Genomic DNA, 537,139 nt, shown 5'->3' with positions numbered 1-537,139 from the left:
TCGTGCTTGTCTGTCCAGATTCTGCCAGCAAGGGAGCAAGGGGGCGATCAGCAGGCCCCTAGCTCTGAACCCTCAGTGGAAGAGCTGCTACGTGTGGTGTGGTTTGTCCTCCTGGCCAAACACCCTCTCCTCTTGCCTTTTCTCTCTCTCCTGGTTGACTCAGCACTGGCCTCAGCTGATCCTCGGAAGAAAAGAGGATCGCCTGTCTTGAACCAGGAAGGATGAAGCCACACCTGTCTTCTCTTCACTTCTCAAGAGCCCTTCCCTTAATATGTAATTTTTTTTTAAATTTTTTTAACGTTTATTTATTTTTGAGACAGAGAGAGACAGAGCATGAACAGGGGAGGGTCAGAGAGAGGGAGACACAGAATCCGAAACAGGCTTCAGGCTCTGAGCTGTCAGCACAGAGCCCGACGCGGGGCTCGAACTCACGGACCGCGAAATCATGACCTGAGCCAAAGTCGGCTGCTTAACTGACTGAGCCACCCAGGCGCCCCAATATGTAATTTTTTAAGAAATGAGTGAAGTAAGATCTTTTCAGTATTCCACTCAAAAAAAAAAAAAAAAAAGTAGGCTCAACATCCTTAGTCAACAGGGAATCCAAATTAAAGCCACAACGAGACACCTGCACCTCCATCAGGATGGATAATACGAAATGGATGGATAATATAGAGAGTTAGTGAGGATCTGAACGACTGCAGCTCTCAGGCATTGCTGGTGGGAGTGCAAACTAGTACCCCCACTCAGGACAACTGTTTGTCATAGCGACTTGGGCAAAACGTATGCCTGCCTTATGACCCAGCAAATCTACTCTTGTGCATGGATGTTTACAGCCACACTATTCATTATAGCCAAAACAGGAAACTAATCCAAATGCCCGTCAACAGGTGAATGGATAAATAAAACGTGCTCTATTCATGCAGTGAGATGCTATGGCAGCTTCACTGATACACACAACATGGATGAATCTGAGAAGCCAGATACATAGAGGTATATGCTGTAGGTTTCCATTTCTGTTAATTTCAAAAATAGGCAAAACTGTTCTAGGGTGATGGTGGTTACAACAGTGACACTTAGGGACAGCATGCAAGAGACTGGGGTTAAAAATGTTGATCTGATGGTTACACGGGCACATGCATAAAAATGTGAGCTAAACACTTAGATTTTTTTCTAACATTGCTGCATATAAGTTAAACTTCTATTTAAAAAACAATCAACGTGTGCGTGGGTGGCTGAGTCGGTTAAGCTTCCGACTCTTGATTTCAGCTCAGGTCATGATCTCTCAGTGTGTGTGTGTGTGTGTGTGTGTGTGTGTGTGTGTGTGTATTTATGTGTGTGTGTGTGTGTGTGTATACACACACACACACACACATAAATACACACACACACACACACACACACACACACACACACACATATATACGAATAAAACTGATTTGTGGGAGTCCTGACCCCCAGCTCTGTGCCAACTGTCTTTCTGCTCTGCTTGGCACTGGGCCCTGCCCTGTGATCTTCCCAGACTCTACATGATGGCAGTCTAGACCCAAACAGCCAGGCCTGAAGGATGGCAAGACAGGAACCTGTGCTCCCTGTGTTCCTGCTCTTTGTCCTTCTGTCCTCATAGATGCAGGACTAATATTTACCTTGCGGAATGCAAACAGAAAATGGGGGAGGGATGGGAGTGGGGCTGGGCGAGGGGCAGGGTAGGGCCAGCAGTTCACTCTAGGCCTGGCCCACGACAGATAGGCAGGAGGAGAGGGAGGGGCCCTGCCGAGGAGTCCCAAGGATTTGGGCTGGTCCCTGTTCTGGGGCCAGCAGCCGGTCCTAGGAGGTGAGAGGAAACAAACCAGAGGCCCAAAGGCCCTGGACCTGGCTCCTCCTCCCAAGCAGCCACTACTGGTGGCCACACCTCCTCAGCTCCCAGGCAGGAAAGTGGTTGAAAGGCTGGGGCAAGGAGGGCAGCTCTCATCTGGCCACACCCTTGTCTCTGGTTTCATTTATCTGTGTGTTGTGATTACATAAACCTCCCACGGGTTTATACATAATGCCTGCTGATTATTAAGCACTTATTACATTTCATGGGCATTACATTCATAATTGCCGTTAGTCCTGTTCTCCTTGTACAGATGCAGACATTGAGGCTCATGGAGATTAAAGCAACCATCACCATGTGTGAGGATTGGAAGGAGCCTCAGGAAGATCTGGTGTGCCCACTAGCCCCAGTTGGCCCATGTCTCCAGGAGGGAGGGGCTGGGCGATGGTGGGCACAATGACCTTTCCTTTGTGACTTCCTCTCAGACCATCTATCCCTGGTCCCAGGAGGGCCTGTCTTCCTGGATGGTGGGGGGTGGACTATCTCCACTAGTCCCATGGCCCTGACTTGGTGACCTCTCCCTCTTGGCTGATTTCTTCATGTTAGTTCAACATTAACCCAGAGGGGTCAGGACAAGCCCTCAGAGTTCCAGGAGCTGACACACTATGGCGCACATCCGAGGCCTGTGGTTACCTGGTTGCCTGGCCCTAGCTGCCCTGTGTAGCCTTGTGCACAGCCAGCATGGTAAGAGGGGCTTGGAGGTGGAACAGGCTGATAGCCTGGGATATCGGCCCATGGGCCAGGGTCTCCTGCCTTGACCGAGAACACAGGGCCAACCCCAGGTGGGTCTCAGCCTACAGCATACGGCTTAGGGAAGGAGTCAAGTGCTCAGGTCTGGATGTCCAGTGACTGCTCCCCTCCTTCAGGATGGGGAGTGGGGTGTCCAGTGAATGGAGAGGAGCTGGTAGGCTATTGATAGCAGCCTTTTGGGTCCTGCTGCTATCCCAGGCATCCCTTTTGGAAGCCAGCGGGGCAGGCCAGGCTCGCTTCCTGCCACCACAGAGGCCAAGACGGCCTGGCTCGCTGAGGCCGCTGTCCCACGCCCCTCCTCCTGCAGTGTTCCTGGCCCCTCAGCAAGCACTATCGCTGCTCCAGCGGGTCCGACGTGCCAACAGTGGCTTCCTGGAGGAAGTGCGCAAGGGCAACCTGGAGCGAGAGTGTGTGGAGGAGCTGTGCAGCTACGAGGAGGCCTTTGAGGCCCTGGAGTCTTCCTTTGCCACGGTGAAGGCCGGCTACGCGGCAGGGTTGGTGGGGGGGCGGACAGGGGCCATCCAGGCGGGCCCAGCTCTGGGACCACAAATGAGGCAGCAAGGGACGTCTCAGCTCTTAAGCTGTTGGTAACTTCAGGTCCTCTTGGGCCCCATTTCACTGGGTTGTGGAGATGAGCGACCTCAGCCTTTCTTGGAGGGCTCGACACCCGGGCTGTGTCAAGATCTGGTGGCCTGGTGAGGCTCCAGATCATCAGGGGCTGCTCTGTCTTCATATGTCTGTCTGCACATGTGCACTGAGGTCTCTGGGGGCCCTGGCCCTGGCTCACATGGCCTCTCAGCTCCAGCTCTTCTGTGGTGGAGCAGTGGCCTGTGGAGTGTGGGACTCTGGTGAGGCCTCGGGGTTCTGGGTGCTTGGTGCAGCCTTTCCCTTCCCCAGGGCTCTGCCTGGGCCCCACGTACCCCCCTTTTCCAGTCTAGCCCACCCATGGTTTTGGTTGGTTGGGGGAGGGACTCCCCTCTCCTCAAATACTCCTCTCCTTAGTGGGCTTGTTTCTGAAAACAAATATAGGAAAACTACCACAAACCTCCCCAGAGCCTGCCCCCTGTGTGACCAGGGTGAGGGAAAGAAGGTTTAAGGAGAAAATATAAAGTCTATTGAAAAACAAAATGAAACAAAACAGAATGTGCCACAAACTCATGCCAGCCCTTATTTTTCAGGATGTATTCTGGGCCAAGTACACAGGTGAGCACTGGGAAGGGCTTGCTCTTGGAAGGAAGTCCTGGGGACCCCAGTGAGAGGATGTTCTACTCTGAAGAATCTTCTGGTCATGCACCTATCCGTCCCTCCACCCATGCCTGTTTCCTCCCTCCCTCCCTTCCTCCCTCCCTCCCTCCCTTCCTTCTTACCATCTGCCTGTCCCTCTCTCTGATTTTGCATTTCATCTCACCCACCCTCTACTTGAGCCCATCCTGTCCCCACCCCAATCCCAAAAGTTTCTGGGTCTTTTCCAGCTTGTGAGTCAGTGAGGAAACCTCGAGACAAGCTCATGGAATGTCTGGAAGGTGAGGAGCTAATGCGCGGGTGGGGGGCAGGATGTGAGCAAGCAGCCTGGGAGAAGAGCGAGGTCGGGTGGGTTAAGGTTTGTGGCCCAGCAGTGGTGGCCTCTAGCACCTGACCTTGCCTTTCTGTTCCTGTGGTCAAGGATGTATCTTTACACCTGGCTCTGTACCCAGCAATGAATTAGATGATTAATGTTGGAGGAACAAATGAATTAATAGATAATGAATTCATATTTAAGGCCTATTCTCATCTGAGCCTCCGTCCATGCCAGTCCGTCTTCCCCAGGTTCCCAGGGCAGAGCTCTGATGATGTCACATTCATTCTTCAGGACGTTGAGGGGTGCCCATTGCCCCCAGAATAAAGCACAGGCTTGTTAGCCTGGCAAACTTTGCAGGTCTGGCCTTAACCTTCCCTTCCAGCCTTATCTCCCATTGTACCAACCGTAGACCCAGACCCCCAGCTACTCCAACAGCAAGCACTTCTCTGTGCATGCCAAGATGTTTCTACTTCCTGGCCTTTGCTTTCATTGTCATCTTCCCCTGGAGCAACTGTCACCACTTACTGAAAACATGCCTATCCTTCAAGGACTAGTTCAAAGCCATCACCTTGCTAAGCCTGCAAGGAGCCTCCTCCCTCCTCCACAGCATTCTGAATACATCTTTTATATAACAACAGACCCTAGCTCTTAACAATAACTCTTTAACCATTGGCCTTTTATTTGTTAAAGAACTTATTCAACAGACATTTTACTAAGCCTCTGCTATGTACCAGGCACTATGTTGAATGCTTGGGATTTTAAGAGAGCCAAGGATCTCACAGTCTCATAGGGAAACAAAAATACAAAATATCAGTGTGATTGCTGGAAAAGCTCTATTCCGGGTGCCAAGACAATGCCAGGAGAAGGAACATTTAGTTTGCTGGCAGAATCAGGGACAGCCCCCCAGAAGAGGCAGAGTTCCACCTAAATTTGTGAGAAGCACTGATGAACCAACCAAAGAGCATTCCAAGGCAAAGGAAACAGCATGTGCAAAGGCCCTGATACATGAGGAGCTAAGATAACAGGACAGATAGACCAGGGCAAGATTAGAAGGACCTTGTTCACTTTGTCATCCTACTGGCCCTGAGGAGCCACTGATTATAAGCTCCACGAGGGCAGGCACCTACCCTGACTATGTCTTACTATTCACGATGTCCTTAGTACCTGGCACAGTGTCTGTCACATGGGTGTCACATGGTGTGTACTCAGTGAATTTTAGGTGAGTATTGTTAAATAGACTGGTGAACTGCTGGGTACAGAGGAGGTGGCTGAGGAAATGCAGGTTAACGGTTGTGGAGAAGTAGTTTGGAGGAGGTAGACAGACAGAGCTTTGCTAAGTGGGAGAGGGGACAGATCCTTAGGGTAAGAGATGTGGGCTGGGGTCTCTGCAGGTAACTGTGCTGAAGGTCTGGGTATGAATTACCGAGGGAATGTGAACTTCACGCGGTCAGGCATCGAGTGCCAGCTATGGAGGAGTCGTTACCCACATAAGCCTGAGTGAGTGATGGGTAGGCCTGTCGCCAGCGGGGCTGAGCATATGGGGCTAGGAGACATCGGGTGGGGGTGGGGGGGGCATGGCCTCTGCTGAGCAATTCCCTATTCCAGAATCAACTATACCACCCACCCTGGGGCCGACCTGAAGGAGAATTTCTGCCGCAACCCAGATGGCAGCACCACTGGACCCTGGTGCTATACTACAGACCCCACCGTGCGGAGGGAAGAGTGCAGCATCCCCATCTGTGGTGAGCTGGGGATGAGTAGGCAGCCCATGGCCAAGGCTCAGGTGCCTAGCAGCCTGGGACAGGAAATGAGAGCCTGGCTACCTTTAGGCATGGGTTAGATATTTATAACATATTTGGGCCTGTGGGTCAGTGAAGTCAGCAGACCAGAGAGAGCTGACCTCACCTGCCTCCCCTGTCTTTGCTTCCTTATGACCCAGGCTGTGGCTCATTCCAAATATGCTTCCCTTCCTGCTTGAGGCTCTCTTCCCTTCAGGATGCCCTCCTTAACCATTTCAGTCCATGGGCCCTTTTCTGAGCACTACAGAGTGCTTTATGTCCAGCCTCATACGTCCAGCCCAGAATGATTCTGTTGTTATTCTTTCGCATGATGTGTCAGTTAGCTCTAGCCATAATAATGCTGCAAAAACCCACAAAATCACAACCAACCACAAAAGCTCAGGGGCTTACACCAATAAGCATTTATTTCTTATGTGTCTGAGGGTCAGCTTGGGTGCTGTGCTGATCTCAGCTGTGCTTGCCTGTGTCTGTGGTAGCCACTTATGCAGGCTTGGCTGCTGGTTCGGCTTCAAACATTGGGTCCAGCTGAGCTTGGCTCCTTGGGTGGGTTGGATCCTGGTCTGCTTCACATTACTCATCCTGGGGCTGAGGCTGAAAGTCACCATCTCCTAAGATGACGGTAGAGGTACAAAACTGAGTAGAAACACACAGTGTGTCTCAGGCCTAGACTCATAGCTGAGGTATCAGTCTGTCACATTCCATTGGCCAGGGTGAGCCACATGATCAAGGCCAAAGTCACCAGGTCGACAAGTACACCTTTGCCTATAAAATCACAGGGCAAAGGATGTGGAGCCAGGCAGGGGTAAAGAATTCGTCCATCAAATATGGATTGGTGTTCTTTGTCTTTCATGCATTCCTGTTGGACCCAATACTTGATCCTGGGACTTACAGCAAATTACTAGTCATGGTAACAAAAGCAGCTACCATTACACAAGCCTGCCCCCCGCCCCCACGTTGCAGGCATCCTCACTCAGCCCAGCTACTTTTCCTGCTGTGCCCCTATAAAAATAGAATCCTTCTTTAAATACTCCAGGCAGCCACTACCAACAGGTGGCAGATAGCCCAGGAGGTGAAACCTAGTTGCTATTTCTGGCCCATGTTGCACCCCACCCTTACAGTATGTATTTTGTTTAAATTTCTCAACACCCCTGCAAGAATGGCATTAGTCACCCCTTTTATGGGCAAGCAAAGTAAAGCTCAGAGAGGTCAAGTGACCTGAGATCACATAGGAAGAAGGTTGGAAGGCAGGGAGTCAAACCCTATGCGTCTGGCTCCACGTGTGGTTCCACCCACCCTGCTCCCCTGCCTCCCCACCCACCAGGCCAGGGGGACGTCACTGTACAGCCGACCCCACGCTCCAGAAACTCCACGGTGAATCTGCCACCTCCATCGGACTCCTGCATCCCTGAGCGTGGCCGGTACTACCAGGGTCGCCTGGCGGTGACCACACATGGGTCCCCCTGCCTGGCCTGGGACAGCAGTCAGGCCAAGGCCCTGAGCAAGAACCAGGACTTCAACCCTTTGGTGCCGCTGGAGGAGAACTTCTGCCGCAACCCGGACGGGGACGAGGAGGGCGTGTGGTGTTATGTGTCCGGGGGGCCTGGTGACTTCGAGTACTGCAACCTGGACTACTGCGGTGAGGCGGGGCCGGGGAGCCTGAGGCTGGGGGCGGAGCCTGGGGGCGGAGCCGAGCAGCGCCTCTTCTGACTCAGGGCTGCCCCACCGCTAGGGGGCGCGGTCCGCGGCAGCGCCTCCTCCCGGCGGCAGGGCCGGTCTGGCCCCACGCGCAGCTGAACCTGCTCGGGCCCGACGCAGAGTTCCCGAGGCCGCGGTGTGCTGGGCTCTCGGCGTCTTGCCCAAGGGCCTCCGAGGCCGCCCGGGGAGTGGGGGGGGGGGGGGGGGGGGGGGTTGGGGAGGCTAAAGAGGGGCTGCGCGCAGGCTCGCCCGGCCCCAGCCGCGCCTGCTCTCCGCAGAGGAGCCGTTGGAGGACGTGAGCGACGGGCTGGCCGAGGACCCGGACGCGCCCATCGAGGGACGCACCACGGCCGAGGAGTTCCAGACCTTCTTTAACGAGAAGACCTTCGGCGCCGGGGAGGCAGGTGAGGTGGTGGCGGCGGCGGGGGGGAGAGGCGTGGGGCTCGGGGCACAGCTCGGTTCCTCACACCGGGCTTGTTGTGCAGACTGTGGGCTGCGGCCTCTGTTCGAGAAGAAGTCGTTGAAGGACAAAACAGAAGAGGAGCTTCTGGATTCCTACATCGACGGGCGCATCGTGGAGGGTTGGGACGCGGAGATTGGCACTGCACCCTGGTGCGTCGTGGGGACAGCCTGGGGGGGTGGGGTACACCCGCCGGGGCACTCTTCCCTCACAGGCCTGGGCTTCCCAGCTCAGGACAGCTGACACTCCTCTGAGATTGGGGGTATTGCTTCTTACACGCAGAGGGTGAAGCTGAGGCCCAGAGAGCTTAAGGGTCTGCTTACTTCAGTCTGTTTCTCTGACCCCAGAGCTATGCCAGGCTGTGCAAATTCTGGACCTGCAGAAGCTGGGGAGGGTGCAGATAGCAGGAGGCAGCCCCTTGGGGTCATGTGGAGGCTCCAGTTCTCAAGGGCAACCAGATCAAGCTGGGTTCTAGGCCTAGCAGGCAGCTCTGTCCAGTTGTTGTTGTGTGTGTGTGTGTGTGTGTTTTTAATGTTTATTTTGGAGAGAGAGACAGAGCATGAGTGTGGGAGGGGCAGAGAGAGAGGGAGATACAGAATCCGAAGCAGGCTCCAGGCTCTGAGCTTGAACTCACCAACCTCGAGATCAGGTGCAGAGAGATAATGACCTGAGCCAAAGTCGGACACTTAACCGACTGAGCCACCCAGGCACCCCTGTCCAGTTAGTTCTTAAACCTGGGACTTTTCTACTTTAGGGCAGGTGGAGAGGCAGCCCACCTAGCTCCTAATGCTGCCCACTCCCCCTCCCAGGCAGGTGATGCTTTTCCGGAAGAGTCCCCAGGAACTGCTGTGTGGGGCTAGCCTCATTAGTGACCGTTGGGTCCTCACCGCTGCCCACTGCCTCCTGTACCCGCCTTGGGACAAGAACTTCACCGAGAATGACCTTCTGGTGCGCATTGGCAAGCACTCCCGCACCAGGTACAGGATGGGGGCCCATGGATGTCTGCCAGGGCTCAGAGTCCTTCAGAGTGATGGTGAGGGGCTCTGGTGGCTCTGGGGCATGTGGGAAATATCTGTACGTGTCCCACAGTAGAAAACCCAGCAGTCTCTGCTGTGAGGTCCATTTGGCCATGTCTCAGCTGAGGTTTGGAGCTGGGGACAGAGAAACTAAGGCTTTGCAGAGAATGAAATCCTGGCCAGTCTCCAGCTCCCCTCCAGGCACCAGGACGGGGCCCAAGTGTGAGCTGTGAACAGAGACTGTTTGGACCAGGGCCTGCAGCCTGCATTCCTCCCCCACCTGCCTGGACTCTTTGACTCCAAAGCCCTGAGCAGCTTCAGGCCGGAAGATGCTGCCAGGGCAGGAGCCAGTGCTCTCCCTTCACTGGTGGCCTGAGGGTGGCCCCTTTCCTGGACCCCGAGGGCAGGTGGTTTCTCTTCTCAGGGACTGGCTGCCCCCCACCAGGTGGCTTACAGCTTCTCCGTCTCCCTGTTGGGGTTTGCACAGGTACGAACGAAGCATTGAAAAGATCTCCATGCTGGAAAAGATCTACATCCACCCCAGGTACAACTGGAGGGAAAACCTGGACCGCGACATTGCCCTGCTGAAGCTCAAGAAGCCCATCGCCTTCAGCAGCTACATCCACCCCGTGTGCCTGCCTGACAAGGCCACAGTGGCCAGGTGGGGTTCAGGGGCTGGGGGGTCCCCGGGCTGGGTTCTGGGCCTGGGGGACACTGCAGCCTTGCAGAAGTTCCTTCCCCTTCCAGGCCTCGGGGGCTCAGAGTAAACCCAGAAGTTCTTTCTGCGCCGGTGTTTTAGATTCGGGTCTCCAAGGGAGTGTTGAGGCCAGGGGGCTCCTGGAGGGGCCAGTTCTCACAAGGTCCTTCTCCTTTCCCCAAAGACTGATTCAGACTGGATACAAAGGGCGGGTGACAGGCTGGGGCAACCTGAAGGAGACGTGGACGGCCAGTGTTGGTGAGGTGCAGCCCAGTGTCCTGCAGGTGGTGAACTTGCCACTTGTGGAGCAGCCGGTCTGCAGGGCGTCCACCAGGATCCGCATCACGGACAACATGTTCTGTGCTGGCAAGTCCCCCGGGCGCTTCTGGGCCTCAGGGTGGGGGGGACCGAGACATGTGAAGGGCGCAGGCCTATTCCAATCCTGGATCTGGTCACTTACAAGCCAAATGGCTTCGGGCAAAGTTGCATAACCTCTCGGAGGCTCAGTTTCTTCCTCTGTAAAATGGAGATGAAAGTCTCTATCCTGTAAGGTAGTGTGAGGGTTAGATTAGATTGTGTGTGTGTGTGTGTGTGTGTGTGTGTGTCTGTGTGTGTGTGTGTGATATGTATATTATAAACTACTAGGTGTGCTAGTCACTGGTTAAGTTGTTGACGTAAGTCCACACAGCATGAGGCCATGGGTGGAGGAAAAGCCATGTGTTCAGTCATTAAGCAAATATTTATTGAATGCCTATTGTGATCAATATTCTACAGTATACAACAAGGACCCAAGCACAATGCCTGTGTCCTCAGAGAGCTCCCTTCCTAGGAGAGAGTGTCCGTAAACAGATGTAGAATAGCAACCTCTGCTAGGAAGAAAAATCAAGCAGAGTAAGGGAGAGAGAGATGGGGACAGGGTAGGCTAAAGAGAGTGGTTGGTCAAGGCTGGAGAAGGTCTCTCTGAAAAGAGACTAGAAGAAGTGAAGAAGAGCCAGTCTAGGGGAAGTGCACTTCAGGGTGAGGGGAGAGTAGGTTCAAAGGCCCTGGGGTGGGAGTGTGCTTAGTGTGTCTGAGGAACAACAGGGAGGCTAGTGTGGCTGGAGTGCAGGAAACATAGGCAGGGCAGCAGTAGATGAGGGGAGGGAGGGAGGCAGGCATAGATGGGCACTTCTTTAAGGGCCTTGAAGGACTTTGGCTTTTATTGAGATAGGAAGTTTTGGAGGGTTGGGGACAGGTGAATAGATGGTCTAACTTAATTAAAAATTTTTAGTTTAGGGGTGCTTGGCTGGCTTAGTTGGTGGAGCATGGGACTCTTGATCTCAGGGTCATGAGTTCAAGCCCTACATTGGGCACAGAGCTTACTTTAAAAAAAAAAATTTTTTTTTTTAGTGTGATTTCAGACTCATAGAAAAGTCACAAAAATAATTCAAAGAATTCCTGTATACTGTCATCAAGATTCCGTCCCCCACTTTGTGTGTGTATTTATAGACATATAAACACATATACACACACTGTTTGAGAGTAAATTATACATATGCCTTTTTACCCACATAGTTGAATAGATCCAAAAAACAAAGATGTTCTCTAACATAACAAGTACAATTGTTAAAATCAGGAAATTAATAATGATATAATACCATTATTTAATCTGTGCACCTTATTCAAGTGTTTTCCAGTTGTCCTACTTACTAATGTCTTCTAAGGCAAAAGGGGAAAAGGTTTTTCTCATCTGTATCCAATCCAGGGTCACACACCATCTTTAGTTGTCAGTCTTTCTTCTTTGTCTTCCATGGCTTGGACATATTTGGCAAGTGCAGCCCAGTGAATCTCTAGCTTGGCTCTCAGTTCAGTTTATCTAAGGTTTTGGTTTCCTTGTGATCAGATTCAGGCTAAGCCATGCTGTGTCCTTCTAAGTCTGCTCCGTTAGCAGGCGTGTGACATCAATTTGTCCCATACCTGGTGAGATTAACTCTGACTTCTTGGTTAAGGTAGTGTCTGCATCTGGCCAGTTTCTCACTCTGAGGTTCTGCTAATAACTATCTTGTGAGGAGAAACTTTGACACTATGTATTCTGTTTCTCATCAAACCATTCTTCCAACTCTGGAGGGCTGCCTAATGGTGATTTTCTGTCATTCCTTCTACATTTATTAGTTATTTCATTGTAAGGGAGCCCTCTCCTTTCTTTCATTCTGTCAGTGTGGACTCCTGGGTCTTTATTCTAAAGGCTATAATTTGCTACTATCATTATTTATTTTGATTTTCAAATTCGCCAAGTTTGGCCAGTGGGAGTCCCTTCACCCTGGCTTCTGTGACTTTTGATGTCCCTGTCATTCCTGAGTACTTTCTTACATTGGCAGAGTGAGATATTCCAGATTCAACCCACCTTCTTTCTAGTGGAGAACAGTGCTTAGAAACCAATATCTGGGTGCTAGGTGTGCACATTGCTACTGGGATGTCATTGCTTCTATGTCCTCTCAGCAGACAGATCTAGAAAACGTGTGTATTATGCATACACCAACATCTAGATTGATTTTTCTTTCTATCATCTATCAGTTTCTCTATCTGAACCCGCCTACTGCAATCCAGAATTAATTTTAGTTTCTCCCTTCCCTTTGTAACTCTCTGTTGTAGGGAGAAATTTGACTCCTATTATTCATATGATACTAACTTATTTGATCAATACTAGAATACATTGTTTCAGAATCACCCATCCATCTCACAGTGGAAACACAATCCTACTAAGGATCAGCATTTCTTCACAGTGTTTCTGTCTTCAGCCTACGGATACATAGTTGAAATGCTGTGTTCAAAAGTAACTTGGGAGGTATCTGGGTGGTTCAGTTGGTTGAATGTCAGACTCTTGATTTTTGGCTCAGGTCAAGATCTCATAGTTTTTGGGATCGAGCCCTGCATTGGGCTCTATGTGGACAGCATGGAGCCTGCTTGGGATTCTCTCCCTCCCCCCCTTTGACTCTCTTCCTCTGCTCATGCTCTCTCTCAGGTAACATGGGTTAGTTTTTTCTTCCCTTCTCTGTGTTTGTATTTAAAATACAGTTAGGCTTAGTTGTTTCTAATTGTATTCAACTTTGTTGAATCCCATCTTTGTCATTTTTATTTTTGGAGTATTAACATGCTTCTGAAACTCGGACAATGACACTCCCCTTTCCCTTCTATCCTTTTACCCCCTTATCCTTTCCACTCCATTGCCATCCAGGCTGTTAGTCACCCAATAGCAGTAGTTTGTGTGTTTTTTTTTTTTTCTTCCTGTGTTTCTTTTAGCACAAATGAGCAGACACATATGTATTTTATTCCCCTGCTTTGTTTTAATTAAAAACAATTTTTTTTATTGCATATTCATTTTTGAGAGAGAGAGAGCACGAGCAGGGAAGGGATAGAGAGAGAGGGAGACATGGAAACCCAAGCAGGATCCAGGCTCTGAGCTGTTAGCACAGAGCCCGATGTGGAACTCGAACCCACAAACTGAGATCATGACCTGAGCTGAAATCAGTGGCTCAACTGACTGAGCCACCCAAACACCCCTTTTTAAAATAAAAAAAAAAAAATGTTTATTTTTGAGAGAGAAAGCGTGAGTGGGGACAGGGGCAGAGAGAGAGGGAGACACAGAATCTGAACCAGGCTTCAGGCTCCGAGCTGTCAGCACAGAGCCCGACACGGGGCTGGAACTCATGAACTACGAGATCATGACCTGAGCCGGAGTCGGATGCTCAACCAACTAAGCCACCCAGGTGTCCCTTTTATTTCCCTCTTTTTACACACACCGTAGCATGCTGTAGACATTCTTTTGTATTTTGCTTTTTTCACTTTTTACAAAAACTTTAAACAATAAAATTTTTAAAAATTTTTTTATTTTTGAGAGATAGGCAGAGCATGAGCATGGGAGGGGCAGAGAGAGAGGGAGACACAGAATCAAAAGCAAACTCCAGGCGATGTGGGGCTTGAACCCATGAACCGTGAAATCATGACCTGAGCCGAAATCAAGAGTTGGATACTTAACCATTTTGAGAGAGAGAGAGCAGGAGAGGGGGAGGGAGAGAGTGAGAAAGAGAGAATTCCAGGCAGGCTCTGCACTGTTGGTGCAGAGACTGATGTGGGGTTCAAACCCACAAACCGTGAGATTATAACCTGAACTGAAATTAGGAGTTGGACGCTTAGCGGACTGAGGCACCCTGGTACCCAGGCACCCTGCTTTTTTCAGTTTATATATCCTGGAAATTCACTCCATATTGGTTATAGACCTTTTTTCCTTATTCCTTTTTTTTTTTTTTTTTATGTTTGTTTATTTTTGAGGTGGGGAGGGGCAGAGAGCGAGAGGGAGAGAAATCCCAAACAGGCTCCACACCATCAGCACAGAGCCTGATGCAGGGCTTAAACTCACAAACAATGAGATCATGACCTGAGTCGAAATCAAGAGTCAGATGCTTAACTGACTGAGCTACCCAGGTGCCCTTTGTTTTCCTTATTCTTGGAAAAAAAAAAAAAAAAAAGCCACACCATGTAGTCCATTATGTAGACGTACCATAGCTTATTCAACTGTTTCCTGTGTGGGGGCATTTAGATTGTTGTCAATATTTTGCAATTGAACATCTTTTCACATGCTTGAAGACCATTTTTATAGTATTTTTTATGAATTATTCAAGGTTTTTTGCCCATTTTTTGTCCCTTTCCCATCAATTGTTGAGAGTTCTTCATGTATTGGCAGTATAGGCCTTTGTTTGTGATATATGTTGCAAATATTTTCTCCCAGTTTGTTCGGTTTTTAACGTTTATAACCTTTTACCATTTCTTTAAAATTTTTTTTTAATGTTTATTTATTTTTGAGACAGAGAAAGACAGCATGAACGGGGGAGGGTCAGAGAGAGGGAGACACAGGCCCCAGGCTCCAAGCTGTCAGCACAGAGCCCGACGCGGGGCTCAAACTCACAGACCATGAGATCATGACCTGAGCCGAAGTCGGGCGCTTAACCGACTGAGCCACCCAGGCGCCCCAGCCTTTTACCATTTCTAATTAAAAATTTTCTTTAGGTAGCCAAAGGTATTAATATTTTACTGCGTCTGGATTTTGATGGAGTTAGAAAAACTTTCCTTACATCCAGGTCATAGAGAAATTCACTCACGTTTTCTTCTAGTACTTAGTTTCATTTTTCTACACTTGGACCCCTGAGTCATTTGGAGTCTATTCTTGGGTATGATGCAAGGTATGGATCTAACTTCTCTTTGTCCAAATGGCTAACCAGCTGTCCCCACACCATTTATTAAAAATTCTATCTTTGCCCAGTGATTTGATTTTTTTTTTTTTTTTAAGTAAGCTCTACACCCAGCGTGGGGCTTAAACGCACAACCCCAGGACCAGGAGTCATGTACTCTACCAACTGAGCCAGCCAGGCGCCTCTGCCCCAGTGATTTGAGATGTCACACTTGTCACATACTAGGCTCTATTTGTGTTCAAATCTGTTTCTATTCAAAGACATTCTATTTGGTTCTCCTGGTCTGTTGTCTATTCTATTAAAGTACTGTCTTGTTTTAATTATAGAGACTTTAGCGTATGTTTTAATATCTGGTAGGGTTTGTTGTCTCCTGTTTTTCTTTTCCAGTGTTTTCCTGGCAATTCTTGCAGGTTTGTTTTTCTGTATGAACTTTGGTATCAATTTGTCTAGCTCCATTAAAAAAAAAAAGCCTATGGATATTTTTGTTGGGATTGTGTTAAATTTATAAATTATTTAGGGAGAAGTGACATCTTTTTGATGTCATTCTTTTCAAGGACAAGAAATGCCTGCCCATTTGCTTAAGTCTATGTTGTATCTTTCTAGAGTACTGCAATCTATTATGTTTTTTTTTTTTTTTTACTCCTTAGCACCTTATTTTATATATTGTGTTTTAACAATTTTTTTTAAACGTTTATTTATTATCGAGAGACAGAGAGACACAGAGCGTGAGCAGGGGAGGGGTAGAGAGAGGGGCAGACATAGAATCCGAAGCAGGCTCCAGGCTCTGAGCTGTCAGCACAGAGCCCGACGCGGGGCTTGAACTCACGAACTGAGATCATGACATGAGCCGAAGTCGGATGCTTAACAGACTGAGCCACCCAGGTGCCCCTACATTTTATTTTTAAGTAATCTCTACACCCAGTGTGGGGCTCGAACTCACAACCCCAAGACCAAGGGACACAGATTCTACTGACTAAGCCAGCCAGGTGCCCTCTTATTTAGGTCATTTATATCCTTACTTATTTTCAGTTCACTTGATCTTTTACTGAGTTTGTGTTAAATTCTATTAATGTATTTCTGTCTCGTTGCATTGCTTACAGTCTCTTTATAAATGTGGTTGTTGTGCTGTTTAGCACAGATAGTGGTAATTGTTATTTATTCATTATGAATTGTGGCTTTTAGCATTAAAAGTGTACTACTTCCTTAAATTATTTTCAACTTTAGGATCACTGTTTCTTCCTCATTTTTTGTTTCCATTCACTTGATATACCTTTGTCCATCCCTCCAGCTTTAGCCTCTATGAATCACTTTGTTTTGTCTCTTATATCTAGCATAGTTAGGTCCTGCTTTGTGAGTCAAATTAAAAATCATTTTTAGGGAGGGGCACCTGGTTGGCTCAGTCTGTTAAATGTCTGACTTGATTTTTTTTTTTAATGTTTATTTATTTTTGAGACAGAGAGAGACAGAGCATGAATGGGGGAGGGTCAGAGAGAGAGGGAGACACAGAATCTGAAGCAGGCTCCAGGCTCTGAGCTGTCAGCACAGAGCCCGACGCGGGGCTCGAACTCATGGACTGCGAGATCATGACCTGAGCTGAAGTTGGATGCTCAACCGACTGAGCCACCCAGGAGCCCCTATCTGTCTGACTTGATTTTGGCTCAGGTCATGATCTCACCATTGTGAGATCGAGCCCCATATCAGGCTCTGTGCAGAGCCTGGAGCCTGCTTGGGATTCTCTCTCTCTCTCTCTCTCTCTCTCTCTCTGTCCCTCCCCTGCTCACGCTCTTTCTCTCAAAATGAATAAACTTTAAAAAAAAAAAAAAAGAGGAAGAATTAAAAGAAATCTTTTTCTTTTTTAAGTGAGTTAAGCCCATTCACATTTATTGATATGATTGAATTTGTATTTATATTTTGTGATTATCACGTGTATTATGTTTCATTTGCTGTATTTTTTCCCATGTGATCTTTTCTTTGTGTTTTTAAATTTATATATTTACGAAGGTTTGCATTTTTGTTCTAGTGATTATCTTTGGGCTTCTACCTTTTTGAAATGCCTTTTGTTCCTTCTTTTCTTATATGACCTATTAATTCTTAACTCCCACCTGTTGACAACAATCAGTGAGTTTACTCTCCTCTTTCAGGATCTTTGATATTTTTAGCTTCATTTTTCTACTTGTCAGGACAGTTAATCAGCCCTTTTGCTAAAGCATTCATCTCTTGGTTGGATGAAGCAGGTTCTTCAACAACGGTTATGGTGGTAGAATTTCTTGAGTTTGTGTTTGTTAACTGTTTTTCTGTAGTCTCGACACTGGAAGCTCTGATTGGCTGTGTATAAAATCCATGGCTTACGTTTTCCTTCCCTGAATTTTTAAAAGAAGTATAGCTTTGTTGTTGCTTACTTACTTTGTATGTTGGTTTTGAAAATCTGATGCTGGTGTCATTCTTTAGAACTTGTGAGGTATTTGGTCTTTTGTGCTTGGAGGCTTTGAGGGTTTTTTCCTTCATCTTTGAAGTTTTATTGGGATATGTCCCAGAGCTGAGTGTTTCAGGTCATTTTTGCCAGCTACCCCGTGTGGATCCTTTCAATGTATACCTTTAATCTTATTTTATTTCTGTAAGTTTTCTTGGATTATATAATAAATATTAGTTTTGTTCCAAGGTCTTATTTTTCTTTTAAGGGACTCTGATTTCTTCTTTGGTCTGAGTTCCACTTCAGTCCCTTTCTTTGTGTTTCTTCCTATGATTTGTCCATTTATTTAAAATTTTTGGATGTCTGATTCCAGGTATTTTGTTACATCCTACACTTTTGCTTGAGGAAATTTCATTCAGTTAGTTTTCCTCTGTTTCGTGGTTGTTTGGGGGGAGAATTTTTATTAGCCAAGGTGCTTTTTATTCTTATTTTTTGTTTCCCTAGTATCTTGGTATGGATCTCTTTAGTTGTCATCCATTCATTTTGTAGATTTGGTGTCATTTACAAGGTTCCAATTCAGTTCTACCCACTTCTTTTATCTAGTAGATATTTACATTCTCCTCTCCACCTAAGTGTTAATATTAGATGCCCATTAAATACACTAAATTGATTTGAAGCTTGGGTGTTTTCCGTATTCCAGTGATGATGATGGTGTGCGTGCGCACGCGTGCGTGAGATAGGGAAACTAGTTCAGGGGAGAGATGCCTGTGCCGTGACCAGGGATGGAGGCGGTGAGAACTAGCTGACGGGGATGCGTGCTGAAGACAGAGCCGTGATAAGGACTGGATGTGAGGGGTGAGGAAGTGAGGAGTCAAGGATGACCACAAAGGGTCAAGTGGACACTCGCCAGCCGTCTCTTCCCGAGGAGGGGAGGGAGCACGAGCTCTGTGCCTGAGCTCTACTCTTCTTTCTCAAGGTTACAAGCCCAATGAAGAGAAGCGAGGGGATGCTTGTGAAGGCGACAGCGGGGGACCCTTTGTCATGAAGGTAAGCATCACTGAAGGCCAGGAGCTGGTGGGTGGATCTTCTGAGGGTGCAGGGGGGTAAGGACGGACCCAGTTTTCAGGAGGAGTTGCCTGCCACTGCCTTGGACTTGACTCTGTTGGAATCCCCATGTCTCTTCCTCAGAGCCCCTTTAACAACCGCTGGTACCAAATGGGCATCGTCTCATGGGGCGAAGGCTGTGACAGGGATGGAAAATACGGCTTCTACACACACGTGTTCCGCCTGAAGAAGTGGATACGGAAGGTCATTGATCAGTCTGGAAGTTAGGGGGCCGTTCGCCTTCTAGGCTCCTCGCTGCACAATCGCAGAAACCAAGTCGGAGGAATTATTGTTGTGCTTTGTGCCTAAAAGTATAGTTCTCAATAAAAGTGCCTGTCAACAAGCCTCAGCGCTCCCAGTGCCATTCGTGGGCAGCTCTGGAAGAGCCAGTCCGACTGGATGACAGGACTTAGCGGGTCCCCCAGTCCTAGAAGGGGGGGGGGGGCAGGTGATGGGGAGGTGGTGGCCTGAGAGTAGGAGCACTGAAAATGTTCCGGACTTGGGGCCTTCGTGGGTTAGCTCATTTCGTGCTCGTAAGAGGTAGGTGAGGAAATCAACTAGGAGAAGCGTCTTGTCCAAGGTCATGTAGTTAAGAAAGGTCAGAGTTGGACTTGGAGCACAGAAGATACTAAAACCTGTGCTTTCAGTCGCTCTGCTGTCAGGGCCGTAAAGCGATTGTCCCAGGACCAGAGAAGAGGCGGGAGGAAGACTGGAGCGATGAGGGGTGAGTAGGTACACCTTTCTCTTTACCTCCCGCTTTCCTTGGAAGTCCCTATGTGCTTCTGCACGTCATTAAAATGACATCAGATTAATGCCCCCAACAGGCTCAGTTGTTTGAAGTGCCTTCATCTGAGAGTCTTGTGGGATATGGTGGTTCGGAGTGTGGGCCCCAGCGTCAGACTGTCTGGGTTCAGTGTTCTGGGATAGGAAAGGGAGAACCACGGACAAGGCCCTTGACTTCCGTGGGCCTGTTTCCTTACATAGAAGATGTACGCAGTGACATTACTTGCCTCAGTAAGGTTTTGAGGAGTAATTTAGGTAACGTGTATGGTGTACTTAGCCAAGTGCCCAGTACCTGGTAAGCTGTGCATAAATCACGGCCGCCTGTATGCTCACTCCTGCCTGGTGTGATCAAAGTTGCTCTGCCACTCCCCTCCTCTGGCCCCTGCAAATAGCACGTTAGTGGGGTTGTTGCTTCCTGGGATTTCTACTCACATCATCGGTATCAGACCTGAGCAATTTGTTTCTCTACGAAATGGGACTTAGAGGGTGTATGAGTAGATTCAGAAAGGGTTTGGAGGAATGTCTGAGTTCTAAGAGTCACAGCATGTTCTTGAAGGTTGCTCCTGGCAGAGGTCGTTGGTCTGGGATGGAGCACGGCGGACGCACCACTGCCCTTCTGCGCGGCTCCGCCGAGTCTCCGGCTGCACCACGGCCCGCTGCCACTCCTGTTCGGTGCATCTGTGGCTGGGGAGTGAGGCACCACAGCCTGCAACAGGCACAACACTGAGTGTCAGCTGGCGTGAGATGCCGATCACTTGATACTTCTCTGGGGACTGTGCTGTGAAGTCTCATCCCTGAGCTGGTTGGGGGAAGAACATGGATGCCACCATGATCACCATTTGTGACCTAGAATCTTCAACTAAGATCTATAAACCTCATGGTTTAGAGTGGGAAGGGACTGGAGGTAAGTACTTTTGCCCCCTTCCCTCCTCTTTATTTTCCCTTCCCGTTTTTCAATACTTTCAGGAACAGAGAATTGGGACTGAGTTCCTTTGCCCTTGTTTGGTTCTGGTTGACCAGAAAGCAGGGGGAAAACTGGGAATTCAGTGAGTTTGCAGGACCTTGGCGGCCCAGAGCTTTTTTAAAACTTATTTTTTAACGTTTATTCATTTCTGAGAGACCGAGACAGAGCATGAGTGGGGGAGGGGCAGAGAGCGAGGGAGACAGAATCCCAGGCCGGCTCCAGGCTCTGAGCTGTCAGCACCGAGCCTGACGCTGGGCTTGAACTCACGAGCCATGAGATCGTGACCTGAGCCGAAGTCGGACGCTTAACCGACTGAGCCACCCAGGTGCCCCCAGCCCAGAGCTTTTAACCAGATTGGGGAAATGGATTAAGAATTCGAGTATCCCAACTCTGCTTTTGAAACAAGGGTACACGTTCTCAAGATCGCTTCCCTTCAACACAGCTGTCAGCATACAAATCGCTGACCCAAGCACAGCCACTCTTTCCAAATACATTGTCCTAGCACAGCAGCAAACTAACTCCTTGGTCTTCCTTCCAGGGAGCGCCTACTCCCATGTTCCCACTGCGGGGGGCAGAGGCGAGTGTGATTCCAGGCAGCATGGGGGCCACCTGAGAACCACACTAGAAGCAACTTTCCGCCAGCCTTTCATTTCTTGAGCGCCAGCTGAGTGAAAGGTAGTCTAGAAAAAAGTTCCTTGACCCCAATGGCTGCCCAAGAAGTTGCCCGTGTGAATCCAGAGCCTCTTAGTGCTAAAGGGTTTTTCTGACTGTGGAGGGAGGCCCTGGGGAATTTTCCCGGAGGAGACTCCTCCGTTCCCTTTCTGGTCCTCAGACTGAGCATGAAGCAGCGGTGGGTTTAGACTCAGACGCCAGAAACCAGGCAGGAAGCTCCTGAACGTCCCCCCACCTCCTTGAGTCAGATGCTCCCCAATCCAGTCCCCGTGTGAGAGGCACCGCGGCCCGGCCAGAACGGGGCCCATCTTGCGTGCAAAGTGGCAGGAAGCCCGAGAGCTCCTTGGAACCACAGTGCTGGTGGGAGGGAAGTCATGACCAGGACCTCAAAATGGGGAAGGGACTCCTCTGCTCTCCCGGGGGCTACAGGTGGAAAGCAGGAAAGGTGCGCTGCTGCTCCTCCCAAGGGAGCAGAAGCCCAAGCCTGTGCACCCGGCCCCGGCGCTGCTCCGTGAGGGGGCCTCCCTAACCGTTCTGTGGCTGCCGGCCAGGCCCAAGAACCGATGACAGAGCTGCCCAGATACGGAGCATCTTGGGAGACAGTTCTAGTTAATGCAAACTTTATTTATAAAAGACTCTTAAATTAGTTGTATCATGCCATGCATTCATACAGAATACAGTGACCCTTCAGGGCTACAGGGAGAAGAGCTCACAAACTCAAAGGAAAAACTATTAAAGTTTCTAATAGTTAAAAGCTAGGAAAGATCAGGACGACTTTACAAATGAGCAGTTAAAAATAAAAGACAAAGGCTATGGAGACTAGTCGGAGCTGAGAGGAGGGCAGCTGTTTACAAGTCTGTACACTAAACTACTACACGGACAGTCTTCTAGAGGCAGGGCGCTGGCGGAGAAGCAGAGTATGTACAACGACTCGCGCCGCGGCGGCTCCTCCCGGACCCGCGGTGTGTGCAGCCGGCCAGTCTGTGTGCTAGGCCTGCCGAGGCCCTTCGACTAGGAGGACTCCGAGTTTAGTGAACTGAAGCTGCGGGGTGCCGGGGGCTGGGGCGGCTTCACTTGCGACTGCTCTTTATTCTCTCCAGTCTCTTTTTCAAGTCGTCAATGTTAGCCGTGGAGGACGAGGACGTGGTCGTGGTTCCTGAAGAGTGAGTCTGGTGAGAATCCAGGTCCAAGTGCTGGTGCTGCTCCCGGGACTCCCGGAGCTGAGAGAGTTTGCTGTGCAGCATGTCTGTGGAAGAGGCAACCGTGGGAACTGCTGGTTTGGAGAGCAGAGAGGTCAGCGGAGGTCGGTCATCTTGCTGTGGAGACAAGGGGAGACATTGGTCAAGCGGGTCGGTGCGCAGCTCTGGAACGGCAGCGGCCACTCCGTCCCCGAGCCACACGGAAGGAAAGGAGCGGTACCTTTGTGTTGTCCAGACCACACCGCTGTCGGAGGATTTTGAGTCTTTCCAGGTAGACCGACGGTCCCACCTCCTCTCCGTTTGTGTTACCAATGGAGGACACTGTGCTTGTGGGAGCAGACATACACGTGACCTCCGTCTGAGGGGAGATGCCTAGAGAGGAAGTGTGGAAAGGACACTCAAATGTACCCACGTCCCACTTCTAGACTGGCCTGGTTGATCTGCCACCACAGGGAACGATTTGGGACCTAGATATCGCCATTATAAAGACTGAAAAATCCAGAAGAGTCCATCTGGAGTTGGTGATAAAGGGTGCTCTGAAATTCACAAGATAAGCTGAGCGAGAGCTTCAGGAGTCAACAGAGAAGAGCAGACTGTCAGTTGGGCCGGCCATCTACATCTGGGATATGAGGGGTTGGATCTTGTGACCCTACGCCGACCTGGGCCATCCAAAAGGCCCACGCCACTGCTGGGGCTACGGGAAGTGTCCAGCCGAGGAACCTAAGGACTTTAAATGTTGGCAATGATTAGACGAGGTCTGGACGAGGTGACACACAGGAGGAAGTGCTTATGCAAACCGGGGGAGAGAGCAGGAGCTGAAGGGTACAGTGTATTCAAGGGGAAGAGGCGGAAACGGAGGTGTCCTACAAACACCCAAAGAAGGGACAGGAACGGGAGCATCTGTCACCCCAGCGTGGAGAGCAATATTCTGGCAGGAGAGGGGGAAAAACCAAAAAAATCTGTCACAGTTCTTAAATTCCCGAGAAGGAACAATAACAAAATGCAGGCATTTAAAACACCCAAAGATAATGCGTTACAAGATGCATTATCTAAACCAAAAAGATAAGGTCCTGGGACGACAAACTTCCTTACGGTAAACCAAAGAGTCGCACACAAGATTCCTCTAGGAAAATAGGAATCCCTAATGTAAACGTGAGGAGAATGCTCTGACGGAGAGTGAACGAAGAAGGGCGTGAGAGTCAGCGGTGAGGGACGTGTGAATGCTTTCCACACAAAACCGCTCAGGCATCAGTGGGGACACGCACGTGTGTTGCAAATGTGCTGTTCAGGCCCAAAGTATCAAATGTTGGATATCACCAGAGAGGACTTTGGGAGTGAGAAAAGGGGGCTCTGCCTCGATCAAGCAAACTATGGTATGTCCACTTACCACTTCCAACACCCCACATAACACAGTATCTACTAGGTTAATTGTTCGGCGTCTGTCTCTACCCTTGTGGATTATTAATTTATTATCTATTATTTATTTGTTAGTTTACGTATTTGAGACAGAGAAGTGGGGCTCATTCGAGGCTCGTGTTTATACCCAAAGCAGGGCTCGAGCTCACCAACTGTGAGATCAAGACCTGAGCCAAGTCAGATGCTTAACGACTGAGCCACCCGGGCGCCCTACTCTGGTGGATGTGAAATTCTAGCAGAGGCTTCTCTCTGTTTGCTGCCTGGCACACACAACAGTACTTGCCGAGTGATAGGAACGAAAGCTTCTCTGAATGTTAAGCTGAAACATTACTTCCCCACAGTGGAAAAGCCAAGTATCTGCAAATTACTGCTCACAGGATCTAGAGACAAAGGAAGACCTTGAAGGTGTCAGTTAGAGAAAAGAGAGATCTCTGTCACCATGCAGAGTAGAGCTCTCACATTTGTCCTGTATCTAGTTCTCTGTGAGTTCCGTGAAACTCCTCCTCTAACATTCCCAAATTTGTTTGCCTGAAAAACCGTGTTCCTTTGTGGTTTTCACACTTGATCTTAGCCAAAAGGCTGAGAAGCCATCCTTTGTGGTTTTCAGATTCCAGTCATGTTCTCTCTCACCACGTATCTTGCTAGGCTGAAGCTTCAGTTATATTCTCTGAAATTATTTTTCTCTTCTTCTCAACACCTTAAATTATGCCCCTCCAAGACCTTAAGATGTTTTTTCTTGAAGTGTAATGAGCAGAATGTCTACATATGGACATACCGTGGTTTGCTTGATCAAGGGGTGGGGAGTAGATGACAAATTTTAAGGAAGGTCTGAGACAGTGGTGTCTGGACAAGGAACTGATGGAACAAAGAGAGCCAGTCACAAGACCATCTTGTGGAAGAGCAATCTACATGTAAGAAACGGTTGGTGCAGAGGTCTAAGCAGGTACATAAATGCCTGGTGTGTTCTGGAACAGCAAGGAGGCTGGTGGGGGCTGGAGTATTCGGAATGGGAGTCGGAGTGAGTAGAAGACGCGGCTCTAGTGGTGGCCTTACATGTAGGGCCTCGTAGATCTCTAGAAGGCCTTTTGCTGAGAAAGGGAGAGCCTTTGGGAAACATTTGAGAAGTACTGTTTTGGTGCTATGCGTGGAAATGGGAAGGCGACAGTGGAGGCAAGGGGTCAGCATGAAGAACAGTGCGTGGATTCTGTACATGGTTTGCAGGCAGAGCCAAAAGGATTTCCCGACAGAGAGGAAGACAAGACTCAAAGGCTCTGGGTCTAAGCAAACTAGAAGGACAAAGTTGCCATCACCTGAGATGGACAAGAAAGGAAACAGCAGGTCTCCTCCTGGCTTGGAGGAATATCTGGAGCTTAGCAGTGACATGTTGAGTTTACAATGCCTACTAGAGACCCAAGTGGAGGCATCATGCAGGATGTATCTGTTGGGATTAGGAAGAAGGTCTGAGCTGGACCCAAAACAACACTGGGCCTCTCTGGCACGTAAACGGTATCTCAAGTGATGAGACTACATGGATTAGTTACGGGAATGAGAGTAAGAAGAGATGGTTACCGACTGAAGCCTGGGGAGCGCCAACATGAAGAGTTCAAGGAGAGGAAGAATCGGAGACCAAGAAGGAAGAGGCCAGGAAGGCTGCGTAGGAGGAGACCAAAGAGAGCATGGACAACTAGAAGCCCAGAGAAGAAATGGTTTCAAGGGCAGGGAACACTGTCCTTGTCAAACACTGATGATGGGTCAAGTCAGGTGACAGAGGTGACCACTGTCTGTAGCCATGTGAACATTGCTGGTGACCATTAAATATTGAGGAGCACAGGCATTAATTTAAATGTGTCAAAGCCTCCAGTTCCTGAGCTGGGAGATATTTTGAACTCATCCCTGAAGCTACTAGAGGAAATCATACCTGTTGATGAGGGAATACGGCCTTTGCCTTCTCTCTCCATCTCAATCACCCGAAGGCCTCTTTCAACATAGCTCTGGAAGAACTGGGAGGAATTTTTCAGAAATGGTTCAATGTCGGCATCTGAATATTTCTTCTTATATTCATATAACTCTGCTAGGCCCTGGTTAATAAGAAAAAGGAAGAGGAGGGAGAAATTAGTCAGTGGCCCTTCTCTATAAAGCAGAAGCCCATTTGGCTAGACCCTTTCCCTTTTACCTCTTTGGTGTTCTCTTTAGAGCCAATCTTCTTAAAAATCTCAGCCAAGAAATCATTCACTTTGGCCTTTGATGATTTTTCATCCTGAAATTGAAAGGCACAAAGGACCGGCTAGACCCGAGTTATTAATTAGGAACCCCCCCATGGTTGGATAAGAACTAAAGATATCTCAAAATCCAGACCTTACTGGTATGTTCCTGTGGCTAACAGAAGCACCAATGTCTACAGTGGAAAACACTAACATTCTGAGTTACTGAATGCCTCCAGCTGCAGCTTTTCAACTAAACTTGAGGAGGAAGGACCTTGGCCCATTCCTCCCTAATTAAGTAGAGCTCACAGTGGATTTATTTGGCAACCAAAGCCTTAAGCACAAGTACAGAAACCTTTCTTAGGGACCAAGAGGCACATGGTTAGAACTAGTTCATATTTGAAAACTTAAAGGTGGAAAATGGTTATGACACCTCAGCAGGAGAGTGGTCCCATCCCTGAGCCTTAACCTTAGACCCTCAGAAAGATGGGCTCCAGCGTTTACATCTGTGACAGGATCACCACCCTTAGTCTTTTGAGTCAGGACACTTACTATTCGAGATGCTCCCTTTTCTGTTTCCTTATCAGACTTGCTCCCGGTCTGGTCCATGCTGTGCTTCATCATCCGGCAGAGGTGGGCCTCCAGCTCAGATTCGTTCTTGTTGTCAATCATTGTTAGGTGGTCTAGGATCTGTGGGAGACAGACGCACATTGAAATGGCAGCAATGCCGTGATGTTCTCTCAAGCTCCCTCAGGGACCAGCTGCTGTTCTCACATACCTTGGGCCCTTTTAATTTGCATAAAGTGTGCAGCAGCGTCTTTAGGGTCCTTATGGGAAATTCACTTTTGCATTGCTTCAGTTTCTCTTTGGGGAAGACCTTCATGAAAATATGTATGTCCAGAAGAATTCTGTCCAGATTAATGCTGTTGATGGTATCAGGCAAGAGTCGAACCATTCTCCAGAGACACTATTGGAAAAAGAAACAAAGTTAGGAGGAGTGGCTGAAGAATGAGGATCACTCCTGGTACCATTCACCTGTCCCAAGCTCTGTGGTCACTTCCAAAAGATGGTCAGGGATATAAGTGTGGAACACCACCATGCCTTTTGAGTTCAGCTGCTATAACATGAACAATTTCACTCATTTCAAGCACATCACGGCAAGAGTGTGACCAGCCATCCATGTAATCATCCCCACACCTCCTTCACACTCCCTGGAAACGGGGGCCTTGGTGAGAAGGTATGGAGAATCGGGTGTGGAACCCAACAGTACAGCAGTTCATACAGCTTAACCAAACCTGACCCAAGGACACAGACTCAATTACAGTGTAATAACAATGTTATAATGTTGCAGATACGTTCACTTAGGGTTTTCCGTTCAAGAGGCTAAAATATTACAGGACAGGGCTATACTTACTATTTCCCAAAAAGGTATAACATTTGTCTCATGAAACTAATTACCTTTTGCTTCTAGGATAATTCGTCTTTCCCTTTTCATTGTTTGAGGCCAAGAACTGTTCAGGCCTGAGCCTGGGGTATAAACTCGAGACCAAGTATATTTTTTTTCAGGTGTTCCTTGGTTGATCTGAGTCTATGTCTTACTTTCAACTCCCCTCTCTGCACACTTTAACAAGTATTGCATTTTGGAAAGAAAAGAGATCAAATTATTTCAACTTTACCTTCATAACAAGCTCTGAGAATTTGGGAGAACTGGCTGTTGCTAGCAGGCTGTCTTGGAGCAAAACAAGTAGGGCACTAGAAAAAAAAAATCCCAACATGGTAACATTAATAAGTTTCAAACGTGCATTCCAATTAAAACCAATAGTTGAAAGGCCAAGTGTAAATATTCTGTATCCATCTAACAAATTGAGAGCCTATGGATCAGGATTGTCTCTGATTACTTGACATTCAGCTATAAAGAAAATAAACATCAATCATTTAAGCTTTCTCAGTTACTACTTGGTAAATGGTAAAGCTTGTCACTATTTTTCATTGTCACTGGTAGCTGAGAAACAAATGTACCTGAAATGTACGTGGAAGGAGAGGTAATCAACAAACATGATAGTTCTATTCTAGAAAATTCTTTATAATTTTTTTTAAAGTTTATTTATTTTGAGAGACAGTGCAAGTGGGGGAGGAACAGAGACAGGGAGACAGAGAATCCCAAGCAGGCTCTGCACCGTCAGCTTGGAGCCCACTGTGGGGCTCAAACTCATGAAACCATGAGATCATGACCTGAGCAGAAACCATGAGTCAGATGCTTAACTGACTGAGCCACCCAGGCGTCCCTATTCTAGAAAAGTCTTGATGCTGGCTGGCTTACTAAGTTGTTACTAGTTTTAGCTGCTGTCTCGGGTCAGAACACTTTAGGTTCGTGAGGAAGAGAAGAGTAATAAACAAACTTATTAGGCAAACCTAAAGTTATAATTGGTCTTAGTGACTTTGGTTTCCATGGGTAGACAAAAGAGAGGCTGTTTCAGGCTCAAATGGTGAGAGCATGGATATACCTCAGGATGTTGGTCTGGTCTGACTTCTCCAGAACCTTCACCACCAAGAGGTTCACAGAGCGGATCACCTGTTGTCCTTCCTCTAGATCTTCAATCCTAGAGTCCAGCATTAAGGTGATGAGGCCATGCATCAGGTCTTTCAGTACTCCAGTGGAGGCCTCCCGGGCAAGGCTTTCTATCTGAAACAGCTATCCAATCATACTTGTGTTAGGTATGAAAGCCAATATATAAAACAAAGAAGATAAATGTGGGTGGCACATTCTAGTAAACAGTTACACTGTATTAAAAAAAAATGCAGAGTATTAGGGGGAAAAAAACCATCAGACTTCCTCAAATCTCCAGAAATAGCCAAAACCAATTGGAGTGCTTCTTCCTTCCTGTTGTAAAAGTACTTTCTGTGTGAGTAGTTATCTGTGACAATGCAACCAGGGGTCCTACCATGCCTAATGAAGACACTGGCAGGAAGCAGAAATCTAGGTAGTATGTAAGCATTCTATTTTGTGTCCTAACAGTAAGGCACCCAACATCTAATGAAAGTAGTCCGTAGTCTGCAAGTAAAACTCTGTAAGTGATGTAGGATTCAACAGAACATCTACACAGATTCAGGTTCTAGAACCCAGGTAGGATGAGACTGAAAAGAAGCTCATGTTCTGTAGAGGTGGCCTTACCGAAATCATGTTGCCAATGATACAGCTATAAAGCTTGATGATCTCATCTTTCTCCAATTTCTCATCTGCCATATGTGTGTTGTAGATGAGTCTTAGCTGCATGAACGTGGCTATCAGAAACTGATCAATATGGCCAGACATAGCTTCAGCTTTGTCTTCCTGTCTCAGGACCTCATCAATCTGGTAACAAAAACCCCAAGATATGTTAACTAAAATTAAAAACAAAAACAACAAAACAACCCCCAAGATACAGTCTCCAAGCTTCATACTTAGAAGTAGCAGGAAAATGTTATGTCTATAATATTTATTAGCAAAGTACTTATAATAATATCTAACCTAGAAAAAAAATCCAGTCACTTTACACATAAATAACTAGTCCTTAGGGATTCAAACACTCAGCAGATACTAACTGAGCAAGATACTGTTAGGTAAATTAGTCACAGATCCTATTGTAAAAGGTTCACTATCTAGAAGATTAGGGAATATAATCCTTATGTTTAAATGTCTCATCTATTAAAGTGAATACCCATCATCTCATTTGATCATTCAACAGCTCTGGAGAATCAGTAAGGTAAGTTAGTAAGATCTCCATTTACTACATGAGAAAAGCAAGGCTCAGAAAGATCAGACTACTTAGTCCAAACTCAAAACTCAAGTTTTCCCACATCCTGATTCTGGTGTTCTTTTTGGTTTGGTACATTGGTTGTCACTAACAGTAAAATGCACTACTGTGGGTAAAACATGTATTTCCCATTCACTACTGTAAAAATACCTTATTTTTATGATTACATAAATACCACCCAGAGACAAACATGTCAATCTTCAATAACCGCCCCCTCCCCCATCTTTTTTAAGAGAGCATGAGAACGGGGGAGAGGGAGAGAGAGAGAGAGAGAGGCATACACACAATGGGAGAGAATCTCAAACAGGCTCCACACTTGGCACAGAGCCCAACTCAGGGCTCCGTCCCAAGACCCTGGAATCATGAGCTGAAATCAAGAGTCGGACACTCAACCGACTGACACGCCCAGGCACCCCTAATGACCCTACTTTCTGGCAGGGTTGTCCTATTGTGCAACTCCAGGGAGCACCATTTTGACAGACTGCAGTGGGAATGGTGCCTGCTGGTGTGGAAGCCAGGAGTCCTACTTTCATTTGCATCTTTATGCGTGTCATACCTCATTGGCACATACAATTTTATATAACTGGAGCTGTTTAACAACGTTGTGTCAACAAAGACACCATAAAAAATACTTTTTCTCCCCCCAGGGGGAAGCTTACCCTTTTTCTAAGGTAATTAACATTAACAACCTGGTCCACATCCTTTCACATTCACAGAGTCATATACAACCACATGTGCATGCACAAATGGGGTCAAGGTTTAGGTTGTTTATTTTAAAGAGGATTATAGTTCGTACATTTCTCTGCATCTAGCTTTTCTAGCACAACAGAAAATTATGAAATTCCCCAAAGGCCACAGGAATAGCTCTATTTTTAAAGACTGCATTAACAGTCTACATATGCATGTGCCAAAGTTTACTCAGTTGTTCCCTTACTAACTTTCAATGTGTTTCCGGTCTGGTTATTTTGTTTACTATAAATAAGGTTTCAATAAACGTCTTTGTACATGTATCCTAATATACTTGTGTTTTTATTTCTAAAAGAACGATACATTTCAAATGATGGCATAATACATATTACTGTGTGGTTTTCTTTAAAAAGGCACATTGGGGCGCCCGGGTGGCATGCAACGTCCATCCGACTCTTGGTTTCAGCTCAGGTCATGATCCCAGGGTCATGGGATCAAGCTGAGTTGGGCTCTGTGCTGAGAGTGGAGCTTGCTTGGGATTCTCATTTTCTCTCTCCTTCTGCCCCTCTCCCCTGTTCACACGCAAACTCATGCTTTCTCTCTCTCAAATTAAAAAAAAAGGCACTAACATTGCATTTGCATTTCTACATTTAATGCACAAGTACTGTTTTTCCACAAGCTCTACTGCCTGTATGTTATTAGGCTTTTTATTTTTTGCCACTCTGATGGCAAAACATGCTATCTTATTGTTACTTTAGGCTCCACACCCAGTGTGGAGCCCAAAGGAGGGCTTGAACTGATGACCCTGAGATTAAGATCTGAGTTGAGATCAACAATCAGACACTTAACAAACTGAGCCACCCAGGGGTCCCTTATTGTTACTTTAATTTGCATTTTGTGGCAAAGGAGGGCCTGGACCTCTTTTCACATATTTACTGGCCGTTTGGATATCTTGTGTGATTTGCCTATTCACATCCTTCAGTCATTTTTCTATTGGGTTCTCCTTTTCTCAAGAGTTAATAAAAGCTCTGTTTAGTGTAGCTATTAATCCTTTATTGGTCATCTGGGTTGCAAATATATTCCACAATATGTACGCAATATACTACTTGTCTACTGATAGTATATGGTAGATTTCTGCAGATTAAAATCTTAAAATTTTATATGTTCGAATGTGTCTTTTCTTATTCTTCTTAGGTTTCCTTCCTTGTTTTTAAATGTTTTCCCCAAGGGGCGCCTGGGTGGCGCAGTCGGTTAAGCGTCCGACTTCAGCCAGGTCACGATCTCGCGGTCCGGGAGTTCGAGCCCCGCGTCAGGCTCTGGGCTGATGGCTCAGAGCCTGGAGCCTGTTTCCGATTCTGTGTCTCCCTCTCTCTCTGCCCCTCCCCCGTTCATGCTCTGTCTCTCTCTGTCCCAAAAATAAATAAACGTTGAAAAAAAAAAAAAAATTAAATGTTTTCCCCAAGTCCCCTGGTTATTTCAAAAATTTAGGGGGGGTGATGAATTGTTTAAAATTTTCACAGGGTTACTTTTTTTTTTTTTAATCTCTTCCACATCTATGGTTGGTTCCTTCCTCATTCCTGATACATATTTTTGTTCTCTAGTCAGTCTATTAAGGAATTTGTTTTGTTTTACAAGAAACAAATTAAGAGTTGTTATTTTAAAAATCCATCTTAGGGGCGCTTGGCTGGCTCAGTCAGATGAGCGTGTGATTGTTGGGTCTTGGGGTTGTGAGTTCGAGTCCCATGTTGGGTATAGACATTATGAATAAACAAACTGAAAAAATAAACATCCATCTCATGAACTATAGCTTTATTATCTCCTTTCAGATATTTTTTATTTTTCTAACTTCTGATAAATACTAAGTTACTTCATTTTAGCTTTTTCCTAATAGCAAATGCATTTCAGGCAATATATTTTTCATTTTCTTTCTTTTTATTTTTTTTGTGTGCGGATATCCAATTGTCCCCGTATAATTTATTGAAAAGACTTTCCTTTCCTTACTGTTGAACACTTCAGTGACACATTAGTTATAAATCTATTGCGCCTATATGCGTGTATTTATTTGTGGGTTTTTTAATTCTGTTCCATTGAGTCTAGTTATTTTTATGTCAATATCACATTGTCTTAATTACTATAGCTATACTATACTTAAAAAATTTTTTTTAAATTTACATCCAAGTTAGTTAGCATATAATGCAACAATGATTTTAGGAGTAGATTCTTTAATGCCCCTTACCTGTTTAGCCCATCCACCCTCCCACCACCTCTCCAATAACCCTTTGTTTGTTCTCCATATTTAAGAGTCTCTTATGTTTTGTCCCCCTTGCTGTTTTTATATTTGCTTCCCTTCCCTTGTGTTCATCTGTTCTGTATCTTAAATTCCTCATATGAGTGAAAGTCATATCTTTCTCTAATTTCACTTAGCATAACACCCTCCAGTTCCATCCACGTGGTTGCAAATGGCAAGATTTCATTCTTTTTGATTGCTGAGTATTACTCCATTGTATATATATATATACTACATCTTTATCCATTCTCCATAGATGGACATGTGTGCTTTTTCCATACCTTGGCTATTGTTGATAGTGCTGCTATGAACTTTGGGGTGCATGTGCCCCTTTGAAACAGCATACCTGTATCCCTTGGATAAATACCTAGTAGTGTAATTGTTGGGTTGTAGGGTAGTTCTATTTTTAATTTTCTGAGGAACCTCCATACTGTTTTCCAGAGTGGCTGCACCAGTTTGCATTCCCACCAGTGGTGCAACAGAGATCCTCTTTCTCCACATCCTTGCCAACATCTGTCCTTGCAAAACTGAGTTGTTAATGTTAGCCATTCTGACAGGTGTGAGGTGGTATCTCATTGTGGTTCTGATTTGTATTTTCCTGATGATGGGTGATGTTGAGCATTCTTTCATGTGTTGGTTGGCTATCTGGATGTCTTCTTTGGAGAAATGTCTATTCATGTTTTTTTGCGCATTTCTTCACTGGATTATTTGTTTTTTGGGTGTTGAGTTAGATAAGTTCTTTATAGATTTTGGATACTAACCCTTTATCTGATAGGTTGTTTGCAAATATCTTCTCCCATTCTTGTCGGTTGCATTTTAGTTTTGCTGATTGTTTCCTGTGGTGTGCAGACGATTTTTATTTTGAGGAGATCCCAATAGTTCATTTTTGCTTTTGTTTCCCTTGCGTCTGGAGACGTGTTGAGTAAGAAGTTGCTGAGGCCAAGATCAAAGAGGTTTTTGCCTGCTTTCTCCTCGAGGACTTTGATGGCTTCCTGTCTTACATTTAGGTCTTTCATCCATTTTGAGTTTCTTTTTTTTTGTGTATGATGTACGAAAGTGGTCCAGGTTCATTTTTTTGCATGTCGCTGTCCAGTCTTCCCAGTACCACTTGCTGAAGAGACCATCTTTATTCCATTGGATATTCTTTCCTGCTTTGTCAAAGATTAGTTGGACATACGTTTGTGGGTCCATTGGGTTCTCTATTCTGTTCCATTGATCTGAGTGTCTGTTTTTGTGCCAGCAATATATTTTTCTGAGTTCAGCAGTTTCACTACAGGTTTAGAGGGAAATGCTTTCCTACTATTCACTATTAAGAATTTTTTGGTTTTTTAATCAAAGGGTTAGTCAGGAGGGTGTTTCATACTTTTTCCAAGTGGCCATTATTTTTTGTGATATTATTTATTAAAAAGTCTGTTGGGTTACCAATAAAGAATTTGGTGAGTATATCTTTTACTACAACAGTTGTTAAGATATAAAAAAATATAGATATTTTCAGAGACTGTAAAATTCTATGTACACATATATTAAGTCCGGTTTACTGTTTACTAATACTATTTTATTAAGGTTTAACAACGTTAATACAATATACAAATCCTAACAGTACATCTTAATGAAATTCTATGCATATGCATCTGTATATCTGCCATGAGAACAAGCTATAGGACATTGGTTGCACCCAAAGCCCTCTTCCTGCCCCTCCAAGCTGGTAAACTGGTATCCTGCCTTTCACCAGGGGTTACTGCTATTCTATCTGGTTTTTCCTTTAAAAAAAAAAAACATTCTGACCTCCAACTGGTTAAGAATTATTTCATTCCCATGTCCTTATCTTTCATCTACTACATCTGTCCCAATTCTCTCAACCTATAACTTGTCTTTTTATTTATTTATTTTTTTTAAAGTAGGCTCTACACCCAACATGGGGCTTGAACTCACAACGCTGAGATCAAGAGTCGTGTGCTCTACTGACTGAGCCAGCCAGGTGCCCTGCTTGGCTTTTCATTTTGTTATAAACAGAGTATCTTGTGATAAACAGATGTTTTCAGAAATTTTAAAGTAGTAAAAGATTTCTATTTTTTCCTTTATGTTTTTTTGTGTCTAGTTTAAAAAGAAATCCTTACATAATGTGAAGTAAAAAATGTTCTATTAAGTTTTCCTTCTCACATCTAGGTCTTTAATCCATCTGAAATATACTTTGGCGTAGGAAATAGCAATCTAATTATACTGCTGTTCCCGTGGAAGATAACCAGTCCTAGCACCATTTACTGATTAATCCAGCTTTTACCAAGGGATTTTTAATGTCTTTTCTGTTCCTTTTTTTTGGGGTGGGGGAGGAGAGAAGTAGGGGGAGAGAGGGAGGGAGGGAGGGACGGGGGGAGAGAGGCAGAGGGAGAGGGAAAGGGAGAGGGAGAGGGGGAGAGAGAGAGAGAGAGAGAGAGAGAAAATGAGCACAACCAGGGGATGGGCAGATGGAGAGAGGGACAGAGGATCTGAAGCAGGCTCACCACTGAAAGCAGAAAGCCTGATGTGGGTCCTGAACCCACGAACCGTGAGATCATGGTCTGAGCTGAAATCGGAGGTTTAACCAACTGAGCAACCCAGGTGCCCCCAATACTGCACAATCTTAATTACAGTGGCTCTGTAGTTACTGTTGATGTATAGTGATAAAGGACCTCTGCACTGTGTTATAATTTTAAAAAACTTTCTTGGGGTGCCTGGGTGGCTCAGTCAGTTGAGCATCCAAGTCTTGATTTCAGCTCAGATCATGATCCCAGAGTTGTGGGATGAACCCCGCAATGAATTCCACACTTAGTGTGGAGCCTGTTTACGATTCTCTCTCTCTCTGCCCCTCTCCCCTGGTTATGTGCATGTGCTCTCTCAAAAAAATTTAAAAAAGATATGTAGATTTAAAATTTTTTTTAATTAAAAAACTGTCTTAAAAAACTGACTGCTGGGGTGCTTGGGTGGCTCAGTCAGTTAAGCAACTGACTCGGGCTTGGTCATGATCTCGCTGGTGGTTTGTAGGTTTGAACCCTGCGTGGGTTTCTGTGCCGACAGCTCAGGGCCTGGAGCCTGCTTCGGATTCTGTGTCTCCCTATCTCGCTGACTCTCCCCCACTCACGCTCTCTCTCTCTCAAAAATAAATAAAACTTCAAAAAAAAAAATAAATTTCAGCATCAATTTCATAACTGTAGAACTGTTGAGATTTTGATTAGAATGGCTTTCACTGTATAGGTAAATTTGAGGCAAATTGGCATCTTGATAACCCCAAACCTTGTGAACATATTATATTTCCATTTATTTGGAAATTCTCTAATGCCATTCAATTTCCTCTATAAAGGTTTTACATATAAAATGCTTGATTTATTCCTATGTAAATGTTTTTGTTACTGACGGTTTTCTTTTTTTTAATATTCTCATAAATCTTTATTTATATTTTTAAATGTTTTTATTTCTCTGAGACAGAGACAGAGAGAGAGAGAGAGGGAGAGAGAGAGAGAAAACACAAGAGGGGGAGGGGCAGAGAGCAAGCGGGAGACACAGAATCCGAGGTTGAGCTGTCAGCACAGAACCTGACATAGGGCTTGGACTCAGGAACCGCAAGACTGTGACCTGAGCCAAAGTCAGACATGTAACCGACTGAGCCACCCAGGCACCCCTGTTAATTTTCTTATAATAAAAATATATAAAATTTACCATTTTAACTATCTCTTAAAAAAAATGTTAAGTTTACTTATTTATTTAGAGAGAGAGAGCATGAGCAGGGGAGGAACAGACAGAGAGAGAATCCCAAGCAGGCTGTGCACTATAGCCTGACTCAAGGCTCAAATACATGAACTGTGAGATCATGATCTGAGCCAAAATCACAAACCGGATGCTTAACTGAGCCACCAAGGTGCCCATTTTAACCACTTAAGTATATAATCCAGTGGCATTAAGTACCTTCACAATGTTATATAACCATTACCACTATCTATTTCTACAACTTTGTTATCATTCTAATCGGACTCCATACCCATTAAATAATAACTCCAAATTCCGCCGCCCTTCCCTAGCCCTGGTAACCTCTATTCTACTTTCTCTGTGTGTTTGCCTATCCTAGGTACCTCATATATGTGTAATCACACAATATTTGTCCCTTTGTGTCTGATTTATTGTATTTAGCATAAGGTTTCCAAGGTTCATCCATGTTATAGCATGCATCAGAATTTCATTCATCTTTATGGCTGAAAAATATTCCATGGTATGTATATACCACATTTTGTTGATCCATTCACATGCTGATGGACTCTTAAGTTGTTTTCCACCTTTTGTCTGCTGTGAAGAATGCTGCTATAATAAACACTGGTGCACAACTATCTGTGTGGGTCCCTGCTTTCAGGTAGTGGAAATATTGGATCTTATTGTAATTCTTGTTTAACTTTTTGAAGAACCACCAGACTGTGTTTTCCATAAATGGCTGTACCATTTTATGTCCTTACCAGTAATGCACACAGGTTCCAGTTTCTCCACATCCTTGCCAATACTATTGACCATTTAAAAACAATTTTTTTTTTTAATGTTTTTATTCAAGAGCGAGCGAGAGCAGGAAAAGGGCAGAGATAGAGACAGACAGAGAGAGAGAGAGAGAGAGATCCAAAGCAGGCTCCAGGCTCTGAGCTGTCAGCACAGAGTCAGAGGAGGGGCCCAAACTAGTGAACTGCAAGATCATGACTTGAGTCAAAGTCAGTTGCTTAACCAACTGAGCCACCCAGGTGCCCTATTTCCCATTTTTAGAAAAAAAAGAAAATCCTACTGGGGTATGAAGTAGTATCTCATCGTGGTTTTGATCTGCATTTCCTTAATGACTAAAAGATGGCAAACATCTTTTCACATGCTTACTGGCCATTTGTGTATCTTCTTTGGAGAAATGTTGATTTAAGTCCTTTGCCCATTTTTGAATTTTCTTTCTGTTTGTGTGGTTGAATTGTGGGAATTCTTTATGTGTTCTGGATATTAATCTCTTTTCAGATATATAGTTTGCAAATATTTTCTCTCATTCTGTGGGGTGTCTTTTTACTCTCTCGAGAGTGACCTTTGTTTGATGCACAAAACTTTTATTTGGTAAAGTTCAATTTTATTATTTTTTCTTCTGTTGCCATTGCTTTTGGTGTCATATCCAAAAAATCACTGCCAAGTCTAATATCATGAAGATTTCCCCCTATGTTTTATTTGTTTTGTTTGGGATACCATTAGGTTATTATAAAAGAGAGACATGGAAATTATTTACATGATGGAAGATTTCACAACTTTACTAGAATGGGCAGCTTCACATGACGCCATTTCAATAATGATTTATTTTAGCCTACATACTTCCTGAGAATGTCACCAGAAATAATCCTTGTCATCCAGAACTACTTTGGTGCTTCCATATTCTGGGAGAATTTTATCTCCAACTTTCATTCTAACTAGTTGAATCTCTCTCTTTTATCTAGAGCCCCATCCATACACTTTTCCTTGAGATTTTTCTGGAAGCAAAATGCCTCCTTTGGTTACAGTTTTGGCTATACTCCTTTCAACTAAAACTTGGTCAAAGAGGGGAAGAAACTTTCTAAACGCCTGTCCTGACATGACTGGCTGCTGCAGTTCAACTGTACTTTGCTTTTGAGCTGCCACCACCACAAGGAGAACCCTCCCCACCCCCGCCCTGCCCCTGCCATGTTTTCTTCTAAGAGTTTTAGAGCTTTAGCTATTACATGTACGTCTTTGGTCCATTTTGAGTTAATTTTTGTATATAGTATGAGTCCAACTTCATTCTTTTGCATGTGGATATCCATTTCTCCCAGCATCATTTGTTGAAAAGACTATCCTTTCCCCACTGAATGGTCTTGTCACTGTTGTCATTTAATTTGGTTTCAGCAGTGATCATCCTCTCCTTTCAGTCCATCTACTCAATTTTAAAATTCTAAAACTTTTTTTTTTTTTTTTGCTGGGGAGAATATATGTAATAAATAATCCTCGTTAAGTACTCTTTCCACATACCCCCTCCCCCCCAACCCTGTGGTCATCTAGTCCCCTCCAGCAGTTTCAAGTTTCCCTGTACCAGGAAATTCCCATTCTGGTTATTTTGTTTTATTCCTTTTCCCAATTACTGAGTCCCTTACAGTGTGGCTTGTTATCATTCTTTATCTAGTCAGGATTCACTCTTGGGTCTTTTTGGAAATCCTCGATTATGGCAATCTGAGCAGGGGAGACATAGCAGTTTCTGCCCTTCTAAGTCTGTGGTATGCCAGCTGGCAATCTATCAGTCATATGGCACAGCACCAAGAGCGGGCACTTCTGCTCTTCTGTCTCTGAAGGTACAAAAGCTAGAGACTTCCCAGCCTCAGACAGTGAATTCAGGCTTTTTGTTCGGCAACTTATAGTTCCTTGGGGGGCCAGGGAGAACACCAGGTCCTCCTATCAATAACACTCATACAGACCACCATTGCCGTTTCTTTAGGGGATATGCTGATCTCCACAAAAAGAGTCTTTCCAGGAATTTTGGTGTTTCAATCTTTTTCCCTGGGCTCTGCACTACTGAACCTCAGGTTTTCCTGAAGGCCCGTATGTGGAAAAGTCTTGTACTTATACAACACAGAGCTTGACATTTATACATACTTCAGACACCACCTACCTGACCTAGCAGCTACTCTGCTCAGAAAAGGCAGATGGGTTTGGATTGAAAGGGATGGAGAAAGGCAAGAGGAATGCATGCATTCAAATCATTGTTTTCCAAAATCCCCTCCAATACCAAAACTGTTAACAGGACACTCTTTGTAGAACAATAGCAAAAACCTTGTGCTAAGATTTCCAATTCCACCATTTCCAACCATCTGTCTTCATGGAGATGTCTAATGAGACAACACTCAAAATCAGAAGTTAGGACGGATGTTACTACCATCTAATCTTCAGGCTCCATTTTCTCCAACTGCCCTGATCACGTTCTTCATAGCTAAAGGCCAGGTCAGAATCATTCACTGTATTTACTCATGTCTCTTAGTCTCTCTTCAGTGTAGACCAATCCTCAGTCTTTCCTTGACTTTCTTGACCTTGACATTTGTAAAATATCCCTTGGTTTGCATTTATTTGAGATTTCCTCATGATTAGATGACATCAGGAATGTGAACAAAGTGATGCTGAATTCTCACTGGATCCTATGAGGTGGCACATGATTTTATCTTCCAGGGTGGTGTGTGCTACGCTTCTGTACTGTCAAATTCTCGAAGTATTTTTTATTTTTTGGCTACTTCTTATGTATTTGTCCTTTGTATTTTGTGGAGAGGTACTATGAAACTGCAAATATCCCATTTCTCTTCAAATTTTTTATTTCTATGGGCATGGACTGTGGTTCCCTATTTTCTTAAGTTTTTTTGAATTTAATAAATTTCCTGAATTTTATTCAGTGTATTAGGTTATACCTCATTACTACCACTATTTACTTTGATGCTCAAACTGTCCCCTTCAAACATAAGGCATCTGTTCCCGTTGGCCCCTGGATCCTTCTGACATGTCCCTATCATTCTTTGAGACTATCCTTCCTGTCTGGTACAATACGATGTTCCAGGATTGCCCTGTACTTTTTCTAATTCAGCCCTAGAATCTGCTCCTTCTCCAAGGAGCTCTCATTCCCTTTTAGTGGAAAATGGTATTCAGAAGATAAGATTTGGGAGTGCTTACAGCTGTTGGGGTATTGCTGTTCTCAGGTCCTCTCAATGAGACATGTATAAATATATATTATATACACATATAACACACATTTATACCACATATATACATACATACATATACACTGACAGTGATATTAATTTCTACATCTCTATAATGAAAACCATGAGTTCACACTAACACATCTAATTCCAACACCACAGTTTATTCTATTTTGCTTTCCTTTCATATTTGTAGTGCTTTTCTGACAGTAAGAAATTTGGGTTCTATTTTCCTTGTATTTCTTTGACCAACCTTTTTGCATATAACCAATCTCCCATCTCTGCCACCAGTTCTTCCCTATGCAGATGCCTACTTCAGCTCTGACTCCCAGTTCTGAGCCACCTGTGTACTGGCCTGCCCCCTCCAACATACGTGGATGTCCTTACCCTGCTGCTATTTCCAGCCTCTGGCGAATGCATGCAAGTGTAAAATAAAAAGCAAGGCTCTATGACAGCCATATCCTGGGAGGTCAGTGATGACAATGAGGGGTCCCTGTGCACGTTTTCATCAGAGCAGTGCTGAACGCTGCCTGCCTCCGTCAAATCTGCGACCAGAATGCAGCCACCACTCGTACAGCCTCTGCTGATGATGGAATTACCATCGTGTGTAATACCCCCATTACCTGTGTCAGAGCTTGGATGCTCGTGTTGATGTCACCACTGGCTACTTGGGAGATAATGAAATTGATTGTGGATGCTGTATTACTGTGCATGTCATCAAAGTGTGGAGAAACAGCCCGGATTCTAGAGAGCAGAGCAAAGGGAAAAAATTCAATCTTTGTTAGAAGACATCTCAGTGAGTTGGGATTATGCAATTCTCTGCTACCTCCAGGTCTTAGTAAAGAACTGCTCCCAGCCATACAGTGATCGGTTCTAAAACATTCTAATTGTACAGAGAGCTCTTTTCACATATGCACTCTTTTGATCATGCACTGCTCACCACTGAAATGAAAGAGATTAACTTACTTGGGTTCAGGAATAAGGACGGGTTCAAAAATGTCATCCAGTTTGTGCTGAACAAGCTCTGGCATTTCACATCGAACTGTACCATTGTCATTCTCAATCTCATCTAGATCCAGCTGGAATTCTCGGCGAACCATCTGGGCTGCCTCAGGATGCCCACTCATGCTTCGGGCTTGGCTAAGGGAAGCAAAAGGAGGTTCCTGAACTAAAAGAAACTTCTGAAACAAAGGACAAGAGTAGCACTGCCAGTTGCCCCAAAGCTTCAAGACAGATGTTCAACTTCTGGTTTCAGCCCCCCTGAATTATTTGAGTCCTTGAGTCTAAGGCAAATGCCTTCAATGGGCCGCAATTCATGTTCATGAATATCCTCAGAGCAGATGGTTTTAACTTGTATTTGTAGTAGCTTCCAAATTATAAGTATTCTCTCCAGTTCACTAAAGCCGACAAACCTTGTGTTGCTATTCCAGAGGGGGCAGAAAATAATTCATAAAATATACTTATACTGACTCAAAGGTCTCTACTTGGTCACAAATTTAAGAAAAATCTAGACTGGCTGGTTCTTTTCTGATAAATTATCCTGTGTTAAGTTCTTCTAATCATAAGCACTCATCCATGCAGTGTTCAGTACATTTTAAACTTTGAGGTACAGTCATCTCTTTTTAGGGATATTCACTCTTGATAGGTCAGGGCCAGCATTACATCTAAGCAATAGGTACTTAAAGTTTTCAAATTCAAATTGGTTAAAATTAGACGAACGATACAGCCCAAAATAGAGCTGTCTTTCTTAGAAGGTAGTATTTTGAGTCCCTAAGCCAATTCTGGGTTGCATGCAATTTACTCAGCCTTATCTGAAGAACAGAATCCTGAATATGACCAAGTATAACACAAGGAAGAAGGTGAACCAATAATTTAGCCACATGACATTGAGTGGCCACTTCTGCTAGCCAGTGGACTTCTGGGGAAGGCTTGACACATGGGATACTTATGGACACCCCTAACCTGTTAAGAGTTATAAACTCTAAATCAATTGCCCTCCAGAGGGGATGAATCCAAGTCAGAAGTTAGAAAGATATAAGAGCCCTGCTAATGAGAAATTAGCAGGCAGTACTTACATCCTATAAGTGCGATACATAATTCTGTCCACGGAAAAGCAGTGAAAGAAGGCACAAGACTATTTAGAAGTGGTTTTGAGACAAAGACAAAGACAATGAAGACTGAAGGATTAAACATTTGGCTACAAGACATTTACCCAGACACTCTGTCATGCATGATAATGGCTACAAGAACTCAAGATTATGTTACAGGATAAGCTCTTAGCACACAAGGCAAAGTCCACTGAGACATTCTTAGACAATTATCTCCATCTACATACTTGAGTTTGGAGGACATGTCCTCAGCTGGTCCCTTGCGCAGCATGTTGGCATTGGAGTTTATGCTCTGTGTGCGCTGAGGTCTCTCTTCCACCTGTTTTATTGGTGCAGCAGAAGGCCTCTTTGCTGACCGCTTAATCCTCTCCTCGAGCATGCTCATATCCTTTTCAGAAAGCTGTAAGAAGAAGCCAATTTATTACCACATACTCTACTAGAATATGAGGAGAATTAAAAACCTGGTTGGAAGACTCAAAAGAGTCAATATCCATTCACATATTGAAGCAAACAGAACCTGCTATGTTAGGGTAAATTCATTTTCAAAATACTAGCTACATTTTAAATCAACTATTGTTAAAACCTGCTATCATAAGAGAATACATGAAAGAAGGAAAGGATACAAAAAGAAAGGCCAGTAATAACTCTAAAGGAAAAAATCAAAGATTAAATGATGCTTCCTCATGTTTGCTGTGTCACCACTATGTGAACTATAGGTAAGAAGCTTCACCTGTGATCATCTATAAAATTCCCACCTGCTTTATCTCCTTTGCCGACCTGTAGTGAGGATTTAATTAGATTAGTACAGCTAAAAATACATAAACACAGTGTAAATACTAGGAAGTAAGTGGAATGAAGGACTGAGGTGCAAGCACAAGCAAATGGCTCAAAGGAAGTAAGGAATCTGAAACAGCACCTGATGTGTCTGCAGAATGTGGCTTATGGCTGTGGGACTCTTTTGATGTGACAGGTACCAGATTCTACATTATACACGAGTACTTGTTCACTACAAAGTAAATGCACTGAAAATTACAGAGCAGATTTCTAGACAGAATATAAATCCCAGACTAGTTCTGGATTTCCTGATTCAAAAATAGCTCTCGGGGCGCCTGGGTGGCTCAGTCAGTTAAGTGTCTGACTCTTGATTTTGGTTCAAGTCATGATCGCATGTTCCATGAGATTGAGCCCCACATCGGGTTCTGTGCTGACTGCGTGGAGCCCGCTTGGGATTCTCTCCTCTCCCTCTCTCTGTTCCTCCACTGCTCCTGCTCTCCCTCTCTTAACTTTAAAAAAAAAAAAAAAAAAAAAAAAGCTTTCATTTTCTAAAGCAAACTGTATGAGTAGAAGGCTCAGAAAAGAAAATATGATTTCCTGTAAGGCACATATAAATGTCCTGTAACAGAGACACCCTCAAGGGTTTATCTGGACTCTAAGACACATTGATGGGTTTAGTTTAATAAAAAGTGGTAACAACTTAGCTAGAGTTGAGATGGCATGAAAGCTGAACACCTAAGTGATTCTGCAATTCACAACATGTTAAAAATGTCCACAAAAAGTCACTCACAGTTCCAATCAGTTTGAACACCTGATCCCCGTGTACATTGTACACGGTGACGATGGTATTGAGGGCAGCATTGCGCACAGCGTTGTCACGGTCTCCAATGTGAATTGCTATCTCCTTTAAGGCTTTCCCTGGGGTTGGTTGGCAAACATTCATGCCATAGGACTCGACCAGACACCCCAGTTCTTCCAGGCACTCTGATGGGGGAGGAAGATTAGACTGATGAGACCCAACACACATTTGGCATAGGGACTTATCTTTGCTAGATAAAATTTCCTTGGCATACATAAAAGACTAAAATCTTATACTGGTTCTACCTAGAATTTTTCCTTGTTTATTGCCTTCTGATAAAACACACAATAATGATGTTACAGCAAGTGCTCCTGGAAGAAAGGGATGCCTGTGAGTCAGATGGCCCCTGTGCACTTGATTTTGTCACCAGGGTGGTAACTGAGTGGTGCCTGTGTCACCGGACACTGTGGCACCACCAGTGTGCAACTCATCATTCTCACAGTCCAAATCAGAAGATTGGAATCAATCACTCAGACACTGAAGAATTGTCCTTGTTCATCTACAAACTCTTTCTTTTAGAGGTCACTGCTGCATAGACTCACGCTTCTATTTAAATTGTTGCTTCACCTGCTCTTTGCTTAGAGTTTTTGGATTTGGTTCCTTCCATGATGAAGGGGAACATCTTGCTGGCTGGGTAGACAAGGCACATCCGGTTCAGGATGGCACGGACATCTTTACGAATGACATCCTTTGGTTCTCCAACCTAGTCGACAAGGAAAATAACGACTGAGGCATTTCCTGAGTAGCAAAGGGTCCTCCCATGAGTCACTACCTTTTGGAAGAATAGGGGCACAGGAGTAAGTGGTAGAAGGGTATCTTCACAGAATAAATGAAAAAGGGCGAGGGCATAAAGGATAGGAACTGAGGTCAGCCGGGAACTTGGGCAGTCTTCCAGAGTGAGAACAACGCATTACCTTGAGGATGAGATAAGGGATGAAGGAAGATGCTTCGTTCTCAGTCAGATGATATTCTTCCTCACTTAGCAGTGTGAAGAGCAATTTTAAATATTCTAGGGCTTTCATTAGGACGCTTGTATTGGTGTCAAAAAACCGCAGGGTAAGCCACTTTAAGATGAGATCCAGGCAACCAATTACACCCTCTTTTTCACTCTCCAAGTGCTTAAAACAAAAGACAAATAAGACTGTATAAAAATGTAAGTTCTATTAGGTAAGTCCTTTATAAATTTTACTAGAGTCCAAGAAGAAAATAATAGCTTTTTGAGCTATTTAGGACCTAAAATTATAGACATTTATTCTATCAAACAATAAAACAGCTCTAAAAACAGAGAACATGTTGTATTCTAGTTCCCTCTCAAGTCATGTGAATTTCTGGGTATTCACAAGGCTCAGTATTTTCACGGGTCTGAGATAATCATATTTATCTCTTGCAAACCTACATCAACCATGACAGCAAGGGCTTTATTATGATGCTGAAAGTCTGAGTGAAACATCTCATCTTGTAGCCACTTAGCCACGCAGCTAGACATCTGAGTCTTTAGTTGCTCAATGTATTCATCCCGTGGAGTAGTAAAATTCCACTTCAGCACCTGAAAAAAAAAAAACACAGTGAAAAGGGACTGTAAGATGTTCAACTGAAATGAGGCAGAGAAGAACTCCATTTAAAAGCAGCTGCAGAAATCAATTAAATAAGATATTTTAAAATTCAACAAGATTAATTTGTAATTAAATATGAGTGCAAAATGTATTCTTGAGCTGTCATACATCGGGAAGCTTAACTCTTAAAATCTAGGAATAGAATAACATTCAGCAGTTCTCACTACAAAGACCAATGCTCTATTATTGTATAACATGGTAGACACTATTGGTACAATTTCAATAAGGGGAAAATTTGAAATAGCTATCAAAATTTAAAAAATACACACCATTCTAGGAGGAGTTTAATAAAGATATATTCACACATGTGCACAAATGCCTACATTCAAAGATGCTTATGACAGTGTAGCTTATAACACTGAAAGACTAGAAGCAACCTAAACGTTTACATTGTAGGTTGGGGATAAAGAAAGGTACATACATATGATGTACCAATAAAAAGAATGAATGCATATAAACACGCAGATATGAATAGCCTTTAAGATATTTCAAACATCATTAAAAGAAAAGAATAAAACACAGAACAAAGAATATGGCATGTTCCCCTGTGCATAAAAGGCAGGCCATATATTTATACATATGTGATCGTATTGCATGAAATGCTGACACTTCTGGAGTAGCAGACAAGAGCACTGGTAATAATGTCCTTCCTATGGAGGAGGACTAGAAGGGGTGACATGCTTCTCACACTACTCTCTGCACATTTCATATTGCTTGAATTAAGAAAAAACAACAACATGTATATATTGTAACAAAAAAAATTTAACTGCCTGATAATACTAAAACAAATCAAAAGAGAAATGACCGAACTAAACAGATACAGTCACCAAATCTGGCTTTTATGATATCAGGCACAAGAAGGATTAAACGAGTGGCCTATTACCTATGTGTAGTTGACAAAAATCAATGAATACTTCCCATTCTTCAATTATAAAAATTAAAACAACTTTTATTTCTTTCCATTTGGAGGAAGAATAGGCAGTAGCTCCATTCCATAGTTCTTTTTGTAGGAACTAATGCTCCCATAGAGCCGTCTTAGAGAAATAAGCCATAATTTATAAGCAAAAGATTTAGTTCATTGTTAGATAGTTCACAATGAAATGAATTCCAGACAGCAAAGCTATTCTTGATTACAAAGCAAAACAAAAAAGCAAAAACCTACTGAGGATTCTTATCCCTTTCTTACCTTTAATCCTTTTTCATCTTTCATTCTTTGCTCCTTTCCATTTGGAACAACAATGAAGATAGGACCAGATTTGTCTTCATCCTCCTTTAAGCTGGTTTTGCTGGGCACTTTCTTTCCTTGTGCACTCTACAGCCAAGGTTCAGGGAATACTGGTTAGGAATGTGATGTTGCTGCACAGTAAGAGCGCACTATAAAAACCATACACTCTCCACACTGTATTCTCCATGATAGAAACAGATAAGTCACAGAATTATGCACGTTATGTTTTTGTATAGGTTTTTCAGAAATGTTTCTAATAGCATTCTCAGGTAACTGTTGGTTAGTCCTTAGACTGGCACGCAACATAGCTGGAAAAACTCTATTACCTGTCATTGGTTTGGGTCACAGCCATTGTTTATTGGACAGTTCTTTCTTGAAATCTTCAACACCATTTATGGTTTTCCATATTAATGACTTCCATATTAATGACATTTTGAATGACACTCACACACTTCACATCATTTAGTTGAGAAAGCTTTTCTGTTTCTCTGCATATAAAATATATCTCTTGGGGCGCCTGGGTGGCGCAGTCGGTTAAGCGTCCGACTTCAGCCAGGTCACGATCTCGCGCTCCGTGAATTCGAGCCCCGCGTTGGGCTCTGGGCTGCTGGCTCAGAGCCTGGAGCCTGTTTCCGATTCTGTGTCTCCCTCTCTCTCTGCCCCTCCCCCGTTCATGCTCTGTCTCTCTCTGTCCCAAAAAAATAAATAAACATTAAAAAAATATATATATATATCTCTAGGGGCACCTGGGTGGCTCAGTCGGTTAAGCGTCCTGGACTTCGGCTCAGGTCATGATCTCATGGTTTGTGAGTTCTAACCCTGCACTGAGCTCTGCACTGACAGTACAGAAGCTGCCTGGGATTCTCTCTCTCTGCTCCCCCGCCCAATGCTCTCTCCCTCTCCCTCAAAATATATAAATAAACTTAAAAAAATAAAAGTAAATATATCTCTATCATATAGCTATACCTGAGAGTCTCTGAACTTGATTCTAGGGAAACTTGCTAGAAACATTTTAAGTTATTAAAGTGGTTTTGAAAAATAATCCAAGAGTTTGAATTTTTGTATCAGATGGAAAAGAAAATAGTGAACCTCACTATATATATTTAATTTTAAAACAGGAACCATTATTAACAAAAATGTAGGAAGAGTCCAGTATTTCTAGTAGGCCAGAATTTCTTTCTAGTTCAAACAATGAAGTCATTCAGTCAAAACAAGTATGAGATCATTTATGTGAAACTGTAAACTGCAAAAGACTTGTGGTGGGGGGGGGGGGGCAGTATAGCATTAAGAACAGAGTCAAAAATACTTCAAAGCACATGTGACCAAAATACTAAAATAAGCACTTGTTAAATTTGGGATGAGGACAGTGGGGGAGGACAGGAAAAGAACAGCTTCATTGGACAGCTTAGAAGATAATTACCTTTTTAACTCATTGAATTAAAGGACCATGCATATGGAAAAATAACTGTAATATTCAGATGAATAGCCAGAGTGCCCATTGTATCTGGCATATAATAATAAACGCACTAGGTAATAAAATGGTTCTTAGTCTGGCATTTTTTTCATTAGTTACATGTAATTGATTAGATGGTTTTCTCTATGTATATTTGCTATTATATTTACTACCAACCGTACAGTTCTGCAATTTTCTTATATAAGTTTTTTTTTTTTTTAAATTTTTTTTTCAACGTTTTTTATTTATTTTTGGGACAGAGAGAGACAGAGCATGAACGGGGGAGGGGCAGAGAGAGAGGGAGACACAGAATCGGAAACAGGCTCCAGGCTCTGAGCCATCAGCCCAGAGCCCGACGCGGGGCTCGAACTCACGGAGCGCGAGATCGTGACCTGGCTGAAGTCGGACGCTTAACCGACTGCGCCACCCAGGCGCCCCTTCTTATATAAGTTTTAATCAATACCCTGAATACAGTGATAGGTTCTGAATCTTGGTATAGAAACTGATGACAATTTGCTGTGATTCAAAAACTTAATGAAATAAAAAGATTCCCAGGAGATTTCTGCCCTTTGCCTCCTCCCCGAAATATGTAAAGTTAAGCATTCGAACATATTTCTTTATTTTATTTTTAATTTTATGTTTGTTTATTTTTGAGAGCGAGAGAGACTGAGCATGAGTGGGAGAGAGAGAGAGGGAGATACAGAATCTGAAGCAGGCTCCATGCTCTGAGCCGTCAGCACAGAGACCGATGCGGGGCTTGAACTCACAGACCACAAGATCATGACCTGAGCCGAAGTTGGCCACCCAACCGACTGAGCCACCAGGTGCCCCTATCTTTTTAATTTTTTTTTTATGTTTATTTATGTTTGAGAAAGAGGAGACAGAGTGCTAGTAGAGAAGGGGCAGAGAGAGAGAGAGACAGAGAGAGAGAGACAGATCTCAAAGCAGGCTTCAGGCTCCATACTGTCAGCACAGAGCCCGACGTGGGGCTCAAACTGATGAATTGTGAGATCATGACCTGAGCCAAGTCAGACGCCTAACCGAATGAGCCACCCATGTGCCCCTGAACATATATTTCTTTAAATGTCCAACTCTGCATGGATGCTAAAGGGACTGGTGATTCATCAAAATAAGTCCCACTGGTGCAGGGACAGACGGTATTTCCTTGTAGACTCATTAGGATACCTTCTAGCACGATGACTTAACTGTGCCAAGTTTGAAGGAAGCTGATCACTACCTTCCTTTTCTTAAATCAGACTCAGCCTAAGTGATTCTGCCAGAGCTACATAGGACTTCTTTCTTCACTACTGCAAATCTTCCCCAAAGGTCTGCATGACAAAACCCATGACAGCACCTCTTGAGAGCAGGATGTCTCTGTTTTGGGGCCTTATTTAAAACAAGCCACAGAAACAGGCATAAATAATTAACTTTATAATTTGATAATATCAAGAGTGGTAATGTTTTTCATGCATAATATGATCTTTCCTAATAGAACGACATTGTGCATAAAACACACTTAAAAGCAATTCTACATCTAAGTATGCAGAGTTAACATACCTTTGCTTTAGAGGAAACTCCTAGAGCTTTGGCCTTTTTTGGATCAGGCTTGGGTTCTACAGTGCTGGAAACAGAATCTTCAACAGGTGCTTTGAGAAAAAAAGGGATCTACTATAAATATAAACTCTAATATCACTTTGTTCTGAGCAGGTTAAATATATAATGACGAGAAGGCCTACAGTTTTAAATGTGTCAATTTAGCAAGCATTTTCAGTTAGATTTTTTTTCCTAATCTTTTTTCAGCCTGACTTCTTTTTAAGCATAACCCTATGAAATTAACTCAATAAATCTACATCTGCTTTGCCAACATTTAAGCTGAAGTTTTTTTTTTAATTTTTTTAATTAATGTTTGTATTTATTTGTGAAGGAGAGAGAGAGAGAGAGAGAGAGAGAGAGACAGAGCATGAGTGGGGGAGGAACAGAGAGAGGGGGAAACACAGAATTTGAAGCAGGCTCCAGGCTCTAAGCTGTCATCACAGAGCCCGATGGGGGGCTTGAACCCACGAACTGTGAGATCATAACCTGAGCCGAAGTCGGATGCTTAACCGACTGAGCCACCCAGGCACCCCTAAGCTGAAGTTTTAAAACTATTTTCTAAATAGCAGTTAAGAAACCTTTTCCCTAGATTGATACATCCTTAAGGACAGGGCCTGTCATCTTTGATACTCGGTATTTATCATATAGCAAGATTCCAACAAATGGTGTAATTGAATACATACTTTGATACCAACAGTTTTACACATGTAAGATTTCTAACTCTGTAGCATCAACAGTTTCTACCCCCCTAAACAGAATAATATTATTTTATTTAATAATAAAATAGTAGAGAAGGGGTTAAAGAGTAGAGTTTTATTTATACACAATGGAATTTTAACATCAGGGTGAAGAAACCAAGAATTTTCTCTAAATGATTAGTAAATGTTAGAATAGATCAACAAATGGGCAGTGCAGTGGAAGGAGGACCCATTTGGGAATGAGAAAGAGGAATTCTATGCTGGTGAATTCAGGCACTGACTGGTCGTCCCTGTACCCGTCACTTGATCTTCTGGGTTTCTACATCTGTTAATAAAGGGGATTAAACTAGATGGTCCCAGTTCCCCCTCTAACTATAATATCCAATAGCAGAAAACAGTATAGAAACCTTAAAAATAAGGAGCACTTGCTTTCTGGAGTATTTCAATACATTATTCCAAACTCCTTTTTTGGACTTGGAAACCAAATTAATCATCTTCATACCTTCAGCATAGTTCATAGCATAAAACTTCTCAAGTGTTTGTGGTAGGAGGGTAAAGGGGGCGGGCGGAAGGGCAGGCCTATGATCTAAGCTGTTAGGGAAAATGGTAAAAAATGAAAGCTTGATTTCTTTTTCGAGTTCCCCTGGGCTTAACCCTCTCAAAATACCATTACCTGAAGCTGGCTGGGATTTGGCTGGAGCTGACCCTCCCATCGGTTTGGAAGCTGCTTTAGCAGATGCAGCAGGCTTGGCTGGCATGTTAGCTTTGGCTTTCTCTAGCATGGCCAGTACCTGATCTTTAGAAGTTGGCTAGGGAGACAATGTAACAGGAGAGGTGAGAGGTCACATACATGATACACTCATACTATGCTTACTAACAGAGCTGCTGTCAAACACATCCTTGAGCTCCTACTTTTGAAATACCAATGAAATAAGGGAGGCGGCACACAGTGCAAGAGAAATAACACACATTATGAAGTCACACTAAATTAGCTACCATTCTAGAAGGTCACAATTTTCTGCAGAGTAAGGTTCTTTGAGTTCTACACACTGTTAAATATATTTTTGCTGCATTGGGATTTCAAGTGAAACTCTTAGGAGGTAATATGATCTCCTGCCGATATCAATTCATGTTCAATATTTTTCTAATGGCTTTTAACAGCAGCAACAACAGGAAGCAGTACCTTTAGTTTCCCAGTGGCCTTGGCCATTTTCTCATATCCCAAGTGCATCATGAAGAACGGCAAGGCATCTTGGGCCTTCTTCCGCACATCTCCATTACGGTCCTCCAGGCAGGAGTAGAGATGAGGAACACAAAGGATGAGGTCTGTGGGGGTGGAACGAAGACTCGGCAGTTTCTCAGCCAACCAGCCCAGAAGCTGCCAAAGGAAAGAAAGACCAGTGACACACTTCAAGTGGGAAAGTATCACTTACGATCTTAGGCTTAATGATTCCATCAGTACGAAACACTGAATGAGTTCTTACACTACAACTTTCCAAAATAAAATCAGTAATTTTTATTGTTCAAGAAATTTACTATACTTAAATAATAGACACAAAGAAGATAATCTTCCTACAGATAAAAACATGGTTCCCTGGACCGTACTTGGGCATTAAATTATAAAGCTTTAATAGTTCTTAATGCATTTTAAAGATGAAAAACTTTCACTTCACTTCTTTAAAATTTCTAAGAATTATTCAGTAGAGAAGATGCAGAACACTGATTTGATCTGAAGAGGACAAATTCTACTACAACTTCTATTTCAGCCTTACATCGACAGTTTCTCTCTATTCCTTTAAAATAATTCATATCTGTATGTATTTTTTAAGTCTTTATTAATTTTTTAAAAATTTATTTTGAGAGAGAGAGAGAGTGCACATAAGCGGGAGAGGGGCAGAGAGAAAGGGAGATAGAATCCCAAGCAGGCTCTGCACTGGCAATGCAAGAGCCCGACATGGGGCTCAAACCTACGAGCTACGAGAGAACGACCTGAGCCAAAACCAAGAATTGGACGCTTAATCAACTGAGCCACCCAGGCGCCCCTGTATTTATTTTTTAACTGAAGTTTTTATTGAAATGATTATAGTCACATGGAGTTATAAGAAGTAATACAGAGATCCCATGCACATTTTGCTCAGTTTCCACTAACAGTAGCTGTATACAAAATTATAGTATAGTATAACTAGCAGGATACTGACACTGATACAATCCACTGATCTTGTTCAGACATCCCCAGCTTTACTATTCTCATTTGTGACTGTGTGTACATTTAGTTCTGTACACTTTTATCACACGTTAGTACATCTGCCACCACAGTCAAGATTTTATTTTTTTTAAGGATATATTTTTTATTTAATTTGAGAGAGAGCACAAGTCGGGGAGAGACAAAGAGAGAGAGGGAGAAAGAATCTTAAGCAGCCTCCACACTATCCACAAAGAGCTCAATGTGGGGCTCGAACACTCCAACTGAGAGATCATAACTTGAGCTGAGATCAGAGTTGGGAGCTTAACCAACTGCGCCACTCAGGCACCCCCATAAATTTTCATTTTTACAGAATAAATGTCTAAGATCAAAATCACTGGGTCATATAGTAACTACATATTTAGTTTTATAAAAAGCTAAACTCTTTTCCCAGAGTGGCTGTACCATTTTACATTTCCTCTAACAGAATGTTCAAATTTCTCTACATCCTTGCCAGCATCTGGTATTATTACTTTATTTTAGTAATTCTGATAGTTGTATAGGGATGTGTCACTGTAGTTTTAATTTGCATTTCCCTTATTGCTAATACTACTGAACAACTTTCATGGGCTTATTTGCCAGCTGCATATCCTCTTCTGTAAAACATCTGTTCATGTCTTTTGCCCATTTCCTTTCCTTTTTTTTTTTTAAAGTAGGCTCTACATCCAATATGGGGCTTGAACTCATGACCCTGAGATCAAAAGTTGCATGCTCTCTGACTGAACAAGCCAGATGCCCCATCTTTTGCCCATTTTCTGTTTTCTTCTTCTTTTTTTTAAGTAGGCTTCATGCCCATTGTGAAGCCCAACGTGGGGCTCGAATTCATGACCTGAGCTGAGATCAAGTCGGATGCTCAACCGACTGAGCCACCCAGGCCCCCCTTGCTCATTTTCTGATTTTTTTTTTTTTTTTACTGTTTTGAGAATTCTTTACATACATATTCTAAGTAATGGTCCTTTATTGGATGTAAAGTTTATAAATATTGTCTCCTGCTCTGTAGCTGACTTTCATCATCTTCACACGGTCTTTTGCACAGTAAAAGTTCTTAATTTTTACTGAGGTCCAACTTACCAAGTTCTCCCTTTGATGGGATTGTGGTTTTGGTGTCAAGTCTAAGAATTCTTTGCCTGAAGAATTTCTGTATTCTGAAGGTTTTCACTGATGTTATCTTTAAAAGTTCTACAGTTTTATGTTCTACATTTAAGTCCATGATCCATTTTGAGTTAATTTTTGTGTTAAATGAAAGGTTTAGGTTGAGGTTTATTGTTCTATCTATAGATGTCAAAGGCTCTAGAATCACTTGTTGAAAAGGCCAGCCTTCCCTGCACTAAATTACTTTGGCAACTTAGTCAAAAATTAGTTGATCAGATTTGTGTGGGTCTATTTCTTGGTTTCCTCTTCAGTTCTATTGACCTGTGTCTGTCCTCTCCTCCCCCAACCACCCATACCAGTTTCTTGATTATGTTAACAATATGTGAGTCTTAATATATGGTAGAGTGATTATTTCCATGTTTTTCTTCTTTGTCAAGATTGTTTTAGCTAGAATATAAATTTTAGGATAAACCTGTCTCTATAAAAAAACTTGCTGCAAGTTTGGTGGGAATTACATTAAACCTATAGATCAATTTGAGGAGAACTGACATCCCTGCTACATTGAGTCTTCCCATCTATGAACATGGCATGTCTTTCTATCTATTTACGTCTTCCCAAATAGATGAATTCTTTCAACAGTATTCTGTAATTTTCAGTATACACACTCACTCTGTAGTTGTTTTGCTAAGTGTACATGTAAGGATTTCATTTTCTTTGGAGTGATTGTAAATGGTCCTGTCTTTCATTTCAGTTTCTGTATATACACTGTATTATAAAGAAATGTGATTGATTTTTGTGTGTTAATTTTGTATCCTGCAGTCTCACTGAACTCATTTATTAGCTCTAGGAGTTTACTTGTAGATTCCTTAGGATTTTCTATGTAGACAGTTATCTGCAATTAAGGATAGTTTCACTTATTTTTTTTCCAACCTGTCTTTCATCTTTTTTTTAAATTCTTTTTTCCTTTTTTGGGGAGAGAGGGGGGAGAGGGGGCAGAGATAGAGAGGAAGAGGGGGAAAGAGAGAGGATCTCAAACAGGCTCCATACTCAGTGTTCAGCGTGAAGCCCAAAGCAGGGCTTGATCCCATGACCCTGGAAACATGACCTGAGCCAAAATCAAGAGTGTATGCTCAACCGACTGAGCCACCCAGGCGCCCCCTGTCTTCCATTTCTTTTTCTTGCATCGCTGCAGTGCCCAGAACTTGCCAGATTACGCTGATTAACAGTAGTGAAAACATATCATTTCTACTCGTAGGAGGAAAGCATTCAGTCTTTCACCATTAAGTATGACATTACCTTTTTTGTAGATGCGCTTTAGCAAGAAGAGGTAGTTCTCTTCTATCACTAACTTGCTCAGAGTTTTTGTCATGAATAGATGCTGGATTTTCTCAAATCCTTTTTTTGTGTCAACTGATACAATTATATGATTTTTCTTCTTTGGCCTGTTGGTACGGATGGATTTTTGAATGTTGAATTCTATTTTTATGTTCTGATTAAAACCTCTTGAACCTTGAACTTCAGAGTTCAAGAAAAGAGAAAGTTTCACAAAAAGGCTAGTCCTTTAAAAAATTCTATTTTTAGGGTGCCTGGGTGGCTCAGTCGTTAAGCATCTGACTTTGGCTCAGGTCATGATCTTACAGTTTATGAGTTTGAGTCCCACATGAGGTGAGTTTGAGCCCCACTTTGGGTAAAACACAAGTTCTGGTAAACCCCTCTTCTCTCTCTCAACCCCTTACTCACTTGTGTCCTCTCTCTCAAAAAATAATTTTTATTGTTAAAAAAGTATATGAGGTGCGCCTGGGTAGCTCTGTCAGTTAAGCATCTGACTTCTGGCTCAGGTCATGATCTTGCAATACGTGAGTTCAAGCCCCGCATCAGGCTCTGTGCTGACAGCTTGGAGCCTGGAGCTTGCTTTGGAATCTGTGTCTCCTCTCTCTCTCAAAACTAAATAAATTAAAAAAAAAAAAAAAATTTTTTTTTTTTAAAGTATATGAAAGGGGGGAAAAAAGAGGTACATGAGTATAAAAGCTCCAGGAATTTGGTTTCATTTTATTAACTGTTTCATAATGAAACTCAATTCTACCTCTACATGCATATTTATTAGGCAGGTCCACACCTAAGAAGGTAAAAGACATGAGTAAACACATTGTATATGTAGTACTTACCTCTTGCCTCAAGAAAGGATTTTCCTTTTTGAGTTCTTCAGAAAGATCTTCTCCCTCCAGCCATTCCTTCATGCCTGTCTGTTCTGCCCAAGCATTCACAGTCGCTAGGGCAGCCGCCCGAACATTGTTCTGAAGGGAGGAGAAAATTAGTAAAGATAGTATCAGTTATAGTTTGGAGATAGGGAGTGAAAAAGGTTGTTACTTTGGGGATATGAACAATGGAGGTTTCTCTAAGGTCCACATGAACATACTTGGAATCAACTTCTCTGACACAGAATCTAGTTCTATGGTTGTACTGAAAATCTAAAGTAGAAACAGAAGACTCCATTGTAAAGATGCTGTCGGTTAAATCAGACAAAAACAGTCACCTGGGTATAACATATCATGTAAGAGGAATTAACTCAGAGGTTCTGTTCCCTGAATCTCTGGGGCTGTTATATCCATGGTTATCTGCTAAAGAATGTAATTCCACATGGTAGAAAACTCAAGAGTTAGAATCAAATTACTAACAATTTGCCCAAACACTTACGTTTTCCTATTAATTTGCATTCGTAGCATGAGGACTTACTGACATGAAAAATATTAAAATATCCCAATTCTTCACATTAAATGAATTGCACAAAAATAAAGACACATTCAAATATTCAATCTAGGGCTAAATATAAGAGGCTTGCTACTTTCAAGGAGACTGATTCTAGGACTGTGAAACCGCAAGCACTGGAAGATTATGCTCCAGTGGTCCAGAACAAGGTGGAAAATAAAGGACCCCCAAATTCATAAACTTATTCACTCTTTTTAACAGCACTTATAACAATGATGTCATAATCCTAATAGCCAACATTTTTTGAGTGCACACTACACGAGACACTAATAGGTATCTTAGGTACAGATTATTTAGTTCTATAGGAATAAAATTTCATAGATAACAACACTGAACCTCAAAGAAGATAAATAACTTATCTAAGGGTCACAAAGCTAGTGACCTATCTGTTCACCTTCATATTTCCTGGAGGTAAAGATGTTTACTATTTTCCTTCTGATGTTCTCTTCCCTGCAAAGTTTATAGACTGTGTATGTATACTCTTACATGTACATCTAAGAATTATTCTTAGCCCATGAACATGTCTGGCCTATTCCAAAAAGGAGTGAGGTCAGGAGTCAGGCTTACCTTGCTGTCTCCAAGGACTGTGATGATAGGGATGCCTAAGTTCTTCACATGTTGCTTGATATTTGGGCCCATTGCTACGGCCAGCTGCTGGAGGATATTCAATGTTTGTTGCACCTAAGTGGGAAAGAGCCAACATTTGAAACCATGAGCAGGCTATGTTCAAAGTTTTTTTTTTTTTTTTTTTTAATTTTTTTTTTTTTCCAATGTTTATTTATTTTTGGGACAGAGAGAGACAGAGCATGAATGGGGGAGGGGCAGAGAGAGAGGGAGATACAGAATCGGAAACAGGCTCCAGGCTCTGAGCCATCAGCCCAGAGCCCGACGCGGGGCTCGAACTCACGGACCGCGAGATCGTGACCTGGCTGAAGTCGGACGCTTAACCGACTGCGCCACCCAGGCGCCCCTGTTCAAAGTTTTTTAAGTTTGCTGCTAAGTAGTCATTGCAGTAGGAAGTTTTGGGCCTATTTAAGAGACAGGGAAGTCAGTTTTTATGATGCTATTCGAATTAGCTTATGGTTAATTTTTAGGTGGTGGCCTTTCATCATCAGTTCATAAAGCTTGAGTATGAGAATTTTAGACCAGGGGCATCTGAGTGGCTCAGTCAGTTGAGTGTCTGACTTTGGCTTAGGTCATGATCTCACAGTTTCTGGGTTCAAGCCCCACGTCAGGCTTTGTGCTGACAGCGCAGAGCCTGATTTGGATTCTCTCTCTCAAAAATAAACAAAAAAAAAAAGAAGGAAAGAATTTTACAAGAGAGAGGATAATTTTATAATTATAATTTTATAATTTTAAAGGTAAAGCCTAGCTTAAGAAAATTCTCACATAAAAACCCAAATTTAAAAATTAGAAATTAAGCATGTTTATATGTATTACAAGCAGTTTTATATAAAGATATTTAATATTAGAGTCCTATAAAAAGCAAATCTGAGATTCATGAAAATTTGATTAATAAACCTGCTGTCTACCAACCTATCTGGAGGCACACTTAAGAGATTAAAGGAAGCTATTTCTAGTTCAAAGAAAATAAAGTGACCACCCATTTTTTCTTTGCAGATGAAGGTTAGTATTTAAAAGGGACTTCCTTCAGAGAAGAGGGGAGGGAGAGAAAAAGAACAGGTATATATGTTCTACGTACCAAGATTTTATTTGAATCATTGAGTCGACCCTTCAAGGCAGTTGGCAGTTCACCTATATTCGGTTGGATAAATTTGGCTTCATTGATAATACCTGCCACTTCATCTAGACCTTCTTTCCTGATCTTCCAATTCTTGTCACCAATCTTAGACACCAACTCTGAGGTGATTTTATCACTGAAAAAGCAAGGATGGAATCTTTAATTCCAGACTCCTAAAGAAATAATTATGTCACAGAAGTACTCTTGACTGAGAAAGAGAAGGTACCATTAGGAATTCACTAAAACAAAACAAAAAACAAAACAAAACAAACAAACAAAAAACTGCTACAAAAATCCAATAAACCATTTGCAACAAACCTACCTGATTTCTGTCCTCGGCAAAAGATCCACAACATCATTGCCCCCCTCATCTGGTTCATCTCCATCTTCTCCTTCATCTGTACCACTTATGCTGTGTTTGGAAATCCCTCTGGTTGGAGCAGGTGGGCTCTGTCCCTGCATCTACACACAAACAAATCAGTGAGCCCAATGAACTTGATGAAGGGTATGAGAGCAAACAAGTTAGAGAATGGAACTATGTCAAACTTTCCTACTCTTTCATACTACTTAATATTTATACAGTATGTATTTTAATTCCTAGATTCCAAATTTGAGACTATATAGCCAAAGGCATTTTTATACAAACCTATTAGAATCTGACTTTTCAATCATAAAGCTGTCTTTTGACTTGTAAGCCCAAGAAATACAGAGCAAGTCTGCCCAAACTCAGCAATTTCAATTAAAAAGTTTATTCAAGGAAGGTCAAATTTCTTTTATTTAAAATTATTTTAAATGTTAATTAGTATGCTTTCTGAATAGGCAGCATATTCAAAATGTTTGATACCCAAAGGTACAAAAGACCTAAAGAGGAAAATCTCCCCTCCTGTACCACAGCTATCCAGTTGGCTGCCTCACAGACAAAGCCATCAATTTCTTATGAACTCTTCCCAGGGTATTTTATGCATATAAAAATAAATACATATATATTCTTCATTCCAAAGGGTTAAAAGCTTACACTTAACTAATATGAGCATTCTCACGTCTACCAATGGATTGTATCATTTCTGGAAACTTTACCTTCTCAAATTCTGCATCTATCTGGGATAGGAGGGCAGGCTTCTCATCTTCAAAGAACATTCGCAAAGAGGGGCCAACATACAGATACATCACACCAAGTAGGGTGATGGCGGAAGTCCTCACAGCCTGGCAGACAGAACAAAAAGAACTTTCTAAATGAGAACAGAACCACAGGGATGGCTGCAATGTTCCTACATATGCTGGTATGTACTCACTGGGTTTGTTGCAGCAAGAGCTGTCTTCACATTGCTAATGAAAGCTTTCACATTCAGCCTAGAAGAAATAACATTTAGAATTAACAAATGAAACCCTCAAAATACACAACAGAATTTTATTTTTATTTATTTATTATTATTTATTTTGAAAGAGAGAGAGAGAGAGAAAGGCGTATGCGCATGCGCACAAGCAGGGGAGGGACAGAAAGAGAAGGAGAAAGAGAATCCCAAGCAGGCTCCTCACTGTCAGCACAGATCCTGATGCAGGCCTCGAACTCACAAACCATGAGACCATGACCTGAGCCAAGATCAAGAGCTGGAGGCTTAACCAACTGAGCCACCCAGGCACCACTACTCAACAGTTTTATAAAGCCAAGACTCTAGGACTGGCTCCCTTTGGCTATGTCCCCAAGTCTCACTTATTCTGTTTCTAGACTCATTTAAAGTGAGGATTAAATACTGTCTGTACGCTCATTGCTCCTAAATCCCATTGATGACCTCTCTCCTGAACTCCATTCATATATCCATGTAGCCTTTGTAACATTTTCCTTAGAATGTCTAGTAGGTGTCACACATCTCTCAAGGTCAAAACTCCTGTCCACACCCTAAACCCAAATCCTATTCTTCCCATGGTCTTCCCTACTTCAGCAAAGAACTACATCATTCCTCCATTTGCTCAGGCCATCCTTGACTCCTCTCTCTCCTATACCCATTTTCCTGTTCAGTTCTCTCAAATATATTCTGACTCCTAAGGCTTCCATCTCTACAAACTATGCCTAAGCCACTATTATTTTCTTGAAAGGATTATTCCGATAGCTTACTAATTAGTCTCCTTGAGTCTCACTATCTGTTCTCTCTGACTAGAGTCCAAATGATCCTACTACTCTTTTGCTCAAAACCATCTAGTGGTTTTGAACTTACTCAAAGCTTTGAGGCTCTAAGTGACCTGGCCCTGTTCTTTCTTGCATCTTGTCTCCTCCTCCTCCCTACCACCCAACTCATTCCCCTTCAGCTACATACTGAAAAACAATCACTCCTTGCTATTTTTAAATACATCACACATGCTCCTACTACAGGGCTTTTGCAATTGCTGTTCCCTTGGCCTAGAATGATCTTTTCCCAGATTGTCACAGCTAGCCACCTCAGGTCCTAATGGTCTCTGCTCAAATGTCATTTTCTCAGGAAGGACCATCCCAACCACTCCTAGGTAATACTACCTAACTTCTTATCCTTTATTTTTATTCCATTGTCCCTGTACCTCCGGATATTCTTTTCACTGCATATCGTCATCTGCTCTTACCGAAATAATGAGTCTTATGAAAGCAAGAATTTAATCTTGTCTATAATATATTCCTAGGGACTAGAACAAATGACTGAAACACCATAAAGTGCTCAATATGTAGTTGTTGAATAAATGAAAGATCATGGACAAATTAAAAAGAGGAAAACATTCACCTGGCTTTTATGCCATGCCAGGAAATTAGTTTTACACCAAAAATTACACAATTTTGAAGGGATTTTAACAATACCCTCAACTATAAATACAGACACACAAGTCTTTGCTTGAATGACACCTGAATAACTTTGAGAGTAGTAACTCTTCATTTGGTAGAACATAGAAAACTATTTTACAAGACATTAAGAGGTGTGTTGTAACAAACAGCATGGCACAAAGTAGAAAGGCTGCATAGTATAGCAGTTATGGTATTCTCTCTTGGACAGAATGCCTGGATTCAAATCTTGGCTTTGCCACTTCTGAACTGTGACTTGGACAGATTACTTCAGCTTCCTGTGCCTTAATTTCCACACTTATAAAATGGGACTAACAATACCTCACGTAGGTAGTTTTTATGAGAATGAAATTAAAGGAATTATTATTTAGAAAGTGACTGGCATAAGGGCACCTGGGTGGCTCAGTCAGTTAAATGTCCAACTCTTGATTTTGGCCCAGGTCATGATCTCAGTTTGGGGGATGGGGCCCTGCATCTGGCTCCTCACTGACAGCACAGAACCTGCTTAGGATTCTCTCTCTCCCCTCCCTGACGCCCTGCCCCCCTCTCCCTGCTCGCGTTCTCTCTCAAAATAAATAAATAAAACATTAAAAAAAAGAAGAAGAAGAAGAAGAAAGTGCCTGGCATAAAGAAAGCTCTATAAAATTTTGTTAAACAAGTATGTTCAAATGCAAATAAGTTAGATAAGCTTCTCTGCTGCCTGACCTTGAGAGCCCTTAATTCACCAAGGTGCATGATAGTTCTCTAAACAAATGTGATTACCTGTAAGAATTTCCAAATGCATTTGACTAGGTCTTCTCAGAACTGGCTTTTCTGTGGGACAATTGTTAACACTTAAGGAAAAACAACTTAGAGAACTCTAAAGTTAGTGGATATGAAAAGCTCTGGCTTCTCAGAAATAGCAGAGATAGGTGAACAAACAGAATCACCAGTTAGAGATTAGCAAAATATTTAATTATTTTGTACCTGATTTCTTTCTGACTTACCCAGAAAAACCAAATTCTTTTATTGCATTTGATAGCCAATTCAGAGTTTCTGATTGATTCTTGGGATTCTTCTGTGAGAAAGCCATTGACATAACCTGGAGTGAAAGAGGGAAAAAACAAAAACAAATATGTGCTTTTTCTCATATTTCTCACAGAAATGTGGTATGGCATTAAGGCAGAAGTGGATTAGGAGTGGCTTTTCCAATGCCGATAGAACTACAAGAATGCCTTACGAATGAGATATTTAACTCACACAAGAAAATGACGTAAGTGACATCTTATCTTTTTTTTTTTTTTTTTTTTGAGAGCAAGAGGGAGGGAGAGTGTGCGTGAGCAGGGGAGGGGCAGAGGGACGGAGGGAGGGGAAGGAGGGAGAGAGAATCTTAAGCAGGATCCATGATGTGGGGCTCTATCTCATAACCGTGAGATCATGATCTGAGCCAAAATAAAGAGTTGGATGCTTAACTGACTGAGCCACCCAGGCTCCCTTGTGACAGGAGTATTAAAAGCATTCTTGACTTTACAACTTTTCCTTAGTGATCACTCTGGATTATAATGTCTTAAGAGAAAATTATTCTCATCTTTTTTTATTTTAATTCTTAATGTTTATTTACTTGAGAAAGAGTGAGAGCAAGAGAGTGTGCATGCACAAATGGGGTAGGGGCAGAGACAGAGAGGGAGGCACAGAATCTGAAACAGGCTCCAGGCTCTGAGCTGTCAGCACAGAACCCGATGTGGTGCTGGAACTCAGAACAGTGAGATCATGACCTGAGCCGAAATCTCAGGCTCAACCGATTGAGCCACCCAGGTGCCCCTCTCATTTTTAAACAGAATATCTTGGCCAAAATAAATTCTAATTATCAGACAACAGTATATTATTAAAGGTAAGGATAAAAATGCAGAATATAAAAATGGTTTGACTTGAGAAGAAAAGGACTACCATTTAACTAGTAACCTTAAATTAACATTTGGGAAAAATCTGGGAAAAGTTGGGGAAAGAGAGCTCTGTTACTAACCTGTTCAGCTGTCCACGGTAACATGCAAGCTTCGGCTATTGCTGTCATAGCTTCTTTTGCATTGTTCCCACACTTTACATCTCCAATCTTGTCCACAAGGCCATCCAAGACAATCTGAGCTGAAGTTTTGGAAAAATTCCCTTTCTGGGCAATCAAAGCAACTATGTGAAGCTTCATCTGCATCACCTGAACAAAGGATAAGCATCATAAAGTTATGAGTAAGCCAAAGACATCGATTTACTTATTTTTATAGCAGCCTGAAGATGTAATACAGGAACAACTAAGAACATGACCAAACTAAAAATGACAAATACATTTATTTATTTATTTATTTATTTATTTATTTATTTATTTATTTAATTTATTTTTAAAATATTTTTTATTGTTTTTTAAATTTATTTTTTGAGAGACAGACAGAGAGCAAGTTGGTGAGGGGCAGAGAAAGAGAGAGAGGGAGACACAGAATCTGAAGCAGGCTCCAGGTTTCAAGCTGTTAGCACAGAGCCTGATGCAGGGCTTGAACTCCTGAACTGTGAGATCATGACCTGAGCTGAAGTCGGACGCTTAATCAACTGAGCCACCCAGGTGCCCCTATTTAATTTATTTTTCAAGTAATCTCTGTGTCCAAAATGCGGCTCAAACTCATGATCAAGAGTCTCATGCTCTTGACTGAGCCAGCTGAGTGCCGCTAAAAACAACAATTTTAAACAAAGAAACAAAATTATTTCTATCCTTGTTATCAATTAAAGTAGCTGGGGCACCTGGGTGGCTCAGTTGGCTGGACATCCGACTCTTGATTTCAGCTCAGGTCATGAACTCACAGTTTGTGAGTTCGAGCCCCCAGTCAACTGCACTGACAGGGGATTCTGTCTCTCCCTCTCTCTGCCCCTTCCTCACTCATGCTCTTTCTCTCTCAAAATAAATAAATAAAATATACATTAAAAAAAATTAAAGTAGCTAATTGACAGCTAAGAGAGAAAAAACCAAATACTCAATGTTTCAAAATAATGACAATGTTAGCACATTAAAAGTTTATGACTTTAGGGGCGCCTGAGTGGCGCAGTCGGTTAAGCGTCCGACTTCAGCCAGGTCACGATCTCGCGGTCCGTGAGTTCGAGCCCCACGTCAGGCTCTGGGCTGATGGCTCGGAGCCTGGAGCCTGTTTCCGATTCTGTGTCTCCCTCTCTCTCTGCCCCTCCCCCGTTCATGTTCTGTCTCTCTCTGTCCCAAAAATAAATAAAAAAACGTTGAAAAAAAAAAAAAGTTTATGACTTTAAAAAATTAATTTCTCTATACTCCTCTCACGGTTATTTGCAATAGTACTGAACACACATCTTGAAATACATAATAAATGATCATACTAACCGTATAACTCAGCATTCCCACTAGTGTTATCTGCAAAAAACTACAACCCTCATGCACACACCACACACAACAGAACTTGAGAGACTTAAACAACGTGTATACTTTTAAGTGGAAGAATGAAGAAGCTGTGAAAACAATTTAAAGATGTTAATGTGAAGATGCTAGATGTATGGCTCTTGAGACGCCTTTGCCCATAAGTATCTCCCTCTGTCCTGTTTGAATATTTAAATAACAGGAGTTGGTGAGGATGTATAGAAATTAGAATTCTCTTGCATTGCTGGTACGAATGCAAAATGGTGAAGTCACATTGAAAAAGTTTGGCAGTTCTTTAAAAAGTTAAACACAGTTACCATATGACCCAGCAATTCTACTTCTAGGTATATATCCAAGAGAATGAAAAACATGTTCACACAAACACTTGTACATGCAATGTTCACAGAGATGGTCAAAATGTGTAGCAACACAAACGGGTAAATAAAATGTTCTATATCCATACAATGGAATATTACTCAGCCATAAAAAAGAATGTAGAGTTGATACATGCTACCATATGGGCAAACCTTGAAAAGACTAAGTTAAGTAAAAGACACTTCATTCTATGAAATGTCCATGAGAAGTAATGTATAGAGACAGAAAGTAGAGTAATACTTGCCAGGGACTGTGGGTGGTGAGGGGGATTTGGGGAGAAGAGAGAGTGACTGCCAATGGGTATGGGGTTTCTTGCTGGAGTGATGAAAATATTCTAAAGTTACAGAGTGGTAGGAGTTGCAGAACTATGCAAATATCCTAAGAACTGCTGCACTGTACACTTTAAAAGGGTGAGCTTTATACTCCCTCAATAAAATTGTCATAAAGAAAAATACATACATAAAATTATCCTTTGTTACGGATCTAACACATAGGAAGGTATAAGCTCAAATCAAGGATGCTTCTTTCACCGATCTTAGAAGCTGCATAAAGAGGGGTTTTCAACATGGTGTGTGGGGGAGGAGGCCAGCATGAGAACCTCTTGGCAGAAGAAGGCTTTGTGGTACTGGACGGTATGGCTGAGGTGCTGTAACAGTGCTAAGGGAACACAGTGTGTGAAGGAGCCAAGGATCCTACAGAGGGAACAAGAGGTGGCAGAATAGAAGCAAAAAAGAGACTAGCGGGATGCCAAAAATAAACCTGATATATTTCAAACTTTTGTTTCCCACAAGGTCTATGAATATCTGAAGAGGACAAGGAAACTTTTCTCCTTTTCCTTCCTACATCACTTTCCTAAACCTCCCTTTGCACGGACGCTTTAGACTAAATAACAGCACTGCAAAATTTCATCTCTATTACCAGTTAATGCATTAAATTATGTGGCAATTTTTCACTGGTAATTTAAAGACCATTTATCTTTTATCCAAACAAATAAGAAACCTGTCTCACTGTTTATCCCTCCCTTGCATATGTGAAGATTAGGGGGATTCCAGGCCTAACTAATGAGGAGAAAAAAATATATATACATAAATTACACAAACAATATAGATAATACTTCCATATATATAAACTCCCAATTACACAAAGGTATAGTTCTATGTTTAATCAAAATGCACATACTCCATTGTTCACATTTAAAGTTAGATGACATACTGGCTGAGTGATTTAAAAAAAAAAAAGCTAAAAATCATTACCAAAATTATCTCTCTCTTACTCCATAGATGATATAATAGAAATTACTTGAATAAAAGATACTAAAATCTCCAATTAAAAATTACCTGAAAATTGGTTTCCTTCCATCCAGGTTTCTTGGCCAGCATCCTCACTAATGCCTGGCATGGCATTTCAGTTCGATCCATGAGTTCAACAGCCTTGAAGTAAAATTAGAGAATCAGAATTAAGGGTTTAATGATTAGTGAGGGAAACAGCACATACTGAAGTAGGTGACTTGAAGGAGAGAGAAGAATGGAAGTAAGGAGGGTTATAGAGAGAGCTTAGATAGCTTGTTACAGTGCTTTTTAAGTTGGATATCTGATGTACAGTTCTTATAGTAATACCAGTGATACTCTTTTCCCTCCACATTTCAGGTTTCACAAAGAATTTGGTCCAAGGAATGTAACAGTAACAGTTTTCATTTGCCTAGTTTGAGGCAGAAACTGCTTATACATATTTTGACTTATCTGATTTTCCTAAAAACATAGAGCAAAGTAGAACAGATTAGAAGTGGTTAAGTATTAAATTTCAAAGATGTGCAAACTCAGGTCTAAACCTGATGCATGGCACATGCAGGCCTGGAAGCGAGGTCTCCTGCCTCAAGTCCCAGTGCTCTTGTGGTTCCTCCACACCCTCCTCATTAGAATCATAGAGTATATGCCGAAAGGAACTTCCATGCTCCCTTCCAACACAGATTTCTGAAAGGAGCCTCTCACACCACGGAATAATATCTGTTCTTCCAAGAATCAAGACAACAAAGAGGAAAGCAGAGAAAGGGAAGAGGGGTGGTTTAAGTGGAGTTATATGTTTGCCTAGTAAGTTTAATGATTAAATACCATAATATTAAAATTCATCTAAACCTTGTAATTCAGAATAAACCTAACTTTCTTGAGTAAGTACTAAGTTATGAGCTTACAGAAGCCACAGAAAGCAGATGTTAAAAGATATACACTATGCAGCTAAAAAACCAGTCCCTCCCCATCCCCTCACCCCCTGCTCATCAGAGTTAACACTCTGAAACATGGTCACTGTTTATAAAATACAGCAAGTAGGACAAGTACTTTGTTGATGTCATCACTTCTCTGTAATGTAATGTTCTTTCACACTCAACTCATCCCCATGCACCTACCTTCTGGAACTCCTCCATACAAGCCAGCCTTTCCTTCCAGTTACTGCTGTCTAGAAGCTGTATACAGGTAGCAGGAAGGACAGCTGAAGCTTTTTCTTCACATACTTCTATCTGTAAGATGCAAAAACATTAAAATTAAGAATTGCTTAAGGAAACAGATGACAAGAATGTAAAAATGCTGCAGGCCGAACTACATGAACACTCCCATAGGTATCCTATAGTACCCGAGGTTTCTACTCTACTACCATAAAGGGGAAGGAAGGTCGTCCAAGGCACAGTTTCACTAAGTGAAAAATACCAATTAACTCTATGTTGTAGAACTCAGCAAAGAACTCAAGTCTTCTCCCAGTAATTGACTTTCCGTGGTTTTCTGAGTTTGAGGCATCCTGTAGAATACTGACCGAAAGCTCAGGCTCCACGATTTCTTTGGTTTCCAGTCCTTTCTTATTCTTGGTTCCAGTGCCCCCTGCACCTCCTGACGCAGCTGGCTTCCCCTTCTTAGGTGGCCCACCAGCCTAAAAGCAATTTAAAAGAAAGTTAAACTACTTAAGGATTTAGAACAGTGGTTCTTAAGCATTTTTGGGCCAGAGACTCCCTAAAAATTTGATTAAAATGAGGGACCACTCAACCAACCAAAAACCCCTGTGTTTTTGGTGCCCACAGAACTTAACACTTCCAAGGGCAGACAGATCTCCTGAAGACCATTCATGGGGAAATCTGCAGACCCCCACTATTAAGAACCTTCAATTCAGAATGAGCTAATGAGGTAAATGAAATGAAAATGGACTGGAATTATATGACATTTTATTTGAGAATTAACATTTGATGCCTTTAAATGCCTCTAAATCTTTCCTGCATTAGTAAAGGACAGTTTCTAACTTCTAACATTTACCCCATACTTCACCACAAGGACCCCAATAACAGAAAAATACATTAACTCACTGTAGAACCATGTAATTTTGAAGGAATAAAGTGGTTGTTATGGCAATGGCAGTAAGTGGCTTAACCATGTTGAAGATGGCCACCTTACTGGATCTTTTTATTATTGTTTGACCTACTTGTATTTCCCAAGTATATGATCATATGATCTGCAAAAATTATAACTGTGCCTTTTCCTTCCTTATATTAGCATTGGTCTTACTTCATTTCTTTATTTAATTGTATAAAGTTATTAAACAATAACGGTACCAGCAGGCATTTTTTGCTTTACTCCTCACTTTAACAGTAATGCTTCTAGTATTTCATCACTATGAAGCATGATGCTGACTTTTGGTTTGCGAGGTCTACTGCTATCTATAGATCTATTTCTAGATATTTAGTCATGTCAAAGAATCCATCTATTTCTATGTATTAAGAATTTTTATCATGAAGATATGTTGAATTTACTATATTCCTTTTTCAATGTCTGAAATTAGATTTCTTTTGATCTCTAAATGTAAGTTTTTTAACATTAATATTGAACCATCCTTATAATCCTGGAATAAACTTCAGTTGGTCACACTTTGTATTATACCCACTGGTTTCTATCTGCTAATACTGTGCTTAAACATCTCAATTATTTTACTCCAGTTTTGAAAGGTCAGAAGAAAATAGCAGTTTATCACAAGACACACAACCGACAGTAACATTAACATGGTAACACATATCACTGTTCACATCATTCCTTCTATCTATTTTGGTATTTGTTAAACAATGCCCCAAACCAGAAAGAAAAAATAAAATGAGAGAAGGCCAGACTGTCTTCAACATCCAGACTTCTTCTGAAACTAATGTCATCTTGAACATAATCTGAGCTTTTAAGGTGTAGTTAGCAAAACTAAGATGCTGGTTTTTTAATGAAATGAAAACCTCTAATACTTGCTGGTTCGTATCAGAAGTATGATTCTGTTGGTTCATAATAACAACCCGTTAGAAATTGAATTGTTTTCTGGCCGACAAAATAGAAAATTCTATACTTTTTGACTAACCAGAACACTTCTTCTGGATCCTTTTCTATAATAAATAGCACTCTCTGTATAGAGAGGTACTTCAATTAACAAATCTCCTACTTATCTTTTTTTTTTCTTTCACAGACATATATGTTTATTGGCTTAGTAGGTGTATTGGTAATACTGTCCTACTTATCTATTAAAGAGAAAAATGAAGCAGGTTGCTCCCCACTTACTTATTTTAAAGAATTCTTCATAAGAGAAAATCGACCAGATAAGAAAAGGCCTTAAGGTACTGTGCCCAGGTCATTATCCAGAGAGGCAACAGCTGGTGAGACAGAAGAGACTAGCTGCTAACCCCCCATTAGAAAGCTGAAGAGACAGCAGAAGATGAACTAAAGTACAAAGACTATAGTTAAAAGCACCTGGGTCCAAATACCAGTTCTGCAACTCTGGCCATTCACCAAATGTGTGCCCAGTTTCTGCTGTCTGCCAGAAACTCCGCTATGCATGGGGGAGTGAGCAGTGACAAGATCTTTACCCTTTAAAGTTTACAGTATGGTGGGGGGGGGGGGGGTTGGGGGTGTCAGAGTAAACAAACAAATGAACAACATAGGTATCAGAGTTGTTAGAGCATGTGTAGAATACTTAACCTTGCTGAGCCTCCATTTCCCTTTCTGGAAAAATAGGGATCTCAAAATAGTTATTTCAAGGGTTGTTTGATGATTACATGAGATTATTTAGGTAAAATGCTTCCCAAATGATGCTTTATTAAATATCAGTTCTCTCCCCTGACTTCATGCTGGTGTTCCGGGTGAGAAAAGAGAATAAACTTTCTACATCCATGGTAGATAATTTCATGCTTAAGAGAGTCCACAGGACAAATGTTCTCTAAAAGAATGCCACATTTGCCTCTAGGCATTTCCCTTCCACACTGTATAAAAGTAACAAGACCTTGACTGGTATGTAGACTTGGTGATGCAACTCAACGGCATTATCAGCAAAATGACCAAAGTGATGTTATTAATGTTAAGTGCTTTGCGATTTTATTTCTTTATTTAATAATACTTTAAGATCACTCAAAATGCACTCCTGTACCTTCATTACCATTTTTAGCTTTATTAAAGTTTACATAACCAAATGTATTGTTGGAACACTCTTTGTTGATGGATGTTCTGCTATATTTTAAATGTGGTAATGTGTTCATTTCTCAAATGAAATCATATTGGAAGGATAACCATGAATCCGAGACTCCAATCCTGTGTTACTAAATTCTAACTTTTGAACCATATTTTCCAAGTCATCTATTAACCTTAGTAGCAGGTGCCTTTTTTGAGGGTCCTGGTTTGGGTGCTGAAATGTCCTTTGTGTCCTTATCTCCTGCAGCCCCCGAGGCAGCAGTCCTTCCAGGAGCAGGCTTGAATTCCTTCTTGTCTGCTGCAAGTCCAGCTTTCTTACCATGTACCAGCTCTACTTTTTCTGAACATTCTTTGATCTAGAGAAAGAAATTGAAATGAACATCATTAAGCCCAACTTTGAAATATAATCACTACATTATTACTTAATAAGTTATCTAAACCACAACTATATGAGAATTCAGTTTGCTTAAGCAAAAATAAACAATCTACTTTCTTACATATTATTTCTACACAAATTAGAATTATAATAAACATTCAACAACCACATTTTTGATAGAAAACATTCATATTTAGAAAAGTAACTTTTTAGGTATTAGAAACAAATTTATCTTAAAATATCCTTTTCACTTCCTCTAGGGACAGATCACTCAGCTTTCTTTTCTTTGTGTTTTTATAATTTGAAAGCCATCTCTACAAATATCACCACTACAGCTTAAGATGAAATTTACATCCTCAAAAGCTATCTTTTCAACACTCCAGATCTGAACCACCAGTGGCAAATTAAATAAATTTCACAAGCTGATATCATCATTTTTATCTTCATGAAATAGAACGAATGAAATCAAAACAAAATCATAATGCACAGAGATAAGATTGTTGTCCAATTGCATTATAATCTGTCACTAACCTACCTTATCAAGCTTGAGTTTGTCCACATCAGCTAAGAATGGATTTACTGCTTTCTCACCCACCACTTTCAAAGCAGTGCCCAGTGCTTCAAATGCAGCATCTCTGACTTCAGGAGCAGAATCATTGATGTGCTGTGGTCCAGAAGTAAGCAAAATGGTCTTAATGTAAGATATTTTAGGTATTACTGATTTTAATTCAGATTGATGACTGTTGGATAAAGAATTTGCTTTTTACAGTTCACTGAAGCTAAGTGTAGTTTTCCTCTTGCCAACCAACAGTTACTCTTTCACAAATTCTTTTTGGGTCAAGGAAACCTTTGGTAATCCATTCAGCAAATAAGTGCTTCCTTTTCCTCCTACCCTCTATTTAAAATGCCGCACATGCAAATGATGTTCAAAGACTCCAAATTGTATGCCTGTGCTTGGCCAGATCCAGCTGAACACCAGTATATGGGCCAAATAAGAAACAACATGTTTAGCAGTTAGTGGAATCATAAAGCTAACTTGTGCTCTTCTTTGAGAACAGGAACACAAAGAGTATAAGAATTTGGATTCAGTTTCCAAAGCCACAGAGGGTCTGCTCCTCAAAAGAGCATAATCTACAGTCTGAAAGTCAAGTAGTCATTGTACATAATTAATATGGGAAAAAATCTTCCATAGGCATAAAAATTTCCCCCAGTTCCAAAGAGAGTCTATACCTTAAGTAGAGCAGCACAAAAGGGCTTTAGCAAGCTCTTTGGGAGGGTAGAAGCAGTGCAGTGGCGGAAGCTTCTGGCAATGAAAAGAGATGTCTGCTGTTTGATGGTTGGATTTTTATTATCCATTACTGCTAAAACATCCTCACTGATATTCTGTAGTGTGGTCTTTAAAAAGAAAACATGGTCAATGAGCTTTTCTCAACTATAAGAACAATCAAAATATTACACTGACAAAATTTACTTTAGACAAAAGTACAAATTCATGCTGTCCACTTACAGTAAGGAAGATTGCATCAATTGCCTCCTGCAGGGCTTGCACCACCTGAGGCTTCTTCTCTTTGAATTTTTCCAAAATGGTTGGCACAACCTATGAAAGTGAACAGCTGGAATATTATTTTGCTGGCAACAAAAATGAATGAGGTACTGACATGACACATGAATGAACCTTGAAAATATGCCAAGTCAAAGAAGCTAGTCATAAAGGCTTATGTATGATCCATTTAAATGATGCCATGAAATGTCAAATCCATAGAGACAGAAGTGGATTAGTGGCTGCCAGTGAGAAATGACTGCTAGTGGGCATAAAGGTTTTTGGGGGAAGATGAAAATGTTCTGGAATTAAATAGTCGTGATAGTTACACAACCCTGTGAATATATTAAAACCATTCAACTATACACTTTAAGAGGGTGAATTTTACAGTATTTAAGTTATATCTCAATACAGCCATTACTAAAGCAATGTCTGGTGCTACCAAAACAAAGTGAACGTCTAAGTTGAATAAAAAGTCATTTTTTTTCTTAAGGGCACAAGAACCTTATGCTGGAACAATTAAGGGTTCCCATTCTGTGCCACTGTAGCAGTGCTTCTCAACCCATTTTCTGCATCTACACCTTAATGCAACCATATAGTCATTTTTATCAGAGCACCATCTCTTATTAGACAAAAAGATTCTCAACTAGGTGGATTTAGGATACGGGAATAGACAGAGTGTATAATTTCTCTTCCCCTCTAAGATTCCGATATACTTCACCAGACTGAGATGTCTTCCACCCCTTCACTACACTAAAGACAAAGAAATGGTAACTGAAATTACAGCAATTTTGATCAGAAGGATGTACTAAGTTTAGATCAATAAAGTTGGAATTTTTATAATTATCTTATAAACTATCACTAATTTATTAAATATTTATTGAATACTTAATATCTATTGAGTGCCAGGCACTGTGCTAACAGGCAAATTAAAGTTGTCTTTTGAGGTCAAAAAGATATAGCAAAGTTCAAAGGCATTCAAAAAATATTTTTTAAGATTTCACAGAAGTGATAGAGACCAGAAGGAATTCAGTTTCCATGGAGAAATATAAAAGACTTTTTAATACTAGGAGTTAGTTATAAACTATTGAAAATCAAAATGTTTTAATGGTTATAAAGCTCAAGCATGCTTTTATATATATATTATTTTTTACCAAAAAAAAAAAAATAGCTTATAAATAGCTAAAGAAAGTAAACATGAACTATTAACATGTTTGATATCAAACACTATATATGATCTACTTTTGAGGGGGGGAAAATACTCCGAACTAGAAGCTTTATAACTTTAAGCTGCATAACAAAATGTCACAAAGCCAGAATCAGAATTCAAACCAGGCCAGGTAATCATTCAACTAGGATTTAGTAAATTAAAATGTATCTTAAAAATAGTTTTCTAGGTTAAAAGTTATTATTAAGACAAAAGTATGTTCTTCTTTAAATATTCTAATAAGTAGCACAAAACTGACCAAAAGCTAATTAACACACTATCACATAAGCACACAAGTATTGCATAATAAATACTACTGATTGCTAGAAAATGTTGCTTATCATTTTATTCCAATTCATGAATTGCATGTTTTACATGTTACATGATTTTACATGGGTTACATGTTAAGGGTTTTATGGACCCATATTTTTATTTCCCTGGTAACAAGCTAGTCATGATTTATTTTTATTTAGTAGAGTCCTTTTTTTTTCTTCCAGTTAAGTTCTCTGAAATTATGTTCAATGCTATGAGTAAGCAAGCTCCAAATGCCATAACTGAGGTTAGACATTAGCTTCACAACATAAATACAAACTATAAGGAGTCTCTAAAAAGTCAATCTAGGGAATCAAATGATCAAGTGGCTAGCAAGTTCAACCCTAAAGTTCAGTATGATCAATTTTCAGGATGCTGAACCACTCTAAGTAATTCAGACCAGATTTAGAGGCCAACTGACAAATGCCACAGTTAAAGAAAACATCTCAGTTTATTAAAACTGTTATCAAGCTTGAGTGCTTCTAAATTTACACAAAGACAGTATATTCAACAAATGTTTTCAGTCAGGTTTCTTAGAATAAATTAAACTGATACACTACCAAGACTCTAATCTATAGAAAATGTCTCAAGTATGTAAGTAGATTATTATTTTTCAAATAGGAAAATGCTATAAAATACATTTTAAATTTTTTTTTTTCAACGTTTATTTATTTTTGGGACAGAGAGAGACAGAGCATGAACGGGGGAGGGGCAGAGAGAGAGGGAGACACAGAATCGGAAACAGGCTCCAGGCTCTGAGCCATCAGCCCAGAGCCCGACGCAGGGCTCGAACCCACGGACCGCGAGATCGTGACCTGGCTGAAGTCGGACGCTTAACCGACTGCGCCACCCAGGCGCCCCTATAAAATACATTTTATATATTCATCTCACTTCTGGCTTTATACTGCCTTTCCTACTTTCATTTTTACTCTGTGTTAGTTATCACCAGTTTCATTTAATCCTGTTATACTACACATAATCTTATAAGAACAAAGCAGGATATTAATAAGTAAATAATAAGCAAATCAACTCAACTAAATATTTAGGTCATATGCCCAATTTTCTATATAAAGCTAATGAATTTAGTTATAACTGACATCTTTATTGAAATGTTTTGAGGAATTATGCTCAATTTTAATAAAACTTGATGAAAAATTCACTTTGCCCAATATATAAAGACCTATTTTAAATCCTAAAGCAAACTAGCCTGCCATTCTTGTTAATGTTGTTGATTTGTATCTAAAAAGGAGTGTTACTCACATGTCCTGCATATTGTCCAAATTTCTTCCTTAGTCCAACAGCTAGGCCAGTAAGACATTTTGCTGCCAAAGCCACCAACATGACATTGGTGTCCTTTCCAACAACCTACAAAGGGAGGAAAAAAAAGAAAACAAAATAGTCACAACTCAGGAGAAGGAGACTGAAAATTTATTCTTAAAAGAACTCTGTACCGTGTTACGCTAATGGACAGCCAATTTTGTTTCCTGCAAAAGAGGAAAAAGTCTTCCTTGACAATACCAAATTTGGGGGCTTCCCTTCATTCTGTTTAGTCTCTTACCTTAGAAGTTCTACCAATAACACACATTAAACCACAACTTCAAATAGTTAACTCTCCATTAGTGGTCATCTGGGCTGTCAGCATTGCACAACTGTGTAGGAGGGGACTCCAACACTAGCAGAGAAGCTGGAGGCTTGCTGACTTTGCTCTGGGGCAGGAAAAGCCAAAAGACAGTGTATCTCAGAGGAAAGACACCACAAGGCGGCAGCTCCATTTATACTAAAGGAGCACTGGTAGAAACTGCTCTCAGTACCTTCCAGAAGTCCGTGGGGGCTCTAAATTGCAAATGCCATTGCAACCATTCCTCTGAGGGAGCTTATGGCTTTGCAGCTGCCATTTTAAAGTTTATTTATTTATTCTGAGAGCGCGCACGCGCGCGAGAGAGAGAGAGAGGGCAAGAGAAAGTTAGTTCACATCAGCAGGGAATGGGCAGAGAGCGAGGGAAAGAGAGAATCCCAAGAAGGATAATGCTGTCACAAACTGAGAGGTCATGCATAACCTGTGCTGAAATCAAAAGTCGGATACTTAACTGAATGAGCCACCCAGGAGCCCCCTTGCAGCTGCCATATTACCTGATGATCATCAAGTGTGCATTTACAGTCTCTTAACAGAATCTCCTCCAGCATTATTTATACTACCATCCCCCTACGCTATGCCCCACAAAACCCAGCATTATCAAAGCTCAGAGGTAGTAGCTGCACCTGTGTCAATTAAGCAAGACAGTGACTATGCCTGGGTACCTTCCTGCTAAGATTTTACTGCGGTATACTGCTCAAGTCAGTTGGATGTTAAAAAGCTACTTTATTTTATTTTTTAAATGTTTACCTATTTTTGAAGGGGGGGGGGCAGAGAGAGAGAGACAGACAGGATCCTAAGTGGGCTCTGTGCTGACAGCAGAGAGCCCAATGTAGGGCTTGAACTCACGAACCATGAGATCATGACCTGAGCCAAAGTCAGACGTTTAACCAACTCAGCCACCCAGGTGCCCCCAAAAGCTGTTTTATTCTGACATGTCTCAGATCCTTGTTTTTTTCACTCTTCACTTTTTTCCCAAGTAGAAGTAATGCTTCCATTCCACTTTGGATTTTATTTAGTTTCTAAGATCTGATATTCCGTAAGTAGAATGCTTCCTTCCAGATTCCCTGAATTAAACAACCCTTAATGGCTAGCATGCCAGGAAGTTCTAGATGGCATTTAGCTGCACTCCCTAAATGCTGAGGAGTAAGGATGAAGAGTTAAGATTAACATTTATTAAAAACAAATTAGATGTGGGGCGCCTGGGTGGCGCAGTCGGTTGGGCGTCCAACTTCAGCCAGGTCACGATCTCGCGGTCCGTGAGTTCGAGCCCCGCGTCAGGCTCTGGGCTGATGGCTCGGAGCCTGGAGCCTGTTTCCGATTCTGTGTCTCCCTCTCTCTCTGCCCCTCCCCCGTTCATGCTCTGTCTCTCTCTGTCCCAAAAATAAATAAATAAAAAAAAAAAAACGTTGAAAAAAAAACAAATTAGATGTTATAATTTTATAGGTGCTTTATAATCCGTATTTAATTTTTCACCCAAAACCCTGTAGATAATATTAGCAAATTTTATAGATTTCAAAAATTAAATATAGATTAATTTGCTTGAGGTAAGAACTAGCAAATGTGATATGATGTGATTTAAATCCAGTTCTACTCCAAAGCTTTTGCTTTCTTTGCTAAAGCATATTCATGCTGTAAACTCATGCTGTGGCAAATTCATTTTCCTTATGAGAAAATGAGATCAGGGTCCTAATAAACATTTTGTTAAATCCCTAACTACTGTAAATCCATGGAGAAAAAAATTCCCTTCAGTTTTTTTTTTTTTTTAATTAAAAAAAATATTTTTTTTAATGCTTTTATTTATTTTTGAGACAGAGAGAGACAGAGCATGAGTAGGGGAGGGACAGAGAGAGGGGGAGAGACACAGAATCTGAAGCGGGGTCCAGGCTCTGAGCTGTCAGCACAGAGACCGACGCAGGGCTTGAACTCACAGACCGTGAGATCGTGACCTGAGCTGAAGTCGGATGCTTAACCGACTGAGCCACCCAGGCACCCCTCCCTTCGGTTCTGTATTAAATTCACTATTGGCATTTGTGGGGCACCTGGGTGGCTCAGCTGGTTAAGTGTCTGACTTCAGCTCAGGCCACGATCTCACAGTTAGTGAGTTCAAGCCCCACATCGGGCTCTGTGCTGACGGCTCAGAGCCTGGAGCCTGCTTCAGATTCTGTGTCTCCCTCTCTCTCTGCCCTGTCCCTGCTCGCACTCTGTCTCTCTCTCTCTCTCTCAAAAATAAATAAACATTAAAATAAAAATAAATTCACTATTGACATTTGTAAATGTTTGGATTACCCTTTTTTTTTTTTTTTTTTTTTTTTTAACCAAAAGAACTCTCAGGTATTATTTAGGTGCTAGGCTTCAGATTTAACATCTACATGTATATTCTAGGAATGGTCATCAAAAACATGCCAGACCCCATTCCAAGAAATCTTAGTTCAATGAATCTGGGATGGGATTTGGAGCCAGTATTTTAACATAGTTCAGAAGCAGATGGCCATCGATCAATCCTATTCTTAGGAGAAGAGTTCTCCTTATCCACCATTAGAACAGTAACCAGTGGAAGCTGAATCCTAGACACTGATGGTCCTAGGAAAGTTTTGAAGAGGATGTTGTAAACCTACTATAATTCAAGATGGTAAAGGATTGAATGAACTTATAGGTGAATAATGGATCAGGCCTATTTGCCTATCAACACATGTCAAACATGTCAAACATCCCAGTTTGACTAAAGTTGTTCTAAACTGGGAAATGGGAGTGAGGAAGGCGGAGAAGTGTTTATTTTTAAGACAAATAGAATATGCAGGGAAGGACTCCATTCCAGATTTGAAAACACTCTGTGACTCTGTTGTAGACTATAGGAAGGAAGCTTTAGCTCACAATGTTAATTTAACCTAAATAATGGGAAATATTCTATAATTAAAAGTGCTGTCACTTCTCCCTTTAAGCTAGGCCTACAATAAGATTTTAAGTACAGATGATCCTTGAACAACATGAGGGTTAGGGGCACTGATCCCCCATGCAGTCAAAATCCACATATAACTTTTGACTCCCCCCAAACTTAATTACTGATAGCCTACTACTGACCAGAAGCCTTTCTGATAACATAAACCATTGATTAGCACATATTTTGTGTATGTATTATATTCTATATTCTTGTAATAAAGTAAGCTAGAGAAGTTATTTTAAAAAATCACAAGGAAAATACATTTACACTACTATGCTATATTCATTGAAAAAAACCCATGTGTAAGTAGGTAGACCCATGCAGTTCAAACCTATATTGTTCATCAAGGGTCAACTTTAGTAACCATCTAGTATTTATCTTTAACTAGCAATGTAAGCTACTGGTTAACAGTAACCAGAACAAAAACATTCTGCTGACAAAGAGAGAAGTCAATGAAATTCACCATGATTATTGTGTTTAGAAAACTATGATGGGGCCACCTGGGGGGCTCAGTCAGTTAAGCATCCGACTTAGGCTCAGGTCATGAACTCACGGTTTGTGGGTTCGAGCCCCACATCGGGCTCTGCGCTGACAGCTCAGAGCCTGGAGCCTGCTTCAGATTCTGTCTCCCTCTTTCTGCCCCTCCCCCACTCTCCCTGTCTCTCTCTCTGTCTCAAAAATAAACAAACATTTAAAAAATTAAAAAAAAAAACTATGATGAATGTAAGCAATAAGGGGGGAAATATAGAAAATCCAAGTGAAAAAAGTCTAATAACACATAAGTCTGTAGAGTATATAATAAAAACACCTTGAAAACCCAAATCTTAATCTAAAGATATCAACCAACATCCATAGGTAATCGACAAGCAAAGAAGATATTGGGGGGAGGTGGGAGTAAGGGGCAGGGGAGAAGGTATCTTTATAAATGAAGGAACCTATAACTTGTGAGAACAGGAAAGTCCATAAAATATGCTAAGTCAGATGACAGTTTGAAAGAAGACAGTTTAAGAAATAATTTCAGGAATACCATAAGGAATTTCAAATGAGTAGTTCTTTACTACTTATATTAAAGGCAAAAAATAGGGAAATTACTGGGATTACTCAATATAGACAATAGAGAGAAAAGACTATGGAGGGAAGAGTGATCGGTCTGTAGCCTACTCAATTTCATTCTCTTATTTCACCATTTCCACGTTTTTGATAGGTCTCTCTTAAGTCAATATAATATGAATACGAAGTTTGTGTTTACATGTAAGTAAAATCACACACAAAAAATTTTAATGCCTTGTTTCAGGTTAATTTATACAATTGAAGTTAACTTTTCATTGTTTTAAATATTTTAACCACAAAATTAAATTTCTTTTCACTTGTTTGTAGCCTTTGATCGCCCCCCCCCCCCACTTTACCATGTGAAGAGGGAGAAGTTTCTCACAGAAATCTATTGTCTCTATGTCTACCTAAATATAAAATCCATGATCCTATCTGCAAATCAGCAAAAGATTATATTTATATTCATAATGCCAATGGAAATCACAGAACACTATTTGAAAAGCTAATATCCTAAGGAAATCCATGTGGAAAGTATCAACTAATATTTGTACCATTAGATAAGAAAAAATAAGAGCTTCTATCTGAGGCATTGAGAATTCAGGGCCAAGTACTAAGATTCCTGATAAAAATTATACGCTGGAATTCACAGAGAATCTGAAGTTCTCAAGACCATTAGAATTCCATTTCCTTCTCTTAGTGCCTTTTTACCCCTCCTCTTTCCTCCCAAGCTCCAGGTTGGTGAAATCTTTTCCCCCTGGGCAACTCCCTTCTCACTAATCTTGCCTGGGTCTGGGTTCTTCAGGATTGGAAGATGGAAGACTAAAAGATTGTGACAAATCATATCTCTGCTTCCAAATCTCACTTGGAAGAAAGTGTGGGAGGCTGAGAATGAGAAAACATAGTCCGTTCTCATTATTCATGGGTTTCATATTTGCGAATTCACCTACTCGTTAACGTTTATTTATAACCCCCAAAATCAATTCTCGCAGCACTCTCCTGGTCATTCAGACAAGCAAAGAGCTGTGGAAAATCTGAGTTGCCTGGTGTGCACATTCCCAGCTGAGAATGAACAAAGCAACACTCTGACTTCTTTCAGCTCTCATACTGTAAACAGTATCTTTTTCATGGTCTGTTTAGTGCCACATTTCTTTTTCTTTTTTTTTTTCATTTTTGTGATTTTCGTTGCTGCTTTCACTGTTTAAAATGGCCCCCAAGGGCAGTGAAGTGCTGTCTAGTGATCCTAAGCACAAAAAGGCCGTGATATGCCTCACGCAGAAATTATGTGTGTTAAATAAGCTTTATGCAAGGCATGAGTTATAGTGCTGCTATCCCTGAGTTCACCGTTAATGCATCAATAATATATATTAAATGAGACATCTTCAAACAGAATAAAATAAGTTATGTATTGACTGGTTGATGAAATGTTGAGACCAAAGAGTCACAGGACCCTAAGCCCTGTGCCCTGTGTTCCCTTAGGAGCAATGGTTTGGTATTTGCTATTCAGTGTTTTGGTGACTTTACAGAACATAAGTACCACGAATAATGAGAATAACTATACTTACATGTGCATATAATTAAAAATTAACCTCCTCTCTCACCATTCTAGTCCTTTGTAATTTCAGGCTGAAGAAGCAAATGAAACAAAGTTTTCTATATTTAAGAACATGTCTTCTCAGAGTTTGTTCTTAAGCTCTACACCTATGTCCACAGTGTTTGATCTAAATTTTCAGATTTTATGGAAAGCCACTACATATAAATTTATCCACCAACAGCATTCAACTTGGTTAAACCTAAGCGACACCAAACCAAAATACCAAAGTGTTTTCTAAAAACATTTCTTTCTTATTTAGCACTTACCTGCTTTATAATGACCACATTTCCCTACATCCTTTACTTTGCACGCAGATATACAAGGTGGCATCATTAGCTATCTAATGGAAAAATATGCCTCATATTTAGTATTCGTCCCATTAAATAGAGCCAATTTAAATAGTTCATCCTACAGGGGCGCCTGGGTGGCTCAGTCACTTAAGCATCAGACTTTGGCTCAGGTCATGATCTCATGGTTTGTAAGTTTGAGCCCTGCGTTGGGATCTGTGCTCACAGCTCGAAGCCTGGAGCCTGCTTCAAATTATGTATCTCCCTCTCTCTCTGCCCCTCTCCCACTTGCTCGCGCGCGCTCTCTCTCTCTCTCTCTCTCAAAAGTAAATAAACATTAAAAAATAAATTAAAAAAATAATAGGGGCCCCTGGGTGGCTCAGTTGGTTAAGCATCTGACTTCGGCTCAGGTCATGATCTCACAGTCTGTGAGTTCAAGCCCCAAGTCTGGCTCTATGCTGACAGCTCAGAGCCTAGAGCCTGCTTCAGACTCTGTGTCTCCCTCTCTCTCTCCCCCTCCCCTGATCATGCTCTGTCTCTCTGTGTCTCAAAAATAAATAAACATTAAAAAAAAAAATAAAATAAATAGTTCATCCTATGGAATTATAAAACTGGAATATTTGGTTCTATATTAGCAAGATCCTCTTTTTCTTGAGGTCTGTATATGCTATAAGACAGCATACTTAGAGTAAGTGATAATAAACAAAGAATAAAAACCAATCCCTCCACACTAACTTAGGACACAATCCCTCCACACTAACATAGGACAATCACTTTAAACAATCCTTTAAAAGGGCATGCCTGGGGCACCTGGGGTGGCTTAGTCAGTTAAGCGTCTGACTTTGGCTCAGGTCATGATCTCATGGTTTGTGGGTTTGAGCCCCACATTGGGCTCTGTGTGGACAGCTCAGAGCCTGGAGCCTGCTTTGGATTCTGTGTCTCCCTCTCTCTTTCCGCCCCTCCCCCGCTCATGCTCTGTCTCTCTCAAAAAAAAAAAAAAATCATAATTAAAAAAAAAAAAGGGGGGCGCCTGGGTGGCGCAGTCGGTTAAGCGTCCGACTTCAGCCAGGTCACGATCTCGCGGTCCGTGAGTTCGAGCCCCACGTCAGGCTCTGGGCTGATGGCTCGGAGCCTGGAGCCTGTTTACGATTCTGTGTCTCCCTCTCTCTCTGCCCCTCCCCCGTTCATGCTCTGTCTCTCTCTGTCCCAAAAATAAAAAATAAAAAACGTTGAAAAAAAAAAATTTAAAAAAAAAAAAAAAAAAAAAAGGGTATGCCTATAATTAGAAAACCATCAATAGTGTTCCTTAAATGGCAATGTAGTTGTGATAAAAACAATGACAGATGATGAGAAATTCAAAGGCCTGGTCTGTTGTTGAGATACCAATGTACCAATGTTGACACTCTTCATGTTTACCTTCTTTAATGCTTTTACTAAATCTGCATAATCGCCTGCTTCCAGTTTGGGGTTTTTCACTAGTACTTCTACAGCCTCCAGGGCTTCTTTTCTCTCTTGCCATTTTTTTGCCTCCTGCAAGACATAGTATGAGTCACTTATAGAACAGAAAATAAGGCAAAATAAGAAAATAAAAGTCTATTTCTTGCATGCTCCTAATTCAAAGATACACAATTATCTTTTGTTTTCAGAAATTTTTTTCTAAAGCTGGTTAAAAAATAAAATTGCAAAATTGTGCGGCAAATCAGAATGATTTGCTCATGTATACATATAAAATTTTGTTCATACATAGTAAGTATTTTCATAACATTTCATAACCCTAAAAGTTCTACAAGTAAAAGAATGGGATACCACAGACTTTTCCTTCTCATTTTCTAGGCAAATGTTAGTAAACAAGTATTAAACAGAAAACACTGCTAGAAAGCATTTCTAGCATATCTCACAGGTGAAAGGAATGTCCATACTAACAACATTAAAAAGATTAGAAAAAGACCATCATACAACCGACAGCCAAAATCGTTCTAATATTGGAGATCCGTTTTATACATTGGTGCTACAATGCTAATCCTTTTGTTTGATAACCATAAAGCAGAAAATACTTCACTAGAGATCAATTAATCATTCAATAATTTTGAATACCCACTATTTGAAAGAACTGGGGATATAAAGAAGATGACAAACTTGTCACCCTGGAGGAGGTTACAGTGGAATTCAATTTACCAAATATTTGTTAATCAGAAGTTAATGGGGGACTGAAGGAGCTGATGGCAGAGCTAGGAAGGTCTTCAATAAATAAATAAATCCTAGGTCAGGACCACTATGAAAAGAGAAGTACAAGCTGCTTTGGTGTTACAGCAAGAGGATTTAATCTACTTTAGGCTAACAGGTAGGATCTCCCCTAAAAAGTGATTCTTAAGGTAAGACCTAGAGGATCAAGAAGTGTTATGGGGTGAATCGGGGAGAATGCTATAGGCAGAAAGAACAGCATATATTAAGGTCCAGAGTTTAGTGGGGAAAGTGTGGCATATCTGATACCGGGAGGAGTTCAGTATGATGGGAGCACAATAATTAGACGGTAATTAGAGAAGTGGCTGGAAGATAAGCAGAGGCCTCAAATGTGTCATAGTTTGCCTCAATGGCCATAGGATGATTTCAGACATTAGTGAGGCAATGATATGGGAAGATTTTTATTTTCAAAAATGACAGCTTTGATTACATTGGAAAATATGATGAAAGGAGGCAAGAGCAGAGACAGGTAGTCTTATAAGAAGACTACTGCAGTACGTGGGGCAAGAGATGGTGGTAGTGGTTGGGATAAGACTCTCGGTTGGGAGTAACTGTGTCTCTTGGGGTACATTTAGTAAAGTCTGGAGACATTGCGATTGACTTGAGTAATGGTATTATTGATATTAGGTGGGTAACTGCCAGAGATGCTGCCAAACACCCCACAATACACAGGACGGCCCCCCAAAACTAAGAATTACCTGGCAAAAAATGTCAACAGTACCAAGGTCAAGGAACTCTGGGGTAAATTACTGGCAGTGGGATGGAGAAAAGGAGATGAATTTGAGAGATATTTAAAGGTAAAACCAGAAAGACAATGAGGAAAAATGAGAAGTCAAAAATAATGTTCTGGTTTTTGGCAAGACAAGTAAAAGAAAGTGCTACAGTAGGTATATATACAAAGTAGTATGGGAACAAAGAAGCAACTGATTCATTCTCCTAGGGAAGATATGGGGTGGAAGGGGGTATACCGGGCAAGGGCTCCATAGAACACTCTAATTATAATCAAGTAACTGTTTAACATGAAATAAATGAAAGAAGGTTACCGTTACTTACAATTTTATCATAAAAGTCTTTGGGAAGTTTGGAAAGAATTTCTACTGCCTCCAATAGCTCATAAGCATCTATCTGTGGCACCTCATCACCATCATCACCACCTTCCAGAAGAAAAACAAAACAAACCTTAAAAACAGATGGAATGTTTCTACTTATCAAATAGTTATCACTCCTTTCACAACCTGATGAAATCGCTATATAGACAGAATCCGTTATTAATGCTATAAACAACTTCTATTGTAATTAAATGGCAGTCCTACAAAACGTGCCTACGTCCTTGGGTAGGGCCTGTTCTTATTTTCAGAGAAACCGGTGTTTTAAAAACTGGCTTACCTCCCTCAGCATCGCCACCAGCAGACTGTTGCTGTTCCAATTTCGCTTCTAGTTCTTGCTGGGAACGCAGAAATCGACTTGGTTTAGGAGCACCTGTTGGCAATTTGACCCATTCTTCTTCTAGTTCTTTCAACTACAAATATCATAAAATATTTTTAAAATATGCCTACATCCTCACCACTACAGAACATTTACTAACATCAGAACCCAATTTCTTATTTATGTAGTTCTAACAAGGCAAACAAGAAACGATATACATTTAAAGTGTATATATTTGGTATATACCAAATACGTGTTTGACATAAGTCAAACTGACATATTTACTACCTAAGATGTAGGACTAAGCACTTAGAAAAAAATCTACTTTTTAGAACACTCATTAGTTCATGAATTCAGATATACTTGTATTAGATAATGTCTCTAAAACTAACTGTAATAAAAAAGAGATAAAATGCATTTTGTCCAAAAAAACAGATAAAATGCATTTTGTCCAAATAGACATTAAGTCCTGTTACCCAACAGCATGATAAAGGGATCTTTTAAACTGCTATAGACTCAACACTGACATACTAGAATCACTGAATGCATGGTATTTAACTTGAGAAGACAAAATAACATCAGAAACAGTTATCTGAGAGAAAAAAAAAAGGATTTCAAAATTAAAAATGAAAAAATAATTATTTGTAAGGACAGAATATCAGCAACAGGAAGGAAATATCTTCATATTAACCTTATGCAAAGACAACCAAAAAAATTTTTTTGTGTCTCACCTGGACAGAGTTTATATTTTGTAATGGGGGTCTCAGAGCGTCCCGAATCCATCTGTAAATCTCCACAGCAATTAGTTTTGCTTCATCTCGAACAGCCTTTTCTCGAGACTCAAAGAGTTTTGGCAACACTTTGATAATTGGCTTAAGCAAGATGATTTTGGAACCAAATTCACTAGATGTAAAAATTGTAAAAAAAAAAAAAAAAAAAACTTGTCAGCCTGCAATCTACTTGGGTAGTATTTCTTTTGTATAGACGTTTCATTTTTTTCTAATTTTTTGTTGCCATTATACTTAAATTATAAAGAGCTATTTATACTTTTTTTTTTTTTTGATGTTTATTCACTTTGAGAGAGAGTGCAAGCGAGGGAGGGGCAGAGAGAGAATCTCAAGCAGGCAGGAGAGAGACAGAGAGGGAGAGAGAATCCTAAGCAGGCTCTGCACTGCTAGCACAGAGCCCAATGTGAGGATCAAACTCAAAATCGTGAGATCATGATCTGAGCAAAAATCAAGAGTCAGACGCTTAACTGACTGAACCACCCATACACTGCTCAAACACAGTTTTGTACTTATTATATATATATATTTATTTTATTTAAAAAAAATTTTTTAACATTTATTTATTTTTGAGACAGAGAGAGACAGAGCATGAACGGGGTAGGGTCAGAGAGAGAGGGAGACACAGAATCCGAAACAGGCTCCAGGCTCTGAGCTGTCAGCACAGAGCCCGACGTGGGGCTCAAACTCACGGACCGCGAGATCATGACCTGAGCTGAAGTCGGACCCTTAACCGACTAAGCCACCCAGGCGCCCCTGTACTTATTATATATTAACAGAGTTACACAGGTTGAGATATTTTTAAATGGCCAAGAAAAAAAAAAGAGAAGAAAAAGGAACCTCATAACCATATATTTTTTTTAATTTTTAAAAATATTTATTTATTTTTGAGAGAGAAAGAGACAGAGTGAGAGCAGGGTAGGGCAGAGAGGAGACACAGAATCTGAAGCAGACTCCAGGCTCTGAGCTGTCAGCACAGAGTCCAATGAGGGGCTTGAACCCACAAACTGTAAGATCGTGACCTGAGCCGAAGACAGATGCTTAACCGACTGAGCCACCCAGCCTCCCCCATTTGTTTTTTGTTTTTGTTTTTTAATTTGAATCCAAGTTAGTTAAAATATAGTATAATGTTTTAGGGGTAGAATTTAGTGATTCATCACTTACATTTAACACCCAGTGCTCATCCCAACAAGTGCCCTCTTTAACTCCCATCGCCCATCCCCCCACTCAGCACCCCGCCAGCAACCCTGTTTTGTCCTCTGTATTTAAGAGTCTTTTATGGTCTGCCTCCTATTTTTATCTTATTTTTCCTTCCCTTCCCCTATGTTCATCTGTTTTATTTCTTAAATTCCACATATGAGTGAAATCATATATTTATCTTTCTCTAATTTCACTTAGCATAATACATTCTAGTTCCACCCACGTTGTTGCAAACAGCAAGATTTCATTCTTTTTCATCGCCAAGTAATATTTCATTGTGTGTGAGTGTGTGTACATATATATATATATATATATATATATATATATATATATACACATATATACACACACACACACACACACACACACACATATATATGTACACACACACATACACCACATCTTCTGTATCCATTTGTCAGTTGATGGGCATTTGGGTTTTTCCCATACTTTGGCTATTGTTGATAGTGTTGCTGTAAACATTGGGGTGCATGTGCCCTTTCAAATCAGCATTTTTGTATCCTTTGGATAAATACCTAGTAGTGCAATTGCTGGCTCGTAGGGTAGTTCTATTTTTAATTTTCTGAGGAACCTCCATACTGTTTTCCACAGTAGCTGCACCAGTCTGCATTCCCACCAGCAGTGCAAAAGAGATCCTCTTTCTCTGCATCCTTGCCAACATCTGTTGTTGGCTGAGTTGTTAATTTTAGCCATTCTGACAGGTATGAGGTGATATCTCATTATGGTTTTGATTTGTATTTCCCTGATGATGAGTGATGTTGAGCATCTTTTCATGTGTCCGTTAGCTCTGGATGTCTTCTCTGGAAGAGTGACTATTCATGTCTTTTGCCCATTTCTTCACTGGATTATTTGTTTTCTGGGTATTGAATTCAATAAGTTCTTTATGGATTTTGGATACTAACCCTTTATCTGCTATGTCATTTGCAAATATCTTGTCCCATTCCCTCAGTTGTCTTTCAGTTTTGTTGATTGTTTCCTTCGCTGTGCGGAAATATTTTATCTTGATGAGGGCCCAAGAGTTCATTTTTGCTTTTGTTTCCCTTGCCGTATCTATGTTTAGATGTCACTCTTCCAAGAGTATTATGTAATGTCTAGGGTCCAGAATAATATAAAAATTTTAAACTAACCTTCTAGGTAACCATATTGGGGATAATTCAAATCTATAAAGGACCAAATGTGTAATGTCTTAAATATATATGTGTATACATATAAAAGCTTAAAAACATAAACAAATCACTTTATACATATTTAGATGAGTGAAATCTACTTTCGATAAAGTTTTAATAGTTCTTATGATTAAGGTAGTTCACTCAAAATTGACAGCTTACTAATCCTGGCAGCGTATTTCACTCCTGACTTCGAAGCTATCACCCTGTAACTCCAGGCAACCTAAATCTCTCTTTGCTTAGTTTTTCACGCAGAAAAGTTGCATTCTGACTTCTTTTAAAAAGGTAGCACATTTAACCTTATATATCTGTCACATTTTATATTTTTAAGTTCCTAACTGGCCAAATTTAGCTTTCTGAGTCATTGCTAACATTTCTGCATAGCAAATTCTGGAGCAAGAGGGATTTAGTTATGAAAGAACACTGACATTCTATAGTAGAACTCATATACAGCTGAACCTTGAACATAGGTTTGAATTGTGCGGCTCCACTCATACATGGAATTTTTATAGTACAATATTGTAAATGTATTTTCTCTTCCTTATGAGTTTCTTAAAAACATCTTCTTTTCTCTAGCTTACTTTATTTTAAAAATACAGTATATAATACAGATAACATACAAAATATATGTTAATTGACTGTTTATGTTACTGGTAAGGCTTCCAGTCAATAGTAAGCTATTAGTAGTTAAGTTTTGGGGGAGTCAAAAGTTATACACGGATTTTTGACTGCATGGGGTTAGCACCCCTAGCCCCTGTGTTGTTCAAGGATCAACTTATTTATCTATTATTTATTTTATCTTCTATATACAAATGCAACAAAAATTTTCAGTATAGCTACTGACATATTCCAACAGGTTGGAGAAGATGGCAAATACTCTACTTCAGAAATTATATTTAAAGAGATTATGTAAATAACCTGGTATATCAACCACAGCATGGTTATGTAAATAGTTTAAATATAGATATAACATGAAAATAAACTAGATCTCCAAGATTTCCTTTCAAATCCCCTTTATTTTAATAGAAAAGAACATTTTAACTTCAGCTAACCTTTAAGACTAAAGGAAAAATAAGAACTTAGGGTTATGAAATAATCATCACCATGCCTGAAGAACCTAACATTTGGGATCTCTGAGTCTTCGTTTACATTACTATGGTTTCATCTGATTTTTTTTTTTGTTTCACTCTCCTGGCCTACTGAAATATGTAAGAAAAGCCTATGGAAGAGGTCCACATGGAAAACAGATACCTTAACAAACAAAACCTAACCTTGATACTAAATATATTACTACAGAAAACCAGCTAGGGTGGGGCACCTGGGTGCCTCAGTGGGTTGAGCGTCTGACTTTGGCTTGGGTCATGATCTCACAGTTTGTGGGTTCAAGCCTTGCATGGGGCTCTGTGCTGACAGCGCAGAGCCTGGAGCCTGTTTCAGATCCTGTGTCTCCCTCTCTCTCTCTGCTCTCCCTCCTTTGCTCGCGCTGTCTCTCTCACTCTCAGGAATGAATAAACATTAAAAACAACAACAACAACAACAACGGAACAAAACCCAGGATTGAACAGTTTGGCCTTTTTAAGGTCCCAGAGAGCTATCTAATTTTACTATAGATTCTGAGATGCATTAAGACAAATAAAGAACTACACAGGGATGGAACTAAACTACATCTGTAAGGAAAACCTAAGAAGATATACCTAACTTGCTCTTTTTCTACACTTATTCTGCCAGTCAGTTTAAAAGTAAAATAACCAGAATTTACAGCATTTTCGATTCGAATCTTTTGTTTAAAGGTAGATTATAGCACAATATATATCTTTATTAAGAGATCCATTACTAAGGACCACAACATATTTACTGAGATAAGCGCAGTTTTGATAACAAACTCAATTCACTAAATTTCTAAAATGATAAAAATGAGCACACTATTTATTAGTCATAAAAACATACCTACTATATACTATACTAGGCTTGAAATGAGGAAAAATTTATCACACAAAAATCTAAGTGAAAGTCTAACTTTACAAAAGAACATTATGAACCAAGTGAAAGACAACGTAAAATTTAAGACTTTTAAATTGAGGATCATTTAACAAAATTTAAGAATTTTGATATTTTCATGTAAGATAAACACCAAAAGAAGCATTTTCTCCAAGAAGTAGGTCATACACAAAATCACAAGTGAGCTAACTTGGGATGATCTTTACTCCCATAGGTCACACATTCAGGATTTCACTATAACTGAACTTTCTAAAGCTTCTCATGTGGACAGCATTGGAGACAGGATGTCAGATTGGAAGGATTGCCAAATCAGAACAAACTAGTGTTCAGATTTCCATAGCAAATTATAGCCACTTGTTCCTGAAAGAGATCTCATTCATGAAAAACTTCATTCTAGTGTTGAAAATAACTTATTACATAAGGGTAAAAGTTATTTTCTATTTGTTATTGCTGTGTTTCTGTTTAAAGGCATATAGCATTTCCTTCTACTTTACTAAAAAGGCATCTGAACAAAGTTTGCTTTGGCTAATAAACTGTCTTTAGCCAATATTCCAGAGTACATAAATATATGCTTGGGGATAACAAAAGAAGAGCTGCTTAAACATTCTAAGGAGTTTTTCCTCAAAAAGGCCAATTCATAATTGGAGAACAGGTCAGAAACATTCCCTGTTCATCTTCATTAGAAGGGGATTTAGATAAAATGACTATGCAACACCACTTGAAGGCTAAAACTACTGAACAGAAAGCACCACACTTGAGGAATGACTTTAGCTTTCCCAGGTCAATTTTCCTGGCTGGTGTGCCATGCCAAGTCAAGTCCAGCAGTTTTCATTTCCGTTTAAGCCAGGAACTCAAACGCAATTGAGATATTCTAGTTAACAGAACCAAAGCAAAACATCTTACCTTAAGGCTTTCCTCAGTGTCTCTATGCAGGCCACTACAATCTTGGGGTTCTTGTTGTCCAGGCCTTTTAGGAGCTCTTCTTGCACAGCCTCTCCTTTCTCAATCTCTATGTACATCAGACAAATCTCAATGCCTAGCTCCTTGGCTTTGGCTTTGGGCTGGTTGAACACTTTACTTACGACACCTGACACAACTTCTCCTGTGGTTCTGTAATACAGAATACAAAACACCACCACCATCACACACACAAAAACACACTTCAGTAGAAAGAGCTGGAAAAGATCATGGGGGCGGGGGGCAATGACAGATACTTTTTAAGATGTTTAGAAACAAAGTAAATGAGTTTCTAATTTTTAAATGTATGTTTAAGAACATGAAAGATAAACTGAATGCAAATCATAAAAGTTTAAGATGTATCACACCAGGCAATGACACAGAACCATAGTTTCTGTTTATAAATACAGGAAAAGTCGAACAAGAAAGCAAAAATCCCTTGAAATCCCATTACCCAGAGAAAACTACTTCCAGCTATTTGGTATCCATCCTTCCAGATCTATCCCTCTATATGCATAGAAAATAGATAGAGAGACAGACAGACAGACAGATAGATAATATATATATACAGATATATTTCACAAAAATAGGATTACAGAGTTGTTGCTTTTTTGAAAAATTTTTAAAAGGTCATTTTAAACATTTCTTAGAACAAGAGAATTTCTTCACGGAGGGAATGGATATGTACCTTTAAACAAAAGGCTGCTCCTAACTCCTTGGCAAGACTTCATAGTAACTTAACTGCTGTGTGTCTCTTCTAAATTAAATAAAACCTAGACCACTGAAAATCAAAACTAAAGTAAAAAAAAGGAATGGTCCCACTAATGGCAAGGGAAACACAGTGATGCTGGTAACAAAACTGTCAGATCGATGGTGTATCATCTTTGAAGTCAAGTATATATTTCTTGTGCACTTAAGTAGAGGGTTCCCCCCTCCTTTTTCTTGTACGGAGGGCTCCTTTCGATGACATCGAGATACCATTAGAAAACCAGGTCTATGAGGTATGAGAGAGTGGGTGATCAGAAACCTCTATCATCTACAACTCAAGTCAAATGGGCCAGGAGCCATGGAAGTTTAGTTAGCACCACCTCTCCGAAAAGAGAAAAGTGCCTAATGACCACAGAAAGAAAGGTGTGTTTCTAAGATCACCTAGCCGGGAAGCTTTGTATAAAGAAATTTTTGTAATGCCCAAATGTTTTCAGTGAAATTCTGGTAATTCCTTTCCTAACACCTTCCAGTTTCTTCTACAAGTTACTTGAGATTTTCTCTCTAGTTTAAAGTAATTCCCATTACAAAAGGCTCAAAAGGAAATTCACTTGTTCATCAAACCTTAAGATAAAAAACTCAAGACTTCTAATTTGCTCCTCTTTAGAGATCTCATGTACTATTTAGATTTCTGAGAGCAGATAAAACCCGAATGAAAAACAAGTATCAAGGAGCTATGAAGTAAGAAAATGATTATCTTCCAAAAGTGCTAATAACGAAAGACAATGACCCACAAATATACATAACTTAACCCACATAGTACCAGACAAGGGTTTTTACCAGAAGAGTTGGAAAAACTACTTACTTTCCTGCTACATGGGCATTTTCAACATACACAAGTGCAGCTTCTAACCCTTTCAGCTGAACCACTGCATTGGAATCAGTCACAAATTTTTTGATCAGTCCTAAAAATTTGGACCATTCTGGGCTCTTTTCATCCTTTATTTTCTGGAAGATCTTCAGGGCTTCTTCATATCCACTTAACCTTGCTTTCCAGAGCTAAAAGAAAAGTATTTTGAAACAAAATACAATTTAATGAGATTATCTACTGTTAATTGGAGAAGTTGGGGGCGGGGAATGACTACCCTATACCAAGTAATTTGAACAAAGGACCCCATGATTAGAAACAAAAAAGGAGTTTAAGAAATTCAGAGTTTTCAAAGAGAATTAGCTAATAAACTCTTTCTTATAAGTGTTTAATATTTGCAATATTCTTCCAAGGCCATCCAGAATTCCTAACAGGCCGCTATAAGTCTATCTCACTTTGTATCCAAGTGTTAGTTTTTACTTCCGTGTAATATGTAATTTGTAATTAAAGATGTAACAATTCAAAAATGAAAAATCACCCTGCTGAAACTGCCTAATCTCCAAAGCATGTTGTTTCTCGGTTGTATTATGTAATCATTAGGCAGCTCTATACTATACTGTAACGTGGGAGTGCTCACAAAACAAGCCAATGACACTAAAATCTGAGTTCTAGAAAAGTCTTACCTTGTGTTCACATTTCTGATCAACCGGCAGTTTCATCCACTCACTGTCATCTCCCATTGTGCTTCCAGTTTCTCCTCAGAATTAAGAGTAATTCCTAGTCAGACAAAAATCAGTACCTAGTAAATCTAACCATCAAGCAGTCTTGTAAGACAAAATGATTTTTCTGAGACTATTATTTTATCATGCAAGCACCAATAAGAGTAAAAAAGCTCATTTTTTGGTCAAATGCCCATTTAATTCCATTAACAGAATCTTTAAAAAGTGAAAGAAAAAAGTTACTAGAAAAAAAATCTACACAAAGGGGCGCCTGGGTGGCTCAGTTGGTTAAGTGTCTGACTTTGGCTCAGGTCATGATCTCATGGTTCTTGGGTTGGAGCCCCGCGTCGGGCTCTGTGCTGACAGCTCAGAGTCTCAAGCCTGCTTCAGATTCTTTGTCTCCCTCTCTCTCTGTTCCTCTCCTGCTCACAGACTCTCTCCCTCAAAAATAAATAAAAGATTTTTAAAAATTAAAAAAAAAACCCTACATATGGGCACTTGGCTAGTTCAGTGGGTAGAGCACACAACTCCTGATCTCAGGGTCATGAGTTTAAGCCTCACATTGGGTGTAGAGCTTGCTTTTTTTTTTTTTTTTTTTATTCATTTGAGAGAGAGACAATGGGGGAAGGGCAGAAAAAGAGAATCCCAAGCAGGCTCTGCATTGTCAGTGCAGAGCCCAATGCTACACTCGAACTCATGAACCATGAGATCATGACCCAATCTGAAGTCAGATGGTCAACTGACTGAGCCACCCAGGCGCTAGGAGGGACAAGCTACCTTAAAACAAGCAAACTAAATCAAAACTGAAAAAAAAAAATCTAAATGAATCTAGAAAGGATGGATAGGTGTTTTAAAAACAAATGATTATATATTTTCCAAAATGGGAAATTCCTAGATATATAACAAAGCCAGAATAAAACTGAAGAGCTACTTGGCCTTTAAAATGCGAGAAAAGAGTTTCAAAGAAAGTCATACTTATAACTATTAACCTAAAATTCTTTCAGACAATAGTCATTATGAAAAAATCTCAATGTTACCCAGCTCTCTACGTAACTCTAGACAATATGATTATATAAAATAGTAAAAATTAGGGTTGCCTGGGTGGCTCAGTCAAGTAAGTGTCTGCCTTTGGCTCAGGTCATGAACTCATGGCTCCTGAGTTTGAGCTCTGTGTCAGGCTCTGTACTGACAGCTCAGAGACTGCAGGCTGCTTCCAATTCTGTGTCTCCGTCTCTCTCTGCCCTTGCCCTGCTTGCACTCTGTCTCTCTCTCTCAAAAATAAACATTAAAAAAAAATTAAATCCCTGAATGAACTATATTTTTATAAACTTTATATCCCTTTTTAGTTAGGTTTATATGCAACATTCCTGTAAAAGCTTTATGCTATTCATTTAGATAACACCTTTTTTTCTTTTTTTTTTATTCTAGAGAGAATGTATGTATGTGCATGTGGGGGAGGGGCAGAGAGAGGGCGAGAGAGAATCCCAAGCAGGCTTCACGCTGTCAGAGCAGTGCCCAACCAGAGGCTCAATCCCACAAACCATGAGATCATGACTTGAGCTGAAATCGAGTCAGACACTAAACCAACTGAGCCACCCAAGTGCCCTGATAACAACTTTTTTTCTGATTATAAAAGTAATATATGTCAACTGTAGAAAATCTGGAAAGTACAGAAACTACATAAGGAAGAAAAGTATTAAAACACAATTTTAGGGGCACCTGAATGGCTCAGTTGGTTAAGGGTCTGATCCTTGGTTTCAGCTCAGGTCATGATCTCGCGGTTTCATGAGTTCAAGCCGAGTCGCATTTTGTGCTAGCAGCGCAAAGCCTGCTTAGGATTCTCTCTCTCTTTCTCTCTCTGCCCCTCCCCCACTCATGCTACCTCTGTCTCTCTCAAAATAAACAAACTAAACAATTTTTTTTAATAAAAAAAATAAAAAAATAAAACACAATTTTAGGTTTACCAGGGTGGCTCAGTTAAGCATCTGACTCTTGATTTTGGCTCAGGTCATGATCTCATGCTTCATGGAATCAAGCCCTGAGCTGGGCTGTGCTGACAGTGCGGAGCCTGCTTGGGATTCTCTCCTTCTCTTTCTCTGCCTCTCCCTTGCTTGTGCATGCATGTGCTCTCTAAATAAACATTTAAAAAACTCGACAATTCTACCACCAATTATTAACCATGATGAGCACTGAAATGTACATCCACTTGAATTCTTTCAGAGTTTTTTCAACAAACATGCAATGTATAAATTATATGAAAAAGACAAGTATAATCCTCTTGGAATCTTTTTCTCATATAGCCACGAACATTTTCCCATGTTTGAGAACATGATGTTTAAAAAAAATTTTTTTTAATGTTTATCTTTGAGAAAGAGCAGGAGAAGGGGAGAGGCACAGAGAGAGACACACACACACAGAATCCAAAGCAGGCTCCAGGCTCTGAGCTGTCAGCACAGAGCCTGGTGCAGGGTTCCAACCCACGAGCCTTGAGATCATGACCTGAGCCAAAGTCGGACGCTCAACCAACTGAACCACCCAGGTGCCCCGAGAACGTGATGTTTAAAGGTTGTATAGCATGCCAATTTATAAATGTACCAAAATTACCAATCTTGATGGTGGACATTTGTTTCCAATTTTTCAGCATTTTATATAATGTATAAGGATATTGTTTATCTCTCCATCCCCAGTCCCAGTCTGACATAAAATATACCTTCAATAAATATTTGTTTAATGTATACCTTGACGGTGTCTGCTATGAATTGGGTACTGTGTGAAGTATTTTTTAAACATGTTGACTCACTTTGTACTAACAACAACTACATGAAAGAAAGACATTCTCTCTGTTACACACTAGGCTCATAAAGTTTAAATAATTTGCCTAAAACAACAGAACTGGATCACATTAAAAATTCAAAATCTACGCCTCTTTACAACTTGTTCCCTCCCATAAAAAAGTAGGGAATATCCCAGTGAAAGCTGTATACTCAAAGACTTAAGTTTATTAGAGTACATGGAACTTTTATTAAGACTTCTCTCCAAAACCCCCAGAACCCTGAGAAACAATAGCAGTGTGCTTTGGAGTATGAGTCAAACCTTAATAGCAATTCTGCAGCAATGGTGGGAGATAATGTAGTACAGCAGTTTGTAAAGTAGTATGGCATTACCTAAGTTGAAGATGCACGTATTCTACTTCATTCCTAGGTATATATACCCTAGAAATTGATGCCCCCTGCACTAGAAGATCTATGCAAGATATTCATAGCAATGTTGTTCATAAAAGCCAAAAGTTGAAAACACTTCACAGGTTCATCAAAAAGAGAATGAATAATAGTGGAATATTCACTGAGTGCAATATTATATGGCAATGAAAAAGAACGAACTATGCCATGCTTCTCAAACTCTTTAATGACAATCTTTTTAAAACTTTCAAGCAATCCCTATCAAAATAACATCAGCATTCTTCACAGAGCTAGAACAAACAATCCTAAAATTTGGATGGAACCACTAAAGACCCCGAACAGCCAAAGCAATCTTGAAAAAGAAAACCAAAGGCATCACAATCCTGGACTTTAAGCTGTATTACAAACCTGTAATCAAGACAGTATGGTACTGGCACAAAAACAGACACTCAGATCAATGGAACAGAAAAGAGAACCCAGAAATGACCCCCAAACGTATAGCCAACTAATCTTTGACAAAGCAGGAAAGACTATCCAATGGAATAAAGATAGTGTCTTCAGCAAATGGTGCTGGGAAAACTGGACAGTGACATGCAGAAGAATGAACCTGGACCACTTTCTTATACCATACAAAAAAATAAACTCAAAATGGATAAAAGACCTAAACATAAGACAGGAAGCATCAAAATCCTAGAGGAGAAAGCAGGCAAAAACCTCTTTGACCTCGGCCGCACCAACTTCTTACTCAACACGTCTCCAGAGGCAAGGGAAACAAAAGCCAAAAGGAACTACTGGGACCTCATCAAAATAAAAAGCTTCTGCACAGCGAAGGAAACAATCAGCAAAACTAAAAGGCAACCGATAGAATGGGAGAAGATGTTTGCAAGCGACATATCAGATAAAGGGTTAGTATCCAAAATCTATAAAGAACTTATCAAACTCAACACCCAAAAAACAAAGAATCCAGTGAAGAAATGGGCAAAAGACATGAATAGACACTTCTCCAAAGAAGACATCCAGATAGCCAACCAACACATGAAAGAATGCTCAACATCACTCATCATCAGGGAAATACAAATCAAAACCACAATGATACCACCAGATGAGGAGAAAGAGGATCTCTTTTGCACCGCTGGTGGGAATGCAAACTGGTGCAGCTACTGTGGAAAACAGTACAGAGGTTCCTCAAAAAATTAAAAATAGAACTACCCTATGACCCAGCAACTGCACTACTAAGTATTTATCCAAGGGATACAGGCATGCTGTTTCAAAGGGGCACATGCACCCCAATGTTTATAGCAGCGCTATCGACAACAGCCAAAGTATGGAAACAGCCCAAATGTCCATCAATGGATGAATGGATAAAGATGATGTGGTGTGTATATATATATGGTGGAGCATTACTCAGCAATCAAAAAGAATGAAATCTTGCCATTTGTAACTACGTGGATGGAACTAGAGGGTATTATGCTAAGTGAAATTAGAGAAAGACAAAGATCATACGACTTCACTCATAATGAGGAATTGAAGGGGCGCCTGGGTGGCGCAGTCGGTTAGGCGTCCGACTTCAGCCAGGTCACGATCTCGCGGTCCGTGAGTTCAAGCCCCGCGTCGGGCTCTGGGCTGATGGCTCAGAGCCTGGAGCCTGTTTCCGATTCTGTGTCTCCCTCTATCTCTGCCCCTCCCCCGTTCATGCTCTCTCTCGGTCCCAAAAATAAATAAACGTTGAAAAAAAAAATTTATAATGAGGAATTTAAGATACAAAACAGATGAACATAAGGGAAGGGAAACAAAAATAGTATAAACACAGGGAGGGGGACAAAACATAAGAGACTCTTAAATATAGAGAACGGAGGGTTGCTGGGGGGTTGTGGGAGGGGGATGGGCTAAATGGGTAAGGGGCATTAAGGAATCTACTCCTCAAATCATTGTTGCACTATATGCTAAGTAACTTGGATGTAAATTTAAAAATTAAATTATTTTAACATTTTTAAGTAATTATACACAAATATGTTTGTAAAATACAATAAAAATTATCAGATCTGTGTATTTTTAGAGTTCCCCAAGGGAACAGAAAATCGTACAAGCACCAAGTAAAACAAAACATTTGGTAGTTCTGTAAAGTTAAACATAGAAATATCATATGGCTCTGCAATTCTACTCCTGGGTATACACCCAAAGAATTGAAAACAGGTATTCCAACAAGTACATGTACGTGCATATTCATAGCAGTACTAGTGACCTGGGCCAATAAACAGCCCAAATGTCCATCAATGGATGAATAAACAAATTCTGGTGTGTAAGTACAATGATTATTCACCCATAAAAGGGAATGAAGTACTGACACAGGCTACCACATGGCTGAACTTCACAAACATGACGCTAAGTGAAAGAAACCAAACACAAAGATCCCATATTGTAGAATTCCACTTATATGAAATGTCTATAGTAGATTAATCCTTAGAGGCAGAATGCAGACTATGGGGTACCAGGGGTTGGAGAAAGAGCAGGAATAGGAAGAAACTGCTTAATGGGTAAGGAGTTTTACTGTGGTGTGATGGAAATGTTTTGAAACTAGAAAGAGATGGTGCTGACACAACACTGTGAGTATTCAAAATGCAACTGAATTGTTCACTTTAAGAGAGTTAATTTTATGTAATGTGAATTTCATCTCAATAAAAAAAATTTGTAAGTTCTCAGGTGATTCTAATGTGCAGCCTGGGTTAAAAACTTCTGAAGTTATTTTCTTGGCATAAGTTTGAGCTGCAAAAGCAATCTCTCCTATCTGACTTTTTAAAAAGAGAAACACTCAATGAAAGCTTTCAACACATTTTCTAACCAAGAGAATGAGAACTGTCAGTATCTTTCAGTATTCTGTAAGTTTACTGCAATACTTTTTCTTTTTTTCTTGTTGGTTGCTTTTTAGAAACCTTTAAGAAAAAGAATATCTAACCCAACTGCCTCATGTAAAATTTAGATGCCATTGTGTTATATATTCTGAAATGGCTTCTACTACTTTATTGCCTGAGTTTTTAAAAGTTGGTGTTTATGGTTTTGCTTTCTATTAAAAAGAAAGGCGTGCTTCATACCCAAACTTCCCCAGCCATTGAAATAATGGATATAGTGTTATGTATGTGGCACTGGGGACTCCTGCTCTTCGTGTTGGTCTTCTTGCAGGATTGATATATTAAGAAAAAAAAAAAAAGGCCTTATCCGCTAGTTTTCTTCCCTAATTATTTTCATTTTAAAATTAACTTTAGAATTTAATTTTTTACATCTATAAGAAAATCTATACAGTTTGTGAGTTAGGAAGCATTACAATAAAATTGACCCATTGACCTAACACCCAATCTAAAAATTAGAACACTACCATTATTGGGGTGCCTGGGTGGCTAAGTTGGTTAAGTGTCTGACTCTTGATTTCAGCTCAGGTTGTGATCTCGTGGTTCGTGGGTTTGAGCCTATGTTGGGCTCTGCGTTGACTGCGCAGAGCCTGCTTGTGATACTCTCTCTCCCTCTCTCTCTGCTCCTCCCCTGCTTGTGCTCTCTCTCAAAATAAATAAATAAACTTAAAAAAAAAAACAAAACAGAACACTACCATTATTATTACTTCACCTGGGCATTTCTTTCCTACTCCATCCTTCTCCCACGGAAGCATTTTCCTGGAGTTCATTTAGTTCTACGCCATAGTCACGTCACACATCCCTAAACAACAAAATTAACTGCTTGTTTGTTAGCTTTAGAAAAATATTATCTGTGTGTTGTCTTCCATGACTTACTTTTTTCATTCAATATTTCATTTGTAAAATTCATCCGTGTGTGTGTACTATAGTTCAAAACTACTCAAAATGTGGTACAAAGGACTGTACTGGATCACAAACGTATCATTCAGAGACAAGTACAGAAATGGAGATAGTGGTTTAGAAACTGCCATAGCACCTAACTTCTTTTATTATGGTGGTTTGAGGATCTGAACAAAGTTCAGCAAGGCTAAAGTATAAAATGCAACACAGAAAGTAAAAGGATATAAAGTCAGGCTAGAAAGTAAGTCAAGATCAGACCCTGGAAGATCTTGTGAGCAATGTTAAGGAATTTGGACTTTATCCTAAATGTAAAACGAAACTTTGAAGAATTCTAAATAGGAAATATTACATATGCTATCGAACTTGCATTTTTTGAACATTTTAAAAAATGTTTTATTTATTTTGAAGGGGGCAGGGGCAGAGAGAGAGGAAGACAGAGAATCCCAAGCAGGCTCCATGACATCAGTGCAGAGCCTGATGCAGGGCTCGATCTCATGAAGCATGAGATCATGATCTGAGCTGAAATCAAAAGTCGGATGCTTCACCAACTGAGCCATCCAGGTGCCCCCAAACTTACATTTTTTGAAGACCATATGTTGTACATGTAAAAAGCAATGTAAAGAATGCTTTGGAAGGCAGTAACAATGGAGAGAAACCAGTTAGAATACAGTGATCTAAATCAAAGATGATGGTGGCCTGCACCTGAGGATGGCAAGACTATCCATCTTTCCTTCTTAAAGGTAAAATGGAATTAATACATATACATGCCACTTTGTCTTAAGAATGTACAAAAGCGGGGGGAGGAGGCCCTGGGTGGCTCAGTTGGATGAGCATCTGACTTTGGCTCAGGTCATGATCTCACGGCTCGTGAGTTTGAGCCCTGCATCGGACTCTGTGCTGACAGCTCAGAGCCCAGAGCCCCTGGTTTGGATTCTGTGTCTCCCTCTCTCTCTGCCCCTCCCCTGCTCATGCTCTGCCTCTCTCTCAAAAGTAAAATAAAAACATTAAAAAAAATAGCGTACAAAAGGGGTTCTTTTTTGTGCCATAGGCCTCTGGTAAAGTCACAGACACCTTCTTCAGAATATTTTTTAATGCATAAAATAAAATATGTAAGATTATGTCAAAGAATTTTGAAACATAATTGTTAATTACATTTTATCAAAATATTTACTTTAAAACGTGAATGACATTTTAAATGAACTTCTCCATACATTAAATAAAATGTAGCAGCAGGTGTATTACTATAATTACTATAATTTTGAAGTTATATTGGACAAAAATATTTTGATATACTATATCACATAATGTGATTATGAAAATTACTTCTATTGGTAACAAATACACAGGTCATTCTAACATTATTGTGGCTTATGGCCTACATTCTTCACTGAAGAAAATGCTAAAATTTCAGTTAGATGGTTAGTAAGAATAAAGATGCAATTATTTTTCCTTCCAAGTTCATAGAGTCCCTGAATTTCAACCCCAGGTTAAAATCTCTTGGTCTACACAACCTTCTAAATCTTATGGTCACATGAAAGCTCTTTACTTTCAAAGACTTTAGGGCACTGTTTACAACAGTCCCAAAGTCTCTACCTAAAACAGTTACTACCAATCTATATTTCAATAATACTTTATATTTTACAAGTATTTTTACAATAATTTTCTTATGTGAGGATCTAGTGAGGAAGATATTTAATTGCTTCTATGCATTTCACAATGTAAATGCAAGCACACTGTTTTATTACCTTATTGGGTTTTCTTTCTTTTTTCTATTATTCTAAGTTATGAGCACTTTCTTCCTAACCTGTAAGATTCTCTTGAGCAAGAACTTTTTGTCTTAATAATCTCTATCCTCACAATGCTCAAAGAACAACATGGGATAAAGCAAATATAATTATCCTCTTTTTACATATATGGAAATAAAGGTTCAATGTCTTACCCAGGTCACTTAAGTAGGAGAGACTGGCCTAGAAGAGATTTCTTGAATGCTAGTTTGGGGAATTTCTTAAAATTTATCTACATATGGTTTCTAGACGATCTATAGTGAAAACTATTCAACCTTTATAAATAATATGATTTATTTTGGTGATTACCTAACCCAGTTCTTTTTTTTTTTTTTTAATGTTTTTATTTATTTTTGAGAAAAAGAAAGAGGGTGAGAGGGGAGGGGCAGAAAGAAGGGAGACACAGAATCCAAAGCAGGCTCTAGGCTCTGAGCTGTCAGCACAGAGCCTGATGGGGGACTCGAACCCATGAACTGCAAGGTCATGACCCGAGCTGAAGTCTGATGCTTAACCAACTGAGCCACCAAGCACCCCTTACCTAATTCAGTTAAGATATAAAGACAAAAAAGAAAGAAAGAAAAGAAAGAAAGAAAGAAAGAAAGAAAGAAAGAAAGAAAGAAAGAAAGAAAGAAAGAAAGAAAGAAAATATAAGAGTAAATGAGCATAATGTGAAAAACAAGTTTATTTGACTCTTTCAAAAGGACATAGGTAACTTAGAGAAATTTAAAATACAGTTAGCTGGTAAGGGGGAAATCATCCCTAATCAGCAGCTGCCTCTAATAATCAAGCCTACCTACCCAATTGGGCCTTAAAACACTGTTAACCTGCCTTTGGATAAGAAAGGAATGACTACAGTTTTAATTGTAATCTGGGATTATTCATGCAGTCCAACCCTTACCCCTGAAAGCTCTTATTCCATTGAGAGATGGCTCTACTAACTGATCAAAAAACAAAACAAAACAAAACAAAACAAAACAAAACAAAAAAACTTTCCTTGAGATTAATAAAAAACAAAAGGATGCTAGACTACAATGACTATAGTTCATATTCATTCTAAATTTCTATAATTCTAGAACATTTGGGGAAGTGGTCTTTAAAGTGACCACAGCTTGAAAGCTGAACTCTGCAAATTTTAACTAGTCATTGTCACAAAGGAAAATAAAAACCTTGGGAACATCCAGAACATATACAGGAAGTAATGAAGAGGAACCTCAGAGTCAGTATAAAATAGAACACATGTAAAATTAAACGTAATGATTTCATGAAAAGTCACATAAGTTAAAGGCCTGAATAATTTCTTTAGAGGAATGTAGTACTGTTTTCAATATACACAGCAAACTGAAACCAAACTAACATTCACAATAGCCAAAGAATGGGAGCCATCCAAATGTCCATCCATTGATGAATATGGAAAATCCACACAATGAAATATCATTCAACAATAAAAAGAAATGAAGTACTATAAAGAACTCCTAAAACTCAACAACAAACAACCCAATTAAAAAATGGGCAAAGGGGACACTTGGGTGGCTCAGTCAGTCAGGAGTCTGACTCGATTTTGGTTCCGGTCATGATCTCACAGTTCCTGAGATGGAGCCCCATGTGGAGCCCCACACCTGCTTGGGATTCTCTCCCTCTCTCTGCCCCTCCCCTGCTTGCTTGCACACACGCACGTACATGCTCTCTATCAAAAGAAATTAATAAACTTAAAAAAAATTTTTTAATGGGCAAAGGACTTGACTAGACACTTCTCCAAAGAAGATCTACAAATGGCTAATAGGCACATGAGAAGATGCTTAACATTACTAATCATTAGGGAAATGTAAATCAAAATTTTAAGATTCCACCTCACATCTATTAGGATGGCTACTATCAAAACAAAACAAAACAAAAAGACAATTGTTGGCAAGGATGTGGAGCAACTGAAACCTCTGTACACTGTTGTTAAGAATATAAAGTGGGGGGGCACCTGGGTGGCTCAGTTGGTTGGGTGTCCGACTTCTGCTCAGGTCATGATCTCACAGTTCGAAGAGTTCGAGCCCCATATCAGGCTCTGTGCTAACAGCTCAGAGCCTGGAAACTGCTTCAGATTCTGTGTCTCCCACTCTCCCTGACCCTCCCCAGCTCACATTCTGTCTCTCTCTCTCAAAAATAAATAAACATTAAAAAAAAAAAAAAGAATGTAAAATGGTATAGCTGCTGTGGAAAACACTATGGCACTTTTTCAAAAAATTAAAAACAGAATTACCATATGTTCCAGCAATTCTACTTCTGGGTATATATGCCCAAAAGAATTGAAAGCAGGGTCTCAAAGACATATTTTATACACCCATGTTCATTTCATGGCAGCATTATGCACAATAGCTAAAATGTGGAAGCAACTCAAGTGTTCATCACTGGGTGAGTGGACAAGCAAAATGTGGTTTACACATACAATGGAATATTATTTAGCCTTAAAAAAGAAATAATTCTAACATATGCTATAATCTGGATGACCCCTGAGGCCATTATGCTAAAGTGAAATAAACCAGCCACAAAGATCATTCCACTTAAATGAGACAGTCAAAATCAGAGAGACAGAAAGCAGAAGGGTTTTTGCCAGTGAACAGATGGATTGGGGTATGTTCAATGGGTGTAAAGTTTCAGTTTTCCAAATGAAAAAAATTATGGAAATGGATGGTGGTGATGGATGCACAACATAATCTGATATGGAATCTGATACCAGTGAACTGCATACTTAAAAATGGTTAAGATGGTAAATTTTATGGTATATGTATTTTATCACCTTGAAAACATTATACTAAAAAAAGTCAGTTTCAAAGAACCACATATTGTATGATTCCATTTACATGAAATGTCCAGAATAGGCAAGTCTATAGAAGTAAAAAATAGATCAGTGGTTGCCTACGAGTGAGGTGTTTGGGGCTATCAAAAGGGTAATGGCTAAAGAGTGTGGGATTTCTTTTATTTATTTATTTATTTATTTATTTATTTATTTATTTATTTATTTATTTATTTCTGAGACAGAGATAGAGCATGAGCAGGGGAGGGACAGAGAGAGAGGGAGACACAGAATCAGAAGCAGGCTTCAGGCTCTGAGCTGTCAGCACAGAGCCCGACGCGGGGCTCGAACTCACAAACTCTGAGATCATGACCTGAGCCAAAGTCGGTCGCTCAACCGACTGAGCCACCCAGGCACCCCAAGAGTGTGGGATTTCTTTTTGGGGCAATGAAAATGTTCTAAAACTGTGGTGATGACTGCACAAATCTAGAAATATACTAAAAGCCACCGAATTGTACACTTCAAAATGGGTGAGTGATATGCAAATTATATTTCATTAAAACTGTTTAAAAAAAAAAAAAAAGAAACTAACAAAGTTTACTAACAGAAGTCCTTAGGAGATAAGAATGATTTGTTGGGGTGCCTGGGTGGCTCAGTCGGTTAAGGGTCTGACTCTTGGTTTTAGCTCAGGTCATGATCTCATGAATCGTGAGTTCAAGCCCCACATCGGGCTCCACGCTGATAGTGTGGAATCTGCTTGGGATTCTGTCTGCCCCTCTCCTACTCACGCTCTCGCTCTCTCTCGCTTGCTCCCTCTCTCCAAATAAATACATAAACTTTAAAAAAATGATACGTTAAAGCTACTGATCATTTTACATGTGCATATGTTGGCTGCAGAGGTTAAGAGTCCTTTCTAATAATAAGGAATTAGTCTATTCCAATTTTACCTAAAGCATTCACATTCACTGAATTTTCCTATGGGTGCCTAAGTTCACAGGAGTACAAGTAAGAAGTTTAAACAAATAATCATAACACAAAATATATTATGTGTGGAAACTGCTTTAAGCAAGGGATAAATAAGGATTATGGGAGTTCTAAGACAGGATTAAAAAAAAATTTTTTTTTTAACGTTTATTCATTTTTGAGGGAGAGAACAGAGCATGAGCCAGGGAGGGGCAGAGAGAGAGGGAGACAGAATCCGAAGCAGGCTCCAGGCTCTGAGCTGTCAGCACAGAGCCTGATGCAGGGCTCGAATTGACTGTGAGATCATAACCTGAGCCGAAGTCGGATGCTCAACCGACTGAGCCACCCAGGCCTCCCTAAGACAGGATTAACCACCAGTAAGTGAGGTATGGTCAGCGAAAATCTCACAGAAAGGATGGTATCTGAACTCAGTGATTAATGAAAGGTGGGATTTCCAAAAAAACAGACAAACAAACAGAAGTAGAAGAGGAGATATTCTAGGCTGAGAAAATAAGAAAGGGAAAGTCTTAGAGACAGAAAAGTACAGAACATGTTCAAAGAACAATGAATGGCTCCATTTACCATAGTCTAAGACCAGAGAGGTAGACGAGGGTCAGGTCATGTAGAATCTTGAATATTAAGCTAAGCAGCAGATGCTGATGACTGCAGCAGGGCAATGACATAATCCTATCTACTTCAGAAAGATAAATCTATGTAGAATGGATTGGAAGGGAGAGAAAATAGACTCTTGCTAGAAAATTATCACAGTACTCCAGGACAAAGATAAATAGGAGCCAGAATTAGGGGTCTTAGGACTGGAAAGGATGGGCGGGGAGACTGAAGGGAGTTACATTAAAGAAGGAGAATCCGTAAGCCTTAGCAAATAAGGATGTGGGAGCAGTTAGAGTCTAGTAGGAGGATCCAGTCTAGGTGACTGGGAGAACAGTAGTGTCAATGACATAAAAATGTCGGGAGTTCTGTATTGTTTATTTTTGGGGAATGGAGAAGAGGTGAGGAATATGATGAGTTTAGTTTTAGACTTGAGAAATATGATCTTCAAGTGACTGAAAATGTGGCACCAGGATTAAACAGAGGATTCTGGATTTTATAAACACAGACATAGGAAACCGAGTTGTCATTGCATAACAAGGTTTGATGCTTTAAGAGTAAATAAAACTGCCAACAAAGAGAAGCATTAATAAAATTAATTTGAACTATATATGATGCTTGCTATGGCTCATTCAATCTAGTCATACTACAAACGTTCATAACTTTCAATTATTCAGAGCTCTCAGGAGCCTTTACAACTAGCATGAAACAGAAGCAAAGGCAAGGAGGCCAGCTAAAATAAGTCTATTCCACGGAAATATTATAATCTTACATATTACTGTATCTAAAACATCTTCCAAAGAGCTCAAATACCACATAATCCACACTGCTGCTGAAAAGGTTTAGATGTAATTGTTTATTTTTAGACTAGAGATTAAGAAATGTTTCCAAGGTCATATTAAAGGTAGAACTTAGAATAAATTTTGAACCGATTTTTCAGTTTAGTATTCAATTAAATAACAAATTACCTATTAAGTATATATTATTATAACATATAGACTCAAGCAATCTGCATTTTCTCATTCATCAATCAGCTAAAAGTAAGGCACCAAGAGATCAAGTCATGAATAACGTTAGAGCTGGGCCTACAACCTAGATCTCCTTTCTCTCAGTCCACCAACTTGGCCGTACCATTCATGGGTCCAACTGGAGTATCCTTTTAAGTTCCTCTAACTTGACAGTCTATAAGAATGATCATAAAGCTACTAAACAGGCTGTTTCAGCTTTCTACTTGGGAAGAAGCCATGGCAGTGAAACCATTTTATGGCTAATTCCCAAGCTCTTGACCTACAAAAGCTCTTCGCTATCACAATACACGAGATCTGGATCTGATTACCATTCCTGGACTCTCACTTCTGGTTAAGGAAATGCTACTACAGAAGCATAGAATAAGTGTGAGGGAAATTTGAAGAAAATGTCCACTCCAAAAGCAACTCCTTTGAATGACCAATGAAGTATGATAATAGACTCAAACAAAAAAACAAAAAACAAAAAAAGAAAGAAAAGAAAAGAACTATAAAACAGGGAAATAGGGATAAAACAGAATACACAGGCAAGCCCAGAGAACTTTACTCAAACCTTATATAGAAAGGACAAATGGATTAAAGAAGCATAACAATTATGTAACTGTCATAGAAAAGTTAAGATTTTTATTACTTGGCCAACCCAGACAAAAGCTCATCTCTAAGTACCAGTAACAAAAAGACAAACCCTTCCCCCTAAATTTAAAAACCTCACTGCCCTCAGGTAATTCCCATTAACAAGGACAAGTGTTACCCCTCTTGCTGGAGTATTCTCCAGAAATCTGAACTGCTTCACTAGCAGTTATCTCAGGAAACTTGGGTGTGCTTGCTGTCCTAGTCCTGGGATGGTGGCCTCTCATAAATTCCTTCTGAAGGGGAAGGATAAAGAGCTGTCTCTGAGCGATCTCTTACACATCCTGCTATTCATATCAGCAGGACAGAAGATTAACTGAACTCTCTGGAGCAGATGATCACTGTTAATGTCTCCAAAAGAGGGACCCACAGCAACACAGGCCTCTGGGGAGTTGGAAAGCTAAAACCTGGCTGTGAATTAGGTCAACTTGGAGAGTTACTGCTCAACTCTACCAAGGTACCTGAAAATCTAATGCTTACTCATCCCTAAACTACCCAGGTCTCCAAATCCCAGGCGAAGGACCCAAGGCCCAGGACACTAGATCCAGCTCCACCCATCCAGCTCAATGGGGTTACACTCGAGTAAAAGCAAACCTCTCCCCACCGCAAGAGGAACCAGGCTGGGGCAAAGCCGGGTCGTGGACACAGCTCCACCACTGCATATCCAAACAAGCACCCTAGGGCCGCTGTCACCACCCAGAAGTAGAGCAGATGCCCCAGGCTTTAGCTCACTGCAGCCGGCATTGTTTACGCTCTTTCGCCACCTAAGCCTCTGATAGGCCAGGAAAGTCCCCTGCACTGTCCACCAGGACTTCCGGCACGGGCACGGGATGCTTGACCCCCGCCCGCAATTTGACACTTACGCTCCCTGGGCAGGGAGAGGTCTGGGGGCCCTATGGTCCGAGCAGAATCAGCAGGAATACCCGGCGGGCCGTGGCGGCATTGGTGCGGAGGGCTGCTGAGAAACGCCTCCTCCAGGGGCGGGGCCCAGAGCTCTCTGTCAGAGTGCCCGCCCCACCTCGGTGCCCCTCCCAACACCCACTGAAGGCTTAAAGGAGCCGCATCTTAGTCCAGAGGTCTGCAGGACTCAGGGTGCTGCTTCTAGCCCACAGGGTTTTCAAGGCATGAGGCAAAAGAAGGACCAACTAGAAAGACTCCTCCCCGGTTGGGTGGGCCTCTTTTTTTGTTGGCAACACAGGCAACGTTCCCGAAACAAAGGAGGTGACCAGTTCTTATTATCACAATCCTAATCCCTCCTCCAGGGATGGAAAAAAAAAAAATTGCTGCAGGCAATAGCCAAAGTATCTGGGTAAATATATAGCCCCCATTATGTAAGATGCTTATTCCATTAATTTGAGCAGTTAGTGTTCTTCAAATGGCAACTGAAAGAACCAGAAAGGAATTTGGGCAGCCTGCACTGATTCACCACCTCACCCTTTCTCTACCACAGGGGAAATCCCAGACAATGATAGAAGATGGGTAGGAAGGCAATAGGAGGAGAAATGGAAAACATTCTCCTTCTCGTGAGCAAAATGTGCCAAGAACTGGCACAAGAATTCAAAAACTGACCAAGAATTCATCACATGTCCACGTAGATGAAGAAATCTTGCACACAAATACAATTGTGATGTGCAGCCATGCAATTTAATATGAAGAGTTCTTGAGAAAACTGTAGTAGAAACTGGATTAATATCTCTGGAGTTAAGTAATTGTCTCTGAGCCCTCCATAGGTTATCAGTGGGTTTTAACTTTCTTTTCATAGGAGGAATTTTTCCTCAATCTCAGTTTACAAGGTTCGACTGCATTTTGTGTCTCATACTGTCAGGAATATATTAAGCCTATATTAGCTGAATAAACACACCTTATTAAAGCCTTAAACCACCACCAGACAAGTATGGGAATCAATTTAGTGAGGCAAAAGACCATTTTTTAAGTGCCCTAATAACATCCTCCATTTCAAAAATGGGTTCAAGTGAAAATATAGATTCCAAAGGACAGGCAAGACTGCTCTGCTTACTAGGGAACGGACAGGTTACTTCTATTCTGAAGGTCTCTGAAGGTCTTAGAGAATTCTAGGATCAGGCTGCCAGTAAGAGAAATGGATTCAGATTAGAATAGTCTGATTTTCAACTGCCAAGAAAATCTCACTTTAAAGTGCATTTAACTGTGAATGATACTTTTGAATTAGGTAATTAAGACAGTTCATTCTATCCCCAGGAAGCATATCACACTATTCTGAAGGTAATGGTTTGCAGATCAGCCTCCCCATTAGATTGTGAGCAACTCAAGGGCAAGGGCTAGAATGTATCATAATCACCCTTTTCTCCCAGTGTGATACAAAATGAATATTCAATAAATATTTATCACAAAAATTATGACCAACACTTTCTTTGATACAGGAGTCCAGACAACCGTCAATAAGCATAGCACAGTGAATGCAGGTGTGCATGCACACACACAAATGGCTAACACCCAGTGCTATGCATGTTAGTGAATTAAAAATTTAGAGAGAAAAGAAATCCACTGACTGTACAGCTCGATCTTAGACATGAGAGCTCAAGATTATTATTATTATACAGATTTATATCTGTCTCAAATACACATTTTATATAAATATTCCTGAATAATTCTTAGATATTTTACCAAATATAGTCTAAATATAGGCCATCTCATTTTGGTTACTGCTTTTTTCTTTACTATACCATGAAGAGAGTAAACTGGACATGTAAAACCTTTACAATTCAACTACCAGTTAGTAGTCTTCTCCATAACATGGGAATGTGAAACTGTTTAGGAAATGATTTGGTAAAAATTATATATAGAACATAGGAAAATGATAACAATTCATGTATTAGGAAGGTCGAGTGCGGGGGGGGGGGGGGGGGGCGCCTGGGTGGCTCAGTCAGTTAAGCCACCGACTTCGGCTCAGGTCATGTCTCACTGTGTGAGTTTGAGCCCTGTGTGGGGCTCGTGCTGACTGTGTGGAGCCTGCTTGGGATTCTCTCTCTCTCTGTACCTCCCAACTTGTGCATGTGCTCTCTCTCTCTCAAAATAAATAAATAAACTTAAAAAAAACTTCAATCCACAAGCATAATTTTAAAAAAACAAAAGGAAGGTGGGATTTCTTGTGCTTTTAAAATATTTTTTTTCAGGGGCGCCTGGGTGGCGCAGTCGGTTAAGCGTCCGACTTCAGCCAGGTCACGATCTCGCGGTCCGTGAGTTCGAGCCCCGCGTCGGGCTCTGGGCTGATGGCTCAGAGCCTGGAGCCTGTTTCCGATTCTGTGTCTCCCTCTCTCTCTGCCCCTGCCCTGTTCATGCTCTGTCTCTCTCTGTCCCAAAAGTAAATAAACGTTGAAAAAAAAAAAAATTAAAAAAAAAATAAATAAAATATCTTTTTTCATCCCAGGGTTTGGGGATTGAGCCCAACCTCTGGCTCCATGATGAACGTGGAGCTTGCTTTAAGATTCTCTCTCTGCTCCCCTCTCCCCTGCCCCCATACTCTCTCTAAAATAAAAAAGTATATCTCTTTTTTCACTGTAACGTTTTTTTCTCTGTAACACATTAACATAGAAAAGAAAACTATTTAATGTGTGCATAACCATCAACGCAAAAGGGTTGTTTGTTTTTAAAGTTTTATTTATTTAAATTTTTTTTTTTCAACGTTTATTTATTTTTGCGACAGAGAGAGACAGAGCATGAACGGGGGAGGGGCAGAGAGAGAGAGGGAGACACAGAATCGGAAACAGGCTCCAGGCTCCGAGCCATCAGCCCAGAGCCCGACGCGGGGCTCGAACTCACGGACCGCGAGATCGTGACCTGGCTGAAGTCGGACGCTTAACCGACTGCGCCACCCAGGCGCCCCAAGTTTTATTTATTTAAGTATCTCTACACCCAACATGGGGCTCGAACTCACGACTCTGAGATCAAGAGTTGCATACTTTTCTGACTGAGCCAGCCAGGCACCCCAGGAAAAGGAAGTTTTAAGCATTAACTGGAAATTTTCATTAGATCATATTTAATGAAAGAAAGAAGCCAAGTTAGTGACTAAGAGTATGGACTCTGGAGATAGGATGCTAGTTCAAATCCTGGTTGGAACCATTTATTAGCTGTGTGGCTTTAGACAAGCTGCTACCTTTCTGTGCTTCTGTTTTCTATATGTAAAATGGGAAAAATAATAATATCTACCTCATTAAGTCATTAGGAGAATTAAACCAGTTAAGTTTATCATATTTATAAAGCACCTAGGACAGTGCCTATAATAAAGTGCTATATAGAAGTATTTGAGAAATAAAAAATATAATGTTCAACAAATACTGTCTACCTTTCCTGTCACATTCCTTTTAAAACTAAAAAGCAAATGCATACCATCAACTGCTCCCAGCTCTCTGTGTTCCCAGCTGTCAGAAAGAGATAATAACTCAGTTTTAGAGAGGGAGGAGAGATTCCCCAAGCTGAGAGCTTTCAAGTAAGGTTTATTAAGGTATAACTTACATACAATAAAATTCACTCTTTTTAGTACATAGTTCTAGTTTTGGCAGTCACAGAGTATCACCACAATCAAGAACATCTCCCCTAGCCCAAAATATTTCCCGGTGCCCCCTTTGTAGTCAACCCCTCTCCCCTAGGCAACCACTGATCAGTATGCTGTTCTACAGTTTTGCCTTCTGCACGATGCCATATTAAAAAAAAAAAAAATCATACAGTGTGTAGTCTTTTGAGTACAGCTTTTTTCATAATACAATTGAGATCATCCATGTTGTTGCACAGATCAGCAATTTGTTCCTTTTTTATTGCTGAGTAATCTTCCCTTGTATGATCTAACACATTTTGCTCATCAATTTTACCAGTTACCAACATGTGGTTTGTGTCTAGCTTTTAGCAATTGTGAAAAAGACTACTACAGATTTTTATACAGACGTAAGTTTTCAGTTCTGTTGGGCAAAAACCTAGAAGTGGGAAAGTTGAGTGGTATGGTAAATGTATGTTTAATTTTATAAGTGCCAAAATGTTTTCCAAAGCGGCTATATGAACCACTCTGCAATCTTCCTCCACCAGCAATGTCTGAGAGTTCAAGTGTAACTGTATTATTACTTAGTACTAATTTCTAGTATGGCTCCGTATTTTTATACCTATGAATTAAAGCCAGTTTTTTCTGCAATTTAGTTTTAATGGTTTGTAACGTCCTCTTCCATTTACAAACCAGTCATTGATCATTTGGTATGAATCTTAGATGCTACTTTATTAATACTTTCAAAGGTGTAGATCAATGAAAATTAGTCTTTCAAATCCCATCCAAAAGCAGTCAAATTTGGTCATTTTATCTGGATCAACAAGCTACAAGGCTAAACAAATAGTACTCCTAGTAAGCAGAACAAACCAAAGCATATATTATATACCTGTCAGTTTAACTGGTTTTCCAACATTCAGATGGGCTTATCCATAGCCTAAGTAAAAGTCCTCAACAATCTTATTACATAACAAGTCATATTAAACATGTTTATCAAAATATAATTCTCTTGAGTAGGAAACAAAAAGAAGCTTCAAGAAAATATTTTAAAACTTACCATAAATACTTGTCCACTATTTCAAAAAAAATGCTTTAAAAAGGAGGTGTGGAATTTTTTTGTAATTGTTGGTGAGCATGGAGAAACTGGTACATCCGTTTTGGAAAATATTTGTATTAACAACCCATTCCCAAGAGAACTGAGAGCACTACGTCCACACAAAAACTGGTTCATAAATGTTAATATCAACATTATTCATAATAGCCCCAAAGTGGAAACAACCCCCAAATCCACCAATTTATGAAAGGATAAACAAAATGTGGAATATCCTATCCATACAATGGAATATCATGCAGCCATAAAAAGGAATGAAATAGTATTATATGCTATTAACATAAGTTAACCTTGAACACATTATGCTAAGTAAAAGAAGCAAGGCACAAATGGCCGTATGTTGTATGATTCCTTTGGTATAAAATGCACACATCAGGCAAATCCACAGGGACAGAAAGTAGAATGACGGTTGCCAGGGGCTGGGGTGGGTAGAATGAGAAAGAGGGAATGGGGAATGGCTGCTAATGGGTATGAAGTCTCTTTTTGGAGTGATGAAAATGTGCTGGAATTAGATACTGGTGATGGTTGCACAACCATGTGAATATGTTAAAAAGCCACTGAATTGTATGTACACATTAAAAGGATAAATTTTATGGTATGTGAATTATATCTCAATTAAAAAACTCATTGACAAGAGAATGGATAAACAAGCTGTGGTATATTCAGAAAAGATATTATACAGTAGTGAAAACAAATGAAGACAACTATTAGCAAAAACCTGCATGAATTTCACAAACCATAGCTAGTACTAGAGAGCATACAGTATGATTACACAAACCCAAACAATATACTGCTTAGGAATGTATACATTTTTTTTTTAATTTAAAAGAAAAGTATAAGGAGGATAATGCTGAAACCTTAGCATAGTGAAAAAAGCAGGGAATTAAACCCAGGATGCAATCCAGGAGGACTGCACAGGATATTGGTAATGATCTATTTCTTAAACTGGGTGGTAGGATGGTGGGCATTTCTTTTTCAAATTTATAACATAAATAATATATTATATTTAAAATATATTAAATACTCCAGGAGTTTAAAAATGAAAGAAAAAAAAAGCTCTGCCTCTTGTTAGTAGGATTTTATAATTTAAAAAGTTACATTCCATAGTGTTCAGGTAGAAGTGTAAGAAGGCACTTTTTTTTTTCCCCCAATATGAGAGGAGCACTGGGCTGGAAAGAAGAAAATTTATATTCCCAAATCCTTGTTCTACCATAAGTTTCTACCATAAAGCTGTGAAACTTTAGGAAGGTCATTGAATTTTTGGAGGCTTCAGTGTTGTCATGCATAAGACAAGGAGTTTGTATTAACAGCTCTCCCACCTCTAAACTTTTGAGACCATGCTCCACAACCACTATTTGTATATGATAAACAACATGCTTGCAATTCCAAGTTCTTCAGTACTAAGATATCTGCAGCTAATGTTAAATGTTTGGAAAGTGCTTCTACTTCAGTGGTAAAATCTCATAGCCTCATTCTCTTTGGCCCTTGGTTAAATTACTACAAAGGGATGGTAACGGTTGTACTGATAATCCAAAACCACAGTTTGCATACATGTGGATTCTACCATCATTTTCCCTTTCCAGGCAATCTCACCCTGGTAGAATAGATTTTGTCCCCAGGCCAAAAAGAAGGGATTCACACAAGCCACTCAAAAAGCACAATTTTAATCATCAGTCTCTCATGCCTGGCAAAGAAAGTAATGTGGTAAAAGATAAAAACACTGATTCAAGAAGTCAGGAATATGAACTATATTTCCTTCTCCATATACAGAGTACTGGGAAGGACAGTTTCTGAGTCATCTAGTCACATCTAGCACAATTTGTGGCACCAAGAAGTCAGTATCACTTTCAGAGCAGGCCTTCCCTCCTATGGCTTCTACTCAGGGCACCACACCCAGTTAAACATTCTACTATCAACCATCACTCAAAGGGGATTTAAAAGTGATACATTAAAAGCCCAGGAGAGATGGCTTCACTGGAGAATTCTATAAAACATTTAAAGAAGAATTAACACCAATCCTGAAACTCTTCCAAAAATTTGAAGAGGAGAGAACATTTTCAAACTCATTCTATGAGGCCAGAATTACCCTGATATGAAAGCCAGACAAACACACTGCAAGAAAACTACAGACCAATATTGTTGATAAAATACTGATGCAAAAATCCTCAAAATACTAGCAAACTGAGTCCAACAGCACATTAAAAACATTATACACCATGCCCAAGTGGAATTTATTCCTGGAATGCAAGAATAGTTCAACATACCAAAATCAATCAACATAATACACCATAACTCGTTACAAGAATGAAGGACAAAACCCACATGATCATCTCAATTGATGCAATAAAAAGCATTTGACAAGATTTAACACCCTCAATGATGAAAACACTCAAACAAGGAATATAAGGAGACTACCTCAACATAATAAAGGGCATTTATGAAAAGCCCATAGCTAACATCATACTTGGTGGTGAAAGACTGAAAGCTTTTCCTATAAGATCAGGATACCTATTGTAGCCATTCCTATTCAATACAGTACTGGAAGTCTTAGCCAAAAGAGTTAGGCAAGAAAAAGAAATAAAAGGCATCTAAATTGGAAAGGAAGAAGTAAAATTATCTGTTTGCAGATGACATACTTTTATATGTAGAAAGCCCTAGAGACTCCACAAAAGAAAATCTGAAAATAAATGTATTCAGCAAACTTGCAGGATACAAAATCAACACACAAAAACACATTGTGTTTGTATACACTAACAATGAACAATCTGCAAAGGACATTAAGAACACAACCCCACTTAAAATAGCATCAAAAAGAATACAATGCTTTTGGTTAGGAATAAACCTAACCCAGGAGGTGAAACTGAAATTAAAGAAAATACAAATAAATGGAAAGACATCTCACATCCATGGATTGAAAAACTTAGTTACTAAGATGTCCATACTCCTAATAGACTCAACACAATTCCTATCAACCCCAACAGCATTTTTTTGCAGAAATAGAAAAATTCATCTTAAAATTCATATGGAATCTCAAAGGACCCCGAATAGCCAAAATAATTTTGAAAAAGAAAAACACTGGAGGACTCATACTTCCTGATTTCAAAACATTACAAAGCTACAGTAATCAAAACAGTGTGGTACTAGTATACAGACAAATAGACCAATAGAACAGAAAACCCAGAAATAAACCCTCATGTGTAGGGTCAAGTGATCTTTGAGAAGGGTGCAAAGGCCACTCAATGGGGACAAAGCAGACTCCTTATGAAATAGCACTGTGAAAAAAATGGATATCCACATGCAAAAGAACAAAGTTGGGACTCTTATCTCATATTATATACAAAAATTAATTTGAAATGATTAAAGCCCTAAGTGTAAGATCTGTAACTATAAAATTTCTAGAAGAAAAACATAGAGGAAAAGCTTCATTACACTGAAATGGGCAATGATTTCTTAGATGTGATACCAAAAGCACAAGCAACAAAAGCAAAAAAGACAGTTGGGACATCAAACTTAAAAACTTTTGTGTATCAAAGGACACAACAGAGTAAAAAAGCAACTTACAGAATGGAAAAAAATATCTCTGAATCATATATCTGATAAGGGGTTAATATCCAGAAGACAGAAAGACCTCCTACAACAACAAAAACCCAAATACCCCACCTAAAAAAAAATGGGCAAAAGAACTGAATAGTCAGTTCTCCAAGTATGATATACAAATGGCCAACGGCATATGAAAAGATGCTCAACATCACTAATCATCAGAAAAATACAAATCAAAACCACCATGAGATAAACTTACACCCATTAGGATGATTACTATATTAAATAATAATAATAATTGGCAAGAATGTAGAGAAATAGGAACCTTTGCACACCATTGGTAGGACTGTAAAATGGCTCAATTGCTATGGAACATGGTAGAGGTTGCTCAAAACATTAAAAATTGGATACCGTATTACTATATGATTCAGCAATCCCATTTCTGAATGTGTATATATATGTGTGTATATATATGTGTGTGTGTATATATATATATATATATATATATATATATATATATCCAAAAGAATTAAAAGTTGGGTCTCAACATGATTTGTACACCCATGTTCAAAGCAGCACTATTCACAATAGCCAAGAAGTAGAAGCAACACAGATGTCCACTGGAGAAGGAATGGATAAACAAAATGTAAAATATATACATACAGTGGAATACAAGACTTAAAAAGGAAGGAAACCCTGTTACACACTACAGTGTGAATGAACGGAGAACATTACACTAAGGGAAATAAACCAGTCACAAAAAAGACAAATACTGTATAATTCCACTTACATGAGGTATCTAAACTAGTAAAATTCATAGACATAAAGTAGGACGGTTATCAGGGGCTGGGGGAAGAGGGAAAGAGAATGTATAGATTCAGATTTACAAGATGGGAAAAAAATTCTGGAGATATGTTTCACAACAATGTGGATGTACTTAATTTAAAATGTACTTAGGGGCAGCTGGGTGGCTCAGTCGGTTAAGCCTCCAGCTTCGGCTCAGGTCATGATCTCGTGGTTCATGGGTTCTAGCCCTGAGAAGGGCTCTGCACTGGTGGTCTGCTTGGGATTCTCTCTCCTCCTCCTCCTCTTCCTCCTCCTCCCCCCCCCCTCCTCCTCCTCCTTCTCCTCCTCCCCCCTGCTCTCTCTGTCACTCTCTCAAAATAAATAAAATAATTTTTAAAAGTGTACTTAATTATGGGGTGTCTGGGTGGCTCAGTTGGTTAAGCATCAGACAACTCTTGATCTCAGCTCATGATCTCAGGATCGTAAGTTTGAGCCCTTTGTTGGACTCTGTATTCAGGGCTCTGTGCTGGGCATAGAGCCTACTAAAATAAAATAAAATAAAATGTACTTAATTAAAAATGGTAGTTTTTGTGTGTTGCATGTTTTTATAACTTTTAAAAAGTGAGACACTCATGCATTCAATAAAATGCTCTGCAACTATTAAAAAAAGATGAAGACTAAATAAATATTCCTGTGGAAGAAATACATTCAATTTTTAAAAGAAAATTGGAAGGCTGTATATGAAGTCATTTTTGCATTTAGTAAAACCATATAGAGGGCTGTACACATTGGTAGTAGGCTGATAATGACCCCCCAAAATACTAGATTTTAATCCCTAGATTTTGTAAATGTCACTTCATTTGGTAACAGTGTCTTTGCAGCTGTGATGAAATTAAGGATCATGAGATAGGGAGGTCATCCTGAATTATCTGAATGGGCCCTAAATGCAATCACATACATCCTTGTAACAGGGAAGTAGGGAAATTTGACACACACGTAGGAGAAGGCCACATAAAGGCAGAGAAGAGCAAGATTAGAAAAGGCTGAAGTGATATGACACGAATTAGGGAATACCAACAGCCAACCCAAGAGCAAGGAAGGGATTCTCCCAGAGAGCCTCTGGAGGAACATGGCCCTGCCTTAGTTTTAGCCCCCAGAAGACTCCTCCTAAATTGTGTTGGACTTCTGGGCTCCAGAACAGTGAGAGAAAAAATTTTTGTTGTTTTAAGCCACCACATTTGTGATAATCTGTTACAGCAGCCATACAAAACAAATGCAACATTGTACATGTTTGAAATCACATACACATTTTTTGGAAGGATCCACAGAAAATTGTTAAAACAATGGCTACTTCTAAGCAGCACATCTATGGGGCTGGCTGAAGAACTTTTACTTTTCACTTTCATACCTAGCCATTTCTTTTTAAAACAAAAACAAGCTTCAATGTTTTTAAAAGCTCTAAAACTTTAAAATTCCGCGTGGAACCTTGAAGCTGGTTCTATCTCTACTCATCCCATAAGCTAAGCCTCACTTCTCCCCCTTAACATTTTTTGGGCATTGTATCTCCTTTGAAAGAAGCAACCAAATTTTGTTTATTACCCTACATCTAGCAGAGTGCTTGGCACTCTAACATAACTCTTAAAATGGCATCATTTCATCAAACCATAGAAGTCTTAAATATATAATAAATGTGTTCCTTGAGTTATTTATAAATAGAATTTTGTATGTTGAATGTGTATTTCAAATGTGAGGAAAACAATATATTTAATGGAATTCTGAAGTAAACTTTTTCAAAGTGAGAAATCACTCAGCGATAAATTTTGAAATTTTATGAGTTTTGCCACTGTTTTCTTGGTTACCCATTTTTTTTTATTATAAAATCCATTAAAAGAGGGTAATTTTAATTTTAGAATCTTTCACTTTGGCAAAGCCAGGGCAGAAGAACAGTTGTTTGCAATAAATCTAATTGTACAGAGCTCCAGTCTCTAAACCTGTCATGTTGGGCTCTGAAGTTAGATCTGAATTCTAAAACTTGCTTTGTCACACATTAGCTGAGTCTCAGTTTCATCATCTGTCCTAACAGTACCACTTTCATGTGGTTCCTTATTTAATACACACTTCTGGAGCATTCACCATGGGCCAGGCACTATTCTAAGCATTTAAATTACTGACTCATTTAAATTGTTAGAACTCTGAACCTGATACTATTATCCCCATTTTACAGACAAAGAAACTGAGGCAAAGAGATTAAGCAAATTTGCCTAAGGTAATCCAACTAAATGTAAAAATTAAATGAAATTTGGCCTTATACATGTTAAGAATCCTCCTTTAATATCCACATTATTCCCCTGCTCCACAAGTACACGTGCTTGGCAGATCAGGTGAGGTTACTGTTAGGCACTCAGCTAATGTGCTGAATACAGGTAGTACAATACAGTAGCCCAAGGGCCAGCTACTATGAGGGTGTAACAGAGGCACCTAATCTACACTGAGGGGTCAGGGAGGGTCTCCCTGAAAAAGTGATACAGGCATACCTCACCTTACTGCACTTTCCAGATACTGTGGTTTTTACAAATTGAAGGTTTGTGGCAACTCCGCATCAAGCAAGTCTATCAGCACCATTTTTCCAATAGCATTTACATCACCCCATATCTATGTCACATTTTGGTCATTCTCACAATGCTTCAAACTTTTCCATTTTTATTATTATATTTGTTACAGTGATCTGTGATCAGTAATCTGGTTTTTTGTTTTGTTTTTTTTGATCAGTGATTTTTATTTATTTATTTTTTTTTTACGTTTATTTTTGAGACAGAGAGAGATAGAGCATGAATGGGGGAGGGTCAGAGAGAGAGGGGGAGACACAGAATTTGAAACAGGCTCCAGGCTCTGAGCTGTCAGCACAGAGCCCGACGCGGTGCTCGAACCCACGAACTGCGAGATCGTGACCTGAGCTGAAGTCGGACGCTTAGCCGACTGAGCCACCCAGGCGCCCCTGGATTAGTGATTTTTGATGTTACTATTGTAATTGTTTTGGGGCACCACGAACCACACCCATACAAGACAGCAATCTTAATTGATAAATGTTCGTTCTTTCTTTCTTTCTTTCTTTCTTTCTTTCTTTCTTTCTTTCTTTCTTATTTTTTGAGAGAGAGAGAGAGAGAGAGAGAGAGGGAAAATGAGCGAGCAGGGGAAAGGCAGAGAGAGTATCTAGAGCGGGCTCCATTTCCAGCGCAGAGCCCAATGCAGAGCTCGGTCTCACAACTGTGAAATCATGACCTGAGCCAAAATCAAGAGTTGGGTGCTTGGGACGCCTAGGTGGCTCAGTTGGTTGAGCGTCTGACTTTGACTCAGGTCATTCTGACTTCGACTCAGGTCATGATCTCACAGTCTGTGGGTTCGAGCCCCATGCTGGGGTCTGTGCTGACAGCTGGGAGCCTGAAGCCTGATTCAGATTCTGTGTCTCCCTCTCTCTCTACCCCTCTCCCAGTTGCGTTCTCTCTCAAAAATAAACAAACATTTAAAAAAATTAAAAAAAAAAAAAAGAGTTGGATGCTTAACCTACTGACCCACCCAAGCACCCCAATGTTGTTGTGTTCTGACTGCTCCCCCAACTGGCCTCTCTTAGAACCTCCCTATTCTCACTCTCTCCTCAGGCCTCCCTATTCTCTGAGACACAACAATACTGGAATTAGGCCAATTAATAACCCTACAATGACTTCTAAGTATTTAAGTGAAAGGAAGACTTGCATGTTTCTCACTTTAATACATTTATCCATCCATCCATCCATTTTTTTTTTAAGTAAACTCTACACCCAACATGTGACTTGAACCCTGAGATCAAGTGTCACATGTTCTACCGACTGAACCAGTCAGGCGCCCTACATGTTTCTCACTTTAAATCAAAAGCTAGAAATGATTAAGCTTAGTGTGGAAGGCACATCCAAAGCCAAGATAAGCCAAAAGCTAGACCTCTTACGCCAGTTAGCCAAATTGTGAATGCAAAGAGAAAATTCTTGAAAAAAACATTAGAAGTGCTACTCTAGTGAATACACATACGATGAGAAAGCAGAACAGCCTTACTGCTGACATGGAGAAAGTTTTAGTTGTCTGGATAGAAGATCACACCAGCTACAACATTCTCTTAAGCCAAAGCCTAATCAAGAGCAAGTCCTGACTCTCTTCAATTCTATGAAGGCTGAGAGAGGTAAGGCTGTAGAAGTCTAAAGCTAGCAGAGGTTGGTTCATGAGGTTTAAGGAGAGTCATCTCCGTAACACCAAAGGACAAAGTAAAGCAGCAAGTGCTGACAGAGAAACTGCAGAGTTCTCCACAAGTTCTAGCTACTAATGAAGGTAGCTACACTAAACAACAGATTTTCAGTGTGGATGAAACAGCCTTCTATTGAAAGAAGATGTCATCTAGGACTTTCATAGCTAGAGAGGAGAAGTCAATGCCTGGCTCCAAAACTTCAAATGACAGGCTGACTCCTGTTAGGGGTCAATGTAGCTGGTGACTTTAAGTTAAAGCCAATGTTCATTTACCATTCTGAAAATGCTAGGCCCCTCAAGAACTATACTAAATCTATTCTGCCTGTGCTTTACAAATTGAAAAACAAAGCCTAGATGACAACATCTGTTTACAACATGGTTTACCAAACATTTTAAGCCCACTGTTGAGACCTACTACTCAGAAAAAAAGATTCCTTTCAAAATACTACTGCTCATTGGCAATGCACCTAGTCACTCAAGAGCTCTGATGGAGATATACAAGATTAATGTTTTCATGCCTGCTAACACAGTATCCATTCTGCAGTCCATGGATCAAGCAGTATCTTTGACTTTGAAATCTTGTTATTTATCGAATACATTTCATAAGGCTGTAGCTGCCATAAGATTCCTCTGATGGACCCAGGCAAAGTAAATTGAAAATGAAAACCTTCTGGTAAGGATTCACCATTGTAGATGCCATTAAGAACATTCGTGATTTGGGGTGTTTGGGTGGCTCGGTTGGTTAACCGTCTGACTCTTGATCTCGGCTCAAGTCACGATCTCACAGTTTGTGAGATCAAGCCCTGTATTGGGGTTCTGCGCTGACAGTACAGAGCTTGCTTGGGATTCTCTCTCTCCCTTTCTCTCTCAAAATAAACAAACTTAGGAAAAAAAAAAACAACATTCATCATTCATGGGAAGAGGTCAAAATACCAACATTAACAAGAGTTTGGAAGAAGTTGATTCCAACTCTCATGGAGGACTCTGAGGGGTTCAAGACTTCAGTGGAGGAAGTAACTGCAGATGTGGTAGAAAGAACAAGAGAAATAGAATCAGAAGTGGAGCCTGAAGATGTGACTGAATTGCTGCAATCTCATGATAAAACTTTAATGGATGAGGAATTGCTTATGAGTGAGCAAAGAAAGTGGTTTCTTGAGATAGAATCTACCCCTGTTGAAGATGTTGTGAAAGTGTTGAAATGACAACAAAGAATTTGAAATATCACATAAACTTAATTGATAAAGCAGCAGCAGGGTTTGAGAGGACGACTCCCAATTTTGAAAGAAGTTCTACTGTGGGTAAATGTTATCAATAAGCATCACATGCTACAGAGAAATTGTTTATGAAGGAAAAGTCAATCAATGCAGAAAACTTCATTGTTGTCTTATTTTAAGAAACTGCCAAAGCCACTCCAGCCTTCAGCAGCCAGCACCCTGATCAGTCATCAGCTATCAACATTGAGGTAAGACCCTCTACCAGTGAAAAGATTACAGACTGTCGAAAGCTCAGGTGCTGGTTAGCATTGTTTAGCAACATATTTTAATTAAGGTATGCACGTTGTTTTTTTAGATATTAACATTGCACACTTAACAGACTATAGTGCAGTATAAACATAACTTTTATATGTGCTGGGAAACCAAAAACTTCATGACTTACTTTATTGTGATATTCACTTTATTGCAGTGGTCTGGAACTGAACCTGCAATATCTCTGAGGTATGCCTGTCATTAAGGCTGAGAACTAAAGGAAATGAATAGGAGTTAGCCAGGCAAAGCCATAATACACAGGGATAATAGAGAATGTTACAGGCATGTGTGTGAAAGCCCAAAAGAGATGAACAAAAGAACAGAAATGTAACTCAAATGACCAAATGGGCTAAAAAGGGCCATATTATACAAACCCAGTGACTTATGCAAGGAAGACTATTAACAAAATGCCTGGCAAATACTAAACACTCAAGAAATGGTAGCTACCAGGGGCGCCTGGGTGGCTCAGTCAGTTGAGCGTTCGACTTCGGCTCAGGTCATGATCTCATGGTTCGTGGGTTCAAGTCCCATGTAGGGCTTTATGCTGACAGCTCAGAGCCTGGAGCCTGCTTCAGATTCTGTGTCTCCCTCTCTGCCCCTCTCCTGTGCACACTCTGTCCCTCTCTCTCTTTCTCAAAAATAAACAAACATCAGGGGCACTTGGGTGGCTCAGCCAGTTGAGTGTCCGACTTCAGCTCAGGTCATTATCTCACGGTCCATGGGTTCGAGCCCCACATTGGGCTCTGTGCTGACAGCTCAGAGCCTGGAGCCTGCTTTGGATTCTGTGTCTCCCTTTCTCTCTGCCCTCTCCAGCTAGTGCTCTGTCTCTGTCTCTCAAAAATAAATAAACATAAAGAAAGAAAGAAAGAAAGAAAGAAAGAAAGAAAGAAAGAAAGAAAGAAAGAAAGAAAGAAAGAAAATAGAAAGAAAGAAAGAAACGGTAGCTACCATTATTGTGTTGTTATAAGTGTATCCCAGTCATTCAGAGATTTTAGTTTCTGTTCAGACTTAACCCCATATTTCAGCCTTCTGGTCCAAGAAAGACCTAAGTTAGCAAAGAACTCTTAGGACCAAGAAACATTAAGTCTCTGTTTTAAAACAAACTGCTTCTTTCAGTATGCAAGTAATCTATTCCTTTTTATCCTATAGAAAACAGATTTACCATTAATTAAAAAGTAAATGCCATTTTATAATACTCAAAGGGACTGTCCATATTTTGCTTGGACAGATTTCCCATATTAAACATTGCTCAAAACAAGCAGGCAGTCCTCTAAAATGTAAAAAATGAGGGGCGCCTGGGTGGCGCAGTCGGTTAAGTGTCCGACTTCAGCCAGGTCACGATCTCGCGGTCCGTGAGTTCGAGCCCCGCGTCAGGCTCTGGGCTGATGGCTCAGAGCCTGGAGCCTGTTTCCGATTCTGTGTCTCCCTCTCTCTCTGCCCCTCCCCCGTTCATGCTCTGTGTCTCTCTCTGTCCCAAAAATAAATAAACGTTGAAAAAAAAAAATTAAAAAAAAAAAAAAGATTTTATTTACTGCACAGAGATTTCTGATAGGAGATTTAGTCTTTACTACTAAATGAAGCACTCATGCTAGTTCTAGACTAAGAGGTTTTCATGAGACCTTAAAAAAAAAAAAAAAAGTGTGGGGGCCGCCTGTGTGGCTCAGTCAGTTAAGCATCAGACTCTTGATTTCGGCTCAAGTCAAAATCTCACCGTTGGAGCCCCGTGTCAGGCTCTTGGCTATCAGAGACTGTTTGGGATTCCTTCTCTTCCTCTCTCTGCCCCTCCCCTGCTCACTCTCTCTCTCTCTCTCTCTCTCTCTCAAAAAAAAAAAAAAAAAAAAAAAAAAAAGAAGGGTTCTATTACAGTACTGAAAAAATTTTTTTAACTTTTTAAAAAATGTTTATTTTTGAGAGAGAGAGAGAGAGAGAGAGAGAAACAGAGTGTGAGTTGGGGGGAGGAGGGCAGCAGGGAAGAGGGGAAGACAAAGAATCCAAAGCAGGCTCCAGGCCCTGAGCTGTCAGCACAGAGCCCACCGTGGGATTCAAACCCATGAACCATGAAATCATGACCTGAGCCCAAGTCAGATGCTTAACCGACTGAGCCACCCAGCCACCCCGAAAAAAAATTCTTAAAATCTATAAATGAGAGACTTCATACTACAAGTAGATAAGGACACAAAATGATTTTTAAAAAACACTGTGGAGGGGTGCCTGGGTGGCTCAGTCGGTTGAGCATCCGACTTCGGCTCGGTCATGATCTCGTTGTCCATGAGTTCGAGCCCCACATCGGGCTCAGTGCTGACAGCTCAGAGCCTGGATGGAGCCTGCTTCAGATTCTGCGTCTCCCTCTCTCTCTCTGCCCCTCCCCTCCTCATGCTCGCGCTCTCTCTCTCTCTGCAAAAATATACTTAAAAAAAAAAAAAGAATGCATTTTAAAAAAACACTGTGGAATAAATACGAAAAATAAAACGTAAAACAACAAAACTGATTAGGGAGTGAGTGTTCTAGACAGCCAAGGTGGCCAGATAGGAAAAGTCTATCCCTGAAACAACTACTTTGTGTAACTTTTTTTCATATAAATCGGAGAAAACACCTAAGCTTCCCAGTCTTTTTAAAGTATACTAACAATCATTTAAACTTTTCAGGAGAATCCACTACTGCCACAGAGATATGAAGGACTCTTACACCAAATCTAAATGGTTCCAATGTCTTTTTTGAATTTTTACATTTTGTAGCTTTCCTTCCTCAACTCTTTTAATCAAGCTAACACTTCTAGTTAGCTTGTAGCAGTGTTGCCTTTTTAATTTTAGCTCTTGATTTAAAGAACCAAGTAGGCTGAAACTGCATAAGAGGGAGCAGGATCTACCTGAGGGAAGTCAATAAAATTTGAGATACCTACTTAGGCTGCTGAAAAGACTTTTGTGGTTTATTTCCTGGTAGTTGACTTTTGGATAAATAAAATGCTACTTTAAGTCTTATGACTGAAAAACGAAAAAAAGAAGTCACCCACATTAAATAAATTTCAATACTCGAAACTATTCATTTTTTCTCATATTTTTATAAATTTTTTGTAATGTTTATTTATTTTTGAGAGAGAGAGAGACAAAGCATGAGCAGGGGAGGGGCAGAGAGAGAGGGAGACAGAGATCTGAAGCAGGCTCCAGGCTCTGAACTGTCAGCACAGAGCATGACGCAGGGCTCAACCCATGAACCACAGGATCATGACTCGAGCCAAAGTCTGATGCACCCAGGTGCCCCATTTTTTTCTCATCTTTATAGAAAGGATCTAAAAATCATTTTTATTTAATAACAAATCCGTAAGAAATATAACTAAAAGATCAAAGAAGTAGGGCTCTCATTTCTAAATAAAATAACGAAAATCATGCTTGAAGAGACAAGGTCAAGAGACAGGAGGTCACCATGGTTTATCTGACACCATATCGATGCCAAAAACATATGACCATTCTAACTAAGTCAGAATTTATGCTTTGAATGCATTTCCAAACAAAGATCATAGCCCAGGTCAAACAACTGCTATTACCAGGTCATGAAAAATAATGTTTTCCGTAGCACTTAAAAAGTGTTAATCAGGGGGGAAAAGTTAGATCTCAGTAAAAAGCCAATTATAAAGAGGACATTTGTTTGGGACATAAGTTTCCTCTAAAAGTTGGCGAGAACTGTAGGTATTCATGCTTAGCCTAATATAAATACAGATAGAAAGATACAGAAACAATTATATGTGTGTACATATACATAAGTTAGCAAACATACATATATTACCTAGCTCTGTCCATTGAGAGGGTCTAGGAATAATGATACCCCAGCAATGAGCACATGGAGCACCCAGATGTTGGTTTCTATAAATCACTGTCCAATGACAGGAACCAAGGCTCCTTGGAGAAATGACTGATTCTGGGTCTAGAGCAGGGAAAATAGAAGATGAATCTGGGACATTTTGTAGTACTAGAAGGTAAGGAAATGCTCAAAATGAAAAAAAGGATGGAGGCATATCAAAGGGACACAGGAGCCAACCTGAAAGACTTCCCAATGGCCAAAGCTGGAAAACTGAGCAAAAAACTAAAAAATACAGAATCAGATTATAACTAAAGTATAAAACAGATACACTGATACTGACAAATGGTTGAATAAAGAAATAAATGGGGGAGAAGGGACAAATCTTCCTTTCAATATTCCAAATAATAAATGTAGATATTCTTCCCTCCAGGAAGTGTAACTTAAGTCCTCCACCCACTTTGAGGGTGGGCTAGACTTAGTGATCTACTTCCAAAGAATTCAGTATAGAAAAGGAAAAATAGTTGGGGCATCTGGGTAGCTCAGTCACATTTGAGTGTCTGACTTTGGCTCAGGTCATGATCTTACAGTTCATGAGTTCGAGCCCCACATCGGGCTGTCTGCTTTCAGCATGGAGCCTGCTTTGGATCCTCAGTCTCTCTCTCTCTGCCCCTCCTCCACTGGTTCTCTCTCTCAAAATAAGTAAATAAACTTAGGGGGAAAAAATAAACTTAAAAAAATAAGGGAAAATATATTTAAAAAAAAAAAAGAAAGGGAAAAACAGTAACCTCACATATTAACATGGCAAACACTACCTTAACCAACTGATCAGTCATCATTAGTGATTATCATATGGATGTCACATATCCCGATATGAAATGATGGTATTCTGTGGCATTCTTTCCAAAAACACACAACTCTTGTCTAGTAATGAGAACAATATCAGACAAGCTCAAAAGGAGGGCCAGTAAAATAACTGGCCAGTATTCCCCAAAACTGTCAAAGTCATGAAGACAAGAAAAGACTGAAAGACAAAAACTACATGCAATGGGCTACCCTGGACTGGACCAGAAGCAGAAAGGAGATACAAATGGAAAAACTGTAGAAATTCAAACAAAATCTGGAGTTTAGCAAAAAGTAATATATCAGTTGTTGGTTTCTTAGTTTTAACAAATGTGCCATGTGAGATATTAACAATAGGGAACTGAGTGAGAGGTATATAGGAATTCTATGTATCATCTTTGTAACTTTTTTGAGTATCTAAAATTATTACAAAACAAAAAGTTTATTTAAGTTAATTCCTCTAAAAGACTCTATAATTTTCTCTTCAAAAAAGTCAGTATCATGGGGCATCTGGGTGGCTCAGTCGGTTAAGCGTCTGACTTTGGCTCAGGTCATAATCTCACAGCTGATGGGCTGGAGCCCCACCTCAGGCTCTGTGCTGACAGCTCAGAGCCTTGGAGCCGGCTTCAGATTCTGTATCTGTATCCCTCTCTCTCTGCCCCTCTCCTGATTGCACTCTGTCTCAAAAATAAATAAACATTAAAAAAAATTATTAAAAAAGTCAATGTCATGAAAAAACAAAATTTTCTAAAAGTGAGAGCACTACACACCTATTAGAATGGCAAAAAACAAACAAACAAACAAACAAACCCATATCTGATAAAACTAAATGCTGACAAAGATGTAGAACAAAAATTCTCATTCATTGCTGGTGAAAAGCAAAAGTGATACAGCCACTTTGGAAACAGTTTGGTAGTTCTTAACAAGGTAAACACTGATTACCCTATGATCCTACAATCGCACCTCTAGGTATTTACTCAGTTGAATTGAAAATGAGTATCTACACAAAATCTGCACACAAATGTTTACAGCAGCTTTGTCCATAATTGTCAAAAACTAGAAATGACCAAGATATCCTTCAACAGGTGAATGGATAAACAAACAGTGACACAACCACACAATGGTTGTGAGCTATCAAGCCACAGAAAAACATGGAAGAACCTTAAATCGATACTGCTGAGTGAAAGAAGCCAGTCTGAAAAGGGTACATATTGTATGATCCCAATTATATAACATTCTGGAAGAAAGCAAAACTATGGAGACAGTAAAAAGATCAGCAGTTGCCCAGGAATGGGAGAATGGGGAAAAACGAACAGGTAAAGTACAGGGGATTTTTTTAGGGCAGTGAAACTATTCTTACAATGATGGATAAGTAACATTATGCATTTGTCAAAACCTAAAGAACTTTACAACATTAAGAGTGAACTTTAATGTACTGTAATTTTAAAAAGTCATTTAGAGGCGCCTGGGTGGCTTAGTCAGTTAAACATCCAACTCTTGACTCAGGCCAGGTCATGATCTCACGGTTTGGCTGGTGAAATCTGAGCCCCACATCAGGCTCTGCACTTACAGCGCAGAGCCTGCTTGGGATTCTCTCCCCACACCCCGTCTCTCTCAAAATAAGCAAGTAAAACTTAAAAACAAAAAGTCATTTAAGACATCGGGGAATCAGAGAAGAATGCAGTCTGTGACAAGAGAATCTGACTGTATTACAAACGTGTTAAAACAACCTCACTGAAGGGGATAGGGAGAAGGTGCTGACCTAGGCAACCTCGGAAATTAATGGAATCTTTAAGACTGAATGCAAAAGGAACTATACATATGTACTGTAGTTTATAAAGTTGTTTCCCGTGAGAGTGTGGGTGAACAATTCTGATACTGCTATACATGTTTATTGGAATTGACCAATTAAGTAAATGGATGGTGGAAGCAAGGTTTCTACTGTTGATGTGGAAATTCACAGAACAGCAAACAGAGAAGGCTAGAATGGTCTATGTGATAATGGATTCGAACTGGAGATATCAGTAAGAACTCATGTTTAACTTAATATAGTTACAGATGATTACACACAGAAATATTTTACTGACATGTTTATATACAAGAGTTAGCATAAAACTAACTCTTTGCTCTGTTAGCTGAGAGGCCCTAAAAGAAACAAAACCCTGGCAGCAATGATAATACTTAGTGTCCACATCTTGGTTTCTCAGACCATTCTTCAATAAAAGAACTAGAACTCCATGGAGAAATAGCTGATTTTAGCACTGTGACAAGAAATATGCAAGATGAGCCTAGAGCATCTTGTAGTGCCAGAAAGTGAGTGAGTGTTAAAAAATAATTACATAAAAATATATATACACACACTGATGTCGGTATGTTAAAGGGGCACAGTACAGGAGCCAACTGAATAAGCTCCCAATGGACAAAGCTGGAATAATGTGAGCAGTAAAGTAGTATTGGAATATAACTCAAAGTATAAGATAGAGATCCTTCATTCCACAATGACAGAAGTAAATATTTGCCTAAATTAATAAATGAGGAAACAGAGGCAAATTTCCCATGCAGAAGACTTCCAAATAAATTATGTAGGTACTCTACCCCAAAGAACAGGGAGCATAACTCTTCATTCCTTAAATGTAGGCAGCACAGTTACTTTCTTCCAAAGAGGACAGTACGGAATGGGGAGAAAAGTAACTTTATAGTGGAGTAACCTGACAAATATTACCTTAGCCAGGCGATCAAGGTCAATACCACCAGTTATAAATCACATTGATAGTATGAACCTTTAATATGATGAAAATGGCACTTCCTCTCTGTGATCACACCTATAACCCCAATCTAATCATAACAAAAACATCAGATAAATTCCAGTAGAGGGACATCCTAAAATATACTTGACCAATACCCCTAAAAACTTTCACAGAAAAAATTTTAAATTAAAAATAAATAAATAACAATGGGGGGGACCATCAGTCAGTAGAGCATGTGACTCTTGATCTCAGGACCATGAGTTTAATCCTCAAGTTGGATGTGGAGCCTACTTAAAAAATAAATAAATAAAATCTTAAATAATAATAGTAACAACAACAACAAAGGCAGGAGTGGAGAAGTCAAACCTTCCTTTCCCCCCAGTTGACACAAACATAAAACTATCATTTTTCCAGTTTTCTTAGTTGAAGACTTTCCAAATTAGTCTGCTGAAATACTGCTCACATCCAAAGACACAGTAACACAGCCAGCTTTAGTTATATACTGTCTTTATCACTTTATCACATAGAGAAGACTATGACAGTTTTGACCAATTTTGTTCAACAAGTATTTTTTGACTACCTTTTTTGTTCCAACTATTGTTCGAGGCTTTGTGGTAACCTCAAAAATAGAAGAAGAAAAAAAAATCTGTGCTCTGCTTTCATTTCTGTGAGGAAGTCAGACAACACACAAACAAACAATAAATGACCCATCAGCCAGCAATAAATGCTATGAGGTGAATAAAAAATGAAAGTGAGGCAAAAATGACCAAGACAGCTACTCTAATTGGAGCTTGGAAAATGCCTCTTTAAGGAGATGACATTTGAGTTGAGACCTCAGTGCAGCCAGTATACAAAGAGGACAGCAAATGCAAAAGCCAAAAAGAATAAGCTTAATGTGTCTGAGACATCTCAAGTAAACAGGGCAACTGCCCTGATAGGAATGAGCGAACATATTCTGAACTCGAGGTAAAAATACAAACCTCATTTAGGCATCTCAAACCATTCCAACACTAACCACTGGGAAACTATCAATGATAATTAGCTCAAGATCTCAATTTTACGCTCTCCCAGAGTCTCCCCCAAAGTCACAGTTGTCCAGTAAATACTGTCTTTTGGACTTCCCCATCTTCCCTCTAAAAACTACCATGCTTATCAAGCTCATATTTAATCATGGCTCTGCTAGAAGTAGTTAAAAAAAAGGAGGTGGGTATTCTACCCAGAAATTGCTCCTGAATTCTCCCTAACAGATCTCACTTCATAAAGCACAACCATAGGTTGGTTAAAAGCAAAGGCTCTGGAGACAGAATGACTTGGGTTCAAACTCAGATTCTATCAGCTGTATGATCTTGAACAAGTTGCATAGCTTTTCTAAGACTCAGTTTCCTCATCTATAAAAAGCTGTGAGGATTAAAAAAGACAAAATGGGGCACCCAGTGACTATTCAATAAATGTTAGCTACTGCTAATAAAAGTATTTGAGTATTTATTTTGCTCAATGTTCAGAGTTGGGCCAGAGGGATTACAGAAAACACAATTTGCTACAGCAAATTGTTTCAGAGATAAAACTGTCAAACTCCCTTAGGTCAGGAGCTTTGTCTTTTTCTGGTTCACTAGTGTATTCCCAGAATCCAGAACAGTGTTTAACACACAGTAGGCATCTATCTCAATATGTGTTGAATCAATCAATGAGACTCCATTAAGTCAAAGGAGCATACGAGAGCCTGGCTTTACTTCAAAATAAAGGAAAGTTTTCATTCCACATCAAGATTAACAATATCCTAAGGCCTTGTTAAAGATGGTTTATTATTTCTAATTGCCTCCCCAAAGTCTAGAACAGCTTCATAATATTAACGGACCCAAATTTATTGCAATTAAAAAGCTCTGCTGCTAACATTAAGCTGTCAATCGAAGGCTATACTACTGTTCATAATTCAAACCTGATCAAAATGTTAAAAGTAATAATAAAGTATAAGGTATATTAATTGTTATGGAATACTTTGCCTGCCATTACTCCATAGAACAGACTTTAAAAACTTGTGTAAAAAAATTTTCTCACGAGTTGACCAAGTTTCATTTATGCTGGCAAAACAAAACGATTTCACCTTTCTCTGTATCATTAAATTTTATAAAAACATTATGGTTTGTTCAATCACCAAAAAAAAGTTCAAATCTTTTGGACTTCTTAAAAGTTGCAAAGGATTGTTAGCTTAATATATTGGCTCTTTAGGTCAAAGAAGGACTTTTCAGGGTGATGAAAATGGAGAAAGAAGGAGTTCACCTCTCTAAAAATGAGTTTTCAATTACTATAATTATGCATAAAATAAGACAGGCAGCATTTCTGGGCCAAGATTTGATGCCTTAGTTCCCCGTGAGAATTAGAGCCAAGCATAAATTTGGGGCAAGTTCTGCAAAAACCACTTTACCCTCTATTGATGCTGAATGAAAAACTCATTGTTAGGATCCATCAACACGAATATATTTTCTAACACACAGTAGCCACTCTGGCAACATCGCTTTCATCGTTTTCTATCCGAGAAACAAAACAGGATGCATTTAAATCCTGCCTGACAGTTACCACCACTGCAGGGTAGCTCTCTCAGCAGCTTAAGAGTGGTAAGGGCTGAAAAGTAAGAATCGAGTTTACCGAGCCCCCACCGTAAAGTAGCAGGGCCTGCTTAAGCTAACCTACACTGGTTGGCTATTGTATAGGTCCGCCAAACCTTCAGAGCTAGAAAGATACCTGAACTCTACTGACACCTTTTGAGAGAGAAAGCCAGGCGTGAGGGCGGAGCGGTATGATCGGAATTGTTAAAACCGCAGCAAGCCAGCAGGGACACAGGTGCGCGGGCAGGCCCCGGTACCGCAGTCCTTGTCACGCTCCAGACGACGGAGCCCGTCACAACCACCACAACCCTCCTAGACTCTTTTTCACTCATTCATTCATTTGACAATTACGCGAGGGGCACTGTAGCAGGGCCGGCTCGCAGGGCCCCCGCCCCAGTCCCGGAACACCCTCGGCCGCCAGGCGCGGCCCTGAGCCGCCCCCATTTCCCGGACGCTGCCGCCCGCACTCCGCCACGGCGCGCTCGGGTCACCCGGATCCCGGCCTCGGCCCCACGCGAGCGCCCACGCCCCCCGCCTTGCCAGCCGCAGGTCCCCCGGCCTCCGCCCCGCTTCGCCGTCTCAGTCCGCCGGGTTCGTGCGGCGAGGGAGGGGCGCGTCCGCGGAGATCCCCCGCTCGGGGTTCAAGATCCCTCGGCGCGCGCGACGCCCGGACCCGAGGGCCTACGCGGGTGGGTCGGGCCCACCGGCCACTCACCTCCGCCGGGTCAGAACCGAGGGGCCTGCTCTAAGCCGTTTGAAACCGCTTGGGCCGCCGCACACCCCGCAGTGTCCTCGTTGTTTATTGGTCCTCGGCGGACCGCCCATCGCGCGTTTATTGGTCCATTTGAAAGGACTGTGTGCACGCGCCGCCCGCAGCTTTAAAGGGGCCGCGCGCGGCCGTGTTTCTTTCGGAACCGGCGTTGCCTGGTAGGGTGGGGAGAAAGAAGGTCGCCAGAGCAAAAACTACCGGCGACCCCCCCCACCCCCACCCCACACACCCACACTCGAAAGAAAGGCGATAGATGTGTGGAGAACTGTGCATCCCCGGCCATCAGCATGTTTGCTTTATTTAATTTTGGCTATTCAAGCGACTGTCAACACCTGCAATTTTTTAAAAAGTCCTCTCATTCAGCAAATATTGATTGTGCAGCTAAGTGCGTGGGGGAAAAGAGAGGCTCTGGGATATAATGGAGCAGCGAATGGAGCCAGGATACTGGATTCTGGTCTTGGACCTGTTCTAAGTAAACCACTTTTCCCAGTAAATTATTTGTAACTTAGTTTCCTCAAAACGAGATAACAATGTTTCCCTTACAAGCTTAATGTGAGGATTTAATATAGCTAATTGAATGTCTAGGAAAGGCCTTTGAACAGTAAGCATTCTGCAAAAGCTTTATACTTCTATTATTTATAGAAACGACAGGCTTGGTTAATATGATTTCTAAAAGTCTTGTTTAGCTCTAAAAATAAAATCCTAAAAAAAAAAAAAAAGGGGGGGGTGGCTACACCACTCGGGGCAGAGTACAACTCTTGATCTCAGAGTTGTTTGTCCCAGCCTCAAGTTGCGTGTAGAGCTTACTTAAAAATAAAATCTTAAAAATAAATCTTGCTTATCTCTAAATTCTATGTTTCTATGAATAAGATAAGGGCCTTACTCCCAAGAAATTTACAAACTGCTTTGGTCAGAGAAATAAAACATATAGGCTAGTCAGTCACTAAAATTCAAGGCAGTAGGAGAACAACAGAAAAAGCTGTAGGTGCTTAACAGAAGGGGGAAATTTGCTAAGGGAGGATCTGTGAAAGGGATGGACTTTTTTTTTTTTTAATATTTATTTTATTTTATTTTTTTTTAATTTTTTTTTAACGTTTATTTATTTTTGAGACAGAGAGAGACAGAGCATGAACGGGGGAGGGGCAGAGACAGAGAGGGAGGCACAGAATCAGAAGCAGGCTCCAGGCTCTGAGCCATCAGCCCAGAGCCCGACGCAGGGCTCGAACTCACAGACCGTGAGATCGTGACCTGAGCCGAAGTCGGACGCTTAACCGACTGAGCCACCCAGGCGCCCCAATATTTATTTTAAAAGAGAAGGTGTGAGCAGGGGAGGGGCAAAGGGAGAGGGAGAGAGAATTCCAAGTAGGTTCTGTGCTGATGCACAACACAGACTGTGCAGAGCTCAAGCCCATGAACCGTGAGATCATGACCTGAGCTGAAACCAAGAGGCTGACGCTTAACCAACTGAGCCACCCAGGTGCCCTAAAAGGGATGGACTTTTAATCTGGGATTCAAAGATACGTAATTACCAACAGACTAAAAAATGGAGAGGGGATGGGTAAAAGTAATAAAATGATTCTTTTTTCATCTATCAAATTGGCAAAGATGAAAAAGTTTGACAGCTGTTGGCCAAGACTTTGAGAAACAGACACTCAAACTCACTGTTGGTAAGAGTGTAACTGGTGCAAACTTTTAGAAGGATGATTTAGCAGTTGTTAAAATGTAAAGTGTGTATAATCTCTGGCCCAGTAATGCCACTGTTAGGAATTTGTTCTTCAGATCTATGCAAGTATTCAAAGAAAAATGCCCAAAGATATTCACTGCAGCAATTCTTAAGATAGGGAAAAACCAAAACCAAAAACCATCCAAACCCTAGAAATTACATGTCCATTCATAGGGAACTTAGTTACAGAACATCTACTCAACAGAACACTACCCAACTGTTAAAAAGAATGTAGTTAAGCTATATGTACTGGAATAGAAAAATGCACAAATTTAATTGAAAAAAGGCAAGTTGAAGAAAAGCATATGTGGAATCATTTTATTATATGTGGTTATAAAATGCATATGTATTTGTACACATGCCTGAAAATGATTAGAACATTCCTGGAATTTCAAGAAACTAACAGGGGAACTGGGAAGGGAGGGAAACACCTGTTTTGTTTTTTGTTTTTTGCCATTGACATGTTAATTAAAAAAATAGAAATAGGGAGAATGTCTAGTAGTGGGAAGAGAAGGCCCAAGGACACAGAAACAAGAAAGTGCATTATAGGAAGGGAATTGAACGTGTGAGTTTGGTTTTCGAACGGGGTTCATGTTGGGAAGTAATGGGATACAAGATTGACAGAGAAAGGAACAATCCTCGGAGGGTCTTGAATACTAAAGGTAAGGAATTTGTACTTCGGGTAGGTGATGGGGAGCTATTGAAGGTTTCTGAATCAGTGACAAAATCAGAACTTCTCTTTAGGAAAACTAATTATCTTGTTTGTCTAAAATGGGTTAGAGTTGGAAGCCCAGTTAGGAGTCTGATATGAGGTGATAGCAGTGGAAATGATGAGAACAGATTCCAGAAAGAGTGAAGGATTTTGCAACCGACTTAGTGCAAAGGTGAGGATGGGGCCCATTTAGGGAGATGAGTCAAAGAACATGCCAAGATTTGAACCTAGGGATTGGGAGGGGTCATTGCCCAAATGGAAGTAGAAAGTCAGGAGAAGCCAGTCTCAAAAGAAAGGCAAGGAGGGGCGCCTGGGTGGCGCAGTCGGTTAAGCGTCCGACTTCAGCCAGGTCACGATCTCGCGGTCCGTGAGTTCAAGCCCCGCGTCAGGCTCTGGGCTGATGGCTCAGAGCCTGGAGCCTGTTTCCGATTCTGTGTCTCCCTCTCTCTCTGCCCCTCCCCCGTTCATGCTCTGTCTCTCTCTGTCCCAAAAATAAATAAACGTTAAAAAAAAAAAAAAAAAAAAAAAGAAAGGCAAGGAATTTAGTTTTAGACCTGCTTACTTTTAGGTACCAATGAGACATCCAAACAGAATCTCTAAGTAGATCTAGGAAATACAGGATAAGGACTGTGAGAAAAGATTAGGAATCACCTCTATAGAGTAGAAAACATGATGAGACCACAGAGTGGGAAGTGGAGAGTGAAAAGGAGGGACGTGAGAACAGATCCATCGGTAGGGAAAAGAGAAAAGAACCTAGCAGAGCAAACAAGGGTCACAGAAACCTTTGAGAAATGGGTTAGGAACATATACAAATAGTCTTTTTCAGTCATTGGTATGTTTACTTTATTTAAATATTATCGGAAATAAGTTGAAGATTACATTTATAAGGAGAGCAAGATGGTAAACTGGAATTTGCTCAATAAAGGATGTATGGAGTCTGGATCCTGGAGAGCTTTAGAACAAGATGGCAAATCCCTTTTTGTCTTATATGGTTTAGGTGCAGCCCTAGTAGGCATTAGATGTCTGATTCCATGCATTTATTTGTTCGTTCATTCAACAAATATTTATTGAGCACCTAATATGTGCAGGGACTATTCTAGGCACTTGGGATAATCAGTGCACAAAATACACACACACACACACACACACACTCACACACACACACACGTCCCTCTTATGGTACTCACATTATAGTGAAAAAGCATAGACAATCAACACATAAATAAATTATATAGTATGTTATTAAACAATGTATGCAATGTGAAAAGAAAAAAGTAAAACACGGTGAAAGAGATTGGGAAGTAGAGTTAGAAAGACTGCAATTTTACAAAGAGTGATCAGAGTAGGTTTCATTCAGAAGGTTACATTTAAGCAAAGACTTGAGGAAGGCAAAGGAGTTAGTCATGAATTTATCTAGAGGAAGAAAGTGCAGGCCAGAGGAAACAGCTATGCAAAGACCCTAGGTTGGGAACACGCCTCTCAGGTTAGAGAAACAGGGAGGCCTGCATAGCTGAAGCAGAGTAGTTGGCAGGAGGGTAGCAGGAGATGAGGTCTGATAGGCAACAGAGGGCAGGGGAGTGGCAGATCCTGTAAGGCCTTGTAGAAACCTAACATAATATCTTGCTCCATAGTAGGTGTTCAATAAATGTTTGGCCAGTCATCTTTTGCAGTCCAGGATTATCACCAAACAGCATTTATCTATGTATTTATTAGAGTGACGTGTGCTTACTTTATTCCAAGGGCCTCTCAGTAGTTCTACATAAGGAAAATATTAACAGGGCAGTGAACCCCTTGGAGGCATTAGAGATCAAGGCAAACACTGTATTATTGCAACTGGAAGCAGTAAACAGATGCCAAACATTGTGGCTGCTGAATAAATGTGCTGGGCATTTCTGAAAAGCCTGCCAAGGGTTGGGACAGTGCTCATTCCATCGTAATCACAAGCTGCTTTCTCGGAGAGAAACAGTCCTACCATGGGACGTGGACCCAGATTTCCAGCCTAAGAGGAACGGCTTCAATGATTAACTTCCTTTCAACTTTCAGTCCAGGTACCTAGTGCATTATTCCCTGGAGACAGCAGTGGTGACATTAACACAGGTCTCAAGTGGCTCTGGGTTTTTGTGCCTTGACTGGCCTCTGAGGCTATCCCGGGTTTCACTGGGTGCATTTAATAGGTATTGAGTGAATGAAGGAATGAATAACCCTTTTCTCTTTTCTCATAGCCCATTTTCCCATAGCCCCCCAAATTCAGGCTGTCCAAGAACTCTGACCACAGAAGCATCAGCTCCACCAAAGAGGAAGGAGACAGAGGGAGAGATAGGGACCTCATTAGCAGGCTGTCAACAGGCTTTTAGGGCTGCAGGGAAAACTATGGAGAAGGGCAAGATAAGTGAGAGTTCTTGGCTCTCTGTGTCTTGTAAAATGAAAAAGGCAGATTGCGTAGCTTGGGGCTAACTTCAGCCTTGGGTTTAAACTCAGACCCTTAATTAGGCTGTCTGGATCTGTTTTAACATCACGTCAAAGGAGTCCAAAATTGTGAGTTGGAGCCTTGACTCTGTTCCGCAAGCTGAGCTCTGCTTAGCCTCTGCCAGCTGCTTAATGGGAGAATGATCTAGAGAGAAAATAAATGGGTGAGTGAGGGAATGTTACAAAACAAAGGCTGCCTGAAACATCCCCAAACACACATCCTATTAAGTGGATCAGTTGAGTCATTTTCACATATGAAGAAAAGACACACTCATACAGACTTTTTTTTTTTAGCTATAAAAAGGGCTCAACTCCATTTGTAATCATTATGTCTGTCCATAGGTAGAAATAACTGAAGTTTACTATATGGTCTTGAATGTCAGTGCATTACACTTAGAACCCTGTACACCCTCAGCTCTTGCAGATGCCTTTTCTAAGTTCCTATGTAGCACTGACTTTGTTTGCTGTAGGCTTAGGTTTGGTGAAAGCTTCAGATCATGCCTTGGAGACCTCTCTATGGGCCACAGAGATCTTTTCCTCTTAGGATCCATCATCTGTTCATGCAATATAGAAAGAAGGGCAGTGACTATGTTTTGAACATAATTAGCTTATAAAAATATGTCCAGTTGGTTAGAATTTGACTAACTCTCTCCCTACTCATCAGCTTCAGGTTTTATATCTAGAGAACCAGATAAGGACAACTCTTGTTTCATCCTTAAGGTTTCTCGGAAGGAACATAAAAACAAGTTTCAGGCCAGAAATAACCTTAGCAATCATCTGGCTCAACCTTTTCATTTTACTCATCAGGACAGTAAAAGCCAAGGCATGTGCATAACCCGAAAACAGGATGCTAGTCCTTGACAGTGTTGCTAAAGTCTCATCTGCCCACTGCCAGATTGTTGTCAAGACCTGGGCCACCAGGCCCAGCCTCTTCTCCCATTCCCATTTCCTGCTGAAGTGACAGGACAGTCACAGATTAGTGGGATCTCTAAGGCTCAGGCAGTGTTGAATACCTGATTACACTGGCTCGTGTGGTCACAAGGTGTCAAAATGTAGTCACCAAATTTTGTTCTCCCAGAAACATCTCCCAGGCTTTCAAGCAAACGGTGTGTGCTCAACGCATTAATTTTTCTTGTCATCTGAAAAGTTCTTCCTGAGTTCTCAGCTCAAGTGGTCACTGTTCATGGCCTGGCCCATAACCCCGAGCCTTTGGGAGGGGGTACTTTCTACAGGTATAAAGGCTTATACTTTAGGCTGGATTTCATCACCTAAAATGCTTTTCTTTCAGTATGAGTTATTAAAAAAAAAAAGAAAAGAAAAAAAGAATGGTTGCGCGAGGGGATAGTTGTCCTTGAACTATTCCACTTGTTTCTGTTCTGGTGCACATATCCCTTACCAAAGTTGAAAGAGTTACACACTGTAAATTAGTGTCAGATCTAAAAAAAAAAAAAAAAAAAAAAAAAATTAGTGTCAGATCTCTTGTCATTTAAATACAAGAGGCTCAGTCTTTCTTGCTTTCTCTTTCTTTTTTTTGGGGGGGGGTATGTAGGGTGGGGGTGGAGGCTCTTGCTAGATTCTAAGCTCTGTGGTCAGGCTTGGCCCACAGTAAGTGATAAACGAATTAACGGAAGCATTATTCTATAAAAGTTCTGTGGTTTAGAAAATCAACTACTGGGCTCTGACATAAAATTCTACATCTCGCACGGGACTTCCATGATTCCTAATCATCATTAGGAACCTGAGAAGGGAGCCCAACCCCATGTCCTAGCCTTGAGATGTAGTGGATAAATTATAACAAGGAAGCTTTTTTAAAATAAAAGGAAGAAAATAAAAATAAATAAAAGGAATCTTAGTGTTGATTTGATCCATTCTTCAAAACTACGAAACTTTACTAAGATCAAAAAGAGCTAGTAGCATATCTGGGCCTTAATGAACCTTCCTTGTCCCCAGTACTTTTCTTACTATATCTGACAGTCTTGCCAGGGACTATCATCACAAGGCAAAGTCAAGTTCTGTGACAATGAAGTCCTCATAGACCTAGAACAGAAATAGAAGATATATAGTATATATGTCATATACTTCCTTCCAGCGCCTGGAGAGGTCACTAATAATCATGACACTTTCCCCTTGGAGTCTCCCCAGGACCTCAGGCAGCCACTGCCAACCAATCAGAGTCGACACTCGAGATTAAAACCTGCCATCCCTGTTCTAGAGGAAGTGAGGATTTCAAAAGCCAATGAATTCTGGTCTTGACCTGTCTTCTCAAGATGAGTTGACCCTTCAACCAGGAACCTCACACCTTTTATTGTTCTTCACCATCCTCACGTCCCCCAAGGACTTAAAGGTGATGTTGCAAGAAGGTTTTTGAAAGCATGGGTCTGCCAGACAGAGCGGGTGCAATGATTAGTCATGACTCCAAGCCAGGCACAGTGATTAAGAAAAGCTAAATTTATATTAAATTATCATAAAGTCCTAAAATACTGAACATAGTGGTTAAATAACTCCAGAAAGTCCAATCTCTCCAGTGAGTAACGTTAAAACCATTACACATGAGCGCGGGAGAATCACTTCCATTAGTTTAGGACAAGAGAGGTTTTGCTTTTTACATAGTGAATCAGTGCTCAAATAGAGATTTCTTCAAATATGTCTTTTCTACATTCTGAACAGCCCAAGTGCAATAAGATCCTTCCCCCTTCCCAATCAAGAAAATGCCACTTTTCTACTTTCTCCTCGTCCTCAACCAAGAGTCTGAGGACCCAAAGTGCTCTTTTCCTGCCCTGTCAAATGTGAAATGTCTCCCTTTCATCCCATAAGTGGCACCTCGCCTTTCCCACTTTGTGTACTGGAAAAGACTTGCTGGCCTGGCCAGGCTGTCCTGTCTGGGCCCAGACCTGGCTTGGTTACTAACAACAGGGCTAAGGGCTTGGCACCTGTCTCTAGCAGCCTTAGAAGTGACCAGAAAAGCTTTGCTCTTATCTTTTTTTTTTTTTTTTTTTTTTACTCACATGTTTGGCAGCTGATTTCTCAATACCAAGAACCACAGGAGAGGTTTCAAATCAGGAAACTTCCCCTACAAGCCCTCGCCTCTCTTCTCAGCCCATTGTCCTCTCCTATTGCTTCTTGTTCCTGGGTGGAGGAGGTCTGGATCTGCTCCAGGCTGAGAGCGCTTCATCAGTGGTTCTACCTTTCTACATCCTGCCCCCTACGTTTGTGTCTTGATTTAGCCCTCCTCACCACCACAAGGCTAAGTCAGAAAAAGCAACTTGGGGCGGGGGGGTGGGGGGAAGGAGGGGGCTATGTAGAAGGTTTAGGGCTGAGAAAAAGGTCTCAACTCCCCTGATACTAGCACGAGACACACGCTCTTTGTGTGAATGGGCACGAACCAAGTGATGGCATGACAGCATGGAAAGTCAGTCACTTAGCCGGGAAAAGAGTTGGAATGGGAACTTCCCCACCCCACAGCCACAGGTTCTCTGTCCACTAACTTTGATCCCTGAGCACTTGAGAGACAACACAGGAGGTTCAACCTCATGGATACTTCCTGTTAGGCCCTGGGTGCCCCAAGTCTATAACCCAATCTCTCTTCCTGACCATTTATGAAGACTTTTGGCCATTTCTTTGAAAAGTTGTTTCACGGTCTCTATGCTCAGAATCCCAGAGAATGAGCGGGGAGAGGGTGGCGGAACATGAAGGTCCAGGTGATATGCGGCTTTGGGTCTAGACAGCGCTGGTAAGATGTTGCAAAGACTTAGCCCTCGGGGCCCCACATTCCTCAAGCCCCTGCTCACAACCTGGTGACTTAGAGTCAAAGACATAGGAAGGGTACTGGCCAGCAGTGGCACCAGCGGCGGAATTCATATTAGCTGCTGCCATGCGGTAAAGGCCTGTCATCCAAAGGTAGAAAAGCTTCCAGACAAACTAGCAGGAGGAAGAACAGATTGAGCCACACCCAGATCTCACCAATATCGGCAGCTGAAAAAAAAAAAAAAAAAAAAAACAACAGCAGCTCTTAGGGCAAGAATAATATCCATTGCCAGCAATGGACAGGACACGTGGCCCAACCACCCTAAAAGCTTTCTCATGTTACCAATGCACTTGAGGCTGGAGGCTTCCCAGATGCCCATACCAGCTGGGCTCACTCCTCCTTCCTCTCTCAGCCTCTATCCTTCATCTCTCTCTTTACCCTTGACCCCTGCCCCAGCCCCTGATGGGCAAGTTCTCTTAGAGAAGCGGCCAGGCTGGCTCTGACGGGAGAGAGGGAAGTCTTGGATCATCAGTTCTTGTGAGGCAGGGTACCAGGGAAAAGCTCTGTGCTGAGGAGGAATCATCACTGAGCCTAGTTTTGGGGGCTCAGGATGGGGTGCAAGAGGTGAAATTGGCGGTAAAATCCAGGTCTAAATTTTTGGGATGCACCATCATTTCTTGTGCACAGGTAGTTATGGACTCAGGTGGAAACAGCTCCCGCGGAGGACCCGGGAGCGGTTACGGGGTGGGAGGTGGAGGAGAAGGACGAGCACATAGGAAGGGGGCCTGTTGTATAAGTGAGCACAAGGACCGGAAGTCCATGAAGGAGAGGGAACAGGCAGGGAGGGAAGGGAACGACGGTGTTTAGACCTGGCTCTCTGAGGAGAGCTTGCGTTCATGTTTCCAGCCCGTGTCTGGCAGAGAGCCCCGTCTTTCAGGAGTGGCTGCGGTATGGACACTGCTGCACTCAGACTGCTCTTCCTGCAGCAGCTGCTCTGTCTCCGTGTCATCCAGGGAGCCAGAGCTGGCCTGGATGGACACTGTGTCTGTCTTCATGCACACATGATCCCGCAGAAGGCCCCCCCGTGAGCTGCGGAGTTGCTTGAGGTCGTCCCACTCAGCATCGTCCCCAGACAGAAGGCAGATTCCCTCTACAATCTTGATCTTCTCCTTGGTGTAGTTATGGTCAGGCCCGCCCTAGGGTGGAGGGTGGGGAGACATGGTCAGTCGGCTGGCTCTCTAAAAGGATCTCACGGTGAACTGGAAAAGGAAGTAGATGGGGTGAGAGGAGGTGTGAGGAGAGGAGGTGAGGTCCCACAAACAAATGGGGAGACTTGGTCAGAGAGCAAACAGATGAGTTGGCCTAAAAGGAGAGTAGCAGCTAGGATGATTATTACCCTTCTCAAGACAGGGAGGAGGGAGAACCATGGCTTCCAGTCCTGCATCATCCACTCACTGGCTATGTCACCTTGGGCAAATTACTCAGCATCTCTAAACTCAGTCTCCACATCTGCAGTGTGGGGAGAATAACAGTATCCATACCTCATAACCAGTTGCGGTGAAGGTTCAATGAGGTGATACACATAATGCAGTTAGTAGGTGCTTGACACATAAGATACGTTAAATCATGTTAGGTATTGTTACATTGTTATTGTGATTTATTAATGGGACACCATGCTGATATGCATGGCCAAAAGTAATTGACAAAGGCAATTCAATGTGCATTTATTTGGGATTTTAAACTCCTCCTGTGCTCTTTTGTTCTTAATTCTCTTCTTCCTAATTTTGTTAAGGAGAAAACTTTTGGGAGGTAAGACAGGAGGAATCTAGAAAATCTCCTTATTTAGATTTTGAGTGCCAATCCTTTGGGACCCCATAACCTTTTCTGGGAGGTTACTCTGGCTCTGCTCCCACAAGCCTTGGGGCCATTCTCAAGCAACCTGGGATTGTTCCAAGGACAGCCTTAAGTTCTACTCAGGCTTCTCCCTTTGTGGATTTCTCAAAGAGGAGTCTTACTCCTGGTTTCCGGGGGATACCAACCAAAATGCCACCTCTACCAGGACACAATGAACCATGGCTGAGATTCTGTCCTGGGACAGTATTCCCACCGAGAGCTCTGCAAATGTTCCTCTATTTTAGTAGCAATTCAACTCCACAGATATTTACTGAGCCCCTGCATTAAAGAGGATACTTTGCTGATTGCCCTCTGGGAGTGACAGCTCCCTCAATAGAGCAGAGACAGACACAGATAGCACACAAGCACACATGTGCACGTGCGTATACACACACTCATTCCCCCAGCACACCCTCCAAGCTGAAATTAGCATAAGATTAGAGAGAGCCGTGCAGTGTCTTCACCTCAGAGACACGCTGGGTAAGCTAGGGAGAGGTGGGGGACACGGCACTGGCAGTTTGGGGGGGGGGGGGGGGAGGAGAACACCACGCCCTCTACAAACACACTGCAACAGGTACCTGAAATCAAGAGGAAATCAGAAGAGAAAGGGTGAAAGACTGTCAGAGGGGTGAAAGAGCTGCTGAGGAAAAGCACACAACAGAAGAAAAGAGGTCACACACTTGTAAGTTCTAACCTGTGAACCTTATTATGGTTCTTTTCTGGGGCATCAGACACTCTAGGAACCCAAGACTCAAGAGTCTCTCAAAGATACTAATTGAGAATGGGATCTACCATCCCTAAAACTGAAAACTTTCTGCAGGTTCTGTTTTGGCTTACAGTGGAAGCTCTTTTAATATGGAAACTCATGGAGCCAGAAAGCATGGGATTATTATGTAAAGTGCACTCATTATGCATGGTGGCCCTGTAGAGATGAGGGCAAGTTTTGACTGTGCTAGACAGGCCAAGAGAGTAGAACGATTAGGGTTTCATAAAGGATATAACTTCTGATGAAGGGTTACAGGATTTTAGAAAAAGCAGCGGTTGTATTAGACTAGGAAAATCTGAAATCCCAGGCTACTGATTCCTTGTGGAAATGGGACTATTTTTCAAGCCTAAACACTCAGCAAATAATTTTTCACTGAAGCAACAAAGGAGTTAAGAGAGCAAAAGCATGTAAACCTTCAAAATTCTAGAGAAATCTCTTAAGATTCTGTGGTAAGAGGAAGAACAGCAAAAACATAAACAAAAACAAACAACAACAACAAAAAAAACCCAGCCATTGCCAGCCATAGGTGCCAACAACTTGGATCAGAGGTTAGAAAAGGGAGAGTCCAGGAGCTGTTGGGTTTTGAGGGGTATTGTCTAGGCGTCTGGGGTGCTTCACAGGGGCCTCACTGCAGGGGGATGATGACTAAATGAGGAAACACCCATGAGTCTAGTAAAATATCTCCTGGCAGGGAGGCGCACACTCCCATGCTTTCAGACTCAGACCTTCTGGAATCTGCTTTCTAACCTTGCTCTCACTGAGGTCCCTCAAGCCAGTCCCTCAGAGAGTCTACATCTGTCCAGAAACCCAAATCACATTCATTTCTTCTGTTCACTATGACTTCCAAAATGGTAGATGGGACTACCCGGCATCCCTCACTGATCCATTCAGGCAACTGGAGCGTATCCTTCCCCCCCTCCAGAAACCAACACAAACAAACAAACAACCACCTTGAATATAAACTTTAATTTTTACCTCTTTCTTATAGCACAGTTGATTGTACATGGCTGGTTTCGGGATTGCTTCAATTTTCACTTCTTGAGTGGAAGTTCGGTAGGAAGGGTTGCTGTAGGTCAGGTTTCCCATTCCCGGGTCAGTTAACTTGGATTTTTTGTGTCTTTAGGAGGAAAGGTGATGAGAAATTAGTTCAGATCTTTATCGGGGTGATATCTGGGGAAGTTGTAACCTGAATGTGATAGGCAGCTACTAAGACAGCTCTAGAGATCCTCGCCTCCTGCTTCTCCCACCTTCTGAATCCCTGCTCCTTGAGTGTGGGCCGCACCTGATGATTCACTCACTTCTTTTTATTTATTTTTTTATTTTTTAAGTAATCTCTACACCCAAGGTGGGGATCGAACCCACAATCTCAAGGTCAAGACTTGCACCCTCCACCGACTAGGCCAGCCAGGCGCCCCTGGTGATGCACTTCTGAAGAACAGAAAATACAAAAGTGATGGATGCTAGATTAGGTTCCAGAGAAACATGTGGCTTCTGTCTTAGGTTGCCCATACTCTCTCTTATGCTAGCTCTGGGGAAGCAAGCTGCCAAGTGGCCAGTTGTCCTTTGGAAAGGCCCCACAAGGCAGGGAACGGATGAGAGTGACCTACAGTCAACAGCTGGCAAGGAGCTGAGACCCTCGGTCCAACAGCCTGTGAGGAACTAAATCCTGCCAACAGCTACACGCATGTGCTTGGCAGGGAATCCCTCCCCGGGCAAGCCCTGAGATAAGACCACAACCCTGGCTGATACCTGGACTGTAGCCTGGGAGAGGCCCTGAGGCAGAGGCATGCAAGTAAGCTGCACCCAGATTTCTAACCCACAAAAGCTGTGAGATAATAAATGGTTGTCATTTTAAGTTGCTAAATTTGGGAATAATCTGCAATAGATAGCTAATCCACTGTGTCAAGACAGATCTGTGTTTCAATCCCACATCTGTTACTTACTAGCTGGGATCTTGGTAGACATAATCTAAGCTTTGTGAGCCTCAGATCCTTATCTGTAAAGTGAGGAGTAATAATACCTGTATTATGTAGCATTGATACATATTCACTAAATAGTAACGGTTACTATTATTATTAGTGTTGTTGTTATTGTTGCTGTTATTGTTGTTGTTGTTGTTGTTGGAAGCTGGAGCCACAGCAGCATAGCAAAATCCTGGTATTTTTGCTGCAAGCTGTGTTTAAAGCATTTGGAGAAAATATACAGAGGGTCAGAAAAAGGATTCTAAACTGAAAATGACACACTCCACCTTCCCAGGATGATCCCTACTGAGCAATGACATATCAAACAATATTGGGGTAAAGGCCGTGGTTATGTGAAGAGAAGATCATTTCCACCTTCGGTGGTTTGAGGTGAGGCAGAGTAGAGGAAAAGCAAAGATGGCAGCATCAGTCCCAGCTCTGTCTCTTCCCGTGTGACCTTGGGTAAAGCCCTCTGTATCCTCGTCTATAAAGAGAATCCCGAGGGCTGCTGTGGTTCTAATATCAGAAACCTGCTTGGGCTGTGAATGGTGAAGAAGAATCAGAGTTCAGGTTCTACCTCGCTCTGACCAGGGACCTTTCTTTGACATGAGGCTGGTCAGAAGTTAGATCAGCAAGATGTGGAGCTTCAGGAGAGCACAGATAATGAGGACCAGTGACCATGTGTCCCCTGCAGCGAGGCTGAGGTTACCTGTACAGCATCAAAGCTGCAATTGCCACCAAAATCAGCAGAATGCTGAGGAGTCCACCGATGACGTAGCTGACATGAAGTCCTTCCCCTAGAAGAACAGAGAGACACTAGGTGGGGGCCACTGACAATCTTCCAGCTGGCGTGAGGGGTGGGAAGACGAGGGTTCCTTTGGTAGGGGTTGGATCCCACACCACCTGAGGATAGCCAGGGAAGAGGCCGCAGGGGTAAGGGCAGGGGGCTGAGAAGAGATCTATGGTCCTATCTCTAATCCCAATTCCAATATTTACTACCCATGTGACTTAAGGCGAGATGCTTAACTTGAAGCCTATGTTTTCTCATCAGTTAGATGAGATAGTTAGATGAGCGATAATAAACCGCTCCTAGCCTGCTGGCAATGACACGTGACTGTGTATATACATATACACACATGCACACGTGTGCACGGGCACACATATATACAGCTTAACAAATGGGTGGCATATGGAAAGTACTCTGTAAGTGGTGGCTAACTAATGATTGTTTTTTCTATGGATTCAGTCTGAGAAATGGGTTTGACAACCCCAAAGAGTCCCTATGAAGGTTTTGGAAGGTATCAGTGGAAATTCGGATTCCTTATACCTTATTTCTAAAACAGTAGGGCACTCAGGGCTCACCTGGAGCAGCAGGTATGGCCTCATTGGAATGTGCACAGAGGCCCAGCCGAGCATCCTTTTCAGAGCATCTGTGGGGCAGAGAAAACTGAATGTGAAGGTTACTTGTATTTGATAAAGACCTTGCCTTCCTCTAGGAAAGAGGGAAAGTCCTGGGAAGGACAGGGGGAAAGACTTTTGAGTGGGGCTTACTGATATTTGATTGTACTTGATGGGAGACATCAGAAGCACAGACCAGGAAATACAGAGAAATCAGTGTGAGTCACTGTCTTCGGGATGCGATATCATGTTTAAATGAGTTTTAAAATATGTACGCTTATTATTTTTATTTTAATTTAAAAACAATTTTTAAAAATGTTTATTTATTCCTGAGTTAAAGAGAGACAGAGTGTGAGTGGGGGAGGGAGAGGGAGAGAGAGAGAGAGAGAGGGAGACACAGAATCTGAAGCAGGCCCCAGGCTCTGAGCTGTCAGCACAGAGCCCGACGTGGGTCTTGAACTCACAAACTGTGAGATCATGACCTGAGCCGAAGCTGGACACTTAACTGACTGAGCCACCCAGGCACCCCAAAATATGTACTCTGTAAAGAAGATTCCTCTAAAAAAGGAGAAGCAGGTCTGGAAGTAAGCTAGAAGTCTGCTGAAACAACACTAAGGATATCAATAGTAGGGTTCGTTAAGCTACCAGGATGAGCTGGAAGAAACTACCAGCCAAGCAAACTTCTGACTGGATACAGATTATCACAAGGTCTAAATAGACCTTGAAAAAAACCCTGTTTTTCTTCTCTTCATTCTTTCAAAAGAGAATATGCAAGACATCCAGAGGGAGGGATCAGGGAACCAACTTGAAATGCTAAGGAGGTAATTTCTTTGTGGCACATTATGAACAATCAATTAAAGGCATCTCCTGGGGTGCCTGGGTGACTCAGTTGGTTAAGTATCTGACTTTTTTTTTTTAATGTTTATTTATTTTTGAGAGCACAAGCAGGGGAGGGGCAGAAAGAGACAGACAGAGGCTCTGAAGCAGGCTCTGTGCTGACAGCAGTGAACCTGATGTGGGGCTCGAACCCACAAACAGCAGGATCATGACATGAGCCAGAGTTGGACGCTCAACCAACTGAGCCACTCAGGTGCCCCTGTCTGACTCTTGATTTTGGCTCAGGTCAAGATCTCATGGTTGTCAGATACAGCCCTGTAACGGGCTCTGCACTGGGCCTAGGCATGGAGCTTGGTTAAGATTCCCTTTGTCCCTCTTCTTCTGCCCCTCCCCCTGTGTGTGCACGTGCTCTCTCTCTCAGAAAATAAATAAGTAAATAAATAAGGCATCTCCTAAAAGGCTAGAGAAAAGCAACTTGCAAGAACATTTGAAACCAAGATGCATGGAGTCTTCAAATAGACTGTGACCCTAAGAAAGTATCTGAGTAGGGTTCGAAAGTTTTCTAAACTATCCTAAAGAAAATCAGATTAATCATGATTGATAGTACTTAAAAGTTAATGAGAAAAATACATGTTTATGTCTGGGTATTTGCTTTTCTATACAAACTTCTAAAAAGAGAATATGGGGCAAATAGGACAGATTTGCTCATGTGCAAATGTTATAATTTTATTTTATTTACTTTTATACCCCCAATTCCAGTTCTAAGACTTTATTTACTTTTTTGTAAATGTTTATTTGAGAGAGAGAGAGACAGACAGAGAGACAGAGTGTGAGCGGGGGAGGGGCAGACAGGGAGACACAGAATCTGAAGCAGGCTCCAGGCTCTGAGCTGTCAGCACAGAACCTGACACGGGGCTCAAACTCACGGACTGTGCAAAATCATGACCTGAGCTGAAGTTGGCCGCTTAATCCATTGAGCCACCCACATGCCCTTATTTAGCTTATTTTTTAAGTAGACTCTACGCCCAACATGGGGCTCAAACTCATGACCCTGAGCTCAAGAGTCACATACTCTACCACCTGAGCTAGCCAGGCACTGCACAAATTTTATTATTTTATTTTATTATTTTATTTGTTATTTAACTTTCTTTTTTCTTTTTTTAAGTTTATTCATTCACTTTGAGAGAGAGCATACACGCGTATGCGCACATGCTCCAGCAGGGAAGGGGTGGAGGGAGAGGGAAGGAGAGAGAGAATCCCAAGCTGACTCTGCATTGTCAGCGCTGAGCCTGATGTGGGGCTCAGACTCAACCGTGAGATCATGACCTGAGCCGAAATCAAGAGTTGGATGCCTAACCAACTGAGCCACCCAGAAGCCCCAAATTTTATAATTTTAAAGACATGAATCTAGAGTTCTCCTCTGGGATTATTATTATGTTTCTGCTTTCAGAATTGTCATCAAGTGTTAATTATCTTTTAAGCTAAAGTTGATAATAAAAATAAAGAGACTGGTATATTACAATGGAAAAAAAATGTTGTAAATAGAAAAATGTCTGGAAAGATAGACACCATTAATCAGCCATAAAAAGGAAATTCTGCCATTTGTGACTACATGCATGGACCTTGAGGACATTATGCTAAGTGAAATAAATCAGAGAGAAAAAGACAAATATTGTGCAATTATCACTTATATATGGAATCTAAAAACAACAACAACAACAACATCAATCCCAAACTCATAGGTTGCTGCTTGCCAGAGGTGGAAGGTAGGAGGAGTGGATAAAATCAGTAAGAGTGGTCAAAATGTACAAACTTCTAGTTATAAGTCCTGGGGAAGTAATATACAGTATCGTGACTATAGTCAATAATACTGTATTATACACTCGAAAATTGCTAAGAGAGTAAATCTTCAAAAGTTCTCATCACAAGAAAAAGACTTTGCAGCTATGTGTGGTGATGGATATTAACTAAACTTACTGTGGTAATCATTTTGAAATGTAAACATATATAAAATAGAAAATATTAAGAGTAACTATACATGGGTACTTATTTCTTCTTTATTCCTGGCTGCATTTTCAGATTATTTTTTTGCAAGGCATAAATAAAAAACATAAGAATTTTTCTAAATTGAATCTAATATCATATTTAATCAATTTTAAGATCTGTATTGTTCTCTATTCCAACATCTCTGGAACAGGAATGTGTCTTACAATCAGTGGCATCTCATAGTTGAGGTTGGTCATTTTTTCAGTTGAAACTCTCAAATCAGGATGCATCTTTTTTTTTTTTTAAGGTTTTATTTATTTTTGAGAGAGAGAGAAGAGTATAAGTTGGGGAGGGGCAGAGAGAGAGGGAGACACAGAATCTGAAGCAGGCTCCAGGCTCTGAGCTGTCAGCACAGAGCCCGAAGCAGGGCTCAAACTCAAGAACCACGAGATCATGACCTGAGCCAAGGTTGGAAGCTTAACTGACTGAGCCACCCAGGCGCCTCAAATCAGGATGCATCTTAAATGGATAGCACCATCAATTTAATTAAATGAAACATTTTATACTTGATTTGAGAACTGTTCATGTTTATGCTTGCTTATTTAATAATAAGGTGTGTGTATACATGTGTGTGTGTGTACACGTGCATGTACGTGCATGTGTGTTTGAGGTCATTATAAGCTAAGGTCATTACATCCCTGGGGATGTTCCAAGTCATAAAGCCACAGCCCAGAGACCACTATGACTTGGCAGCTTCTAAGCAAACTGTAGGACAAGACCATATACTAAATGTGTTATGAGAACAAATGTCACCGAAAGGAAAGATGAATGCCATGTAGGAACTCCTCTGAGTGATTTCTCTCTCTAAAGCTGCTCTTAAAACTTCTCGCCCTCAGAGCTAAAAAGAGATCCACTTGCAACAATCTACAAGTCTATATATCATCTCCAGTTCCAAAGAGCAGGGACGGGTGGCTCATGATGTGACCTACTCCCCATGCGCCAGAATTATCGAGCTAAGACTGTGGTCTTCTGCCGGTGGAAGATGGTGATTTGGAGAAAAGAGCCCTCAATCCCATATTGAATTCACTTACCTTCCTTCCACCTCCTCCAGAGATGTGTGGGTCCGGGTGGTTGAGGAACGCAAGGTGGTAGGAAGTGTGTTGGGTAGCACAGGGCTCCTTTCACTTATGCTGGTAGCCCTGGGAGCTGGGGGCACTAGACCAGGTACTGAAGAGAATAGGAGGATTGAAGTGAGCCACTAGAGCCCCAAATCTCTACATATGATCCAAGAGTCGCATCCTGGGTTACCTGACAGAGCCATCTTATAGCTGCCTTAATCCTATGCATCCTCATTAGAGGCTCTTCATACTGTAAATAAAAAGGATTTGGACTCCAATATTCAATAGCTCTGGATGGGCTAGCTGGTGCACAAAGGTCAGGAAAAGACAGCAATTCACAGGCCACCGCAGGGATCAGAGATTCAGGAGACCTGAATTCCATTCTTGTAAATGCCAGAAGCTGGACAAACTCAGGTCTGTGCTATTCCAAAGCTCAAACTCATTGTTCTCTCACTCAGCTGTAAGACTCCCCGAGGGGGATCCCACCCAGAAGGACAAAACCGAGGCTAATGATCCTCTGCCACTCCAAGGACCCTGCTGTTCCAGGGCGTCATTCAGTCCAACTCACCAAGGGAGCAGGGCCGGCCATCGGGCTCGTCAGGACAGGCACACACGAAGTCAGAGGCTCTGGCAAAGCAGAGGTGGGTGCAGCCTCCATTATTCACACCACAGGCATTGGTCCCTGGAGGCAAAGCAGGTACGTGTCTGGTCTGGGCTAGAATCGGGTCTCCCAATTTGACACCTCTCTTTAAGGAGGAGCTCCACGGCTACCTCACTCCAAGGGACAGTAAGGCAGAAGGGGCATAACCACATGGGGCTGAAAAGGTCTAAGAGCTTAAAATGGGAACCAAAAGGCTCTCCTGTGGCTCTAATGTCTCAGTCTGTTAACTCAGGGACTATTAATACAGTCGCTGGGATGATCAACCACCCCACTGATGGTAAGGAAGCAAGCAGGCTCAGGACCCAGGGGCCCACCTGTCTGCCGCTGAGGAGAAACCACAATGATATCCATGAGCCCTTCCACATTTGCCAACACCGTCTCCTTGCTCCGGCCTGAGTACTTGTCGACACGCTGGATTGACTTGGTCTGCCAGTCTGTCCAGTAGATCCACCTGTCCTGCTACTCAACAGGGAAACCCCATAAAGAGTAAATATTATTCAACAGTCTGACCTCAGGTACAGCTTCTGTGCTTTAGTATGTGTACGCCCTCTGCTGAAATGCCCTGTGTCTCTTATCCAGCATGCCAACTTCCGTGTGTCCCCCATATCGCACTGTCCAGGAAATCTCCCCCAGTCCGTATGGGATTCATTCCTCCATGCTTTTCTGTGCCTTCTACAAGTGAGTTTTGGCACTCCACGGTCATTTGTTTACATGTCTGACATGTAAGATTAAGTTCTTCAAGGACAGAAATGTCTTTCATTTCTTTCTCAATTTCCAGTACTAACACTTCATCCCCAGTCAGTTAACTGAGTGGCTCAATGAATAAATGAGTTCTTGTACCTGGCAAATAGGAGTAACTTAGGGCCAGGGGGTCCTTCTAAGGTCGCTGCTCTTCTGGGCCCTTCACAAAGAGCCCTGGCCCAAATCCTCTGGTTACTTCTAGGGGAAGCTACCTTCTGAAAATGTTTATTTATTTAGGGGCCCCTGGGTGGCTCAGTTGGTTAAGTGTCTGACGTCAGCTCAGGTCATGATCTCACAGTTGGTGAGTTCGAACCCCACGTCGAGCTCTGTGCTGACAGCTCAGAGCCTGGAGTCTGCTTCGGATTCTGTGTCTCCCTCTTTCTCTCTCAAGAATAAATAAACATTAAAAAAAATTTATTATTTTTTTTTGAGAGAGAGAGCGTGAGCAGGGGAGGGGCAGAGAGAGGGAATCCCAAGCAGGCTCTGAGCTAACAGTGATGCAGAGCTCGAACCCACAAACCATGAGATCATGACCTGAGCCGATACCAAGAGTCGGTCGCTTAACCAACTGAGCCGCCCAGGTGTCCCTAGGGGAAGCTGCCTTCTAATCTAGTGATCCTGAGATTCTCAACCAGGGGTGGGGACGGCAATGAAGGTGGTTCCCCTCCTGCTTCCAGGTATACATCAGAAACCCCAGGGGAAACTTACAGATTGAAAAACCACATTCATTATCATCCTATAGTTTTACATTTGGAGTACGGGGGTGGGGAACTTATTGTTAAGTAGAGCCAAACTTTTATTGGCTGGTAGGATATAATATACAAGACAGATAAGTGGAAGTTTGTCAAAAAAGAACAAGGATTTTTAAATAATTGAGAATCCCTGTTGTGGCTCCAGGCTTGATAGATCTCCTCTTTCCCTTCCCTGAATTATTTTACAAGATAAGAACTCAAAAATGATAGCCAGTGATAATTAAAAAGATTAAAAATAACACACACTGAGTGCCAGATACTGTGCTGATGCTTTGTGTATATTTCAGGAGGACACTATTATTAAACTCACTTATTTTACAGGTATTAGAGAGGTTCAGTATCTTATCCAAAGTCGCAGTCATTCAATGATGCAGGCAGAGCTTGAACCCATGGAGCTGGCAGATTAGAGGTACTCAGTAAGCATGTACCAACTGGCTGGCTGCCTCAAAACTCTGGCTCTTAGCCACTGCAACCTACTGCCACGAAGCCAGCTGCCTGGACTCAGATATTGGGAACACAGCACTAGGATCAACTACGGACCCTGTTAAAATGCACATTCCTGGGCCCAACCCTCATGAAGTAGATTCTTTTTATGCCAAGACCCAGGAACCTACATTTGAGAGCCACTCCTTCAAATGCTAGAACATGGAGTGGTGTTGCAGGAGTAGCAGGCACATGGTGGCAAGGCTTCAGTGTACAGGAAATACCCCTAAAATGAGCTTCCGTAGCAGGATCGTTAAGTAGCAACTAGGGTTGAGGCTCCCAACTTGGAACCCCAAGGAAACACCCCCCGTCAAGGAGGTTTAGTTACCTCTCTCCTGAGCCAGTACCTGAGTGAGAGCAAAGGGGTGGGACACGTGGCTGACTAACACCTGCCGTAGCTTCCCATTGAGGTCAGAGCTCTCAATCCGGTCCAGATGGGCGTCCACCCAATAGATCCTGAGAAGGAAAAGTGAGAAGAGGGCTGCTCAAAATGCTTGCCAAGAAACCCAGTCCTTCCCCGCAAGGAGCTATCTGTTCCCTCCTGAGCTAACTAGTAGGTGCTGTGAGCGGTCATAAAGCACCCTTGATGAGAGGTCATTGCGAGTCCCAATGCTGAAGAGGGGAAGCTGGGGACTCAAATGCGGGGCCAGAGCTGTGGGGGGTGGGGTAGAGAGCCTAGTGACCTCTGAAGAGCCACCCTGCAGGCTCATCTTCAGCAACCTGATCACCCTTTGACTCCTTCCCAAGAACTAAGCCGAAATTCTTATGAACACTCTTTAAGGAAGAGATCTTGGTCTATAAGGAGCTCATTGAGGTTATCCCAACTCTCCAGGTGACTTAGATTCCTTTCCCTTCTTCTGGGGGCAGAAAGAGAAACTGCCTCAAATCCCCTTTCACCCTCTTTTCTTGCCCTTTAGCATTTTTTATCTAGGCAAGGAGTTGCAAATTCCAATGAGCAAAGGGATCAGAAAAGCAACAAGCGCAAAAAATCAGCCTCCGACAAATAAGGGGTCATGGGACGTGTGGTCCAGCCAGAGGACGTGCTCTGCTAAAGACACTCAAATCAAAAACATATAAACCACACAAACAAAATCCATCTGGGGATTGAGGGCTGTATTCAGCAACCTTTGCTCTAAAAATATGTTCCCTCATCCTTCTCACTGCTTTTTCCCTCCTCACCTACCAAGGAGCTTTCTATTTTTCTTTTGTTTTCACTATCTGAATCTCAACCATCTTCTCCTGTGCCCACCCAATTTCCAGAAAGCAATTGGGACAAGATTCCCACCTGCGGGTATCATAGTCCAGGGTAAGGCCATTGGGCCAACCCAGGTCTGTGTTGATGAGGACCTTCCGCTCAGAGCCGTCCAAGTTTGCCCGCTCAATCTTGGCAATGTGGCCCCAGTCTGTCCAGAAGAGGTACCTAAGGTACAACACTGCCATCATCACCAAGGCATGGGAAGATGGTACCAGAGGTTGACAGAATACAGGGGACACGCTGATACCATGAATACAGAGGCATCTTCCAAGGGACCCTTCATCAGGCCCTTCTTCCCTGGGTCTCTTTTCTGCTGGCCATAAACTTACCCCTTCCTGGGGAAAACGGCGATGGCCCGAGGCTCATCCAGGCTATTGTTGATCAGCACTTTGCGGCAGGAACCATCTAGCCTTGATGCCTCAATGGTATTTCGGCCCGTATCTGTCCAGTACAGATTCCTGGCCACCCAGTCTACTGCCAGCCCGTCAGTGGTCTTCAGGCCACGCCCGATCACTGTCTCCATGTTGCTGCCATTCAGATCTGCTCGCCTGAGGGAACAGCTCAGGGTTGGGTGGCTGACCGGACTGACCAGAAATAGACTGAAGTCCCTTTAATCCATGTTCCCATAATTGGATCCCTACTAGAGGCTCCAGAAGGGCAGAGACCACATCTCTGTAAGTACATTCCTCAGCATCTAGAACAGTAGGTACTCAAAATATTAGCAGAATTAATGAATAAAAAATTCTTGGGAGGACAGAGTATTTCCTGGTATTAACAGTGGATGTTTGGGCCCATGTCTTACAGAAGATGGGTTAGTAATTCCCTATATACCTTAGGGATAAAGATTGCTAGGTGGTAATTGTAAGAACGGCAAATTTGTCAAAACCTACCTGTACATTTTTCCATTAGCCCTACACCAGGGTGGGGGTATGTCACAAACATTTAGGGGACTTCTCTAAACTATGTATTCCCACCTGTCCCCAGCATGAGACCCTAATACACCCCTCAGAGATAACTGCAGGGAATGCCCCTATTCTTTCACGTGAGAATCTCTGTCATGGTAAACCCCTCACACTAGTGGGAGGAATCACATTCCTCAGCTATGGTGGGGTAAAAAAAAAAATGGAAGGAATAATAAAAAGTAAAATAAAACAAAAAATATTTTTAAAACCACAAAAACACAACCTTGGAAACCATCACAAGCCTTGGCATTTGGCCAGGGCTCCTGTATTATAATATAGATACATGGTTTAGTTACATGGCCTACTCATCAATGAGTTTTAGGGGATCCTTGGAGCCCCCACAGGGCCCAATGGTGAGGTAAACGCTCCAGGTCCCCAGCCCGACATGTCCATTTTACATACTGGGCTTCTCTGCTAATCTGGAAACAAATAAGCAAACAAACAAAAACATCAAATTTAAACTCTGTTATGAGTGATAAGCAAACAAGTCAGGATCAGAACTCACTATCCAAGCTGCCAAATCACTCAGTCTATTTAGAGGTCAACAGAGATCATAACCTCACCCCGTCAGGGATCAAACACAGATCTGTGTCCTCTGGAGGTTTCAGGGATATTCCTACCTGATAACATCCAGGAATACATCTGTGTAATAGACCTTTCCATCCACACTGTCATAGTCCAGGGAGATGACATTGTTGAGCTCAGGGACGGGGACGTGCACATCTGTGTGGTCGCTGGTGTCCAGCGAGATACGCCGGATGGAGCCGCGGCTGGAGAAGAGTAGGTAGGTCTCGGGAGAGGGATCACACGTCTTCCCATCTCCCTTCAGCTGGATGCCAGTGGGGCAGGCACAGGAGAACCCCGAGGGCCGAGGCAAGCAGAGGTGGGAGCAGCCGCCATTTCTAGAGCCGCATTTGTTAAAACCTGGTGAGGTGAGAACATGAGCTTTGACACCCAGCCTGGAATACTGTGGGAATCTTACAAGGGCCCTAGTTGCCTGATTCTCTGCTGTTCTAAGTGACAGAATTTGGCACCCAACAGGGATGAGGTAGAAGAAGTCCTTTGAAGGTGTGACAGCATCATGTAGTTATAGCACCAGCCACACCCGGAAGGAACAAAGCCTGATCCAGGAAGGGGGCTTAGGTAGGTCTTTGTCTCTGAGATTCTAAAAGGATCTCTGTGCTCTGGATGTATCTCTGTCACTGAGATACCGCCCCCCCCCCCCCCCCCCCCCGGAAAGCCAGCTCTGGCTCACAGCCCTAGGGGGTTCTCTCACCCAGTGGCTGTGCCCGGTCTACGGCCTGGATGTCCATGAGGCCTGGCAGGTTGGACCTCACCAGGATGACATTGCTGCCAGTACCCTTGTCAGCACGGTGGATGCTACGGGTCTGCCAGTCAGTCCAGTAGATATAGGAGCCAAGCAGGGTGAGGCCATATGGGTGCTGCACGGGAGATACCAGCGTGTGCCGACTGGCGCCGTTCAGGTCAGCGGCCTCAATTCGCTGCAGAGGAAGGAGAGGGTGGGGGGTGGCCGTGAGTGGACCGGGAGCCCTGAGTGGAGATCCTGAACAGTCCTCTCCTGTCTTCCCAGGCTTCCGGGAAGCAACAGGAGCAGTATCCTCACCTCAGTGTGGGCATCAGCCCAGAGCAGTTGGGAACTGGCCTTGTCCACGGTCAGCCCATTGGGCCATCCTAGGTTGTTGCTGATGAGCACAGTCCGGTCTGAGCCATCCATTCCAGACCGTTCTAGCTTGGCATTCTCCCCCCAGTCTGTCCAGTACATGAACCTGGGCAAGGAAAAATACTAGCTGTTATGTCCAGAGCCCCTAAACACTGTAAGTACTGACAATATGCCAAACACTGCAAAAAGTATTTTATGCAAAAGGTGGAGTTGTTGTTTATGGGCTTAGAGTTTCAGATTTGCAAGATGAAAAAGTTCTGAAGATCTGTTTCACCATAAGGTGAATCTACTATACTGAGCTATACACTTTAAAAATGGTTAAGGGGTGCCTGGGTGGCTCAGTCAGTTGAGCGTCCGACTTCGGCTCAGGTCATGATCTCATGGTTCATGGGTTCGAGCCCCACGTCGGGCTCTGTGCTGACAGCTCAGAGCCTGGAGCCTGTTCAGATTCCGTGTCTCCCTCTCTCTCTGTTCCTCCCCTGCTCTCACTCTGTCTGTCTCTCTCAAAAATAAAGATTAAAAAAATTTTTTTAAATGGTTAAGATGATAAATTTTATATTGTTTTTTACCACAAGTGAAAAAAAAAAAAAAAAAAGAACTTTCCATATACTGCCTCACTTCCCCTCCATTTACAGGTGAGGAAACTGAGGATCAGAGGCTAAAGATGCATCCTGGGTTCCTGACTCCAAGGCTGGTGCTTTTTACCTCTATATCATCCTACCACCCTGAGTCACAAGGAGTAGAACAGCCCCAGGGAGGTGGGGCACACTTGCACTTCATAGCCCACTTTCACACCTGCCAGGGCCCCAGCTGAGCCAGCTCCCAACCCCTGCCCAGAACTGCAGAGCCGGCTCTCACCCCAGGTTCTCACCCCATCTCGTGGTACAGCACAATGGCCCGGGGGCTGTCAAGGTTCTGCCACACCAGCACTTTCCTCATGGACCCATCCAAGTTGCCCACTTCAATCCGGTTGGTTCCTGTGTCTGTCCAGTACACTTTCCGGCCAATGGCATCCACTGCGAGCCCATCTGTGGTTTGCAGCCCTGCAGGAAGTCAAGAGCACACACTGGCTCCTGCCTTAAAACAGATGGGCTATTTCCCCAGCTCTGTAGCCAGACACATGGTCCCCGGGGCTGGGAGCAAGGCTCACCTGTGGTGATGATGTCCTCATGCTGTGAGCCTTCCAGATCGGCACGGCTGATGCTGTGCAGTGTACTGTCTGACCAGTACACCTTTCCTGGAAAGGAAAGGCTTGGCTCAGCCCGGACCTTCACCTCTCCAATGGACACCCCCAGCGGACTCATGCTCTGAGACACCAGGGCATGTCAGAGAGCCCCATACTGCTGAGCAGAGGAAACCAAGGGAAATATGGAAATATCATGGCAGTAAAAGTTCTTGGCAGAGGTGGAAAGGAAGGCCCCAAACCATGCCTTCATTACCAAAGAGAAAGTGTTGTGGAGATGGGGGCAGGGCTGTGCCAGAGGGAACAGGGAGCCTCAGGCTCTTAGCAGGAAACAGGTGGTGGGGGAGGAAGAATTGCAGTTGCAGTAGGTAAGGGACAGAGGGCAGGGCCACACAGACCTTCCTGGGGATCCACTCCAATGGCAATGGTGTTCTTCATGGTAATGTTGATAGGTACCACCACATCGGCAAAATAAGGGATGTCCAAGGAGACCATGCGTATGTCTACTCTCCTGGCGAAGATGAGGAAACTGTTCATGCCTGCCCAGGTGGGAAGAAAAAGAAGGAGGACAGTCACCCTAGTGTAGCCAGCAAGAGGATCTGAAGCAAGGCAAACTTGAGTTCATGCCTGTCCCTGTCAGTTTGTAGTTGTGTTTTCCTGGGCAAGTGATTTAAATTGTTTAAGCCTCCGCTTCCTCATCTGTAGAATGGGGATAATAGCAGGGTATCTGCAGGATTAAAAGAGATCATGCACAGAAAGCACTCAGCACTAGGCCTGACACATATCATAAATGACAACTCTTTGTTAATACGTGGAAGTGACTCCCTTTGAAGGAACTTTTACCATGAGGTTGGAAAAACTTCATGTTAAGTTAAAGAGGGCTCTCCCTATAACCTGGCAGGCCCGATTCACAGATCCTTTCTCATTCAAATTCCCAAGAAAGTTAGGTTTCAAATGCAGCCTGCCATGTAGCATCCTCTAGGGAGAAACGTCAACTGCTAACATCCGGGCGGCTACACCAGCCCCTGCTTCTGGGACCCTCCAGAAAGGCTGTCACATACCTTGTACGCTCACAAAAACACCACCTCCAATGGAGGTACCATGACATTGGAGAGATCATATGTTTTGATATGTATTATACCAGCTATGGGCACATAGAACTAAAGTGTCTTGTTCTAACCAAACCAGTATATTATGACAATTTTCCAACAGTGAAAGTGTCTGAGAACAGAGCATCTTTTTCTAATATGCATAGAGACACCATAAGAACCAATTAGACTCTGCCTATGATCCTGTCTACCTGGTCCCCTGGGCCGCTTCCTGGGCTTCTCCTTTTTTCTTTTTCTTTACGTTTATTTATTTTTGAGAGACGGAGAGAGACAGAGCATGAATGGGGGAGGAGCAGAGAGAAAGGGAGATACAGAATCAGAAGCAGGCTCCAGTCTCTGAGCTGTCAGCACAGAGCCTGAAGTGGGGCTCAAATTCACGAGCTATGAGATCATGACCTGAGCCAAAGTTGGACATTTAACCAACTGAGCCACCCAGGCGTCCCTGGACTTCTCCTTTTTTTGTAAAACTTCTTGGTCTCCCCCATGCGTCTCAGAGTACCAGGACCCACGGTTTCTTAGCCAAACTGGAGTCCCTCTACAGGGAAGGAATAGAGCCACTGCCCCTCCTAGAGAAGCTCTATCCAGGTCTGTGATGCTCAAACTCACCTGGTGAGCAGGTCTTGCCATCGGGCATCAGGTTGATGCCTGTGGGGCAGGTACAGCTGAAGCCACTTGGATTTGGGGACCGAAGACACAGATGGCTACAGCCACCATTTTCCATAGCACATGGCGTGGACACTGGGTAGGGAGAAGGAGGGGGAATCAATGGTGACGTCTATGGCAAAGGAGGACTAAGGTAAAGCCGGTGCGGGCAAGGGCCGCTCACCTGGGGGCCGCCGGCGGTGGAAGACATGGATGTCCATAAGGTTCTCCAAGTTCTCCTGCAGGGTCTCCCGGTCCAGTCCTGTCAGCCGGTCGGCACTCTGTATACTCTTAGTCTGCCAGTCAGTCCAATAGATGCGCTCTCCATACAGGGTCAGCCCAAAGGGGTGGGGGAGCTGGCTTCCAATCAGCACCTGCCAGGGCCCCCGCACTTGTGTCATCCCCCATCCAGGCCCGATAGCACAGAACAGTGGTCAAGAGCTCAGGTGTGGAGTCAGGTTGGAGTTCTTCTACTATCGTCTGCTATGTGACCTTGAGCAAGAGCTGGTTATAAAATCTCTCTGACCTTTGGTTTGCCAATCTAGGATATGACCATGACAGTGCCTGGCTCCAAGGGTTGTGTGATGATTGTAAAAGACCACGTATGATTTACATAATGTCAAAATATCTCTGCACGAGTTACTTATTAATTACAAAAGGAAAAACAGCAACTTCACAGTGGACACCACCGGAACCACGCAAAGTTAGTACCATAATAATGGGACAAGCAGACATCTGTGCCTGCTGATGAGACACACCGAGAACTCAGGACACGACTTTATTTAATGTAGTACTCCTGCCCCAAATACATAATCTGAATCTAATTACAAGGAGAGGAGACATCAGACAAATTGAGGGACATTTTACAAAATAACTGGCATTTACTCTTTAAAAATACAAAGATCAAGACAGGCCTAGAAGAGACTTCTTTCCTTGACTGGATGGGTTAAATAATTATGAGGAAGTGTTCCAGATTACAGGTTAAAGATACATGATTACTAAACACAGTTGTGATCTGGGATTGCATCCTGGCCTAAGAAAGAAAAAAGGGGGGGGAAAGCTATTAAAGGACATTATTGGGGCAATTGGTAGTGAAATTGAATATGGACCGTGAATTAGACAGTAATATGGTATCAATGTTAAATTTCCTGATTTTGATCACTGCACCATGGTTACTAAAGACAATGTTCTTGTTCTTAGGAAATTGAAGTATTTTGGGGTCAAGGGCAGGATGTCTCCAATTTAATCTCTGATGGTTCAGAAAAATAATAATATGCATGTGTGTGTGTATAGACAGAAAGAGAATGGTTCAACAATTTGACTATCCTTACAACTTTTCTGTAAGTTTGAAATTATACCAATAAACAATAACAAAAAGAAAGAGAGCGATCATGGGTCTAGGATGCAATTGGTGATTAAATCGTGTTAGCTGTGATGGTTATACCATCTGTGCACTTATACCCCCAGCCCACCATCTACACAAATCTCTAGTTTCCCTTCATCATCATGCAATAATCCCCCATCCATCCCGCCTCTGCTCTGGAAGGCAGTCACAGCTCCAAAGGAACAGCACATGCCTTAACGCTGGTGCCATTGCCCCTGGGTCCTCCCAGCTGCCAGCCAGGGAAAGCTGTCCTAGAGGTTGTCTGGGTTGTGAGGGGATGCCTTACCGCCACCCTTACCTTCCTCTTGCTGCCATCCAGACCAGCAAATTCAATGGTCTTCATGCCAGCATCTGCCCAGTAAAGCCGCTGGGACCCGTAGTCAATGGCTAATCCATTAGGCCAGGTCAGATTGGAAGAGATGATGACCTGGCGGCCCGAGGCATCCATGCCAGCTCGTTCAATCTTGGGGCTTGCACCCCAGTCAGTCCAATACATGTACCTGGGCACAGGCAAGGAAGGTCTTACCAGCCTTCTAGTTAACAACACCCAGTGGGGATTCAGGGTGCCTAGGGTTTCAGGGTTTCAGTGTTTCTGCTTGCGATAGCTGCCCCAGCCTCCTGCCTCAGCTCCCAGCCACATCCTGGGCTCAGAGTTGTCTCTGAAAGTCTCTTATCTTCTATCACTATTGAAAGGGTCCCTGGGGTTTTAATAAAGGCAGAGCCTAAAGGCTCAAGGAGTGTTTAGCAAATAAGGTCTATGTGGGAATAAAGAAAGAAGGCAAGTAAGAATGGGGTATAAACAACCTTTCCTTGATTGGATGGGTTAAATAGTTATGGTATGTAAATTTAGCAGAATTCTATATAACCATTAAGAAGAACAAAGGGCATCTGGGAGGTTCAGTCAGTGAAGCATCCAACTCTTTTGATTTCAGCTCAGGTCACGGCCTCACAGTTCATGGGATGGAGCCCCACATCGGGGTAACAGCATGGAGCCTGCTTGGGATTCTCTCTCTCCCTCTCTCTCTCTCTGCCCCCTCCCCTGCTCATGCACATGCATGCTCTCTTTAAATAAATAAATAAATAAATAAATAAATAAATAAATAAATAAATAAATAAACTTTGAAAAAAGACAGAACAAGATACTCTATATTATCAAATGGAAAGATAGTCAAGATTTATAACTAAGTGAAAAAAGACAAGTTACAAAACAGTATGCCATTGCTGTAGATCCAAAATCACCACCACCACCACAAAATGTATATATGCACATAAAAGAAAATCTGGAAAAATACCCTTAACTGTTAACTGCTAGCAATGGTTACTGCTGGAAAGTGAGATTATAGGCAATCTTCACTTCCTACAGATTTATTTACTTATTTGTTTTATTTATTTACAATGAGTTACTTTTGTAAGCAGACCAAAAAAAAAGAGAGAAATTTTAATTTTTTAATGTTTATTTATTTGAGAGAGAGAGAGAGAGAGAGAGAGACAGACAGACAGCGTGAGCAGGGGAGGGGCAGAGAGAGAGGGAGACGTAGAACCTGAAGCAGGCTCCAGGCTCTGAGCTGTCAGCACAGAGCCCAACGTGAGGCTCGAACCCACAAACTGCAAGATCATGACCCAAGCCCAAATCGGACACTTAACTGACTGAGCCACCCAGGCGCTCCGAGACGAAAAAATGTAAAAGGTTTCCTTGTCCACCGGGGAGAAAGAGTTGTCACTGCCTTCTGTGGTTTCTGTAGCTGCCCTTGCTGCCTTGGTGTGCCCATAACATCTGGCTGCTCTTGCTAACCTCCAGACTCCTCTCTAGTGCTCCTGGCTGTGGGACAGGTGGAGCTCTTCCCAAAGGAACAGGTGCTCACCCGCCCATGGGTTCCACCACGATATCCCGGGGACGATCAAGGTTCTCCCAGATGAGAACTGTCCTCATGCTGCCATCTGTGTTGGCCACTTCAATCCGGTCTGTACCTACCAAGAAATCGGGGGCAAAGATATTAACTCTATGCTTGGTCGTTCACCCGACTACCTTCCACTCCCAGCACAGAGCCTGGCACGCAGTAAACACTCAAGAAATATTTTACGATAGATGAGCAACGGATGTTTAGTGAACTGAATTTGGAGAAGATTCTGCTCCGGGTCCAAGAACCACACTTGGAGGCGCTCTGGTATAAGGCATCCCTCTTACCTCCCACACTCACTCACCTGGCTCATCGAAAATACCTGTTTTATTAAGACAGTAATAGAACGAAAACCACAGGGCATAGTTTCCTTATCTGAAATGCCTCAAAACATTCTTGAGCACCAGCTACACAGCGGCAGGAGCTGCCATTTGATTGGCAAATGCCAAATCCTCAGCTATGAGCATCTAGCTTCAGCCCTGCAGCAGCCCCACCACTTCTGACCTACCAAGAACTTCAGGCCAAGACAAGTGGTCTAGGAGGGGCACTGGGCCCCTTGTACCTGAGACTAGAATTTTATTAAGAGGAATCCCACACAGCCAGGCCATGGCTGCCCCGTACATACCTGCATCTGTCCAATATAGCTTGTTGGTGACCCAATCAATGGCCAGGCCTGCTGGGCTCTCCAAACTGGTATCTACCACCACCTGGACAGGAAGCAAAGCTGTATCACCAAACTTTGTTCAAGCAAAGCTGAGGACTTGTACCTCAGCTCTGGGACCCAACTGTACCAATTCTCAAGGTTGGCAAAGGTATGGGAAGCCTTTACCCAGGACAGGGTGGATTCCACCCCTCAATCTCTGCCCTCCCCAAGGGCCTGTGCCCTCGATGGGCCCTACCTCCTGTCCTGTTCCATCCCACTTGGCCCTGCTGATGGTGTCAGTGCTGACATCTGTCCAGTACACGTGGTCATCCCGGGAGTCCCAGTCAAGGGCCACAGCACTGCGCACGTCAGCCAGTGGGATGACATCGTCGGACAGGTCCTCTGTGTCGAAGCTGATCCGACGGATGTCCATCCTTCGGGCAAAAAGCAGGAACTTGTCAAGACCTGATCAAAGGCCGAAAGGGGTCTTCTTTTAATGTTCTAAATCCAGTAACAGTGACAGACACAGACGCTCACCTGTGTGACATCTGGTTCAATCACACTTCCTGGGAGCTGGTGCCCTTTGTCCCCTACTCTTCACACCTCAGGTCCCCTTTGAGCCCTTGGCAGCCCATGCTGACAGACTCAGACTTTAGGATCAATGGCCTAGGAAGCAGACTCTCGCCAGGGCCCAGAAACGCATCCTGTTTAAGCATCTGTCAGCTTCCATCTCCTTGTCTCTCCTCTTTGCTCAGCTTCTTCCAGTGCACTGGCTAGATCACCATCAGCCCCCAGCCGACCTCACGGACTTCTGTTTCTGCTTCGGGCCGCTGCTGCTCCACTCCATCTCCTAGATCCTCTCTCTTGCTCTTCTCTTCACCAACTTTAGCCAACAATGACTTCCTGCCTTGTCTCCTCTATTCTCATAGCAACTCTTTGTGATTTATGTCATTGTTAATCTCATTTTCTAGATGAGCCACCTTGAGGGTAACAGACGTCAAGTAACTTGCCTAGCTTCCTCTCGCCAGAAAGCACCAGGGCTGGGACTTGAACTCAGGTTAACTCCAGAGAAGGAGCTCTGGACACTCCCCTACACAGCTTCTTCCTGGCTGGCTCTGTTCTGTCCCTTGCTCCATTCTGGTCTGAGTATTTCCCACTATGCATTTCTTTCTGGAAAGGCACTTCCTGCCTAACTTCACCAAGTGTCTTCTTTTAAGCTCTGGGAAACCCTTAAGGGGGAGCTCCTGGGGAAACCTCATGCGCCTCTCTGAGACAATATGGAAAAAGCTGGGCACTTAGAAGAATTGAAGGAAAGTAGGTTCTCAGTCAACGAGTGTTGAACAAATAGTCCTTGTTACTCTGCATAGTTTCCCTGATCTCACTTTCTGGAAATGACCCAGACCCCAAGAGAAATTTGATTTTAATCAGGAATAAGAGGATCAGTGGGTGCACAGCAGTAAATAAGAGCAGCTGCTGACATACGAGGAACTACCCTCAGCCCCTTGTTAGTCATGTCATATGCCCGGATCACTCCTCTCTGGACTACTCTTAGGAAAAGTCACCTGTGACTCTGAGCTAGACAGGGCTACCGTCTCAAAGCAATGACCCTGCAGCAGTTCAGTGGAAGCCAAAATAGTTCAGGGAGCGACTGGGGTGTCCCATTATGTTTCACTCATTAAACACATATTTATCCAGCATCTACATATGCAGAGTATCACCAGAGGTCCTAATCTCGGCTCTGTGGTTTAGGGGCTGGAAGTAAGTCTTTAACAGGGTGAGGCTAAAGGTTAAAAAAAAATAGAAACCCCTGCTTTCTAGAAGGGCCTGGAACCTTCTTGTGACCTACAGATAAAGCATCCTACCTGGTGGAATGATACACGAGCCTGGTTGCAGGCATTCATATTTGACTGGGTAGTACCACTGAGCCCCCAGGCCTTGGCTTTGATATAAGAGCTATCAGCCTCTTAAGTTCTTCCTCTCCAGGGGCTACCTGAGGAGCCTGGCTCTTCCCCATGACAGGAAATCCCTTGGACTCCTATCTCTTGTTCCTTCCACCCACCGTCACAAGGCACATTCATTGAGGCAGGTGTCCCAGACCCACTTACTCTGGGCACAGGCGTGGCTGCTGATCTTGCGGAAGCCAGTGGGACAGGCACAAGTATAGTTCTGGCCACTGGGCAGACACAGATGAGTGCAGCCTCCATTGTTGTCCCCACAGCGGTTTTTCCCTGTTCAAAGAGCCCAGAGCAGAAGGGTCAGGAAAGACCAAAGGTTGCAGAGTCCATCCCAAGGCTAGTGAGTAGGGGTTTAGCTAGGGTGTGAGCTCTCTGGAGGGAGAAACTATGTCTTATTTTTTATAGCTGCCCCAGCTGCAAGCACAGTGAATACCTGACATAGGAGATATCCTATAAATGTTTGCATGAATTAAATGACAGTGAAGCAGATTTTCAGGAGTGTCGATGTTGTACCCTAAATGTCCAGCAGAGGGAGAAATTAGCCCATTTCAATGCCAACCTCAAATTTCCCTGCCAGAAACCATAGCAACTGTGACAGGTGCAGGGAAGGTTCTCAGAGGCACCAGAGGTTTACCAGGTGGGTAGTTTTTTACCTGCAGGCTGGCGCTGGGGGTGCAAGGTGTGGATGTCCATGGGGAAATGGAGTTTGTTGCGAATAATCTCCTGGTTCTTCCCAGTAAACTTGTTAGCACTGTTGATGCTCTTGGTGTGCCAGTCTGTCCAGTACAGGCTGTCTTCAAACACGGTGATGGCAAAGGGGTGGGGGAGGCCTGGGGAAAGTCCAGAAGGACTTCAGTCCAGACATATCCTGCCATGGGCTCTGGGCCCAGGCCTGGCAACTGCACAAATCTCACCCTCTGCCAAGGCTTCTAGGGGCTGGGACTGGGGAAGGAGGATGAGAGATGGAGGAGAGTGCAGAAAGGGCCTCACCCTGGCTAATGACAGCCTTGCGATGACTCCCGTCCAGATTGGCCCTCTCGATGACATGGTGCTTAGCATCCACCCAGTACATACGATGCCCGGCATAGTCAATGGTGAGGCCATTGGGCCAGAAGAGATGAGTGTCGGCAATGATGCGGCGTCCAGAGCCATCCATGCTGGAGGCCTCGATGCGGGGGGTGTTGCCCCAGTCTGTCCAGTAAATGGTACTAGGAAGAGGGAAAGGACATTGAGAGACAGGCAGCAGAAGGCATGTAGTAACAAGGATAACAATCAGACTGAGGTCTTTTACCCATTTAACCCAGGAGACCCCGACTGGTAGGTGACACGTTCTGTTTAGTCCACAGGGTGTTTTTTCAATGTTTGAATTTAAATGTTTCTAGCAGGGCATTTATTCAGTTAACCTTTTTTTTTTTTTTTTTTTTTTTTGTAGTACCTACAGGGCTCTATCTTAGGGAGTAGGAGTATAGCAACGAACAAAAGAGACAAAAATCCCAACCCTTGTGGAATTAACAATATATTATATTATTAGTTAGGACAGATACTTTTTTCTTTTTCACAATCTCTATCCCTGCCTTTTGTATTTTACACACACACACACACACACACACACACACACACACTTCACACTCACACAGGGTTTTTAAAACAGCTGTCTTAGAGGACATGGCCCTCAATTGACTACATTGAATTTTTATAAACCAGAAGAACTTCCATTTAAGGAGACTTTTTTCTAATAATAAAAATTACCATTAATTTTTATAACTCAGCTCAATCCTATGAACTAATAATAAAAATACTAAACCCTACCACTATCTAAGTATATTATGCCATTTAAAATGCATCTTATTTGGGGCGCCTGGGTGGCTAAATCGGTTAGGCGTCCAACTTCGGCTCAGGTCATGATCTCATAGTTGGTGAGTTCAAGCCCCGTGTTAGGCTCTGTGCTGACAGCTCAGAGCCTGGAGCCTGCTTTGGATTCTGCGTCTCCCTGTCTCTCTGCCCCTCCCCTGCTCGTGCTCTGTCTCTGTCTCTCTCTCTCATAAATAAACATTTAAAAAAAATTAAAATGCATCTCATTTGGGGGGTGAAATGGGTGAAGGAGGTCAAAAGGTATAAACTTCTAGTTATATAATAAGTAAGTCATGGGGATGTAATGTACAGGATGGTGATTATGGTTAATAATACAATATTGTATTACCAGAAAGTTGCTGAGAGTACATCTTAAATGTTCTCATCACAAGAAAAAATTGTTGTAACCACTATATGTTGACAGATGTTAACTAGATTTACTGTGGTGATTATTCTGCAATATACACAAATCATTATGTTGTACATCGGAAACTAACATAAAGTTATACGTCAATTATACCTCAATCTTTAAAAATGAGTCATTTAATCTTCGTACAGCTATAAGGTACACGTGGTTTTTTTTTTTTTTAAAGATTTTACTTATTTACTTTTTAAAGTAATCTCTACACCCAACATGGGGCTCGAACCTACAACCCCAAGATCAAGGTCGCATGCTCAACGACTGAACCAGCCAGGTGTCCGGGCATGGTTTTTTTTTTTTTTTTTTTTTTTTTAATTTTTTCACTGTTTATTCATTTCTTTTTTTTAAATTTTTTTGATTTTTTTATTGATTTTTGAGAGAGAGAAAGCACAAGCTTGAGAGGGGCAGAGAGAGAGGGAGACAGGAACCAAAGCAGGCTCCACGCTGACAGCAGGGAGCCCAATGCGGGGCTCAAACTCACTAGTGCTGAGATCATGACCTGAGCTGAAGTCAGACGCTTAGCTGACTGAACCACCAAGGTGCCCCAAATGTTTATTCATTTCTTTCTTTTTTTTTTAATATTTATTTTTGAGAGAGAGAGAGAGAGAGACACACACAAAGCATGAGTCGGAAAGGGGCAGAGAGAGAGGGAGACACAGAATCTGAAGCAGGCTCCAGGCTCCCAGCTGTCAGCACAGAGCCCAATGCGGGACTCAAACTCATGAACTGTGAAATCATGACCTGGGCTGATGTCGGATGCTTAACCGACTGAGCCACCCAGGCAAACCCCACCACGCCGCCACCCCCCCCGCCCCCACCAGGTATGTTTTTTACTCACCAATTATAAGTGAGTAAATGGAGGCAGATATAGACTGACCCAAGACCACACAGCCAATTACTACAGAACCAGGACTCAAATCCAGGTGTGTCTGGGTACAGAGCCCAGGCTGTTAACACCACACTGTGAAGAGGCTCCCCAGCAAAGTTTGGCCCAGGTGGCCTGGGAACTGTCTCTAGGGGGTGCAAGAGGGATTTGGGAGCTTGAGACACAACTCACTCACCCCTCCATGGGGTGCAAGGCAATAGCCCGGGGCTTCTCAAGGTTTTGCCACAGCAGCACCTTCCGATGGGCTCCGTCCAGGTTTGCCACCTCAATCCTTGATGTTCCTGAGTCGGTCCAGTAGAGTTTGTCATGGACCCAATCCACAGCCAGGCCCCCTGACGGAAAGAGGCAGTAGGAAGGGTCAGGGATTCAGCCAGGGCTCCTCTGTGCCACAATAACAAGTGCAAAATCTTGCACAGGGTTTTGGTTAGGTGGTGTTCTAGCCACGTGACATATACTAACTTACATAATCATCACAACAACTCTATGAGCTAGATACTGAAATCCCCATGGAGATGAAGAAATCAAGGTACAGAGAAGTCAAGTAGCTGTCCAAGGTCAGGAATTTCCTCCTCTCAGCCAACCATATTCCACATCCTGAATCCTGGCTCCCTGACCCACACCCACCACACTGGCTCCAGAATTTGCAAACTGTGGCTTAAGGTTTTGCAGAGGCACTCGAGACGTGCCATAAGCATTTGAGTCAAGTGCGCATGGTACCGAATTCTAATCCACTTCACTGGCTTGTAGAATGGCCTGAGATTACTGAGTGAGTTCTTGTTTCTTTCTTTCTTTCTTTTTTTATCTGTAAACATTTGGAGGTATCTATGTGGGTCAAGCAGAATATTCTTAATAGTAAGCAATCAAAACAAAATTCTGAATTAAAACAAATGCTAAGACTGAGAGCAAATTGTAACTGTTGTCCATAAATCTCTGATTTCAAATTATTACATTCATCAAAACGTCTCAATAATGAGCAAATGTTATAAACCTGAACCCATAAAATTAATGTATACTAACAAATGTTTTCAATGTTTTCTTTTTTTTTCAAGTTTATTTATTTCTTTTGAGAAAGAGAGAGAGACAATGGGAGAAAGAGAATCCCAACGAGGCTCCCAGCTGTCAGCACATAGCCCAACGCAGGCCTCGAACCCACAAACTGCGAGATCATGACCTGAGCCGAAATCAAGAGTCGGACACTTAACCAACCGAGCCACCAAGGCGCCTCCTAAAAAATGTTTTATATACTAGAATTCCATCCAAGAGTTCACTGGAAGAAAGAGATGTTCTGCTGCCCAAGGTTTACAAGCCATCATCCTGTTCCTTCCCCGGTTACTTTGCACATGGTGTGGCCCTGCCCTTCCCCACAGGGCCTCATTCCCTACCTGGGCTCTCGAGCCCTGTAGACACAACCTCCTCCACGTTGCTGCCGTTGAGGTTGGCACGGAGGATCCGGTCCAGGGTGACGTCTGACCAGAAGACAAGCTCGCGTCGGTGGTGGAAATCAAGGGCAATGGCATTCTCCAGGTTGTTGAGCAGCAATGTGTACTCGGAGCGGTGCGGCAGCACCTGCCGGATGTCGATGCGATTGGCGAACAGCAGCACAGGCTCCGGCCCTGGGACGTGGCATAGAAATGGGGCCACCACTGGGCTCTAGAGCTGCTCCTGACACCCCTCGTCATGCATCCCCAGCTCCTCAGCTGATGAGTGGGGCCCCTTGCCCATGTCCAGAACTGTTGGCATCTGTACTAGAAGAGTAGGAGCCTCCAGAGCATACTCCCCTACCCGCCCCTCCCCAGCAGTTTTTCTTGGGGCTCAGAATGCAATTCACAGCTCCGTTTTACTCAGATGAAAAATCTCTCTACCTCTCAGCAAATGCCCAAGTACTGGAACACCGGGATGTCTCTATGCTCGGCCCTCTGCCCACCTAGCCGAACGCCAACACCCCTTACCCAGAGCCTTGCAGCTGCGCCGGTCGGGCCGGAGCTCGTAGCCTGCTTCACACCAGCACTGGAAGGCCCCTTCGCTGTTGGTGCAGCCCTGGCTGCAATACCCCTCCTCCGCACATTCATTCACATCTGGGAGGACCGAGCAGGGTCAGGAGATCTCCGTTCTGCCATCCTCCCGGACAACCCCCCAGGCTGACTAGTTGCTTCCCGGCCCACATACCCATCTACTTTCCAGGCCTAGTGGGAAGGCTATATAACAAGTGGTTAAGGGCTTTAAGGGCATGGAGACCCGGGCTAGAATCCCAACTCTGCTATCACCGGCTCTGTGGCCATCAGTAAGTTACTTAACCTCTCTGAGCTTCAGTTTCCCCAGCTGTGAAACAGAAGGGACAGTCCCCACCTCCTAGGGTGATGATGAAGCGAGGTTACGTCCGTCAGATGTTTGACCCAGAGGAAACATAACTGCCCGTCCGCTGCCCCTGCCCAGGATCCTGCCCCTGATCCAAACCAGGCCCCAGCTCACCCTGGCACATGTGCCCATCCTCGGTAAGCCGGTAGCCTGTGTGGCAGGTACACTGCACTGCCCCCCGCACCATCTGGCACTTCTGGGCGCAGCCACCGTTGTTAACATTGCAGTTCTCCTCACCCGTCCGGGGCCCTGTGCCAGCCAAGCCAGAGATGGGAGTTGAGCCCAGAATCCTCCCCCAGACAGCCAACTTGGCATTCCACCTGGACCACGAAGAACAGCTCCCGAGGCTGCAAGAATCCCTAGGGAGGATTCTCTTTGAACCACATGGGTGGGGTTCAGCCACACACCAGGGGCCAGGCCCGCCCACCAGGGACACTCACGGCAGTTCTGCTGTGGGCCTTCGTCACTGTTGTCACCACAGTCGTTGACCCCATTGCACAGCTTCCTCTGCCCGATGCAGCGCCCGTTCCAGCACAGGAACTGGTCTGAGGCACACTGGGGGCTTCCTGGAGAGGGAGGGAGGGCCGGCAGGGAGGGAGTGAGAGGCAGGTCACAGCAGGGCAGGGCTTGGGTCAACAAAAGGATGGGAGCCTGTCATTTTCCAGGGTGAGCTGGAGACAGAGGAGACTCAAGGTGGGAGGGTCGGGGTCCAAGGCAGGAAACAGCTCAGACAGGGCTGGCTGAATGTCTACATTCGTTCTCTCCCCCCAGGACACCACAGTGGGATGTTGAGGACGTGGGACAGATTGAGAGTGTGCCTGTGTGTCCAGCACCCAGTGTGGCTAGGGTGGTGGGGGATGTCAGCCATGGAGAATGGTCCCTGCTCTCTAGGGCCAGAGCAACAGGCCATGTATGAGCTAGAACGTGAGAGGCTGCTGCTACTGTGGTCCAGGCCATAAGGCTGCAGAAGGTACACCGGGATTTGACACCGGTAATGAGAAGGGCGGGCAAAATCAGGCCACAGGCAAGATCAGACTAAAGCATCACTGTAGCCCGATGGCAGCAGCAACATCCTCTTTCCACCCCTGTTCTCCAATCCCATCATGGCTTAAAGGGCCTGGGGGTACCCCTGGGGCGCTCCACCTGTGTTCTCACAGTCCTCTTCATCACTGTTGTCTGCACAGTCATCCTCCCCATCACAGCGCCAGGACAGGCGGACGCAGCGACCTGACCGACAGCGGAACTGTTCCGCGGTACACATGGAGGTGGCTGGGCAGAGCAAAGGCCTCATGAAAGGCTGACCCCATTTTGGCCCGAAGCTCCACCCGGCCACCCCAAAATGCATTTTGTGGCAGCATCCACACCAGTCTTCTTGTCACGGTTGTTCTGAATGGCATCTCTGTGCAAGTCAGCAAAAGGCAACCTTTCCTCAAGATGCCTCACCACCATCTGCTAGAAAACTGCCACGATGAATTATGTAATTATAGAATAGGTAAGTCTCCCGTGTGACTGGCATCGCTTTGGACATAGCGCCTCTGTGCTGTGCCCAACCCACACCACTGTACAGGACAATCCTGTCCAATCTGTCTTTATCAATGGTGGCCATTTTGGCTCCACAAGCCCTTTCCCTACTTCCAGACCAGACCTTGGACACTGGCCCCACTCACTGCAGTTGCGCTCATCAGACTGGTCGTCACAGTCCGCGTCGCCATCACAGCGCCAGCCTGCGTTGATGCACAGGCCACTGTCACACATGAACTCCCCAGAGCGGCAGGGCTGGTGGGAGGCTGGGGAAACAGGACAGACTTCTGTCTCTAGCCTGTCCATGAACACAGTGTCCATAGCAGAGCAGAAAGCCGGGCCCCCGCACCCGGCTCCTCCCTCTCTGCCTGACAGGGACCAGGGAATCCAGAAACTCCTCCCTTGAGCTCCGGCCCCAGCTGACACCTGTGCCTTACCACCCCAGGAGTTCCTTGGGGCCTGGCCTCCCCCTCCCTCCCAGCTCCGCCCTGCTGGCCTGGCCGGAGCACTCACAGCAGTCGGCCTCGTCAGACCAGTCCCCGCAGTCATCATCACCATCACAGTGGTAGATATCGAGGATGCAGCGGCCGTAAGCACACTGGAACTCCTCCAGGTTGCAGGGAGGCGCTGGCACTGCTGAGGCTGGAAGGCAGGCGTGGGGGACAGGGAGGGGCGCACGCTCAGGCCCAGAGAGAGCTCAGAGGCCCGGACTCCTCCAAGAAGGCAGAAGACGTTCAGGCAAGGGAAGCCGGTTTCACGTGGGACAGCCCTGTGAGACTTCCGTATGCTGCTGGAGCCATGGGGACCCTCCCTCTGCACCTGAGGAATCTGCTCCCACCCTAGCTCAGCCTCGGAGGAACAGTTTCGTAAGAGCCTGCCCTCCTGGCCCACTGCACGTGCACCCCTCTGCCCACGGGATGCTGCCTCCTGCCCCGGCCCGAGTTCTGGGGCCACTCACGACAGCTCTCCTCGTCAGAGCCATCTTTGCAGTCGGTGTCACCATCGCAGTACCAGTGCTCAGCGATGCAGCTTCCGTCACTGCAGCGGAATTCCTTGTCAGAGCACTTGCGCATGTCTGGGGGACGCAATGGGACAGCGATCCTGCGGGAGCCCGACAGGACAGGCCGCCCTCCTAAGATCCTCCCCGACTCCCACCCACACTGCCCCTGTGGGTCTGACCCCATCCCTGGAAGACACCATGGATTTGGTGCAGACGGTCTGGGGAAAGCCGCAGCCCTGGAGACATGGGGCCTTGGGTTCCTGTTCCCCTCGTGGTGGTTCGCAGTGTGTGGGGGGAGGGTCTGGACTGTTCTGCCCCTCCCACCTTCTTCCAGCTGCTCCAGACATCTGGGCAGTTCAAGGTGTGGCAGTGTTAAAGCCACTGCTGCCCTTCAACCCCCCCTCCTCCCGCCCCCGCCATGGCCAGACCACCAGCAGCCATCCTGCCCACCTCCCTGGAGCTCCACTCACCACACTGCTCATCACTGTTGTCCCCACAGTCATTGTCACCATCACAGTGCCACAGGCTCCGGATGCAGTAGCCGTTCTGGCAGGGGAACTCGTCCTCCTCACACTCCCGGGGGGCTGTGGGGTACAGAGCAGTCAGGCTGCTGCAGACAGCGGGGGCCAGGGGCCCAACAGAAAGCCCCACGGACCAGAGCAGTCACTTCTACACCACCCAGAGGGATCTGAAGCAGGTGGCAGTTTCTCAGGCTCATCTAACCAAGAGGGAAGGTGAAAGGAGGGGCAAAGAGCAAAGACCCAGGAAGTGATGTGGGCCTGGGGCATCATTTTCCGATTGAAAATCCCTTCCCAACAGAGCCTGACGGAGCCCGCCTGGTGCCCATCACCAGCACTCACGACAGTCCTGCTCATCTGAGTCGTCTTCACAGTCGTTGTCCCCATCACACACCCAGGAGCGGCGGATGCACTTGCCATTGTCACAGTGAAAATCAAGAGGGGAACAGGTGGGCAGCACTGAGTCCCAGGAAGAGAAGGGAACAGGGAATCTGTCTGAGGCAGGCTCCACTGGGCCAGAAAGCCTTTGCCAACACCCCTTATCCCACATCTCCCCGTGTGAGCCACAGTCCTTCCTCACAGACTCCCATGCCTGATGGAGGAGCTAGGCAGAAACCACAGCTAAGAAGCCAGAGCATTAGCAGGGAACAGCGGCGAGGGATTCACAGGGCAGGGCAGCCCAAGGAACTCAAAACCACTAAGAGAAACATGAGCAAGAAAAAAGAAGTGTATTTTTTTTTCCTCTTGTTAAATGATGATTAACACAGCTGGGCTCAATTTCCAGTTCTAGAACTCATCACTTACCACGCCGAGCAAGTCAGTTACCCTCTCTGAGCCACAGGTTGTCTGACTGTACGATGGGGGTAATTATACTTGGCTCACAGAGGTCTTTTGAGATAATGCACATGACAGTGCTACATGAAAGGTGAGCCAGGTATCATCACAATTAGCTGAACTGGTTAGGGTTAAGGTCCAGGTTGTAGCTTCAATCTTATTAGACTAATTAGCCACCTTCAGACACAGGTGCTACAGCTTGCATCCCTAAACCCAGACAGCTGGCTCAGCAGTGATATTTCTATAGATCTGAGGCAGGAGGCCCTAGCCTGTTGTGCCTATATTACTTACTACACTAGGGGAAAGGAAGGTTTAAAGAGAATATAATATTTCCTAAAACTTATATTATTAAAAAAAGATATGATTATACAGAATACTAACATAAGAAACACAGAAATAATCTGCATCCACGTATAGTATGCACATTAAAAAATGCACAAAAGTACACAAACATATATCCACGTAAATACAGAGATCCATTTAAAGAGACTGCCTATAGTTTCAAGGGTGTTTTATTCCATACTTATCACAAAGTTTGTTTTATTGGACATATATGCATGGAAATACAAGAGGACTGGAGCCCTATATATTGCGAAGAAACCACCCATCTGTCAATATCCGTCACCCTCACAAGAGTCCAATGCTCTGCATCTGATACAGCAAGTGTACAGAACATTCATCAGACACTCATCCCCAGGTCCCTCCCCTCTTCTACTACTTCCCACCACTCCCTGGCTGGGATGGGAGGTGCTTACTACATCCATCCTCATCGCTGTGGTCCCCACAGTCGTTGTCTCCATCACACTGCCACTGGGCGGGGATGCAGGTACACTCGCCGAGGGCACTCACCGCACATGTGAAGTGGCTCCGACCACAAGCACACTCGGGGCTGCTGGCTAGCCCTGTGCAGAGGGGAGAGAAACCAATGAGGGCTCAGCTCCTGCCTAACCACAGCCCATTCTAGAGAGTAGGGGAGCCCCATCTCGGGGCAATGTTACCAAGAGAGCCAAGGGATACCACAGGGATATGCAGACCATACAATCATGCCTTCCCCCTCCTCCAAGACACTAATGGTCAAGAAGACAACCTGTGACCCTAGGTTCATAACGAGTCCATAACGAGTCCATAACGAGTTCATAACGAGTCTCTATGATAGGGCTTTTTGCCCAGTACCCCCAAGAGACAAGAGATGAATGATGCCACTCAGGGAGTTGGTGCCTTTGGGGAAAAGGAGCAGGGGACAGAAAGGGTGATGCTGTGAGACCTTGAGACCCTTCCCTCCAAAGCTAGGTTGAGATATGGACGCTTTTGCATCTGGCCAGGACCAGGCCCTTGGCTGTTAGCCAGGCAGGGCAAGAAATAGTGGAATTAAAATGCCGGAGCCCCTTTTGGAATAGGGAACCCACACAGGGGAACAGGAAGCAACACAGGCTGTTGTGAGTCTCCAGGTCAGAACTCACCTTTAAGGAGGGTGACCAGAAGAAGTGGGGCTCCAGGGGGAGGGGAGCAGTCAGAGCCTTCCCATCTGTGGGACAGGCTACAGCCTAGAGGAAGGATGGCAGAAGCAGCCCCTCCCCCATCCTCAGCAGCACGCAGCTGGCCTTCCCTATTGAGCATCGAGCTATCTGCCTGGCCAAGTCCCATGACCGGCTGCTGTGCCCCCTCCCCAGCGTGCCCAGCAGGATGCCCTGGGATGGCGTGTGAATGGCTCAGTGCCCCTGCTCCAGCCTCAGCTGGAACAAAGGGTTCTGCCAGGGTCACTCTTCCCCCCTCCCCACATTCATCTAACCCGCTGGGCTGCTGCAGCTGGGAAAGAAGGGGGCCACTGCTCATTGCTCATCTCTCCCCCTTGCTTTCTTCTCCCCTTCCTCCCCTTAGCTGGGCCCTGCCCTCAGGCTGTGCGGGAACAGGGAAGGATTTAGGGCCCAGAATGAAAGGGTGTACTGTCATCCACCCCCCCACTCCCCAAAGCAAGGAGAGAGCCCTGGAGCCCTCCCTCTCCACTTCAATCTCCAAGGGTAAGTGTGAGTATAAGGCATGGGTTCCTAACCTGCAGATGGATGGATGGATGGATGGATGGATGGATGGATGGATGGATGGTTGGGTGGGTAGATGGCTGGCATTTGGGACCAGTGAGCTGTTGAAACTATAGGCAAAATGTAGGACCACAGATTTCACCAGATTCTCAAATGAGATCCCTCTGTCCCCCACCGCAAGCTAAGGGAATTGGCTTCCCTAGAAAAGATGCCAGATTTCCTGTGGAAAACGAAGGAATCTGTCTGAGAGGTGCAGCATCTCTTCACAGGAAGGCTTTACTCCAAGCCCAGGGTTCCTATCTGTCCAGGTCTCCCTGCAAGTGCAGAACAGAGGATCCTTCTCCAGGGAAGCACTGACGACCCGGCTACCCCAGTCCCAGCCCCAGCCTCTTGGGCCTATTCTGAAAGCACCGATAAAGGAAGGGGCTTTTTTCACTCAGACCCTGAGCAACTTTTGGAGTGTGACCAGCTCATCACAGCTATAGGCACCACTCTCAGGAACTCTGGCTGGATGAAACCGCAAAGACTAGGTATTCCAAAGGACTCCATTCAGTGGGCCTCCCAACATGTAGATCCCCTGTGCAGGGAGGGGTGGTGAAGAGGAAGGATAAGACTGACTCAGTGGTTCTCAACCAGGGACAGTCTTTCCTCCGGGGGCGGGGGTGGTGGTGGTGGTATTTGGCAATGTGTGGAGACATTTTTGGTTGTCGTGACTGGTGATGCTTCTGGCATCTAGTGGGTAGAAGCCAGGGATGCTGCTAGACAGCCTACAACGTACAGGGCAGGCTCCCGCAACAAAGACATTCTCCAGCCCTGAATGTCAATGGAAGTTAAGGACACAGCAGGGAGCAGAGCCGCCCCACGTGGAGTTCAGGGCAAGGGGGTGAGGACAACAGAGAGGATGAAGGGGCCTGGGGGGAGGGGGAGAGGAGAAAGCCCTGGACCTGGAGCAGACAGACCGGGTTCCACCCACCGGCTGCGTGACCCTGTACAGGTCACTTAGCTCCCCGAGCCTCCGTTTCCTCATTTGTGAAAGGCCACAAGGACTGGACCAGACGATAAATGTGGACGAAGCTACCCTCGTGCCCTGGCACACCAAAGATGCTCAATAAATGCAGGCTGGGGGTGTAGGGTGTGGGAGATGCAGGGACTAGTTTTTTCCAAAGGCCTTGATTTTAAAAACCTGAGCACCGGGATTAGGAGATCAAGAATAGCAGTTTCCAGGGCCACCTGGGTGGCTCAGTCGGTTAAGCAGCCGACTTCCGTCAGGTCATGATCTCCTCGCAGCTTGTGGGTTTGAGCCCTGTGTCGGGTTCTGTGCCAACAGCTCAGAGCCTGGAGCCTGCTTCAGATTCTGTGTCTCTCTCTCTGCCCTCCCCCTGCTCACACTCTGTCTCTCAAGAATAAATAAACATTAAAAAAAAAATTTTTTTTTAAAAGAATAGCACTATCCTGGTGTTGTGTGCACGTCAAAAAGAATACTGAAGGTAGAGTAGCCTTCAGTCCCAGGTCGACTTTTTTTAGGGCCCCACCCCCGCTTTTGGCAGAGTGATAAAAGAAGTCCTGCTTTCTCCCAGCAGACTTCAGGAACAAAGCATTCCATCGGGTGGGCATCAAGTTAGTTGCAGGCAGCTGAAGAGCCAGGACTTCCTGCATGTCAGAGCAACATCTGAACGTCAGCACGTGAAGGTCAGGCAAACCCTTGGCTTGAGCTTTCGTCCGGTAAACAGACACATCACACTCCAGAAAGCCAGCTCTTCTAGAGAACCACTGCCCCTCGGGATCCCCGGAGGTGGAATTCTGCCTTTTCAGTCAAGTCCTGGCTGTGAGCAGAAAGGACAGCTTTTAACCTTTTTCTAAAAAAAGAATGATGAATGAAGAAAGGAAACAAATGGGGGGGGGGGGGTGATGGCATAGGCAGGCTTCACTTTGGAAAGTGTTAAGTTAGAGTACTCAGCTATGCTTCTGGCCTTGAAAGCTGTTTACAGCCACACTCCCTCAGCCTTCAGCCTTTACTCAACAGTGAAAAGATCTTTCCCCAAGTGTTCCCTCCCCTTGATAGGCGAGTCGTCCAGCTTTTGGGATACATGTGAATGTGCTCAAAGGGTCTTCCTGGGAGGTTAACCAAAATCCCATTATGACACCTCACCTCCCTTGCCTCAGTCACCTTACCAACTACTCATTGTTTTCTTATGAAGGAAAGAAGGGAAGCATCCATTTGGTATACCAGGTACAGTGTATCATTGTAGTAAAGAGCACAGATTCTGGAGTCAGAGAGACTAGAGTTCAAATCCTGTTTTCTACCGCAACTCTACAACTTTGAGTAAGTTGCTTAAGGTCTCTGAGCCTTAGTTTCCTCATCCATAAAATGGGAATCCATGTAAACTGCTTATTAGCACAGGACTTGTACATGACAAAAGCTTCATAATAGTACAAGCATCATTTACTGAGTATGTGTTTACGAGGTGCTCTTCAAATACTTTTCCCGCTGCTTTTCATATGCTACATCATTGAATGCTCTCAACGACCCTGGGAGGTGACACAGAGAAGTCTGCCATTAGGTCACACCGGTACTATGGGTTGATGCCAGCATTCACACCCAGGCAGATTGATCCCAGGGCCTCTGCTCTTAATCACTTCATTACCCTGCCTCCCAATAAGTGGTATCGCTATATGAGAATTTCCAAAACCCTGAGGTCAAAAAGGGGAATTTATAACACTGGGGCGTCTGGATCCCTCTCCTTCACACAATCTCGATTAGCAGATATACAGTGAGTTTATGGATCTCAAAGCAGTGATGTTTCCTTCTGGTTACTGCTCCAGCTAAAGATCAATGTCTCTTGCCCTAAGGTGAAGTGGTGAAACAGGGACAGTCTGGAGCCCTAGCCCTTTGAACCAGTGCCTCAGTGTGGTGCTGGTCCAGAAAGGAACAGAGCTTCTGACCACAAAGAATTGTATTTTGCAGTTATTCTGTAGAGTTTGCAAGCTACTTTTGCATACTCACTTGCATTCACCCTTAATCATTACAATAACCTTAAGTAGTTACTGCAGGCCCCACTTAAGAGGTGAGGTCATCTGCTTTGGCCAAGGTCATGGGGTAAGTAGAACAGCCAGGATGGCGGCCCCATTCTTACCCTTAGACCAGTATTCTTTTTATAAATTTTTTTTTTCAACGTTTATTTATTTTTGGGACAGAGAGAGACAGAGCATGAACGGGGAAGGGGCAGAGAGAGAGGGAGACACAGAATCGGAAACAGGCTCCAGGCTCTGAGCCATCAGCCCAGAGCCTGACGCGGGGCTCGAACTCACGGACCGCGAGATCGTGACCTGGCTGAAGTCGGACGCTTAACCGACTGCGCCACCCAGGCGCCCCTAGACCAGTATTCTTTTAATGTGACCTCAGAATCCAGACTTTCAACAAGCTTCCCAGATGACACCGATGCATACTAAGGTTAGAGAGGCACAGCTCTCCACCATCCCATAGAACACTCAACTGAAGGGGGACCACACCTGTCACTTAGAGGCCCAAAGTGTACAGTGACTATAGACAGCTACAGAGCAGCTTTTTCAAGTTGAACCAGACATGAGAAGGCCGAAGGAGTATCCTGTGAGTGCTGGGATAGGACAGTTACCAGTGGGGGAGAGATTACAACAGAAAGGGAAGAACCATCATTCATAGCAGAGAAGGGTTCTTCTTGTAACACACCAAAGCTCTCCTCTCTCCTCGTGTCCACTGGTGGCAATGGTGAGGACATAAACCTTATTTAATGAAGATAAGTTATTTGAAATGACCCTGAACTACACATCCAGGCCAATCAAGGGACCAATCCACTGATTTCAGCTCCTTGGGCAGTGGTCAGTGTCTCTAACTGAAAGGGATGCCCATGTAGCAAGACAAAAATGGCATCACTAAAAGGAGTCACAGCAAGGGGCCACTTGGAAATCTCACCTCATCCACGAGATACCTGGAACCGGGAGAACTCTGGGTGCCTATAAAACAGCCCCTGTTTCAAAGGGCAGGGCTTATGCAGAAAACATCAGAACCAACACCAAAGAAGGTAAATGGTTGGTAGAAGGAGGCCAGGAAGTGAACCCTATCCTGATGCTGCCCCACCTGGACCCATGCGGCCCCAGATGAATTGAAAGCCCCTGGTCTGTGCTCCAGAGGCCCTTTGTGCCTCCTCTTTTGGTAGCGTTTAGCTCACTGTGGCATCATTGTTTGCTTAACGGACCAGGTGCTCTTCAGTCTCCTAGCAGTTGGAACTGTATAATATGGAGTTTTGTGTTTGTATTCACCATGCATAGTTCAATGCTTGGTATGTAGTAGTTGATCAATACAAATTTGTAGAATGAATGAATGACATGTTCAGCTAGATTCTTGTGAGAGATTGGAGTCAAAGGAAAAGAGAGGCCCAGAATACCAAAAATAAAATAGTTATTTTCTAACTAATCTTTACTGAAGAAAATAGGAATCTTCTTTTTAAGGTGGCATCCTAGTCCTATCCAGGTCAAGTTCACTCCCTTCTCCAACAAGAGTTCCTTTCACTGGTTGTATCGTCAAGCAGTGATACTGACATGTTAGGATTCTACTTAGTTCTGCCCCTAAATCCCTAGAGGCCAGCCAACCTCATCTAGTTTGAAAATCTACCAAGTGAAGTCTTCTCCTAGTGGGCGTCAGACACATGATTACTGGTCCCATCAAGTTCAGCCCTCTCTTGCCACTCCTAACGATGGAAAAGAAGTTCTTAATGGTCAGCCTCCAAAGTTATGAGGCAGAGAACATAGCGTTAAGAGCATGGGAACAAAAACTAAGCTAGTTCCTGGCTGTCTGACGTGGGGCATATTATTCAAATCTCTTTATACCTTTCTCACCAGGAAAATCAGGATAAGAATAGCCCCCATCTCACATGGACGTTATAAGAATTAGTTAATTCATAAAAAGCACTTAGCATAATGCCTGGCACGTACTCAGCTCTCAGTAAACCATAGCTCTTGCTATTACTCTGATAGAATTTGACCCACCCAGAACTGTCTCATGCAGCCACCCCATGATTAAGCCCTGCTGTTTCAGGGCTTGAGATGTCTTAAAGCCCTACTGTGGGCCAAGCTACAGGGCCAGCCCCAAAGGTTAAGCTAGAGGTGTGAATGGCCACGGGAAGAGGTGGACAAGAGTACTGTGGCAAGAGTCCTGCATTATTATTGCGCTTCTCTGGAGGAGCTTGAGGCATACAGTATCCTCTACCCTTGCCCCGTTTATCATCAACCGATTCCTAGGAGGCAAGTATAGAAAAGAGCACGCAGAACCTAAATCACAGAGCAATTCAGAAATGGATTGGCTTCCTCTACTGTAACATGGGGGTAGTAACAGTACCAATAGTAGCTGGTTCCTGGGAGATTTAAATGAAATAATACACATGAAGTACACAGTAAGCAGCTATTACTGTTGTTGTTTTCATTGGTAATCCCGTAATCTTCATCTAGATGTCTCCTTTCTCTCAACCCTGTAAAGTAGCTATGATACCAGGCTGTTTCCATCCAGGTCCTCAAAAGTCTACTTACCCTGCCCAGCAGCTCAGTCAACAGATCTCACAAATTCAAAATGTGGCTGTGCTCTGTGAGGGGGCTGCTCAACATATTGCTTTCCTCTACCTCTCAAAACACAAGGCCCACACAAGAACACATGGCTTCACAGGGGCAACAAACCTCATCTCCCCTCCTGGGAGCTTTTTAAAGCCTCCCTCTATCAAAGCACAGAAAAGTAATTCTTTGTGCATTAAGATTACATGAGAAGATGAAGACTGAAAACAGAAAAGTCAATCTGAGATGAAATATAGATAGTCTCAACCCAGATCTTTTTTAATAGCTTGGATAGAAAATATTCCATACTAAGGGGCAGTATGGGTTAGAAGCTTAACAGCTTAGGCTCTGGGTTCAAATCCTGGGTCAGTTACCCACTAGCTGTGTGATATAAACTGCTCTGAGCCTTAGTTTCCTTTCTGTAAGACAGGAACCTATCAGGACCTACCTCATAAGGACACTGTGAGGGGTAAATGTGATAAGACGAGGTCAACACCACAGTGCCAGGGATATAGCAAAAGCTTTTAAGATGTTAAACTACCCCCCAAAGTACCTTTGTAGTATTTAGACCACATGTCCCAGTTTGTGATGTAAAACTGGATTTTACATGTAAAACTGTGGTTACCAGCAATTATTCCCTGAAGAACACAAATTCTTATTTGGGGGAGATACATTTTGGAACCTCTCTGAGGTTACATTTGACTGGCAGATACATTTGACTGCCTCTCTGAGCCTATGGTTGAAATGTCTTGTTTAAAAGGCCTGGTGTGTGGGAGGTTAGGGGGAGTGGAAAGAGGAAAAAGGACCTCCCCTTTCTTATTTGCTAGGCTTATGGATATTATAACCTGGCATCTGTATCTGGTTTCCAGAAGGCTCTAGTCGACCCAACACAGAAACTATCTCTTGTCCTCATCCATACCCAAAAGGTGGTGGCAGTCGGGCTCCCAAGGCTGGGGCCAACTAAGGGAACATTTGGAAAGCTTTCTCCACCCCCGCCCTGCAGTCCTGGCAGGAAATGGAGCTGCTGAGCCTGGAGAGGCACAATTTCCAAGCTTTATTTCATGTGCTAATCAGGTGTCTCTCCCAGTATCCTACTCCTTACCTGCCCGACAGGACACAACACGACACCAAGACAGGGGGAGGGAGGGTCCCTCTCCTCCAAAAAGGCTCTGTCTAGAGCCCGGGAGCTTCCCGGCCCCAGAAAAACCTCTGGTGATAAATTATGCAGCAGCACCTTTGTGTCGCTGCCTCCCAGCCAGATGGGAGGTTTGCTCCCAGTCTTTTGTTTCCGGCTTTGCTCGGAGCTCAGATCCTTGGCTCCGCACAGAGGTGAGGGGGGGAACTCCTGTAGGCCAAGTCAGGGCTTGCAGCAAATCCCAGTGAGGCTTTCCCCAGCTGGGTCTCAGGCGGGGCCTTTCCCTGCCTCACTCCGACCCAAATGCGCAAGGGAATGAGTGTGAGGGACGCCTACAGTCCATCCACTCAGCGATGGGAATGCCTAAGTGCAGTGAAAGAACGAAGTCCTCTCGAAAGGGTGTAAGAGGTGCCCAAGGGCACCGAAGATGTTTCTTTCTTGCTAAATCAAAAATACAGAGCAGAAAATGGAGTCAAACGACTGCCAGGAAGGCCAGTGAATCAGCTCTTCGTAACGGCTGCTCTTGGTTACGGTCAACTTTCCGCAGCCCCCAAAAACATGACATCACTGGCACCAACTTAAAAGGAAGAAACAAAGAGACAACAGGGGTCAAACATTGGGGTGGAGGAGCTGGGGGCTGGGGGCGACTCATGGGCTTGAGACCCACATCAATTATCCCTGCACACTGACAGGATTCCTGATTGAAGACGGTAGTCATGAAGGAAGGCGGCTCTGCAACAGCCCAGCCCCCAAATTGGGGCAATTACTACCTTATGAGCTCTGGGGCCTGACTCCTTTCCCAGGCCAGTGGGAGGGAGAGCCTGGAATTCTAAACTGTTCCAGCTACAAGAGACCTCAGCCAGCACCTCTCGCCCCAGGTCATGGCAACCTTAGAGTGAGGTGCCTGGCCACATCCCTGACCACAGAGCTTTTAACAAGGAAGCTCCCAGAGGAAAACCCCATCTCCTAGGACTTCTCCCAGGAGAACTAAGGTGGAGTGGGCTCCTTGGACTCATGATGTAGCTTAACAGATCTCTTTTCTGGATGTGTGGCAGGAGGGAACTATGCTTAGATTTCATTAGGTTTTCAAGGGGGGGGGGTAGTGGGAAGAAGGAGCAAGATCTTTAAAAGAGAAAAGCAAAAAACCAGCTGAAATGAAGAGCTAAACTTCATTCCATTTCAGCACACGGCACTGTAGTTAGTGTAATGATTTACCTGTCTCCCATAGTCTAGATGGAAGAACCATCTCTAATCTACTTATGCAGACTTGCTAACAAACAGCTAACGTTTTATCCAAGCCTGTAGAACAGAGCAGTCTGTGCTGAGTGGTTTGAATATACTATTATCTCATTTAATTTTTATAATAGTCTCACATGAAAATGTATTACTACTCCAGTTCTGCCCCCCCCCCCGCCCCATTTACAGGTAAGAACCCTGAAGTTCGGGGAGATTAAGTGTTTTGCACAGGGTCACCAAGAAGTGTCGAAGCCCAGATTTAAACCTAGGTGTGCCTGGTGCCTGTACTTCTTCGTCACTGAACTATATATGTGGTGATTAAGAATAGTGCTTGGGAAATGTGTGTTTGCTGAATGAATGAACAAATGAATGAGTGCAGAACCCAGTTTAGGAGATGCTCCTGAGTGTATTTCAGAGAAAGAACCTGACCCTGTCAGCTCTAGGCTGGATGGAGGGTGGCAACTACAGACATTCATCAGAGCTATTTATAGGGCTAAACCTGGGCTCTGCCAGCCAACTAGTCAGCAGGAAGTCTTTCCTGGGACACTGAATCCCACCACACTGAGAAGGGGAGAAGAGCTTCCGATGCTGAAGATGAGATGGTAATCCAGACACAGTCTGGGGCCCAGATGCCCCACACCTAGGCAACTGTGGCAAAACTTGTGGCTAGGATTCATCAAGGAAGTTAGAGATTGTGGCTGGAATAGGCTAACAGACCTAGTCACCAAGGGCATGGAACTGTGTCACAATTATGAGTTGTGCCTAATCATTCAAAAAGACAAGTCTTTTTCTTCACATAGTTCCCAAAATTCCCTATTCAAGAAGCCCCTCGTATTGCTCGTCTCTTCCAAGAAGAAACAACATAGCCAATCCTTCCCACTTTTCTTCTTCTTAGGGATCAAGATTAGCAATCAGTAGAGTCAGCAAAGACCTATCAAATACCCTGTCCTCTGTGACCTTCTGTGTTCTTTGCTGGCCCAGACGATGGACATGCCCAACGTGTTCTGTATCAGACACAGCCAGACTGGTTCCCTTGCACCTGTCATTCTTAATACTATGTGCCAGTCCCAAAGATGTCATCCGATATTCAACAGGGGACAGAAGAGGAAATCCAAAATCAGTGACAAGCCAAGCATCTTTCACAAGTCCAATGAGACGAGGGACAAGGTCAACCAAGCACCAGGACAACAGATAGATGGAAGGGAGACCAGTCTCAGCTCTCCTCCTTTGCACTCAACCTCAGAAAGAGTCTTCTATCTACCTAAGCCCCTGGGCAGAATTTTCAGTTTTTTGCTTACGTGGAAGAGACCTCCATAGGAAACATGGTTTCCAGTCTTCCAACGGTGGTAGACTGCCTGAGGCCTCACCTCAACCGTCAGGAGAAAGATACCCAGGGCTATCACCAGCAATCAAATTTCCTTCTAAAATCTATAAAGTTGGAGTGTCAACCCCAACCTGTTTAGCTCAGGCCAAAGACATACGCTCTAGGAAAAGCCCACAGGACTCGCAGCATCCAAATAAGCGCCTTAAACCTTAGTGTCTTGAATCCACTCCTAGTTGTGGTCATTGACCTACTATAAAACACGGTCTTCTCCCTGAGCCCCTAAACATTGTGTTAGGGACTCTCTTGGTGATATTTCTGGTTGAGCAACTGCTCAGTCTCACTGATGAACCACGAATCTATCCTCTCTCTCCTACCTCCCCCCTTCACCTCCAAGGATGGTTAAGTGTTAGCCTAGGGGAAGTTTAGATCTTCACATCACTGAGTGTCCTTGTGCATGTGCACAGAAAGTCTCCCGCGCTCAGAAGTTTCTGTTAAATTTTTGTCCTTAAAAAGAACCCAAAAGAGTTATGAAGTACCCTCTCGGCCTTTTTCTGTTAAGCATTAAATACACTCAATTTTCCACCCCCATTGTCAGTGCAGATGTAGCATATGCAGTTTTGACAGCTCTGGAGCAATAAAATCCTCTTGGCCAGTCTCAGCCCAGAACCTTCCAGCTCCCCTTTCCCTAGGGCAGAAGGCGACAATCTCCTCTCTGGTTTTGTTGGTATCCGTTTTAGACTTTTTTTTTTTTTTTTTCCTTTTTTCCCAGTGCATTGCCATTTCCCTTGATCTTTTTCAAAACTTCCTCCAGGGGGCCGAGAGGAAAGTTCCATCCCCTTCTCTCGCAGCCCGAAGGGGGAAACCCCCCAAAAAGCATAGCTGTCCCTTTAAGGGGCCCATGTGGTGGGAAGAGCAGCTACATTCCTACCCCAGTAGGGCCGCTGTCCCGACACGCCAAAGAGGCTACAAATAACCTTCTAGGAGAGAGCCCGGGAGGGGGAGAGCACAGCGCGAGCAGGAACGTGGCTCCGCCAGGCTACTACGCGGAGAGGAAGAGCCGAGAGCGGAGAGAAAGAGCTCAGTGGGCGTTAGAGAGGGCATGGAAAAAGTCGTTTAAAACCTACGGGTAGTTTAAATAACAGACACGAGAACTCTGTTTTGGATTTGGGAGGTAAACCAATCTTTAAAACGAGTGCCCAGGCATCTCCACGCCATGCCAGGGAAGTTCCGAAATCTGCACTGTTTCCACACGAGCTCCCGTACGTTAAAGAAAAGAATCGGTGCAAGCAAGGCCAGGGTCTAGAGACCCCTCCAATCCGAGCCCACCCCCTCATCCGGGCTGCGAGACTGAGAAGATTCGGATTCCGCCCCCCCCCCCCCCCGGTTGAATAGGGTTGGGGTTCAAAGATCAAAGTTCTTTGATCTTTGGGCACAAACTAGAGGCAGCTGCTAAATCAAGGGGTACACCCATGGTGCTTCGGAGGCTGCGGAGAAACAGATTCCAGTGGAGCCCTAATCACACACAACAGTTGCGCACGGGCACCAAACAAGTTATTAATAAGGAGCAGATGAAGCAGCACTTCTGCTGCTATCCGTCCAGCTCCCCCGAGGGTCGCCGCGCGGACCCGGGGGCTGCCTTGTGATGTTCGGTGATACCCGCCCCCCCGCCCCCCCACCCCGGCCAGGACGGACCTGCGGGAGCCTTCCAGCAGTTTCTTCCCCGTGTCCCTCCTCTGCCCCTTTTCCAGCCCGGTTTCCTCCCCCTCTCCCCCACCGGGAAGGATCCAGGGCAGGAAGCTGATTGGTCGCAGCCAGGAGAGGGAACCCAAAACACCACTAAGGGGAGATGCTGCGAGCAAGCAGTACCCGAAGACCCTCGGTGGGAGCAAGGTCTGGAGTCCGAGGAACTGTTCTCCGAACAGAGGACTCCCCAGAGCCTAAGCATTCCACTGGAGCCCCGCTCCGCAATCCGCCCGAGACCCCCGGCCCCTGCAAGGAGGGATTTTTACAATTTATGGTTTAGCAACCATCCTTCCCCGCCTCCCTTTCTTCGCACACATTCATTCGCACCAAGGACCCAGAGACCGTGTCTTAACCTGAAAGGGAAGCAGCCCCCAGCTCTTCCTTCAAACAGCGGCGAGGGAAGACGGCGGGCGCCTCGGATCTTCCCTGAGCCCGGCCCAGATCCGAGCCGGGGAGTTCCTCCACGGCCGACCCTCTCCCGCTGGAAGGGCTGGGGGAGCTCCTGCTTCCCTCCCCGGGAAGCACGCTCAGGGTTACTGCGTGGAGTGAGGGCGCGGGGTCTGAGGCCCCAGCCCGCGCGCCGCCCCGCTCTCGGGAGGTGAGTCCTGCAGCGGCCAGACCCACGGACAAACTTTCCCGGCGGGCCGGGCGGCGCGGGCTCCGCGGCGCCGCTTACCGTGTGCGCAGAGCAGGGCGCCAAGCAGCAGCGCGCCCCACGGCCGCCTCATGGTGCCGCGGCCGCCGCCGGCGCTCCCTGCCGGCCGGGGGTCCCGCCGGCTCCCGCGGGACCGCGCGGAGGAGAGAGTCGGCGCAGGGTCCCGAAGGGAAAGCGTCCCGGTCCGCGGCGGCGGGCGCGCCCCGCAAGTCGCCCTCCGGCCGCTGCTGCCTCCAGTGCTGCCGGAGCCGAAGCCGCCCCGCCAGGGGACCGGGAGGGGGTGTCCCGGGCCTGGCCGCCCCGCCCCCCGCGCCGCAGCCCCCGCCACAGCCACCGCGCCTGGTCCCGCCCCCAGCGCCGGGCCGGCCCCTTCCCGCCCTCGGCCCCCGTCCCCCCCCCCACCCGCTCCACCGCCCCCCCCTAGATTCCCCGGGCCCCCACCCGCTAGCGCCTCCTGCGCTGGCCTCGCTCCTCTTCAGGCCGCCCCCACATTCCTAGTCCTCGAGAGAGCCCCCCTCCGTGTCCCCATTACTACTGCTCAAATGTCCCTAATTTAAAAAAAAAAAAACTATCCCAGCGGCAACTCTCGATCCCTCTCACTCTACTCTGTGCCAGAGAGGAGCACCCGGGCTGACCCAAGTCTCCTGGACGTGACCCCTGCCCCCCTACCAGCCCCAAGCCCAGACTTTATTGATGTCTCAGAATACGCAAGGCTTGCTAATGCATAATCCTCTAGGTCTTTATTAACATCAAACAAGGGACATCAGGGGGCCTGGAGTGCTGTATCTTAACTAGCATTCTCACTGTCAAAATTCCTTTTCTGAGATTTTCTTCTTGCTCCACCCCCACCCCGGTCTAGGCAGCGTTGTGCTAGGGCTAAATAATTCCACGACTCCCCCTTTTCATTTACTCATTTCCTGAGGTGGTTGTCTGGGTCCTGTCGCCCCAGCTCAGACGTCCAGAATTGGCCTAGACATAGTTCCTCCTCGCTGTCTTTGTAAATCAGCGGTGTTAGCCTCTTCACCTTCTTTGACTTTCTGATCCTGGCAAGGAAGGAAGGGGGTAAGGAAGTAAGTCTTTACTTGTAGTTGCACTTTCACAAAGACCTCAGCCTCCTCCAGGCTTCTGTCTGTAGGGCTTACCAGCTGTATTTAACTTTTGGGTTATTATAGAAAGTTATAAACTCTCTTGTCTTAGCTTCAGGCTCTATCCTCTCCCCAGAGCAGATTAATAACATGGGTTAGTTTTGTTTCTTGGTTGAATCTCGTCTTGTTACTTTTGTCCAAGCCCCTAACTTCCTTGGGGTCCTATATATCAATTTTCCCTCCAAGCTGATATGTCAACATTTCCTGGCTTTGGATCTTCTGCGATCTCATTAAACCACTTTCCTCTTACTAGTAAATAGAATCAGGAAGCCCCAAATGCCCAATGTTAGCTGAGGGGAAAGTAATTTGGTATAGTGCAAAAGTGGCTATTAGGAGGTTGCTCCAATGGATAAGTTTGACATTTCATCCTTGCTTGTTTTCAATTTTTCAAAGGATTTCACTTCAAATTATCATCCTTTACCAAAGCTAACGTTAACTTTGCAACAGCAACAGCAACAACAACAAAAAGTAAAGTGTTAAGTCCTTTAGCCAGTACTTCTGTATACTGTTCTGCCTGAAATTTTTACGCAGATGAAATGTGGTTGAACTAGCATCACCATGGTAACTGATATTGAGGCATTTTCTCTGTGTGTAGTTCTTCGCGCTGACTGAAGGCGGCAGTCGAGTCAGGTCAGGTTTCTGTGATCTTCCTGCTGGGAAAGACAGTCCACCTTTATGACCTATGGCACCTCAGCCTAAAATCCAAGGAGAAAAAAGGTGAAAAGTAGAGCCTGATTTTCAACACACATTCCCCCACCCTCACAATGTTTGTGATGCGACCTTGGTTTGTCTCAGGGTTTCAATATATGCTGTTTATATGCTTTTCGACCTGTTGAGAAAGATCTTATGATTCTGGAGACCATATTTTTTTTCCACAGGAAAACTAAGGACATGTGGTATAATGAATACATTTGTCCCAAAAAATCCAGGACAGGCAGTCACCATACTTTCAATGTCAGGGGATTAAGAATTTATAAACATCTGTATGCGAAGGATAGGTTTCTTTCCAGAAGGCATGATTTATGTTGTTTTTCTGGGATTGAGGAGGAAGGGGGAGGCTGGCTGTCCCTGTCTGACTCAGGCTCAAGAGACTGAATTTTGTGTGTGCATCCCAAGTCCCCCTCCTCCATGGTTCAGTGTGGTTCTGGTGCACAGAGCCATCCCTGGCTGCTGTGAGTCACTGGGAATATCAATGGGTAGAAACGAATGAACTTCGTGCATAGTCCCTGCCTGGGTCACCCCCTAGAGTGAGTTAAGTCTTGGCTGTCAGAAACTGCTCCTATGCCAGGAGTGCTAAGCTATATTTATTTTTACCAGGCCTCTCAGACTTTCTTGTTTGGAGTGAGAGATCCTGAAAAGGATGCCAGAATGGGCTGTTTGTCTCCTTTTTATTGTCCTTTGGGACATGCCCCTAGCAAAGTTGTAGGGGACTGCCAATTCCAGAGGGGTCTCAGAGGCATTAGTTTCCTCAGAAACACCACCTTCTTCCTTCATCCTTCTAGGACACACCAGGGAACTGAATTTCCAAAATCAGAATATTGCCCTGAATTAGACCATCACTAATGGCCTTTACAAAGGAAACACAGGGAGTGCTACAGAAACCAGATAGAAATGGGCACTATTTTGATCCAACTGGGTTGGTAGAATTCTCTTATAACCTAGGCATCGCTCAACAACCTGCATTTCTAGACATAATTCATCTGAAAGAGTAACAGGCCTTAAGTTTTACACTTGAAAACAGTTGTTCTCAATCAGGAGTGATTTTCCAGCCACGGGGCGATCCCAGGAGACACTTTGGGGCGTGAGTGCCACTGGCAAATACTGGGTAGACTCCAAGGATACTGCTAAACATCCTCCAATGATCACGACATCCCTCCCCACAAAGAATTATATGACAAAGAATTATCCAGCCCCAAATTTTAATATTGCTGATGTTGAAAGACCCTGCTTTGAAAGATTAAGAACACGAGTCTGCAACGAACTTCTCCATCTCTTCTCCAGAATCACCTTTTTGTCAAGGCAGTGTGAATGGGGGGAAACGGTTCTTAAAACTGTAGAAGGAAAAACAAAACAAAAGCACAGCTAAAGGAGCTTAAGGGGTCCTACACCTGCTTCTTCTGCCTGGAGAGGCTTATTTCCGGTATTTGCTCACTTAGTAAGTATTTATTAAGGGCATATTATGTTCCAGGAAATGTAGAGGCAGTGGTAAATAGATACATGGGGTCCCTAGAACTTATAGACTGATGGCTGGCATTGGGAGGGGACACAATGCAGAGGCATTGAAAGAATGATCCCACAAATGACTTTAAAGCTGTAAGTGATAAGGACATTCAAGGACAAGTACCGAGTTCTATGAAAGGAGAGACTTGATTTAGAATTGGGGATGCAAGGAAGGCCTGTTAGAGGCCCTGACACTCAAGCCGAGTAAGAGTCTTCAGGCTGGGAGTGGATGGGGAGAGCTTTGTTGTAGGCAGAAGGAGCAGCATTTGCAAAGGCCCTGAGCCAGGGAAGAGTCCCGAGTATTTATGAGAAAGTATCATTAACTTTTAGCAAAGGGTGCTTTTATCTAAGTTCAGGGGGCTACTACTGGAGAAAGGGAGAAGAAATGAAAGTATAAGGAAAGGGTCTGATTGGCATTTCTGTGCTTTCTTTAATCACAAACCTTCACGCCACCATTTCTGGCGCCAGTACTTTTCATGATCTAGCTCAGTGGTGGTACTCACATCAGGGGCTGGGGGACAATGGCTGATTCAGTTCCCTGGCCTAACATGGGGCCCACCCTGAAAAGTGAGACATTCTAAGCACATTTTTTTTTTTAATCTCCTGAAAGCTTGATATTCACGTATTTGGCATATATAAGTAGAGCCTTTGCAGCAAATACTTCTGCCCGTCTTGTTTATTTCAGCAGCAAAGATAAATTTAGAATGGTGGATACACAGATGGATCAATGAATAAAAACTCATTTAATTAACAAACATATATCAAGCATCTATGCAAATGGCCTCTCCGTTTTCACTTGCCCTTTATAATTCATTCCCTACATTACAGAAACCAGAGTGACTTCTTAAAAAACATAAATCAGGTAATGTCATTACTGGGCTTAAAACCTTCTGATGGTTTCCTATTGCACTTGGAATAATATCCATACTTCTCATGTGGCTTTCAAGGTCCTTCATGATCTGGCTTCTGCCTCCTACTTTGACCACTTCTCCCCTTATTCATTTTGCTTTAGTCACACTGGCTTTCCTTCAGCTCTGCAACATGCTATCATTTCTTCGAGTTTTTGCATGAGCTACCTCCTCTACTGTTTCCCCAAGCCCTCCCATGGCAGATCTCAGCACAGCATACCAGCCTCAGAGAAACCTCATCTTATCACCCTAAAGTTGCCTTGTTCTCCCTCCCTGCCTTTACCCTATTTTATTTAGGAGGTTAGATAAGGTTTCCCGAGGTGATGGCATTGGCCTTTATCTTATAGGATGTACAAAAGTTTACTAGGCAGAAAATGTGGGAGAGGTACATTCTAGGTAGAAAGAAAAACTTACACCAAAGCAAGGGAGTGGGAAAGAGCCAGTATGCTTGGGAAGAGTGAGTAGGAAAGTATGGCTGGAGTATTACATATGTAGCGAAGAGTAAATGGCAAGCTGGCTGGAAAAATAGGTTGGGACCAGACTGTGAAGGGATATATATTGTCCGCACGTTTAGGAATTTGCTCCATCCTAGTCATGGTGAGTCAGCAACTTATTTATTTATTTATTTTTAGTTTTGTTTATTTTTGAGAGAAAGAGAGAGCGCGTGCGCCTGTGCAAGTGGGGGAGGGGCAGAGAGAGAGGGGGACAGAGGATCCAAAGTGGGATCTGCACTCACAGCAGAGTCTGATACAGGGGCTCAAACTCATGAAAACTGAACTGTGAGAGTCTGAACTGTGAGATCATGACCTGAGCTGAGTTTGGACATTTAACTGAGTGAACCACCCGGGCACCCAGCAACGCTTTTAAAGCATCGAAGTAGGGGCGCCTGGGTGGCGCAGTCGGTTAAGCGTCCGACTTCAGCCAGGTCACGATCTCGCGGTCCGTGAGTTCGAGCCCCGCGTTGGGTTCTGGGCTGATGGCTCAGAGCCTGGAGCCTGTTTTCGATTCTGTGTCTCCCTCTCTCTCTGCCCCTCCCCTGTTCATGCTCTGTCTCTCTCTGTCCCAAAAATAAATAAACGTTGAAAAAAAATTAAAAAAAAAAAAAGTATGGAAGTAACTTGGTCAGATTTGAGTTTTAGAACAATAAACTCTTGTAACAATCTAGGGATGAATTGGAGGAAAAATAAATGCAGAGACTGTAGCTTTTTGTCCTAAGATTCTAAAGTTTGGGAACTTACAATTCATATCCTAAGTTTATTTAGTTATTCCTAGTATATTCCCTCTCATCCTGAATGAATTCTCTTAGCTTGTCCACATGCGGCATTGTTCAATATGCCTTTTGTTTGCTGTTTTTTTGTTTTGTTTTGTTTTCTGGGCATTTCTTAACATGCAGTGATCTCTCACACACAATATTTAGGTATCTGAAGGATATGCCAATGCTCTGTTTGCTTTTTAAAAAATTTTTAATGTTTATTTATTTTTTGAGAGACAGAGCATGAGAAGGGGATGGGCAGAGAGAGAGGGAGACACAGAATCCAAAGCAGGCTCCAGGCTCTGGGCTGTCAGCACAGAGCCTGATGTGGGGCTCGAACTCATGACTGGAGCCGGAGTCGGATGCTTAACTGACTGAGCCACCCAGGCGCCCCAGTTTGATTTTTTTTTTAAGTTTACTTATTTATTTTGAGAGAAAGAGAGCTATCGGGGGAAGGGCAGAGAAAGAGAGGAGAGGAAGAGAGAATCCCAAACAGGCACTGTTAGCACGGAGCCCGAAGACTGGCTCAAACTCACAAACTGAGATCATTACCTTAGCCAAAATCAAGAGTTGGTTGATTAATGAGCTACCCAGGTGCCCCTGTTTGATTTTTTAAAAGTTTATTTAAGTAATCTCTACACCCAACCTGGGGTTCAAACTCACAACCCTGAGATCACTGCACTCTTCTAACTGAGCCAGCCAGGTGCCCCTCGATTTGATTTTTAATGCCCTTCTCAACAACGCCTTGCATTTTGCTGGCCTTTTTGTTTAATGAATTTATTTCATGAATTGATTCCTATGAGGAAACCATAAATCCTATGGATTGGATAGATTTAATTTTCTAGGCTTTTAATCTGGGGGGGGGGGAAGTCTACTTAACAGGTATTTATTCTGTCAGGCACTATGCATGTCCTAGAAACTTAAAAATGAGTGAACATTGTCTCTTGCCTTCAAGGAACTCACAATCTAGTAGGACAGTTCAAAGAATTTTTTTAATGACATAAATGCTTATCAAGTGCATACTCGAGGACAGAGGAAGGCACAGCTAAGTTTTGTGAGCTACCAAGAAAGATCAGAAAATCTCTTTCCCTTTCAAACTGTATGAAAGTATAATTCCCAACTCTTTTTACAGCATTTGAAAATATAATATAACAAGAAGGTTCAAGTCTGTAATCACCTTTGAGCTCCGGTTCAATTTAAGCCATGTCCTCATAACCACTTGCTTGTAATGCATTAGTTATTTTTAACTAAGAGTTTGTGAATGTTTCTTTTTCTTTTCTCTGCAAATTCTCCCAAATCTCTGGGTTGTTGACCTGTAGCAGTTCAAAATGACTTGTCTGTAAATAGCATTTTTTAATTTGAACATGTTAATCCCACACAGTGGCATCACACTTAGTTTCTGCTTTGCTTTTACGGAAGATAAGTCTTTTAAGAAGAGCTCAGCATGAATTTCATGACCTGCATTTCTTAGTAGCTACTTTGCCTTTAGCATCTTTTCTGCTTGATGAGTCGATAAAAGCTTGTCCTAGTTTCTTGAACCTATTTTGTAGCAATAATTCAGCCTGCATTTTTTCTTTCCTTATTGTTTCCTTGAAGTTTAAAACTATTTAGTACATTCATGTTTGCTTTCCTGTAGTTCTCAATTTAAGGGAGAAATTTCTTCCGTGTCAGTCTCGTCATAGGTCCTCTGCAGGGCCAGAGATGTCTATTAATTTTCTCCTTATAATTAGGAATTATAATCTGATAAACTAATGTCTCCACATATCATCTCTTGTAGGTGTTTTTCTGATTGCTTTGACCTTGATGTTTCTGTTCCTTATGCTGTAGGAATGACTTTAACATCTGGTACCTTCCCTATGCTTTGATCAATTTCATATCGCTTGCTTACACTCAGGATTGTGGAGTTGTCTTCTGAGTTGGTTGTTTACCGGGATGATTATTTGTTTAGGTAACCTTTTCAGAAGTATGTTATGATAATTTAAGAATCTGAAAACCCATCCAAATTGAAAGTTGACATTTTTTTTTCTTTCCTTAACATTCAACAAGGTCACAGAATTACATCTGCTTTTAACAAGTCTTGCGTATTTCCACTCTTCTTAAGACCCATGTTGTGTTTATTTCACTAAAAAATGTCCTCTGCTACTGAAGTGTGGCCAAAATCTGTTATCATGTACTCTATGGTAGAAGAGAAGTCTAAAAGTAGCTGTTCCTTCTTGGGAAAAACAAATACTATCTGGAAGGTCATCACTTCTGCTTTAAAAATATTTTGAAGATTTTCAAGTCATTTATTGTTTGTTTTCAAGTTATAATACATACCTATCATAGAAAATTTTGAGAATATATAAAAGTATAAAGAAGAAAAATAAAACAGTCAGTAATTCCAACACCAGTAAGGCTACCTGTTATTTCTGTGCAACCTCAAATTTTCTTGAAGCCTTAGTCTAGCAACCTCCTACCCTTTTCTTCCTCAATAGACTGTTCAAGACATTAAGAGTAGAAGACTGACTTTAAATATAAGGGTCCTTAGGATTTTTATGGAAGGGATGGAGCTGTAGGAAAAAGCTACTAATTGCTCCAGAGATGACATCTTGTTCTTATTTAGCTTTCTTTGAGTCATTAACAGTCGGGCGCCACTGGTGCTGAAACTTATCATTATTATAACCGCAAATGGGTTAATGCCCAAACAAAGCTATATTCTTGGGGCTGGTTCCCAGCTCCACCACACAGATCCCAACAGCAGCACCCTCCAAGTCCCAGGATAACGCTCCACAAATAAGAGGATGTCAAATGTTCAGCCTGGACTTGAAATTCTCTTCTTTTATCTGGGAGCTTCCAGTTACTGGCAGGGCAGAGCAAAAGGAAAAATAAATAAATAAAAAACCAAGCCAACAAACCCTAAAAAAAGAGGCTGTGTGGTTTAGTGGTCAGACCACTAGCTTGGAGGTTGGGATAGCTGTGATCCAGTTCTAGCTCTCTCACCGACTGGCTGGATGATGCTTGATAAGTCATTTGCCTGCCATGTTCCTCAGTTTCTCTGCTAAAAAAAAGGGAGAAGTACCTTAGGAAGTTTTTATGAGGACAAATGAATGATCTGCAAATAGCTTCGGGTTGCTTGGAAATAAAATTGTAAACCTTAATAATTACTATCCTATTACTTTATTAATAGCATAGTAATAAGTCACAGGTGTGAAAGTTATGAAACTTCTATACCCTCAAGCTGCACTGGGCGGGGGGGGAGGGGCAAGAGGCAAGCATCGAGGAAGAAAGCAAATATTTTTTATCAAATTTGCAGGACCTGACATTAAATACCAAATTAGTAAATTCATTACCTCGAGATCATAAATGCAGGTCCTAGTTTGGCTCTGATCCTTACCACATCCAAACTCAGAGTGACTCACAGGAGCCTAGAAATAAGACACATATACAATTTTAAGGGAAAGGGAGAATTAGGAGGTTTGAAGCTCCTGCTGGAGAAGGCTAAGAATAGACCGCGGACACAAAGAGAAGAAGGTCCTCTTTCCCTTTCCTCCCAGTGTAGGTGGTCCACTGGCTTCATGGATATTCCTCCCATAGCATGATTTTTCTTTCTTCTTTCCTACCTGCCTTCCATATCTTTTTCTTCCTTCTTTCATTCACTTCTTTCTTATTCTTTTTTTTTTGTTTTTCACAAAAATCTCACATTGTGGGAACTAACTTAAAAAGTGAGGATACAGTGGCTTTTCCTACCAGGTTTCAACTGTGACAGGAACCACAGACCACTAACCTGTTGCTGGAGTGGAGAGGAGCAAAAAGAAATATCTGGATATCTGGGACGTTCAACACCAATGAATGCTTTCCTTTCTTAAAAGAGAAGTCATCAATTAGGCATATAAAGGGGGGGGGAAATCTGGTGGTGTCCTTGTTTGTGCACCCCATCCCCTCAAGAAGTGAAATGTCTTGGTAGGAAAAAAGAAAGACACTTGGGAAGGGTATCAAATAGTAAGGGATAGGAGTAGAAATTGGGACTAAAGATAAATAGGGTTTTGAGAGGAAATATTAATGAACTGGAGGATTTAATAAGCACCTTCTGCGTGTCCAGCCTGGACATAGGCTGAAAAGACACATTCCTGACCTCAAGGAGCAGCCAAAATATACGCCTGTGAAAGCACTTGGTAGCAATTTAAGGCAGCAAATAATAAAGAGATAAACATAGGTCATGGGGCATTAAGTGTTTATGGGAATTTAGGGGTGGGAGCTATTACTGCAAGTTAGGATAACAGCTGTATAAAGCAGAAATAGCAGTTATGAAATTCAGAAATCGCGGACGCGGAGGGCTGGCAATAATTTTTCGACACCGGGAAATGTGACAGATTCAAGGGACTCTCCACCTCAAATTCCTCTAAAACCAGCTCCTCAAGAATGGGAGTCCTAAGAAAACTCGACCGCCGTGAAGCGACTGCTCCCGGAACCGGTGTGGCCAGCTTGGGGTTGCGATACGGAGACTGTTGGCGAGACACCCTTTCCACCTCCCGCCTCCTCCCGCCGCGTGGTTGCCATGGCAACGGAGAGAGCCGGCGACCTGGGTTCCGGAAGCCGGAGAGCTAGAGCTTTGGAAGCTACCGTGGTCAAAGGATGCTGAGTCCAGAGCGCCTAGCCCTACCGGACTACGAGTATCTGGGTAGGAGCTACCTTCAGCTTCGCAGAAGGAAAGAAGTGCAGACAATTAGGCCAGGGTCGGGGGAGGAGGCGGGGCGGGGCCTGAGTGGGGCCCGGGCCGGGTGGAGTAGGGAGGGGCCGGGAGGGGGCGCGTTCCAGGGCCTGGACTTGCGGGGAAAACAGCATCTGGGGGTCAAAGCATGTCTGAAGTGTCCGGGGCTCAGGCGGTGTGGATGGTGTTCAAAGGCGGATAGGTTGGAGTTGAGAATTTGGGGGCCCTTTGGGGATATTATAGATAATGCCGGTGGTGCAGTAACCTTGGAACCTGAAGTGCCAAATCAGTCATTCTGTGAACAATCATTTTACCGTTACAGCCGCCACTGGCATTTTTGAGCATTTCTTTTACGTTAGGCACTGTGCTAATCAAGCATTTCACATGCATTTTTACTTAATCTTCACAACAGCCCTAGGAGGAAATACGGTGTTTTTCTTCCATTTTGCAGACGGAGAAACTGAGGCTGAAGAGGTAGCTTGGATAAATAAGGCCACACAGTTAGAAAATGGTAGAGCTAGAATCAGAGCCTCATTTGCCCACTCCAGAGCTTGAGCTCTTGACCACTAAGGCAGTAGCTGTAGTACTTTATGGAGCACCTTCGATGTGTGAGGCCTTTGCTGGATGAAAAGAGGATGTATATATGTTTGCGTATATGTATGTATCTATATATGCTTATGCTTAAAATGATAGGCTTTATTTTTTAGAGCAGTTCTAAGTTTACATAAAATTAAGTAGATACACAGAGCGGTTCCCATATACTCTCTCCCCCTGACTCGGTTTCCCCTATTAATATCTGACATTAGTGGAGTACATTTGTTATAATTGATGAACCTAACCAAAGTCCATGCTCTACATTAGGGTTCATTCTTTGTGTTGTATAGTTTTGCGGGTTTTGACTAATGTATGTCACGTATCTGCTGTTACGGTATGGTGCAGAGTAATTTCACTGCCCTCAGCATGCTCTGTGCTCTACCTATTCATCCTTTCTCCTGCCCCCCCCCAACCCATGGCCTCCACTGATGTTATTTTCTATCTCTGAAGCTTTACAGAATGTCATATAGTTGGAGTCCTATAGTATGCAACCTTTTCAGATTGGCTTCTTTCACTTGGCAGTATGCATTTCAGGCCCTCTATGTCTTTTCCTGGCTCGATAGCTCATTTCTTTTTTATCACTGAATAATAGCCATATAGATGTATTATAAAAATTTTTAAATTAAAAACGTTCTGGTTTAAAATTCTAGATTGGTGGGGCGCCTGGGTGGCGCAGTCGGTTAAGCGTCCGACTTCAGCCAGGTCACGATCTCGCGGTCCGTGAGTTCGAGCCCCGCGTCGGGCTCTGGGCTGATGGCTCAGAGCCTGGAGCCTGCTTCCGATTCTGTGTCTCCCTCTCTCTCTGCCTCTCCCCCGTTCCTGCTCTGTCTCTCTCTGTCCCAAAAATAATAAATAAACGTTAAAAAAAAATAAAAAAAAAATAAAATTCTAGATTGGTAATACGGAAATTGGGTTAAAAATATAAAGAAGTTTATGGTGAAGTCTCCTCCCACCTCCCTTCCCCTAATGCCAATGTTCCTCCACCCTTAGCACATAGCAGTAACCACTATTACAGGCTTCCTACGTATCCTTCTAGATTAGTTTATTATGTACCTAAGGGAGAATATAGTGCCTGCTTTTTTTCATTTAATAGATCTTAGAGTAAGATGTCGGTCTTAGCTTCCTTCTTTTTAAAAATTTTTTTTAGTGTTTATTTTTGAGAGACAGAGACAGAGCACAAGAAGGGGAGGGGCAGAGAGAGAGGGAGACACAGAATCCAAAGCAGGCTCCAAGTTCTAAGCTGTCAGCACAGAGCCTGATGTGGGGTTTGAACTCATGAACTGTGAGATCAGGACCTGAGCTGAAGTCCGGCACTTAACTGACTGAGCCACCCAGGTGCCCCAAAAGCTTCCTTCTTAAAAAAAAATTTTTTTGAGGGTGCCTGAGTGGCTCAGTCAGTTAAGCGTCCAACTTCACTCAGGTCATGATCTCGGTCTGTGAGTTCGAGCCCCATGTCAGGCTCTGTGCTGACAGCTCAGAGCCTAGGGTCTGCTTTGGATTCTGTCTGTCCCTCCCCCACTCATGCTCTGTCTCTGTCTTTCAAAAATGAATAAACGTTAAAATTTTTTTTTAATTAAATTTTTTTTAGCTACATAGTAATTTAAATAATTTAACCAATTCTCTGTTGGTAGACAAGTTATTTTTAGCCTTTTGCTATCACTAAAAATACTCCACTGAATAACCTGCAATTTTGTTCCTTTACTAGTATATCCGCAAAGATAAATTCCACAAAGTAGAATTGGTGGATCAGAGGCATATACATTTTATGTTATTTTTTATTTATTTTGGGGGGGGGGGTATATGCATTTTACATATTGATAGATAGTACCAAATTGCCCTTCATAGAGGCTGTCAGCAGTATAAGATAATGCCTGTTTTCCCATGGTCTTTCCAACAAAATGTATACAATTTTTGAACGTTTTCAACCTGTTAAGTGGCAAATTGTCCCAGGGTGGATTTAGTGTGCATTTATTTTATGCAATTGAGCATCTTTCTGTCAAGTTTAACTTTGGTTCTTGAAAGGTATATGGTATATAGAGAGAGAAGTGTATAGATATGTGTATATACATATGTATATGTATGTATATATGGAGAGAGAGAGAAAAAGGTTACTTGACCACATCCATTAATTAGTCAAAAGGGCATAGTTTTATCACAGATAATTTTGTATCCAATGAATAATAATATCAGTGTCTAGCAATGCCTAGACTTTTGCAAAGGATTTTATGTATTTTATCTTATTTATCCAGTATTCAATGAATCTATAAAATATTTGAAAAGCCTGGTCCATTGTTCAGTCCTTTAGATGTTTGCTGTTTAAATGATATACCTCAAAGGCTTAGCATATTTTAAATATAGTGCTTTAGTGAATAGAAGTTGGTGATCCCTCCATAGTGACTTTTTCAGGAAGACTAATTCAGTGGCAAGTGGCAGTGCTGATAATGAATCTACAAACAGAATCAAAGTCCCAAGTTGATTAAAAAAAGTTTCACTCTCCACCTGTCCACCTAATGTTTGAACCCTGAGCAAGTGCTTCTTCAGGCTCTGTTGCATATTCAAGTGTCTTAACTCCCTGTCCCATTCAGCATCTGGACATTCATACTGCCCTAAACAAAGTCATACTCCTCACTGGCCTCCTCATGATTCATCAGACCCTACAACTGTGCTGAAATGCGTTTGTTTTTAGTTGAGAACAACCTCTATCCATCATAGTTTGCTCTGTTTTACGTATAGGCTGTTTTGAAGTATTCACCCTCAGTTTAATGACCATTGAAAACCACTCTCTCTTTTTTGAATGTTTATTTTGAGACGGAGAGAAGGAGCACGATCATGCAAGCGTGTGAGCGGGGGAGGGGAAGAGAGAGAGAAGGAGAGAGAAAATCCCAAGTAGGCTGTGTGCTCCCAGCGAACGGAACCTGAAGTAGGGATCCATCTCATGAGATCTTATGGTTGGTGATGACCTAAGCTGAAATCAAGAGTCAGACACGTCACTGACTGAACTACCGAGGTACCCTGAAAACATTCTTCATAGATTAATAAAATATTTCCTGGTTTAAAAAATTTAAATACCTGTAGAGAGTTTTATCTTTTTGGTTTCTTTCTTTTTTTTTTTTTTTCTCTTATAAGTTATAAAGTCACTTATGTGTATAGGCCTAGAGAAAATACATATAGAGAAAAGAAAATTGCAAGGACAGGAAAACTCTAGGCATTCAGTGAAACAGAAAAGCCAAAGCTGAGCACCCCTTGGTACATGTGTCGGGAGATCTCTTTTTAGTGTTACGATAGAAATTACAGTGATGTCTATTCAGTGAGTATCTGCAGACTTCCCTTTCTGTCTGCTAACCAGGCCTTATATTTGCCTTTTTGACTATTAGTGAAGAAAACAATCTTTCATCAGTTGGGTAAACTGATCCATTCCCTGCTGACTTTGTGGATTAGGAACCTGTAATCATGGTCTGGAATGGCTTAGGATCTTAAGATCATCATTACAGAAGCAACTCAATGATGTTCATGCCTGCAGTCATCAGAATGTAATGACAGAAGTTGTGTTAATGCCGAGGGCTGAATAGAAGAGAGTCTGGTAAGGAGATGAAATAAGGATAGAACCCTTGAAAGATTTCCAGCCTTATGAAATCTACTTATTGGAAGCTTCTGCCAGAGGCTGAGGTGTGTCTGTGTATCTGGTTGGGTGTGGAGAACTCTCTAGAGCCGAAGGGCAGCCTGTTCTGGTCCCAGGTTTGCAAAACACACCACCTACGTGCTGACCTGAGTATAAGCATGAGGGTGTGAAGTTTCTTTTTTACTTCACCTAATTTGGTGAGGTGCCTGCTTTCACTCATGCTCCAAGTTGCCTCTTCAGTTTCCATGGAAACTGCTTACTCTAAGTTTGGTATTAGGTTGGCATAATAGATAATTCTAGGAAACCAGAGATGATCTCTTTCCTTTGGAGGCTCTACTTTTAGAGGAATCACAGTAAGTTGGATAGTTTTTTTAAGTTACGGTTTTTAAGCACTTTGTACGTACTTAGCACCGTGCCTTATCTCACTTATTCTTCACAACCACGACACAAAGTGGGTATTGTTCATCCCATTTGGTGGTTGTTGTGGTTTTTTTTTTTTTTTTTACATTTTTAAAAAATGTTTGTTTATTTTTGAGAGAGAGCGCAGCAGGGGGGCGGGCAGAGAGAGAGAGGGACAGAGGCTCTGAAGCAGGCTCTGTGTTGACAGCAGAGAGCCTGATGTGGAGCTCGAACTCACAAACCAAGACATCATGATCTGACCCACAGTCGGACGTTTAACCAACTGAGCCACCCGGGTGCCCCTATTTGGTAGTTATTAATATCATCTCATTTTACAAATGAGGAAACTGAAGCGTAGAAAGGCTCATTCATTTGTACAAAGTCATATAGGTGATGATGCATAGCAAAGCCAGGGCTCAAACCCACGTTTGTCGATTCCTTAGTCTTTTTTTTCCCTTCTCCACCAACAAGATACAAATAAACAAACCAAAACATTTACTTGCCTGCAAAGGGCAGTGATCCTTGCTTCTCTGGTAAGAATGGAGCTCTTAAATAGTTCATTAGTGGGGCGCCTGGGTGGCTCAGTCGGTTGAGCGTCCGACTTCGGCTCAGGTCATGATCTCACAGTCTGTGAGTTCGAGCCCTGTGTCGGGCTCTGTGCTGACAGCTCGGAGCCTGGAGCCTGCTTCAGATTCTGTGTCTCCCTCTCTCTCTGCCCCTCCCCCGCTCATGCTCTGTCTCTCTCTCTCTCTCTCTCTCTCTCTCTGTCAAAAATAAATAAACATTAAAAAAAAAAGTTTATTAGTTGCAAATAAGTTTCCTGAGAACAGGAATTGTATTTTACTCATCATTGTATACTTGCCTTTCACAATGTAGACGCTTAATGCAAACATATGTTAAATCAAATGTGAATAATCTTATTTTAGGGTACCCTAAATGTGAGCAGCTAGCAGCAACTATTAAGACTTAATTAAGCACTAAAAAAAAAAAAAAAAAAGGAATTAAGCATTTATTATGCACCAGTAACATTTTAAGTGCTTTACATATATTAACGCACATGAAGATAATTTTAATTGTTATCTCCATTTGACAGATGAGGAAACTGCAGCATAAAAATATTGAAAAACTAGTTAGTAAGTCAAGGAGGCAGAATTCTAACCCAGTAATCCGAGTCCATATTGTTAAACTCGGTGCTATAAATATCTTGAGTGAATGCAAAATTGTGGCTCCAACTATTGCATCTAGACCTATGCATGGATCCTGGAGTAAGTTCAGGTGATTTCAAGTGCTTAATTTCACATTTCTGCCAGGAGGGGGCATCCTAGGAATCAGGATGGGTTTGGGAATAGTAAAATTCCAGTTCTCTCTTGCCACAAGACTCATCTCGCAGAGGCTAGCAATGAAGAATGTCACCTCTAAAAGTAATCTATTCGGGAGAGTTTTATTGAGGGTAATTTGTGTACTTTGGGTAGCTGTGTGATTTTGAAGAAGTTACTTAACCTCTCTGCGCCTTAGTTTCCTTATCTGCAAGCTGTAGATGATAATAGTACTTACCGCATCCATACATGTGAACTTTTAGAGCACTGCTTGGCTGCTGCATTGTGTCTACATTGTGAAAAGAGAGTATACAAAGATGAGTAAGATATCTTTTCTTTTAGAGCACCTGCGAAGGTGCTCAATAAATATTAACAATTATTATAACTATACTTTTTATAAAAGCATATAATGGATCTGTGGCAGCCATTAAAGTGTGACTCTCAGATATCCTGCTGTGGGGAAGGGAGGGTAATTAACTTTCGACTCCAGCTCTGAATCCAACACCTTGTTCACACTGAGATCACACTTCCCACAAGCTGCTTCCAGCCAGTGGCTGGGTTGGACAGACACACTGCTATGAGATATGTGACTGATTCTTTTGATGGTGACTTTGCCTGGAAGACTCCCATTGCACTGTAGTCTAAATTCTCTTTCTCTCCCTCTCCATCTCTCTCTCACTCTAAAGGATCATTGTCATCGGTCAGCAATCCCAGCCTCCTGTGGCTCCCTCCCCATTTGCCTTGTGGGTTTTCCCCCCAGTATTATCTCTTGCATGTCTGATCCTGTCTTGGTGTTGCTTCTCAGAGTACCTGGACTAAGACAACATCCAACAGTCATTAATATAGTCCCTTCCAGCCTTAAGGTTAATACAATTTCTTCAAGCCTTGGCAGAGGTTCTGACATACAATTCTTTCTATGTAGAAGACTCTTACATATTACTAATCTTATTACTGGTTTTTGTATTTGCTGATATTGTAGCACATGATATACTTGTCTTACTGCCAGACACTTAATTAATTAATTTTTTTGCTTTTGGATGAATCCTGATAAGAAAACTTATTTTTATTTGAATATCACTAATGAATCTTCCAAACCCAACCATATGCTAGGAAACGTTGCTATTTGTAATAAACTAGCAGAAATGCGCTTAAGGCTTTAAAGTGCTTGGATTGTTGCAGAAAGGAAATGAAATAAAATATTATAGATGTTACACTGACTTCCTGAATCTTTAGAAACTAGATAAAACTAGTTGCTTTAAAACTGGAAGGTTTTTAAAAAGTTTTTTTAATCTTTTTTTTTTTGTTTGTTTTTAGTGAGAGAAAGAGTGCACACGCAAGCAGGGGAGAATGGCAGAGGGAGAGAGAGAATCTTAAGCAGGGTCCACACTCAGCACAGAGACACGGAACTTGATCTACCAACCCTGATATCAGACCTGAGCCACAGTCAAGAGTCTGACGCTTAACTGACTGAGTCACCCGGATGCCCCAGAACTGATCACTTTAAAATAGTAACGAACATGTTCACAAAATCACTTCTTCCTTCCCCTCTTCTCATTTTCCTTTCTTCCTAATTGTTCCTTCTTTCCTTCTTTCCTGAATACCCTGTCTATATATATAGCAAAACATGAATATAAAGCGTCCCTCCTGGGAAGCTTAATGCCATACATAGGAGATGGGACATACTCAGAGATGACAATAACATAAGGTGACAGTGGCATGAGTGCTGTCGTAGAGGGGGTGGGCTGCATGTGTGCTGCTGTCTTGCTGCTTTCCCAGTTCGGTTGGCAGCGTCTCAGTCATGGCAGGGCAGCGGCTCCCTAAGTGGCCCAGGTCTGGGATGTGCCTCTGGGAGTTGTTCCTGGATGTTCAGCCTAGACTCTGTTTCTTCTGCCTTTCCAAGGATTCTGTAAGCCATTTGATAAATGTGATAAATATGTTTTTATTGGGGAAAAAAAAGAGCAAATGAGTTCTAAGGCATGTTGTTCCTGACCCTCCCCCCCACTCCCGTTTCTCCAAGGTAACTAAATTGCAGATGATTTCATTGTTATTCCGGGGTCTTCAAACAATTCTGTAAACTTTTGACCTTATCATTTATATATTTAAGTAATACTAAAATCTTTCCTCCAACTGCTGTCCAAAAGTTAGACATCACTTTTGTTTACACAAATATCACGTTTGCTAAAGGAGTAATTTTAGGAGGCACAGTTGGTGAAGTTTTAAAAAGTAATAATAGTAGGGGTACCTAGGTGGCTCAGTTGGTTGAGCAACCAACTTTTGGTTTCAGCTGAGGTCATGATCTCATGGTTCATGGGATAGAGCCCTGAGTCAGGTTCTGCATTGGCAGCTCAGAGCCTGCTTGGGATTCTCTCTCTCCCTCTCTTTCTGCCTGTCCCCACTCATGCATGCTCTCTCTCTCTCTCTCTCACGCTCTCTCTCTCAAGATAAATAAATAAACTAAAGAAAAATTTTAAAAAGTAATAAAAGATGAGAAGAGAAAAATGATTAAGTCCATCATCCTGTTTATATCCTTCTTACACTTATCACCGTTATCTTATCTATTTGTATACTTGGTTATTGTCTGGTTCTACTAGAATGTAAGTGATAAAGGCAGGCTTATTCTCTCAGTATCTCGAAAATCTAGCACAGTGCTTGGCTCAAATTAAGTGCTGAATTGTTAAATGGATGGTCTGCTTTAAGTAGCAGAATAATTTTTTTCTTAAAAAGAGAGAGAAAAATCCAGTTCAACAAATAGTTATTAAATTTCTACTATGGAGAGACACTAGGCTTTTTTCCCCTCCTTCCAAGGATGAGCAAAAAAGGATGACTGGTTAAAATGTGCCCTGGATCCTTCTGGTTTTATACCCCGGATCCTTCTGGTTTTATACCCCGGATCCTTCTGGTTTTATACTCTAATTATCCCTAAGGATAGTTTCATGGTTTATGCCATAGTTTCTACTGTTTGGTTACATAATAGTAAGATTTAACCCATTTTTTAAAAATGGTATTTTAAGAAGGAAGGACATTTTATACACTCTTGGGGCATCTCCATGAGATCCCATCCTGTATTTGGGCAGAATAAAATGCTTTGATTAAGACTGGAATTACCCTCACAAACTAATCTCTGGGTTCTCTGTGTTGGGATTGCCCCTGTACTGCTTCCCTAGGGGCTGTAGGAAATAGCTCATTCTATGATTGGAATTTCAAGTCAAAACACATTTATCTGAGCAGCATTTTAATGATTTATCAAAGAGAGGAGGGATTTTCCCAAACACATCTGAACTTACCAAATTACTGATCCCATTAGCTATGTTTTCTCTTAAGCACCTTTCTTTGAACAAAGCAATTACTGCTGAAATCATCAAATGTATTTTTCATAAAAGCTTTTGACTAAGTTTTGTTTGATTAGTAGGGACCCAGTAAAAGTAAATATTGTTTGAGAAGGCACTTTCAGAGCCCTTTCTTTTTCTTCATTGAATTAGCTTTTTAAAAGCACTGTTCTTTGGAGAGTAAGAGCCTTTTTCCAGCTGTCCTATTGTGTAGCTCAAGGTCTTGTTAATACTATTATCTGGCCCTGAGATTACAGGTAATTGTGATAAAACACAAGCTTCAGTTTCTGTAATCTCAGACAGAAATCTGTTTGTGCCCAGGCCTTCATATCAGGTGTTTGTTAAACTCAGACTTCTCTCACCTGGGATAGCCCCCACTTGCCCCCAGTAAACAGAGGTATCTGGCAGGGATAGGGCTGCATCAGGGCCATTGCCTTTTTTTTTTTCCTTAATTGTGTGGCAGTACTCCTCCTGTGGCCAACTGATATTCAACGTGTGCTAAATAGGAAAATTATATATTTAAAAATAGGCATGTTTGAAACAATCACACTTTTGAATGTGAAATGTACCAAAGGCCACATGTCTTTGGCTTTGCTTGTCAAATGGAGAGGCTGCCAGAACCACTCGGCTCCATGGTTCTCATGCCCCAAAGTCCTGCAAGTTGACACGGAAGTAGACAGCACACAAAGAAGCTCAGCCCATGAGAAAGTGAATTTGGGCGCTCGGGCTGGCCTCCTTTCTCTCTGTACGGACTTTTTTCCAGCTTCACTTCTTCTGTTCCATCTTAGTTTCTCAGAAAGGAGAGATTAAATGTGTCTGGAATGTCAGCATGTTAACTGCACAGGCAACATGAGGCTAGCACTCAAGCCACTGTTCAGCCTGTCATATGGAAGGAATTGCCTTTCAGGGGAGATTATAATTGTGTATGTAGCCACACAAATGCACATTCTGCCTGGAGGGAAATGCACAGAAGAGGAGGCCTCATGCTGCCACTCAGGTCTCTTTGTAGAGGGCTGCATAAGAAGCCCTCACATGGTGGAGTCAACCCTTTTGGGCTTAATGAGTCATCTTTTTGTGTGATGCCTACTTCAAAAAAAAAAAAAAAAAAAAAGAAGAAGAAAAGAAAAAAAAAAGGAAGAAGAAGAAATGCATTTTTCCCAAAGTGAGTTGCTTTTATCGGCCCTGCAGCTTTGTCTAAGAGTTCTGTACATTCCTGATGACATCATTTACAATGCTAGTGCACAGACAGTAAACAAAAAATAATTTAGCTTTTGGGCATTTAGACAAAACTTAAATAGTTCAATTTAGAGAAACGATAATAAGCTTTATAAACAGTGCACACATGAGCTTAAACAACGAGCATGACCCCAATCCTTTTTGGAATGTGATGTGTTGAAAGATGGCTATAGAGAAAACTAGAAGCTTGACACTTTTGAATTATGTGCAGTTCAAACTTGAGTCCGTGGTCTGGTGTCAATCCCAAGCAGTATGTTCTAGTTAGTGGGTAAAATATAGGCTACCGTGTAAGTCATCAAGCTCCTTGAGCCATAGCATTTTACCTATAAGAAAGGAGAAGGTAATATTAACACCTACCTTGCAGGAATGTTAGAATACTGAGAAAATAAATATGTGGAGCTCTTTATAAGGAAGGCATTTTGTATATGGAAAAGGCTATTATTCTCCTTGATCAAATTTACCCCCAAAATGGAGTTGATAAAACCCACCTCACAGGGAGCTGAGAGGATGAATTAATCTATATCAAATATCTTAAGCTATTTAATAAGACCCAAAATTGTCTTTTTTGATAGTCTGTCAATGACCAAGCCTGATATTTAGACTCATGGTTAACTTACAAAGCCTTACATACGCAGTCAATCTTTTGCCTCGTCTTCAAGGGTTGGCATGTACAGAACTATAAATATATAAGTAGAAGAAAATAGGTTAGGTCTTCAGGGAGAATGGTCCTGCCTTTTTTCTCATCAAGGTTATGCCTATGAATAGCCTGTGAAGTCTTGCTAATCTTTGTTGCCATGTCTGGACATAGGGACTGTTTTGACCTTTGCTCTTCCAGTAAATATTTGTTTTTGATTTCATATTTCTAAAGGAGAAACTCACAAGGAAAAGAAGTAGTTGACTTGTCTCACATTGTGAACTTTTTCTTATCATATTTCCTAGTAGTTAAGGGAAAATAATTATTTTTGAAGGACCTGACATCAGGCTCCTCAAGTGGAAAGTTCTTTAACTCAGCCAAGTAAAACACACACACACACACACACACACACACACACACACACACACAGCTTTGATTTTTATGTTTAGAAAAGGGACACCAGAAAATGATTTATCTTTTTTAATGACAAAGTTATCACTGACATCTCTTCTTCCGTTGTAGTACTTTTGTAAGATTTGAGACACAAGGTTTCCTTGGACTCCTCCGTTGTAGCCACTTCCAGCCAATAGAAAGCAGAAGGAGAAGGAAGGACTCCAGGGTAAACACCTTTTAAGCAAGTCAGGCAGAAGTTACAAACACACCTTGTGCTCACATTTCATAGGTGAGAAATGACTTTCTAGTTGCAAAGGAGCCTGGGAATTGAAATTCAGCCAGACGATCATGTGCAAGAATGGGAGCACAGATTTTGGGGGAAGCAAACTGTAATCTGGCATACCTAGTGTTTACAGTGGAGATGTCTCCTCCACTGAAAGTGAGGTATATTGTTGGTAGCTAATTGCCCTGATTCATAGCTGAAGCATGGATGCACTGGTGGGTGTTTAACTTTTGTCCCCTACCTCTGCCTTTCAAAGTACAGAGATAGTTCATCCCTTATCCTTGTTCTCCATTCTTTTTCTTTCTTAACTCTGTCTCTTGTCATTTCTCTTGTATCAGTTCTCTGTCCTTTGTAGACATTTCCAACTAATCAGAATAGTCCCTTTCTACACTTTAGTGAGCATATGTAATGTTAGGGTTTTAGTTCTTTATAATTGTGTTGGTTGCTGGGTGTTGGTGGTTACTTTGCTGCCACATTTTTTTTTTTTTTAATTGGGAGTTAGAGACCCATTGTAGGAGTGTAAATCTTGTCTTCAGAGAGCCTGTTTTACTATATATAAAGATATTAATCTTCCTAGACTCAGAATGATTAGTAGAAGATTTAGGAGAACGAGGAAAAGGTGATGCCACAGAAACTGGAGGTGGAGTGAGTTTCAAGATGGAGGGAGTGTTCAGTAATATCAGTTGCCTCATAGAGGTCAAACAAGATAAGAGCTGCCAAGGAGGTTGTTAGTGGCATTAGGCGAGAAGTTTCATTGGAGCAGTGTGGCAGGATGCCAGATTTTCCTGGATGGAGGAGTAAAGGGGAAGAGCGAATGAGTTGAGACAATAGGTAGGTTCAAAATTTTTTCCCCAGAAGTTTGGTTGTTTGGGGAAGGAAAAGGAGAGGGGGTGATAGCAAGAGTAGAGAGATTTTGTTGTTTTTAGCTTTTTAGATGAGAGACTGGAATATGTGTATAGGCTGAAGAAAAAGGAGCCATTTTAGAAGGACAGAGGGAAGATCCAGGAGGAGGAAAGGATGATTCACTGAATATGTTTTCAGAAGAGGTGAGAAGGAACTTTGGGATCAAGGGCAGAGGTGAAGGTTATTTTTATTTTATTTTATTTTTTTAAATTTACATCCAAGTTAGTTAGCATTTAGTGCAACAATGATTTCAGGAGTAGATTCCTTAGTGCCCCTTACCCATTTAGCCCATCCCCCCTCCCACAATCCTTCCAGTAACCCTCTGTTTGTTCTCCATATTTATGAGTCTCTTATGTTTTGTCCCCCTCCCTGTTTTTATATTATTTTTGTTTCCCTTCCCTTACGTTAGAGGTAAAGGTTATTTTGAAGGTGGGAACCAGGGCCACATTTATCCATTAGGCATTATGGGCATTCTGCCTAATCTCTAAACTGTTTTAAGATCTTTGAAAATATTTGAGTCCTAGGGGCACCTGGGTGGCTCAGTTGGTTAAGTGTCTGGCTCCTGGTTTCGGCTCGGGTCATGGTCTCACAGTTCAACCCCGTGTCGGACTGTGTGCTGACAGCAGAGCCTGCTTGGGATTCTCTCTCTCCTTCTCCCCCTCTCTTCTTGTACAACACATACACACACTCTCTCTCTCTCTCTCTCAAATAAATAAATAAATAAATGAAATATAAATATAAAAAATATTTGAGTCCAACAAATTTTATTGATCTTCAAATATGGATAAATGTTTTTTTATATATTTATAAAACATAATACAATGTCATTATTATAATTAGTATGGACAAACATTTTATTATACCTGAAAGCAATTTGTAGGTAACATTTTTCTCAAGTAACATCAATTCCCAATTGAGAAGTCGGATCCTAAAATGGTCTTAAAAGGACTCTCCAAGGATTATTCAGCAATAAAAAGAGAAGGAAATCCTGTCATTTGCAACATGGATGGACCTTGAGGGCATTATGCTAAGTTAAATAAAGCAGACAAAGACAAATACCATATGATCTCACTAATATGTGGAATCTAAAAATAAATTAGACTCATAGGTACAGAGAACAGATTGGCAGTTGTTGAAAAAGGTACAAACTTCCAGTTATACAGTAAGTCCTGGGATGTAATGGACAGCATGGTGACTATAGTTAATAATACTGTATTGTATATTTAAAAGTTGCTGAGAGAGCTTAAAAGTTGTCATCAGAAAAAAAAATTGTAATTGTGTGTGGTGATATATTATTAACTAGACTTATTGTGATCATTTCATAATATATACAAATACCAAATCATTATGCTGCACCCTTGAAACTAATAAGTTACATGTCACTTATAGCTCAATAAAAAGAAAAAGGAAAAAACTCTGACGCTACAAGGAATAATTGTATTTGACCAACAGAGATGGAAAATAAGGAAGGTGAAGGACAGAATTAAGCTTAGAAATAGAGCTGAAAGTTGATATTCTTTACCTGACCACCTCTTCTTTGTTTTTGAAGTAGGATTTTCAGGGTTTTGTTCTCAAAGTTAGAGAAACAGAAGTAAAAGGCTTAGGAGAGCAAAGGAAGTTTGTATTTGTTGCTGTGGGAAAGAAGAAAGGCACGAATATAAGAATCTGGCAGCACTCAGACATTTGAAGTGAAGACACATAAATAAAACAATTGGGAAAACAGTAACAGAGAACATTAACAAATAAAGTTGGCTGTGTAAATTGGTGAAAGAAAAAATATAAAAATATTACAATCGTAACTAGATGAAACAAATGAAAAAGTAAAAAAACTGTTAGGAAAACAATATGTTACAAATAATGGGCAAGGAGAGGGAAGATCCAAAGAGCACATTTTAAAAATTTTAATGTTTGGGGCACCTGGATGGCCCAGTCCATTAAGCGGCTGATTTCGGCACAGGTCATGATCTCCCGGTCCCTGAGTTCGAGCCCCGGGTCGGGCTCTGTGCTGACAGGTCGGAGCCTGGAGCCTGCTTCTGTTTCTGCATCTCCCTCTCTCTGTGCCCCTCCCCCATTCACGCTCTGTCTTTCTGCCTTTCAAAAATGAATAAATGTTAAAAAAATTTTTTTAAATAAAAATTTAATGTTTATTTTTATTAGCTACAGAATTTTACTGGCAAAGTAGATTGAACGAGTTTTTTTTTTTTAATGTTTATTTTTGAGAGAGAGGAAGACAGAATATGAGTGGGGAATGGGGCAGAGAGAGAGAGGGAGACACAGAATCTGAAGCACGCTCCAGGCTCTGAGCTGTCAGCACAGAGCCCGATGCAGGGCTTGAACCCATGGCCTGTGAGATCATGACCTGAGCCAAAGTTGGACGCTTAACTGACTGAGCCACCCAGGCACCCCAGATCTAAAGAATTTTAACAAAACACAGCAGTACCATACCTCACAAACTTCTCTCCTCTAAGTCCCACTCCTCATAAGAGACTATTTTAAATTTTTTTCACTGTTTCTTTTGCTTTTTTGCTGCATAGTTAAAAAAAATTTTTTTTAATGTTTATTTATTTTTGAGACAGAGCGCGAGTGGGGGAGGGGCAGAGAGAGAGGGAGACACAGAATCTGAAACAGGATCCAGGCTCAGAGCTGTCAGCACAGAGCCCAACACGGAGCTCAAACTCATGAGCTGTGAGATCATGACCTGAGCCGAAGTCGGACGCTCCACCGACTGAGCCACCCAGGTGCCCTGCTGCATATTTTTAAATAGCATGTTTAAGCTACTTCTTTTAAGAAGAGGTCTTGATGAGGGGCGCCTGAGTGGCTCAGTTGGTGGAGCGTCCGACTTTGGCTCAGGTCATGATCTCGCGGTCTGTGAGTTCGAGCCCCGTGTCGGGCTCTGTGCTGGCAGCTCGGAGCCTGGAGCCTGCTTCAGATTCTGTGTCTCCCTGTCTCTCTGCTCCTCCCCCACTCATGCTCTGTCTCTCTCTCTCTATGTCAAAATAAATAAACATTTAAAAAAAAAAAAGATTTAGATGTGATCTAATGACTTCCTGTGATGGATTCAGTGCTTTTATACCCCCTAAAACTTCCATTTCTCCTATCCTTCTAATAAAATTATGATTTTTGGTTAAGTCAGTATTCAGTGTTTATTATGACTATGGAAATGGTATGTATATATTAGTTATGTAGTACACTATGATTACATTTACCCTTTTTACATAGTTTTTTTTCCCCTTTTTCCTGTAGTTAATAATTGCCTTGTCTTTTATTTGGTTGGTTTTGTATAAATTTGTCTCTAATTTATCCCTAAACTCCATCCAAAAGGTCAGTCTTCTCTCAGTTTATGCAGACACATCAGGTGTTCTCCAAGTTTCAATTTATTTTCTTTATGAGAACTCTCCTGGAGCACTCCTTCACCTAAGTGGTCCTCCTACTTCAGTCTTGTCTGGTTGCTCTCTAAATCTTCTATCCTTATCATGTATATTACTTATCTCTCTCAAGTTATATTCCATATTTCTTGAAGCCTGTGTTTACCTTTTTCCTTATATACTCCTTCCTTTTGTTATATGGCATCCTCCAGTAGCTTTCTGAGAAAAGGTGCATGCAGAATAAGATTTGGAGGATCTTGTGTCCGTGAAAATGTCTTTAAACTACCCTTACATTTGATGGATAGTTTGTGTAGGTATAAAATTCTATGTTGGAGATAATTTTCCCTTAGAGTTTTTAAGGCATGTCTCCCTTTTTAGCTTTTTATATTGCTGTTGAGCAATTTAATGCCATTTTGATTTGTGATATTTCATAAAGATGTCTATTGGTGTAGATCTTTTTTCATTTATTGTCTTGAGATCCTTTCAACATAGAAATTGATATCTTTCAGTTCCGAGAAGTTTTACTGAATTATGTGTCTGATATTTTCTCATGTCTATCTCTGGAACTGTTGTTATTCAGGCATTGGACCTTATGGCTTCATGCTCTAATTTTCTTATCTTTTTCTCTTCCATATTTTTTGGTTGTTGTTCTTACTGTGAATATTTTTGACCTTTCCAATCCTGCTGAATTTTTAAAATATCTACTGTTATATTTTAAATTTCTTTACTTATTTTTTTGTTTTCTGAATTTAGGAATACAAGATCTTATCTTGCCTTTCTATTAATTTTGGTATTTTTTTCTTTTGTTTTGTTTGTATCTATGTCTCCTGCATTTTTTTCTTTTCTCCTGAGTTTTTGTTTTTTTTTTGTTTTTTTTTTTTTAGTTTGTTATTTTTTAATGTGTTTTTCATGTAAGAAGCTTTCCTTGGGATTTTTGAGCTTTTTGGATTTCAGTTCAGGTGCTAAGTGGGGGAGGGTTTGACAGATCAATATGTAGACTTTAATGCAATCATCTTGTTTTTAGTAGGGCACCTCTACCTTCAACTATTGTTGGTGTTCCTATGTGCAAAGTGCTAATGATTCAGCCTTCTAATGGAGAATAAACCTGTAATATTATATGTGGGTGGAGGAAAGGTAGTAACATCCCTACACAAGGTTGGGGATACGTTCTAGAAATATAACTGCTTCTTATGTACAATTTTGACCCAATTATATCAGTTAGCTTGGGCTGCCAAGACAGAAGATCACAGGCTACGTGATTTGACCACCAGAAATTTATTTTCCTACAGTTCTGGAGGCTACAAAGTACAAGATCAAGGTCCAGCAGGATTTGGTTTCTAGTGATGACTCTTTTTGCTATGTACTTCTTGCTATGTACTCACATAGCTTTGTCAGATACATATGTGTAGAGGGGAGCGTTCTAGTATCTTTTCTTCAAAGGACACAGCTCCTGTTGGATCAGAGTCCCACCTTTCTGACCTCTTTTTACTATAATTTCTTATTCCACCTACAGCCACATTTCAACAAATGAATTTGGGGGATACAAACATTCAGTCCCTAACTCTCACCCCTGTATTGACATGCATGCCTTCACAGGTACTTGTACCTGTAGTTCCTAAACCTTTCGATTATTTAATACCTTTTGGTATATATAAGAGGGTAGACTTGCTTCTTGTCACTTTTCCTTAATGCAGCCATTTAATTTTTAGCTTCTTTTAGTCTACTACTATAGTTATCATTTGCCTGATTTTCATCTTCTACAATTTTCTTAATATTTCTTATCTGTTCCTGTCTTCAATTCTTTGTTTTTATGAGTCTATGTTTTCTTTTATTGAGAGATAATTGACATACCATAAAATTCACCCTTTTAAAGTATGCAATTTGGTGTTTCTTAGTCTGTTCACAAGATTGTGCAACCACCACCATAATCTAATTGTAGAAAATTTTCATTATCCCAAAAAGAGACCCCATACCAAGTAGCAGTCACTGCCCACTTCCCCATACCTCCAACCCCTGGAGAACCCTAATCTTCATTTTATGTCTATGGATTTGTCTTTTCTGGACACCATGTAAACAGAATCATACAGTATGTGGTCTTTTGTGTCTAGCTTCTTTCACTTAGCATGTTTTCGTGGTTCATCCGTGTTGTAGTGTGTATCAGTACTTGATTCCTTTTCATGGCTGAATAGTATTTGGTTGTATGGATATACGCCATTTTGTTTATCATTCATCAGTTGATGGACATTTGGATTGTTTCTGATTTTTGGATATTGTGAATAATATCACTATGAATAGCTATGTAGAAGTATTTGTTTAAACACCTTTTTTTATATATACCTGGGAGTGAATTGTTGTAACCTCTATATATAACTTTTTCTTTTACTATAATCTTTTTTTTTAAGTTTATTCATTTTGAGATAGAGAGAGAGAGAGAGAGAAAGCACGAGTGGGGAAGGGACAGAGAGAGAGGGAGAGAGAATCCCAAGCAGGCTTTATGTTGTTAGCGAAGAGCCCAGTGTGAGGCTCAAACTCTTGAACCATGAGACCATGACCTGAGCCACAACCAAGAGTCAGATGCTTAACCAACTGAGCCACCCAGGCGTCCCTCTATGTTTAACTCTTTGAAAAACTGCCAGACTGTTTTTCAAAGTGGCTCCTCCATTTTACCAACCAGTAATGTATGAAGGTTCCAATTTCTCTATATCATTTCCAACACTTGTTATTATTTGTTTTTTTTGATTATAGTCATTCTGGCAAATGTGAAGGTATTTCACTCGGGTTTTGGTTTGTATTTCCCTGATGACTAATGATGTTTAGCATCTGTTCATGTGTTTGTTGGCCACTGGTATGTTTTCTTTGGGGAAATGTCTACTTGAATTTTTTGCCTATTTTTAATTGGGTTGTTGTTTTGTCTTTTTTTTTTTTTTTTTTTTAATAGAGTGTGCAAGTGGGGGAGAGGGACAGAGGGAGGAATAATTTTTTTTTTTTTGAGAGAGAGTATAAGAGCAGGGAGGACCAGAGAGAGGGAGGGACAGAATCCCAAGAAGGCTCTGAGCTGTCAGTGCAGACCCAAAAGGGTGGGGGTGGGGCTTGAACTCAGGAGCTGTGAGATCATGACCTGAGCCAAGACCAAGAGTTGGACATTTAACCAACTTAGCCACCCATGCACCCCTTGAGTTAATTTTTGTATATGATTTGAGGCAGGGGTCCAAATTCATTTCTTTACATGTGGATTTCCAGTTTTCCCAGCACCAATTGTTGAAAAGACTGTCCTTTCCCCTATTCTTAGTCTTGGAAACCTTGCCAAAAATTATTTGACCATATTCATGAGGGCTTATTTTTGGCTCTGTATTCTAGTCTATTGTCTTTTTGTTTTTTTGTTTTTTTTGTTTTTTTTTTTTTTTTTTTTTGGTCTTAATGGTAGTACCACACAGTTTTGATTACTATAACTTTGTAGTAAGTTTTGAAATCAGGAAGTATGAATCTTCCAGCTGTGTTCTTTTTAAAGATTGTTTTGGTGTTCAGAGTCCCTTGAGATTCCAGATGAGTATTGGGGTGAGTCTCTACTTGTTCAGGGTTCAGCTCAGCCGTGTCGTCTTTTAAATAGCCTTTTTTTGGTCCTTTATGTTTTGATTAGGTTTTCATTGTATACATACATCTTTTACTATAGTTTTCACTGTGCTTTATTGTAATTATCACTTTGCTTGTCTCTTTAAATACAAAGAACATGATTTTAAATTGTTTTCATTTTCTCAGTGCCTAGCATTTACTAGATGTTCAATATAATGTTTTAATGAGTGGGTAGGTGAATGAAGCATGGGCCTAAACTAAACAGGTATTATGTTACATTTAAATAGATTAGACTATTACCAAAACATAAATAACTGATACTTGTATAGTACTTTATTATGTAAGATATATTGAGGTATATTATTTTATTTGTCTTAACTAAATTAACTAAGCTATGAAAAAGATTAGCATCTCTTTTTGATAAATTTGGACATTACACACAATGAGGTACAATGAAAACATTTAAGAAAAGGACAAAAATGGGAAAATTTGGAAATTAAAAATATCGATCTTTTGCAAGATAGGCAAGATACAAAGAGGTTTTTGGTAAATAAAAGGCAGAGATTATATATACTATATTCTTTTTTTTTTATTAATTTTTTTTTTACATTTATTTATTTTTGAGAAACAGAGTGAGACAAAGCGTGAACGGGGGAGGGGCAGAGAGAGTAGGAGACACAGAATCTGAAGCAGGCTCCAGGCTCTGAGCAAGCGGTCAGCACAGAGCCTGATGCGGGGCTCGAACCCACGAACTGTGAGATCATGACCTGAGCCGAAGTTGGACACTCAACCGACTGAGCCACCCAGGCGCCCCATATATACTATATTCTTAAACTACAGTGCAATAAAATTAGAGATAGTGAAAGTATAATTTAAATGTACCTAACCATAAGGATATTTTATTTATTTTTTAATAGATTTTATTTTTAAGTAATCTCTACACCCAACATGGGGCTCAAACTCACAACCCCAAGGTCAAGAGTCATACATTCCACTGACTAAGCCAGCTAGGCACCCATAACCGTAAGGATATTTAAAATACTATTTTACTGGGGCACCTGGGTGGCTCAGTCGGTCAAACGTCCTACTCTTGATTTCAGCTCAGGTCATCCTCTTACAGGTTTATGGGATTGAGCCCCAAGTAGGACTCTGTGCTGACAGCATGGAGCCTGCTTGGGATTCTTTCCCTCTTTCTCTCCCCTGCTTGCTCTCTTTCTCTCTCAAAATAAAGAAATAAACTTAAAAAAAAATGAATATAAAAATAAAAATTACTTTCCTTTATAACTGGGTCAGATAATAAATTGGAAAAGCAGCAAACTATTTTTTAACCCTGGCACAATTAAAATCTATAGGCACTTACAAAAGCAGTACTTAGAAATATTATTGCTATAAATACGTAAATTAGTAAGAAAAATATAATTAAGCCTATACCTAAAGAATTTAGAAAAGGAACAAAGGAACGAACCAAAGAAAATAGAAAATAGAACTAAATAATAAAAGTAGAAATAGGCAAACAAATTCGCTAGTGATTTTGTCTGAACTTTCAGAAATAAATAATTCATAAGTTACAAAGTTTATTAACCCAGAAAAAAAAACTGTGATCTTTTTTCCTGTTACCTATATTGATGTGTAATTTATATACAATAAAAATGATGGTTTTAAGGATAAAATTCAATAAGCTCTGATAAATGTAGATAGCCATGTAATCACTACCTCAGTCGTGATATAGAATAGTTTCGTCACCTGAAAAGGTTTCCTTATATTCTGCTATAGATTAAATGTTTGTGTTGCCCCCAAATTCATATGTTGAAACTCTGCTCCCCAATGTGATGATATTTAGAGGTGGGGCCTTTGTGAGGTAATTAGGTCATGGGGATGGAGCCCTCATCATGAGATTATAAGAAGAGACATAAGAGAGTTGATCTCTTTTTTCACCATGTGAGGATATAGCATGAAGGTGGCCATCTACAAACCAGGAGGAGGGTCCTCAGCAGATAGCAGATCCGCCAGTATCTTGAATTCCACTTCCCAGCCTCCAGAGTTGTGAAAAATAAATGTTTGTTGTTTAAGCCACCCAGTCTATGATGTTTTTTATAGTAGCTCAAACTGATGCAGACAGAGTTGGTACCAAGGAGTTGGGTGCTCCTATAACAAATACCTAACAAGGTAGAAGTGGCTTTGGAACTGGGTAGTGTGTATAGGCCGGAAGAATTTTGAGATGCATGCTAGGGAAGGCTAATATTGCTGTGAAGGGACTGTTTAAGGCAATTCTGGTGAGGGTCCAGGAAGAAAAGAGCCCTGGAGACAGAGCATCTATCTTCTTAGAGAATGCATAGTCATGAACATAATGTTGGATAGTAAATAGGAAATATGGACAGAAATATGAATGGTAAAAGGTAATTCTGATGAAGTCTCAGATGAAAATGAGAAATGTTATTGGAAACTGGAGACAAGGTAATTAATCCTTGTTAAAAGTGGCCAAGATGGGGCGCCTGGGTGGCGCAGTCGGTTAAGCGTCTGACTTCAGCCAGGTCACGATCTCGCGGTCCGTGAGTTCGAGCCCCGCGTCGGGCTCTGGGCTGATGGCTCAGAGCCTGGAGCCTGTTTCCGATTCTGTGTCTCCCTCTCTCTCTGCCCCTCGCCCGTTCATGCTCTGTCTCTCTCTGTCCGAAAAATAAATAAACGTTGAAAAAAAAAAAAAGTGGCCAAGAATTTGGCTGAATTGTGTTCGTGTTCTGGTGTTTTGTAGAAGGTAGAATTTGCAAGTGATGAAATTGGATATTTAGCGGAAGAGATTTCTAAGCAAAGTTTTGAAAGAGTGACCTGATTCTTCCTGAATGCTTATAGTAAAATGGGAGAGGAGAGAAGTGAATTGAAGACAGAACTGTTAAGCAAAAAGGAAGCAGAACTTAAAGATTTGGAAAATTCTCAGCCTGCCTCCTGAGCCGGAACACCAGTCTTCTGCTGCCCTTGGATGAGCACTATCAGTGTTCCTGGTTGTCGGGCTTTCAGACTTGGACTGAAACTATGCCACTGGCTTTCCTGGGTCTTCTCATAATAAATCTCTTTCCTTCAAAATCTCTTTCTCTCAAAATCTCTTCCCCTCCCTGCCCATAATCTATCCATACATATACACACAGATGTCTTTTTTGTTCTGTTTCTCTGGAGAACTCTGACTGTATACATTCCTATATAGCCAGACCTGTCCCCTAGCTCCCTGGCAACTATTGATGTGCTTTCTGTTACTATAGTTTTGTGTTATAAGTGAAATCATACATTAAGAAGTCTTTAGTGTCTGGCTTCTTTCACTTATAATGCTTTTGAGATTTATCCATATTGCTGCATATGTCTGTTTCTGCAATAATTTGTTTCTATTGCTGGATATTACTATTATATTATATGAATGCTCCACAATTTATTTATCCATTGGCCAGTTGAGAGACATTTGGATTGTTTCCAGGTTTTGGCTATTATGCATAAGCCTGTTATGAACATTTGTGTACAATTCTTGGTATGGATTTATGTTTTCATTTTTCTTGGGCAAATACCAAAGAAGTGGAATGGCTGGGTCATGCAGTAAATGTATCCTTAAATTTATAAGAAACTGACAAAGTGCTGTTCAAAGTACTGAACCATTTTTACCTCCCATCATCAATGGATGAGAATTATAGCTGCTCTACATCTTTGCCATTCTAGATGGTATATAGTGATACTTCATTATGTTTTTACATAGAATCTCCCCCATATTTATAGCAGCATTATTTACAATAGCCAAGATATGGAAGCAGCCCAAGTGTCCATCGATTGATGAATGGATAAAGAAGACATGGTATTTGGGTCATCTGGCTGGCTCAGTCAGTAGAGCATTTGACTTTTGACCTCAGAGTTGTGAGTTCAAGCCTCATGCTAGGTTTGGAACCTATTTTAAGAAAGAAAGAAAAGAAAGGAAAGAAAGAGGAAGGAAGGAAGGAAGGAAGGAAGGAAGGAAGGAAGGAAGGAAGGAAGGAAGGAATGTGGTATATATACACAATGGAATACTATTTAGCCATAAAAGAGAATGAAATCTTGCCATTTGCAATGACACAGATGGGGCTAGAGAGTATAATGCTAACCAAAATAAGTCAATCAGAGAAAAACAAATACCATATGATTTCACTCATATGTGGAATTTAAGAAACAATACAAACACAAGGAAAAAAATCAGAGTGAAAGAGAGACAAATCAAGAAACAGACTCTTAATTAGAGAGAACTTATTGTTGGCAGGGGTGTGGGGGTTGGGGGTTGGGTGAAGTGGGTGAAGGGGATTAAGGAGTGCCCTTGTGATGAGCACAGGATGATGTATGGAAGTGTTGAATTACTATATCATACACCTGAAACTAATATAATACTGCTTGTTAATTTACTAGAATTAAAATAAAAACTTCAGAAAAGTCCTTCAAATAAAAAATAAAAATAAAAAAATAAATAGAATTTCCGTAATGACCAATGATGTCGAGCATCTTTTCATGTATTTGTCATCTGTGTATGATGATGTATCCAAATCTTTTGCCCATTTTTTTATTAGTAGTTTGTCTTGTTGATATTGAGATGTAAGATTTCATTGTATATTCTGTAGTAAGTTTTTTGTTGTATACATGATTTCCAGTTATTTTCTCCCAGTCTCTGCCTTGCATTTGTGTCTTTTGAAGAGTGAGCATTTTTAATTTTGATAGTCAAATTTATAATTTTTTTCTTTAATACATTTATGCTTTTTATGCCCTATTTAGGATATTTTTTGCCTAACCAGAGGTCACTAACATTGTCTCCTGTCTTTTCTTCTAGAAGTTAGTATTACCTCTTGTATTTAGGTCTGTGACCTTTTAGAGTTGATTTTTTTTTTAATGGTATGAGGTAATGGTCAAGGTTCTTTTTTTTTTTTTTTGCCTATAAATATCTAATTGTTCCAGTACTATTTATTGAAAAGATTATCTTTTCTCTGTTGAATTACCTCCTCTTCTTTGTTGAAAATGAATTGGTCATATTTATATGTATATATTTGTAGATTCTCTCTTCTATTTCGTAACTAGATATATTTATCTTTATGCTAATACCATACTGTCTTAATTACTGCCTTTGTCACAAGCCTTGAAATCAGGTAGAATAAGACCTCCAATTTTGTTGTTCTTGTTCAAAATTGTTTTAATGATTTGATATTCCTTAATAGCTATGTGAGCTTGGGCAAATTACTTGTCCTGTCTATGCTCAGTTTCCTAATTTGTGAAATGAATAGTAATAAGACTATTATGAAGATTAAATGAATAAAACTCTTAGAACTGTTCCTGGCACATAGAACTCCATAAATATTGGCTAATATTATTCTTTTTCGGTTCAGTTAAAAGGGTAATGGTACGTTGAATCATCCTCAGACCTGGCAAAAATAATCCTAAAAGAGGAAACTATAAACTATTTTAAGATATAAACAAAAGTGTGAAAAATCCTTAATAAATTTCTAGCAAATAGTGCGGCAGAAATGCAATACTAGTCTTCCTTCTAAAATATTTATTAAATATAGGGGTGCCAGGGTGGCTCAGTCAGTTGAACGTCTGACTCTTGATTTTGGCTCAGGTCATGATCCCCAGGGTCATAGGATCAAGCCCTGTGTCATGCTCTGCATTGAGCATGGAGCCTGCTTAGGATTCTCTCCCTCTCTCTCTCTCTCTCTCTCTCTCTCTCCCCTCTCTCTCTCTCTCTCTCTCCCCCCTCTCTCTTTGTCTTCCTCTCCCTCCCTTCCTCCCCCCCATTCATGCTCTATCTCTCAAAAATATTTTTTTAATATTTATTAAATATAATAACTGGATATACCCTTAGGAGCATATTAATAGATATTAAGATTTATCTGATAAAATTGATTATCTAATTTTTTGAAGTTTCTAACCTTGATAAACCCTCAAACAACTAAAAATAGAATATTTCTAACCTCTGTTAAAATATTTATTTAAAACTATAAGAAAAATTAGGTTTATGTTTCTCAAAAAACAAGAACAAAGCAGTGATCCTAGAATCACTGTTATTTATTTATTTTTTTAAAGTTTATTTATTTTGAGAGAGAGCAGGAGAGTGTGAGTGGGGGAGGGACAGAGAAAGAAGGAGAGAGAGAATCCCAAGCAGGCTCTGCACTGTCAGTGCAGAGCTGGACACAGGGCTCAAACTCACGAATGATGAGATCATGACCTGAGCCTAAATCAAGAGCCAGACGCTTAACCAACTGAGCCAACCAGGCACCACTATTTGTTTATTTTTTAAGTAAGCTCTATGCCCATCTTGGGGCTTGAACTCACAACCCTGAGATCAAGAGTTGCATGCTTTACTGACTGAGCCAGCCAGGCACCCCAAACCATGGTTACTTTTTGTAGTATTGGATATGAAGACCTGAATTCTTTTTTAAAGATGAATATAGGACCACAAATTATAAACAGTCAAAGTTTTTTCTTATGCACTGCTTGTGAGAGTGTAAATGGGTATATTCTGGAAAGCTGTTTGGCAGTCTATGCTAAAGCTGAACACACTCTTACCCTATGACTCAACCATTTACTCCCAGGCACAAAACCAACTGAAATGCAGGCATATATTTACTAAATACTCGTACTGGAATGCTTATAGTGACGTCATTCATAATAGGCTTAAACTGGAAACTTAAAAAATGCTGTCAATAAGGAAATTGATAAATAAATCGTGGTATCGTCAACAATGGGCTATTATGCTGCAACAAGAATTAATGAACAACTACTCACAACTCTATGGATGAACCTCACAAACATAATATTGAATGGGAGAAGCCAGGTGTAAAATGCACACTGTATGATTTTATATATATCTCAAAAACAGGAAAAACTAATCTATCTATTTATCCTGGGTTGGGGGTACAGCTGGAAGGAGGCTCCAGGAGATCATCTAGGGTGCTCATTACAAGTGCAAATTCACCCTTTTGTGAATATTGTCATACTGAAATAGAATGTTTTAAAAAATTATTTTAGGGGCGCCTGGGAGGCTCAGTTGGTTGGGCATATGACTTCAGCTCAGGTCATGATCTCACAGTCTGTGAGTTCGAGCCCCGTGTTGGGCTCTGTGCTGACAGCTCAGAGTCTGGAGCCTGCTTCAGGCTCTGTGTCTCCCTCTCTCTCTGCCCCTTTCGCACTCACGCTCTGTCTCTGTCTCTCAAAAATGAATAAATGTTAAAAATTTTTTTTTTAATTATTTTAGTTTTTAACTTAAAAAAAAAAAAATAGGGGCACCTGGTTGGCTTAGTTGGTTAAGCATCCGACTCTTGATTTCAGCTCAGGTCATGATCTTGCAGTTTGTTTCAACCCTGCATCCCCACTGGCAGTATGGAGCCTGCTTGGAATTCTCTCTCTCTCTCTCTCTCTCTCTCTCTCTCTCTCTCTCTCTCTCTGCCCCTCTCCCACTCTCACTCTCTTTCAGAATAAATAAATAACCATTAAAAAAAAAAAAAAGTGAAACAGAATTGAGGTCCCAGAAATAGATGCCAAAATACATATCCATGTAATTTGTGACAAACTAAGTGTAGCAAATAATGTGAAAAAGTTCTTAGTTGAGATCATTGGAAGGACTATAGAAGGAATAAATTTAGATTCGCACCTTCTACCTTATGGTACAATGAATTCTGGCTGAATTAAAATGTTTTATTTTTTATTTGTATCTTTATTTTTATTTTTAAAGTTTATTTATGTTGAGAGAGAGAGAAAGCATGAGTGGGAGAGGGGCAGAGAGAAAGGGAGAGAGACTCCCATGCAGGCTCTGTACTGTCAGCACAGAGCCTGATGCAGGGTTTGGACCCACAAACCGTGAGATCAAGATCTTGATCTTGAGCTGAAGTCAGATGTTTAACCGACTGAGCCACCCAGGTACTCCAAAATGTTTTTTTTTTTTTTAAGTTTATTTATTTTAAGAGAGATAGAGAGAGACAGTCAGATAGACAGAGGGAGAGAGAGAATCCCAAACAGGCTCATTGCTGTAGCTCAGGAACTGTGAGATCATGACCTGAGCCAAAATCAAGAATTCCAATTCTTAACTGACTCAGCCACCCGGGCACCCCTAGTTGAATTAAAATGTTAAAATACTTTTACATCCAGGAAAAAATAATCAAGTATACATACCCCTGACATACTTTTATGACATAAACCAATGTTTGCGAACAGATGGATATGTAGATAGAATATGTTTTTTTAATTTCTGTAGGACAAATAACAAAGATAAAAGGAAAGTGACAAGATAGAGAAAATCACAATGAATATGAGAACTAAAAGTTAATATACAACATGTAAAGGAAATAAATGGTACAAATTTATGTTACAGTAACAAAGTCCCTTCAGGGCATAAGGAAATTACTTAAGAGTTTGTTCATGTGCACTATACTTTGTAAAAGTGAAAAATTAGAGTCAGTCTGCATGGCTATCAAGAGAATGGTTAATAAATTAATAGGTATAATAAACATAATAGATATTCCTAAGCAGCATTAAAAAAATGAGTTACACTCATTAACACAGAAAGATATATGTGAAGTTTTAAGTGAAAAAATAAGTTACAGAGTACAGTGTGATTACATTTCTGTAAAAAAATCATGTTATGAACATTTGCAAATATATGTATGGTCACATATAGAAAAAGTTCTGGAAGGATGTATAACAATCTTTTAACAGTGAATACTCTAGGAGATTGAATTAAGAGAGTATTTACAAGTTAGGAAGCCTTACTGTTTACTTCATACCCGCCTGTATTCTATTATATTTGTGTGTTGCTTTTACAATTAAATTTTGAAAGTCTGTATAAAAGGAAAGATAACCTAACTATGTATTCAGGTTCACCAATAATTTAAGCTTTGAAAATGAAGACCCTTTTGAGTCAGTTAAAGCTTTATATTGAGATGTCTGCAAAGAAATCATTCTCTATTTCTTAAAGGGGATAACATCTTTCTGGAGAGCAATTTTGCAATCCATAACAAGAGCTATTAAAATGAGCATATCTTTTGATCCTAAAGCCCTACTTCAGGGAATATATCCCAAGGAAGTAACTCAAAAAGAAAAAGAAATTGTATAAAAATGTTTATAGCTATATTATCTTTAAGGAAAAAGTGGAAATAATCCAGAAGCAAACTGAAGTAGATTAAGAACAGTAGAATATTATATCACTAAATAATTCCCAAGAAGACTTTATATGTGTGTGAAAAAGCATATGAAATGAATTTTTTGGGAAAAGTGGAACTCCAATACAAAACTGTATATACACTGATAAGAATGGACCACAAAGATACGTAAATCCTTGCTATTTTAAGATAAAGGAATTCTGATTTATGTTTTAAGTGTTTTAAAATGCGATAACATATTGATCTTCTGATTAAAAAAAAAAAGTATTAGATGACCTAATAAGATTGCTATCAGCTCCATGCTTTTATAATTTCAAGAAAATGAAATTGAAAGTAAAGTTTCTTTTACTTCTTTTCCTTCTCCCTCTAGTACCATTCAGATTCTTCTCAGCTTAACATTCTCCTTGGACTATTTCCATTAATGAGGCGTTCTACCGGTCATTTTGTTTTGGAAAGACAAAATAAAAATTTAGAGAAAAAGAAGAGAATGTAGTAACTTTCTTTTTTTTTCATGTTTATTTATTTATTTTAATTGAGAGTGAGTACAGTTGGGGGAAGGACAGGGGGAGAGAGAGAGAGAGAGAGAGAGAATGAATCCCAAGCAGGCTCCACACTGTCAGCACATAGCCCAATGTGGGGCTTGAACTCATCAACCGTGAGATCATGACCTGAGCCCAAGTCGGATGCTTAACTGACTGAGCCACACAGGCGCCCCAAGAATGTAGTAACTTTCATTCTCCATGTCCATTTATATTAAACATTTTACAAGCAACATGTTTACTTTTGCTTATTCAGCCTTCCAGATAGTTCTGGGGAGTAAAGTATCCTTCTCCCCCATAATCTAATGAAGGCATTAAGTTGAAGGGTTAAATACCTTCCATAATACCCCAAGGAAGCATGTGTAAGACAGGGATTATAATGAGACCCCCTTACTTGTGCTGTTGAGCCTGGATGCCATTCTGTAGCATGGCAATGCAGGAATGAGATCAATTCACTTTTTTAAGAGCTGGACTGAAGGTCAGTTTGCTTTTCCTTCATGAGTCCAGTTATTTAAGCCGTATACATTTTCTGAAGAACAATTTCTGGAAGCAATTGTAGAAGCATCTTATACCACCAACAGGTAGAACTGAGTAGAATCTGACTTAGATTGTCCGAAGAGAAGTTGTCATTAGAGAGAAGTTCTACTTACTTCCCTTTTGCTACCTCTAAATCCATGTGTAGCCCCTCATTTGTTCACTCTGCTGCAAAATACAGCATCACAGAAGGACATGGTGTGTCATCAGTTCTAAAACTGAACAGAATGTTTCCTCAGTTAGTAGGTGGAAAAATTAACTTTAAGTAAAGTCTTTATGTAAGTTCTATGAAATATCAACACATAGATTTGTGGTCTGTTTGATAATCATGTTTATATCACTTATTTGGTATTAATTGGGGCCATTTTAAACTTTCTAAATTTCTGTAAGAATTATCCTAATTCTATGATTCGGTGGAAAATATTTACACTCATGAAATTCAAGTTCAAAATTTTGTTCTACCACTTACAAGCTGTGTGACCTTGGGCAATTTGCTCATGTGTAAATGGAGATAATAATCCCTGTCTTATCTGACCCCTAGGCTGATTGCAAGGTTCAAAGAGATAATGTATGTGAAAGTATTTAGCAAACTTTCAGGGGTGTTAGAAATATTACTGTTCAAGTTATGAAAGTCATTAAGACCTTACCTGTTTGCAGCAATGGTAAGCACATCTCTCCAAATGCTAGAAAAGTATCTGAAACGCTGTGTGCCTTTTTCACATGCACTAACCTAGATCCATGAATAGGCCAATGAGCATTCTGATTGATACATTAATTTGATCCCTCCATTTATACTTTTGGGAAAATATATAGATGCTTTATGTTAACAGCAGGTTTGTCTGGATACAGCAGAAAAACCTAAAATAATATGGTTTGAACAAGTTAGATTATTTCTCTTTTGTGGAAAAGAGTCCATGACTGGTATGATATGCTCCAAGGTATAATCAGGGACTCAGGTTCCCATCTTTTTGCTCCAACATCTTAACCAGAGATTCCATCTTTTACCTCACGATCCAGGAGTAGTAAATAAGGGACATCTTTCAGCTGAATCAGTTCCATTTAAGTATTATCTAGAAGACCCACACAATATTGTGCTTTTATTTTATAGCTTAATCACATGACTAAAGTCTGGCTACAAAAGAAGCTGAGAAACTATGATTTTTATACCAGTGGCCATGAGCCCAGGTAAAAATTGGAGTATGTTTCTAAAGAGGAAGAGGTAGGCAACTAGCAGTCTTTGTCACAGCCTTATATAAATATATGGATGTCTTCTGTTATAAATTGTCCTCCCCTTTCCTCCCCAGCACAGGCATGCACACACACACGTGCATGCACGTGCACATGTGTGTACACACGCACACACACACACACACACCCCTCTCACATTCACATATACACTGCCTATTTTATTTCCTGGATAAATTAGTCCACTCCAGTGATCCTCTGCCCAGAAGTTCTTTTCTGATGCTGATGCTTGGTGATTAATACCAACTTCAGGAGAGTGGTCAGTTGAGATCAGTAAGCAGAAAGCTCTCTGGTTTTTTTTCAGTATAGCCAGTTGGTCAACAGAATAAAGTGACTATATGTGTACTCAGCACTATGCTTGATACTGCAAAAGATCTATACAGGATATAATATAGACTCTTCCTCCTGTGTTTGATCTTAGTAAATGGAGCCATCGTATTCCCAAATGCCCCAGAAGGGAGCCCAGAAATCATCCTAAATTCCCTCTCATCTTTTACTTCTCATAGTCAATCAATTACCAACTTCTGTTGGTTATCCCTCTTTTGTTTTGATCTGTCATTCTTACTGCAACTTCCCTAAGTCAGGTCTTTGTTATTTCTGGCCTGGACCATTTCAACAACTGCTTGAGTTATATCTGTACCTCTGTACTTGTATCTGTACCTTTCTCCCTCCAGTTCTTCCACAGTGCTGCCAGAGTAATCTTTCAGAAATAGAATTCTGATTGTCACTTTCTTGCTCAAAATCCTTCAGTGGTTTCCCCAAATCTGTGCTCTTTATAAGGCCTTTTGTAATGATGATGGTGTCTAGGCTTATATCTTAGCAGTACTGAACTGTGTTTAGTTTTTCAGATCTGCCATGCAAATATGAAAAATATCTTGGGGCTCCTGGATGGCTCAGTCGGTTGTGTCTGACTTCAGCTCAGGTCATGATCTCACAGTTCGTGAGTTCGAGCCCTGCGTCAGGCTCTGTGCTGACAGCTTGGAGCCTGGACCCTGTTCCGGATTCTGTCTCCCTCTCTCTCTCTGCCCCTCCCTCGCTCATGCTCTGTCTCTCTCAAAAATAAACAAACATTAAAAAAAATTAAGGGGCACCTGGGTGGCTCAGTTGGTTGAGCATCTCTTGGTTTCAAGCTCAGGTCACGATCTCACGCTTCATGGGTTCGAGCGCCACATAAGGCTCTGCACTGGCAATACTGAGCCTGCTTGGGATTCTCTCTCTCTGCCTCTCTCTTTGTCCCTCCCCCACCTGTGCTGTCTCTGTCTCTCTCAAAATAAATTAACTTAAATTTTTAAAAAAATATCTTCATCTTTCTGCATGTGCTGATATGTCTGTATTGAATATCCTCCCTCCACTTGTTCACGTGGCAAATTCTTTCATCTTCTTTCTCAGCTTAAATAGTCCTCCTCTGAAACTCTTTATCTAAGGCAACAAAGCAACTCTTTCTCTTTACACTTTTTATATATACCTCCTTTATAACAATTATCATACTATATTATAATCATTAACTTGTGTGTCTGTTGCTCAACAGATGGTAAGCTCCTCAAGGACAAAGACAACACTTAGATATTAAATAAATAATTATTAAACAAATAAAGCAATGTTTTCAATTGCATTGCAATATAGTTGAAGACATTTACAGATGAAATAAGTGTAACACAGTCAGTATGCTATCAAGTGCTATGTAATAAGTAATAGGAATTCAGAAAAAAAAGAGATCACTGGAAATTGGAGGAACTAGGGAAGGAATCAAAGAGAATATATCTCCAATAGGGAAAATAGCAAAGTGATTTGCGCAGGAAAAACTAAAAATTCTAGGGACATATTTTTATGTTCAGTAATGTCTGTATAAGGGAATACTTATAATGTCAAAACAAAGTACTACATTAAATTTTGAAAAATATAATATTAAGTAAACAAAAAAGGAAAGAAAAATGAGAAAGGAAAAAAAACCAAGAAAATACAAGGGGTATATTGGTTTAATTTTGAACCTTTTTATCTATACATGTCTTTAGTTCCTTTTACTTTAGTTTTTTTCTCCTCTCTGAGGAAATCAAAGTCCCACTGTATAAATGCTTTGTTAATACTACTGTAGGGGCACCTGGGTAGCTCAGTCAGTTGAGTGCCCGACTCTTGATTTCGGCTTAGGTCATGATCTCATGGTTGTGAGATCAAGCCCCATGTCAGGCTCTGTGCTGAGCATGGAGCCCCCTTGGGATTCTCTCTCTCTCTCTCTCTCTCTCTCTCTCTCTCTCTCTCTCTCTCCTCCTCCTCCTCCTCCTCTTCCTCCCCCACCCCTGTTCCCCCATCACACACACACTCTCTCTTAAAATAAATAAATAAGCTTAAAAAATACTACTATATTGCCTATAAGAATCTGCATGGTCTCTGGAATATTATTCAGCCATAAAAAAGAATGAAATCTTGCCATATGCAACAACATGGATGGAGCTAGAGAGTATAATACTAAGTGAAACCAGAGAAAAACAAATACCATATGATCTCATGCATATGTGGAGTTTAGGACACAAAACAAACAAGCAAAGGTAAAAAAGAAAGACAGACCAAGAAACAGACAACAAACTGATGCTTACCAGAGGAGAGAGGGGTGGGGAATGGATGATAGGTGATGGGGATTAAAGAGCACCCTTATCATACTGAGCACTGAGCAATATATAGAATTACATACAATCACTATATTGTACACCTGAAACTAATGTAACACTGTGGGTTAACTATACTGAAATTAAAATAAAACCATAAATAAAATTTAACAAAAGGAAAGACTTTGAATAAGCCTTTCTCAGGAGAAGACATACATATAGCTAATAAACACATGAAAAAGTGCTCAATATTATTATTCACCAAAGAAATGCAAATCAAAGCCATGAGATACTACTTCAAACTAAGATGGGTAAAATACAAAGTTGGGCAATGACAAGTATTGGCAAGAATGTGGAGAAATTACACGCTCATTCATATCTGGTAGGATTATAGAATGACATAGCCACTTTTGAACACAGTTTGGCGATAAAACATACAGTTACCATATGATCAGCACTTCTACTCCTAGGTGTATCCCCATGAGAATTAAAAGGGTCTGTGCAAAAATCTGTACACAAATATTCGTAGCAGCATTGTTCATAATAGCCAGAAGGTGAATACAATTGATGGATGGATAAACAAAAGGTGGTAAACTCAGAATGAAATGTGTTCAGCAAGAAAAAGAATGAAGTATTGACACAAGCTACAATATAGATGAACCTCAAAAATGAGATGCTAAGTGAAAGAAGGCGGTCACAAAAGGCCACGTATTGTATGATTCCATTTATAGGAAATGACCAAAGTAGGCAAATCAGTAGAGACAAAAAAATAGATGAATAGTTTCCAGGGTCTAGGAGAAGAGGGCATAGGAACTGACTGCAAATGGGTACTTATTTTGGAGGGTTGAAGAAATGAAGAAATTAGGTAGTGGGGATGGCTGCACAACTAAAAACTGTTGAATTGTACATGTTAAAAAGGGTGGATTTTATGGTGAGAGAATTATATCTCAATAAAGCTGTTACTAGAAGAATCCACTGGCATGCCTGGCTGCTCAGTCAGTGGAGCGTGAGACTCTTGACCTTGGGGTTGTGAGTTCAAGCCCCACATTGGGGGTAAGAGTTCACTTAATAATAATAAAATAAAAAGAAAGAAAAAAGAAAAGAATCCACATTGTCTCAACCTGCAATCTTTTTAACTGTGCACATTTACAGTATTAATATATGCTTATATATACATACTTAATATACACTATATATATTGTACATGTATACATATGCTTTAACTAGGTCATACATTCAGAGGTTCAAAAAATATATAATGAGACATGCATTGAGAGGAATTCTTCCCACTCTGTCCCAATTTACCCCTTTCTTCCTCTCTTATGCTCTGTAGACAACTGCTTTTATTCAACTAGCTCTTTTATTTAAAAAAAAAAAAACACACATACTGTATTTATTTTTGAAAGAAAGAGACAGAGTGTGAATGGGGGAGGGGCAGAGAGAGAGGGAGACACAGACTCCGAAGCAGGCCCCAGGCTCTGAGCTGTCAGCACAGAGCCCAACGCGGGGCTAGAGCCCAACGCGGGGCTTAAACCCACGAAAGCAAGTTCATAACCTGAGCTGAAGTTGGACTTCCAACCGACTGAGCCACCCAGGTGCCCCTAATGTTTACTTATTTTTGAGAGAGAGATAGAGCACAAGCAGAGGAGGGACAGGGAGAGAGGGAGACACCGAATCCGAAACAGGCTCCAGGCTCTGAGCTGTCAGCACAGAGCCCAGCGCAGTGTTCGAACCCGTGAACTGTGAGATCATGAACTGAGCTGAAGTTGGACACTTAACTGACTGAGCCACCCAGGCACCCCTCAACTAGCTCTTTTAAATCTATATGATAGGATTATATTTTGTTTCTCCTAAGTTTCCAGTACTGCTAAGCCATTTTTTTTCTGTGATATGATCTCTTTCTTTACTTTTTCTAAAATGCACTCTTTTTCTGCCTTTATCAGAAAGGCATGTAATAATTTGCCTCCTTTGGCTGTCTCCAAACTAAGGTCTTAGTATAATCCAGTGGTCTGATTATCAGTACTTAGATTATCTTCTAGCCAACCATCATATTAAATAAAGGTAACACTTTCTTTGTAATATTATCATTTGTCACTTACAGAACAAGACAAAATTTATTTATAATTTTTCCTGGATTATAATTGGTACAAGAGATCTCAACAGACTATCAGTAGGATAAAAGAAGCCAGGATAATATAATTTGACTATTCCATTTGGAAGGTTGGGTTCAGGGACACCTGGGTGACTCTGTAGGTTGAGCGTCTGGCTCTTGGTTTCGGCTCATGTCATGATCTCAAGGTTCATGGGATCGAGCCACATGTCAGACTCTGTGCTGACAGCACGGAGCCTACTTGGGATTCTCTTTCTTCCTCTTCCCCTCTCCCTGCTTGCTCATGCTCTTGGTCTCTCTTTCCCTCTCTCTGCCTCTGCCCCACACACTCTCTCTCTCTCTCTCTCTCTCTCTCAAAATAAATAAATAAACACTTAAAAAAATTGTTAGAAGGTTGGGTCCATAGTATGAAAAAAAGTATTTGAAAATAATTTAGTTTTGCCATGACTTATTTGCTTGCTTTGTATAAACAAAAACTTTGGCAATGTGGTTATAGATAGAAATATGAAGAACTTCAGAACTGCATTTGAGCAAGCCCAAGTACTTTCCATTGCTGAATCAAGAGTGAAAAGAATGAGGAAGGATTTCAGTTTCCTTTTTTTTTTTTTAAGTTCCATTTAAGTAATGTCTCTACCTCATGTGGGGCTCAAACTCATGACCTTGAGATCAAGAGTCACAGGCGCCTCCAACTGAGCCAGCCAGGCATCCCTTCAATTTCTTTATCTATAAAATAATGGGAGTTGAACGATATGATCTTAAAATCCTTCCACTCCTTAAGCTTGTGCCATTGAGGAGCAGTGGTGAGAATAGTAATGAAGTGATTGGCTACTGGTTCCAAGTTTAGTACAACCAAGAGAGGCCAGTGGGACAATCTGTGGGAGGACGTAAGTGATTTCAAGTCCTAGTGAAGAGGAATAGTGTGTTCAATGGACATGGAGGAGGACAAGGAGTTTTCAGGTCAGGGGATTTGATAGGCCATCATTGTGAAAGAAACCCCACCATGTTCTCCTGGGAAGAGAGATGTGGGTTCTGGGTTCTTCTTCTTTTTTTTTTAACATGTAGGTCACGAACTCTCAGGGGAGCTATAGGTGAGCCTTAGGAGGTTCTCAAATGCTCTAAATTATGTAGAACATATTAAATTATATGCATTTTTTTCTGTGAGAAAGTATTTGCAGCTTTAAGTAGATTCTTATCATGACCTAACCCCCCCCCAAAAAAAAAGCCACTCACTCTTAAAATAATGGGGTGCCTGTGGCTCAGTTGGTTAAGCTTCCAACTTAGGCTCAGGTCATGATCTCATGGGTTATGGGTTCAAGTCCCATGTCGGGCTCTGTGCTGACAGATCAGAGCCTGGAGTCTGCTTCAGATTTTGTGTTTCCCTATCTCTCTGCCCCTCCCCTGCTTTCTCTCTCTCTCTCTCTCTCTCTCTGTCTCTCAAAAAGTAAACATTAAAAAAAAAAGAAGAAAATCTAGAAATGAATGATAAAGACTCCTAATGATTAAGACGGAGAAAGAGGGACACTTCAGTGACCCTGCAGTGGGTAAATATGGTCATTGTGATATGGTCAGCTGGGTTTCAATCACAAGACATAGAAGTAAGGGGTGAGGAAAATGAATAGAGTAGAGCAGAATTTGCCATCAGGCAGTTTTGAGTCTTGGCTTGCCATTATTAGCTGGGTGACCTTGGGCAAGTTCATAACCTCTGTAAACCTTGATTTCCTTAGCTGTAAAATGGGGATAGTAAATATCTACCTGAAGTGGTGGTTGTGAAGGTAAAATGAGATAACACAGCTGGAGCACATAGTACAGTACCTCTCCCCTCACAGGTTTTAGATTTTGTATATTTATTTTAAGGCCCTTATTGTACATTTTATTCTGAAAGACTGGTCCATCTTCAGAGAACCACTCAGTGATCCTCACACTCAAGAAGATCATGTCTTATTAAGTGGTTAGTTTAGAGGTTCTTTCCCATGCAGATTTGCAAGCCGGCTGTGTAAAAAAAAAACCCACATTGGAACTTGTTGCCTGGCAGCACGTGTCCCTGAGTGGTAGTACATGGCTTGCATTGTAATGTCATCAGTGCAGGGGCCAGCTGGCTGAACATGTACTGCCACATGGGCTAGGGACTCCATTCCTCAACAAAACAGCAGCCAGCACTAGGGTTAACAGAAAATGACAAACCAGGCATGGATGAGGGAGGCGCCAGCAGAGCAGCGGGATGTCCTTTGATTTGCTTCTGTTATTTGCATGTCTTTCTTGTGATGTCTGTGAAATGTTCAGAATGACAAAGTTTTTAAAAGACCTGCTGACTCCGCCTGAAAAATGTGAAAAACCTCCCGTTTAGAGACCTATTATGTCCAGCTAGCCTGCATTTTCTATATCTTTTTCTTCATTTTTTATTAATGCAAACATTTGCATGAAGACAGAACCTTTGTTTCTTAAAGAGTTCATCTGCCCCTGCTGCTCACTGGCCCTGCCACGCAAGAGCACAACAGAACCTTTGTTATGCTTGCCGCAAAGCTGTTTATGAACGGTGGCTTACTGAGGACTGCTTCCTGTGCTGGGTGCTTCCATTTTGTCTAAAAAGAAAAAAAGAAAATCGTTCTTAGGAGTGAAAAGAATTTGGACTTGCTTTTATTCAAGTCTTGGATGTTGAAATGACAAGCAGCCCCCAAATTTGTGAGGAACTGGTAATTGCATCGAATGCATTTTTTCACTTTACCTTGAACATAATGAGGCTCTTAGTAACAATGGAAGGAACAAGTGCTTTCTCATTGGAATAGAGGGAAGGAACAGTAAAAAGGCAACAGAAGGAGGGGTTGAGAACTGGACAAAAGTGGCTTCCTGTAAGAACCCTAATATTGTAACAGAATGTGTTTTGGTACTTAGTGTTTCCCACCTGGGAGGCACAATCCTGAAATGGTTGAGTTGAATAAAGAATAACACCACAGTGTATAAATAGTGATACAGTTTATGTATTCATTCAGTAAATATTTGAATGACTGGTATGTGGAAGACACTGAATGGTCCTGGGTGTTAAAGGGGATAAAAGATAAATGAGTCATGGTAACTATCAGTCTTTAATGAGTAGGGAGTCTAACAAAGAAGGTAACACATGTAGAACACAAATAACTCTGTATCAAGGTAGAAAGTGCCATTGGAAATATTTAAAATAGGTGTTTAGGGAGATCAGGAAAAGAAAGATTACTTCTGGATCGGGGAGAATCAGGGAAAGCTTCACGAAAAAGGTGGCAGTTGACTTGAGCTTGGCAGGAAAGGGAGGCTTGGACATGGCAATGTAGCTGAGAGTGATGATGAGTCAAAAATTATGTTGGTCTGGTAAAAATTGGTCCCTAAGTATATTTCCATAGGGTACTTTGGTGTTTAGGCTATTAATTTAGATGATATGGTAAGCATTGGCATGAGTTTTCTGTGTAAACTGAATTAGGGCTGGCCTAGCCTATGCTGTTCCATTCACCCTATGACTTTTGTACACTTTGGCCTCAGCCTCTAGAGTCTCTATAAATATCTACAATAGTATCTTTACTTTCATCACAAAAATAGTAACTCAAAGGGATTATTGGGCATTATTACAGCCATATCTCATAAGCAGGGTGTAGACAGAGTTCTGAGTGGGGATTTGACACTTGAGACTCTCATTTGAAAGAGAATCCCTACCTCCATAGGGAGGCAGTATCAAGCAGAAGAGAGAGGATCAGGAATTCTAAGCCCATGAGTTTTCAGCTGCCTTAAATTAGAACTTATTTCTGTACCTTTCTGCCATTAGACTAAATGAGGTCCTTTTATTGTTATATGAGCTGTTGTGAGTGCCAGCTAGTTCCTGTGAAATAGTTTGAATGCAAAATGCCAAGAAATTGATAAGTTATTGCATTAGTACCTTGTTGCATCAAAACCACTAATCTGTATACTCATAGTTAATTGCATCCCAAATAAAATTGCTAATAATCTGTAAATGCATGGGTTTCCCCAAAGGCTACAACCTTTGATGACTATACAGCACAATTAATTTTTACCTTGTAACTTAAAATTTTTTTAATGTTTATTCATTTTTTGAGAGACAGAGACAGAGCATGAGGGGGGGAGGGATGGAGAGAGAGGGAGACACAGAACCGGAAGCAGGCTCCAGGCCCTGGACCGAGAGCACAGAGCCCGATGCGGGGCTCAAACCCATGAACCGTGAGATCATGACCTGAGCCGAAGTTGGACGCTTAACTGACTAAGCTACCCAGGTGCCCCTCACCTTGTAACTTTAATGCTTCCCTGCCTGACATGACATTCATTATGAGTGGCACTTGATTTACTCCGTGTTTGTCAGTTTATAGGGTTTTATTTAACTTGTGGTTTTATGAATGTTTATGGAGTTGATTTGGTAACAATACTGCTCTACAAGTAACTGTTTTTGCAAAGCTGTTGTCATGACAATTATTACGTGGGTTCTTCATGTGTCCCATAGATTGTAACTGTGGGAAACTTAAGTGCCACTTCAGATTTCTCTGATGTTCTCAGTACACTTTGTTATGGTCAGCTGAGTACTTTAAGTTTGGATCTCTGTAAATGCCTCCTTAAATTTTTTTTTTTTTTTTTTTTTTCTGTAGCTTCTGGCACATGAAATTACAAGACTCCAAACTACTAATTCTGTATTATGAGATTTAGGCTAGAAATACTGAAGCAATAGGATGTAGGTACTTAGCCTTCATTGACATCCCTCAAATATCAAAAATCACCAGTTTTAGGAAGAAGGGAAGAAGGAAGGATTAATGGCTGACTAGAGACTCTTTGAATGTCAAAGCACTCAGCTTTGCACAGCTGTTAACTTGTACAATACCTCTATTGGTTGAGGGAAATAGACCTCAGTTTTCCGTCCTCCATTTTACATAAAGATCTTTAGTGACCTCTTGTTTTCTGGTTGTCACAGGTGATGTTAACATATGTGTGATGTTTTGTTTGCCCCCAGCATGTCTTTTAGTATTTGAGTTTGACCAGCTGTATAGCAGCACTGTGGTGGTTTGGATGCCCAAATGCATTTTATTAGTTTTGTGTGTTTTATAATGAACTTTTAATGTGAAAGATCTTTTCTTAATTTGTAGCTCTGTCCTTAGAAAATTCCATTTGACACATGTCATGCTGCACAGATAGATAGCTTTTTAAGGGCTGTGGTATAGTGCAGTCTTGACCACAGGCCTGGATTCAAACCTGTCTCTGCTACTCACTAGACCGTTAACCTTTGGGTAAGTTACATATCTGAGTCTTCCGTTTTTCATCTATAAGATGGAGATAAAAGAAAAGTACCCATCTCATAGGTTTGTTGTGAGAATTAAATGAATTAAGAGCCATAAAATGCTTAGAAGACTGTCTTGCACAGAGAGTTTAATAAATGTTAGCTGTTGTTATTATTATATTTATAGGTTTAACTACCAGTAAGCAAACCCTATAATGATTAAGAGCTATTAGAGAAGGGAAGCCTCCTGCATTTATATCAAGGATGTTTATCAGGATATTTGTATGCAGTGTGTGATTCACTTACAATTTTTTCTGGGCTCCCAAAGTTAAACTTGACACACAGCTGTTTTATATTTGGAGCTAGTTAATGTTTGAAGAGGCCTGATTTGGGGTTAACACTTTTACTTTATTTTTGTCTATGGTAAATTTTAAATTTCTTTTTATATTATGCTCACTATGTTAATTGTGAATTCATGATTTGGTAAGGGACACAGTTACTTAAACTAAAGATCATACTAGAAAAAAAATAGTTGGAGTAGAGAGGGTCTATCTGAACAATACACAAAGCACAAAAAGCACAGTAAAATACTTTTGACTATATCAACATTTAAAATGTCTGTACAATGCAAGATACCACAAACAAATTGAAAGAAAAGCCATAAGATAGATATATATATTTCCAACATATATAGAATTAGAAAAAAAAACTACAAATAAAGGAGAAGAAAGAAGAACCAGAGAGGAAAATGGGCAAAGGATACTGGCAGATTATTCACAGAAGAAGAAATACAAATAAACATGTAAATATGCTTAACTTAATTTGTACTTAAGAAGACTAAAGTAAAAACAAGAGTGAAAAGCTATTTTATAACTGTTAAATTGGCAAAATTACAAAGTCTTGGACCAAGGATAGTGAAAACAGATATTCTCATGGCTGGGAAGAATATAAATTGGAATAACTCTTTGTAAAGCAATTGTATATATGTAAGTAAACATGAAGATGAGGAGTAAGGGGAACCCTTGTGCAATGCTGGTGGGATGATAAACTGGTGCAGCCACTATGGAAAACAGTATAGAGGATCCTCAAAAAATTAAAATAGAACTAGCCTATGATCCAGCAATTCCATTTCTGGGAATATATCCAAAGGAAATGAAAACACTAAGTCAAAAAGATAACTGCACCCCAATGTTCATTGCAACATTATTTACACCAGTTAAGACATGGAAACAGCCTAAATGCCCATCAGTGGATGAGTGGATAAAGAAGTTGTGGTGTATACATACAGTGGAATATTATCCAGCTACAAAAAAATGAGGAAATCCAACCATTTGTAACAACATGGGCGGATCTTGAAGGTGTTATGTTAAGTGAAATAAGTCAGGGAAAGACAGATACCGTATGATTTCACTTATATATGGACTCTAAAGAAAACAACAAACGAAAACTCAAACTCATTGAAGAAGAGATCAGACATGTGGTTGCCAGAAGCAGTGTGGGAGAGGGAATCAGAGGGAGGTGGAGGAGAGGCAGGGTGTAGATTTCTAGTTATAAGATAAATGAGGACTGGGGATGTAATGTATAGCATAATGACTATGGTTACCACTGCTGTATGATACATGGGAAAGTAGTTAAGAGAGTGAATCCTAAGAGTTCTCATCACAAGGAGAAAAATGTTTTTTCTTTTCTTTTTATTGTACCTATATCATGACTGTTAGCAAAACCTATTGTGATAATCATTTCATAATATATGTAAATCAAACTGTTGCTCTCTCTGCTTTAAACTTATAGGATGATGTTTGTCAATTATTTCTTAATAAAACTGGAAAAAAACCCACAAAGATATGTGCATACTGTCACATGCCAATTTCATAGAAAAACTTCCACATATGCACAGGGAACCATGTACAAGAATGTTCAACACAGCAAGATTTGCTATAGTGAAAATATGAAAACAACTTAAATATTTATTAATAGAGAAATATTTGCCATTGAGAAATACTGCAAGGGTAAGTTGGTTCTGTATTATTTTATAAATGATCTCCAGAAATGGTTGAGTGAAAAAAAAGCAAGGTTCAGAAAAATATGTGTCATTTATTTAAAAACAAAACTAAACCAAGCTCACAAATTATGTATTTTTTAAAGTGTGCATACCAACCTGATAACAACTGTTGTCAATGGGAACAGGGATTGGTTTTTAGCTTTTTCTCTACTGTTGGAATCTTTAAAAATAATTACATGTGTAATTAGAAATAAACATTAAAAAAATAATTTAAAGACCATAAAAATGCTTTTAAGTCTCTGGTTTACCAATTTAAGCTTCTTTTCTAGTATTTATAATGGATAGCCAGAATTTCTCGATAATACAGTATAAAATGGGACACTTTGTAGGGTTTTGGATTTTTCTTATTTTGTTTTGCTTTTTGTTTTTGAGGGGTTGTGGGTTATAGTGGAAGAGTATAGGCTTTGGCATGCACACCTACATCAGCCATTGGTTAAGACTTTAGCAGGTTCCTTAATCTCTCTGAGCTTCAAAAAAGTCTATTACTTACCTCATTGAGTTGTATAAGGATTACACGTACTGGCTTTCCTCATTTCCCACCTCCTTTGGTCAGAGGAAATTGGTCTAATGTGGTCTAAGATCAAAGATGGTCTTGTATGGGTGATAAAATATGTCACCAGAACTTACTGTATCCCTGCATCAGGACATCTGAGTAAAGACGGAGGATGGTAAATAATTAATTTTAGAGGCCTATTAACATTTTAAACGAGTAAGCCATCTATTTGCACTTCACAAGATCAAATCAAATCATGCTAGTGATTTATAAATGATCTTGAACTTGAAGCTTCTAAACAGTTTACATGACAAGTTGTGTGGTTAACAGGGTTACTTTTCTTATCTCAGAGAACAAACAGTCTTAATTTAATTCAACATGTGTGCCAGCCAGCATCTGAATCTCAAGAGGCTTCAAAAACTAAAATGTTTCTCAGGAGGACTCTGGCAAGGGAGGAAAAAGCCAGATTTAAAGTTGAATATATGTATATTCTGTGCTTTTCACATATACTGCTGTTGCTTTTATGTGTATCTATTAATATCATATGTAGTAGTTCATGTGAATATTTTCCCAGTGAGACTTGTTTATTCTAGTATAGGGATTCTGTATTAAACAATAATAAAATGAGTGGTCTAATTAATGTAGGTGGAAATTCTAGGCCCCTCAAGCAATAATTTCTAAATGAGACCCTTTATTTGATTGCAAAACAAACAAGCTAATACTTTCATGGTATTTATGCTTGGGAAGAGAGTTGAAAAGAAATAGTTCTGGACTTTCCCCATGTAAATTAGAGCCTCTTGAGTAATTAGCAGTTAATAAGTGAATGCTTCCTACAAGTTTAAAGGTTATAGCTGAAATGGGCATATGATTATGTATATTATTATATGTGTAGGGTTTATATAACTCAGGAATCCTTGAAGATAATCTGTAAGCATCCTTGGTTGGGCGAACAGAACTTTAAGTGAGTGGGGGTGGCTTTTGTAAGTTGGCCGCTTGGTGGTTTACTAGTGTTGAAAACCTACTGTCTTGTGAGTTTTGCGATGGCTGGGAGTGGTACATAGTAACAACTATAGTGATAACGACAATAATAAAAATAATCGCTAATATTTATTGTGTACTTACTATGTGCCAAGCACTATGCCAAGATTATTACATATTTCATTTAATTCTCACTTTAAGCTTAGGTGAGGTACTATTCCCCAATTTTATAGAAAAGGGCAGAGAGATTAGGTAACTTACTTAAAATCAGAATTAATAAGTGCCAGCGCTAAAAATCAAATCCCAGTCAGCCTGACTTCAGAGTCCATGTTCTTAACCATTGCAAAACATTGCTGTGTCATTTTAATCTGTAGAATCAGTATGTAGCAGTATTGACATAATCATTAATGTGTTACTTTTTGTATATACCAAATATTTTCTAAAGAAGTAGTTCATTATTAGATATACCATTCTTTTTTTTCTTTTATTTTTTAACGTTTATTTATTTGAGACAGAGACAGACAGAGCATGAGCAGGGGAGGGGCAGAGAGAGAGAGGGAGACACAGAATCCAAAGCAGGCTCCAGCCTCTGAGCTGTCAGCACAGAGCCCAATGTGGGGCTCGAACACATGAACTGTGAGATCATGACCTGAGCTGAAGTCAGATGCTTAACCGACTGAGCCACCCAGGCAGCCCTAGATATATCATTCTTAGAATCATACACATTTTATAGCAGGAATGACTGTGGTATAAAGAGATTAAGCCATCAGCAGGAGGCAACAGAACCAAGAAGTTTCTGATCCACAATTGCCTTCCTTTGCAAGGTTCATATAACAATCATACAGTGTTACATATATTTCACTTTGATTTTTCAGTGCAGCACGTTGAAGTTATAAGTGCTTATCTCAGAGAGTGATGGTATCTGAGCAAGACAGGACCTTGGCCTTTGTGTGGATTTCAGAACAATAGAGCCTCATTGGTACATGCTGGAAAACTTAATCCCGGGCGTGTTGTAGGAATCACGGCAAAGCAGAAGAGGAAAAGCCAATCTGAAATGTTTTTCTTTTTCCAAGGAGGGCAGCTAAGGTGCCCAGATATCTTTGCCCTCTGGGGATGCAGGTGTGCAGTTTTTATTCTTTAATCATCACATAAATTAAAGCCTATTCCTTTGCATTTAAAAAATAATATAAAACGACACCCTGCATGTTTTATTGCCAGGCAAGAGCTTTGAACTTCTGTCTCATTGAAGTTTGATAAACTGCAAGGATCTTCCAGGGTTGGGTGGTGCACTTAACCACAGAGGGAACTTTGGACTGATAAGAGCTGCAGGTGAAAGAAACCACCGGGGAGTAGCGGTTAGAGAGAGCTCTTCGCTCTTGGCTTGTGAGAAATTCTCTGCACGGAGGAACTTTTCCCTGCCTTTCCTGGCTCTTCTTAAGCTGCTTCCCTTCACCCACAAATAAAAAGAGCACCAGGGCTTTCTGTTTCCACATTGTAAACTAGGAATAGGTGGGGTGAGTATTTTGCAGTTGTTTATAAGAAATTTTGAAATTCGATGACAAATTCTGACTTCACACAAATGCTGATTGGCATGCACACACACGCACACACAGACACACACACATGTAAACCACATTTTTCAGATGATTTTGCTATCAACCGATGCACCTGCCTTTGTGCTGTATGTAAAATAAAGATCGTATTTACTCGAAAACGGATTACACAAAATGTTAATGATGAGGCAGTGTGGCGTATTGTTATTGTTATTATATGTACTATTATTAAAATCTGTAAACATCAGATTTGTAGATGAATGTTAAACAGATATAGGCCTTTTTCTTCATTCTTTCTTCTTTCATTCTTCCTTCCTTCTTCCCTTCCCTCCTTTCTTCCTCCCCCCCCCGACCTTTTTTTGGTGCAAAGTAGTTTTCCAGAAAATCCCCCGCCCCAAACAGGACAAAAGTACTTTGATTCTAACTGCTCTGAAAATATTTCTCACTCAAAAGGCTTTCATATTGACATTTAGTCCCTGAAGCTAAGGAGGGGAAGCAGCAAGATTTTCAACTAAGTAAGAGCTCTTTCATTTTTACCGTCAAATCAAAACCAAAACCAAAATACCCCAATCCTGATTAGCCTTAGGTAGATCTAAGTAAAAAAAAAAAAAAAAACAAACCTATCTAGTCCAAGGAAGGGATCTTTTTGTAAGAATACGGTAAGTGGGTAGAAAAAGGGAAGGAGAATACAAAGGTGACAGTGTCACTGATTTTAATGTGAGTTTGGCCTTTTTCTTCCCAATTTAATGTATATATTAAGGTAGAAAACAATGCCAGATATCGGCAGGTATTATCTCTCCACTCTCAGTTTTGGCCATTTCTTGGAGAAATCGTTTTCCGGTTGGATGACCTGTTGCCTAAGCACTGATTTTGTTTTCACTTCTTTTTTGGAGGTGGGGGGCTAGGGAATGTTTGCAGTGCTTGATGGTTGTTAGCTTTGGGAAGTGCTCATATTGACAAAATAAGTCACAGAATGTAAACTTGTCATTCATCTGGACACTAGGCCCATGCAAACGTGGTGAAACCTTAGGTCACCATGGTCAAATGAAGACTCTCCTGAGTACAGCTTGGGTAGGTAAACTTACTTGCTTTATAAGTTTCACTGGACTGCCAGGACTTTAGGAATGTGGGTTTTTTGTTTTGTTTTGTTCTTTTGAGTTTATTTATTTATTTTTTGAGAGAGAGAGAGAGAGAGAGAGCACTTTCACACACACAAGCAGAAAAGGGGCAGAGAGAGAGGGAGAGAATCCCAAGCGGTATCCATGCTGTCTGTGCAGAACTCAACGTGGGGCTTAATCTCGTGAACCGTGAGATCATGATCTGAGCCAAAATCAAGAATCAGACACTTGACTGACCAAGCCACCCAGGTGCCCCTTAACTAGTGATTCTTAAACTTCAGGGTACATAAGAAACACCAAGGTACTTGTTAAAAATTACTGGGCTCCTTGAAAAGTACAGCATAGAGAATGTAGTCAATAATATTGCAGTAACGTTGTATGGTGACAGATGGTGACTACCCTCACTGTGGTGAGCATTGAGTATATGTAGAAATGTCAAATCACTATGTTGTACATCTGAAATAAACATAACATTGTATGTCTGCTATACTGCAATTAAAAAAAACCAAACTTAAAAAAAAAATTACTGGGCTCCAAGTAGAAATTTAAGGTCACTTAGTCTGGTATGGTGTCAGATTACAAATCTGCATTTTAACAGGGTATCTGAGGTGATTTCAGATCACGAAGTTGATTCACCATATTTTGAGAAAGGGTTAAATTATGTTTTTTCCCACACCTTCTTTATCAAGAAGAAAAGAGATGTAGATTAAATAACTATCCAAAATTAGGCTACAAAAGACAGAGCCATGATTCCAACCCAGGTCTAATTCTAATACATAAGCCCATGATTAATTCACACATTTTCTAGTCACAAAAAATGCAGAAAACGTGATTTCTGATAAATTGAGCCACACAGATTTCATGGTCCTAAGGTTAATAACTTATACCATGTGGCATGTGGGTGGCTTAGTTGGTTGAGCATCCAACTCCTGATTTCTGCTCAGGCTGTGATCTCAGCATCGTGGGATTGAGCCCTCATCAGGTTCTGCATTGAATGTGCCCCTCTCCCCCACTCATGCTTGCTCTCTCTCTCTCAAAAAGAAAAATAAAAGTAAACAACAACAACAAAATAACTTTTAAAGCATTACTGAAGTTTTCATTAAATTTCCTTAATCAGTTTCCTTTTTCAGGGAACTTTTGTATTATTAAAGAATTGAGTTTTCTTTGCAAGCAGATCATCCATGTTTTGGGCATGGCATCACTACTCCCTGGGTTAAGTTTCTGAGACATGCAGAAGTGGAAGAGGGTGGAAAGAGGCAGAAAGAAAAGAATGGTGTTAAATGGTGCTCAAGCTCCTCACTGTCATTAATGTCACCCTCATCACTGAAATGAAGAATGAAGGGTTGATATTACTACTAATAGCCAAGGGGTGCTTGGCTCAGTCAGTTAGGCGTCCGACTCTTGATTTCAGCTCAGGTCATGGTCTCGTGGTTGGTGGGTTTGAGCCCCACGTCAGACTGTGCTGGCAGTGCAAAGAAAGCCTGCTTGGGATTCTCTTTCTGCCTCTCCCCGTCTCTCTCTCTCTCTCTCTCTCTCTCTCTCTCTCTCAAAATAGATAAATAAACTTAAAAAAATTTTTAAAATACTAATAGCCAATCAGATGGTAATAGGTCATGTTCTACATTGTCTCCCATCCTACCCTGTGAGACCTTAGCTTAGTTAGGGCCAACAAATTTGGTTTGCCTATTCCAGTCCACTTTCTAGGGCAGAGCCAACATCTTGATGGACTTTTATGGCCTCCTAGTAGGACTAGGATGACTCATTTTCTATGTCTCTCACTTTCTCTTTTTATCTTCATTTTTCTTTCAGCCCAGCGACATGTCCTCACGTACATGGAAGATGCAGTGTGCCAACTGCTAGAGAACAAGGAAGATATTAGCCAGTACGGCATTGCCAGGTTCTTCACTGAATAGTAAGTACCTGAGTGCTTTGTCAATAGGGTGAGCCCAGAGAAGGCCCTTGGAAGCGGGCAAGGTACAGGAAGAATAGAGCAGGAAATTGTTGATTATGCAGTGGCACTGAATGCTTGGTTTTGGCAGGTCGGCTGAGGGCTGCCCAAACATGTTTTGGAATATGCCTTTGGTGCAGCTAGTTTTGTCCAGTGGTTAAGTCTCATGAGTGGTCATGACTATCGTAGCTCAAGAACTAATTGATCAGTTAGATCTGTTTCTTTAGGTCCCTCTTATAATTTTTAACTTTCTCCATTATTCAGAATACTCCGTCTTGATTGCTTGTAGTCAGTGTTCCTTTAGCCTGTGTTTTTTTGCAGCTGGCCTTTCTCATGGAAACGCTTGGGATGGTTTCCCTCTGCAGTTTTCTTCCTACAGGATGCTGTGTCAATCAGCTAATGATTTAAGAGTATTTATAGAGGCAGAAGAGCTTTCATAGTTTATGTCTTTGAAAGGTTGTGTTTCTTTGTAAAGCATGCTTGGAGTGTGTAAAAGTCAAAATGATTACTGCTTTTTTAATATCACAGAACTGTTTTTAGGCTGAAAGAGAATCCATTTTAAATACCTTGGTCTTCATGAAAGGATGTGCTAAAGAAATAGAAAATGTTATTTTTATTTCCAAAATGCCATCACATATTTGTGTAATCATTTGGAATCTCCTTCCCTTTTTTATGGTTTGCTGGGAATCGTCTAAGGAAGAGTAGCCTCTAACAGGCTTCTATTTCAGAGGAATCATGAGCTCAAGTCCATCCTCCTTGAAAACAGATTTTTTTCCTTTCTGTGCTCCACAGCCTCTTTGAAGATCAGACAGCTTTTCTAACAGCCTAACAGCCTAACAGCCTGGTTTGCTGTTAGGGGAATTCTTGACTCTCCCTAGCTCTTTTGCCAAGCTATAGGCCTTTCAAATAAAATCTAGATGTCTTATGGATTGGAATTTCAAGTCCCCAGGAAAAAGAGGCTCTGTAGGCACAGAGCTGGTCCCTTCTCCCAGTCCTTTAAAGGAGGATCAAGAAAGGAATTTTCCTTGTTCCCATGGTGTGGGCTGAAGCAAATGAGGTGGGCAGGGAATAAAGACTGAGATTGAATAGCTTTGCTTGCTCTTACAGAACTGACAAGCCTACGGGTCAAGTTTCTAGGCCATTTAATCTGTACCAGCACTCCTGAGACTTCTTGCCAAGTGAAATATGACTCTTCTGGGGGCAATGCTTCTTCCTGTTTTGTTTTGTTTTGTTTTGCCCATTTTACTCTACCTTCCTCCTCACCCCCACCATCTCCTGTATAAGTCTTTCCTGCCACGTTGGTTCCCTGAGGGCAGGCATCATGTCCTCCTCATCTTTGTGTTCCTAGTGCCTGGCACATAATAGACGGTAGGTGAATATTTGTTGAATACACAGCTGTATCTATATTTTAAGTTATTGCATACTATTTACTCTTATTCTTGATCATAATAAGTAATAAGGACTTTCTCTTGCTTTTTCTCTCTTTTTTGTTGATTCTTTTTGATAAAGCTCTCTATTCTGCCATATAAGAAGCTGTATACCATACATGTAGCACTCCAAAAGTGAACCCAGCTGGTCTCTATAACTGATTCTGAACTCTGTAGAGCAAATAGTAAAGCTTATAACTGTTTCAAAATGCTATCGAATGCTATTAACTGTAGCTTTTATCCACCAGTACACTGTTGAAAAATATATTAAGATTTTTCCATAGCACTGATAGAAATCTAGTTGCTAAGTAAGCTGTTTCTTGCCCTCAGGAAACTAAAACTTACAAGATGTGTGTGAGTGGCACACACCTGACACTTTTCAGAAATCATATTGGCCCAAGGCAAGTTATTTTGAGAAATGAACTAGCGTCAAAGCTCCAAACTCTTGGGGCACCTGGGTGGCTCAGTTGCTTAAGTGTCTGACTCTTGATTTCGGCTCAGGTCATGATCTCACAGTTTGTGGGATCAAGCCCCACATTGGGCTCTGTGCTGATAGTATGGAAACTGCTTGGGAATCTCTCTCTCCTCCACTCTCTCTGCCCTTTCGCCACTCGTGCTCTGTCTCTCAAAATAAATAAATAAACTAAAAACAAAAACGAGCCAAAAAATCTTAAAACCAAAAAACAAACAAACAAAAAACTTGAAAGGTGCAGACATACGATGAAATTGAAGGCGGTATTTGGTAGACAAGTAGACCTGGGTGGTAAAAGCTCCTGATTTTCTTTGATTATGAATTTTATTTATCCAGTGGAAATCCTTCTTCCTTAGGCCTCAGTTTTGTACCAATTCGTAGCAGTATAATGTAGGGAAAAGAGCAGTGCCCTAGGAAGAAGAGTTCCTTATTCTTGGGCAATTTCTGCAGTTTTCTGGGCTTCAGTTGCCACAGCTATGATATAGGTATAATAAAATCTGTTGTTCTAATAATAATAACAATGTAGCAATTATACACTATAATGAGCAGTTTTTAATGAAACTCGTACTGTGTCTCAGCCACTATAATTCTTTGAAGTAGGTACTATTATTATCACCTCTGTTTTATAGATAAGGAAACCAAGGCTCATAAAGGTTAAAATAGCTTCTTTAAATTCATAAGCTAGTAAGTGACAGAGTTGGGATCACAAACTCGTAAGTGACAGCGTTGGGAATCATGTCTTGTCTGGAGTATTTCAAAGGCTACTATTCTCTACTGCCTCTAAGTCACTATACTGCCTAACATTGCTAGAGACCTACCCAGATCGTTTTTGGAGGTCTCTTCTAGCTATAGTTTCTAAATTCTTTGAAATTTCCTTTATGAACTATACTCCACAAAGGTTATCACATAACCTTGTCTGGTGACCTTAGCTCATTGCCATTTAAATGTTTAGTATTGGCCTTCTTAGGGGATACAATTGGAACTGGCTCTAAACAGTAGGAAGCAGGATTTTTTAGAAAATATGTTAACAGTACACTTCCATCTCTCAGTTTCAAGTTCATACCTTGGGATTTTCGTGCACTTAATGATGGATGATTTACCTATAAACAATGATAAAAGTACTCTTTCAAATTGTTTTTGGAATGCTTTTCTGTTGATTTTCTTCTGTGGGTCTGCTTGTCTTCTCACCTGCGCTGTCTGTCATTCCTCAGTTGTTGGTGTTTTCCAACAAATCCATGATTGTTCCAGCAAATCTGCGTAAGCTGCAAAACACAAGGAGCTAAGCTGTACTGTGTGTGTATGTCTGTAAGACTGTGAGCTCTTTAGATCATATTTCTCTGGACACTCTTGAAAGAAGGATACTAAATCCCAGAGGATTTTCTTTTATGTCGTATGCAACCTCTACCTCTGAATGTTGTCTTTCAACCAGTGGAAGGTAAAGGGAATTAATAGCAAGAGGTGCCACTCTAAGAATAGACCAAGTGTCAGCACGGGGTCAGGACCTTTGAAGAAGTACATCCAAGAAAATGAGGCCAGAGTAGCTGTAACTTAGAAACCACAGCAGAGTGTGACCAGGTTCTTGTGGTAAAGATAAAATGAGAAATGTGGTTTTTCAAGACATTGGAAAATAATGATGAGAGAAAACCAGGCTGAAATCTGAGAATTCCTATCAGGATTGGGAACTATTCTTCACAGGCTAAATTGATAGTTACAACACTGTGGCATCAGGGAGCTTGACCTCCACATACTAATATAGAAAAGAATGATGCTCTGTGGTCTTGGTTGGTGGGCCCAGGAGGGCTCTTTCTTATGATCAAGTGTCTTGTTTTTGTTTCTTTTTCAATGATGGTTTTAGCTTCTTGGGGATGCTTTCATGATGACTGTTTGGGTTGCAAGTACACAGATTACCTTCATTGATAGAGGTTTATTTTAAGGCTATGTGAGAATATAAGACAGCATTCACCCATGAATTCATTCCATAATTATTTTTGAGTACTTACTATGCACCTGTGTGTAGTAGGCAGTGGAGCTATAGTAGTGAGCAAGATAAATAAGGTGATTCTTGTCATGGACCTAAGGGGTTAGTGAGGGAGATAGTCAATAAATAAGTAAACTGATGAGGACAATAGCAAAAGCTGATAGGTAATAAATACTTGCTGTGTGCTAGGCGCTGTTCGAAGCATTTCAAATGTATTATTTCATTTAATTCTCCCAATACTATGAGCTGGGGTTTTAATATTCTCATTTTTTTCCACATCAGGTAATGCAGGTGCACAAAAGTAACGTTCCCAAGGTTACACAGCTGATGGCCATATCAAGGCAAATAACACGGAAGTCACTAGGGTGATGTGATATACAGGATAGCCAGGAAGACCTCTTGGAAATGGCATTTGAGGGCTTCTCCCAGGGATGATTGGCTCATCGCATTGAAGAGCCAATAAGTTATGTCTGTTCAGGTGACTCACCTTCTTTTTGTCTACCTTTGTTATCTAAGCTTTCCAAAAAAATCATTTGATTGATTGTATTTCCTGCTACCCAGAATGGAATAACCGTAATAGGCAGTGATCCGGGAAAAGCCACGTTACAAGTAATTGGCTTCCCTATGCATCAATCATTTATCATAAGGGAAAGTAATAAAATAATTAGACATAAAAATTACCTGTGTTGTCTAATATCTAATAGAAATATGAAGATTGAAATTTTAGTGTTTAGAAAAAGAGCATTAATAATTATATCTTGATATATATTAATCATCAGAATTCACTTGGCAATTTGCATACCTCTTTTTATATACTCTTGCAGTAAAAAGCACTGGCATCAAATCCTCCCTTCTTTATTGTTTTGATTAGAATAAGTCCGTGAAATGTGAACACTAATTCACTCCTGGAGACAAAAAGGAAGTTCCAAGAGTGCATATTCCTAAATCACTTAAAATGTAACTCTAATGAAAACAACCCATGATTATAAAATATGTATTGTTTCTTCCTTTTTTAAACAGGTGCTCTAAGCCCTATGAAAGATGACCCACTTCTCTCCTAGGTAATCTAGAACAGTCAGAGTATAAGCTTGCAGTTCTAAAGTTGGCAGATTTTTTAAGATTATCCATCATCCAGGATTTAAGTAATGTTTTGGGTTCTTCTTGTGCCCATGGTAACAAAGGAGCAGTTTTGGAGCAACAAGAAACACATCAGAACAAATCAGGACTTCATGGATTTCCAGGTTCATAGCTTTGAATGAGGGATGGACTTGAGACTTCTCTGGGCCATTTCTGCTCCATGTTTTCCCTTCTTATTGTTGTTAAATTGAGCCAAATGTGCTGTGGTGAAGTAATGGTGACTAATCCTATTATAGGCTTCTTCAAAAGGGTATTGCTTCTCCCTGCAAACCACCCCCCCCCCATCTTTTTTCCATAGTTCAGTTCTTAGCTGGAGTTGACACACTATAACAGAAAATGACCCATTTCTCATTGTCAGCATCTGGATTCTCACAGACTGAGATAATTGCCAAGAATAGATTTTGCCTTGAGCTGGAGCAATCCTGTCCTCACTGTTATTGGCTCAGGCACTTCTGTTAAGATGTCATTTGTAAAACCTATAGAGGATTCTGGTTCTTTTCTATGTTACCAGGGGTATCCTATAGCAAAAGTACTCCAGAGAGACATAGTGGTGAGTAGAGAGTCACCAAAATCGATTTTGAAACTTAAAAATCCAGGTTCATCAAGGATATAAGCAGCTGCTTACTTGCTTAGAATCTGTCACTCTCTTCAGTCCCTTCATGTTTTGATTACAGGAAAACCATCCAGCAGCACTTGACCTGGTAACTGAGGAAGCCATTTCACAGCCCACTGGTCCCCTGACTCATTTAGAAGTCAGAGTCAAAGGTTGTGGAAGTAATAATTGGGCCCAGATTCTCCCTGTCAGGAGAGACCTTACTTCCCCACCTCTTCCCTTCTGCAAGTTAAGAGAAACTTAGCTGTTGTGAAACCATTCAGTAAGAGGAAATGAAGGAACTCCATCCTTGGCTGAAGTATTCTCAAGAACAAGTGATATTATTTCTGTTTTCATGGGAGCTGCTTTTATAGCTAGCTAGTATAAAATTTAGGTATAATTTTCTACCCACAAATATTTCCCCGTAGAGAAATTACTTGACTTATTTTAATCTATAAGTAATACAAGGAATCTTTACTTGGTCCAATCCACGTGTTAATCTTTCTTCTCATTCCACCGCTCTGATAATTCCCCGAGTCCCTCTCTGGAAATCAGGTAGACACACACAAATGTGAATGAACAGATCAGTAGCGCTATCAGAAATGTGAAATAGCTCATCAGAAGTCAAGAAACTTTAGTTCGTCAACAGCAGAACCATTTAAATTCAACAGTGTTTCTAATTTCTTCCATAATTTGCTTAGAACTCTAGAAGATCTGTGGTGCTGGCAGCACAGGCCTGGCACAAGAGCAGGAAAGAATGACACATTCTGGCACCTTTAGCCAGAAGGTCTTTAATGAACTGGGATGGGGGTGGAGGGGATGGAAGGGAAGGCGGAGGGACAGTGAGGATTTTGGCAGCCACACAAAGATTCTTCTTCCCTGAGAAAAGTGAAATGAAAGTCAAATGAAGCTTCTCTCTGTTACTATGATTTGCTAAGATGTTTGTCTGTCTCTCAACTTCCAGCCCCATGGCAGGTGCATCTTTACAGTCAGTGACTTCCCCGCAAAACAAATTATTTCTCAGGATCCCTCAACAGGGGTCATGTCCAACCAATTTCCTGCCCAAGGCCATAACGGTGATTCCTTCCTTCAGCTATCAGATGCAGTCTGACCAGCACAGTGGAAACCATCTTACCAGAAAATGTCACGAGCGTGTACATTTACATTAGGGACATGTTGACCTGAGCTCTGGCTGAGTTCTGGGGCTGCGACAGTCAGTAATGCTGTTTCTGGGGTGGCCAGAGAAGCAGCCTTGAGTTCATCCCTTTGTCATTAAATAACATCAACAGCAAATGTCTTTGTTAATGTCCTCGTGTTATATTTTTCAGGTCGGGATCATGCTAGGGATAATAATACCTATCTCACAGGGTTGTTGTACAAATGTAGTAAAATGACATGTATAAAATGGCTGGCTATCTAGAATTCATTCTTATTTTCAAATGGTCTTAGAATTGAAGATTTTGAGGACTTTTTAGTCTCTCTTGTCTTCTGTAATACCTCTTGCTTACTCTGCCTTTTGTGTGCTTTTTTGGAGATTAAAGACATTTGATGATTTTCTGCATCACCATTAGCCATTTAGTGTTAGCCACTTTACTCATCATTTGGTTCATTCAGAGAAAGGTCTAGGAAAGCTTTTCTGTCTTCCCTTTTCCCACCACTAAGCCATTTTCTCACTTCCTGGCTATACCCTCTTCTCTCTGGCTGCCAAGATGAAAAACTTCAAGGTGTAATAGGAGACCTGAGCTAGTCAAGTCTATCCAACTTGCATTGTTCCTACTCTAAGCTCTAGCAGTACAGGGATGTGCTCAGGGTAATGAAAAGCAGACGTTCTCTGCTGAGGTCATGGCTCCTCATGCTGGCAGCCTGCTGCAGGAAGCTGTTTATCTGTGCTTGCTGAGCCAAACTCCAGCCTCCCAACAGTTGGAATGTATTGAGAAACCACAGAGCCCAAAGAGACAACGTTACATAGGCAGTTCCAGGCAGGGAGAGTATATTTACACCATACAAGCCATACAAGCTACAGTTTACATGTGTGGGGATAATTGCTCATCTGCACACTCTCAAACTGCACCTTCTATGCAATATATATGCCCTCTCAAGGGGGTTTAACCAGGAGAATTGTACTGCTATATCCAAAATGCCCCAAACACCTACTATATAGTACTTGCCATAAGGAAAAAGAGGTAGTATAGAAAATTTGATGTAAAAACCACCTTTTTAAGGTAGTGTTTTTCTGAGTCAAATTTGATGCTTAGAATCTTGAACCATACAGACCCCGTCTCTAAAGCATCCCATAACATTGTTCCTTGCATGGTTTTTCCAACTACATGTTTTTCTTATCTCTTTACCAAAACATCAAGTATGGTTATAGTTTCAAATGTGACTGTAAGATACGGTCCCTTGCCTAGAAGGGGATGTAATCTGCTTAAGGAGATAATGCTTACTGATTAGCAAACAATTAGAGAGCCATTTCAAGACCTTATACAGTGGCACTAAGTTGTGCTCCGAGGTCTGAGAATAAGGAGACATAATGGGTACTAGAGAAGTTAAATGAGGCATCATAGAAGAGTGTGTCTTGACTTGTGTGATGGTTAATTTTATATGTCATCTTGATTAGGCTAGGGTATGCCCAGACAGCTGGTAAAACATTATTTCTGAATAGTCCTGTGAGGGTGTTTTCAGAAGAGATTAGCGTTTGCATTGGTAGACTTTAAAGAAGATCCACTCGCATCAGTGTGGGTGGGCATCACCCTGTTCCTTGAGGACCTGATTAGAACAAAAAGGTAGAAGAAGAGTGAATTTTTTGTTTGGTTTTTTGTTTTTTGTTTTTGTTTGGCTTTAGCTGGGACATCCATTATCTCCCACCTTCGGACATCAGTGCCTTTGAATTTAGACTAGAACTTACATCATTGTCCCTCTGATTCTTGCGCCTTTGGACTCAGACTGGGACTTAACACCACTGACTCCCCTGGCTCTTAGGCTTACAGACTTGGATTGAATTACGCTACTGACTCACCTAGTTCCCCAGATTGCTGATGGCAGATCATGGGCCTTCTCGGCTTCCATACTCACGTGAGCCAATTCCATAATAACATAAGCTAACTCTCTTCTTGTATATACAGTTTACCCTTGACCAGCACAGGGTTAGGGATGTCAATCCCCAACACAGTCAAAAATCCATGTATAACTTTTGACTCCTTGAACAACTTTACTAATAGCCTACTGTTGACCAGAAGCCTAAACAGTTGATCACACAGTTGATTATTATTTACTATATTTTTACAATAAAGCTAGAGGAAAGAAAATGTTATTAAGAAAATCACAAAGAAGAGAAATTTCAGAGTCCTGTACTATAAAAAATCTGTGTATAAGTTGACCTGCACAGTTCATATTTGTGTTGACCAAGCATCAACTGTATGTATGTATCTACTGCTGGTTCTGTTTTTCTGGAGAACACTGACTAATACAACCTGGAAAGGTGAATAGAATTTGGATAAGCAAACAAGAAAGAAATATTTTTATGTGACATGAAAGTACTATAGCATAGTGGTTCACAACACAGACTTTGCAGTCAGATCTATGTGTGAGGGCCTGCCACTTACTAGTATGTGAGCTTATGCAGGTTGCTTAGTCTCATCTATAAAAGAGAGAGACTCATATATAAAATAGAAAGTTCCATGTTGCATAATTATTGGAAGGATAATGAATATAAAGTGCTTGGTATTCTACCTATGATGTACTAAGTGTTGAATGAATGGTAGCTACTGCCACTGTTGTTGTTTGTGCATTCAACAAATATTTATCGAATGCCTTTGTGTTAGTCAGTATTCTAGACACTGGGGGATACAGCAATGAAAAACAGATTAAAAAAAATCCCAGCTTTCATGGAGCTTCCCTTCTGACATTAGCTTTCATTCTGAAACTGTATTTTACCTTTTTTCCTCTTGTAATAATTTTAGACTTATAAAAAAGTTGTAAAAATAACATAGAGTTACCATATCCCTTTCACCCAACTTCCAGTAATGTTAACATCTTCTCTAACTATAGTATAATTTTGAAAATCAGTTCATTGAAAACTATTAACTATCTATGGACATTATTAGAATTTGCACCTTGATTTTTGAAGGGTAATTTTTTCTGGTATAAGTTCTAGGTTGGCAGTTATATTAGTACTTTGAAGACACTATTCCATTATCTTCTAATTTCCGCTGTTTCTGTTGAGAAGTACCAGTCATTCTTACACCTTTGAAAAATAATCTGTCCTTTGGCTACTCCTTGGATATTTCTCCTTGGTCTTGGTTTTTGATAGTTTTACTATAAGGTGCCTAGGTTTGCTTTTCTTTATATTTAAACCACCTAGGGTTCTTAGTGCTCCTTAAACCTGTAATTTGATGTCTTTTATCAGTTTTTGAAAGTTCTCAATTTTTAGCTTTTCAGATTTGCTTCTGTTCCACTATCTTTACTCCTTCTGGGATTCCAATTATACAATCCAATTACATAAACATTAGACCTCTTATGTACTTCTCTGCATTTTTCATCATTTTGTCTTATATGGTTCCTAATGGATATTTTTTTCTGACCTATTTCCCAGTTCATTAATTCCCTTTTCATTTATGTGTAATTTGCTGTTAAACCCATGTACTGAGTTATTAATTCCAATTCATGTTTTATTTTTGTGTGTGTGTTTTTTTTAATATCTTACTGTAATACTTTTAATCAGTCTGTTTTAAATACAAAAGAGGGGGAAGGTTGCAAGCTGGGGGAAACTGTGAATGTTGAAAGTGAGTTTGAAAAACCTTAGGATTTGTTTATTAGTGTTTCTCATACTTCTCTTAGTCTTGCTTCCCATAGTACATCTTCGTTTTTCTTTTTTATTCCCAGTAGTGAAGATTTTATTATTTATTAAAAATTTTTTAATGTTTATTTAATTGAGAGAGAGAGAGAAAGAGAAGGGGAGGGGGAGGGAGAGGGAGACACGGAATCTGAAGCAGGCTCCAGACTCTGAGCTGTCAGCACAGAGCCTGACATGGAGCTCGAACCCACGAACTGTGAGATCATGACCTGAGCTGAAGTCAGACGCTTAACTGACTGAGCCACCTCAAGCACCTCAAAGATTTTAATTTACTTTACTTTCTGTAGTTTATTATGAAAACCTTATATAGTTTAAAACTACTATTTTAGTTTGTTTATTAGAGGCTTTTTTTTTTTTAAGAGGAGTTTTAGGATCACAGCAAAATTGAGAGGAAGGTAGAGATTTCCTATGTATCCCTGCCCCCAAAATGCAAAGGCAACATTTATTTTTATTTTTATTATCATTACCAACATCTCCTACCAGAATGGCATATTTGTTACAATTGATGAACCTACATTGACAAAGCACAATCACCTAAAGTTCACAGTGTACCTTAGTGTTCTCACTCTTGGTATTGTACATTCTATGGGTTTGGACAGATGTGTAATGACATATGGCCATCATTATGGTATCATACAGAGTATTTTCACTGCTCTAAAAATTCCCTGTGTTCTTCCTGTTTATCCTGTCTTCCCACCCAATTCCCAGCAACCACTGATCTTTTTACTGTCCTCATAGTTTTGCCTTTTCCAGTTATTGTATACTTGAAATCATACAGTTTATAACCTTTCCTATTTATTTATTTATTTATTTATTTATTTATTTATTTATTTTTAAACTTTTATTTATGCAAGTAATCTCTACACTCAGTGTGGGGTTTGAACTCACAACCCTGAGATCAAGAGTTGCATGTTCTTCTGACTGAGCCAGCCAGGTGCCCAATTATTGTATTTTTTAGTTCAAGAATTACCATTCAGTTTTTTTATGGTTCTTTACAAATTTTTAGCCTTCATTTTCTTGAACATGGTAAAGCAAGCTTATTTAAAAGTCCATAATTCAAAATCTGGATTCCTTATGGGTCTGTGTCTATTACCTATTCTATCTCTTGAGTTTTTACTCCATTGTCTTAAATTGTAGTATACTGTTTTCCTTCAGTTGAGTGTTGTACTTTGTATATGAAAAATTCTAGAGATAATGTAAAGCCTAGAATGCTATTATCTTTCTTCAGAGAGGATTTATATTTGCTTCTGACAGATGGTTTGAACACTAGCAATCCTGGATTACCTCAATCCAGTCAAGGGGTTGGAATAATTTGAAGCTAGGCTTAAGTATCAGGGAGGGCTGATCTATTTTTAAATTTTGTTTTTTAACGTTTATTTATTTTTGAGACAGAGAGAGACAGAGCATGAACGGGGGAGGGTCAGAGAGAGAGGGAGACACAGAATATGAAACAGGCTCCAGGCTCTGAGCAGTCAGCACAGAGCCCGACACGGGGCTCGAACTCACAGACCGCTAGATCATGACCTGAGCCAAAGTCGGCTGCTTAACCGACTGAGCCACCCAGGCGCCCCATGGGCTGATCTATTTTTAGATATAGCCTTTCAGGGTGCCAACCAGATCCTTAGGGATATACCACAGTCCCTCTACCCAGTCTGGGTGGGTTCTGAGCTCCAGGTTTTTGACTGCCAAGCCTCAAGAGTCATTTGAAAATTCAGGAGCTTAACATTAATTAAAAACTATTACCTGTTCAGTCTATCATCTTCCTCTTTCAGGACCAGCAGAAGCCCGTGAAACTACTAGTGGGTGTCATGATATCTTATTTTTGAAGGGGTGGTGAGTATAAATGAGACTATGAGGTTCTGGGCTAACTTTAATGTGATATGAAAATATTTGAGGTTTCTGGGGCACCTGGGTGGCTTAGTCAGTTTAGCATCCAACTTCAGCTCAAGTCATGATCTCACAGTTCATGAGTTTGAGTCCCACACTGGGTTCTCTGCTATCAGTGCAGAGCCTGCTTTGGATCCTCTGCCTCCCTCTGTCTCTGTCCCTCCCCCACTCAGGCTCTCTCTCTCTCTCAAAAATAAATAAAAATATTTTTAAAATGTTTGAGGTCTGTATTACTGACAAAATCACACATGCTGCTAATTCTATTATGTGTGTGTATAAATACACACACAATATATACACATACATGTATGTGTGTATGTATACATATATATATATATATATATATATATATATATATATATATATATATATAAGGGAAATACTAAATTCCAGTTAATGGTTTATAAAAATAAAGATGCAATCTTTTTCTATCCAAGTTTGTGCATTCCTTTAATTCAATCCATGGACTCTTCTGTTTAGAATTCCTGTTTATGGGGAGAAGTGGCACCAAATGCTAGGCTAACTTCTCTGGGTTTTATTCTCCTCTCATAACTTGGCCTTGTCATTCTTCATTTGCCTTGGTGGCTCTCTCATACTTCAAACAGATGCTTTTAATAATTCATCTAGTTTTCCTCAGCCAGAAATGTTGGTCTAAATTACCTAGTCTACCTTTATTGTAAAAGGAAGTATTTTCGGACTTTTGTTCTAGCAGAATGTAATTATATTAGCAGCAGTAGAAGATACACACAGAAAGAGGTTGTAAAGGAGTCTAAATTGACTTGTGGAGGACTAGTCCGTGTTGAAAAGCAACAAACAAGGAAATATATAATTAGGATAGGGCCGGTTTACGGGAGGCTCAATTATGTTGAAATAAGAAGAAAGACAAAAGACGACAGCACCTTGTAAAGGCTGAGAACTAACACTATGTCACTTCTAAGGCTAAGTCACAAAAGGCCATGTAGATTGTGCCTTGGTCTCTGGGAACTCACTTTTCAGACATTCCCTCTCGGGAGTTGCCAAAGATTCTACTGACCAGTTGCCAAACTTTAAGAAGCCCAGCTATAAGTTTGGTCTTCGAGTCTAGGTGTCTGACAGGTGAGGAAGAAGCTTCTACATAATTTTATCCCTAAAAAATAAATGGCTGATTCAAGTCTTCCCAATTCAGGTCCAGACATATAGTAGAGACAAGCTATCTCTACTGTACTCTGTATATTTTCTGACCTACCGAATCCATGAGTATAATAAAACTGTTATTTTTTTTTTGTGCCACTAAGTTTACTATGGCTTGTTGTGCAGCAATAGATGATTGGAACAAAATTTGTTATTGGGAGTGAGGTGCTACAGTTACAAAAACCTCAAACATATGTCATTGGCTTTGAGACCAGACAATAGGCAGAAACCAGAAGGACCTTGAGGAGACTGACAGTGGAAGTCTGATGGGCCTCAAGTAGACATCTTTAAGAAGATAAAACTGAGAGAATGAATACATACAAATATCAATGTACTTGCTTCAGTCAGAGTCCTGGCGGTTAACAGATAATACATTTAAGAAGGGTAGCTGGCAGTGGGGTGGGGGGGCGCTGGGTAGCTCAGTAGGTTAAGCGTCCATCATGATCTCACAGTTCGTTATCAAGCCCCACATTGGGCTCTGTGCTGACAGTTCAGAGCCTGGAGCCTGCTTTGGATTCTATGTCTCCCTCTGTCTCTGCCCCTACCCCTCCTCGCACTCTCTCTCTCTCTCTCTCTCTCAAAAGTGAAGATTAAAAAATTAAAAAAAAAAAAGAAAGAAAGAAAGAAAAGAAGGGTATCTGGGGAAAGTTTTAAAAAGAGAATATTTACAAAGGTGTGGAAAGGATTAAGGGAAAGTGGATTACCCCAGAGCTAGCAACAGTTAAGATCTGTTATTACCCCGAGCCTGAAGAGACAAGTGGAGGGAGTGGTTTCTTGAATCTAGAAAGAGTAGGAACCATCTAACATAAGCTGTGACCTTCAGTAGAGGAACAGAGCCAACCCCAACCCACAGCTGACTGGCAGGAAGAGAATACAATACCCCAAGCTCATTCTGTCTCCTCCCACCCTTCAGTCTCTTGCCAATACCTCCCTCTGGCTTTAACCCAAATGAGAAGCTACAGCAAGGGAGTCTATGGACTAAAACCTATACAGATCAGGGGCGTCTGGGTCACTGAATTGGTTAGGCGGCTGACTTTTGATTTCACCTCAGGTCATGATCTCAGGGCTTGTGGGTTCTAGCCCTGTGTTGGGCTCTGTGCTGACAGAGCAGAGCCTGCTTGGGATTCACTCTCTCCCTCTCTCTCTCTGCCCCCCTCTCCCCCAACATCAAGAATTGCATGCTCTTCCGACGGAGCCAGCCAGGTGCCCAGTGGACTGCCTATCTTTTTCTAGCTACCTACAGTAAAATGTGAGAGAGATGAACTAAAGAATAAACTATTTTGTTTTCAAGTAGAATTTAGAGGAAATAGAGCTCAGGACAATCTTTCAAACCAGCAAAAACTATTCAAAAGTAAGAAACTGCCTTAAGACACAGATCAAATCCAGAGTGGTAGCACAGAAATGTGGTCTAAGGGTAAAGATGAACCCTTTGTTAAAACCTTAGCAAGGGTTCTAGCTGGAACCTCATAGACTCTTTCAGATGGCCAGTAGGCCTAAGGATCTAAAGGGTGTTGTCCCACAGCAGCCTGATAGGGAGCCCAAATAGGGAAGAGCCAGTCTCAACGAGATTCGTGGACAAAGCTTTTGTCTAATGGAGTAAACCCCAATAAAGTTAATAGAAAAACCATCATCATCATTTTTAAGAGAATTGTATTTATGGCAACCTCACTAGCTTGGACTAAAGAAGATATAAATAATACAAAATAAAAAGTGGCCTTTGGACCCTCAGACTTCTACAGGCAGGAAGCAAGCTGAGAAAGCTATTCAGCTACAAACAGAGACTATGATTTGTGGAAATAAAAGTATGTTTCAGAAGATGAAACCGAAAGCCCAGAGTACACAATCAAAAGCCATGGAAAGTGTTTACCAGGGAGAAGTACTAGGCTTAAATCAAGGAAATAAGACATGTGGGTGGATGGATTTCAGAATTGCAACGAATCAACGATTACTATATTGCCTCCCATTCTCCCCCTTTTTGGATGGAAGTTTATTGTGGTTATCCTATTCCTTTATTACCATTTACATACTGGGCATGTGAGAGCATGCCTGTCTCTTTAGTTTATAGGTGTTCAGAATGAGGAATTATACAAGGAGCTGTACCCAAGAAATTGTACTTGAGGAACTTCCTCTATACTTGGACTTGATTTATACGTCAAGGTCCTAGAATTTGGGTTGATGCTAAAATGGAATTAGACTTTTGGGGTCTCAGTGTGTAGGGGGTATTCTGCATCTGGGAAGAATATAAATTGTTGTGACCAGAGGGCAACTGTGGCTGATTATATTTTCCAAAGATAGCTGCACCAGTATCTCTTGTCCCATGTGATCTACAAAGTGATCTTGCCATGCCCCCGATAAAATACGGAGTCTGAGTTTTTACAGAGACGTGCCTTCATGTGCACCCATATTCATTCATTGTGCTAGGCTTACAAGGATCCTTTTAATCTGGGAACGTCATGCCTTTCTATTCTGAGAAGTTTTCTTCAATAGTTTTTCCTCCCTCCATTTTCTCTGTTCTTTCAAACATCCTGTCTACTTACATATACACACATACATATGTAATTTTATATAAATGGTATCATACTACACATGTTGTTCTGTTTAACTTTTATTTTTCAGATTACATAGGCTGGTTATCCTTTAAGATTTATCAAATAAGACATTGAATATTTATCAATTAATATGGCATTTTAACATACCCAATCATTATACTGACATGTGTAAAATCTTTAAGCTATTTCTCACACCCTTTTTTTTAATATGAAATTTATTGTCAAATTGGTTTCCATACAACACTCAGTGCTTATCCCTCCTCAATGCCCATCACCCACTCTCCCCTCCCTCCCACCCGCCATCAACCCTCAGTTTATTCTCAGTTTTTAAAAGCCTCTTATGGTTTGGCTCCCTCCCTCTCTAACCTTTTTTTTTTCCCCCTTCCCCTCCCCCATGGTCTTCTGGTAAGTTTCTCAGGATCCACATAAGAGTGAAAACATATGGTATCTGTCTTTCTCTGTATGACTTATTTCACTTAGCATCACACTCTCCAGTTCCATCCACGTTGCTACAAAGGGCCATATTTCATTCTTTCTCATTGCCACGTAGTATTCCATTGTATATATAAACCACAATTTCTTTATCCATTCATCAGTTGGTGGACATTTAGGCTCTTTCCATAATTTGGCTGTTGTTGAAAGTGCTGGTATAAACATTAAGGTACAGTTGCCCCCATGCATCAGCACTCCTGTATCCCTTGGGTAAATTCCTAGCAGTGCTATTGCTGGGTCAGAGGGTAGATCTATTTTTAATTTTTTGAGGAACCTCCACACTGTTTTCCAGAGCAGCTGCACCAGTTTGCATTCCCACCAACAGTGCAAGAGGGTTCCCATTTCTCCACATTCTCGCCAGCATCTATAGTCTCCTGATTTGTTCATTTTAGCCACTCTGACTAGTGTTCTCACACCCTTAAGTGGCTCACACACCAAATAAAAACTTTTTATTTATTTATTTATTTATTTATTTATTTATTTATTTATTTATTATTTATTTATTTATTTACTTAATATTCCTTTTTGAGAGAGAGAGAGAGTGTGTGTGTGCATGCATGAGCAGGGGAGGGGCAGAAGAAGAGGGAGAGAGAGAAAATCTGAAGCAGTCTCCATGCCCAGTACAGAGATGATTCGGGGCTCAATCTTTTTTTTTTTTTTTTTTTTTTTTTAATTTTTCAATGTTTATTCTTGAGAAAGAGGGAGAGACAGAGCATGAGCAGGGGAGGGGGAGAGAGAGAGGGAGACATAGAATCTGAAGCAGGCTCCAGGCTCTGAGCTGTCAGCACAGAGCCTGACGTGGGGCCCAAACCGATGAACCGTGAAATCATGACCTGAGCTAAAGTCGGACACCCAACCGACTGAGCCACCCAGGTGCTCCTGGGGCTCAATCTTAAGACTGTGAGATCGGGGCGCCTGGGTGGCGCAGTCGGTTAAGCGTCTGACTTCAGCCAGGTCACGATCTCGTGCTCCGTGAGTTCGAGCCCCGCGTCGGGCTCTGGGCTGATGGCTCAGAGCCTGGAGCCTGTTTCCGATTCTGTGTCTCCCTCTCTCTCTGCCCCTCCCCCGTTCATGCTCTGTCTCTCTCTGTCACCAAAATAAATAAACGTTGAAAAAAAAAATTTAAAAAAAAAAAAAAAAAAAAAAAAGACTGTGAGATCATGACCTGAGCTGAAATCAAGAGTCCAACACTCAACCAACTGAGGCACCCAGGCACTCTGCAAGTAAAAACTTTTTAGACTGTGTGTCCCAATTTGAACTTCTGAAAATATGTTTGCCATGTGCTAAGGAATGAATTGGGGAATGAGCATGATGTTGGTGCTCTGCATTGCTCACCCTTCCTTTCCTACATGATGACCCCATCTTAAATGAAGGAGTCTACATACTGGAGAGTAGTTTAGAATTGCAGTATTTTATGGAAACAATTATCTCTAATGACTTTTGTAAAAATAATATGTTTCTTTTGGAGTCTGAAGCCGAGTAGTGATGCAAGATTTTTTTCTTGGGAATCCAGACCTTCTCTTTAATCAGCAAAACCCTTTAATTTGCTAAAGATCAGTTTAGTGTCCCGTTGACCACTCAGTGGAACACTCGAGTGTTAGAGAGAGATCCCTTGTGTTTTTTCTTTAGTTGTAAATTCCACCAAACTAGCCCATTAATTGCAGTGGATGGGAACTGGAGAGCTGTTCATTTGGCAGTTAGCAAAGGGTGGTAAAAGAAAGAAAAATATCTCTGATATTTTTGCTTAGGAATTTGAGAATTCAGAATTTAGTCATAGATAGCTAGATTAGTGTGTTCACATATCTTGAATCACTTTAAATCATTCCTTGTTTTGTAACATACTAACAAGATCTTAGAGGTACCTAAAACAGTGGTTGGGAAATTGCGTTGTGGATTTAGGATCCTCCAAAAGCAACATCTGCTAATGGGCCGAGTGTTTAGGTGATAGATGAGCAAACATGGATTAGCTAATGGAGTAAGAAGTACTGTGTCCTGTGGTTACCTCTCTATACTTTATCTGAGAAAAGGTATAGTTTATAGGCAAGAGGCAGTTTCTTTGGGGCCCAGTGTACCTGTTTTACAAGGCTTTTTTTTTTTTTTTTTTAAATCACGTCCTAAAGATAACAAGAATGCACTAGATGGTATTAATCAGTTTAGGATGTTGACATGTTAAATTGTATAAAACAAGGCAGACAGGATTACTTTTTGCCAGCTGCATCCATTCTGGCAAGAGCTTACTTACTAGGTTCCTGCTTGTTTTGTTGTTGTTGTTGTTGTTAACCCATTAGAGAAACTAACCACTATATTGGTTCCAGCCAAATCTTTGTCATCACTGCTCCTAAAAACCTCTTGGGGACCAACGAGCACCTGGCCATTCTGAAAGCCTCTATCCTCAGTGATTGATGCTCATCTCTGCAGGCTCCCCAAAGCCCTCCTCCCTTTCTCCTGAAGCACCTTCAAGCATTTCTGCATGGCTACCCACTCACTCTCTTCTATTACACCTCCTCCTCCCGCCTTACTGAATGCTGGATTTCCCAGCTCACAACTCTTAAGAAGGAGCTTTATTTCAGAGTAGAAAGGGGCCCCCATATGTGGCCTATTATATCCATATCAACTTGCTTACCCTTTTCAAACAGCTATTGTCTTTTAATAGGGTCCTGCCTGGCAGGGGGAGTCCTTAATTCTTGCCATATAAGAATGGGCAGCTTGAGTTACAGCGAACTGCAGTTTGGTGCTCTGATCAAAAGGCCTCTGTTGTTTTTAAGGGTTTTTTTTTTTCCTCTCTCTCTTTCTCTCTCTCTCGCTCGCTCGCTCTCTCTCTCTTTCTCTCTTTCTATATCCTGGGCTAATAATTCAGCACAGCAAGGTCATTACAGGCTTTGAATTGAGAGTTGAGAGTGTTAAATTACTGACCTAGAATAAAAGAGATCTGGGGGGCTCTCAAGAAAGATAAAGGGATTCCGGCTAGTAAAGTGCAAGCCCAGCAGCCTCACTTCTTAACAATATTATTTTTTTTAATCCTCTCTGTCTTCAAAAGTCTTTTCTGGGACAAGGAAAGATCTCCTGCCAGAGAAATTAGGTTAGGAACTCAACAACATCTTCTGGGTGCTGTGGCCCAAATGCTAACAGTTCATGGGGGCCTGTATGGCTGTCTTTTTGTCTCCCCACCTTGTCAGTATTGCACACTCCTCCATCTCACACTCTTAACCAACTCTGGTCCTTTATCGTGTAAGTCAAACAGAAGTGATATTTCAGCGGAAAGATTATATCTCGCACAGGGATTTCAGACATGTGAAAAACATACCACTTAGGCTTCGAAATACCTGAAAAAGATGACATTGTCTCATTAAAAGCTGCTTCTATTCCATCTGTATTTTGCAAATAATGTTTGTCTGGTCCTACCATACTATAACAGGAAAAAAATTGCCCTATTGTGAATTAATGTGGCCCTTCCACTCCACTATATTGGGTCTTCATATTTGGCCAAAACTGTTATCTCCCATATATCCTTTCCCCCAATTATGTCTTAAAGCCAAGCAGCCTTCACGTCCTCCTGAAAACATTGACTTCCTAAGTTTGCTATTTTTAGAAAAGTCCCTGAAACCAACTTTCACAGATTTTCTACTGAGCAAAGTAATAATAATAGCGTATAGTCCCTGGATATGCCAGGCAGGCATTTTACAACATGCATTATTTATCACATTTAATAATCTGTGGCAACTTCATTCCTGTTATCACCATTTTATAGATAAAGAGTAATTGAGGCACAGAGTGGTTAAGTACCTGGCCCAAAGTCGCAAAACTAGGAAGTAGCAGGATCTGTCCCAAATGAGTGCTTCTTGAACTTTAACGTGCACACGAACCACCTGGAATCTTGTTAAAATGCAGAATTGGATTTCATAGGTCTCAGATGGGGCCTGAGATTCTAACAGGCTTCTAAGTGATACCAATGCTGATATCTTTGGTCCACTCTTCCAGGAGCAAAGCCATAGTGATCTTCAGAACCACTCTAAAAAAAATGTTTTGATTATAGTTTCCAAACTATCCCATCAGACAATTCTATAAAGTTACATAGTGGATATTTGACACCAATATCCCAATTTCTTTCTTTATTGTCGTGGTAAAATATATATAATGTAAAATTTACCATTTTAACCATTTTTGAGTGTACATTTCTGTGGCATCAAGTACACTCACACTGTTCTGTAACTATCACCACTGTTTATCTCCAGAAATTTTTCATCTTCCCAAACTGAAACTCTGTACTCATTAAACACTGACTTCCCGATAGCACCAACTAGAGAATTAGGAAGTTTCAGACATGAAAAAGGGAAAGGATAGAATGTACCCTGTAGCATTGAATTGGAATGGAACCGGTATACTCATGGGTTTTAATAAATATAGATAGCTAGATATATAGAAATGAGTATGAGTGTCTGCCTGTTTGTGTGTGTGTGTGTGTGTGTGTGTGTGTGTGTGTGTGTGTATGCACACATGTAGAGTGTGTATATATAAATCTTCATTTGTTTTTTAACCCTGACTTCTGAGAGAGCCTAGAAGCAATGATACATTTGGAGCACATCCAGCATCTACCTAGATCTTGGTTTCTAAACACTGTCCTCTAATAAAAGCAGCTCTGTCTTCTTGAAGAAATGGCTGGCTCCAGGATTGGGTAGAGAAAGAACAAGATGAACCTGGAACATCTTTTTCTATTAAAAAGTAAGGAAGCGATAAAAAAAAAATTGTGTGGCCATGTCAAAAGGACATAGCAGTCAGCTTGGGGTGCCTGGCTGGCTCATTCAATAGAGGATGTGACTCCTGATCTTGGAGTTGTGAACTGAAGCCTCACATTGGGCCTAGAGCTTACTTTAAAAAAATCACCTTGAAGGGGCTTCATAGCCAAATCTGGGATAATTTGAGCATCAAAATAAATAATGATAATAAAGGATTATAACCTATTGAGTGAAGAATCCAGTAAAGTGCATTAAGATACAAAACAGATGACCCTAAGGGAAGGGAAGCAAAAATAATATAAAAACAGGGAGGAGGACAAAACATAAGAGACTCTTAAATACGGAGAATAAACAGAGGATTACAGGAGGGGTTGTGGGAAGGGGGATGGGCTAAATGGGTAAGGGGCATTAAGGAATCTACTCCTGAAAGTATTGTTGCACTATATGCTACCTAACTTGGAGGTAAATTAAAAAAATAAAATAAAAAGAATCCAGTAAATTCCAGACCAATGTAAATAAATAAATACATAAATAAAGAATTGATGAAAAGTATAAGCTCTTCTTTACTGTAGGAAGTCAACCTATAAAAATGTAGATGCAGTGACATAATTAGGGGTGAAAAATTACCATTTGGCAAAACCATTATAATTATTGTTGCTCTGGCAAGAATTATCAGTAGATGCTGAAACTAGTAAATGAAAGTTTAAAGAGTAACAGTATACTTCCACAGCTTCAAAATATCTACCCACAAGATACTTAGTAATTACAAAGGTAACTTTACCACTTCAAACAAATGGTCAAAATAAACATCACCAGTAACTAGAAATGAACAGAAAGTGTCTTCTGATATAATGCACTGAGAAGAACTCAGCATCATCACTTCTGTGGTAATTTTGTCCGAAGGGCTTAACCTAAATCTAATCACAAAGAAGCATCAGACAAACCCAGACTAAAGTACATTCTGCAAAGTAATCTGTACTCTTTAAAAGTGTCAATGTCATGAAATACAAAGACTCAAGAACAAAATGTTTTAGATTATAAGAGGCTAAAGAGTCATGACAACAGAATGCAATGTATCCATCTTGAATTCTCTGTTCTTATAAAGGGGGCATTATTGGGACAACTGGTGAAATCTTAATAAGGCTTGTGCATTAGATAACAATATTGTATCAATTATAATTTTCTGATTTTGATCACTATACTATGGTCATATAAGAGAATTCCTTATTTTTTTAGGATATACATGCTGTATTTTAGGGATAAGGGAGCATCATGTCTATAACTTACTCTTAAACAGTTCTGAAAAATAGTAATATTTATATGTGTGTATGTGAGAGAGATTGAGAAAGAGTTTGAGAGCACATGTAATAAAATATTCATATTTGAGTAATTTAGATGAAGGGTATTCAGGAATTCTTTGTGCTGTTCTTGAATCTTTTCTGTAAATTTGAAATTATGTCAAAATAAAAAAAATTTGAAATCTTTTTTTTTTTTTTAATTTTTTTTTCAACGTTTATTTATTTTTGGGACAGAGAGAGACAGAGCATGAACGGGGGAGGGGCAGAGAGAGAGGGAGACACAGAATCGGAAACAGGCTCCAGGCTCTGAGCCATCAGCCCAGAGCCCGACGCGGGGCTCGAACTCACGGACCGCGAGATCGTGACCTGGCTGAAGTCGGACGCTTAACCGACTGCGCCACCCAGGCGCCCCAAAAAAATTTGAAATCTTAAAAGAAAAAACCCAACAACTTAAAGAATGAAAGAGTTTACTCAATGAAATTTGAATACTGGTTTTGGAGAAATATATTTGAGGTAGATACAGAGTATACTTCTGTGTAGCCTTTAAAATATTTTTAAGAACATTCTTGTTCAATTTTAGAAGATTGATGTCTATTACAAAAACTTTTTGGGGGGCGCCTGGGTGGCTCAGTTGGTTAAGCATCCATCTTCGGCTCAGGTCATGATCTCGCGGTTCATGAGTTCGAGCCCCGTGTCGGGCTCTGTGCTGACAGCTCAGAGCCTGGAGCCTGCTTCGGATTCTGTGTCTCCCCCCCACCTCTCTGTCCCTCCCCTGTTCGCTCTCTGTTTCTCTCTCTCCAAAATAAACATTAAAAAATTAAAAAAAAAACTTTTTGGTTTAGTTAAATACACTGAAAAATAGCAAGAATGCATTTTTATGCAGGTAGAAAAATTGTTTTGGATTTCTGGTTGTAATGGCTTACAGTGTTTATGATTTGGCCGTCTTATCCATTACAAACACATGGTAATGATACATAAAATTTTCTGAAGAGAAAATTTAAAGGACATAGCCATGTGTAAAGTCAATATAAATTCATCTATGGACCAGGAACTAAACAAACCACAATGCTAATGGGGCTCAAACCACAGACCTCCTGTGATCTGGGTTCAGAAGCAAGCATAGGAAACTGAGAACTCATTTCTTGTGGAATAGTAGAGACCAAATGTGTCACACACAGGGTGGGAGATTTTTTTAAAAGTATGATTGCTACCTGGGAAGTGGCTTATATAAAAGCTGGGACAATGAAAGGAAGCAGACAGCCTTGCAACCAGGCCTGAGTGGTCTGAGCTACTCAGGGGTCCAGTGACAGTCTCTGTGATATCCCCAATATCATTGGGAATGGAGCCTTACCTCATCCAATATAAGATCTGGTCCTAGACTAGGATCTGTCCTCAGGACAGCTGGAGAGAGTGATAGCCTCCCACTTAGGTGAGTCTACATGCTGAAATTCCAAAATACATGGGAACAACTAATGCTAAGAAAGAGCCAATAAATCCAACAATTGAAATATAAATGTACTCCAGAGAAAATAAGACTAATAATTATTTTAAATTGAGTTTGAAATAAAGTTAAGGATCCTCAGGGAAGTAAAAGAAGGAATGGTTGTTATTAAAGAGAGAGAGAGGGGCGCCTGGGTGGCGCAGTCGGTTAAGCGTCCGACTTCAGCCGGGTCACGATCTCGCGGTCCGTGAGTTCGAGCCCTGCGTCAGGCTCGCATCAGGCTCTGGGCTGATGGCTCAGAGCCTGGAGCCTGTTTCTGATTCTGTGTCTCCCTCTCTCTCTGCCCCTCCCCCGTTCATGCTCTGTCTCTCTCTGTCCCAAAAATAAATAAACGTTGGAAAAAAAAAATTTTTTTTTAAAAAAATAGAGCGAGAGAACAACTGGATTATTTGTATTTTGAGTGTTAAATTTTATAAGTCCTTTCTATATTTTGGATACTAACCCTTTATCAGATGTGTCATTTGCAAATGTCTTCTCCCATTCCATAGGTTGCCTTTAGTTTTGTTGATTGTTTCCTTTGCTGTGCAGAAGCTTTTTACTTTGATGAAGTCCCAATTGTTTATTTTTGCTTTTGTTTCCCTTGCCTCAGGAGACATATGTAGTAAGAAGTTGCTATGGCTGATGTCAAAGAGGTTACTGCTTATGTTCTCCTCTAGGATTTTAATGGTTTCCTGTCTAACATTTAGGTCTTCAATGCATTTTGAATTTATTTTTGTGTAGGGTGTAAGAAAGTGGTCCAATTTCATTCTTTTGCATGTTGCTATCCAGTTTTCCCAACACTATTTGTTGAAGAGACTGTCTTTTTTCCATTGGATATTCTTTCCTGCTTTGTCGAAAATTAATTGACCATATAGTTGTGGGTTCATTTCTGGGTTTTCTGTTCTGTTCCATTGATCTGTTTATTCTTGTACCAGTACCATACTGCCTTAATCACTACAGCTTTGTAATATAACTTGAAGTCTGGAATTGTGATGCTTTGCTTTTGTTTTTCAAGATTGCTTTGGCTGTTCGGGGTCCTTTGTGGTTCCATACAGATTTTAGAATTGTTTGTTTTAGCTCTGTGAAAAAATGCTGTTGGTTTTTTGATAGGGATTCCATTAAATGTGTAGACTGTTTTGGGTAATATAGACATTTTAACAATATTTGTTCTTCCTATCCACGAGCATGGAATGTCTTTCCATTTCTTTATGTCTTCTTCAATTTCTTTCATCAGTGTTTTCTAGTTTTCAGAGTACAGATTTTTTAACCTCTTTGGTTAGGTTTATTCCTAGGTACCTTATGGGCTTTGGTGCCTCTGTAAATGGGATTGATTCCTTGATTTCTCTTTCTGCTGCTTCATTATTTTTGTATAGAAATGCAACAGATTGATGTATGTTGTATTCAGTGACTTTACTGAATTTGTGTATCAGCTCTAGCAATTTTGTAGTGGAGTCTTTTGGGTTTTCTACATATAGCATCATGTCATCTGCAAATAGTGAAAGTTTTACTTCCTCCTTGCTGATTTGGATGCCTTTTATTTCTTTGTGTGTCTGATTGCTGTGGCTAGGACTTCCAGTACTATGTTACGTAACAATGGGGAGAGTGGACATCCCTGTCTTATTCCGGACCATAGAGGAAAAGCTCTCAGTTAGTTTTTTCCCACTGAGGATGATATTAGCTGTGGGTTTTTTGTATATAGCCTTTATTATGTTGAGGTATGTTCCCTCTAACCCTACTCTGTTGAGGGTTTGATCATGAACGGATGTTGTACTTTGTCAAATGCTTCTGCATCTACTGAAAGGATCATATCATTCTTATCCTTTCTTTTATTAATGTGGTGTATCACGTTGATTGATTTGCAAATATTGAACTATCCTTGTAACCCAGGAATAAATCCCACTTGATCATGGTGAATGATTCTTTTACTGTTGGATTTGATTTGCTAGTATTTTGTTGAGAATTTTTGCATCCATGTTCATTAGGGATATTAGCCTATAGTTCTCTTTTTTAGTGGAGTCTTTCTCTGGTGTTGGTATTAGGGTGATGCTGGCCTCATTGAATGAATTTGGAAGTTTCCTTTCATTTCTATTTTTTAGAATAGGTTGAGAAGAATAGGTATTCACTCTTCCTTATTTTTTTAATTATTTATTTATTTTGAGAGAGAGAGAATGTGAGCAGGGGGAGGGACATAGAGAGAGGAGAGAAAGAATCGCAAGTAGGCTTTGTGCTGACAGCACAATGCAGGGCTCAGTCTCATGAACCCATGAGATCATGCGTGACCTGAGCTGAAATCAAGAGTTGAACACATAACTGACTGAGCCACCCAGCTGCCCCTCATCCTTCTTTCAGTGTTTGACGGAATTCACCTGTGAAGCCATCTGGCTCTGGACTTTTGCTTGTTGGGAGATTTTTGATCATTGATTCAGTTTCTTTGCTGGTTATTGTTTTCTATTTCTTCTTGTTTCAGTTTTGGTAGTTTATATGTTTCTAGGACCACTTTGTCCAATTTGTTGGCATATAGTTTTTCATAATATTCTCTTATAATTGTTTGTATTTCTGGGAGGTGACTTCTTCTCTCTCATTTGTGATTTTATTTATTTGGGCCCTTTCTCTTTTGTTTTTGATAAGTCTGGCTAGGAGTTTATCAATTTTATTAATGTTTTCAAAGAATCAGCTCTTGGTTTCATTGATCTGTTTTATTGCCCAAAAAACAAATAATCCATTTCAAAAATGGGCAGAAGACATGAATAGGCATTTTTCCAAGGAAGACATACAGATGGCCAACAGACACATGAAAAGATGTTTATCATCACTCATCATCAGGGAAATACAAATCAAAACTACAATGAGATATCACCTCACACCTGTCAGAATGGCTAAAATTAACAACACAGGAAACAACAGGTGTTGGTGAGTATGTGAAGAAAGGGGAGCCCTCTTACACTGTTGGTGAGAATGAAAAATGGTGCAGCTACTCTGGAAAACAGAATGAATGTTCCTAAAAAAGTTAAAAATAGAATTACCATATGATCCAGCAATTGCACTGCTAGGTATTTACCCAAAGGATACAAAAATACTACTTTGAAGGGATACATGCACTCCAATGTTTATAGTAACATTATCAAGAATAGCCAAATTATGGAAAGAGCCCAAATGTCCATTGACTGATGAATGGATAAAGAAGATATGGTATGTATATATAATGGAATATTACTCTACCATAAAAAATGAAATCTTGCCATTTGCAATGATGTTGATGGAGCTGGAGAGTATTTTGCTAAGTGAAATAAGTTAGTCAGAGAACGATAAATACCATATGATTTCAGTCTATGTGGAATTTAAGAAACAAAACAAATGAACATAGGGAGAAAAAAGAGAAAGGCAAACCAAGAAACAGACTCTTAACTTTAGAGAACAAACCGATGGTTACCAGAATGAGGTGGGTGGGGGGGGGGGGACGGGTTAGATGGGTGATGGGGATTAAGGAGGGCACTTTTGATGAGCACTGGGTGTTGAATGGAACTGATGAATCACTAAATTGTACACCTGAATCTAATATTACACTCTATGTTAACTGACTGGAATTTAAATAAAAACTTGAGAGAGAAAAAAGCCATGTAAATTCTTTAAAACACCAGTTAGGGGCACCTGGGTGGCTCAGTCAGTTGAGCGTCCGACTTCGGCTTAGGTCATTATCTTGTGGTCTGTGGGTTCAAGTCCTGCATCGGGCTCTGTGCTGACAGCTCAGAGCCTGGAGCCTGCTTGGGATTCTGTGTCTCCCTGTCTCTCTGCCCCTCCCCTGCTCATGCTTTGTCCCTCTCTCTGTCAGAAATAAATAAACATTAAAAAAATTTTTTTAAATGCCAATTAAACGTTCTAGAAATAAAAAAGCTACTGACGTATTAAGAAATTCAACAGAGAGAATAAATTTTAGACTAGACATAATAGAATAAAGAGTACATAATTTGGAAGATAATACTAAGGTTAACACAGAGATAAAAGATGAAAATTATGAAAGGACGCAAAAAAGACACAGAGAGGCTAAATGTATATCTACTAGGGGAAGAAAAGGATAGAGAGGATGACAGTAAAGCAATATTTTAAAAGATATTTGCTGAGACTATTTTCCAGGATTGACAAAAGATGTAAGTCAGATTAAAGTATTGAGCAAGATAACTAAAAATACACGTACATGATAGACACGTGGTGTAATCCACAGAACATTAATGATAAAGAAAATAGCATATATGAATGGTAAGAATGATTAACTCCATGAGGAATGGCAGAAGTTTGACAGATGGTCTCTCGACAACAATGATAGATGCCAGATGACAATGGAGTAGGATCTTTGAAGTGCTAAGAGAAGATAAATGACAACCCAGAATTCTCCACCTGGTTAAACTATTACTCCAGAGGGTAAAATAAAGATATTTTCAAGAAGATGAAAACTGAGAGCATTTACCACCCACAGCCTTTTGTGGAAACAGCAGGCCTGTGAATATTCAGAAATTCACAATTTGAAGTTAAAAAAGCTTAGAAAACCTGAAGTTGTTTTTGCTGATTTTTCAACAAACTCATTTGGGGGCAAACTTGATCTGGACTAGTTTATGAGGCTATCTTTGGTCTTTATTTATATTCCTTAGTGTAAGGATATGTTTCACTGTGGAAATTTTAATATGCTTGACTATGGGCAGCTACCCCAGCCCCATTGGTGGTGCTATATCACATCTGGTTTGTGCAGCATATTGCCTTTATAAAATCCAAAAATTTGTCGATTCCAAAACAGAGAGGTCCAAAGTGATAAGTGATTGTGGACCTGTCTTAAAGGATGGTGTACTTTAGCAGGAAAACAATTGAACCAAGAGGGAAGGAACAGAATGAGAAACAATAGTGAGCGAGGTAACATGATATGTTGGTAAGTGTAATTAACTATTGATCTTTAAAAATAATTATTTTTTACATTTAAAAAGATGGAAGTCAAAAGAAATAAAGCACATCCAAATTGGAAAGGAAAAGGTAAAACTATCTATTTGCAGATGACATTATCCTACATGTGGAAAATCCCAAAGAATCCACAAAAGAGCTTCCAGACCTAATGAACATCAGCAAAGATGCAGGATATCAAATCAACATACAAAAATCCATTGTGTTTTTATAAACTAGCAATCAGTCATCAAAAGGAAATTAAGAGAGCAATTCTATTTATAATAGCATCTAAAAGAATTAAATACTTAGGGATAAATCCAACCAAGAAAGCAAAGGATTTGCACCCTGCAAACTACAAAACACTGCTGAATGAAATCTAAAAATACCTATAAAATTGGAAAGACATTGTTCGTTGATAGGAAGATTTAGCATTGTTTAGATGTCAATACTATCCAACTAAATCTACAGATTTGATACAAACTCTACCAAAATTCTAACAGACTTTTTCAGAGAAATGGAATAGCTGATCCTCAAATTAATATGGAATTGCAAGAGGTTTCAGAAAGCCAGGATAATCTTAAAAAAGAAGAAAGTTGGAAGACTCCAACTTTCTAACTTTGAAACTTAATACAAAAACTACGGTACTTAAAACAGTATAGCATTGGCATAAAGACAGACATATAGACTACTGTGATAGAATTGAGAGCCCAGAAACAAACCCTCACATGTATGGTCAATTGATTTTCAACATGGGTACCATTCATTGGGGAAAGGACTGTTTGACAAGTCCTTCCAGAAAGTGGTGCTGGGGAAACTAGATATCCACATGCAAAAGAAGTTGACCCATACCTTATACCTTATATAAACATTAACTCAAAATGATCAAGAACTTAAACTTAAGAGCTAAAACTATAAAACCATGAGAAGAAAATAACTGAATGTCTTCATAGCATTATAATTGACAGCAAACCAAAAGCATGGGGAAAAAAATAAAAAAATAGATAAAATGGACTTCATAAAAATTAAGAAGTTTTTGTGCATCAAAGGGTACTATCAAGAAGGCAAGAAAAAAACCTGAAGAATGAGAGAAAACATTTTCAAATCATATATCTTATAAGGGATTCATATCCAGAATATATAAAGAACTCCTACAACTCAACAACAAAAAAAGTTCTTAAAAAATGGGCAAACAGGGCAGTTGGGTGGCTCAGTCAGTTGAGCGTCCAACTTACGGCTCAGGTCATGATCTCCCAGTACGTGGGTTTGAGCCCCTTGTTGGGCTCTGTGCTGACAACTCAGAGCCTGGAGCCTGCTTCAGATTCTGTGTCTCCCTCTCTCTTTGCCCCTCCCCCACTCACGCTCTGTCTCTGTCTCTCTCAAAAATAAACATTAAAAAAATTTTTTTAGGGGCACCCGGGTGGCTCAGTCAGTTAAGTGTCTGACTTCAGCTCAGGTAATGATCTCGTGGTTCATGAGTTTGATCCCTCCATCAGGCTCTGTTCTGACAGCTCAGAGACTGGAGCCCACTTCAGATTCTGTGTCTCCCTCTCTCCATTTGGCCCCTCCACCATTTGCTCGTTTTCTCTCTCTCTCCCTCTCTCTCAAAAATAAATAAACATTAAAAAAATTTAGAAAAAAATTTTAATGGGCAAAGGACTTAGACATTTCTCCAGAGAAGATATACACATGGCCAATAAGTACATGAAAAGATGCTCAACATGGAAATACAAATCAAAACCACAGTGAGATACCACCTCATACCTACTAGGATGACTATTTAAACACACACACACACAGGAAAAGTGTTGGTGAGGATTTGGAGAAATTGGAACCTTTGTGCATTGCTATGAGAATGTAAAATGGTGCAGCAACCAGGAAATACAGTTTGGTGGTTTCTCAAAAGGTTAAACATATAGCTACTGTATGGCCTAGCAATTCCACTTCTGGGTATATACCTAGAAGAACTGAAAGCAGGATATTTGAAGAAGAGATATTTGTATACCAATGTTCATTAAAGCACTATTCATTATAGTAGTGCAACCCATGTGCTCATTAGCAGATCAATGGATAAGCAAACGTGGTATACATACATGGAATATTATTCATCCTTAAAAAGGAATGAAATTTCATATAAATCACAACATGGGTGGACCTTAAAAACTTAGTGAAATAAGCCAAACACACAGGGAAAAAATTGTACAATTCCACTTATAAGAGGTACCTAGAATAGACAAATTCATAGAGACAGAGAGGAATAGAGGTTACGAGAGTATGGGAGGAAGGTCGAGGGGGGAGTTACTGTTTAATGTATATAGGGTTGTTGTTGGGGATAATGATAAAGTTGTGTGTATAGATAGTGGTAATGGTTATACAGCATCATGAATGTATTAAAGCTACTGAATTGTACACTTATAACAGTTAAAATGACAAATGTCGTGTTATGGTTAAAATAATAAATATTATAAACATTTTACCACAGTAAAAAAAAGTTTTAAATTTAAAAAGATAGAAGTCAAATTCTGGAAAATAATATCAGAAGATGAGAAGAGTGCTCATGGGTTATTTAGAGTGTGCTTTGGTTCTTGTCTTGCTTTGGAGAGTAACAAAGATAATGAGTGATTTGGCATTTTAAGAAATGTGTAGCTACTAATTTGGAAAGATATGCATCCATGTTTATCACAGCATTATTTACAATAGCCAAGATATGGAAGCAACCTAAGTGTCCACTGATGGATGAATGGATAAAGAACATGTGGTATACACGTACAGTGGAATATTACTCAGCCATAGAAAAGAATGAAATCTTATTATTTCTGACAACATGGATGAGCCTACAGGGTATAACGCTAAGTGAAATAACTCAGAGAAGAACAAAACCATATGATTTCATTTATATGTGGAATCTAAAAAACAAAACAAATGAACGAATACACATACACTGTAGAGAGTAAGATGGAGTCACTCATGTCAAGCAGGGGCCTGTGTCAAGCAATGATGCAAACATGTAAGGGTACTGTAGCTACCAGGTAACAGCCAGACCAGCACCAGCTGACCACACCCCAGAACTGATAACAAGCAGAAGCAGAGGAGGTGTGCAGGGGCCCAAGACTGATTAAATCCCTTTAAAAGGGGAAGATTTTTGCAGCAAAATGTCACTCCTCAGACATTGAGGAGACACTGACCCCTCTATGTCTGACCACTTCAAAAAGGCAGCATCTGCGAAAGCTCTGTCCGATTGATCTCTGAACAGAACTGGGATCGTCTGAGGCTTGAACAGAATAAGCAGTAAGTGCTGAGAGCTGACCCGGACCAGACTGGACTGGACTGTGGCCTTATCTCAACTACACACCCACAGACTGACTTCAAGTTTGGTTCGTTAACTTCCTACCCACTATGTTATGTTTGTTGTGTGACTTGTCTATGTCTTTTGCTCTGTGTGTTGTGTAAGAAGCCAAGTTAATCACATGGTGAAATGTCATTTGAGTTTGGAATCCTGAACCTGCTTTATAATCATGTTAACCTTGCTTTGTGACTGAATAAAGCTGACATTGTGGAAACATATAACGCGTGTGTGTACCTTCATAGCGTGCTCGTGACATATACAAATGGCAACAGTCTCATAAATACAGAGAACAAATTGATGGTTGCCAGAGAGGAGGGGGAGGGAGATGGGTAAAATAGGTGAAGGGGTTTAAGAGTTACAATCTTCCAGTTATAAAATAAATAAGTCATGGGGATGAGAAGTACAGCATAGGGAATATAGTCAACTGTAATAATTTTATATGGTGACAGATGGTGACTACTCTTACCACGGTGAGCACTGCATGATGTACAGAACTGTCGAAATCACTGTCCTGTACACCTGAAACTAATGTAACATTGTATGTCAGCTATACTTCAATAAAAAAAAAATGTGTAGCTAAATATGTATGTTTAATGTTTAAGAGGAATTCTAAGAAGTTACAGATTCTGTCATAGCTTCCGATCTAATGGCGGGAGGAGAGAGAAAAGTAAAAAAGAAACAGCTTTACTAACACAATAGAAAGCAGGAAAAGAAAAACAAGTCAAAGAAGAATAATTTATGGAAAAGATAAAATAAGATGGCAGAAATTAATCAGATAGATTTTAAAAACCTCGCTTTTTAAAATACAGAGACTGTAAGGTTGGGTAAAAAAAATCCAGCTATATACTACTCACAAGAGAAATATCTGACACAAAATGACCCAGGAGAATGGAAATTAAAAAGCACAGTAAAAGATATGCCAGGCAAATACTGATCAAAACACAGTTGAGTATTGCAATATTACAATACAAATAGCAGACCAAAGTCCTGGACTTTTTTTTTTTTATTTATTTAAAAAAAAATTTTTTTTAACATTTATTTATTTTTGAGACAGAGAGAGACACAGCATGAACGGGGGAGGGTCAGAGAGAGGGAGACACAGAATCGGAAGCAGGCTCCAGGCTCTGAGCCATCAGCACAGAGCCTGACGCGGGGCTTGAACTCACGAACCGCGAGATCATGACCTGAGCCGAACTCGGACGCTTAACCGACTGAGCCACCCAGGCGCCCCCAAAGTCCTGGACTTTTAAAAAGTTTATAAAATGCCAACTTTTAAGTATTTCCAGTGTGGCTAACTATAAATATAAATCTGATAATTTCTATCTAGTATTGTGTATTTTTTTCTGATCTTTCTAGATAAACTGCCAAAGGGATTTATAGAGTAGTATGTACTATGTGTTAGATAATATAATGGAGGCTAAAATGAGTACAACCTAATTGCTTATTACATAGAACTTATAGTCTAGTAGGGGAAATAAGTCCAATAACTTAAAAAAAATTTTTTTTAATGTTTATTTATTTTTGAGAGAGACAGAAAGCAAGCAAGGAAAGGGCAGAGAGAGAGGGAGACACAATTCGAAGCAGGCTCCAGGCTCTGAGCTGTCAGCACAGAGTCTGACATGGGGCTTGAACTCACGAACTATGAGACCATGACCTGGGCCGAAGTTGGACACTCAACCGACTGAGGCACCCAGGCGCCCCAGTCCAATAACTTTTTAAAAAGGCAGCAGAGGGGCGCCTGGGTGGCGCAGTCGGTTAAGCGTCCGACTTCAGCCAGGTCACGATCTCGCGGTCCGTGAGTTCGAGCCCCGCGTCAGGCTCTGGGCTGATGGCTCAGAGCCTGGAGCCTGCTTCCGATTCTGTGTCTCCCTCTCTCTCTGCCCCTCCCCCGTTCATGCTCTGTCTCTCTCTGTCCCAAAAATAAATAAACGTTGAAAATAAAAAAATAAAAAAAAAAAATAAAAAGGCAGCAGATTGTGAGTAGCAGTAGTTAGAAGTAAGTCGTGGTGGGAATTGCGCATGAGTGTAGAATCGGGGAAGAATCTTCTTGCAAAATGTGGCATTTGAGATGGTCCTGAAAAACTGGGTAGAAATTTTAACAGATGGAGATAGGGAAAAGATATTTCAGGTTGAAGAGAAACAGTAAAGCCTCGAGCAATATATTGTATTTTCTGCTTTTTTGTTATAGCCATCTTATGTAAAATAATTTCCACTGATTATATTAAGATTGTCTATTGACTCTTTAAGTAAAGTGATTGTGATCTCCATACTGACCAGCTGAATTTTATTGGTAGGGATTATCTAAAGGCAGTAATGTAAATACAATTATAAATCTTTTTACTGTATTCAGTATTATATGTCCTTGGCCTATCAGTTTGTTTTTTAAAATTCCTATTTTATAACTTCTTATGTAAATTCTTATCTGTACAATGAGTCTCAGCCAGAGTCTTCAATGCATAAATTATTCCCTAGTTTTAAAAAAAGATATTTTAAAAAAGCTACACTAAGGATATAATTTCACTAGTATTAGTTTCTTTACAGCCTAGACTATGACCTAGACACCAGCTTTTTTCCCATGGGGGGTATGAAGCATACTTTGGGACTAATTCTTTTCTCGATAGCTTCATAAATTTAGACTAGATTGTTATCATTTTAGACGTCATTTGCTAGAAATGTGACCTACCCCATTTACCTGTAACAGCTCATTTGCTTTATTTTTCATTTTCCTTTGCTCAAGACAATAGCATTGCAAACTGCATGGTTAGGTTAACACTTTCATTGCTTTTTAAAAATTGCTCCTCTAACCTAATCCTTCACCAGATGTTTTCCTCATACTTCCTCATAGTGTCTCAGAAGTAGATTTCTATGCTAGTTTTCCACGGGGAGAAGAGTAGGTAATTTGATTTTTCATAGTGTTATTAATATTAACAGGAAGAAGCTAATTTTATCTTAAGTGATAACACACTCTATATTAAAGACAGGTTAGATGTTCCCCTCAGAACTTGGTCAGGAAAAAGGAAAATGGAACAGATGGCTCCTGAAATTTTTTCTTGTTTGGTTCAGAGATTCAGATCCTTCCCTCCTGCGCCCTCCCCGCGCCCCCCCCCCCCCTTTAAATGGTCAGCAAGTGAAAAGTGGCATTTGGAATTTCCACTGTCTCTCCATTGCTTTGCCATCTTTAGTTTAATGCCTGTTTCTCTACAAAGATTAACACATTTTCCACTCCTGATATACTTGTCAGGGAATTTAGGAGTTTTCTGGAACCTGAAGTCTGCCTTTGGTTGTGATGATTACTGGATAATTGCCTATTCTTTGGTGGAATTTCCATTTTTAGATTACGCCAGGCTCTACAGCCTTTCTTTCTCTGGCAGAAGAACCCAAAAGCAATGGAGTATGTTTTTTTCCCCTTCCCCGGCCCAGCTTAAACAATGACTCACTTGGGCTCTGGGGCTTTGCTTCATACTGTCATTCAGGGGCCACTTTTTACCCTTGTTCTTATTTGCCTTTAGTGTTCTGTTTGCAACCTTTCATTTCCTTTGGCACATTGACTTGCCAAAGGAAAGTCAGAGAGGTATACATCACCCCCAAACTGGAACAGACAATCCAGTTATGTCCCTATGAGCCATTTTGTTCTCATGGCAGCTGATGTAGATCAGAGACAGTACAGAAACAATATCTTTAAGGAAATATAATTCCAAATGTGGCAGGAGAAGTATTCTCCCCAAAAATACAAGTGCCAATGTCATCCAGTTAAAGAATGAAACATTTCCCTCTATCTGAAGTGTTCCAGTGACTGATGAAAAGTCCCTCAGTACATATATGTCGGAGGTGGGAAGCACACAGAGGAATTGGACTCCAAGAGTTTTCAGAAGGATGTGGTTACATGAAGAGATTTCCTCATTGAAAGACTTCATCTAATCTGTAGTTCAGACTTTGTTGGAGAGAATAGATTTTCCGCCTTTTGGGCAGTGGTTCTGTCTGGTCTTGAGTTTTCACTCTGATTCCAGCCTTCCAAAAACTATCCATCTAATGATTCCTTGATTTTTCTCTTTGCAGTTTTAACAGTGTGTGTCAGGGAACTCACATTCTCTTTCGGGAATTCAGCTTCATCCAAGCAACCCCTCACAACAGGGCATCATTCTTACGGGCCTTCTGGAGATGCTTCCGAACTGTGGGCAAAAATGGCGGTAAGTCTTCCCAAATTCTTTTCTTGCCTTCCTTTCTTCTAAACTTCTGTCTCTCTTTTGTTCCCATAAATACTATTTGAGTGACTGGTATTTGAGGCTCTAGGAACACCTTACTTTTGAGGAGCTATCTGTCTGTGTCACAGACACTACTACCATTACTAGTACCATCGTCATCACAAGGCTACCTATTAGGAGCCAAGTGGAGTTCTTAGCACTTTATGTATGGTCATTCATTCATTCTTCACAACAGCTCTCCATGGTAGATATGATCATCCGCGTTATAACTAGTGAAACCAGGGCTCAGAGGGGTTAAGTAACTTGACAGGGTTGTACCCCAAATGCTGGGGTGGGATCCCTACCTAGGCAATCTGGCTCCAGAGCCTTTGCTCTTGGTAAATATTAAAATGCCATGCAGGGGGCACCTGGGTGGCGCAGTCGGTTAAGCGTCCGACTTCAGCCAGGTCACGATCTCGCGGTCCGTGGGTTCGAGCCCCGCGTCAGGCTCTGGGCTGATGGCTCAGAGCCTGGAGCCTGTTTCCGATTCTGTGTCTCCCTCTCTCTCTGCCCCTCCCCCGTTCATGCTCTGTCTCTCTCTGTCCCAAAAATAAATAAACGTTGAAAAAAAAATTTTTAAAAAATAAAATAAAATACCATGCAGTAGATTGAAGAAATGGTGCGAATACAAAGAAGGAAACTGCTGAGTGGGGGTGAGGGAACCCTATGGTTAGAGAAAGGGGAGCAAGTAGATTAGAGGAGGTTCTCCTGAGAACTGGTTGTTTGGTCTAATTTGGGAAGGAAGAGTAAGAGTTATCCATATGGATAAAGGAGAGAAGACATTCTAGTAGAGCATGTGCTGTGATGTAGAGGCATAAAAGAACCTGAGAAGATCAGAATGGCTAGAGTTTGTGAAGGGCATTAGGGGAGATGAGCCTGTGAAGGAATGGAATAGTCAGGTCCTGAAAGACCATTTTTGCCGTAAAAATAGAAGTTGAATTTTAGCTGTAGGTTAAAGGATTTTATTCAGAAGAGTGGTGTGATGATATCTGAATTCTAGAAAGATCATTTGAAAGGCCATTTCCTATCGAAATGGCTTAGAGGGTGAGTTTGGAGGCAGCGAGCGTGGTTAGGAGACTTGCAGTTGTGAGAAATGACAAGAGCCAAAACTAAGGCAGCATCCACGGAAGGGGCACTTTCAGAGATCAAATCCAAAGGATTTGGCGATTGGTTTTGGCACATAAGGTGAGTGAGAAGAGCCCTGATAAATTTCCAGGTAATTGTACACTCACACTGTGCCGAAATCATTACTCCCATCCATCTCCAGAACTTCTTCACCTTCCCCATTAAGCACTCTCCATTTCCTCCCCTGCCCCCAGCCTCTGGCAAGCCCTGTTCTACTTTCTGTCTCTGAATTGGACTACACTAGGTACCTCGTGTTAGTGGAATCATGTAATACTTCCCTTTTTGTGAATGACTGACTTCATTTAACACAATGTCCTCAGAGTTCATACATGTTGTGACATGTGTCAGAATTGCCTTCCTTTTTAAGCCTGAAGAACACTCCATTGTATGTATCCACGTTTTGTTTATCCATTCATCTATCAACAGACACTTGGGTTGCTTCCTCCCTTTGACTAATGTGAATGAAATGGCATGTTAAGTTTTTGAAAAGTTGAAATTTCTAGGGACGCAGTGAAAACACTCCATGAAGCAGCAGGTAATACAAATTAGTTTCTAGAAATACAGATTTGGGGAAGTAGAATAAAGTTTACTAATACCAGATTTTCATTTCACCTTATAATCTTTGAGACAAGAGCTAAATGCACTAGAAAATACAAGTAATTTTTATATTTGCATACTTTTGGTTTGGCATCTATGATTATATTCCAAGGAAAATTAAGAAAAAAAACAACACTGATTGAAATAACTATTAAATAAAGCAGTTTCTGTAGTGATCCTACCTGAGAGTAGAGAAAGGCCTAAACTATTTCCTCATTTACTTAACAGATATTTCTGGTAGACTTACCACATGCTTGGTGCTGGGGTATAGTAAGTGAACAGGTACACGCCCTGATCTCATTGAGTTGACAACATCCTCCACCCGGCTCTCATGATGCTACTGCTACTTTATATATAGCTACTGAGCCTTTTATTTCTTTTTTTTTCAACATGAAATTTATTGTCAAATTGGCTTCTATACAACACCCAGTGCTCATCCCAACAGGTGCCCTCTTCAATGCCCATCACCCACTTTCCCCTCCCTCCCACCCCTCATCAACCCTCGGTTTATTCTCAGTTTTTTAGAGCCTCTTATGGTTTGGCTCCCTCCCTCTCTTTTTTTTTTTCCCTTCCCCTCCCCCATGGTCTTCTGGTAAGTTTCTCAGGATCCACATAAGAGTAAAAACATATGGTATCTGTCTTTCTCTGTATGACTTATTTCACTTAGCATAACACTCTCCAGTTCCATCCACATTGCTACAAAAGGCAATATTTCATTCTTTCTCATTGCCAAGTAGTATTCCATTGTATATATAAACCACAATTTTTTTATCCAGTCATCAGTTGATGGACATTTAGGCTCTTTCAATAATTTGGCTATTGTTGAAAGTGCTGCTATAAACACTGGGGTACAAGTGCCCCTGTGCATCAGCACTCCTGCATCCCTTGGGTAAATCCCCAGCAGTGCTATTGCTGGGTCATAGGGTAGATCTATTTTTAATTTTTTGAGGAATCTCCACACTGTTTTCCAGAGTGGCTGCACCAGTTTGCATTCCCACCAACAGTGCAAGAGGGTTCCCATTTCTCCACATCCTCTCCAGCATCTATAGTCTCCTGATTTGTTCATTTTAGCCATTCTGACTGGCATGAGGTGATATCTCAGTGTGGTTTTGATTTGTATTTCCCTGATGAAGAGTGACATTGAGTATCTTTTCATGTGCCTGATGGCCATCTGGATGTCTTCTTTAGAGAAGTGTCTATTCATGTCTTCTGCCCATTTCTTCACTGGATTATTTGTTTTTCAGGTGTGGAGTTTGGTGAGTTCTTTATAGATTTTGGATACTAGCCTTTTGTCCAATATGTCATTTGCAAATATCTTTTCCCGTTCCGTCGGTTGCCTTTTAGTTTTGTTGATTGTTTCCTTTGCAGTGCAGAAGCTTTTTATCTTCATGAGGTCCCAATAGTTCATTTTTGCTTTTAATTTCCTTTCCTTTGGAGATGTGTCAAGTAAGAAATTGCTGCAGCTGAGGTCAGAGAGGTTTTTTCCTGCTTTCTCCTCCAGGGTTTTGATGGTTTCCTGTCTCACATTCAGGTCCTTTATCCATTTTGAGTTTATTTTTGTGTATGGTGTAAAAAAGTGGTCTAGTTTCATTCTTCTGCATGTTGCTGTCCAGTTCTCCCAGCACCATTGGTTAAAGAGACTGTCTTTTTTCCATTGGATATTCTTTCCTGCTTTGTCAAAGATTAGTTGGCCATACTTTTGTGAGTCCAATTCTGGAGTCTCTATTCTATTCCATTGGTCTATGTGTCTGTTTTTGTGCCAATACCATGCTGTCTTGATTACAGCTTTGTAGTAGAATCTAAAGTCTGGGATTGTGATGCCTCCCACTTTGGTCTTCTTCTTCAATATTACTTGGCTATTCAGGGTCTTTTGTGATTCCATACAAATTTTAGGATTGCTTGTTCTAGCTTCCAGAAGAATGCTGGTACCATTTTGATTGGGATTGCATTGAATGTGTAGATAGCTTTGGGTAGTATTGACATTTTAGCAATATTTATTCTTCCAATCCATGAGCATGGAATGTTTTTCCATTTCTTTGTATCTTCTTCAATTTTCTTCATAAGCTTTCTATAGTTTTCAGCATACAGATCTTTTACATCTTTGGTTAGGTTTATTCCTAGGTATTTTATGATTCTTGGTGCATCATAAAAGCCATTTGTGAAAAGCCCACAGCTAATATCATCCTCAATGGGGAAAAACTGAGAGCTTTTCCCCTGAGATCAGGAACACGACAGGGATGTCCACTCTCACCGCTGTTGTTTAACATAGTGTTGGAAGTTCTAGCATCAGCAGTCAGACTACAAAAGGAAATCAAAGGCATCAAAATTGGCAAAGATGAAGTCAAGCTTTCACTTTTGCAGATGACATAATATTATACATGGAAAACCCGATAGACTCCACCAGAAGTCTGTTAGAACTGATACATGAATTCAGCAAAGTCACAGGATACAAAATTAATGTACAGAAATCAGTTGCATTCTTATACACTAATAATGAAGCAACAGAAAGACAAATAAAGAAACAAAAAAGAGGTTAGAGTGGGAGAGAGCCAAAGCATAAGAGACTCTTAAGAACTGAGAACAAACTGAGGGCTGATGGGGGGTGGGAGGGAGGGGAGGGTGGGTGATGGGTATTGAGGAGGGCACCTGTTGGGATGAGCACTGGGTGTTGTATGGAAACCAATTTGACAATAAATTTCATATATTTAAAAAAAAAAAAAAAGAAACTGATCCCATGCACAATTGCACCAACAAGCGTAAAATACCTAGGAATAAACCTAACCAAAGATCCAAGCCTTTTTTTTCCTAAAACTGTCTACCTGGTATCTTATTAGCTCATTTCTACTGTCCTAAGAAATAAGTAAGGTAGGTATTATTGTGCCCATTTTATAAGTAAATTGTGTAACTTGCAGAAGGATTGCAGAGTAAGTAAGTAAGAAAGTTGGAAATAGAACCCAGATTTACAAATATGCTAATATGCTATTTCTGCTATTTTTATTACTCCAATCATGACTTCTGTGACATGTAACTTAAAAGATTATCCATCTTAATTACATTATTGTACAGAAAGTACTTAGTGTACTGAGAAAATAGCATCATCTCCTTTACAGAAGATATGCACTAGTGGACAAAAATCAGAGTGGACTCGATTTTAAGTGAACTACCTCAGAGAAACTAACCCATTGGTCTCTACATAAACAAAACTTGGGAGCTGTGAGTATACAGATGAAGTCTGTAGTATTTCCTCAGAACCCGTTTTTCCCAATCCTTTCCCAGTCCCTTAGCTGGTCAGCAAGTATTTACTCAATACTCACTATATTGCAGAATGGTACATACACCGAGAGCTGGTTTCTGTGAAATAGGCACATGGAGAGAAGTATGGAAAACAGTCTTAAGGCATCCTCAATTCTTTTCCTGATTTGGAAGTGGGGCCTCTTCAAGAATGTATTTACTATCACAAGGGATCCATATAGCATTTGGACTCTGAGCAGATGTGGGTTTCTTTACCTTTCTTATAGCAGCTGCCAGTGATTCATCCAGCTGCTAAGAGGAAGCAGCTCCAAGTTCTCCCTGTTTTTCCTGTGCCATAAACAAGATCTAGATTTTATGCTGGATATCGATTGTTATGCTTCTTCTTAATCAGACAGCCTCTGAGTTCTTAAAGACCAAATGCAACATTTGCATCTAGGTGATCCTAAAATCTTTGGTTAAACCATTTTTAACATATTCTCAGTTTCTTCCAGGAAACTTTAGAACATCTTTCAGTCCTGGAATGTGTGAGTCCCCAATTTTAATCCAGAATGAGCAAAAACACTCAGAGGCAAAGTTCCAACAGAAAGTACTTATTAAGCCCCATTTTCTCAATTAGAATGCCACGTACTCGGCTCCTGCTTGATAGAGCTGCTACTCTATTGCTCTTCTGCAGATAACTTCCTTAGAACATCATGTACATATTTTAGCATTATCAAGAAGAAATTAGCTCTTCTGGGAAACAGCAAAAGAAGAGCAGAGTTGCAGCATAACATATCTAAAAATGAAGCCACCTGTGGAAAACTAAGGACCTGATCCCTTCTGGCAAGAAACAGTTTGTCCCAGTTTTTAGCAAGTATAGGGATCTAATGTCATTTCTGCATGACTGAGTCCTGAATGATGCTAATTTTCCTGTGTCTGAAATTCAAATAAGCTCATGAAGATTATAGTGAACCTCTTGCTATCAAGGCAACTTTAGAGTCTTGGAAGCAAAAAGATCTATTCATATGTAATAAGACTTTAAAATTCAACTTCTCACTTTGGTATTTCTTTCAATGTGAAAAATTAATCTCAATTTTCAAGTCTGGCAAAGATTAAAATTCCCTGAAGGAAATCTTCACTTCTGCTTAGGGATATTAGCTCAAAAGAGCTTTTGTCCAAGGTTTATTTTTACAGTTTGTTAGAATTTAATTTTGAGCTTTGTGCTTTTACAAATGAGTGTGTGTGTGTGTGTGTGTGTGTGTGTGTGTGTGTGTGCGCGTGCATGCGCGCGCGCGTATTTCATTTAATAAAAGAATGAGGGGGCACCTGGGTGGCTCAGTCACTTGAGCGTCCGACTTCGGCTCAGGTCATGATCTCACAGTTTGTGGGTTCGAGCCCCGCATCAGGCTCTGTGCTGACCTCTTGCTCAGAGCCTGGAGCCTGCTTCTGATTCTGTGCCTCCTTCTCTCTCTGCCCCTTCTCCGCTCACGCTTTGTCTCACTCTGTTTCTCAAAAATAAATAAATGTAAAAGTAAAATAAAATAAAAAAAAAAAGAATGAGGAGCACTTCCTCTTCTGCCCTTGAGGAAGTACTTACTAAGGGAATTGTCACCCTGCCATAAACAACTAGAAAATTAGACAATGTATCTGAAACAACTCTTTGAGCCATTGAACAGTTAATATGGGGCTGTGGTCTCTGAGAAGCAGTTGCCAAGCAGCAGTATAGGAGAGGAGATCTAAAGAGCCCAGCAGTCTTACTCAGTTGAGGAGGCAGAGATTGGGGTTTGGAGAAGCCAAAGTGGCCAGAATTTGCAGGGCAGAGAACCAAAGAGGAAGGAGTTGCTCAGTAAGCTCCAAAGAGCTACAAGTGGGTATTTGAGTCTCTGGCTACAAACTCTGCACATGTGTGGGTTGGAAAAAGAACCACCAGAAACCAGTAGGCTAAACAATTCCTGGAGTATGCTCAGGGGTAAGAATAGTTCACACTGCTACCGGCCAAAGTGGAGAAACCTCAAGGTACGCAGGGCATTGACATTTGATAGAGTCCTCAGCAGCCCCAAAACAGAAGGGGTTAAACTGATCTCTCTGCAAGGAAATTAACTGTATACCAGACCAAAATTCAATGCTCTTTAGAGGAACACAGTAAAATCTAGCACTCAATAACATAAAATTCACAATGTCTGGCATCCAATTAAAAATTACCAGACATTAGAAGAAATAGGAACATATGACCCATAACCAGGAGAAAAATCTATCAGTAGAAACACAGACCCAGAATCAAAGACCTTCAAATAGTTATTTTAAATCATATAAATATGTTCAAGTATGTAAAGGAAAACATGCATATGATTAGGAGATAAATGGAAGATACTAAAAAGATCCAAATGGACTTTCTAGACATAAAAAATACAACATCAAAAATGAAAATAATGGGGGCGCCTGGGTGGCGCAGTCGGTTAAGCGTCCGACTTCAGCCAGGTCACGATCTCGCGGTCCGTGAGTTCGAGCCCCGCGTCGGGCTCTGGGCTGATGGCTCAGAGCCTGGAGCCTGTTTCCGATTCTGTGTCTCCCTCTCTCTCTGCCCCTCCCCCATTCATGCTCTGTCTCTCTGTGTCCCAAAAAATAAAAACGTTGAAAAAAAAAAATGAAAATAATGATAACGATAGCAATTAACATTTATTAAGTTGCTTCATATATACAATATCTAATTTTTCTTCACAATAATCCTATGTGTTAGGTAGATACTTTTATTTTCATTTTTACACAGAAAATGAAACTGAGATTTAGAAAGTTAAAGAACTTGTTGTAGGTCACAGACCTAGTAAGTGAAAAAAACCAATGCTGAAGAAGCCAGAAACCTGACTAGAAGGAGTACTTTTTTTTTTTTAAACGTGTTCTCCATCAAATAGTGTGTGAGATGCTTGAAATACAACTGAGTCAATGACAATACTTGCCCTCAAGGAGCTCATATTCCAGTAAAATAGTCTGGAAATCATTTCCCCAGAGTATAAGTGATTATTAAAGCCATGTAAAAGATTCAGTGATGTACAAGGGCAGAAATAGTTCTTCTGCAGAAGTTAGGAAAGGCTATAAGGGAATAAAGATAGTTGGGATGGATCTTGGAGTAGTAGAAAGCTGTTAAGCAAATAAGGAGTATATTCTAGCAAGAAAAAAACAAGGTTTCTGAAAGTATGATGACATGAAACAAAATATTTCCTTTGGGAAGCATAAGAAATTCATTGTGGCTGGTGCTTAGTACCTAAGAAAGAAACATCATCACAGCCAGTCAGTATGGCCTTATCAATTTGTGTGGTATTTTCACATATAAGACTGGCAAAAGCATGGAAAATAGAGTGAAAGGCGGGGATAGTAAGACCATTTAGGAGCCAGTATAGCAGAACAGGAAGTGGAAGGGAGATGAAGAGCTATTTAAGGTTGGTTTGACAGGACTTACTGATTGGGTGTGGGGTGTGAGAGAGAAGAGTCAAGAATGATTGCCAGGAGCACCTGGCTGGCTTAGTCAGAAGAAGCAACTGTTGATCTTGGGGTTGTGAGTTCGAGCCCTATGTTGGGTGTAGAGATGGCTTAAAAATAAAGTATCGGGACACCTGGGTGGCTCAGTCAGTTGAGCTTCCAACTCTTGATTTCAGCTCAGGTCATGATCCTAGGGTCGTGGAATCTAGCTCCGCATTGGGTTCTGTGCTCGCTGAGCATGGAGTCTGCTTGATATTCTCTCCCCCCAGCCCTCACCCTGTCTCCCTTCCTCTACCACTCTCCCCGACTCATGCATGCTCTCTCTTTCTAAAAGAATAAACAAACAAACATCTTTAAAAAAAAAAAAAAAGAATGAATGCCAGAATCTAAATTATTGCCGATTTCATCCCTCCCTCCCTCCCTTCCTTTCTTCCTTTCCTTTTTTTGTTTGTGTTTTTGTTTTAATTCTTTCACTTTTTATGTTTTATCCTGAATTCACTGTGATTTGTCTTCAGGGTCTAGGTACATTCAGTCATTCAACAAACATTTATGTATTAGTTGCTACTGATAAAGCAGAGTGAGTGGAACAGAAATTCCTGTTCTCATGGAGTTTGTGGTCTGATAATCAGAGATCTGAAAAAAAAAAAAAAAATCCCTGCATTCATGAAAGAAGATCACATTCTGGGAATCAGAGACAGTTGGTCTATATAAATCATATGATAAAAACTGTTTTTCCTAAAATACCTTTGTTATGGTGGCCAAAGTGATCTCAAGGGAAAATGCAGACAACTTAGGCTGAAATAAAGCTTTTGGTCTGACTTCTCTGTGTAACTGCCTCAAACTTCCACCCTGATTTTGCTGGTCACTAATCCTCATCCTCACTACTAAAAACCATTCTGTGAGGATTAACAGTGTTTACTTCAGGAGTGGGTGGCCGTCTTGTTTGAAATATTAAAGAGTATTTGTTACTTTAGTCATTTTTTAAACAAACAAACAAAAATCCTTCCATGTAATCTCTTCGGTCCTGTGGTTTCCTTTGGCCCGTCCTCCGCACCTGCTCCCCCAAGAGCTGCACGTGTCCATGTTTGCCCCAGAAACCTGATGTGGCCAATAAACTTCTTCAACCCCAAGTTCCTGGTTCCTATCCCCCATTTTACTTATTTCTTCTCTATTCTGATTTTCTTTTCTTTTTCCATTTTTACTTCCTTCTTCAAAACCTTTTCTCCAGGGAGAACATTGACATTTGATGTCACCTCAAATCTTTCACCTCTCTACCTCTAGTAGCTTTCATCTTTCCCTCTTTTTAATGTTCCTTTAATTTTTTTTTTTTTTCTATTTCAATTATTTGGGGGCTACCACACATGTCACACAAGCATTCCCGGAATGCTTTTGTCACCACCTCCTTTCCTACCCCACCCTCCGTGCCCTCCATGCATAATACCCTTAGGTTGCTAAACTCTCTTTATCCTTTTAAGCCTTAGTTTAAAGGTCAGCTCCTTAAAGGACCTTTTCTCTTACTCCCTTCCTGGTCTGAATTAGATCCCTTCATTATTCTTTTGCAAATCATCCTGTAACTTTTAGTCATACTGTTTATTACAGTTTCTGACTAAATATTTTTTGAATGGCCCTTTACTTAATGTCCACCTCCCTTATCAAATTGTAAGCTTTATGAGGGTAAGGAGCTTGTTTGCTTTGCCAGTAACTATTCTTAGCACCTAACATACATAAATGATTTCTTTTATGTTATTTAATACGAAGGCCCATCACTTCCCAATCCCTATGTAATCTGTGATTATTGAATGGATTATATTATCATCTCTTATATTAGAGGGTGGGGTTGCTTTTGAAAGAACTTTATACTCTTTTCAAATTTGTATCGGAGCCTTGATTTAAAATAATAATAGCTGCTACTTATTGATCACCTACTATATGCAAGGCACTAAACTTCATGTTCAAAGTGCCCCTCGAAAAACTGACCCATTCAAAGCTATACAATATCAATTGACCCCTAATTAAAATAATATTCAGTATCCTCTGGTGCTTCCAAACAACGATTAAAAGATTTAGATCATGATCTGTATGCAAACTTTAAACATTGGTGAGGATCTAACTAATAGTACTACCTCCATTTGTTTTGTATTCTGGGTGTCACATTTATGCTGTGAAAGAAATCACAAACTAGTGGTCATCTGACTACACAAGCTTTGGCCTGCAGTGACATTTTCTTTGGCTTGCACTGTTAAGAATATTTTTTTTAAGTAGATGCCAACCTTTAACATAAAAATCTCAATTCAGCTTCACTTAAAGAATGGAAAATCATGGGGTGCCTGGGTGGCTCAGTTGGTTGAGTGTCTGGCTTCAGCTCAGGTCATGATCTCATGGTTGGTGGATTTGAGGCCCATGTCTGGCTCTGTGCCGACAGCTCAGAGCTTGGAGCCTGCTTGGGATTCTGTGTCTCCCTCTCTCTCTGCCCCTCCCTGCTCTTTCTCTCTCTCTCAAAAAACGAATAAGCATTAAAAATTAAAAAAAAAAAAAAAAAAAAGAATGGAAAATCATCCCAATACCACGCCCACATTCCAACAGGGAGGCGGTTTCCCCGGGGCGGAGGTGCAGCTGCTGCCTTTAGACAGGGCATGTGGTGGCCTCAGATTTACCGCCATCCCCAGCTGCCTTGCTTCATCTGCTTATGTTTCCTGCCTGGCCCCTGTAGGCATTTGAGTTTGCTACCATTGCTACAATGCCTTGGTCCATTTGTAACCTCTTGAAAGGTAGAGTTACACGCTTAATTCAGAATGAGGAGTCAGGAGCTGATTCCTCCACTACATTCAGTTTCTCTTTTCTCCTTGTCACCGTGATGTCTCAAAAGATGTTCGAACAGGAAAGGACCTTAGCAGTCGTCTTGTCTTGCAACTAGGCCTAAGGGTTTTAAAATGTATTTATCCCTTGATTGTGGTCAAATATATATAACATAAAATTTATCATTCTGACCACTTTTTAAATAGGGAAATCTTTGGTGATAAAATATGAATAGCATAAAATTGAACAGTTTGACCATTTTTTAAAATGTTTATGTTTGAGAGAGACAGAGCATGAGTGGGGGAGGGGACAGAGAGAGGGAGACAGAGGACCCAACGCGGGCTCTGTGCAGACAAGCAGCAAGCCCGATATGGGGCTCAAACTCACGAACCATGAGACCATGACTTGAGCTGAAGTCGGATGCTCAACTGACTGAACCACCCAGGTGCTCCAAAATTGTAACCATTTTGTTTCTTTTAATTTTTTTTTTAATGTTTATTTATTCTTGAGAGATAGAGACAGCATGAGCATGGGAGGGGCAGAGAGAGAGGGAGACACAGAGTTGGAAGCAGGCTCCAGCCTCTGAGCTGCCAGCACAGAGCCCGACGCGGGGCTTGAACTCATGGACCGCAAGATCATGACCTGAGCCGAAGTCGGATGCTTAACCGACTGAGCCACCCAGGCGCCCCTTACCACTTTTAAGTGTACAGTTCAGTGGCATTAACTACATTCACATTGCTGTGCAACCATCACCACCATCCATCTCCCTCTTTTTTCATCTTCCCAAACTAAAATATTTTGCCCATTAAGAAACGACTGCCCATTTCTAGCCCCAGATTTTATTTCCTGTCTCCATGTCTTTGACTATTCTAGGTGCCTCATATAGGTAGAATTATGCAATATTTGTTCCTTTGTGTCAGTTTCTTAAGCCAAGCATGATGTTTTCACAGCTCATCCGTGTAGCATGGGTCAGAATTTCTTCCCTTTCTGGGGCACCTGGGTGGCTCCCTCAGTTGAGCATCCGACTCTTGATTTCAGCTCAGGTCATGATCTCCCAGTTCATGGGTTCGAGCCCCACGTTGGGCCCAGTGCTGACCGTGCAGAGCCTGCTTGGGATTCTCTCTCTCTGCCTCTTTCTCTCTCAAAAATAAATAAGTAGGCATTAAAAAAAAAAAAAAGAATTTCTTCCCATTCTACCCATTGTGTGTATATATCATACTTTGTGTATCCATTCATCTGTCACTGGACACTTGTGTTGCTTCTACCGTTTGGCTATTGTGAATAACACTGCTGTGAACCTGGGTATACAAGTAGCTGTGTGAATACCCTGTCTTTGGTTCTTGGCCATATACTTAGGAGTAGAATTGCTGGATCATATGATAATTCTATGTTTAATATCTTCTAAGGAATTGCCAGACTGTTTCCAACAGTGGCTTCACCATTTTACATTCTTACAGGCAATTCACAAGGGGTACTATTTCTCCAGATTCTCACCAACCCTTGCTATTTCCTGTTGTTCTGATAAAAGCCATCCAAATGGATACAAAGTAGTATCTCATTGTTTTGATTTGCATGTCCCCAGTGAGTAATGGTGTTGAACATTTTTTCACGTGCTTGTTGGTTATTTGGGGTTTTTTTTATGGGTTGCATTTTTAAAAAAATTATTTTAATTCCAATGTAGTTAACAAACAGTGTTATTTTAGTTTCAGGTGTACAGTATAATGATTCAACAGTTCCTTATATTACTTAGTGCTCAGCAAGATAAGTGTACTCTTGGGGTGCCTGAGTGACTCACTTGGTTGAGTGTCTGACTCTTGTCTTGGCTCAGGTTTTCATCTTGTGGTTGATGAGATTGACCCCCAAGTCAGGCTCTGTACTGGCAGTGTGGAGCCTGCTTGTTCTCTCTCTCTGTCCTTCCCCCACTTGTGCTCTCTCTCTCTCTCTCTCTCTCAAAATAAATAAACTTAAAAAAAAAAAAGATAAGTGTACTTTTAATCCCTTTCACCTATTTTGCCCATCCTCCCACCCACCTTTCCTGTGATAGCCATCTGTTCGTTCTCTATAGTTAAGAGTCTGTTTCTTGGTTTGCTTCTCTCTTTTTCTCCTTTGCTCATTTGTTCTGTTTCTTTTTTTTTTTTAATGGAGATTGTTTAATGTTCATTTATTTATTTTTGAGAGAGAAAGTGTGCAAACAGGGGGAGGGGCAGAGAGAGATTGGAGAGAGAGAATCCCAAGCAGGCTCCTCACTGTCAGCACAGAGCCTGACACAGGCTGGATCCCACAGACTGTGAGATCATGACCTGAGCCAAAATGAAGAGTTGGATGATTAACCAAATGAGCCATCTAAGTGCCCCTCATTTGTTTTGTTTCTTAAATTCTGCATATGAGTGAGATCACATGGTAGTATCTTTCTCTGATTGACTTATTTTACTTAGCATAATACTCTCAAACTCCATCCATGTTATCGCAAATGGCAGGTTTCGTTCGTCTTTATGGCTGAATAATATTCCACATCTTTTTTACCCATTTATCTATCGATGGACACTTGGTTGCTTCCATAGTTTGGCTATTGTAAATAATGCTGCAATAAACATAGGAGCACATATATCCCTCCAAATTAGTGTTTTTGTGTTCTTTGGATAAATACCCAGCATTGCAGTTACTGGATCATAGGGCAGTTCTATTTTTAATTTTTTGAGGAACCCCATACTGTCTTCCACAATGGCTGCACCACTTTGCAATCCCACCAACGGTGCACAACGGTTCCTTTTACTCCATATCCTCATCAACACTTGTTGTTTCTTGAGTTTTTGATTTTAGCCATTCTGACAGGTGTGAAGTGATATCTCATTGCGGTTTTTATTTGCATTTCCCTGATGATGGGTGATGTTGAGCATCTTTTCATGTGTCTGTAGGCATCTGTATGTTTTCTTTTGAGAAGTGTGTAAGTCCTTTGCCCATTTTTTAATAACATTGTTTGTTTTTTTGTTGTTGAGTTGTAGGAGTTCTTCATATATTCTGGATATGAATCCCTTATCAGATGTATAACGTGAAAATATTTTCCCTCATTCTGCAGGTTGTCTTCTTGCCTTTTGTTTTTTTAAGTTTATTTATTTTGAAAGAGAGAGAGAGTCTGAAGCAGGCTCCACACTGTCAGTGCAGATCCCAATGCAGGGCTCGATCTCACAAACCATGAGATCATGACCTGAGCCAAAACCAAGAGTCAGACACTTAACCAACTGAGCCACCCAGGTGCCTTTGTATTCTTGCCTTCTTAATGGTATCCTTTGGTGCATAAAAGGTCTTTATTTTGATGAAGTCCAGTTTATCTGTTTTTCCCTTTATTCCTTGCTCTTTTGGTGTTATATCTATGAAATCATTGTCAAATCCAATGTTATGAAGACATTGGGTTGTTTCCTTCTGACAGTTTTATAGTTTTAGCTCTTCAGTTTGGTCTTTGATCCATTTTGAGTTAATTTTTATTTTCGTTTTTTTAGAGAAAGAGAGGGAGAGAGAGAGCCGGGGTCTGGGGGAGAGGTAGAGGAAGAGGGAGAGAGAGAGAAGCCCAAGCAGGCTCCATACCCAGCACTGAGCTGGAAGCAGGGCTCCACCTTATGACCCTGAGATTATGACCTGAGCTGAAATCAAGAGTTGGACACTTAACCTACTGAGCCACCCAGGTGCCCTGAGTTAATTTTTTATATAAGATCAACTTCTTCTGCGTGTGGATATCCAGTTTCCCAAGCACCACTTGCTGGAAAGACTTGCTGAATAGTCCTTTCCCCAATGAATGGTACCCATGTTGAGAATCAATTGACCATAGATGTGAAGGTTTGTTTCTGGGCTCTCTCTTCTATTCCAGTGGTCTATATGTCTGTCTTTATGCCAGCACCATACTGTTGTAAGTACTGTAGCTTTGTTTTAGGTTTCAAAGTTAGAAAGTTTGAGTCTTCTGACTTCATTCTTCTTTATCTAGATTGTCCTGGATATTCAGGGCCCCTTACAATTCCATATGAACTTGAGGATCAGCTATTCCGTTTCTGTGAAAAGTCTGTTAGAATTTTGATAGGGATTGTGTTGAATCTGTAGATTTCTTTGGATAGTATTGACATCTTAACAATATTAATTCTTCTGTTATTTAACAAAAACTCAACTAAGTGAATTTTAAAGATCTAACTGGCTCTATTAATAGATTCATGAATCAGGCATTATCCCTTCTAACAAATATAGGGGAGCTTTGTTGAATTGATGAAAACAAAAAAATAAAAAATGTCTTTAAAGGTAAAGAGGGAGCAGAAAAAAGGAAATTATTCGCAAAAAATCCATTGTTTTAGGCAAGGCTCACTCTCCTAAGGGGACCAGAAGGGGTCTATCAGTAAATTTCCTTGTACTGACCCAGTAATTCCCATGGTTTACTGGTTAAAAGTTACATTTCTGGGGGGGTTGAAACTGCAGTTAGGTTAGGTATTAAGTCTTGGTTTACTGATATGGGACTTTAACATAAGTGACACCATTTGGGGCCTATGATTTTCTTCTTAACATTTCCTATCCATGAATAGAGGGTGTCTTTCCATTTAAGTCTTCTTTGAACTCATTCAGCAGTGTTTTATAGTTTCCAATATGCAAGTCTTCTACCTCCCTGATTAGATTTATTCCTAAGTATTTTAGTCTTCTCATGCAATTATGAATGAAACTGTTTTTCGTCGTTTCCTTCTCACATTTCATTGCTACTTTATGGAAATGTAATTGGCTTTTGTACGCTGTTTTGTATCACCCATCCTTTTGCAGATTCATTTACTGTTGTAATAATGTGTGTGTGTGAGAGAGAGAGAGAGAAAGTTCTTAAGGTTTTCTATACAGAAGATGATGTCCTCTTCAAATAGAGATAGTTTTGCCATTTCCTTTCCAACTTGGATGCCTTTTATTTCTTTTTCTCACTTAATTGCTCTGGTTAGAACTTCCTGTGCTGTGTTGAGTAGAAGTGGCAAAAGCAGGCATCCTTGTCTTGTTCCTGATGTTGGATGGAAAGCTTTCCAGTATTTGGTTTTAAGATAAAAGCTTGTCAAGAAAATTGTGATTCACACAGATTATTAGCTGCAGATACTTAGAGATTTGTTTTATAACATCTTGACATCCAGTCAAAAAAATTTTTTTCATTTAGTTATATGTCTAAATGTTCCAAAAAGGAGTGATAGTAAATTGTTGTGTCAAAGCTGAACAACCAATGGACCTGCCAATTGCTCACATTCCTAATTGTTGAGTAATCACTGGAGAAATCAATGAAAAGTTTTCTCAGCTAGTTTAAAATTTTTATTCTTTGGAGAAGAGTAAATGTGTCTTATATCATTATATATGAAATAACTGGTGTTACTTCTTTAAAGAATCAGATACCTCTGAGGCTGCTAGGGATTGAATTGTGTACCCCAAAATTAGTGTGTTGAAGCCCTACCCCCAAGGTGACTATATTTGGAGGGAGGGCCTATAAGGATGTAATTAAGGTTATATGAAGTTATAAGGGTAGGGCCCTGATGCAAAGGGATTAGTGTCCTTACAAGAAGAGATACCAGGGAGACTGTGCCCTCCTCTCTTTGCTGTGTGAGGACGCAGTGAGAAGGTGGCCTTTTTCAACCAAAGAGAGACACCCCCAGACACTGACCCTGCTAGACTTGCAGTCTCCAGAACTGGGAGAAAATAAATTCCTGTTGTTTAAGCAACCCAGTCTATGGTATTTCGTTATGGCAGCCCAAGCAGACAAATACCAAGGCCATCATTTTTACTCAGTTTCAGCAGAGAAAAATTAGTTTTATTTTGCATGCTGAGTCCAAGAGCTGTTTTGATTTTATCACTAACATTTTATCGGAAGCCATAAGTATGGCAGTGTTGTAAGCCTTAACTGAGCTATTTGATTTATGTAAGATATCAGCAAGCTTTCCAGGTTGATAAACCTATATTTAATGAATTTATTTAAGGTAGAAATGATAGCAATTAATTTTATTTGACTATTGTTCTGACAACTGCCTTATGTCAGAAAACTTTAGTATAAAAGAATAAATTCTGGTACCACTACTGATAAGTCTGAAGGGTCTGCAATCCAAAAGCCTTCTCCTAATAAAATTTACAGTCCATCAGTTTGTATAACATTTATCCTATAGTGTTTTTAAAAAAAATGCTCACCTAATTTTGTCTGCTAGTGTTTATCTACACAGCATCTGAGGACCTTTGAAGGCCTGGCCTTTGCATGATCCACTACTCCATAAATTTTCTCTGCCATTGCTCTTCCAGTCGCAGTACAAACATGACTGGTTTTTTTTTTTACCTCTTTGTTACTATCTTAACACTCGAAGCCTTCTGTTTTATAATTATCAAACACTTTATAAAGTAAAAAGTCTGCTTTTGTTCCATAACCACATCACATAGAAGGAAGTAAGAGGAGGACTTGATAACATCTGTATTCTCACCCAGCAGAATTTAAAGGTTTTATGTAATTTCAGCCTTTATATCAATACAGACCTGGATTAAAAAGAAAAGAAAAAGCCAAGGCAGATAAAAAGCTTTCTAATCAGTGGCATATTTACAGGTTCAAATATATATATAATATGTATTATTTATATATTATATATATTATTTACATAATATATAATATATTATATATTATATAATATATATTATTGTAGTATAATATAGTATACCGTATATAGTATACTAGAGTATAGTATAGTATATATATAGTGTATATAGTATACTATATGTATAGTATAATATAATGTAATATATAATTATAATATAATATATATAATATATATTATATGTATGTATGTATACACACACACACACACACACACACACACACACACACACACACACACATACACATATACATTTGTGGAGCAGAATAAGCTCCACAGTGAGTTAACTGAAAGCACAGGTTGGTAGTGTCTATATAATAAAATTTACTCTAGAGGCACCTGGGTGGCTCAGTCAGTTAAGTGTCCAACTTTGGCTCACGTCATGATCTCACAGTTCATGGGTTCAAGCCCCACGTCAGGCTCTCTGCTGTCAGCATGGAGCCCACTTCGGATCTTCTGTCTCTCCCTTTCTTTTCTCTCTCCCTCTCTCTCTGCCTTTCCCCCACTCACACGTGTACATACTCTCTCTCTCTCTCAAAAATAAATATTTAATAAATAAATAAATAAATAAATAAATAAATAAATAAATTTTACTATGTAACAGATTTAGTATGCATTTTATTTTTCTCATAGATTTTAAATAAAGGTATGTCTTTAATAAGAAAAATATGAAAATTAAACATTTATAGAACCTTCTAAATGCCTCTGAAAATTTTTAGGCTCTGGTTAGAAAACTATTGATGTACATCAACCCTTCTCCCATCATATTAATAAAAAATTGGGCTCCTCCAAAAACTTGGGGCCCAATGTCTCCCAGCTGGTTGCTAAGTTCAGGCATTTTCTCAGTCAAGTGCTCTTGCCCTGATGCTAAATGAACACAAATACGACATTCAGTTTCTGAGATCAGTGTATAATTTGCTGAAAGCCTAAAATGCAATCAAAGGAGTTAAGGCATAAGAATGTATTGCATTTGTCTGTGATCATCTTTCATCAGTTTATAGATGGAGGAAGGGTAGCTACAAGTTCTTTTTTTTTTTTTTTTTTTTATGTTTATATTTTTGAGAGAGAGTGAGTAGAGGAGGGGCAGAGAGAGGGGGAAATACAGAATCTGAAGCAGGCTCCAGGCTCTGAGCTGTCAGCACAGAGCCTGATGCGGGGCTTGAACTCACGAACCACAAGATCATGACCTGATAGGTAGCTACAAATTCTTTAATTTCAAGTTCCATTTTACAGGTGTTTAAGAGAAAAGATAGTTACTCCATTTTGTATTTAAAGTTTAAAAATCATGATTCTTATTACTGGGGGAAGTATAGGACTTGCTTTACTATGTATCTCATGCTTTGAAGGACATAATAAACAGAATTTGGAAGTTCTCTGAAAATATAACCAAGAATGTTTTTTAAAGTTAGGCTGAAGTGAGACTGTACTATGTGATGGTATTAAACCCGTTCTCTAAAGTAAGTGTACCAGAAGACAGAATGGTATCCCTTAGGCTTCTGAAATCTCTTGATTTCGTGGTTCTGTTAGAAACAAAAATAAATGACTAATTTCAACTTATACACTATGAATCAAAATAAAACCATCTTAGGTTAAATATGTCAACTTAATAAACCATACTCAAATTTGGTTGTTTTGGTGGATTTTAAGCTGACAGTATATAAAAGCAAGTATAAGTAGTGTTGAAAATTTAATCTTTTCCAGTTTTATGTTGCTTGGCATAACCTGCTCTTCATTCCCACTGCCACCACCTGACCCTAATTTAGAACCCTAATTAATCGGAGAGGTTGTCCTAATTAACCCAACCTTGGAGAGGTTGTCAAAAAGACAGATTCCCTGATCCCATCTCCAACCTACCAAATCAGTCAGCAAGGGAGGGACCTGGGAATTAATTAATTTCTTTTTCTTTCTTTCTTTCTTTCTTTCTTTCTTTCTTTCTTTCTTTCTTTCTTTCTTTCTTTCTTTCTTTCTTTCTTTCTTTCTTTCTTTCTTTCTTTCTTTCTTTCTTTCTTTCTTTCTTTCTTTCCTCTTTCTTCCTTCCTTCCTTCCTTCCTTCCTTTCTTTCTTTCTTTCTTTCTTTCTCCTTCTTTCTTTCTTTCTTTCTCTTCCTTCCTTCCTTCCTTCCTTCCTTCTTTCCTTCCTTCCTTCCTTCCTTCCTTCCTTCCTTCCTTCCTTCCTTCCTCCCTCCCTCTTTCTTTCTTTCTTTCTTTCTTTCTTTCTTTCTTTCTTTCTCCCTTCCTCTCTCCCTTCCTTCTTTCTTTTGCAAGCATTTCAGGTGATTCTTATTATCACTCAAGTGTGGGAAACATTGAATAACTTTTGAACTTTTTTTTCTTTGCTCCAGTCCTTGTTCTCCATCAGTGGTTTTCAACCCTGGTTGCGTATCAGGTTAACTTAGGGAGCTTTTAAAAAAATTGTGATGCCTAGGCTCCATCCCAGAACAATTTAATCAGAATCTGTTGGGTTGGGGCCTATGCTTTTTGTTTTTTTCTTAACGTTTTAGGTTAAAAAAAATGTTTTGCAATATAACATGTGCAGAGAAAAGTGCAAAATAATAAATGTACAACTCAGTGGATTTGTACAAAGTAAACATGTAATATTCATCTGGATAAAGATAGAGAACATTACCAGCACTACAGACACCTCTCCCAAGCCCCCTTCCAGTCATTAATCTCCCCTAAGGTATCACTAGTCTAACTTTTATCACCATAACCTTTACGTGCCTGATTTTGAACTTTATGTAGCTAGAATCACAGAGCATGCACTCTTCTGTGTCTGGCTTCTTTTGCTCAACATTTTATTTCTTATTTGTTGCTGGGTTTAGCTGCAGTTTGTTCTTTTTCATTGTTGTACAGAATTCCATTTTATATATAAACCACAGTTTATCCATTCTACAGTAGGTGGCATTTGGGCTGTTTTCAGTTTGGAGCTGGTACAAACAGCATTGCTCTAAGCATACTTTTATATGGTGCTTGGCATATAGATTTCTGTTAGGTATGTACTTAGGAGTGAAATTGCTGGGAATGCATATGTTCAGCTTTACCACATATTCCCAGGTTTCCAAAGTGATTGTACCATTCTCCACATTTAAGTGCAGTTTACGAGAGTTCCTGTGGCTCTGGAACTTTTTGTGGGGCCCACACATTTTAAAAGCTCTGCAGGTGATCCTGATACACATTGAAGCTTGAGAACTACTTTACTGTTAAGACCTTTTATAAGTATAATTCTCTAAAGCACAGCCCTGGGCTTGTTCAGCCCTGCTTAGAATGTCCATGGTTCTGTGTTGCCTACTAAGGAAATATGAATTCCATCTGCTTACATTGTAGGCCATTCATGATCTAACCTCAGCCTTTCCAGCCACTACTTTCCTACTCATAGCCTAGACCCTAACCATTACACAAAGACACTTTCCCCTCCACACTCCTATCCTTTTCCCCTTGCACACCTTTGTTTTACTGTTCTATCAATGCAGAAGAGCTTTCTTGCAAGTCTCTCACATTCCTGCCCATTCTCAGGTAGACCCAGCTCAAGAAATGCATCTCAAAGTCCTTGTGATTACCACGTCCTCTCTTCCTGGGCCTCCCTTACCTCCGTTCAAAGGTGATCTCTCTTATGGCACTTATTCTATCATATCTTTTACGTAGTTATTGGCAAACATAGAATCTCTTTCCTAAGATATCATATGGGATTAAGAAGACATGGATTTTTATGTCCTTCTTACATCCCTATCTAGATTGTAAATTTGTAGCATCAACTTCACATGAAGCACTACAGAGAAAGCCTTGTTAGAATTAAATGGTCCCAGGTTCAGGTGGGCTTTTTCTTAGATATAGCTATGCAACCATGGTCAAGTTACTTTTTCCAGGCCTTAACTTTCTCATCTGTAAAATGGAGAGTCGACTACTTCAAAGTTGTGAAAACTAAGTGAGATAACAGATTAAAGCGTTTAGTAATCTTGGCGCATAATAACTGCTCCATCAATGCCAGTTGCTTGTGTCATTGTGATAAGAATCATTGTTACTCCCTTAATGGCAGAGACAGCATATCTTATCTCTGAATCCTCATTCAATGCCTTTGCTTGTTTTTGGTGCTCTAAATGTTGGGTGAATAAATTCATGAATGCCTGCTGGATGATTGGATGGGCATGCTTATTTATAGTCCATTTCCAATAAGTTCAGCATGTCTTGGAAGGAACAGTTCAAATCTCAATTTAACCATCAGATAGAGACAGAAAGTAGGGTTTCTACTGCAAACCTTTAAAGCTGTATTAAAAAGACCGAATCCCCAGTTTAACCATACAACAGCTGCTGTCCTGCTGCTGCCAGAAATAGGGAAAACCCTCCAAGAGCTATCTGCTGTTTGTTTGTTCATCTGATAAACATGCCATGACTTGGGGAGAGCACACACTTCCCCTGCAGGCAAGCGCGGGTCTGGGAAGTTGCATGCAACAGCAATAAGGAAGAAATCCCCACTCTGTGGGAGAGGTTTCGGCAGGGACTCTGCTAAGCCTATTTGCAGTTTTGCTGAGTTATTTACCAAGATGAAGGGACTGGGTGTGGCTGGTCTAAGATTCCTCCTGGGAAGTCACTTCAAGAATCTCCTTAATTTCCTCACCCTTCTTCATCTTTGTTCTCTGGCTTTGGTGCAAGGGTGCAGTCAGTCGCACCCAGTTGGCCGCTGTTCCCGGCACACTGAATTCTTTGAAGCCGGCTCTTGCAGCCAAGGATTCCCTGCCCTGTTCTTTTCTCCTTGCCCTGATTTTAAAAACAGTTCTGGAAATTCGCATCTGGCATGGAGATGGATGAAAAGGAACTTCGTGGGTTGCATGCTGTTTTTCTAGACACATAGGAACCAAAAAGGACCTTTAGGAGCTTTAAAGTATTATTTCTCAAGAAAACCAATACTAATGCATTTTACATGAACAAATTATAAAGTAGGCTCTGCCATCAGCACTATCATTTAAAAGTATTTTAGTGGGAAGAGGCCATACAAGTGGGACGAAACTGATACCGGAAAGTATTTATCACCACCTCTGTCACTTGAAGAAGGAATGTAAGAGTGTATTAGCTGATTGAAACCTTGGGAAAGACGTGTAGCAAAACATACAAAGATTAATGAGTAGTCCACAAAGACATTTACCAGGTGACCAATATTTTTTAAAATATTTACAAATAGGGGTTCCTGGGTGACTCAGCTGGTTAAGTATCTGACTCTTGATCTCAGCTCAGGTTATGATTTCGTAGTTCCTGAGATCGAGCCCGGTGCTGGGCTCTGCGCTGGTAGCATGGAGCCTGCTTGAGATTCTCTCTCTCTCCCTCTCTCTGCCCTTCCTCCTCCCCCATATGCTCTGTCTCTTTCTCAAAATAAATAAACATTAAAAAAATATTTACAAGTAGATGAATTTAGCCACATTATAATCACAGTGGGTCTGGTGACAAAAAATTAGTGGTCTGAAAAATATATAATTTCAGTTTTCACAACCTTATTTGTCTTGCTAACTGGCCAATAATTCCTTACAAGCATATTTCTACTTTTAAAATAAAATTAAATCAGGAGGCAATGCTGGACAAGGAAATAATAAAATTCTAGGGAGACACTGAAAAATCTACATTTATTATTTAAAGTTGCAGGACAGCAGAATGGCATAATACCATTTATATAAAATTATATATATTTTATGTCTGTGCATGTTTATGTGTATACCAAGATGTTTGGAAAGAGGTTTACCAAAATATTAGTGGTTTTCTCTCAGTGCTGGCATTTTACTTTTTTCTTCACACTCTTCTATAGTGTTCGAATTTTTTTTATAATGATCATGTAACATTTTCACAATCACAATGAAAATAAAGCTATTTTTATTTTGAAAAAAAAAGGAAAATTTTGTTTGAGCATTTGTCATGCCCAAAGTGGTACTAGGAGTTATTAGATGTAGAAAAAAAGACTGTGGCCTTGCCACCAAGATGCATACAGTCTCGTTGGGAAGACGACTAAAGAGTGGTATAGTGTAGGGGCACCTGGGTGGCTCAGTCGGTTGAGCCTCAGACTCTCGATTTTGGCTCGGGTCATGATCTCATGATTTGTGAGATCTGTGCTGACAGCAGGGAGCCTGCTTTGGATTCTCTCTCTCCCTCTCTCTCTCTTTCTCTCTCTCTGCCCCTTCCTTGCTTGCTCTCTATCTCTGTCTCTCTCTCAAAATAAATAAAGAACATTTAAATTTTAAAAAGAGTGGTATAGTGTAATCAGGTGTCAGGATACGTGTTTCAAAGAAGTGCTACAGGTCACCAGGAGGAGGAAGTCACGTGGAAGCTTTCATTGAAGACAGTTGGCTCAGGTTGAACCTTGAAAGATGGCTGAATAGGACTAAGAGGAAGGAAAAGGGCATTTTAGGCAGCGTGAGCACTGAGGTGATAAAGGTATCTGGAAAGACAGTGAGGAAACCAGCTTATCTGGAGTAATAAGCAAATATGATTTGTGGTAGAGAAATTTACTCTCTTGCCAAACTTATTCCATAAGCTATCTTTATTTGGATCTATTACAAACTACATTTTAGTATACTTGAGCATTTTAAAAAGCAGATCCTAGAAGAGTAAATGAATTCTGAACATTGAAAACTGAAAACTGAATTCTGAATATTGACCTAAAGTGACATAAAAACTAGGACCGCTGGGAACATTTCATTATGTTAGTGTATTGAGGATGAAAGACTTCAGTATGTGTACCCTGTAATCCTGTCATCTCTGTCAGAAGCTTGCTCTCAATTCAGCCAGTGGCTTTTTGTACAGCCTTATAATTTGTAATTAACATATTCCTACCCCTTTCTTCTTCTATTAAAAAAAATCAAAGAGTGGGACATGAAGGATGGGGCCAAAACAAAAACAAAAGTTTATTTTTGAAAAGGACATTAAGAATGAGACTCTTCCAAACAATGGAGTCAGGATTCGCTTTCAGTAGTTACTTGGTTAACATGATTGCATTACGTTTGTAGTAAACTCGCTAAATACTGTAGCTATGTAAACTATACTTACCATGCAAACAAGTTTTTCTGAGAACCATATATTTGACATTTTAAATACAAAATGTCAGTCATAAAGCTTTCCTTTTTGAATTCGTGTATTTATTAAATGCTTTCAGTGTTCAAAGCGCCATGCTGGGTGATGAAAAGTACGCAGAGAACTCGTTCATTCATCTCTTCATTTACTCAACAGTATTTGCTGAGTGTGTCCTCAGTGCCAGGTTGTTATTCTAGGTGCTGGAACTAAAAGGATAGAGATAGTTCTCTTTTTAAGAAGTTCATAGTTTGGGGGCGCCTGGGTGGCTCAGTTGGTTAAGTGTCCAACTTTGGCTCAGGTCATGATCTCACAGTTCGTTACTTTGAGCTCCACATTGGGTTCTCTGCTGTCACCCCAGGAGTGTAACAGTAAAAAAACTGGGCTTCCAGAAAAAGAAAACAGAGGAATTAGAATGCCATCAGGTTTCTTAATAGCGGCACTGGAAGCTAAAAAAACAATAGAGCAATGCTTTCCGAATTCTAAGGCAAAATTATTTCTGACCTAGAATTCTGTATCAAACAAACTCTGAGATAGAATACAGATTTTTAGATAGGCAAGAGCTTATAAATTTTAACTCCCATAAACCTTTTCTCATGAAACTGCTGGAGGATGTATTTCATCAAAAAATGGGATTAAATCTAAAAAGATAGCATTATGGGATCTAGGAACAAGGGATCCAACAACACAGGGCAGAGGTAAAGAGAATTCGTAGGATGATAATGAATGATAGCCCCAGACAACCATTTGTGCAGGAGAGCTAGAAAACAAACAATTCAGATTGGAGAGCAGAAAACTCCTAGAGGAATCTGTATAAGAATATAAAAAAAAAAAGAACTGATAAAACTTTTTAGTTTTATCATTTGGAGAAGTAGAGATTAATACTTCAGTTAAAGAAGTAACAATTAGGGGTGCCTGGCTGGCTCAGACAGACGGTGGAGCATGCGACGCTTGCTCTTGGGGTTGTGAGTTTGAGCCCCACGTTGGGTGTAGACATTACCTGAAAATAAAATCTTTAATTAGAAAAAAAAAAAAAGTAGTGATTAATACTTAGAAACTCCAAGCAAACCAAGAAAGTGGTAAGTATTCCAAAAAAAAAAAGTTATATAAGAAAAAAATGTGCTAATAATATACTCTGTGGCTTGGCTGTGAATAATGTTTATAGAGCATAAAAATATAAGTACTGAACATTTTAAGCTAAAATTAGCACTCTATAGGGGCGCCTGGGTGGCTCAGTTGGTTGAACGGCCGACTTCAGCTCAGGTCATGATCTCGTGGTCCGTGAGTTCAAGCCCCGCGTCGGGCTCTGTGCTGACAGCTCAGAGCCTGGAGCCTGTTTTGGATTCTGTGTCTCCCTCTCGCTGACCCTCCCTTGTTCATGCTCTGTCTCTCTCTGTCTCAAAAATAAATAAAATGTTAAAAAAAATTTTAATAAAAATAAAAAAATAATAAAATTAGCACTATATATTAGAAAGATTGGAATATGGGAAGTGTGCGTAGGTGGTAAAAAAGATAATTTGTCATCTTCAACTAAGAGTCCAAAGATGATGTCTAAAACTTAAAAATTGATAAGGAGCAGCATAAACATATTGTTAAAAAATGAAAAGTGGAAAACAGAAGGCTCGGTGAGTTTGTGAAGTGGAATTAGTTAAGAGTTGCTGCTGTAGCTTGATTTAGAGTCAACTGAGTTTGAAAAGCCAGTGAACCTTTCAAATGAGCTTGTCCAGCAGCTTTCAAGACTGATACAGAGATTGGAAGAGGAAATATGGTCAGTAGTTAAATCATGTGAATGAGTGAGATCGCTGAGGAATGAAAGTGTAGTGAGAGGGGAGATAAGGGAAGAACTTTGAGGGATCCTTATATTTAGAGGGTGAAGAAGGTGAAGAAGGAAGAAGAATCAGGGAAGAAACAGTCAGCATGTATGAAAAGAAATGGCATAGTATGACATCACAGAAGCCAAGGAGGAGAGTTCCAAGGAAAAGATGAGCAACAGTATCAGTTGTCACAGGTGGAAAACTAAGAAAAGACCCTTCGAATCCACAGTGATTGAGTGATCACCCATAACTTTCAAGAGAACAGTTTAGTTGAGCGATGGAAGCAGTATTGAAAGGATTACTGAGTGCATGAATGGGTGGTAAGAAAGAGATAATGAATATAGCACACCCTTCTGAGAAATTTGGCTTTGAAAAACAAAAGGAGAAGGCAGCTCTTTCTGCCCATGGGTCCTGTCCTGGGCTTTAGTAAAACACCGTTTCTGCACCCCCACCCCACAAAAAAAGTAGCTTTAGCGAATAGTCTTTGAAATTTTTTTTAGATTAAGGGATCACTTAAACATATGTGCGTAGATAGCAAAGAGTTAATGGAAAAGGCAAGGTTAAAGATGCAAGTGTAAGGGGATAATTGATAGAGCGAGGTCCCAGAGAAACAGAAAGAATATGGACTCAAGAGCACAGATGGAGAGATTAATCTTAGTAAGAAACAGGAAAGATTCTTTCTCTGAGAGAGGAAAGAAAGAGGTGAGGATAACTGAAGACAAAAAGAAATATTAAGGCATAGGGGAAGGAAATTGAAGGACTAAATAATCAGGTGACTTGATCTTCACAATAAAATAGTGTATCTGCTTAAGGTTGGGAGTTGGGGCAAAGAGTTAGTTTGGAAATTTGAGAATGGAAAATGTCTGGGGCAGCTGTTGTAAGAATGTAATACAAAGTCAGAAGGAGATGACTAAAAGAATTACCCAGTAGCCACGAGCATCCAGTTGAGGTTAGATATGAATTTGTAATAAAGCCAATCAATATGGTTTCTGGACTTCCTCCAAGAACGCTGTATCTCCAAAAGTTGTATTAGTCATCATCTTGGCGGGAGAAGGGTTTCCTTGGAGTGTCTTAGGAGATCCCAGGGTTCAAAAACTTGAGAAAAATGTTTGCTCAAGGAGAGTTAATGCTCAGGAGTAGCAAAGAACAGACTTGCCTTGTGGGATACTTCCATCTGTGGGTCATTCAGAGGTCTTGTGGGAAGAATCATGGGCAATGAAAAAGAAATATACTTAAGAGACTTAAGAGAAGCAAAACAGTTTGGTATCAAAAAGATCTATAGCTGCTTGTATATCTAGACACACATCTGAGGGTGGGGGCATGTTGGAGAACATCTGGATTCAGATAAAAGAAGAGCAGAAGAGAAGTGACATCATCGTGGGATTAGACTGTAGTTTACCTAGCCAGATGGAAGGTATAGATTAAGCATTTTTGATGTACATCACAAAACTGGACTGAGTTAGGAGAGTATGGTGATAGGGATTTCAAATGTCAAGACATAAGCTCGAAGTCACATTCAGCCAGAAAACAGTATACTTGATTCCTTTGTGTTTTTCTGATCATTCAAGGAATACTTGCTTATTGTAGAAATGTAGTAGAACAGAAAGGTGTAATGAAGCAGAAGAATAATCACCTCCAAACCCACTACTAACAGCACTCACCATTTATTTATATACTTGCTGTTACTCCTAGTAGGGTTTTTGTTTTGGTTTGGTTTGGGTTTTTTTGCTTGTTTGGGGGTTTTTGTTTTTGTTTTTGGTGGGGTTTTAGGCTTACACGACAGAAATTTATTTTCTCACAGTCTCCAGGCTAAAAGTCTAAATCAAGGGGTCAGGAGGTTTGGTTTCTCCTGAGGCCTCTCTCCTTGGTCTAATTTTTTCTATATACATGGGTGTTTTTACACAATACATATTATGCTAAATATACATTTGTATAACCTTTTTTTAAATGTAGAAGCATTTTCTCATGTATAATTCTCACATGTCCCATATATATCTTCATATATATCTAAAGTTCTTTTTAAATTTCATTTTATTTATTTTTTCTTCTTTAAAATTTTAAATCTTTGATTTGCCTTCATGTTATCTTTATCTCAGAAGGAGGCAACATGAGATAGGAGTTCTAGATATAATTATAAAAACAGTTTCACTCTGGGTGGCTCAGTCTGTTGAGCGTCCAACCGTTGATTACAGCTCAGGTCATGATCTCGCGTTTGGGGAGTTCGAACTCTGCATTGGGCTCTGCGCTGATGGTGTGGAGCCTGCTTGGGATTCTCTCTGTCCCCTCTCTCTCTGTCCCTCCCCTGCTAGCACTCTCTCTCTCTCAAAATAAAGAAATAAACTTTAAAAAAAAATTTTAACAGTTTCAACTCTTTACTATTTGCTATTCTTATTTATACTTTTCTGAAGATTCCAGTCAATACTATTAGGCAGGAAAAAGAAATAAGAAAGAAATAAGAGACATAGAATTTTTAAGGGGAAGGAAAATTACATTATTTGGAAGTGATATAATTGCTTGGAAAGCCCAAGATAAACTGAAATCTATTATAAATATTATAAAACTTCAGCAAGGCAGTAAGAGAAAATACACTAAAACGAATAATTTATTTAAAAATAATAGCCTTGGGGCGCCTGAGTGGCGCAGTCGGTTAAGCGTCCGACTTCAGCCAGGTCACGATCTCGCGGTCCGTGAGTTCGAGCCCCGCGTCAGGCTCTGGGCTCATGGCTCGGAGCCTGGAGCCTGTTTCCGATTCTGTGTCTCCCTCTCTCTCTGCCCCTCCCCCGTTCATGCTCTGTCTCTCTCTGTCCCAAAAAAAATAAATAAAAAACGTTGAAAAAAAGAAAAAAAATTTTAAAAATAATAGCCTTTATATATTCAAATAAGAAGAAAAGTCCCTTTTTATAATAGCAAGGGAAGATAAAATACCTATGAATAAACCTAACAAGAATATGCAAGATCATATGAAGAAGGCTTTAGAACACTACTGAAGAGGGGTGCCTGGGTGGCTCAGTTGGTTAAGCATCTGACTTCAGCTCAGGTCACAGTCTCACAGTTCATGATTTCGGGCCCCACGCTGGGCTCTGTGCTGACAGCCTGGAGCCTGCTTCAGATTCTGTGTCTCCCTCTCTCTCTGCCCCTCCCTCACTCATGCTCTCTGTCTCTCTCAAAAATAAATAAAAATTTAAAAAATATTTTAAAAAAACCACTACTGAAGAACCCAAAAAAACACTTGGGCATATGGAAAGGCATACTATGTTCTTGGAAAGGAAGACTTAAAAATCATAAAACTGTCAGTGCTCCTTTATCTAAGTCCTTTAGATAAAATAATTCCTTTAACCCTCACAACAGCCCATTGCAATGAACTTGCTCAGACTCACAGAGCCAGTAAGTGGCAGAGGTTGAATTTAAACTCAGGAAGTTGGCTCCAGTATACATGCTCTTCATCACTATGCTATACAAACATTCATTGTTGGCACAGGAACAGATAAGTAAAAATCACCGGACCAGAATCGAGAAGCCCAGAAATTGACCCAAATGTGAAAGTGGAATTAACCTATGTTGGGGTAGGGAGGGCATGTGAAATCAATGAGCTCAACTAGTAGCAATCTTTAAAAAAAATTAAGTTGGATTTCTTCCTTATACCTTATATAAAAATAAATTCCAGATGGATCAAAAATTTCAATGTAAAAATTGAAACCATAAATATACTCAAAGAAACCACAGGAAAATGTTTTTATAATCTCACAGAGAGAAAAGGCTTTCTAAATATGAATGGCAAAAAAAAAAAAAAAAAAAAAAAAAAAAAAAAAAAAACCGCTGGAAGCCATAAAAGAAACTATTGATGTATTTCATTAGATAAAAAAGAATGAAAAATTGGCTTGACCCAAAAAACCCTATAAATAAAGACAAAAAATTAACAACAAACATGGAGAGATATTTGCAACTTATATTACAGATGAAGGGCCAATTTCCTTACATACAGAGTTCCTAAAAATCAATTATAAAAATACTGGGGCGCCTGGTGGTTCAGTTGGTTAAGCATCTGACTTTGGCTCAGGTCATGGTCTCATGGTTTGTGAGTTCGAGCCCCGCATCAGGCTGCTATTGATGCAGAGCCTGCTTCAGATCTTCTCTCTCCCTCTCTCTCTCTGCCCCTCCCCTCTCATATGTGTTTTCTGTCAAAAATAAACTTTTTTTAAAAAAATCTAAAAAAAAAAAAACCAATAAGGTGTACAATTCAGTGGCTTTTAGTATATTCATATACAGTTGTACAACCATCACCACAATCAGTTTTAGAGTATTTTCATCATAGGGGCGCCTGGGTGGCGCAGTCGGTTAAGCGTCCGACTTCAACCAGGTCACGATCTCACGGTCTGTGAGTTTGAGCCCCGCGTCAGGCTCTGGGCTGATGGCTCAGAGCCTGGAGCCTGTTTCCGATTCTGTGTCTCCCTCTCTCTCTGCCCCTCCCCCGTTCATGCTCTGTCTCTCTCTGTCCCAAAAATAAATAAACGTTGAAAAAAAAAATTAAAAAATAGAGTATTTTCATCACCAATTCCCCCCATTCCCCCACAAAACCCCATACCTAATTAGCAGTAACTCCAATTACTAATTACTTACTACTTTTCCCCCACCTACCCACTCCTAGCCCCAGGCAACCACTAATTTACTTTCTGTCTCTTTGGATTTGCCTATTCTGAGAATTTCATATAAATGGAATCATACAATATGTGGGCCTCTGTGTCTGGTTTCTTTCACTTAAAATAATATTTTCAAGGTTCATCCATTCTATAGTGTATATGCATGCCTCATTCCTTTTTATGACCAAATAATATTCCATTGTATGGATGTACCACATTTGTTTATCTACTCATCTATGGACAGATATCTGAGTTGTTTCTTCTTTTTGGCTATTATGAATAATGCTGCTATGAATATCTGCATTCAAGTTTTTGTGTGAACATATGCTTTCATTTCTCTTGGGTACATGCCTAGGAGTGGAATGCTTGGTCATATGGTGATTCTTGGTGTAACTTTTTGAGGAACTTCTTGACTGTTTTCCAAAGTAGCTGCATCATTTTACATTCCCACCAGCAAGGTATGAATTATGGCTTCTCCACATTCTTGCCAACACTTGATATCATCTGTCTTTTTTATCATAAGCATCCTAATGGGTATGAAGTAGTATCTCATTGTGCTTTTGATTTATGTTTCTCTCATAACTAATGACGTAGAGCATCTTTTCACGTGCATATTGGTCATTTGTACAACTTCTTTGGAGAAATATTCATCTACATTGTGGTATGTATCAACACATTTGTTTCTTTTTATTGCTGAGTAGTATTCCATGATATGAATATAACACAGTTTAGTTTTTGTTCACCTGTTAATGGACAGGTAAATTATCTAGTGTTTGGCTACTATCAATAAAGCTTCTATGAACATTTGTCTACAAGTCTTTTTGTGCACATATCTTTTCCCAGCTTTATGGTGGTATAATTGACATATAACATTGTAAGTTTGAGGTATACAAAGCAATGATTTGATATATATATATATATATATATATATATATATATATATATATATACTGCAAAATGATCATCGCAATAAGGTTAGTTAACACCTACATCACCTCACATAAGCACCTGGTTTTTTTGTGGGTTTGTTGTTGTTGTTGTTTTGGGTGGTGAAAACATTTGAGATTTGCTTTCTTAGCAACTTTCAAGTATATAATACAGTATTCATAAGTATAGTCATTATGCTATATGTTACATCCCCAGAATTTGTTGATCTTATAACTAGAAGTTTATACCCTTTGATCAATATCTCCCCATTTCTCCCACCCCACAGTTCCTGGCAGCCACCATTCTACTATTTCAATTAGTGTGTCTTTTTTAGATTCCATATATAATTTTTTTTATTTTAGAGAGAGTGAGTGTGAGTGGGGGAGAGGGGCAGAGAATGGGAGAGAGAGAGAGAGAGACAGAGAGACAGAGAGACAGAGAGACAGAGAGAGAGAATCCCAAGGAGGCTCCATGCTCAATATTGAGCCTGATGCAGGGCCCAGTCCCACAACCTGAGAATCACCACCCGAACCAAAATCAAGAGTCAGATGCTCAACTGACTGAGCCACACAGGCACCCCTAAGGTTCCATATATAATTTGAGATCATATAGCATTTGTTTTCCTCTGTCTGACTTATTTCACTTAGCATAATGCCTTCAAGATCCATCCATGTTACTGCAGAAGGCAGGATTTCCTTCTCTTTTATGGCTGAATTGTATTCCACTATATACATATACCACATTTTTTTAATCCATTTGTACGTCAACACTTAGGTTGTTCCATGTCTTGACTATAGTGAAGAATGCTGAATGAACATGAGAGTGCAGATATGTCTTTGGGACAGTTATTTCATTTCCTATGGATATTATCCCCAGATATGAGGTTGCTGGATCATATGATAGGTCTATTTTTAACATTTTGAGAAGCTTCATACTGTTTCCCAGAATGGCTGTACCAATTTACATTCCCCTTAACACAAGCATCTTATGTATATGTTGGTCATTAATATGTCTTCTTTCGGAAAATGTCTATTCAGGTTCTCTGCCCATTTTTTAATTGGATTATTTGGGGGTTTTGCTATTGAGTTGTATGAGTTCCTTATGTATTTTGGATATTGATGACTTATCAGATATATGGTTTGCAAATCTTTTCTCTCATTCTGTAGTTACCTTTTCATTTTGCTGACTGTTTATTTTGCTGTGCAGAGGCTTTTGTATTTGATGCAGTCCCACTTACTTACTTTTTGCCTTTGTTGCTTGCACTGTGGTATCACATCCAAAAAATCATTGCCAAGACCAATGTCAAGGAGCTTTTCCCCTATGTTTTCTTCTACGAGTTTTACAGTTTTCAGATCTTCTATTTAAGTCTTTAATCCATTTCAAGTTAATTTTTGTGAGTGGTGTAAGATACAGGTCCAATTTCATTCTTTTGCATATGAATAGCTTGTTTTCCTGGCATTGGCACCATTTATTGAAGAGACTATCCTTTCCCCATTGAGCATTCTTGGCTCCCTTGTCAAAGTTTGTTCACTGTATATGTGTGGATTTATTTTTATGCTCTTGATTCTGTTCCATTGGTCTGTGTATCTGTTTTTGTGCCAGTACCATACTGTTTTGATTATATTAGCTTTGTAATATAGTTTGAAATCAGAAAGAATGATGCCTCCTGCTCTGCTTCTTTCTTAGGATTGATGTAGCTCTTCAGTGTCTTTTGTGGTTTCTTATGAATTTTAGGATTTTTTTCCACCGCTATGACATATGCCATTGGAATTTTGATAGGGATTACATTGAATCTATAGATAGCTTTGAGGAGTAGGAGCGTTTTAACGTTAATTCTTCCAATTCATGAACATGGATATCTTTGCATTTGTTTGTGTCTTCTTCAGTGTTTTTCATCAAAGTCTGAGTTCTCAGTGTACAGATTTTTCACCTCTTTGATTACATTTATTCCTAAGTATTTTATTGTTTTTGATACTATTGTAAATGGGATTGTCTTCTTTATTTCTTTTTCAGATAACTTGTTGTTAGTGTACAAAAAATGCAACTGATTTTTGTATGTTGATTTTGTGTCCTGCAACTTAACTGGATTGATTTTTTAGTTCTATCAGTTTTGGGATGGATTTTTTTTTTCTTTTTTTTTTCTTTTTTTTTTTTTTTAGAAAGAGAGAGAGCGCACACGAGCTAGAGAGAAGGGCAGAGGGAGAGAGAGAGACAGAGACAGAGTCCCGGTCAGGCTCCACACTCAGTGCAGAGCCTGACGAAGGGCTCAATCCCATGACCCTGGGATCATGACCTGAGCCAAAATCGAGTTGGATTCTCAACTGACTACACCACCCAGCTGTCCCTGGATGGATTTTTTAAAGATTTTCTACATAAAGTTATATCATCTACAGAGACAATTTTACTTCTTTTTAAAAAAAAAATTTTTTTAATGTTTATTTATCTTCCAGAGTGAGACAGAACACAGTGTGGGAGGGGCAGAGAGAGAGGGAGACACAGAATCTGAAGCAGCTCCAGGTTCTGAGCTGTCAGCACAGAGCCTGACATGGGGCTCGAACCCAGAAACCACGAGATCATGACCTGAGCTGAAGTCGGACACCTAGCTGACTGAGCCACCAGGCGCCCCTTACTTCTTCCTTTCCAATTTGGATGGCTTCCATTTCTTTTTTATTCCCTAATTTCTCTGGCTAGGACTTCCAGTACTATGTTGGCAAGGAGTGATCTTGTTCATGGTCTTAGAGGGAGAGCCTTTAGTCTTTCACTATTATGTTAGCTATGGGCCATAAATGGCTTTATTTTGTTGAAGTACATTGCTTCTATATCCAGTTTGTTCCGAGTTTTTTCATGAAAGGATGCTTAACTTCATGGACATATGTTTTTATTTCTCTTGGGTAAATATCTAAGGGATATTTGCTGGCAGACTTTTTCCAAAGTGATTGTACTGTTTTACATAGCTACCAGCAATGTCTGAAAAATCCCAGTTGTTTCATATCCTTGCTAACATTTGGTGTTGTCAGTCTTCTTTTCCCCCCTAGCTTATTTATTGAGATATAATTTGTTGAGATATAATTGACAGATAACATTGTATAAGTTTAAAATATACAATGTGATGATTTGATATATGTATATGTTGTGAAATGATTATCACAATAAGGTTATTTTTTTTTAAATATGGAACACTTCACAAATTTGCATGCCATACTTGCACAGGGGCCATGCAAATCTCTGTATTGTCCCAATTTTAATATATGTGTTGCCAAAGCAAATACAGACTTTTCATTTTAGCCTTTCTAGTGAATATGAAGTGGTGTCTCATTGTGGTTTTAATTTGCATTTCCCTGAAGATTACTGACACTGAACAGTTTTTTATTGCTTATTAGCCATTTTCTTTGTGAAGTGCCTCTTGAAATCTTTTGCTCAGTTTTGGGTGGGTTGTTTTAATTATTGTGTAGTAGGAGTTCCTTGCAACCAGTCTGGTTGTAAGTCAGATATGCTTATTGCAAATATTGCTACCATTCTTTGGCTTGTTTATTTCCTTAATGGTGCTCTCATTGAGCAGAAGTTTTTAAAGTCCACATTTGATCAATTTTTTCTTTTATGATTAATGACTTCTGGGTCCAGTGTTAAAAAAACCTTTGCTACCCTAAGTTTGTGACAGGATTACCCTTCATTTTCGTCTAAAAGCATCAGAAATCTAGCTTTTATGTTTGGTCTATAATCCATCTTGAATCAATTTTTGTGGGTGGTTTGAGGTTGAGGTCAAGATCCTTTTTTGTACCATCTGGATAGCTAGTTGTTTATTCCAACACTATTTGTTGAAAAGACTTCACTTTTCCCACTCAATTGTTTTGGTTCCTTTGTTAAAAAAAAAAAAAACAACAAAAAACAAAAACAATTGACTATATATGTGTGGGTGTGTTTCTAGATTTTCTATTCTGTTCTATTGATATATTTGTTAAACTTTAGTCTTGATTAGTTTAGCTTTATAATAAGGTAGTGTACACACCTCAACTTTGCCTTTTTCTAGATTATTTTGGTCATTAGAGGTCCCTTGCATTTCTATATAACTTTTAGAATAAACTTGTCAATTTCTGCAAAAAAAAAAAAGAAAAGTAAATAAAGTCTGACAAGAATTTGATTGAGATTTGAAGACTCTGTAGATCAATTCGGGGTGAATTGTCAACTTCACAGTATTGAATCTTCCAATCCATGGACATAGTACATTTTTCTTTAGCTCTTCTTACATTTCTTTCAGCAATGCATTACAGCATTTAATATACAGATCTTACACATTTTATTAAAGTTACTCCTAAATATTTTGTTTTGTTCTCCCATTATAAATAGTATTTTTTTAAGTTTATTTATTTATTTTGAGAAAGCAAGAGAGCACCAGTGACGGGAGGGGCAGAGAGAGAGGGAGAGAGAGAATCCCAAGCAGATTTCGCACTGTCAGTACAGAGCCTGATGCGGAGCTTGAACTCACAAACTGTGAGATCATGACCTGAGCTGAAATCAAGAGTCTGACGCTTAATCGACTGAGCCACCCAGGTGCCCCAATAGTATTATTTTTTAAAGTTATTTTCTTTACCGGTTTTCCATTTTAAGAATATAGAAATATAGGGGCACCTGGGTGGCTCAGTCAGTTAAGCATCTGACTCTTGATCTCAGCCAAGGTCTTGAGCTCAGGGTCATGAGTTCAAGCCCCGCACTGGGCTCTATGCTGAACATGAAGCCTACTTAAAAAAAAAAAAAAAAATTACATATATATAATTGCCTTTTGTACATTATATCCTGTGACTTTCGTAAATTCACTTATTAGTTCTCATAGTTTCTTTGTAGATTTCTTAGAATTTTCTGCAGCAAAATCATGTCACATGCAAATAGAGGCAGTTTTGCTTCTTCCTTTACAATCTTGGTAAGGGTCTTTCTTTTTTCTTTCTTTATTGCACAGAGTAGGACCTCATTACAATATTAAATAGAAGTGGTAAGAGCAGATAACATTGATTTGGCCAGAAAGTTTTCAGTCTTTAGAATTAAATATGAGGTTTTTCGTGGATGCCCTTTAGTAGGTTAAGGAAATTTACTTTTATTCTTAGTTTGGTGAGAATTTTTATTGTGAATAGGTATTCAATTTTTTATTTTTCTGAATGTATTGAGTGACATATGATTTTTCCCCTTTCTGATGTTCATGTGGATAAATCCACCTTAGTCGTGATTTATTATCATTTTCACATATCATTGGATTTCTTTAACATTTTATTAATGACTTTCGCATCTATCCAATGAGGTATTTTAGGCTACGGTTTTCTTTTCTTGTAATATCCTGTCTGTTCTGAGTGTCAGGATTATTCTGACATTAAATCATTAATCATAAAAACATTGTGATTAAACTCATAAAATGCGTTTGGAAGTATTTCCTCCTATCTTTTCTGAAAGGGTTTATATAAGATTGGTAATTTTTTTTAAGTGTCTCTTTTTCTAAGAAGACTTGAACTTTTAAGTTAGGTTCAATCTGCTTCTTGTAAGCTCTTTTCCTAACATTTCTCATACATATAATTATTTGCTTAAATTCTACTTTTCTTGGGGCACCTGGGTGGCTAAGTCGGTTAAGCATCTGACTTTGGCTCACGTCATGATCTCGCGGTTCGTGAGTTCGAGTTCTGCATCAGGCTGTCTGCTGTCAGCAAAGACCCCGCTTTGGATCCTCTGTCCCCCTTTCTCTGTCCCTCCCCAGCTTGTGCTTAGACTGTAAATTCCAGGAAAGCATTTATCTATCTTGCTTACTCTATGTTCCTAGCATCTAGCCAAGTGCCTGGTTCACGGTATATATAAATGAATACTTACTGAATTGCATTACATTAAAGGGAAAGTAAGAGACTAGGAAAACTGAGAATTGTGGCAAAATACTGAAGACTATATAAAAAGTTTCCCTTTTAATTTTTTTATTTTAATTTTTTATTTGCGCATAATGGATGCACAATGTTACATTAGTTTCAGGTGTACAACAGAGCAATTCAACATCTCTGTATGTTTTGCTGTGCACACCACAAGTAGTTACCATCTGTCACCATACAAGTATTATAATAAAAGTGATTATATTTTATGATGTACCTTTTATTCCTATGATGTATTCATTCCATAACTGGAAGCCTATATTTCCTACTCCCCTTCACCCATTTTTCCCATATCCATACCTTCCTCCCCTCTGGCAGCCATCAATTTATTTTCTGTATTTATAGATCTGATTATGCCTTTTGTTTGTGTATTAATTTTTTTTTAGATTATACATATGAGTGAAATTACATGGTATTTGTCTTTCTCAGTCTGACTTACTTCACTTAGCACAATGCCCTCTAGGTCCATCTATGTTGTTACAAAAGGCAAGACCCCATCCTTTTTTTATGGTTATATAATATTCCATCTCATATATTCATATATATATATATATATATATATATATATATATGGTACACATATATGCACACACACACACACATATACCACATCTTCTTTATCCATGCATTTATTGATAGACACTTGAGTTGGCACATCTTGGCTATTATAAATAATGCTGCAATAAACATAGGGGTGCATATATAAAAGTCTTCCTTATTAAAAAAATTACATTGCAGCAAAAAGAACAATGAACCCTAGATGGATGGTATTGTATTAATAAATGAAAGAAAAGAAAAGAAAATTCACCTCCTATTTTCATTTATTCTTCTCAGTTAAAGAGGGTGCTCTTTGGACTGAAAAAGATAAAATGAACAGTAGTTCCAGGGAATAAAATCAAACATAACTGAGATTATAAGAGATCACCTAACTGCTTTAAATGAACTTAAGTTTCTGGATCTAATTTATATTCCAAGGTACCGAGGCCTAGTAGATAAGCTGACTGAACCACTGCCGGCAGTGTTTAGAAAGTGGAAATTGTGAGGGTACCTGGGTGGCTCAGTCAGTTGAGCATCTGACTCTTAATTTCGGCTCAGGTCATGATCTCATGGTTAATGGGAGCAAGCCCTGTGTCGGGCTCTGTGCTGACAGGATGGAGCCTGCTTGGGATTCTCTCTCCCTTTCTCTCTGCCCCTCCCTCCCTCATGCTTTCTCTCTCTCTCAAAATAAGTAAACAAGAAAGAAAGAAAGAAAGAAAGAAAGAAAGAAAGAAAGAAAGAAAGAGGAAATTGTGCCCATAATGGGGAGGGAAGGGGAGAGAAGTTCCAAATGTAGAGGCAGGGACCCAATATTCAGAAGGTCATTTCAGCAGACTGAAGGCTGGTGACCTTGACATCTATCTTGGGTGATATTCTTCAACTATTTATTAAAAAGAATCAATATCTATACCTATTCAGAAAAGGAAGTTGTGTTAACTGTAAGTCTATCAGAGTTTATTGAAGAAGAAGTTGGGGGGAGGATGTGGGGACGGAGGGGAGAAGAGAAGAGGGAAAAGGAAAGCAAGAGAGCCCATGCTTGGTGGGTAAGAAGACCTGGTTTCAACCCCAGCTCTGTCACCTCTTAGTAAAATGACATTGGGTAAGTTACTGAATCTCTATAAGCCACATTTCCCAATTGGTGAAATAGAAATAATAAGAGAACAACCTATTTCATAGGGTAGTCCTGAGGTTTAAATCAAATAATATGTCTAAAATGGTTATTTATTTCTCAAAATCAGTGATAACTGTGAAGTGACAGGAGCGATGGTACATGATGTTAATGGCAGTAACATTGAAGGAGGAGGGAATGACACAGCCAGTGCAAACTTCTTCCCTTTGTGACGGGATTACAAGACTGGTAAATCTGGAGAAAACTATACTTAACATGGCTATATTCATTATATTTGTTTAGTTGAATCTCAGCAGGACCTTGGCACCCTCTCCATGATATCCTTATGAATACGCAGAAGGAATAGAGGATGGGTAATAAATAAGTGGTTGAAAATCATACCAAAAATGTGCTAATTAATGGGTTCAGATCATGCTAAAGGGATATCTCCAGAAGTAGAATTCTGGGCTCTGTCCTTAGCCTTTCTTTTTCTTTCTTAATCCATTATTTGAATGAGAACATTGATGGCAAGCTAATCAGAGTTGGGAGGGATAGCTAAGAAGCTGCCTAAAAGAAACAGGATCTGAAAAGAAATAGTGTAATATGGTGGAGCAAATATGGACGTAGTATCATGGGTCTGCAACCACTAGCTGTGTGGCCTTGAGTAAGTTCAGTAACCACCTGAGCCTTTGTTTCCTCGTAATACCACTCGTCTCCTGGTAGTTGTGAGAATAAAATGTATGTGTGTGTGTGTGTGTGTGTGTGTATTAGTTATCTATTGCTATGTGATATATTTACCCCAAACCTTAGAGGCTTAAAACAATAAACATTTATTATTTCACACAGTTTCTAAGCATCAGGAATGCAGAATCAACTTGCTTGGATGGTTCTCCCTCGTAAGACTGAAGTCAAGATTTAGGTTGGGGCTGCAGCCATCTGAAGGCTTGCTCACTTATATCACTGTTGGCAGGAGGCCTCAACAGTTCACATGTTCCTCATGATTATGGCAGTGACTTCCCCAGAAAAAGTGATCTCAGAGCAAGTAGGATGCCACAGTGCCTTTTTTGAACTAGTCTCTGATGTCACACACTGTCACTTTCATTCTATTCTATTCATTAGAAATGAATCAGTAAGTTTAGCCCATACTCAAGGGGAAAAGAATTGGGATCCACCTTCAAAAGATTTTGTAGATGTATCTGAAAACCACCACAATATAAAAAGCACTCTATATAGTGCTTAACTCTTAGTAGGTACCCCATATATGGCACCTATTATTATACTGTTATTGGTATACACCTAATACATGTGCTCTTTAAAGCCATTGTGGGCAGGACAAGAAAATCTCATGATTCTTCAGATTCCTGGCAAATACAGAGAAAGAAGCACCATGTATCACTATATTCATTACATCTGTTTTGTCAGCTAACATGAACGGACTATGTTGCATGAAGAACTGATAAAAATACATTTTAGTAACACTTAATAGGTGTACCTAAAATGTCTTGTCATCCTGCAAATACCAGTGACATGAATAATTTGAATGACAGTTCACCCCAAAATTGATTTTGTTGGTTTTATTAAGAATTTTATACTTATACTTAAATATAGGTATGGCTCATCTGAGAATTCATTGAATTTTAATTGTGTACTATACCAACTTGTCTGTCTGAGGGTTCTGGTCTCCTTTCCACTTAAAAATGGGCCACAGCTGGGGCTCCTGGGTAGCTCAGTTGGTTAAGCGTCCAACTTCCGCTAGGCTCATGATCTCACAGTTCGTGAGTTTGAGCCCCACATTGGGCTCAGTGCTGACAGCTCAGAGCCTGGAGCCTACTTCAGATTCTGTGTCTCCCTCTTGCTCTCTGCCCCTCCCCCACTCACACTGTGTGTGTGTGTGTGTGTGTGTGTGTGTGTGTGTGTGTGTCAAAAATAAATAAACATAAAAAAAAACAAAAAATGGGCCACAGCTAAGACTGACAGAGAGGCCCCAGTCTACAGCAAAGATAAGACTTGTTAGTTCACACACCTTCCCTGAGGGCAAGAAGCAATTTGGGGGAGAAATAAACCAACAAACACAAAAAGTATTTTATCAACAAAGGGCTCAATTAAGCAGGAGCGTTAATGTTGACAGTAAAAATGTAGAAGCCAGAATTAATATGGCTAAATCACTGGGTAATCTAGATTTCCTCTGTTTACGTATACATTTGTATCTATATGGGTACAGAATGTCCGTCAGTAGCCTTAAGGATTGTCTGATGTTCACTGTAAACAAAAACATGAGAACTCTGTAACTTCAGGTAGACAGAGCAATTACTGGGTCATTTTGATAAGATACGATCATTAAAGTGAAGATATTTTCACACCTTAAGCCGATTAATTTTCTAGTCTTTTGATTTGCATTAAACATTAGACAGATCCTCAGGCTAGTGACTGACGTGGTTGAACTCTTTAATATCTTAACAACGTAGCGGTCAAACTACTAAGGTGTTCAAAATATAGTCACTAATTTGAAAGTAAGTAAAAATGGACCCTGAAGAGCTAGTGTTTACAGGGTTTACATGTGTCTTAGTAGGCAGGGCAGGAAGTCTCTTAAGCGTTTCCCAGGGAACCTCTTATAAATGCATAATCTTCAAATACTGATTAGGTCATCAGCTGCAGATAAAAAGCAGTGAGAGTAGTCTAAAGTGTTGCTAGCCTTAGCCACTCAATTAAGTTCCTAGAACCGATTTCAGACATGGAGGGTGGGGGCTTCCCACACAACACCAGCATGGTGTCCAAGAATTCATCTTAATTCACCTAAATTCTGACACTATCAACCTGGAAATAGCATCAGATTCCACAGAGTAAGGGTTCTGGCCTACAAGACTGCCCCTCACCTCCTTACTTCAGATGCCAGTCACAAGCCCAGGCTGTTAACCTGTACTTTTGACCAATTAACTATATATATCAGAGGTTCCCAGTACTTCCTCCTCAGGTTTGAGAGTAACTTGCTAGGGCAGCTCACAGAACTCAGAGAAACATTCTACTTACTGGATTACCAGTTTATTCCGAAAGGATTTAACTCAGAAGCAGATAAAAGGACGCATAAGGCAAGGCATGGGGAAAGGGCGCTGGGCTTGCCTGCCCTCTCCAGTTGAACCACTCTCCCCGAAGCTCCCCATATTCCCCAACCCAGAAGCTCTCAGAACCCCATCCTTTTGTGTTTTTATGAAGGCTTTATTACATAGGTGTGGTTGATCAAATCATTGGCTTCTGGAGGTGGAGCTCAATCTCCAGCCCATCTCTCCTCCCTGGCAGTAGGGGGATGGGACTGAAAGTTCCAACCCTCTAATCCCAAGGTTGGTTCTGGCAGCCACATCCTTAGGTGCTTTCAAAAGTCACTCATTCACATAACAAAAGACACCTTGATCACTCTGAACACTTAGGAAATTCCAAGTGTTTTGGGAGCTGTGAACCAGGAACTGTGCATGAAGACCAATTACATATGAGATATATATTGTGGTCATCCCAATGACCAAATATATATATTTTATAAATCACATTATCACAGTCACACACTGACAGTCGTGATAAGTGTTATCAGAAAAGAGAGTCACTAAAGACCCAAGAGGTGAAGAGAAAATCCAAATTAAAAACAGTATTTGATCCACAGAAGCACAGTGTTGGGTGTTTGCACAGTGCAAGCACTGGGTGTTGTATGGAAACCGATTTGACAATAAATTTCATACTAAAAAAATAAAAAATAAAAAATAAATAAATAAAAATGGTATTTGAAGGTCAGTTACCATGTAGCAGTCAAATAAATGATTTTATGAATCTTTTTGCTCCTTGAGGATATCTTTCTATTATGTTCCAGGACAATAAGCCATATTCATAATGTTGAGTCAGAATTAATAAGCAAAGGGTAACTATATTTACTATTATTTTTTAGTAAGACAAGGAAGTTTGCGATGCAGTTTAGAGATACTCCTATCCACTGTGCTTAAAATTGGGGGAAAAAAATTGACATTTGAGTAAGCTTTTTACTTATTATCTTATGTAGAATGCTACATAGAATGCACATAGAAGGGGTCACTAGCGGCCCCTGGAAATACTGTGTACTGATCAGCATCAGGAGGGTTGCACGTCCTATTCCATGAATAATAAAATAATTATAACAGGCATTATTTAAATGTGTCAGGAACTGTGTTAAATCTTTTCATGCATTATAGTATTGAATCTTCTCAACCACCATTTGAGAAAATATTACCATCTCTGGTTTAAAGACGAGGGAATTGAAGCATAGCAGATAAGTAATTTGCCCAACATTAAATAAGTGGTAGATCCCGGAAGCAATATGAGGTCTGAGTACCTCCATCCCGGTTTGCTCTCTCAGTCTAAGTGTTTATGGTGATGAGAGATACCCTTTCTGAGGAAGAATGATATGATACCTTCTAACTTATTTTCAAAGAATTAGTGAGGATCCTCTCTTTTATTTCTTACTTATTTACATGACCCTTTCTCATGCTGTGGTAAACTCAATAATGGCACCCAAAGATACCCAGGTCCTAATGCCTGGAGCCTGTGAATGTCATTTTATTTGGCAAGAAGAACTTTGCAGATAGGAATAAGTTAAGGATCTTGAGTTGGGGGAGATTATCCTGGATAATATAATCACTTGTAAGTGGCAGACAAGGTTTGATGACAGGAGAGGAAAAAAGTAGTGTGAAAGCCAAAACCAGTGGGAGGAAAGGGCCACAAGCCAAGGAATAAGGACAGCCTCTAGAAGACTGAAAAGCCAAGGAAACAGTCTCCCTTAGAGAAGAAGGAACCAGCCCTGCAGACACGCTGATGTTAGCCCTGTAAGACACATGGTGGACTAATGGCCTCCAGAACTGTTAAGAGAATAAATTTCAGTTGTTTCAAGCCACTAAGTTTGTGCTACTTTATTACAGCAACCATAGGAATCTAATATACACCCTATATTACTGGCTTCATGGCTAATTTGCTTCCTACTTCGTCCTTGTGTTTTTCCTGTACTTTGTAATTATTTTATTACTAGCTTGAATTCAGCTATAAAGTGTGTGAATAACAGATAATGTGAAAACACTATTTCAGATCAAGTTGAAGGAAGAGTGTACAGAATTTAGCTAAGCTGCTCCATGGTATTGCTGCCTCAGCATCCAATTTGTTTGGCCTGCAGGGACCTTAAACTGACACTAGTCCCCTTGTGCAATCCAATGCTCTGGATAACAGCTGGAAGAGCCACAAGCAGTTGAGTTCCTGATGTGACTTCCCTAACAACCCTTGTGATCAGCAGTCTCCCCTACCTCCCAGGGCCTTCCCCTGGTGCACCCCTTAAACAAGACCCCCATGGAACTCACTAAAGCCTCACTTGTTTGGTTTGAATTGACCAATCTGGCCTTAGCCTGGGGACCCCAAAGCACTCCTCCCACAGACCCTAATAAAGGCATGTTGCCCCAGGTCCTATCGCTCTCTGTCTGCACCTTGCCTTGACCTCCCCCTGTGATCCCTCAGAGTGTGCTTTGTGCTTCTTCCAGGACCTGTCAGAAACACATGTATCTATTTCAGTTTCTCTTGTGGGCTACTGTTGAACCAAGACTCACCTTCTGGCACCCCGTGCTCCACTTAATGTTAATTTAACAAAGTCATAGCAAAGAGATATTTTGAGAGAATATCCCGTGGCTATCCCATATCCTAGCCTTTCCTCTGGCCACAACAGAAAAGGGAAAGTGTTGCTAGGTATATGGTGAAAGGAAATACTTCAGGATGAGGGATCAACCCACTTATAGAAAAATGTTGAGCAACAAGAGTCAAACTAATTAATCATGAGTCACATTTCTGACTAGAAATGGAATAAGTTTCCCCCACTCCCACCACTCCTTATTTGAAAATGTTCAAACCTACAAGAAAGTTATAAAGACACCTCTATGCCCTTTACCTGGATTCACCAAATGCTGACATTTTGTTACATTCGTGCATGGCAGGTAGGTAGGTAGGTAGATAGATCATAGACAGATAGATAGATAGATAGATAGATAGATAGATAGATAGATAGATAGATCATTTGAAACTAAGTTACAGGAATCCTGACACCTTACCCCTACATACTCCTAACAATAAGGGCATTCTCCTATTCTCCTGCATAATCCCTATGTCATTATCACATTTAACAAAATGAACAATAATTCCATAACATCATCTAACATCTAATGCAAGTTACAATTTCCCTGATTGTTCTCAAATATATTTAGCTGTTTGTTTTCTGACCCCGGATAGAATCAAGGTTTACACATTGTACTTGGTAACGTCTCTTTGGTTTCTTGTAATCTGGAATAAATCCTCTACTGTTTTGTTTTTCATGACATGTTTTTCTTGTTTTGCCTGACCTTCCCTGCACTCGCTTGTAAATACCACAGGGGCAGGGATTTCGGTCCCTTTTGTTCATTGCTGTATCCTCAGCATTGAGAATGGTGCCTGACACATATTAAGACTTAGTAAATATTTGTTGAATAAGTAAGTAAATGAGCGAATGACTAAGTAATATAAAAGAGTATCATGAAAGGTGATTTAGAGGATGCCAAGAGGACCGAGAAGCTAGTCTGTTGTTCATATGTAACTCTTACCTCTGTGTTCCAGTTAGATGTGTTCCAGGCTGGAGCAACAAGCTCATTCTACAACTAAAATGGGAAAATATAAAATAATAAATGTAAGTAAAAACTGAGTTAAAAAATGCCCAATTGAAAAAATTGGTCGAGAAAAAGAGTCATGATAATATGTACCTTAACAATAAAATAGCAAGAGACTTGAACTGAGTCTTGAGCACAGGATGATGTGATTCTAAAGAAGCTAAATTAGCCTTGGATTAATACAAAAAGAACAGAGGCCTTCAAGAGAAGGTGTTTGTTTTGCCCTATGCATTCCTTCTTTCATTCAAGAAGTATTTTTTTAAGTTTTACTTACTTATTTAAGTAATCTCTACAGCTAATGTAGGGCTTGAACTCAATGACCCCGAGATCAAGAGTCGCATGCTCCTCCAACTGAGCCAGCCAGGTGCCTTTCAACAAGTGTTTATTGAGTGCCTGCTGTATGCCAGGCACTAGTTTATAGGTTCCCGAAGGTCATCTGTTTTAACCATGCACTAATAGTGGAAAGACAGTTTCGTTTTCAAGGGAAGGGAGGTAATTACCACAGAAATAAAACTATTGTGTTATTTGGAGACATTTTAATTGTATTGATTGACTTAAAAATTGCTTGTTTTCAGCCCATCACTCTAGAGAAATACATCTCTGAGGGGAAATGGCCTACCATTGGCATGAATGACCATGACAAAGTACAGTAATCCCTGCCTCTTTTTCCTGAAGGAACTTTCCCATGATTGTTTAGATCAGCCTGAGTAGGCTTCTGTGACACTTAACCACTGAGGGGAACAAAAGAGACTGTGCTGGATGAGTTTTTTTAAAGCCCATAAGGGGTGAGTCTCGTTTGAGCGGCCAACATAAGACAGGATTTCATCTGTGAACTTTGTTTTCTTGTCCAACTCCAGTTTCCACAGGTTTCCGTCTTCCTTTGCTCTCCAGTCAAAAGGAAAAATACTCACATGATTATTAGAAATACTGGAGCAGTAAATTGTTTGAGGGACTTGAAACACCCTTTTTCCTCTCCCTTCAAAGCCTTAAATGATACTTGCTGTATTGAAGCTTACAGATCATTAAAAACAGGCCTGCCAGGATGATGTAATACATGTTTTAGTTTCAAAAAAAAAAAACCTCTACCACACTAATCTTTGAGTCATGAAGAATTTTTCTTTTCTAATTTTAGTATTTTGGGGGCATTCCAGCACCTTTTCATCGCCTACCATATACAAAACGCCCTTATATTCCGTGAGCCAAAAATGAAGCTGGTGTCACCTCTAACAACTATGAATTCCTAGCCCATTTCAAATATGTTCTTATTTGCTCACTTATTTCATTGTGGAGCTGCTCCCAAGGACTAGTGTCCTGGAAAAGCAGAAATAACACAGAAGAAGCGCAGTAGTTCTATGGGCATCGAGAGTACCATTACAAACCTGAATTTTTTTGCATCTTTGTGGCTTGAGTTGAGAGTAACTGTAGATTGGCAGAGACGGGGCTGTCTCCCAATTTGATCCTTGGTGAAGCTAAAATCTACAGGGGCGCCCTGGTAGCTCAGTCGGTTAAGCATCTGACCCTTGATTTTGGCTCAGGTCATGATCTCACAATTGTGAGATCAAGCTCCATGTCTCTCTCAAAAAAATAAAGTAAAATAAGGCTAAAAACTACTTAACAACTAAGGATACCCTACTTCCTGTCACTTACCGGCAGGGAAACATAAAAGGGCCAGACTAACAAAAAAAGGAAATCACATTTGTTAAGTGCCTACAGTGAGGTAGGCATTGTGAAAGGCACTTTTTACTTATTTATTTTTATTTGTTTTTTTTAATTATCTTTTTCATGAGAATTTTATTCTATTTATTTATTTATTTATTTATTTATTTTACTTTACTTTACAGACATACTTTAGAGTATGAGTGAGGGGAGAGGGACAGAGGGAGGGAGAGAGAGAATCCCAAGCTGAGCATGGAGCCTGACTCAGGTCTTGATCCCAGGACCCTACTTGGGATTCTCTCTCTCCCTCTGTCTCTGCCCCTCCCCCACTTTCATGCACACACGTGCATGTTCTCTCTCTCTCTCTCTCTCTCTCTCAAAATAGATACACATTAAAAAAATAAAAAAGAAGGGTGAAAGTACAAGAAGATATTTTGAGAGAGACCACATTCACATAATTTCTATTACAGTTTATTGTCATAATTATTTTATTTTATTATTAGTTAATTATTGTTGATCCCATACTATGCCTAATTTATAAATTAAACTTTACCATAGATATGTATGTATAGGAAAAAACATATATAGGGTTCAATACTATCCCTGGTTTCTGGCATCCACCGGGAGTCCTGGAATGTATCCTATGCAGATAAGGGGGTTACTACTGTATTGTCCCTATATAATAGACAGGAAAACTGAGGCTCATGACTAATTTGTTCAAGGACATACAATAGGTAGTGGAGAAGAAATTCTAAAACTGATTCTGTGTGGCTTCAAAGTTATACCCTTTCTACTACTTCTTCTTCTCTGACCAATCCTTCCCATTGTCTCTTGTTCCTCATCCTAAATGTTGTAATTGCCCAGTGTTCTATACTGGGCTCATTACTTTACTCACTACACATAGTTACTGAGCAGTCTTATCTCTTGACTTTCCCACTGCCTTAGGCAAATGACTTCTAAGTCTGTATTTTCAGCCCTGAATACCCCCCGGAGCACCAGTCGCATACAGCCAGGGTCCTATCAGGCTCACACATCTCTACTTGTATGTCTGACAGTTACTTCATTTCAACATGTCAGAAACAGAACTTCTCACCCTCATCCTTGGATCTGCGTCTCCTCTTGGGTTCCCCGCTCTATCATTCTAGACTCTATAGACTCATTCTAGATTCCTCCTTTCCTCTCTCCCTTCACATGTAGTCAGCTAAAAAGCCCCACTGAGGGGTTCCTGGGTGGCTCAGTTGGTTAAGTGTCTGACTTTGGCTCAGGTCATGATCTAACAGTTCCTGAATTCAAGCCCCGTGTCAGGCTCTGTGCTGACAGCTCGGAGCCTGGAGCCTGCTTTGGAGTCTGTGTGTCTCTCTCTCTCGCTCTCTGCCCCTCCCCCGTTCATTCTCTGTCTCTCTCTCTTTCTCTCCCTCTCTCAAAAATAAATAAACGTTAAAAAATTAAAAGTAAAATAAAAAATGAAAAGTCCCACTGATCCTACCTTCAGAATAGTTCTTGAATCTCTGACCTTTCCTTTTGATTCCATTATCATCACCCCAGTTCTTACTTGAACCTTTACAGTCTCTCTTACCCATTTTACTCCCTTCAGAGTCCAGTGACCTATATACAAAGAAAATCTGACTGTGCCGATAGTCTTCTTTTACTTAAAACCATTTAAAGGTATCCCCATCATCTACAAAATGAAGCACATAAGGCTTTCTGCGACCTGATCTCTGCCTCCCTCTTCAGCCTCATTTCCAGCAATCCCTTGCCTTGAAATCTCTTCAGTTTTACTGAACTCAATTACAGTAGTTCCCCTCATCTCACATGTTGTTTCCCATCAGGATGCCTTTGTTTGGGCCCTGCCAGTAGCACTACCACCCCATCTTTTCACCCAGAAAAAAACCCGACTTCAGTATTCATTACTGGTAGCACCTTCTCTAGAACACCTTCCCTCAGCAGTCCTCTACCTGCCCCTACCAAGTGGGCTAACCCTTGTCCTTTATGTTCGAACTATCTGCCAGTACATTATCAACATGTTTTGAAATCAGTTGTTTGTCTTCTCCATTAGACTTGAAGTTCTTTGGGCACAGAGACCATGCCTTATTGAATTTTGTAATCCTGGTGAATAGCCCAATGCCTGACACAGGGAGGACTCTTACTAACTATTTAACTTTTTTTTCTCCCTCAGGAATAGAGTTTAGTGATTCTTCACTTACATGTAACACACAGTGTTCATCCCAACTAGTGTCTTCCTTAATGCCTCTCACCCCTTCACCCCTTCCCCTCACCCCACCAGCAACCCTCCAGGGTTGCAACACCCCACCAGCAACCCTCAGTTTGTTTTCTGTATTTAGGAGGCTCTTATGGTTTGTCTTCCTCTCTGTTTTTATATTATTTTTGCTTCCCTTCCCTTATTTTCATCTGTTTTGTGTCTTAAATTCCACATATGAGTGAAATCATATGATATTTGTCTTTCTCTGACTGACTTATTGTGCTTAGTGTAAACACTCGAGTTCCATCCACATTGTTGCAAATGGCAAGGTTTCATTCTTTTTTGTCGCCAAGTAATATTCCATTGAATATATATATCACATCTTTTGTATCCATTCATCCATAGATGGACATTTGGGCTTTTTCCATACTTTGGCTATTGTTGATAGTGCTGCTATAAACATTGGGGTGCATGTGCCCCCTTGAAACAGCACACCTGTATTCTCTGGATAAACACCTAGTAGTGCAATTGGTGGGTTGTAGGGTAGTTCTATTTTTAATTTTGTTAGGAACCTCCATACTGTTTTCCAGAGTGGCTGCACCAGTTTGCATTCCCACCAGCAGTGCAAAAGGGTTCCTCTCCTCTGCATCCTCACCAACACCTGTTGTTGCCTGAGTTGTTAATGTGTGCCATTCTGACAGGTGTGAGGTGGTATCTCACTGTGGTTTTGATTTGTATTTCCCTGATGATGAGTGATGTTGAACATCTTTTCATGTGTCTGCCAGCCATCTGGATGTCTTCTTTGGAAGAGTGTCTATTCATGTCTTTTGCCCATTTCTTCACTGGATTCTTTGTTTCTTGGGTATTGAGTCTGATATGTTCTTTATAGATTTTGGATACTAACCCTTTATCTGATATGTCATTTGCAAATATCTTCTATTCCATCGGTTGCCTTTTAGTTTTGCTGATTGTTTCCTTCGCTGTGCAGAAGCTTTTTGTCTTCATGATGTTCCAGTAGTTCATTTTTGCTTTTGTTTCCCTTGCCTCTGGAGACATGTCAGGTAAGAAGTTGCTGTGGCTGAGGTCAGAGAGGTTATTGCCTATTTTCCCCTCTAGGATTTTGTTGACTTCCTGTCTTACATTTAGGTCTTTCATCCATTTTGAGTTTATTTTTGTGTATGGTGTAAGAAAGTGGTCCAGATTCATTCTTCTGCATGTCGCTGTCCGGTTTTCCTGATACCATTTGCTGAAGAGACTCTCTTTCTTCCATTGGATATTCTTTCCGGCTTTGTCAAAGATTAGTTGGCCATACTAACGGGTCTATTTCTGGGTTCTCTATTCTGTTCCATTGATCTGTGTGTCTGTTCTTGTGCCAGTACCATACTGTCTTGATGATTACAGCTTTAAAATACAGCTTGAAGTCTGGGATTGTGATGCCTCCAGCTTTGATTTTCTTTTTCAGGATTGCTTTGGCAATTCGGGGTCTTTTGTGGTTCCATACAAATTTTGGGAGTGTTTGTTATAGTTCTGTGAAGAATGCTAGTGTTATTTTGATAGGGATTGCACTATTTAACTTTAATTGAACAATAACATGTGATGTCTCAAAAATGCCTTCTATATTGGAGGCTCAAACCAGATCCTTCTCTAGGTAGATTAAATCTGACAACTATTAAAATACAAGGACATCAACCACACAAAAAAGCAAACAACCTGATTAAAAAATGGGCAAAGTAACAGACACATGGAACGATGCTCAGCATCACTCATCATCAGGGAAACACAAATCAAAGCCACACTGAGATACCACCTCACACCAGTCAGAGTGACCAAAATGTACAAATCAGGAAACTATAGATGCTGGCAAGGATGTGGAGAAACAGGAATCCTCTTGTACTACTGGCGGGGATGCAAACTAGTACAGCCGCTCTGGAAAACAGTATGGAGGTTCCTCAAAGAGTTAAAAATAGAACAACCCTATGACCCACCAATAGCACTGCTAGGAATTTACCCAAGGAATACAGGAGTGCTGATGCATAGGGGCACGTGTACCCCAATGTTTATAGCAGCACTTTCAACAATAGCCAAATTATGGAAAGAGCCTAAATGTCCATTAACTGATGAATGGATAAAGAAGATGTGGTTTATATATACAATGGAATACTATTTGGCAATGAGAAAGAATGAAACCATGCCATTTGCAGCAACGTGGATGGAACTGGAAGGTATTATGCTGAGTGAAATAAGTCAGTCAGAGAAGGACAGATATCATATGTTTTCACTCATATGTGGATCTTGAGAAACTTAATAGAAGACCATGGGGGAGGGGAAGGGGTTACAGAGAGAGAGGGAGGCAAACCATAAGAGACTCTTAAATACAGAGAACAAACTGAGGGTGGATGGGAGAGGTGGGGGAGAGGGGAAAATGGGTGACGGGCATTGAGGAGGGCACTTGTTGGGATGAGCACTGGGTATTGTACATAAACCAATTTGACAATAAATTATGTTTTAAAAAATGATCAAAGAACTTGAACAGACATTTCTCCTAAGAAAATATATAAATCATAGTCAGCCATGAATGAAATGAAAGGATGCAATGAAAGATGCTCAACATCACTAATCATTAGGGAAGTGCAAACCCAAACTACAATGAGATACCACCTCACACACATACTAGGATGGCTCGTATTAAAAACAACAACAACAGAAAGTAACAAGCATTGGCAAAGATGTGGATAAACAGGAATCCTGTGCACTGTTGGTGGGATTGTAAAGTGGGCATGGATACTATGGGAAGGCATATGGTGGTTCCTCAGAAAATTAAAAGTAGAATTACCATGTAATAAGTCAGTGATTCCATATCTAGGTATATACTCAAAAGAACTAAAAGCAGGGTCTCAAAGAGATAGCTGCACACCCATGTTCGTGGCAGCATTATTCAACAATAGCTAAAATGTGCAAGCAACCCAAGTGTCTATCAGCGGATCAGTGGATAAGGAAACCGTGGTACACAGATACAATGGAGTTTTATTCAGCCTTAAAAATGAAGGAAATTCTGACATATGCTACAACATGGACGAACCCTGTGGATATCACTGCTGAGTGAAAGAAGCCAGTAGCGAAAAGGCAGATATTATATGATTCCACTTATATGAGTTACTCAGAGTATCCATAATCATAAAGACAGAAAGTAGAATGGTGGTTGCCAGGGCCAGGGTGGGAATGGGAGTTAGTGTTTAATGGGTGTAGAGTTTCAGTTTTGCAAGATAAATCCATCTGGAGATGGGTGGTGGTGATGGTTGCATGATAATATGAATGTACTTAATACTACTGAACTATATACTTAAAAATAGTTAAGATGGCTGGGGTGCCGGGGTGGCTCAGTCAGTTAAGCATCCAACTTCGGCTCAGGTCACGATCTCACGGTTCATGAGTTCGAGCCCTGCATTGGGCTGACAGCTCAAAGCCTGGAGCCTGCTCTGGATTCTGTGTCTCCCACTCTCTTTGTGCCTCCCCCACTCGGATTCTGTCTCTCTCTCTCTCTCTCAAAAATAAACATTAAAAAAGTTGTTTTTAAGTGGTTAAGATGGTAATTTTTTTGTTATGTGTATTTTACCACAATAAAAAAATTGAAAAAAGCAAAATCAAAAGATAACGCAGGACAGGGGAAGAAGTCTAAGAGTTAGTAAGCTTCTTGAATTGGCACCACGGTCCCCCCAGTACAGACAGTATCCAACCATGTTTTCATGAGCCTACCCTAGGACCCAATAATTCCCAAATAGCCAGTCTGGGGTATGGCCAGAGAACCTGTAACTTTAATAAGCACCTCAGGGTGCCTGGGTGGCTCAGTCAGCTAAACCTCTGACTCTTGATTTCAGTTCAGGTCATGATCCCACAGTCATGAGATCGAGCCCCACATCAGGCTCCATGCTGAGCCTGGAGCCTGCTTAAGATTCTCTCCCTCGCTCTCTCCCTTGCTCTCAAATAAATAAATATATATATGTGTGTGTGTGTGTGTGTATATATATATATACACACACACACATATATATAAATTAATAAGCACCTCAAGTGATTCTGATGAACAGATAAATTTGAGAAACTGCATAGATTACATTATTATAAAGGAATGATTGACAAGCCCTTTATCTGGATATTTTTTAAAACAATACAGATCTAGGGGCACCTGGGTAGCTCAGCTGGTTAAGCATCCGACTCTGGATTTCGGCTCAGGTCGTGATCTCAACAGTTCATGAGATGGAGTCCCACATGGGGCTCTGTGCTCACAGCATGGAGCTGGCTTGGGATTCTTTCTCTCCCTTTTTCTGCCCCTCTCCCACCCACAAGCACGTGAATGCACTTGTGCTCTCTCTCAAAAAATAAACTTTAAAAAAAAAAAGATCTTTTTTAAAAATTGTGTTCAAATATACATAATAAATTGATCTTTTTAATCACTGATAAATGTATAATTTAGTGACATTAAGTACATTTATAGTATGGTGCAACCATCACCACTGTCTGTTTGCAGAACTTTTTCATCATCCCATACTGAAACTGTACCTATTAAACAACTCCCCATTTCTCCCTACCCTACCCCTAGCCCCTGGTAACTTCTATTCTACTTTCTGTTTCAATGAATTTGCCTATTCTAGGTACCTCATAAAATTGGACTGATAATTGATTTTTAATGGAAGTTTAATTGCCTTCTTGCCTAGAGGCATGAGTCTGGGTGAAGGGAAGCAAACATTAATTGGGTGCCTTGACATGACAAGCCAAGGTCATATTCAGATTTACTAGATTTATCTCAAGCAATTTATAAACTTTGGTTTCATGGAATCATAGAGATTCCTTTTATCCTAATTACTTTTCACATGACCTATGTGTTTATTATAAAGTCTATTCATTCAGAATGGTTACTGATTAGTCAATATTCAATCTGATTTTCTCATAAAATTAATAAGCATCTTTTTGAAAATCCCATCTCAATTATATCATTCTAAGCTTTTTCTGCAATATCAAGACCCAGCAGAAAAGAAATAAGGAGACTACTATTAAAATCGTTCCCAAATGAGCACTGGGTGTTGTATGGAAACCAATTTGACAATAAATTTCATATATTGGAAAAAAAAAAACAAACAAAATAAAATAAATAAAATCGTTCCTAAGTTAAAGAAAAATTAAGAGTTTCTGGTGTCTTTTATCTCCTTAAAGCCATCATAAATTTGAAATTTGAAATCATCTTATCCACAAGATTTAATACTTGACTGAGGCCCTTTTGGCTTCTTCTAGATGTCCCAGTGAAGAAGGAACTTCAGTGCCCAGCATAACACTCTGGGGAAAAAGTCTCTTTATCTTGTCTAGAGTAGGCCTTCAGATATCTATGCCCAGGAAAGACCCACCACTTGGAATACAGACAAAAGAGATGATTTTTTGTTTATTTTAACTGTATATCTCAAACTTTTAAGGCCAACTATCTGTAACATATTCACCACCATCACTGACTGATAGCATGTCTGACCCATCAGTTATATAGTATGATAGCACCTAATGATGTGTTTTGTGCAAAATTATGAAACAAATAGTACTACCTGTTGCTTACTTAAACCTTGCATTGCAAAATTGTTTTTTCTATCTGTTCCCCTGAGGTTGGACTACTGTACTGTGTGTATTAGTCTGATAGGTCTTCCTACTCATTCCTGTTCTCCGTTATAAGAAAAAAAAAGTATTCTAGCTTTTAGTTCTCAAACCTCCAGGGGCTCTTCTGATAACCTACATCTATCACTGTTCTCAGCTGACTGCTGGATTCTCTACCACTCCTTGTCACAAACCTACTTTGTAACTTTCAGCACATTATCCTCACCAGCTTTCCACACTCCTGTTCATTAAGCATAAAACCAGGACAATAAGACCACCTCCGGAAAAAAGGATTAGTGAGTCAGTGGGTCTGTTTCCTTACTTCTATCTGGATGGGAAAATACCTTCTTATTCTTCCTTCTGAATCCTCCCTTTTGGTCCCTGGCCCAAATGAAGAATTGCTCTCCTTGGCAGCATCTAGAGCTGCCAAGACGAACTTTACCACACTGCCTTTGAAGTGCTGGGGCAAAGCTTTTACCAGGGTGCTTAGAGGACCTGGCACCCTGGAGAATCCCCACCCACACCCTCTTTGGGAGGTTCTTTTCCTAAAGTTGTATTCAGACTTACATCAATGTGCAGAGGAGACATCCTTCCTACAAAAAGCTTGTTTTTCCTCCCACAGCTGTGGGGAAAGTGGTGAAGGGGAAGTGGGAACTGGGTATAATATTGGCAAATGTTTTGAGCACTTCAGATAAAAATGTTTGATAAGTACAGTCTTGTTTTCATTGCTTTATACTGCTCGTTGGAGAATGTGTTTTCTTTGGTCACCTGCCAATGAAAAAGATTAGCCCTTTCCTGAATCTAGGATTTTTTCTTTAACTAGTTCTGTTGGTAGAACAAGATAGACAAATGCTAACATTAACAAATCAAGATTGGACCATGGTGATGCTCATGTCTCCTCACTGCCCATTCCAATTCATTGACAGCTGCTGTAAACTGTAGGCTCAGTGGTTTCGGTGGGGCTCGCTTTCTTGCCTCACCTAGTCCAAGTTGGAGTATTTTCAGTTTAATTCCCTTGCCATGATGTCTAAGACTTTAAATGATTTGCCCCACCCCCTATTTGTTCCTGTTTTATGGCATCCAGTAGGAAATGGTTTTTCTTTCTTTTTTTTTTAAGGAATGTTATCTTTTTTTATTTTTAATGTTTATTTATTTTTGAGAGAGACATAGCATGAGCAGGGGAGGGGCAGAAAGAGAGGGAGACACAGAATCTGAAGCAGGCTCCAGTCTCCCAACTGTCAGCACAGAGCCCGATGGCCCAGTGTGGGGCTTGAACTCATGAACCGTGAGATCATGACCTGAGCCGAAGTCAGACACTTAACTGACTGAGCCACTCAGGCGCCCCTAAGTTTATTTATTTTGAGAGAGAACACAAGAGCAGGGGAGGGGCAGAGAGAGAGGAGAGGGAGAGAATCCCAAGCAGGCTCCATGCTGACAGCGTAAACCCATGACCTTGAGATCATGACAGGAGCCGAAATCAAGAGTCTGATGCTTAACCAATTGAGCCACCCAGGCGCCCCAGGAAATGGTTTTTCATTTAACTGCCTCTTCTGTAACACAAAGTCAATTTTTAGATTTCCATACCTAGTTTCTGTTTTAGTCCAGAATAGTTATAGTTGCATTTTCTTTGAGACAAACTGTGAAGTCTTCTTTGTTTTTTGTTTGTTTGTTTGTTTGTTTTTGCCCTCTCTCAAATAAATTGGTTCTCAATTTTGTTCCCGGTTTACAGCAAAAGAAGGACTAGCATAACATTTCTGTATCAGAAGCTAGTTGAGCTAAACATATATACTTTGATCTTTGCTTTAATGTGTTTGTGTTGATCTAGGGTGTATTTTTTGGCTCTGAACATTCTGAATTAAAGTTAAAGCCTTTAACCCTTAATGAGCTCCTCTCCGTGTCTTCAAACAAAAAAAGGAAACTAACTTCTACTGCAGTGTGAAGGACTGAGGTCACACATGAGGAAAATTTATTAGAGATGATGTTATTTAATGTCATACTGGGTTCCTAAGCAATATTGCAGAATAGTCTTCTTTGGAGTTCTTTGTTTCATTTTTAGAAGAATGGAGTCTGGTTATGAGGAATAGATTACATACAGATCTACTTGAAGGCATGAGATAGACAAGTTATCTCTTGAAGTCTCTTACTGTTTAGAACAAATAAGTTTATTTTGTTCTGTGGGAATTCTAACACTGGCTTAATTGGGAAAATTAAATGAGCCCGAAGCCAGTTTACAGAGAAGAGCCCTGTAGGTAAATTTTTTATTTGGTTTGCCAGATGCTAATTCCCACTCGCTTAGTGTGAGTTTCAAGTATAGATAGTTCTAAGATGTGGTCACTTTCCATGATTGCTAAATAAAATATGAATTTCTCATGTTACTTGAAAACCTATTTGTGGGAGGTCTGGATTTGGGTCTTTGTATCTTCTGAGGAGTGCATCATGGTTTAATACATCTCATTTGAGCCCTGCAAAGATGGTGGTATTCATCTTAGAAAAGAAAAACCTTGTGTACTCCCCAATATGGTGTCCTATGCTGCCTAAGCCATTTACTTGTGAAAACAGTAACCTTTAGGACAGTAGCCTGAGGTCACTTCATTTCTCCTGCTTAGTCAGTTCTTTTCTGCGCCTTCTTTTGCTTTTCCGCTGTCAGATGGAGACAGTGGCAGGCAGAGGCAGAACAACCTTTATAAACATTTCTCCAGCAGGGTACGAAGATCCTAGATTAAAGCAGGAACCAGAAGACATAGGGTCTAGAAATCCTCAGAGTGACCTTGTGTGACAGCTAAGATATCTATATGAAGAAACTTCAGTCCCTGTGACCTAAATTAAGCTACTGAACCGCTCATGTCCTCAGCTCTCTGCTTGTAAAAGGGGAATAGCAATACCAATCACTATCTTCCTCTGGAGTTTAGGAGAAATTTAATGAGATAATGAACTTAATTCTACTCTTACAAGGGAATGTATTGTTGACTTTTAGGAGAGTGAACTTTTTGGGGGTCCCTAAGGGACCTGGCAATCTATTACCTCTTCCCACACTCAAATAGAACTATTGTAAAAAGCCAATCCACTGCCAAAAAGGAAGCCCTTTATTCTGTGGATAGATCAGGTCCAGTGTGAAAAAAAGGATTTTGATCTCTTCTTTGGAAGAACTATCACTTAGATAGACACAAAAATGTCCTTTTTTCTCTTTTTCTTTTTTTAAAATCAGAACAGAGGTGTAATTGTGTTTGATGGTTCACTTTGGGAGAATGTTAGGTTCAATCCCAGAACACATGAAATCAGATGATGTACTTTTATTTATTTTTAATGTTTATTTATTTTCGAGAGAGACAGAGTGTGAGTGGGGAGGGGCAGAGAGAGAGGGAGACAGAATCTGAAGCAGGCTCTAGGCTCGGAACTGTCAGCACAGAGCTGGACGTAGGGCTCAAACTCTTGAGTGGTGAGATCATGACCTGAGCCAAAGTTGGACACTTAACCAACTGAGCCACCCAGGCGCCCCTAGATGATGTACTTTTATTTTATTTATTTTATTTTTATTTACTTATTTTTTTATTAGATGATGTACTTTTAAAAGTCTCTAGAACATGCATTCTCAATGGAAGCAATATTGCCCCCAAGGGGTTCTTTGAGAGGAAATCTCATGAGGGGTGGACAGTTGGAAAAAAATATCTATGAGGGCTGGTGGGGCAGGGGAGAGGGGGGAAATGGAGGGGGGGGGGGAAGGTTGAGAAACACTGCTGCCATTAATTACCCTTCCAGACATGTTTGTTCCTAAACATAGGTGAGCTGCAGATTGTCAGGTTGAATACAGATTGCTATTGATTCCTTCAGTCCAACAGCAACTGAGTTCATAGAGAACTTGAAAGAGCTGAAATTTATACCCTAAGGGGTAATGATCTCAGACAAACAACTCAAACATAAAATCTACCTGTTAGAACCAATACTTTGTACTTAAAGAAATGTGGTTAAATCTTCAGGGTAAGAGATTCCTTTTTTCTCCTGCTTCTTTAGAAAGGCACATCAAGGGTAGGAATGATCTTCAAAGTACTTCACTGAAAAAGCCAGACTGGGAGAAAGGAGAGGGTGTGGACCCCACAGGCAGGAAGGGAAGAATTATCTAAATAGTAATGTAAAGTGCAAAGCAAGCGGTGAAGATAAGAAATACAATGGGAATTGGCATTTACATATTTAAGAAATTTTAAGTTTGATTTTGCTGCTGATATTAATAAGCATTTATATATCCAAAATATTTTTCCCTCCAGCCCCTCACATGTCATATAGTCCTTTCATACCTTTTGAGTGGGTGGGACAACCCAAAATTGACTTGCTGTGTACTGTGAAATTTTCCATTAAGCTCAGCAGCCCTGAAATGATAGAATGGCCATAGTTTAAGAAAAATATTTTCCCGCAGCCTCTGACTCTTCTTTGCTTAATCATCCCATTCTCTGATAGACATAACCATGACTTAGGGGAAAGAGAAACAGTGAGTATTCCTCCCTGCTTACCCATTTCCCAGTGACGCTCTGGACAATGAGCTTTACTCTTTGTCCAAGCCAAGCATTGCTAAGCATTAGTTGCTGTGGCATTTAACCGCCTTACAGAAATCTACCCCAACCCCCTGTTTGTTGATTTCTTAAGATCATAGAAGAAAATTAAATGAGTTGGAGAGAGGCCTTCAAGTCCCCTGACACCCATGGGGCCCACTCGTCTCCACCCCCCCACCCCAATTCTAAAATGGAACATATTGCTCCTTTCATAGTTCCGCAGAGCCCCGCCCTTCAGCTTCTCTTTGTTACCCCCTGGGTGGGTGTAACCAAACCTCAGTCACACCGTGGCCCCAGCAGCTGGGCTTCTCTCTCCCCCATCACATTGCAGACATTCTTTTCACATCATTTTGTCCCCTCTGCTGCATTCCCTCCAGTTGGCATCATTCCCTCTGTGCAAACTTCTGTTTCAAGGGACAGGAGTTTGCCAAGGAGATGCTGGCAGAGAGGGTCCAGTTCTCTCCTTTCTATCTGAAGAGCCCAGTGTCATCCATTAGCATATGAGAAGAATGGTTGTAAATAAACATCAAATGAGGTTAACGAGCTGCAGCTCATCAATATTAATGAAGTCCAACTCACAGCCTTGGAGGGAGGTACTGATGGCTCTAATCACAAGAACGGGTTTCCTAAGGCCCCTAGTTACAGGGCAAGAAGGGTTAGATTCAGCCTGTTGGAATGTTTGTCATTTTCCAACCCCAGGAATGCTACAGAGAAGGACCGTCTGATACCAGATCTGTGTTTGCAAGGCCTCTCTTGTGTTCACATCACATCTGTTTGTCTCAACAGGTGGGAGCCTAGAGGAAGAAGGCTATATCTGCTAAGCCAGACTCGGGTGGGAGTGGGAAAACTCCAGGTCAATCTGCATTGCAGCTCCCAAGTCAAAACTCAGGTCCCCAGAGTACTAGGATTTGCTCTCTCATTGCCTTTCCTCAGTAGTCCCGTGGAACTCAAACTCTTGTTGCCAGGGCACTGAGGAAAGATCTGGGATCTTCTAAGCCCTGCCTGATAAAGAGATGAAAAAGCTTCCATTTTGTGTAGCTCATGTGCCAACCGCCCATCAGGTCCCCCCACAGAGCCACACTTGAGTCCCGTGCCTGTTTTTGGAAGATTCGAAGGGTAGTAAGTACAGCTGTCATCTGTTGGACACTTACTTTTCCCAGGTGCACTAAACATTTCTGATACTGTTGTATAATCCTCTCACTAATCCCGTGAGGGTGAATCCACTTCACAGGTGAGGAAGTTGAAGCTCCTTGATTTTATGTAACATGTCTAGGATCACACAGGTAGCAAGTAACAGGCCTCCGTCTGACTGACTGCAAGGCCCATGCTCTTAATCGCCACATTCTATGGCATCCCAGACTCACTCATGCCAAGTATGTGAGCCTTTGTGCTGTTCCTTTGCTTTTGTAAGATGCGTGCCCTTTCTTCTGCAGTTCAAGAGACCAAACACAAAGTAGTTCTCTGAAAGTAGAATCGGAGGACTTTACTATTAAATTTTTGAAATTATTTTCAGAAAGGAAACTTCCACCAGATGAGGTTTGTGGTTGTTGTTGTGGGTTTTTTTGGTCTATAAATTTGGGGTCAGTGGGATATGTGCCCTGAGATTTTGTGTGTGTTTGGTAGCAGTGATACTGATTATCCACCTCCTCAAGCCAGTTCCTTTTATGATTAAGCACACACCTCGTGCGCGGTCAGTGACTGCAACACAAAGAAACTGCCTGGCTCCCATGGCTGATTTGAACCTACGATCCTAGCCTCGATCACACAGTTTCAACACTTGAAACTTATTACTTAAAGTTCATACTGTCAGCTCCTTATCTGTGATTTCATTGGGGGCCAGAAGGAGAACCCGACGCTTCACCCAATGGTCATTACCACAGAAGTTACACCTGATTGTTTATTTAAAGAACTAACTCATAGTGAAAGCATCTGAGAGTGGAACCGTCACTCATCTTTCTTCTCCTTTCCTCCTTGAAAACTTAGGGACCTTACTTGGTAATTTTCACTTAGGCAAAACGCCCAGGAATGTTTCCACAGAATGGCACCCAAAGCCCACCCATGCAGGAGCCCTTCCTGCCACCAAGGTAACCAAGACTGGGAAGCAATTGAAACTGGGCCTTCCTTTCCCAGGCCTGTGGCTGTCAACTTGGCTCAGAAAGAGGCAGACTGATGACTTTGTCTCCTCACCCAGTCACACTACCCCACAGTTCTCATTTGAGCCTGAAGTCACATGGGTTTGCTGCTGTGGCCAAACAAGGGTGCGCTGTTTCCAGTTCTTTGCCCCCTGGGCTCGGCCTGGGCATCCTTCGTTGAAATCATCAGGGCCCCCAAACGCTGAAGCCTTTCCAGGGACAAATTGCATGCAGTGGTGGAGAGGAAGAGCTGAGCGGTGCAGTGGAGCCGCGGCTGGTGTGCAGTTGGGATGTTTGCGAGAGCCAAGGGGTTAGTTCATTGCTGCTTTGTATACCCAGGCACACCAGAAAACTCAGATTAATAGGCTGTTTATTCTTCAGCATGTTCCTTGAATCAAAGGCTCTGGATGGTATTATTAAAGAGTGTTTGTGAGAGCGCCCTGGAACACTCCTTCTGGGCTCCGCTCACTGAAGAGGAACGATTGAGTCCTTTCATTTCCTGGGCAGCATCCCTCATGCCCAGTGCTCACTGTAGTATAAAGGTCTGCGGAACCTTTGTTAGAAACAGGATCTTTTGTTCTGTCTTTTTGAGGTCCCATTACCTACAGCACCTTCGTCTGTTAGAGCCTAATTATTGAATGTTCTAGTCTTTGAGCTGCCTGAACCTAATGAACATGGTCCCCTGTATCTCAGGGAGGTTTTTTGTTCTTGTTGTTGTTGTTGTTGTTGTTGTTGTTGTTGGTTGGTTGGTTTGGGGTTTGGGGGATTTTGTTTGGTTTTGGTTTTGGTTTTGTTTCTGTTGGCTCTGTTTGGTACCAGTTCTCTGGGCAGTACTGTCCTCTTTTTTTTTTTCTTTTTTCATGGCTGTTTAAAGGAATTTTGCCAGGAAAGAAGAAAACATCCACCTGAACGCTATTCTGTGAAGCAAAGGAAGATTTTTTTTTTCTGGCCCTCAGAAGATTCCCCTACAACATGACGAAATTTCTTCAAATCTTAGAATTGAAATTTATGGAATTAGGAGAAACTGACTTCCTCCACTACCACTCTCTGCAGGAGAGATTTATGTTGGAGTAGGTCAAAACATTAGGAGGGAACCTGCTTCTCTACCACCCCTCCCAACCCGCTTTCCACAGCAGCATGCCATCATGTGAGTGACCTCTGTCCCCTGCTCCCTCTGGCAGTTACACTTTATCTGTGGCCTGGAATATATTGTACTTCAGGCCTTCCACAACTTCTGTGGGCAGACGCACACACACACAACACAACCACACCCCTTGTGGGCGTGCCCTTAACACAGAGGCAGCCAGCATATTGCAAAGGTGCTCGAAGCTCACTCATCACCACAGACAGTGCGACACTCAGCACATTAAGGGCGCCTGTATAGATAGATAGATAGATAGATAGATAGATAGATAGATAGATAGATAGATGTATATGTATCATACAAATCCAGGACAAATCATAAGCAATAGCTTTGAATCTGGCAAACCTCTTAATTACCACAGCCAGAGGCCAGAAAATGAAATTGGGGTCGTATATCTGGGGTTAGAACTCTAGAAATCATCTGGCATCCCGTAGCCCCAAGTTTCCCCACGGAGGTACACCTTGGAGCAATGGGAGTCCTCTCATCCAGAAAATGCTGTCCCCTCACTTCCCTCCAAAACCAGCACAGCTGTGTGGTGAGGCCTATTTGCCATATATACACTGAGACCAAGATCTATATACACACCCTGGCGTTCCGCCTGAATCCATCCACGAAGTCCATCTGTTTATCCAGTTCCAAATCCCAGAAGGCAGTCACCAAAAAGTAAATAGTGAGAAGGGACAGGTTTTTTTCTTTCTTTCTAGATAAACATGTTCCAATGAACAAAACAGATTTTGCAAACACATTCCATCTAGTAAATCTTACCTAACAGCTGTGTGAGAAGGGCTTGGAGGAGAGAAGGATGAGGCGTGGGGGATCTCAGGACTTGGTTAAGAGAATTAGAAAGAAAAAGTTCAGAAATCCATAAGGCAGGGCGGTTCAGGACTATCCACTTCTTGTTAAATGGAAATTTGCTTCTTTCCTTCATTCTGTCCCCTCGTCACTAACCGGGGATCTGTGGTGGGCTTGCCAGAGATCGAGATCCGGCTGCAAATACCAGCTTCTTCAACTGAAAAACCAACCCATCGAAACTTTATCTCTAGGAGACATGGCCTGCGTTTCTGACGGCACCTTCTTCCTCTCCACTGACCCTGCTCTCCACTTCAGCTGTAATGCCCCTCTGGAGTCAGACACGGAGTCTGGGCCTTGCGCTGCCCATCTGGCCCATGTCTACTTCACGTCTCCCCTTTTGGCTAGGAAAACGAGGACCTGAGCATAGATCAAGAACTTGGATCCTGAAGAACAGGGACAAGCACGAGAAATTGACCTTTTGCCTCAGAGGCGGCTGGATATTTGTGTGTCTCTGTTCAATGTCGAATTGGCTCACTGTACCACTCAGGAGTTGTTTTTAAGAAATGTCCTCCTCACTCCTCATTTGCGGGTCAGATGCTTTGGATAATCCAGTGGAATTCTCTCTGCTTCGCTGCTGGTTGCTGCCAGACACAGAGTGCTAAATCCTGTCACTTGGTGACTTGGAATGACGTTGTGTGAAACAGCACTGCGATTTGGCCGTCCTGCACTCGTTCACCCGGACTGCTCTGCCAATTAGCCATGGTAGTGAGACGCGGCATTACGGGGGTGGGGGAGCGGTTTCTGCAGCCCTCACCTTATCTTGACCCTGGGATCAAAGTACCTGCGTGTTCTCGCACCTTCCCCCAGTGCCGGTATGTTTCTCTAGCAGTCGGTGCACCTTGGAATCCTGTTCTGTGCAATATTTAGTATTCCTTTCCCAGGCCTCAGAGAGCAATTTCTTCAGCAGATTGTAACATGCCAGTGACAGAGAAACTGCATTCGTGTGCAGAATAGGGAAGTGGCAAGCAGAACATTCTTGCTGCCGGGTCCCACCTCCTGGTCTGCCTTTGCTGGATTGCATGCCTGACTCCTTCTCCTCTGGGTTAGGTCTCAGCTCAAGTGCCAGCTTCTAAAAGAGGTTATCTGTGACCACCCCATCTAACGTCCCACGCTTAGTCATTCCGTATCACACCACGCTGTGTTACACATGTCATTGCCTCTATCACTTTCTTTTTTTTTTTTTTTTTAATTTTTTAACCTTTATTTTTGATAGAGAGAGAGAAAGACAGAGTGTGAGTCAGGGAGAGGCAGAGACAGAGGGAGACACAGAATCGGAAGTAGGCTCCAGGCTCTGAGCTGTCAGCGCAGAGCCCGATGTAGGGCTTGAACTCACAAACTGTGAGATTATGACTTGGGCTGAAGTCAGGTGCTTACCGACTGCTTTTATCACTTTCTACAAGCATTTTCACCCGGCACCCCTGCCTTTATCACTTTCTACAAGCATTTTATTTATTTGTTCCCTTGTTTACTGTCTACCTCTCCACCCACACACGTACTAGAATGTAAGTTCCCTGAAAATAGGGATTTTTGTCTATCTCATCTGTTGCTATTCCTCCAGACCCTAGCATGGCCTCTGGAACACAGTTGGCACTTAATATTTATTAACAAAATAAACAGGTAAGAATGTAGCCATTAAGAACTCCCAAAGTTGCTGGGGCGCCTGGGTGGCGCAGTCGGTTAAGCGTCCGACTTCAGCCAGGTCACGATCTCGCGGTCCGTGGGTTCGAGCCCCGCGTCGGGCTCTGGACTGATGGCTCAGAGCCTGGAGCCTGTTTCCGATTCTGTGTCTCCCTCTCTCTCTGCCCCTCCCCCGTTCATGCTCTGTCTCTCTCTGTCGCAAAAATAAATAAATGTTGAAAAAAAAAAATTAAAAAAAAAAAAGAACTCCCAAAGTTGGGGCGCCTGGGTGGCTCAGTTGGTTAAGAGTCTGACTTCGTCTCGGGTCAAGATCTCGCGGTTTGTGAGTTCGAACCCCACGTCGGGCTCTGTGCTGACAGCTCAGAGCCAGGAGACTGTTTCGGATTCTGTGTCTCCCCCTCCCCCTCCACCCCTCCCCTGCTCAGGCTGTCTCTCTTTCAATAATAAATAAACGTTAAAAAAATTTTTTTTAAAAAAGAACTCCCAAGGTTGCTCTCAGGAGATGGTAGAGGTAGGCACTTGAATAGTTTGAGGTAAAGGAATAAAAATACAAGGTTTCTCAAATTGGCTTTCGTAATGGTTTTAATTATAAATTGAATGTATTGAGTAAAAGATCACATAAATTGAGTCGCTCTTCATTTTTTCTGACTCAGATGAAACTATTCCCTATTGAGTAGGTTAAGTCAGGGTCACGGAAACCAAGTACCACACTCTTCCTTGCCAGGCTGGCATACTTGAAGCCACAAAGGATGCCCACTTCCAGATTTCCACTGGACGGTGCCTGGCGTTGCTTTCCGTAGGGCAGGTGCCAGAAGAAACTGGCACAACAATTTAAAGCAATTTAAAGCCCACTCTGGGTATCTTCATCCAGCCTTCATTACATTCTTGCCTGCCTCCAATTCCCAAAGAGACCACATTCCTCTCCACAGCTCCAAGGCCCTGCAGTTCTTTTTGTTAGGAGAGCCATGGAGGGTGGGTAAGTGTGTCTTAGCTCTGACCTGCCCAATTGTGAGACAATGTGACCAAGAAAACTTGTCCTTTTAGCCTGGCAGACACAGGGCACTTGCCTCCTGAGAGGCCCTTCGCTCCTCAGAAGTTATCCTTTGTCTTGTTGGGGCAAGATCAGTGCCTGGTGTCAAGAGAGGGAGATTAAAGATTAAAGAACCTCCACCAGGAAAGGGAATAGTTTTGCCTGAATCTCTTAATTTGTCTTCTCCCCCATGCAAGTGCATTCATGTTGCTGGGCTCCCTGGCTCGCTCCCCACCAGTTTGTAGTCATTATTCTCATGACTTTGTGGTCTCATTGATATTAGCATGGGTTTCAACTGCTGTAGGTGATGCTTCTACGCTCCATTACTTTTTCTCGTACCTTGCTAATGACTCTTCTGTTGGTTTCAGCCTTTAGCCAAGCCCACCCCATCCACACCCCATCCTTTCCATCTTTTATTGATGCTGTGTTGACTTTGTGTGTCTCTGCTAGTTTAGTTTTCTGAGCACCTGCAAAGAATTAACCATCTCTACTTGCTGCTGGGGATCACCTTTCATCTGATTTCAGTGCTTTGGGAAATGTTGAAGGACCCTATAACCCCACCAAAGTACATAAAAGGTGCTATAGTCCCTGTAGCCTGACCTTCCAGACTAGCTCTGTTTAGGGACCAGAAGATACATATTTTTAATTAATTTATTCATGTTTTAATTTACATCCAAGTTACTTAGCATATAGTGCAACAGTGATTTCAGAAGTAGATTTCTTAATGCCCCTTACCCATTTAGCCCATCCCCCCCCCACAACCCCTCCAGCAATCCTTTGCTTGTTCTCCATATTTAAGAGTCTCTTATGTTTTGTCCCCCTCCCTCTTTTTATATTATTTTTGCTTCCCTTCCCTTATGTTCATCTGTTCTGTAGCTTAAAGTCCTCATATGAGTGAAGTCATATGATATTTGTCTTTCTCTGACTAATTTCACTTAGCATAATACCCTCTAGTTCTGTCCACGTAGTTGCAAATGGCAAGATTTCATTCTTTTTTGATTGCCGAGTAATACTCCATTGTCTGTATATACCACATCTTCTTTATCCATTCATCCATCGATGGACATTTGGGCTCTTTCTATACTTTGACTATTGTCAACAGTGCTGCTATAAACATTGGGGTGCATGTGCCTCTTCGAAACAGCACACCTGTATCCCTTGGATAAATACCTAGTAGTGCAGTTGCTGGGTTGTAGGGTAGTTCTATTTTTCATTTTTTGAGGAACTTCCATACTGTTTTCCAGAGAGGCTGCACCAGTTTGTATTCCCACCAGCAGTGCAAAAGAGATCCTCTTTCTCCGCATCCTCACCAACATCTGTTGTTGCCTGAGTTGTTAATGTGTGCCATTCTGACTGGTGGAGGTGGTATCTCATGGTGGTTTTGATTTGTATTTCCCTGATGATGAGTGCTGTTGAGCATCTTTTCATGTGTCTGTCAGCCATCTGGATGTCTTCTTTGGAAGAGTGTCTATTCATGTATTTTGCCCATTTCTTCACTGGATTCTTTGTTTCTTGGGTGTTGAGTTTGATAAGTTCTTTATAGATTTTGGATACTAACCCTTTATCTGATATGTCGTTTGCAAATATCTTCTCCCATTCCATTGGTTGCCTTTTAGTTTTGCTGATTGTTTCCTTCGCTGTACAGAAGCTTTTTATTTTGATGAGGTCCCAATAGTTCATTTTTGCTTTTGTTTCCCTTGTTTCCGGAGATGTGTTGAGTAAGAAGTTGCTACGTCCGAGGTCAAAGAGGTTTTTGCCTGTTTCCTCCTCTAGAATTTTGATGGCTTCCTGTCTTATGTTTCATTCATTTTGAGTTTATTTTTGTGTATGGTGTAAGAAAGTGGGACCAGAAGATATTAATGTAAATACAGATGTGGATACCATCCATTAAATGTTTACTATGTGCTATGTACTGTTCCAAACATTTAACATGACTGTTTTGTTTAATCCTTACTTGCAGGCCTGAAAGGCCAATACATGAACTGGCCCCAGGTATTTCTCTAACCTCATGTCTTATTCCTTTCTCTCTCATGCTGTTGGCTCCAGCTACACTGGCTTCTATGCTGTTCCTTTTACCCAGTAGACATGCACCCAGTGGCTGTTTCCTCTGCTTGGAATGTTCTTCCCTTCGATGTCCACCTAGATTACTTCCTAACCTCCTCCAAATCTTTGTCTAGGTGTTACCTTCTCCATGAAACCTACCTAGTCTACTCTCTATAAAAATTGAAGGGGCACCTGGCTGCCTAAGTCAATAGAGCATACGACTTTTGATCTTGAGGTCATGAGTTCAGGCCCCACGTTGAATGTAAAGATTGTTAAAAAAAAAAAAAAAAAAAAAGAAAGAAAAAGAAAGAAAACTGGGATAAAATTGTACCACCACTGCCATGTCACACTCCCTATTTGAACAGCTCTATTCTGTTTTTTCCATTATAGGTATCACTAACTTACCATCTAGTTTACTTGTCTGTTGTATTTATCACTTAATATCTGTCTTCATGAGGTAGGCTTCATGAGGGCAAGGAGCTTATCTGTTTGTTCCCTAATGTATCCTAAGCACCTGAAAAACAATATCTGGCACACAGTAGATGCTCTGTAATTCCTGGTGAATGAATGAACTTCGTCCCTTCAAAAACCCTGTGAGATAGGTGTAAATTTTTTAAAATTTATTTCTATTTTTTTATTTTATAGAAAAAGAGAAAGAGCCAGTGGGGAAGAGGGGCAGAGGGAGAGAGAGAGAATCTCAAGCAGGCTTCACGCTCAGTGCAGAGCCCAACACAGGGCTCGATCCCACAACTCTGGGATGATGACCTGAGTCAAAATCAAGAGTCAGACACTCACCCGACTGAGTCATTTTAAAGATGATGGAATTGGAGCTCAAAGAATTGAAATAACTAACTTGCCCCAGATCATTCAGCTAGGAAGTAGCAGAGCTGGGAATGACTAACTCCGAAGAATTTACTTTCAAGTTAGGTCAATAGTTCTCCAACTTTAAGAGTCACTGGGGCTATTTGTTTAAGTGCACATTTGCAGACCTTGACCGTGAGAATTCTGATTCTGATTCTGATTCTGATTCTGTAGGCCTGGGACACAGATGATCCATGAATCATAATTGGGGAAACATTGGGATATACTCCATTTCCTTTAACGTTTGGAATCTACATAGGGAAGCATAAAGATAAAATCTGTTGAACATTTTCGGAGTGCCCCTAGGTACCAGTCCCTGAGACATAGAAAAGCAAGTAAGATGAAGTCCTTACTCTCAAGACTCAGTGTGTTGGTGATGATGATACAGACACATTTATCATAATTAGACCATTGATAAATCACAGAGTGCTTTAAAGCACATGCTTTGGATTCAGGCAAACCCATGGTTCAAAGCCTGAACATGCTACCACCACTAGTCATATAACTGGGTAAGTGACCTAACCTGCCAGTGTCTGCAAGTAAATGAGAACAACAGTATTTACCCAATAGGACTGTTAGGCAGACTTAAATGAGATAAAGGGCGTACAGCACTCAGGAAGGTAGCTTAAAAACACATAACCAACACCAGGAGGCAGTTTATAGTGTATAAGAAATGATAAATAAATGGCTTAGAGACAGTAAATATAGAAAAACTCAGGGAAGTTTTCCAGTTTTACAGCCTACTGTTTTACAATTAGAGTTTGGGTACCAATTTTTTGTTGTAGTTTTTAATATAATTTATATCAAAATCTTTTCAAAATATATTTAAATATATATATAACACCCTTCCCTGCATTACTTTTTTTTTAATTTTTTTATTTTAAAGAGAGACCAAAGGAGAGAGAGCATGCCCACCAGCCGGGGAGAGGGGCAGAAGGAGAGAGACAGAATCCCAAGCAGGATGGAACCAAGCAGGCTCTATGCTCAGCACAGAGCTAAACACAGGGCTCGATCCCATGACCCTGGGATCATGACCTGAGCCGAAATCAAGAGTCAGATGCTCAGCCGACTGAGCCAACGCAGGCACTCCTACCCTTCCCTGCATTCTTAAATATAATTTATCTTAGCATCTAAGTTTCATCTTTACAAACATAAATTATTTTATTATGCTGGAAAACATCATTGCCTTCAAGAGTTTGTTGAAGCGTACCCTAAATACATCCAGATTGCATTTTAAATATTTTTTCCTGCTTCTGTGTTCCTATCAGTGCTGTTAATGCCTGATTTCTCACTGCTGATCTTGCACCTGCCTTATATAGTTCCTTTTCCTCTCTCGGTTTACTGTGTCTGGTCAGCATTGAGCTTAGAAAATAGACAGCCCAGTGCATTAAAACTGAGTCTGATCAGAGCTTACCTCAGAGGCCTGTAAGTTAACCACATAAGCTTTAATGTGTGAACCTGTGACATCTGTTTTGCCTACTTAGAGACTTACTGGCATTTAGATATTTGAGATTGCCTATTAGTCAAGTTTTAAATACGTTAGGTATTATCATGCAGGCTACAGACACCTGGAGAAACCATTTTCATTGTTCTCAGCATTGGAAGTTCGTCCATTCTGTGGCCCCACAACTTCAAAGAGCTTAGGGAATCATAGGATCATAGATCCAGCCGTTTTGCTCCCAAGTAGACAACTGATGGTTATCTCCATGTTACAGAAGAAGAAACTGAGGCCTAAAGAGTAAGTAGCTTGCTCTGATGCGGTTGTCCAGCAGAGCCAACGCAGGATTCTGAGTCTCCTGAGACTTCCTTCTGCTCAGCCACACTGTCCCCAGGAGGAAACAGAGAATCACCTTGGGCTATGGAAAGGAAGGAAAACCATTTATAAATATCACTAAAAATCAGAAAAACGGGGCGCCTGGGTGACTAGGTCACTTAAGTGTCTGACTTTGGCTCAGGTCATGATCTCATGGTTCGTGAGCTCGAGCCCCACATCAGGCTCTCTGCTGTCAGTGCAGAGCCCGCTTTGGATCCTCTGTTCCTCTCTCTGCCCCTCCCCTGCTCATGCACATGCACACATACACACACCCACACACACACATACTCTCTCTCTCAAAAATAAACATTTTTTTTAAAGTCAGAAAAATGAAATCTTGTTAGTATTGTAACAAATCAGTTTTAGCCTTGACTTTGATAAGTGTTTTTCCTCCCACCCCCTCCTCATTTGAAGGGATGTATAACCTGACTGTGCCCCCCCCCCCATAAGCCTGGACTGTGAGCACATACAAAGAAGGACCAAGGGCATTATAAAATCCATAAGCATATAAAGTATTATAAAATATGATGATCAGCTTTGCACCCTCTTTTCATTGTAGACCTAACAAGGTGATTTTGAGGGGGAACATAGAGCCACTGAGAATGGGGACATGGAAATCTATTTCTTTTTTTTTTAAATAAATTTATTGGGGCACCTGGGTGACTCAGTTGGTTGGGCGACTGACTTCGGCTCGGGTCATGATCTCACAGTTTGTGAGTTCGAGCCCCATGTCGGGCTCTGTGCTGACAACTCGGAGCCTGGAGACTGCTTCAGATTCTGTGTCTCCCCCTCTCTCTCTCCCTCCCTCCCCTGCTCACACTCTGTGTCTCTCTGTCTCTCAGTAATAAACAAACGTTAAAAATTTTTTTTTAAATAAATTAAAATAAAATAAAATAAATTTATTTATTTATTTGTAATCTCTACACCAATGCGGGGCTTGAACTCACAACCCTGAGATCAAGAGTTGCATGCTGTTCTGACTGAGCCAGCCAGGTGGCCCCTAAATTGATTTTTGAAGGAAGGTGCCAAGTTGACCATTTCTGTAGGTGGCTTCCTTCCTTCTTTCCTTCCTTCCTACTTTTTCTTCCTTCCTTCCTTCCTTCCTTCCTTCCTTCCTTCCTTCCTTCCTTCCTTCCTTCCTTCCTTCCTTCCTTCCTTCCCCCCTTCCTTCCTTCCACTATTCTATTGAGATATAATTTTCATGCTGTAAATCTAGATGACTATTTATTCTTCCCATTGTAAGAAAACACAAAGCATAATCCCCAAATGCAGAGTTAACCACCACTATTAACACTTTGGTATATTCCATTCTTTTTCCTATGCAAATTTATTTCCTTTTGTTTTCTTTGAAATCAAAGATGGAATCATACTGTACACAGCGATTTCTATTTTGCTCTTTCTTCTTAGCATAATGAGGTTACCTAAGTTTGTGTATTTTCGTTTGAAACTCATTTAGTCATATGAATTAAATCTTTATTGTAAATTCTTCTTGAGAGAAATTCTGCATCTGTGGTTGAAAACTCAAGTGCCTGCAAAAACCAGACAGGTAATGTAAGGAGCACAGGTGTCATTCAGTGAACAGCAATGGGGGCCATGGATAACTTACAAGGATAGCCTCCGCCTCAGCCCCAGCTGATTGATTGTCCAAGAGTGATGGTCTGAGACTTCAGGGCCTCTGATTTTTTTAGAAAAGACATATCTGGAATCTAGATTATATTGCAGGGAATGTCTTGACTTTTCTAATGTTTCATCCCCAAATTAAAAAAAAATAAGTTCAAGCCAAACAAAACCTGTCTGCCAGCCATTTCTGTCTTAGACGGTGAATGTGAAGAGCTTCATAAGTAGTAGCTCACTTAATTATCCCAGCAGTCCTGCTCCTTTAACAGTTATTGAGAACCAACACTGAATGAAGGAGGCAAAATCTCTGATTTCTTGGAACTTACATTCTAGGAGGGAAACAAGTAATATGGTTGAAGAATATATAGTAGATCATACAACAATAAGTTCTTTGGAGAAAAACTAAGCAGGAAGGAGGGGGAGTATTGCGGTTTTAAATACCATGGCCAGGGGTGGCCTTACTGTATAATGACATTTGAGAAGAGACCTGAAGGAGGAAAGAGCTACGTAGAGATCTGGGGGGAGAGGGGAGAGCAGATACAAAAGCCTGAGACAAGAACATGCTTGACGTATTCCAGAACTACAAAGCCATTGTGGCTGGAATGGTCTGAGCAAGGAATGAGTAGAAGGAGATGCAGTTAGAGCAATAGCAGGGGCCCCCATCGTGTAGAGTCTAAGAAAGAAGACGTATAATCCAATTTTATAGATGGGAAAACTGAAGCTTAAAGAATTTCGCCCATGCCCCATAACTAGGAAGTAACAGAGGCATCTTGAACCCAAGACCGTCTCAATTCCAAATCTCATGTTCTTAGCTACTACGTGTGCCACACTAGAATGAAGCAATGTGGATTGTGTAACATTCCCACCCTTCTAGCAAGTTCCATGCTACCTGCATCCAAATCATGTCCTACCTGTTCTTTGTGCTCCTGCCTCAATCGCAGAGAATTACAGTGAAAGAATCCTAGAATCTTAGACCCAAATACAACGCTGAGGATTACTGAGACAAGAAGTTTGCACTTTTCTTTTTTATAATTCTGAATGCTCATGCTTTTTGCTTTTTTTTTTTAAGACTCTTTGATGCCTTCCTGGTGCTTATACTTTTGTTTTCTTAATTTTTCAAGTGGGTTATATACATGGAGGTGACAAAATGCAAAAGCTCAAAAGGGTGTGCAATCTTACGTACTTTAAAGTAGATTTAACTTCATCTAATCCACCCTGATCATTTAGACATGAGGCATGACAGAAGAGGAAACTGAGACAGAAAGAGCTGGTATCTGATTGAAGGCCACCCATCAATGAGGAAACCAGGTACCTTGTCCAAACCCCAGTGAGTAAGATCAGACTTTGTTTTTTAGAATACTGGTGCATGAAAGAAATTGGGTGGGTTCATCCTTTGATGCCACTGGGATATTTTTCATCTTTTTTCCTTTCTTTTTGTACGCCTGCCAGGCCCACTGAAAGATAAGGATCAGGGTCCAGAAAGCCTAACCATTGTGTCATTTCCCAGGACGCAGAGCCACTATCATTTGGTTCACATTTTTATTAAAATAAGATGAGTGATTCACTCACATTACAGGCAAAGAATCTTTTAACAGGAAAACCATACTTTGAAAAACAAAGTCGATGGCTTTAAGGAACAGTAACTGCTAATGTCAATTTCCTTTCCCATCCCATTTCCAGTCCCAAAAAAAGTCAACCACTCTTCTGTCTCTAGCCGCCTCTTTCTCTTACCCACACATATACATATAATTATAGATAGGGTACATTATATATGCCCACAAAAGACAGAAAGCAGCAGGAAAGACAAAGGTGGATTCATCTGAAAAGATGTATGTGTTTATCTATATCCACCCTTCTTTCTGGTTCTTGCTGTTTTTGTTTCTTAAGTCTATTTTTTTAGTTGATGGGTAGCCATAAATCCGTCATCATTGGTGGAAGTTAGTAGATTCTGACAAGAGAACAGGCTGTGGTCTTTATAAATACGCCTACGTGCTGGCAACGGTCTTCCTCTACTCAGACAATCATCGAGAACCGGGGACTTAGATTGTTTTCTTATTTTTAGTCTGTCTCGGTTCAGATCACTCTTAGTGAGTAACTCTGTTAGCCACTGCTTCTTTTTATGTTTATTTAGAAGAAAAGGAAAATGCATTTTAAGCAAATCAAATGCATAATCTGTTCCACTTCCTATTTATTCTATGGCTACTTTGGACAGTGGAAAGCCCAGAGAAATACTTCTGTTGGTTTTTGTTTTCTGTGGCTTGCTTTCTCAGACAAGCCATCAGTTTTGCTGATCACTTTTTTGAAATTCCATCCCAGGGGCACCTGGCTGGCTCAGTCAGCAGAGCATGTGACTCTGGATCTCAGGGTTGTGAGTTCACGCCCCGAGTTGGGCATAGAGATTACCTAAAAAAAAATTTTTTTAGTAAATAACAAATAATAATAATAAAATCCCATCCTGGGGCGCCTGGGTGGCGCAGTCGGTTAAGCGTCCGACTTCAGCCAGGTCACGATCTCGCGGTCCGTTGAGTTCGAGCCCCGCGTCAGGCTCTGGGCTGATGGCTCGGAGCCTGGAGGCTGTTTCCGATTCTGTGTCTCCCTCTCTCTCTGCCCCTCCCCCGTTCATGCTCTGTCTCTCTCGGTCCCAAAAATAAAATTAAAAACGTTGAAAAAAAAATTAAAAAAAAATAAATAAATAAAATCCCATCCCAACTGTCAGCCTGATTTTAAATTGGAAAGGAAAAAGGTAGTTGGAAGTAATTTTTGTGTGTACATTAAATATACTTTGCTAATCTATGTTTAGTCCTATTCAAATTGCAGATACGGGCCTATAATGGCTTAAAATGTTTATTATTTTTGTTGTTCCTTCTCTGTTTTCTTATAGAGATTAACAGCAGTCTCCTAAATTAGAAAGGGTCTGTCAGTTTGTTTTAGGGGCAGCAAGGAAGCGGGGAGCCAGGTAGACCACATCTGACCCTGGGGCCAGTCTAGGAGAAGGAGGATAGGAAGAGATGAGCTAGCTGGTAGCAGTTTTAAATATTAACGGTAATAATAACAATAACAGCAGTTGCAGCTAACATTTACTGCCCTCTCATTATGGAATCCACTATGCCAGGTGTTTTTCATCCCTGGAAGAAATAAAAGCGGGCTGAAGTCCCAGGAACCATATAGCAAGAGAGAAAGGACATCATAAGGAACTGGCCTGTGTGGTGAGTGGAGAGAGGCCCTGACCTGGAAAGAGAAGGCTTGATTAGATTGTGGCTCTACCATTTACTTGGTACTTTTTGTCCCTTACTGAGGTTCATTTTCCTGGTTCATAAAAACGGGAATAATACTGTTTTCCTCTCCCCGCCTGTCAAGGTTCTTATGGGGATCAAAAGTGATCATGCGTATGAAAATGGTTTGCATGATTATACAGTCTGTCTATAAATATGACTCATCAGTACTTTCACTAGTGAGATGATAGAGGATTGGCAGGGTACTGACTCTCAAGGAAAGTGGTGTGCACCTGCCTTGGGGCAGGAAGTCTGTTCTTCTCTCATCAATAAGAACAAAGGCAAGATAAAATAATCATGAGATAAGGAATAAGATTGTTTTAGCCACCCACTGGCTTGAGCTTGAACTTGGATGAATTGTGCCTTTTGTTATGCAGGTGCCATCCCACCTGTGTGCCTCAAAAGCCGTGGTAACAAGAGCAGGTACTGTTTATTGAATACTTACCCTGGGCCGTATACTAGCACTTTAAATTTACCATCTCTTTTATTTTTTTAACTTTTGTTTATTTATTTGCATACGGTTGACACACAATGTGACCTTAGTTTCAGAGTTTCAGGAGTACGGCGTAGTGACTCCACGTCTGTATACGTTATGTTCTGTTCAGTAGCTACCAATCGCTCTCTTTTTTAAGTCATCTATTCCAGGGGTGCCTGGGTGGTGCCCCCGGTTACGCGTCCGACTTCAGCTCAGGTCATGATCTTGCAGTCTGTGGGTTTGAGCCCCACGTCGGGCTCTGTGCTGACAACTCAGAGCCTGGAGCCTGCTTCAGATTCTGTGTCTCCCTCTCTCTGCTCCTCCCCTGCTCGCACTCTGTCTCTCTCTTTCTCAAAAACAAACATTAAAAAAAAATTGTTTTAATCATCTGTTTTTTAATCCTCTCAAAGACTCTCCTGATTAGGAACAGTATTGTTCATACTGTTAGTATCAATATTAGTATTAATATTCACTCTCATTTCTAAGTGGCTTGCTCAGTGTCAACACGGCTAGTTAGCCAAAGAACCAGGACTTGGACCCTGGTTGGCCAATCCAGGAGGCTGCCCTAGGTAAGCAGGCGTAAGACCCACTTAGGGGTTAGAGCCAGGGCTTTTCAAGCCATCCTCAGTAGAGCCCTAGAATTTTAAAGCAATGCCTCGAGCCTTCTCTCCCAGCCACTTCATTCCTCACACCTCTAGACTAGGTGAGGGCTACTGAGGAGAAAGTTCAGTAAGAAAGGCTTTTACATATAAGAAAGGTTATACATCGAGGTTCCTTATAAGATTTCCATTGAAAAAAAAGTATATCTGTTTAAAAATTTTTTTCAACCTTCACGTACCACATCTTTCTCATTTAGAGGTGACAAAATGGAGGCCCAGAAGAGTTGTGCCCAGGATAATGTGGTTAGTTCTTTGCAGAACTCAGGCTGACTTCTCTTGTCTATATTATAACCTGCCTCTGGGAGAACAGACCTTTCCTTCCTCCAGAACAACATGAAAACCCTCATTCTGGTTATAAAAACCCATGTGAGGAAGTGTAAAATACGCCTCTTTTTCAAAGATTGAGTGACGTTTTCCAGATAGACCCACCACTGAGAGGGCAGGATGTTTCCTCTCACCTCCAGTTACCATGAGGGGGGGCCTGAAGTTCTGTCTCCACCTTAGCTCTTATGCCTGTTTAACCATTTCTGCCCAGTTAAGAGCAGGTTTGGGTCGCAGGAGTTTGAGACAGCACTTGCTTCTTCCTGGATAAGAATTACACCTTGGCTCTAAAGTCTCTGCGTCAAAGAGCACTTCCTATCACCCAATTTCCAAACAAAAGCATGAAGTACCAATACCTGAGGGTGCCCGGGTGGCTCAGTCAGTTAAGTAGCCGACTTCAGCTCAGGTCATGATCTCATGGTCTGTGAGTTGGAGCTCCACATCAGAATCTGTGCTGACAGCTCAGAGCCTGGAGCCCGCTTCAGAGTCTGTGTCTCCCTCTCTCTCTGCCCCTCCCCCACTTGCTCTCTCTCTCTCTCTCTCTCTCTCTCTCTCTCTCTCTCTCTCTCTTTCAAAAATAAATAAACATTTAAAAAAAGTAGCAACACCTGGTAGAGCTGGACATTGGTCTCTGAATTAAAATGTGAATGGGTGGGGGCGTGTGGATGGCTCAGTCAGGTCAGTTAAGCGTCCAACTCTTGAAAAGCATCTGACTCTTGATTTCGCTCAGGTCATGATCTCACGGTTCAAGAGATCTAGCCCCTTGTCAGGCTCTACACTGGCAGCATGGAGCCTGCTTGGGATTCTCTCCCTCCTCTCTTTCTGTCCCTTCCCCCACTCACTCTCTCTCTCCCTCAAAATAAATAAATACACATTGTTTTTTAAATGTGAATGGGTGCAGATACTAAGCTTGAAATAACTTGATATGCTGCTGGGCCCTCTAAGAACTTATGGTGCCAAGATCCTTCTCCACATTCTGGTGTCCAAAGCTGCCTCCCAAAGCTCAATTTATTGAGCTTCCTCAATAAATTGTCAGGAGACTGTGCTCGTGCCAGAATAGCTGGCCCTGTTGCTACTGGACAGAGGCTTTCTTGTCTTCTGGCGCTGGTGCCTCCTTCCACAACGCCATAGGGTTGCCCGTCCTGGGCATTGCAACCTGCTGTGTTTCGTGTCATCAAAGCTGTCTAAGACAGTGTCCTCCCCCAGAACCAAGCTTTGCCTTGGTCCTTGAACTCCCAACAGCCCCATCATGACGGACAGAAAAGATGCTCTAACATGGTATGTGGGATTCTTGTCATGTCAGACCGGGCCTCTGGTTCAGTGCCACTGTGGGAGCTAGGGATGGCCGTGGGTAGCCTAAATACCGGGCCAGATTGCCATGATGTGCCATACACGATCCCTGCAGATTTTCAGACGCTGATTAGAAATGCTCATATTTCTTTAAATCTTTGGTTAATATAAACAATTCCTGGGGGGTTTCTTTTGTTCATTCTAAAAATTGCCATGCAATTGTTACCGTGTCTGATTTAATACTTTGCCTAGATTGCATATACTGGTCAAACAGAAATAATCATTTGTTGTTGGGCTCAGTCATAATGAAGGAGAGAAAGAGAGGGAGTCTGGCTTTCAGCCCTGGTTTAAATACACTGAACATGCTCTGGGGAATAATGAGCTCGCAAAGGATGGTGTTAATAATGGCCCAACTACTTTACCCCACAGGTGTCAGTGGAAGCCAGTGCTTCTCATTCCTTTTGTGAAATCATTTCCTTTTCAGTGAACTAATTATGATTTCCCTCCATTTATAATATAAAACAACAGTGCTCTCAAAAGGGATAAAATTTAGGAACACAGCCTGCTCTCCTTCTGGGGTTTGCTTGACAGGAACATAGCTCTAGGATGTCAGCAATCTTCCTGTGACTTGTGGGACTACATGCTACGTGGGGAGTGAAGCTGTCAGATGTCTTGCCTCCTTCCTCTTCTCTCCTCCCTGCTCTCCTTCCCTCCCATCCCCCTCCTTGCAGAGTAGTATTTACTCAGCTGCAGACTGGTACCAAAGCCTCAGTGCGCTGGGGGTTAGGAAGGGGCGGTGTGGTCATGCCCCAAACTATCCATGTCCTTCCGAGCATCTCTTGGCAGAGCAGGCTGGCTGAGGGTGAGTGTCATTTAGAATGAGCATCCACAAGCCCTGCAGAACAGAACATAAAAACAATTGCAACTGAAAATTGGAGAGTCCACTCATGGGCTGTGGTGTTCTCTGGCCTCTGTGGCCTCCTATGGAGATTATGCAGCCAACCAACTAGAGGTTGTCCAGTCCACTGGGATTCCCCAATGCTTGGTAACATTTCATTATCTCTAGCTCTGGTCCTAGCACTAGCTCACCCAGCCATCAACATTTGTAGGCAGTCACAGAAACAAATCCAGACTAAAGCCCATTTCATCCCCCATCCTTTTGGTGCTAAAAATGCTTGATTTGGGCTTTCTCTGAGTGAGGGACAAAGATATGGCACTAGTTGCTTCTGTCTGGCACTCCTCCACTGGTCTCCTTTATTTTCTTTTTTAATGTTTATTTTTGAGAGAGAGAGAGAGAGAGAGAGAGAGCACAAGCAGGGGAGGGGCAGAGAGAGAGAGGGAGACACAGAATCCAAAGCACACTCCAAGCTCTGAGCTGTCAGCACAGAGCCCGACATGGGTCTGGAACCCACACACTGTGAGATCATGACCTGAGCCAAAGTCAGGACACTTAACCGACTGAGTCACCCAGGCGCCCTCCACTGGTCTCCTTGAATGACACCATCTGACCCTGGAAAAGGCACCATTTCCCAGGAAGAGCAAAGGCATCTGAGTCTACAACCACACCACCGCAGTTCTTCCTGAGCAAATGTGTGGGCACACAGGGTGGTCTTGGAGGAGGATGTAGAGATGACTAAGCTGCCCCCACAGAGCTTCCGAAACAGGAATTTCCACAGCAAGAAGGCAGACCAGATGTAGAAAAGACAAGAGGAGACCTTCATCCTTCTTTTCCAAGAAAGAAGGAGGTGAGAACAAGTTAGTCCTTGATTATTGGGCATCAGCAATTTCTGATTAGACTAATTTTCTTATTCAAAATAACCTCACCTATCACCCTCTGGGATTAGAGTAGAGATAACCAACAAAAGACTATTCTAAACCAGGGGCTGGTTATCTTGAAAAATACAGTATTCCTGCTAGAGTTGTAACAGTGGTCAAGTGAATTATTATGAAGTAAACCTACTGGTTTTCATGGTAAAGTTGGTGACATAATCCTATGAAAACAAATATCCAAGCTGACTGGATTTAACATTGATAAGAAGGTGCTAGGAGTCAACAAGCACGTGGAGTGTAGTCCCCCTGCCAGGACGTATTGTGTTCACTGAGAGTTGTGGTACCTACTGAACAGGACGTTTTCCATTTTCAGCACTTTACAGCTCCAACATCTCCTCGTGGCCCCTTAAATTTGTATATATGCCTCCTGTGCCTGGGGAGTCCCCATCTCGGTAGTTCACCCAGTGACCAGAAATCTGTCCGTCTGAATTTTCCTCTGGGTCTCTATGTAATGCACGTTTTTATTCATTCATTCCTTCAATAAATATTTACTGCTGTGTGCCAGGCATTGTGCTAAGGGCTTTAAGTCTAAAGATTCCTTAATTTCAGGACTTCAAGTTTTAATCAGTTAATAACTATAAAATAATCCTACCACTTATTGGGCACTTCGAAAATGTCTCAGAAAAGTGCCTTATATTTAAATTGCCTCATTTGGTCTTTACAACAATCGCACTAGGTAGGTACCGTGGTCATTCACGTTTCTAAGAAGAGGAAACCAAGGTTCAGAGAAGTTGTGCAACTTCTCCAGATCACACTAGAGGTTAAGTAGTGGAGCCAGGCTTTGAAGCAAAGTCGTCTGATTACTACATCTGGGCTCTCCACTAATACAACTGCCCTGCCCAGTTTAATGTGGCCCACCTGCAGGGTATCTGTATGTTTAACTTCAATAGAAAGCCTGTCAGTCACCTGGTGTGAACAGTCCTACCATCAGAAGTCAAGTCCTCCATAAACCAGCCGGATCTCACCTGCTGGTGAGAACTAGAAGGACCTTTGGAGCTAGACGGGCTTACCTGCGAATCACCGTTCTCCCTCCTCTAAGTTGTTCTGTTTCCTTGAGAAGGTAATCAACCTTTAAAGAAACCCTAGTTTTTTTATTTCTAAAATAATAATAGCAAATAGTAACAGAGCACTTTTGGTGAGCCATTGTTCTAAGCCCTTTACATTAACTCACAACAACTGTATGATGGTGCTACTGTCATTATCCTCATGTTATAGAAGGGGAAACTGAGGCACAGAGAGCTTAATGGTCAAGTAATTTGAAATCAGTGGCAAAGCTGGGATTTTGACCCAGGCAGGATAACTCTGAAGTCTATGCTATGAGCCACGGTGCCACGCTGTGTTGCCTCTGGAGAGAAGAGAACCAAGGATGTAAAAGCCTCTGGTCCAGAGCCGGGCACACGGTCAATGGGACTATTACAATGCTGAGAATAAGAACGTGTAACATCTCTGACCACCCACAAAAAGAGAAGCACCAATTTGTGGAGAATGTTTTAATGTTGATCTTATACCAAACCCTTCTTGTGCCTTCGCCTTTAATCTTTCAGGACCTGCTGGCTGATGCTTTCCTAGTTGGGGGTGTGGAGTTCCTTTAGAGAAGGCGTCTGTCTGTCCGTACACACCACTTACCTTCCCTGCACCTGCCAGGGCAAAGAGCGGCTGGCAGGTGGGCGGGGATGAGAAATGGCGGTGAGGCCAGGAGCACAGGTGCACCCATCCCCCGCCCTCCCGTGGCCTGTGGCCCAGCACAGGCTGTGCTGCTGGAGCTGCAAGTCTTTCCTGTTGACAGTAATTAGACCTTTCAGACTAAATTTCTTACATGAAAAAAATCCCAAATCACTTGAATTGTCTCCTTGATCCAGTTCACCTGGAGCTATTTAGTTCCCGCAGTTTGTTTGGAGGGAAAAACAAGCTCTTAAGCCTTCACACATTACGGTTGATAAGATCAAGGTGCTGAAAGTGTTAGTTGGGTAAACGCTAGAGCCAGACTGCCTGTGTCTGAATTCCAGGTCTACCTCTTACGCGTGCATGATCTGAGTTTTTGTGTCTGTGAAATGGGGGTAACCATAGTGAAGATTAAATGAGACGACATAGGACAAGCCCTTGCAAGAACAGTGCCTGGCCCATAGTAAGTGCTCAATAAATGTTGGCTGTTAATATTATCATTAAGCCCACCCAGCCTTCAGACCCCCATCTTTCCCTCCCAGCCTCAGGTTTTATTCTGGGAAGCCATGTTCCCTTCCTGTCCCCCCAGGCTCTGGACCCTTCTTTTATCACTTACCAAATGACAGTCAACCCTTAAACAACATGGGTTTGAACTGCACAGATCCCTTTGTACATGTTTTGTTTTTTCCAGTACAATACTATACATGTATTTTCTCTTCTTTATGTTTTTCTTAATATCATTTTCTTTTCTCTAGCTTACTTTATTATAAGAATATAACATATAAATACATATAACACACAAAATATAAGTTAATTGACTGTTATCAGTACAGCTTCTAGTCAACAGTGGGCTATTAGAAGTTAAGTTGTTGAGGAGTCAAAAGTTATACATGGATTTTTGACTGTGCAGGGGGTTGGTGCCCCTAACCCCACATTGTTCAAGGGTCAACTATACTTCACCTCTCTAAGCCTCCTTGTCCTTGGCTGTGAAGTGGGACTGGGAATAATGGAGTCTACTTCATAAGGTTGTTGCGAAGGTGAAGTGAGCTAATTCAAGGCTCAGTGACTATTTAGTCTCGTTACTGTTGTTCCTGAGGCACAAAGCGTTGCCTGAAAAGGCCTTTGAGATCTTGGAGAGCTCTTAGAGGGCCTGAAGTAGGCATTTAGGGTTAGCTAGTGCCTGAGTGTAAGTCTCGGGAGCTAAGAAGACTGCTGGCTTCTTCATCACTGTAACACCATGCCTGGAACTGAGGAGGCCCATAGTAATACGAAATGAAGGAATACTGCAAAGAGTATTTAAAAACATGTTTGGCTCAGGCAACCTGACAGAGAATTTCAAGGCAGACCACCCCTAGGTGTTTAAGCACTTAAACTCAGCAGGAAACACCTTCCTCTTCTCGCCTGTCTTTGCCCCCAGCATTTAAAAACAAAACTAAAATATCCCCCACTGTTTGGTGTTACTATGTTGTAGACATTCTGCTAAGTACTTTATAGACATCCTCTCTTTTAATCTTAACTTCAACCCTGAAAGGTAAGTGTCATCATTCCCATTTTATAGATGAGAAACTGAGATTTAGAGAGATTGAGCAATTTGCCCGCGGTTGCGTAACTGGTAAATTGCAGAGCTAAGGGTTGAACCCTAGCCTGAGAGACAGGAAGCGGCCAGCTCCTGTTTGCTCATCGGTGTTCTGATTTTGGAACAAGCGTGACCACTTGCCATTCTCCCAAATACCCACTACTCAACTGAGGAGTATCTCCGAGCAGCAAATGCCTCTCTCTCAAAATATCCAGCCACTACATTAGTAGAACTGCTGTCTTCCACAATGAAGGTGGCAAAAGGTCTCTATTTGCCTAGATTTTCATTCATCTCTTTATCTTCCTCATTTTCCATTTGGGAAAGTCAAGTTCCAGAAGTGGTGAACAAGCTGTATTCTGTTATTCTGATGTATTTAGTATTTCCAAGAGCTGTTGTGCATTAGAGAAATACAAAATGATTTTTGTAAATCATCCTTCTATCTTTGGAAGCAACTATTTGAAGTACATGAGTTAGAATGTCATCAAGAACCTAAAGAGAGCTGAGGGTCTGGAAACCAGGAGGCTGAGATTGATACCCAACCTTGTCTTTCTTGACTCAGTGTGGGAGTTACACAGTCCTCTAGGCTTCCCGTATTCCTTCACTGATTTATCTTCCCAAGGATATCTTGTGGGTAACTTTGGGGGACAAATGTGAATTTCTGTGAAACACTTTGACCCCCTAAGAATGATCAGATACATCCACCAATTAGCCGAGGAAAGCAATGATGATTCAAAGATAGCATTTTCTTTTATAGACGTGTTTGTGCTTCGCTGACATTGCATTTTTTTACAAATTGAAGGTTTGTGGCAATCCTGCATTGTGCAAGTCCATCGGCGCCATTTTTCCAATAGCATTTGCTCACTTTGTGTCTCTGTGTCATGTTTTGGTAATTCTCACAATATTTCAAACCTTTTCATTATTGTTGTGGTCATCTGTGATCAGTGATTACAACTTGCTGAAAGCTCAGATGATGGTTAGCATTTTTTAGCAATAAAGTATTTTTAAACTAAGGCATGTACTTTTTTTTAGATATAATGCTATTGCACACTTAATAGATTGCAGCTTAGCGTAACCATTACTTTTACATGCACTGGAAAACCAAAAAATTCATTTGATTCACTTTGTTGGGATGTTTGCTTTATTGCGGTGTTCTGAACCAAACCCACAGTATCTCCAAGGTATGCGTGTATTTACTTCCTTCCAGAAGTCACTCCTCTTTACACAGGGAGTTCTGGAGTGAGAATAATGTGGGAATCCATTATATTCAATAGCTTTTCTCCCCTTTCTTCACCTTTCCTGCCCCTTACCTTAAAGCTGTAAGACCGTGAGTGGCTATTACACCATCCTTTGATGAGCAAAACCTCCTACCAGGCTGTGCCCGAGGTCAGGCGAGTGAGGAGAGGAAAGCGCACACCCCACTGTGGCCAAGACGAAGGCCACAAAAGCCATCTTGATCCTTTGACCTACACTGGCACTGAGCCTGTTGCTTTGGTGACCCTGACTTTGGCAGTGTGGTTAGTTTAACTCTCTGCCCCCACCTTGAATTGAGCTTTGATGAAAAAGTAGTAGGAACCCAGGCCTGTCCCTGGAGATTTGGGGTTTTTATCTTGGAAAAGCATCAACCAAACTAGCAGGGCAGGAGATCTGGATGCCTGTGGCTTGGGCTAACTTGGGTCCAAAGAAACCAAGTGCCTATGATCATCATCTTCATTCCCCAAATGTGGCCATGCCCTCTGGATTCCCTTGTCTCACTCATTCTCCCAGTTAGGATGGCTTCCAGGTTGCCTGCTGTTGCTTTACCATTAGCTTGTTCTTCCATATTTGAAATGCTTTGGTATACAGAATACTTGCGGATTGCCTGGCTGTTCTAAAATCTTTTGGCTTTGGTACATGTAATAACAAAACAACCTTTACACATCAGTGTATTTCCTCTCCCTTGGGAGCCGAGAGACCTCCCTGAGATTTGCATCTCTGGGTTTGCTGCTGGGCTGCAGAGCCTCATCCTGGCTCATCTCTCCCAGGGCACTGCTTCTGTATATCAGGAATCATCTGGTTGCCTTGATTGTATATCTTGAACCTTTGTCTTGGTTTCCTGTAATAGAATGGCCAGATTTTTGTGCAGGCATCCAAAAGAAGCCAGGCTGTGCAATACTGGATGACAGAGTAATAAGGTCTGTGGGTTGCTGTGATGTATTCTTCTCCATATATTGAAAGACTGAGTTTGCCTTAGTAGTGCTTCCAGATATCCGTGGATGGTCTTTGGGCATGTTGTGGTGAATGCTACCATGCCAGAGAATTTCAGCAGATTTAACCAGCTTTGAAATGACTCGTTCTTGTAGATTTTCATACACAAGGAAAACCAGACTAAGAATGTGGATCAAGGTATCCCTCTTGTTCCCTTCTCACCCGACCATTTTTCAAACCAGGGAAGCTCCGTTAGCCAAAATGTTGTAGCTGGGTACCTTCCACCCGGGAAAAACTTTGTAGAAACATTGATCTTAGAATCTCACTAAGAGGTTAGTAGCTAGCACTAACTCACCTTTACAAGAGCAGCTCTACCGAGGCTAGGTCTGAAACCCATGAAATGGCCAAACAAAGAGCAATGACTTCACACGCAGAGACCTAATGTGTTCCTCTCCATTTCAACTTCAGATTTGCTGACCATGAGAGAATATCACTGTTTGCTGCAACTGCTGTGCCCGGATTTCCCCCTGGAGCTCACTCAGAAAGCAGCCAGGTATGTGCCCTGGGCTCTAGAAGCTAACTCAGCCCTCTGCGGGCCAGGACTTCTTAGAGAAACCTGAAATGTATACACACAAACAAGCAAACCATTAGGAAAAATACAAAACCATTAGGGAGAAACTGGCATTTGGAGAGGGGTCTGTTTGAGATTTGCCCCAAAACATAATGCTCACTTTCTGCCTTTCCCAAGGGAAGCCAAATGATCCTTTGTGGTTTCTGTGGGGGGCCTTAGGGTCTGCAGACAGAGCTGGGGGGTGGTGAGATGAAGACACACACACACATACACACACACACACACACACACACACACACACACACACACACACACACAAAGTCTCTAGAGGATATTCTGAGAAACGAAGGGGCAAGAGTTGGCAGTGACCAGTGAATGAAGGCATAGATTGAGGTTGGAGACTGGAAAGGTATGGAGGCGATGAAGCCCAATTAAGAGAAGGATAAATGATATTATTTATGCTGAAAGAAGATTTTCTTTTTTTTTTTTATTTTTTTAAAAATTTTTTTTCAACGTTTTTTATTTATTTTTGGGACAGAGAGAGACAGAGCATGAACGGGGGAGGGGCAGAGAGAGAGGGAGACACAGAATCGGAAACAGGCTCCAGGCTCCGAGCCATCAGCCCAGAGCCCGACGCGGGGCTCGAACTCACGGACCGCGAGATCGTGACCTGGCTGAAGTCGGACGCTTAACCGACTGCGCCACCCAGGTGCCCCAAAAGAAGATTTTCAAGATTAGTCCAGAACCAGGAAGACTTGGCAGAAATAGTTTGAACCCCCTTATTTCTGCGTTTGATTTCATGGTCATTCCCATTTTAACCAAATGAGGTAGTTGGACTGTGCCTCAATTACCTTTTACTTGACACGAAATTTGACCTAAGGTGGCAAATGGAAGAATTTCAAAATTGTGTTGTCTGAAATTGCCAGAAAAGAGGATTTTTAGGAAAATACTCTGCATTGTACTACACATGATAGATACATGTCATTGTACATCTGTCCCAAAAGTACACATGAAGGGTAATGTAAAGTATGAACTCTGGGTGATCATGTTGTGTCAGTGTAGCTTCATCAATTGTAACAAAGGTTCCACTCCAGTGCAGTGCAGGTGTTGATATGGAGGAAGCTATGCAAGAGTTGGGGGATGGGGGGTATGTGGTAAATCTCTGCACCTCCCCCTCCATTTTGCTGTGAACCTAAAACTGCTCTAAAAAGTAAAGTCTTGTTTTTCTTTTTTAACTTTTTAATGTTTATTTTTTAGAGAGACAGAGGGCGGGGCGGGGAGGGCAGAGAGAGAGGGAGACGCAGAACCCGAAGCAGGTTCCAGGCTCTGAGCTGTCAGCACAGAGCCTGACACGGGGCTCAAACTCATGAACCGTGAGATCATGACCTGAGCCAAAGTTGTACACCCAACTGACTGAGCCACCCAGGCACCCCAAAAGTAAAGTCTTTTTTTTGTTAATGTTTATTTATTTTTGAGACAGAGAGAGACAGAGCATGAACAAGGGAGGATCAGAGAGAGAGGGAGACACAGAATCTGAAGCAGGCTCCAGGCTCTGAGCTGTCAGCACAGAGCCCGACGCGGCGCTCGAACTCACGGACTGTGAGATCATGACCTGAGCCGAAGTCGGCCGCTTAACCGACTGAGCCACCCAGGCGCCCCAAAAGTAAAGTCTTAATAATATTTTTTAATGTCCATCTTACCTCAAGCATAGTGTATGCATTTACCTTCATTATTTCATTTAAATTCATTTACCTTAATTACCTCACTTAATCCTTATAAAAACTGTTACCTTCCTATTTTACTCAAGAGGAAACTGATATACCTCAATTAAAAAAAAAAAAAAAAAGAGGAAATTAAGGCTCAAAGAGGTCAAGTATGTGGCCTGAATTTACTGATAGCTTGTAAGTAGCAGAGGCATGACCTGAACCCAGGGCTGCCTGAATCCACAGACTTTGCCCTTAACCTCCTCACCCTCCTGCCTGCTCATCTTGTGAAATCATTTCTGCGTGGTGGTTTGACCCACTGACACCACAGCTGCACTGGCTACGCTGCACCAAGAACCATCTGAGTCCTTCTGAGGTGAGCCAACCATCCCCTCCGCTGCCAGCGACAGACTCCAGCCTCACCCCGGGGCGGGCTGTTCTGCAGTTCACAGCTCACACGCTGATTTCGCTGGTCATGTGCAAAACTTGTTTAGTGGTCACGCAACCAAAATCTTCTTCCCTGCGTTGTCCAGTGGATACTTACCTTTTCCAGTGGCACTTGGCCCCTAGTAAAAGCAGCAATTCGGGTTTTATCATTTTAACTGATCTGCTATCCAAAGGACATCTAGATTTTTTTTTTCCATAGTTGACAATAAAATGTGGGAGATTATCTCTTGTAATTTAAGAGCAGCCAGCTGGAGTTACCTTCAGATTTCCAATGATAGTGCTCCTTGAGGTCAGATTATTTTAAGGAAGATTCAGCCCCAAATTTGGGGGGGAAAAACTCTTTACAGACTGTACTATGATTTCTACATAGCTGAATAATAAAAATCAGCTGTGATCTCTAACAAATCTTCCTAGAGAAAAGGAACCGTGAGTGTAAGTAAGCTCCCAGTAAGTGTAAGCTCCATGAGGGCAGGCAGGATCTATACCAGTCTTATTTGCTGCTGGATGCCTGTTGCCCAGACCAGTACCTAGATACGTGCTAGACACTCCATTAAGTGTCTCCCGATTAAATGAACATATGAATGACATCGCTTGTCAGGCATTTTACGTAGTTCAAATAGTCCATGATTCTCAGTAACTCGAAGAACAAACATCAGCCACTGTATCCTATGTTCATTTGTTCATTCATTCATTTATATATTCATTAAAAATTTTTAACAGCTTGGGGTTTCTGGTCCAACTCTTGATCTCAGCTCAGGTCTTAATCTCAGGGTCATGAGTACAAGCCCCACATTGGGCTCTGCATTGGGCTCTGTGCTGGACATGAAGCCTACTTAAAACAAAATTCAATGGGCTTTTATTATAGTCACAGAGTACATTCGTATCCATCAGCACAATCAAGTTTAGAATATTTTAATTGCCCCCAAAAGAAATCCTGCAGTCCTTAGCCACTACTCCCCAATCTTTCCCTCCTCCCCAGCCCTGGGCAACCACTAATCTACTTTCTGTCTCTATAAATTTGCCTAGACATTTAAAATGAGTGGAATCATATAGTATGTGGTCCTTTGTGACTAGCTTCTTACACTTGGCATAGTGTTTTCACGGTTCACCCATGTTGTAGCAGTACTTCATTCCATCAGGTATTTCTTGAATGCCAGGAGCGATTATGTACACTGGGGATACAGTGATGAATAGATGCTGTTCTTCCCCTCAAGGAGCTTAACATTAGGTGTAGAAGAGGACCCCTTTGGGCCTCAGTCACTGTCTGCCACCACTCTGTGACATCTCACCTTGGTTTCTGTCACTCCAGAACAGTTACTGTCCTCCTTCCCTGAAAGGTTGGTGGCAAGTTAATGAGGGTGACCTTCTGTAGGATTTTCAACCCCTAGCAGCCTCAGCTTTGCACTTGCCCCACCCAACTTCCAGACCCTTCCAAACAATTTGATATGTGTAAGCACTCAAGATTAGAAGTAACACCAAGTGGGGCGCCTGGGTGGCTCAGTGGTTAAGCGTCCAACTTCAGCTCAGGTCATGATCTAACAGTCCGTGAGTTTGAGCTCCGCATCAGGCTCTGTGCTGATAGCTCAGAGCCTGGAGCCTACTTCAGATTCTGTGTCTCCCGCTCTCTCTGCCCATCCCCTGCTCAGGCTCTGTCTCTCTCTGTCTCAAAAAAAAAAAAAAAAAAATTAAAAAAAAAAAAAAGAAATAACACCAAGAATGAACTATTCTGACCTCATCAAGATAAAAAGCTTCTGTACAGCGAAAGAAACAATCAGCAAAACTAAAAGGCAACAGTGGAATGGGAAAAGATATTTGCAAATGACATATCAGATGAGTTAGTATCCAAAATCTATAAAGAACTTCTCAAACTCAACACCCAAAAAATAAATAATCCAGTGAAGAAATGGGCAAAAGACATGAATAGACACTCTTCCAAAGAAGACATCCAGATGGCTGACAGACACATGAAAAAATGCTCAACAGCACTCATCATCAGGGAAATACAAATCAAAACCACAGTGAGATACCACCTCACACCTGTCAGAATGGCACACATTAACAACTCAGGCAACAACAGGTGTTGGTGAGGATGCAGAGAAGAGGAACCCTTTTGCACTGCTGGTGGGAATGCAAACTGGTGCAGCCTCTCTGGAAAACAGTATGGAGGTTCCTCAAAAAATGAAAAATAGAACTACCCTACAACCCAGCAATTGCACTACTAGGTATTTATCCAAAGAATACAGGTGTGCTGTTTCGAAGAGGCACATGCACCCCAATGTTTATAGCAGCACTATTGACAATAGTCAAAGTATGGAAAGACCCCAAGTGTCCATTGACCAATGAATGGATAAAGAAGATGTGGTATATATAGACAATGGAGTATTACTCGGCAATCAAAAAGAATGAAATCTTGCCATTTGCAACTACGTGGGTGGAACTAGAGGGTATTATGCTAAGCAAAATTAGAGAAAGATAAATACCACTTCATTCATGTGTGGAGTTTAAGATACAAAACAGATGAACATAAGGGAAGGGAAGCAAAAATAATATAAAAAACAGGGAGGGGGACAAAACATAAGAGACTCTTAAATACAGAGAACAAACTGAAGGTTGCTGGAGGGGTTGTGGTGGGGGGCTAAATGGGTAAGGGGCATTAAGGAAGACACTTATTGGGATGAGCACTGGGTGTTAAACATAGAGGATGAATCGCTGGGATCTACTCCTGAAATCATTATTGCACTATATGCTAACTAACTTGGATGTAAATTTAAAAATTTTTTAAATAAAAAAAGAATAGAAGTAACACAGTCATCTAAAATGCTCGGATTCTTACAATTATTGATACCAACAGACTTCAGCAGTGGTATCCCCCTAGCTGTGGCTGGAAGCAAAGCTTATCCCCTCCAGGAAGCCTGCTGTTTGATAGTCCATGCTGGTAGCAGTGTGAGGGGATTATGGGAATGCAGGTAGAAACAACAGAAGGGCCTAGGACAATCCTCAGGATGCTGGCTATGAAATTAGAGGTGAGGGTCACCTGGGTGGCTCAGTTGTTTAAGCGTCTGACTTTGGCTCAGGTCATGATCTCATGCTTCATGAGTTTGAGCCCAGTATCGGGCTCTGTGCTGACAGCTCAGAGGCCGGAGCCTGCTTCCTGCTTCCGATTCTGTGTCTCCCTCTCTCTGCCCACCCACCCCTGCTCACACACTCTCTCTCTCTTTCTCTTTCTCTCTCTCTCTCAAAAATAAACATTTAAAAATATATAAAAATAAAAAATAAAATAAAATAAAAAGAAGTTAGAGGTAAATTCAGAACCAGGGGAAGTTAGTTTGCTCCCTATGTATTAGGCTTTGTGTCAACCCCGCCTCCCCAATGCCATTCTTTGCTCACTCCACTCCAGCTGGCGTGTGGGTACAAAACTTGTCTATATCCCAGAAAGCGCTCTCTGATGGCGTAAGCTATTCTTACTTTGTCGCAAAGATCAAGATCCCAACTTCCTCACACAAGGCCAGGCTTCTGATCAAAATCGCAAATGGAGGTGGTTAGGCCTCCAAGGCAGTTACTGTTGCTAGAAGAGGCATCGCACTCTCCCATGTCATGGCTGGGCTTACTTTTCTCAGGGCCCTGAGGTCTGGGGACAGGCCACAGAAGGAGGGTCCAGGCTGCGATGATGTGTGCATGGAAGAATGTAATCCACACGCAGCTGCACAGCAGAGCCTGTTCGGGGGCATGGCGTCTCCACGTGTGCCTGACTCATGGACGGCAAGCACCGCGGCCAGGCCCTGGGGCAGCAGGTGTGAGCCAGAGGCACAGGAAAGATGGCAAATGGGCTGCAAGACAGGCCTAGCCCCAGACGCCCTCCACCTCGCACATTCCTGTAGCAGTGGGGGGGGGGGCGGGGGGGGTCATCAGAGGTTTTATCCTTAAATGATCACCACAGCATCTCTGTCTCCCTCCTCCTTGGACCGGGAGGCTTTCCTGAAGGTGAGAAGCACCTTGCCGTGTCTGGCAATTTGAGCCAGACTTCTTGAGTTCAAATCCTGGTTTCACAGTCCACCAGCTTGTGCCCTTGGGAAAGTTGTTTTTTTTTTTGTTTGTTTTTTTTTTTTTTTTTTTGAGCCTCATTCTCCTCATTTATCAAATGGAAATAATAATAGTTGTAATAATTGAAGAAGTACATAATGTGCTTAAAACAATGCCTGGCACAGAGTAAAGTTTCAATGTTAGAAGTAGTAGTCTTAACCCTGACCTATAAGAGCACAAGCATCATAGCATTGGAAAGACCTGGATGTACGTGCCACTGGGGCCCCATTAACTGGATGACCTTGGGGATTTCTCATAACTTCTCTAAGGCTTGTGTCCATATCTGTAAAATGGGGAATAATACTAACTCACTCCGAGGACAGTGTAACTTTCAACAACTAGAAAAAATATATATTTTATTTTATTTTATTTATTTTTTAAATATATGAAATTTATTGTCAAATTGGTTTCAAAAAATATATATTTTATGAATATATGCATATTAGCACATTGTAGACATTCAATAAGTAATAGTTTCTTGCCGTTAAAATAATGTTGGCATTATTATTATTACCAGATTTTTAAAAATAAACAAGAAGAAGGGCGCCTGGGTGGCTCAGTCAGTTAAGCATCCGACTTCAGCTCAGGTCATGATCTCACGGTTCGTGAGTTCGAGCCCTGAATCGGGCTCTGTGCTGAGGCTCGAAGCCTGGAGGCTGCTTCTGATTCTGTGTCTCCCTCTCTCTCTGCCCCCTGCCCCCCATTCATGCTCTGTCTCTGTCACTCTCTCAAAAATAAATAAACATTAAAAAAAATTAAAAAAATAAAATAAACAAGAAATTTCTCAGCCCCCTAAGGCAGTTATTTCTGGCCTTTTTTCACTTCAGAACACTCAGAAAATAATATACACATAACAAAAAGTCAGTAAAGATGACTTTGCCCGTGATCAGCCTGCAGGCTCTGGCCTCCTCCCTGCTGGGCCAAGAGGACCCTCACACCTGTAACCCGTTCAGGGTGCAAGTTGACACAAGGTCACCTGCGGGGCTTATTAAACCACAGATGGCAGACTCCATCCCCAGAGTTCAGGGGATCTGAGGTGGGGCTCCAAAACTCATATTCCAATGATGCTAATGGTCATCCACTTTGAGGAGTATTGATTTAGTGCATTGAAAGCCAGTCTGATTCTGGCATTTTAGAATCGATCCCATCAAAAGGATTTACATTTCATTCTCTCTCTTGTCATTTTAAAACACAATTTACCTCACGTCTCCCTCCCTGAAGGCCAGATTTCTAGTGAGTAATAATATGTGCTAGACACAGACAATGCCTGGAAAACACACAAACTCCTAAGGAATCTAGTTCAGACCTAGTAACTGATCCCAATTTAAGAGGTTCGCTTTTCAGCTGGTCCCTGTGTCACAAAGGCAGGACTCAGGTGCTGGAGCCAGACAGCCCTGGATTCAAATCCCAAATTCTTTCACTTACTGGCTTATGACAGTGAGCAGTCTCTCTAAGCCTCAGTTTCTTCATCTGTAAAATGGAAATAATTATAACACCTGCCTCATAAAATTGATTTGAGGATTTAATGAGATAATGCATGTAAAATGCCTGTCACACGGCCCTCAAAAAATATTACCTATTTTAGAAAAGTATAACTGGTAAATGGGGATTGATTCCTGTATTCATTTTTCAGCTGTTTCCTAAGCATCTTCTATATGCCAGACTTCATACCGTGCATGACAATACAGCTTTATGCTTTCTTGGTGTCTTTCTTTATGCCTCTCCCCTACAATAGCTTTCTGCCTGGATATCTTCCCCAGCTCTGACTTGCCATCTAACAGTATCACTCAAAAATAAATAAAAACATGAAAAAAAATTTTTTTTAAAGCTTTAAAAAGTTGATCTATAAAGAAGTAATACTTTTTAAAAATTTTTTAATGTTTATTTATTTTTGAGACAGAGAGAGAGCATGAATGGGGAGGGTCAGAGAGAGAGGGTGACATAGAATCCGAAGCAGGCTCCAGGCTCTGAGCTGTCAGCACAGAGCCCGACACAGGGCTTGAACTCACGGACCGTGATATCATGGCCTGAGCCGAAGTCGGACGCTTAACCAACTGAGCCACCCAGGCGCCCCTATAAAGAAGCAATATTGCAGAGCAGTAGGGAAAGGGGATCAATTCAAGAAGAATTGATGCGGCAGTTGGTTATTCACATAGGGAAAAATCAAGTTAGATTCCTACTCCATATCATATTCAGAAGTCAATTTCATATTCAGAAGTCAATTTCACATAGATGACAAGCCTAAATATGAAATGCAAAACTAAAATACTCTTAAAAGAGAATAGAGGAAAATATATTTATGGCCAACAGGTAGTAAAAGAATTCTTACGGTACGAAGAGCCCAAGCCCAGTGGACGAGATTGATCAACTTGACCGCAAAAAAAAATTGCATTCGTTTATTCTTTCAGTCAGCGTTCATTGCGAGTACCTTCCAGGTGCTGAGAACAGAGGAGTGAAAAAATACAGTCCTTGCCCCGCAGTAGAGCTGACTTTCTAGAGCAAAGAGAATTATCAGATAGAAAGCAAGAATTCCCTGATGGCAAATTGAACCCCAGCCATCCCTAAACCCCAGGACTACCAGGGAATTAAGAATTAAAATTCTCAGGGGATGCCTGGGTGGCTCAGTTGGTTAAGCATCTGACTCTTGATTTCAGCTCAGGTCATGATCTCCCAGTCTGTGCGTTCGAGTTCTGCATCAGGCTCTGCACTGACAGCATGGAGCCTGCTTGGGATTCTCTCTCTCTTTGTCTCTGCCCCTCCCTCCCTCTCTCTCTCTCAAAATAAATAAATAAACTTTAGGGGCACCTGGGTGGCTCAGTCAGTTGAGGGTCCAACTTCAGCTCAGGTCATGATCTCACAGTTCTGTGGGTTTGAGCCCAGCATCAGGTTCTACAATGACAGCACAGAGCCTGCTTTGGATTCTCTCTCTCCCTCTCGCTCTGCCCCTCCCCCACTTGTGCACGGGCTGTGTCTCAAAAATAAACAAACATTAAAAATTTTTTTAATAAATTTAAAAAAAGAATTAAAATTTTCAGTTCAACCAAAGATAGCATAAACAAAGCTGAAAGACAAGTGAGAGATGAGAAGAGGAGATTTATGTGCATGTCTAACAACAGATTGGTCTGCAGAATTTTTTCTTCTAAAAAGAGTTTTATAAAGAACTCCTACAAATCAATAAGGAAAAGATGAAGAACCTCAGTAGAAAAATATCCCAAGGATATGAGCAGGCAATCCACAGAAAACTCTAACAGCTAATAAGCATATGGGCATATTTTCATGCCCAAACTCACTAGTAATCAGGGAAAGGCCAATGAAATTGAGATGCCACTTCACATCAAATGACAAAAATTTTTAAGTCTGATAACACAAGCGTTGGTGAGGATGTGGAACTCTCATAAAGTGCTGGTGGCAGCATAAAGTGGTACTATCACTTTGGGGCAATGTAGGCAAAGCTAAAGAAGTTCACAGGTGTCCCTTGTTATAAGGAAATATGCAGCATTATTTGTAGTAGCTCCCACTGGAACGCTCTGCAAGTCCCTCTGCAGAGGAAAGGATAAAGTGCAGCAGCATCATACCATCCACAGAATTCTGTACACCAGCTGAAATGGATACAGGTAGAAATCTATGCACCAACACTGATCTGTCTCAAAACGTCAAGTTCCAGAATGATGCATAGAGTTTGAAAGCAAGCAACACAAAGCTAGATCATGTTTTAAGAATATAGGCATTTGTGTGAGTTCATGTAGTATTGAGAAACATGTAGAGCGATGCTAAACCGCCAAGTTTCAGTGGTGATTTCAGAGGAAGAAGCGTAGAGGGATGGGATGAGGGAGGGCGCGCAGGTGGCTTGAACGTCATGTGTAACATTTTATAAAGCTTTAAAAATTGAAGCAAGGAGAGCAAAATGTTAAGGTGTATGACGTTGGCCAGGGGTACACAGGTTTTTGTTATGTTCTGGGTAACTTCCTGAAGCTTTAAATATTTCATTTAAAACAAAAGGCACGGGTAGCACTGAGGTAGGGAGCGATGAGTGGCAGGTGAAAAAAGTGTCTAGGGGAAATCGGCAGCCTGGAAAAGAAGCCAGGCTCTCGCCAGTCCTGACCTAGAGGAGCTTTGAGAAGCCAGTGGTTCTGGAGTTTAAGGAGTTTGGGGACCAGACGGGGAAATGAGGGCCTCACAGGGCCATGCGTTGGATTTGGTCTTTATCCTAAGAGCGAGGAACAGTTCTCCCCTAACTATAAGGCTTCTTGGGAGGGGCTGGGATAATGGGGTTTGGATGGCTGTTGCTGGGCCTTCCAGCCCTCTGCAGGGTGTAGCGGATGAGGCCTCAGCTTCCAGCCCTCCTGGGGGCAGTCGCTGTGTACTTGCTAACAAACTGCGGGAGTGGGAGAAGGGACAGCGCCACCAGCAGGAAGATGTTATTGCCACTCGAGAGCACAGAGCCTACGGTTTCTTTCCAGGTGCAGCTGTGATTAGAGTCAAAGAGACCTGTGTTTAGGGGCGCCTGGGTGGCGCAGTCGGTTAAGCGACCGACTTCAGCCAGGTCACGATCTCGCGGTCCGTGAGTTCGAGCCCCGCGTCGGGCTCTGGGCTGATGGCTCGGAGCCCGGAGCCTGCTTCCGATTCTGTGTCTCCCTCTCTCTCTCTGCCCCTCCCCCATTCATGCTCTGTCTCTCTCTGTCCCAAAAATAAATAAAAAACGTTGAAAAAAAAAAAAAAAAAAAAAAAAAAAAGAGACCTGTGTTTGAATGACAAGTCTTGCACTTGTACCTGCAACCTTGGCCAAGTTTCTGAACCTCTGTGTTCTCAGCAAGATATTCATTGGACTTACCTCATAGGATTAGTATGAGCAGGAAATGAAATGATGGCTGTATATTGCTGACACAGTAAACCCCTAATGAATATTAACCATTGTTGTCTTATTGTCTGCACTCCCTGGATCAAGCTTAGGCACTACAGGGCAGGTGGGGTTTGGGGTACCCCAGGCTGGAGCCAGGGGAGAACAATGACCCAGACCTCCCAAGCTCCTCTGCGGGCCTGGACTTGTGGCAGCTTGTGCGACATGGGGGTGCATCCCACACAGTCCAGAAGAGGAAGTGTCACAACCCTAAGGAAGTGTCCCAGGAAACCTCGGCAGCAGCTTCTTCCCCCGACCTGCGGAAGGTGGCCAGCGTGTGGCTTCAACCTCACTCATGGCCGGATACAAAAGGACAGTCCCCCAAGGTGCACTGTGAGCCCAACAGGCTTTGGGACTCACCTCACCCCTGAGAGACCCTGGTCATGTGACCTCCTAAAAGCAGTGCAGCCATGGAAGGTGGCTCTTCTTTCTGGCCCTGGCCGAGGGCTGGCTTCCCCCCAAAGTGGACTCGAAACTAGATAGCTGGCTTCCGCCCGAGAGCCTCTGCGTGGTTGAGTGATGGTAGCACTTACTTCCTCTGAGCTATATTTCTGCTTGCTATTTTGAGTTCTTCCAGCACCTTAAGCCAACTAGAATACACTTATTGATAGCAAGTAACACTTGTGAGTGTTCATCATACACTAAGTGCAGGACATCATAGGGACTTTTCACAAGAATCCCATAAAATAGGAATTATGATTATCTCCTCTTCTCAGATGAGGATAATGAAGCTCAGAGAGAAAAGATAATGTGGCCAGTGAGTGGTGGAGCTGGGATTTGATCCCAGGGCTGCTAACCCAGAACTGTAGGTAAACAGGTACAGCTCATGTCATTTGTCTAGGGACACTGACCCGGGGGTGAATAGAAAGTTGGGAAGTTGGTAGATTCAGACTGGAAGCTATTGCTTCCCTGGCACCCACTTAACGCCCAGCCAGCCAGCCCATCCCAGCTGTTGGAAGTCAGCAAGGGAGGGAGAGAAGGGCCAGCCCCCCGGGATTAGCTCTGACCCTGCCAAGTGTTCTTTCTTCATTCCAGTTGCCTGCCCTGGACTCCACCCTTCACATGGTTCTGCTCAGAGCCAACCTGAACTGGACTGCCTTTACTTCTCTCCCACAGTCCCTCTCTCTAGTCCTAAGGCACGGCCTGCAAGGATCCTTCCATGATCCAATAGATTTGTACAGACTCTTGTTGGCAACAGCGCCTTGTTGGCTCCACCTCAAAGCAGTGGCCTCCCGGCTCCTCCAGGTGTCAGAAGCAGCTGGCACGTTAGCAGGAGGCCTCTGGCAGGAAGGGGTGTTGAGCCAACTGCCATCAACTGGAGAACAGCACATGTGGATGACCTCGTTTCCAAGAGATTCCTTTGTGAGCCCTCTGGGAGTGTTGACAAGTTTGAGTTCAGGATGAAGGAGCTGCCCACAGGACCGAGGGCCCACAGCCTGGGGTCGTCCCTGTCACCAAAAGCAAAGACAGAACTGTAGCCTCCTGCCTGCCTTGTCACAGTTCTTCCAAGATTCCAGTGCCAGATGCCCAGAATTTTCATGGGTCAGAGCAGTAGTTTGGAGATGGACACTGCAACATAGGATGCTTCTAAGAGCATTTTTCTAAGTCTTTCAGACTTTTCTGCAGCCACAGTCCTCCAAACAGCAAACTTCAGAACCAGCACTAACGGAAAAGCTGTTAGTTCTGGCCACCCTTGGGACGACACAGTCTGTCAGAGCTGGAGGAGGCGCTCTCATGCTTTTGAGTAGTACAAACCTTCAGGCTTCTGCTTGAATATCTCTAGCAACAGGCAGCTCGCTCCTTCACAAAGCAGCCATAATCCCAGAGCTGGGCAGTTTGGAGGTCTTCCAGAACCAAGCTTTCGATCCCTGTGACATCTTCCTCAGAGGCAGGCCTTCAAGAGTCAGGTCTCAGCCTGTGCTTCTTCCCTAGTTCTCTTCTAAGCTGAAGGATCAAAATGCAGTCATTTGTCTGATATCATGGTTTATAGACTCACTAGCACTCTGACCCCCTCTTCCATGACTCTAGTTTATTCCCCTTAAATGGACTGTCCAGAACTGAATGTAGTATCCAGGTGTCTCCTGGAGAGGAGAAAAGAAAAGAGTACTGAGGCCCCTCTTCTCCGTTTAGCCACATATTTACTGAGTGCCTACTATGGGCCCTGCACACGCCAGGCCCTGGAATCAAGCAACAAGCTGAGAAACAGAGTTATCACCTGGAGATCTTATAGTCTGCGGGCAAAAACAAACACGAATAGTGTGAGGAGGTCACAGAGAACCGTGGAAGCTGGTAGCAGGGAGGCCAACCTCTACCTAGCCTGGAGTGGGGAAGGCTTCCCAAAGAGGCGTGATGTGAAGAATGAGTGGGCATCAGATAGGTGGGGAGAGTGGCATGAAAGGCCCAGAGCATTACAGGTAGAAGGACTGGCTGGTCTGAAGGGCATGAGGAAGGAGGGAGCACTGGGGAGAATGTTAGGGCCAGTGTGGAATACAGCGAGGGAGGCTGCCTGTGGCCTCCGGTGCATCTAGAGGGGTGGGGGGTGAGGGGAGACGGAGCAGATCACGTGGACTCATAAGCCAGGATAAGAGTGGCAGATCTTGTTCTAAGGTCAATGGGAAGCCCATGGAGGGCTTTAAACAGAATTGTAAAGTGGTCAAATCACATCAGAAAAACCCATTTTTGTGACCACAGTGTGGATACCTAAGTAGAAGGAGGCAAGGGTAGTTGCAGAAAGCCAGGCAGAAGATCATCCAGTGGCCCACGAGAAAGACACAGAGGCGGGCACGGGCGGTGGCTGTGGAGGTGGCCAGCAGTCAGCAGATTCAGGAGACATGTTAGGGTGGGATTGCTGGACCTGGAGAGTGATCGCTGTGGGTCGGGCAAGGGAGGCAGTTTCCAGGAAGTCCGGAGGACTCCCAGGTCTCTGGCTGAGCAGAGTAGGGGGTGGTTTTGCCGTTCATGAAAGCTGAGATCCAGTTGGCTTTTTTGGCAGTCAGTCGCACTGCCTGCAGTCAAGAAAACCCCTCTGTCCTCTGCACGCATGCTGCTGGGATCCGGCCACATGTCCCTCAAAAAGAGAGCCCCTGCCACTGTCTGCCTCCCCCAGCCACCCTGCTGGTCCCTCGTGACCGGTGTCCGTTTCAGCCCACCGGAGAGCCAGGGTCGAGACCAGCGCGCACACAGGGCTGAGGCTGACACGCTCACATGGTGGGTCTCCTGCCCTCTGACGGCTGTGCTCTCCCTCCTCCCCAGCTGCCTGGCTTAGAAGAGGCTGCTAATGTTCATAGTTCAGAATGGCCGCGGACAGAAAGCTGCAGGCCAGTTCCGAAGCTGGAAGGGCGGGCCTGTTTGCAGCTTCTTGTCCTCTCTGTGGCTGAGGGACGACGATGCTTACGGCAATTGGCTTCAAAGCCCTGGTGTGGCAGGGCCTGTCTCGGGAGCATGCTGATTAGCAAGAATTACAACTTCTGGAATTAGACAGTGGTGGTGGTTGCACAACTTTGTGAATATACTAAAACACACCGTACACTTTTAAAGGGATTTTATGGTACTTGAATTATATCTCAGTATAAATGAAGAAATAGATAAAGAAAGATATAGTGCGTGGAGGTAATTGCTATAAACAGGAGCACTGGGTCCAGGTTGATGATAAGGAAGAGAAGCCAAGTAACATCTTCAAAGGCTTTGACTCCCCTTTGTGGTTTCCTGCTTGGGGACGTTCTCAGCCCAGTGCTCTTCCCTAGTAATTAACTTCAGGCCATTCGGGTTCTTAGCCGTCCTGGGAGTAGGGCAGGAAGGAAAGGTCACTGGCGTCCTTCCTCGGGGACCTTTTTCTTCTCTGCTGAGCCTGGACGGAAAAACTTTGGGGTGGCTCTACCCGCCTGAGTGCTCTGGGAGAGCTTGCTCTTCCTCTGAAGTTTGGGTGTCTTTGCTAACCCCGGTCTGCCCTACCCCACTTCTCTCTGCCCTTTAGCGCCTCTCCCTCCCAATCCGGATATCAGAATCTGGGCTCTGTGCCCTCTCGCTTCCTCTTGGCCTGCCTGGGTTCTCATGGGTAAGAAGAAATGGGGGCAACTACCTGGTCTGTGGCTCAGCATTTGGTCGGAAGAGCTGCTGATGGAGGGACCAGGGCGCCCTCCTGTGACCATCAGCAGCATTGCTCCTTCCCGCCCTCCGGCCTTGAATTTTTTCCAGCTAGAATTTGAATGCTCAACTCTGGTAGTTGGGGCAGCCTTTTTCTTCCCCAAGAGACGCATGAGGAATAGTAAGCCCTTAAAATATAGGAGAAAAGAAAGAAGATAAGTTAAGCACAGAAATTAAGGAATAAAATGTTAGTGTTTATATTCTGTATCTTTATTTTAAAAGAGGCAGTGTGACCTAATGGAAAGTCCCATGGCCTGTGGAGTCGAGCAAACTCATCAGCTATGTGGTCTCAGCAAGGTGACCTCTCTGCTTAGTCCCTTCACCTGTAAAATGTACATAATTGCAAGGCCTACCTCATAGGAATGTTGTGAGAGAAAATTTAATATAGTTAAATACCTTGCACAGTTGCCTGCTATGAAGTAGGTACTCAGTACGTGCTGCTTCTATTGTTGTCGTTATTAGAACTAAAGACTAAGAGGGGCACCTGGATGGCTCAGTAAGTCGGATCTCAGCTCAGGTCTTGGTCTCAAGGTTGTGAGTTCAAGCCCCATGCTGGGCATGGAGCCTACCTTAATAATTAATTAATACAGACAGACAGACTAGGTATAGGAGCATTTTCTCTCTCCGCGGAGATCTGAAACCAGGGCCAGCTGCCTTGCATATTGCAGGGACACCTTATGTTATATTCCCTCTAAAGCCCCCCCCCCCCCCCCCCCCGCCACCAGAGGTGAGCAGTGCTGGCTGGCTGTCTCTGGAGCTGATCCAGGTGCCAGTTTGGGGATCCTCTGACACAAGGAGGTAAAGATTAACAAAAATACACAAGAGAGCAGAATAAAACAGTTTTGTAAAAAAGGAAAGAGAAGGCCACTCGGGCCAGTCAGAAGCAGGTTGGGGGCCCCTCTCCCCTTCAGCAGATAGCTTTGGCACCCTGCCTGGCACATGGATAGAGCCCAGCAAGTGCTAATTTCCTTCCCTTCCTGCGCCCTCCTGGATGAGACCCTGAGCACGGTATGGACACGGCCATGGTCTGATCAGTCAGATGGTTTTCTTCCTATGAGGTGGGAGGGCCTGGAGATGAGAACCCAGGGGGTGGTCCGCTTGTGGGAGCAGAGAGCAAGGAGAGGCATGGCCGCCACGGCGTCACAAGACGGGGTGTGTTCTTTGACCCTCTCAAGTGCAGAGGCCCCGGTAGCTCTCTACCCTCTTCCCTTGTCTGCCTTCTGTGTCCCAGGACGGAGGTGCCTGTAGTCGCTTAGGCCCTTGGAAGCTTATTAAATCTCAGTGCCACTTGCCAAGACCCCTTTAAGCTTCCTGGCTGTTCTTTTTGCCTTTTCTGCCCAGTTGTATTTATTCTGAACTAAATGGTCCTCACTGCTGGATGAAAGGATTTACTGCTTAAGTATATGAAAAGAAATCTTGGCTGTATTACAGTTGCCCCTCTCCTTGCTGCCCCCCGCCTCCTTCCTCCCCATGCTCCATCCGCTAGCTGGTGCCACGGAGACTGACCCGGGAGCCTGTCCTTGGTCGTGTGCTCAGTTCAGCTTGGTGGCAGAGCCCAAGTGATGGAGAAGTGAGGTGACTGGGAGGAGCTGGCTTTGGGGACCTTTCCCGAGTGTCTTGCTGCCCCAAGAAAGACTGTAGCCCCAGAAGGAGCTCACTGACGTGCTCTCCATCCCCACCCCCAGACACATTCTCTCACATCTTCTCTCTCTTTCCCCCCTCAGGATTGTGCTCATGGATGACGCCATGGACTGCTTGATGTCTTTTTCAGATTTCCTTTTTGCCTTCCAGATCCAGTTTTACTACTCAGGTGAGAGCTTTCCAGGGCCCCATGTGGCTCCTGCCAGGGCCACATCTGCCTGTCCTGCCCTGGTACCCTTTCCATCTGGTGCCTGGCACACACATTTCCCTCCCCCACTCCCTCCGGTGGAGGCATGCTTCGCCATGGGGCCCGGGCAGGATGTCTAGTTCCCACAGGTGGTCACAAGATTCAGTCTGTGGAGCCTACTCTCTCCGCCTCCTCAAGTCACGAAGACCACCGTGTTTGCAGTCAGCAGTGCGGCAAGTCCATCTGGGTGATAATAGCAATGACTAGAACAATGCACGCTACTGTAACAGTACGCAACAGATTCACCATTTATCGAGAACTTACCATGTGCCAGGCAGAGCACTGACTTTAATCCTTATGACAGCCCTAAGAGATGGGTCCTGTCAGAGATAAGCTTAGAGGTGAGGAGCCAAAGTCTCAGAGCTAGTGAGTGGTGGAGCCCAGACCCGAACGGAGGGCCCATTCCAGAGCCGGTCCTCTTAGGCGCTGTGCTGTATCACTGCCACCAGGGGGCAGTGATCTCCCTTGGCCCCGACTCCCGTGTGTGGGCACACATCCTCCCACCCACACAGCTTTTAATAAGCAGACACCAGTCCTGTCTCACTCACATGCCCGTTCTGCTCCCCATACACACCAGCTGTGCCTTTAAATCCTTTCTGGAATCAGGTGTAGTAGATGAATAAATACAAACGGACACCAGCTCCCACAGAGCACACAACGACATCTAATGGAGTGTCGGGTTCAAAAATTGCTGACTGTGTCCGTAAACAAACTTGTTTCAAACGGGCTCTTCCAGTAAACAGAAGGCTGTCCTTGGAGCCTGGACATGGCCTCCCTGCCAACCGGTGGCCCCAGCCAGCCCTGGCCTCTCTCAGGCGCCACATTCTGTTTTCTTGATGGCAGCCCAAGGGCCTGAACCAGCAGGGGCTGGAGCCTGGGGTCTTGCCACCTGCTCTTAACAGCTGCAGGCATCTATTTCCCATTTCCCTGAAGCTCCTGGGCCCTGGAGAAGGAGGAGCTGTGTCTGGGAGATCCTTCCGGGCCTTCTCACAATGCCCCAGGGCCGGCCAGCAGCAGTGTGTGCCAGTCAGCGGTGAAATGGGCCACAAGTCACTGGTTACTAACACTGGCTCGACTCCTAACATTTGCAAACACTTCCAAATGTGTAACAAATGAGCAGCTTGTGGCGTTCTTTTCCACCCTGGTATTCCGCCATGCTTTCCGGAGTCAGAGAAGCAAGCGGCCTCGCAAGGGAGATGGGGCTCACCAGTGGAAGTGTGCACATGTTAGCTCTTTAAAGAGTACGTGTAGGGCGTCTGGGTGGCTCAGTCAGTTGAGCTTCCGACTACGGCTCAGGTCATGATCTCACGCTTGTGAGTTCAAGCCCCACATCGGGCTCTGTGCTGACAGCTCGGGCCTGGAGCCTGCTTCAGATTCTATGTCTCCCTCTCTCTCTGCCCCTCCCCCTGCTCATGCGCTCACGGTCATGCTCTCTCTCTCTCTCTCAAAAATAAAGAAACATTAAAAAAAAAAAAAAAAGTATGTATAGAATTTAATATGTGCCCAGCACTGTGTTAGGTGCTGGGGCAGGAAGGCTGACAAGGCACAATCCCTACCTTTATACATGGATCTTCCGCTCCAGCTGGAAGGCAGAGCAAACAAATAATTATTCAGAAAATTCATGGTTGGAAAAGCGCTACAAAGAAGCACAGGGTGCTCTGAAAGTATGTAATAGGGCCTCTACTTGGTCTAGGAACAAGTCCCCGGAGGAGGGACACTGAGCTGAAACACACGTTCATATCATTGCTCATGAGTGCGGTGGTCACACAAGGTTGAGGGCTCCTGCTCCCAGCCACCAAGCACTGAGCACCAAGGCTGGGGAGGAGCTGAGTTAACAGGAAAGGAAGGATCCAGTGAAGGGACGAAGTGTGTCCTCCTTGCCTGACCTGCCCACCCCCTCCCCCCCAATCATGGTACTCAGAATTCCTGGAGAGTGTGGCTGCCATCTATCAGGACCTGCTGGCAGGCAAGAACCCCAACACAGTGATTGTGCCAACATCATCCAGTGGGCAACACCGCCAGCGACCTACCTTGGGCGAGGCTAGTATGTTGGAGGGAGTGGAGGCATCACTGTTCTACCAGTGCCTGGAGAACTTGTGTGACCGGCACAAGTACAGGTAAGAAATGGGTACGTAGACCCCCCACCTCAGCCCCAGGGACTGTGGGCTGCTGGCTCTGGAACAGATCTCTAGCAGATGTTCTGATGGATCCGGGGCTTCTAGAGCCCTTGATGGTCATATATAAATGAGGACAGTGCCATCCGCCCCAGACCAGGCTGTTGACCAAACAACATCCCAGGTGGCTCACTTAGGGAAGATCACTGCCACTTCCAAGCTGTAGATGACCAGCTTGGGCCCCTTCTCCTTGCCAGGAGATAGATTGGCCTTAGCTTTGTAGAGAGAAGGGGAAAACATTCACTGTACAAAGAATTCACTCTGCAGAGAGGGAGGGTTAAGCTGTCCCGTGTAGCACAAAGTCTCCTTAGAGACAGAGCAGCCAGTTTGTGGTCTCCTCCAAGATGTGGTTGCCATCCATTGCCTCTTCCCTGTTCCCTCCCTCCCACTCCCCTAGTGAAAGCACCAGTTAGGCAACATGCCAGCCCTTTCTGTCCACAGTCAAGGCCTTGCTCTAGAGATCTGCCATGTTCCTCCAGGGTTTTAGGACCCCCAGGGAACACAGGGTCCCTCAGTCCCAGCTTTGGGCATCCTCCTAAGCCTTAAAGTATGGATGGAAAGATGTCAGACTTGCTGGTCTTTGAATCTCGTATCTGTATTCTCCCTTCTAGCTGTCCACCCCCAGCACTTGTCAAAGAGGTATTAAGCAACGTTCAGAGACTGACCTTCTATGGATTCCTTGTGGCTCTTTCAAAGCATCATGGAATCAACCAAGCCCTGGGTAAGCCAGAGCTAGCTATGGCTAGCCTCTCCTGCTCCCCCAACACTAAGCCACGTAGGAGCCAGCCGCTATTGGCAGACATGGTCCCATGAAGGAGGGGGGACATCACCACCTGCACCGTGACTTCTGAGACCTAGGGACAGAACTCTCAGGGCCAGACTCTGAGACCTAGGGAGCCAGAACGTGCACAAGAAAGACTGTGCCCTCTTAGGCCTCTCACACTCCCATGGTAAGGGACAGCCTTCCCCGCCCAAAGCCCTGCCCCGACATGAAGCAGCCTCTCTGTGGCAGAGGTGTGGCCAGCCCCTCCCCAGAGAATCCCCAGCTCTGCTTTGGGGAGTGGCCTGCAGGTTGGGCAGACACAGGGCTATTTACTGGGTGGCTTTGGAGATTATATATCAAAGAGACCTGAATCCCATTTGTAAGCAGGGCAAAGGTGTGTCTGGGGAGGCCTTTTTTCCCAGCTGGAAAGAAAAAAGAAAAACAAAAAAAAAAAAAAAAAAACCTGATTAATCTGAAAGGGAGCAAAAAAGGGGGGCAGGGAGAGAGGACTGTACTGGCCTAGTTTTTCCTGTCTGTCGTCTATTCTCACTGGTTGGCCTTCTCCACCCACCCCACTCTTCTCCCTCTCACACCTGCTGCTCTCCCAAGGGAAGAGCCACCCGGCCACCATCCACCAGAGCTGGAGGGATTGTTATTTGTCTCGCTCTTCAAGAGGTATCCAGGTGTGTTTGAGGCCCCAGGTTCCTGAGTCTCAAAGAACACATAACCTTCCCCTTCCTCCAGCCACTTGAGGGAATGGGGTCAAGGGAAGGGAATTTAACATTCTTTAAATGCCAGCCATTGTAGGCCTAGTACAAACTAGTTGCTTTAGATCTTATGTGGTATGAAGCCTGCTGGGGATGCACACGGGATGCACACAGCAGGACTCATGGAGGGCTCACTGAGGCGTGATGCTACCTAGCAGCCTCGTTATTCTGAGTTGATGCTTGGGGTGTGCATGAGCCTACGGACGCCTCAGCTAAGTGACGCTGTCGCCAAGACCACCAGCTGGACCAGAGTAGAAAGGCAAATAGGAGTCAGAAGTCAAGAGTAAGGGGACAGCGGGTGGGGTTGGCTTAGGGTTTCTTTCATACACCTAGGTAACTGACTGCCCTGCCTCCCTTTCCACCAATCAGCTCATAGGAAGAGAAAGGAAAAGCTAACTAGGTAAGATCACAGCCCGGACTAACCCCACGTGCTCGCTTTTTCTAGGGCCTTTAAAAAGGGCACTCAGTCAACCACTTTTACCAACACTAATGCCGGGCTGGGTTGAGTGGGAGATGGAGAGAAGCATTGCCCTCACCTGCATCTCCAGTGTAGGAACTAGAGATCTGGAGATCCCCAGGGTGGAGCCAGTTGTGGAGAAGGGTTGTCCTGTTCCTTAGTCCTCAAGGCACCCGCCCCCCCCCCCCACACACACACACATTCATGCACACAAAATGAGAGGGCTCTGAGGGACACACTTTGAAAACCACTAAAGAAGAGCAAAAGGGGCCAGGAGGCATCATCTGAAAAGCTCTGGAAAAGTAGGGAATTGGACTGGAGCCAGATGGTAAGTTTAAGATTGTGGCTTTCTGGACACCAGCATTGTTAACTGCCAAATCTATGTCCTGACCACCAGTGGGCTTTTCCCCTCAACAGTTTGCTGGCGAGAATCTTTCCATCTGCAGACTTCAGCTCCCCCTTCCCTCCACTGTTAACGGCTCCAAGGAATATCCAAGACTGTCTCCTCTCACCATCCCCAGTATCAAAGCATTACTTCCTTTGGTTTGTAGCTGAGGGAACCAGCTCAGAGAGATTGCGGCTGAGCAGAGATGAGGCAGATCCCACCCCCCAGCCCCCACCCCCACCTGGCAGCTCCCCGCCATGCAAGACTTTGGTCTGATTCTGACCCAGTCTTCTCTTCTCACCCCCGAGACCATCTTGAGGAGCTAAGGCACCAATATTAACCATTCTGTCTCCAAAGTGAGGTCACTCTGATTTGGGGGCACAAAACTAGATAATTTCTGGTTTGGGGGGATTAGCTGGCCCATACTCTGTGTCTCTGGCTCCTTTTCAGCCCAGTATCTGGGGACTCAAGGAAGGAACTGAGCCCCCTACACAGCTCACAGCCCACCACCTAATCTTGGAAGGAGATTGCCCTGTTGGTGCAGTGACCTTGAGGTTTGGGGATGTCCCATAGCTGTGATTCTTGTCCCGAGTTGGAGAGGGTAGGCACAGGTTCACTGAATTTATAAGTAGCCCCAACTTCCTGCCCCCACAGCAGTTCTCGTTTTAAACTTTTCTTAAGAGCTCTTCCCCTTGAACAAGTCACGAGATTAAAAGATACAGCACAAGGAACACAGCCAATGATACTAGAATAGTGCTGTATGGTGACAGATGGTAGCTACACTCGTGGTAAGCACAGCATAACATGTAGAGACGGTGAGCCACTATGTTGTACACCTGAAACTAATGTAACATTGGGTGTCAACTATACTTAAAAATAAAAAGAATTTTTTTTTTTGAAAAATTTTTTAGACTCTTTTTTTTTAACGTTTATCTATTTTTGAGACAGAGCATGAACGGGGGAGGGTCAGAGAGAGGGAGACACAGAATCTGAAACAGACTCCAGGCTCTGAGCTGTCAGCACAGAGCCCGACGCAGGGCTCGAACTCACAGACTGCGAGATCGTGACCTGAGCTGAAGTCGGCCGCCCAACCGACTGAGCCACCCAGGCGCCCCTAAAAAGAATTTTTTTTTAAGGGACACCTTAGGGTGCACCAAGGGGCTCAGTCAGTTGTGTCCAACTCTTGATCTCAGCTCAGGTCTTGATCTCAAGAGTCGTGAGCTCAAGCCCTGAGTTGGGCTCCATGCTGGGTGTGGAACCTACTTTAAATTTTTTTTAGAAAGAGCTCTTTCTTAAATCTTTTAGATCAGCCCTCCCCGGGTCAGCAGAGTAGGTAGACATGAAGGTGAAGGGCATGGAGGCACCTGCTGGGAATGGAGCTGACTGGAGCCTGCCTGAAAGACACTCAGAGTAAGTTTTGTGCCCCCCAATTTTGTCCTAGGAGCTTTGCCTGACAAAGGAGACCTAATGCACGACCCAGCCATGGATGAGGAGCTGGAACGACTGTAAGTGTCAGGTGGGAAGAGGCTGCCCCCTTGTGGGAAGGCTATACCTCAGTCGGACCTGGCAGTGTCCTATTGTGGGTGACGGTGCTTGTCCGCAACATCCCCATCATTCAGGGAAGGGTTTGGGCGCTAGCAGAGGCCTGAGGTAGCCTCTCTTTGAGTCCTTTGGGAATACAGCCCATGGTTTCATCCAGATTCAAGAGTGAGCATGAAGGTCCTGGTCTCTAGAGAGGAAGCACCTGGCTGCCTTCTGGGCTTCTTCCCTCCTTCAGGCTTGTCCAGATCCCAGGCCTGGTCAACTCGGCCACTGCCAATCCAGAGGCCAGCTGCCTGCCTTCCCGAACCCCTCCCCGGGTTGGCTCCCCCTGGAGACCCCTCCATCATGCCCGCAAGATGGATGCAGAGAGCGATGGCTCCACTGAAGAGACGGACGAGTCCGAGACTTGAGTCTGAAGGGTCCTGTCCACAACGCCTGTATCCAGCTCCCACCTACCTAGCCCTTGGGACTCCCAGCCATCCTCCTCTCCCACTCCTGTGCCATGCTGCCCTCTGCTGGTGAAAAGCTTGAATAACAACAGCCTAAGCCCAAAGACCAGCCAGAGGGGTTCTGGTATCAGCCAAGCCAAGCAGTGACCCTGAAAAGTAACAGCCTACTCTCCTTGGCCCTGTCAGCCTCTGTGCTTTAGGCAGGCCCCAAGCTGACAGCAGACTGAGCTGAAGCCACCAGGAGGTGACTTGGCTTTAGTCTTTTGCTGACAGTCCCCGCATAAAGGTGGTCTCCTCACAGCAACTCCAGGAAGGGGAGAGACCATGAATAACCATGCAGGGCCTTGCATGGTCAAGGGCAACACCAGTGATGCAAGTATGGGGTGGACATAAACATGGTGGCCTTCTGCTGGAGGAAGAGCCACTACCATGATACGATGAAGGGTAGGCAAGAAGACAATTCCACTTTCAAAAACTGCTTCAAGTCTCCTCTGTGTCTAATAGTTAAGTATGTTAAATGAATAAAGTCCCTTGTATCCAGTAAGTGGTGAGTCTAAAGCCACTACACTGAGCGGGTGAAGGGAAGGGGTGAGTTTGGGTTTTGGGTGCTGAGTCCCAGCTATCCTAGCAGGACTGGGAGGCAGGGGCCAGAGGACCACTCAAGCCTGGAGACGAGCCTCAAATGAGCCAAGAGGGATTCAACTCGGGCACAGGACAGCAGCCTCTCAGAGGAAAGATGCTCACACCTGGAATGGGCCTTCAGAAAACAAGCCCAGAGGGTTCGAGGCCAGGTTCAGAACTCGAAAGACGCTGACCCCAAAGGGTTAGCACTGCAGAGTCTTCTAGCCAGAGTTTCATTAAACATTTGTTAAGCAGCTGCTCGAGACTGGGACAGTGGGGATGCAGCCGTGGACAGGCCTGAGGAAGACAAGCTTCCAGCCAAGACTGGAGGAAGGTTAAGGACAGGTGGTCTTCAAGTTCCTGAAATGGGCAGTTGTCTAGAAAGTAAAAGCCACTCAGGGACCCAAGCAGAGCAGCCTGCCTCCTAAGCCAGGGGTCATCTCACTGGGCACACACATTATCCTGGGCTCATCCCTGCCCAGACAAGCCCCCCCCTAAATAGTTTCAGGAACTGGCTCCCAGAGCCCTGGAGTGCCAGGCCAGAGCTGGAAGTTCCAGTCCTACTGAAGCTCCGAGTCACGTGAACTCTCCAGGCCCATCCTCCTCTCCAGCCTCTGGCTGATAGCTCAGAAATCCTGGTGTGCATCCGAATCACATGGGGAGCTTGTTTACGATGCAAGTTAACCAAGTTCCAGCTTGCGGTGGGGCACAGAACTCTGGATTACGAACCCTCCAGAGGACTCCAGAGCCGGAGGCCCAGACCCACACTTTGGAAATCAGTAATTAAAAGTCCCCATGGCCCCCTCTGCCCATCCTTTCTAATCATCCATCTCCCAGACCAGTGGTTTATACCTGTACCCTGAGGACCCCTAAGGTGCCATATGTATTCCAGGAGTCCCTACAAGGGAAAAGAGTTGCCAAGCCCGGGGGTAATACACACACACACCCTTTCTTCCTGGATTTAAAATGGTTCCATTAAGGCTGTACATTTCATTTGTCTTTAAACTCCACTGAGAAACACACCCCAGTCAAGCCGACTGCTGGGATGAGGTCCAGAGCTGCTAGGCTGCTCACCTGCCCACAGCAGTATGGCTCAGTAGATGAGTTAAAGGGCCAACTAACACCAGCTCTTTCCTCCGCGTGCAACAGGGTGGTGAGGTCGAGGCTGCACCGGACCTCGCGGCAGCACAGGGCCAAGGAGCCAGGGGACTTTGGCTTTCAGAGAAGAGACAAGCTGGAGGCCCTGGAGAGAGTGCCCTCAGCTTCAGCACCGACGCCCTGCCCATATCGGTGGGAGCCCAGAGAGTGAGGCCAGGGGCCTGCGCTGGGCAGGGAGGCAAGGATCCAGAGAGGACACTACTTGACTCAGATCAACAGTGGCCCTGGGCCCTGTCAAGGCTTTATTTGACACCACTCTGTTTCAATACAAACAGTCCAGAAAGAAAGTCAAGTCCCTTTGGGGGGGGGGGGGGTAGGGAAGAATGGTCTGTGTTGCTTGGGAGCCCAACCCCAAACCCACAGGGGCAAGGTGGGCCCAGACTGTCAGCACAGCAGGGGAAGATGGCACCAAGGATGACACAGTATATGGCCTAGTGGCCAGGGGGCAAGGCGTGCAGCTCTGTAGGTGCCTCAAGCTCTCAGTGGTGGGGTGCTGTCCAGGCCCCCCTAAGACCAGGATGACACAGAAGAAAGTTGAGCCCCAAGAGCCTGTTTCTGTCCCTCATGTCCTCTGCTTCCTTGGCCAGCATTACGCTCACAGCATCCAGAGCAGGGCACAGGGCAGATGAGACCCACCATGGCCACACCAAGCAGGGGAAGAAGGGACAGAGGGTCCTGTGCTCCACAATAGATGGTATGGAAGGACTCCGAGACACCCAGGAGAAGTATCCCTCAAGTGATCACTGTAAAAAGGGGTGGTGAGACAGGAGAAGATCACTCGGGCCTCAAGTCTGATCCCAAATGAAACCTTTCAGTAGCGGGTAAAGTTTCTAGCCCTTAAGAAGGCCCAGACGAAGGTCCTTCCCCTCCCCTGCCCTCTCCTGGCACCCAGAAGAGGCCACTGGAGCAGCCTCCCTACCCTGGGGCTGGTCTATAGCAGAACTCTTTCTAGACCTGCCCACTGGTTCCAGAGGATGGGGACCAAACCCCAGACAACCTGGAAGGATCCTAGAGCTGGCCAAAAAGCCTTACACTTCTCACTTTCCCTACTTGGGGAAGGGCTGGGCCCAGAATAAACCCTCCTGAGGAAACTCCTCCCCTCGCTCCCAGTGTGGCAGGACGAACAGCAGCTTGGGGGCAGGACCAGAGGACAGTAATCTAGCACACGGGGAGGGGGTGTGAGGGGAGGAGAATAAAAGGGCTCAGTCTACAGGCTGAGGTCAAGGCTGGAACCACCCATCCCCCTCACCCGAGATCCTCAAAGGCCACCCCACTCACACACAACACATATAAAGTAACAATTCCTCCCCAGCTTCCACAAGGCAAGCGCCCCTGGCCTTGGAATCATGGGGGTTTTGCTGTTGTCGCCACCATATGCCTGAGCCGTGGCACCTGGATCAGTAGGAACCATAGCGATCCTGGGGATGGGGAAAGAAAAAACAAAGTCAGTCTCTCACCTGCAGCTTTCCTGCAACACGCCCCTGCAAGACTAGGGTTCTCCGGGGAATCGGGCACCAATCTCACATGGCAGAGACTGTTTTGTATTTTATTGTGACTCAGGAAAGGGGTTGTGACCAGGTCCCAAGGGGGAAGCCCTGCCTAATCTCGAAGCTGGGGAGGGAGGAGAGAGAGAAGTAAGGTGACAAGGCTGTGGAAATCCGTGCAGACATGGCAGCATCTTAGGGAGGCCGAGCCCTGGTACCAAGCTCAAAGGAAGGAAGCTGCCTCTCCAGGAAAAGAAAAGGCTCTCTTTCAGGCTCAGGAGCTACCCAGCAGCAGTGTCTGGATGTGGTGGAGGCGGCCAACCCCCAAGCACTACTCTATAGCGCTTTACCCTCCCGCCCCAGGTCAAGCAGCCCCAGCCTCACCTGCAAAGAATTCATCACACCATTGGCCAGCACAGCCATCTTCCCGGCCACAGACTTGACACCCTGCTTAAACTGGGCAATGTCAGCTGTGGGGAGCACGTTGCCCAGAGATACGCTACCTGTAAAAGCAAGGGAAAGGGTGGTCTGGAAGCCCTGCAGGAAGCCCTTCCCAGCCCACAGGGCCCTCCAGCTCTGCCCACGGGCCTCGCCTGGCATGCACCTTACCGCCAGGGCCCTACCTGCTCCATGAGCTCCATCCATGTCCCCGAAGAGGTCAGAAGAGCTGATGGCACTACTACCCGAGAGCTGCTGGAGACGAGACCTGGCTTCATGCTGTGGTGAAGAAAGGGAAAGACCTGGAGATCTTTTGGCCGATGAGTCAAGCACTCCTTATCGGCCAAGACACCCTGGTGCTAAAGCCCAAAGCAGTGGCAAGGAGGAAATTCTTACTCCACCTGCTGCCTCCAGGCTCAGGGTGGACAACCCTACTTACCTCGGCATCCACCTCCCGCCCAAAGAACATGTCCGATGAGATGGCTTTGGCTCCTGCAAATTTCTGACGTGCTTCACTGGACTCGAGGCCTGAGCTCCGGCTTTCCACTTCCCTTCTGTTTGTGACTCTGAGGGGTGGATGTGGGATAGCTCTGATCCTTCCCATTACTGTCAGAGCCTAGTATTACTAATCCCATTACTAACAGAGGCCAAAAAAAGCACCAGTGGCCTTCTGGGGATGCTTACAATGGCCCATCTGGCTATGGCTCTGGGCCCTCTCCCCTGGACAAGGCCCTTCTCTTCTCCACACCGAAGCCAAGGTACAGACAGCTTACGTTCACTCTACTAGGCGGCATGGAAATACATTAGGGTTCTGCCCCAAACCACTAGAGCTTCGTCAAAGTCTCGGATGTCCTAGGATCACTACTGCCAGTCTACTCCTAGTTACAAGTGGCCTAACACTACAGTGACCATATGTCTCAGCTGGCCTGAGTTTATACCTACTCTTGTGGCATTTCCACTCTCAAAAGCATCCCAGTGTGGACCTAAAAGTGTATGATCACTCCTATCTACCACTGACGAGCAGAGACACTGGCCTAGGTGCTTTGTAAGTTTCATTACTTTTAATCCTTCCAACGGCCCTGTGAAGTCATTACTTATGTCCCCCATTTTACAAATGTTGTGCGGGTAATTTGTGAGTTAAACATTGCCCAGACTGACATAAAATAGGCTTTTAAAAAAACAAGGAACATGGTGGCCAGAGACACATACCCCTGAGTGTTCAGGACTGAAGCACAAAATCAGGCCCCTCTTGCCAGAGAAACAGATCTTGAACAAAAGAAGCTGCTAGGCTTTCTGTGATGATAAAGCAAAATTCAAACCAAAGCCTAATTCCTGTACTACCTAATCTGGTAGCCACTAGCCACATGTGGCTACTTAAATTTATTAAAATTAAATTACACGTTTCAGTTCTTCAGTTACAATGGCCACATCTGAGGAGCTCAGTAGGCACACAGTCAGTGGTCATCACACTGGACAGTGCAGGTACAGAATTTCCATCACCACAGAAAAATCCTACTGGACAGTGTTGCCCCTGCCCACTCCACCTTTCTGAAATAGGCCGGATGCTTGAGACGGTCACTTCTGGCTCCTTCTCCTCCATCCTGTCCATACCCCAGGCGGTATCTGTATCCCAGCGGGAACTGAAACTTTCCCCCAAGGAAAAGGGGTTGTCCTTGTACCTAGTGAGACAGTAGAGTAGCTCAGAGAAGCCTGATGAGGAACATGGTGGCCAAGTCTGCACCCCAACAACAGCCTTACTTTGGGGGTCCAGAGGCGAAAGTACCGACATCATCAAACAAGTCCAGCTGCGAGCGGGAGGATTTTGCACTCACTGGGGTTTCCTGCTCAATCACCTGCATCTCAGACAGCACCGAGTGGGAGACAGAGCTGTGGAGACAAGCAGAGCCAGGCCCAAGGGCAGGTGTAAGCAACAGTGTCACTACACAAGAGAAGATGCCCAGCTGCTGGCAGAAACCTGGGTTCTCTTTCACTGGGCATCACCCAGAGGCAGTCTCCCCCTGCCTGTGCACAGGCACAGGGCCAGACCCAGCAGGGAGTGCTAGGAACCCCGCTGAGCTGGAGCACACCCTCAATGGTGCACACATCAGCTTTGTTTTCTCAAAGCAGGGCTTCCCTCACAAAGCACCGTTTGCCTGTTATAATTTTAATGAGGATGTGCACCAAATGATAGCGCTCTTTTGCCCTTGGAAACAACTCAGCAGACTTGCTGTATCATGAGCCGCATCCTTCACCCAGATGAACACATACACATGGAAAAGATGAAAAATGCCCCAGAACCAGGGAAAGGAGTCCGATGGCATCAAAGAATGAGTCCTTAATTGTCCTAACCCCTACACCACCCCGCCTTTTTTTTGAAAGATGAAAGTATCTCAAAGTACACAGCCTGGCTATATGCACGAAGCCCTGGGACTGCTGTATGGTATCCCAGTGAGAAGAGGCAGTGAGTTGGGCAAGAGGTACTAACTCTTCATGCCTCACTTTCGTCCTGTGTCATGCTCCACAGAGGCATTTTAAGGATTAATTTCACTTAAGTAAACTCATTAAAAAATATCTCAAAAAACAAACAAACAAACAAAAAACACTACAGCTTTTAGCTGACAGAACCCCAAACAGTGAATATTTTACAACAGGGCATTAAACAGAGTTGGCAGAGTTTAAATAAAGATTCTATTGCACTGCAAAAAAAGAAAAAAGAAAAAAGAAAACAACAGCTGAAAAAATTGTTCATACCCTTTAACCCAGTAATTCCTGTGACCAAAACAGGGAAGGGGAGGAGATCTAAAGTCCTTCCTGGGAGTAAAATTTTATGTTTCCCTGATTAGCTGTGGGTTACACAAGCAGCACACAGACTGAAATGGAATAATTTAAATCTAACTAGTACGTGTTCTGAAAGATTAAGCAGAAATAGCCAGCCTTATCTTCTTTCAGAGAAGTGGAGTATAAAGGCCCTGAATACTGAATTTGCCATCAGTAGTTCTATGTTCAAAATCTAGTGGTGCCAATTACTAGATTCATGGGCTTCGGGCAAGTTGCTTACTTGCTGTAAGTCAATTCTCTCACCTGTGAAAAGACATAGTAATACCTCCTGCACAGGACTGTTGTATTTAAGTAAATAAAGCCAATGGCAGAGCTCACACCCCCTCGAAAGAAAGAGCCAGCACTTAGCACAAGCCCGCTGTAGCCAGGATTGCTGGCCCCAGTGCTGTCCGATGTTCCGATTTTTAAGCGAGATCAAAAGTCTAGTGTTACCGAAATCTCTAAACGTGAGCTCTTAGTGTAAAGCAAACAAAATGCATAATAGAACTGGTTTGCAGTCTTTGTTTTGTTTTTAAGAAACTACAGCAACACAAACCCAGTGGTCCTGAAATAGGAAGGATATTGTCAATGCCAAAGGGCACTGTCTGGGGGTATTTCCAGGCGTTAGCGTGTCTGGCAGCAATGGCCTTTAGTGGACAGGGATTAAGAATGCTAAAAGCCTGGTAATTCTTAGGGAGGTCTTGAAAAATAAAGAAATGTCCCACCAAAAGTGCCATTAGCACCCCCATTACACAACACACCCTACCCTCTTGGGTATATCAAACAAGCATCTGATCCTGTGTTTCCTTCATTTAACAAACACTAAGCATATACCTACTCTGTGACAAACATTGTACTAGGCCACTCTAAGACAATAAGCAAAACCATCTATCTGTTCAGCCTCAGAGGAAGACTGAGCCTAAAAACCCAAACTGCTGGGAAGAATTTGCAGCGGCTCTGGGGAGAACAGCGGCACTTCCCTGCCACACCCCAGAGCTGAGCCTCACCTGCGGGACACCAAGCCCATGCCCAACCTCTCTGCCTGTTCTCGCTTCTTCCCTTCCAGATTCTGTAGCTTCTTCTCCTCCTTCTTACGGTCAATCTGGAGTTCCTGGTAGGCCAGGCGCATAGAGGCAACCCTTGGAGGGAACAAACATGTCAGGGGCAGACACCCAACCTGACCTGTCCTACCTGCCCACCCAACCCCACGGGAGCTGAGGTCCCTCTGGCAAACACTCACATGGACTCCTCAGCCTGCTTCTTGGCATCAGCTGCCTGCTGCTCACGGAGCTTCTCTGCCACCTGGGCCTGCCGCTCGATCTCACTGAAGCTCTGGCTGCTCACCTTCTGGGCCCCTAGGCCTTTCTTGGCACCCAGCTGGGAGGAGAATCATGGGATGGGGGTCTCGCCGACCACAATGTCTTTGGTTTCCTCCCAAGCATGGGTCCTCTAGCCACACCCACAAAGAAAGCATTCCTTCCTAAGTTCAGGTAAAAACTAGGAGCCCAGCCAGCATGGTCAAGAGGGACAACAGTGGTTCTGCTGGAGCTGGGCATGAGGTGGCTCACACAACAGCAGAAGCTTCAGGGCTGACCAGGCCCAGTATGTGCCAGGCACTCAATGTGCACAGTCTCACAGACTCTTCCCAGGAGCCCCTTGAAGACAGGCATCTTGACAGCCCTTTCATAGACAAAGTTCAGAAAAGTACCTTTGCTAAAGTCATACAGCCAGTAAGCGGCAGGGTCAAGGGGTGAATCCAGCTATTTGATGCCAGCTCCTAACCACCACCATACTGCCTCTCTCCACCTACCCCTTTCTTAGCGGCTGCTGGCTTCTTCTTGCCAATGAGGGAGGTTCTCGGTTCTGTGTGAGAAAGAAGATGGGGCATGAGTGAACACAAAGGGAGGTCAGAGACAGCAGCTCAACCCATACCATGCAGCTTCTTGGCAAGAGCTTCTAGGCAACAGCTTCAGGCAGAGGAAGGCAAAGCTGCCACCCACCGGTTCCAACCAACGGCATTAGGATAGTCCAAGCCAAAGACAGACAAAGTTAGGGGAGGTTACGGACTCCCAGCAGACTGACACAAGAACCTAGACCCAAAGCACCAGAGATAGTCACAGTCCCTGAACCAACACAAAGACTACGAGGCAGGGAGGCAGATGTTAAATGCCAGCCTCAGCTCCTACACCAGGGAGCTGACATGCAAGGGGCTGAGATCCCCAAAACAGCTGTTGGTTACCTCTGGCAGGAAGGGCCCCTTTAGGTGACAGACACATGGACTCTAGAGAAAAAGACTTGCAGCTAACAAGGGGCCCACCCCAGAGCCTCCATATAGCTCCCAAGCCCAGAGGCCAAAGTTCTTCCCAGAGGGCTCTAGAGTCTCACTTTAGACCAAGCCACGCCAGCCTTCTCATGGGGTTTCACAGTCATTCCATTAGCTTCCCGCCCTAACCCCCAAGGGTCAACAGAACAACAGAGATCAGCAAATACCGTCCAAACCTGAACCGAGACTAAAGAACACTAAGGAAAGTAAAAAAGAGCTGAAAGGCCAAGGACAAGCTGAGAAAGGAGCGTTGCCTCCAGCTGTGAGAGCTACACCCCTATCCCATGAAATGGACCAGACAGGCCAATCCTGCCTCAGACCCCAGGGTTAGGTGTCCAGTCCTGGCTCCCCACACTTTGGCCAGACCCAGCTCCACATCCAGAGGCAGACCCCAGGCCTTGTACACCAGCTTCCAGGTTCATCAATTCAAAGGCCCTGGTGCTAAAGTCCTTGCAGTTGATGCCACAGCCACCAATCCAATCCCAGTCCCCACTCCAGAGAGGTCAAATGCTGTTTCCTGGGGCCTCAGTCCACATGACCAGGCAGCACCAGATCCAAAAAGAGCCCTAGAGGCTCATCCTCTCTCAGTCACCCCACACCTGCCAGGTGGCATACTGACCTAGAGAGGCTTTGGGTGAGGTGCCAAGCAGGTCCATGTTGGGGCCGTGCTCCGGCTCTGTGGATGCAATGGTGGGAATTAGGTCTAAGGCACAAGCTTGCTTCCCTTAACGGGAAGTGATGGGACAAAAATGGGAAAGACTGGCTTTCCTCAGCTTGCTGAGGCCACCAAAAGATGAAAGGGATCCTCCAAGGGATTGAAATGAATCCTAGCCCACTGAGAAATACAGGAACCCCCACACATACACATACTTTTATCCCCTTGGCCAGGTGTCCCATTCTTAGCTCCAAGTCCTTTGCCAAGACTAGGGCACTTGGTTGGAATCCAGACTGAACTCACGTGCCAGGCTACTGATCTCTGTAGAAGGGGCTAGCTCCTGGGTCTCTGCTAGGTCAGGGGCTGGTTCTTTCCAGGCAGGGGGCTGAAAAAGAGGCCAGATCACAGAAGCTTTGATGAGCTATTCCTACCGGCAAGGTGTATGAAGAATCTAAAGGTACCTTGTGGGTATAAGGCTCTCCTCCAAGCCCATGAGAAAAGGAGACTAGAATTTAATGACTACTGCTGTTGACTATGGAAGAAAGAAACAGGAAATTAACAGTCACCTCCACCCTTCCACTATTTACTTACAGCCAGAACCTGTTCCCCTAATTTCACGACTAACAACTATTAGGCACTTATCACATGCCAAGCACAAGTCTAACGGCTTTTCACATATAAATACATTCAATGATCACAACAAACCCCATGAGGTACATACATCTCTTTTAGAGACGCAGGTTTTGACAGGTAAAGTGACTTAGCCACCATCCTAGAAATGCTAAAGACAGGAGGAGCAGGAATTCAAACTAAGAGAGTCTGACTTCAGCACCCAGTGCCAGTAGATGAGAAACCTCCTCCCAGGGGTGGGTTGCTGATGAGAGAATCCTTTCCTTGTCCCCAACTGCAGTGGCTTTCTTATGGGGAAAGAATCCAGGAAAAGTTGTCTGGAACTCCTGACATCTTTTGAGCCCTCAAGAAGCTGGTCCTCCTCCCTACTATCCCAGTTTACAGGGGTCCATTCCTTAGGAGGGCCATACTGTACGCCTACTCATGAGAGGAAGAAACATCTGGACCTACCAAGAAGTGGGCCCCAGACACTCTCTGTCTGAAGTATTACACCAAGGTGAATGGACTCCATGCCCATGATCACAGAAGGCCTTGGCCTTGGTTAAGTAAACCACCTGCCAACATCATGAGAAACATTCCTTGTGGGCACTCACTTGAGTGTGTTCCGTGAAGAAATCAGAGTCCTTCTTCTCTGGGGAGTGACTGGGAGCACTACTCATATTGTCTATCCAAAGCTAGAGGGAAGAAGACACCCTTGAAACACAGGGCTCTGAATATTCCCACTCACCCCACGACCCTAGCCCCAGGGAACAGGCACTTACATCAGTGCCATGCCTAGCCAGGGCTGCACTCCCCAGCTGCCGGATCTTTTCCCGATACATCTGGGCAGCTCGGCTATTATATTTGGTGTTGGCATCACTGGCTGTACATCCATGTTGGCGGAAGAAAGCTGTCTGGGGAGCAAAGAAGAGAGGAGAGTATGCTACAGGTGATTCCCCCAAAGCAAAAGAGGCACCTCCTTGTAACAGTCCAATTATTATTTACACATGATAATACACCCTACTGACACTGGCAGCTTTTCAGAGGTAAAGTTCCTCAGAAATTCCTGCAGAAAAACAACCTCCCATCCTCAGAGATGACTGACTGAACCTCAGCCCTTACTCAACCCTGCCTGAGGATAGCATGCCATACCCACTGTGCCCGTCCTTCATCTAGGCTCACAAGATCTGGATGACTGTGGAGGCCCCAACTCCCCTAGCCCTTCCCCCAAGAACATCTGTCCAGTTTTGTTGAATCCAAAGCCTATTTGAGAAGAACAATAACCAATTTCCAAGTTTAGAGAATAGTGTGCAGTGTTGGTATAGACCAGAAAATCCTCTGAAAGGAGATAGTGACAGGGCCCTCCTAGGAAGACACTGTAAAGTTAGTACCCAAGCAGAAGAATGGGAGCGGGGAAGATGGTAAGAAGGAGCTTTACCGCGTTGGCATTCCCGCCGACCTGCATACACCTCAGCTGGAACCAGTTCCAGTTGGAATCCAACTCTGTGGACCTGTGTGCAAGGGCTGCGTGTCACCCACCAGCAGGTATCAGGAGACGCTTCCCTGGCAGACCCATACCTGTCATTTGGCCTGGGGCTTCAGTAGGCGCTCAGGAAACATTAATCAGCCACCACCCTACTTCCTCCACTCTAACTTGTCTATGAAAAAGTTTGCTCTTCAATTGTCTAGTCAAAAAGGTGCTAATTATTTTCCATATCCAAAACGGGGTCGAATTCTCAGGCACTCAAGCTTGAATTTGGCTTTCCCCTTAGGGACAGTCATAGTCTCACTTCAGACATACTCGACCAACATTCAGCAACAAGGTCAGTGCAGCTAACTTCTCCCCCGAAACGAATACTCTGAGTGTCAAGTTTAACCAACGGAAAAGAAGGATATTTTAACCCAGACACGGAGACAAACTGCCTATGTGACAAGGGGCCCACACAGGCGGCTCCCTCCGGTGCTGATCCACCGGACCCCTCCCTGGCCGGGCAGTCGAGGCAGCTACTCTCCCTTACTGAGCACACAGCCCCGGCCGGCCGAGTAGAAACACAGCAGCCGCAAGATGACCCCACCTGATGAAGCTGAGATGAACGCCCAGGGAGCGGTGCACCCCGGAGCAGTCAATGCACAAGAAAACACCATATGTGATGCTGGCCCAACTCGGATTCTTGGCGCCACAGTCGAAGCAGGCCTGGGTGGAGGAGGCGATGAGCCAATGGTCAGGGGCCCCGAGTCGAGGCCGAGCGCTGACACGCCAGGGAAACAGCCCACGCCCGCCCCTCTCCCTCCCTCAGGCCCCAGGGGAGACGGGAGAGTCCCATCTCCGCCGGCGCCGGACCCCGCGCGCCTCCCGCTCGCGCACCTTGTTGGTCGGGATCCCGCGAAGCCGCTTAAAAAGAGTCTGGATTTCGGTCTTGCTCGGTTCCGCCGCCATTTTCTCTCCTTCCCAGACCCCAGCGCGACCGACGGGTCCTGTCGCGGGCCAATCCGCGGCCGGGAAGGCGGGGCACCGGGTCGGCTCCTGCAGTGCCCCCACCCGCCGGGGGCGGAGCGATTTGTCCCGCTCTGGACCAATGAGCGGCCGGCGGAACCGGAGCGGAGACCGCAGCAGCCCCGGGCTCTACAATGGTCGCCGGACCCACGCCGCGCTACGCCAGGGGCCAATCCGCAGCCAGGGCGGAGCGACGGCTCGCGGGCGGGCCCAAACCTTGCCGGAGCGCCACCGGGACGCCCCGCCACCCCCGGAAGGTGGTGCGACCTTCCAGAAGGGGAGGGCTGCGAGGCTGGGAGCCGGTGGCCAGGGGTCTCAGATGGGGCCAGTTCCCGATGGATGAGTGATGATTAACAGCCCTACCAAGCACTTATGGTCCCACCGGCCTGAACGGGAAGACAAACTGGGCCCCCGTCCAGCCCAGAACTCAGTAGTCAGCCTCCAGCCTTGGCGGGCTCACACCAAACCCAATCTCGAGTACCTCCCACCCCAGATTAGGGTCCCGAAGTTCCAGAGCAGATACCAAACTGGCAAACCTTTTTCCATGACATACTCTTAGACCCACACACCTCCCCACTCAGCGTCTCTCTCCAGATGCCCTCTGCATTCTGGCAAGGGTGGAGTATCAGAAAAGATGCACACACACCTGACAGTGCTTTTTTTTTTTCTTTTCTCCAACTTTAATACACACTAAAACAAGTCACAGGAGAGTGCTCCTAGCCCAGAACTACACTCACCACCCCAAGACCACCCCAGGAATCCCAAAACACTGAGACCAGGAACTGGGTCCACGGCTCCTGGGGAGACCCATGCATTCCTGGAGAGGCCCAGGCACCCCTGAGCCCTTCTGTCACCTCCTGGCCTCCCTATCTTCCCCTCAGGCTAGACTCAGTTGGCCCTTCCCTACCAGTCCCTTCCTAGATGCAGGCCGCCCCCCTCCCTGGGACCCAGGACTTCCTTCCTCCTCAAGGGACAGAAGGGCAGCAGGGGGCACCATGGTCCAGGGTCCTCGGGTCGGCTGTCCAAGAGAAGCTGGGCTCTGACGCAGGGTGGAGAAACGCTGCAGAAGGTCTGTCAAGGCAGATCAGGCCCCCACACACTCCACGTAATTGGCAGGGTACAGACCGATGCGGCCACTCTGCAACTGGCCCTGGCACCAGCCCTGCTCATCCTCCTCGCTCATCTTCAGCAGCTCCTCCCCTGGGGGAAGGGGGATTAGTCACGGCCAATTGCCCTGGCCCAGCTCGCTTCCGCAACTGGGTCAAGGACTGAGGGAGAGGGGACAATAGGAGAACCCAGCTAGAAGAGGAGACCTGTCTCAGGCAAAGGGAGGTCAAAGTCAGCAAGCCACTCCACCTCAGACCCTGAATGCATCAAGCAGGCCCAAGCTGGTGACTCTGAGAGGCAGGTGAGGGCTCAGAGCAGACACTCTGACTCCTGGGGGCTGGACCCAGAGTAGCCTTAAGAATCAGAGAACTGGGGCGCCTCGGTGGCTCAGTTGGTTAACTGTCCAACTCTTGGTTTCAGCTCAGGTCATGATCTCATGGTTCGGGAGTTTGAGCCTCATGTCGGGCTCTGCACTAGCAGCGTGGAGCCTACTTGGGATTCTCTCTCCCGCTCTCTCTCTCTGCCCCTCCCCTTCCCCCCAAAATTAATCAATAATAAACATTAAAAAAGAGAGAGAGAATCAGAGAACTGGTCCTTGGGAGGTAAACATTAGGCTTTCCTTTCCCACACCCCTGCTCAAGTTACAAAGGAAGGAAGGGGGAAGCTGAAGCCTGGAAAGGAACAGGAAAGGGGTTCCTGGGTACCTGCTCGGAAGCTCAGCTCATCAGCTTCCTGGCCAGCGTAGTCATAGAGTGCCCGCACCCGCACCCCTGTGGCAGCCTTCCGAGTGTTCTCCTCATCTGACCACTCCTCATCCTGCCCACCGCTAGAGACAGGAGACAGAAGTGGACAGGCTCAGGGCCCGAGGACCACCTTGAGCAAGAGAGCCTAGGACTCAGGGCCAAGGGCTCACCCTCTGGAAGAATCCTGGGAGAGGCAGGTGGGGAGAAACTGAAAAATCCCAGTCTGAGCTCTGCCACACATGCCTGTGAGCTTGGTGCATTTCCTGCCACACAGGGCTGACGTGAGCAGTAGACAAGAGGGACCATGGGAAACGCCTGGCAAATCTAAACCACCATGAACACCGGCATCCTTGTAACTACTGAGTAGGTCCTGAGGTTCCTGGCACCAATTTTCAACCCCACTTTGGGTGTGAGAGGAATGAAGGGAAGGAGACAGAGGGAAAGAAGGCAGGGCAGGGGGCAGAGATCTTTCCTTCCCACAGCCAGGTTTCTGGCTCTTACCCTGCAGACCCCAGGGACTGGGGTGGGGGTGCAGCGCCATCTCTCGTGGGCACGATACTGGTCAGAGTAACCTCATCAGGGCTCCGGCCACCCTTCTCCTTCCTGCTAATCGTCCTCTGTGTATCCAAGGACCACTCCTATGGGGACAGTGCTTAGGCTCAGACTGGGCCGTGGGGCTGTGGAGGCAGCCGGAGCCATTCAGACCTTCACCTACTTCATCCCAAGCCCTAGCCTCCCTCCTCAGGTCCAGGCTGAGCCCCCCACACCTCCCATACCTCAAACTGTGGCCAGTTCATGGCCATGCCTGGCCCGTGGGTGCTGCGCCACCAGCGCAGATCCTCTTCGTCACTGGCTGCCTCGATGCCCTGATGCAGGTCTCGGTGGAGTTCCTGGAACCTGTGACCCGAAGCACAGCCTCACACCGGGGAGCCCCGAGCCCCAGCACCGCCCCCCAAATTCATTGCACCTGGCCAGAGCCTGGGGGAGATGGAGGAGACCCAGCGTTGCCCAGACCTCCAGGCCCACCTCGCAGGCCATACCTCTCACTGCTGGAGAGGTCGAGGTGCTGGTGTAAGGTAAGCAGCATATCCTTGAAGAACAGAAGCCGCTGGCGCTCCGCGGCCTGGCAGGTTTCGAAGGCCTGCTCCATGTCTTCCATGTAGCGCGGGGTGTAGCGATGCAGCTCCGCCAGCGTCTGCTCATACTGGGTTTTCATCTGGGTGGGACAGGAGGGGCCCGGTGAGGACAAGACCTTCTTCCACTCAAGACTCCGCTCATGTTTACTGAGCGCCGCCATGGGCGAGAGACCCCGGGCTAGGCACCGGCAGCAATCATTCTACAGACCCAGCTCCTGCCCTCCAAGACCCCAGCAGCCTAACAAGGGAGGTCACACTTGGGCAGAGCAGCTTTGAGAGTCCGGTGAGCGAGGATGGAGAGTGAGGTGAAGGTCAACCTATAGGGAGCGGTGGGCGGAACGGGTAGAGGCTTCATGGAGGAGGTAGAAACGGAGCAGCAGATACGCAGAGCTGGAGGAACGGGTGCTCTGGAAGAGCAGGCCACATGAGAGCCTGTCCCAGGCAGGATGCGGTGGAAGGAGCTAGAAGGTCTCCTCAACTGCTAAGCTCCTCCCAACATCCAAAACTGCACCGCTTCTTTCCCTGGGTAAAGCATCATCTTTTCTCTGGGTCCTCTTTTAAATGATGACCTGGAGAAGGGGTGGCAGGTGAGGAAGAGGGCTGGGAAAGGCATGTCGGCCGCCCGGTACCTTCTCAGCCTCCTTGGTGCAGCGTTCCACCCGCTCCTGCAGCTTGCGCAGCTGCTCCTGGGAGACGGCGCTGTCTGCCTTTGCGTGGCTCTCCCGAGTCTGGGCTGTCTTCTCCTCCTTCCGGGCCGCATGGTAGCTCTTCTTAGACGCCTCAACCTGGCACGCACGGGGACAAGTCTGGACCCTGCGCGCCAAGCCTCGGCCCGGGTGGCCCAGGGCGGATTCAGGAAGGGACCCACCCCTCCCAGGCTCACCTCCTTCAGCCTCTTTAGCCAGGGCTTCTGGGCCTTGCGGAAGCCATCCTCGGCGGCCCGGCTCTCGCGGAAGCCACCCAGCACTGGCCGGTGGAAGGCCCCCCGCTGCCAGGAGCGCACCCGCTCGCTGTCCTGCCCCTGAAGCTTCTCCCGCACCTCCAGGTGCAGCGCACTCAGCCTCTCAGCTGCCGTGAAGAAGGCGTGCCAGGCCTTCTCCAGCGTGCCGTACTGGGGGCCTGCAGGGAGGAAGGGGCTTGGGCCAGGCCAGGGACGCCACCAGAAACCAGCCCACCCCCTCTCACTGGGTGCTGCGCCGGGCGCCAGGCACAGAGGGAATGCAGAGATGAACAACAAAGATGTCAGCTGCTGCTTTATCGGTATCTACTCTGTGCCTCGATACGAGATCTCACTGAATCTTTATCCACCACCACGCAGAGAATGTCGTGATCAACATTTAACAGACAACAAACAGCAGCCCAGAAAAGTGAAGTTAACTGCCCAAAGCATTACAGCTACAAGTCGAACTGAGATTCAAACCCTATATGAACCACTATACTTTATTGTCCCAAAGGGAAGAACTAGCCTCCACCCTCAAGGAATGCAGCTGGTTAGGATGGAAAGATCCAAGCTCTTGAGTCAGAAGGCCTAGGTTCAAGCTTTAGCTCTTCCTAGCTGTGTGACCTCAGGCAAGTCACTTAGCGTCTCTGAACTTCTGGATTCTCCTCTAGAAAATGGATAGAACAGGACTGTCTCCATCACAGGGCTGTTACAAATATCAAAATAAGTGATGACCATACTTTGCAAACTCTTAATGGCACAACCGTAAGAATAACCAGGAGGCTCTTCGCTCTTCAAAGGGAAGGCAGACATGGAAGCCTCAAGCTTTCCATAAGAGGTGCAAAAACGAATCTGCCTTGTCTGATCTCCCTACCCTCAGTGGCCCTCTGCTCCTGGCTAGGCCCAAGCGCGGCCTCACCCTTTTCCACGGTGCCCCTCCACTTGCGGGCCCAATCAGCCAGCTGCTGGGCATAGGCCTTCTCGATGCGGGCGCGCTCCTGGAAACAGCTGATCAGATCCCCACATAGCCGATGCCCGTCCTCCACCCGCTGCACGGTCCTCCTGTAGTTGCCAGCCTGGGGCAGACGGGAGAAAGGCAGTGTCGCCAGGGAGAAGCCCCCTCCAGGGCTGGGGCTGACAGCTAGCCTCCTCCCTGGAGAGGTGGCTGGGCCCAGAGTGGAGTGGGTACCCCCAAACCTAGGACCCAGCTGCTCACCTCCCAGAAACTGCCCTCTAGGGCCTCCCCTCCAGCGTCTTCCTCTGGGGCCATGGTGTCCCTGCAGCACGGAATGGTGGCGGACTGGGGCTGTGGAGAGCAGAGAGGTAAGCAGGGAAGCCGGATATACACTTTTGGGGAGAGAAGAAGATCCTCTCCTATCCCTGGGCTTTGTCCCCACTACCATCCCCACCATCTAAGGAACTGTCAGAGCTAGGACTTAGCAGGTAGACGTCTGGAAGGCCCCGGGAGGGGCTGGGATAGGAGAAAGGGTGGCCACTTCAAATCTCTTCCTCATGCCATGAGTCTGCCCACCCCCTCCCCCACCCAGCCTCATTCCACCTACCGGGGGGCCTACAGATCACTTCAGGGACCTGGGCGTCCAACTCTTAAAGCTTCAACCGTGATTCTGCCTTGAAGCTGACAAAAGCAAAAAAGCAAAGCAGGGGGTGAGGGCAGGGACTTAGAGAGTCCAGGGCGGTGCCCAGCTCCCCCGATATAGCAACTGCTGTCAGAAGCGCCAGAGTCCAGCCAGGAGAATGCCAGGCGGGTCACACGATCCAGCAGGGGATTAGGCGGCAGGCGGGGTGGGTGGTGGGCAGAGGGCCCTGCTGCCCCCGCCCCCCACCCAACTACAGATGAGAAAAGAGGATACCTGCCCAAGCCAGGCGCCATCGCCTTTGCTTGAACAACAAGGCGACCCTTTACCAGACGAGGCCAAGTCAGAGGGTTCCCGGCCACACTCCAGTAGCTTCCTTTGCCAGCAAGAGCAGACTGGGGGCCAAGAGGACCGAATCCTACCTTGGCCAAGAAGCTTGAACAAGTGCATTTTACTGTCCTCCTAAGGAAGCCTTGGCTCCCTCCTAAGATGGAAATTTTGCCTCCTGGTCTTCTGTGCCAGGGCTGGTTTAAGACTCAAACCAGGAAGGGGCGCCTGGGTGGCTCAGTCGGTTGAGCATCCGACTTCAGCTCAGGTCATGATCTCGTGGTTCATGGGTTCAAGCCTTGCGTCGGGCTCTATGCTGACAGCTAAGAGCCTGGAGCCTGCTTTAGATTCTGTGTCTCCCTCTCTCTCTGTCCCTCCCCTGTTCGCTCTTTGTCTCTCTCTCAAAAATAATTAAATTAAAAAATTAAAATAAAATTAAATTTAAAAAAAAGACTCAAACCAGGAGGGGCACCTGGGTGGCTCAATCCGTTAAGCGTCCAACTCTTGATTTCCGTTCAGGTCACGATCTCAAGGTTTGAGCCCCACGTTGGGCTCTGTGCTGATGGTGCGGAACCTGCTTGGGATTCTATCTCTCTCCCTCTCTCTGCCCTTCCCACGAGCTCTCTAGCTCTCTCAAAATAAATTAATTAATTAATTAAAAAAAAAAAAGACTCAAACCAGGCAATGAGCAAGAAATATGAGGGCCTGACAGTCACAAGGGACATTCATCCTGTTCCACAGCATCCACTGAGGTCCCACAAGCCTCCATGAGTAATGAGTAATTCAGCCCCGCCCTCAAAAAGCCCAGAGTCTGGGGCAGAATGGGAGGAGTCAGACAGGTGACCAGGCACTTGTAAGAGTGTGCTCCAGAATTGTAGAGGAGGGCAAGGCGGATTCCAACCCCAAAGCCACCACCCCAGAGGTTAGAGGACACAATGGCACGCGGCCACTCCCCTCCTGACCCTTGGCAGGGTCTCAGCTGTCCCTAGCACTGACTCAAGCCCCTAGAAGGAAACTGCTTCCCCCTCTGAGCAGGCCCAAGGGACACCACGAGGCCCAGGACACAGTATGTGCCCTCTGCCCCCAAAGCAGGACTCTATCACACTGCTCCCCTCCAAACGGACAAACAACTATCCATCCTTCAAAACTCAAATTGAGGCATCTTCACAGTCTCCCCCACCCCACTGCCCCATCCCCATTTACACAGCCCCTTGTGAGCCCTCAGTCCAGTTATATATGATATATTCCATTGGGTTGTGACTGACAGGGCAGAATCTGTCCCCAGTCGTTGACAGAGGTGGTCCAATTTGTGTTTGTTCAGGCATTGGAGTTAGCAGTTGAATGAAGAAACAAACGACATCTACCTAAAGACCAGGGAACCTGATGGCTAGAGCAGCTGTGAGAAAGCTTGCCTGACGTGGGATCCAGCCCTAATAGCTCAGAGAGAGAGCTGAGGCCTGCAGTGGATGGAGGTGTCTGGGTACAGAGCAGGAGAGGGACGGAGCAGCTGGTCCGCAAGGGTCCTCGGCACTTCACCTTGCTTCCTCTCTAATCTGCCCCACTTACCCAGAAAGGACTTGCCAACCAGATGGAGAGAAACAGAGCCACAGCTGTAAATCACAGAGCCTTCCGAGCTGTCCCAGTGAGGTATCCAGGGGCCCGGGCCCCCTGCCTGCTCCAGCCTCCAGGCTTGGCTCCCGGGAGAGCTGCCCCCCACCCGTTCCCTCTCTCTAGCCCCAGAACAGAGCAAGCTGTGTGTGCTTGCTGGCACTGCTCCCTCCCGCCTCCCAGAGCAAACACAAGCCCAGAGTCCCAGGCACAGCCAGGCCCCGCAGCCCTGGCTAGATCCAGCCCCGTGGGGGTGGGCAGTGCAAACCATGGCCCCTGTTGAGGAGAGCCAGCACCTTGTGCCTCCTGACTTCAGCAGAGACCCAGATTGGTCCCCAGAACACACTCTGCCACCCACAAGAGCTCAGAAAGCTAATAATGAACGCTTCCCAGCCGGGGTAGCCAGTACCTACTGGGCCTGCAGAAGTCTGCTGCGGCTTGGCAGGGCCTCCTCATAACTGCCTGGGCCAAGGTAAGGGAGTCCTGAGCCTCAGGGAAGAACCCACTCGCCCTACCTAAGGCAGGTAGGTACCCCCCACCTCGGCGCAGACCAGCCCCTACCCTTCCCAGAAGCTGGGGGCATGCCACTGGGAGGGAGCACTGCCACCCTGCCCTGCCCATCCTCCTGAGTCACAGGCTGCGCCCAAGGGTTTCTTCTCCCAGCAGCCCCTCCCCATCCTCCCTAAGCCCTAAGATGTGAAGGCTCAGGAGTGGGCGGCCCATTGGTCCAGAGAGTGGTGCCTAGGCTAGAGCGGCTGGGACCAGCAGCCAGAGCCGCCCCAGAGGGTGGGGGAAGGGGTGGCGCAGGGAGAGGGGAGGAGGCAGGGCCAGGGAGGGGCATAACAAAGGGGCACTTTTGGAAACCCGACCTGCAGCCCGAGGTGCCTGCTCCCTGATGACGCACTCCAAACCCGGAGCCTCCACACCAGACCTCGGAGCCCAGGGGCTGCCCGTCTCTGGCCTCAACCCTTTTGGACGGCGCCCTTCGACCGGCCCTCTTGCCGGCCCGGAGCTACACAACTCGGAGCCGGTGGAGCCCACGCGGAGCGGCCGGGCCAAGGCCTAACCATGGAGGCTTTAGGATTTGTTGGCCAAACTTGTTGAACTTGGTCTGGGCGGGGGTGGGGCCAGTCGATCACCGCTGAGGGGAGGGGGCGCACCCTGCCGGGACAGCCCGGCCGTGGACTCCGGAAGGTGACCCGGGATAGCGGCCCAGGAATTAGGGCTCTTTGCAGAGAGCGAAGGGTCCCCGGGCAGCGGGGCCCCCAAAGGGCGTTTGGCGGCCTTTGAAAAGCCCCAGGAGATGGTGTGCCCCTCCACCCCCGACGTCCCCGTCTCCACTGCCAGCCTGGGAAATTGCGGGGTGTGCGGCGCAGCAGATGAGACGCCCGCTCCACTCGGCGGCACCTATTCCTGTCCCCGCACGGAGTTGGGTAGCCGCGGGTTCCCAGAGCGGGAGTCGGTCCCATTGCAAACTTTAGGAGCGGGAGGAGAGGGCGGGCTCTCCCGCCGCCGCCTCCCCGTGGTTCCCGCCGGGGCAGCACTCACCGCGTCCTCCCTGGGCGTCTCGGAGGGTGGGGGTCCGGCCACGCTCCGGCCAGAGTCCTGCCGCTCTCGGGCCGGGGCCGCCGCCTCCCGGAGCGCGCCCGGCCCTCCCCCGGGAAGCCCGGCCCCCGGCCCCGCCCTCTCCTCGCCGCCGCGGCCCCAACCCCACCCGCCACAGGCTGGGGCGCAGGGGCTGCAGGCATCGCGGCGACCGGCTGCTCCTCGAGCGCGGGCCGTGGGTATCGACTCTAACAGGAGAAGCGCCAGGGCCCGCTCCCCAGGGTGGCGCCGCGTCGCTCTATAGGGAGTCAGATTTCGGCTTTGCCCTTACCGGCCTTTGCAGAGCCTGGGAGACTTGTGGAAGGGGGAAGGGATGGGGCCTGCCGTGGCACCCCTTGGAGGGAGGCCTCGGGTCTACACTGCCTTCCATTTTATTTGCTGAGCATAGCTTTCTTAGAAGTTCGTTCCAGCGAGGCTCACAACCACCCTCTTTTAAGCATTAGGATTCCCATTGTACAGATGCAGAAACTGAGCCTCAGAGACCTTCCTCAGCTTGCAAGAGAGCTGTAGTCGGGCAAGACCCTGAACTCCAAACCCGTGCCCTTTCCATGTGCAGCCCTGCCTGCCAATCTGGAGGCGCATTCTGTGGACTGGGTAGGACACGCGATGGGGTGGGGCAAAAAGGCATGAGCTCCTCCCGCTCCGTGTTCTTATTCCCAGATTTTGTACCAAGATTCATTCTTAAATCCCTTCGTCCCTGCACTCCCTTTGTCAGTCACCAGCCTTGGTAGATTTTTCCAGATCGCCACGATACCACCCGACTCTTAATAAGTCCCTTCTTCCTCACCCCCTTAGCCCCCACCCCGGGATTTTTTCGCAGCCAGCCCGTCTGTTATTTATATCCACTGGAGCGGTCCAAGAATTTTCAGAGGCTGACCTAATCGCCACCTGCTTGACCTCCCGGTCCCACCCTACACCCCCCACCCCCCACCCCCACCCCCACCCCCCCCCGCGGATCCCTTCTGGGCCGGGAGACCCGGCAACCGAGCCCTACCCCTAGCAGAAGAGAGGGGGCACGGGCGGGCTAGCAGGGTCCGAGGCACCGGGCGCTCAGAGGGTCCAGAGGGTGCAAAATCCCTCGGGGAATGGGAAGCCGCCTCGGACTCCAAGGAGTGCGCCCCCAGGGGGACGGTGCGGTGCTCTGGAAAGCCAAAGGCCAGGCTGTTCTCTCTCCAGCACGTACTCTTGGTCCCCACTCCCCGCCCCTCCACCACTCCCTGAGGAGCGTGAGTGCGTGTGCGCGGATTTTTAAACTGCAGCTTTAAAAATAGCAGAAGTATGTTGTTTCTGAATCCGAGAGGAGTCACTGACGCGTTCTTTACGCAGATAAATCCGCTCATGAAATGGAAAAGGGCCCTGAAGAGAATGAATGAGGGTAATTTCAGGTGGTAGTATTAGCCGCTGAGGATTGAGTTTCTCCCCAGTCCTGGCAGGAGGGTGGAAATGGGCATCCAGGACGTACCGTGTTTGGCAAATCCTACCTGAGTAGTGGATCCTGGCCTTGTCGCTCACAGGGTGTGTACTCAGCAGGATGTGGCTTCTGAAACCAGTTTCAACACCTAGTCTCTGTTGGGGCATGAAAAAGCCACTTTTCTTCATATTTCTGTTTCTACCTCTATGAAACACGACGTGTGACCCGGCTGACCTCCCAAATGGGCCATGTGCCCTAGCTAATTAATGATCGTAAAAGCTGTAAATGAGAGGAGCTGGGGTAATATATAATGACAGCTATAGTGTTCCGTACTATTTTAAATCAGTTAATATCCCACCTAGTGCCTCGAGGCCTTTAGGCACCTAGACAGAAAGTGTGAAAACACAAGAATGAAATTAATTACAGGAACCGCCTCTTAAAACCCCATTAAAAATAAAGGCTGCAAGCCAGACTGGCACCTGGGGAAGCCAGGCCAGAGACAGACTCCGTAAACAAGGCTGTTCGTCAGATCTCAAGGAGAAGGAGATATGGAGTGGAAAGCATCTGGGTTCCCTTAGATTCAAATCTGGAAGCTGAAAGCAGAAACGTTGCAGCTGATTTTAAATGCCCCTAAGGTACTGCAGGGAGAAAAAATAAACCAAAACCCAGAGCACACTGAGCTGCTTCAAAGGTGAAAGGAGACAGAGCTGCCTCAGGAAAGCCAGGCCCCTGCTAGTGCTGCCTGCAGGGCTCAGATTTCTATGCCCTGTAGCCAGAAAGCCCCGGCACACTCACATGGCCCTATGAGCGCAATACCCAACTTGAACGGAGTTCAAGATGAGATGCCTGAGGGGCACCTGGGTGGCTCAGTCGGTTAAGTGTCCAACTCCTGGTTTTGGCTCAGGTCATGATCTCACGGTTTGGGAGTTGAGCCCACATCAGGCTCTGTGCTGACAGGGGGAGCCTGCTTGGGAGTCTGTCTGCCTTCCTTCTCAGTCCTTCCCCCATTCGCATGGTCTCTGTCTCTCTCAAAATAAAAATAAATAAACTTAAAAAAAAAAAAAAAGATGAGATGCTCTAGGTCAGAGGGCTGGATAGACAGAAACCTAGAAAGGCAGCTTGGTTCAGGGCACCAGGGGTGGGGGGGTCTGGGGGGGTGCAGATTGGTCCAAAGCCCAAGCTCACAGCACTCGCGGGCTCACTCACCTTGAGTTTCTGGAATGTGCTAACCACTGTACCTTTATTTGTTTATTTATTCATTCAGTCATCCAGTCAAGAAATCATTTGCATTTTTGTTCTATGCTAAGCCATATGTTAGATATTGAGAATACGAGATAAACAAGGCAGAGCCTTAAGTGCATGATAGTGATACAGTGTGGGTAGGAAGTACTTTGGGAAAACAGCAAGAGACCACCCTTGGCCCGGTGATGACACTTGATTGATCTTGATGAGCAGGAATTAGTCACAGGCAGAGGCATTCTAGGCGGGAACACCAGGGTGTGCCAAGCCCCAGAGGTGTTAGCATATGACTTGGTGATCCAACAATTTTTTGGAATCTACCCTAGACAAACATGTGTAGAAGTGCAAAAAAGGTACAAGGATGTTTGCCTGTAGTATCGTTTGCAGTGAGGGAAAACTGGAAACTAATGTCCATGAAGAGGGTGCTGGCTGGCAGGTCACCAAGGTGCATCGGCCAAACAGTGCCAAGAGGCCCTGGCCCACAGACTCCCTCTGGGGACAGGCTGATGGAAACATCCCATCACTTGACAGCTGCACTAACACGTAACCACTCGCTATTTGTCGCTATTTCACACTTGTAGTTAGGAACTGAATTTTTAAGTCAATTTAATTAACTAAAAATTTAACAGCCACGTGTGGCTAGTGGCAACTGTACTGGACAGTTCTGGTCAAGAATATCTAGAATAGTGAGTTCAGGACGGGGTGTAGGCAGATGGACGATGAAGCTGGGAAATGAGATTGAATAGTGAAGGTTTTGCAAGGTGGTTTGAAGGGGTTCCGACTTGATCCTATAGGCAGTGGGAAGTGTGCGTGTGAGGGGCTCGGTGAAATTTATCCAAAGAACTCTGGCGGGCAGCCTCACGAAGGCAGAGGAGAGCAGGCAGAGAGGGCTGCCGGCAGGCTTTGTCTTTTCAGAAGGCTGCTGTGTTTCTCTCCGTGGCCTCTGGACATTGCCCCAGCATTCCTGACGGGCAGCTGAGTAAAGTATTCTGGTTCAACAGCTATGTTTTTAAGATCTCCGGCAACCCCAGGTAGAAAAACTGGTTGGAGTTATCGAGAGGGGTTAACCTCAGTGGGGGAAGCTGTTCTGGGCAGGAAGGACAGCAGATGGATGGTATTAGAGTAAGAATGCATAGCAGGCTTCAGCGGAGCCTGTAGAGAAAGCTTCTCCAGGGTCAGGAATTCGCCCGGGGCAGATTCTTTGGAAGGTACCAAGGAGCTATACCCAGTCCAGGTTTCAGCTCAGTAGGCGGATGGTCTGCTCAGGAAGGCTGCCCTGGTTCATTCGGACCCTACTCCGAAGACCACTGGGGGCCTCCTTATTTCAGAGAGAAATTCTAGTGGAGGATGCATTGATTTAGCTAGCTTTCACACCCAGTCTGCCAGACACCAGGCTGGGTGCTTGGTCCACAATGCAAGTAAAGCAGACACGCTCCTTGACTTCATGTGGTTGTCCACTAAAACCAAATAAACGCGGCCCACACACATAGTTACAAATCGTGATAAGTGTTCTCAAGGGAAAAAAAACCCCTTTGGGGCGCCTGGGTGGCTTAGTCGGTTAAGCATCCCACTCTTGATTTCAGCTCGGGTCATGATCTCACAGTTCGTGGGTTCGAGCCCCACATCAGGCTCTGTGCTGACATGACAGAGCCTGCTTGGGATCCTCTCTCTCCCTTCTCTCTCCCTCTCGAATAAATAACCATTTTTTTTTTTAATTTTTTTTTTTAACCTTTATTTATTTTTGAGACAGAGGGAGACAGAGCATGAATGGGGGAGGGTCAGAGAGAGGGAGACACAGAATCGGAAATAGGCTCCAAGCTATGAGCCATCAGCCCAGAGCCCGACGCGGGGCTCGAACTCACGGACCGCGAGATCGTGACCTGGCTGAAGTCGGACGCTTAACCGACTGCGCCACCCAGGCGCCCCTCGAATAAATAACCATTTTTAAAAAAATTAAAGGAAAAAAAACACTTAGGATACAGTGCTATGAGAGAATAACAGGGGAAACATAAATTCAGTTAGAGGAGGGTCAGAGAAGACCTCTTTCAGGAAGTTTCAGCTTCTCTGCCCCAAAAAAGCCTCCAAAGACCCCAAAGACAAATGGAAGTGAGCCTCGTAATGAGGGAACCACCGAGGAGAGCGCACTCTATGCTAAAAGATTAATGTGTGCAAAGGCCCTGAAATGGGAACTTGACCTTCTGGGAAAGAAGGTAAGGTGGGTAGGGCATGGTGAATGAGAGAGTGAGAAGTCCGGGGTGAGGTAAGAGAGGCAGGCAGCACCCAAACACTGCAGGCTTTGTCTTATTCTGAATGCAGGATTTAAGCAGAAGAGTGACAGACTGTCTTTCTGGATGTTGTGGGAGGAATAGATACAGAACAGGGCACCAGCAACCCGTAGCCTGGATGGAACACGAGCGAAGAATGGTTTTTACATGTCTAAATGGTTGAAAAGAATTAACAGAGGTATATTTTGTGATATGTGGAGGTTATAAGGAATTCAAATTTCAGTGTCCATAAAGTTTAATTGGAACACAGCCACACCCACTCGTTTACATATTGTCTATGACTGCTTCCACGTTGCAATGGCGGAGTGGAGTAAATTGCAATGGGGATTGCATGGCCAGAAAAACCTAAAATATTTACTATCAAGCCCTTTACACAGAAACTATGTGGCCTCTGTATTAGAGGGAGACTAAAAGAGGGAGACCAATTAGGAGGTCACTTCAGTCATCCAGGTACTGGGGATAGGGACTTGTTGTAGGGGCTTGCTCAGTGTATGGATTGAAGAAGTATTCGGGCGGAAAAAATCAATGGAACTTGATGATGGGTTAAATGTAGATGGTGAGGGAGAAGTACATTTCAAAATGAATCCCAACCTGTGATCTTGGATTGGATTCTGGTCCGGAGTAGGACATTAGCGGGGCACTTGGGAAAATTGGAATAAAATTTATAGATTAGATAATAGTGTTTTTAGTACTCACTTTCTCTCTCTCTCTCTCTCTCTCTCTCTCTCTCTCTTTCTCTCTCTTTTTAAAGTAGGCTCTGTGCCCAGCGTGGGGCTTGAACTCACGACCCCTGAGATCACAGAGTCTACCAACTGAGCCAGGCAGGCGCCCGGTAATTTTCTCATCTTGATCATTGTATTGCAGTTACGTCTCACGTTACACTCAGGATATTAGGGAAGAGCGTATGGAAACTCTTTGTAAACTTTTCTTCGCCACTCTTTGTTAAGTCTGAAATTCTGTCAAAGTGAAAAGTTTAAACATAAAACAAATGCAAATGACTTGCAGGTGTTTACCTTGAGTCCCGAGGCAGAAATGCCAGGGAGGGGAAATGTGACCGAGGCAGGGGAAGAGCAGAAAATCAAGACTTCACTTTTGGATACAGTAGGTTGAGACGCTGAGATGTCCAAGTGGCTGTGTCAGGAAGGCAGAGCCAGATTATTCCGGACGTCACCTATGAGCCAGGGGAAGGGATAGAACCCATGCAAGCCAACCTCAGACAGGGGGGCTCTGTGCCTGAGGTGAGGCGGGCCACAGTGAAGCAGGCGACGGGGGGGGGGGGGGGGGGGGGGGGGGGGGGGGGCATGCGCATGGAGTGTCTGTGGCTTGGCACGCGTTGTGTCCCGCGCTTTGGCCTCTGAGCCTCGCAACAACCCTCTCCAGGAGGCCTAATTCTTCCCAGTTTACAAAGGAGAAGACTCAGAGAGGTGCTAAGATTTCTCAAAGACCCAGCAAGGATATGGGAGAGTGAGAGCTGTCTAACCCCACCACCAGTGAGTCGCTCTCCCACTTGGTGATGCGGACTGAACACCCACGGCAGAGACTGGGTATGTTAGTTTCCTGCAGCTAACAAAGTAGCACACACTAGGTGGCTTAAAACAACAGAAATTTCTTCTCTTCTAGTTCTGGAGGCCAGAAATCCAAAATTAAAGTATCAGCGGGGGTCATGCTCCCTCCCCAGGCTCAGGGAGTGGGAGGTGGGGAACGCGGGGGAGGGAGTGGAGAATCTTGCCCTTCTCCTAGCTTCTGGTGGCTGCCAGCAATCTGGTGGTCTTTGGCATACCGTGTATCACTCCGATCTCTGCCTCTGTCTTCACATTGCCTTCTCTGTGTGTTTGTCTCTCTGTCTCATTCCCCCTTTGCCTCACTGTTTTTATTTGCCTATTTATTTATTTATAACTGCTTTATTATTTATTTTTGAGAGAGACAGAGTACAAACGAGGGAGGGTCAGAGAGAGAGGGGGAGACGGAGGACCCGAAGCAGGCTCTGCACTGAGAGTGTAGAGCCTGACGTGGGGCTCGAACTCACCAACTGTGAGATCACGACCTGAGCGAAACCAAGAGTCCGACGCCTAACCAACCGAGCCACCCAGGTGCCCCCTCACTGTTTTTATTCTTTGACTCGTTTTATTTTTATTGAATTATAGTTGACACACAATGTTACATTAGTCTCAGGTGTGCAACACAGTGATTCCACAACTCAACAAGTTATGCTATGGTTTGTTGTTGCTGTGGGGTTTTTGTTGTTGTTTGTTTTTAATTGTTTGAGAGAGAGAGGGAAAGAACGCGTGTGAGCTGGGGAGAGAGGCAGAGGGAGGGAGAGAGAGAGAGAGAGAGAGAGGGAGGGAGGGAGGGAGGGAGGGAGGGAGGGAGGGAGGGAGGGAGAGAGAATCTTAAGCAGGCTCCAGGCGCTCAGCACAGAGCCCAACAGGGGGTTCAATCCCACACCCTTGGGATCATGACTCAGACGCTCAACCAGCTGAGCCACACAGCCCCTGCTGTTGCTGTTGTTAATTGAAGTAGAGTTGACACACAATGTTGTATTACCTCTGCCTCACTCTTATAATGACATTTGGACCTGGATTTAAGACCTACTGGGATAATAATCCAGGATGATCTCCTCACCTCAAGACACTTAAATACATCTCCGAGGTCCTTTCTCTACGTAACATTCTCAGGTTCTGGGACTTAGGATGTGGATTTCTCTTTTCAGGGACCACTACTCGACCCGCCACACCAGGCCAGCTATTAGCCTTGGAAATCTGTAAAATGTGACATGAACTTAAAAAGCAAGCCATCTTTCGGAATTGTTCATCCAGTTCCACTAATGTGCCTCTTTGCAGACAGAGTACAGCAGCAGCTTCAATGCTGCCACCACACATGTGGCTTGGTCTTCTAGGCGGCCTATAATTACAAAACTTTCAGACTCCAGGGCCTGATGACACAGGGAGAATCAAGCACAAAGGACAGTAAACGTGTCTGCGAGGATGCCCACTGGAAGTCTCAAGTGTTGGGGAGGCTGTGAGTGTATCTGTACCACGATACCCCCTCCAGGCTATTGGCTTCACCAATAAGAACCACAGCTCCCCATGCCGCCCACTGCCTTCCCCGACAGAAACTCAGCTGTGGTTCCTTGGGCCAGTTTTTTGTCACATGTTCCTGGAGTTACAATGTCATAGTAGGGACAAGAGCCAAAGCAGGGCCGTGGAGGCTGGGGTGGGAGAAGGGAATATAAGGGGATGTGAATGTAGCTCTCCCAGACCCACTAGCATGTGACTCATCTACCCATAGGCAACTGGCTTGGCTGTAACACAGAGAGAACCGTTTTTATTCCTGCCACTTGGGATTTTTGCAGTCCTTGGAAGAGAGTGAGCAGAAGGCACTGCCAGAATTCAAACCCCTGGTTTCTGATTCTCTGGTCCCCCCTCTTCCACTGGTGGCTACCTGACTGGTGGAACGCTTAATGGCAAAGAGCATTACCTTTATCAGACCTTATCAGTAAATAACATATCGCCAGGAGATTATATAACAAGCTCTATTTGTAGAACACTTTACAGTTTGCAAAGCACTTTCCCATATACTATTTCAGTACTCTGGCAGTTGCCCTGCAAATCTGGCTGCCTAGAGAAGTTTCCTGGCATCCCGTATCTATGGTATTTCATGACAGGGTATTGATTTAGAGTGTGGATTGTGCCTCATGCCCCACAGCAGAGACAGAAGGTGGGGGTTTTTTTCTCTTTCTTTCTTTTCTTTCTTTCTTTCTTTCTTTCTTTCTTTCTTTCTTTCTTTCTTTCTTTCTTTCTTTCTTTTTTTGTATTTACACAGCTGTCTGACACTTCCAAAGCTACCCCAAATATTTATTGACTTTGAGAGAGAGAGAGAGAGAGAGAGAGAGAGAGAGAGTGGGGGAGGGCTAGAGAGAGAGGAAGAGAGAGAGATTCCCAAGCAGGCTCCACGCTGTCAGTGCAAAGCCTGATGTGGGCCTCAAACCCACTAACCATGAGATCATGACCTGAGCACAAATCAACAGTTGGATGCTTAACCGACTGAGCCACCCAGGCACCCCTATAGTTTTGAAAATGGATGCTATTCCCAGAGGGTAGGAGTCATGCTCTCAGTTAGCACTATTACAGAATTTATTCATATTTGGGCATTTAAATACGTATTGGAGATGCCAAACAACAGGGACCCTGGATGCTGTATTCCGTCTGTCTCCAATCCTTTTGGAGGAATTTAAACCTCGGTCCCCTGCAAGCCCTGCAGAATCCTCGAGGCTGTCATTTGCAAACCACTGGATGCAGTAACTGTGTGTGGGAAGCCAGCACATACCATCCTTGTGGATTACGGATAGCTTTGCAGACTCAGCAGAGTTTTTGGATCCATAGACAGCCTGATCAGAATCAGAGTCATGTACCGGCCTGCACCAGAGAAATGATTCCTACTTGATGGAAATTTTCCACAAGGAGGCCAGAGTTGAAAGCAGTCGCTGGTTTCTGCTGCTGTAATAGCAAGTCACAAGATCCCGGCTTTTAAAACTGGAAGGGATCTGAAAGACCACCGAGTACCTTGTCCTGATTTCATGATGATGAAACTTAGGCACAGAGAAGTGAAATGAAGAACCCAAGATACATGATGTAAGAACAGTGCTCTTCCCACTGTGCTATATTATCTGTTCCAGAAAACACATAAGCCACATACTGTTTTGCAGATCAAAGAAACTGGCATTATTGAGGGTCATGCTCGTGGTCTGCCCGGCTTCCAGTGTGAACACGAGACGTTAATTTGCTATCACCAGCAGCTTTTGAATGAATTGCCTTGTGATGCCTTATGTCAAAGATAGTGTCACAGATAAGACCAAAACACCTATAAACAGTTTCATAGCACAGCCTCTCTGTGGCATGAAACCAGAGCAATGCTGTACCATTCACCTCATTATCAGGTTAGCAGCATCACAAAATACGTATTAAATTTTTTTAAATCCTTATTTATTTTTGAGAGACAGAGACAGAGAGAGACAGAGAGAGAGACAGAGCATGAGCAGGGGAGGGGCAGAGAGAGAGGGAGATACAGAAGCCGAAGCAGGCTCCAGGCTCTGAGCTGTCAACACAGAGACCAACGCGGGGCTCCAACACACTGACCGCGAGATCATGACCTGAGCCGAAGTCCGACACTCAACCGACTGAGCCACCCAGGCGCCCCCCCCCCCAAAATACTTATTAAATACTTTTGTCCGCTCTGCACCTGATGGTTCATCAGATGGGAACGGATGACATTAAGTCCCCAGGAAGTCATTTTGTGGTGAAACACAGCAAAACCCAGGGTAAAAATACCCCAAAGCACAATCTGAAACAAAATACTTTACTGGCATGTTCAAGGCAGGTTTCCATACTCACACGTAGTTTTTTTAATTCACCGTGGAAAAGCTCCCCAAACCTAAAAACAGATTCTGGGAAAACCTGGCATTAAGCAGGACATTTCCTCTGCTCGTGAATCCATCACAGCTAATTATTACCTCCACGTCCGTCTTCCCATTTCCTACTCTCTGCCTGGAATGTTCCTTCCCCACCCTCCCATCTCTCAAGATTCAGCTTAAGTGACCCCTTCTCTGGGAAGACTTCTTTGACACTGTTCTTTTAAACTTTACTCCAAGCTGAGTTAGTGTCCTTTTTCTGTGCCTACCCTCAGCCCCACCAGAACCCAATGCTTCCTCTCTCACTAAGCTTATCACATCCTATTGTAGTTGTAGGATTACCTGTGTCCCCCATGATTAAAAAGCACACTCCAGGGCACCTGGGTGGCTCAGTTGGTTAAGTGTCTGACTTCAGCTCAGGTCATGATCTCACAGTTTGTGGGTTTGAGCCCTGTCTCGGGCTCTGTGCTGACAGCTCAGAGCCTGGAGCCTGCTTCAAATTCTGTGTCTCCCTCTCTCTCTACCCCTCCCCTGCTCTCACTTTGTCTCTCTCTCTCTCTCTCTCTCTCTCTCTCAAAAATAAACATTAAAAAAATAAAAAAAACAAAAAGCACACTCCGTGGGGGCAAAGAGCACTTTTTATTTCAGCATTCTCTTTCACTGGAATAGTGCCAGGAACAGAACTTTTGATAAATGTCAGTAGAATGAATGAAATTTGAATTCTGCCTGCCATTCAACTTCCCCCTCCATCTGGTCTCTCTTTGAACAGATCCTCAGTATGACCAACTTTCTCCTCTTCAAGCTGCCTCCTGCCGTACTTATAAATGTCAATGCCTCCAATCCAAACACCATCAAGAACACCCCTGTTGGGATACCTGGTGACTCATTCAGTTAAGCACCTGACTCTTGACTTCTGCTCAGGTCTTGATCTCAGGGTCGTGAGTTCAAGTCCCGCATTGGGCCCTGTACTGGGAGTGAAGTCTACTTAAAAATACTTAAAAAAAAAAAAAAACAAACAAAAAAACAAAAACAAAACACCCCTGTAGGTGAACTTGTGGTTTATTGCTCATTGCAACAGAGAATACATATGGTGGAACATTGCTTTAAGAAGGTATTAGGAAGGACTTATAGGATTTGGTTTGTGTTGGAAGATTTGGATAAGGTTCAGGGGAGTGGGGCTCTGCTCTGGATTAAAGGAGATGGGGGTAATTCTGTGACTGAGTATCAATAAATCTTATCTGCAAGGTGGAAGGAATGAAGGAAAGCTAAAGCTGTGATTGGCCAAGAAGCTGCTTTCATATTAGCCGAACTAATAGGGAGATGTTTGGTTATTTTTGTGGTTTGGGCAATGTTCTTACTTTTTCCTGTGGTCAGACATGTGTGGTCATGTTTTAGCCTTGATCTATCATGGTCACAGAGTGGACTTATCTGGTGTTTTGTGCAATTGTTTATTTCGACAGAACACCAAGGTCTAACTGATACCAGGCCAGCTCTCTTTCTCAAACCTCATGCCCATTCCTTTTACCAAGCTGACCCCCTGCCTCAGATACTCTCCTCCCTCCTCCAGCCAAACCCTATTTAAATTCAAATTGAACTCCACAAAATTCCATCTTCCCTGTGAAGTTTTCCTAAATACTTCTTTCTCCATTGGATTATCTTTTCTGAATGCATCTAAAAGTCTTGGTTGGCATGCCACAATTTAGTATTCAACTGCCTTCACTCTGGAATGGTTTGGCTTGTTTCACGTGTATTTTTCTTCTCTGCTCAGTAGGTTGCAAATCTTTATAGGGGCAGGGTCATTTCCTACATTTCACTATCCCCTTAGAACTGAGCACCCTGCTGAGGTGAAACTAATGGCTGGTGTGAATAAAGGGGGCGACTCTGCATCTGTGACACAGCTCTGAAAACACAGCCACAAGCCAGCAATGGAAAAGCCACCAGCTTGCCTTTCCCCTTTTTAACACTCTGACCTTTTATCTTCCCATCTTTCCATTAAGAAACCATGTTTGAATTTTTCTTTTGGAGCATTCATTTCTTCCCAAGTGTTACTTTTGGAAATGTCTTCTGTCCCTAACTGACCTTTAGTACAGGATCTGCATTGTTGTCTCTTCTCACCCTTCCAAAGACCTGGCGGATAGCATGAAAAGCCCAGCAGTCCCCCACTAACAGAAGCTCCTGCCTGGCTCATCGTCGCAGGAAGTAGGATGCATGTGAACTGTCTCCTCTGGGGCCGTGCGGAGGGTCACCCACGAGGGCCAATGCCCAGGACTTTGGCTTAAGTCAGGGCACAAGACCTCTAAGCCTGATTAGCCTACACGCCCTCCAGCCCATCCCTTACTCCCTAGGCGGACACTCAGCAGGTTTAGGGAAAATTTAGTTGAAAGCTGCAAGTTTCAACCACTCTGCACAGAAAAGCTGACATTCGGGGGAGGTGAGGAAACAGAAGCGCGGACACCTATGGCAAAGCAGGCGGGCGGGAAGAACTCGATTTCCACCACAGGGCGGTGGCGAGTTTTCTACAAAGCCGCCTATGTCCAGGACCAGCCAATCCTAAAGCCCGAAAGGGCGTGATCACCAATTAAAAGGCAGAGAAGGCGGAGCCGAAGCCTTGATTGGCACCTGGTCTCCTGTGGACTGGCTGAGGCCTGGCAACGCGGAGTCTGAAGAGGCTTCAAGTTGGGTGCTCTAGCCGTGGCGGCCATCTTTATTTCTGGCAGATCAGCTGATGGGCACCAACGCGCCCAATTTAGAGGCGAGGCGTTGGGTCTTTTTCTAGGGAGCCCATGAGCCCCTCCCCTCGCGTGCCTCTCTGAGACGGGGCGGGCCGGAGCAGGAAGCCAGATTGAACGCAGTGAGGCTGTTTGGCGGGAAGTTGGCTTAGTTCCCTGGTCCCCGCCTAGTTTCTCCCCAGAGGCTTCTCAATCTTCCCTCCTTGATCTCGGCATAGGGCACAGTACCCTTTCGCACGGAGGACGCGATGGCTCCCAGGAAACGCCCAGAAACCCAGAAGACCCCCGAGGTGGTTGTGCGCCCCAAGACCAGGAGGAGCAGAAGCCCCCGGGAGCTGGAGCCCGAGGCCAAGAAGCTCTGTGTGAAGGGCCCCGGTACTGCCTGCGCCTGCTGCTTTAATAATTCCGCCTTTGGGGGTTCTCACGCAGGAGGCTGGAGTGGGGGGGTGGGTGCTGTTGGTTTCCTGAGGCTATCCCAAGTTTTAAGGATGCCTTGGGCTGTGCATTTTTCCGCAGGTCCTTTGACACCACAGAGCTTGGGCTTAACCCCTCTCAGGTGATGGGAAGAGGCAGATGAGCTCCATTACATAAGACACAACGGACTTTTCAAATTCCTGTGTACCAGGATTTTTACACACTGAGGACTGCTTAAAATAATCCTACCTTGCCTGGTGGTGCGTGTGGTGAATTTCGGTAGTCATGGTTGCTAGCTGTGTGTCCTTGGTTTCCGCTGTGAGAATCTTCAATTTCCTTCCGTAGAAAACTCATTCTCTGAGGTTTATTGGGGCTTGAACCTGGGGCTATAAGGATTGGGTGGGCACAAAACACTGGAGCAGGGTGTTGTTGATGAAGTGTTTTTTGTCCCTAAGAAAAAGGAATTAATCGGTTGTCAAGAGGCTGGATTCATAGAAACCAGATCCTCAAGTACATCTTTATTCCTATTCTAAGTGGATCTATCTCTCCAAAAGTAGCCAGGCCAGACCCTCCGGATCCTGCTGGTTTCCCAAAGAACAGATTGGACTTGGGGCGAACAACTGGTCACCTCTACATTATTTTAATATAGGATTTAAAGATACTTCTCTTCCCAGTCACTTCTACCATGCTATCCTAAAATCTTTTTATTTTACATGATATGTGATTTTTAAATTGTCACCCAACCCTACCATGAGTTTTCCAACCTACTGGGAAGAGTTCTGTGTATACTTTACTCTTGGGTGTTTCTTTGGTTCCGTTCTCAGAAACCCTGCAAGGGTTTGTTTTCATATTATTTCATATTTAGCTTCACTTCCGAATTACTATTGGGGGAGTGTTTGGGGCAAGGGGCTGAATCCCTACTCACTATATTTTGTGCTGGCTGAGACTGAGCAGACCATGGAAAGGCCTTAAGAGGTAATGAGAGAGATTGGCTATGTAGAATGGAACAACAAAGCTTTCTTTCTGAGATTTCAGCAGGAAACCCTTCCGTGCGTGAGAGCAGAGAGGAAAATATGTGTCTGTTCTGCTTGGCAGGTTCTAGCAGAAGATTTGACTCAGGCTGCCTTTGGGCGGGGTTGGCTAGCCTTCAGGTCCCGCCATCATACACCAGCATCGTCAGGGCCCTTCACCACCATAAGCTGGGCAAAGCTGCCTGGCCATCACTACAGCAGGTGAGGCATTTCCTGGCTGAAGTGCTCGAGTTTCCCTCGTACCTTTTTACTATTGGGATGTTCTAAAATTAGATGCTCGGTTGGTTCAGCAGGTTGTCAGAGTGGTCAGATCACCTCTACCTTGGTGACTGACCTACTGGGCATTCAGCCAAGTAGAAAAGTCTTATGCTGTAAAGGTCCCATCTGGAATGCACTCTGCCCCCTTGCTTTCCAAGATTAGTTCATGCACATTGCAAATATTTTCACACACAGAGCCAGGCAGTTCACTTTCCTTTGGGGTGGGGAGGACTTGGCCCTAAGGCTCATCTATGGAGGAGGCAGAGATTGACAATTTACCCAGGACTTGGATTTTAACTCAACTTAATTTTTTTTTCTCTGTGTCAGGGTCTCCAGCAGTCCTTTGTGCACTCTCTGACTTCTTACCGGATATTCCAAAAGGCTGCCCCTTTTGACAGGAGGGCCACATCCTTGGCATGGCACCCAACTCACCCCAGCACCCTGGCTGTGGGTTCCAAAGGGGGAGATATCATGCTCTGGAACTTTGGCATAAAGGACAAACCCACCTTCATTAAAGGGGTGAGCAGTTCCCTGTGCCAGACAATAGTGCTGAAGAAGTGTTTGTTGAAGGGATGGAGAATTATCCAGTAACAAGGAGATGACTGGGATCAAAGTAACTAGGTATTTTCAAACAAGGAGATGGTGATGATACTCAAATCTTCATTGAGTGCCAGCCCTTAAAATATTAGAAGGTATAAAATGTTGGCCACCCTGTTGTAAGTTATCACATAGAACAGAATCCGAGCCCCTTCTTTTCTCTTGCCCTCATCTTCTGCTGTCTTTCCTCACTTCCTATGCTTTAGCCACACAAGCTATTTTTATTCCTAAACCTGCGTCATTGCTCTTGCTTTTCTCTTTGACTGGAGTGCTCTTTCTCTTGGTTTTCTCATGGCTGGCTCCCTTCAGCCATGACCATTCAGGTCTTGACTTGGTGTACTTCTTCAAACAGCTTTCGCTGACCACTCTGTCTAAAGTAGTCTCTACTTGACTCATTCACTCTGGTTCATTACCCTGCTTCATTTCCCCCACCGACAATGTTTATCAATATCTGAAATGTTTCACTTATTTGAGTGTCTTTGCCCATACAAATGTCTTTGGAAAGTAAGCTCCACGATAAGAGGGACCTTGTCTTTCTGGTTTACTACCATATCCCCAGTGCCTCGAACAATGTTTGGCCTAGAGTAGTAGCTGCTTTATTATATTTGTTGAATGAGTGAGGGCCTTGAAGTATAACTGGGTAGATGGGATATATACATACAAGATAACTTGCAATATAGATGCTAAATGCTACAGAATGTGAGAGAAGGAAGAACCCCTTGTGAATTAGAGTCAACAGAGAAGGCTCATGGATGAGTGGGGAGTGAGGAGGAATAATATTTAGGTAAATGGAGAGAAAAAGGACAAGCAGAGTGTGTTCAGGGCAAAGTTTGGCATAGCGCTTTCTAGGGATGGCCTTAATCGTGTTAATGTTTATCATCAATTGCTGAGGGGTGAAGGTGTTGGCCCCTCTACCAAAAAGAAGAGCTTTATTGTTATTTACTTATTTTTTCAGCTATAATATTGCCAGTTTATTTATTTTTATAATTATTTATTCATTTATTTATTTTTAATTTACATCCAAGTTAGTTAGCATGTAGTGCAACAATGATTTCAGGAGTAGATTCCAGTGATTCATCCCCTACATATAACACACAGTGCTCATCCCAACAAGTGTCTTCCTTAATGCCCTTTACCCATTTAGCCCATCCCCCAACCCACAACCCTCCAGCAACCCTTGGTTTGTTCTCTATATTTAAGAGTCTCTTATGTTTTGTCCCCCTCCCTTTTTTATATTATTTTTCCTTCCCTTCCCTTAGGTTCATTGTTTTGTATCTTAAATTCCTCATATGAGTGAAGTCATATGATATTTGTCTTTCCCTGACTGACTAATTTCGCTCAGCAGAATACCCTCTAGTTCCATTCATGTAGTTGCAAATGGCAAGATTTCATTCTTTTTGATTGCTGTGTAATAATACTCCATTGTATATATATATATACATATATATATATACATATATATATATATATATATATATATATATACACACACACCACATCTTCTTTATCCATTCATCTGTTGATGGACATTTGGACTCTTTCCATACTTCAGCTATTGTCGATAGCACTGCTGTAAACATTGGGGTGCATGTGCCCCTTCGAAACAGCAACCTATATCGCTTGGATAAATACCTAATAGTGTAATTGTTGGATCATAGAGTAGTTCTATTTTTAATCTTTTGGGGAACCTCCATACTGTTTTCCAGACTGGCTGCACCAGTTTGCATTCCCACCAGCAGTGCAAAAGAGATCCTCTTTCTCCGCATCCTCGCCAACATCTGTTGTTGCCTGAGGTCTTAATTTTAGCCACTCTGACTGGTGTGAGGTGGTATCTCACTGTGGTTTTAATTTGTATTTCCCTGATGATAAGTGACGTTGAGCGTCTTTTCATGTGTCTGTTAGCCATCAGGATGTCTTTGGAGAAGTGTCTGTTTGTGTCTTTTGCCCATTTCTTCATGGGATTATTTGTTTTTTGGGTGTTGAGTTTGGTAAGTTCTTCATGGATTTTGGATACTAACCTTTTATCTGATATGTCATTTGCAAATATCTTCTTCCATTCCATCAGTTGCCTTTTAGTTTTGCCGATTGTTTCCTTCACTGTGCGGAAGCTTTTTATTTTGATGAGATCCAGATAGTTCATTTTTGAAAAGAGAAAACCTTTCGTTTGCCCAGATGGAGGCTAACAAATGGAGGACTCTATTGTAAAAAGTGACACTCGGGGCTTAGAGCAGCAGCCACAGACTCACAGGCCTTAAAAAGCCAAAGAGAAAAAAAGAGTGATAGATGATGGGATCAGTGGTAAACAGGAGATGGTTGACAGGCAAGAATCTAGGTCTCGTGGTATCAGGTTTGATTTTTTCAAATGAACCCTGAAATCTTGATTTTTTTTTTTACATGAAATGTTCTGATTTTTAAAAATTGTGATGGAATACACAAAACGTACCATCTTGACCATTTTTAAGTGTATAGTCCAGTGGTGTTAAGTATATTGGAATTCTTGTATAGCCAGTCTCCAGAAGGTAAAACTGCAAAAGTGTTTGCAAAAGTGAAATTCTGTGCCCACTAACACTAACTCCCCATTCTTCCCTCTTCCTGTCCTTGGCAACCACCATTCTACTTTCTGTCTTTATGATTTTGACACTCTCATGAGTATCTCATATAAGTGGAACTATACAATATTTATCTGTTGGCTTATCTCACTTCATATAATGTCCTCTGGGCTCATCCATGTTGTAGCAGGTGTCAGAATTTCCTTTTTAAGGCTGAGTAATATCCCACTTCATATATATACCACATTTTGCTTATCCATTGATCTGTTGATGGACACTTGGGTTGCTTCTACCTTTTGGCTGCTGTGAATAATGCTGCTATGGACATGGGTGTACAAATCTCTCTTCAGGTCCCTGCTTTCAGTTCTTTTGGGCATATACCCAGAAGTGGAATAGAAGAGACAGACAAGGCCAGTGATGAACCCAGGATGAGTTTTCTTAAGTGGAGGCTCCAAAGCAGCCCATCAGAAAAAGCCAGGTTAGACAGCCTTGGGATGAGATGGATGTTCAAGAAAACAGGTGCTTGAAGCCAGAAGAAAGGCAGCCAGAGAAATGCTGTGCCCAGAGTTTGGCTTCCTGCCCAGCTGGTGAGACAGGTGACCACCAGAAGGGGCAGTTTTAAATTGAAGTCAAAACCCAGAACTCAGGCAGGAAGAGATTTGTTTTGTTTTGGTTTTTTCCCCTGGGAATCTAGGACATGGGAATAGAGAAATTTAAGAAGTACCTAAGGGTGTCCTCAGGGAAGAGCCACCTGACGAAAAGGAGAATGACATCTGCTTTGAACTTGTGCCAGGCTGAGACTGCTTTTGGTTTACATCACCCTTTATTATAATGTGCATTTAAGTGATGTTTCCTCACACCATGGTGGAGATTGGCCTGGACATTTGAATTTTTGGATTAGCAAGACGCTAGATTGGAACAGAAGAAGGGTATGGTGGTCTGGAGAACTGCCTGTCTTTACTCCCAGATACTGACAGAAAGTTGATTTGGCACCAGTGACTGGAGGAGAAGCAGTGCCTCATTTTGTCACTTCTTTTGTCCTCTGACCTTGGCTCTGACCTTTACATCTTCAGGCCCTTGGCAGGGAAACACATTACATTTTCAAAATGAAGATAACTTAGTTTTACTCTTATTATAAAATGATCTTTGGGGCGCCTGGGTGGCTCAGTTGGTTAAGTGTCCGACTTCTGCTCAGGTCACGATCTCACACTTTTTGAGTTTGAGCCCCATGTCCAGCTCTGTGCTGACAGCTCAGAGTCTGGAGCCTGCGTCAGATTCTGTATCTTACCCAAGTAAATAAGTGTACTTACTATTTTGAGAGAGAGAGAGCGCACGTGCAAGCAGGGAAGGAGCAGAGAGACTTATTTAAAAAAAAATAATTGTGAGGGTGCCTAGATGGCTCAGGTAGTTAAGCACCCGAGTCTTGATTTTAGCTCAGGTCATGATCTTACGGTTGTTGGTTGGTGAGATCCAGCTCTCTGTCGAGCTCCGTGCTGAGCGGGGAGCCTGCTTAGGATTCTCTCTCTGCCCCTCCCCTGTTCACATGCACACTCTCTCTCTTTCTCAAAATAAATAAATGAACATTAAAAATAAAAATAGGGGTGCCGGGTGGCTCAGTTGCTTAAGTGTCCAACTTTGGCTTAGGTCATGATCTCACGGTTCGTGAGTTCAAGCCCCGTGTTGGGCTCTGTGATGACAGCTCAGAACCTGGAGCCTGCTACTGATTCTGTGTCTCCCTCTGTCTCTGCCCCTCCCCCACTCACACTCTGTCTCTCTCTTTCTCAAAAATAAATGAACATTGAAAAAAAATTTTTTTAAATAAAAATAAAAATGATTGTGATTTGTTTGGTGTGTTTTTCTATATGTTTCTCCTGTTTGGGGTTCACTGAACTTCTTGGATCTATGGGTTTGTCATCAAATTTGGAAAATTCTAGGTCATCATTTCTTCAAATAGTTTCTCCCCTCTTTTTTTTTTTTTTTCCTCTGGGACTCCAATTACATACATGTTAGGCTACTAGGTATTGTCCTGCAGGTCATTGATTAACACTTTATTTTTTATTTTTTTTTTAAATTTTTTTTTTTTCAACGTTTATTTATTTTTGGGACAGAGAGAGACAGAGCATGAACGGGGGAGGAGCAGAGAGAGAGGGAGACACAGAATCGGAAACAGGCTCCAGGCTCTGAGCCATCAGCCCAGAGCCTGACGCGGGGCTCGAACTCACGGACCGCGAGATCGTGACCTGGCTGAAGTCGGACGCCCAACCGACTGCGCCACCCAGGCGCCCCAACACTTTATTTTTTAATCCCCTCCCCCTCATTTTATTTTGCATAGCTTCAACCGCATGTCTCAACTTCATTGATCGTCTACATCTAATCTGCTATTAATCCCATCCAATGTCTTTTTCTTTTCAGATACTGTATATCATCTCTAGAAGCTTAATTTAGGCCTTTTAAAATATCTTCCATTTCTTTTTTCATGTTCATTATTTCCTCTACTTTTCTTGACCATATAGAATATATTTATAACACTTGTTTCAATGTTTTTAATTCTATCATCTGTGTCACTTGTAAGGGTGTTTGTATTCACTGAGCTTTCTTCTGGTTATAAGTTCTATTTTCCTGCTTCTTTGCATGCCTGGTAATTTCTCATTGGATGCCAGACATTGTGAATTTTACATTGTTGGATGTTGGATTTTGTTGTATTCTTTTAAATATTGTTGGGCTTTGTTCTGGGACACAAGTACTTATAACCAGTTTGATACCTTCAAGACTTGCTTTTAAGCTTTGTTAATATAGTTACTATATTAGTTTCCTATTGATTCTATAACAGATTATCACAGTCTTGGTATCTTACAACAAAACAATTTTATTCTCTTACAGTTCTGGAGGTCAGAAATCTGAAATCATTTTTCTGAACAAATGTCAACACGTTGGCAAGGCTGGTTCTTTCTCAAGTTTCTGAGGGGAGAATTTGTTTCCTTGCTTTTTTCAGCTTCTTGTGGCCATCTGAACTCCTGAGCTGTGGTTTCTTCCATCTTAAAAGTGCGTCACTGCAATTTCTGCTTCTGTGATCACATTGCTTTCTTTTCTGACTGACTCCCCCTGTGTTGCTCTTATAAAGACTATTTGATTTCGATTATATCAGTCCCACCCAGACAATCCAAAATAATCTCCCCATCTCAATATCCTTAACTTAACCACATATGCACAATCCCTTTTGTCATCTAGAGTATTATTCATGGGGTCCATGGATTAGGGCATGGACATCTTGGGGACCATTATTTAATCTACCCCAGTTAGCATGGATTTAAGGAAGCCTATAGTCTAGGTATAAGTTGGCCTCATCCTGAGGCAATACTCTTCTGAAGACTCAATGTTCTGTATATTAAGTCTTTTCATTCTGGATGGTGAGAATACAGACTATTCTGAGGATTCTCCCCTATTTATTCATGGTGTTTCTCCCCACTCCCCTCCCAGCCTTGGGTAGTTTCCTCATACCCATTTACACATTAATACTTACCCAAAAGACTTGAGGGGATCCTTGTGAAAATCTCCAGAATGTCCCCTCTGTGTGTCTCCTCCCCAGAATTTTGCCCACAAATTCTTGCTATGTTGGCTTTCCTAAAATTCTGTCTTCTCAACTCAGTGAGACTGCTAGGCTGTGTGTGTCCTCCCTCTCGGTCTTGCTGCCTGGGTACTTTCTCCAAGTGCTAAGCTGGGACAGTTGTAGGACTATCTCTTTTGCTTGCCTCCTGTCTTGTGCTGCCTGCTGTCTAATCTCTGAGAACCTATTTCACTTTTCTTGTCCATTTTCTTAGTTGTTTAAGACAGGAAGATATACCTGTTTTCTGACACTCCATCATGGTTGGGAACAGAAATTCCCATTCATTGTAATAGTTTATCTGAGGATTTAACATTTTTGTCCTACACAGTCTTGTCACCTACAAATCACAAGAGTTGGGTTTCTTTCTTTACTATTCTTATACTTCTTTTTTGCCTTGTTCCATTGTCTTATTCTAGTACATTGCTGAATATTGACTCTAGCAGACATGCTTGTCTTATTCTTGATCATAGAAGGCTTTTATATTTTATCATTGAGCATGATTTCTTCTACTTTCTATTGTAAAATACACATAACATAAAATTAACCAGTTTTTAAAAGTTTGTTTCATTTTTAAAAAAATTTTAAAGTTAATTTGTTTTCAGAGAGAGAGAGAGAGAAAGAGAGATGTGGGAGGGGCAGAGAGAGAGAGACAGAGAGAGAATCCTAAGCAGGTTCTGCACAGTCAGTGCAGAGCCTGATGTGGGCTCAAACCCACGAACTGCAAGATCATGACCCGAGCTGAAACCAAGAGTCGGATGCTTAACTGACTGAGCCAGCCAGGCGTCTCCCCATTTTAACCATTTTAAGTGTACAATTCAGTGGCATTAAGTACTTTCACATTGTTGTGCAACTATCACCACAACCATCTTTAGAACTTGTACATCTTCCCAAAATAAAACTCTGTACCATTAAACAAAGACTCTTTATTACCCTCCCCTATATGCACTAATCTGCCTTCTGTCTCTAAAAATTTGAGTATTTGCGGCACCTGGTGGCTCAGTCGGTTGAGCGTCCAACTTCGGCTCAGGTCATAATCTTGTGGTCCGTGAGTTCAAGCCCCACGTCGAGCTCTGTGCTGACAGCTCAGAGCCTGGAGCCTGTTTCTGATTCTGTGTCTCCCTCTCTCTCTCTGCCCCTCCCCCACTCACTGTCTATCTCTGTCTCTCAAAAATAAATAAACATTAAAAAAATATTTAAAAATTTGACTATTCGGGTACTTCATATAAATGGAATCATGCAATATTTTTCTTTTTGGGTCTGGCTTCTTTCATTTAGCATAATGTTTTCAAGGTTCATCTATGTTGTAGCATGGATCAGTACTTCATTACTTTTTTATAGCTGAATAATGGTCCATCATACGGATTTGCCACATTTCATTTATCCAGTCATCTGTTGATGGACGTTTGGGTTGTTTCCACCTTTTGCTATTATGAATGCAACTGCTGTGAATGTATGTGTACAAGTTTTTGTTTGAATACCTGTTTTTACTTCTTTTGGGTATATGCATGGGAGCTTGTTTGTGTTTTAAAATTGTCTGTTTTTTAATATCCCTTATCAGATTATGTAAATTCCCCCTTTTATTTCTGGTTTGCCAGAAGCTCTTGTGAATGAAATTGTATCTCATCAAATACTTTTTTGTATCTCTTGAGATCAGCATATGATTTTTCCCCTTTATTCTCCTAATGTGATAAGCTACACCAATTGATTTTGTGTGTTTGTTTTGGTTTATTAATTATATTCCAATTTTTCACTTAAATTTTCTTTTTTTCTCATTTCTTAAAACCTTTCCAATTTTATCATCTCCAGCAAGTAATACTGCTTCTTAAAAATCATGGTAAAAGCACATAACATTTATCACTGAACATTAAAAAAAAAAAAAAAAATATATATATATATATATATATATATATATATATATATAATTTGTTTTAAGTTTATCTATTTTGAGAGAGAGAGAGAGAGACTGTATGAGCAGGGGAGGAGCAGAGAGAGAGGAAAACAGAATCCCAAGCAGGCTCTGCACTATCAGTGTGGAGCCCGACATGGGGCTTCTTGAATCCACGAACCATGAAATCATGACCTGAGCTGAAGTCAAGAGCCAGACGCTTAACTGACTGAGCCACCCAGGTGCCCCTATATACATACATTTTTCTAAGTTTATTTGTTTTTTGAGAGAGAAAAAGTGTGTGTGTGTGTGTGTGTGTGTGTGTGTGTGCATGAGTGAGTGAGGGAGGGGCAGAGAGAGAAGGAGCAAGAGAATCCCAAGCAGGCTCCATGCTGTCAGCTCAGAGCCTGACACCAGTCTCAAACTCATGAACTGTGAGATCATGACCTGAGTCAAAATCAAGAGTGGGACACTTAACCAGCTCAGCCACCCAGACACCCCAATCACCAAAACATTTTTAAGTGTACAGTAGGGTTAACTATATTCACATTATTATATAACAGAACTCTAGAACTTTTTCATTGTGTAAAACCGAAACTGTATACCCATCGGATAAGTTCCTCATTTTCCCCTTCCCTCAGCCCTTGGCAACCGCAATTAAGGCTTTCTGTTTCTATGAGTTAGAACTGCTTTAGATACCCCTAAGTTTTGATGGGCTTATTGTGGTTACATAGGAGAATGTTCTGCGTAGGAAATACACAGTAGAGTATTTGAGGGTGATTGGACATCAAGCTGGTAATTTATTATCAAATGCTTCCAGAAAAGCAGTTCTTTGTGCTAGTCTTGCAACTTTTCGAAGAGTTTGAGATGGTTGGAAAACAACAACAACAAAAGACTGATATTATTTCTTCCTTAAATGTTTAGTGTATTCAACAGTGAAGCTACCAGGATCTGGAATTTACTTTGCAAGAACATTTTTAGTTGTGAATACAATGCCTTTAATCAGACTATTCTGATTTTCTCTTTCATTTTCCATCCGTTTAGCAAATTCTAGGGATTTCCCCATTTCATCTAAGTTTTCAAATTTATTGGCATAAGATTGTTTATTATATCCTCTTATTATTGTTTAAAATGTCTAAGATTTCTACTGATGTCCCTTTTTTGATCTATTACATTGGTTATTTGTGACTTCTGTCTGGTCAGTCTCACCAGGGATTTATCAATTTTAGTAGTATTTTCGTTGAACCAACTTTTGTTTGTGGATTTTCCCACAGTATATTTGTTTTCTGTTTTATTCATTTCTATTCAATCTCCTACTTTGTTTTCCTGTTACTTTCATACCTTCTTGAGATGGATGTTTGAATCATTGATTTTTAGCCTTCTTTTATTATGGATAATGCTTCTATGAATATTTGTGTTCAAGTTTTCATGTGAACATACTTATTCATTTCTCTTGGGTATATGCCTATATGCCCAAGAGTGTACATTGATGAGACACACAGTAACTTTATGTTTAAGTTTTTGAGGAACTGCCAAACAGTTTTCCGGAGCGACTTCTCCATTTCACATTCCCACCAGCAGTGTAGGAGGGCTTCAACTTCTCCACATCCTTAACAACATTTGTGGGTTTTTTTCCAGCTTTATTGAGGTATAACTGACGAATAAAAATTGTGCATATTTAAGGTGTACAGTGTGAAGTTTTAACATATATGTACTTGCAAATGATTACCATGGTCAAGCGAATTCATCACCTCACATATTACCTTGTGTGCGTGCCACGAGCTGAGAACATTTAAGATCAACTCTCTTAGTAAATTTCAAACATATAACATACTGTTAATAACTGTAGTCACCGTGCTGTCCGTTAGAACTCCAGAACTTACTCATCCTGCATAATTGACACTTTGTACCCTATCTCCTCCAGCCCCAAGCCCCTAGGCAACCACCATTCTACTCAGCTTTTATGAGTTCCATCTCTTTAGAGTTCACATATAAGTAAGATCATGCAGTATTTGTCTTTCTGTGTCTGACTTATTTCACTTAGCATAGCATCCTCCTGGTTCATCCTGGTTGTCACAAATGGCAGGATTTCCTTCTTTTTAAAGGCTCAATAATATTCCATTTATATACATACAACATTTTCTGTATCTCTTCATCTGTCTACAGACACTGAGGTTGTTTTCCTATCTTGGCTACTGTGAATAATGCTGCAGTGAACACAGGAGGGACGATAACACTTTGAGAAGCTTATTTCATTTCCTTTGGATATATACCCAGAAGTGGGATTACTGGATCACATGGTATTTCTAAATTTTCTGAGGAACCCCCATGCTGTTTTCTGCAGTGCCTCTACCAACTTACATTCCCATCAACAGTGTACAAGAGTACCTTGTTCTCTACCCCTTTGCTGGTACCTGTTATCTTCTGTTGTTTCGATAATAGCATTCTTTTTTTTCTTTTAGTGTTTATTTATTTATTTTTGAAAGAGAGAGAGTGAGTTGGGGAGGGGCAGAGAGAGAGGGAGACACAGAATCTGAAGCAGGCTCCAGGCTCTGAGCTGTCAGCACAGAGCCCAAAGCAGGGCTCGAAATCACAAACCATGAGATCATGACCTGAGCCGAAGTCAGTGCTTAACCAACTGAGCCACCCAGGTGCCCCTGATAATAGCTATTCTAGCAAGTTTAAGGTGATATAGCTCATTGTAGTTTTGATTTGCATTTCCCTGATGTCAGGATTAGTGATGTTGAGCACCTTTGCACATACCTGTTGGCCATTTGTGTGTCTTCTTTGGAGAAATGTCTATTTAGGTCCTTTGCCCATTGTTTAGGTTATTTGGGGGAGACTTTTGGGTTTTGCTATAGAGTTCCTTATATTTTTTTATATTAACTTCTTATCAGATACAGTATGCGAATATTTTCTCCCATTTTATGGGTTGTCTTTTCACCACCTGTAATTGTCTTTTTTTTTTTTAATGTTTATTTATTTTGAGAGAGAGCATGAGCACGGGAGGGGCAGAGAGAGAGGGGGAGAGAGAATCCCAAGCAGGCTTTGCATTATTAGCACAGAGCCTGATGTGGAGCTTGATCTCACAAACTGAATCGTGACCTGAGCTGAAATCAAGAGTCAGATGCTTAATCAACTGAGTCACCCAGATATCCCTAATTGTCTATCTTTTTTATTATAGCCATCCCAGAGGGTGTGAAATAGTATCTCATGTTGACTAATGATGTTGAGCATCTTTTCATGTGCTCCTGGCCATTTGCATGTCTTTGGAAAAATGTCTGTTCAAATCCTATGTCCATTTTAAAATTAGGTCTATTTTTAAAAAATGTATTTTAATCACAATTATTTTGTGTGCGTAGGTATGTATGTATGTATTTAAGTAGGGTCCATGCCCAGCATCAGGCTTGAACTCATGACCCCAAGATCAGGAGTCAGATGTTCCACCGACTGAGCCAGCCAGGTGCCTAATCACAATTATTTTAAAGCCTATATATAACAGCTCCAATATCTGTATCTCCTGTATCTTTCAAATGTTGTTTTTTCCTCTTCGTTTTTGTTTATTTGGCCTTATCTTCTGATATGCCGGATGATTTTAGAGGTAATGCCAAATATTGCATATGAAAACTTGTAGAGATAATTTTGAGTTTTGGGTAGTGATGTTTTCCTCTAGAGACAATTTTTTTTTTTTCTCCATCGGATCATCTCAATCCAATGAGTTTAAAATTATTTGAATCTGGACTTCACGTTTTGTGAAGGTCAGGCTATTTCTAGTTTGCTCTTATTTCGAGAGTGTCTAGGATCTTAACTAAAAGCTGGGGTTTTTTTCTAAGACCTCTCCTTCTTGGCAAGTCTGAACTCCAGTTCTGCCTCTCTTGCCGTGTGAGACTGGCAGAACCGCAGCCCAGCTTCTCAGCCTTGAAGCCACCTACCACTTTCATATCAGCTTGTCTGCAGTTTGGTTTCTCTGCTTCAAAGCCACAGCCTTCTAATCTGCATAGACCTCAAGGGGTAAAGCAGCATCCAAATGTCAGGTCCATCTTTCTGCTTCTTTCTCTGGGATGTTGGTCTTCAAGTCCCGGATGCCTTGATAGCTCTCCATTGACTTCAGAAACTTTTCTTTAAAGACATTTATTTTGGAGGTGCCTGGGTGGCTCAGTCGGTTGAGCATCTGACTCTTGATTTCGGCTCAAGTCATGATCTCACGGCTTGAGAGATCGAGCCCCGCGTCGGGCTCTGCACTGACAGAGAGCGCGGAGCCTGCTTGGGATTCTCTTTCTTCCTCCCTCTCTGTCCCTCCCCTGCATGCACGCTCTCTCTCTCTCTCAAAATAAATAAAAAAATAAAAAAAAAAAGCAAACACGGTGAAGCCTTAGTGAGCACAGGACTCAACCGTTGGGAGCAGAAGATTATCACAGCAGTAAGTGTTTGGCGGACCATCGTCACCTTTATAGAGGAGATAGGACATGCCAGTTAGCATGCTGAGTGAGCCAAGTGGATGTTGTGTAAGAGGCCTTGTACGGGTCTGTGAGGCTGGGATAGCGGCAGCTTAAGAAGTAGAGAAGGGGCTCTTGAGGGTGTAAAGTTCTTAAAACTGTGCCTGATACATAAGAAGCACTTAATAAGGTTATGTTTTTTGATGTTATGATTATTTTCATCATCGTTGTCTGGAATATCTGGAAAAAATAGGAAGGAGTTCAGATCTGACTCCTGCCCACCTAATCCAGGCACTGTTCCGAGCTGAAGCTCTTCTAAAGAGCACTGGGCAATAAACAAACCATGGTACATCCACATAATGGAATGCTTGGCAATAAAATGGAATGAGCTCTGGGTACACATAGTAACTTGGGTGCATCTCAGGGGCATTATGCTGAGTGAGATGAATACTGTATGATTCATTTATACGACAATCTATTAAAGGCAAAACCATAGCACGGTGATAGAGAACAGATCCACAGTGGCCGAGGGGTGACAGGAGGAGAAGGGGTGTGACCACGAGGGGAGAGCACAGGGGGCTTTTTTGAGGGGACGGAACTGTTCTGCATCCTGATTTGGGTGGCGGTTATTCAAATCTATACTCTTGTGTTTTCACATCCATAGAAGTGTGTGGTAAAAACAACCAAATGTACCGTATGTTAATTTTTTTTTTTTTAATTCAATTAAAACTAAAACCTTAAGTAATGAAGAGTCCCATGGAGCACATGCCTGCATCCAGGCCTCTCGGCTGGCCTGGCCGCACGTGCTGCCTGCCCAGCTGTCTGGTCGGCAGACTCCGTGCACCCAGGCCTCATCCTTCTCCTGGGCCGTCTTCACTCACTGGTTTTTCTCTTCCTTATGTTAGATTGGAGCTGGAGGGAGCGTCACTGGGCTGAAGTTTAACCCTCTTGATACCAACCAGTTTTTCACCTCCTCAATGGAGGGAACAACTAGGCTGCAAGACTTTAAAGGCAACACGCTCCGAGTGTTTACCAGCTCAGACACCTGCAAGTGAGTGGCTTCACTAGGAGGGAAAGGGCTTCTAGGCTCTCGGTGTAGTTCTGATGAGAGCCTCTGGATCTCGTTTGTATTACCCAAACCTGGCACGGGAAAGACCAGCAAGGTGGCAGCCCCTTTCCACCCTTCCCTCTCTTTCTGAGACTTTCTGTAGCTGCCTTTCTCTGTTCCAGGTGGGTTACTGCTTCGGTGAGGTATTCTAGAACCTCAGCTCTTCTCAGAGAGGGAAGGGCTTCAGCTCTTCTGTAAGGCATTCATATATTAGACTAGACCTTGATTCTCACTAGTTAACATGGCATTGGCCTAGAAAGCCACTTTTAAAGGTTGGAGCAGGAAGTAAGAATTTGAGATTTCATTCTCTACATCCCTGAGTTGTAATGACCCAACCACTTCTTTGATAGAAGCTTAAAGCGATAGAATTGTGCCCATAAAGCACTTTGGACTCCCCAAGGGCAAGTGGCTGGAGAAATTACAAAAGACGCGTCAGTTTGATTTCTAGCCAGAGACACGACTCTAACTGTTCTCTAAGGAATCAAGGGTGTGGAGGCTCTAACTAGCACTGGACATTATCCTGGGCTGCCCCACAGAGGTAAGAAATACCAAGCAATCAGGGCAAGTGATGGGATAGACTCAGCTCCATGTTTTTCTTCCACAAGAAACCCTCCCTCTGAAAGATATTTGTAGGGGATACAAAAGACACCGTAGCAAGGCTTTGAGTGTTTGAGAGGAAAAATAGGAATCTGAGATCTCCTGGCTGGGCATTAGGATCCCTGAAGCAATCCCAACCCTTTGTCCTCAAGTAGTCCGAGAGGCAAAAGAGCAAGACAGAGCTCCTAAAATTGTGCTTTTTCCCCTAAATGCTCAGAAGAGGGCAGAAGTTCTTTTCTCGCCAGCTCTGACAACCAGAGCTGGGCAGTCCCTTTTTGATTTGTCATCTCCTTTGGCCCAGAGGGTAGAGAGTGAAGAGAGACACCAATAAACATGTCTTCCTCAAAACCCAGGGCTATAGGGGGCAGGCTGGCCTGGGGACTTGCCTAATGGCTCTAAGGGACAGCTTCTTAGGACTCCTACCAGCTGAGGATCCTGGCCCCGACAGTAACTGGACAAATTTCTGAGCCTCATCACCCTCATGCCCTCTCTCTGGAAGGTAGACAAGTAAGAGTGTTCCTCACTGGGAGTCCGTGGTGAGACAATTATTCACTTATTCAACAAATACTGATTGGACATCTATCTGTTAGACGTTAGAGCTGGAACAGTTAATGGCTCTTGCCTTTGTCCCCAAGAATCTTATAGCACAGTCTCTCCCTCCAGCATCTGGTTTTGCAGCCTGGATGTGTCTGCCAGAAGCCGAATGGTGGTCACAGGCGACAATGTGGGACATGTGATCCTGCTGAACATGGACGGCAGGGAGGTGCGTTCTCTGGAGCCCTGGTCTTCCCTTTCTTTCCCTTACCCCCGGCCTCCCTGCACCCCACCTGAACCAAGCCCTTCTCTGCAGCTTTGGAATCTGAGAATGCACAAAAAGAAAGTGACCCATGTGGCTCTGAACCCATGCTGTGATTGGCTCCTGGCCACAGCCTCTGTGGACCAAACAGTGAAAATCTGGGACCTGCGCCAGGTTAAAGGGAAATCCAGCTGCCTCCACTCGCTGCTGCATAGCCATCCTGTCAACGCAGGTGTGATATATCAGACCTCATCCTTCCTGCAGACGGTGCCTATCCAACCGTTTCTGGGGTCTCCCCTCAACATTTAGAAGCTGCTAGGCCAAACCCTTTACCCTGATAGCATCAACCAAGTTGGTATCTTGGAAACTTTCGGAAACTAGTGGTCCCCAACAGCTGCTAAGTTTCTAGAATGTTTTTGTTCACAGTCCAGATTCACCTCCTCCCTTCCACCCGGGGTCTAGAGAGGAGTGGGAAAGAGGGTGCCCCTGCAGAAGGCCTGTACCAGCCAGGACAAGGGCCTGTGGTTCCTTCAGTTCTGGGGCTTTTCACTCGCCAGCTTGTTTCAGTCCTGACGGAGCCCAGCTCCTGACCACTGACCAGAAGAGTGAGCTCCGGGTTTACTCGGCCTCCCAGTGGGACTGCCCCCCGAGCCTGATCCCACACCCTCACCGCCACTTCCAGCACCTGACGCCCATCAAGGTAAGTGATGAAGACAGGGAGCTATGACATGGGGATAGACTGGGTCTATCCCAGACTGGGTAGAGAAAGGCCAGATCTGGAATCCCTAATCCCAGATCTCATCTTGCACCCACACAAAGCAGTCTCTTCTCCCCTGGCTCTCTCTCTCTTTGTCCCTTCTGTCCCCCTTCTACAATCCCACTTTGCTGGGTTCTGTCTCCTGTAAGCTCTTTTCCTGTTTTTGTTTTTGTTTTTTTCAGCCCAGCCTATCTCCCTGCTGTTCTGCCCTCAAACTTCAGTTCCTGCTGACCTCAGCCTTGCTAATGACTTCTCCAGTCTCAGCCCCCAAGGTTTTTATGGTCTTGAAGTCTTCTGATTCCTTCCTGCCCATGCCCCCAGGCAGCCTCAGCTCTGCCCATTACTCTGCTCTCCTGCTTTGTGTTCTTTTATAGAACCACAGCCTTTCTTCAGACCTCCAGGTTTCATGCATGTACTTCTTTCATCAAGACAGCATAGTGGTGGGGGCGCTAGCCTCAGGCAGGCTGACAACCTCCGGTTAGAATCCTTGGGCAAGCTGCTTGAATTTGGGGTCTTGGTTTCCTCATCTCTAAAAAGGGAATAATAGTATCTGACCGATAGGGTTGTTGGAAGAATCAGTATACCTAAAGCACATGCCCAGTGCCTGGTAAGTACTACATAAACAGTGATGATTTAGTATTAGGGAGGCTCCCACGTACCTCAAATCCAACCCAAGCTCTTAAGAACAAGCATTCATCACTGGCTGGTTCCCATTGATCCATGTGTCATCTCCCACTTTGTAACCAGCGAGGCCAATTTCTAGCTTCCCAGGTGGGCTTGTGACATGTCCAAGCCGTGGCATGTACCACCTCGTCCTTCCCGCTAACCATGTCTTTCCGCCTTCAAAACTCCCTTGAGATTTCTTAGGAAAATCCCACCTGTCATTCCAGCTAACTGCCAGATTTGTTTTGAGTGGGGTAATCTGGGGAACATAGGTTTCTTTCCCTTTCTTGGCCATGAGCCATCTCCTGCTCAACTCTTTATCGTTCACATTGATGGAGGGATTACTTCAGAACTTCCATCCTATTTGGTTTTTGGTTACCAGAGACTTTTCGCTTTGTTGTAGGCTTACCTCTTTGGTTAATGTCTGGGTAAAGCTGATGTTAAAACATTGATCAGTTGGTATGATCTCAGGAAGTGCAAAAGAGAAAGAAGGCCTGAAGGTGTCCCGAGGTCCAGAGAGGCCAATTTGGGATTAAAAATTTGGGACGGTAGATGCACATACAATAGTTTCATGTGGGTCTGATCTCCATTATTAAATTGCTGGCAACTGTATTAACAACTGTTAGTGACAAAAAGTACTTTTGATGTCCCTCTTGATAGTGCTCTGCATTTACTCTCATGACAACTCTTCGTCTCCTAGGCAACCTGGCATCCTCGGTACAACCTCATTGTTGTGGGCCGATACCCAGATCCTAATTTCAAAAGTTGTACCCCCCATGAATTAAGGACCATTGATGTGTTTGATGGAAGCTCAGGGAAGATGATGTATCAGCTCTATGACCCAGAATCTTCTGGTATCATTTCGGTGAGGTTTGGGCCCTCAAATAATGATGGGAGGAAGCAGGGATTCAACCTACTTTATTGACCAAAAACGACCAGAAATTTATCCTCATGTGCCCTTCTCCCAGTACCTCAACCTCTCCTCATGCTTATGCCCTTGTCTCTGCAGCTCAATGAGTTCAATCCCATGGGGGACACGCTGGCCTCTCTGATGGGTGAGTGAAGTGGTTATATCTCAGACTGGCCAAACCCTAGCCTACTCCCCAAGGTTGAGTGCAGGCTCTCTTCAGCTTAGCCCTACCAGTCACCCCAGGGTAGGAGTCAGTAAAGAAGACTACCAGGAGACCGTGGACTCTTTGGCCTGGGCCCTCCATGCCTCTTGCTTTGTCCTGGTCATGGCAATGCCTGGCTGCTGTCCAATTTCCTGGTATTTCCTTACCAAGTCCTAGGTTCCCTGGGCCAACCCCAAGTTCTCAGAGACTGATAATGGAAGGTGCAAGTCAGACTGGTCTCACTCCTCCTAGGTTATCACATTCTCATTTGGAGCCAGGAAGCTGGGATGCGGAAATGAGACACATTAATGACGGTGTGGGCCAAGCAAGGGCTTGGAGCCACCTGAGAACAAATCCTGTGAGAAGAGGCGGCTATGTGTTAAAGGGCCAAAGGTATCCAAGTCTTAGGGTCGGAGCAGGGACACTGTGGCATGGGACACTGTGGGACTGGGACACTGGCATGTTACTGCTCTGGACTTAGATCCAGAAACTTCTCCAGAGTTGGTGCCCCAGGTGCCCCAAGGGTCCTTGCTATTATCTAGCCTGGGGCCAAGGTACTTTTCTTTGACGTGCAGTGGCAGAGTGATCAGGTAGTGGTTTTCAGTTTGTGCTCACTATTGACATGGCCAATAAAACCATACCCAACTGAGCTTCTGAGTGGATTTTACAGCACTGATCTGGTCAAAGGGCTCCTTGGGCCCCCCAAAATGAAGAAAAGGCACAGAAACAGCACTGAGTCTAAAACTTTCATTCTCTGGACGCTGCCTTAGCCCTATTCTGGGCCACAGCCACAAGCTGTCCAGCTTACAACCTACATTTACCTCTGGTCCCTAGAGACCCCAGCCTAGCCGACTGGGATAGTAGTGTCACAACTGTACAACTCACTCCCCTCCCCCCCCCCCCCACCCCAGTACAAACACCCTTCTGACCTGCTCCAGCTGCAGGGTGACAAAGGTGCCTGAAGCATTATGTCTGACTCTAATGGTGGCTTCAGGGGACAAAGGAAAACTTGGCTGGCTGGCCTTTGAGTGATCCAGCTCCTTAGTGGCCAATGTTTGTACGCCCAATGTTGTGCAGTTTTTCCCACTAAAATAAACACTGAGAGGCAAGACTGTGTCCCCTGAACCATTTGCCAAAGACTCCAAGCTGGAAGAGAGAGCAAGGCTTGATTGGCGGGGGCAAGGCGATCAAGCACCAACTCCTTCAGTTTTTCAATCCCAGGTCCTGAGTGAAACTTGGATACTTGTCTACACTTCTAGTCCTTCGGAAGCATGGCGGAGGCAAGTCTTGTTTGGAGAAAGCCAAAGTCCAACATAGTACTTGGTAAACAGGAGGCACACAAATGCTGAGCGACAGGTGCCATGGGCCAAGCCGAGCCCCACTTGTTCATCTAGGTTAGGGTAATCAGAGGGAGGCCAACCCAGGGTCTCCTGTCCATGGGCTGGGGAGCAGCAATAGTCAGGAGCAAGGGCCCAGCCCACCTCCCCTAGGAGGCAGAGGGAAGGGGGCTGAGTGGTTGTCAGGCATGATCCTCCCCATCTGCGACATGGCGGTAGCCCGGAGGCTGGGCCTGCATCCGGAAGAGGACAGTGAGGAGCAGCACTATGAGAAGGAAGAGGATGGAGCCGCATACAGCCAAGGCCACGATCACCTCTGAGCACAGGTTGGGGAGGGGGACAGAAAGGTCACGTCAGTGTTCCTCCAACAAATATTTGATTGTCTACTGTATACCACGTGCTCTTCTTACAATGGGGATATATCTAGGTCAGTGATAAATGGTAGAAAGAAACACAAACCAAACTAAGGGGAAAAGGATGGAAAGGTAGGTCAGTCAGGGAACGGATCACTGAGGAAATGACAATCTGACCAGAGACCTGGAGTCCCTGAGATGCTCAGATATGAGAGAAGAGGGTCTGGGGGCAGGGACAGAGGGGATGAGTAGACAAGAAGCAAATACAAAAGGCCCTGATGGGGAAATAAGTTTGGCAAATTCTAGGATCAGCTAGAAAGCCAATATCACTATAGCAGAGTGAGGGGCAAGTAGGAGATCAGCACTGAGGATCAGACCAAGAAGGGCCTGGAAGGCCATGAGAAAGAACTTGGATTTTGTTCCAAATGTCATGGGAAGCCACCGGAAGATTCTGAGAAGGGTAGTGATGTCAACTGATTTATGTTTTAAAAAAATTAACTCGGGATGCCTTGGTGGCTCAGTCTGTTAAGAGTCTGACTCCTGGTTTTGGCTCATATCGTGATCTCACAGTTAGTGGGATTGAGCCCCGAGTCAGGCTCTGCACTGACAGCAAGGCGCCTGCTTGGGATTCTCTCTCTCTCTCTCTCTCTCTCTCTCAATAAATACATGAAACATCAAAAAAAAAAAAAAATTAACTCTGTGGTACTGTGAGACTGGTAGGTACAAGAAGAGAGTCAGAAAGAACAGTGGGAAACTTTTCAGTAGTGTAGGCAAGAGATGAGCGCAGATCAGACCAGGGAGGCAAGAGGATGTATTTTTTTTTTTTTTAATTTTTTTTTTTTCAACGTTTATTTATTTTTGGGACAGAGAGAGACAGAGCATGAACGGGGGAGGGGCAGAGAGAGAGGGAGACACAGAATCGGAAACAGGCTCCAGGCTCTGAGCCATCAGCCCAGAGCCCGACGCGGGGCTCGAACTCACGGACCGTGAGATCGTGACCTGGCTGAAGTCGGATGCTTAACCGACTGCGCCACCCAGGCGCCCCAGGAGGATGTATTTTAAAGGTTGAGCCGATGGGATCTGCTAGTGGACTGGATGTGGGGTCTGAGAAAGAGGGTATTCAAGATGACTCTTAGGGTTACGCTCCACAACTAGGTGACTGATGTGGCATTTGCTAAGATGGGCAAGACTGGAGGAAGAGTGGATTTAGGGGCAAGAGTGTTTGGTTTCAGACACAGCAGCTTTGAGATGTTCTAGCTGAGCTGACCTCCATGGAGAGACCTCCAATCAGCAGTCAGATATGTGAGTCGGTAGCTCAGAGAAAAGGTCATGAATCTGAGTCATAAGAGGATGGAACTCTGCATGGAGGTGGTATGTAAAGCCATGAGGTTGGATGGGATTGTTTTGGGAGTGTGCACACATGGGGAAGGGCCAGGGTGAGCCCTGGGCCATCCACTGTTTAGTCAGGAGAAAAAGCCAGTAAGGAAGCTACCTGTAAGTCAGAAGAAAAAGCAGAGAAGCCAAGAAAGTGTCTAAGGAAGGACTGACCGATTACATCACGCCCCTGAGAGATGAGAGAAGCTAAGAATTGGTCACTGGCTTTGGTAAGAGGAGGTAATTGGTCCTTTACAAAAGTGGCTTCACTGGTGTGGAAGGTGACACAAGCCTATCTATCGGGAGTCTGACAGAACAGGCACTGAAAAAGCAAACCAGGAAGGATTCCACTTTCATAGGGAACAGAGAAACAGTGGTGGCTGGAGGAAGATGGTGCCCTGAGAGGTCTTTGTAAGGCTCTCAAGGAGGGACTGACCCAGTAGAGAGAAAACACTAAGGCTCCAGAAGTCTCTGTGGAGGTGAGAAGAGATGGACCCGGAGCACAAGTGCAGAGATTGGCCTCAGGTAGCAGCTTACAGCAGCAAGTAAGCTGGAAGATCTGCTGGTTGCAGGATGAGCCCAGGCTCTCCTGGCTACCGTTATTTTCTCAGTGATCTGAGAAGTGAGGGCATCGCCTGAGAGTGAGGAATGGAGAGAAGGTGAGCAATGGTGTCAGGGTGGTCTAGGGAAATGCAGTGAGATGGCTGGAAGGGCAGCAACTCTCGGGAGACCGGTGGGCAGGAAACGAAGGTTGTTTTGGGAGATTACTAGTGGAGGCAGGCAGCCACTCACCCGTGTCTGCAGGCCCGCTTGCCAGCTGGCATTCTTGCTGCCAATCCTTGGGCACAACGGGCTCTGTGAGGTGAAGGAAGTCCTGCAGGGGGCAGCGGTGAGGGCAGCCAGGCAGGATCAGCGGCCAGGGAGCCTTGTTACTCTCATTCCGAAAGTACATCTCCACTGAGAAATTCCTGAGGGTTGACAGGAGAGGTGATGGAAGCTGCTCAGCGGGCCTATAACTGAGTGCTTGGGCTGCCCACAGCCTCCACACAATTGCCCCTCCGGAGGGCAGACTGTCCACTCACCCATTATCTTCCTGGTACAGTTCAAATATGTGGCAGGAGGCGTAGGGGGCTTGTTCCCCGTTGTAGACATCCAGTGCCATTTGCAGAGCAACCAGGGTGGTGTCGTGCTGTAACAGAGAGAAGCTCCCTGTCAGCCCTCCTCACCTAACCCCTGCCCCCCTCCCGCCCCAGGCACTGAACAGAGGAGACAGCCAGCTCTTTGGCCGACGTTCGCATGCTGGGGAGTATGGGAGCTTACCGCAGAGTAAACCAGCAGCTTAGGGAGTTGGGAAGAGGCTGCCATGAGGGTCAGGTTCTTCCGTATCTGAGCCAACAGGACTCCTAAGGAAGAAGAGATCCTGGTGTCAGTGACTCCAGCCACCCCTGTCTTTTGATCAGACCTATCTGAGCCCCTTCACCCTCTGCTGGTCCTGGGCCTGATCACCTGCACAGGGAACTTTTAGGTGTATGGGAACCATGCAGGAAACTCTTCAGCACCCGTTCTCTAAGAACTTTGAAACTTACAGAGAGAAGCAAGATAAAACAAGATATGTACATTTCAACAGATACAGAGATCTGCCTCTTTATAAGTGAGCTACCAGGTCCTGCCCATGTCTGAAGAATTACTCCAGTTTGGAACAGATATAAACTTAAGACTGCTTCAAAACCCATAAGATGGTGGCAAATACGGGAGCTCTGCACATGCAGGCTCTGAAAACTACAGAGATGTCAGGAAGGTTTGACAGCTGGCCCTCCCTTGGGTGCTCAGACCAGGAAACTGGCGCATGTGTATTATTCTCAGCCTTCTTGCAAAGCGTTCCCTGGTGGGTTTCTGGAGGGAGGTATTCATTTAAGGGGACAGAAGGTCTCCTGACACGAGTGACTTAAGAAGATGAATGGCAGGAAAGAAGCACGCAAACCTGACTGTGGTCGATCACACAGTGACAGAGGGGCTATAAGCATTTGGAGGGCGGGGGAAGGCTTCGGTGACTAATGGGAGGTCTGGTTCTGAATGGGCAGAGAAGACTATGGGGGGAGAGGGAAGTGTGTGAGCAGCCTTCCAGAGCAGGTTGTTAATGCTGTAGGGTCCTGAGGAGGGAAGTGACATGCTGCTCTGGTCACTCACCCCCCTGAAGCCGGGCCTTCTCTGCCTGCTCGTAGATCCCGAAGAGGAAGCGGAAGCTGAAGTCCTTTAGCCGGCTCAGATGCTGCATGGTCTGGGGAGAGGCCCAGGGCGGCAGGACCAGCCCGTGTGTTTGCTGTGTATCGCAGCAGGCAGGTTAGCTCCCCAGGCCTAGGCCAGAGCCTCTCCGGGGACAGCTCTCTTCCCCAGCGGGAAGGTGCCTGTGTGTGTGTGAGGGAGGGAGGGAGGGAGAGGAGAGGAGAGGTGAGGCTGAGGGACTGGAACCAGGAGACATGGTGGACAGGACACAGGAAAGGAAGCTCAGGCACGAAAAGCGTGACTCAGCAGAATCTCGGATAGCACGAGAGTTCTGGGTGGAGAGGGGCAAGAACTGCTGACAGATAATAAACCATTTCCCACTCTGAGGTTCTTTTTCACCCATGAGGGAAGTTCCCTTGTTTCGCAAGAAGCGGCTTGCCTGGACCTCCCCAGTGGGAATGGTATCCAGGCATGATGTCCCACTTGTCCTGGTCACCTGGGCCTGCCGAGGTGTGAGAGAAGAAAGGTCACACTGGGACCCTAAGTGGGCTCACCTCACAGAAGAGTGTGTCATAGACATTCCAGACGGTCTCCAGCGTCAGATCTGTAAGGCCTGTCTCGTTGGCCACCATATCCAGAAATTGCTATGAAAAAAGGATCAGGGGATGAGTCCTGCCCTGGGGAAAGGACAGCGTGATGACCTCCACCTCAGCCTCACTCACTGCATTCTGAATGATCTCATTCTGATACTCTGGCGTCTGTCGGGTCTCGTTCTGTAACTGCTCGTAACGGGGACACGGGCCCAACGGGAACTTCAGCAGCTGCAGAACAAAGTGGGGAAAACAGGCTGAGAAGGAGTCAGGGATCAGCTGGCCCATGGCCAGAGTTGTCCCTCTCACCACCTCCAGGGAAGCGCTGGCCAGTCTTACCCTATCCTCAGTGATGGGCACAGTGTGAACGGGGATAGGTTGCCAAGAGATATTTGGGTTGAAGCGCTGTATCCCGTTGGGAGGGAAGAGTCCGGCCAGGTTGGCCTCAGCACTCATGAGCGTACGGTCAAAGTCTGTGCTTCGCACATAAACCTGCAGAGACAACAACACAAGTCTTACCTGTGGGGGTGGGATGGGGCAGCTTTGGCCCCTCATTGGGGCCTCAGGGGGAGAACCTGAACCTGTTCTTGATGGTTACCCAGCAGATGGTGGCCCCTGCTCCCCATCTCTGACCTTCCTCGTCCCTCTTCCCAGCAAAGGGCCAAATGCTCAGGTAGTGGCTAGCTGTCACCACTCTGTGAAGAACTCCTGTTGTAATGGCTCTAGTTCAAATGCCTTCCCAGTCCAAAGTATAAAGCTGTCAGTCAGTGAGGCTGTCAGGTCTATCTGTCTGCTTTTATAACAACGCCTATCTCCCTATCTAGACCAGAGTTCTTGAAGGCAGAAACTGTCTCCCACCACACACATATACCCCTTAATAAAGTAGCTTAGAGATCAGGGAGAGGAAATAGAGAACAGTTAATTGCTTGTGCAAAGGGAGGAGGAAGCAGTGGGAAGGGGCAAGACCAGGACAGAGCTGGCCCTCAAGGGAACAATAACATTGAGGACCCCACAGCCTGTGGTTGATAATGGTAACCAGAGGAACATTCATCGCCATCCCCGGGCTCTAGGAAGAGGGCTTCAAGAATCAGGAACACTTGCCAATCTTTCCTGACATGCCTTCTCTACGTGTGTTCCCTCCTACCTTTACGTCTTGGCCCTGTGTGGTTTATCGTCTGTCACCCCCACCTCATTCTAAGCTCCACAAAAACAGAGATCATATTTGTGTGGTGCACCATTACACGCACAGGGCTGGCACAGCACTTTGCCCTTAGTAGGTACTCAGTAAGTGTTTTGGATGGAAAGTCTATGCTATTCCACAGAATCAGAAAAGACTTTGCCAGGCCCTAAAGTCTGAGATTGGATGCTTGATCAGTTTTGCCCCTTCCAAGTCAAGGAGGGGCAACTCGGCCTCTAGGACTCTGTTCTACACAGCTCTTGGATTTCGTGTCCTGTAGTTGTTAGCAAAAACTCATGGCAGGAGGCCAGAGTGCCCCAGGCTTCCCGAGGGCAGGGGGCTTCCCGAGGGCAGTAGATTCCACTCCCCTTGCCTCTTGGAGCTCCCAGCCTTACCTCTTGCCGGTGGTAAGAGGTGTTGAGAAAGCCATGGTAGCGTTGCCGCAGAGCCTGGCCCAGCTCCCAATGCTGTAGCATCCCCTCCTGTGGGCAAACTCAAGAGTTAAGAGGGAAGGGACAGCTTGCAAGCCCACAGGGCTTAGGCACTATTGCTTTCCAAATTTACCCTGTCTGGAAGTAGGAGTGGGTTAATCTGATCACAGAAGTCATTTACTAAGTGGCTGATTGTATATGGCATCTGTCCTGGACACAGAGGAAAGTAAGTTTAAGGTCAAAGTCAGCACCCACATGGCAAATGAGAGTTTGGTGGAGCCCCAAGTTCTGTAGCCTGCTCTCGAGGTCACTCATTCTACAGCACGCCCTGAATGGAGGCTGGCTTGTGACCCACCTTAGTTAGCTGACCAAACCCCTGGGGCCACTCCTCTTCCTGATAGGGATCCTTGGGATATGTCTTCACTGGCGAACGGTCTCCATGTCGGTACAGCTGAGGAAAGAAAATGGTTTGCCTACAGGTCAGAGAGTTCCTCGATAGGGACAAAGAGCCCATCTCTCCCCTTGTTGGGGAGAGATGCCTTACTCCTTCTAGGAAGCCTTAACTCTACCCCCTGCAAAAGACCCCAACTCAGAAGTCAGTAACTTTGAACAGGTTCCAGAGATTCTAATTTGGCTAACCAACGCCACTGGAGACCATAAGAGAAGCCAAAGGTACAGATGGGAAAGGAAAGGAGAAATGAAAGCAATGCCGGGGATGGGGGGAGGGATGGGGGAAAAATCACCAAAGGCTTAAGGGTGAGTCCCTTTACCGTTCTACAACATCCCTGTCCCAAGACAGACTCACCGACCTATGCCCTGATATATAATTAATTACACCCTGCCTGTCCCCGAAAATAACTCGGGCTCCACATCAATTCCGAACTGGGCCCCCGACCCTCCAGGCCAGTCGTCTTGTCCTAAACCGGCTCCCGCTCCTCCAGATCCCGACCCCAGCACAAGCCCCGCCCCTCCCTCGAACAACCGGCCGTGCCCTTCCAGCTCTGGCAAGCCCTTTGGCCACCCCGTCTCTCATTACCAAGGTGACGAAGCGCAGACTCCGGGCCTGGGTGGGTGGCATCACTATCAGGTTCACGCCAAGAAGGAGCTGGAGAAGAGCTGCCCCGCTCCATGCAAACGGCCTGCCCGCCATCACCGCTGTAGACTATGCAGCAAATCGGCTGGAACCCGCTGCGTGGCACCTACAGCAGCCGCCCGGACGCACCCGTAAGGACACACGCCGGAAGTGCCTTCGCCGCCATCTTGGTAAAGGAGGGGCAGAGATGGTGGGAGAAGGAGGAATCTGGGAGGGAATGCGATGCGGCCGCGGCGGAGGAGCGTGGGAATGTAGCGCGACCTCGCGTGGCAGAAGGAGCTGAAGATCTCGTCTTGGTAAAGAGAGTCCTCAGCTCGGGTTGGCCTCTGCCACGGAGACCCTGTAACAAGGTGGCGCCTACTGTGTGCCGGTGTATGGGAGAGCGAGCGCCCCCTCGGGCCGGGGTGCCGCCCGTCCTGAGCTCAGAGCCACAGCTGCTGCAGAATTGGGGCAAGAGCTGGGAAGTGTAGGGCGCCCTTCTCCACACCCCTGCCTTCTGGTGGAATTTGAGCCTTGGCCCTGTTCCCGGGAGAGGCCCTGTTTGGTGCAGGGCACAGAGTGTCAACAGTTCTTTGGACTCTCTGTGTCCTTGAGGTTGGTCCCAGTGTAGCCTACTTGCTCCTGCCTTTGAGCAAAGCTCCAAAAGACCCCTCACTTTCCCTTCCAGTCCTTTCCCTGCCCTCCCACCCGTCCACTTCCGAATTTTAGAGGTCTTCTAAGATGTCATGCCTCCTCCGAAAGGAATGTTGGACAGTGTGTTCAGACTTTGCAGAATCAAAGCAGTGAGTCCACAGGCGAGGAATTTCAGACCAATGGGGAGATACATAAGGATAAGGGGAAGGAGTGTATCATAAAGTGGAGTAGGTGTAGTTTCCACAGAATCGGAGACCCTCTTGGCATTGGCCATTGGTATCCAGGTGCAGCCAATTTGGCCTTAGTGCTTTGTGACTGAGCTTGGAATGACTCCAGGATCACAGGCCCTTGGGATGCTTTGATTCAGGTCTGCCCACTGGAAGCAAATCACCTCAAATGGTTGGGAGAAATAAAACCTGATCACGACTGTATGGGAGAATAGGGTGCCTGGGCGGCTCAGTTGGTTAAGGGTCTGACTCTGATTTCCACTCAGGCTGTGATGTCATGCTTGGTGAGCTTGAGCCCCATGTCTGGCTCTGTGCTGACAGTGCAGAGCCTGCTTGGGATTCTCTGCCTCCCTCTCTCTCTGTCCTTCCCCTGCTCACAGGCTTTCTCCCTCTCTCAAAAGTAAAGAAACATTAACAAAACAAAACTTAGAGTGCCTGCGTGGCTCAGTGGGTTAAACGTCCAACTTCGGCTCAGGTCATGATCTCGCAGTTTATGGATTTGAGCCTGGAGCCTGCTTCAGATTCTGCGCCTCTCTTTCTCTCTGCCCCTCCCCTACTTTTGCTCTCTCTCTGTCTTTCATAAATAAATAAACGTTAAGGAAAAAAAAAACTGTATGGGAGAAAGCAGGATCATTATTTTACCCTATGACTCCAGATCCAATTATTTTTAATATACCTTTCAAAATTGTTATGGAGGAGTGAATAGAAATTGAGAGCTGAAAGATGGGTAGTCAAATGGTTTTTAACCTTCTTATTTAGTCATAAGCACCTTTACGAATCAGATGAAAATTTAGTGCCCTGTTTTCCAGAAAAAATGTCCACACACACAAATGGAATTTTGTATATAATCTTAAGAGGTTCATGAAGACCATCAATAGTTTTCTTGATTCAGCATCTCTGAATCCCTGATCCAACCTAGTCCCCTTACTTTAGAAGGATAAGAAAACAGGGGCAACTGGGTGGCTCAGTCAGTTAAGCGTCTGACTTCAGCTCAGGTCATGATCTCCTGGTTCATGGGTTCAAGCCCTGCATCGGGCTCTGTGCTGACAACTAGGAACCTGCTTTGGATTCTTTGTCTGCCCCTCTCCCACTCACACTCTGTCTCTCTCTCTCTCAAAAATAAATAAACATTAAAAAAATTCTTAAAAAAAAAAAAAGGATAAGAAAACAAAAAGAGAGGAAGTGATTTGTCCAAGGTCACAGAGTTTAGGAGAAGGGATTAAAACTCAAGTTTTCTGATTCCCAGATAGTCTTTATAATGGGCTATTTCTCACAGGCTACTCAAACTGCATTGCTAAGCCATATTTGGTGACCCCCAAATGCCTTCAATAAAGAGATTTCTAATGAAACTTTCTCACATTGGTTGGGTTGAATGGGGCATGGCTAAATGCCCCTTACTCTTGCAAGGACATAGCCTTGCCTTGTACCCAGGCCTTTGTGATTTCAGAATGTAAATCTTGGGTGGGGCGGGGGGTGGGGTGGGGGGGGAATGTAAATCTTGGGCTCACTAAATTTTGGTGAGTAGAGCAAATTCAACTTTTGCTTTTCTTCCCACTTGCTCAAGTATGCCTGTATCCTTTGTGCCTGCAAGTATCCTATGTAGGAGGGATTGATGGAGCTGATATTATTTCCATTTTTTGTAGTAAAAAACAAATCCAGGAAGGGTGAAGATTATAGCACAAGTACGTGGTAGAACCAAGAGCTGAGCCCTGTTTTGTTTCTTTTTTTTTTGTTTTTATTTATTTATTTTTTGTTTTGAGAGAGAGTGAGGGCCTAAGTGGGGCAGAGAGAGAGAGAGGAAGAGAATTTCAGGCAGGGTGCAGAATTTCTGCACCATCAGCCCAGAGCCCGATGCAGAGCTTGAACTCACAAACTGCAAGATCATGACCTGAGCCGAAATCAGAGATGCTTAACCGGTTGAGCCACCCAGGCACCCTGTGAGCCCTGGTTTCTTGACCCCTAGCTCCTGCATATTTTCTACCAGATGATTCTGTAGTCTCCATGCCTTTGTTCCTAAATACAGATGCAAAAAATTAGGTGTGTAGATAGATTTATAGATAGGTGGATACATGGGCCTATCTCTGATCAAATAAATCAGAATCCATGAAAATAAGACCAGGTTTGGAAACCACTGTTCCACTGTGTTGTCAGAAGTAAACCTAAATCCAGGTGAGTTAATCATTTTATTGATCTGGGGAGGTGGTTTTGTGTAATGGAGTGAGGTATTTTTTTGTTTGATTTTGAGTCAGCTAAACCTGTATTCAGATTTGATATTTACCCACTTGCTAGTAACTATCTCTTAGGGTTATATATGATGCTAAATAAAATAATACACGTAAAGATAAATAGTAAATAGGGGCGCCTGGGTGGCGCAGTCGGTTAAGCGTCCGACTTCAGCCAGGTCACGATCTCGCGGTCCGTGAGTTCGAGCCCCGCGTCGGGCTCTGGGCTGATGACTCAGAGCCTGGAGACTGTTTCCGATTCTGTGTCTCCCTCTCTCTCTGCTCCTCCCCCGTTCATGCTCTGTCTCTCTCTGTCCCAAAAAAATGAATAAACGTTAAAAAAAAAAAAATTAAAAAAAAAAATAAAAATAAAAATAAAAAAAAAAAGATAAATAGTAAATACATAGTAGTAAATGTTACTTTTCTCCTTTCTGCCTTCTATATTATCTCTGAACTCATAAGCCTGAGAAGCAGAAATTCCTGGGTTCTTCTCTATCTTGTGATTGGGAGGTTGGGCAGAAGTTGTTTGAGTGCCCTGCAAGATGACCCCCCACACTCTGCACCTTTCCAGAATGGTGAAGGAGAGAGCAAGAATCTGTTTCCTTAGTCTGTCTCTCCAAACTGTACCTTGTGGCCTGCTTCATGGGAATTTGAGTACTTTCAAGGGAATTATCAAATAGTACATATGACTGTAGACTGGGGAATGCTCCTCTGTTTTTGCTTCAAGTTTCCCATTGCTGCAAGGAAAAATCCTCTGGAGGTTCTAGGGTCACAAATGTGACCTGGAAGATCCCGAAAGGTTCTAGGATCCTCTAGGAGCCAAAGAAACATAGGAGACTGGGAAAGAAAGAGCACTGGGAGGCTTTGCACCTAATACCTGTGGGCTAGTGGGACTCTACTGTGGGGGTGGGTCTGGTAAAGTGAGACATGTAACCCCAGCTGCTGATCACCTGACTACTTGCTCTGGTTTGGGGGAGATGTCCCAGTGGTGGGACTGCAGAAACTCTGGCGATAGTGCCAACAGGTTTTCGTTTTCCTATTTTCCTCTCCCTTTCTTTCTTCACAGGGGGGAGGCTCCTGAAGCCCTGTAACCTGAAGGGGTAGCTCTGGCAGTAAAGCACTGGTAATGCTTCCTTCTCTTCTACTTGAGATAAAGGAGCAGACTCCCTGACTTGGAGGAGATGGTGCCCTGATCTGCTTGTTCAGCAGCTGGCACTAGCCTGGGTCAAAAAGGCTCCAGATGGGGCTTGTGTGTGGTCTCAGGTCCTGGTCTGCAGAGAGACGGGGGTGTCAGGAGAGGGGGCTGAGGATCAGGAGTAGATGAGGGAGGCCTTTCCCACCTCCCAGAAGGTAGGTCATCAAGCCCCAGATCAATGTTACATCCCAAGTTCCTTGTATCCAGGTGTTTCAGTGACATCTCTGACTGTCCTTCTACACTGAAGCTTCTGGGGGTGGGGAAAGGTGGAGGAGGGAACTGGGTGGATGATGTGGGTGCTGAGACAGAATGGTTCCAGTTTCCCAGGGGTTGGAGTCCCTGGTGTCTGCTTTTCCAGGACAGCTGGGGCCTTGTGAAAATCTGGAAAGGAAGACATGCAAGAGGAATGGAGAGCCTTGTGCTCATGACTCAGAGATGTTCGGACAAGGGTGGTGGCCTCATGAAGGGATGACCTTGTGATAAGAGGGAACAAGAGCTAAAGCTGGAGGCAGAACTTTGAGATGGGGGGTGTCAGAGGGGCTTTTCTGAAATGTGAAAGTGAATACGGGGGCAGATTTTGCAACACCACCCAGCCTGCTGTCTTCTCAAGCCTCTGCTCTCCAACCCCCGCCTGTTCCCCCACCCCACCCTGTGCTTCCTCCCATCTTTCACCAAGCTCTCTTTCTGTTTCTGCTTTCCCCGGCCTTCTCCCATCCTGTTCTGCCACACCCTCTGTCCGCTCTGTCCCCGTTCCTCTCTTCCCTGGTGTCCTGTTCATCTGTTTCCATCCCCCTGGCTGCCTGCCCTGGCCCTCTGTCCTTCTATCCTTTAATGTGGGGCCCCTGGGAACTGGAGTTCACAGCAAAACAGGAAGAGCCTGTGAGCAGGAAACTGGGAGTGGGGCAGGGGGTGAACAACCAGCAGTAACCTCAGCCTCCCACATCTGGACTGAAGCATCGCCGGGGCTCTCTGTCTCTCCCACAGCAACCCACCAGCCCCAGCTTCTTCCATCCATCTTAGTGTTTCATTGGTCCAGCTGACCTGAGAGACAACCAGACAGGAGCATCCTGGACTCCAATTCAAGAGAAAGAGCACAGGAGTTCTCACTGGAGTGAGGACATCTGGATTCTGATCCCAGCTTGGCCACTAACTGTGTGTGGTCTTGGAAAAGGCTCTCCCATGAGCTCAGTGTTCTGAGGCTAGTTCTTCTGAATGTTCTCTGTAAAATGGTGCTCCTGTTATTTACCCTCCCTCCCTCCCTCCCTCTTGAGGTTGCTCTAAGGCCCAAAAGATATAGTGAAACAAGCACTGGAAGGTTAACAGTGTGAGATTCCAGATGATGGGAAGACCTATAGATGAAACGATTGGGAAGTTAATGATAGCTGCTACCATTTCTTGAACACTTACTATGTGCCACACATTGTGCTGTGATACGTTGTTTATGTCTCATGACAACCTTATGTAGCTAAAACCATTATTATTATCATCCCTATTTTAAAGCTAGAGAAATTGGTTCAGAAACATTATGTAACTTATTTAATCGCAATCAGACAGCTAATAAGAGGCAGAGGCAAAGCCAGGATTTGAACCCAAAACCTGAGCCCAGAGCTCAGGTGCCAAACAACACGTTGAGATGAAATTGACAAGAGTTAACAAGTACAGAAGAGGATCATATCATTTTTCTTATTTAAGAAACAGGAACATAGTACCTCCTCTGTTGCCTACTCTATGCTAGGCCCTGTTCCATGGGCCACAGGGGAGATAAAATCAATTAAACATGGTATCTACCTTCAGGGGTGTATCTCATTTTCCGGGCAACAGGGCAGGACAACTACAGCTATAGTCTCAGTACATCCTGGTTAGAACCTACCATCACTTCAGATGGAACGGTTCCCAGATATGAGAACCTGTGTACCTTCCCAGGTCCATCCTGGGCTGGCACCTGAGTCACCTGCCATCTCCACCCCTACCTCCTTGCCAGGCCTGCCATTGCTCCTCCTCTCTCTCCTGGCCTCTTCACATTTCGGTGGCCCCCTGCAGGGCACCCACGTTCAGAAAGCCTCCCTGGAAGGAAAAGCACCTGCCTTTCCACCTCTGGAGTGACACCAGCTTGGCTGAGGCCCGGGGCTTGTGGGGAGAGCTTTTTGGCCCTTTCCCAGAGGCAGGAGAGGAGGAGGGAGGCTGGGAAAGCAGGCTGGGGCTCGGTGTTGCAATTCCAGGCAGTGCAGGGACCTTTGCTCTACGAGGTGTCTATGGAGGGGAGGGAACACTGACTCTGGAGGCTGCCGGGATTGGGGTGGGGGTGCCTGGGAGGCCGTCTTTCTGTAAGAGCAGCTAAGAGGCACCGTGGTGAGGAGAGGAAGGGGAGAGATGTGGAACTGGGCTGGTCTACAGGGAAATGCGACTGTCATGGTTGGGGGAAGGGAAGCAGGGGTGAGGCTGGGCTGAGGGGCGGCGGGCTGGGGAGGAGTCAGCATGGTAGGGAAGCTGCCCCGTGGGTGTGGGGGACGGCGGCCAGGGTTCTGGTCAGTCGTCTCCAGTCTGCCTAGCAGGAAGGAGAAGTGGCCCGACCCCTCAGCAGTCCCTCCCCTCAGCCTCTCCCCACATTACTTTCCTGGGGCTCCGGTCCTTCACTTGCTCAGCTCCGGCTCCTCCGCCAGCCAGCGAGGCCTCTGGACAGGGGATTGCACCATCCTCCTCTCCCAGCAAGGGGGCTCCAGAGACTGTCCCAGCCAGGAAGTCCGGTGGCCTGGGGATTCGGTGGGTCTGTTCCTCAGCACTGGCCTGGGGCTCTGTGTGTGAGTCTGGGGTGGAAGGGAGGTTACCCTGTAGATCTTAGAAAGTGGTCTCTGGGGAGAACTGAAGGATGATAATGGTGATGGCAGCCCAGGCAGCAACAGGATTCTATTTAGGTCCCAGAATAACTTCTGAAGGGTTCTGGGGGAGGGGGGTCCTGGCTGTGAACTGGAGCGACCCCCACAGGCAGGAGGTTTGTGCCGGGACCCTGGAAAGTGACAGTAGTGAGGGTGTCTAAGAAGCAGTGAGTTTTACTGTGTGAGTGAGCAGTGAGTGAGCTGGTCCTGGCCAACTTTGTTCCCAGTGCTGTCCTTACTTTGGAGTAAGAGGAAGGGGCTCTGACAGAAGCTGGGCAGATGTGCCCAAACACTCTGTGATAGCCTGGAGGGGTCCTTGGGGAGAAGAGGTGGCATGGTGGCCAACAGCTAAGACTTTGGAGTCAGACCAGAATTGGAATCTTGGCTCTACCATTGCCTAACTGTGTAGCCATAGGCAATTTACTTAATCTCTTTGAACCTCAGTTTCCTGATCTGTAAAATGAGCTTAAGAATAGTCATGATATTGGGGTGCCTGGGTGGCTCAGTCGGTTAAACGTCCTACTCTTGATTTCGGCTCAGGACATGATCTCACGGTTCGTGAGTTCAAGCCTTGCAAGGAGCTCTGTGCTGATGACACGAAGCCTGCTTGGGATACTGTTTCTCCTTCTCTCTGCCCCTCACCCGCTTGTGCTGTCTGTCTGTCTGTCTCTCTCTCAAAATAAATAAATAAACTTAAAAAAGAAAGAATAGTAACGACATCCATAGGAATATTGAGAGAAAGGCATATAAAGCCTTAGAACAGGCTGATATGTACGTATACAGCAAGTAAATGTTAGCGGATATATTAGTACTGATAAGATCAGGAGGAGAAAGTTGCTGAGGCCAGAAAGGAGCCCGGTTCTGAAGACTGTAACATGGATCATTCCTGCAGGAGAGTCCCTTGGTAATGTCCAGGGCTCCAGGAAGAGATGTCCTTGTGGCTGGAGGCCCCTGTGCCTGATGCTTCTCCTGGTAAGCTTCTTCATCCCAGCCCTCTCCCCTGAGCCCACATCTCAGCCCTTCTCCTCCCTCAAGAATCAGCCTCCTTCGTTACTTGCCTTCTGCCATACCCCAGAGAGCAGTCTAGAGTCGTTCTTGGTATTACTTGCCTCCTTCTGCCCAGACTACCTCTACACTGGTTCTGGTGCTGTTCCCTCCCAATCTGGACTTGCTGCCGGGGACAGCTGGCATGTCCAGGGCTTAGCAGCACTGGCTTTGAAGAGTTCTGTCCGATCTCTGAAATGGATGCACATCAGCCCCTCAAGGGGACAAAGGTTAACATCCTCATTTAAGGTATTGAGGTACAGGGGACTGTAAGTGACTAGCCCTAGAGCCCACATGAACCCCCGGGGCCTGAAGCCTGAGCCAACATTTTGCTGCCCTCTAGCGGTAGAAACAAGTTTGCAGTTTCCCAGAAGGACACAGAGGAAGTGGATGGGAGGGACCTGAGAGACCCCCCTTGTGCCTCTCTTTTGGGGCTAGACTCTGCAGTGGAGCTGTGGGAGCCAGATGCGCAAGATGCAAGTGGCCAGGCGCTGGGAGTCAGCAACTGCGTCCTCAGGGAGGAAGCCAGCACGCCCCAGTCGGCTGGGGACTCCCTGGGGGCAGGGCTGGAGGCAACAGAGCCCATAGTCCTGCTCCCTGGGGTGGATACCCCTCCAGAGTCTACAGGTGAGGAGCTGTTGGATTTGGAGGAGGCAGGGGGTCCCTGGATCTGGGAGAGGTACCTTAGGGCTGTTTACCTCATAAGATCACGGTTAAGTCCAAAGGCTTTGGATTCAACTAGACTTGAGTGATCTAAGTGTGAATTTTGTCTCTACCTTAGGCCTGTCCGAGTCTCAGTTTCCTTATTTGTAAAATGGAAGTAATAATGGTATTATCGCTTCTTGGCCTTTTGGCTAAGAGCAAGTGTAACATCTGTTCTTACCAGTTTAATAATAGTATCTATCTGTTATGGCTGTTGTAAGGATGGATCAATGCATATAAAGGCTCAGACAATACCTAGGACATAATAGCACTTGGTATATGAGAGCTACTTTCTCATAACAGACTGGACAGTGTACAGGGAAGGGAATGAAGGTCACTGAGTGCTCAGGGCAGTGGCCAGCTGGGCACCAAGCTTTTTTCTTGGAGAAGAACATTAAGGCTCTTCCCTGTACCCAGAGCTCCGTCCGCAAAAACGGAAAAAGGGGCCAGCCCCCAAAATGCTGGGGAATGAGCTGTGCAGTGTGTGTGGGGACAAGGCCTCTGGCTTCCACTACAACGTGCTGAGCTGTGAGGGCTGCAAGGGATTCTTCCGCCGCAGCGTCATCAAAGGAGCGCGCTATGTCTGCCACAGTGGGGGCCACTGCCCCATGGACACCTACATGCGTCGCAAGTGCCAGGAGTGTCGCCTTCGAAAATGCCGCCAGGCTGGCATGCGGGAAGAGTGTGAGTGTCTGGGGGCAGGAGTGGGGGAGGAGGCTTCTGGGAAAGGGGTGCCAGGGTGTGAGGGTAGACAGGCAGCTGAGCCTACAGGGCCTTCCTACACGGTCCCTACGTATAGATTAAAATATCTTCCTTATGTTTACTCAATGCTCTCTGCTTTTTTGGAGCCTCAAACTACCCCTGTGCCCCATCCTTGCTTCCTGTCTCCCCCTTTTCCTCCCTCCTCACGTCCGGCCCCGTCCTTAGGTGTCTTGTCCGAAGAGCAGATCCGCCTAAAGAAACTGAAGCGACAAGAGGAAGAACAGGCTCAGGCCACATCCATGCCCCCAAGGGTGTCCTCACCTCCCCAAGTCCTGCCCCAGCTCAGCCCAGAACAGCGGGGCATGATTGAGAAACTGGTGGCTGCCCAGCAACAGTGTAACAGACGCTCTTTTTCTGACCGGCTCCGAGTCACGGTAACTGAGGGAGCTGGGGACAGATGGCTGTGCCCAGGGCATGGTTGGCTTCTTGATATCCGACTCAGTATAGTTTGTGTCTTCCGTCCTTGCCCTTCTGGATAGCCTTGGCCCATGGCACCAGATCCCCAGAGCCGGGAGGCCCGTCAGCAGCGCTTTGCCCACTTCACGGAGCTGGCCATCGTCTCTGTGCAGGAGATCGTTGATTTCGCCAAACAGCTGCCTGGCTTCCTGCAGCTCAGCCGGGAGGACCAGATCGCCCTACTGAAGACCTCTGCCATTGAGGTGGCTGGCAAGGCTGAGGGATGACGGAAGGACTGGGGCGGGATTGTCTCTGGCAGGGGCTGCACGACAGCCGCATGGGGAGTTGAAAGTGCCTCATGCCGAGACCAGCCTGCAGAGTCCCTGTTTGAGGTCTGCTGTTGTGTGCAGGTGATGCTCCTGGAGACGTCTCGGAGGTACAACCCTGGGAGTGAGAGTATCACCTTCCTCAAGGACTTCAGTTACAACCGGGAAGACTTTGCCAAGGCAGGTGAGAACTGAGATCAAAAAAAGATTGGGGTGGATGGAGAGACACTTTTGGTCATTGGGCTCATAGTGACTACAGAGACACAGGCCCAGGCTTTGGGTGGCTGTTCAGGGAAGACTCCTCTTGTTTTCCGAAGATAGAAAGTTGGAATGGTGATCGGCCTCTCTCAGCTGCTCCAAATAGACCCCTGTCCTCTGTTGCATTTGGCCAGTGGTTCTCAAACGGTGTTCTAAGGAATCTGAGGTGGGGTTCTGGGGAATTGTCACCCTGGAGGAGGGTCAGGGAGGCACAGGAATGTCCTTCTTCCTTGAGCCAAACAAGAAACTCCATGTAATATTGTGCTTCTGGATGATGTTTTGCCTAAAGAAAAGATTTTGCACCGAGTCTTAGTACTTAATAAGGAACTCAGTGGTGCCCTTTAAGGAACGTGTGGACTGACTTCACCCTATCTTTCAAATGCTTTTTTTGATGAGTTGTGGAACAGAAGCTGAAACGTGGCAACTTCAGGGCCATTTTAGGTTAAGAGTGAACACTCCCTTCCCCGTGCTGCATTACACCTGGAATGTTTTCTCCAAGAATTCGTTCACAGCGCTGCTCTTTGATCCTTACTTGTAGGCTAAGCAGTGTTGGCTTCCTCATATTCAGTTGCTGGTAATGTTTGTGTCATGGGAGTGGGGGTGGGCAAGAATGGACGGCTGAGGGTGTTTTGGAGGGACTGGAGCTTCGGCTCAACGGGAGACCGAGTAGTTTAACACCTGAGTGAGTGGGTCTGTAAAATAGGGCCAATGCTATGACTCCATTCTTGGGGTTTGTTAGGTCCTGCTTTCCAGGACAGAGCTCATTGTCTGGTTTCTGGTGACTCAGACCGGCTCATATGCCTCTTGTCCAATACAGGCCACTCTGAGCTTTCTAGGAAGGCCTCCCTTAACTATAGAGCATGGCAATGGCCTGTCACATCTCCTGGCTTCTCTAGTGCCCTGTGTGCTGCTGGAGTGTACAGGCGCCTAATGGGGGCAACTTGAGGACTTTTTTCCAGCTTTAAAAACCCAGCCCTGCTCCTTTTCTCTGCCTTTTTCCCTAAATGCTTATCATCCAGGTCGTTCCCAAGCGTGGCCGCCTCCTCCTTCCTAACCTCCTCCTTTCTGAACCCTTCGCCATTCTCATGTCCGGGTGTTCCTGCAGCACTGGCGGGCTTGTGCCATCTGAATCTGCACCTATTTATAGATTCATTTATATAAGCAGTTGTGATGCCATCACATTTGCCTTTCATTTCTTTTTGTCAGCGAGGTCTTGGGGAGGAGGAGCAGGGGCCCTCTTTTGTCAGGTCTCCATCCCTCTCTGCATCCACTACTCTACGCTGCAGCCAGTAATGATGTGGCCTGATAACATGAGCAGACCCTGCAAGGGTGCACAGACCGTCTCCAGAACCTCCGCCTCCTCTCGGTACAAAGGGCCTGTTCGGCACAATTGGAGGCTCAACACCTCAACAAGAAAGGCTTTATAAAATGGGGCATGTCCATTAAATGTCTCAGCACACACTTGATAAACATCAGGGTGAAAGTACAGGAAGTGACTAACCAAGAAGCCTTGAATGGAAAAGTTAGCAGATGGTTGCTAAAAGAAATCTGAGAGAGCTTAGGGGATAGGGTGGAGTGGGGGAGACTGTGTGATGGGAGAAGTGTTCTTTAGATGTCACGACTTTAGGTCATGGTTTGTTGAACTTCACTCTCCTCAGCAAGAAATCTGGCTCTGTTTTTTTAATCTATTACTTATTTAACAAGCACTTATATAGTATGTGCCACGTTATAATAAGGATCCATCATGAGATGAGTACTATTACTATCTCCATTCTGCAGATGGAAAAACCAAGGCCCAGAGAACTTAAATAACTTACCTAAGGTCACACAACCCAATAAATGGCAGAGCCAGGGCTCCAACCCAGGCAGTCTGTTGTCATAGTCCATACCCTCAACCTTATTGCTGTGTTCTTGCTGGGATGTGAAACATGTTATCTCTGGTATTCAAACAAGTAAGGCCTATTGCCAGTGAAAAAGTTTTCTTTGTAAATAAAAATAAGAGTTGCCTCTATTTCTAGTAATGTGGGGTCCTCCAGAATGCCAATAATAGGGGCACCTAGGTGGCTTAATCGGTTAAGTGTCAAACTTTGGCTCAGTTCATGATCTTGCACTTTGTGGGTTCAAGCCCTGAGTCGGGCTCTGTGCTGACAGCTAGGAGCCTGGAGCCTGCTTCGGATTCTGTGTCTCCCTCTCTCTCTGCCCTTTCCCTGCTCACGTTCTGTCTTTCAAAAATAAATAAACATTTTTTTTTAAATGCCAATAATAGAAGAATTTATCCTTGTCATTCAATTCAGCACCTCCTATGTGCCAGGCACAGCATTATGTGCTTTGCATGCTTTATCATTTAGCCGTCTCAACAGTCTTACAAGTTCAGATGAGCTTCCCATATCACAGATGAGGCTTAGAGAAGTTAAGAAACTTGCCTAACATTACACAGCAGAGCCCTGGAGACTTCTTCGTGCGTTCCCAATAGTTCCCCTAAGTTGAGGAGTTGGAGGAGAGAAGGAAGCTCCCACGGCTGGTGCTGCATGCCCCCGCCTCCCTTCTGCCTCCCCAGGGCTACAGGTGGAATTCATCAACCCCATCTTCGAGTTCTCCAGAGCCATGAATGAGCTGCAGCTCAATGATGCCGAGTTTGCTTTGCTCATCGCCATCAGCATCTTCTCTGCAGGTGTGAGGAGGGGCAGGAGGGAAAGGGAGCAAGAGACTTGCACCAAGAGGGGGCTGCAGGCCCCATGGGGCAGGAATTGTGGGGGTGGAAGCCCATGTTGTGCTACTTTGGGAGATGTTGGGTGCGGAATGTCCCTATTTTGGGGGTTGTGATTTGGGATATGGAACTAAGACCGTGGCCAGACTTGCTCCTCGACTCTCTTGGTGACCTGTAGACCGGCCCAACGTGCAGGACCAGCTCCAGGTAGAGAGGCTACAACACACATACGTGGAGGCTCTGCATGCCTACGTCTCCATCCACCACCCCCATGTGAGTCTCCCAATGGTGTCCTTTTTCCTCCTCCCCACAGGCTTATCCCCTGACACACCTGTTTTCCCTTCAAGACTCCTTCTCTGACTACATCTTGCACAGACAATTTGGTACCTCTCTCACAACTCCCCTACCCTTGCCCCTTCCCTGGGGAGAGACAGAACCTGTATTTGTCCCTCTCTTCCCCTAGGACCGACTGATGTTCCCAAGGATGCTAATGAAACTGGTGAGCCTCCGGACCCTGAGCAGTGTTCATTCAGAGCAAGTGTTTGCACTGCGCCTGCAGGACAAAAAGCTTCCCCCGCTGCTCTCTGAGATCTGGGATGTGCACGAATGACTGTTCTTCCCCCATATCTTCTGTTTTCTGGGCTGGATGGCTGAGGCGCCTGGCTGCCTCCAACAGGTGGAGCTGACTGAGAAGGGCAAACATTCCTGGGAGCTGGGCAAAGGAGATCCTCGTGTGGCATTAAAGGAGAGTCAAAGGGTTGGGAGTTTTGTGGCTGCTGGGCAGTGAGGGTCCTGCTAGAAGTGTGCTCCATTTGAAGATCGTACTGACCCAACCAAATGGATGAACCTGGGGGCCACTTTGCACAAGGTTCTCCAGGGCCCTGCCCCTCCTGCCTCCACCACTTCCTGTTTTCCCCACAGGGCCCCAAGAGAAATTCTCCACTGTCACTGCGGCTTGGCCATAAATGCCTGGGGGCTGCCTCACTGATAGGTCTGGTGCTGTCTGTACAGAAGGACCAAAAAGAAGATAGAACGAGAGAAAAAAAAATCTCTGGATTGGGGGTGGGGGCACGGCCACCATAGAGGAGGAAACCCTCCTTTAGGATCCGCCTCCAGACGCATAACAGAGACAAGTCACAAGTGACAGCCTGGGCAGTGAGAGGGGACTTCCTTTTACCAACCCCATGAGGATAAATGAAATGCTGAGGCTTAGATGCCCCCTTCCCTTTTAGTGACCCAGGTGGGATTGTGTTGTCTTTCTAAGGTGGGGGGGGGGGCGGGGTAGGAGGTTGAAGTTTCAGAACTAACACCCCGGTCATGCACCTGTCTTCGTGGGCGCGCTCATAATGCCTCGGGTGTTCCGTTGGCACCTAAAAAAGAGGGTACAACAGCCCATCCTCTAGGGCCCCAGGCCTTGTGGGACAGGAGGAAAAGTGCCCTGACACCAGGGTGTAGGCTGCCCTGCTGCGGGTTTGTCTTGTGGGAAGGGCTGGACTCCATTTCCCACCGGACACCGCGGCACCGTTCACGTCCCCTTCGATCTGCGCGCTCCCTTGTAGGTGAGACAGCGGGCCGCGCCTTCCGGCCTCGGTCCCCCCCGCCGTCCCTGAGTTGGTAGGCTCCACCTCCAGGGCAGCGGCTTTGCAGCCCCGGCTGCTGGGCACTTCCAAGCCGCTTGCAGGGGGAAGAAGCGTGAGGCGTGGGGGACGCTCAGAAAGTCTCAAGAGCAGTTTCATCTTGAGAAGTCGCTCCCAGATTAATCTACATTTCGTCGAAATGGGCGCTATTACCTTGTCAAATTAAAATCTCTTTGTGCAACCTGAACAAAAGGTATTCCTTTGAGTCCTCCCCATGGCACGCTTGGCGCTGGGCTGGCCCAGCGCTCCCCATCGCCTTCCCACTCCCACTCGGATAGGTGTGTGCGTAGCCGCCTTTCTCCCGAGGTTGGCTCCACCCTTCAGCGCTCGGCTTGGTGCAGCTCTGTCCCCCCCAGTGGTGCATGGTACAGCCCCCGACCCCCTCAACCTCTCCCTCCCTCGCGGGCTCAGAGTGGTACGCGCCCCCCCTCCCCCCCCCCCCCCCCCCCCCCCCCCGGGCAGACACGGAACTGGCGCGCGCTGGAAGCGGCGCCGGCAAGCGACCGACGCTCAGCTGCCAGGGGCGGTCTGACTGGGCCTGGCCGGTTCCCCAAGGCTCGGGAGGTAGGAAGGTCCGGGCCATTCGGGGGCCCTGGAGGATATTTGGGACGGGACTCCTCGCGGGGGTGAACGGGCTCTGACAGGAAACAGGGGTTCTGGGGGGAAGCGGCCTCTGAGGAGGCCCTAAGAGGCGTGTGGGGGGGGGGCGTGGGGTCTGGAGAGGAAGGGGAGTCCGTAGGGAAGGGGGCGGGGCTAGAAGTGAGAGCGCTCGGGGCCGCGGACCGGGTTCGGGCTGCCAGACCCAGCGCCGCTCGCGGCGGCTGGGCTCGATTCCTGCCGGCCGGGCAGGGGCGGGTGAGAACTGTCCAGCAGGTGAGGGGGCGGGCAGAGCTGTCCAGCCCGGGGGCCGAGCCGGGATAAGCACCTGGCGCGTGCGCGCGTGTGTATGTGTGTGTGCATCTTACATTTGATCACGATTTGGAGACCATGTTTGGTTCTTTGGGGAAAAAAAATTGGGGGGGGGGAGTGTTTCAAAACTGCTTGTTGGAGGGTCGAGACACCATTTAATCTTTGCCGCAACTGCTTCCCTTCCTATCCTCGTGCATCTCTAAATTCCTCTTCCTGCCCGGCCTCCCCCCCCCCCCCCTTTCCCAACCCTGCCTATTGCCTGCCTTATTGCTCTCGTTCTCCCCCACGCTGACCGGTCTGTGCTGATGCGCTTGCAAGGTCACTGCCTGGGTAGGAGGGGAGAGAGCCTCCTGTTGTGCTCACGTCAGCAAAGATGTCATATCGCTCTCCGGTTCCTGTGGTTTTACTATGACATTCTGCCCCAAACGAGGGACGAATCCAAAGGGTTGGTTAACGTTACCATTTGTAGGCTGAAAAGACATAGAGAACGTAAAGATCTGTGGATTCCAAATCTGCATCTGGAGTGGATGGTGATGGAGGACTTCAGCAGATAGGTATGCGTTTAGGGCTTGATGCCTTTGGAATATAGGAGCTGGAAACCAGGGACTCCCCCTTAGTAAACATGGTTGAAGCAGGAGGCAGAGGCTGAGCCTGGGTTGGTATGAAGACAGGATGTGAGTTATAGGTGATGTTAGAGGCTTTACAGAGAGGAGGGAGAATGGAGAGAAAAGCCTTGGTTATCTCTGCAATCTGAATAATGGGAGGTAGTGGCTATTGATGAGACATGAAGTGTGGCTAAGCATCTATCCTATCACTAGTACTAGAATAGTCACAAGATCTTGGGGTCCTCGTGGCTCTGGAGGGACATGAACGTTGTAGGGCATGATAATGATTTGAGTTTTATCACATGCTTCTCAAGTGGGAGGGCTGGGATCTCACCAAGGCTAGAGGCCTGATGCCCTAATATGTCAGTAGAAGATACTTCAGGTGTGATATTTGAGATTTTGGCAGGAAAGGGCTCTTGATTTTCAGTGTAAAATAGATTTCAAGACTTAGCCTTGAGCTCTGGCTCTGTAAATTCTGTTTTGAGATACATTGGCTCTCATCCTAAGTATTTTGCACATAATTATAGAACAAATTATGCTTTTACCTATGCCCCTTTTCATTTCTCTATTTCCCTCCCCTTCTTACTCTGCTTGGGAGGAGTTGAAATCAACTTTATAGTAGTGCCCCACCTACTGCGGTTTGCTCATGACTCCATGGCACTGGAGAGAACCAAAGGACTTTTTGGGTGTTAATGATACCTAGAAATGAGCATATGGCATGTTTTAGAAACTTGGTTTTGGTTGTGTAGAAAGAAGAAATCTCTCAAAATCCAGAAGTAGGACAAAGTGCAAACTAAAGATAGGTAGGGAAGAAGATAACCTAATAATTAGCAGGTGCTGTCAGTGGAAGAAGTGTCTCTAGGTTCAAAGAGAATGAATTGTTATGGGCCCTGGCTGACTCTGGAGTAGCAGCTGCTAGCACTGTGCGGTCACCAAGCAGGGGAGGGGCTGTGGCTGTGCTATAAATAGTTCTGGGAGCCAGAGTCGCCATGGAGACAAACCCGAATCCTATTACCTGCAGGTCCTCTATTGGGAGCAACAGAAGGGAGGGAGCAGAATTTTGAGGATTTGAGAGGTATTGCAGAGCGGTCTATTTATTATTAAGTAGGAAGAAAAAAGATAGAGCTTCTCATTATCGAAATCAAATAGAATCTTAAGCATACAGGGAGTGTGCATGTCTATGTATGGAAGTGCACACAGCAGCAGAGAGAGTGGTGTGTGTGTAGTGTAATGGGAATGCCTGTGTGTACAGTAAAGAAGGTCCTAGTGTGGCCATGTGTGGAGCACAGAGGTACATTTCTGTATGCACCGAGGATAGCTTGTAGTGGAGTGAACCATTTTATTTAGAGAAGTGTATGGACACCCAACAGGATAGAGATTATAATTAAGGCCACGTAAGCTTTTCCTAATTTTTGGTCTCTGGTTTAGAAATTACTGAGCACCTCTTCCTGTCCTTGCAGAAATCCTATTATTTCTGCATCTAATTCTTAATTTCTATTAGAGATAGAAGGACAAAGTCTCATCTGTGTGTTTTGTATCACTGATTCCAATCTTGGGACTAGAGTAGAGGAAAAAAAAAAAGAAGAAAAAAAAAAAAAAGACTATGATTCAGCACCAAGGGCAGAGCTAGTAGCGGTAGCCAGTGAGCCCCTTTCTTGCTTGAAGAAGGAAGAAAAATGGTTTAGATGGAGCAGTTGGAGCATGGATATTCCTCATGTGAGATTGCACAGGGTACAGTAGCCCACTGTTGTTGTTGTCTCAGTGCATTAAGTATACAATTTATATGGTAGTTTCCCATGAAGCTGAATGCAGCGTGTTGGTTCAGGAAATAATTAGGTTTTCATATAGAGCTAGGAGTATAGATTAGTACTGATTAGAGTCTGGTTTGATACTGATTCAGCCTGGAGCTGTCCTAGAAGTGACTTAGTTTTTATTATCATAATGACAGTCCTGTTTAGACTAACTGGCTCTATTTTTCAGAAACAGAGCACCAGGAGTGAGGCTGGAAATGGGCTGGTTTGTAGGGATGGGGAAGTGAGCCATTATTTATCCTACTTTTTAAAAATTTATTTATTTTGAAAGAGAGCGCACGTGCGTGTAAGCATGAGCAGGGGAGGGGCAGAGGGGGGGGGAGAGAGAGAGGGAGAGAGAGAGAGAGAGGGAGAGAGAATTTCAAGCAGGCTCCACATGACCTAAGCAGAAATCCAGAGTTGGATGCTTAACTGACCGAGCCACCCAGGCATCCCTCTCCTACTTCTTGACATTTGGCCCTGTGAGTTCAAAAGCTTAGACCAAGCTCTAGGCTAGGAAAAGTGTCATGTTTCCCCATCTTTACTACTGAAATGGAAGGTCTTCTGACCTATGACCCTGGCTGGAATGAAGCTGAGAGAGATGAGTCCCTTACACCCAGCAGTGGATCTTATCAGTACTTTTTTTCCTATTGGACTTGAATTTTCAGATAATATCAGAAATCCTCCTGGGAACATTGACTCCTTGTGCGGTGCCTTGAAGTTTCTCTGAGATGAACTGATGAATTGGAATCATGGTGCAAAAGAAGAAGTTCTGTCCTCGGTTACTTGACTATCTAGTGATCGTAGGGGCCAGGTAACCAAGAAGAGACTGGTTTTTGTCTTGTCTTTTGGGATAACCACAACATCTGTAATTATTCCCTTTCCCCATGCCCACATTGCTTTGCATATCTCATTCTTTCTCTATTATTTTACCCTCATAGGAACATTGATGCCATTAGTGAAAATAACAGTCAGGTGGATTGAGAGCATTGGCCCAAAGGAACAGAGACAGAACAGAATTGCTCTTATCTAGCATCTTTGTGTTCTTGGGCAAATATACCCTGTATGCTTCAGTTTCCTTATTTTGTAAAAAAAAAAAAAAAAAAAAAAAAAAAAGTACCCTGTGCTCTTTCTCAACCTACATATGCTCTTTTGGTAATTCATTAGCTAATACACCTTTTAAAAGTGCTAATCATCTTAATGCATTAGTGATAATTCTATTGCTGCAATTTTCCTTGCATTTCAGGATGGGTATCTTCATGACACTGCAGACCTCATTTAGCCCCCCAGCTAAATGTGGCAAGCAACACCCAAGTTTTCCAAGGTCGTGCAGTTAGGTTACTTTATCCAAAATAGCATTTTGAGCTTTATTTCTGGACTGTGGTTAAAATTTGAAACAACATCCTATCCCTCCAGGCTGCTGAATTTGTCTTTATATTCTTCAGGCACCCGAGCAGTGATAGTGTGGCCCAGACTCCTGAATTGCTACGGCGATACCCGCTGGAGGACCACGCTGAGTTTCCCCTGCCCCCAGACGTTGTGTTTTTCTGCCAACCAGAGGGCTGTCTGAGTGTGAGGCAGCGACGCATGAGCCTGCGGGATGACACTTCTTTCGTCTTCACCCTCACTGACAAGGACACTGGAGTCACGCGTTACGGCATCTGTGTTAACTTCTACCGCTCCTTCCAGAAGCGAATGCCTAAGGAGAAGGGGGAAGGTGGGGGAGGGTCCCGTGGGAAGGAAGGACCCCGTGCCACTTGTGCCTCAGAAGAAGTTGGTACTGAGACCTCGGAGAGTGGCTTGTCCCTGCAGCCTCCCAATGCTGACTCTGCCCCTGAGGTGAATCAGTCTCCTCGGGGCAAACCCCGGGCCAAGGCAGGAAGCCGTTCCCGCAACAGTACTCTGACATCCTTGTGTGTGCTCAGCCACTACCCCTTCTTCTCCACCTTCCGAGAATGTCTGTACACCCTCAAACGTCTGGTGGACTGCTGCAGTGAGCGGTTGCTGGGCAAGAAACTAGGCATCCCTCGAGGCATACAAAGGTACACTTTGCCACTGATGGTCAGAAGAGAGGGAAGCAGTTAGAGATGAGGTATAATTGGTGTGTGAGGGGCAGGAAATTGCCTCTAAAGCCTGAGGTCCTTCAGGTAGCTAGAATGAAGTGTTGTCTTATATCCTGTTGTATATTTAAGAATAAACTTTTGTTTAAAAATTTTTTTTTTCAACGTTTATTTATTTTGGGGACAGAGAGAGACAGAGCATGAACGGGGGAGGGGCAGAGAGAGAGGGAGACACAGAATCGGAAACAGGCTCCAGGCTCTGAGCCATCAGCCCAGAACCCGACGCGGGGCTCGAACTCACGGACCGCGAGATCGTGACCTGGCTGAAGTCGGACGCTTAACCGACTGCGCCACCGAGGCGCCCCTAAACTTTTGTTTAAAAAAAAAAAAAAGCCTGAGGTCTTTCATACCTATTTAAGCATTTTTGTGTTAGTCCTTTCTAAGCGAAAGACAGCTGCAAAGTTAAACTTCCTGCCATAACAATGTTTGGAGTTCAACATTTCATGGCAGACAGGACAGTAAGTCCTGCTGTGTATACATTTTTATACTTGTTTCACCCTTGTCTATTCTCTCTGGTCCTAGCTGAGCCCAAAGGGTGGGCTTTTCCAGTTGTCAGCATTTTACTCTCTATGGTTGCATTGGGTTGCTTTGGGGTATCAGCTCCTGGTGCTTACGCATCTGTTTCCTGCTGTCTGTTCCTCAGGGACACTATGTGGCGCATCTTTACTGGATCATTGCTAGTGGAGGAGAAGTCAAGTGCCCTTCTGCATGACCTTCGAGAGATTGAGGCCTGGATCTATCGATTGCTGCGCTCCCCAGTGCCTGTTTCTGGGCAGAAGCGAGTAGACATTGAAGTCCTACCCCAGGAGCTCCAACAAGCTCTGACCTTTGCTCTTCCAGACCCTTCTCGATTCACCCTAGTGGATTTCCCACTGCACCTTCCCTTGGAACTTCTGGGTGTGGATGCCTGTCTTCAGGTGCTAACCTGCATCCTGTTAGAGCACAAGGTGAGAGAGCCAGCTTTTTAGATCTTTAAGGACAGGGACTACAGCTTTTTCATCTTTTTGTCTCTAGGAGGTAACATGGTGCCAGGTATACGGCAGTACTCAGTAGATGTGGGTTGAATTAAGTGGGATGTGTTCAGAGGATTTGCCACACAGGTGAATTATCCTTAGCTAGACTGAACTAATTCTCTGGAAGTATCAGTAGTTCTAGTCTAATGAGTGGTCCTGGCATTGGGCAAACAAGAGCCAGAAAAGTAAGGCATGAGGCAGGGATAATTGTGGAAGCCATGCTCATGGAGCCCTACACATGGTGAAATGGAAATTAAATTGTAGCATTGGAAACTTTCCCCATAAACCTTATTTAGGCTGTTGAATGATCCTTATGGTATGGCTTGTGGCAGGTGGTGCTACAGTCCCGAGACTACAATGCCCTTTCCATGTCTGTGATGGCGTTTGTGGCGATGATCTACCCATTGGAGTATATGTTTCCTGTAATCCCACTGTTGCCCACCTGCATGGCATCGGCAGAACAGGTGAGTTTCAGGTGTTTTCTGGCTTTGTCACCTCTGTCTTCCAACTCTGGCCAGCTCTGAGGGAGAACGCCCGATGCCAAGAAGTTGTAAATCAATACTGGTCTTCAATCCTTTACTCTAACTTCTTTGTCTGCAAAACATGACCTAACTTTGAACTGATTTGATGGCAAAACTTGTGTTATTTGTGGTTTTTATTTATCAAAGTAAATGTTAATCATTATAGGTTACTGGCCATGCTCCTGCAGGTGTTACATAATATACAGAATATACACTGTTGCCTTTCTAAAATCTGAAGAACTATGAATACTAAAACACACCTAGCCTCAAGAGTTTTGGAAAAGAGATTATGGACCTGCATTTCCTCATCAAGAAAAATCCTCATGTGATAAGTGATCGAAATATGTTTAGTTTTTGTTTCTTACCCTCTTATTTTTTTTCTACAGCTACTGTTGGCTCCAACTCCGTACATCATTGGGGTCCCTGCCAGCTTCTTCCTCTACAAACTGGACTTCAAAATGCCTGATGATGTATGGCTGGTGGATCTGGACAGCAATAGGGTGAGGTTCTTGGCTGAGATATTGTAGAGTCCAGAATAGGATTGTGTTCTGTTTTTCTAGATTATTCCCAAGAAGGTCCTCAGTTGGTGGGTGATTTGTCTTGTGTGACTCATTGATACCATTTTTTTTTTTAATGCTTAGCTTTTACTTTATTGGCTAATAGGCCCTTGGTTAAGACCCAAACGAGTACAAGATTTAGTTTTGCCAGAATGAAGTGCTCCCCTGCATCTAGAAGCAGTAGGCAGTTGTGGTTTTGGGACCACTGCCTATGGTGTAGGTCATCTCATGGTTTTCCTGGGTATGGTTTCTAGTAAGACAGTGCCTTTCAGGCTTAAAATGTACAGTAATATTCTGTAGTGTGAATATACTCAAATTTCAGCAGGAAGCCCTTATATCTGTTTATAGTAAAAGTTTAGAAAATACAAATAAGTGTAAAGAAATAAATAAAAACCAGGGGCATCTGAGTGGCTGTCGGGTAAGGGTCCAACTCTTGATTTTGGCTCAGGTGATGATCTCACGGTTCATGGGTTTGAGCCTTGCTTTGGGCTTCATGCTAACATTGTGGAGTCTGCTTGGAATATTCTCTCTCTCTCTCTCTCTCTCTCTCTCTCTCTCTCTCTCCCCCTCCCCACTCTCTCTCTCTGACTCTTCCCCTCCCACATGTGCACACTCGCTCTCTCAAAATAAACTTTGAAAAAAAAAAAAAGAAAGAAAAACCATAGTCCTATTGTCTGGATGTAGTCTCCAGTAACATTGAGGTATATTTCTTTTCAGGTGTGTATGTATATCACAGCCGTGTATATGTGTGCCCCTAATACACGTGTATATGTAATATATTTGTATGCATAATAGACATGTTCACATATATGTGAAAATACTGTGTATACATCTTCCACTTAACCCTTACGTAAGAGTAACTCCTGAGCGATTAATTCTAAGGTCGTGCCTTTTGTCTTTTTTCTGGTGCAGGTGATTGCCCCCACCAATGCAGAAGTGCTACCAATCCTGCCAGAACCGGAATCATTGGAGCTGAAAAAGCATCTGAAGCAGGTGAGTGAAGAATGAAGAGGAAGAGGAGCGGTAGCTACTCCCGAGTGGCTGCAGAGGCTGTAGCTGTTGTGAGAGCCCGTTTCCCTTCGGACCTCAGGTGGAATAGGTTTTCTTAGCCTCAGGTGGGCTTAAGAAGAGGTGTATCACATTTCTGGGTGGCAGGATGACTCTCAAAAAGGCTATTAGATATCTTCTAATTCATTGTATGCCTCCCACCCTCTAATACTTAGAATACTATATATATATATTAAAAAAAAAAAAACAACCTTCATTTTCTGTTTCTTGTCATGTGTACCGTTCTTTGTGGCTTAGAGTGGTCTCTCAGTCCTGTAAGGAAAGAACTAGTTGTTTGGATAGTCTGGCTCCTTTTATATTTTCCTCCTGAATTGACCTCTAGGTCCCTGAAGAATGCTTTCTTCAAAAATTCCTCTCTTTGAATAATCTCTTAAATACATTTTTTCATTGCTTTTCTTCCTCTCCTGCATGCTGAACAAAGTACCTGAAGGTAAAATATGACAAGGCCCCATCCCTTTGCCCTGTTGTATGTGTTATGTAGGACCATCAGTAGATAGCTCCGTATTTATTTTTAGGAATCCTTGTTGTCATCTTCAGGGTCTTCAGGAATCTCTGTGTTGTCTTAGTTGCTAAGCAGTACCTCTGCTTGGTGTAAATGGGTCATTTTGTAGCATCCCTCTCATCATCCCTGCTGATGTAATATGGTGTCTTGTTACTGCAGAGTCTGTGAGGATTGCAAGTTGAGAAAGTTCTCTGTCTTCCTTTGCCGTGTTTTCATTCTTGATGGTTACTTAGGTATGACTAATGAGATGGAGAGGTTGATATATAGAATGGTACTTTAAATGTTGGTAGGAGTTAAGATCCTTGGGTTCCTTAATCCTGTGTCCTTCCCCCCTGCTACTTGAAGTGTGGTCCATGGACCAGCAGTGTTACTTTTGCCTGCGGTTGTTAAAAGTGCAGAATCACCCCAGATATATTGAACCAGAAAAATCTGCATTTTTAACAACATTCCTGATGATTCCAATGCTCATGAGTATTTAAGGAAGCCCTGCTGGTCTAGACCAGTGGTTTTCAAACTGCCCCATGGAGCCTCATAGGGGCTGATTTAGGCTGGTAACACTGAGCACATGAGGTTCTGGGTTCCTTATGTCCTTCAGAGAAGCTTTACTTTTACGTGTCTCAGTTGTTTATATTTTCATACAGATTTCAACATGTTGTTGAAAAAGAACATTTCATGGCTAAAATCAATTTGAAAATTATTGCCCTGGACTTCAGATCTGATCAGGTTGCCTTGAACCAACCTGGCTTAAACTGCAAGGCTACATAATTCAGATCATCTTCTAAAGGTTAAAGTACGGTATTTGGATTCTGATTTCAAAGATTAAGGCTCTTTCCTAGGAGATGAGATTGGCCAGCTGCCCAGGAATCTGCCTTCTATAGGGGATTTCTTGTTGTTCCACAGGCCCTTGCCAGCATGAGTCTCAACACCCAGCCCATCCTCAATCTGGAGAAATTCCATGAAGGCCAAGAGATCCCCCTTCTCTTGGGAAGGCCCTCTAACGACTTGCAGTCCACACCTTCCACTGAATTCAACCCACTCATTTATGGCAATGATGTAGATTCTGTGGATGTCGCAACCAGGTACGACCAAGTCGACTAGACCATCACAGGTGCCTAGATTGGGTTCTGCTCTCTCATTAGGTATATTTGTCACCTTAGTAAAAGCAAAGAAGAATTAATTCATCGTACTCTCAGGCGTTTTAGGCCTTGAGTGAAGAAAGAGATTGATGATTCTTTAAGATCCCTTCCCCTTTGATGTTGGAAGCCTGTGAAATGATGACTTGGGGAGGTGGTCTGACACCTTGGATCATAGGAATCCTTCTAGCGCAGGGTGTGGGACTTGAATTATCTCACCATCCCCTTCTTCCCCAGAGTGGCCATGGTCCGCTTCTTCAACTCCCCCAACGTGCTGCAGGGTTTTCAGATGCACACACGTACCCTGCGCCTCTTCCCTCGGCCTGTGGTAGCTTTTCAAGCTGGCTCCTTTCTAGCCTCACGTCCCCGACAGACTCCTTTTGCTGAGAAGCTGGCCAGGACTCAGGCTGTGGAGTACTTTGGCGAATGGGTCCTTAACCCGACCAACTATGCCTTCCAGCGAATTCACAACAGTGAGTCCACTTGCCCCTGCGTCTTTGTCCTCCTGATGGCTCTTCCCTTTGCTTTTCCCTTTTCTCATCTTTGATCTGCCCCTTCCATTCCTATTTTGCTTTAGACGTTTCCCTGCCTTTCTTCTATGTTTTGCTTGTTTTTTTTTCCTCCTTGTTGCTAACTCTATTCTTTTTTTCTCTGTGGGTAGATATGTTTGATCCAGCCCTGATTGGTGACAAGCCAAAGTGGTATGCCCATCAGCTGCAGCCTATCCATTATCGAGTCTATGATAGCAATTCCCAGCTGGCGGAGGCACTGAGTGTGCCACCAGAGCGTGACTCTGACTCGGACCCTACTGATGACAGGTGAGCAGCAGCAAAACCGCTTTTTAAGGTCGAGAGGCTCTCGCTAGTCCTTATTGAGCACTATGGCAGAACCTCATAGGACTTAAACATTAGTGTTTGAAGCCTTGATGATATTTTGGTTGATTGTTTTGTGTTAGCTTCCTTATTTTATCTTGTTCCCTGACCTTAAGAGTTTTCCTCTTTTTTTTTTTAAGTTTTTAATTTTAATTCCAATATAGTTAGCACACAGTGTTATGTTAGTTTCAGGTGTACAATACGGTGATCCAGCAATTCTCACATTAGCCAGTGCTCCTCATGATAAGTGTAGTCTTTAATCCCATCACTTATTTCATTCGTCCCCCCATCCACCTCCCCTCCAGTAGCCAAGTGTGCTCTATATTGTTAAGAGTCTCTTTCTTGGTTTGTCTCTCTCTTTTTTCTTTTGTTCGATTACTTTGTTTCTTAAATTCCACATGTAAGTGAAATCATATGGTATTTGTCTTTCTCTGACTTTGCTTAGCAAAATACACTCTAGCTCCATCCATGTTGTTGCAAATGGCAAGATTTCATTCTTTTTTATGGCTGAGTAATAGTCCAGTGTGTGTGTGTGTGTGTGTGTGTGTGTGTGTGTGTGTGTGTGTGTGTGTATGAGAATGCTCCCCTTTTTTTTTTCCTAATGCTGATTGCTGGTACTTTTCCTGCCCCTTCATTCTGTTTTATTTTTATTTTTATTTTTATTTTTGTGTTCTTCACTCTGCAGTGGCAGTGATAGCATGGATTATGATGACTCAAGCTCTTCTTACTCCTCCCTTGGTGACTTTGTCAGTGAAATGATGAAATGTGACATCAATGGTGATACCCCTAGTAAGTGTACTTGAGAAGATGGGCCAGCTCTGGGAGGGGTTGGAGGCTCTGGGATGGTGTGGTCTGTACCTGCCACCTTGGGTTTTGGCAGATGTAGATCCATTGACGCATGCAGCCCTGGGGGATGCCAGTGAGGTGGAGATTGCTGAGCTGCAGAACCAGAAGGAATCAGAGGAACCTGGCCCAGACAGCGAGAACCCTCAGGAAAACCCCCCGCTGCGCTCCAGCTCCAGCACCACCGCCAGCAGTAGCCCCAGCACCGTCGTCCATGGAGCTAATTCTGTACGTGAGGACTTGGAAGGGCGGATAAGTGAGAACTGTTACTTATGTGGGTCATACCTCCATTAGGAAGGCGAGGCTGAAGCTGTTAATTTGCCTCTTCATAGTCTTCCTGTCTTCCTCTCTATACATCCCATAGCTTAGAGCCTAAGAGACGTAGTTTTGACTCCAGAAGGAACTCATCGGGCTTTGTTCAGGGCTTAGCTAAGGTCCCCTTTGCATGGTTTGTGGGGACAGAGAGCAGGAGTGTCATAGAGATCTTTTCTCACACATTCCCTTAGGATAGGAGATGGGAATCTAATAGACCTGGCTTGGCCTTGCCAAACTGAGGTAGGTAGGTATCACTGGGCACCAGGTGACCAGTTTTTATTTAATATGGCCTTTAGGAACCTGCTGACTCAACGGAGGTGGACGATAAGGCAGCAGTAGGCGTTTCCAAGCCCCTCCCTACCACGCCTCCCAGCATTGGCAAATCGACCGCGGACAGGCGTCAGACAGAAATTGGAGAGGGGTCAGTGCGCCGGCGAACCTATGACAATCCATACTTCGAGCCCCAATATGGCTTTCCCCCTGAGGAAGATGATGATGAGCAGGGGGAAAGTTACACTCCCCGATTCAGCCAACATGTCAATGGCAATCGGTGAGAGCCTGGGGATTCCTTCTAGGTGGGTGACTGAAGGACCTCACCACAGAGGACCCCGGGTGAGGGTTAATCAGAAAGAGAAGTCTGAATGTTCTTGTGACCCGCCATCCCATGGTGGTGCCTTGATCTAGGCATATAGAAATTGTGGGAAGGGAGCAGTGACTGCAGTGTAGCATAGGGCCCACACTTCCAAGAGTAGGTACCCCTGCTTGGGGCTCATAGGTGCCACTGTGCATTCAAGGGCTCAAAAGCTGCTGCGGCCCAACAGCTTGAAACTGGCAAGCGACTCAGACGCAGAATCAGACTCTCGAGCGAGCTCTCCCACCTCCACCGTCTCCAACAACAGCACCGAGGGCTTCGGGGGCATCATGTCTTTTGCCAGTAAGTGCCTTCTGCTCTCGTGCCTCTGTCCCGTTTTCTATGCAGTGGGGCCTGACTATGGTGGATGCTGCTTAGAACTTCAGAGGTAGAACTGGGTTGGCATTATCAAGCCCCAGTTCAGGTTGTTGCGGTGATAGTGAATAAGGTATTTCCAAGGGAAGTCAATAAAGGACAGAGACAGAGTAGTCACTATCTTTATACCCAGAGATTTCAGTCTGTTTCGGGTAAGACAGCTGGTCAACTGAAAGATAGTCATTATATTAAAAATCATACACTTGTACATATATCTTGTGGAAATATTCTGGTCATATTTGATTTGGGTACATATCTAATACCTTTTTTGCCTGGTGAAAGACTTTTTCATGAACATGCTTTGAAATCTATATGAGGTGACTTTTGTGCCTAGAGAATATTTCCAGAAATGAGGGGTGGTATCAGTTAAAGGTTGAGGACAGCCCAGGGGCCAGAGAAAGCCAACATTGGGTATAATTATGATTGTGAGTTTTTCTCAGAAGCCAGACAGGGACAGCACCAACTTTTGACCAAAAGTGCATTAACTGTCTGGCTTTCATGCTGAGTTAGCAGTTGATGGGACACTTGTCCGTCCCCATGGGAGGTAGTCAGAGAAAGTTCTTACTGGGTTTTGAGCTATCCTGACAGTGGCCCCCATGTTTGCCCTGAATTAGACTTGGTCCTCTCTAAGGTAGATCAGAGGTACTGGGATTATGTTTGAAAAGGAGAAAGACGGAGATGATGATATACTTATGCTCCTAACTCCTCGCTCTCACACCCTCCCCTTGATAGGCAGCCTATATCGGAACCACAGTACAAGCTTCAGCCTTTCAAACCTCACGCTGCCCACCAAAGGTGCCCGAGAGAAGACCACACCCTTCCCCAGTCTGAAAGGTAACTACAGCCCTCCTTCTGCCATACCAGGATTCTCCAGAAGATATTTCAGGCCTACGGGTGCTTGTCAGGAGCCCTGCGTATGACGAATCATTTGATCTGGCTGTTGCCCCTCATACCGCTTCTCATGGCTTTCATTGCACATTATGGGCTCTACTCGTTTTCAGATGGAAAGTGTCTTTGTAGCTGAAGAGACGGCCCTGTCGTATCATTTAGGATAATAGCAACTGAGATCACCGCTGCTTCTTAGGGGGAGCTTTGTCAGGTGTACATAATTAACACAGGGATCGTCAGCTGCTGCCAGTGATCTGCCAGGTTCCTGTTGCATGAATGTAGGACAAGCTTCATCCCGATTAGCTGGCCCACTGAGGGATGCTCATAGAGAGCCTGGCAGTGTTACAGCGTCAGGAAGCCTCTTTGGCTTCCTGTCAACGTAGGGCCTGTGGGTGGGCCAGGTAGTATCGGTTGGCTTCTCTGGGCATTTAAGGCCTTATTTGATTTTCATTTGTGATCGCTGAGAGTTTGAAGAGCTCTTCTGCATTTACTCTGACTTTTGTTTGTTTTCTCTAGATATTGTGCTGAACTATTTAATTACAGTAGAAAGCATAGTGAGAAGCAGCTCCATATATTTTTCACCTGACTTCTCTTCCCAGTGATTAAAAATCCCAGGAATCTAAGGAGTGTTCTTTGGTGGGGCTGGGAACATAGGATAGATGGGCAGAGGGACAGAATAGCTAGTGGCGTAGGGGATTAACTAGCACTGTGGCGTAAATCTGCACCTGACTCTAGGTTAGGGGTAGAAAAGTGTTAGCGTCACCGGCTTTCATTTGATACAGTTGGGGAGGGGAGCAATTGAAGCGCTTTCATTGCATGCTGATGCTTCATTTGTGCACTTCCCACTCCCATCCACCTCCCATCCTCACACCCCAACCCCACGTCCCATGACAGCATCTGCAAGATGGGTCTCCTCTCTCTGCATACCAGCAAGCCCTGTGGACCCTGTGCTAGATGTTTCATGAAAACCAGCAGTCCTTCTTTCATGCATGTGCCTGTTTAGTACCCGAAGGTCCCTTGTGTCATGTACCCTGCCCCTGGCTCTGAGAGGCCATAGTCTTAAGAATGGTCTTTCCTAGAGCCTTGGTTGATTCCTGATCTCTTGGCTTCCAGCTCTGAGGTGCCTGAGAACTAAGGTTATGTGCACTAAGCTTTGGGAGAATCCTCAGACTATCTGACTTACAGCTCCATCGAGGGATATAGGGGTTGTGGTATCATGGTGCACCTACTAATTGTGTATTTTGTGTCCCAGTATTTGGGCTAAATACTCTAATGGAGATTGTTACTGAAGCCGGCCCCGGGAGTGGTGAAGGTGGGTCTTGCCCGTGAGCTGTGCATGATCTTTTTTTCCTAGCATCTTCTGTGCCTGCCTGAGGGCCATCCTCCTCATGGAGCAAGCGGTACCACATGGGTGACCTGCCTTGCCCTGTCCCCCGTGACGCCCGTGCTTGCCCGTGGGGCATGCTGCTGGTGCATGTGGAGTGGCCTGAGTCTCATCCCCACTTCCTCCACATTGCCATGGCTGGTTTCTACCTATGTGTGATGCCCTGGGGTCACCCTCACCCGGCCCTTCTGGGGAACGGGTGTGGAACGTGGCTTCCCAGGGCTGTGCTGACAAGGCTGCTGGACTACAGTAGTGATGTCTCTCATTCCTACCTTCCTGGCTATAGGAAACAGGAGGGCCTTAGTGGACCAGAAGTCATCTGTTATTAAACACAGCCCAACAGTGAAAAGAGAGCCTCCATCACCTCAGGGTCGATCCAGCAATTCTAGGTAATCCATGGCTGAGCTATTACAAAAGATCTCTGATAGAGGTAGCGATTCCTGTACCACACTGTAGGGAGGCTCAGGAGTGGGAGAGAACCTGTCAGTTGGGTGATGAAATCAATTCTTGGGAGCCCTGCGCATTCTGACTTCCCATGCAACAGTAGTAGCTCACCCTGGTGAGAAGAATAAAACAGCAGTGGTGGGTATGTGGGCACACCAGGCGATCCGGAGCGGTGGGGGGTGCAGGGGACTTGCACCCCTGGAGACTTGGCTTTGCGTTTTGCCCCTGGAGGCAAACATCTAGTCTGGTGAAAGAGGCGGGGTGCTCTGCAAAGAAGCCGATGACCACAGAAGCTGTGTGTGGACCCCGTAGTGAGAACCAGCAGTTCCTGAAGGAGGTGGTGCACAGTGTGCTGGACGGCCAGGGCGTTGGCTGGCTCAACATGAAAAAGGTGCGCCGGCTGCTGGAGAGTGAGCAGCTGCGCGTCTTTGTCCTGAGCAAGCTGAACCGCACAGTGCAGTCGGAGGACGACGCCCGGCAAGACGTCATCCCTGATGTGGTCAGTGTCTGGGGTGAGGAGCTGGAATCAACTGCCGGAGGGACCTGGACCCCGAAGGCAATTTTGCCCACTCCAGCCCCTGGGTTATTGTTGCAGGAGGTCAGTCGAAAGGTGTACAAGGGGATGCTAGACCTGCTCAAGTGCACGGTGCTCAGCCTGGAGCAGTCCTATGCCCACGCGGGCCTGGGAGGCATGGCCAGCACCTTTGGGCTTCTGGAGATTGCCCAGACCCACTACTACAGTAAAGGTAGGGATCGCACCAGCTGGGCGGGCGCTGTCCACAACTCTTCCACTCATCTCCAAAGAAGGCTTGTTTCTTCACAGGTTTCCCAGTGCCAGGCTGTTTCCCCTCAGGCTTCGGGGTTTCCTTTTTTAATGCGTGTTTATACATACCAGGTGTTTTTCTGTCATGAAAAATAAGATGTCTGTTTTTCTTTCCTTGCACTTTTTCCATTCTGCATCCTCCTTGCTTCTCCCACCTCGTTCCCGCAGCTTGATTCCCACTCGTTGTGTCTCTTGACCTCTTCCTGTATTCCCTCTTTTCCTAGAACCAGACAAGCGGAAGAGAAGTCCAACAGAGAGCGTAAATACACCAGTTGGCAAGGATCCTGGCCTGGCTGGGCGGGGGGACCCAAAGGCTATGGCACAGCTGAGAGTTCCCCAGCTAGGACCTCGGGCACCAAGTGCTGCAGGAAAGGGTCCTAAAGAGCTAGACACCAGAAGTTTAAAGGAAGAGAATTTTGTAGCGTCTATTGGTATGTATCACCGTGTTTGGTGTGGTGGAGGGTTCGGGCTTCTAAAATACCTCTCCCTCCTTTCAATTCATTCAGAATCCTGCCTTTCTTTTCCCCATGCTTTGCTTTCTAGAGAGGGAGATAGATCTGCATCCATTTCTAATGGAATTTCTTTGTACTTCTTTATCGCTTATGCTTCCTTTACAGGCACCCCCACCTACATCGCAGAGGAAGAATGGAAGTTTTGCTTCGAGGGGCCAGTGAGGCTTAGTGCAGGGAGTCTGAGCTATATTCCTTGTCCCGCTTTTTATTTACATCTGGATTTCTTCAGATGTGAGGTCCAGGAAGCTATAAGAAAGTTTATAGATGCGTCTTTGGCCTATAAAATTATAATTGTCCGGCCAGTTTTCTCCCATCCAACCATTATACTACCCTCAAATTTGCTTTCCTGGGGTGTGTCCAGCAACCCCATTTCCCTGGGCGCTGGACCTCAAGGTATAGATTTCTGAATCGGCTTTTCTTCAAACCTTTTCTCACTGGACTCGACCAAGAGCTTGTTTACGTTTGGTGTCTCTCTGTTCCCACTGAGGCAATGCCTTAGTGAGCTCTCTGGGTGTCACCTCCATTTGACTCACTTGACCTAGAGCCATCTAGGCTGTGTCTTTCTTTTTCTGGTTCTGTTTCCCTGGGCAGTTTGCTTCTAGCTGATGCTTCTTTGCCACACCATTAGCAGTTGTCTCATGCTCCCAAAAGTGGGGAGGAGGAACCAGTTTCCTTTGTTGGGGAACTGCACTTCTCTAGCCAGCAGAATAGTGTCCTAGACGCAGCCAACCCAGTCTTTCTCCCACATGATGCGATGCTCTAGGAAAAGCACCAGCCTGCAAGTCTGGAGGTCCGGAGTTTTAGTCCTGTATCTGCCCCCCAGCTAGGAATGAAACTTTGGGCAAAGCACTTCCTCTTTTCAGGGTCTCTGTCTCCTCATCTGGGAAATGAAGAGATTGGACTAAGTAGGCACTCAAGTTCTTCCAGGAAAGGAATGCTATGATCAGTATTCTCTCTTCTTTACCCTAATGAAGATCCTATTCTTGACCATTTAGTGTTCTCTGTCACCTTTACTGAAAGCATTTTTCCAGGTGACTAGCTGAGAACGGGTCACTTGGCAGGGCAGATGCTAATACTGAGGGTGAATTGGATTTTTTGGTAGCAACAAGGAAGGATGCTAACCACCTGCATGAGTGGCCTCTATCCAGTCCCGTGAATCAGCCAGGTTTGTGCTCACACTTCTGAACCCCTTTGGCTGCTTGCGGTGATCATCTGTCTAGAATCTTTAAAAATTGTTTCCCAGCTCATTTGGCAGAGAAAGCATGGTCCCAGGTGATCCTAAGTTACATGATCTTGAGCAAGTGCTCCAGCCTCGTTAGGATCAGTTTTCTCATGCCAAAAGGAAGGAGCTTGGTCCAAGGCAGTTCCATCTCTCACGTTCTGCAAGGTTTTTACTACCACGTTAAGGTTTGGGTTAGGAATTTAGAGTCTTTAGTTCATGAGTGGGGGAAAGGCATTAGATCTCTTGATTTTTTAACCTCCCAAAATGAAGATCTCTTTTTATCTCTTAATATGTAATCCTGTGCCTGAGACTGAATCGGCTTGGGTTGGGTGGGTTTCCATTCTGTCTGTCTGACCAGCCTCTGACTCTCTCTGTCTTTCTCTCCTGCTTACATTGCATCTGGGGTAGAATTGTGGAACAAGCACCAGGAAGTGAAAAAGCAAAAAGCTTTGGAAAAACAGAGTAAGGAACAAATGCCCCTTCCTGTTCCCAAATCTCCCATACCTGCCAACTCCCCAGGCCCAGTTGGGGCAGGCTCTCTTTGTCAGCCCCACCCCAAATTTGCTCTTGGGGGGTATTTGGAATGAAAGCAGGTAGGTGGTATGTGATTCACAGGTACGTGACTTGTAGGCTGCTTCTTTCCCCGCTCCTCCTAGCAATCAGGCTGTAATCAGGGCGTCTATCGAGTAAAGTCCCTTAGACCTTGGTTCTCTATTGCTTCAGAGTTGGTGGGGAGAATGGTCGCCTATTTCAGTGCCCCTCATTGGCTGAGATCTCCCTCACCCATTAGAAGGCCTGTGGGCACAGTTGGCAGAGATGGTTGCTGTCCCTCCGTGTTGAGTCTGTAGCTTCCCAGCTCTCTCTGGTGGCTTGCCTAGGCACGCTTTCTTGCTTTCTGTCATTCTGTCCTTCTGCCATACTACTGTGGGTGGGTGGGGAAAAATGACAGTGTGTTTGTTTTTTTTATCTCAAATGTAGAAGTAGGGTTGGGGTAGGCTGTGTCCACAGAAACAGCTGGTGTTTCTGTATCTCATTGGGCCTATCCTTTTCTAGCCCCTTTTAGATACATTTGCTGGGGAAGCACCGAGTGACCTGGGGACCCATAACCGGTTGTACACACCAGTGAAGCTCTGACTCTGAGTGTAGTGGAATGTGGTTTAGACATTTGTTTGTGGAGCTTTCTGTTTTAGAATGATTTGCTCAGAATTTTCTCAGGTTGTGAAGATGGCTACAGAACCCCTTGAGACCAGGTTTAATTTGTCCTACTTGGTTCTTAAGGCATCTGGGGACTTCTTCCAATGGGGCCCGAGGTGGGGGCAGTCCCTGGAAAGGTGACTGGGACACGCTGAACAGGTCTGGGACCAGGCTGTGCTGCTGTCCCTTTCCCTTCACCAGCCTGCCCCTTGTGTGTGTGTGCACTGGGTGACAGAGGTCTTCCCCTACCCAGGGCCTGAAGCAATCAAACCCGTCTTTGACCTTGGTGAGACAGAAGAGAAAAAGTCCCAGATCAGCGCGGACAGTGGCGTGAGCCTGACATCTGGTTCCCAGGTTTGTGATGACCTTGTTAAGAATTGTGAGAATTAAATTTGCTCTCTCAGAATACTTCTTTAAGTTAAAAAAAAAAAAAAAAAAAGACAACCTCAAAGCAACATGCTTGCCCAGTGGTAGTGGACTGATGAAATAAGTATAATACATCATGTACTATGATATTAACATCATTGAAGACTGTTTTTAAAAATGTAGTAACATGGGAAAATGCTTTACACAGCTACATGTAGTATGATTCCCATTTTATTTTTAAAATGTATGTAGAAAAGACTAAAAGGAAATGTACTGAAACCTTAACAGTGATTAATATCAGTGGTAGGTTTATGGCTTTTGTTTCCTTATTCTTTCTTGTATTTTCTATAGTGAGTATGTATTTCTTTTTTACTATTTTTTATTACATAGTTTTTATTATTTTCTATTACGTATATTTTATATTCAGGAAAAAAATAAATTTCTCATGACCTGTTTAGGGATGGTAATAGTAGGCTGGGGATGGGGAGAAGGAAGAAGATACAGTATTTCTTAAAGAAACCAGGAGTATATGGGACACCCCTTCTAATGTGTCTGAGTCCCCGTGTCGTTTCAGAGGACTGATCCAGACTCTGTCATTGGTGTGAGTCCAGCTGTTATGATCCGAAGCTCAAGTCAGGACTCTGAAGTTAGCACCGTGGTAGGGGAACACCACATTGGCATCTTGGTGGGTGGGGTGTGAGCTTCCCTCTGGAAAAGGGGGCTGCTTTCTCCCATGGAGGCTCTTAGTCTCATGTCAGCTTGGTTCTCATGGTGGAGATGTTCATGGTGGAGATGTCCTAGGTTTGTATGCGTGGGATCAGACCCTGAGATTGCACCCAGGGCACCTCATCCTGTAGAGAAGGTACTTCCAGAGGCTATCTGACCCACCTTTGAAGTTCAGTGCTTTCTCTATGGCAGTGGAGAGCTCTAACAGCTGGGCATTTCTGGGAACCTTTCCCTGGGGAATATCCCTTACTACCCCTTTTTCCTTTCCAGGTGAGTAATAGTTCTGGAGAGACCCTTGGAGCAGACAGTGACCTGAGCAGCAACGCAGGTGATGGAGCAGGTGGTGAGGGCAGCGCCCACTTGGCCAGCTCTCGGGGCACTTTGTCTGATAGTGAAATTGAGACCAACTCCGCTACCAGCACCATCTTTGTGAGTTTTGTTTACTAACAAAAGGAGATCAGCTCTTTCACGGGAGGGCAGTGGATTAGAAAAGAATGAAAAGTTAGGGGGCAACTAGAAGGAAAGGAGAATATCAGGAATCAGTCAGGAATGAATAATCCTGATATATCTGGCTTCAAAGAAATGTTTCTCAAATCTTTTTTCAGAGTTATTTGACTCCATGATCTGGGGCTTTTAGGATCCTCTCAAGAATCACTGAGGAGTTGGGCTCCCCTCCCACTCAGATAAGGGCCTCAAATCCTAAGTAGCAGTAATCCCCACATTTACAATAGACAAGGTGATGGGTACTTTGTGGCAATGTCAGGGCAGTTATAGTGTGTACCAGTCAGCCTGTTGCTATGGAATAGTTTGGTTTTATGCTGGTCACTGCTCTATTTATACAGCGCTTTAAAATAGCATTTTATTTCAGTTTTATTTTATTTTAGTATGGTTTTTTTTTTATGTTTATTTATTTTTGAGAGAGAGAAAGAGAATGTGCACACGAGCAGGGGAGGGGCAGAGAGGGAGACAGAGAATCCCAAGCAGGCTCTTCACTCTCAACACAGAGCCCAGCGCGGGGCTTGAACTCACGAACCGTGAAATCACGACCTGCGCCGAAACCAAGAATCCGACACTAACCAACTGAGCCACCCAGTCGCCCCTATTTTAGTATATTTTTAACAGTTATTTGATGTTTTCATTCATTAATAAGTATCTACTAAGTGATCTACTAAGTGCTATTTTCTGTACTAAAGAAAGAGAGATAAGGCACGATTCTCACTCTCAAACAAGTTTGCAATTCACTGTTTCTGTGACTAATCTCTCCTGATGGGAACAAAACCTTAGGGAAAAAGAACTTGCCCTACATCATATAAAAAGCCAGCAATCAGTTGGAATTAAATTAATTCTGTTTAGTTCTTGCCTTTAGACACCCTACTTTTTGGTGTATACATGCCTCTTTAAACAGCACTAAGCACTCTGATATGCTTGTCACTTTATTAGAGTCGAGAATGGATAGTCTCTACAGGAGCTTATAGGTCCTTATCTTTGTGGAGAGCATGGAAGATGGAATTTAAATGCAATCAAATATTTAACACTGGTGATCATTCCCACCCTCAGGGCTTTCTGTTGTGTGTGTTTCTGATAGAGCAGGTGACATCCCTGAGTGAAGGTGGCAAATGGGATGGAAAGTCAGCAGAGCCATTCAAGTTAATGGACCTTAACTTTCCTTGAGTCTAAATAGACCATTTTAATGAGAGTATTTTAAATCCTTCCCGTGTGTCTCCATTCTGGAAGTTAAGATAGATAATATGGGATAGCAGTCTTGCAAAAAGCCTTTCAGCTGTGTGCTTTCCTGGCACCTTCCTGGGACAAATTCTTACTTGTTCTGTGCTGGTGGGCAAGGGCTGTTTTTGTACAGCTGAGTTGCTGAGAGCAATTAAATTTCTTGGCTCAAAAAAAGGCTAAACAGTAAGAAATAAATTGGATTAAGTCAGTATGGTCCATTGAACAAAGAATTGGGCTATGAATCTGGAGACTGGCATTTAGACGCACTAATTAGGTATTGCCTAATAACCTTTGATTGGTTGCTTCTCTGCTTATGCTGTTGCAGGAGTTGTGAAATGGGCATGAAACCTGCCTCTGACCCAGTTAAAAGTCTTTTTTGAATGATTAGAAAGCCGACTATTGTGGAAGTGGCACATAAAGTTAGTGATATTTCTAAGGGGCAGATATTTCTAAGAGACAGTAGGAAAGAGAAAATTAACATTTATCAACACCATGTGCCAGGCCTGATTAAGTGCTTCATATATTTTTTTCTAATTTAATTTCTGTAATAGTCCTGTGAGGTAGATGATACATACCTTCCTTTTATAGGTGAGGAAAATGAGACTCAGAGAAGCTAAGTTTTATGCTTAAGGTCACACAGCTCGCGAGAGACAGGGATCTGAACCTTGGTCAGTCCGACTTCAAAACCAGTGTTCTTTCTACTGCATCATGCTGCTACAGAGAATTTGCTTTTTTTTTTTTTTTTTTTAAAGAGTAAATGGTCTTTTATAGAGACTAAAGGGTAAAGACAAGCAAAATGAAAATGTGATTGCATGTTTTAAGAGGCAGTAACAGCAGCATTATCACATTGACTTCTGGTCAAATCCTTGGGGCAAGCAGAGTAGCAAAAACAGGACTCCTAGAGTATACGTTGCTGATGGAAGATAACAGGTGTGTGAGCCTCTTAGTGAGCTGGTGGCAAACCCTATCCATCGGTACCTCAGGCAGCTGACTGGTACCTCTTCTTTGTAGGGGAAAGCCCACAGCTTGAAGCCAAGTGTAAAGGAGAAGCTGGTGGGCAGCCCAGTTCGCTCTTCTGAAGATGTAAGCCAGCGAGTCTATCTCTACGAGGGACTCTTAGGTGAGAAACAGACTGGGGAGGCCTCTTGCCCTGGAAGAAAGCTGGACTCAGCTGGGGAAGAGGGTAGCACCAAAGAACTAGCTGCTTAGCTTTAAGCCGATCTCAGTGCTGATGTTAGAGGGCGTTTTTATATCTGAAGCAGGTGACTTACCAGGTCTGCAAATAGCAGTAGGTGAGCACTATAAGAGACTGGATTTTGGTATTAATCAACAGCCTCTGTCTTTCTGTCTGTCTGTCTTTCCTTTCTTGCTACCATGGTCCTTCCCGCTCACAAATTGGCAGGAAGGGACAAAGGATCGATGTGGGACCAGTTAGAGGATGCGGCTATGGAGACCTTTTCTATAAGTAACCACCTTTCTTTGTGTGCTGTGTGCATCCTTCCTCTTCGGGAGGGGCTGGGCCTCACTTGGAGGAGCTGGGGCTGGTGGCAGGATGTTAGTTCTGGGGTGGAGAGGCTCATGTTTCCTTTGTCCTAGAATTTGTCCCTTCTATCTGGAGTTTACGCTTTATTTTGGTTTGGCAGCTATATTCTTTATATGTTAAATAAGCCTCTAGAAAAATTCTATTCTACACAGGCAAAGAGCGTTCTACTTTGTGGGACCAAATGCAGTTCTGGGAAGATGCATTCTTAGATGCTGTGATGTTGGAGAGAGAAGGGATGGGTATGGATCAGGGTCCCCAGGAAATGATCGACAGGTATGAGACTTAGCAAATGCTTGGGAAATGCAAATTCAGCCTTTTCCGAGTTCTGTGGTCTCCCATCTGAGGGCTGACTTGTCCTTGTCTCCTGCTTAGGTACCTGTCCCTGGGAGAACATGACCGGAAGCGTCTGGAGGATGATGAAGATCGTTTGCTGGCCACACTTTTGCACAACCTCATCTCCTACATGCTGCTGATGAAGGTAATGTCGATTTTGCTTGTGCCCAGCTACTGCTGATGCTAGAAGGGAAAGGCTTTTTCCTATGACCTAAGTTCTGGGACATTTGGGAAGTTCTCTGAGCATCTTACTAGAGCTCTTCCTGATTGAGTGTTTGAGATCTAGCTCACACATGATCCATTTGTCTGAAGCTGCCAGGCTGTTGTGCTAAGGAATGTGGTAAAGATGATTGGTGATTCTATACCATTTATTTATTTAGAAATTTAAATGGGCTTCCTTTGCTAGTAGTTCTAGGATCCCAGTAGAGCGCCCTACAGAATACAATGAATTAAAAAAAATTTTTAAGTGTTAGTTTCTAAAACCTTAGAAAGGATAGTCAGAATTCATTTTTTAGCACTAGCCCTTTATCATATAGAATTTTCCATAGATGTAAAAAGAGCTACTCATTAAAAAATTAATGGTATGTTCTAGTTTGACTTGGTTGTACTTAGTTGTTATACCTGTGGAAGAAGAATATTACCAAATAGAGGGGTCTTGTTTTGAAAGGGAAACATGAGTTTGGGGTTGGTGGGTAGAAGAGAGTTGTTTTGAGAGTGAGCCCCTGGGTTTCTCCTCCTCCTGTTCTCCCCTCCTGAAGATGAAGGGATGGGTTGATCAGATGCAGAGAACGAGAACACCCTACAGGCTGACTTAGTTTGTTTCATTTTCTGCTGTAAGTTCACTCCATTCTATTGAACTCCAGGGGTACCAGTTAACTCTGCTTGAGAAAGAGTGATGATCCTGAACCCTGGGAAGGTGTCTCTGCTACAACCAAGCCAGAATGTCACTACTCTAAGGCATCATTTCTGAACTATACTCTGAGGAGCCCCAGGGGGTTTTAGGGCCCCTTTAGGGATGAACATTATGTATTGGTTGGGGATAGGGAGGAGGTGTCTTCTTGAACCCCTGTCCACTTGAACCAGACCTGCTCTAAAAGCTACTTTTCTGCAGAAGTCATCTAGACACAGAACCAAGGTTTTCCTTCCCAGCCTGTTGGCAGAATAGAGAGTTGAGTATTTTCTCTCCTATTCAGTGATGTGGACTCCGAATTGTCTCAAATGGTCAGAAACTTGCTTGTATGTTCCCTCCACCTCATTTGCAAGAGCAGATCCCTCGTTAAGATCCTGTTTTGACTTTCTAGGTAAATAAGAATGACATCCGGAAGAAGGTGAGGCGCCTGATGGGAAAGTCGCATATTGGGCTTGTGTACAGCCAGCAAATCAATGAAGTGCTTGATCAGCTGGCTAACCTGGTAAGCATAGCCAGGCTGTTCCTTAGGCTCCCTTCCCACTGCACTTGTCGCCTCCCAGGCTTGGGCCTTGTCTCCCAGTGCACAGGCTTCCCTACAGGTCATTTCTTGGCTTGTATATTTTCAGAAAACTGAGTTTTGAAAATAGGGTTTTGAGTCTAGATGAGGCTTTAGTCTTTCTGTTCATCTGTGATAGGATTCTCTGTCCTAAAACCATCCTAGTGCAGCCATTTCAACATGTGGTCTGTGGACTCCTGAGGATCCACAAGCTGAAAAACTACTTTTATAATAATACTAAAATGTTCTTTGCCTTTTTTACCAGGTTGACATTTGTACTGATGGTATAAAAGCAGTGATAGTTACAACTCCTGGATACCTTCACACCGTGAGGCAGTGTGATGGTAGCCATGGAGGGCCCTCTCAGTTTAAAAAAAGAAAGAAAAATGAAAAATAGTTTCACTTAAGAGTGTTCTTGATGAAAGAGTTAAAATTCATTAATTTTATTAAATCTGATCATTGATTATTCACCTTTTGAATATTTTATGTGACAAAGTGAGAAATATGGAGAAAGTGTTTGTGTTGCAAACCAAAACGATGATTGTTTCAAGGAAAAGCAATTTGTGACAGTTTGAGTTGCAAGGTGAACTGTCAACTTTGGTCATGAGACATCATTTTTACTTGAAAGAATGACTAACTAGTTATTCAGAGTTGGGTATTTATTTGGCAGACTTTTAGGCTTGAGTTTTCCTGATATTTAAAGACTTTTCTAATGAGATTGACATTTTTTTAAATAAAATTTTTTTAAACACTCTTTTTTTTTTAATATGTATTTATTTTTGAGAGAGAGAGAAAGAGAGAGCACATGAGCAGGGGAGGGGCAGAGAAAGAGGGATACACAGAATCTGAAGCAGGCTCCAAGCTCTGAGCTGTCAGCACAGAGCCTGATGTGGAGCTTGAACCCATGAACCACAAGATCATGACCTGAGCCAAAGTCGGAAACTTAACCAACTGAGCTACCCAGACGCCCCAGATTTTTTTTTTTTATAGAGAGATTGCAAGAGGGGGAGAGGGGCAGAAGGGAGAGAGAATCTTAAGCCAAGATCAAGGGTTGGACGCTCAAACAACTGAGCCATCCAGATGCCGCAATGGGATTGATATTAATGAATGTGATCTTTTTTATATTCTGTAATGAAATGTGTCAATATTTGGAAGAGCTGCATAACTTAAACCAGTATTTTCCAAAAGACCACTGTGTGGAATCTGTGTTACAACTTCAAGTATGAGTAAAGATACACTCAAAATGTAAGGCAGACAAATGGATTTAATATAACAAAGTAGAAAATGTTCAGGGGCGCCTGGGTGGCTCGGTTGAGCATCCAACTCTTTTTTTCTTTTTTTATTAATTTATTTTCAAGCTCGTTAACATACAGTGTAGTCTTGGCTTCAGGAGTAGAACCCAGTGATTCATCTCTTACATATGACACCCAGTGCTCATCCTGAAAAGTGCCCTCTTTAATGCCCGTCACCCATTTACCCACCCTCACGCCCTTCAAGCAAGCCTCAGTTTGTTCTCTGTATTTAAGAGTCTCCTATGGTTTACATCCCTCCCTGTTTTTATTTTGTTTTTCCTTCCCTTTCCCTATGTTCATCTGTTGAGTTTCTCAAATTCCACATATGAGTGAAATCACATGGTATCTGTCATTCTCTGACTTATTTTGCTTAGCATAATACCCTCCAGTTCCAGCTACATTGTTGCAAATGGCAAGATGTCATTCTTTTTCATCACCAAATAATATTCCACTGTATATATACCACATCTTCTTTATCCATTTATCAGTTGATTTTGTGATCCTGGGGTTGTGGGATCAAGCCCCATGTTGGGCTCCATGCTCCGCATAGAGCCTAAGATTCTCTCTCTCTCCCTCTGCCCCTCTCCTCCACTTGTGCTCTCGCTGTCTGTCTCTTAAAATACTCCTCCCTTTTCCAAATACATATTTGCGAGACCAGATTTTCTTTATATACTTCAACCAAAGCAGTGTGTCACAATGGATTGAATGAAAAAGCAGATATGAGAATCCAGCCATTTTTTAAAACCAAACATTAAAGAGATGTGCAAAAATGTAAAACAGTGCCAGTCTTCTCATTTTTGGATGGGGGGGGCATATGGTTGTTATTTTAAAAAGTTATTTATATTACCATGTGTTATTAATGAATGATCAACTACTTTAAAATGAATTAATAATATTTTCAGTTTTAATTTCTAGTATGGTAAATATCTACAAATTTAACTCACATAAACCTAAGCTCTTGGGGATTGTCAATTTTTAAGAGGTATAGGAGTCCCAAGACCAAAAAGTTTGAGAACATGTCCCTAGTGGCCTATAGCCAGCAGATGGCACTGTGCTAAGTAAGCTGATAGGAATTTAATTGCTGAAGCTGGGGTGGGAGGGGTGGGAGGGGTGGGAGGGGCGGAGGGGGAGGGTGGAGTGGGGGCGGAATTCTCGGCCCAGATTGTTCTGTGAGAGAGACACATGGATGTGTCTAACAGATCTCTCTTTTCTCAGAATGGACGTGACCTCTCTATCCGGTCCAGTGGCAGCCGACACATGAAGAAGCAGACATTTGTGGTACATGCGGGGACAGACACAAATGGAGATATCTTCTTCATGGAGGTAAATGCTAGTTCATGCTAGTTCAGATGTCTCAAAGGAACATTTAGGAGTCACAAGGAGCTTCTAGAACTGATGCCAGAATATTTCTCCCACTTACTCATCTTCGTGATCCATTTATCCATTTAATAGTCAGGCTCTTATGCAAATGATATAATATATGATTCCCCATCATTTCTTTTAAATATATATTGAATAGATGATGTAGTCACATTGTTCCTAAGTCAAGACAACTAAAATGGTAGGCATGGGGAAGCCTTGTTCTCTTTCTTAGCCCTCCGTCTCAATTTCCCATCCACTTTGCCCCTCCCTCCTATAGGTAACCACTTGTATTGGTTTCTTTTGTTTCTTCCAGTGGTACTTCACACACATACAATAAGATGTGCGCATCAGTTCTGATCTTTCTTCTTTCTTACAGGAAGGTAGTGCATCATATCCACTGATCTGTACCTTGCTTTTCTCATTGAACATATCCTGAAGATCTCTCTGTCGGTACAAACATGGGTTTTTTCTTTTAGTTGAAGAAGATTTGACATACAAGGTTATATTAGTTTCAGGCATACAGCACAGTGACTCGACAGTTCTGTACATCATGCATGGCTCACCGTGATGAGTGCGGTCACCATTATTGTAACGTTATTGCAATGTTATTGACTCTATTCCCTCTGGTTCTCATTCTTTTTACAGCTGCGTAGTATTCCATGATATGACTGTACCATAGTTGATTTAAGCAGTCAATATATATGTGCCCTTGCTTTTCTTCCACGTTTGTACTATTGCTAATGGTGCTACTATGCGTGATGCCATGCCTTCTTCCTTCCACACATGTGCAAGTTATCCAAGAACTCTCAGAGTGGCATCACTGAACCAAAGGAAAAAATGCATTAATGATCTTGGTTGATCTGACTCTGAAGTATCTCCTAACATATAATAGTTTCCTTCCCACTTTGCCATTTATTTTGTTGAAGCAATGTGCCATGTGGAGTATCTCACATTCTCACATTCTAGATTTTTTTGCTGATTGCATCTGACTGCATCTCTTTGGTGTCAACATGTTTTTCCACCACTTGTATTTTTTATAAACCAGTAGTTCAATCTTGAGGTTTGATGAGTTTCAGATTCAGTATTTTGGCAAGAATACTTCGTAGGTGGTGCTGTATATTGCCTATTGTGCCATATGGTCATCTCCCTCCTGGTGATTAGTGGATTTAGATGTGGGCAGCCTGCTCCATCCACTGTGAAATTCCTCATGAGTCTTCTGAGTTTGCTTATGTTTTTTTTTTTTTTTTTGCCATGCAGAATTTTTTTAGTTTTATGTGGTTGAATTAATCAACTGTAATTTTTAAGTTTACTATTAATTTTTAATAGTTTCTGGATTTTGAGTCAGAGGTAGAAAAACCTTCCTAGGGACACCTGGGTGGCTCAGTCAAACATTGGACTTCAGCTGAGGTCATGATCTCACGGTTTGTGAGTTCGAGCCCCACATCGGGCTCTGTGCTGATGGCTCAGAACCTGTTTCAGATCCTGTGTCTCCCTCTCTCTCCGCCCCTCCCCTGCTTGTGCTCTCTGAAAAATAAACATTAAGAAAGAAAGAAAAAAGAAAAACCTTCCTTACTCCAGGATTGTAAAGGCAGTTGGCTATGTTATCTTTATTTCTGTATTTTTTATTTTAAAATGAATCTCTTCTACATAATCGTAGGGACCAAGTACAACTCCCATATAAAGTAGTGAAATCAATTAATTTTTACAAGTATTTCTTCCTTTTGGTTTAGTTGAGTTGGGTTTTCACATCCACAGCTTTTGGAGCAAATAGTTTATCAGACATGAGGCAGGAGTTCTGCCCTGAAGCAGGAACATTCATGTTGGTGTAGCTGAGAAGGGAGTCATTTTCATGCCACCGTGAAACTTTAGAATTTGGCTAGGTGTCTGCTCGAGTTGAGGGCTAACTTAGGACGTCTGCACCACATGCAGGTAGCAGGTGATTCCTGCCCTTTCCTCTTCCTTTGAAAAAAATAAATAGAGAAGATCCCTTGAAGTATAGGACTAACACTCCCCACCATACAGGGGAGCCTCGTACAAAGTCCCTGGAGTATGGAATGGATCTGTCACCTCCCAAATCCCTCTCCTTTAAAGTGTCAAATAAGACTGTACCTCACTCACTCTGTCACCCACTACGGTTAGCTTACTAATTTAGCCTTTCTCATCTCTGCATAGCCTGCTGGCCGCATGATCACTTGGAGAGCAATTTGCAAAGACTTTTAAAAAATCCTCTCTATTACCCTTTTTTTTTTTTTAATTACAGAAGTAGAACAGTATATGTTGTGAAAGTTTCAAACCATGTAGAAGTAAATAAAAAGTGAAAGTTTCCCTTCACTTCCTTCAGTACTAGGTCTCAGAAGTAACCACTGTCAAAGAGTTTGGGATGATTTTTAAAAATGCATATTTCTATAAATACAATTTACTTATATATAATTTTGTTTTAGTGTTTACAAAAGTGGTATCAAACTATATATATTGTTACATAATTTGATTGTTTTCACTTGATTTATGACTGACATCTTTCCATGTCTACATATTATATAGATCTATCTCTGTTTTTCCTTTTTTTTCTTTTTTCTTCTCTCTCTTTTTTTTTAAGTTTATTTGAGAAAGAGCATGCACATACAGGCGGGGAAGGAGCAGAAAGAGAGACAGAGAGAGAGAGAGAGAGAGAGAGAGAGAGAATCCCAAGCAGACTCCAAGCTGACAGCACGTGGAGTCTGACGTGGGGCTTGAACCCACAAACCATAAGATCAGGACCTGGGTCAAAATCAAGAGTTGGATGCTTAACTGACTGAGCCACCCAAGGGCCCCTCTTTTTTCTTTTTCCTTCCCTCCTCTCCCCTGCCTTTCCCTCCCCTCCCCTTCCCTTCCCTCTTCTCTTCTTTCTTTTCTTTTCTTTTCTTTTCTTTTCTTTTCTTTTCTGTTCTTTTCTTTTCTTTTCATTAAGTAAGCTTTATACCCAATGTGGGGCTCGAACTCACAACCCTGAGATTAAGAGTTATATGCTTCACTGACTGAGCTGGCCATATGCCCTTGTCTCCGTTTTTTTAATGGATGTTTAGCTATCAAGCGTTATATGGATGTATACCATGAGTTATTCAATTCCCACTTAAAAAAAATAATGCTTCATTGAATATGCTTGACTGTATGTCTTTGCACACTCACATGAGAATTTCTACAGACTAGATTCTTAGTGTGAAAATTTCTGGATCAAGCTTATATACATTTAAATTTTTTATAGGGGCGCCTGGGTGGCTCAGTCGGTTAAGTGTCCAACTTTGGCTCAGGTCATGATCTCATGGTTCGTGAGTTCGAGCCCCGTGTCAGTCTCTGTGCTGACAGCTCAGAACCTGGAGCCTACTTTGGATTCTCTGTCTCCCTCTCTCTCTGCCCCTCCCCCACTCGCACTCTGTCTCTCTATCTCTCTTTCTCTCAAAAATAATCATTAAAAACAAATTTTTTAATAAATAAAATTTTTATAGATTCTGCCAAATTGCCATTCCAAACACTATACCAGTTTACAGCTCCACCAGCAGCATAGGCAAGTATGATACTTTATTATCATCATCTTTCAAGCCTAGAAATCCTATGTTCTTATAAATACCTGTCCTGCCCCTCTCCTTGACATTGTGTTCTTAAAGAATTATGGGAAGTCGGGGTAATTGTCTTCATTTTTCACCTGGAGTCAGACTGGGACCAGAACTCAAATTTTTAATTTCTAACTCAACTATTTTATGACCTTTTTCTTTTTTTCTTTTTTAAATATATATTTTTTTAAGTTTATCTTGAGACAGAGAAAGAGAAAGAGCATGCGGGGGAGAGGCAGAGATAGAGGTGGGGAGAGAGAATCCCAAGCAGGCTCCATGCTATCAGCAGAGACTGTTGCAGGACTTGAACTCACGAACTATGAGATCATGACCTGAGCTGAAATCAAGAGTTGGACACTCAACTGACTGAGCCACCCAGGTGCCCCTGTCATCTTTTTCTTCATAAGGCTTTTAGAGCCTCAGTAACTCTTAACATAGTAGGTTAAACCTGGTAGTCCTGTGTATTCCTTTTTTGTTCACTTAATGTTTATGGAACACATACTATATGCCAGGTACACTGGGTATGGGGTACAGCAGTGAATAAGGGAGACATCGTTCCTCTTGCCCTTCCAGGGTTGACAAGCCATCAGGGAAGTCAGCTAATGAAACAGTGTCATAAAGTATGATGAGCGTTATGAAAGAAGATGCTCAGGGGAGTAGGCAGTCTGGGAAAACATAGCAGAGGGTCTAGGAGTCATGGGTGACCCCTTAGAAGTGACCTTGAGTTTAGACTTAGAAGAAGTAGGAATGAATGGCTGAAGCGGGGGAGGGAGAGAGTTCCAGGGTGACTCAGAATGGATAGGACTCAGTGATGTAGTGAGAGGCAAAAGGAGTCTTGCATCACTCCTTCATGTCTGGCTTGGGCAGCTGGGTGGTGACACCATTTACTCAACTAGGGGACGCAGAAGGAGGATCTACCCAGGAAGAGATGTGGACTTCAGATTTGGACATGATGAGATTGAGGTGCTGCCTCAAGCCATCCAGAAGAGAGGGATTCAGGAACTCAGGAAGATGGTCTCATGTGGAGAAAGACTTGAGAACCATTGATGGGGTCATAATAATCATTGTTACATTTCCTATATTGTAATTATTATTATCGTTACAGCATCTAACTCTAGAGTACTTCCTGTGTGCCTGGCTTTGTTCTAAAAAGTCTGTGCACATTAACTTAATCTTCACATGAGGAAACGTGGAAACGTAGATGCAGGCTAACTTGTTCAAGGTGACACAGCTAAGTAATGGGACAGCCAGAAACCTAATGCAGTCAGATCTTGGAGAATGTTGAACAAGAAAAGAATGTGAAGGAGGACTTCACATTCACTTTCATTTATATCTCCCTGAATTGTATAATATCTTTTGCAGTAAGCATTGCCCACGTGTCACTTGTATGGTTAATTACTTAAAAGATTTATGCAGAGGGGCGCCTGGGTGGCTCAGTCGGTTAAGTGTCTGACTTTGGCTCAGACCATAATCTCACAGTTTGTGGGTTCGAACGCCATATCAGGCTCTGTGCTGACAGCCTGGAGCCTGCTTCAGATTCTGTGTCTCCCTCTCTCTCTGGCCCTCCCCCATTTGTGTTCTGTCTCTGTCTCTCTCTCAAAAATAAGTAAACATCAATAAATAAATTAATGAGTTAAGATAAAAGATTTATGCAGAACTAGGATCAAGGCAGTATTAGAAAATCATTGGTTCCATTTTTTTCTCCTTGGTTAAGTCTGCCATAATCCTCTGCCTTTGCACTCGTCAACAGAGATGATTCCTAAGGTTGGAACATGGCGGCAGGAGATACCCTCTTAAGCCTAGAACATCTAAGAGGTAACAGACACTGGTTGAAGTGAAAATTGAAACTCTGATTGAGCCTCCCTCCTTGCTCACAGGCTCCTGCCAGTGATTCCCTTTCTTCCAGTAAACCTTCTAGTGGACAGTATGCCCAGCAGTTCAGTGTTTGTGCCTCCACCAAAGGAAGACTGTGAACAGAAGACAGAAAACCTGACCGTGGGGATGCTCCCAGGACCAGCCGTCCCACCCTTTCCCTGTAGTGTGGCCTGGGCTGAAGGAGACTTTAAGAGACAAGCGCCACTGACCCACTCTGTGCACTCCTGCAGGTGTGTGATGACTGTGTGGTGTTGCGTAGCAACATCGGGACGGTGTATGAGCGCTGGTGGTACGAGAAGCTCATCAACATGACCTACTGTCCCAAGACCAAGGTGTTGTGCTTGTGGCGTAGAAATGGCTCTGAGACTCAGCTCAACAAATTCTATACTAAGAAGGTACCCATGAGCTCTGTTTGAGCTGGGGGTGGGCACTGAGGGCGAAGGTTGGAGTTTCTTTCAGGGAAGTTAAAATTCCACAGTCCGTGTCAGAGCCCCACTTTTGCCTCTGGCTGTTGTGTGGGACACATGAAGCTGTCTCTGGCGCCCTGGCATCGGCCCAGGCCCTTGGCAGCTGTTAGAGAGCAGAGCAGGGGGACTCCGGAAGGCTCGGACGACAGGACAGCTCTCTCCCCCGTGTGCTGCAGTGTCGGGAGCTGTACTACTGTGTGAAGGATAGCATGGAGCGAGCTGCTGCCCGACAGCAAAGCATCAAACCCGGTGAGAAGAGAATGATTCCCCGAGCAAGTGCCTTCCGTTTATTTTTACCCATGCTCCTGCGTGTCAGAGGCCTGACAAGGAAGTCAGGCGTGGGGCTCCCCATCTCCCCAGTTAGCTGATAACCTCCTCCCCCACCACAGGCCCTGAACTAGGTGGCGAGTTCCCCGTGCAGGACATGAAGACGGGTGAGGGTGGCTTGCTGCAGGTCACCCTAGAAGGGATCAATCTCAAGTTCATGCACAACCAGGTAGGTGCCAGTGGCAGCACAGGCTTCCTAGCCCTGTTTTTCCATCTGCTGTGAGGCTCAGTGTCCGGGTCCTGGTGCTTTCCCAGTGAGCCTGAGGGCCTTTGGGGCCAGTGGGAGGATTGGAGGCTGGACCAGAGAGAGAAATCAGAGTGAGGGCACAGTGACGTTGGTGACCACCTTGAAGGTGCAGGGGGGCGCCCACGTGGGGGGCTGGGAAAGAGGGGGAGCCTTGGTGGCTAGGCTGCCTCCGTCCATTAGACTCAGTACAGTGTGAGTGGGAGCGTCTCACTTGGCCCTTCTTCGCACAGTGTCTGCCTTCCCTTATTCCCAGGGTGTGCTTTTGCTTGGTGGTTTTGCTTCTGAGAGTCTAGACCAGCTGATCTCCTCACGTGTTGCTGGTGTGTGTGAAGCGTGTGTGTGTGTGTGTGTGTGTGTGTGTGTGTGTGTGTGTGTGTGTGAGAGTGAGTAGCTTGTGTCTGTCCTATCTGGAGGATGTGTGTTTATTTGCCGATTTCTCCTGCTGATTCTTCTTCCTATTCTTTTCGTGCCTCTGAGTGTCCCCACTCTGCCCCCTGCTCCGCAGGCCCCGCTCCCTTTCCTTGACTGGGGAGCACATCAGAATACATCTTTCTCTCATTGTGATTCACTATAGGAGCTGACTTTTTTTTTCTCTTGGTCTTTTAACGCAGTGATACTTTTTCTCTCAGTGGACATTCCTTAAGCTAATTCCTTTCTGAGGCCAGCGCATCATCCCAGGTCCGTTCCCAGTTCTGCCTCTTCACACAAGTGCCTTCCCTACCCCTTCCCTGACGTACTGGTTCCTCTCCTTGAGGTTCTGAGCCAGGTCCGAATGTGTGAAGCACCACAGCCCCTGGCCAGGCAGCAGATACTCAGGGGAGGTGAACATCTGGACCCTGTGGCTTTCTTCCTCCACTGCCATTTTAGTTCTCCTTCTTTTAGGAATCTAACCGGGCAGCTTTGGTGTGATGGGAAACAGCTGCTCAGGCAGTGTACTGTCAGCAGTATATTTACTATCAGTAACATTAATGTATTAAATAGTATACTTGAGACCTTAGGGTCAGCCCAAAGAGAGGTTCACTGAAGTACTTTTCTGGAACATGAAGGTGCCAGCACTTCTTGGGGAAGCAGGCTTCTGACTGCATTTAGAGGCTTCCCCCGATGCCTTACCTTCTGAAGAAGAGATCTTGTTAAACAACAGCCAGATGCCCTCTTCTGGGTACCAGCGTCAGCAGAGCCCCTCTGGACCAACCTAATGTCTAACCATTAGCACCGCATGCACGAGCTGGTCTGTAGTTTAAGGCTTCGCCCTAGAAGAGAGATCCTGCCTATAGGGGGAGTCAGACCCTGACTGATAACGAGATAATGGCCCTGGGGTCCGTCTTCCACCACCTAACAGTCCTTCGGAGTTGAAGCATTGGACCCTCTGGGAGAGTCCGACAGAGTGGGGTAACAAGTGGGCCTTTGGAGTCAGGATGTGCTTGGAGTCGGAGCCCAGCTTCAGTACTCACAGGCAGATAAACTTTCTGATCCTCTGTCCTCAGCTCGAAAACGAGGGCACTACTGCATGCTGGGCCACATAGGTGTAAGGATTACAAATAGTATTTGTGGAACTCCTAGTAGCTGCTCCTAAGAGGTAGCTGTTACTATATCACCGTGTATTTCTGGGGAGAGCCTGGATTTTGTTTCAAGGAAGATACCAACACCTCCCACCCCAAGGACAATCTGAGGGGAGCTTTGCGCCCGTGCCAGCCCTCTGCGCCGGAGGAGGATGCATGGAAGGGTAGAGAGCTGATGGGCTGAGCGGGGAGACCCCTGGGGCACCGTGTCCTCCAAGCGCTGCCCTGGGCAGAGGGTATGGGCGGGCAGCCCAGGACAGCAGAGGGGCCTTCGGGTTGGGTTTGACCGTTAAAACTAACGCCTTCATTTCTCTCCCATGCTTTCTCCTCCGGCCAGGAGCGGAAGGTACATGCCCTTTCTGCTGTCTTCGCTTCTTAGCGCTTTTGAGTTGTGTGTGTGTGGATTCTTTGGTCCTCCCTTTGGGAACTAGGTCTTCCGTGTGCGGGTGGGGCTAGAGCTGGGAGAGTGGGCTTTGTGGGGCAGGGGGAGAGCCTTTGGGCCTTACCCCGCCCTCCCTCCCTCTCTTGCAGGTTTTCATAGAGCTGAATCACATTAAAAAGTGCAATACAGTTCGAGGCGTCTTTGTCCTGGAGGAATTTGGTAATTACACTATTTTGCTCTTAGGTCTGGACTCACATGGCAGTAACTCAAACCTCGGAGCTCCAGAGGAGGGACTAGAGGCAGAGAGAAGAACCACCTCTGCAGAGAGGTCAGGAGGATTAGGAGCGATAGGGAAGAAAAGGGAACCCGAGATGAGCAAAGGGAAGGAGGAAGAAAGAAAAGAGAGACCAGAGCTGCTAGGGAGTGGGTCCCGGAAGAGCAAGTGGCCTTAGACAGGGTTAGAGTTCGGAGATGCCCCTACCAAGGCTCAGCGAGCTGGTGCCACCTTCCCTTGCTTGGCCAGCTGGTGATCAGAAAGTTCTGGGGCAGAGCAGACGGGCAGTTTCCAAGCTCTACTGTGTTCATGTCACCTGCTGCGATTCTCCTGGCAGCCCAGTGCTCCATGTAGCCACCTGGTGCCGCTCCGGTGTCCCCTGAGCCTCTGCGCTGGAGGAGGGCGCATGGTGGTACCGGCAGACTCACTCTGGAAGGCAGGGAGCCTCGTGGGCCTCAGAGGCAGGCAGGGCAGTTGTGGCTGGAGGCTGGGAGCCAGCCTCCCTGCAGCCAGGCACTGAGAAGTGGTGTAGTGGGTTCTCACCCTGGGGCTTTGAGTTCCTGCTGTGTTTGTGCTTCATTCTTTTGTGCCCCCCATCGCTGCTATGAAAACCTTCGTTCTCCAGCAGGTAAAGTGACCTCGGCTCGTGCTGCCTCCCCCCAGGCCCCTGCCTGGGCCCTGCCGTGGGTGGGATGGGCTCCCTTCAACCAGGCCAGCCGCTCCCATTGCCAGTTGTCTCATCCCTTTTCTCCCCACCCTCTTCCTCTCAGCCTCCCCCCACCCGTGTGCTGGCTCACTCATTCTGAGTTTTCTCCCCTGTGTGCTCCCTCCTCTCTTCTGCCAGAGAGATATTTGGGGGAATCTTTCAACTCAGAAGAAGGACCTGGGCTTCTTGCTCTACCTATGATGAGTTTATTCCCTGGTTAACCCTGGGTCCCCCTGAGTTCTACCTCCCAGGGTCGGAAGAAGGTGTGGCCAACTCTCCTGCTACCTTTTCTGGCCCCCAGGGTGATGCCATGCCCCCCTGCTCCCACCTCCAGGGGCCATCAGGATGGCTGTGCCCCGGGGTAGGGGGGGGCCTTACTCCTTCCTCTGGCCAAGCAGAACCCCTGCATGGCTGGGGCAGGGGTGACTCTTAGTCTTGCATTCTGGGCTGTGGACATGTGTGTATTTTGCCTGATGCTCCCTGTCACCTCCCTCCCCGGGTGCTGTACTCGCCTGTCTTCCGCTCGGTGTGTCTGCTCCAGAGCCCTCTGACGCTCTCCCTCACACAGGCAGGCCTGGGCCTCTCCTGCCACTCAGGGAAGGAAACTTACAGGTCTGGTGGGTTGAGTATCATGCCGCTTCTTCATCCAGCCTAAGGACCCTCTGTGTAGAGGCTGGGAGTGCAGGGAACCATGCTTAACATGAACAGTCTCGGGCTGGTCACAGGGATGAGTTCTCGGGCATCTCAGCACGGCGAGAGGCACAGGCTAGAGACAACTCTCAGCCAAAACGTGGGAACGCCCCACCGCAGCTCCGCAGGGCCCTGGACAGTGGCAGTGAACAGGCTGGTGAGAGGCCAGCCCGCTCCCCTGCTGAGGCTCTCCAGGAAGTGGGTAGAGTCACAGCCATGGCACAGGGAGCCACAGCAGGCCTCAGAGGTCTGGCTGAGGAGTCTGGGGCAGCGGCCTCTCATCCAGCAGCAGCTGGACAGAAGCTGGCATGGCCTGAGCCGCCAGGGCCACTGGGACGTGCCACGGTGGGGAAGGGGACCCTGGTGCCGGGCGCTGCCGCCTGGGAGAGCCTGGCACTACTGCTCTTAGTTTTGAACTTTCTGTTTTGTCTCTTGCCCGTCCGGTTTTAGTTCCTGAAATTAAAGAAGTGGTGAGCCACAAGTACAAGACACCAATGGTGAGTGTGCCGCCCAACCCCGGCAGGCCAGTGTGCGCAGGGCTCCCTGGGGACCTTCAGACAGGAGTGGGTGGGCCCTCTGAGAGCATGGGGTACGGGGCACTAGGAATGGTTTGAGAGCTGAGTTTGGTCGAGATGCCACAGGTCCAGCTGAAGCCGAAACCAGTCTTCGGCCCTGGGAGAGAGAGACACGCGCGCAGATCCCCTCTCCCGCCGGCCAGCTGTGAGCCCCGAGCCCGGTGTGAGGGCAGAGTTTCCTGCTTGGCAGACCTCCACGCGTGGTGATGCCGGAATCTCAGGAACTTGATCCGTCTGGTTTTCTCTTCCCTCTAGGCCCATGAGATCTGCTACTCTGTGTTGTGTCTCTTCTCGTATGTGGCCGCAGTCCGTAGCAGTGAGGAAGATCTCAGGACCCCACCCCGGCCCGTCTCGAGCTGATGGGAGGGGTCGAGAGCCCCCCAGCCCGGGGGATGTGCTTGCGTCTTCCATCCGCAAGCGCACCGTGCCGCGCGCGTGTCCTCTGCGAGCCCCTAGCCGTGGCTTAGTTGGTCCAGAGTTGTGTGTTTCAGCGTGTCTTAGTGTCTGTCACAGGACTCAGCCGGTTTCCTCCACCTGCTCCCTCTCCACTCCCAGGAGACCAGCCTCCTGTCCCCTCAGGGCTCAAGAGTGATGTCTGTCTGTCTTTTGGGCCGATGGCTTGTAAGAACTCTGAGTACAGTACGAGCCCACCCTTGCGTGTCCCTGAGACATTTGTGTCGTGGTTCCTCGTCCTTGGTGTTATGTATGACCCTCCAGTGCAGGACTCTGGCTGTCCGTCTCCTCTGATCCGGCGTGACTGGGTCCTGGGCGAAGGCCCACTCGGTGCAGAGTGAGGGGAGCTTGAGACCTGTCCTCCAGAGAAGGGGTGGGCAGGGAAAGGCCGGGAGAGTCACGGGGCAGCAGAGTGAGTGGCAGCCTCCCTCCTTCCTTACGCGTTTCCCAAGCCCGTAGCTGCAGCCTGCCACGGCTTCCCACTGCGGTGGAGCCGCACCGAGGGGCTCCTTCTCGCTGAGCAGCAATTTCCCTAAGGTCTGCTTTGCCTCGGCATGAGAGACCAGAGTGGTTGGGCTGGGAGAGTCCCAGAGACCACTGGCTACCATGCCCGGGAACCAGGTAGGGGAGAGCCGAGCTCAGTATACACGTCCGTGTCTGCAGGCAGCTGGGTGCTGGAAGGGAGGGATGGCCTGGGAGTGGGCAAGAGGTGATTGTACATATTTCAGCTCTACATTATTTATAAAAAATGTACAGATGTGTGAATGTGAAATAAATGTCCTTAACTCTCCTTGGGCTCTTGACCGCCTTGTATTTAATGACACCTCCTCTCCGCCCAGGCCTGAGGAAGGCTGTCCCTGGACTCTACAGAGGCATCTCAGGCCTAGAAGGAGGGAGATGAGATCGTGCGCATTGGAGTCCTGGCATGCTGAAGCCCCAGCCTCCCACCCCGCTTCCAGGAAGAGGCTATGGGAGGGGCTTCCTGCCCTATGCCCCCCGCCCAGCCCCCCAAGGGCTGCCCTGCTAAGGACTGGCCACTGGAGGAAGCAGCCAAACTGGGCTTAGACATTTGAGCAGAGAGATTCATTTAGCAGTGAAGGAAAAACCAGGGCTCCCCGGCCCCTCACAGGTGCGGTCCAGAGAGGTGGTATGACTTGGCCAGGGCGTCTCACAGAGCCTAGAGCCCGGGCTCAGGGCTCTTGGCCAGGAGTGCCTTAGGTTGGGTGGGACTCTTAAGAGAAGCAACCCTAGGACCAGGCTTCCTGGGATTTTTTTTTTTCCTATGCCACGGAAAATCCTCTGGCGCTACCTGGACAAGAAAGACCATCCACAGTATCAGGGCACTCTGAGACCGGCTGGCTGGCTTCTTCCTCCCAAAAGTAGACTGATAATTGGATTTAGGCTCCCTACGGTGAAAGGAAGAGCAGAGGAGGCCCCTGGTTCCCAATATCTTGCACCGGACAGGACCACCCTCTCCCACTGGGAAGCAGGTGTGGAAGGGCCGTGGACTTGTTGCATACTGGGACCCCGAAGCAGCCTGGCGCGGCTCCTTCCCAGACCCTATGGGCACAGAACCACATGGAAGTTCAGCACTGCCCCACATCCAGGCTGCTGCAACCACAGGTCCCCAGGACAAAGGCAGTACAGAGCACAGGGGACCAGGCGGGAGAGCCCCGGGTTTCCTTCCATCACAGCGCCTCAGTTTCCTCATCAGAAGGACATACACAGAAGTGGGGGAAGGCCGAGGTTTCTTCTAGTGTTTTATGAATGTAGGATTCCACTCTCAGCTTCATTCAACTCATTCATGAGACAGAATACCTGGAATTTTGCTCTGAAGGTCAAGTATATTTCCCTGTGCTTTTTGTGAAAAATGCGTTGGACAAGAAGAGTCAGTTCCTGTGACCGCACTGATTTTTTATTGCCCTTATACATTGAGAAGACATGGCAGGCCAGAAAGGCCTGTCCCCAACCACCATTTGCTGAGCCTACCACCCGTTTGTCCCAAAGACCTGAGAGCTTCCAGTGGGAGCTCAGTTCAGTCCGTGCTCCGAGCCCCCCAGGCCCGCTCACCTTAATTGCACTGCCCTACTGATGCTTCTACTAGCCCAACCCTAAGATACACACTTGCACACACATATCCAGCAGCAGAAGGCGGCTTGTCCAGCTTCCTTCCAGGCTCCCAGTACATGGGCTGGCATCCTGTGGCACCTGTAACACAGGTTCCCTTGTGAATGAGCTGCACCGATATCTTGCAAAGAGGCACCTGCACCCCCACTTCCTGATGGCTGCCCCTGAACCAAGGGCCAGGGCTCAGCCTCTGACCTGGGTGGCGGTGTCGGGGTGACTTGGAATACATACCTGGCCCTCTCTGGGAGCCAGCCGGATCACTGAGGCACTGTAGGGGAGGAGGAGGCCACGTCACATGTGTGTTTCTCAGCTCTGAGAGCAAAGCCCAGAAACCAGTACACATGTTGGACAAGACAGGGTCATTGCTCTCAGAGCCACCGCATGGCCCAGGCCAGCACAGTCCCAGCTGGTTCCCTGCCTCCACCACCCTGGGCCCTGGCCCTGTGGGCTCCTCACCTCGTACTTCTAGGCGGCACTCACACTGTGCCTCGCCTTGTAAGTTGGTGGCCCTGCAGACATAGATGCCCCCATCAAAGGGGCAGGTCTTTCTGATCTCCAAGGTCAACACTCCCTGCTTGCTGAACATGCGGAAGCGGGCATCTTCTCCCAGGTCCAGGCCATTCTTGAACCAGGAAACCTTGGGCTGTAAATCAGGTAACGGGAGGGAGGGAGACCATCTCAGGTTGACAGGAGACCTGGCAGGAACCTGTTTGTATTCTAGGGGCTCCCGCTGGAATCCAAACTATGCCTAAGCAGGGAATGAACAGGGAGCCAATGGAGAGTGCTGAGGCCCTGCTCAGGGAGAGGAGTCCGGCCCTGCGCCCCTGGGCAGTAGAAAGCAGGGAAAGGCTGGGGAGAGGACCGATGGAGGTTGGAGCCTCCAAACCCTGCCTCCTGAGTCTGCCTGGACCAGGATCCCAAACTGTCTACCTTGGGGCTACCCCGGACAGCACAGCAGAGGGTAGCATTGTAGCCAGCAATGACTGAGCGGTTCACCAGAGGGCGAGTGAAGCTCGGGGCCTCGGAGAAGTCCAGGGCCTTGTAGTTGGGTGGCTCATATGTGATGCCTGTGGGTGATAAGACTTTGCACCAAGAGTGCCACACCACGCTAGGCCCCCTCCCTGCTCCTACCGCCTCCCTGCCCCAGCTCCTCCTGGGGGTGGGAGTAAAGGTACAGCACCTGATCTGGGGATAAAGACAGGCTCCTTGGTGGTGGCCGCGTTGTCACTGGGTCCCACCGTGTTATGGCTGAAGACCCGGAAGTAGTAGCCGTTGCCAACGATGAGCTCCGAGATGACACAGTGAGTGCGACGGTAATGTTCCAAGACAGTGAACCACTCCTGGGGGTGTGGAGGAAAGAGAGGGTCTCTGGGGGTCAGGCCCTACTCCCTGCCAGGGGCCTCTTTTGGGTACCCCTGGTGTCTGTACCCCAACTGTGGAGGGACCCAGATCAGAGAGGAAGGATGAAAAGCAGACCCATTCTAAGGTCAGGGGAGGAAGCTGGTGCCCAGGTGTGCCCGGCCCTGGGGAGGGTACATATGGGGCGCCCAGAACCCCAGGCTCACCATGGTCTTCTTGTCAGCTTTCTGTACTGTGTAACCCAAGATCTCTGTGTTACCATCATCTTGGGGTGGCTTCCACTCCAGAACCACATTGAAACCCCATGCCTCAGTGACCCGAATATCCTGGGGAGGGCTTGGCTTGTCTGCAGGAGAGAGACCAGCCGGAACAGACCTCCTGAGACTGCTGGAGTATGAACAGAGGGCCCTGGGAGGCCCCCTCACCCCCGCCAGCCTGGACCTGGCCTGCCACCTTCTGCAGGGTCTCTGGGCATCTCAGAGAGGGGGCCCCAGTGCCACGCACCAACGACCCGCAGGACCAGCGTGGCCTTGTCCTCCATGTTCTCGATCCGCAGCATCACCTCGTAGGTGCCAGAGTGGGAGCGGCGAGCAGCCCGGATGAACAGGATGGTGTCCGTGGGGCTGTTGCGGATGCTCACCTCCTCGCCTGCCAGTGGCTGCCCCTCTTTGGTCCAGGTCACCTGAGGCCGGGGCTTGCCCTGCAGGGAGGGACAGCTCACCCCCAAGCCTGGCACGACTGGGTGGCATCTCAGGGTCTGGTCAGCCCCTGAAACTCCTCTACCCGCTAGGCAAGGACGACACACCAGGGCACAGAGAGGGGGACCAGCCCTACCTGGAAAGGAATGAGGAGGTTCACGGGCTCCCCGACCTTCCTCTGGATGGTCTGGCGCAGGTGCCGGGGCACCTGGAGCCGTGGCCGCTCTGCGGGTGCCAAGTGGGCAGCTCAGCAAGGGAGGGCTCAGCCCTGGGGAGCGCTACAGCTCCTCCCCTCCCGAGGCAGGGCCCAGAAGGCTATGGCTGAGGAAAATGCCCCGCCCTCAGCTCTCCCTATCCCAGCCCCAGATGGTCTACGGAACCCCTGCTTCTATCTCCACCTCACCACACCGCTGTAAGAGGCAGGGATTGGAGAGGGTGAGCAACTTGTTTGAGGTCACGCAGCTAGGAAGTCACAGGCCAGGATGCAAATGTAGACTTTTGGACTCTATCCCTGTCCTGCAGACTGTTTCTGCCCCAGTCTGCTGCCTCTTTCCGCTTTGAGAACCAATCTTTACGTGATTGATCCTTTGCTGGGAATAGAGGAATGGGGAGTGGATCCCAGATGGCCCAATGACGCTAAATTATGAACACGGGGACAATACCTACCTGTTGAACTGAGAGGCTCAGAGAACAAAACTCAAAGGCCTACATTTTCCCTGTCCCAGAACTAGGGGTTGATGCAGAAAAGCCCAGGGAACCCTCTCCGAATGTTTGCCCTGGGCCTGGGGCGTGAATAAAGGCTCAGACTCTCCTGTCCCTCTCTCCAGTAGGGTCTCCCGGGATGTCCCCACTTCCACCGACCCCAACGGCCAGGATGTCAGCGGCAGGTCTGTCCTGTGACTGCGCAAGGGCCACTCACGCAGTATCTCCTGCACCGTCACAGGCTCCTTGGTGGCGATGGGGGCCCCGGGCCCCGCCATATTGTGCGCCCGCACACGGAAGAGCAGCCGGGCCCTCGTGGGCAGGTCCTTCACCAGCAACGAGGTGCGTTCTGTCAGCCCCTCCAGGGCAGCTACCCACTCCGAGCCTGGCCGGGGAAGCCCATGGGCAGCATCAACATCAAGGGCCCGCCCCACTGCCCACCCTCCAGTGGCTGTCTGGGGCTTCTGCCATAAATAGGGGTCGAACAGGGTGACAGGTGCCGGTCCGAGGGGGGCAATTCAGAGGAGGGTGCTGGGTGAGGGTCCGGGGCTGGGCAGGGGCACTCACAGCCCTCCCGGCAATACTCCACGCTGTAGCCATCCAAGCCTCTGGCTCCCACCCGCTCTGGGGGCCGCCACTTGAGGGAGACGGTGGTGTCTGAGACATCCTCCACGGCCAGGTGGGTGGGCTCACTGGGGGGGCCTAGGCAGAGGCAGGGTCAGAGAGGGGTCTGAGTGAGCCTACACCACTGGGGGAAACGGAAGGGCTCTGACCCAGACCCTCAACTGGCCACCGGTCACGCAGGGACACTTGCCCTTAGCCTGGCTTATTCGAGGGCTGTCAGAATTATTTCAGCTCCCACTAAAAGACCTGTCTCTAGATAGGCTTACAAACAAACACAGCAATTACAAAAGAGAGCCTAGGGCCGCCTGGGTGGCTCAGTCGTTAGGCAGTAGACTTCATTTCCGCTCAGGTCATGGTCTCACGTGAGACTGAGCCCCACTTCAGGCCCCACGCTGGGCATGGAGCCTGCTTACGATTCTCTTTCCCTGCCTCTTCTCTCCTTCTCAAAAAAAAAAAAAAAAAAAAAAAAAAAAAGAGCGCTAAATAGGAATAGATACCCAAAAGAGCACAAACATGCTTAGAAGGAGCCCCTTCTGTCAGACAACACAGGAAATGCTATAAATGTAAGTTAAAGAAAAACTAGCTGAAAACGAGATTTCCTGGCACTGTATGATCAGGCGAGTTGACTAACAGCTAATAGTTGACTGACTGGAAGCCAGTCTCTAAAGAGAGAGGCCTGGACCCTTCTCCCCACAGTCCCCCCCACCCCCACCCCTTGCCTCCATCTCCCCAACCGTGCTGGGTCCTTGGGCAGGGGGTGGCTTCTGCCCATGCCACAGACAGCCACCCCCCCCCCACTCCCACATCCTGGTAGGGACAGCTGTCTTTGAGAGCCTGACACACCTGTCAGCATCCCTTCCACCCTCTCGACCCCCGTGACTCAGATGAGGAAATGGCGACTTCAGGGCAGTGACCCCAGATGGCCCTCCTGGGGGTGGTGGAGACAGACCCACGCCTCTTAGACCCCAAGGCGCCCAGTGCCCTCACCCTATCCCATATACGACAAATCCTGCTTGAAGGGAGTGGGGAAGAGGGGACAGTTAACATTTATTGAGCACCTGCTGTATGCCAGATGTTCTGCCTGCGTTATCTCATTTCACCCTAACCTCAGTTCCATGAAGTAGATACTGTCATTATCCCCATTTTACAGATGTGGAGAGTGAGGCCTGAGAGGCACCAACAGAGTGGTGAGAGGCTCAGCTCCACCCCTACCAGCTAGGTGACCTTGAGCAAGTCTTCTAACTTCTCAGAGCCTCACTTCCGTCCTCTGTGAAATGAAAAGGATTATCCCCGAGGGAGCCTTTTAAAAGGGACCCGGATGTAAATGCCTAGTGGGGTGGCCGCCCACAGAGCAGCTGCTTCTGACCAGGGAGGGCGTGGGGCAGTGCCAGGCCAGGCAGGCTCACCAATAGGCATGAAGGGCTGGGAGGCAGGGCTGGGCCTGGACATGCCGATGGCATTGACCGCGTAGACTCGCATCTCATACACCACGCCCTCAATCATGCGCCGCGCCTCGTGGCTCAGCTCCCGCAGCAGGTCAAAGTTCAGCCGCATCCACCGGAAGCTCTTCTTCTTCTTGCGCTCCAGGATGTAGCCTGATGAAGGAGAGACAGGAGCTCTGGTCTGGGGCCCAGCCTGCCCCACAACCCCGGCCCTGAGCTCTATCCCCGTGCCCTGCACTCACCCAGGACTGGCTGCCCCCCGTCGTAGGCAGGCGGCTCCCACTGCACGGTGCAGGAGTCCTCACCCACATTGCTGATCTTGGGGGCCGCGGGGGGATCTGGCACATCTGGAGGGATGGACCCACATCAGCCCCGCCCAGGGCCCAGGGCCAAGGCTGCCTGCCCCCACCACCCCACAGATGCTTCCAGAATGCACTTCTGATCGTGTCACCAGCCTGTGACCAATGCTTTTCATGGCTCCCCACTGCCCACATTCACCCCATGTCCTCATCCCAATCCTCTCCATGGAGCTGAGAGCATGCCCGTGATGTTTGTCACGTGGCTAAACGAGTAAATGGACGGGCCTCCCTGGTGGCCCCAGGCCAGCCAGCCTCACCGATGACCTTGACCGTGAGGTTGACCTGGTCCTCGCCCACAGGGTTCTTCACTGTGACAACGTAGACACCCTCGTCTTCCTTCTCTGCCCCCTCGACAGTGAAGATGCTGCGGTCCTTGGTGGTCTCCACCCGCACCCGGCCCTCGGTCTCACACAGCAGCTGGGGTGGGGGGGAGGGGAAGTGGGGGAGAAGGGCCAAGTCAGACACCACAGGCTTTGACAGCCCGTGCAATGGCCAGAGATAGGAACAGAACTCCGCACGGGGTCCCGGGAGCAGATGTAGCTTGAGTGGAAACTGCACTCTTGTGAGCACCGAGTCCAGACAGCTTTGTTTAGCGCTCGCCGTGGGCAAAGCACTGGGGCCAGGGGCTTGGGCTCTAGGTCTGGCTTTATCACGGAGCTTTAGGCAATCACCGATTTTCTCTGTGCCTCAGTTTTCTCATCTGCCAAATGGAAATCACATGACCTTACAGAGCTGAGGATCCCGAAAGACCTCAGGTGGGTGGAGGGGTCAACTGTGCCTGGAGGAGGAAGAGCTGACCCGAGTGGTGCCCAGGCAGCTGCTCTGACAGAAAAGTGCCAGAGAAACCCCCTCTCCAGTCGGGAAGAAGTACAAAGTCAAGGTCGGCCCAGGGAGACAGGAGCCTTGGGAACAGCCCGGTCATGAGGGCTTCCCAGCAATGTTCAGGGAACTCGTGCCTGACCGAGGCATGAGGATCCCACGTAGACCATGCCTGGGGCAGGAACACAGCTGGCCAGATGTGGTGGCTTCACGGAGACCTCACCAAAGGGTGGAAACCGTGTAGGCAGAAAATCACGGGAGGCAAACGAGCTGGATCCCACCATCAGCCTCACTCACCTTCTTGTCAAACACCCACTCATCACTGTCACCTGCATCCTCCCCTGGGGCATCCAGGGATGGCCCTGCTGGGACCTTGTTCTTCTGGGAACAGAGCCGGAGGGAAGCAGGGGGAAGAGGGGCTGACTCAGCCTGGAGGGTATCATCCCTGCCCAGCGGCCCCTCTGGCCCCCCTTTGCCCACCCACATTCTGCTGCCCACCTTGCCCGCCTCCCAGCCAGCTGAGCCTCTACACTCCCAGTGGGTAGCCAGTTGTAGGGTGTGCACTTGTGGGGTGGGGTGGGGAGCCGATGCCAACACCCATTGGTCCCACGCACCCATTTTACAGATGGGGAAGTGGAGGAGGGATCCACAGTACCTGTGTGAGGGTCTTCTGCCAAATCACAGTGGGAGCAGGGTCCCCAGAGATAGGGACATCCAGGCGTAGCTTGTTCCCAGCCACAACCACAATCGTATCCGGCTTGCGGCCCGGGCAGTCCAGGTGGATCTTGGGAGGTTCTGGGGGGGAAATGGCATAGGTCAGAAAAAGGGGCAGGGGCCCAAGCCCCACGAAAGAGGCAGAAACTGGAAGGAGTCCATGCCCCTGGTGGTTGTTTTTTAATCAATTCGACTGACATAATTTCCATTCAAGAAGATGCCAAGATTTGAGCATACGGCTCGATGAGGTGTCACAATTGTATACACCTGTGCAACCACCACCAGGTCAAGATCTAAGACCTTTCCATCCCCCCAGGAAGTTCCAGGGAGGTTTGTAACACCGGGTCGCCTACTGTAGCATTTCTCAGACTGCGCTTAGGAGGAACACCAGTGTCTTGCCAGAAAAAAGAAAAAGAAGTTTCCGCGGCCAAATCGATGAGGAGGCCCTGGATTAAACAAAGTTAGCACATTTCTTCACCACAGGATTTTCCAGAGCCTTTGAGATGCTTCTGAGTCAGCAGGAGGTGGCCCAAGTGTTCAGTGATTCTCAAACTGACTTCATGGAACCCTTTTTGTTTCCCCCCTAAATTCTCAGGTTAGTTAACATACAGTGTGGCCTTGGCTTCAGGAGTAGAATCCAGTGGTTCATCACTTACATATACCTTTTTTAATGCTTTTTTATTTTATTTTATTTTATTTTATTTTATTATTATTTTTTTTTTTGAGAGAGAGAGAAAGTGTGCGTGTGCAAGCGGGGAAGGAACAGAAAAAGTGGGAGACAGAGAATCCAAAGCAGGCCCAGGCTCTGAGCTGTCAGCACGGAGCCTGACACGGGGCTTGAACTCACAAACCACAAGATCATGACCTGAGCTGAAGTGGGACGCTTAACCGACTGAACCACCCAGGTGCCCCTCCAACCACGGAACCCTTTTTAAATTTTTTTTTTAACGTTTATTTATTTTTTGAGACAGAGAGAGACAGAGCGTGAACAGGGGAGGGGCAGAGAGAGAGGGAGACACAGAATCGGAAGCAGGCTCCAGGCTCCGAGCCGTCGGCACAGAGCCCGACGCGGGGCTCGAACTCCCGGACCGCGAGATCGTGACCTGAGCCGAAGTCGGACGCTCAACCGACCGAGCCGCCCAGGCGCCCCTCCAACCATGGAACCCTTTTTAAATGGAGTATCCCTATTCAATGAATGAACTTAGTTTGGAAAGCCCTGGCCTAGAGCATGCTTCAGCCCGGACTACCCTCCGGAAGTTAGGATAAATGCTTGATGTTTAATGTAAAAGAAGGAGGGGTACTTCTGAAAGCAGAAAATTAATGATGAAACCTCACATCTTCTCGTCTCATCTTTCCTACACCCCGTGGAGGAGGCACGTCAGGATTCCCACTTCAGAGAATAGGAAACTGAGGTGCATAGAGATTATAACTGGCCCATGGTTCTGACTGACAGAGCTGGGGCTTGGGTCTTGAGGTCCCCACTCCAGCTTCCTTGCTCTTCCCTCTGTGAATGGAGAGGGACATGGGTGGAGTGGGCATGGGGGGGAGGTCCCGCGACTCACCTTGCCTGGGCACGAAGTCAATCTTGACCTCTGCAAGAGAAGGGAGAGCATGCGGCACGGGGCTGGGCACAGGCAGAGCCCGGCGACGGGGCCCCCACCCGGCCCGGGCGCCCGCTCACCCATGAAATGGAGTTTCGCTGACAGGTTGCAGGCGAAGCCCTCGGGCACGAAGCTGTAGTCCGCCTCGTCGGCAGGCGTGACGTCGTCAATGGTCAGTTTGTGGACTCTGCAGGGATGTGGTGGCTCAGGGGAGCCCACTGGACCACACACCCCAGTCTCGTGGTAGTCAGGGCTCCAGAGGGCCCCTGCCCCGCCTTAGCTCAGTGGGGTGCTGGTATTTTAAATGCTTTCTCGGGGCGCCTGGGTGGCGCAGTCGGTTAAGCATCCGACTTCAGCCAGGTCACGATCTCACGGTCCGTGAGTTCGAGCCCCGCGTCGGGCTCTGGGCTGATGGCTCAGAGCCTGGAGCCTGTTTCCAATTCTGTGTCTCCCTCTCTCTCTGCCCTTCGCCTGTTCATGCTCTGTCTCTCTCTGTCCCAAAAATAAATAAACGTTGAAAAAAAAAAATTTAAATGCTTTCTCTATTTTTGACTTTCTAGCTCCCTCGCGTGTTTTCAGAGGTAGGCAATGTACACGTGCCCCTTGGCTGGGCCTTTAGAGACTGATCGGGGGCTGCTGTCACTAATCTCTGTGGCCTTGGACCCAGCACGGGCCGGTGCAGATGCTCGAGGCATGAGTAAGAGAGTGGGAGAGAGTGAGGGCCCTTGGCCAGAGCTGGCCTGCCTGCCTCCTGCCCTGCCCTGGCCATGACCCGCGGGGAGGGGGCCGGGGGAACTCCCAGCCTGTCTGTCTCTCTCACTACTTCTCTCTTTCTGTCCTCTGCCTCTGCAGGGTTCTCTTCTGTATGCTCCCGTCTCTCGCTCTCTCTCTGTCTCTCTGTCTCAGTCTGTGCCCTGTGTCTATTTGTGTGTCTCTTCCTGTCCCTCTCTGTCTCACTGTCTCTCTGTCTCTCCCTGTTTTTCCCTGTCTCCCTATGTGTCTCTAGTGTCTGTTTCTCCCTCTGTCTCTCTCTCTCTGTCTCAGTCTCTGCTCTCCCATCTGCCTGCCCCCCTTTGCATCGGGGCCCAGCTCTGCACACTCACCGCCCAACGTGGGACGCCTTGACGCGGCTGTCGGGCACCAGCTCCTTCCCGTTCTTCAGCCACACGCCCCGCACGTTCTCATCGGACACTTCACACTTGAACACCGCCTGGTCCTTGGCACCCACGGTCAGGTCTGCGATGCTCTGGTACACCTCCAGCTTTTTCTCTGGGGGGCGGAGGGCAGGGCAGAGCCAGTGAGCCGGGGAGGGTGTGTGTGGGTGTGGGCGTGAATCGGTGTGGAGATCACACGGGCATGTGAAAACCCGAATGTGCACGCGTGAGTGTGATTCATGTGTGCCTGCGATGATGGGACGGGGTGCACGAGGAAGCTCAAGTGTGCGTGTGGTGCGGGGCGACACTGACCAGGCCCATCTGGCCCTCCCAGTAGTCTCTGAGGTGGCCACCTCGGCACCCCCATTTTACAGATGAGAGTGGCGAGGCTCGATGTGTCAGAGTGACCTGCCCAAGGTCACACAGGCCTCCATCCTGGGTTTGCCCGATTCCCGAACACGGCCGGGGGTGGTGCTGGGGCCGAGGGCGCCCAGGGCCTTGCAGCCTCCCGTGCTCCCCTCCCCCCCCCCCCCCCCCCCCCCCCCCGGGGCCTCACCCTGAACGATGAGCTCGGCCAGCGCCTGGCCCCCGCTGGTGCGCAGCGCGTAGTGCCCCGCGTCCTCCAGCGTCGCCTCGTTGATGATGAGGTGGTGCCTCTGCCCGTCTTTCTTGAACCGGTATTTGAAGGTCTCCTCCCTGGTCAGCTCCACCCCATCCTTCAGCCTGGCCGGTGGGCGGGCGGTAAGTGCCGAGGCCTCCTTTGGGGATGCCCGCAGGCCCCCCAGCCCTGCCCAGCCCCCGTGCCTCTGGCACTCACCACTTGACCTGGGCCCCCTCCTCAGACACTTCGCACTCAAACTCCACCCGCTGCCCCACCATCACCAGCTGGTCTTCCAGGGGCCGAGTGATCAGCACGGGGGGCTCTGGCGAGCAAGGAGAACGTAGATGGCCGAGCCCTGTGCACCCCCCCCCCCGCAGGGTCCCAGCCTCCCAGGGGCCCCCGGTCCGGGCCCACCTTTGACGAACAGCTCGGTGCTGCACTTCTCCCCGCCCACCACGCACTGGTAGGCCGCGTCATCGGCCAGCGAGCACTGGCTGATGGTCAGCGTGCGCTTGGCACCCACGGACTCGAAGATGTACCTGTGCCGGGGGCCGGGGGCGGGGCATGGATGGACAGCCGTCACTCACCTCGTGTGTCCCAGGTGCCCCGTCCGACCCCCTCCTCCCGTCGGACCGTGCCCCCACCCCCGAGCCTTCCTTCCCGGAGCTGGGCCTTACTTGCTGTGGAGCAGAAGGGGCCACGGGAGCATCCAGGCGGGAGGAAGCGAGACCCGGAGCAAAAGGGCGAGGAACAGAGACAGGCAGAGACAGAAAGATGGGCAATTCGACCCAGGGAGAGGAAAATGGGGAGAGACACGCAGGGCAGAAGCCGCACAGAGACAGAGAACACGGCAGCGGCCGGCCGTGAGAGGCACGGAGAGCAGGCTGGGAGCCTCCCTGCCCCCGCTGCTCCCAGGACTGCACCTGCCCCCCCCCCCCACCCCCAGCCCCACCGCACCTGCCGCTCATCTGGATCTCCTGTCCATTCTTCAGCCACTTGACCTCGGCGTCGGGGTCGGCCAGCTCCACGGTCAGCCGGATCTTATGGCCCTTGCTCACCTGGTAGGCGGGCTCCAGCTTCTTCTGAAAGGCTGAGCACCTCCGTCAGCACCCCCACTGCCCTGCCGCCCCTGCTGCCCCAGAAGGCTCACACGCATCGCCGTGGCTGGTGGCCGTGCCACTGGGCCGAGTCCTCGCACCACCCTCTGCCTGTGTCCCCCATTTTCTCTGTCTCCACTGTGCCTGTCTCTTTATTATCTCTGTCTGTTCTACGTGTCTGTCTCCTCTCTATTTGTCCTTCTGCCTTCCTTGGGGTCCCCTCCACCTGCTCAGCTCAGGGATGGGGTTAGCAGCTCCCAGAGAGACAGAAGCTTGGCCGGAGAGGGAGACAGCGGCCAAAGGGACCTTCTCTCCTTCTTGACTCTGCTTTACAGCACCCCCCAGGCTTCTACTCAGTGAGGAGGGCCCAGCTGTGCTCTGTCCTCTTCTTGTGGTGTCTCTGGTCTAAGCTGACTCTTACCTTTTCGTGTGTGTGTGTGCGCGCACGTGAGTGTGTGCGTGTGCCCTCTCCTCTTGCATGGCAGCAGAGGGCTAACCTGTGCTCTTCTTCTCATCTCGCTTCATGCCCTTGAGCCTCTTGAGCATGCCGCGCAGGTCGGTGATGCCGTGCTGGAAGGCGATGCGCTCATATTCGGAGGGGGATGCCTGCCGCAGGATCTCCCACACGTCCTCCTCGGCTGGCGCCTCCAGCCTCGGGTCCCTGCGTCCAGCAGAGAGGCCTCAAGGGAATCCCCTCTGGCTGGGGGGGGGGGGGGGGGGGCAGGCAGGACTGTTGCCCCCCGCCCTCCCCTGGGGTGAGGCTTCCTGGGGCCCAGGACCCCTCTGGTGGTGCCGCTTGGGCTGGCTTTGGACCTCGAGTTCAGTATGGGGGAGTCCTGGTGGAAGTGGGGGTGACGGGGGCGCAGGCTTCATCACGCACTCACCTTAGGTTCCGGAAACTGCTGCTCCGGGCAGGACAAAAAGGCAGTGGACCATTAGAGGCATGGGCCACCTGCCCACAAAGGCCCTGGGGCCACAGCCCGTGGGCCTTCACCCCTCCCTTCTCCCCACACCAGTGTCCCTCCATTTACACAGCAGGGCCTTCCCCACACAGGGCCTTGTTTGTTCCTCCTGAGCTCTGGCAGGTGAGTATCTGGAGAACCAAAACTCAGAGACGCCCCAGGCAGTGGGGATCCACACTCAGGTCTGTCCGATTCCCAGCCCTGTCTGTCACCAGGGTACAGAGTCCCACCAACACCCTGTTGCCCCCAAACACCGGCCCCCGATGCTTACTCTCTAGGCCGCGGCAGCATCAGCCACAACGCAGGGTCCAGGAGAGAGAGGGAGAGGACAGAGTCAGCTAGAGGGGCTGGGGGAGAAATCCCTGCAGCTTGGCGCCCCCTCCCAGCTTCTTGTGAGTCCCTGGAGTCTACTGAGGCAAGCTCTCATGGACTCAAGCGTCAGGGGTCGTGGGGGGCCCTGGGAGGATGTTAGTTCACAAGATATCATGTCTGCAGAGCCCTCTGACTCTTCCCAACACCAGGATTATCCAATTTTTTTTTAATGCTTATTTATTTTTGAGATACAGAGTGAGACAGAGCACAAGGGGAAGAGGGACAGAGAGAGGAGACACAGAATCCGAAGTAGGCTCCAGGATCTGAGCCATCAGCACAGAGCCCGATGCAGGGCTCGAACCCACGAACAGTGAGATCGTGACCTGAGCCGAAGTCACCACTTTACTGACTGAGCCACCCAGGCACCCCTAGGATTATCCCATCTGACAGACAGGGAAATTGGTTTAGAGAGGTACAGTAACCAGCTCAGGGCCACACAGCCGGAAAACCGCATTGCTGGGATTTGAAATGGGGCCTCACCCTCTGCCCAGGAGCTGCTACCCAGGGACTCACCTCTTCTTCAGCAGCGAGCTGAAATCCAGAGTTCCAGCGTCCTCGTGGCTGTCACTACGGAGAGGGGCCCCAGTAAGGACCTCCCCAACTGGAAGAGGCTTGGGGAGGTGGGGGTGGGGAGAGGTACTGGGAGAGGAAGGGACACTGTCTGGATGGGGGGCTCCATCTCAGAGCCCCGAAGTCTGACAAGCATGGGCTGGGAGAGGGGTACCTGATCCGCCGACCACTTCCAGCCAGGCTCCTGTGGGGTTAGAACCAGTTCCTTCAGCTGCCCGGGGGAGCTTGCTGTCCCCCATCACTATCAACTTCAGCTCTGTCCCCCCACAGCCCCCCCCCCACATCATTCCCAGCCCTGACCCCGAGGGGCTTCAGATCCCAGCACTGGCCTCCCTGCCGTCCCTGAGAAGAGATGACCACTCACGTGCGGCGGAAAGCTGATCGGAGGTCCAGGTCTCCAGGGCCAATGGCCTCTGCGTTCAGAGAGGGAGATGAGACAGGGAAGGGGCTTCAGAGGGCACACCCCAGAAGCCTCACTCACCCCGGAGTCTCCGAGTATTACAGACCTGCCCATCCACGACCCTTGAGAGCGGGCATCTGCCCCAGGACCCCACATTCTGAGCCTTTCCAGAACTGAGGTACCAGGGAGTTTGGGTAGTTTTTGGTCCCCAGCCCCTTAGCGGTGGCTGATCTCCCACTCAGCTCCCAGCTCACCCTTCACCTGTTCACCTGTGCCAGGAGCCTGGACCATCTCACCATCCAGGTGAGATCTGGACTTGGCTGTCAGACCCCACCCCAACCCTGAGAACCTCCATGGGTTTCTCTCGTGCCCCTGCATGAGCAGCACTGGGCATGTGGGCAGCGGTTGTCCGGTTGGGACTAGGCATCCTCCTTAGTGTTGGGAAATGGAGGCAGACGTGGGGGATGAGACCCATGGGGACCTGAGCCCGGGACGCCAGGGCTCCCCTCACCATGGACAGTGAGACTGAAGTTGCAGCTGTCAAATTTGTCCTTGGTGGAAACCTCACAGCGGTAGCCACCTGCGAAAGTAGTCTGGGCATCTGTAATGTGCAGCTCAAACAGGTAGACCTGTAGAAGGAAGGTATCAGGGGAGACCAGGGACCGGAAGAGAAGGCCCTTCACTCCTAAAGGAGACTGGGAGTGGCTAATGGCCACCAACATTTTCACCCCTCAGGGTTTAGTTAACCTGTGGGTAAGGGTTTTGTGTAAATAGGAAAAAGAGCCCCTTTTCAAGACACATGACTGCCATCTGCTGGCACAAGGTGGTAATAAAATATACATCTGTGATGGCTACGAGGCAAATGACCTTCACTTAAGACAAGGCACTTTTGTGCAGTGCACAACCCACACAACTGAACGTGTTGGCCCTGCCCTGCCAGAGGAGCCTTTGCCTGGGCCAAGACTGTGGAAGAGTGGGAGGAGCAGAAGCTGGGAGTCAAAGCACAGGTTCTAGGCCTGGCTCTGAGTGACATCAGACCAGCCACAACAACCTCTCAAGCTTCAGTTTCTTTGTATAATGAAGGGCCCCTTGAGCTCCAATACTCATCCATCCAGAGGGTTCACATCTTCACTGGCTGATGCCACCTGCCCCCATGCTTCATGAGGTCCCTCAGCCTTCCTGGGCCCCCTGCCTCCACAAGTTTTATTATGCCCCCTTAAGACTGTCATGCCCTCCAAGCCCCGCATGTCCCACAGGTCTCCTGGGCCTCCGCATTGTCCCCGGGTGCCCCTGGCTATCCAACCTGCTTCCCAACTTCCCTAGGTCTCGTTTTTGCACCTCCTGTGTGCCTTCAGTCTCAGGGTGACCCCCAGGCTCCCCTGTGCCCGCGGTGCCTCCCAGGGGCTCCCAAGCCCTCTTTCCAGGGGGCCCCTGAACCATGCCGTGCCCGCAGGCCCCACCTTGCTGGTCCGGTCGTAACTGTTGTGCAGCTGCAGGTGTTGGCCCACCTTGCTGCTCAGGTCCACCCACTTGCCCTTGAACCACTTGACTGTGGGCGGTTTCAGAAGGCTGGCGCCGGCCACGCGGGCTGAGAAGGTGATGCTGCCACCTGCAGGGAAAGGGCGACAGGCTGGGCCTGGGCGGGTGCCCTGCTGTGCCCTGCCCCTGCCCCGGGGTGCCGCAGCCCACACTCACCTGCAGTCACCTCACCATCCTGTGGCCGCATTATGAAGAGGCCGATGGGGTCATCAGAGGCACCAGAGCCATCGGGGGCTGCTGAGCTTGACCCTGTGAGCAGAGGCCTTTGTGACCTGCCTTGGGACACCCCATCCGCTGGCCTTCACCGTCCCTGCACCGCCCTCCCTGCACCGGCTCACCTTTGGGACTTGGGGAGCCTCCTTCCTCCTCAGTGGTCGAGGCCAGTGCTTCTCCGGAGCCTCCAGGAGCCTCAGTAGGGGCAGGAGCAGGGCCCGGCACAGGCTCTGCTTTCTCTGGAAGGGAAAGGGTGGGGGGTCGTGGAGCAGCTTCTAAGCAGAGAGCCCTCCTCTTGCCCCTGGTCCCCCTCAATCTTTGCAGGCTGGTCACATACTGCAGTGCGCGCATCTGGCCTCCTCACCCTCGCAGACTGCGCTCCCACGCCCTGGTGGGTCAGCCCGGGAGGCTGTGGGCTCCGTTCCCCCCTCCTTTCCCCAGGGGGTCCCTCCACACCCGCAGCAACCAGGGGCTTCCCTGCCAGCGCACGCAGCCCACCGAGTCCCCATCTGTGAGAAGGCATCTGGAGGGAGGGCTGCATGGTGCCTTATCCATCTCAGAACTTTCCCTACTTCCACAATGACTGGAACAGGCCAGGGAGACACATGGGGACACTCAGTGAGGTCTTGCTGCAGAAAAGGGAGGAAGGGAATTCCTGGCAGACGGCTCAGCCAAAGCAAAGGCAAGAAAGTGGAAAGGCTCCTCCTATACCCTGGGTGAGGGAGAGATGGCCAGGCTGCCCCAGAAGCTCAAACCTAGGGAAGGCGGACCAGGGTCTTACCTGCTTCTATGACCTTGAGGTCAAACTTGACCTTGGAGGAGCCAGCGATGACTGCGTAGGGTCCCTGGTCGGCGGGGCCCACGTCCCGCACTGTCAGAGTGTGCCTCGTGCCCTCGGCTGCTAGGCCATACTTGTCACTGGCGCTGATGTCACTGCCCCCCCGCTGCCAGCGCACCTTTACTCCTGACCGCTCTGTCTCGGCCTCGAACACAGCAGGGCTGCTGGCTGCCACCTCCACTGACCTTGGCTTCTTGCTGAAGGCTGAGACTGAGATAGGCCAATGGAGGTTGCAGGAGCCACTGGCTGGCCCAGGCACCCCACCCCTGCATCCCTTCTTCCTAAAGCACTTTAATGCATCGCCTCATTTAATGCTTCAGTGGCTCTATGAGACAGATGCAATTATTATGCCCATTGCTCATATGCGGACACTGAGGCTCAGAGAGTTCAAGTGACTTATCCAACATCACACAGCCAGTAGGCAGAAGAGCCAGGGCCGTGGTCCTAACCTCCACACAAGAATTTTGTTAGGTATGTCCTTGGACACCTGACCCTTCCTTCCTGGGGAAGCCCAACTCCCTCTCTCCCCCACCATCTGGGGCCCTTGGCAAGGGGCAGGTACTCTGTCCACTTGAATTGTGGCTAAATTTGTTCTCCAAGGGCCTCAGGCTGAGAATCAGCAACTGAGATAAAGCTGGCCTGGGAGGCTCTGGGGGCTGGGGGGCTGGGTCCCTGCCCTGAATGACCTTGGTAAGGGCACAAGCCAGGACCAAGTCCCTGGCCTGTGACTTTCTCTGCCCTTGGCCCAGGATCAGGGCTTCTCGACCATTCTCTCGCAGAGCAGAAGAACTGGCATTTTCACACCAGGTGTGAGGGCCACAGGAATGCAGGCTCATAAAGCAGAGACTATCACAACTGGAGAGAGCCAACTCAACTCCCCCTTATGCAGATAGGGAAACTGAGACCCAGAGAGGGCAAGGGCTTGCCCAAGAGCATTCGGCGAGACTGGCTCAAGTCTAGACTCAACTTGGGCCCCTGCCTGTGGCAGCCTTTTCCCAAAAGGCAAGCCCAGGCTTAATCTTGCTGCAGAAGGAGATGGGATGGGGATAGGGAAGGGATCTTCTTCTGTCCCGAGACTGGGGTGATGGCCCACTCTGTACCCCCTGGCCCTGGTTCACCCTCACTCTCATCAGAAGGATGGGAAGGAGAAACCAAGAATCAGAAAAAGACCCAGAAGACAGCCCCCACTCTCAGGAACTCAGGAACTCAGGAACTCACTCAGGAACCCCCCCAGTTGTAGATGCCCCAGCCCTCCTGGCCCCCCACTCAGCCCCAACCCTAGACCTGCGGCTACCTGGCTTCTTCCCCGGCTCAGGCATCTTGAGAGAGATCACACCAGGATCTGAGCAGTCACAGGCCACCCAAGGAGGATCTGAGCAGGACCCGTCCCCCCACACTATATAATGGGCCCTCCCCCTCCCCAGGATTTCTTATCTGCCTCTTGCCCAACCACCTGCTAAATATAGACAAATTCCAGAGAGCGAGGCTCTCCAGGGCGATGGCAGGGCCACACTGTTCCCGGCTATCTCCTGTCCCTTCCCCCTCGGGTCCAATATGACGGCTTCTGCCCCTCTAACCCTTGGTAAGCCTCAGGGGCACCCCAAGCCCTATCTATATGTTCATCTGACAGGGAGATTGTATGGTGAATTGGCACAGATCCAGATCCTGGGGCCGGGCTGCCCTGAGACCAGGCACTGCCCTTTCCTTAACCTCAGTGCCTTAGTTCCCTCATCTATAAAGTGGGGTGATGAAAGCAGCATCCACTGTGTAGGACTGTTCCATGAACGAAGTGGGTTTATAAATGGAAAGGCGAGAGCAGGGCCAGGCACACAGGAAGTGCTGAATGAAAATATCTCTCCTGCTGCGGCGCACAGGGCCCCGGGCTGGCCTCGTGCTGCAGAGTCCTGGGTGGGCTTAGTCCAGGGCCATGTGGGGAGAGAGCAGTACTGGGGGCTGGTGCCACCCAAGGGGAAGGGCCGGGCGGGGTCTGCAGGTAAGGGTATTGGGGTAAACCTCAAAGCGGAAGGCAGAAACAGAGATGGCTCTTGCCAAAGTCACAAGGATTCACACGGAAAATACCGCCAGAATATTCTGAATTCCCATCCCCACCCCCACTGTTCCTCTATGAACTCTGGCCGTC

At 43.8% G+C, this 537,139-nt stretch overlaps 11 protein-coding genes, 1 long non-coding RNA gene, 2 other non-coding genes and 2 pseudogenes across 86 annotated transcripts; 6 read left to right on the top strand and 10 right to left on the bottom strand.

Annotated features, from left to right (window-relative positions):
- The first annotated feature begins 2,398 nt into the window (after positions 1 to 2,398).
- F2 (coagulation factor II, thrombin) lies at positions 2,399 to 18,932 on the top strand. Its single transcript, XM_025928094.2, has 14 exons — positions 2,399 to 2,557; positions 2,931 to 3,094; positions 3,802 to 3,826; positions 4,096 to 4,146; positions 5,573 to 5,678; positions 5,787 to 5,923; positions 7,302 to 7,616; positions 7,954 to 8,079; positions 8,161 to 8,287; positions 8,945 to 9,112; positions 9,639 to 9,812; positions 10,033 to 10,214; positions 18,460 to 18,530; positions 18,672 to 18,932. The coding sequence occupies exons 1-14, from the start codon at positions 2,479 to 2,481 to the stop codon at positions 18,813 to 18,815; spliced, it is 1,869 nt and encodes a 622-aa protein (XP_025783879.1). The 5' UTR covers positions 2,399 to 2,478; the 3' UTR covers positions 18,816 to 18,932.
- Positions 18,933 to 21,609: 2,677 nt separating this feature from the next.
- On the bottom strand, positions 21,610 to 134,870 carry CKAP5 (cytoskeleton associated protein 5). 5 transcript variants are annotated; one of them, XM_086677531.1, is made up of 45 exons: positions 134,761 to 134,870; positions 93,511 to 93,604; positions 92,825 to 93,018; positions 91,201 to 91,407; positions 85,859 to 86,030; positions 85,089 to 85,221; positions 84,756 to 84,856; positions 82,878 to 82,991; positions 75,220 to 75,324; positions 72,408 to 72,497; positions 72,131 to 72,295; positions 71,436 to 71,564; positions 70,698 to 70,880; positions 67,859 to 67,972; positions 67,458 to 67,568; positions 66,394 to 66,486; positions 63,284 to 63,469; positions 62,268 to 62,362; positions 59,771 to 59,828; positions 59,556 to 59,681; positions 58,801 to 58,940; positions 58,440 to 58,614; positions 57,305 to 57,418; positions 56,137 to 56,265; positions 51,821 to 52,015; positions 51,311 to 51,446; positions 49,904 to 49,992; positions 46,855 to 46,980; positions 45,452 to 45,601; positions 44,970 to 45,173; positions 44,623 to 44,758; positions 43,987 to 44,180; positions 42,650 to 42,822; positions 42,390 to 42,413; positions 41,281 to 41,454; positions 40,938 to 41,058; positions 28,995 to 29,174; positions 28,327 to 28,514; positions 27,499 to 27,574; positions 26,601 to 26,789; positions 26,375 to 26,512; positions 25,795 to 25,878; positions 25,540 to 25,699; positions 22,426 to 22,577; positions 21,610 to 22,322 (listed from the first exon to the last, which is right to left on the bottom strand). In XM_086677531.1, the coding sequence occupies exons 2-45, from the start codon at positions 93,565 to 93,567 to the stop codon at positions 22,077 to 22,079; spliced, it is 6,126 nt and encodes a 2,041-aa protein (XP_086533657.1). In that variant the 5' UTR covers positions 93,568 to 93,604; positions 134,761 to 134,870; the 3' UTR covers positions 21,610 to 22,076. The 5 variants fall into 5 exon arrangements, with proteins under 5 accessions (XP_086533657.1, XP_086533659.1, XP_086533658.1 ...); XM_086677533.1 differs by lacking the exon at positions 134,761 to 134,870 and adding an exon at positions 109,185 to 109,306; XM_086677532.1 differs by lacking the exon at positions 134,761 to 134,870 and adding an exon at positions 108,926 to 109,077.
- On the bottom strand, positions 34,975 to 38,251 carry LOC147576512 (10 kDa heat shock protein, mitochondrial pseudogene; annotated as a pseudogene).
- LOC112866234 (small nucleolar RNA SNORD67) lies at positions 44,385 to 44,496 on the bottom strand. The gene has a single exon (XR_003224089.1). It is a non-coding gene; the product is annotated as a small nucleolar RNA SNORD67 (small nucleolar RNA).
- Positions 134,871 to 142,148: 7,278 nt separating the features above from the next.
- LRP4 (LDL receptor related protein 4) lies at positions 142,149 to 192,139 on the bottom strand. Its single transcript, XM_086677530.1, has 38 exons — positions 191,882 to 192,139; positions 178,910 to 179,056; positions 177,663 to 177,779; positions 177,273 to 177,386; positions 176,761 to 176,877; positions 176,316 to 176,444; positions 175,949 to 176,068; positions 175,425 to 175,550; positions 174,722 to 174,847; positions 174,396 to 174,530; positions 173,876 to 174,001; positions 173,309 to 173,539; positions 172,102 to 172,258; positions 169,759 to 169,976; positions 169,422 to 169,598; positions 168,919 to 169,041; positions 167,070 to 167,278; positions 166,796 to 166,877; positions 166,135 to 166,240; positions 164,571 to 164,772; positions 163,073 to 163,262; positions 162,853 to 162,984; positions 161,536 to 161,676; positions 161,105 to 161,191; positions 160,826 to 160,997; positions 159,898 to 160,060; positions 159,550 to 159,775; positions 158,894 to 159,197; positions 157,641 to 157,859; positions 157,342 to 157,476; positions 156,404 to 156,512; positions 154,395 to 154,539; positions 153,988 to 154,101; positions 153,393 to 153,528; positions 149,443 to 149,510; positions 148,790 to 148,877; positions 147,095 to 147,236; positions 142,149 to 144,656 (listed from the first exon to the last, which is right to left on the bottom strand). Exons 1-38 carry the CDS (start codon positions 191,931 to 191,933, stop codon positions 144,324 to 144,326), a joined length of 5,718 nt encoding a protein of 1,905 aa, XP_086533656.1. The 5' UTR covers positions 191,934 to 192,139; the 3' UTR covers positions 142,149 to 144,323.
- Positions 192,140 to 201,889: 9,750 nt separating this feature from the next.
- On the top strand, positions 201,890 to 404,134 carry CSTPP1 (centriolar satellite-associated tubulin polyglutamylase complex regulator 1). 3 transcript variants are annotated; one of them, XM_086677525.1, is made up of 9 exons: positions 201,890 to 202,042; positions 251,131 to 251,233; positions 287,662 to 287,792; positions 375,237 to 375,321; positions 392,334 to 392,419; positions 394,419 to 394,614; positions 395,283 to 395,392; positions 398,485 to 398,548; positions 400,805 to 404,134. In XM_086677525.1, exons 1-9 carry the CDS (start codon positions 201,997 to 201,999, stop codon positions 400,962 to 400,964), a joined length of 981 nt encoding a protein of 326 aa, XP_086533651.1. In that variant the 5' UTR covers positions 201,890 to 201,996; the 3' UTR covers positions 400,965 to 404,134. The 3 variants fall into 3 exon arrangements, with proteins under 3 accessions (XP_086533651.1, XP_086533650.1, XP_086533652.1); XM_086677524.1 differs by lacking the exon at positions 400,805 to 404,134 and adding an exon at positions 398,821 to 399,578; XM_086677526.1 differs by lacking the exon at positions 400,805 to 404,134 and adding an exon at positions 398,743 to 398,795.
- LOC147576511 (uncharacterized) lies at positions 290,080 to 353,497 on the bottom strand. The gene is made up of 3 exons (XR_015240843.1): positions 352,411 to 353,497; positions 348,118 to 348,189; positions 290,080 to 291,866 (listed from the first exon to the last, which is right to left on the bottom strand). It is a non-coding gene; the product is annotated as an uncharacterized LOC147576511 (long non-coding RNA).
- LOC112866184 (U6 spliceosomal RNA) lies at positions 323,282 to 323,385 on the bottom strand. The gene has a single exon (XR_003224051.2). It is a non-coding gene; the product is annotated as a U6 spliceosomal RNA (small nuclear RNA).
- Positions 401,021 to 411,656, bottom strand: ARFGAP2 (ARF GTPase activating protein 2). 4 transcript variants are annotated; one of them, XR_015240842.1, is made up of 18 exons: positions 411,505 to 411,656; positions 411,215 to 411,333; positions 410,578 to 410,650; positions 409,922 to 410,053; positions 409,754 to 409,834; positions 408,834 to 408,915; positions 408,495 to 408,551; positions 407,792 to 407,833; positions 407,363 to 407,415; positions 406,793 to 406,929; positions 406,560 to 406,691; positions 404,494 to 404,622; positions 404,280 to 404,414; positions 403,175 to 403,301; positions 402,921 to 403,014; positions 402,682 to 402,800; positions 402,092 to 402,231; positions 401,021 to 401,556 (listed from the first exon to the last, which is right to left on the bottom strand). XR_015240842.1 is itself a non-coding variant. In XM_086677506.1 (17 exons), the coding sequence occupies exons 1-17, from the start codon at positions 411,574 to 411,576 to the stop codon at positions 402,211 to 402,213; spliced, it is 1,605 nt and encodes a 534-aa protein (XP_086533632.1). In that variant the 5' UTR covers positions 411,577 to 411,656; the 3' UTR covers positions 401,021 to 402,210. The 4 variants fall into 4 exon arrangements, 3 of the variants coding, with proteins under 3 accessions (XP_086533632.1, XP_086533633.1, XP_025783742.1); XM_086677506.1 differs by having other exon boundaries at positions 401,021 to 402,231; XM_086677507.1 differs by lacking the exon at positions 403,175 to 403,301 and having other exon boundaries at positions 401,021 to 402,231.
- Positions 411,657 to 412,290: 634 nt separating this feature from the next.
- On the bottom strand, positions 412,291 to 420,781 carry PACSIN3 (protein kinase C and casein kinase substrate in neurons 3). Its single transcript, XM_086677518.1, has 10 exons — positions 420,638 to 420,781; positions 416,776 to 416,865; positions 416,479 to 416,635; positions 415,503 to 415,738; positions 415,249 to 415,404; positions 414,524 to 414,699; positions 414,260 to 414,380; positions 413,985 to 414,121; positions 413,445 to 413,566; positions 412,291 to 412,833 (listed from the first exon to the last, which is right to left on the bottom strand). The coding sequence occupies exons 2-10, from the start codon at positions 416,827 to 416,829 to the stop codon at positions 412,718 to 412,720; spliced, it is 1,275 nt and encodes a 424-aa protein (XP_086533644.1). The 5' UTR covers positions 416,830 to 416,865; positions 420,638 to 420,781; the 3' UTR covers positions 412,291 to 412,717.
- Positions 420,782 to 433,893: 13,112 nt separating this feature from the next.
- Positions 433,894 to 454,221, top strand: DDB2 (damage specific DNA binding protein 2). 3 transcript variants are annotated; one of them, XM_086677508.1, is made up of 11 exons: positions 433,894 to 434,140; positions 435,275 to 435,411; positions 435,796 to 435,987; positions 449,445 to 449,590; positions 450,908 to 451,007; positions 451,095 to 451,272; positions 451,598 to 451,740; positions 451,980 to 452,069; positions 453,161 to 453,325; positions 453,470 to 453,515; positions 453,825 to 454,221. In XM_086677508.1, exons 1-11 carry the CDS (start codon positions 434,014 to 434,016, stop codon positions 453,869 to 453,871), a joined length of 1,371 nt encoding a protein of 456 aa, XP_086533634.1. In that variant the 5' UTR covers positions 433,894 to 434,013; the 3' UTR covers positions 453,872 to 454,221. The 3 variants fall into 3 exon arrangements, with proteins under 3 accessions (XP_086533634.1, XP_025784866.1, XP_086533635.1); XM_025929081.2 differs by lacking the exon at positions 451,980 to 452,069; XM_086677509.1 differs by lacking the exon at positions 451,980 to 452,069 and having other exon boundaries at positions 450,908 to 451,272.
- On the bottom strand, positions 453,362 to 462,580 carry ACP2 (acid phosphatase 2, lysosomal). 6 transcript variants are annotated; one of them, XM_086677519.1, is made up of 11 exons: positions 462,094 to 462,573; positions 461,413 to 461,508; positions 461,022 to 461,108; positions 459,789 to 459,941; positions 459,582 to 459,680; positions 459,414 to 459,503; positions 458,824 to 458,914; positions 457,957 to 458,039; positions 457,719 to 457,825; positions 457,429 to 457,604; positions 453,362 to 455,225 (listed from the first exon to the last, which is right to left on the bottom strand). In XM_086677519.1, the coding sequence occupies exons 1-11, from the start codon at positions 462,205 to 462,207 to the stop codon at positions 455,092 to 455,094; spliced, it is 1,230 nt and encodes a 409-aa protein (XP_086533645.1). In that variant the 5' UTR covers positions 462,208 to 462,573; the 3' UTR covers positions 453,362 to 455,091. The 6 variants fall into 6 exon arrangements, with proteins under 6 accessions (XP_086533645.1, XP_025784988.1, XP_086533648.1 ...); XM_025929203.2 differs by having other exon boundaries at positions 458,824 to 458,956; positions 462,094 to 462,568; XM_086677522.1 differs by lacking the exon at positions 462,094 to 462,573 and adding an exon at positions 461,863 to 462,014 and having other exon boundaries at positions 458,824 to 458,956.
- Positions 462,581 to 468,715: 6,135 nt separating this feature from the next.
- NR1H3 (nuclear receptor subfamily 1 group H member 3) lies at positions 468,716 to 476,254 on the top strand. Of its 8 annotated transcripts, none has more exons than XM_086677511.1 (10): positions 468,716 to 468,860; positions 470,193 to 470,272; positions 470,783 to 470,971; positions 471,464 to 471,730; positions 471,974 to 472,182; positions 472,288 to 472,467; positions 472,615 to 472,714; positions 475,346 to 475,459; positions 475,674 to 475,768; positions 475,959 to 476,254. In XM_086677511.1, the coding sequence occupies exons 2-10, from the start codon at positions 470,230 to 470,232 to the stop codon at positions 476,103 to 476,105; spliced, it is 1,344 nt and encodes a 447-aa protein (XP_086533637.1). In that variant the 5' UTR covers positions 468,716 to 468,860; positions 470,193 to 470,229; the 3' UTR covers positions 476,106 to 476,254. The 8 variants fall into 8 exon arrangements, with proteins under 8 accessions (XP_086533637.1, XP_086533640.1, XP_086533641.1 ...); XM_086677514.1 differs by having other exon boundaries at positions 468,752 to 468,776; XM_086677516.1 differs by having other exon boundaries at positions 468,780 to 469,225; positions 475,691 to 475,768; positions 475,959 to 476,121.
- On the top strand, positions 471,179 to 471,301 carry LOC112866252 (U2 spliceosomal RNA; annotated as a pseudogene).
- Positions 476,255 to 477,382: 1,128 nt separating the features above from the next.
- On the top strand, positions 477,383 to 517,598 carry MADD (MAP kinase activating death domain). Of its 50 annotated transcripts, none has more exons than XM_086677456.1 (37): positions 477,383 to 477,696; positions 478,511 to 478,595; positions 481,105 to 481,250; positions 481,882 to 482,478; positions 483,200 to 483,503; positions 483,902 to 484,033; positions 484,477 to 484,590; positions 485,560 to 485,640; positions 487,118 to 487,296; positions 487,588 to 487,823; positions 488,012 to 488,168; positions 488,908 to 489,011; positions 489,103 to 489,293; positions 489,677 to 489,930; positions 490,202 to 490,314; positions 491,119 to 491,220; positions 492,527 to 492,586; positions 492,945 to 493,047; positions 493,415 to 493,601; positions 493,698 to 493,848; positions 494,150 to 494,356; positions 496,068 to 496,121; positions 497,107 to 497,207; positions 497,794 to 497,877; positions 498,216 to 498,374; positions 500,682 to 500,790; positions 501,073 to 501,135; positions 501,366 to 501,486; positions 501,586 to 501,691; positions 502,848 to 502,958; positions 505,520 to 505,627; positions 511,359 to 511,523; positions 511,772 to 511,844; positions 511,985 to 512,091; positions 514,260 to 514,329; positions 516,231 to 516,277; positions 516,611 to 517,598. In XM_086677456.1, exons 3-37 carry the CDS (start codon positions 481,189 to 481,191, stop codon positions 516,713 to 516,715), a joined length of 4,917 nt encoding a protein of 1,638 aa, XP_086533582.1. In that variant the 5' UTR covers positions 477,383 to 477,696; positions 478,511 to 478,595; positions 481,105 to 481,188; the 3' UTR covers positions 516,716 to 517,598. The 50 variants fall into 50 exon arrangements, with proteins under 50 accessions (XP_086533582.1, XP_086533580.1, XP_086533584.1 ...); XM_086677454.1 differs by having other exon boundaries at positions 490,175 to 490,314; positions 497,794 to 497,874; XM_086677471.1 differs by having other exon boundaries at positions 477,384 to 477,696; positions 489,677 to 489,801.
- A 1,105-nt stretch (positions 517,599 to 518,703) lies between these two features.
- MYBPC3 (myosin binding protein C3) lies at positions 518,704 to 536,439 on the bottom strand. The gene is made up of 33 exons (XM_086677529.1): positions 536,294 to 536,439; positions 534,943 to 535,209; positions 534,287 to 534,400; positions 534,105 to 534,197; positions 533,870 to 534,018; positions 532,921 to 533,038; positions 532,374 to 532,422; positions 532,164 to 532,193; positions 531,953 to 532,006; positions 530,990 to 531,010; positions 530,603 to 530,766; positions 529,966 to 530,098; positions 529,423 to 529,547; positions 529,225 to 529,330; positions 528,964 to 529,130; positions 528,357 to 528,522; positions 527,334 to 527,440; positions 527,215 to 527,244; positions 525,594 to 525,733; positions 525,236 to 525,319; positions 524,377 to 524,536; positions 524,003 to 524,107; positions 523,725 to 523,913; positions 522,262 to 522,396; positions 521,912 to 522,079; positions 521,129 to 521,217; positions 520,799 to 520,994; positions 520,501 to 520,640; positions 520,116 to 520,275; positions 519,866 to 520,002; positions 519,392 to 519,578; positions 519,167 to 519,203; positions 518,704 to 519,016 (listed from the first exon to the last, which is right to left on the bottom strand). Exons 1-32 carry the CDS (start codon positions 536,316 to 536,318, stop codon positions 519,193 to 519,195), a joined length of 3,819 nt encoding a protein of 1,272 aa, XP_086533655.1. The 5' UTR covers positions 536,319 to 536,439; the 3' UTR covers positions 518,704 to 519,016; positions 519,167 to 519,192.
- Positions 536,440 to 537,139: the final 700 nt, after the last annotated feature.

This window comes from Puma concolor, chromosome D1 (genome assembly GCF_028749965.1).
Source record: "Puma concolor isolate L17-30 chromosome D1, mPumCon1.1.hap2, whole genome shotgun sequence".
Taxonomy (NCBI): domain Eukaryota; kingdom Metazoa; phylum Chordata; class Mammalia; order Carnivora; family Felidae; genus Puma; species Puma concolor.
Note: the sequence above shows the minus strand (reverse complement) of the source record. Positions and strands in the feature narration are given on the sequence as shown.

Coding starts and splice junctions, on each gene's coding strand:
- F2 (XM_025928094.2), top strand. CDS start 2,479: ATGGCGCACATCCGAGGCCTGTGGTTACCTGGTTGCCTGGCCCTAGCT. Junction 3,095..3,801: donor TGGAGTCTTCCTTTGCCACG/GTGAAGGCCGGC, acceptor CTTATTTTTCAG/GATGTATTCTGGGCCAAGTA. Junction 9,113..9,638: donor GGCAAGCACTCCCGCACCAG/GTACAGGATGGG, acceptor GGGTTTGCACAG/GTACGAACGAAGCATTGAAA.
- CKAP5 (XM_086677531.1), bottom strand. CDS start 93,567: ATGGGAGATGACAGTGAGTGGATGAAACTGCCGGTTGATCAGAAATGT. Junction 58,941..59,555: donor TAGATGCAGAATTTGAGAAG/GTAAAGTTTCCA, acceptor GTTTGTGTGTAG/ATGCAGGGACAGAGCCCACC. Junction 22,578..25,539: donor CCGTATTCCCTCATCAACAG/GTATGATTTCCT, acceptor CTTCCTCTCTAG/GCATCTCCCCTCAGACGGAG.
- LRP4 (XM_086677530.1), bottom strand. CDS start 191,933: ATGAGGCGGCCGTGGGGCGCGCTGCTGCTTGGCGCCCTGCTCTGCGCA. Junction 176,069..176,315: donor GTCTGACGAGGCCGACTGCT/GTGAGTGCTCCG, acceptor CTGTTTCCCCAG/CCTCCCACCAGCCCTGCCGC. Junction 172,259..173,308: donor TACAGGGCTCGAGAGCCCAG/GTAGGGAATGAG, acceptor TCTTTCCGTCAG/GGGGCCTGGCTGTGGATTGG.
- CSTPP1 (XM_086677524.1), top strand. CDS start 201,997: ATGCTGAGTCCAGAGCGCCTAGCCCTACCGGACTACGAGTATCTGG. Junction 394,615..395,282: donor TGTGACCGGCACAAGTACAG/GTAAGAAATGGG, acceptor TCTCCCTTCTAG/CTGTCCACCCCCAGCACTTG. Junction 398,549..398,820: donor GATGAGGAGCTGGAACGACT/GTAAGTGTCAGG, acceptor TCCCTCCTTCAG/GCTTGTCCAGATCCCAGGCC.
- ARFGAP2 (XM_086677506.1), bottom strand. CDS start 411,576: ATGGCGGCGGAACCGAGCAAGACCGAAATCCAGACTCTTTTTAAGCGG. Junction 403,015..403,174: donor GGCGGGAGGTGGATGCCGAG/GTAAGTAGGGTT, acceptor TCTTCACCACAG/CATGAAGCCAGGTCTCGTCT. Junction 402,232..402,681: donor GTGTGATGAATTCTTTGCAG/GTGAGGCTGGGG, acceptor CCCCATCCCCAG/GATCGCTATGGTTCCTACTG.
- PACSIN3 (XM_086677518.1), bottom strand. CDS start 416,829: ATGGCCCCAGAGGAAGACGCTGGAGGGGAGGCCCTAGAGGGCAGTTTC. Junction 416,636..416,775: donor TAGAGGGCAGTTTCTGGGAG/GTGAGCAGCTGG, acceptor CGTCTGCCCCAG/GCTGGCAACTACAGGAGGAC. Junction 414,700..415,248: donor GCACCAAGGAGGCTGAGAAG/GTACCGGGCGGC, acceptor TGTCCCACCCAG/ATGAAAACCCAGTATGAGCA.
- DDB2 (XM_086677508.1), top strand. CDS start 434,014: ATGGCTCCCAGGAAACGCCCAGAAACCCAGAAGACCCCCGAGGTGGTT. Junction 435,412..435,795: donor CCTGGCCATCACTACAGCAG/GTGAGGCATTTC, acceptor TCTCTGTGTCAG/GGTCTCCAGCAGTCCTTTGT. Junction 451,741..451,979: donor AGCACCTGACGCCCATCAAG/GTAAGTGATGAA, acceptor TGTTTTTTTCAG/CCCAGCCTATCTCCCTGCTG.
- ACP2 (XM_025929203.2), bottom strand. CDS start 462,207: ATGGCGGGCAGGCCGTTTGCATGGAGCGGGGCAGCTCTTCTCCAGCTC. Junction 461,109..461,412: donor GGTTTGGTCAGCTAACTAAG/GTGGGTCACAAG, acceptor GTTTGCCCACAG/GAGGGGATGCTACAGCATTG. Junction 457,826..457,956: donor AGCTGCTGGTTTACTCTGCG/GTAAGCTCCCAT, acceptor TCTCTGTTACAG/CACGACACCACCCTGGTTGC.
- NR1H3 (XM_086677511.1), top strand. CDS start 470,230: ATGTCCTTGTGGCTGGAGGCCCCTGTGCCTGATGCTTCTCCTG. Junction 472,183..472,287: donor CTGACCGGCTCCGAGTCACG/GTAACTGAGGGA, acceptor CCTTCTGGATAG/CCTTGGCCCATGGCACCAGA. Junction 475,460..475,673: donor CATCAGCATCTTCTCTGCAG/GTGTGAGGAGGG, acceptor GGTGACCTGTAG/ACCGGCCCAACGTGCAGGAC.
- MADD (XM_086677452.1), top strand. CDS start 481,189: ATGGTGCAAAAGAAGAAGTTCTGTCCTCGGTTACTTGACTATCTAGTG. Junction 490,315..491,118: donor GGGCATCATGTCTTTTGCCA/GTAAGTGCCTTC, acceptor TCCCCTTGATAG/GCAGCCTATATCGGAACCAC. Junction 497,878..498,215: donor ACTCTGAAGTTAGCACCGTG/GTAGGGGAACAC, acceptor TTTCCTTTCCAG/GTGAGTAATAGTTCTGGAGA.
- MYBPC3 (XM_086677529.1), bottom strand. CDS start 536,318: ATGCCTGAGCCGGGGAAGAAGCCAG. Junction 534,198..534,286: donor AGGCTCCCCAAGTCCCAAAG/GTGAGCCGGTGC, acceptor CTCTGCTCACAG/GGTCAAGCTCAGCAGCCCCC. Junction 520,003..520,115: donor TGTCTTTATCCCCAGATCAG/GTGCTGTACCTT, acceptor TATCACCCACAG/GCATCACATATGAGCCACCC.